The 443,241-nt window shown below is 40.5% G+C and overlaps 9 protein-coding genes, 1 non-coding gene and 1 pseudogene across 16 annotated transcripts; 6 read left to right on the top strand and 5 right to left on the bottom strand.

Moving 5' to 3' along the window:
* Positions 1–3,290: 3,290 nt before the first annotated feature.
* On the bottom strand, positions 3,291–3,498 carry LOC137776745 (small ribosomal subunit protein eS27-like). Its single transcript, XM_068563417.1, has one exon. The coding sequence runs from the start codon at positions 3,447–3,449 to the stop codon at positions 3,291–3,293; it is 159 nt and encodes a 52-aa protein (XP_068419518.1). The 5' UTR covers positions 3,450–3,498.
* A 69,327-nt stretch (positions 3,499–72,825) lies between these two features.
* Positions 72,826–102,367, top strand: ALDH2 (aldehyde dehydrogenase 2 family member). Its single transcript, XM_068563791.1, has 13 exons — positions 72,826–73,002; positions 83,729–83,833; positions 85,521–85,661; positions 86,802–86,881; positions 89,022–89,133; positions 89,640–89,768; positions 90,205–90,318; positions 92,506–92,608; positions 93,213–93,397; positions 95,779–95,943; positions 97,794–97,951; positions 99,628–99,742; positions 101,928–102,367. Exons 1-13 carry the CDS (start codon positions 72,883–72,885, stop codon positions 101,958–101,960), a joined length of 1,560 nt encoding a protein of 519 aa, XP_068419892.1. The 5' UTR covers positions 72,826–72,882; the 3' UTR covers positions 101,961–102,367.
* On the bottom strand, positions 98,295–314,331 carry TMEM116 (transmembrane protein 116). Of its 5 annotated transcripts, XR_011076384.1 has the most exons (13): positions 299,871–299,944; positions 299,254–299,300; positions 298,698–298,761; positions 291,799–291,930; positions 231,035–231,139; positions 226,443–226,492; positions 225,434–225,517; positions 224,954–225,092; positions 222,850–222,994; positions 222,226–222,299; positions 157,777–157,886; positions 103,425–103,691; positions 98,295–98,644 (listed from the first exon to the last, which is right to left on the bottom strand). XR_011076384.1 is itself a non-coding variant. In XM_068563795.1 (12 exons), exons 1-11 carry the CDS (start codon positions 299,916–299,918, stop codon positions 157,782–157,784), a joined length of 993 nt encoding a protein of 330 aa, XP_068419896.1. In that variant the 5' UTR covers positions 299,919–299,944; the 3' UTR covers positions 155,678–156,279; positions 157,777–157,781. The 5 variants fall into 5 exon arrangements, 4 of the variants coding, with proteins under 4 accessions (XP_068419896.1, XP_068419898.1, XP_068419895.1 ...); XM_068563795.1 differs by lacking the exons at positions 98,295–98,644; positions 103,425–103,691 and adding an exon at positions 155,678–156,279; XM_068563797.1 differs by lacking the exons at positions 98,295–98,644; positions 103,425–103,691; positions 157,777–157,886; positions 299,871–299,944 and adding exons at positions 221,007–221,451; positions 314,260–314,331.
* On the top strand, positions 122,558–166,016 carry MAPKAPK5 (MAPK activated protein kinase 5). 2 transcript variants are annotated; one of them, XM_068563793.1, is made up of 14 exons: positions 122,558–122,962; positions 139,255–139,328; positions 139,814–139,889; positions 140,683–140,780; positions 142,186–142,294; positions 143,728–143,817; positions 144,568–144,663; positions 154,419–154,499; positions 156,954–157,141; positions 159,048–159,168; positions 161,704–161,834; positions 162,124–162,239; positions 163,605–163,709; positions 165,574–166,016. In XM_068563793.1, exons 1-14 carry the CDS (start codon positions 122,927–122,929, stop codon positions 165,666–165,668), a joined length of 1,416 nt encoding a protein of 471 aa, XP_068419894.1. In that variant the 5' UTR covers positions 122,558–122,926; the 3' UTR covers positions 165,669–166,016. The 2 variants fall into 2 exon arrangements, with proteins under 2 accessions (XP_068419894.1, XP_068419893.1); XM_068563792.1 differs by having other exon boundaries at positions 162,124–162,245.
* On the bottom strand, positions 153,562–154,138 carry LOC137777034 (small ribosomal subunit protein uS5 pseudogene; annotated as a pseudogene).
* On the top strand, positions 169,898–172,420 carry LOC137776952 (disintegrin and metalloproteinase domain-containing protein 1a-like). Its single transcript, XM_068563696.1, has one exon. It carries the CDS (start codon positions 169,898–169,900, stop codon positions 172,418–172,420), a length of 2,523 nt encoding a protein of 840 aa, XP_068419797.1.
* On the top strand, positions 184,561–187,020 carry LOC137776950 (disintegrin and metalloproteinase domain-containing protein 1a-like). The gene has a single exon (XM_068563695.1). The coding sequence runs from the start codon at positions 184,561–184,563 to the stop codon at positions 187,018–187,020; it is 2,460 nt and encodes an 819-aa protein (XP_068419796.1).
* LOC137777091 (U6 spliceosomal RNA) lies at positions 298,880–298,987 on the bottom strand. Its single transcript, XR_011076419.1, has one exon. It is a non-coding gene; the product is annotated as a U6 spliceosomal RNA (small nuclear RNA).
* ERP29 (endoplasmic reticulum protein 29) lies at positions 313,795–321,261 on the top strand. Its single transcript, XM_068563798.1, has 3 exons — positions 313,795–314,054; positions 318,395–318,533; positions 320,438–321,261. The coding sequence occupies exons 1-3, from the start codon at positions 313,911–313,913 to the stop codon at positions 320,938–320,940; spliced, it is 786 nt and encodes a 261-aa protein (XP_068419899.1). The 5' UTR covers positions 313,795–313,910; the 3' UTR covers positions 320,941–321,261.
* A 4,196-nt stretch (positions 321,262–325,457) lies between these two features.
* On the bottom strand, positions 325,458–398,212 carry NAA25 (N-alpha-acetyltransferase 25, NatB auxiliary subunit). Of its 2 annotated transcripts, none has more exons than XM_068563285.1 (24): positions 398,149–398,212; positions 386,813–386,898; positions 385,844–385,982; positions 382,512–382,630; positions 377,654–377,728; positions 376,431–376,538; positions 375,983–376,061; positions 372,292–372,403; positions 371,396–371,485; positions 370,157–370,326; positions 367,880–367,992; positions 360,906–361,113; positions 359,992–360,081; positions 356,028–356,208; positions 355,231–355,330; positions 349,970–350,121; positions 349,315–349,440; positions 344,398–344,641; positions 343,847–343,970; positions 342,370–342,435; positions 340,224–340,321; positions 338,339–338,449; positions 332,997–333,158; positions 325,458–327,326 (listed from the first exon to the last, which is right to left on the bottom strand). In XM_068563285.1, exons 1-24 carry the CDS (start codon positions 398,204–398,206, stop codon positions 327,204–327,206), a joined length of 2,934 nt encoding a protein of 977 aa, XP_068419386.1. In that variant the 5' UTR covers positions 398,207–398,212; the 3' UTR covers positions 325,458–327,203. The 2 variants fall into 2 exon arrangements, with proteins under 2 accessions (XP_068419386.1, XP_068419387.1); XM_068563286.1 differs by having other exon boundaries at positions 333,012–333,158.
* Positions 398,213–419,994: 21,782 nt separating this feature from the next.
* TRAFD1 (TRAF-type zinc finger domain containing 1) lies at positions 419,995–439,253 on the top strand. Its single transcript, XM_068563357.1, has 12 exons — positions 419,995–420,084; positions 421,968–422,026; positions 428,494–428,629; positions 428,740–428,793; positions 431,349–431,751; positions 432,417–432,623; positions 434,053–434,129; positions 435,371–435,601; positions 436,643–436,763; positions 437,469–437,808; positions 438,048–438,120; positions 438,352–439,253. The coding sequence occupies exons 2-12, from the start codon at positions 421,980–421,982 to the stop codon at positions 438,409–438,411; spliced, it is 1,749 nt and encodes a 582-aa protein (XP_068419458.1). The 5' UTR covers positions 419,995–420,084; positions 421,968–421,979; the 3' UTR covers positions 438,412–439,253.
* The last annotated feature ends 3,988 nt before the right edge of the window (positions 439,254–443,241 follow it).

Raw genomic sequence — 443,241 nt, 5'->3', positions numbered from 1 at the left:
GCTCAGCTGCTCCGCGAGCGCTGGGGAGGAGGAGGGGGTGGCAAAAGGAAGGCTGAGAAAGCGAAGACTGAGGGGAAGCGAAGCGGGAGGGGAGGTTGCGAGGAGGAACGCCGCCGCCGGCTTTTCAACCACCCTGTTGCTGCTGCTCCCGCTGCCGCCGCCGGCCGGGCAGCGCCTCACGGGGCGGGCGGCGCTCCGCTGTCGCTGCGACGCTCGCTGCTGCTGCCGGTGGCCGCTCTCTGCAGCCGCGCTCCATGTCCCTCGGCTCGGCGGCAGCCCCAGCAGCAGCGGCGGCGACAGCGGCTGCTGCAGGGGCTGAGGCGGTGGCTCCACATCGCGCGCCGCGCAGCCCGGCGAGCTCCTTCCTGACTACCTCAGCTCCTCCAGTTCACCCGGCCGGCCGCACCCCGCCCGGGGCTTCCGGCCGCGCCCCCTCTCCCCGCCCCTTGCCGGCGCCTGACGCGCACGGGCACCTGTTAGCCGCGCCAGCGCGCGATTCGCCGGTTCGTGGGTCTCCTCAGCGGCGCCCAGGTGGCGCCGACGGCCTTAACCCCTGCGCTGCCTCACGCCCGGGGGCGGCAGCGCGCGCCGCCAGTGGAGACGGCTGGCGCATCCCTAACTGTTCGGGCGGCTCCCCGACGCGGCCACGCCCACGGCCTCACGTCCACCGGGTGTGGCTCCGCCCCCAGCACGCTCACCTCGGGGTGTGGCCTCGCGTGCACCTCCGAGCACGGCCCCGCCCCTAGCCTTGTTATCACCTCAGGGCACGGCCCCATCCCCGGCTTCACTCCCGCTTCTGGGCTGGGGCGTTTCTCTGGGTCCAATGGGTCTCAGTCTTAGGTAATCACCAAGGGGACTGAGGACATTTCTCCAAGACGGGTGGCCAAGCCCGACAGAGACTCGCAGCCACGGCTTGTGGGTCTCGGCTCCCGTGAGAGCTAAACAGTCAAGAGAGGGAGCCCTAGAGAGCAGTAGGAGGGATGACTTCAGAAACCCAGCATCTCAGTGATGATGACTCAGGGATATAAGGGACCAGATGCCTCAGAGATCAGCAGCCCCGAAAGAAAGAGGTTATGCTGAGAAATAACGGAAAAAACTGCTCACAGATGGGAATACGAAGCAAAGACGCTCCATAATAACTTCCGTTTATTAGGCGCTTAGTATGTTCCATGTCTTGTGTTAAGTGCTTTATACGCATTATCTTAGATAATCCTCCCAAGAATCTTAAAAGTCAGTACTATCACTCTTCTCATTTTACAGAGAAGGAAATTGAGGCCTTGAGAGATACAGGACCAGATCCAGACAGGCTGACTCCAGGGTTCACATATATATCGTTATTCTTTACTTTCCTCACATATAAGTGTTGAGGAAGATAAATAGTAATTTGTGATCAAGATGGCCTGTATCGATATCCAAGGTGCTATCAGGAAAGCTTCCTGCAATGATCAAACCAAGGACTGAAGAACCTACTGGGTGATTCCAGTCAGTTCTTGCTTTGACCTCATTGGTAATGCTCTGTCTTCTATTTTCAGAAACAATCCCATCTGAAGCTAGAATTGGTCACTATTCCCTTTCCTCTTGGACAACAACCGATTTTTGAGTTAGATCATATTTTGATTCTTTTCATTACAGTAAGATGGAGTATTTCAGGACACGGAGCGGCTGAAATGAGTCAAATGGTTTCTCATGGCTTTTTGTCCTTATTAAATTCAGAGCCTAAACAATACTCAGGTATATACATCACCTTCTACTCTCAGGCTGAAGGTCAGAATCCTAAATGTCCTGAGCCTCAGGGCTGACTTTGTTCTCTTGTTGACTGAAAAGGAGACAGACCATAGAGGGGTTCCCACATCAATCTTAGGGCTAAATTTTGAAAGTTGACCATGGTACCATTCCAACAATGCACTGTTCTCACACTTTTTATTATGCCCTCTTGAACAGAAATTGTGGGCCCATGGTGAGACCCAACTGAAGAATCCCTTTTGTCTTTTTTGATCAGGAAAGGAGAAGTTACTCCTATAAATAGATTAGGGACACACATATCAAGAACAAACAGAATTCCTAATCAAAAGGCATTTGTTTCAGCTATTTATTTTTCCTGATGCAGACTTGCAACCTGTCTTTCCCAAAGGTCTTTTTCTTGCCTTCCTTAAACTCAATGGTCCTACTCTATTAGACTTGCCTATTACTGTGAGAATGAACTATTACAGTGCTAACTCGAATTTCTGAGGATCCTTCTTCACAATGTTCCCCTGCCTAACCTGACTAGGAAGTGATCATTTTCTACTACAGGTTTGGCCCTAAGTACTATCTTCTTGTGAATAGTCAAAGGAGACCAGCCCAACTTTGGAGAACTATTTAGAATAGTGGTTCTTATACTTTTTGGTCTCAGAACCTCTTTACACTCTTAAAAATCATCAAAGATCTCAAAAAACTTTAGTTTATACAGGTTTAGATATTGATATTTACTGTATTAAAAATTAAAACAGAAAATTTTTAATTTTTATTTTAAATACTTAAAATAAACCTATTAAATCTTAACATAATGTATTTAATGAAAAATATATATTCCCCTCCAAAAAAAAATGAGCAAGAAGAAAGGCATTGTTTTTCATTTTTGTAAATCTCTTTAATGTTTGGCTTAACGGCAGAAAATGGACTTTTATATCTGCCCCTCCATTCAATGTGGTGATGTTTTGTTTTGGTTGAAATATATGGAGAGAATCTGGTCTCACAAAGATGCAATTGGGAAAAGGAGGAATATTTTAATAGCCTTTTCTGATTGTTGAAGGTATTTTTCTTTGATAAGACACCAAAACTCGACAAGTGATAGCTTCTTAAAGATTAGTTGCAAGGTGGAATCTAAAACCACATCAAGGAAATCCACTGATCTACCTTTCACTTTGAATGGATCTTTTACCCATGTGTGATTGATTCTTTAAAAGTATGTATCAGTCATTGGGAAAATATTGGTTCACTGAGTTATGCAGATCTTCCAGATATTGTCACATGTCATTATACTATATATATTTTAAAATACCATTCATTAATATAACCACTGATCTCATCAGAAAGGTCTTTATGTATTGGCAAGCTATAAAGCTCACTGAGGTGTGTATGAGTTTTCCAAAATTCTTATTTCTACTGGAAAGCTCCAATTTTATCATTGGTAACCATAGTGTCTATTGTTTTCCTTGAAGTGACAGACTAAGTACATTCTTTTTTTTTTTTTTTTAATCCAAAATGTGTTTATTGGGATGGTTTCCCATTCATCTTGATTCAGGATGCTTTTAGTGCTGCTTCCGTCTAAAGGAGCATCCTTCTGTAAGCCTTACTATTCCTCCTGTAGGCTGGCAGAGGACAGTAAAGCAGCCAACACAAAAAACTACTGTTTGTGCATGGCTAAAGATGGTTGTGATTTTATAGCATCCTGGGTATTTCACATCCATGAAATAGGAATTGGGGCTTTGCACCAGGTGCTTCTTCTTGTGTTTCCTCTTCTCCTCTGGAGAGGGATGAGGGAGATCCTTTGCGAGAGGCACGTTCTCGTGGGGAGGTTGTCACTGCCAGAAAGGGAGGTACATTCTTTTTTTTTTTAATTTATTTTTGGCTGTGTTGGGTCTTCGTTTCGTGTGAGGGCTTTCTCTAGTTGCGGCAAGCGGGGGCCACTCTTCATTGTGGTGCGCAGGCCTTTCACTATCGCGGCCTCTCTTGTTGCGGGGCACAGGCTCCAGACGCGCAGGCTCAGTAGTTGTGGCTCACGGGCCTAGTTGCTCCGCGGCATGTGGGATCTTCCCAGACCAGGGCTCGAACCCGTGTTCCCTGCATTGGCAGGCAGATTCTCAACCACTGCGCCACCAGGGAAGCCCCTACATTCATTTTTGAGTAAATATCTGCCAAATACCCAAATCTGAATACCAAAGTCTGTCATTCATTCAAGTAAAAGCGGTGTTCCATGAAAAACGTGACTAGTTCAATTCCTAACTCAAATGATGGTACAAGGGCTTTATCTCAAGACAACACATACTTAGGTATGCAGCAGAAGTGCTTTATCGGTACTTTCCATTTCATCACATGGAATATTAAAAAGATGTGTACTCAAGCGTTGGGATTTAATAAAAGCACTGCTTCATCAGGCACATTTTAAAATGAAACTAGCTTTTTTCTTCTTCTTCTTCTGAGCACATAGTAGTGAAGAATAACTCGCTTTGGTACCACTGCCATGAATCATGCTAAGGTATCAGTAGAGTTACTTACCCGCTATTCCTTTTGCACTACCAATGCCAATGTCAACACAGTGAAAAACAAAAATAGTATTAGACAATTAGTATTATGTCTACTAACATGAAATTATGAAATAAAATATGAGATTATGAAATTAGTTTTACTCTTATTAATAAAATTAGAATTACTATCATTGCAATTATTATGAAAATAGTGCTTCCTTCCTTGACCCTCTGAAAGGGTCTTTGGGACCTCAGGAGTTGATGAACCACACTTCGAAAATTGCTGATTTAAAGCCATTCGAGACAGGTCAACCCTAAGCTAAGAAGAATGAACAAGTACCTCCCCACATGGAAATTAGTGGCAGGATTCAAAACTCATCAAAGCAAAGATATGAAAACCCTCGGACTTCTAAGAAGCTTATTATTTAGTTTATTCTGCTTCATACTATAATAATAGTGGCTAGAAAATATTTAGCATTTAATTCCTTAAATCCTTTATATGACATCTCATTTAATCCCCACAAAGACCCTATAATGCTGGTGTATAACACTAGTATATATAGGACGTGATACTATGATGCTGTCTAACTCTAAAGTGTTTGCTCTTAGTTACTAAGCCTCACATTTTCATCATTTTTATATTCCTTTATAATATATTTGCTTCCGTGTTGCTTTTGGTACCTGGATATTTTGGTGAACTTAGGTATGACCCATCTTAACGTGCAATGGATGGATTTCCACATAAGTTCTGTCACATCACTAAGAGTAAAGCATGAAATTTTCTTTTTTTTAGAAACCCTGATATTTCCAAATATGATAACACTCATCGAATTTCCTCAAATTGTTTATTTTTATTAGCATCCTGATCTGCAAAAACTGGAAAGTGTAAAAGACAAAACATATTCCAGAAAATTTGTTTTTGAAAAGTTAAGTGTGGAAGAAACATGAGGAGCTGGCAAAACGTGATAAAGCAGTTCTACACTTGGTATTTTCATTCAGCAATTTTAAGTGTGTGTGCATTTTTTTAAGTTTTATATTTTACTTATGAACTAGTCGTGGGAACATAAAAGTCTCACAAATTCCTAAAATGTTACCCAAAAGCTTTTTATATTTTTTGGAGATGAATTGACTCAACATTTTGCAAAATGTGGTGTGTGTACCTCTACTGATTCTCAGCTTGATTTTTAAGGGAAAAACATTAACTTCAGTGGCTGATGCTCGGTAGCGTCAGTCTTTAGCAGACGCCCTGCCCTGCCTGGTGTAGGAGTGTGCTTTCTCTGCTACCCATCACGGTCCCCAGCATGCCCTGCTGGGACTCCTTCCCAGCCCCTCCCATCTCTAGGCTCTCACCTTGGCAGCCCCTTACACCTTTCCCTTCATCCTCCCAGGGTCCCTTCAACCCCACCCCACACTCCCTTTTCCCTTTTTCTTTTAGGTTGTTAAACCTAACATAAACCTAACCTAAGATAAAAAGATTTCATATATGTACAGCACTTAAAATGGTGCCTGGCACATGGTAGGCACAGTGTGGGTGCTTGATAAATAAATACATAAAATAACTGAGCACAGAGAATTCCCTGGCGGTCCAGTGGTTAGGACCCTGAGCTTCCACTGCAGGGGCCCGGGTTTGATACCTGGTTGGGGAACTAAGATCCTACAAGCTGCGAGGACTTAGAAAAAAAAAAGCACAGGTTTCTCCCTCTGACACCGTGATCTTTCATATCTTCTATGTCTGAATTCTTTTCCTTTATATGCCTGTTTCCTTTTTTTTTTTTTTAAATTGAAGTATAGTTCATTTACAATGTTGTGTTAGTTTTCTGGTATACAGCAAAGTGATTCAGTTATATATGTCTTCTTTTTCAGGTTCTTTTCCACTATAGGCTATTACAAGGTATTGAATATAGTTCCCCATTACCTTTTTTTTTTTTTATAAGTTTATTTTATTTACTTATTTTTGGCTGTGTTGGGTCTTCGTTGCTGTGCGCGGGCTTTCTCTAGTTGCGGCAAGCGGGGGCTACTCTTTGCTGCAGTGCACGGGCTTCTCATTGTGCTGGCTTCTCTTGTTGTGGAGCACAGGCTCTAGGCATGCGAGCTTCAGTAGTTGTAGCGTGCGGGCTCAGTAGTTGTGGCTTGCAGGCTCTAGAGCACAGGCTCAGTAGTTGTGGCGCATGGGCTTAGCTGCTCCGCGGCATGTGGGATCTTCCTAGACCAGGGCTCGAACCCGTGTCCCCTGATTGGCAGGCGGAGTCTCAACCACTGCGCCACCAGGGAAGCCCCTCCATTTCCTTTTAAAATAAATTTCTCAAGTTAAAAAATAGTCAACTCAAATAAAAATAATAAATAATAATGTGTCATTGGATAGAGCAAAATCATGACAGTGGTATGCAAATGACTAAAGTTGGCATATAGTGCAGTTACTGAGAGTGATGACCCGAGGGTCCTGGATTAGATCTGCCTTTAACCAGCTGTGTACATTTGAGAAGGGAATTCAGTGTGTTTGGGCTTTGGTTTCCTCATCCGTATGGTACAGGGTTGGGCTGGATGATCATCTCTGCATCCTCTAAACCAGTGGTTCTCAACTGGGGGTGATTTTGTCCCCCGGGGACATTGGGCAATATCTGGAGACATTTTTGGTTTTCACAACTGGGGATGGGGGTTGCTATTGGCATCTAGTGGGTAGAGGCCAGAGATGCTGCTAAACACTCTGCGATGCATAAGACAGCACCACCCACCCCCAACAACAAGAATTATCTGTCCCTAAATGCCAGTAGCACCGAGGTTGAGAAATCCTGATCTAAAACAACAGGCTTCTACAATCTGACCATGGGATTTGTTGCCTGAGAAATATATAAATGGGTTATACACAAGAGAGGCTGTGATATGAGCCCAAGGGTGCCTTTGGTTGCTCTTAAGAATTCGCATCTGGAAACCAGCTCATAATAGAGCCATACCACTTAGGCAAACAAACAAATAAACAACAACAACAACAAAACCCTTCAGTTTTGGGCTGAATCGCTCCCAACATTGACTAAATTGCTCCCTACATTCCCTCCCTCTTCTAGTGATTTGGCAGTCTCCACTGCTCAGACTCATCAGAAAACAACTGCTTTATGCTCAAGAGTTGGGTATTTTTGGGTCTTCCAATGCCCAAATATAGAAAGATTTGTGATTTAATTTTCTGTGTTCACATTTTCCTACTTCTTTTCAATGATCTTGGCCCTAAACACACTACTGTTGTGTTTTGTACATATATCATTCATCTGAAGCTATTTTTAGACACTTCCTAGTTTTATTTCATTTCAAGAATTTGCCAAATATTTGTTATGTCTTATTCTTTCTGCATCACATTCTGATTTAATCTGTTGGCTGGCAAGTTATTTATACTTATTGATACTGCTCATAATAACACTGTTTCTTAAGTGAATTCCCCTCCCCCCCATTTTCTCTTTATTTTTCTTTGTCATTTTCAGAGTAAACTGATTATAGAAGTAGTATATCATCCAGTTGCCAGGACAACTGAAAACTTTTGCTGGTGGATAGGCAAAATGCCTTTAATCTATTTTTCATAGTTTGTGTTATCACTGCTACTACTACCCTTCTTGCTCTTAGTAAAAAGCCTAGATGGGCTTCTTGGTGCCTTTCTGTGATAAGAGGAAACGTCATTTTCTGAAGAGTCAAGGTTTAATTGCCCGTTCTGCAGAATGTAGTTTTGTTTGTGTCTGAGGTGTATATGTAGGCAAGTTAAGTGTTCTGGGAAGACAGTTGGAATAATGCACCAGTTAATATTGGTAATTTAATTTATACTTGACAGTCACTGGGAGAAATAAGCTTTTATTGGGGATTAATTTTTTACAGTGAATTTTGAAATTCCCAAGTCATGAAGAAGTCCACTGGATTATTTAGTTATCAAGGTAGTCAGCCAGTAAGTATTTATTAAGTAACCATCAGAAGTTGGTATGGGTTTGGTATTAACATTGTAAAAGCCCTTTAGGATTTATGAAAATACAAATCCCTATCCTCGAGAATGATTCCATCATTGCTCGTGTAAGAGAGTGTGGTCAAACTGGGCAATCACCAGTCTCCTATGGCTTCTCTATAGCTCACACCAGAGGAAATATAATATAGTGGTTAAGAACATGGTTGCTAGGGTAAGACCCAGTTTCCAATTGAGGCTCCCCCAGTTACTAGCTGAATAACCCTGGGTAAGTTAGTTAACCTCTCTGACCACCAGGCATTGTGTAAGTAAACAATTTTGTTCACTAATGTCTTCTTAAGGCCTAGCACAGTGCTTAGGATAGAGTAGGAACTTGATACATTTTTATAATGAACGATGTATGTAAAGCACTTAGCACATTGCCTAGCACAGAGTCAGTGCTCACACAATAAGATGTTAAAAAAAGCCACCTTGGGAATTCCCTGGCTGTCCAGTGGTTAGGACTCCACACTTTCACAGCCAAGGGCGCAGGTTTGATCCCTGGCTGGGGAACTAAGACCCCACAAGCTGCTCAGTGTGGCCAAAAAAAGCCACCTTGATCTCAGAATGCCGGATGTGTTACATATTAACTTGGTCTGTATGGTTGATATTAACCTCTTCATTTATCCAGAACATTTATTGCATAGAAGCTGTTATGTAGGAGAAACAAGGATGTATATGTTATGATACTTGCCCTCAAAAAGTTTACAGTTTAATAATGGATAGAAAACGTGAATAGAAATAACTATAATAATAACCAGTATCGAATTATATTAAACAGTATATTAAATACCTTATAAATGATGCTTTGCATTTTTTGGAATTCAGAGAAGGGAGATATTATTAGATACAGTAGCATAAGACTAAAAGTCTGTGTGCTTTTTATTATCACTATGAGCCGGCAATTCTAAACAATGTCAGTGGCAACACACTCTTACCTCCCCCCTTGGCATGCCACTGACAATATTTGACAAAACTGATCAAGGAACACTTCATGACTGTGGCCCTTAAAGGACATAGGGAATTCTATGGGCAAAGATGGAAGGCAAGGCAAGTAGAGAGAACAGCTTCTCCAAAGACCCCGGGGCAGGAAGTTGTGTTTGGAGAACAGCCAAGGAAGGAGAATAAAGTTGTAAAGGTAAAGATAGGTTGGCATTGGCTCCCAGAAGGAAAGATGCCATTTATTGAGTGCCAACTACAGGTGGCCAAAGGATTGGCTTACATTGTCTTGCTTAAAACTTACAATAATCTTTCCACTTGGGTATTATTACCCCCGTTTTATAGATGTGGAAACACGTTCTGAGAGGGTCAGGGTCTTGCCCAAAATCCTGCAACTAGTGAAGGGCAGAGTTGGTATTAGAACAGAGATCAGATTGCTTATAAAACCTGTGGTCTTTCCACCTATGTAGCTTTGAATGTTGAGCTGAAGACAATGGGGGGCCATTGGAGATTTTAAAATCATGAAGTGATCTGAATAAAGCTGTAGTTCAGGGAGGAGAATCATCTGGCACTGGTGTTAAGGATGAGCTCACGGTGGGAGTTGGGAATCAGGGAGGCCAGTTATGATGCTGCTGGAAGAGTCTAGATGAAAGGGATGATGGAAATGGAGAAAAGATGTCAGAGAGGCTGAAAAGAAAGAATTGCTAGAATTTGGAGACTGACTGGAGATTAGGGAGTGGAAATGAGGAAAAAGAAGGATGCAGAGATGCCTCTGAGGTTCTAATCTGGGCAACAGAATGACGGTGCTATTGCCAGAAACAAGAAAGCCAGAAAAAAGAGGGAGAATCACACAATCATGCCCTGCGATTTGGCTATGGCCGAGGACATTTGGCCTGTCCAGGGAAATAAGACAAGCATATAATCAGTATAAACATAGCAATTCTAAGAGTGAATTGTTGATGAGATGTTGGTCAGGAATTATATCAATGGGCTTGAAAATGAAAAGAGTTTCCTCATCTGGAAGAAACCTTCTTAAAGGAAGCTACACTGGATGGAAGAGAAGGGCTAGAATACTTGACAGGAGGAGAAAGGTTATCCTCTGTAGTTGGAAAAGTATTAGTCAAGGCCTGGCGATAGGAAACGGCTCACCATGGCTCCATGCCTGCGGGAATGGAAGCGCCTCTCTTTTACTGGGCCAGGGTGACTACAGGTGGAGTGACCATTTCCTCCATCTTCCCCAGTTCCCATCTGTAAGCAAAGAGCATTGGACTTCTCTTCCTGACAGCTCACTCCACCCATCCACCCCCAGTCGAATAAAGGAAAGGATTAGGGAGAGAAGCAGGCCTCCCTGATGGGTTTAGAAAATAATTGCATAGAAGAAAGCTGGATGCATGTTCTATTATACATTTGCATTTGCAAAAATCAAGAATTTGCAAAGGCTTATATTCAAGAAGGCAAATGAAATCACCCAATTAAAAGAAATGAAGATGGCAAGGACTCAAAAACTGGTTACAGAATGTAATTTAATTGAAGAAAAACCAAGTATGGCAAAGGTATAATCTGCATTTCCCCTGGGTCTCAATTGAGTGATTCAGCTTTTTTTAGTAAGTGGGTCAGAAAACTGTTAATCCTATAATGATTTTGTTCAACTGCATTCAGCTGGTACATTTGTTTCTTGCAGATTTTAAAAAGCAAGTATGTTAAGACTGTCAAAGTTGTTGTTAACCCAATATCACATTGCTTTGTTTATCACCCATGAATAATGTATTTATTTTCTTGATTGAAGTCTGTCCTTTTAATTGGCAAGCAGTGACAATATTGTTTGCGGTTTTACTTTGAAATTTTGTGTTTTGTGTGGCACAGCTCTATGGTATAGCTGATACAGTGATACCATATAATAGGGAGTCTCAAACAGAAATTTAACAGGACAAACCATTGCACTACATGAGGACAAATATAGGAGCTGATATATTGGTTTTGTGGAGGCAGAACTCAGGTTTAAAAACATAAGCCATGAGTCACCATGGACGAGCTATTTTTTTTCAGTCAGTCCCTGGACGTAGTAATCTTAATTAACATGAGTCCTATTCTAAAATGTGGATCTGCTCTTGATGTGCTGGCAAATCAAAGATTTCAAAGCCTTTTAGACAATAGACCAGGGCCAGGTCATAGATGTCTCTGAAGCTCAGTTTTCTTATCTGAAAATGGAGTTTAAAAATAGTGCTTACCCTAGGGCTTCCCTGGTGGCACAGTGGTTAAGAATCCACCTGCCAATGCAGGGGACACAGGTTCGAGCCCTGGTCTGGGAAGATCCCACATGCCATGGAGCAACTAAGCCCACGTGCCACAACTACTGAGCCTGCGCTCTAGAGCCCGTGACCCACAACTACTGAGCCTGCGCTCTGGAGCCTGCGAGCCACAGCTACTGAGCCCATGTGTCACAACTACTGAAGCCCACGCACCTAGAGCCCATGCTCCACAGCAAGAGAAGCCACCACAACGAGAAGCCCTCACACAGCAATGAAGAGTAGCCCCTGCTCGCCACAACTAGAGAAAGCCTGCATGCAGCAACGAAGATCCAACGCAGCCAAAAATAAATAAATAAAATAAATAAATTTTTTAAAAAAACCTCATATTAAAAAAAAAAATAGTGCTTACCCGATAGACCAAGACATGGAAACAACCTAAATGTCCATCAACAGATGAATGGATAAAGAAGATGTGGTACATATATACAATGGAATACTACTCAGCAGTAAAGAAGAATGAAATAATGCCATTTGCAGCAACATGAATGGACCTAGAATTTATCATAATAAGTGAAGTAAGTCACAAAGAGAAAGACAAATACCGTATGATATCACTTATACGTAGAATCTAAAATATGACACAAATGAACCTATCTACAAAACAGAAACAGACTCAGACATAGAGAACAGACTGGTGGATGCCAAGGGGGAGAGGCGGTGGGGGAGGATGGAGTGGGAGTTTGGGGTTAGCAGATGCAAACTATTTTACATAAAATGGGTAAACAAGGTTCCATCCTATAATGGAAAAGAATATTAAAAAGAATGTATATATGTATAACCGAATCACTTTGCTGTACAGCAGAAATTAACACATTATAAATCAACTATACTTCCAGGACTTCCCTGGTTGTCCAGTGGTTAAGACTCTGCGCTTCCAATGCAGGGGGCCCGGGTTCGATCCCTTGTCGGGGAACTAGATCCCACATGCATGCCACAACGAAGATCCCACATGCTGCAACTAAGAACTGGTGCAGCCAAAATAAATAAATAAACAAATAGATATTTTTAAAAAAATCAACTGTACTTCCATTAAAACAATAGCGCTTCTACTATATTTAAAAAAGATAACCAACAAGGACCTACTGTATAGCACAGGGAATTCTGCTCAATGTTATGCGGCAGCCTGGATGGGAGGGGAGTCTGGGGGAGAATGGATACATGTATATGTATGGTTGAGTCACTTTGCTGTGTACCTGAAACTATCATATTGTTAATAGGCTATACTCCAATATAAAATAAAAAGTTTAAAAAAATAGTGTTTACCTTATGGAGTTGTTGTAATGATTAAATAAATAATGTAAAGCATTGAGAACAGTGCCTCGCACATAATAAACACTATATAAATGTTGATCTTGTTATTGATGGGAAATTCTCCAAGGCATTACTACCATATGAATTTTGTTGGTAGACAAAGTCTGACCTCACGGAACACATTTGCTTCTTTTCTGTTGGAATCTGCATAACTCTTATTCTCAAAGCACAAGCAAAGTTGTGAGGGATTTACCTTGTCTATTCCTCCCTCTTCATTTAGTGCCCCTCCCTCTGCTTCCAGGCACCCCACACCCTCAGGATTTTGTGCTCTGGCAAGACAAAGCCAGCACCCCACAGGCAGTACCCCAGGCTCTGGCCTTCACATAACCCAGCTTGCAAGTTCCTAAGAACTGGTCACTGTAGCCAGTATGAGAAATTGACTGATGCCAATGAAGTCATGACTGATAATGACAATGGATTACACACAGGTATGTTTTAACCTTTCTGGCAATTTATTGCCAACATCCAAAGGAACGCTCACAAATTGTAGAATTTAATTGACTGAGATTGGCCGATAGGGAAAAAACCCCTGGGTCATATGAGGCCCATTTGGTGCCACCTCTCAAGTCTATAGTTTTCTCTACTGTCCCTTGAAAGAATTCTGGGCCATTACAGAAAGAGAACTTTTGCTCTTGTTGTGAATTCAAGGGGTTTTATGAGATTTGCAGGACTTTGGGTGAGACTAGAGAAATTCTTGGGCTAAATTAGGGGTTTCCAGGTGTGGGCAAGCTGCTGAATAGTAAGTATAAGGTAGTTCCGGGGCAGGTGCAGAAGAGTAACAATGAAATGGAGCTGGTCTGAGCTTAGGACAGACATTGTTTCTTTTGGAGCAAACTAGGCTTGGCCCAGGGGGCCTAAAGCAAAGAGATGGACTGGCCACCATTCACTTTGCTACTTTCTAATTGTGAGTCAGTATATGTTGCCAAAACTAGCAGATGGTTCAGAGAATCACAAAATATGGTTAAACAATTGGTAAATAGAACTTACAAAGAAAATGTGAATGAAGAGAATTATTTAACCAGAGATAGGTAGTAACATACCCTGTGTTATTTTACTGAAGGTTGGTTGTATCAGTTCTCCTGGAAAACAGAACCAATAGGAGATATATATATAGATATCTATCTATCTATATATATATATATATATAGAGAGAGAGAGAGAGAGAGAGAGAGATTTATGATAGAAATTAGCTCACATGATTATGGAGGCTGAGAAGTCCCACCATCTGCCCATATGCCTTCTGGAGAAGCAGGAAAGCTGGTGGTGCGATTGAGTCCAAGGCCAAAAGCTCAAGAACTGGGGGGCTGCTGCTGTAAGTCTCATTCCTAGTTCAAAGGCCAGAGAACTAGAAGAGAAACTGTCCAACAGCAGAAGATGAAAGTCCCAGCTCAAGCAAAAAAAAAGCAAATAGAGCTTTGCTCTGCTTTTTTGTTTTGTTCAGGCCCTTAACGGATTGGAGAGGGTGAACTTCTTTGTCAGTCTACCGATTCAAATGCTAATCTCTTCCAGAAACACCCTCACAGACGCACCCAGAAATAACGTTTCACCAGCTATCTGGGCATCTCAGCCCAGTCAAGTTGACTCACAAAATTAACCATCACAGTGGTGATCAATTGTTTGCTAATTGCGCTGAGGATTTTAATTAAACATCAAAGAAAACTTTCAGAAAATGCTGGTTGCCTGACTCTGGGATCATTTACTGAGTTTACAGACTCGCTGGACACCTTTAAAAAACTGGGGAGGTGGGCTAGGACGGCTTGGATGTGGCCATGGTGAACATCTAAATATGAATGAATGATACACAAATGCCTTATCTCTATTATAATTAACCATGAAAACAGAAGTTAGTGTGTGTTGACCTAAGCTCACCCACTATATTGGTCACATATGTCAGCATGTAGTGACAACATTTCCAGAAAGTTCTTGCCCTTAATTTAGCACTTAGGTCATTATGGTAACTAGCCTTTGCAATGTCTGCAAACAGATCAGGATGGTTTGTGTCGGCTGTGGAAAGTTTTGACAATGAAAAGTGAAGGATACAATTTTATATCAAAGACAGCTGCGACTTCCATGATAAAAATTTTTCACACAAATGGACTTTGACTTTAAAGCTAAGATTAAATCTTCAGGACATAAGTTGGGTTATGGAAGCTCATTAGATTCTTGTGTAATAGCTATTGTGAAGTAGGTATTACCACAAACTGTTACTCTTAAGAAATGAATTCATGACCATTTCCTAGGGATGGGAAAACTTTCTATGTCAAAGCCACCTAGAGAAGAGTGAAAAGTCCATTGTTCACACAGGTTTGGGCCACTTACCTCATTTACCTTCCATTCATTTTTCCCTTGAAGTTTTGAGTAAGTGGGACTCCCTTTTGGGTGGGTGCAAATATAGGAGAGAGAGGAAGAGGCCAGAGGAGAAAGAGTGGAAAAATTAAGCGAGGAAATTGTTTGATCAGGGTGTCAGATCAGAGCCAGCTGTCTCAGTAAGCTAGCAAGCTTTTATAGGATCAGAAACAGAAATCTATATTTTTCAACTTGGCTTTTTTCTTTTCTTGCTTTTGGTACTTCCTGTGTTTACTAGTGAAGCTTCTTTTGAAAATTATAGACGATCTCACCTGTGCTAAAGGGAATAAGGGAAAGGGGGTTTTAGATTTGTCCATGTTTTGGCCAGTTAAAGGGGGAACTATGCAGAAAGTCAGAGATGTGCTGGGGATTTTTGTTTTGTTTTGCTTTTGCCAATTTCTTTTTCTCCTTGAAATGAACACCAGGGAAATCATTTGAGGTATAGAATCATTGTACAAAACTGAGAACATATACAGTATCACATGCAATTGCTCTCATAAAAATGGGAATGTCCCAAGAGGATAAATTTACCAACTTTAGTTATGCTGCAGCTCACTAAAAATTGAACCCTAACAACGTAACTTTTAGGGTTGATTAGTCTTTTCAGAACACATTCTTGGGGGTGTGAAGCATAGTCATCTGGTATTATTTCAAATGATGATTAAAAGTGAGTCTTTTGTGGTAAGGAGTTCTGTTATTTTATTTATTTACTTACTTATTTTAAGCCTCCTTGCCAACCACTGTGGTACAGTTCTGCTTATTTTAGGAAGCATGCATACAATTTGCCATTATTGTATTCAGTATCAATTATCCACTTGCATACAGCTCTGTGTGGGTGAGTTGCAGAGTTGAAAATTTCCTTAAGAAAATGAGTTCTGATTTTTAAGTTTACTTTTATCACTTTCTTATTTCAGCTGGCTACCTGGGGTGAAGAAAAGCTCAAAAGACATCTGATGCTGCTTTTAACTTTTGGCTTGAGTCATACAGATTGGATTTAACTTTAATGAAAACAGAGGAAATAAACTCTGAATGTATGTGTTTGTCCAAATTAATAGGTCTTAGACAAGAAGCCTGAGTTGTTTTTAAAAATTCATAAAGAATGCACTTTTCATTTTTGCTGTTTGAAATCTCAGGTATTGCTTAGCCTAAAACAATCAGGCCAACAAAATGATGTACTATTAGATTCTTGGCAAAAATTTTTTTAACTCCACCCAACCTCCCCTCCCAGGGTCTACCGCTCCCTTGTCAGCCCATGCTTTCCCCTCATCAACACAAAGACACCCTCATCAGCTTCAGCATGGTAATGAGCTGGGCCCCTGCCTGCCTTATTTTCTTTCATCATAGAGACTGTTTCTCAAAGTCCTGTTTGTGATTAACTAACCTTGGTGGTTACGATAACAAAAGGTGAAACAGTTCAAGCAGCATGTGGGAAATTTCCTTTACAGATGGTTTCTTTCCCTTTGGTGGAAAAAACAGAAACTATTGGATGGCATATATTGGCTCATAATTAATCATAAGCCAGGTTTGATATCCATCAAGCTGACTCTCCCAGAGTGTTCTGATTTATAGGATTGCCTCCTTAACAAGAAGGTAGGTGGTTCATCCTCGCCTCTGTCTGGGTCTCGAAGGAGTTAAGCCAATGAAAGATTAAAAACATCTTGGACGGGCTTCCCTGGTGGCGCAGTGGTTGAGAATCTGCCTGCCAATGCAGGGGACACGGGTTCGAGCCCTGGTCTGGGAAGATCCCACATGCCGCGGAGCGACTGGGCCCGTGAGCCACAATTACTGAGCCTGCGCGTCTGGAGCCTGTGCTCCGCAACAAGAGAGGCCGCGAAAGTAAGAGGCCCGCGCACCGCGATGAAGAGTGGCCTCCACTTGCTGCAACTGGAGAAAGCCCTCGCACAGAAACGAAGACCCAACACAGCCGTAAATAAATAAATAAATAAATAAAATATTAAAAAAAAACAAAAAACAAACAAAAAAACATCTTGGACAAAAACATCTTAGATCTGGCTTTTTATCCAAAAGAATTTAAAGCAGGGTCTTGAAGAGATATCTGTATATCCATATCCACAGCAGCATTATTCACAATAGCCAAAAGGTGGAAGCAACCCAAGTATCTACTGATGGATGAATGGATAAACCAAATGTGGTATAAACACCCAATGGAGTATTATTCAGCCTTACCAAGGAAGGAAATTTTGATATGTGCTTCAACATGGTTGAATCTTGAGGACATTATGCTAAGTGAAATAGGACAGTCTCAAAAAGACACTTATATAAGGTACCTAAAATGGTCACATTTCTAGAGACAGAAAGCCAGATGGTGGTTGCCAGGGTCTGGGGAGAAGGAAGAATGAGGAGTTATTTAATGGCTGGCTATTGAGTTTGCCTTGCAAGATGAAAACGTTCCAGGGATTGGTTGCACAATGCCGTGAATGTACTTAACAATATTGAACTGTGCACTTAAAAATGGTTAAGATGGTAAATTTTCTGTTACGTGTATTTTACTACAATAACAATACCTGGAAAGAGGAGTCAGTGAGAAACACTGACTGATGCCAAGTTTGAGACCGCGACAGGGAGAGGCAAGTGTTGGGTCCTGGACACAGATGGGGCTGTTGTGGTTGGCACCAGCCCGTCCCCCTTCGGGACTGAAGGGCACTTATCACAGCTGACACACCCCAGTTACCAGCCCTCAGCTGTCAGCCCTGTGTGGGAATCGCCCTCGGCAGAAGAAAGCCATCCTACCCAGTGTCACGGCCACTTCCCCAGGGCAGCTCGCATCCAATGAGAGGTCAAGGCAGGGGCAGAAAAGGCCCAGTCCTCTTGGCCCCAGTGGGGGACAGCTCTGAAGAGTGAGCCCAGCTTCAGGGGTCCCTGAGGGGTCAGCTGGAATCTCGCTGTGACTATGTCACAACTTCTCTCTCTGTTCCATCTTGCTTCCTTCACTTGCCCCACAGGTGTCATGCTGAGAGCCTTCTCTAATAAACTTCCTGCCTGCTAAGCTCAGCGATAAGGGTCTGAATCATGTCACCAGCTAAGACACCAAAGCCAGCAGAGGTGGTAGCTGAGATGGAGGTGAATCCAGACTGGGTAGTGGAGGAGGAAGAGAATAGGGACCAACTACAGCAGCAGGGGCCGTGGCTCAGCCCACTAATTCCCGTTTCCAAGTTCTCCCTCAAGAAGAGAGACCCACGGGGCCATGGAGGAGCCGGTCCATGGAGGAGAGTACATGGAGACAGGGTCCAAGCAGAGCAAGAGGTGGACTCTGGTAGACACAGAGATGTCCCATTCAGATCCCTCTTCAAGGAAGGACTTGCTGCCCAGCTGTGAGGAGTGCGGTCAGCAGATGGCCTCCAGCTGTCAGCTTCTTCAGGGTCAGCCTCTCCTGAGATCATGCCCTTCCCAGGGCAGCCTGCATCAAGGCTAAAAGGATGAGGACATATAAAGGAATGGCTGTTTTGTCCTATGAGTTTCCTGCTGGGTTGACCCAATGTTTGTGGCCCCATAAAACCTGTCTGTTGAAACCTAATCCCCAAGGTGATAGTATTTGGAGGTAGGACATTTGGGGGATGATTAGTGCCCTTACAAAAGAGACCCCAGAGAACTCCCTTGTCCCTTCTGCCATGTGAGGTTATAGCAAGAAAACAGCTGTGTGACCTAGGGCTCTCATCAGACACAGAATCTGCCAGCACCTTGATCCTGGACTTTCTAGCCTCCAGAATCGTGAGAAAAATGCCTGCTGTTTATAAGCCACCCAGTCTATGGCATTGTGTTTTAGCAACCCAAGCGGCCTAAGACATGGGTTAACCAAGGCTCTGTCAAGCTTGCATTTGCACTTTGCCTTCTGCCTCTTCCCAACCTTTAAATATCCTGCCCCCCCCCACAAAACTCCACCTTGGTGTTTGCTTCCATATAATCCAACACAACATAAGCACCAATACCTTTAGCAGATATTTTTAACTTATTTCATTGTCTCCCACATTGTAGGTCCTCACTAAATGTTTGTTGAATAAATAAATCAAATTAAACAATATTAACTACTATGTAAAAAGCATTATTATGCTGGTTATACAAAAAAGAACAAGAGGGCTTCCCTGGTGGTGCAGTGGTTAGGAATCCGCCTGCCAATGCAGGGGACACGGGTTCGTGCCCCGGTCCGGGAAGATCCCACATGCCGCGGAGCAATTAGGCCCGTGCGCCACAACTACTGAGCCTGTGCGTCTGGAGCCTGTGCTCTGCAACGGGAGAGGCCACGACAGTGAGAGGCCTGCGCACCACGATGAAGAGTGGCCCCCGCTCGCTGCAACTGGAGAAAGCCCTCGCACAGAAACGAAGACCCAACACAGCCAAAAATAAATAAATAAATAAATAAATTAAAAAAAAAAAAAGAATAAGAAATTCTGTCTTCATTGGGGCTTGTTGTCCAATGCCCTCCTAGATTGCACAATGGGCCCATGAACAAAGTGACTGGGGTGGCAGAGATGGAGACCATGCCTTTCTCACAATTATACCCAATGATCCACTTGCTGATTCTGTGCTTCTCATCCCTGTAAACTTGGGCTCTCTAGGGTAAGCATTTCTAATTTTTGGAGGAGCACTTAGGCTGGGGGACACAGGGAGTGTTCCACTGAATTGCACATTGTGACAACACTTAGTCACTTTGGGCTCCTCATGTCACTGAACCAACAGACAGAGAAGGGAGTTACTGCACTACCTGGGTTAATCGGTTCTGATTGCCGGGGGAATTCCTAGGGCTACTGCTATAGTTGGCCCTTGAACAACATGAGTTTGAAGTGCAAGGATCCACTCATACTCGGATATTTTTCAATAGTAAATACTACAGTACTACATGATCTGATCTATGGTTGGTTGAATCCATGGTTGCTGAGGAACCATGGATACAGACAGCCAACTATAAATTGTATGTGGATTCACCTCCTCGTAGTTCAAGGTTCAACTGTACTTAACAGGGGCAGAATAGAGAATGTCTGGAACCCAGAGGGTTCACTAGTGTTATCACTTGATACTTCTATGCTTGGGATGACTGTTAGTGGGCAGTTACAATAACTGTGACCCGACAAGGGCACCTAATCATTCACACCCCTTGGGGATGAACGTCTGGGTATCCCATCAGGCAAGTCACCCTGACCAACAAAAATACTAGCTGAAGATGAGGGAAATCCAGGTGGGTAGTGGAGGAGGGAGATGATAAATGAATTATGGCCCTATGACTTGCTATAGCAGTAGAGACTGTATATTAGTTTCCTATTGCTGCTGTAACAAATTACCACAAACTTTGTGGCTTGGAAAAACACAAATTTATTTTCTTACAGTTGTTTAAGTCAGAAGTCTAAGATGAGTCTCACTGAGCTAAAATCAAGTGTCATCAGGGCTGTCTTCCTTTCTGAGGCTCTAGGAGAAAATCTGTTTCCTTGCCTTTTCCAACTTTGAGAGGCTGCCCACATTCCTTGGCTAGTGGCCCCCTTTCTCCACTGCAAAGCCAGTAAGGTAGCATTACTCAGATCCTTCTTATGTTGTCCTGTTTCTCTTTAACCACAGCTGGGAAAAGTTCTCTTATTTTAAGGATTCATGTGATTAGATTGGGCTCACCTGGATAATCCAGGCTACAGTCCCCTTCACCCAAGTCCTTAACTTTATCGTATATGCATTTTGCCATGTAAGATAACATATTGACAGGTTCCAGGGATTAGGATATGGATATCTTTTGGGGATGGGGCATTATTCTTTCTACCACAGACTGTAACTTGTGTCACTAATCCTCTTGTCTCAGCCTTCCTGGGGTTTGTGACTGCCACCTTCCTGAGACAAACTGTAACTGACTGAACTCGTTTCTCTCCTCTTTGGGAAACAGTAAGGGCAATGTGGTTCTTACAGACACAATGGTGGCCCAGTATTATCCCATGGAAGGGCATGAGTGGACCTGAGTCATGCCGGGGAATTGCACTTTATAAACCTTTCCAGATTTCTCGACTACCATCTTCTTTCTTCTTTCCTGATCAGCTTCCTACCCACACTGAGTTATCCTTCTACTTCTGGCCTTGATGCAATGCCATGCATGGGAATTTTCCAGCCTGGGTGGCTGCAAGGTGCCAGGTTATACAACCAGGAAGTGCAGGGAAGTTAGTTTCCCAAGCAATGAGTCTTGACCACTGGGAAGTGGGAAATGGGAGAGAGCTGAGCAGATACATTCCCTCTCCTTCCTCCCCTTCACAGATCTGCTCTTAGCTGTGGTTTCTCCTGTGGCCCCTCTGGAAAAATCTGTCTTCAAGCAAACAAGCTTCAGCTTCCTGCTGTGAATGACTGGGATCAGTGGCCAGCATGGAAATGCATCACGTTGCTTTGCATCTTTCCTCACCTCTTTTCTCTTTTTTTCCCACATCCTCACCTCCATAGGATTTTACCTTCTAAATAAAGTGTCAGCACTTTAATCTTTGTTTCAGTCTCTGTTTTCTAGATGAACCAGGCTAAGTAAGTAGAACCAAGGAAAGGAAACTTTGTTTACGATTGGGGAAGGTCCATAGTGTCAGGCCTCTGGGTGCTTATGAAGAAGGTTGTGAGATTGTAGAAAAAACTATAAAGGAAGGCCCTAAAGGCGTGTTTCCCTGACTTAACACTTCTGTTGAGGCAAGCCTCTACAACTGGAGATGAAAAAGGGAATGTGGCCTATTCAAATGTCACAGTGACACAGAGAATGTCAAGACAGAAGGAATTCGGAACTTGAGGGGAGAAATTCCATAAAGCCTTCTTTCCTATAAGCTACAGTCTAGTTTTTCATCCATCCACCCATCCATCCATCCATCCTCTACTGATCACCTCCTATGTGTCGGGTACCACACTAGGTGCTAGGAAACAGCAGTGGAGAGAGATAATGATTCTTCTGGTCCTCATGGAGCCCACACTTAGCAGGGAAGACAGAAAGGACACATATAAATGAAAAGTGCAGGATTAAAGGGGAGAATTTTTTTTAGGAGCTTTTGGTGTCAAGAACCAGATGGTCTCCTATTACTACAAGCATATGAATGGAAATGAGCAAGGCAGAAATCTCAAAAGGCTGCCAGGCCTCATGGGAATCCAGATAAAAGCATACAATTCAGCTTCCCTGCATGTGTGGAAACTGGATCTTGTTGGGTTTCTGAATGACTAGATTGTAGACAGGAACTGTAAGGCCCTTCAGATCCAGTGCAGTGATCCCAGCTCTATTATTTCCATGAATAAGCTACTATAACAAACAGAACCCAAAATACAGGGGTTAATCAAGTTAGACATTTCCTTCTTTCTCACATTCTTGCCCATAGGTAGGACGTGGTCCAAGGCGATGAGGCAGCTCTGCTCCAGGAAGCTGAATGGGGACCCAGGTTCCTTCTGTGTTGTTGCTCTGCTATACCAGGGTGGGTACTGTCTGTATCTACACAGTCCAAGCTGGCTCTCCAGCACTGCATCATCATTTGGTCCTGTGAGAAGGCGGGAAATGGAGGAATTGAGTGGGCAAGTTGCTGAAGTGGCACACTTCACTTCCACTTGTTCTATTGACAAGAACTAGTCACATGACCACTCCTACTGCCAGGGAGGCATGGAAACAGTCTCTAGCTGGGCTGAAACTCCTATTACTAAAAGGAAGAAAGAGAGAATAGGTACTGGATAAGATGGCCAGAATCAGCACATAATAATGCCAGTTAACATTGAATTTCAGATAAACAACAATTTTTCGTATAAGTATGTCCCATTTAGACATATTCACTGTTTATCTGAAAATTATTTGCTGGGTATCCGCAATTCAAAGTTAAACGTGTGTCCTATATTTTCTGTGTCAACCTTAATAATGGGGCACAAAGAGCATTGTCACTTTTGTCACTGGTATTGTCTTTTTGCATTGGTTACAAGTGAGCCATTAAGGCACCCAGGTTCAAGGGGAGGGATTAGAACACCTCTTGATGAGGAGGGAGAGACAAGGTCAAACTGCAGAAGAGTGTGTGGGATGGGAGTTATGGTTGTGGCCATCTTCGGAAAACACAATTCGCCTTACATGTTTTATCTCATTTGAGCAAATCAAATGTCACCCCTCTTAAACACTAGTTTCATCTTTCTCTTGCACCAAGTCTGTTCAAGGGCACCTGACCCACCCTGGGCTCTCTCCCAGGAATCCGAAATTGGAAATAGAAAGGAAGGAAGTGGGAGGAGACCTGGAACAAAGTGGTGTGCTCTTTAATGGCAGTGCTCTGGAGAAAAAGTTCATTAGCTGCTATTGAATTCTCAAAACTCACCCTTGGTTTCTTCCTTTTATAAATTTTAATTGTTCAACTCTTCCTTTGATGCCACAAAATACCTCTAGCGTCCTTTCATTAACTTCCTCTTCTCTCATTCGGTTTTTTTTTTTTTGGTTTACACTAACTATAGGACACTTCTGTTAATTGCAATCAAAATTTTGCAAGCAAGACATTGCACACAGCCAAATTTAACCTTGAAAGAGGTATAAAAGACGGACACTCTTTGGGGAATATTTGTCATTTCTCCTGAGGCATCTATAAAAGACATCACTTTTGTCAGCAACAGGACTGAATATGCCACCATGGTTTATATTTTACTGTTGTTGTCGTTGCTGTTTAAAGAAGCTACCCACCATCTGTGTTATCAATAAATAAGAGGTATAGATTTATGGTGACAGCTATCACTTCAGTATTAGAAAGGTAGAATTTGAATACATTTCTACTATTAGACGGGCCAAGAAAAAACTGACCAGTGGAACCTTTATTTACTTTTCTCTCCAATCTGATAAAGAGGGGGGAAAAAAAGGCAGTGGGGAGCAAGAAAAACAGAGAGAGGATAAACAGTCCAGGCAGCCTACAAACTGAAGAATCATATTGGGATATAGAAGCATCAAAAATGAGAAAATGCTAAGGAGATATTTCCAGGTAAAGGGTCCTGATATTCAGGCTTAGCTGGGAGGTTTAAAACATAAACTTAATAGGAGAAGTTTTGATAAGAAAGTCTTAGAGGAACACTTCTTGATACCTGAGAGGTATGATTCAGTGCAATGAGAAAAACGAGTGGTTGTTGATCGTTATCTCTGGGGGAGTTGAAAGAAAAGAGCAAATTACTTGTATTCATTTGGGATGGGCCATGTGAGCTCATCAGATCCTTCAGAGTCCTATGACTCATCCTTGGGGTTTCTTAAGGTTTTACGCCCCTAATCATTTAAGCTGCTCTTTTCATGTGTGTTCCGACCAGCACAGTGCCTGCTCTCTGTGATCTTCCTTCTCTGCTCCCCTCCAGCTCCCTGGAGGGGATGGCTGCTGGAAACCATTATAACTTATAATGTTCTTAAAGCACAGACCACAAGCTTCTGGATGCCGGGCGCCCTTCAGAAAAACTGTTAAAGAATCACAACATGCTCAAAAGTGTGACGGACTTAACAATCTGTCACCCAAAACGTGCTAATCATGTGGAACAGTAGCAATCAGATTCATGGCTAACTCTTGTGAAATAGAAACGTGACACTTCAGTGGCTGCCAGGTGGTGCTTAAATAAACTGGGACATTTCACCTTGAAAGCTTTCAGTAAGTGTTGGGAAGCTGTGTCCTGTAAACACAGAAATAAATGATTTTAAAAGCCCTGGCCTCGACATAAGAGTAGTTTGGTCCCGTGTTGTACAATGTCAGTCTAGTGCTGTTGAGCACTTGGATTGAGGCTAGTGTGATGGAAGAACTGAAGTTGTAATTTTAATGAAATTTTATTAATTTCAATTTTTTAAATCAAGGTGAAATTCACATAACATAAAAGTAAACATTTTAAAATGAACAATTCCATGGCATTTGGTACATTCACAGTGCTGTGCAACCACCACCTCTACTCAGTTCCAGAACATTTTTATCACCACAGAAAAGGCCCCGTACCCATTAAGCAATTACTCCTCACTCTCCCCTTCCCCCAGCCCCTGGCAACCACCAATCTATGTTCTGTCTCTATGGATTTACCTATTCTGGACATTTCATATAAACAGAATCATAAAATATGTGACCTTTTGTGTCTGGCTTCTTTTACTTAGCAAAATGTCATTAATTTCCATGTTAAATTTAAAAACTGATACTTGATTCCATTATTGGAAAAACTTTTAAGTATTTTTGGAATTCCTTGGGTATGTGAATCTACTTTTTCAAGTCTAAATTTTTGAAATCTAAATACAAAGCAATAATTTCCAATCAAATTTATCATCTCGGGAGTTCCCTGGTGGTCCAGTGGTTAGGACTTGGCACTTTCACTGCTGGGGCCCAAGTTCAATCCTTGGTTGGGGAACCAAGATGCCGCAAGCCGCACGGCACGGACAACAAATTTATCATCTCAATTGAGATATGCTGTAAGTATAAAATAAGAAAGAATGTAAAAGATCTAATTTATCTTTTTAAAAATTTATTTATTTATTTATTTATTGGCTGCGTTGGGTCTTTGTTGCTGCGCGCGGGCTTTCTCTAGTTGCGGTGAGCGGAGGCTACTCTTCATTGCAGTGTGCGGGCTTCTCATTGCGGTGTCTTGTCTTTGTTGCAGAGCACGGGTTCTGGGTGCCTGGGCCTCAGTAGTTGTGGCTCGCAGGCTCCAGAGCGCAGGCTCAGCAGCTGTGGCACACAGGCCCAGTTACTCTGCAGCATGTGGGATCCTCCCGGACCAGGGATTGAACCCGTGTCCCCTGCATTGGCAGGCGGATTCTTAACCACTGCACCACCAGGGAAGCCCTCTTTTTTTAAAATATTGATTACATGTTGAAATGATACTATTTTGGAAAATTAAGTTTAATGCAATGTATTACTAAAATTAATTTCAACAGTTTCTTTTTATCCTTTTCATTGTGGCTACTAGAAAATGTAAAATTATGTGTGTGGGGAAAAAAATCATGCATGTGACTCACATTATATTTCTATTGGACAGTGTTGGTCTAGTCAAAAGATCTAACTCAAACTAGATACTAATTCTAAAAAATTTTTGAGCACCTACTGTGAACTTTTTTTTTTTTTTGGCCATGCCACATGGCATGCAGGATCCTAGTTCTCCAACCAAGGATTGAACCCATGCCCCCTGCAGTGGAAGCACAGAGTCCCAACCACTGGACCGCTAGGGAATTCCTTACCATGAACTTTTTTTTTTTTTGCTATCATGTGAAAAAGTTGGTTAGAAATAATGTTTGCCAATTTTATTGACCTTTCCGTAGACTTTACCCTGGACCAGAAATTGGTTATGGATTAAGCTGGGGAGTTTGATGAAGCTTTCCTCCTCTCCTGCCAGTTACTGATGTTCATACAGATCAGAATCACTAGGAAATGTCTTATGATACAATCATTAAAATATTTTAAATGAGGGAAAATAAGGGATGTTTGCTGGCCTCCCTGCTTTTTAACTCATACTTAATGATATACTCTCAGTTTTGGATGAACCAAAAGTATGCACCTTTCTGCTACTGAGAACAGAAAATAAGCACTTGTTTATGTACATTCACTCACCAACATATTGGATGGATATTGTGTGCACTATGACTGGTGTTGAGTATTTAGGAGCAAAAAACCAAACAAGGTACCTGTCCTCAGGAAGCTTACATTCCAGTGAAAGGAGACAGAAAACAAATGAATAAGATAATCATAGATTCTGACAAGTTCTATGGAAAAAAATTAATATAATGATTTGGTAAAGAGTAACTTTATCAAATGGTGGGGAGCGTGTGTGTGTGTGTCTCTAATTTAGGTCAGGTAACTGGGCAATCTCTTTGAGAAGATGACATTTGAGTTGACACTTGAAGAAAAAGGAGTCAGCCATAGGAAGAGCCATGGGAAGGGCAGTCCAGGCAGAAGGCACAACAGACGCAAAGGCCTTGAGTTGGGGGAGAGTTTGATGTGTTTGAAGAACAGAAAGGAAGTCATATGACTAGGATGTGGTGAACAAAAGGGAAAGGGATAGGAGATGGGATTGGCAAGCAGGAGCCAACAGCAGCCAGTAGGTCATGTTAAGAAGTCTAAATTTTATTTTAAGGGTAATGGGGAGCCATTGAAGGTTTTAGAGCACAAGAGTAACCAGATGCTTTTTTTTTTCACACAGATGATCCAGTAGTAGCTTCAACGGAAAGCTGACCCTGTTCTATAATTGCCAGAAAGAACTAAGAACTGATTGGTTTGGGTAGATGCCCTCCAATATTCAGTAGTATTTTAGTTAATAATTCCATATACCAAGACACCTTGCATGTACCCTGTTTGCACCAGGGGCCCAAGACCCCCCAGGAGATAACTCATCAAAAGGAAAGACAGATCAGTCAAATAAGTCAGACTCAAAATAAAGTTAATATTTGGCTAGAGTTTGGATGGGTGATTTCTGAGGAGTGTGGTGTACCTGTCACTCAGATTAGTTCTCACGACCAGTCCTTATGGACTTACCATGCCTGAGTTTTGTGTGGCTATGGCTGTAAGTAAAAACTAAGGTGGTTGTTTAATGAAAACCTCTTCTTGGTCCCCAAAGCAATGTTGGCCTGGCATCTCATCCACACGGTGGAACACAGTGTGGCTGGGAGGCACTCGCCTTGACTGAACATCACCATTGAACATCAAACTGCTTTGGCACCTGGCACCTTGTGTTAGTTAGTACCTGATAGGAGGCAGCAGTGCCTGGTAGGAAAGGTGATACCCGGTGATACAAGGTGGAGATGACTCTTGGATAAAGTGGATATCAGTCAAGGTGGTCATAAGCAGCAGAAGCAGCAGCATGCCTGGTTGATACGGGGGTGTCCAGAATAGGAGAAAAAGAGGAAAAATCCACAAACATCATAGCTGACTAGACTTGTTTCTGAGCATATGTGACTCCCTCCTGGGCACCCCCAGAAATCCTGACAGGGAGTGAACTTTGCAGGAGCCTGGAGTTCTACAATAAATAGCAGATGAGGGTACGGTGAGCTGTTTTGGGCTGGGTTCCCCAAGAAGCTCATTCTGAGACAAGGATTCAAGGGCAGGTAGTTTATTTGGGCGATGATCCCAGGAAACAACAGGATGGGGAGAGGGAAAGGGCGACACAGAAAGGAAGACAACCAATAAAGGGCATGTGGCAAGCAAGTGACTGCTACAGGCAAGTGGAGCTCAGCATCCCCAGAGGGCACTGGGATACTGCAGAGAACAGGCCTCACATTATCTCAGTGGAAGGAGAGGAAGTTGGGAGATTCCTCTACCAACACGCATCCATCACTGGGTGGGGCTGTTTCTAGGGACACAAACTCTTTGGAACTTCCAGGCCATCCTGCTTGCTGGCGGGTGTACTTCCACAGCCAGAACAAAGCCCTCACTCAGAGTCACAGGTGTAGCAATGAGCATCCTTTGGTGTATAGAGAGGAGTGTTGAGGGACTCTGGGCAGGGCCCCAGCTGCATCTACTACACAAGAACCTATACCAGGCTACAAGCATAGAGGAATTTATCATATAGTCTCATTCTGGCCCAATTTCAGTCCTCATTCTTATTTTGTTTTTCTTTTTCTCCCTTCTCTCCTACTTATAATTTATGCAATCTGGCTGTTTTATGTATCCTTGTAAGCTGCCTTAAATCTTTTTTTGGAACACAGCAGCACATAAAAAAATAAACACTAGCAAGGTTTAACATTTTCCCTTTATTTATTGACCATTTTCCCCTTCTCTGAACTCCTTGGACCAGAGCCTCATTTACCTGCATCTAGCACTGTGCTGGGCACATCAGAGGCATTTTATCATTGTTCTGTAGACCGGCACAAAGATATGCAGTCGGTTTATAAACTGACTCTGTGACCAGAAGCAGATACAGAGGCACAGGACTCTCTGGCCCCTTCTTTCTTGAACCCAGTGCTTAGAACAGTGCCTGCACATAGCAGGTGCTCAGTAAATATTTGTTAAATGAAAGAATGAGACTTGGAGGACCTATATCCATAAGGGTTCCCATAAATCACCATTTAGAAATCCATCAACATACTGGAATTGTGTGCTTTGTAAGGTCAAAGTTGCCCTGGAAACCACTATCATATGGATGTACTTATTTTCATGAGCACAAGCTGGAAGGCAGGGACTAAAGATAGATCTAGAGATGGTGTTTTAAAGTGTATACCCAGCAGGCTCCGTGCATCTCAGAACACCCAGTGCTAACACAAATGCAGTCTGTTTATGAACATAATCTTTGCTTGTAGGTGTCCTGGCAAACTGTTCTCAATAACATCCGTATTGAGAAACTGGGTTCCCCAGGAATCTCAGATGCTAGAAATTGAGTGACTGCTTTACATCCCATGAATCAGAAAGAAATTGTTGTTTAAGTGGTGGGTCACAGGCATGTAGGTATCTGGGTTTTTTGTTTTGTTTTTTGCTGTAATATTTTTTTCCCTTAAGGGGCAAGCACAGTAGTTTTATTTAATAAAACACTAACTAGAAATTTTTTTTTTGGCTGCACTGCACAGTGTATGGGATATTAATTCCATGACCAGGGACTGAACTCGGGCTCTCAGCGGTGAGAGCATGGCATCCTAACTACTGGACCACCAGGGAGTTCCATAAAACACTAACTAGAAATTTAAAAGTTTAGCCTTTGAAAAACAAATTTTTCCATTTAATAAATCAGCATTACCCATAAGTAGGTTACTTCTAGGAAGCTCCATTTTTATGTAGATCTTAGCAAAGAAGGAGAGAGAAATAGTTTGGCACTTCTGCTATTTGTGTTTAAATTAAGATAAAATTTACATAATATAAAATTCATCCTTTTAAAGTGAACAATTCAGTGGTTTTTAGTATATTCACGATGTTATGCAAACAACACCACTATCTAATTCCAGAACTGTTTCATCACCCCCAAAAGAACCCTATACCCATTAGCAGTCATTTCCTATCCCCACCCCTTCCCAGCTCCTGGCAACCACTAGTCTACGTGGATTTGCCTATTCTAGATATTTCATATAAATCGAATCATACCATATGTGACCTTTCCTATCTGGCTTCTTTCACTTACCAGGATGATTTTAAGTTTCATCCATGTTGTAGCATGTATCAGTACTTCCTTTTTTATGGCTGAAGAGTATTCCATTGGTGTATGGATACACCACACGTTGCTTATCCATTCATCCATGGACAGACACTTGGCTGTTTCTACTTTTTGGCTATTGTGAATAATGTTGCAGTGAATGCTGGCATACAAGTATCTGTTCAAGTCCTTGCTTTCAATTCCTTTGGGTGTCTACCTAGGAGTGGAATTGCTAGGTCATATGAGAATCACCTGTTTTCCAAAGTGGTTACACCATTTTACAATCACACCAGCAATGTATGAGAATTCCAATTTCTCCACATCCTCACTAACACTTGTTATTCCGTGTGTGTGTTCAAAGTATAGCCAACCTGGGACCTCCCTGGTGGTCCAGTGGGTAAGACTCCACGCTCCCAATGCAGGGGACCCGGGTTTGATCCCTGGTAGGGGAAATAGATCTCGCATGCATGCTGCAACTAAGATCCCACATGCTGCAACTAAAAAAAAGATCCCACGTGCCACAACTAAGGCCTGGCACAGCCAAAAAATAAAAATAAAAATAAAATAAAGTATAACCATCCTAATGGGTGTGAAGTGGTATCTTGTGGGTTACCTCTGTTATTTTTTTTGAAAATTTAAGTTTCCCCCTGTCCTGGAAAAAACATCCATTTTTCCCCCATCTTTCCTCTTTCATACATTTTTGCTTTGTTTTGCTTTTAGAACAGTTTTAGGTTTACAGAAAATTGAGCAGACAGTATAGAGAGTTGCCATATACCTCTTCTCCCTTCCTCTCACAGTTTCCCCTCTTAGTGACATCATACATTAGTGTGATATATTTGTTACAATTGTTGAACCAATATTGATACATTATTATTAACTAAAGTCCCTAGTTTACATTAGGGCCCTTCTTTGTGCTGTACATTGGTATGGGTTTTGACAAACATGTAATGTTATATAGCTATTATTGTAGTATCACACAAAGTAGTTTCATTACCCTGAAGATCCTCTGTGCTCTACTTATTCATTCCTCCCTCCCTCCCACAAAGTGCTGGCAACCATTGATCTCTTCCTGTCTCTTTTTACTAGAATCCTCTTTACTTTTGACTATAGTTTTGTCTTTTCCAGAGTGTAATGTAGTTGGAATCATATAGAGTTTAGCCTTTTCAGACTGACTGCTTTCACTTGTTTGTTTACCTTTTGAAGGACATCTTGGTTGCTTTCAGATTTGGGCAATTATAAATAAAGGCGCTATAGGCATTCTCAGATTGAGTGATGACCTGGAGAAGCCAATGCCATTGAACGACTGTTTATTACTTACATTCCTGAGAGAAGGGGACATGCCATGCCACTCAGGGCCACAGGGAAGGCATCAGGTTTTGATCAGGAGGCAGAAGCAGGAATAAGGGAAAAGCCTAAGCCAGAGCCTTTATTGGAGTTTCTGCAGAAAAGGAGAGACAGTTAAACAGTTTAGGATGGGCTCCTTTGAATAATTCCAGTGGGCTCTAGGGCATAGGAGCTGTCTTCAGTTTTCTGGGACCTGATTCTGGGATGATTAAGACAGAGGAAATATTGGGTTGGTATGTGAGTTAGATAAGCAGGTGGGTGGGGACGTGGCACTGGGTCAGGTGGTCTGCGCATGACTAGACATATTCCAGGCAAGCAGTCCACCTCCCCTAGGAATTAGCTATCCCTATAAGGGCAGTCTCTTCTCAAGTCTGAAAGGTCCCCCAGGATGTCAAAACATCATAAGATACAGAAAATAAAAAACATGATTAATACACTGAGTTTCCCTAGAGGGATGGTTTTGGGATAGGTTCTCTAGAAGCAGATGTCTACATGGGGTTTGGGAAACAAAATGCTTATTAAGGATCAGCCCCTCTGAAAGGAAAGGAGAAGTCTAGTTGCAATACCAGCTTGACAAAGGCTTGGCCAACCCAGAGGGAAGCTCTGGAGTGAGGACTGCCCATCAGACTGTCCCGCATCTGGAGGAAATGGGCAGCTGTTATAGCCTTGCCTTGCTTGGTCAGCAGTGCAGGCTGCTCTGGGAAGGACATGACCTTGAACGAGGCAGCTCTCTGCCCCTAAGGCAGGCCCTGAAGGAGCCGACAGCTGGGGGCCATCTGCTGACCCCACTCCCTGCATGCGGACAGCGCAAGTCCTTCCTCGTGGGGGGAATGTGGGTGGCACATCTGTGACCACCTCAGCAATCTTGTTCCAGTTGGCCTCAGCAGTTGCTGGCTTGAGGACACACTCTTATTGGCTACCTTTCTTTCCCTGTCTCACTTCCCCACTCTCCTTTACCTCCCTAATAAACTACTCTCACCGAAATCTTTATCTTAGAGTCTGCTTTTGGGGGAACTGAAACCAAGACACATCCAACTCACCTTTAGAGTGATGTTCCTTGGGGCAGTTCTGGCAGTTTCCAGTTATATAAATGTACTTTTCTTGCATTACATATACTTAGGGTGATTCCAGTCCTGGTTTGTTCAACATAATTCCTGTTTAATATGTTGCCCTGATGTTCCATTCCATTGATGCCCCTTTCTCTCTTAAAACTATCCTGGTTTGGATGATACATTTTATGATCAACCTACAACTCTTTAAAGTGAGTGATCCTTAATAAGATCCATGGACAGGGAAAAGTGGTTTCGTTTGATCTTGAATGCCATCAACTCATAGTTTATTTTGGGTGAATCATCCAATTTTAGAGCTGGAAGCCACTCTATGGTTGGCTTATCCATTGACTCAGCCTTTGGCTTATCCATTGACTCAACCTTTCTTTTTTTTTTTTTTTTAACTATTGGAATGCACATGGTTGGATATTCACATGTATAACACTCCCATGGGAATTCCCAATATGCCAGCTGTAATTCCACTCCTTTTCTCCTACCAGGAAAGCATATTGAATGCTGGCAAGAATTAAGTTGTTACAGGGATAATGTATTATCTTTAAAAAGATGAATCATTCTCGAGCCCCGGTACTTTAACCATTAGGATCAAATCAGTCATGACACAGTTAGTGACTGATTGAATTTGAGAACTGCTGATGTCATTCGAAATCCCTGCATTACATAAAAAATCATTTAGCCACATGGTGGCTCCATCTTCTCACCTGGAAATGGGGATGCTAAAATCTCCTTCCCTGTCTGGCTGAGTTATGGTGGAAGGCAAATGAGATAATGAATGTAAAAGCTTTGGGAAGTACAAATCCTTTGAACCAATGGAAGCCATTGTGGTGGTATCTGTAGATGGGAAGAAGCAGCCATATTTGCTAAGCATTTTCTAGAGCCACACCAGAATTTACAAAATAGCTGAATTTGCACCCATCTGGTTTGCACAGGACATTTATGAGTGAAAATTTTACCAGTGCTCCTGGGCATTATGTGAATTCTCTTTACAACTTTGCTAAGATGTCTTAGTCAAAACCCAGTGGTCGCAAGAGACAAAAATCCAACGTGAATTAGCTTGAATAAATTGGCTCACATAATGAAAACATGGGAACATCCTGGTTGGAGTTGGCCACAGGGATGGCTGGAACCCGAGACTGGAACATCGCAAGGATTCTCTGTGTCTCTCACCCATGCTGTTTTCTATGTATTGGCTTCGTTTTCTCAGAACAGCTTCTTCAGTAGGTGGGGGCGTGGCTATTGAACGCTGGGCTCCCATCTTTACCTCTTTGTGATCATAGAGGAGAGATACCCTTTTCCCCGCCCTGCTCCCTCAGATTAGTTAGAAGAACCCTAGAGAGGTACTCTGATTGGCTCACCCTTGGACCAATCACTGTATTCCAGGAAATAACCTGTAAACTAAGCCCGTTAAGCCAGATGCCCACACCTCAGATCAATTACTCAAGGGCTTCTCATGTACACAGTTGCTTCAGTGATTTTTGGGAGATGGCAACTATCAGATCTGTGCCTATCATTCAGTGAAAATAAAGTCTTATAGATTGTCAAACCTTTATTCCTAATGAATCTTTTATATTCCTGGAGCTATAAATAGTAAATCCTTTCCTTTTCCTTCCAAATGCAAATATTTTGAATTTTTTTTTTTTTTTGAAGAATCCTTGCGTCCCTGGGATAAATCCCACTTGATCGTGGTGTATGATCCTTTTAATGTGTTGTTGGAGTCTGTTTGCTAGTATTTTGTTGAGGATTTTTGCATCTATATTCATCAGTGATATTGGTCTGTAATTTTCTTTTTTTGTAGTGTCTTTGTCTGGTTTTGGTATCAGGGTGATGGTGGCCTCATAGAATGAGTTTGGGAGTGTTCCTTCCTCTGCAATTTTTTGGAAGAGTTTGAGAAGGATAGGTGTTAGCTCTTCTCTAAATGTTTGATAGAATTCACCTGTGAAGCCATCTGGTCCTGGACTTTTGTTTGTTGGAAGATTTTTAATCACAGTTTCAATTTCATTACTTGTGATTGGTCTGTTCATATTTTCTGTTTCTTCCTGGTTCAGTCTTGGAAGGTTATACCTTTCTAAAAATTTGTCCATTTCTTCCAGGTTGTCCATTTTATTGGCATAAAGTTGCTTGTAGTAGTCTCTTAGGATGCTTTGTATTTCTGTGGTGTCTGTTGTAACTTCTCCTTTTTCATTTCTGATTTTATTGATTTGAGTCCTCTCCCTCTTTTTCTTGATGAGTCTGGCTAATGGCTTATCAATTTTGTTCATCTTCTCAAAGAACCAACTTTTAGTTTTATTGATCTTTGCTATTGTTTTCTTTGTTTCTATTTCATTTATTTCTGCTCTGATCTTTATGATTTCTTTCCTTCTGCTAACTTTGGGTTTTGTTTGTTCTTCTTTCTCTAGTTTCTTTAGGTGTAAGGTTAGATTGTTTACTTGAGATTTTTCTTGTTTCTTTAGGTAGGCTTGTATAGCTATAAACTTCCCTCTTAGAACAGCTTTTGCTGCATCCCATAGGTTTTGGGTCGTCGTGTTTTCAATGTCATTTGTCTCTAGGTATTTTTTGATTTCTTCTTTGATTTCTTCAGTGATCTCTTGGTTATTTAGTAACGTATTGTTTAGTCTCCATGTGTTTGTCTTTTTTACGTTTTTTTCCCTGGAATTCATTTCTAATCTCATAGCATTGTGGTCAGAAAAGATGCTTGATATGATTCCAATTTTCTTAAATTTACTGAGGCTTGATTTGTGACCCAAGATGTGATCTATCCTGGAGAATGTTCTGTGCGCACTTGAGAAGAAAGTGTAATCTGCTGTTTTTGGATGGAATGTCCTATAAATATCAATTAAATCTATCTGGTCTATTGTGTCATTTAAAGCTTCTGTTTCCTTATTTATTTTCATTTTGGATGATCTGTCCATTGGTGTAAGTGAGGGGTTAAAGTCCCCCACTATTATTGTGTTACTGTCGATTTCCTCTTTTATAGCTGTTAGCAGTTGCCTTATGTATTGAGGTGCTCCTATGTTGCGTGCATATATATTTATAATTGTTATATCTTCTTCTTGGATTGATCCCTTGATCATTATGTAGTGTCCTTCCTTGTCTCTTGTAACATTCTTTATTTTAAAGTCTATTTCATCTGATATGAGTATAGCTACTCCAGCTTTCTTTCGATTTCCATTTGCATGGAATATCTTTTTCCATCCCCTCACTTTCAGTCTGTATGTGTCCCTAGGTCTAAAGTGGGTCTCTTGTAGACAGCATATATATGGGTCTTGTTTTTGTATCCATTCAGCCAGTCTATGTCTTTTGGTTGGGGCATTTAATCCATTCACGTTTAAGGTAATTATCGATATGTATGTTCCTATGACCATTTTCTTAATTGTTTTGGGTTTGTTTTTGTAGGTCCTTTCCTTCTCTTGTGTTTCCCACTTAGAGAAGTTCCTTTAGCGTTTGTTGTAGAGCTGGTTTGGTGGTGCTGAATTCTCTTAGCTTTTGCTTGTCTGTAAAGCTTTTGATTTCTCCATCAAATCTAAATGAGATCCTTGCCGGGTAGAGTAATCTTGGTTGTAGGTTCTTCCCTTTCATCACTTTAAGTATATCATGCCACTCCCTTCTGGCTTGTAGAGTTTCTGCTGAGAAATCAGCTGTTAACCTTATGGGAGTTCCCTTGTGTGTTATTTGTCGTTTTTCCCTTGCTGCTTTCAATAATTTTTCTTTGTCTTTAATTTTTGCCACTTTGATTACTATGTGTCTCGGCGTGTTTCTCCTTGGGTTTATCCTGTATGGGACTCTCTGCGCTTCCTGGACTTGGGTGGCTATTTCCTTTCCCATGTTAGGGAAGTTTTCGACTATAATCTCTTCAAATATTTTCTCTGGTCCTTTCTCTCTCTCTTCTCCTTCTGGGACCCCTATAATGCGAATGTTGTTGCGTTTAATGTTGTCCCAGAGGTCTCTTAGGCCGTCTTCATTTCTTTTCATTCTTTTTTCTTTAGTCTGTTCCACAGCAGTGAGTTCCACCATTCTGTCTTCCAGGTCACTTATCCGTTCTTCTGCCTCAGTTATTCTGCTATTGATTCCTTCTAGTATAGTTTTCATTTCAGTTATTGTATTGGTCATCTCTGTTTGTTTGTTCTTTAATTCTTCTAGGTCTTTGTTAATCATTTCTTGCATCTTCTCAATCTTTGCCTCCATTCTTATTCCGAGGTCCTGGATCATCTTCACTATCATTATTCTGAATTCTTTTTCTGGAAGGTTGCCTATCTCCACTTCATTTAGTTGTTTTTCTGGGGTTTTTTCTTGTTCCTTCATCTGGTAGATAGCCCTCTGCCTTTTCATCTTGTCTATCTTTCTGTAACTGTGGTTTTTGGTCCACAGGCTGCAGGATTGTAGTTTTTCTTGCTTCTGCTGTCTGCCCTCTGGTGGTTGAGGCTATCTAAGAGGCTTGATGGGAGGCTCTGGTGGTGGGTAGAGCTGACTCTGTTTTGAATATTTTAATGATTGCTTTCCAAAGCCTACTTTCAGAATCACTCTTCAAAAGGTTTGTGCCAACGTATACTCCCACAAACAGATGGTGGTAGGCATTCTTGAATTGTAAACTGTCATTGATCTATGCTGGTGGTTCTCCATTGAGGGTGATTGTGACTTCCCAGGGTATAATGGCAATGTCTGGAGACATTTTTGATCGTCACAACTGGGGTGATGCTACTGGCTTCTAGTGGGTAGGAGGACAGGATACTGCTAGACATCCTGCAATGCACAGATAGCAGCTCCCCACAATGAAGAATTATCTGGTCCAAAATCTCAATAGTGTTGAAGTTGAGAATTTCTGATCTATGCAAACAGACATGGTCTTTATTTTTGTATATAGAGAAGTCTCAACAAGAAGACTTGCCTCGACAGAAAAACTTTGGCAGCACACTCTATGGCTGGTCTTGGCATAGGGAGGTACACTTGAAGTCCTGTTTTCCCAATTTGGGAGGAGGGCATTGAACATGGCAGGTAAAAGTTTTCAAAGTGCCCAGCTAAACTGCTTGGAAAACTCACTCTCCCAAGCTCTGCTGGACTCTGTTTTAAAGATAGTACTTAAAACACTTTAGCAAAAAGAGGGGTAGCTCAGTATACAACTGAATGTGAGAATTACCCATGCTTGGTTTATTTCTATTCTGATCCTTGGAAAATAATAGTCATATACTATCATTAAGGAAATTTAATGCAGGACAAAATAGAATGTAAGAAAACCCCCACTAACAGGGTCTGGTCTCAGCAAGTTATACAACAGGAAATAATTTATCTTTAACTTTCAGCTTCCTGAATTTGCATCTTTCTCCGTGTCACTACTCTCACTGCACTCTAGACTTACTTTGATGACTGGTCACTTCCTACTGCCTCCCTTTACCCATTGACCCCAACTAATGGTACCACTTGCTTCTTCTTTTCAGAAGTAGTAAAATGAGGCAGTAAAGAGTAAAGACTCTGGCATTGGCCCGCCTTAATTCAAAGCCTGACTCTGCTAATTACTATTGGTGCAACTTTGGGGAAATTACTTAACTAAGTTTCCTCATCTGTAAAGTGGAGATGATAATAATGCCTCCTCATAGGGTTGTTGTGAGGGTTAAATAGTTAATATACACAAAGAACTTAGAGCAGTGCCTGGAACATAACAAGCACTGTGTAAGTGTTAGTAATATTATTTTCAATTCTCTACCACTTTATCAAAACCTGATGTTAGACCAATACCCAATATGAAGGCTTAAATGAATGGGAACAACTTAGTATGGAGTGATGGTGATGGCCTTTGGGTTTAAGAACCTGAAATCTCAGGACTTTCCTGGTGGTCCAGCGGTTAAGACTCTGCACTCCCAATGCAGGGGGCACGGGTTCCTTCCCTGGTCAGGGAACTAGACCCCACCTGCAGCAACCAGAGATCCTGCATGCTGCATGCTGCATGCTGCAACAAAGGTCCTGCGTGCTGCAGCTAAGACCCGGCACAGCCAAATAAATAAATAAGTATTAAAAAAAATCTTTTTAAGAGAACCTGAAATCTCAACTGGACAGTACCCCACATACAACCCAGCCAACACTTTCTCTACATACTTAAAGCTCATCCAGGAATAGAAATATCTAGAGCAGGGGTGGGCAAACGATAGTCTGAAGGCCAAATCCAGCAAGACTTTTGTTTTTGTAAGTAAAGTTTTCCAGAACCCAGCCACACCCATTTTTTTATGTATCATCTAAGGTTGCTGTTGTGCTATAATGGCAGAACCGAGAATTCACAATGGCAGAGTTGAGTAGTCACAACAGAGACTGTACAACTTGCAAATCCTCAAATGTTTCATCCACCACAGAACAAGTTTGCTGGCCTCTGCTCTAGACCCTTGCGACTCAAAGTAGCAGTCTGTGTAACTACAGCATCAGCATCACCTGGGGGCTGGTTAGAAATGCAGAGTCTCAGGCCCCACCCCGGACCAAGTGCATCAGAAGCTGCATCACCAGGGAGTTTGTGTGCACAGTAAGACTGGAGGACACTACATAGAGGACACTTGCTTTGCAAGGAAGAGTAATTTATGTGACTTTCAGGGTTCCTTCTAATGCTGAGCTTCAAGTGAAGAACTTAGTTGATTCCTTTTTACTTTTTTTAAAAAATTAATTTATTTTATTTATTTATTTTTGGCTGTGTTGGGTCTTCATTGCTGCACGTGGGCTTTCTCTAGCTGCGGTGAGTGGGGGTTACTCTTCGTTGTGGTGTGCGTGCTTCTCATTGCGGTGGCTTCTCTTATTGTGGAGCACGGGCTCTAGGGCGCTTGGGCTCAGTAGTTGTGGCGCATGGGCTTTGTTGCTCCGCGGCATGTGGGATCTTCCTGGAGCAGGGATCAAACCTGTGTCCCCTGCATTGGCAGGCAGATTCTTAACTACTGTGCCAACAGGGAAGTCCCCTTTTTACTCTTTTTTAAAAATTTACTTTTAATTGAGATATAATTGACATATAAAATTATATTACTTTTAGGTGTACAACAGAATGATTTGATATATGTATACATTGTGAAATGATTACCAGAATAAGTTTAGTTAACCTCCATCACCTCACATAAATTTTTTTTTCTTGTGATGAGAAATCTAAGCAACCTTCAATTGTACAATAATGCAGTATTGGTATCTTAGTTGATTCTTATTTGTCTCTCACTGATCTGAAATCTTAAACTTTGGGGGTATTACTTGAAATTAATACATTTTGAGCTGGAAAAAACTTTAGAGATGCCATTTCTTTCTTCTCCCTCTTCTTGGTCCATTTTCATTTTCTTTGTCACTTTTCAGGGTTTATTTGCCTTCAGTGCTGGAGAACTTAGGGTTTTTTTTTGTTTTTTTTTTTTGTTTTTTTTTTGCCTTCTACCCAGAATAAAACTAAAGAAGTAATATCGATTTGGTTGTAGCCAGTGAACTAGGAGTCAGATAACGTGGGTTCCAGCCTCACCTGAACTCTGCTCTTTCCCAGCGGCAAGGGCCTGTGCAGGCTGGGTCTCAGTTTCTTCACCTGCAAAATGGGAATAATTTTACATGCTCAGGGCCTCCCTCACAGGATTGCTATGAGGACAAGTTGCAATACTGTATGTGAAAATGCTCCATCATTGGTAAAGGAGCATAAAAATGTAAGGAATTATTTATAGATTGCCTGGCATAGAGCCTTGAATACAGTAGGTGCTGCATAACTGTTGGGTAGAATTTTTTTTTTCTTGTGGGAACTGCTCCAATAACAGCCAGCAGATGGCAGCAAAAAGCAAGCTTCCCCTCAGAGGCTCCCTCTGGTCTGCTCCTGGGGTTTTAGAGGAGTAACGTAACTGAAGGTTCTCCCTGATTTCTAACAAGTTCATACCCCTTCACTCACTTTCTGCCCACATTTTTGAGGGCACTAGGGACTGGGCCTGCTGGGGCCGATGGAGAAGTTGGCCCTGAGTGAACTCATCCATTTCCATTTCTCCAACTATTGCCTTTGTTCCAATGACACTCAGGTCTCCGTCACCAGCCCCATCATCTCTCTTGATGGCAGAGCTGACCATCTAGTCACAGTATCCACATAATGCATCTGGTCCAAAACTGAAACACATTGCTTTTCTCTCCAAATCTGCTTTTGCTTGTATATCCTATTTGCACCACCATCCAACAAGTCATGAATGGAGAAACCTCAGGATCCTCTATGACTCTTTCCTCTCCTTCATTCTCCACATCCAATCAATCACCAAATCCTGCTAACACCACCGCCTGAAAAACACTAGGGAAAAACACAACTCCAAAGCAGATACAGACTCGTTTTTAAAACATTCACAGAAAAAACACTGAAAAACACACATCGAACTGTTTCACTGTTTGGAAGACTGGTGTTTTCTTTGTGCTTTCTGCTTTTCTTTGTTTTCTAAAATTTCTGCACTGAGCTTGTGATTCTTCTGAAATTAGAAAATTTTAAAACCTACAATAAATGTTATTTTTCTCCCGAAAGTATATGTACACACAATTGCTAGGACATCACACATCGCTCTAGTGTACTAATGCGCAAAAATAATTTGGCCGTGAGTACAATATTTTGCCAGGCATCTGTGGTGAGGCTGCACAGTGGGTCAGCTGGCACGGTGACCCTGTAAGCCCTTCGTTAAAAATGGCACTTCCTCCACACATGGCTCCCAGAAGCACTTCATTTTTGGATCCATTTATTTAATGTGGAAAAAATTTCTGCTGTAGAAATTCATTGTCATCTCAAGTTTATAGAGAAGATATTTTCTTCTCATGGAGTCGAGTGCCAATACCTCTGAAGGGAAGCAGAGACCTGCCCAAGTCCTTCTTTCAACAAACATTTATAGGGCGCTGACTTAATGCCCTGGGCATTGTTTTAGGAGTCTGGGTTCCAGGGGTGAAGGAGACATTCAAGGTCCCTGCTCTTAAGAAGATGACATCAGATAGCTGGTAAACAGATGAACAAGATGGTTACAAAGAGTAATAATGCCAGGGTGGTGAGGGAGAAGAACTAAATCAGTAGGGGTGGCTAATTTGGGGTTGTGTGATCACCCCATAGGAGGGCACATCTGAACCAAGAAATAAACTACAGGATGGAGCTAGCCATCTGCAGAGCTGCTGATAGAGCCCAGCCAGAGGGGATGGCAAGTAGAAGGGCCCTGGGGCAGGAACAAACTTGGCTTATTTGAGGAAGAAAAAGGCCAGTGTGGTTTTCGAGAGGTAAGTCAGTGAGGAGCAATGGGGCAGATATTGATAGAGGTTGGATTTCATTCCAAGTTAAAAACCAACAATAGTACAATAGCTTACACGTATGTATTATGTACCTACTATGTGCAGGTACTGTTCTAAGCATTTTACAAGTATTGTTTCATTTAATCATTACAACAACCCTGTGAAGCAGGGATTATTATGACCCTTATTTTTCCCGAGAAGAAAACAGAGTCATAGAGACTTAAGTAACTCACTTCAGGTTACACAGGTAATAAGCAGCTGAGCTGGGATTTGAACTCTGGATGGAGTTCTACTTCTATACACTGTCCAGTGAACCAGGCATATGAACTCTACATCTAATGTGACCGGAAACAAAAAGCTTGTTCCAAACCAATTCCATCTTTGCAACTGTGAGATCATCACAATAATTTGTATAAATAGTTGGAAAAGTCACTTGCTTAACAAAAACATATCAAATACCTTCAATGTGCCAAGTATTGTGTGGATTGTGTGTTTTATACATTTCTATCATTTTGTCTCCTCAAAGCCAGCATCTTAAAAAAATCTGATAAATGACTTTCAGCTTCAGAACTCCACACCATCTTTCCACACTTGTCAGCCATCACTTAATAATGGTGGTAATGAGCAAAACAGCCAGGGAGCCAGCCCTTTTATACCAAGAGTAGGAATAATAGAAATAATCTCTTAAATTGCGATAGCTTTTAACCGTTCTCCAAAGGCTTCCCTACCTGCTATTTAACTTGATCCTCTCGACAATCCCTACTCTTTTCCAGTTGGATGTGCCCATGTGACTTGCTTTTGACAACGAATTGTGAGCAGAAATGACAGCGCAGCTTGGTGGGGCTTTGAAGAGCCAGTTCGTGATTCACCACAGCTTTTCCCTTGGTCATGACCACCAATGGCTTTCAAGATGATGGCGGCTCCATCAGCCTGAATCCCAGGGTGACTATGATGAACAGAGCCTCTTGTCAACAGAAGATGGGCGTTTAGTGTGAGCAGGAAATAAACCTTTGCTGTATTAAGCCATTGAGATTTTGAGTTTGTTGCCTTGGTATAACCTAGGCTAGTGGTTCTCGAATTTGAGCCTGCATCAGAATCAACAAAAGACCTTGTTAAAACACAAAATGCTGGTCCCTCCCTTAGATTTTCTGATTCAGCACATCTGGGGTGGAGCCTGATAATTTGCATTTCTAACGAGTTCCTCAGGGCTGCTGCTGCTGCTGCAGGGACCATACTTTGGGAATTATTACCTCGCCTCTCTTTACCAATTCAATATTATCCCAAGGAAATATTACTCAGCTGTAAAAAAGAATGAAATAATGCTATTTGCAGCAACATGGATGGACCTAGAGATTATCATACTAAGTGAAGTAAGTCAGAAAGAGAAAGACAAATACCATATGATATTACTTATATGTGGAATCTAAAATATGATACAAATGAACTTACCTATGAAACAGAAACAGAGTCACAGATATAGAGAATGGACTTGTGGTTGCCAAGGGGGAGGTTCGGGGGGAGGGAAGGTTTGGGAGTTTGGGATTAGCAGGTGAAAACTATTATATATAGGATGGATCAACAACAAGGTCCTACTGTATAGCACAGGGAACTAAATATCCTGTGATAAACCATAATGGAAAAGAATATGAAAAAGAATATATATATATAACTGAATCACTTTGCTGTACAGCAGATAATACAACACTGTAAATCAACTAAATTTCAATAAAATTTTTAAAAATATATTATCCCAAGGAAATCAAAGCTCAGGCAAAGCTTGTTCATTCCTTCATGTATTTACGAAGCCAGCTATGTGCCAGGCACTAACCTAAGTTCTGCATAATCAGTGACAAACAAAGCAGACACAATCCTTGCCCTCTTGTCTCATAAACTAGTGATTTGCTCAAGTGTACACAGCTAGTGGTGGAGCTAGCAGTTGAATCTGTGTCTTCTTACTCAAAATCCAGTATGTATTCCATTATGCAATAAGCAACATTGACAAACACCTCCTTGGTTGCTATTTATTACCCCCTTCAATATCTTCTAATAAGGAGGTAACTCTTAGTTCGGGGTAATTCTCAGACCCTTTGTTTGTGGATGGGTTTGCATTTGCAAGTTTGGAGAAGGAAGCTTCAGTGGGGGTGAGGAATGTGAGGGGTCCTCAGCCCTGTGAGGAGACAGGAGAAGAAGGGAAGCCTCCCTGATGGCAGCTGCAGAAAGAGAGAAGTGAGTAAGGAAGTGCTGTCGGAACTGTGATGCGCTGTCCAGATTCCCCTTCAAGGATGAAGGACTTACTCTCCCAGCTGCTGGGTGTATTGCTGGCTGGCAGTCCTCAGCTCTCAGCTCCCTATGAGGACTACCTTTCCTAAAGAGAGCCACTTCACCCAAGGTCACACCCCATTCCTATAACCAATAATTGATGGGGGACCAAAAAGCTCTGAAAGGCCAACCCAGCTCCAGAGTTCTTCACAGGGCCAGCCTTTGGGGTGACTGCATCACAACTCAACTTTTCCCAGTCCTGCTTTCCTTCCGTACCTTCCCAAAGGTTGGGGTCCCAAGAGCACTCTTTGATAAACACCTTTCATGCTAATCTTCATCTCAGAGTCTGCTTTCCAGCAACCCAACCTGTGACAGGGGATTTCAAGGTATCTGCTGTGGGGTACCTTGAATCTAAACCTTCTCCTGGTCCCTCTCAAAAGCTTTGGTGAAACTGGCATTTCTCACTCATGCTTTTGTGAGACAGCATTATAGTGGATAAAATGGTGTCCTCCCCAACCAAAAGAATTTTTTTTCATGCCTACATGGAACCTAAGAACGTGACCTTATTTGGAAGTAGAGTCTTTGCAGATGTAACTAGTTAAGGATCTCAAGATGAAATCATTCTGGATTTAGTCTGGGCCCTAAATCCAAGGACTGGCATCTTTATAATATGAGGAGAGGACGCAGGTAGGCCCACATGCAGAAGAAGGCCACGTGAAGACAGAGGCTGAGATTGGGGTGATGTGGCCACAGGACAAGGAACACCTGGCACCACCAAAGGCTGGAAGAGGCAGGAAAGATTCTTTCCTGGAGTCTTCAGAGAGAACATGGCTCTTCAGACACCTTTATTTGGGACTTCTAGCCTCCAAAGCTGTGACAATTAAATTCCATTGTTTTAACTCTTCAGTTTGTGGGACTCTGTCATGGCAGCCTTAGGAAACTAACACAGTATTCTGTTGATGAGGAAAATGAGGTGACAGCTGACCATCGTATGAATGGAAATGAAATGTTCAGTGCTGGGCATGGAGTAGGCATTCAGTAAATGCTTGTTGAACTAAACTGAACAAAATGCTCATAAAGGGGAAGAATGTGTTTCTTAGGATAACTTCTTGATTTATTTTCTTTAGACTCTGGGCATGTGGGCATCTGCTAATATGCATAGTTGCTCATGGTATTTGAGTCTATCCATGGAACTGTGGAAGGGTCAGTATTCATTTTTGGACAATTCTAATAACTCCTTAAAATTTAGTCACTAATGAGGTCCCTGCAGGGACCTAGATTTATAATTTTAAAATGTCCCTGGCCTTTTCTTTCTTCCTTTCTTTCTTCCTTCCTTCCTTCCTTCCTTCCTTCCTTTCTTCCCTCCCTCCCTCCCTCCCTCCTTCCTTCCTTTTTTTTTTTTTTTTTGCTCCTCCCGGCCCCTCAGGAGAACTCCAGTTCTATTTTTAGGCATCTAGGCAGGTGGATAACAGGCAATTTATATACAAAGGTTATTTAAGAGCTCTGCACAGCATTAAATGTGAGCGCCCTTGCTAGTGCTTGTCTTGTTAAGCCATAGCTGAGTCAATCACCACCACATGCTTCAGTTGGCCTTATCTGTAAAATGGAGCTCACACTTCCTTTTCATAAGTTAGCAGCAGTAAGAGAATAAAGTGAATTACCTGATCAACTCCCATAAGCTCAGCTGCGCCTCTGATCACTTTTGCAAGTCCCAAATCATTTCTGAATCCTGCAGGTTGAGTCTTTGGATCAACATAACACAGAGGAGAGTTGTGTTTATCAATGGCCAGAGATGCAAAATAAATGATTTTCTGAGCTTTATGTGGGTTGTAAGAGCCCAGAATTAGCCCCAAGACACTAGCTCTGTTTATTCTTGCCTTATTCTTCACACTTAGGACTATAGGAACGATTTTCAAAGACTAAAGTCACAATGAAAATTTCCGGTCAATCATAAATTGGTTTTCTTGCTTAGGTAGGACACTCTAAAAGATTCCATTGGAGGACGCAGACATAGGGTTTCTATAACTGAAGGGGCTCAAGGAGGATCTGTGAATACCCCTTAAAGTGCCAAGAGAGCCTGCAGAGCTTGCTTTGGGAGTTGGGTCCTCTTCAATGACACATGGCCTGATGTTCCTCCATCTCTTACCCACTAAAGAAGTAGCAGGTTATTCTTATAAGAGATAGTTGTCAGTGAGGGTGCTTTTGATTGCAGCCTAACTCCAGATGGCTTAAAATTACAGGCATTTTATTATCTATTTGCTCACATAACTCAATGTCTATACATAGGGCTCCCTTCAGGTAAGGCTTGATCCAGTGGCTTACAGAATGTCACCAAGCATGTCTTTCTTTCTGCCTCTCCATTCTAACTCCTATAGTATTGGCATCATCTCCAGAGTCTACCTCGTGGTCCTATGGCTGCTCTGGATTCTGCTACTTTTAGTACATCTCATATCTTCATGCCACACCATTTAGGGGAGGAAAAAATAGATCTTCTGGTATCTCTCTCTTTTTTTTTTTTCTTTTTCTTTTTTTCTGGTATCTCTTACATGAGTCCTGGTGTAGGGCTAGCCAACTGGAGGATGAGAGGTCATGTGGAGGAGAACTGAGGCTCCTCAGATGACAGTCAGCCCCCACTACCAAATATTGAGTGAGACCATCTTGATCTTGTAGCCCAGCCCAGCCAAACTTCTAGCAACCCAGGAGTATTGCTTGCTGGTCCCACCAATATGTAGAAAGACAGCATCTCTAATGCAACTTAAACTTAGATTAAAGAAGGTTGGCCATTGTGTTTATACTTGGAAAATAACAACTACTAACTCATATAGAACATTTTTAATGTACCAGGCACTATGTTGCCTTTACATAGCATTTCTCCTTACAACAGTCCTGTGACATAGGTGCTGTATATTAGCTCCTTTTTATAGATGATGAAACTGAGGCACTGAGAGATGAACTGACTTGTTCAGAGTCATACAGCTTGTAAGAGCCCCCGTTGCACAACCCTGGGGAAATGGAAGGGAAATCATTCACGTGGACTGCAGCGCTGGAATTTTCCTTCAGGGGGCACAATTCACATTGCATTCTATGTGTACATGCTGTCCAACCTTGTGCTTTTTTACTCATTATTCTGTACTGTACTGACTCCAACTGCCCGTTCTGGATGCACAAATTAGGCCAACAGAACCTTTGAGAGACGAAGGATACAAAATAGCGTGACGTTAGCCATCAGTGCCGTGCTGGGGATCTGAAGTCTTGGAAGTCGTCCACAGCCAGGGAACTTAGCAAGGGGGTGGGAACCAGTCGGCAAGCATTAGATGGAACCCTGAAGCTGCAGCTGGGGACCCAGGTAAGACTATGTGTCAATCTAGGCTGGTATGCAGAGACTAGAAAGGCAGAAACTTTCCAAGGCAAAAAGAAGGGAAGTGGTCAAGACTGGGTGGCTGGTTGGAAGCTAGAAAATACACTGATAGAGGCAGACAGCAAAAGTCCCTGTGCCTTTGCTGCAAACTCGGGCACTCTCTCTCCCAGACTGGTTTGGTGGGTGCCAGTCCCAGGAGTATCCATCATTGGGAGCAACAAAGAGGGTGAACTTGAGAGGTACCACTGACATAAAGAAAGCAAGTACCCAAAGCCAGGAAATGTATACCTATAGTTAGGTATGAAGATGTGTTTTTCCCCCCTCTCTCTCCTTCTGTCTCTCTGTCTCTGTCTCTCTGTCAGTTTCTTAGTCCAGGCCCTGAACCTTGGCAATAATAGGAATCCATATTTGCACCTCATTGGAGGAACATGCCAGAGACTTGAATGCCTTCCATCCAAGTTACGAGTCCACAGGATCAGCACGATCTCAGGAACCCGAACCACAGGGCAAGTTTGAACAGAGGTCTACTCTTTATAAAGCTGTTAGGGAGGCTTATTAGCATGTTTGAGGTTCTGCCAAAGGTTTGTAATAAACACAATGGAAGGACACAAGAAGTTTTAGGGAGATTATTTTCTATAACAAAACACTCTTCTAAACAGACCCCACTGGTTTATATTCCATTCCAGGACTTGATTCCCTTTTGCAAGTGCAAAGGTCTCTATGCCATGTTCTACTGAGTCAGGTAAGAAAATAACTGTCAACTCCACATTCTTAGGTGCAGGTAACTTAGTTTTTTTTTTGCTGACAACTCGAATAATGCATGCTCATTATTAAAAATAATCAGATGTGGCCAGGTGTGGCAAGGCCCCCAACGGTAACCAGAGCTCTCACCCTTGGTCCACACTGAGGCTGCATTCAGTGTTTAAATGCAATGCTAGGAGACCAGTTCCAGTCTGCTATACATGATGGAGCGATAAAGTTTTACTGAAGATTTTTTGGAGAAGGTGTGGAAGAAGAGTGACATTGCATACCACATGGCACACATCACAGCAATTCCCTTTAAACATCTATATTCCACTGGAATTTCCTCTCTAAATATCAGCCTCCTGGTACTTCTCTGGTGGTCCAGTGAGCAAGACTACGAGCTGTGGTGCTCCAAGGACAATGGTGCTTCAAGGACAAAGGATGACCCTGCCTGAAAAGGTTTCAGGGTCACACCCCCTACTGGACTCTTAATCACCCTCCCTACCATGTTGCGATGGTTACGAAATTCCTGAGCCCACCTGGGCGATGGGACCTGTCCCAAATAAGGAAAGGCATCTGCCCTGTCCCAATCCCACTCTATAGAAGGAAGGTATATGTGCCTCGACCAATCAGTAAATGAAATTTTCACCTCGGACCATTCCTTTGTTCTCTGGCTATAAAAACTGACTAATAGCACATGTTCGGAATAGGAAGTCAGCCCACTGTTCTGGCAGCGACCCTTCCCTCTAATAAATTCTATCTTCTTTACATTCTGCCTTGTGTCTAGAAATTCTTTTCCAACCCGGATTTGGACCACGACACGCGCTCCCAATGCAGGGGGCCCGGGTTCGATCCCTGGTCAGGGAACTAGATCTCGCACGCGTGCCGCAACTAAGTCCACATGCCACAACTAAGAAGCCAGCATGCTGCAACTAAAGATGCCACATGCCGCAACTAAGACCTGGCGCAGCCAAAAAAAAAAAAAAAAATCAGCCTCCTGTCCCCCATCCCCTTCTCCTTCCCTGTCTCTGTCTTTGTTCCCCATCAAAACATAAATTCCCCTCAATGGTCTGGAAGAACTCAGTTCTGGCTCTCAACTTGCCTATCCCACTCAAAAAGAGAAAATCTCAGTAGATGGCTGATTGTACTCTGACCCTTTTGAAAAAGAAAGCAGCTCAATATCCAATTATTTGTCAAGAATGGCTGGGCTTGGGCACTGGAGCTAGCTTTCTCAGGCTTGAGAGACCTAATTGCGTGTTTTTCTTCTCAGTTGCACATTCAACGAAATCATGGTGATAGCTTGAAACGGACTGTGGTTGTAGCATTTACAGCACAGAAATTGGCGAACACTGTAAATCACCACCTCCCCCTCCACCCCAGAAGCTAGTTCTTAAGCATTTACCAGCACACAACTGGACCCACTCTACGAGATATATATAAAAGTTTTTACCAAACAAAATTAGGTCTTGTTCTGTGGAAGGCAGTGCAAGGGGGTGGGGTTAGGGTAGAAGATAACTTTTGACGTCAAGAAAATAAAAGATTTTTCCATATAGTGACATGTATAATATATACTGTTAAAGAGAAAAACCACTGGCCCCAAATGGCATCACTTGTGCTAGTGCCCATGGTACCAAACTTAGATTTCATACTTAATCTAATTGCAGTTTTGACCTTCACCAGAAATGCAATCTTAATTAACCAGTTAGGAATTTTCTGGTCAGCACCAATGTGGTAATCTGTCACGTGGGTCCCCTCCATTCCCCCCACCCTCACTCCTGCCCCAGTGGATGGGGAGGAAATCTGCATGATAATATCCTTGCCTGTTACCTCTCTCCAAAAAGATATCCTGGCCTGAAAATAATCCTTATTTTCTTCTGCTAAGAGCTCCCTTGCCCCACCCTTCTTCCTATAAAAATGTTCCATTTTGTACAACCCCTAGGAGTGCCCTTCTAGTTGCTAGATAAAATGCTGATTCCTGAATTGTTGAAACCAGCCAATTAGATCTTCAAATTTACTAGGTTGAATTTTAGTTTTTCAACAATATAGAAAGTTTAACTGCCATTTCTTTCCCCTCTCACAGCTTGCATTCTCCCCAGATAACCACTGTTAAATTTTGTATATACTTTCCTCATTTTTTTCCCAAGCATCCAAAATATTCTTGTAATTTGTATGGGATTATGCTATACAGCCTGTTGCTGTCTTACTTGTTTTTATTTTAATCTAACAAGGTATCTTGGATGTTTTTCTTTGTGCACATAGAGTCAGTTTTTAAAAGTGGATGCACAGTATTCAATTGTGTGGCTCTAGATATGGAAAGTAATGGGAAGGGCGTTTGAAGGGGAAATTAAGCAGCTGGTCTTGGCCCAGTTTACAGTTGAGAATTATCCACTGCATGGGCTCTCCCTGTGCGTGGCCTTTAAGCAGGGTTTCTCAGCTTTGGCACTACTGACATTTGGGCCAGTTAATTCTCTATGATGGGGGGCCTGGCCTGTGCAACAGCAGGAGTTAGTACCACCCTCAGGTCCAAAGGTGCAAGCCCGGGCTCCAGTTATAACTACAGCACAACACACAACTCCAAAACTGTGTGCCTGTCAGCAGCGACAGCAATGATCTTACTCATGAATCTGCAGTATGTGGACAGGATGGCTGTTTGTGCCACTGAGGTGGGTCTCAGGCGGGGGGCCGGAATCACCTGAAGGCTCGCTCACACCTGCATGGGGGCAGAAAGGAGCTGAGCTCCTGGAGCCTCTCTCTGTGTCTCTGTGGTTTCCCACCTGGTCTCACCAGCATGGCAGCTTCTGGGTAGCTGGACTTCTTACCTGGTGGCTCAGGGCTGCAAAGGTGTGTGTTCTGAGGGGAGAGGGCCAGGCGGGAGCTGATCACCTTTTCTGTCCTCGTCTCGGGAGTCACTCAGCACCGCTTCCACCTGCATTGTAATTGTTAGAAGTGAGATGCTTCCAGGGGTGAAGGATTAGACTCTTCCTTTTGTGGCAGGAGTGTCAAAAACTTGCAGACTTGTTTTAAAACCATCTCAGGGAAGGAGTAATTACCAGAACCCAGACATGGTCGCTAGGTAGAGAGGGCTACCTGACCAAAGCTGTGGCCCTCGGGAGAGGAATATCCCTCAGTCTTCTGCTGAGAGGGAGGTGGGGAATTAATAAGCAGGCCCCCTGCCCACCACCTGCTGGTGCCCAAGTTGGCTGAGCCCGACTGAGCCAGAGGGCAAGGGAGCTGGTGGATGCAGCCCATGCAGGCTCCCGGGCACATGGGAGGGGTGGGGAGTGCTTCTGAAGGGGTCAGCAGAAGACGCCCAGCACAGAATACACCCTAGCGGTCAGTTTTCTTAGCGCTGACTTCATCCCTTCTGTAGCTCCTTCAGGCTGGACAACGTGCTATTCCATCCGGAAACGGCCGAGGTGCTTGCCGTCCTTGACTGGGAACTCGCTACCTCAGGCGACCCCCTTGCCGATGTGGCCTACAGCTGCCTGGCTCATTACCTGCTGTCCAGCTTTCCCATTCAGCCAGGTAGGAACTGCCTCTGGGGGAGTGAGGGATGGAGCAAGCGCTCTTCTCAAAGCATAGGACAAACTCGGCTAAGCCACTATTTCCCAATTTTTGTTATGGTTTTGCAATAAAAGATAACCAAGAACATTTAAGTAAACAGAATGGCTGCTAAGTCCAAAAGGTGATGAAGAGGTCTGATTGCCTGTAGGCCTTTTCTAGTGGGCTGCTGAGTTTTCACTGCCTTCTGCTCCAGTGCCTGGGGATAGATGGATTGATTCTGTCATTAAGAATTATCCATTCTAGGGACTTCCCTCGTGGTCCAGTGGTAAGGATCCACCTTACAAGGCAGGGGATGCAGGTTCGATCCCTGGTCAGGGGACTAAAATCCCACATGCCATGGGGCAACTAAGCCCACGTGCCACAACTACTGAGCTCATGCGCCTCAACTAGAGAGCCTGTGTGCTGCAAATTACAGCGCCCACACGCTCTGGAACCTGCACGCCACAATTACAGAGGCCATGCGCCCTGGAGTCTGCATGCCACAACTACAGAAGAGAAAACCCGCATGCCACAACTAGAGAGAGGCCCATGTGCTGCAATGAAAGATCCCACATGCCTCAACAAAGATCCTGCGTGCTGCAACTAAGACCCGATGCAGCCAAAAATAAATACAAATAAATAAATAAATAACAAATAAATCAAAAAATAAAAGAATTATCCATTCTATGGATAAAGAAGATGTGGTACATATATACAATGGAATACTACTCAGCCATAAAAAAGAATGAAATAATGCCATTTGCAGCAACATGGATGAACCTAGAGATTATCATACTAAGTGAAGTAAGTCAGAAAGGGAAAGACAAATATTATATGACATCACTTATATGTGGAATCTAAAATATGACACAAATGAACTTATTGACGAAACAGAAACAGACTCACAGACATAGAGAACGGACTTGTGGTTGCCAAGGGGGAGGGGTATGGGGGAGGGATTCATTGGGAGTTTGGGGTTAGCAGATGCAAACTACTATATATAGGATGGATAAATAACAAGGTCCTACTGTATAGCACAGGGAACTATATTCAATATCCCGTGATACAGCGAAGGAAAACATAAACAAGACGAAAAGACAGCCGTCAGAATGGGAGAAAATATTTGCAAATGAAGCAACTGACAAAGGATTAATCTCCAAAATTTACAAGCAGCTCATGCAGCTCAATATCATAAAGACAAACAACCCAATCTAAACATGGGCAGAAGACCTAAATAGACATTTCTCCAAAGAAGATATACAGATTGCCAACAAACACATGAAAGAATGCTCAACATCATTAATCATTAGAGTAATGCAAATCAAAACTACAATGAGGTATCACCTAACACCAGTCAGAATGGCCATCATCAAAAAATCTACAAAAAATAAATGCTGGAGAGGGTGTGGAGAAAAGGGAACACTCTTGCACTGTTGGTGGGAATGTAAACTGCTACAGCCACTATGGAGAACAGTATGGAGGTTCCTTAAAAAACTAAAAATAGAACTACCATATGACCCAGCAATCCCACTACTGGGCATATACCCTGAGAAAACCATAATTCAAAAAGAGTCATGTACCACAATGTTCATAGCAGCACTATTTACAATAGCCAGGACATGGAAGCAACCTAAATGTCCATCCACAGATGAATGGATAAAGAAGATGTGGCATATATATGCAATGGAATATTACTCAGCCATAAAAAGAAACAAAATTGAGTTATTTGTAGTGAGGTGGATGGACCTAGAGTCTGTCATACAGAGTGAAGTAAGTCAGAAAGAGAAAAACAAATACCGTATGCTAACACATATATATGGAATCTAAAAAAAAAAAAGTTCTGAAGAACCGAGGGGCAGGACAGGAATAAAGACACAGACGTAGACAATGGACTTGAGGACACTGGGAGGGGGAAGGGTAAGCTGGGACGAAGTGAGAGAGTGGCATGGACATATATACACTACCAAATGTAAAACAGATAGCTAGTGGGAAGAAGCTGCATAGCACAGGGAGATCTGCTCGGTGCTTTGTGACCACCTAGAGGGGGTGGGATAGAGAGGATGGGAGGGAGATGGAAGAGGGAGGAGATATGGGGATATATGTATATGTATAGCTGATTCACTTTGTTATAAAGCAGAAACTAACACACCATTGTAAAGCAATTATAAAAAAAAAATCCTGTGATAAACCATAATGGAAAAGAATATGAAAAAGAATGTATATATGTACATGTACAACGTATAACTGAATCACTTTGCTGTACAGTAGAAATTAACACAACACTGTAAATCAACTATACTTCAATAAAATTAAAAAGAAATTATCCATTCTGGGTCAATTATATCTCAGTTTAAAAAAGAATTATGCATTCTGTAGAATATCTATACCAATAAACCCCGCTAGATTGTCCTCAATTTGCCTATCAGGAAGCCCTTTGACAGTTTCCAAGATCCTGTGAGCCAGGGATCACCCTTCTGCTTTTTCTCCTTTTCAGATCTTTAACTGTTCTGCTCCAGACACAGGCAGCTTCTGGTGTGATGCGGCACCGAGGAGCAGAAGGCCCGCTGGCTGATTCCGTTGCTCGAGGGAAAGGCCCGCTCCTGTTTTGCTATGACTGAGCCCCAGGTACCTCGCTTAGGTCACTCACAGGCACTCCTTCTCTTCAGGCCAGACCCTCACCTGACCCCATCTGGGTTCTGCCGTCAGGGACTGTGGGACACTTGCCAGCTCTAATCAGAATGTGCTCTCGCTCATGTTGCCTCCTCAGGTGCCACCAACATTGAGTCTTCCATCCAAGAGGAGGATGGCTTCTATGTCATAAATGGTCACAAGTGGTGGATCTCAGGTATTTGGCCTGAAATTCATTTTTCAATTACACTTATGTGGGTCTGCACTGATAAGCATGTCTTCTCTGCCCTGCTGTTGTCTGAGAAACTGTGGGAGGGACAAGCTTCATTTCCAGTTGACACAAAAAATCTTGTCTCTGCTCCCAGAAGAGGCAGTAAACCCTGGGAGAATCAGAGGTTCTATGTCGGTCACCCAGTGACCTCACATGGGACAGTTCTAGGAATCTCTCCTTCACTCCCCACTCTCTTGTTCTGCCGTGGGCATCTCCCTTTGGAAAGGCAGGAGGTCACTTCCTCACTGGCGCCCCCTCTGCTGTGAGGTCAGAAGGGCTGGTGATAATCCTGTCGTTCACTAGGCATTAACTCTGCAGGGCCCTCCATATGTGCTGTGCGGACCTCACCTCACTGAGTCCCCCGCCTCCCCAGAAGGTCCGTGTTATTATCCCCATGTTATGGAGAAGGAAACTAGGACAGAGAAGTGACTTGAGTCACTTGCCTAAGGTACTAGCCCCCCACTAGCAAGTAGGGAACCCAGAGTTCAGGGCTGGCCTGATTCTGGATTATACCCAAAGCCATTATATTTCCACTGCTTGTTGGAACAAAGCAGAACAGGCTGCCAGTGATAAAGAAGCAGTTTTGAGCCTCTTGTCTTGCAATTATATTTTCAACTCGACGTGGTGCTTTTTTAAAAAAATTGCTCTTATGGTGTTGGATTCCTTCCTCACTGGGACAAAAACCAATTGTTCTTATAGCTGGTAAAGGGCCTGCATGTTCCCATCTGATCACGGGAAGTCTTAAAGGACCCTGTCTGCTTGATGGTTTCGGCTTCCCTGGGCCAGGACTGCATCTATGAAGAGATCTGATGGCCCTGGTGTCAGATGATGGGGTCTCTCTCCTTTCCTGGTAGGTATCCTGGATCCTCGCTGTCAGCTCTGCGTGTTTATGCGAAAAACGACTCACACCACCAGCAGCAGTCCATGTTCCTCGTTCCCATGGATACTCGGGATAAAAATCATCCAGTCTCTGACGGTGTATGGGCTGGAGGATGCACCAGGTTGGCCCTCCAGGGGTGGCTCTCCTCTCTGTGTGCGTCTGGGTCTGAGCCTGCAGAAAAGGCTTTGGGCAGCCCTTGCTCCAGCACAGGGAGTAACACCTGTAAGGGTATGACGACATTTGGAAGGTCACATGCTCCTGCATTTCAATTCCATCCATGAGTATCAACAACCCAGGCAAATTTCAGACAGGATTTTATACTTTTTTTTTCTCTTCTAAGCTTAGAAAATAAACAGGTTTCTGCAAGGCAAGGAGGCCACAGAGGACAGAGCAGGAGGCAGGAAGTACCCTCCAGACCTTCTCTTCTAGACCTCAGGATGGACAGCCGACCTCCAGGCCCAGAAGTCCTCTCACAGGGGCTCTTTCTCTTTGCTCACGATGTTCACATTTTGCCTTCAGTGTTTCTGTAGGATCACTGCATTGTTAGAGTCACATACTGCTAGGCAGTTTCAGCTTAAGGCAGAAGCATGTTTTATAAAAGGAATGGCAAACTATCCATTTGATATTGTAAATCTGTGATTTATTTTTCATCTTTAGTAGGCTCCTTTCTGCCCTCCCTCCCCCTTCAACCATGTCCATTAGAAGCCTACAAAAGGGCAGGAATATTGCCGTAGATGGCCTGTCTGAAGCGAGGGATAACACATCCGAGGAAAATGGGTAGGCAAGTTGCTCAGGGGAAACCTTTGGGTCTTTCAAGTGGCCACAGTGAAGTCCTGTTTGAGCAGGTGCGCGTGCCCAAGGAGAACATGGTCCTGGGTCCCGGCCCGGGCTTTGAGATCCTCCAGGGCCAACTGGGTTCCGGAAGGATCCATCACTGCATGCTGCTGATCGGGTACTCGGAAAGGGTGCTAATGCTCATGAAGGCCCGTCTCTGTCCCAGAACCACCGTCTGTTTTCTTATCAGACTTCAAATCCTAACTGTTTTCTGAGAGCAGACTTAGCAGGTGAAACAAGGTGATGTTCTTTCAAGAAGCTGCGTCCCTGTCTTTGCTTTGCATCTGCTACTTAGCTGAAGTTTGAAATGTAGAGAATAGGCCTCACTCTGTCGAGGTGACCAGAAGGAAAAGGCCAGGCTCTGTGGCAGCAGCAGGCAAGGTTCCAAGATCCACAGAGTCATGGCCTACTGAGGACCATTCCTTCTACCAGGTCATCTTTAAAAATCAGATACCTGGGAGAGCCTGGGGTTCCAGCATCCAGTCCTGCACCACCCTCCTCTCCTACATGTCCTAAAAACGTTGTTCTTCTGTGACCCCCTCAAAGGTTGGAAGCCCACACAAAAGAAAGCTCTTGCTGGGAACGGCAATTCAAATCAGTTGTATTGATTTCACAAAGATGAAGCAAACCGTTGAGACCAAACAAATATTTCACAAGACACTCTGTACAAAGAACAGAAGTGGTCCAGTGTGTTTGGATTACTGAGCAAACCTGAGATTCACACCCTTTTGAGTTGAGACCAACTGTGTTTTTTTTTTTTTCTTTGAAAAGAAAATGCTCCTCTCTAAGGGCTCAGGTATAGTATATAGTACTCCAGTCCCATCCTGCAGAGAAGTTTGACCATACGTGTCAGAAGTCTTAGACGGTGCCATAGTATTCACGTGGCTATTCCACTCACAGGACTTGGTCACAAGGAGTAATTAGATTTGATACTAGGAGGCTCACCACAGCTGTGATTATAATATGTTGGAAACAACCTATAAGGTTAACAATCGGAGCCTAGTCTAGATAACGGTGATATGGGCATGCAGTGAAATTCCAAAATGATGCTATAGAAATCTATTTCTTTCTTTCTTCTTCTTCTTTTTTTTTTTTGGGTGCGCCACGTGGCATACAGGGATCTTAGTTCCCCGACCAGGGATGGAACCTGTGCCCCCTGCAGTGGAAGCGTAGAGTCCTAACCACTGGACCGCCAGGGAATTCCCTAGAAATCTATTTCTTAATATAGAGAGAGAAGATGCTCTTAAATGAAAAAAAAAAAAAAGCAGGCTACAAAGCATTATGTAGAGTATGACTCCATTTTTGGTAAAAAGTGCAGATGTATGTATATGCATGTACAAAAAGTGTAGAAGGGTATCCACCAAATATTAAGTGTAAGTGACTAGATGATGGGATACCGGGTGTTTGTATTTTCTTTTTTTGTCTGCAAATGTGTACTATTTCTGCCATGAGATATATTATTTGTGTCAAAACTATTTTTAGTTTAAAAAGCGGGGGGAGAAGGATCCCTTATAACCTTTTCTGATCACTTATGGCTTTCAAAGACTGTAGAATCCCCATTGCAATAACGGTTGGCAACAAGGGGGCTCTGGCAGCCACTTTGCTCCCGAGGGCGTCCTCCTGGCCTGTGTGAGGCGCCCACAGTCACTACCTAGTTTGCAGAGTAGCCCTGGGCCAGAGGCGGCTCAGATCAAGCACTGTCGCTGCCTGGCAGCCGAGCCTGCCCAGAAGGGGCTGGATGGCTGGAGTAAAGGGGTTCCCGGAAGTAATTTGTGCAGCCACCACGTTGACCAGCTCCGCAGTGCCCACGAACTTTGTCTGCGTCTGGCTCTTCTCCCTGGAAGTTTCCAGTGGCTGGAGAGCTGGCAAAGTGACAAATGCTGCATGGTCCCGCTTCCGCCCCCCTTCCCCTCCAGCCCTCTCCTGTGTGCTTCCACCCACCTCCTCTGCAGGGCACAGCCCCGAGCCTCCCGTCCTGTCTCCTGTGTCCGCAGGCGAAGTCCCGAGTGGCCTTCGCGAAGCCCCTGGTTGAGCAGGGCACGGTCCTGGCCGACATTGCCCAGTCCCGCGTGGAGATCGAGCAGGCCCGGCTGCTGGTGCTGAAAGCTGCCCACCTCCTGGACGGGGCGGGAAGGAGGTAGCAGGCCGAGGGGCCTCACAGAGGACAGGTCCTGAGGTCACGGTGAGGGATTGAATCTGTAGACTTGGACTCTTCCCTCCCCATTCAGCAAACCACAGAGAAAGCGCTTGGCTCCTTGACATAAATAACTTTGACCAACTCTCCTTGGGACTGCTTGGGCAGCTTTTCAAAAATGGAAAAGGTACAATAAAAAAGGACTGAACTTTCTGTTTTATTGACCCGATGAATTTCGGGGTCCAAGACAGCGGGCCCGACAGGGCCACACGCCCCCCGGCCTCAGCTACAGCCCCGCCTGGACTTCCAGGCATCAGGCAAACTAAGAGTAAACAAGGGAATTAGCCAAAAGAGAAGCTTTACTTTCAGGTGTGACTTTTTTCCTTAAATGGCTCGTCTGAGGGCCTCTATCTCCAGGCACGATGATGCCACGCTGACCCCTGCCTCCTCCAGCTCTCCATGGGGCCTCCACCCTTTAGCCGAGAGGCCTCGGTAAGAGGGTGGGGGGCGGTGACCCAGACTCAAGTTCCCAGTTTCTTGGTTCTCTAGTGCCAGCTTTGAGGACTATAAGGGGCTTCGCTCGAATGCCCACAATCATGGTAGATCCTCGCAGCTCAATTCCTCAGAGTCCTGGCTGGCCTTGGTCCAGTGTCCAGTTGGAAACAGAGTGGCCATGACCCTGAACAAAGCACAAGCCAGACTACACGCCCACTCACACTGCACAACATCCTGAGTCATCCTCCTAGTCACCACTGCCTCCCCCTCCACCCTCCTTGGTGCTGGACACACACTGTACATGAGGCAGGGCTGCCTGCTGGAGCTTGTGGTCCAGCGGGACCTCAGGTTCTTTTCTGAGCTGTAGTTTCTACTCTTCCCTGTGAAACTGATCATTCTTCCAAGCGTTCGGCCCTCGGGTCTGCCCTCCTAACCACACTCCCTCTTCCTTGCAGGCTGCAGGTTTGGATATTGCCATGATTAAAATGGTGGCCCCATCCATGGCGAACCGAGTGATTGATCATTCTATTCTGGTGAGCACAGACAGCGGATCGGTGGTTCCATTGAATCATTTACAACAGATGCAAAACTCCCTCTCCTTCAGCTGCCCTTTGTGCACACTCACCACACGTGACTTTCCTTTTCCTCCTCAGAACAATGCTATGAAGGGTCCTATTCCCTCCCCTATTTTGAATATGTGGAAACAGAGCTCAGAAAAGTGAAGTGACTTGTCCAAGGTCACTCAGCTTGCAAGGAGCTGAGCTCAGATTTGGGGAACCTAGGTCCTTCTTTCAGCAGGCCCAGCCTCCTAACCATGCAGGGATGCCTCCTTCCCAAATCTCAATCCCTGGCCCCAACAGAGGGATTTCCTGATGGCAGAAGTCACCTAGCAGAGCAGACATGGGGAGTCTGGCATCCCTGGGATGGCAAGTGCGGGCCCACCTGAAGTCTTCCAGAACATCGTTATCACACAGGTGTCAGGGGACATGCCCGGGAAGGTGGCTGTTATGAGCTGTTCTGAGATCTTAGGAGCAGGCACTTGTTCCTGGGCCTCTCGGGGATGAGGGCTCACCCAGGGCTTCCCCCCATCCCGCCCTATGTCTTCCAGGCCTTCGGAGCAGCAGGGCTGAGCAACAACTACCCACTGGCTCAGTTCTTCACCTGGGCCCGAGCCCTGCACTTTGCCCTGATGAGGTACCCAGGGCGGCAGTGGCCAAGACAGAGCTGAAGCGCTGCATTTAGACCCACAGGCCTGCAGGAGCCCAGTCATCCCTGCAGGGCCTGCAGTGCCTAAAACTTTAAATGATGTGCTTTGAAAGTCCTGATATGTGTGATACTTGCACCCTGCCTGGCAGGTCTGTCCTGGGACCCTTATTGTGAACTCAGCCTTGGTGGGTCCCCACAGAAGACGCTTCTGTGAGAAGCCTGGAGTTGCCTGTTTCAGGCAAGGAGGGAGGGGATTAGCCAAGAGCTGAGTGGGTTTCAGGACAGAGGGTGGAGAGCTGGTCTTCAGTCCAGGCGCCCGGCTGGGCAGCCGGGCCCCTTTCTCTCTGGCTGTGGTGCTTAAAGGCTGTGGGACTCTGCACGAATATTAGGAGTCCCGCTGGGGTGGTGTGCCTGTGCTTGCTCTCAATATGGGGCCTCCTGCTCCGCGCCTCCCCACCCCCGCTCCCAGCTGATGGCTGCAGCCTACAGACCCAGGGCGGGAGTGCTCCTGGGAAAAAGGAATGAAACCCAAATCATGAAGCCACTGCCATCTGATTTTCTTCCTTTGAATGTCTAAAACACAGAACACTGAGATCTTATTTTGCAAAGGAACTCTGGGAACACAAAAGAACAAGAAAATATACCTCAGAGATGTCACGAATGTTCAATGTCATACAAAAAGAATGGAGAAAAAAGGCTCACACTTCAGCCCCTGTCTCAGTACATCAGCTGCCTCCTCGTACTTGAGTTTACTTGGGATCCTGCCCAGTGCGTCGGCCCACTTGTATGCATGGGGGGCACAGACGCGGTGACCCCTGGTAGGTCCTGAATCGGCTGCCTCACTGCTGCTCATATAAAGGTCAGCAAAGGACCATGGCTTTCTGGTGTGTGAGGGCCACTCCTCCATCTGCTCTATAGTCAGAATGTTCTGGGGGGAGGAGAGGTGGTGGGCAATATGCCATTACAATTCAGAGAGCAGTATTCTTCCCTCGGAGAAAGGTGGACATGCTTGCTCACCTGAGGTCCGAGCTCTTCAAGGAATGGGTGTCCCATGAACCCAGGTGGCAGGCAGAGATAAGCCACTGGCTGTTAGGACCTGGACTGCTAATCTCATGATTTGGGATGATGTAGCCAACAGCTGCCCATTTCAGGTCAGACCAGATGGGCAGGGACCGTCATCCCCTTGTCTGCTGCACTGCAGACTTGACCTCTTCGAGGGAACTGCTTTACTGGAGAGAGCGCCCACCTGCTGCAGCCAGGACAATGGGCCTTCAGGGTACCGCAGAGTCATGGGGGTGTTGTGAAAGGGCTTCCCAGATATTCTTGCCCCAGTGGTCTGGGGAGACAGGTCCTCCTCTACTGCTTGTTGCTCACGAAAGGTAAAGTTAAATTCAAACCCCCAAACGAATTGCTGTCACAACACCAGCCACACTGGCAAACAACCTTTTGCAAACTCTGGCAGGGTTCTAGCAGGCTAACTTCCTGCTTCAAGCCTTAGGAAGGAGGAAGATGCTTTGAAAAAGGAAGTGCTTTGGCCGGTGGCCCAGTGTATCACGTGGCCCTAGAATTTCTCTCATGGCCTCTGAGGTTAACTTTGCTTGTTAAGTAGTACAGCTGCAGGGATGAAAATAGAAGCAGTGCTGTGGGGCGACTCCATGTGTCCCTCAGATACTGTGCTGCAAAGTGGGGAGGCCCGAGGGTGGGACAGTGAACAGTGCCTGAAGGATGCGAGTCACAGAGATGCGGCCTCCAGCAGCCCCTCAACCAGGGTCTCCTATTCTGTGAAATAATTCCACTCATTGCTGTCAGTTGCACCCCACCTCTGGGCCTGGTACTGGTCTAGGCCTTGGGGAATGCGCAGGAAAACAAACAGGTCAAGTTGCCATTATCAAAGGGCCCATATCTCAAGTGGGGGATGGTGGTGAGAGTCCAAGACCATGGTGGGTGATGTGGGTGCTGTGGTGGGTGATGTGGGTGCTGTAGTGAGTGATGTGGGTGCTGTGCTGGGTGATGAGGGTGCTGTGGTGGGTGATGTGGGTATGTGGTGAGTGATGTGGGTGCTGTGGTGGGTGATGAGGGTGCTGTGGTGAGTGATGTGGGTGCTGTGCTGGGTGATGTGGGAATGTGGTGGGTGATGTGGGTGCTGTGCTGGGTGATGAGGGTGCTGTGGTGAGTGCTGTGCTGGGTGATGTGGGTGCTGTGCTGGGTGATGTGGGTGCTGTGCTGGGTGATGAGGGTGCTGTGGTGGGTGATGTGGGTGCTGTGCTGGGTGATGTAGGTATGTGGTGGGTGATGTGGGTGCTGTGCTGGATGATGAGGGTGCTGCGGTGAGTGATATGGGTGCTGTGGTGAGTGATGAGGGTGCTGTGGTGAGTGCTGTGGTGGGTGATGTGATAGGCACTGCTGGGGGTGAGGAGCTGCGGGCTCAGGAGGGGGGACTCGTTCCAGAAGAGGCATTTGAGCCAGATGTGCATGACACGAACAGGCAAGTGTGCTTCAGAAGGAGCAGCAGATGCAGAGGCCCTGGGGGGCAGCCCAGTGTGTCTGGGTGAGGAGCACAGAGAGTGGGAGGTGCCAGGTCTCATGAGGCCTCAGGGGCCTTGGTCAGGAGTTTGGTGTTGATTCTAAATGTGACAAATGTGAGTTTAGATAGCGGTGTGACATGCTTTGATTTGAGTTTTTAAAAGATCCTTCTGCTTTCCAAAGTTCACCAGGATGAAGAAGGAATAAAGGAGGATTAGAGCTGGTTCCCTAATGCTGCAGAGGGCTCCAAAAGAACCACCCACAAAATTAAAATTAAAATTAAAATTAAAAAAGAAAGAGGGACTTCCCTGGCGATCCAGTGGTTAAGACTCCATGCTTCCACTGCAGGAGGTACGGGTTTGATCACTGGTCGGGGAACTAAGATCCTGCATGCTATGCGGGGAAGCCAAATAAATAAATGAATGAATGAATAAATAAATAAATAAATAAAATAAGATAAAAAAGAAAGAAAAGAGGAGGAAAGCCAGGGGAATGGGGGCAGAGCCTTAACAAGATATGAGCAAAGAATCTAAAGGATAAAGGAAATCTAACCTGGTCCTTATCTGGCTTTTTCCCCACCTTCAGCAGACAGCTGGCATTTCTGGTGGGCCAATGCTGTAACTAGTGTGGTGACGCGCCAGCACTGTGCTTCTCTGGAGTGGGGTCAGCGTGTGGTGTGGGTGCACGCTGGGCGTGGACAGGCTTGGTGTGGTGATGAGCGTGCCTGACCAGTTATATCTGTGGCACACTTAACATCTTGCCACCAGCCCTACACGGCTGAGCCTGCCTTCCTATTAGCCTGCCTTGGGAAAGGGAACAAAATGTGATCATAACATATTAATGATTTTTTTTTTTCTCACAGCAATTTTCTATCCCAAAACAATTGAACACACATTCCTCTGCTCGTCTCTTGGCATCAGGGGCTAGATTCCTGTAGGGCTGAGCCCTCCACAGTGGTCCCGTGACAGTCCCCGGGCCTCAGGGTTCCATCCAGGATGCCAGCTCTGGAGAGGCTTCCATCCCTCCCTTCCCATTCTCCCCCACTTATGCTCCCTGCAGCGACTTGTGGTCTTGGCATCCACAGCTGCCTGTGTTCCTCCAAGCCCTGATTTCAGATACTGTCAGACCATTCCAGAATAATCCTAGAGAGGCTGTAAGAGACCAGATTTCAGGCAACTCGCCTGGATGCGGCCCCTTCAGGACGTCACTGGGAGTGATGTTGAAAGAACAGGCTCCAGCATTCTCCACCAACATTCCCATCCTAGAGTCCCCAGTGGTTGTCTAAGAGATGGCTCCTGTCTGTCACCACCCGGCACTTCAGAGTTCTCCAGGGATGCCTTGGGGATGCCAGGGCTGTGCTGCAGCTCACCTCTCTGCGGTCACAGGGAAACCCAGCGCAAGGCCAGGGCTGAAGGATTGGTTGAGCACCTCTGGGACATCTGGATTGGTATTTATACTGCCCTCCACAGTGCCTTGTGGCTACAGCCCTCTCCCCTCCATCGACCATGCCAATGTGTGTGAGCGTCAGAGCAGAAAGACGGAGGAGTCCCAGACTCCAGCAACCTGGGGTCCAAACCTGTGATCACCTATTGGACAAGTACTCTGGGAGCAGAGTTCTTTTAATCAAGATGGCTGAATAGAGAAATGATTTCAGGGAATTCTGTATCTTAGCAGCATTAGATAGATAACCTAGTGGTAAGGAGCTGTCACAGATAAACAAAGACAGACACTAAAGTATTAAGAACAGATATTAATCAGTAATATGCTATTTCAATAGGAAAGTGGGCCCGGCATAAACTGATCTCAACTTCCATTTGTACAGAGGGCATTTTAAAGGGAGAATGAGAGAGCAGGGAGGGGCAATGGCGGGGTTTACACATGGAATTTCCTGCTAAATCTACAAAAAGTGGGAAGGTGGAGGGCTCTGGTCCACATGAAACTTACCTGGGTTTGCTAACTGGCACTTAAGGAAGTTTGGCTCCTAGCCTCTCAAAGAGACTGGGAGATGGGGCCCTTTCTTGAGGCGTTGGCTGGAATAAACAGTAACTTCTGGCAGCTTTGAGTTTTCTCAGGCAGGCACATTTGCCAGGCTCCGGTGTGGCCTTGAGCTATTAGAAACTGTGTTAGTGTTTGTTCATGTCTTCAGATGTAGTAGGGGTTGACTAAATCATTTGTGCTGCAGTTTTTATAGGCTGAGGTTGAGGCCCAGTCAGGAAGAGAGTTTAGGGACTTCCCTGGCCATCCAGTGGTTAGGACTCGGTGCTTTCACTGCGGAGGCCTGGGTTCAATCCCTGGTCGGGGAACTAAGATCCGCTAGCTATGCGGTGCCGCAAAAAGAAAAAAAAAAGAAGAAGAAGATGAGAGCTTAGAGAAGCCTAGCAAGAGTCCGGTCAAGGAGAGGCTCTTTGTCAGCTGTGCTTCTGGATTCAAATGGCCCTGGGTTTCAATCCTGCCTCTGTAACAGACGGGCTGGGTGACAACAGGGAAGTGATTTTTCATCTAGTAGGGTTATTTTTCTCATTTGGAAAATGGGGAGAACAGCATTCCCTCCCAGGATTGTTTGAAGATTAAATGAGCTGCCCCACAAAGACTAAATATGAAGCCTGCAGTACATGCCAGTGTTTCACGTGGCGGGAGTCCAGAGGGGGTTAAAGAGGAGGCTGTGCTTCAGCTGAGATACAGTAGTGCGGGGGGCCCACCAGGGCCTGGCACAGCTGGACCAGCTGAGGCTGCAGCCTCTCACAGGCTAACGTGCAGGGGAATGAACCCGGGGATCTGGTTATAGTGCTGAGCGTGACTCAGCAGGTCTGCCTTCCTAACGCGCTCACCGTTAATGCTGCTTGTTTGGGGACCCCATCTGGAGAAGCTGGGCAAAGAGAATGGCTAGACTCCCCTCACTTCATCCCCTGGGTGGAGTAATAGCTCCTAGGTATTTAGTATCTACCAGGTGCCAAGAACTGCACATGTATTATTTTGAACCCTTAAAACAACTGGCAGATACATTTTTCTGCCCATTTAGGAGGTGAGGAGACTGAGGTTCAAAGAGGTTACATGACTTGCCTAAGATCACACAGCTAGTCAGTGAATTCAAACTAAACTACGAGACTGTAGAGCTCTTTCCACTTGGAGGCCTGGATTGTTACCATCTCTGAGGGGCTTCCTGAGAGGTGCTGGTTGCCTCACCCGGAAAAGGAGGAAGAGGAAAAAGAAGCCCCACCCAACCAAGGAGGGCATGTCCTGCCATGAAGAAAGTGTGTGAGTATGTTTCCAGAGCCGGGGAATCTCGGGGGTACCTCCTCACTGCCTTAGGGGGCAGTCCGTGTGGTGGGTGTGTCTTCTCCAAGGGCTGGGCTGCAGGTGGGGCGGGGTGAGTTGCTGGGCGTGTCATGAGTTTGTGTGTGTGTGTGTGTGTGTGCACACGCAAGTAAGGAGGGCAGCCTGCACACAGGCTGGATCACATTTTTTCCTCTTGCCTCTGAGAGAGAATGTCTTCCTGTTTAAATGTTGCTTTGAATTAACCCCCACCATTTTTTGCAAAAAACAAAACACACCTTCCATTTGATAGTGTCAGTGTCCCAGCACTGGGCCTATATAAGCAAAGAGCTAAAATCTCACCATTTTAGATGGACACCTCAGTTACCACTGTTTTTGGAGAGCAGGTGGAAGTAGATCTTTTTCAACCTGAAAACACACTGTTGGGCCATAACAATGAAATGTTTTGGAGTATTTCGAAGTTAAGACTTTGTATATTTTCTTAGAGGAAGTGAATGACTATCTCTTACCCACCTCGGTGCTTCTCCCAATGATCTCAGCACTGTGGGAGGACAACATTTATTCATGTCAAAGTGTTCGCATCTCTCCCCTCTTCGGTACCTGAAAAGAAGTTACATTTTGCTTGCTTAGTTCCTCCCCCTGCTTCATTCTTCTTCCCTTTAAGGATAATTTGCTTTTGTCAGTTCCTTTCCTGGCAGTGAGTTCCATAGACAAGGGGCAATAGAGAATAAGAGAGAAAGTTGGACCCAGAGAAAAAAGAGATTAAAACAATCAGAATAGAGACTTCCCTGGCGGTCCAGTGGTTAAGACTTCACCTTCCAATGCAGGGGGTGCAGGTTCGATCCCTCCTCAGGGAGCTAAGATCCCACATGCCTCGAGGCCAAAAAACCTCGAAGCAATATTGTAACAAATTCAATAAAGACTTTAAAAATGGTCCATGTCAAAAAAAGTCTTAAAAAAAATCAGAATAAAGACTTACATAAGAGCACGAAAACAGATTGAAAGAAAGATGGAAGAAAGAATAGAGCCAACACAGATTGTCAGGGAGAAATCTAGGTTGAGAGTTGAATTATAGTTAATGCTTTGGTCGGACTGAGCCAAATAGAGCCACAAATACATTAGGGTTTCAGTACATGCAGCTAATCTTAGGCTGCAGTGTTTGGTTGACCTTGAACTGAAAATTGTGTGAAAGCAGCTAAAGGAGGCTAGTGTGGTTACAGAAGTCTTCCCCAGAAGACGGGATTTGAGTTGAATCTTGATAGGTAAGATTTCCTTAAGCAGAGAGGGTAGGATGGGCATGGGGAAGATGGGCCCCCAAAACTAGGGGACCAGGGGTAAGAAAGCTGCTGGTGGGGTATGGTGAGCACCACACACGAACAAACCAGAATAAATGAACCTGTGAACCAACGTGTGCTAAACTGATACACACAACCATGCACACCAGTGGGGACCCAAGCATGTCACCGCACACCATCTCAGCATAAATGAATGTGTATATGTTAATGCATTTCTCCTTCCTGTCCCCACAACCAAATTTACTGTTTTTCCTGGCTTCCATTTCTTAGTGAACAGCAGAAGGTAGAAATCTCAGCACCATCTTCCACTCCTCCCTCACCCTCATCTCTACCCAGTGACCTGCCAATTCTACCTCCACGCCCTCCCTCCTAAACATCCCTGTTGCTTCTAACCAGGCCCTCATCATTTCCCATGTCAGCTCTCTGCTTCCAGGCTGTCTCTTCTTTACAATTGATTTCCCGTGCTGTCTCCAGAGGGATCCCGCAGAAGCACATATGCAAACTCATCACTTCCAGGCTTAAAAATCTTGGTCAAGAGAAATGTTAGTACGAGAGATTAAGACTTACAAGAAAGCTATAGTGGTCACAACAGCATCATACTGGCATGTGAACAGGCAGATCCATGAAACAGAATATAGTTCAGAAACACTCAACTACTCAAGGGCATTTAGTACAAAAAGATGGCTTTTCATATGGGTGGGGAAAAGATTAATTATTGAATAAATGGTGTTAGGAACTCCAAGTAACATCAAAAAAAAAAAAAAGAAAAAGAACTGGATCTCTAAATCTTTCCTTGTACCAAAATTAATAAAAGAATCAAATTTTAGAGTGTAAAATATGAACAATAAAAGTACTAGAAAATAAAGAAATACTCAATAAGTGGTGTTGGGAAAGCAGAAGAATGAATCTGGATCCCTATCTTACGTCACTCACAAGAATTAACTCGAATTAACTGGAATAAAGACTTAAGCATGAAACTCCTGGAAAAAAAACAAAACATGAAAAAAGCTCCTTGACATCGGTCTTGGCAATAATTTTTTGGGTATGACACCAAAAGCACAAGCAACAAAAGCAAAAATTAATAAGTGGGACTACATCAAACTAAAAAGCTTTTGCAGAGCAAAAGTAACAACAAAATTCAGGCAACCTTCAGAAGGAGAAAAATATTTGCAAATCATATATCTGATAAGGGGTTAATATACAAAATATATAAAAAAACTCATACAACCCAATAGCAGAAAAACAAATAACCTGACTAAAAAATGGGCAGAGGAACCAATAGACATCTTCCCAAAGAAGACATACAAATGGCCAACAATTCCATGAAAAGAGACTTGCCTCACTAATCATCAGAGAAATGCAAGTCAAAACCCCAACGAGATATCACCTCACACCTGTTAGAATGGCTATCAACAAAAAGTCAACGATAGCAAGTGCTGGTGAGGATGGGGAGAAAAGGGAACCCTTACATACTACTGGTGGGAATGTAAATTGGTACAGCTACTATGGAAAACAGTATGGAGGACTACCTTATGATCTCTCCATCCTACTTCTGAGTCCAAAGAAACTAAAATAACCATCCCAAAGAGATATCTGCACTCTCATGTTCATTGCAGCACTATTCACAATAGCCAAGATACAGAAACAACCATCAACAGATGAATGGATAAAGAAGATGGAATATTATTCAACCATGAGAAAAAAATCCTGCCATTTCAACAACCTGGATGGACCATGAGGGCTTTATGCTAAGCGAGATAAGTCAGAGACAGAATGACAAATACTGTATGACTGTAGTTGTATTGGAATCTGCAAAAGGTAAACCCATAGAAACAGAGTAGAATGGTTATGGTGGTTATGAGGGGCTGGGGATTGGAGAAATGAGTAGATATTGGTCAAAGGGTACAAACTTCCAGTTATAAGATGAATAAATTCTGGAGATCTAATATACAGCATGGTATTATAGTTAACTATATTGGTAATATAGTTAACAATATTATATACTCGAAAGTTGCTAAGAGAGTAGATCTTAAATGTTCTCACCACAAAAAAGAAATGATATTTAGGTGATGTGATGGGGGTGCTAGTTAATATATCAAATCAACATGTTGTATACCTTAAACTTACACAATGTTTTATGTCAATTAGATCTCAACAAAGTTGAAAAAAAAAGTACTTGAAAAAATATAGGAGAAATAAAAAAAAATCTCAGAGTGGAAAAGGCTTTCTAGACATACTATAAAAGCCAGAAGGCACAAAAGAAAGCATTGGCCAAAAAACCCCAGCAAAAACAAACAAAAAAATCTCTAAAACAAAAATAAAAACAAGTTATAGACTAAGTAAAGAGATAAATGAGGACTGACAGAAAGTATTTGCACTACATATGACAGAACAAAGGTTAATTGCTTTGATATAAGTGAAGCCCCTACAAATCAATTTTAAAGAAACCAACAACCAATCCAATAGAAAAATGAGCAAGGGACATGAACAGTTAGTTTGTAGCAAATGAAGAATATGTGACTTTACACAGGCAAAGACAGTCAAGCTCATTCCTAAGAAGAGAAATTCAAATTAATGCTATTTTTCATCTACCGGATTAGCAAAGCTAAAAAAAATAATCTGATAAACTGTATTTGTGAGGGTGTGAGGAAACTCAGACATGACAGGGGGTGGGGCATAAATTTATCAAACCTGTATGGAGGATAATATAGCGATAGCTATATTTAAATTGTAAATATCCTTCAGCTTAGTAGTTCCATTTCTATGAATTTCTCAAGCAAGTCAAGGATATACATTGCAGCATTGTTTGTACTGACAAAAGATCAGAAACAACCTAAATGGCCATTCAAGAGCACTTTCCTTGGGTGCAGTTACAGAAGATCTCCCACACACATTACTAAGTGAAAAAAGCAAGATGTCTTGGGGAAGGGGAACAGGAAGTGGGGTCTGGGTGCTGTATTCAGAGAAGAGAGGGAGACTCACTTGGCAGTTTATCTCTGCAGCTGATCTCCAAACTTATTTCCCCTTCTTCCTGGGAACATAGCCTGTTTCCTAGACTCCTTTACATGGAGGAATGGCCACATGACGGAATTCTAGCCAATGAAACAGGCTCAACCCAGAAAAACTTCCCTTGTGCCATCCGTAATGCTTTTTTCTCTTTCAGTTGTCTGGAATGGTGCTGAGACCTAGGGCGACTTTGGGAATCAGGTTTTGACCTGAGTCACCTGGAGGGGAACTACTGTGTGAGACTCATGTGGGCAGGGACTTTATTGTGTTTAGCCACCAGAATTTTGTGGCATATCTATTTTAGCAGCTTTGTTAACTATTACAATATCCTTTTGACATCATATTAGCTCTTCAGAACAAAGCAAAACTCTCTCTCTCTGCTGGTCTCCTTCAGACGTTGGATCAACATCTTTGCCTGGTAATTCATACTTGGGCCTTGTTCAACCTCTTTGGCCTCAGCTCCAATGGCTGGAGTCTTAAACAGCTCCCCAGACACATGCCACCTAGATGTGCCCCTTTCCTCTGCTTCTCTGCGTCAAAACACTTATCTCTGACCAGCTCAGCTCCTCCTGCCAGGTTTCTTCACTCCTTCCTGGACTTTTGCTGATATTTACCTAGTTGCAATGCACACATTTGACCTGGTATCCATCTGCCTTCCTATCCTATGTCCTCTCATTCCTCCCTGTGTCCCCAGTGCCCAGCTCTGGGATGTCTATGGAATAAAAGTTTGCAAGATCCTTACTTCCAGCCCTGCCCTCCTGTAGTCCATTTTCCAAAGAAGGAGAAACCAGTTAGTTTAAGATGCAAATCAAGCAAGTCATCCTGAGGTAGGAGATAGATGGGCCCCTGGGCCAGACAGCTGGTGTTTGTCAAGTGGAGTGAAACTGAAGCTTTGTCCACTCCAAGGACAAAGCTAGTGGCAGAAGCTGAGCTCTGCTGAAGTAAAGAGATAAGATGACCACTCCTGAGGTCAAGGAAAACTTCCCTGTCTGCACATCTGCAGGAAGGCTCCTTAGGGTTCAAAAAGGGAGGGGGTGCCACCCCGTAATAAGTGTGGACATACCCCCACAGGTCTCTGCGGTGGGATCCATTTTAGCAAAAAGATGTGCACGCATGTTGGGGATGTCCTAGGACTGGTCAGGTGTGAAAAAAGAAACAAGATAATTGGCCAAGGGACTTCCCTGGTGGCGCAGTGGTTAAGAATCCGCTTTACAATGCAGGGGACATGGGTTCGAGCCCTGGTCTGGGAAGATCCCACATGCCTCGGAGGAACTAAGCCCGTGAGCCACAACTACTGAGCCTGCATGCCACAACTACTGAAGCCCGCGCGCCTAGAGCCCGTGCTCCACAACAAGAGAAGCCACCGCAATGAGAAGCCCGCGCACCACAACGAAGAGTAGCCCCCGCTCGCCGAAACTAGGGAAAGCCCATGCGCAGCAACGAAGACCCAACCCAACCAAAAATAAATTCATTAAAAAATATATATAATTGGCCAAATGTAAACAAAGACCTGGAAGAACTCTCCTGTATGAGAGATTTAAATCACCTCTTTATTGCGCTCCTCCTCATTAGAGAGGACGCCCATACCCTTTCTCTCTGGGTGTGTATTTCTGCCTAACTTCTGACTTACATAAATAAACTGCTTCTCTGTGTGTTCTCCCATACAGTTGTGCTGTGTCTCTAATAATAAACTTTGTACCTGATTTTACAGTTTTTGCCTCTTTGAACCATTCTTGCTTTCAAACGGGGGAAGGAGCCAGGGCCACCTTGCTTCTAGCCTCTAGCCCCTGGTGGTCTAGCAGCTAGGATTTCTGGTTTTCATCTAGGCTACCCAGGTTCAATTCCTTCCTGGGCAGGGAACTAAAAATCTCTGCTCAGGACCACTCACTGCTGTCTCTCTCAGATCTATCCTTCCCTTCCAAACCCCTCACCACTGCCTCTAAAATCCTTCCACCTCTGGCCCTGCCCACCTCTCTCACCTCACCTCCCAACCCTCTCCCCCTTGTTCACTGGCCTCCAGTTTTTCCCTTTCTGCAACACAACTCAGGTGTCCCATCTCAAGGCCTTGCCCTTGCTGTTCCTCCCCCTGCAATGCTTCCCGTAGTCACAGGACCTTAACAATTCAGGTCTCACGTGTCAATTCCTGACCAAGGGATTTAAAAGCAGTGCCCTCCGCCCCAACTACCTCTTCACCCTATTCATTTCCTTCACATCCCTTATCACAATCTGAAATTACCTCGTGTTTGGTTCAAGGTTGGCCTCTCCCACTAGAGTGTAAGCCCCCTTAAGTCAGGGCCAGGGTCGCTTCGGTTCTTGCCTGTACACATTAAGGGTTCAGGCACACAGTAGGGGTTCAGCCAACGTGCGGTGAACTCGCCCGATCCTGACATTCTACACCCGCGGAGCGCCACGCGTGGTGCAGCGCCGGGCCCGCAGGAGGATCAACCTCGATCACCACCCGCCCCCTCCGCGGGCGCGCGCGTATTGCGGCGAGCGGCCGAGCGGCAGCTTCGCCTGGGGCTAGGGGAAGGCGCGGGTACGCCCCCGGGCCCCGCCCCACGCCTGCCCATTGGCGGCCGCGCCGGGGGCAGGGAGAGGTGGCGCACGCGAGCTGCCCGCCCGGCCGTCCTTCCAGTTCAAGCCGCCCGGGCTCCGCTCGGCACTCCAGCTCGATCCTCGGTATGTTGCGCGCAGTTGTGCTCGCCGCCGCCCGGCCCTGGCAGGGCAGCCGGCTGCTGTCGGCCGCCGCCACCCCGGCCGTGCCGGCCCCCAACCAGCAGCCCGAGGTCTTCTACAACAAGGTGAGGCCGCCCCAGCGCTTTGTTCTCTGGGGACGGAGGCCGCCGGGTGGGGAGGGACTGGATCTCTTCGGGCCTCAGTTTATCCAGCTGGGACTCGAGGGGTTTGCTGCAGTTGCTGTTTCCGCACCCCTTCCCTTCCCTGCCTGCGAGCAGTTTGGCCCCTTCGCCGCCCCTGACACCTCGGTTCCATTACCCAGCTGTGACTTTGGCCACTTATTTGTCTTGTCTGGCCGCTGCCCGTTTTCCGGGTTCCATCCCCCGCCCCCTCCCCCACCCCCAGTCGTCCTCGGCTTTCGGGCCTTAGTTGTCCTGTGTCTGCGCAGAGTCTTCACGACATCACCCACCCAGAGGACATGTCCATTTACGACCCTCTTTGCAGGAACAGTTTTGTCTTTTCGTAGTCTTTTATCCCTTGACTCATGCTCTCGTCCAAGAACGTCCAAAAGGAAAAACAAAAAGGAGTACTTTTCAGCGAAGGTTCACCAGTTCGCCAAGGGAGAGGCCAAGGCCACGGGCCGGCCGCTCGGCCTTCTGGCACTTCCACTGCTGGGAACTGGGAAAGGGTGGAGACCTTCGCTACAACAGCGCAATGCCCAAATGGTGTCTGTACCTTCCAAGGATCTTTCTTTGGTCAAAGAAAGGAGGGACTTTCCAGGATAACATTGACTCCCAGTAGCTGATTTCTTGCTCAACCAGGACTTGGGAATATTTTCTCTTTTGATCTTTGAGTTTGGGTAAAGTGCTGAAGGTCACAGAGAAGGAAATTGGTTATGAGAGTCCATTTTGTTTGTGCAAGAAGTGTAGTTGCTGCCCTTCTCTGAGCTTCAACTTCTATAAAGTGGGAAGGGGTCAGAGGGTGAGCACAGGGGTTCATACACCACGTGGGCACTTAACAGCTCATATTCTCTGTGCGCCTCCTTTGCACCTGTCACCAGTCTAACCATTTACCTGTTGTGCCGTTTAATCCTTAAACAGCCCGGTGAGGTAGGTACTGTGATTATCTCCGTTTTACAGATGAAGAGACTGAGTTACAAAGAGGTTTAGTGAGTTACCCAAAGACTCAAGTCAGCGGCAGAGTTGGGGTTCACATCTAGGCTCCCAAGAGTAAGCCGATAACCAGAATCTTCCATGGTACTATTGTTGCAACTCTGGGTGGGAATAAAGGGGTCACTGCTGATTTAGGATGCTGTAGAGACGGCCCCTGGCTGGCTGCTTTCAACAGGGGACCTGCTTGTCTGGTCAGGAGCTCGGCTGCAAATCTGCACAGAGACAGTGGGTAAAGGCACATCTGTGTGATTTAAAGGGTGTTACAAGTGGTCATTTGCAAGGGAATAAAAACAAAAGATAAAATAAGATGCCCTTTGCATAACACAAGCCAAAAAGGCAGCAGCTGCTGCTCCTTAGGCTGCTTAAGGAGGAGTTCATGCTTGAAAGACTTGAACATCGAGCAGAAATATCCTCAAGGGAAAGGCAGCAACATCACAAGCCTCTGTGGCCACAGGATCTAATTAAGATCATCCTCCTTTGTGCTCATGTGGAGGTGAGGAAACAGGGTCCAAACGTGCACACAGCCCTGGTAGATAGCACGAGTCCTGGTCTCTAGATTTATTAGTTCATAAGGTAAGTTGGAGCAGAGTGAAATCTCCCTGCAGCTGCTTTTCTTTATCAGATTTGTTTGAGAGCATAAAAGTAACCCTTGGACTTACCTGGTGGTCCAGTGGTTAAGACTCCATGCTTCCACTGCAGGGGGCCCTTGGTTCGATCTAAGATCCCACAAGCCACGCAGTGCAAGAGGAAAAAAAAAAATGAATGCTATTAAAAAAAAAAAAGGAACCCTTGCTCACTGTATACAAATGCAGAAGTAAAACTTCCCGAATACCCCGTTGCACTCCCTTCAAGAGCACTGTTAACTGGTAGGTCTGTGATCTTGCAGACTTTTTCTTTGCATCTGTGTGTGTGTGAGAGCATGGACAAGTGAGCATGCACCAGGTTTTTTTGTTTTTACTTAAATGAGATCCTGGCACTTACTGTTCTGTAGCTGTCTCATTGAACAATGTATCTGGATTGTCTTCCTAAACCACTACATTCAGATCTTATTTATTCTTCCCAGGGGTTGCAAAGCAATATGCATGAGCAATCCACACTCTGCTGGAACAGGCCCCTTTTAAAGCTTCTTGGGCCATTTTCAGTGTTGAGTTGTTGCAATACCTGATGGCAAGAATGCCAAGGTCTAATCCTAACATTTTGAGTCTCTTACCAGGGGCTCTAGGTACAAACTAGATCATATGCCTGGACATTTCCCTGGGGATTATTGATTCCTTGATGTTCAGTGAACTGTTCTGGAGTCTGGAGTTTCCCCAGAAGGAGCTGTTCCAGGCTTTGAAGTTACTTCTGTAGGCGCTGGATTTTCTCACCCAAGGGTATTTGGGGGAATGTTGCATTTCAAGCTTTTTGGGTCTCTCCTTGAAGAGGGGGTGGCACAGGCAATAGGTCTTTTCCTTCCCACCTCTATTTCATAACCAGAAGAGTCTATAGAGTGGGGTGGTTTGGTCAACCTTCCTGGGATCCTCCTGCCTCTACTTGTCCTGGGTGGAGCTACAGGGTTGGGGGAACTTCTCTGTTGGGTTAGGGAGATTACAGGACAAGTTCCTCCCCCACTCACCAGCAGGGACCTGTATGGGGAGCTGATGATGGCCAGGCTTCATGAAGATCAACATTTCTCAGCCTTGGTGGGTTTCAGGGACACAGCTCTGTCAAGGAAACTGATTTTCATTTTTCATTCCTTTTTTCTTCCCTGACTTGGAGAGTAATTAAGATCTGGAAAGACAACTCAAAGGAAAACTCAAGGGAGTGTGGTTTCAGCAGAGTAATTCCTCTGGATGAGGTGTGACTAATACTTTTCATCTTCAGCATCACCAGTTCATGTTGGTTGATAATAATAATGAAGATGAGAAAAATCACTGGACACTATTTCACTCTCTGGACTCAGGCTGCCTGTCACTCAGTAACATCAATCCGGGCAGGTTCACTCATTCAAAAGACACCTCAGCACCCCCAATTCCAACCAACAAAACAGGCTAGAATCCCTGATCGTGGGAAGCTTGCATCCTGGAAGACAAGCGAAATCCATAGCATGGAGCAAGCTGATCGATCGGTGCTATGGAGAAAAATAAGGCAAGGAAGGAGGGATATGGAGGGTGGTACAATTACTTAACTCTGTACCTTAGCTGCTACATCTGTAAAATGGGGTGAAAATCCCGTCTACATCATACGGTTGCTGTCAGGATAAAAGGGAGTCATCCTTGCACAGTCCTTAGCAAGTGCCTGGCTCATGGCTTCTTGCACCTCCGTATTTACTGCAGCCTTAAATAGGAGATAACAGTGATGCTGTTGAGCTTACAATATATTGGTGATATAACTCCATTTTATGCGGGCACTGTTGTTAGTTGTAATTTGTTTCCTGGAGGGCTGCGCTAGGTTGCGGTAAAGTTGAATGGGAGTTTGGGGTGAATTAAATTTGTGTCTTGGGAATTCCCTGGCAGTCCAGTGGTTAGTTCTCTGCGCTTTCACTGCGAGGGTTCAATCCCTGGTCGGGGAACTAAGATCCTGCAAGCTGCGCCTTGTGGCCAGGAAAAAAAAAAAAAAAATTGTGTCTCTATTCTTAACCTCTTGACCACAACATTCAGGAACTAAAGAGAAAACTGACAAAAAGAGAATTAAAAAAGGATCTCCTTATATAGAATTTTCTGATTCCAACAGTAATACATCCTCAGTACAAAAAGTCAAGCATTACAGAAGTATGTGAGGTGGAAACTCACTGGACATATACATAGGCACATATAGATGTTCATTGATGCATATTAGCAAAAACCAAGAAGTAAGCCAGCCTGCCTTCCATGGGGAAATAGATGAACAACATATGTTACAGCTATAGGAAAGAATAATTCTGTGCATGCAGTAGTTAAAGGAATTAGCTGGAGCTGTATGAATAATGGATCTCAAAAACAATGTTTCAAGAGGGGAAAATGTCTAGCACTCTGAGTGATGTGAAACTAATTAAAATTATCAAAACAGACTTTCTATCAAATGTGGATAAACATAGCTCCATATAAATGGCTGAAAATGTCCTGGAAGGAAAATGCTCCTTGGCGTGAGGGCAGGGCTGCATAGGGAATCTGCTTGTGGGCAGTGATTCAAGGGGACTTTAAATGTTTTATTTCTTTAAAAATAAGTGGCCTATAAGCTAATATAAAAACGAAAAAGAAAAGAAAAACAGTCCTCTGATATCCCACCCCTGCAGATAATCACTGCTAACAGGTGGTATATACAGAATAGGAGTTTGATTTATCTTGTTTTCCTTGAGAGATTCTTACGGAATGAGCCAAAACCTGTGTTGGGCTAAGCAGTGGTTTGGAATGGCTGTGTGCTGAATGAGTCAAGTGACATATCTCCACACTGATCACGTTGCTTTTATTGCTTGTTTAGGAGTTTTAAGATCCTTTGTAGAAATAATAGAAAGTCCAGGAATGTGAGACCAAAGGCCCTGGGGGATGAGGAAAGAATGTTCAGGGAGACATTCTGGGGGAGGTGGCTGCCCTTGGCCTTAATCCCAAACTAATCCCGAGGTACCTAAATGATTGGATAAGTGTGAATGTGGGTGGCATTCCATGTTTATCCTGAACTTCTCTCCTTATGATCTGTTTTCTCTTAGACATAAATTACCCAACTGCCACTGAAAAAGCAGTTGCCAGCAGGATTCACCCCAGGATAGAAAGCCACAGCATTTCCTCACTCCTTCTTAGGGAAAATAACATGTTCCAGGGGTGTAGATTTCCTAGGTAACAGATCCCTAATTCTTTCATGCATCAAAGCTTGAAAATGAAGTCTTTCTAGAATGGGTCCTGCGTCTGTAAATTGGAGCTGCTGAATGGCATTTAACCTTTTTTGGCGACCTTGGGCAGATTATGACTGTCCATTGCCATGGGGTGGAGGTGGCACTAGAATATCACTCTGTCCTCGCTTTGGTTAAGACTCCTCTCCAGGGTCCTGCAGTCCTGCTCCCAGCTCTACTGTCCCTGCCCCAGCTTCTCACCCCTCCCCACAAGTTTCTGTTTGCAGTTCCTAATCCGCAGGGGCCTGGAATAGAAGATACCCGAGGAAGCCACGGATCATGTTATCCTCCAACTCAGTAATTCTAAATATGGTAACCTGCCCCAGCTTTGCAAAGATGCATGTCTAAGGGTGTTTGCTGCAGCAGCACTGTCAGGAATACAGGCATACCTCATTTTATTGTGCTGTGCATTATTGCACTTTGTAGATACTGCGTTTTTTACAAATTGAAGGTTTGTGGCAACCCTGCATCGGGCAAGTCTATTGGCGCCATTTTCCCAACAGCATTTGCTCACTTCCTGTCTCTCTGTCACATTTTAGTAATTCTCACCATATTTCAAATCCTCCACCAGCGAAAAGATTACGACTTGCTGAAGGCTTGGAGGATAATTGGCACTTTTTAGCAATAAAGTTTTTTTTAAAATTTTGTTTATTTATTTATCTATTTTTGGCTGCATTGGGTCTTCGTTGCTGCGCACGGGCTTTCTCTAGTTGCGGCGAGCAGGGGCTTCTCTTGTTGTGGAGCACAGGCTGTAGGCGCGTGGGCTTCAGTAGTTGTAGCACGTAGGCTCAGTAGTTGTGGCTCGCAGGCTCAGTAGTTGGGGCGCACGGGCTTAGTTGCTCCGCGGCATGTGGGATCTTCCCGGACCAGGGCTTGAACCCATGTCCCCTGCATTCGCAGGCGGATTCTTAACCACTCTGCCACCAAGGAAGCCCCAGCAATGAAGTATTTTTAAATTCAGGTATGCACATCGATTTTTTTTTTTTTTTTGACCTTTCTGGCATTTTTTTTCCAAATTTTTTTTAAATTATTTATTTATTTATTTATTTATGGCTGTGTTGGGTCTTCATTAATTAATTAATTAATTAATTTTTGGCTGTGTTGGGTCTTCGTTTCTGTGCGAGGGCTTTCTCTAGTTGCGGCGAGTGGGGGCCACTCTTCATCGCGGTGCGCGGGCCTCTCTCTGTCGTGGCCTCTCTTTTTGCAGAGCACAGGCTCCAGAGGAGCAGGCTCAGTAGTTGTGGCTCACGGGCCTAGTTGCTCCGCGGCATGTGGGATCTTCCCAGATCAGGGCTCGAACCTGTGTCCCCTGCATTGGCAGGCAGATTCTCAACCACTGTGCCACATCGATTTTTATAGATATCATGCTATTGCACCCTTAATAGACTGTGGTATATTGTAAACATAACTTTCATATGCACTGGGAAACCAAAAGATTCATGTGACTCCCTTTATTGCAATACTTTATTGCGATGGTCTGGACTGAACCCAAAATCTCTCTGAGGTCTGCTTGCAGTGAAAACGTTTCCTAAAAGCGCATTTGTAGGACATGATTAAATAAATTGCGGTCCGTTAGTTTTGAAGATTGCTATGTTGCTTAAAATAATGAGGCAGATATGCCTGTGGAATAACGTCCAAGATAAACTTACTCATAAAAGCAAGTTACAGAATAAAAGTCCATGATTGGACTTCCCTGGTGGTGCAGTGGTTAAGAATCCACCTGCCAGTGCAGGGGACACAGGTTCAATCCCTGGTCTGGGACGATCCCACACGCGTGGGGCAACTAAGCCCGCGTTCCACAACTACTGAGCCCGCGTGCTGCAACTACTGAAGCCTGAGCGCCTAGAGCCTGTGCTCTGCAACAAGAGAAGCCACCCCAATGAGAAGCCCGCGCACCGCAACGGAGAGTAGCGCTCGCTCACCGCAACTAGAGAAAGCCCGTGTGCAGCAATGAAGACCCTACACAGGCAAAAATAAATAAAACAAAATAAATAAATTTATTTAAAAAAAAAAAAGTCCATGATCCCCACTGAGAATGGACACTCCCCACATCTGTCCCATTCCCTCCAGGACCCCAGCACCAGTGCAGGTCCTGGCACACAGCAGGTGCAGAACCCAGAGCCCCCTCTGCTCTCCCCCACCCTCACTCTGCAGTCACGGGGCCCTTTTGGTTCCTCGTGTCCCCAAGCCCCTGCCTCAGGCAGCCCCTCTGGTCCTCACTGTTGCCTGTTTGTTTCTGCTTCTCTCTTCATTTGCTTGTTGATCATGTCTCTCCTCCCGGGACTTTGGTTCAACAAGCCAGGACTTGGCTGTTTCACTCAGTGCCCAGCATGGCAATGGCACTTGGTTAACACTTAACCACTGCATGGATGAGTGAATCCAACTTTTATAAAATGCAGTGAGATGTATTTATTAAAATGTAGAGAAAATAGAGCATTTTGATGGAAAAGCTCTATGAGTTTTGCCAGCAGTCCAGATTCAAAGTGTCAACTTCTGATGCCATGAGGCTGTCTGTCTCTCTGCTTCTAGAAACTAATGGGGAAGTGTGAGCCCGGTAGGACCCCCTCCCAGGGTGAGTGAGTTAACATGTTATCTAAGTTAGGCGTTGGGTTTCTGGCCGAGAGGTTATGAAGCGTTCGGCCTGGAGTCCACTCTTGTGTTTATTCAAGATAAGTCACTATGAAACTCTCCTCACTTGAAGCAGAACTTTGGCAGAGGCTCAGTATGAGAACGGTTCTCACCCTAGCTCCCCCTCCCCAAGGAGGGCACCACAAAAGTCTGGCTCTAGGAGAAAGGAAGTGGGAACTCTAAACAGAAGGAAGATTCCAGGTTCCTGCAAACCCCAGCTTATCCTATTAGTTAGAAGGGAGGATGGACTGTTGAAAATTCAACAGTGGAGAGTGACTCAACAAATCCAGGGCATTGAGAGGCAGACAGGGGCCAGGGAGTGGTCCTTCCAGGGTCCTAGACTAAGATCAGGGGACGGTGTGGGCCCCGCCCAGGGAGGAAGGGGTGAGGACCTGGGGAGTTTAACCAGACTGGCCCACTCTCCGCTTCATACTTCCTGATCTTTGCAAAATAACAACGAAAACTTTTTCAGGATAAACTAATTTAGTATGCTGCTGTGCAGGTATCTGGAGTAATGTACTGACTGTGGTGGTGAGACACACTGTGTGTGGGGTCCTGGCTTAGGATCTTACACCCCTCGTTGAATATAGTCCTCACATTTAAGCCCCCGGATGTGTCATCCCCAGAAACTGATGAAGCATCTGGAAATGAAGGGATTGGCCCCAAGGTCACAGCTTGTGAGGAGTAGAGCCAAGATTCAAACACATGTCTGTCTGGCTTAGAGGCTGGTGCTTTTTATAGCACCCATTATAAAAACTCAAAATCAAACTTGCAGCAGGGCAGTTAAGTAAACCATAAAGATGGAGATTAGGAAACGAGTTCTGACCTCCTCGAAGGCAGACATGGGCTCTGACTGGAGTCTGGAGTTGGGGGGAAGAACTGGGCAAAGAGCACAGGCCTTGGAGTTCTGAAGACCTGGGTTCAAATTCGGGCTCTGCTCTCACTGCTGTGTGACCTTGAGCAGGTGGCTTGACCTCTCTGTGCCTCAGTGTCCCCCAACTGTAGAGAGGATGCAGCTCACCTAGGTTTGCTATGAGGTTTAAATGGGAATGATCCAGTAATGGAAAGCTTGTGGTACAGGGGCTGCCGCATAATGAGTAGTCAGGAACAGTCAATAGCCATTTCCATGACATGCAGGTGATGGGTAGAACATTCACATGGTACCAGGTGCTGACATCTTGGTCAGCAGAAGGGAACATTACAAGGCCAGCCAGGCTCACCCCCACCCACTGCGGCCTGCCTCTCTCTGTAGCTGACCTCCTCCTTAAAGTGCTTCAGTGAATCGGTGGGTGTGAGGCTGTGAAACCTGAGCCTGCACTCAGGGTGGCAATGGGAACAGATGTTTGGTGTGGTCACGGGCTGTGTGCCAGGCTCTCCTCCTTCCTCCACGGGTTTTATCTCTGCTCCTCCCCATGGGCTTCACTCTCCTCCAAGTTCACCAGGAGGCGAGGCCGATTCTCAGAGAGGGTGGAGCATGTGGGGAGGGTGTGGCCCAGTCCAGCTTGAACTCGGGTCCACCTGGTTTCCAGCCTGAACCCTTTCTGCTACACCTGTTCCCTCCACTGGAAACTACCTGTTGCCTGCTTCCCAGCTCTCTTGCAGGAAGAAACAGAGGTGTCTTTTCCCTTCAAATTGATGATCAGCCACCTAATGTGAACCCACACACATTTCCAAAGAACCTGGCTGAGTGACTGCAGACAACTTCCCAGGTCCTAAGCCGGGGCCAGGCCATGTTGGGATGCTGGGGCCCAGGAGAGCCCTTGGGGAAGGAAGGCAGAGTGGCCTTGGACGGGTGTCCTTGCCTTCACCCCACCTGTGACCTTTGCCCCAGCCTTGGTTAAAGTGACTGAAGTGACCTCAGCCCCCTTCTGGAAAGACCAGTTTCCCCAGCCTCAGGGGACAGCTTGCTGGGAGACTTCTGCTCTGTGCTCCCCTGAGGGTTTCACAGGACCTGCCCTCCTCTCTGACCCCATCTCCTAGCACTTCCTTCCTGGTTCACCAGTAACTCTGGCCGCCTTTGTTTTTTCTCAAACACACCAGACTTATTCCTGCCCCAGGGCCTTTGCACTTGCTGTTCCTGCTGCCTGGATTGCTCATCCTCCCATTCTTCCCATGGCTGGCTCCTTTTCATCAGTCAGGGCTCAAGTCAAATGTCTGCTCTTCAGAGAAACCCTCCCTGACCATCCCAGCTAGAGTTCTCTGTCTTCCTCCACTTTAGTACTCTCTATGGATCCTGTTCTTCTCCTTTGCACTTATGACTGCAGTCTGAGATTGCCTTGTATATTTGATTGCTTCTTTATTTTTTGTGCCTACCAGAACGCCAGCTCCATGAGAGAAAAGTTCCTCACTGAGTTTGGTTCCCACTGTGTCCTCAGCCCTAGAACCGTGCCTGGCCCATTGCAGGTGTTCACAAAATATTTACTGAATGGATGAAAGAATAATCTAACTTGGTTCTCATAACAACCCTACTACAGTAGTGTGGTAGAGGAACAGTGGTTGCTAATTCTTCGTTGCTCCTCCCAGGCAGAGGTGGAGGCTCTCCTCCCTCCCTGTGAATCTGGACTGGGCCTGTGACTCATGCTGACCAATGGAATTTGGTGGCAGAAATAAGGCCATGTGACTTCTGAAGCTAAATCTTAAGAAGCCTTTCAGCTTCTGCCTGGTGTCTTGGAACACTCTCTAGGGAAGCCAGCTGTCATGTGAGAGGTCTGACTAGCCTGAGTCTGCCATACAGTCAGGAAGCTCAAGCAACCATGTGGTGCCAGACATATGAGTGAAGAAAGTATCTTGCACCTGCAGCCCCAGGTGCCCTCGCTCTGCAACCACTTGACCAAGCCCTGCCCAGCTGAGCCTAATCAATGGACACAACTGTGAGAGATAATAATAAATCATTTTAAGCTACCAAATGTTGAGGTGATGTAACACAGCAGTAGATACAGATTACTGATAAGAAAGGAACATAGTCTCCATTTTTCAGGTCAAAGAAACCAGGGCATTGAAAGGTCAAATGACTTACCCACAGTACTTGGCAGAGTGGGTGCTCCAGCTTGGATTGTCTCCAAGGCCTGTGCTTTTAACTTCTAGGCCACATCCCTCTGAAGCTAATTCCTACTTGTTCTTCCTGATTTTTTTTTTTTTTTAAACATGGCTGGTGGTCAGTATCAGGTTGAGAGTTGGTCCTGAGGACTTTCTTCCTTCTCATTGTAGATCTTCATAAACAATGAGTGGCATGATTCTGTCAGCAAGAGAACTTTCCCCACCATCAATCCATCCACTGGGGATGTCATCTGTCATGTAGCTGAAGGGGACAAGGTGAGATATGGTAACTTAACCTCAGGGCAGGGCTGAGTGGGTTGGGGGTGCACAAGGATGGTTTCATTCTCTAACATGTTTTTTTATGGTTGAAACTTTGTGTGTATTACTTTCATAACTAAAAATGCCAATTAAACTTTTTGAGTTAAGTGAAACCACAGAAACTCTTCCTTGCAGGTAAAAGTGCTAGATTGTACCCAGGTTCAAGAATTCATACAGTTGTGCAAAGAAGATGTGGCACATAAATACAGTGGAATATTACTCCGCCATAAAAAGAAACGAAATTGAGTTATTTGTAGTGAGGTGGATGGACCTAGAGTCTGTCATACAGAGTAAAGTGAGAGAAAAACAAATACCGTATGCTAATGCGTATATATGGAATCTAAAAAAAAAAAAGGTACTGATGAACCTAGTGGCAGGGCAGGAATAAAGACGTAGACAGACGTAGAGAATGGACTTGAGGACACAGCGGGTGAGGGGCGAAGTGAGAGTAGCATCGACATATATACACGACCAAATGTAAAATAGATAGCTAGTGGAAAGCAGCAGCATAGCACAGGGAGATCAGCTCCGTGCTTTGGGACAACCTAGAGGGGTGGGATAGGGAGGGTGGGAGGGAGGCTCGAGAGGGAGGGGATATAGGGATGTATGTGTGCATGTGGCTGATTCACTTTGTTGTGCCACGGAGGCTAGCACAGTATTGTGAAGCAGTTATACACCAATAAAGATCTATTAAAAATAAAATATAAAAAAATTCATACAGTTGCAGAATTGTAGACTTGGAATTTAATTTGAGAACATCTAATCCAATCTCTCCATTTCAGACCTGGAAGTTGAAGGTCAGAGAAGGGAAGTACACAGCTAGATGGAAATCTTCTTCAGCAGAATTCAGGTCTCCTGAGATCTAGCTATGGTGTCTGTAGTATATTTTGATTTAATTATGTATACCCATAGTAATGAAAAAACAGTAATACTAATTTGAAAGTTAAAAATTAGACTTTCAGTAAAAAACATTTCATTTATTAAAATAGAAAAAGCATTAAAAATAATTCAAGAATGCCTCCTGTCCTCTGCTTTAAAACAGTCTTCTATATGCACATTTAAGGCCTTTCTCCCTTTGCTAGAAGAAAGTGTGACTACTTTTCTGGCTCATAGGGTAGTCTAATGGTAAATGTATTTAATATTAATGAAAACCATGCTCCCTACCTCCTGATACACATCTCCCTATATGGAAAATGCTAGCTGTGTTGATTTTATTGCTTTCCCAAGGAGAGGGAAGCTGGTTAAACCTGCATTAGTTGGAGACTGCCAGTCATCTCAGAAGGAATGGTTAATTTCACTGGGCTTGTTTTGAAAGGAAGAGGGGAAAAATGGCCAGTTTCTAAGTGCTGATCCCTGAGTGCCTCTCCCTACGTTAACTCTTTGGGGGATTTTGAAATGGAAATCCAGAAATGGAAACCATCAGGATCCTCATTCCCACCATGACTGCTGGGAAGGAGAGAAGCCCAGTCATGTAATTCTGAAGCTGGTCAAACAGAGCTCTTTTGAGGCTGGGAGGAACTGTTTGGGGCAGTTTCCACACAGGCATTGATTGAAGCTCCTGTGGCATGTTCGGCAGCGGGGCAGGAGGCATTTGGAGGTGGTTATTGCTGAGAAGGCCTGAAGTACCTCGGTGGGTTTTTTACAGGAAGACGTGGACAGGGCAGTGAAGGCTGCCCGGGCTGCATTCCAGCTGGGCTCGCCCTGGCGCCGCATGGATGCGTCCAAAAGGGGCTGGCTGCTGAACCGCCTGGCTGATCTGATTGAGCGGGACCGGACCTACCTGGCAGTAAGTTCTCCGCCCCCTCCCCTCTCATCCCACATGGCGAATGGACATCCCACGGATAGCCAGGAAAGGATTGCCTTGCTGACAAGTAACTGGCCAGAATGGCGTAGGCTGGACACCTTTGGGGTACCCTCCTGTGCCAACCTGGGAAGCCTCTTAGTGTTTCCCTTGATGCAGTGGGTTTGGCTAAGAAAGGAGGAGACTCGGGTGGGGAGGGGGCTATGATGGGGAAGCCTTCCTGGAGAGAGACCCCCCAGAGGGATGGACACCTCTCCCAGACCCTCTCTTTGTGGTGGGCCTCCTCCCTGTCTTCAAGAGGCAGAAGAAACCAGGAGGCAATACCCTCTCCTCCCCCAGTCCATACTGCACATAGCAGCCAGAGTGAAGCTTCTAGAAGGCAAATTATACCATGGCACTCTGCTCTTAAGCCTTCCATCGCATCCTGTGTCCTTAGGATAAAGCCCTGTTCCCTCAACATGATCTACTAGGCCTTCCCTGATCTGGCTCTATCTCCCAACTGTGGCCCTCACACACACAGCTCAACTCAGCAGTTTTCCCTCAGCTTCTTCACTGCCAAGCTTTGGGCCTTTGCACATGCTGTTTCCTCTGCCCAGGGTACTCTTCCCTTTGTCACCATTCATACCTTCCCCTTTGCCTCGTTCCTCCTACATATCCTTCAGGTTTCAGCCTAAAGGGTGCTTCTCAGGCTGGAGTTTCTCCAACTGGGTTGGGCACTTTCTAACACTCTTAACACTTGTGACTAATTCATGTCATTATTTGCTGGGTTTTTGCTCTTTTTTTTTTTTTAAAACATCTTTATTGGAGTATAATTGCTTTACAAAGGCTTTTTGTTCTATAAGCTCCATGATCGCCTCTGTATGCCTAGCACCTGGATCCGCCATAGAGTAGAAGCTTGAAAAAAATGTCAGTGAAATGACTGAATGAGAAGTTGGTGCATCCTTCCTCCCATCCCCTTCCTCTTGCTCCCTGCCATTGAAGAGGCCCAGAAATGCCTCAAAATTCAGCACAAAGGGGCCACCAGCCCTTCTCAGACCATGCTGAGGCTCAATGCTGTTCGTCACCCGATTTGCTGGTTCATTCCTGTGCCCGCCTGTCTGTGTTGATCTTTTTCTCTTTGCTCAGGCCTTGGAGACCCTGGACAACGGCAAGCCCTACGTCATTTCCTACCTGGTGGATTTGGACATGGTTCTCAGATGTCTCCGGTATGGGCTCAGGCTTCCTGTTCTTTGTTTTGGCCGTGCCACAGGGGAGGGAGTGTTGCTGGAGGGGTGGAAACAGAACAGTGTAAAAGGATCACAGGAGTGGGAGAAACTATTCTAGTTAGACTCCATCTCCTGGGAATCATCCCTCAATACAAAACTATAATTGACTCATACACGTTTTCTCTTTCAGTTTTGGTAATTTATATGTTAGTTGGAATTTGTCCATTTCTTCTAGGTTATCTAATTTGTTGACTACAGTTGCACATAGTATTCTTTTATAATCGTTTTTATCTCGTTTTTATAATTATAATGTCCCCACTTCCATTTCTGATTTTAGTTATTTGTGCTTCTCCCTTTTTTCCTTAGTCTGGCTAAAGGTTTGTCAATTTAGTGAATGTTTTCAAAGAACCAGCTTGTGGATTTGTTGATTCTCTCTGTTGTTTTTCATTTCACCTATCTCTGCTCTGATCTTCATTATTTGCTTCCTCTTGCTAGCTTTGGGTTTAGTTTAATCATAAACGTTTTAATAACCAAGAAATAAAAGATGAGGAATAAGAGCTTTGCCAGAGCCCTTGGGTCATAGGTAACAGGAACTCACTCAGCCTAACTTGGGCAACTGTGGAGAGTGAGGGGTCTGAAATCCAGAAGGCCATTGAGTCTAACTGCTGCCTACTTGCTTCCTTCTTCTCTCAACTACGCTGGCCTCTCCTGGGGCCAGTCTGCATGTTGGAACCCGGTTGCTCACACCTGGGCTGGCTGCTGTATGAGTGATTCCAGCCAGACTAAGCTGCAGTCCCTTAGTCCTCGTGCCAAATTCCTGGAACGGGGGCCCTGATTGGCTGGCCTTGAGTCTGACCAGATGTGGTTCAGGTGGACAGATCATTGTTCAAATAATGGCTGTTCCTCTGTGACCATGTGGACAGAGGTGGAGGGAAAGAAGCAGTGCCAGAAAAGTATGGGTTGGACAACAAAACAGTAGTTATCCCCCATAACAGGGTTTCTCAGCCAGGGCAATTGCGTCTCCCAGGGGACAGTGGCTAATGTCTGGAGACATTTTTGGTTGTCACAACTGGGAGGGAGGGGTGCTACTGGCATCTAGTCCATAGAGGCCAGGGATGCTTTAAAAATCCTGCAGTGCACAGGACAGCCCCCCACAGCAAAGAATTTTCCAGCCCCAAATGGCAGCAGTGCCAAGATTGAGAACGCTCTGCAAGGACGCCCCAGAGGGAGCAGCCTGGTGAACAGTAGGCAGAGCCCCAGGCCTTCCTGAGTTTTAGCAGAGTGCCTCTGTGCTCATTAAATACCTGTTCTGAGGCATGCAAACACACGTAATACAGACCTGGGAAGAAGGGAGCAGTGATGCCTTAATTTGTACAGATTGGCAACTCCGTGGCTATTTTTCTCCCTGGCGTCACAAACCTATGTTCACACCCAGGTCAAGTCTGGTCTCAGGCTAACCTCAGCAGACACATTCATTTCAGAAATCTCTCTTTTACACTGCATGTTGCATCTCTCCCCCATCTTTCATTTTTCCTACTTCCCTGAAAATCATCACATACTATAAACACATGACTCTTCTTTTCCCCCCAGCTCTAATTTGCTGTGTTTTTGCCATTTGTGTCCCTGTGTGTCTGGATGGTAAGCTTTACAGGGTTGGGACCCAGTCATTGATTTGTTTCTGGTCACTGTTCACTCAGTCTTAGTATGATGCTCTGCACACAGCAAGTGCCAGCTGTTAGATGGGTTTGCACTTTGCCACTAGAGTCGATCCATGGTTCTCAGATGCTAATCTGTGGTGCTGGGTTGGTGCGACAGTCAGTTTAATAAATCTGAATGTTTATTAAAAATACTGATTCCTGGGCATCAGCCCCAGAGAGTCAGTTGAGTAGGTCAGAAGTGGGTACCTGGAATTTGGTGTTTTTTATGAGCACCCCAGGTGATTCTGAGACTTAGAGGTTAGTTACCGAGAATGAATTATTGTGACCCTAGCAGTTAGTTAAGTCTTTCTGGAAATAAGCCCAGAGCAAGGGCAATTATCAGAAAGACCCAGTTGGACCAGTTTGAGTCTTCTCTTTCTGCCAGAGTTTACAGGGGTCCCTGACAGTCATTGATTGAGTTTGGATTTTTTTTTTTTTTTAAGTTACTATGCCGGCTGGGCTGATAAGTACCACGGGAAAACCATTCCCATTGATGGGGACTACTTCAGCTACACCCGCCATGAACCTGTGGGAGTGTGCGGGCAGATCATCCCGGTGAGTGTTAGACTCGTAATAAACAAATGAAGGTTTATCAGGAGTGCTGTGAGAGGCAGCAATCTTGGGCAGGTTCATTGCCAAGGTGGGAGGGTCTGTGGGGTGATGTTGGAAGGCGGCCTGGGCAGTGGTTGAGAACATGGTCTTTAACAAAGCCAACCAGTGCTGCCACGGGTGAACTCTGTGACCTTGGGCAAGTCACTTATCCCCCTAGGACTTGGTTTCCTTATCTGAAAAGTGGAAGTGATAGTAGCTGTCTTAGGGCAGTAGGGAGGATTGAATGCGGTGATGTAGCATGGTGCCTAGTATGGAAAAGCATGAATGCGAGTCACTAATATCATCATCCACCACCTGCCTTGTTCATCTGTCTTAAACCTACAATTGAGCTGTGAGGGGAACACGAGAGGCTCAGAGAACCTGGTGTTGCTTCTGCTCTCCGGCTGCCACTTTCTGCTGCCAGTGCAGCTCTCGGCTGAGATTTCGGGAGTGGCTGTTGTTGATTGCAGTGGAACTTCCCGCTCTTGATGCAAGCATGGAAACTGGGCCCAGCCTTGGCGACTGGAAACGTGGTTGTGATGAAGGTGGCTGAGCAGACTCCACTCACTGCCCTCTATGTGGCCAACTTGATTAAGGAGGTGCGTGGCTTGCGTCCATCTTGACCTCTACATGCCTTTGTAGAGGCTTGCTCTATAGGAGTGCTGATGAGGGGCCCCCGTAGTGGGGGTGGGTATTTGGAGAGAAGGGACTGAACCCCCCTCATCCCTGCTCATCACACTTCAGCCGAAGTGACCCGCACCACCTCTCTTCTACACTGGGTTTCACTGCAAGACCCCTCTGGAGAATGAAAACCATTCTAAGTGAGTGCCATGGGGGCAGGGGCAAAGGGCACAGGGAATCCCACAAAACAGGCTTCTTGCTGCACCATTTAGAATTCCTGAGCAGTACCCGGTAAGACTGCTCACCTGTGTGCTGGGCAGACTGCCTCAGCTTCTGGGAGGGGATGTGTATTCTTCCGTCCAGACCCTTTGGAGCGGGAGAACGACTCCCAGTGTCCCTGGTGTTTGCCTACAGGCCGGCTTTCCTCCTGGCGTGGTCAATATCATACCTGGATTTGGCCCCACGGCTGGGGCCGCCATCGCCTCCCATGAGGATGTGGACAAAGTGGCCTTCACAGGCTCCACTGAGGTAAGGCATCTTAGGACCTCAAGCTTGTGGTATGTTTGGCTCAAGCGCCCCCAGTCCTCAAAGGATGATGCGTTCAAGACTAGCCTCTGGGGGACTTTCCTGGCGGTCCAGTGGTTAGGGCTCGGCGCTTTCACCGCTGTGGCCCAGGTTCAGTCCCTGGTTGGGGAACTAAGATCCCGCAAGTCGTGCAGCGCAGCTAAAATAAAGTAAAATAAGATTAGCCTCTGGGTACTGCAAGGGGGTCTGCCCCAGGACTGCCTTTGAGTAGCTCAAGTGAGGGGCCCCATGTGTGCCAGCAGGGACCATCAGGGTGGAGCCCTTTGTGGATTGGTTGATACTCCAGCTGCTGTAGGGGGGTGGCCTGGCACCCCATGTGGGATAAAGAGGCCAGGACTGTCTAGACTTTATAAAGCCCAGAGCTGACTGCCTGCCCAAGGTCAAAGCACCTCGGCCGTGTCAGACTCCTTGACTGGCACTGCCCTGGCGATTAAAGAGAGTGGGCTTCAGGGAGACATGAGTTCAAATCCCAGCCTTGCCATTATGACATGAGGCAATTCACTGAGTGTCTTTGGGGGCTCCATTCATTGTGTTTAAAATGAGGATGGCAGTATCTATGCAGTACAGACAGTGGGTGTGCTGTAGTGGGGAAGATAATGCGCTTTGGAGTCAAATTAACTGTTTCAGCAGCACTTACTTAGCTATGCGACCTTAGGCAAGTCAGCCTCCTAAAGCCTCCTTGTCCCCACCTGTAAAATAGGGATAATAACTGTGCCCACCTCCCGGGGTTGGCCAGAGTGAGATAAAGCTTATGATGTATTCAGCAAAAGTCTAGCCCAGAGTAAGTGCTCAGTGAGTGAATGAATGAATGAATGAGTGAGTGCTGCTCTGTGCCAGGCCCCGGAGAGACAAAGACATATAATATGCCTGGGGATTCCTTAAACATAATCACCTTGAAAGCAGGGACAAAATTCCTTTTTCCTATCCTTGAATTCTTGGAAGGCTTCATTGCATGACTTTAGAGAAGGCATGCTGAATAGTATAATAAAGGTGGTCTTTAAAATGATCCTCGAGGTAAAGATACCTTCAGATGTTCAGTCTGTACACAGAGATGGCGGTTGCGGGAGGGCAGAACTGTGGCCTAGATGACACAGTCCAGGCTCTTTCTTGGCTTAGTCAACCACCTAAATTAATGCCTCAAGGGGATGTTGAGAAGCTTGCAGATGGGATGGTTTCTTTCTTTCTTTTTTTTTTTTTAATTAATTAATTTATTTATTTTTGGCTGTGTTGGGTCTTCGTTGCTGTGCGCGGGCTTTCTCTAGCTGCAGCGAGCGGGGGCTACTCTTCGTTGCAGTGCGCGGGCTTCTTATTGCAGTGGCTTCTCTTGTTGCGGAGCACGGGCTCTAGGTGCGGGCTTCAGTAGTTGTGGCTCGCGGGCTCTAGGCGCGCGGGCTTCAGTAGTTGTGGCATATGGGCTTAGTTGCTCCGCGGCATGTGGGATCTTCCTGGACCAGGGCTCGTACCCGTGTCCCCTGCATTGGCAGGCGGATTCTTAACCACTGCGCCACCAGGGAAGTCAGACGGGATGGTTTCTTGACCACGGTATGTGTGTTCATTCAACAGATAAGCACAGGGGTGTCTTTGTACCAGGCTATTGGAATATGGAGGTGAGAAGCACCCCATCCTTGCCCTGTGCTAGGAGATACCATTTAAAACACTGTGAGAATGAGGCAGGATAGCAGGTCTGAACTGGTGCTGGATGCAGTTTGCCCAAATGTGAATTCTGATTCCACATTTACTGTGTGACTTTGGGCAAGTGACTTGACCACTCTGAGCTATAGCTCCCACATTTCTATATCAAGGGAAAGAGTCGGCCCTACCTCTGAGGTTGTTGTGAGGGTTGAACTTAATGCACACAAAACACTTAGCACAGTGTCTGGTATGTAGGTGGTACTGAGTGTAGAAGCCACACAGCAATGACCCTGCTCATGTCGTTACTGTCATTGTCATCCTAGGAGCTCAGAGGATGGGGCAGTGATGGTAAGTGAATGGCCAGATTTGGTGAAATTCTCCAGGTCTCTTGTAGTCCAGCTACTCCCTCAGGTTGTGGGGGCTTCTGTTCTGCGTGTCTGAGAACATTTGGTTTTGTTTTCCTCTGCTGAGTTTGTCTCTGTTCCTGCTTCCCTATAGGTTGGCCACCTAATCCAGACTGCTGCGGGGAACAGTAACCTCAAGAGAGTGACCCTGGAGCTAGGAGGAAAGAGTCCCAATATCATCATGTCAGATGCTGACAGTAAGTTTTCAGGGGGGAGGTCTGATATCAACCTGCCACTAGCTCTGTATTCTGTGGTCCCACTCAGTTCCGCAATCCTCAGCATCCCTCGATTTTGGTTTCTGCCCCCAGGGCCTCAGGATGAAAGTAAGACTCCTCAGCATGGCCCTCTGGCCTACACGATGTGGCCTCTCCCCCAGCCTTTCTCCTCTCTGCTCCCTATAATCCAGCCAGGCTGAGCTACTCACTTGCACAAGCTTGCAGCATGCTTTCAGATTAGACTACTTTTCTTCCATCACATCCTTTTTCCTGGTCCTGCTGAGGTGCTCCCAGATTCGTCCTCCTTGAGGGAGTCTTCCCTGATGGCCATAGGCCAGCTGGTTTGGTCCTCCAGCCGCCCTTGGCTCCATTACCACAGTGGGTGATGACAACTCTCCTTCGTGTCTATCTGCCACTTGGTCTCCACACTCAGAGAAGGGAGCGATCGGCCCTGCCTTGTTCCCACACAGAGTCTGGCACCCAGCAGGCACGAACGCTGTTGGTAGTGTTAATGGGTTAAGGGTAGCAGCCACCGGGGCCAGGCTCCTCCTTATCCTCTTCTCATGGTTGCCTTCTGCCTCCGCAGTGGACTGGGCTGTGGAGCAGGCCCACTTCGCCCTGTTCTTCAACCAGGGCCAGTGCTGCTGTGCAGGCTCCCGGACCTTTGTGCAGGAGGACATTTATGCCAAGTTTGTGGAGCGGAGTGTTGCCCGGGCCAGGTCTCGTGTGGTCGGGAACCCCTTTGACAGCCAGACTGAGCAGGGGCCGCAGGTAAGCCCCGTGGTTGCACGCAGGTCTCGGTGTCTGGAGCCACCATGGAGAAGCGGAAAGGGCCTTGGACTCTGAATCCGGCAGGCCTGGCTTCAAGTCTCAGCTCTGCCAGGTACCAGCTGTGTGCCCTTGGGAAGCCACATGCTGTCTCTGAGCCACCATTCTCTCATCCATAAAGCCTGCCCTTTGTAACTCACAGAGTGGCCGTGAAGTGGAAATTAATAATGGAAAGCCCTTTGTAAATTACATACACATAATAAGTAGGAGGAATGGCTGTGAGAAAGGGAATGCATGTTTCCTGGACCTTGGCCATCCATATAAATGCATCTACCAGAAAGACACACGCATACCTGTTAATCGCAGTTACCTCTGGGAGGAGGGCGGAGGGCCGTGGTAGCAGAGGGACTTCATTTCACTTTATACTCTTCTGAGCTGTTTGATTTAAAATATAAAAAATTTTTTTTTTTTTTTTACCATGAGCATGTATTCATTTTAACTAATAAAAATATAGTCAATAGTAATTATAACAAAAGGAAACACAGTGCCTCACCCCACCACTTCCTCTCACATCCTGATCCTTTTTCCAGCATTGGCCTTAGACCCAGCCTGTCTTGGGCTCACTCTCCACAGGGCCCTGTGCTGGCCTCCTCCAGCCTCCTCCTCCCAGGGCTGAGGAATCCACTGGGTCAGGGATGCTTCCTCCCACAAATCCCTTGCACGCGGCCCTGAGCCCACTTCTGGGGCCAACGGGGGCCTCTCTGCAGGCTTCATTGTCCTGGGGGCGTCTGCGTTCCTTGTGTCTACTCCCCAGGCTCCAGTGCTGGCCCAAGGCAGCCTTTTTTTTCTTTTAATTAATAGATTCTATTTTTTTAGAAAAATGAGCAGAAACTACAGAGTTCCCATATATCCCCTAACCTCCCCATCCCCTAGTTTCTCCTATTATTAATATCTTGCATTGGTGTGATACATTTGTTATAATTTGATGAGCCAATATTGATATATTATTATTAAATGAAGTCTGTAGTTTACATTAGGGTTCACTCCTGGTGTTGTACATTCTGTGGGTTTTGACAAATGAATCAAGGCATGTACCCATGATTACGGTATCACACAGAATAGTTTCAGTGCCCTAAAAATCTCCTGTGCTCCACCAGTTCATTCCTCCCTCCCCCTAAACCCTTGCAACCACTGATCTTTTTACTGTCTCTATAGTTTTGTCTTTTCCAGAATGTCATATAGTTGGAATCATATAGTCTGTAGCCTTTTCAGATTAGGCTTCTTCCTCTTTTTCTTTTTTTTTTCCCCAGATTGCCTTCTTTTACTTAGCAATGTACATTTAAGTTTCCTCTATGTCTTTTCGTGACTTGATGCCTCATTACTTTTCATGGCTGAATAACATGCTACTGAATGGATAGGCCACATTTTCTTTATCCATTCATCTGTTGATAGACCCTTGGGTTGTTTCTACTTTTTAGCTATTGTGAATAGTGCTGCTGTGAATCCCAACGTCTTTTTTTCTCTCATTCTTCTTTGTGGTTTGTGGCTATATAATTAAGGTAATACAAATTTGTATTAAAAACTTCATAAAAAAGAGTTTAAAGTAAAAAATAAGATCCCCTTGTCCCCTTCATGTCTATTCCTCGTAGGTAACCACATACACACAGTTACATTTTGGCATGTTTGTTTGAACAAAAGTAGGGTCATATAATATATATCATCCTACAAGCTTCCCCCCTCTTTATAGAACATCTTAGGCTGTCTTTCTGTGTCAGTCAGTGGACAGATTTGTTGTTAATGATGCCAATATATGGATGTGCCATATTAACCAGTTCCTCTACTGATGCATAGTTGGGATTGTTTCCACTTTTTGCTTCTGTAAGATGTTCCCCAGTGACTATCCTTGTTCAGGTCCCTTTGTCACATGTAGAATAAATTCCTGGAAGTTAAATAGCTGGGTCAGAGGATATGAACATCTAATTTTTTGTCTGATATTAATAAGCCATTTGCCCGAAGAGCTGTACCAGCTTACAGTCCTTTCTCTTTTTTTTTAAATTGAGGTGTAATTGACCTATAATGTTGTATCAGTCCTTCTAATAATGTATGAATATTACAGAGTATGCAACATACCCTTGGCATCAATGTATTTTCTTACTATTTAAAATTTTTAGTAATCTCATATTTGAAAAACAAAAACAGTGGGCTTGATATTCATTTCTTTGAGGGCTAATGAGTCTGGAGGAATCTATTCTTATGTTTTTGGCCTTGCTTATTCATGATCTGGCCCATTTCCCAGTTGTCTTCTTGCCTGTGTGGTTCTAAGCCTGCAGCTGGGAGAGGTATGGCTGTAGCATCTCTGTAACTCCGGGTTCCTTCTCCCTCAGGTGGATGAAACTCAGTTTAAGAAGGTCCTTGGCTACATCAAATCTGGGAAGGAGGAGGGGGCGAAGCTGCTGTGTGGTGGAGGGGCGGCTGCTGACCGTGGCTACTTCATCCAGCCCACCGTGTTTGGAGACGTGCAGGATGGCATGACCATCGCAAAGGAGGAGGTAGGCATGGCTCCAGCGCTCGAGGGAATGCTCCTAGGAGGAGAAGCGGACAGTTCAGTCCAGCATCTTGACCCAGGACCCATCTGCTGGCCTTGGGCCAAATCCTGGCTCTATGCATAAGACAAATGATTTGCAGTTCACTTCTGATCTTGTGCCTCTCCTCTTCAGCCTCTTATGGCTGCCAGTGGTTGGGGAGAACGTCTGAATTCCCCGGCAGAGCCTACAGGTCCTGTGTGTTCTCGTCCCTGCGAGCTGTGAGTCAAGGAATGACTCTTCCCGGCCCTTCTCATGGCCTTCATGTGAGCAGACACTGGACTAGATCAAAGGGCTGACTTCCCCACATGGCGAGAGTCCCTTGATCTTCTCTCCCCCTTGGCACTGATTACGAACGTAGGGCAGCAGCTCCATGTCATTCATTCATTCATTTCACAAAATTTTTTTTTAACATCTTTATTGGAGTATAATTGCTTTACAATGGTGTGTTAGTTTCTGCTTTATAACAAAGTGAATCAGCTATACGTATACATATATCCCCATATCCCTTCCCACAAATAATTTTTGAATTCCTACTATGTGAAAGGTGCTCTGCAGACACTGGAGATCCAGGGGTATCTGACAAATGTACTCTGCCCTTGTGGATTTCAGACTCACTCCACTTCCCCCAGCAGGATGAAGCCCTTTAGCGGCCCTATGCAGGGAAAACATTATACTGCCACCCCCTTTCATGGATAATTCAAAATAAAATAATATTAAAATGCAAAATCAGGGTAAGAGAGTACAACAGAGTTCTGCCTCTTTTCCCATCATGACTACTTTGATGCTTTTTTTTTTTTTTTAATCTTGATGGTAATGGAAAATATCCATTTTCTAGAAGGGCAGGGGCTGCCTTTGCTTTGCTAGTGCCCAAAGTGCAAGATGCCCCGTCTCGCAGTCCTTGCTCCAACCATGATGGGCTCCTGGCAGTCTTCTTGCACCTCCGTCTTGACACTCTCCACCCAGTCCTAGAATCAGTCATTTCTTCAAGAAGTCCTAGTTCCTTTTAGTGGAGAATGGGATTTTGTAAGAATGGGTGCTGCGTGTGCCGGTGCCTGGAACTCCATTTCCCTCCTCCCTGCTCCTCACCCTCACTCTGGTTTGGCTAGTTTCTGCTCGTGTGGTGTCACAGCTTGACTGTCACCTCTCGAGGCCTTCGCTGATCCCCTGCCTCCCACCACTCAGGCCAGGTAGCTCCTCTGGGCTCCCACCACTTGTCACGGTCACATGCCAATCACTTGATTACATCAGGATCTGTTCCCCGGGGTCTCTCCCCTGATAGGGCTGAGAGCAGCCACACCCCATCCGCAACAAGCACACCTAGCTCCCATGTTTTGGTTTCCAAAGCCCACTAAAGCCCACTAAAAGGAACCAGGATGCCTTGAAGAAATGGCTCAGAAATAGGGCAGGGAAAGTATAAGATAAACTCAGAACATCTTGAGATCAGAGACCCTATTTTGTTCATAGCTTTTTCTTCAGCATCTAGTGTTGCTGAATGACAAATTCTTTGAAACTAAATCTCCATGTGACCTGTCAGTGCAAGCCCCTACCTCACAGGACTGTTTAGAAATAAGATAAGGTATGTAAGGTCAGAAATAAGATAAGGTATGTAAGGTCCGTGGCACATAGAAGGTCCCCTTAGCTTCCTTCCCTTTGTATTCCAGTGAGTGTGGGAGCTGTCGTCTCCCTCTGGAACTGTTAGGGTGTGTCTGGGGGCTTGTTACCACATCTGGAATCATCTGCTTAGCGCTGTGGAAAGCTGGGTAACAGGTGGTTCCGTGTCTGCCCCACCCACCCATTGTGCTCTCTAACCCCAGATCTTTGGGCCAGTGATGCAGATTCTGAAGTTCAAGACCATAGAGGAAGTCGTTAGGAGAGCCAACAATTCCAAGTACGGGCTGGCCGCAGCTGTCTTCACAAAGGACTTGGACAAGGCCAATTATCTGTCCCAAGCCCTCCAGGCTGGCACCGTGTGGTAAGTGCCTCCCAGCAGCCTCTCGCAACCCAGGTAGAGATCCCCAAGCCGGGGTCTTCTGGAATCCACTACTCACATCCCAGAATTGGGGTGCCGGGCTTAGTTCCTCCTGGGTCAGGGTGCGGTATAGCAGATAGGGATGTCCTTCCCCCTCTCCTCCAGATTAAACTTCCCTCCAGTGCATATGCCCGTGCAGCTGTTCTTGGGCAAGCAGATGGATGACTGGGGCTCCTTACCAAGCGGTAACAAGAGCAGGAGACCAGAGCTGAGGGCCCACATCTTTGTAAACACTGGTCTTAAAAGCTTAGCACCAATTGCACACCCACTAGGATGGCTGTAATTTATTTATTTTTAATTTAAAAAACAATTTTTATTTTATTTTATTTTGGCTGCGTTGGGTCTTTGTTGCTGCACGTGGGCTTTTTTCTGGTTGCGGCAAGTGGGGGCTACTCTTTGTTGTGGTGCACGGGCTTCTCATTGCGGTAGCTTCTCTTGTTGTGAAGCACGGGCTCTAGGCATGTGGGCTTCAGTAGTTGTGGCTCGCGGGCTCTAGAGCACAGGCTCAGTAGTTGTGGCACATGGGCTTAGTTGCTCCGCGGCATGTGGGATCTTCCTGGATCAGGGCTTGAACCCATGTCTCCTGCACTGGCAGGCGGATTCTTAATCACTGCGCCACCAGGGAAGCCCCGATGGCTGTAATTTAAAAAACAGAAAATACCAAGTGTTGGTTAGGATGTGGAGAAACTGGAACCCTTACACGTTGCTGGTGGGAATATAAAATGTTGCAGCCACTAGAAAAGTCTGGCAGTTCTCAATAAGTTAAACATAGAATTATCATAGGACCCAGCGATTCCACTCCTGGGTACATACCCAAGAGAAAAAAAACATACATCCACACAAAAAAGTGTATCTGAATGTTCACAGATTATTCACAGTAGTCAAAAGGTGGAAACAACCTAACTGTCCATCAACTGATGAATGGATACACAAAATGTGGTTTCTCTGTGCAATGGAAATATTCAGCTATAAAAAGGAATGAAGTACTGATAACCTGCTACAGCATGGAAAACATAATACTAAATGAAATAAGCCAGACACAGAAGGTCACATATTATATGATTCCATTATATGACATGTCCAGAATAGGCAAATCCATAGGAAGAGAAAGTAGATTAGGGGCTGCCAGAGGCTGAAGGAGGGGGGGAATGGGGAGTAACTGCTTATTGGGTATAGGGTTTCTTTCTGGGGTGATAAATGTTCTGGAATTATATAGAGGTAATGGTTGCACAACATTGTGAATACATTATAAAGCACTGAATATACTATAAAGCACCTTTAAAGTGGTGAGTTTTAAATTCAGTTAAAATTTAATAATTTAAAAAAATTGCCCCAAAAAGCTTAATACCCAATTAGCAAAAATGATTCATTAAAATGGGAAGCTAGCATGTGGTGCACCCCGTTACTGACATCCATGTGTGGCCACATCATGAAGGATGAGATGACTTAAGGCTTTATTTCATGTGGCCTGCTTTTGACTCCTATATAGCTAGCTATTAGTAGGGTTCTACCCATCCATTTTTCTCAATAAAATTTTAGAACAATACAGGAGGTCCGAGGGGTATGATGCTTATCCGCCACCCCAAGAGTTACTTCTAAAATCTCATCTTAAATTATAGGGTCAACTGCTATGATGTGTTTGGGGCCCAGTCACCGTTTGGTGGCTACAAGCTGTCTGGGAGCGGCCGGGAGCTGGGAGAGTATGGGCTTCAGGCATACACTGAAGTGAAAACTGTGAGTATGGGCACCTTCTCAGCCCTCTCCCTCGTGCTGGGGTCCATCAGTATTGACTGCTAGTTTCTTGTTTTAAGCCATGGAAGCTACCAAAGAGGGTAAAGACCCAGTCTCTGCTGTGTCTCATGAGGAATAAGTAGGGACTTGACCACCACTATGCCTACACAGTCCTTTGCTGGGCTTTGTTATACACTGAGTACTGTAAAACCTGAGAGGAGGCAAAGATCCCAGTGGGCTGAAGCAGCGAGGAAAAACTTCTAGTAAGAATCAAGCTACGAGGCATTAGATATCAAGGGCCATATCCTTTGCTTCTGCAATCCTGAAGAACTACTCAGAAATAGAAAGAAAGCTTTATTTCCATAAATAGCCATCACAGCATTCTCCAACAGGGAAAAATCAGATGTAACCTAAATGCCCAATAAATTATGGAATATTAAGTAGCTGTTAAAGTATTTTTGTAGAATATTTGATAGGAAAAATGCTTATCCTTTAAAGTAAAAAAGCAGGATACAAAGTGATAAATGCAGTATAAGCCCAACTTTAAAACTGTATATACTCATATACAGATACTCAGATATCTTTATCAATGTGAAAAAAGACAGGAAAAAAAGATACTAAAGTAAAAATGATTTTCTCTCTACAATGAATACTAATTATAATTTAACCAGGAAACATACTCACAAATGATATTTTAAGAAAAGAGAAATGGGCACAGGGCAAGCAAACCAGCCTGGGGGTGGGGGCGGCGATGGGAGCAGGATGAGAAAGGGGGAACAGAGCAAGAAAAGGTGAACAGTGGTCTTCATTCAGTACTACAGTGGAAGCCTGAGAATAACTCTGTATAGTATGAAACTCTAATAATATACAACCTAAGTTCTCAAGAAGATCACTGGAATAAAGTAAACATGTTTACTTGTTTATTGAAATGTTTCCATTATATACAAGAGGTGAGACCCAGATTTGATATTGACATTGAGATGTCATTAGCCTATAACTGTTCATCAAAACAATAGTTATGGAGGAGATTATTTAGGTATGGAGTGAGGGGTGAGGGAGGCCTAGGACTGAGCCCCAAGGAACTGCAGTACTTAAGGATTGACTGGAGGGCAGTAGAAGAGCCTGAAAAGGAGAGGCTTGAGTTGAGGTGATTTGTGGAGGAATCCAAGTGTAAGCTGCGAATGCTGGAGCCCTCAGGAAATGAGATGTTGGGGAGAACTCGAGAAGGCTTTCGAAGAAATGGCAGGACTTGATGGCTTAGGAAGGTTAGAGGATGTGGGTGAAGGGGGCAAAGCTGATTCAGCCCAGCACCCACACTGTGCTTGGTGCTCATGATAAAGGGTCCTGTAATTAAAAAAAAAAAAAAAAAGTCCTGTATTTTGAGCTTTAGGAACTCGAATGATAACAACACTAACAAAAATAGGGATTTTTCAGAAGAGAAGTCAAGTTTGCAAGGGGGACTGATGAGAAAATTTCTTTTTATTTTTACTGAAAGTTTACTTTGTGCCAAAATCTGTGCTAGACTGTCTTATGTATGTTACATCATTTAATGCTCACAACAATCCCATGAAGGAGATACTGCTGTTATCCCATTTTACAGATGAGGGAACGAGTCACACAGAGGTGAAGCACTTGCCCAGTAGCGGGGAAAGCTGGGATTCAACCCCATATCCATCTGAATCTGGAACCTTCCCACTAACACACTGAGACACCTGTGAGCTTGGGCACATTATCTTTTCCTGGCTCTGATTCTTGTGGAGGAACATACGGGTCTCGGTCAGGGTCTCTCAGCCTTGGAACTGTGGACACTTGGGGTTGGATAATCCTTTGTGGTGGGGCTGTCATGTGCAGTGTAGGATGTTGAGCAGCATCCCTGACTTTTGCCCCATTAGATGCCTGTAGCAACCCTCCCCCCAACTGTGACAATCAAAAATGTCTCCAGACATTGCCCACTGTTCTCTGGGGGGCACAGCTGCCCCCGGTTGAGAATGACTAGGTCAAGGGGAGGCAGAGTGTGATCTAGTGCAGAACACAGCCCTAGCGGTTGCTGGGATTGGCCATTGGCCATCGAGATGTTAGAAGTCAGGAAAGCCCTTCTGTTTATAGCTCAGGCAGCACCCAGCTGAGGGGGCCTGCAGACCAAAGGGAAGCATGAAGATTTAACAGCTTCTCTGCACCCCTCTTACAGGTCACAGTCAAAGTTCCTCAGAAGAACTCATAAAGAACCATGCTGGCTTTCTTACTCATCCAGTGATGCAAAGTTCAAGGAGATTAAGCAACAAAACCAAGAAAAATGACCGTTGCATGCTAAAGGTCTCAAAAGAGAAATTCTGCCAGAAAAATCTCTTGGATCAAGAAAGTTCCAGAATTTGAATCAATAAATAGGGTGGGTGTGGGGCAAAGGGTATATGGAAAGCCTTTTAAACTGCAACAATACTACTAGCTTTCAGGGTGATTTTTCAAAGATAGATTCAAATATCTCATCCTGTCCATCTGAAACACTTCTGTAACTTGCCTTAATGGGGGAAGAAAAAGCCATTGTTTACCACTGTTCCATCTTTGAAGTAGCAACTAGCACCTTGCTTTGTATTCTGGACTAAAACTCATTAAAAACAGTGCTGCTCTTCACTTTTTAGGTAACTCTTCCTCCATCTCAACCCAAGGAGATGTTGTCACATAGATATGTTGTCCCCTCTGTGTGTATGTCACAGTGTAAACAACTGTCACCCATCCCCTACTGTGCATAAATAGCCTTTGTTTCCTGCATGTAATTAACAGATGTCTCCAGCCTGCCCATGTGTGACAGGCCCTGTACGACACACTGAGGACGACACCTACACAAGACTCCCAGCCCGTCCTCAGAGAGAGGGAGGTAAACCAGGAAACACACACTTGACACCCAAGGTTGGTTCTCAGTGTTTTAAGTTCAAAAACTTGGTCAGAACCAATGAGACAGATTCCTGCTGGACCAGTTTCATAAGAGATTAATTTGAAAACCAGATGTCAATTTACTCACTTTAAGTGAGGTCTGTATTTCCAATAGCCGGACCTTTTGAATCTTGTATCCAGAACACTGCCTTACTTTAGTCAAGGGACCTGGCAAATTAGTAATCAGTGTTATTAGTAAATTAGGAAACAGAAGATTCCTTAGTGAGCAATGGAATTGGAGCAAAAAGAACTGAATCACAGTAGTAGTTTGTGAGTGATCACGTTTGGGTCACAGATTCCTTTAAGAATTTGAGGGAAAGTTTGATCCTTTCCTGAGAAAAAAACACCTGTATAATATTTGCAGACAGTGTCAGGGAGTGATGGAGCTCATTGGTTGACCCCTGGCTTTATTTCACTGAGGCTAAGCCACATCTTGATAGGCGATCCCTATTCCACTAGAGACTAACTGGACTTCTTTGAATAGCACTTCACAATTTTTGTCATATATGCATATACCTGTACTATCATTTACTTTTTTCTTTAAATTGACTCTTATTTAGATAAAAATTTTGAAAAATACCTTATTGCAATATCTAAAAAAGAATAGCATTTAACTGCCATAAATAGAAGACATTATAAAAAAGATGAAACAATGTTACTAAATTTAAAATAATGAAATACAAGTAAAGCTAATCTTTTAGATTTTATATATATATATGTATACAAATTAATCATTCTATAGCTGAAATAAGTGTACCTCACTGAGGAGACAAGGATTTTATGACCAGTCATCAGTAATGGGATATTCCAGTTGACGTTGCTTCAAGAAATGATTCTGTATTTTAGCTTTGATGATGAGCAGCAGCAACAGTGCCATTACACGTGAACCGAGCGGCAAAGGGCAAAGCTTTGAGCTCACCCCCGTTCTCCCATCTCCTCTGCAGCTTCTTAGGCTTAAGGTGGTGCACGGTGGCACCAGGTCAGCTGAAACGTCTGTCCCTGTCCTCATGGCACTTGCATCTACCTGGGGAGAGAGGCATTAAACATAGGGATATAACAGGAAGAGGGTGTTCTGAGAGTGCAAAAGGGGGCGCCTGGCCTAAGCTGGGCCTGATGGAAGAAAAGGTCACGCCCCTCACACATGCGTCCATCATAAACACTTACTGGGAGGTTACTGAGTGCTAGGTACTGGCGATGAAAAGACGAATAAGACTTCTAAGACACTATCTAGAAGCTCAGGATCTGGTGAGGGGAACAGACTCTCAAAAGTGATGATTATAATATAATATAGATGCCAGATACAATGAGAGCGATCAGGTAATGACATCATGGAAGGATAAGAAGGGCCCCTGCTGACTGTAGGCAGGGAAGAATGCTCCCTAGACGGTACTTATGTATTTTACTTGCTTTCCAGGCTTCTTGCCAGAAGTTAAATTCTTGAAGGTTTGAGCCTGGGTTATTTGCCTATAATTTATGCCCCTTATGTAAATGGGAGTACCACTATTATCTGCTAAATATTTACCTTAAGCAATAATAAATGCATGTCAAAGTCTGATTTTCAGAAGTTAAAAACATGACTCATATGTGAATATAAGATGAACATAGGTCAAAGATTTTACTCATTAATTAATAAGATGATGAAGCAGATACACAACAAAGTCCTACTGTATAGCACAGAGAACTATATTCAATATCTTGTAATAAACCGTAATGGAAAAGAATATGAAAAAGAATATATATATATATATATAAAACTGAATCACTTTGCTGAACACCAGAAACTAACACAACATTGTAAATCAACTATACTTCAATTGAAAAGACGATGAAGCAGGTTCAAAAATCACGGAGGAACTGGCCATTTGTGGGCATTTTAATAAAGGTCTTCACAGCAACGAAGACCCAACGCAGGCAAAAATAAAATAAATAAAAATAAATTAATTAAAAAAAAAGATTGGTAGGTTAGATACAAAACTGGTTAATGTCCTATAAAGCAAGAAACAGTAACTAACCATGAGCATTTTGTATTTACCAGATAGAAATCATTTGCAGCTGTACTGGACATAAATCTATATATAAATTATAGGTCACAGAGTGAGCTCTTAATTAGTTAACAGCAAATTCAAACAATGCTATGATCTCCTAGGGCAGAGTTGACAAGCTTTTTCTGTAAAAGGCCAAGGTGATAAACGTGTTAGGCTTTTCAGGCTACATAACATCTCTGTCACATATTCTTTTTTCTTTTTTGGTTTTTAGTCCTTTAAAAATGGGGAAAAAACCAACATTCTTAGCTTGAGGGCCGTACAAAAATCGGCCACGGGCTGGATTTGGTTTCCTGGCCATAGCTTGCTGACCCTTGTCCTAGAGAATGAGAAAATCATTGGGTGGGCCTGTGAAATGGGGTTATACATGACTTTGAAAGGACATGCATTTATCTCCTTGGCCATATTTGTAAGTTTTGGATAATTTACAAATATGTAATCATTAAGACAAAGTTTGCCTTTGTACCACCTGAAATCATCTCAATAACACCACTGGTGGGCAAAGCTTACTTTGGGAAACAGGATTCCTTGTACATCCCAGTGCCAAGAGTCTCCCTCCAGCAGTTCAGACTGAACAAATTCATAGCCTTCGGTTCACTGCTTCTCTGACAAGATTTGGCAACTGCCCAAGCCAACTTGGAGGAGATAAATGAGGGGACCTGAGATTACCATCCCCTTGCAGCAATGTGTTAACAAACCATTCTGGCAATTTTTTTGGATTTTTAAAATTTTACCTTTTTTCTGTTCATTTATCTATTCCTTGTTTCAGGAAGTCTTAAGTAGCACTTATCATAGGCTAGGTACTATGCTAGGTAACTGCTTCCTTAGGGAGTAATGCTGGTGACATTACTGGCTCCCAATGCTTAGTCTAGCTGTGGAGATAATGAAACAAGCGATTGCACTAAAGTGAAGTGTCACGATAAAATGACTAGGCACTCCCAGATTGTGGGATTACAGTGTTGGGGGCTTTGTCACCCTCCATGCACTAAACACATTTTTTTAATGTAATATTTATTTTGTTAATCATAATAAACACACTTTTAATGTTTTGTTTTACTGGTTACAAGGAACAGTGAATTAGGAACTATAGAGGCAAAGCTAGCATTATGTTACCTAGTTTGGTGTCTCCTTCACTGAGTTACAAGGTTCTGACTCTTCCACTCCTTGATTTTGTTCCCAGTCCACGTTTCTCAGGCAAAAATAACAACTAAAATAAGGATAAAAGTTTATTTCTCTCTCAAGTAAAAGAAGTCCAAAGTTGGGCAGTTAAGGGCTATTAATGTGATTCCACAAAGTCTTTAAGCAACCTGGGTTCCTACTATTTCAATGTTCCATTATCTCTAGACTTTGACCCTCATCCTCAAGGTTTAATATGGCTGCTAACATTCCAGCCATCACATCAACATTCCAGGGAGCAGGATGGTAAAAAGGACAAAGAAAGGTGGGACACTCTTCTCTATAAGGCAACTTCCCAGAGGTTGCCCACAAAACTTCCATTTATATGTCTTTGGACAAAATTAAGATACATGGCCACATCTAGCTGCAAAGAAGGATAAAGAATATTGTCTTTTTAGCCAGGGATCAGCATGCCTAGCTAAAACTGAAGTTCTTAGTTCTAAAGAAGAAAAGGAAAATGGATTTGGGGAGGCAAATAGCAATCCCTACCATGATGTGAAACAGTACCCTCAAAATTTAGGGTGATGCCTCTCCTTTGCCTAACCTTACCACCAATTTAATCCAAATCTCATGATGTAGGGTGAGAGTACTGGGAAGATTTTCTAAACAGACAGTGTATTAAGAATATTTTAGTTGCAAGTGTCAGAAAACCAAATTCAAACCAGTGTAAAAAAATGGTTCCTATATTCCAAAATCCTGACATCTCAGCTTTGGCCATGGCTTGATTCAGAAGTTCAAAAAGTTTCCATCTCTTGGCTCCACCTCTGCCAGGTGGGCTTCATTTTTAGACCATACCCATTTTGGTTCTGGTGGGTCTGGATCCTTAGAAGAGCCAACTGACCTCAACAGCTCTCGTCTCACACCCAGCCAGACTCAACTCCACTGGCTAGGAGAAAGTCCCTTTTTGCTAGCCCCAGCAAAGACCCTGAGGTTCATGTTAATTGGTCCAGTTGATGTGACATCCTGCCCCTCCCTCGACCAGTCACTGTGGCCAGAGGGTTGAGATGTGATGATTCACTTAGACCTGAGTCATAATGGTCCACCCTTGTGGCCAGGACTGGAGTCCCCTCTAGTCCATCTGGGCTGAAAATGAGGGAGGGATGGATCCCCCAAAGAATATTGGTGCTCTTATCTGAAGAAGACAGAGATTTGAGAGTTTCCTGAGTTACTGCCGACCTTTTAATATTTCAGTGTTGCCAAAACCCCTGTAGGGGTGAATTGGAGAAAACAGAGGAATGTAATGTTTCTTGCCCCCAGTCCCTGTGAATTAGACTCATTGTAAGAGAATCTGTTTTCTAAACTGACAAATAACAAAGGAAATGCTAGCTATTAAGAAATGTCTATAATGTTGATTCTGACATCCTAGACACATTAATTTCCTTGTGCTTTTAGTGACAGAAACCAGTTAGAACACTAGCTGTCTAAGCAAAAAGTTCTCAGGTTATAACCTAATCTCTCTGGGTATTTGGATATGGGTCAGTCACAGGAGTATTGGGTGTAAAGCTGCTGTTTCTGCCTTTAGCCTTGCCCAGTGCCCAAGAGGAAATGGCTGAATGAAGGACACAAGGAACTACGCAGCCCCGAGAACCGAGCTGATGAGGCGTTTTCTAAGTCTAGGCGCCAACTCGTGGCCAATAAGTACAACTACAGTGTTATCCTCTCCGAGAGCTGATAGGCTAGACCTACCAGGCTGGTGTCTTTCAAAGATGGTGCTACACATATTAATTTATTTACAAAACAGAAAAAGACTCAAACTTACGGTTACTAAAGGGTATAGTGGGCGGGGAGATAAATTACGAGTTTGGGATTAACATATACACACTACTATGTATAAAATAGACAAACAGGGACCTACTGTATAGCACAGGGAACTATATTCAATATCTTGTAATAACCTATAATGTAAATGAATCTGAAAATATATATATATATATATATATATATATATATATATATATATATATATATATATATATATTACATATAACTGAATCACTTTTCTATATACGTGGAACTAATATAACATTGTAAATTAACTATACTTCAATTTTAAAAATGGTTAAAACAAGCAAAACAAAACAAAACATGGTGTTACATACAACACGACTGTACATGGGCAATACCTAGCAGGCAAATGCAATGAGAGAATCAAGAGGCCAGGGTCACATACCCAGAATAACTGAAAACAGGGACTCCAACAAAAACTTGTTCACGAATGTTCACAGTACTATTCACAGTAGCCAAAAGGTGGAAACAACACAAATGTCTATCAACAGATGAATGGATAAACAAAATGTGGTTCATTCACATAATGAAATATTATTCAACCATAAAGAAGTAATGAAGCACTGATACATGCTATAGTATAGATGAACCTCAAAAACATGATGCTAAGTGAAAGAAGCTGAACATAAAAGGCCACATATTGTCTGATTCCATGTTTATGAAATGTTGAGAATAGGTAAATCCATAGAGACAGGAAGTAGATTGGTAGTTGCCAGGGGCTGGGGAAAGGAGGAAAGGGGATGGATAATAGATATGGGTTTCCTTTGGGGATGATGAAAATGTTTTCAAACTAGATAGAGGTGATAGTTGCACAACACTGTGAATGTACTGAATGTCACTGAATTGTTTACTTTAAAATGGTCAATTTTGTGTTATGTGAGTTTAACCTTAATTTAAAAAAATTAGCCGCATTACCTCTGGGCCTCCATCTCCTCACGATCCCTACAGTCACATCCAGCTCTCACTCAGCTCTTTTGTGAAGAATAAAAGGGAACTGATATTCATTTATATTGATTTTATTAACCCTTTTCTGAAAAGGAAATAAATAAACACGGTAAAAAAATGTTCAGTGAAATACACCCCTGGTTCCCAGTCTGGTGGCCCCAGGAAGAAATATTTACTGTGTATCTACTAAGTGCCAGGTGATGCTGATGCTGCTGGTCTGGCGGCCACACTTTGAGAACCACTGCCTGAGGAAAAAATGTATCAGGTCATTCTTTGACCCTTCCATACAGGAACCCTCATTTCCTTAATATGAGAGGGATCTGAACTTCCTTCAGAAAGACCTGTGTTTGCTCCTTATTTTTTATTTTGAAATTATTTCAAACGAGTTCTGAGAAAAGTACAATCTCTCATATACTCTACCCAAATTCATCCATTTTTAGCATTTTCTCCCATTTGCTCTATCCCTTCTTACCCACCAACTCCCATTATATATTTTCTTTTTTTTCTGGACCATCTATGAGTTAGTTGCAGGCATCATGCCCATTTACTTCTTTTTTTTTTTTAAAGAGTTAGATACTAACCAGTTTTTTTTTTTTAATTGGAATTGATTGAGATTTAAGCAGGGGAATGACATGATTTTAAATTTATTTATTTATTGATTTATTTTTGGCTGTGTTGGGTCTTCGTTTGTGTGTGAGGGCTTTCTCTAGTTGCGGCAAGCAGGGGCCACTCTTCATCGCGGTGCGCGGGCCTCTCACTGTCGCGGCCTCTCTTGTTGCGGAGCACAGGTTCCAGACGTGCAGGCTCAGTAGTTGTGGCTCACGGGCCCAGTTGCTCCGTGGCATGTGGGATCTTCCCAGACCAGGGCTCGAACCCGTGTCCCCTGCATTGGCAGGCAGATTCTCAACCACTGCACCACCAGGGAATCCCCCATTTACTTCTTAATACTTTATTGTGTTTGAATTTTTATCTTGGATACTCCCTTATGTAACCACAGTTCAGTTACCTAATACGGGGAATTTCATTTGATACACACTGACCCAATACTTGTGGGAGCTTTTGACAACACTAGAAACATCTGAGGAACAGGATTATCCTGGGGGAAGCTGGTGATATTTCCTGGTCCTACTCTGCCTCCTTGGAGACTCTTACATGCCAGCTATGATCCAGGAAGAGGGCCCTCACCCAAACCGTGTTGGCACTCTGGCCTCAGACTTCTATCCTCCAGAACTGTGAGAAATACATTCCTTTTGCTTCTGAGCCACCCAGTTTGTGGCATTTTGTTGGAGCAGCTCGAATAGACTAAGATAGCACCCGCCCTTCACTCTTTTCTGACTCCTACTGATTCCTCTCTTCAATCCCATTGCAAAGGGTGGAGATAAGGATATCAGTTCAGTATATTACCTGGCAATAACAACAATAAAAACCATCATCACCATAATCATCTGAGCATTTAATGGTTTATTTTTAAAGCTATATCAAAATGTCATGTTCCTGTGTCTCGTTTGAGGTAATCTCTGTGTCTTGTTTCTCAGCTGAAAAGTGGGAATCACACGTCGTCAAATGAGATAACTCTTTGGAAATTGTGCCTTTTCAGAATCTTACTTTCCCCTTGGGGCTTCAAAAGGCTACCAAGTGAAGTGGCTGTTTAATGGGTACAGAGGTTCACTTTTGCAAGATGAAAAAGTTCTGTGAATATACTTAAAACTACTAATTTATACACTTAGAAATAATTAAGATGGTAAATTTGATGTTTTACAGTTTTTACCAAAATAATACTTAAAAAAAAAAAAACTACCAAGTGAGACATCTGAGGAGCTATCCCAGAAGAGGGATGATGTTTCTGTGGCTCCCAAAGGAGAGACACGAGCCAGTGAGTGAACAGTGAGGGAAGCAAGCAGGAAATCTCTGGCAATGGGCAGAAAAAGCTGCGTGTGGGAAGGTTCCTGCCAGGTCAAGGGAAGGGTTCCAGCAGGGGCTGAGGAGCCGCAGCAATGCAGAGCTGCACTGTGGGCACAGGGCTGGACTTGATGATTGCTAGGGTCCCTTCCAACTCTTGAGAGGCTGAAGGATTTGAACTGAGTCAAGTTCAGCAAATGCTAGAACTTTCCATTCACAGACCGTCAAATTTTATTATGCTGTATTTGAGGAACAGAAATTTAGGTAAAAAACCAGTGCATGCTCTCATACTATAGGAGAATATAACGTGGTATGACTCTTCTGGTAGGAATCCACTGCTAAAAATTTATCCAAGATAACAAATGGACAAGTGGACAAAATATGTTTATTTCCTAAGTGCTCTTTCCGAGCACTATTTGTGATAGCAGAAAACTTCAAACAACTTAAATGTCCATTAAGTGATCACTCGGCGACACTCAGAGGGTCAAGACGTCAATCTGAGTTATCAAGCAGAAGGGAGATGTTTGGGGCAGGATGAGGGACAGTAAGTACCAAGAGAGACTGGATGCTGCTCCTCTTTGCTTCTCTCCACAGCCTTCTCCTTTCTCTGCAGATTGGCTTTCACTGCTTAAATATTCATGCAGCAGACGATGACTGCCTCAGCCTGGACAACACGACTCACGGCTGGCTTAATGTTCCAGTCTCAGTTCCCATGAGCTTCTGATAGGTCCAGCTTGGCCCAGAAGTCCATTCCTGAGCCAGTCAGCTGTGGCTGCAGGATGGGGTCACATGGTACTCACTGGATGTTAAGCCCATCCCCTAAGCAGGGGCTGTTGGGTGATGGGCACCCTGGAGGTGTCTACACTCACTCATCAGTGTGGTCCAGGACCAACTGGCAGCATCTGCAGCACCGGGCAGCTTCTTAGCAATGCAGATTCCCAGGTTCCACCCCACACCTAATGAATCAAAATCTGCATTTTAATAAGGTCCTCAGGGGTCAGTCTGTGCATTGAAGTTTGAGAGACACTGATTTATCACAAGAAAGGATGGTTCCTTCCTATTTTCTTCCTTCCTTCCTTCTTCCCCCACCCCCTTTCCTCATTAAAATGCCTTTACTGAGGTATAATTCACATACCATACAATTCACCCATTTATCTAAAGAGTACAATTGAATTTTTTTAGTATGTTCACAGAATTATACATCTATCACCATAATAGATTTTACAACATTTTGACTGCTGTAAAAAGAAACCTGTACTCCTTGGCTGTCATCCCCTAATCCCTCCTACTCCCCCCACCCCAGCCCCTGGCAATCACTAATCTACTTTGTCTCTAGGGATTTGCCTACTCTGGATATTTCACATAAGTGGCGTCATACAGTATGTGACATTTTGTCTGTCTGCTTTCACTTTTTTTTGGCTGTGCCTTGCAGCTTGCAGGATCCTAGTTCCCCAACAAGGAATCAAACCCGGGCCCCCTGCAGTGGAAGCACAGAGTCCTAACCACTGGACTGCCAGGGAAGTCCCTGTTGGGAGTTTTTAAAAATTACTGATTCAATTTCATTACTGGTAATTGGTCTCTTTATATTTTCCATTTCTTCCTGCCTCAGTCTTGGTAGATTGTACATTTCTAGCAATATATCCGTTTCTTCTAGGTTGTCCATTTTATTGACATAATTGTTTGTAGTAATCTCTTATGATCCTTTGTACTTCTGTGGTGTTGGTTGTAACTTCCCTTTCATCTTTAATTATTTATTGGAGCCCTTTCTCTTTTTTTCTTGATGAGTCTGACTAAATTTTCTCTTTTCAAAGAAACACCTCTTAGTTTCATTGATCTTTTTTGTTGCCTTTTTAATCTCTATTGTACTTATTTCTGCTCTGATCTTTATGATTTCTTTCCTTCAACTAATTTTGGGTTTTGTTTGCTCCTCTTTTTCTAGTTCCTTTAGGTGTAAAGTTTGGTTGTTTGAGATTTTTTTTCTTGTTTCTGAGGTAGGCTTGTATCACTATAAACTCTCCTCTTAGAACTGCTTTTGCCGCATCCCATAGATTTTGGATCACTGTGTTTCCATTTTCATTTGTCTCCAGGTATTTTTAAATTTCCTCTTTGATTTCTTTGGTGAACAATTGGTTGTTTAGTAGCATATTGTTTAGTCTCCACGTGTTTGTATTTTTTGCCATTTTTTTCTTGTAGTTGACTTCTAGTCTTCTATCACTGGCTGGAAAAGATGCTTGATACAATTTCAGTTCTCTTAAATTTATTGAGACTCGTGATCTTTCCTGGATAATGTTCCATGTGCCCTTGAAAAGAATTTTCAGTCTGCAGCTTTTGGATAAAAAGTTCTATTTACATCTATTAAGTCCATCTGGTCTAATGTGTCACTTAAGGCCAGTGTTTCCTTATTGATTTTCTGTCTGGATGATCTGTCCATTGATGTAAATGTGACGTTAAAGTCCCCTACAATGATATGTTACTGTCAACTTCTCCCTTTATATTTGTTAATATTTGCCTTATGTATTTAGATGCTCCTGTGTTGGGTACATATATAATTGTTGTATCTTCTTATTGGTTAGATCCCTTTATCATTATCTAATGTCCTTCTTTGTCTCATTACGGTCTTTGTTTTAAAGTCTGTTTTGTCTGATGTAAGTATTGCTATCTCAACCTTTTTATTTCCATTTGCATGGAATACCTTTTCCCATCCCCTCACTTTCAATTTGTTTGTCTTTAGATCTGAAGTGAATCTTTTGTAGGCACCATATATATGGGTCTTTTTTTTTTTTTAACCATTCAACCACTCGAAATCTTTTAATTGGAGCATTTAATCCATTTACATTTAAAGTAATTATTGATAGATATGTATTTGTTGCCATTGTGTTAACTGTTTTCTGGTTATTTTTGTAGTTCTCTTTTGTTCGTTTCTTCTTCTTTAGCTTTCTTCCTCTGTGATTTGATGGCTATCCTTAGTGTTATGTTTGGATTCCTTTGTCTTTCTTGTGTGTGTATCTATCATAGATTTTTGGGTTGTGGTTACTATGAGGTTTATATATAACAATCATATATACATATGAGATTATTTTAAGTTGATCTCTTAAGTTTGAACACGTTCTAACCACCCTGCATATTTACTCACCACTGTGTTTAATATTTAATGTTTTTGAAACCATATTTTATGTCTTTTTGTTTTGCGTAGCCCTTAACTACTGATTATGGATATAGATAATTTTACTACTTTTGTCTTTTTTTTTAAATTAATTAATTAATTTATTTATTTTGGCTGTGTTGGGTCTTCGTTTCTGTGTGAGGGCCTCCTCTAGTTGCGGCAAGCAGGGGCCACTCTTCATCGCGGTGCGCGGGCCTCTCACTATTGTGGCCTCTCTTGTTGCGGAGCACAGGCTCCAGACGCGCAGGCTCAGTAGTTGTGGCTCACAGGCCCAGCTGCTCCGTGGCATGTGGGATCTTCCCAAACCAGGGCTCGAACCCGTGTCCCCTGCATTGGCAGGCAGATTCTCAACCACGGCGCCACCAGGGAAGCCCACTACTTTTGTCTTTTAACCTTTCTACTAGCCTTATAAGTGGTTGACCTACTACCTTTACTGTATATTTGCCTTTACATTTTTCCTTTCGTAATTTTTATATTTCTAGTTGTGGTCTTTTCTCTCTTTTTTAAAGATTTATCATTTATTTATTTATTTAATTTATTTTTGGCTGCATCGGGTCTTAGTTGCGGCATGCAGAATCTTTCATTGCGGTGCACAGGCTTCTCTCTAGTTGTGACGTGTGGGTTTTCTCTTTTCTAGTTGTGGCACACAGGCTCCAGGGCACGTGGGCTCTGTAGTTGTGGCGCGCGGGCTCTAGTTGAGGCACGTGAGCTCAGTAGTTGTGGTACATGGACTTAGTTGCCCCGTGGCATGTGGGATCTTAGTTCCCTGACCAGGGATTGAACCCACGTCCCATGCATTGTTAAGGCGGGTTCTTTACCACTGGACCACCAGGGAAGTCCTGTGGTCTTTTCCTTTTCACTCAGAGAAGTCCCTTTCACATTTCTTGTTAAGCTGGCTTATTGGTACTGAACTCTTTTAGCTTTTGCTTGTCTGTAAAACTCTTTGTCTTTCATTCAAATCTGAATTATAACCTTGCTGGGTAGAATATTATTGGTTGTAGGTTTTTTCATTTCATCACTTTAAATATATTGTGCCATTTCCTTCTGGCCTGCAAAGTTTCTGCTGAAAAGTCAGCTGACAGTCTTATAGGAGTTCCCTTGTATGTAACTAGTTCCTTTTCCCTTGCTGCTTTTAATGTTTTCTCTTTAATTTTTTTTTCTATTTTAGTTACAATGTGTCTTGGTGTGGACCTCTCTGTGCTTCCTGGTCCTGGATGTCTGTTTCCTTTCCTTGGATAGGGAAATTTTCAGCTATTATGTCTTCAAGTAAGTTCTCTGCCCCTTTCTGTCTCTCTTCTCCTTCTGGGACCCTATAATGTGAACTTCAGTATGCTTGATGTTGTCCCAGAGGTACCTTAAACTATTCTTATTTTTCAGAATTCTTTTTCCTTTTTTGTGTTCAGTTTGGGTGATTTCCACTACTCTGTCTTCCAGTTTGCTGATCTGTTCTTCTGTATATTCTATTGTTGATTCCTTCTTGTGTATTTTTTATTTCCACTATTGTATTCTTCAGCTGTTTGGTTCTTCTTTATATTTTGTTAAGCTTCTGTGTTCATCCGTTCTTCTCCTGAGTTCACTGAACATCTTTATAATCATTACCTTGAATTCTTTAATGGTTAGATTACTTATCTCCACTTTGCTTAGTCTTTTTCTGGGGTTTTACCTTGTTCCTTTGTTTGGAACATATTCCTCTATTGCTTCATTTTGCCTACTTCTGTTTTTATTTCTATGTATTAGGTAGATTGGATACAATTCTCAATCTTGGAGAAGTGGCCTTATATAAGAGATGTCCTATGGGGCTTAGCAGCACCTTCTCCTCTGGTTACCAGAGCTATACGCTCTAGGGGTGCCCCCATGTGGGTTGCATGGGTCCTTCTGTTGTCACGGGGCTGACTGCTTTGAGCACACTGGTAGGCAGGGCTGGCCTCCAGCCCAGTTGGCTGCCAGGCCCTGCCTTATGTGGAGGCTGCTGGCCCACTGGTGGGCGGGGCAGATCCCTGCATGGCTGGCTGTTCAGCTTGGGGATCCTGGGATCCCCAACTGGCTGGTGGTGGTAAGGCCCTGGTACTAATAGGCTAGTAGGACTCCAAAATGGCACTTGGCAGAACCAATGTCATGGTAGAATGAGCTCCTAAAAATGGCTGCCGCCAGAGTCTATGTCCCCATGGGGAGTCCCAGTTGCCTCCTGCCTCTCCTGGAGGCTCTCCGAGATCAGCAAGTGGGTCTGACCCAGGCTCCTTTCAAATTACTGCCTCTGTACTAGGTCTCAGAGCATGTGAGATTTTGCATATGTCCTTTAAGAGCCAAGTCTGTTTCCTATAGCCCTCTGGTTCTCCCATACAGAAGCCCCTCTCGTCTTCAAAGCCAGACGTTTTGGGGCTGGACTTTTCTGGATAGCCTACCCTGAAGGTGTGGGTCTTAACTATACTGTATCTCTGCCCCTCCTATCTGCCTGGTTGTGGTTCCCTTTCTTTTTTTTTCTTTTTGGCCACACTGCACAACTTGTGGGATCTTAGTTCCCTGACCAGGGACTGAACCCAGGCCCTTGGCAGTGAAAACAGAGTCTTAACTATTGGACCTCCAGGGAATTCCCTGTAGTTCCTTCTTTCCACCTTTAGTTGTGGAAAATCTGCTGATCTTCAGGTCATTCTCATCAATAGTTGCTCTGTAAATAGTTGTAATTTTGGTGTGCCGATGGGTGGAGGTGAGCTCAGGGTCTTCCCACTCCATCATCTTGGCCACACCCATAAATGTCTAATTCAAAGACACCCAGTCTACAGTATTTCGTTATAGCAGCCCAAGCTACGACAGATTTTGGTACTGAGAAGTGGGGTGCTGCTATAACAATTACCTAAAAATGTGGAAGCAGCTTTTGAACTGGAGAAAGGGTGGAAGTTGGAAGAATTTGGAAGTACATGCTAGAAAGATAGATGTTTCTGGTGAGGGCTCAGAAGGAAAAGAGGAGAGCTGGAGAGAAAGCTTCCATTTTCTTAGCAAACACATAAATAATCATGAACAGAGTGTTGGCAGAAATATGGATGGTAAGGTCCACTTTGTTGAGGTCTTAGAGGGAAATGAGGAACATGCTGTTGGACAATGGAGAACAGATGATCCTTGTTATAAAGTGGCAAAGAACTTGGCTGAACTGTGTCCTAGTGTTTTTGCAAGGTACAGCTGGAGAGCAATGAAAATGAATATTCAATAACTGAATTATTTTGCTGTACACTTGAAACTAACACAATATTGTAAGTCAACTATACTCCAATAAAACTTAATAAAAAAGAAAAAATCCTGCTGCAAGTAAAAGATCAAAGTTGAATATTTAAGTCATATTTGTGAAAAAAAGAAAATGAATATTCAGTGAAGAGATTTATAAATAAAGTGTTTGAAGAGTAGCTTGCTTCCTCCTGACTGCTTACAATAAAATGTGAAAGGAAAGAGATGACTTGAAGAAGGAATTGTTAAGCAAAGGGAACCAGAATTTAATGCTTTGGAAAATTCTCAGCCTGTCCATATCCCAAAAATGAGCAAATGTGTTTGGAAGAGAACACTGAAGGATGTGGTTGGACTATCAAATGATAGAGATTATTGGATTATAGGAACAGAAACACTGCCTGTTTGTACTGAAGGGGACTGAGATGGGAAGAAATGAAGGAAGGCTTTCAGATGTTGATTCTACAGGACAGGATGATACAGCTACTTGGCTATGAATGTGCACTATTCAAGAAAGGGGAAGAATGATCCCAAAAGCAATTCAGAAATCATCAGGGCCATCACCTTGGTTTCAACAGGACAGACAGGCTTCATCTGAAGTCATGGGGGCAGGACCCTTGCCTGGGCAAAGCTGCAAAGGCAGGACCACAACCCAGTGGATCCAGAGGGCAGAGCATCAAACCAAAGAGGATTATTCTCGAGCCTTAAGATCTAAAGGTATTTGCCTTGCTAGAATTGGACTTGCTTGGGACCCATCACTCCTTTCTTCCTTCTGATTACTCCTTTCTTTCTTCTGATTACTCCTTTTTGGAATGAGAATGTCTACCCTATGCCTATCCCACCACTGTATTTTGGAAGTAGATAACTTATCTGGTTTCACAGATTCACAGCTAGAGAGGAATTTTGTTTCAAGATGAATCATACCTAGGAGTGTCACCTATATCTGATTTAGGTAGTATTTATTTTTTTAAGGAAAGCTTTATTCTTTTTTTGACCGCACCACACAGTATGTTGGATCTTAGTTCCCTGACCAGGGATCGAACCCATGCCCCCTGCAATGGAAGCATGGTGTCTTAACCACTGGACCACCAGGGAAGTCCAATAGTATGTAGATACTTTAGACATTAGAGTTGATTCTGAAGAGTTAAGACTTTGGAGCTGTTGGAATGAAGTGAATATATTTTGCATGTGAGAAGGACATGCATCTGCAGGGCCATATATTTTCTAATAGCAGCCTGAGCTGACAAAGACAGATCATGGTTTCCTTACAGGACCCTGGATTTGATTTTGCTTGAAAGCCATAGCTTAATTTTAGCTCTGGTTGCCATCTAGAGAGACTAAAAAATTTCAAAATCATCAAGTCCTGACTCCTTATTGTTCAATAATTTATCTCTCTTCTCCCATTTTACTACAAGAAGCAAGACGAAGCCAGGCAGCACCTTCTGCTTGGTAACTGCTTTAGTTAGATCACCCAGTTCACTAGGAATATTTTCTCTTTCCACATACTTGCAGACGATACTGTCGCTAAACCTTCTGCCACTTCATAACAAGGATCCTCTTTCCTTCAGTTTCCAATAACATGTTCCTTACTTCCTTTTGAGCTCTCATTGGCAGCATCATCAAAGTCCAGATTCCTACTAAGTTTGTTCAAGATAATTTAGGCTGTCTCTAACACACTCCTCAAAATCTTTCCTGCTTCTGTCCACTGCCTGGTTCCAAACCACTCCCACATTTTAGGTAGTTGTTATGACAGCACCCCATTTCCAGGCACCAAAATCTGTATTAGTTATCTATGCTGCATGACAAATTGCCCCTAAATTTAGTGCTTTAAAAACAGTTATTATGTCACAGTTTCTGTGGGTCAGGAATTTGGACACAGCTTAGCTGGGTGCCCCTGGTACAGAAGGTTGCAATCAAGTTGTTGGCCAAGGCTGCAATCATCTCAGGGCTCAACTAGGTGAGGATCCATTCTAAGCTCATTTATGTGACCACTGGCCAGGCCTCAGGTTCTCACTGACAGTTGGCGGGACATTAGTTCCTTGACACATGGAGCCCTCTATTGGGCAACTATAGTGGGCTGATTAGTATCCCCTCCCCCATTCATGTTCACATGGAACCTCAGAATGCAGAAATAGGGTCTCTGCAGATGTAATTAGTTAGGTTAAGATGAGGTCATACTAAATTTGGGTGGGCCCTAAATCCAATGACTGGTGTCCTCATAAGGAGAGAGAACATAGAGGCACACAGAAAAGGTCATGTGGAGATCGAGGCAGAGATTAGAATAATGTACCTATAAGCCAAGGAATGCCAAGGACTGCTGGAAGACTCCACTTTTCCCTAGAGTCTTCAGGGGAGCATGGCCCTTATGACACCTGGATTTCAGACTTTTGGCCTCCAGAACTGTAGAGAATTTCTGTTGTTTTAAGCCACCCAGTTTGTGGTAGTTTGTTATGGCAGCCCCAGGAAACTAATACAGCAGCTCACATTTTTGACCTGGCTTTCCTCAGAGCAAATAAGCAAGAGAATAGGAGAGCAAGAGAGGGGTACCCAAGATGGAAGCCACAGACTTTTTGCAACCTAATCTCAGACATGCCATCCCATCATTAGAAGCAAGTCACTAGATCAGCCCACAAGCAGGGTGAGGGGATTAAACAAGATCATGAATACCAAGAGGTGGGCATCACTGAAGGCTACCTTAGGCTGTCTACTACCTCCCCAGCAAAAAAGTGGAAAAAATGGAGGAAACCTCTCCTTCCTCAGGGCTCTGCCTTCTCCATTCCTTGATTCCTTCAACAAATATTTATTAAACACCTACAGTGGGCTGGGTGTTGGGGATGTGACCAGTAATACAGACAAGATTCTTTCCCTTTTTGAGAGTATTTAGTCTAGTGTGGGAGAGAACACTAAAGAAAAAAAGCAAGTGGATATATAAATTAAAATTGTGATAAGTACAAGGAAGTAAATTATGAGGTAATAGGAATATCTGATTTAGATTGAACCAAGGATCAGGCCTACTCTTTCTGATAAAATAGTATTTAGAATGTGGTTGAAGACTGTGTAGAGATTGGGCTGTGTGTGTGTGTTGGGTGGGGAGAGTAAGTCTCTAGATAGAGGGATAGTATGTGCAGATAACAGCCAATAAGTTTAACCGCCAGACTCAGAACATTTAAGGCAGGGATTTCATCTCTGCATCTCTACTATGTAGCACAGTGCCTGGCACAGAGAGGCACTTGATAAATTCTTAATGAATGAATGAATGAATCCAAGGTAACTTCTATTTCCTGTTATAGATAATGTCAATTAAAGTCATTTCGAAATTTTCTCCCAAAGTTCACTGCTGGGTCACTGTTCTTATTTGTATTAGGTAGCATAAGCAAAGCTGCTATAATAAAGAGACGTAAATAGATAAAAGCTCAACACAAGAGGTTTTTTTTTTCCCCCCTCATATAACAATGCTGAGTGGATGTTTAGGTCAACAGGGCAGAGTTCTCCTCCACCCAGGTATCTTCCATCTTAAAGCCTTCCCTTCTCCAGAACCTGGTCATCATCTTCCAGCTGGCAGAGTAAGTAAGAGCATCTGTTGACAGATTTTCTGGGCCAGGCCTGGATATGTGCACATCTCTTCTGCTCACTTTCCACTGGGGGAGAGCATAGGCATATGGCCACTTTAAGGGGGTTGAGGAATGTACTGTAGGTGTATGGCCAACAAAGAGGACAACTAAATAAGTCAAATACTTGACTTATTCTCTGGTACGTTACTCAAGAACCTCAAATTAACCAGATAAAAAAGAACTCTGGATTCCCTGCCTTCACTCTCATCTGAGTCTTTCATTCACTGAATGGCACCACCATCCATGCAAGTTGCTTAAGGCAGTCTCCTGGAAGTTATTCTTGATTTGTTTTTGTTTTTTTGGCCGTGCTACGTGGGATGTGGGATCTTAGTTCCCCACCAGGGATCGAACCCGTGACCCCTGCAGTGGAAGTGCAGAGTCTTAACCACTGGACCGCCAGGGAAGTCCCCTTGATTTGTTTCTTATTTTCATCTTCCACGTGGAGTCCTTCAGGAAGTCCTTTCAACTCTACCTCCAAAACATATCATAAACCCATCTATTCTATCTTTACTGCCACTTTCTTAGTTCAAGCTTCATAATAATCTGGGTTATTCCAAAAGCATTTTAATAACTCTCCATGTCTCCACTTTCACTTGCCCATATTTCATTCTCCATACAGCAGAATCTTATCTTTTAAAACATAAATTTGATCATATCACTCTTTAGTTTAAAACCTTCCAGTGGCTTAGAATAAAACCCAAAGTTCTCACCATGACCCCTAAGGGTGTATATGATACAACCCCTGCCCACCTCTCCAACCTCATCCTTTATCACTCTCTGCTACTCACCCTACTCCAGCTGCAATGATCTTGCTGCTCCTTGACCACATTTACCTTACTTCCACTTTAAGACTTTTGCACTTGCTGTTCCATCTGCTCAGAAATCCCCTTGGATTTCCAATAGACAGTTCCTTCTCATTAGAGGTCTCAGCTTCAAGGTTACGGCCTGGGAGACCTTCCCTGATCATCTACTTGGAAAAAGTCCCCACACCCAGTTATTCTCTTACCTCAGCATCCTGTTTACTTTCTTTTTAGTATCCACAAACTGTGTTTTTTCCCTCTTTACTTTCTGCTTCCCTTTCCTGAAAATAAGATCCATGAGCAGGTACCGTGTCTTTTTTCTACTGTTTCCCCAGGGTCGAGTAGGCGTGGCACACAGCTGTGCTCAGTAAATAAGTGAATGAATGAAGAGGCATCAAGAGGTGATTAACCAAAAGCTCCTGCAAGGTTCTTTGACAGATTGTTGGTGTCGTGTAAGGAGCACAAACCTGGATGCCGGTTCGGACTTGCCCACTTCTCAGCCGTGCGCAAATGAGTGCCGCTCTCTGAAAGCCTCAGTTACTGCATCCGTTAACACGTAATAAGCACATACTTACCTGAAAAGGCCAAATGCCTACTTTATAAAGGAGAAAGGAACTAAGAGAAGAAAAGAGCGTCACGTAAAATAAACGCTCCGTATATATAACTATTATTATATATAATTGTTACCGCAGGACCCGCCCGTGGCCTCAGTTTCGTCTTCTCTATCACGAGTCGATATCCCCGGCTCCTTCCGCAGGGTGTTTCTGGCGGCACAAATCTCGTCCGCGGCGCTGGGAGAAAAGAGAAACGCTCGCGCAGCCACTAGAGTCCGGTGGTGAGGTCCAATAGCCCCGCCCCGCGAGCCCGAGCCTTTTACGTCATCAACTCGGCGCCAGCGCTGCGGAGGGCCCGGGGGCCTATCCTGGGTGTGGAGCCACCTTGGGGAGGCCTTGGCGGACGCCTGCAAGTCAACTGCTTGGTTCGGGGGCGGCTCGGAAACCGCAGCGGACCGTGACGAGAGGCACGTGGAGCCGTGGGGACACGAAGTCGGGCGGCAGGAGGGGCGGCCCGGAGCTCAGGCGGGGCACAGCGCCGGCAAGCGGGCGGCTGGCGGGGCTGCCCGGCGCGGGTGTCCCGGCGATGTGTGGCGCTGAAGCGGCAGCGGGAGCAGCGGCAGCGGCGGCGGTGGGCTCGGCCTCGGCTTCGCGGCGGTGCCGGCGGCGGAGGCGGAGGCGCAGGTTCCTCCTCAGGACCTGGCGAGCCCGGGCCTAAGCGGCGGCCCCGCGAGGCCCCAGCACATCGCCCCGGATCGGGGCCTTCCCCGCCTCGCCCTGCCCCGGGAGCCTGCCTCCCCGGCCGGGGATGAGGCTGGGAGGCGGCCGCGCGGGGCCCAGCACAAAGGCTTGTTCCCGGGGGCCGCTGCCGCCGCCGCCCCCAGCCTAGAGCCGCCCGCCGAGGCCGAGCCGGCGTCGGGGCCCTCATCCCCGCAGGTCCCCGGGGGCGGCTACTGCCCGTCTCCCCGAGACCCAGGGCCCCGAGTGCTGAGCCCCTTGTTCCTTCGGCTGCGGCGGGATCCGGCAGCTGCGCAGCCTCTGCTGCTCCCGGCCGTGCGGGCCCCGCGGAGCATGTGGGAGGAGAGCGACATGGAGAAAGCCATCAAGGTAAGGGGGAGATGCCCCCTTCCTCCCCGCTTTGTTTCTGTGACATTCCTTTCGGCTCCAACCTCAGAAAGCGCAGAGAACTTGGAGCAACTCCCGGGTTTCGGTTTTCACTGGGTTCCGTGGACTACGTTTTACAGCACTGGGGAGAAGGGTTTGTGTGTGTAGGGAGGGACATCCGACTCTCTCCGACTTACCTGCTTAAAGCGGGGATATGATTCCCCGCTTCGCTAGAATGGAAGGTGAGTGGCGAGGAGATACTTGATGTGAGTAGGACGGAGGGGGGGCCCCACTACTGTTTTCGAACATTCCCCAAGTTCCATCAGAATTTGCTTTCAGATGATCTGCTGCAACACCACTTGGAGAACTGGACCTTACCCATCGCTCCAGATTTGTTTGAAATCTGCTGTTGCAGAAGGAGGTGATCGCCTTCTTACAAGACCTGTCCTTTGGCAAATAAGTTGTTCTCACTTTTCCGTGTGGTCCCTCCCCTATTCCTGTTTCCTTTTCCTTCTCCTCCTAGGTAGCACTAAGTTTATTTAGAAGGAGCTAATGGTGTTCTGTAACTTACTGCTCTGTTAACCAAAAAAAAAGCAAATATGTGTGTTCCAAAGTGACCTAAATAAAATGACACATTTTTAAAAACCTGCTTTTTACTCTTTTTCTTTTAAACAGGCAGACATTGAGGCATTCAGTCACAGGAGCCAGAAAGTTATTATTTAGCTGTACTTAGGAAATTAGATTCTTATGTGAATTGAACACTGAAGCTTAAAGTTTGATATGTATTATTTACTTATTTTACAGTATTAAGTCAACTCTGTGCATTTAAGAATTTCATTTTCCCTTGAGGGACAGGCAACGTGGGGTTATTTTCCCCATCAAGACACAATCACTACAGTCAATAACTAATTAAGAACTTACACGTCTAACAATTTGGGGGGTGGTAAAGTTTATAGAAGTCATCAGTCACTTCAAAGAAAATTCACCATTTAAACGAGGCATCAAAACAGAACATACACATTAAGGAAGATCAAATTTTAAATAATAGAAATAAAGGTTCTAAAAGACTACTTTGATAGATGCATTTTTTTTTCTTTTGGTTTGGATTTTATTGGTACAGCGTCGTGAATTGCCTAAAGTTATATGATTGGGTTGTGAATCAAAATACATTTGGCAGATTTTTAAATTCAAGAAGTATTATCTGCTTCGTGCCAGGTGCTATCTTAGGCACTTGTCGTGCAAAGCCAGACTCCTAGATGTCCCTCTTTCATAGAGCTTCTATCTAGATGGTGGAGTTAGGTAATAAACATTGCCAGATGATATAATTAAGTATTAAAAAGGGGGGAGTACTATTTTAGGAAGGGTAGGCAGGGAAGGCTTTCCTGAGGAGGTGACATTTGCATAGAGCTTTGAAGGGAATGAGGGAACAAACCTCGACTGTCTTGGGGAAGAATATTATAGGCAGTGGGAACAGCAGGTACAAAGGCCCTGAGGGTAGGTGCGGGTCTCGTGTGACCCAGGAACAACAAGGTGGCTGGAATGCAGTGGGTCAGTATAGATTATGTTAGAGATAGGTGATGGGAAGCCACAGTATACACAGGGCCTTGTAGGCCATTGAAGGAACTTTGGCTTTGACCCTGAGTAGGAGGGGAAATCTCAGAGAGTTCTGAGCAGAACAGGGACATAGTTGTAAGTGGGCAAATGTGTAAACGGGGAAGCAGTGTTACTTAGTGGTGGTTGTAGTTTCTCCAGGTTGACTCATGAGTTGAAATTCAGCCTGGCCATTCATTTCACTGTGTCCTTGAATAAGTCACTTCTTTGTCACTTAGTTTCCTCATCCATAGGAAAAGGATAAAAGAATCTCCTCAGCTTAGGGTTTTTTTGAGAATTTAATAAGCACATGTATCTAAATGTGCTTACAGTACCTAACATTTAGTAAGAAGTCAATGGATATTAGCTCATAGCAACCTAAGAATGGTTTAGAAAGAGTTGGGGTTTTCTTCAGTCGGTCACTATCGTCCAACCTAATTTTCTTAAAACTTTTTAGCTTTTCTTCATGTACTTATTAACAGGTCATTGGTGAATCTTCCTACTAATTTGGGTGTGCCCAACCGATACAAATTAGTGTAGTTGAAAATATCTGATCTAACAACCAGTACTGAGGAGGATATATTCCCTTGGCAGCAAGCCAGCATCACGTCAAATAAAACTTTTGGTCTGTGATATTGTGTTGTATTCATTGTTTTGCTTTTTTGAGGCTCTCCCTCATTTGGTAAGAACCGAGACCTCTGGAGTTCAGCTGGAAAAGCTATTTCCCTGGGTTCTCACCACAACATTTAAACTTCTGCTGCCTGATTACCTGAGAGTGGGCGGATTGGACTTTAAAATCTCATCCTATTACTCTTTAAGGTATTAGGATAAGGCCAACTGGCTACAACCATAGGCTCTGTCTTCTCATTTCTGTCTCTACTGCCATAGGCCATGACTTCACTACTCCCAAGTCACTTAGCTAAACCTGGATAATGAGCATTTTGGGATTAGAGATTGCCTTACATATTTGTTTTCTATTGTATATGGCAGAGTTTTTAATACTTTATGAACTTAATGAAAATTCATTTCCTTAGTTTTAAAAACATTAAAAAAATTGCAGTTATAATTCACATACCATAAAATTCGCCCAAGGTAAGTGTATAATTCAGTAATTTTTAGTAAATTTATAGAGCTGTGCATCTGTCCTCACAATCCAGTTTTAGAATTATTCTATCTCGCCTCCCTCTCCCCCACCCCACCCCCATCCCTGGAAAGTTCCTTCTGCCTCATTGTAGTCAGCCTCTACTGTGACTCCCCATCCCAGACAACTACTGGACTGCTTTCTGTCACTATTCTTTTGTCTTCTCTAGAAATTCCAAATAATCAAAATTATATAATATGTAGTCTTATGTGTTTGGCTTCTTTTACTTGTACTTTTGAGGTTCATCCATGTTAGTGCATGCATTAGTAGTTCACTCCTTTTTATTGTTGAGGAATCTTTTTATTGTTTATCCCCTGTTGATGGACATTTAGATTGTTTCCAGTTTTTAGCTACTATGAATAAAATGATAAATAAAACTTGTCCATACAAGTTTTTGTGTGAACATATGTTTCATTTTCTTCTGGGTAAATACCTAGGTGTGGAATTACTGGGTAGTACAGTAAGTTTATGCTTAACTTTTTAAGAAATGGCGAAACTTTTCCAAAATGGGATTGTTTCAGGACCATTTGTTCAAAACATTGTCTTTTGCTTGTTGAATTACCTTTGTTGAAAATCAGTTGATCATAAATGTATAAGTTTATTTTTGGATTCTCTTTTTTTTCTTCTTTTCCTTTTTTCTTTTTCTTTTCTTTTTTTGTTTTTGTTTGTTTGATTCTCTTTTCTGTTTCATTGATCCATATGACTATCCTTATGCCAGTGCCACACTGATTTGATTACTGAAGCTTTATGGTAAGTTTTCAAATTGGGTAGCATGAGAACCAACTTGGTTTTTCTTTTTCAAAATTAAGCTGGCAGGACTTCCCTGGTGGTCCAGCGGTAAAGAATCTGCCTTACAATGCAGGGGATGCAGGTTCAATCCCTGGTTGGGGAACTAAGATCCCACATGCCACAGGGCAACTAAGCCCGCGTGCCACAACTGCTGAGCTTGCACGCCTTAACTAGAGGGCCTGTGTGCCGCAGACTACAGAGCCCACGCACTCTGGAACCCGTGTGCCACAACTACAGAGCCCACATGCCCTGGAGCCTGCGTACCACAACTAGAGAAGAGAAAACCTGCCCGCCGCAACTAGAGAGAAGCCTGTGAGCTGTAACGAAAGATCCTGTGTGCCGCAACTAAGACCTGAAGCAGCCAAAAATAAATAAAATAAATAAATAACAAATCTCAAAAAAAAAACCCCCAAAAAACCTAGGAAACTGAAGGTTTCTATATATAAAAAAATTAAGTTGGTTATTTAAGTTCTTTGTATTTCCAAATAAATTTTAGAATCAGCTTGTCAATTTCTACCAAGAAAAGTGTGCTAGGGTTTTGACAGGGATTCCATAGAATCTGTTGGTCAGTTTGAGGACAGTGCCATCTTAACAATATTGTCTTCTAGGCCAAGAACATGGTGTAACTCTCCACTTTTTTCCGGGCTTTCCCCTATTTATCAGTGTGTTTGAGTCTTTAGTGTATAGATCTTCTTTTGATAAATTTATTCCTAAATATTTTGTTCTTTATGATGCTATTAAGAATGGAATTTTTTTTTAAAATAAATTTATTTATTTATGGCTGCATTGGGTCTTCGTTGCTGCGCATGGACTTTTCTCTAGTTGCGGCAGGGCTTCTCATTGCAGTGGCTTCTCCTGTTGTGGAGCACGGGCTCTAGGTGCGTGGGCTTCAGTAGTTGTGGCGCGTGGGCTTCAGTAGTTGTGGTGCACGGGCTCAGTAGTTGTGGCTTGCAGGCTCAGGAGTTGTGGCACACAGGCTTAGTTGCCCCACAGCATGTGGGATCTTCCCGGACCAGGGCTCAAACCCGTGTCCCCTGCATTGGCAGGCGGGTTCTTAACCACTGTGCCACCAGGGAAGCCCCCATTTCTAATGTTAACAACTTGTGTTTTTTCTCTCTTTCTCAGTCAGTCTAGCTAAAGGTTTGTTAATTTTGTTGACCTTTCAAAGAATCAGCTTTTGGTTTTCATTGATTTTTCTCTATTTTCTGTTTTCTACTTTATTGATTTCTACTCTACTTTTTAATATTTCTCCTTGCTTTGGGTATAGTTTGTTCTTTAGTTTTTCAAGGTATAAGCTTAGATTATTGATTTGTGATCTTCCTTTGTTATAGAGGTATTGATAGCTGAAGCAGTGTTTAGTGTTTCCATCTAAATGCTGCTTTAGCTGCAGCTCATACATTTTAGCTTATTGTGTTTTCATTTTCCTTCAGATCAAAATATTTTCTAATTTCCCTTATTATTTCTTCTTCATTGGTTATTTAGAAGCATGTTACTTAGTTTCTATATATTTTTAAATTTCCCAAATTTTCTTCTGTTGATTTATAGGTTAATTCCATTATTGTTGGAGAACTTCACATAATTTTAATTTTCAGAAGTTTATTGAGACTTATGACCTAGCATGTGGTTTATCCTGGAGGATATTCTGTGTGCACTTAGGAAGAATATATATTCCCCTGTTGTTGAATGGAGTGTTTTATAGATGTCAGGTCAGGTTCATTGATAGTGTTGTTTTCTACATTCTTGCTGATTTTCTGTCTAGTTTATGTATTATTGAGAGTGGAGGTTTTGAAATTGCCAACTATTATTTTTGTTTTTCTTTTCAATAATTATTTATTTATTTGGTTGCGCCAGGTCTTAGTTGCAGAAGGCGGGCTCCTTTAGTTGTGGCACTTGCGCTCCTTAGTTGTGGCATGCCTGTGGGATCTAGTTCCCTGACCAGGGATTAAACCCAGGCCCCCTGCATTGGGAGTGCGGAGTCTTAACCACTGCACCACCAGGGAAGTCCTTGACCTTCTTATCATTATAAAAAGTTCCTCTCTTTCTCTATTAACATCTTCTGTTTTAAAGTCTGTTTTATCTGTTGTCAGGTATAGCTATTCCAGCTTTCTTTCGGTTACTTGTGGTATATTTTTTTCCATTCTTTTTTTTTTTTCATTTTTTTAGTAAAGTATACATAGCATGAAATTTACCATCTTAACCATTTTTACCTGTATAGTTCAGTGGTATTAAATATACTCATAATGTTGGGCAACCATTACCACTATTCAACTCCATAACTCTTTTCATCTTATAAAACTGAAACTCTACCCATTAAGCAGTAATTCCCCATTGCCTCCTTTCCCCCAGCCCCTAGCAACTGCCATTCTACTTTCTGTCTATGATTTTGACTACTCTGAATACTTCATATAAGTAGACGCATACAGAATTTGTCTTTTTGTGAATGGCTTATTTCACTTAGCATAATGTCCTCAAGGTTCATCCGTGTTGTGGCATATTGCAGAACTTCCATCCTTTTTAAGGGTGAATAATAGTCCATTGTATGTATAGCCCACATTTTGCTTATCCATTCATCCATCAGTGGGCACTCAGGTTGCTTGCATGTATTAGCTATTGTAAATAATGCTACTTTGAACATGGACATACAAATACCTCCTCAGGATCCTGCTTTCAATTCTTTTGGGTTTATACCCAGAAGTAGAATTACTGGATCATATAGTCATTCTGTTTTTAAGTTTCTGAGGAACCGCCATACCATATTTCACAGCAGCTGTACTATTTTACATTCCCACCAATAGTGCACAGGGGTTCCAGTTTTCTCCACATTCTCTCCAACACTTGTTCTTTTCTGTTTTGTTGTTGTTGTTGTTTTTAATAGTGGCCATCCTAATGGGTTTGAGGTAGTATCTCATTGTAGTTTTGATTTGCATTCCCCTAATGATTAGTGACATTGAGCATTTTTTCATGTGCTCTAGGCCATTCATGTGTCTTCTTTGGAGAAATGTCTGTTTGAATCCTTTGCCCATTTTTTGAATTGGGTTATTTGGGGTTTTTTTTGTTGTGTTTTAGGAGTTCTCTACATATTCTGGATATTAATCCCTTATCAGATATGTGATTTGCAAATATTTTCTCCAATTTTGTGGGTTGCCTTTTTTACACTGTTAATAGTGTTTTTTGATGCACAAAATTTAAAATTTTCATAACATCCATTTTGTCTATTCCTTTGTGCCTGTTCCTCTGGTTATTTTTTCTTTTTTCTTTTATTTTTTTATACAGCAGGTTCTTATTAGTCATCCATTTTATACATATTGGTGTATACATGTCAATCCCAATCTCCCAATTCATCCCACACCCCCCCCCCCCCACTTTCCTCTCTTGTCCATATGTTTGTTCTCTACATCTGGGTCTCTATTTCTGCCTTGCAAACTGGTTCATCTGTACCATTTTTCTAGATTCCACAGATATGTGTTAATATACGATATTTGTTTTTCTTTCTGACTTACTTCATTCTGTATGACAGTCTCTGGGTCCATCCACGTCTCTACCAATGACCCAGTTTCGCTCCTTTTTATGGCTGAGTAATATTCCATCATATATATGTACCACATCCTCTTTATGCATTCATCTGTCAATGGACATTTCAGTTGCTTCCATGACCTGGCTATTGTAAATAGTGCTGCAATGAACACTGGGGTGCATGTGTCTTTTTGAATTGTGGTTTTCTCTGGGTAAATGCCCAGTAGTGGGATTGCTGGGTCATATGGTAATTCTATTTTTAGTTTTTTAAGGAACCTCCATACTGTTCTCCATAGTGGCTGTATCAATTTACATTCCCACCAACAGTGCAAGAGGGTTCTCTTTTCTCCACACCCTCTCCAGCACTTGTTGTTTCTAGATTTTCTGAGGATGCCCATTCTAACCGGTGTGAGGTGATACCTCATTGTAGTTTTGATTTGCATTTCTCTAATAATTAGTGATGTTGAGCAGCTTTTCATGTGCCCCTTGGCCATCTGTATGTCTTCTTTGGAGAAATGTCTATTTAGGTCTTCTGCCCATTTTTTGATTGGGTTGTTTGTTTTTTTAATATTGAGCTGTGTGAGCTGTTTATATACTTTGGAGATTAATCCTTTGTCCGTTGATTTGTTTGCAAATATTTTCTCCCATTCGGAGGGTTGTCTTTTCGTCATGTTTATAGTTTCCTTTGCTGTGCGAAAGCTTTTAAATTTCATTAGGTCCCATTTGTTTATTTTTGTTTTTATTTCCATTACTGTAGGAGGTGGGTCAAAAAAGATCTTGCTGTGATTTATGTCAAAAGTGTTCTTCTTATGTTTTCCTCTAAGAGTTTTATAGTGTCCAGACTTAAATTTAGGTCTTTAATCCATTTTGAGTTTTTGTGTATGGTGTTAGGGAGTGTTCTTGATTACTGTAGCTTTGTAGTATAGTCTGAAGTCAGGGAACCTGATTCCTCCAGCTCCGTTTTTCTTTCTCAAGATTGCTTTGGATCTTCAGTGTCTTTTGTGTTTCCATACAAATTTTAAGATTTTTTTGGTGCTAGATCTGCAAAACATGCCATTCGTAATTTGATAGGGATTGCATTGAATCTGTAGATTGCTTTGGGTAGTATAGTCATTTTCACAATATTGATTCTTCCAATCCAAGAACATGCTATATTTCTCCATCTGTTTATGTCATCTTTGATTTCTTTCATCAGTGTTTTATAGTTTTCTGAGTACAGTCTTTCGCCTCCTTAGGCAGGTTTATTCCTAGGTATTTTATTCTTTTTGTTGCAATGGTAAATGGGAATGTTTCCTTAACTTCTCTTACTGATTTTTCGTTGTTGGTGTATGGGAATGCCAGAGATTTCTGTGCATTAATTTTTTACTCTGCAACCTTACCAAATTCATTGATTAGTTCTAGTAGTTTTCTGGTGGCATCTGTAGGATTTTCTATGTATAGTATCATGTCATCCGCAGACAGTGACAGTTTTACTTCTTCTTTTCCCATTTGTATTCCTTTTACTTCTTTTTCTTCTCTGATTGCCATGGCCAGGACTTCCAAAACTATGTTGAATAAGAGTGGCGAGAGTGGACATCCTTGTCTTGTTCCTGATCTTCGTGGAAATGCTTTCAGTTTTTCACCATTGAGTATGATGCTTGCTGTGGGTTTGTCGTATACGGCCTTTATTATGTTGAGGTAGGTTCCCTCTGTGCCCATTTTCTGGAGAGTTTTTATCATAAATGGCTATTGAATTTTGTCAAAAGCTTTTTCTGCATCTATTGATATGATCATATGGTTTTTATTCCTTAATTTGTTAATGTGGTGTATCACATTGATTGATTTGCTTATATTGAAGAATCCTTGCATCCCTGGGATAAATCTTACTTGATCACTGTGTATGATCCTTTTAATATGTTGTTGGATTCTGTTTGCTAGTATTTTGTTCAGGATTTTTGCATCTATGTTCATCAGTGATATTGGTCCATAATTTTCTTTTTTTGTGTGATATCTTTTTCTGGTTTTGGTATCAGGGTGATGGTGCCTTCGTCAAATGAATTTGGGAGTGTTTCTCCCTCTGTAATTTTTTGGAAGAGTTTGAGAAGGATTGGTGTTAGCTCTTCTCTAAATGTTTGATAGAATTCACCTGTGAAGGCATCTGGTCCTGGACTTCTGTTTGTTGGAAGATTTTTAATTACAGTTTCAATTTCATTACTTGTGATAGGTCTGTTTATATTTTCTAATTCTTCCTGGTTCTGTCTTGGAAAATTGTACCTTTCCAAGAATTTGTCTATTTCTTCATGGTTGTCCATTTTATTGGCATATTGTTGTTTGTAGTAGTCTCTTATAATCCTTTGTATTTCTGCAGTGTCAGTTGTGATTTCTCTTTTTTCATTTCTAATTTTATTGATTTGCATCCTCCCCCTTTTTTTCTTGATGAGTCTGGCTAAGAGTTTATCAATTTTGTTTATCTTCTCAAAGAGCCAGCTTTTAGTTTTATTGATCTTTGCTATTATTTTCTTCGTTTTTATTTCATTTATTTCTGCTCTGATTTTTATGATTTCTTTCCTTCTACTGACTTTGGGTTTTCTTTGTTCTTCTTTCTCTAGTTGTTTTAAGTGTAGGATTAGATTGTTTATTTGAGATATTTCTTGTTTCTTGAGGTGAGATTGAATTGCTATAAGCTTCCCTCTTAGAACTGCTTTTGCTGCATCCCATAGGTTTTGGGTCATCGTGTTTGCATTGTCATTTGTTTCTATGTATTTTTTAATTTCTTCTTTGATTTCTTCAGTGATCTCTTAGTTATTTAGTAGTGCACTGTTTAGCCTCCATGTATTTGTGTTTTTTGTAGTTTTTTTTCCTGTAATTGATTTCCAGTCTCATAGTGTTGTGGTCAGAAAAGATGCTTGATACGATTTCAATTTTCTTAAATTTTCTGAGGCTTGATTTGTGACCCAAGATGTGATCTATCCTGGAGAATGTTCTTGAGAATGCACTTGAGAAGGAAGTGTATCTGCCACTTTTGGGTGGAATGTTCTGTAAATATCAGTTAGATCTATCTGATCTATTGTGTCATTTAAAGTTTGTGTTTCCTTATTTATTTTCTGTTTGGATGATCTGTCCACTGCTGTAAGTGGGGTGTTTAAGTCCCCTACTATTACTGTGTTACTGTCGATTTCTCCTTTCATGGTTGTTAGCATTTGCCTTATATATTGAGGTGCTCCAATGTTGGGTGAATAAACATTTATAATTGTTATAGCTTCTTCTTGGATTGATCCTTTGATCATTATGTAGTGTCCCTCTTTATGTCTTGTAACAGTCTTTATTTTAAAGTCTGTTTTATCAGATACTAGTATTGCTACTCCAGGTTTCTTTTTATTTCCATTTGCATGGAATATCTTTTTCCATCCTTTCACTTTCATTCTGTATGTGTCCCTAGGTGTGAAGTGGGTCTCTTGTAGACAGTATATATATGGGTCTTGTTTTTGTATCCGTTCAGCCAGTCTGTGTCTTTTGGTTGGGGCACTTAATCCTTTTACATTCAAGGTTATTATTGATATGTATGTTCCTATTACCATTTTCTTAATTGTTTTAGGTTTGTTTTTGTGGGTCTTTTTCTTCTCTTGTGTTTCCCGCTTGGAGAAGTTTCTTTAGCATTTGTTGTAAAGGTGGTTTGGTGGTGCTGAATTCTCTTAGCTTTTGCTTGTCTGTAAAGCTTTTGATTTGTCCGTGGAATCTGAATGAGATCCTTGCTGGGTAGAGTAAACTTGGTTGTAGGTTTTTCTCTTTCATCACTTTAAGTATATGCTGCCACTCCCTTCTGGCCTGCAGAGTTTCTGCTGAAAAATCAGCTCATAACCTTATCAGAATTCCTTTATATGTTATTTTCTGTTTTTCCCTTGCTGCTTTTAATACTTTTTCTTTGAATTTAATTTTTTAGTTTGATTAATATGCGTCTTGGTGTGTTTTTCCTAGGGTTTATCCTGTATGGGACTCTCTGTGCTTCCTGGACTTGGGTGACTATTTCCTTTCCCATATTAGGGAAGTTTTTGACTGTAATCTCTTCAAATATTTTCTCAGACCCTTTCTTTTTCTCTTCTTCTTCTTGGACCCCTACAATTCGAATGTTGGTGCGTTTAGTGTTGTCCCAGAGGTCTCTGAGATTGTCTTCAATTGTTTTCATTCTTTTTTCTTTATTCTGCTCCTTGGCAGTTATTTCCACCATTTTGTCTTCCAGCTCACTTATTCGTTCTTCTGCCTCAGTTATTCTGTTATTGATTCCTTCTAGTGTATTTTTCATTTCAGTTATTGTATTGTTCATCTTTGTTTGTTTGTTCTTTAGTTCTTCTAGATCTTTGTTAAACATTTATTTTCTCAGTCTGTACCTCCATTCTGTTTCTGAGATTCTGGATCATCTTTACTTTCATTACTCTGAATTCTTTTTCAGGTAGATTGCCCATTTCCTCTTCATTCATTTGGTCTTGTAGGTTTTTACGTTGCTTCTTCATCTGTGACATATTTTTTTGCCATCTCATTTTTTTTTTTTTTTAATGAGTGGGTTTGTGTTCCTCTCTTACTGGTTGTTTGGCCTGAGGCTTTGAGCACTGGAGTTTGTAGGCTGTTGGGTAGAGCTGGGTCTTGGTGCTGAGATGAGGACCTCCGTGAGACCTCACTCCGATAAATATTCCCTGGGGTCTGAGGTTCTCTGTTAGTCCAGTGTTCCGATATGGAGCTCCCACTGCAGGAGCTTTGGCCTGACCCCTAGCTCGTGAACCAAGATCCCACAAGCCCTGTGGGGTGGCAAAAGAAAAAAGAGAACAATAACAAAGTAAAAAATAAAATTAGACTAGGAAACTAACAGATACGTTAGAAAGAATATAAAAATAAAAATACAGATGAATCAACAACCGGAAGGTACAACAGTACCACAGCAGTAAAAAAGAGGAGGAGAGAAAAGAGAAAAAAAAAAAAAAGGGGGAAAAGGCCTTCCTGTGGAGGGAGGGGCCTACGCAAGGGTGAGATTTGGGCAGTGGGCAGGGCCTATGCTTAGGACCCACAGGTCTGGAAAAGGCCCTGGGCACTGTCGTGGATGGGGCTTAGGCTCAAGGAATAGAAGGGGCCCAGGCGTGCCCCCCACCCCTGGTCTCAGAGGGTGGGGTTCCTCACCTGGGAGCCCAGCAGGCTTCCTGGGCTCTAGTGGGCGAGGCAAATGCCCTCCTCTCCTCCTCTCCTGCTCTTCCTGCTCTTCCTGTCCCAGAGGGCCCCTCCTACCTGCCTCTCTGGTTCTCCTCTTGGCCTTCTTGCTATGCACCAGGACCAACGCGGCCAGGGGACCTTGGAGGGCAGTGGACCAGCCTGGGAGCTCAGCAGTCTCCCTGGGCCAAGTGGGTGGGGCAAACACCCTCCACTCCTCTCCTGTTCTCCCAGATGGCTCCTCCTACCTGCCTCTCTTGATCTCTCGGGTCTCCCTCCTGTGCTCCCAAGGACCCATGTGGCCTAGAGGGGGCTTTGGAGGGCAGGGGACCACCCTGGGAGCTCAGCAGCCTCCCTGGCCGAGTGGGCCAGGCGATTGCCCTCTGCTCCTCTCCCACTCCTCCCAGAGGGCCCCTCCTACCTACCTCTCCTGATCTCCCCGGCCTCCAAGGCGCCGATCCTGTCTGGCCTCCACTTCTCCTCCCACCTCTGTCCCCCCACGTCCTACTGGTTCACTTGGGGGTTCCTACCATCTCCTTGGGTGTCAGGGTCCCCCACCAGCGGCCGGCAGGCACCCTAGTTGTGGGAAGATGCTAACTCGGTGTCTTCCCACACCACTGTCTTGGCTCCGTCCTCTGTTTTTATATCCAAGAAATTATTGCCACATCCAGTGTTATGAAACTCTTGCCCTATGTTGTCTTCTAAGAGTTTTATTGTTTTAGATCTGACATTTAGGTCTTTGATCCATTTTGAGTTAATTTTTGGTACTTTTAAAAATATATATTTATTTATTTTTGCCTGTCAGGTCTTAGTTGCCGCACGCGGGAACTTTTGTTGCAGTGCGCAGGCTTCTCTCCAGTTGTAGCGTGCGGGCTTCTCTCTAGCTGTGGCGCATGGGCTCCAGAGCGCATGGGCTCTGTAGTTGTGGTGCAAGGGCTCAGAAGTTGCAGCGCACAGGCTTAGATACCCTGCGGGGTGTGGGACTTTAGTTCCCTAACCAGGGATAGAACCCATGTCCCCTTCATTGGAAGGCGGATTCTTAACTGGTGGACCACCAGGGAAGTCTCTAGGTATATGGTTTTATATAAGGTTCAACCTCATTCTTTTGCATGTGGATATCCAGTTTTCCCAGCACCATTTTTTGAAATCATTTTATTTTAACCTGTTTGACTCCGAAGCATATCTCTTATAGACAGCATATAGTTGGATCTTTTTTTAATCCAGTAAATATCACTTTTTCTGTATTATTCTTATTTTTATATTAGTTAGAAATATATTTATTATTTAACTTTATTATTATTTATTATTTTTGAAATGTTAGTATTTACAAAAACTGCAATAGATAGATTTGCATGTGGGTTGTAATTTGTTGACTCTTGGTCTAGAAGAATTCTCAAGAATTATAGTTAACACTTGAACAACATAGATTTGAACTGTGCGGGCCCACTTATGTATGGATTTTTTTTCAGTAAAGATGGATTACAGTACTAAATGATCTGTGGTTTGAAACCATGGATGCAGAACTCCTGATATGAAGTCTGACTCTAAAGTTATATGTGGATTTTTGACTGTGCCAGTGCCAGCACCCCTAACCCCCTGTCTTGTTCAAGGGTCAACTGTACTTCATTCCATGAGTCTATATCCTTATTTAAGACAGTGTATAGAGTTTTTAAAAAAATATTTATTTATTTATTTGGTTGTGCTGGGTCTTAGTTGCGCCAGGCGGGCTCCTTAATTGTGGCTTGAGGGCTCCTTAGTTGCAGCTTGCCTGCTCCTTATTTGCAGCACGTGGGCTCCTTAGTTGTGGCATGTGAACTCTTAGTTGTGGCATGCATGTGGGATCTAGTTCCCTGACCAGGGATAGAACCCAGGACCCCTGTATTGGGAGCACGGAGTCTTAACCACTGCGCCACCAGGGAAGTCCCAGTGTATAGATTTCTTTAGCAGAACCCAGTCAGTGTATTTGTCATTGATACATTTGAGGTAGTCCATAATTTTCTTCAATAAAGTGTCTTAATTGACCCGCGCCTTTTTACCTTCTCTTTGCCATTAAAATATGTGAGAAAATATGCCATCTACACATAGAAGAGTCGGCTGATGTGAGAATATTACTTCTTTTGCCCAGCTGGGCTTAGTGAAGTCTTAGAACTGGTTAGTGTTTATGGCACCATCAACAAAGGTGCAAGAATTAAACCTGGTAAAGAGGACAACAGACGTAAGAAAAATAGGGTTCAGAGATCAGGGCTGTAGAAAGACCTGTTAGTGCCTCTCTTACCTTCTGCAAAGCCAAGTGTCAAAACTTCAGTCAGAGTCTCTATTATTTGAATTTTCTTGGCTGTCCATTAGGTAGAGTACCATCTTAATAAGCACCAGTGCAGTGAAGAATTTGGTCTAATATTATTTTTACATCCCAGGAACTGGACATACGAATAGTCCTTTGATCTGACTGTAACAAATAATTCCGTAGAACGAATCTCTCTTTTCCACTGAGTCTCCAATGAGTGTATGTCTTCATTAGAGGCCTGGCAGAGTTTACTCTACCATGAAGCATAGACTGTGCTCCAATTCTCTCTTCCCAATTCTGTCTTCCTGTCTTCTCAAATACTTCTGAATCCGGCAGGATAGGCAGTGGAAACATGAAAGAGGTGGACAGGTTAAATGGGTAGGTTTGAATTCTGTTCAGGAGATGGTGAGTGGAGACCTGGGACCTCCCTAATTGGGCAGGATTCATTCCTAATCCTCATGCTGGGGCCTGGGCAGTTACCCCCTGATAGCTGGGGATGATGCCAAAGATGAATGATGCTGGGGAAGAGGCCAAAGCCATAGATTCTAGTCTTATCAGTGCCCAAAACTCACTGTGTGACTTTGACAAGCTCCTTAACCCTGATATACAGTTTTTCAGAAGAGAGTTTGTGTAATGATTTTGCTAGTCCCTCGCAAATCAATGTCCTTCCATCACCTGGTTTTAGTCTACCTTTCTAGTCATTCATTCCATAGTTATTGAGCATTTACTATATGATGGGAACCTTTATCAAGAACTGGCAGCAGGGAAGGTGTGGATATGAAGGCTATTCTAAGCTTGTTTTATACACTTACATATTCATTGGACAGAAGCTCTGTTTTCATCTCTGAACTTATCCTGGTGCCTGGCACTTACTAACTGCTCAATGAGTTTGTGTTACATAGACAAATATCCTGTTCCTATACCTGGGAATCAGGATTCTGTTGCTAATTATAATCTATCAGATTTTCACTGCAACAAAACAATTTGATAGTCTCATGAGTTTTGGCCTAATTTCTCCCGGTCTATAGTTGGTTTTCTGTTCTACCCGTGGAACCCTGAAAAATGAATTTTAGCCTACCACAGTTTAAGTGTATGGCTTTCTTGCCTAAAAACGTATGGCAACAGAAGCTCAATATTTAGTGACTACACAGTAATTCCATAAAAACTTTAATTAAACTGTAGAGGCTCTATCTGGAACTATTGAAAGCTATTGGAATCTATTAAAACTGTGAAGAATATAGTTACACAATGAACGTGACAGAATATCTTTGTACTCAAAATAACACTTGAAAACTAGATAAATGTACTACGATATTTATTACTATTTTATTTGAACTTTTAAGTTTTAATTTATTCAGTTATTCCAATTTGATCAACTTGTTCAAGGATATAGACCTCTATATCATAGCAGCATATATCAGACCAGTCTTTCTAGAATCTCAGAAAATATACTTGACCATTTGGCAAATAAGTACTTAGTAGTGAAACATTTTGAAAGAATATATTCTTCCCACACTGAAGAAAAAAAAAAAACACAACGAGTATTTACTCACATGGACCTTGCAGATGAGCTGAAGAATTTCTTTTTATCCTAAAGTTTGCCTTCTCTTGTTGGAAAACAATGCCTAGCATAGTCCTGTAGGCGAAATGTGTAATTATAAAGCCCTACACAAAGCTCTACTTATCAGCTTCTTTCAGAAGCTGAGATGTTGAGCATTAAGGTTTTCTGTTGTCCCACCTCTGCTTAACTATTCAGCTTTTTAACTGGAGAATCATTCTGTGCCTCCTCCATTTTTATTTTAATAGGAAACCTCCATTTTAGAGGAATACAATATCAATTGGACTCAGAAGCTGGGAGCTGGAATTAGTGGTCCAGTTAGGTAAGAGACCCATGTGCAAACTATGACACAATTGTTCTAAAGAGAACCTGTTCGAAATACATCTTAAGTTAGAAGCATTAGGTTTGCCAGATTTGTGAAACAGCCTTAATTTAACAAGCAGAGGTATTTATGATAGGCTTTTTCTCATCCATTTAGAAATATATTTAAGTGACGAAGTCACATGATCTGTAACAGAATCATTTAAGATGTTGATACCATGGAGCCACTGTATGAGTCACTTGTAGCCAGCAGAGGCCATTTTGTCATTCTTGGCCAGCAACAAGTTGATTTCACATGTCTAAGGCCTGTGAAGGGCGGGCGAGATGCCTCTCTGCCTTTCCATCTGCTAGCCCCGGGGGCAAGTTTGTGCTGATGTGCCTGGATATATTTTTGATTAGAAGCACAGTTCTCAAAGAACAGCTTGTTAAATTAGTTTTCACTATAACTTAGATGATTTCTGATTGAACTTTTTTCTCCAAATCTAGAGTCTGTGTGAAGAAATCTACCCAAGAACGGTTTGCACTGAAAATTCTTTTTGATCGTCCAAAAGCTAGAAATGAGGTATGGTCCTTTATTGCCTTGATTTGCCTAAATATTTGAAGTGCCTAAGAATTATTCTTTTTACAAGTAAGGCAGCTTCCTGGAGAGAATACAGAGATGCACAAAGAATTTTATGTTCATACTTACTCTGTTTATATTCATACTTTTTGCTATTCCATGTTATCATTATAAAGCAGTTCTTCATCCATCAATACCAAAAGCTGTTAGTAAAGTCTTGCTTCCTTTCAAACCACCTTTTGTTCTTTTTCAATTAATGCGATTCTTACACCCCAAAATACTCAGGTTTACTTCAGCTTTTGCTTATTGGAAAAGGTCTTTAAAGAGTGGAGATAAAATAGTATGAGGAAGGTTCTAGTGAATAGTGTATTGAAATGGTGTTGCAGCAGAACTCTGAGGATGTATTTCTAGTTTTTAATAATAGGCATTTGTTTAAAATTATTTGGATGTGGTGATGACATGTTAATAATATGCAATGAAGGACTTATTCTTTTGCTTAGGGATATATGAATAATTTCTGAAATAAGATGTATTATTTACCAAATTTTTAATTTGCTAATAGATAGGACAGTAGAAGTAAATAAATCTGTTGGTGAGGTTTTTTTCATGGAAAGAGCATTAAGGAGGTAATCTGTGTATGAAAACAATTTTTTTTTAACATCATTCCAGGTGATAAGGTTTTTTACTGTAATAGGCTCATCCCCAGGCCTAGTGTGGTCAGTTCTGGGGGGAAAGTTTGGAGAGAAAATGTTGGCATCCCCTATGTACAGAAACATTTCCTCTGTTCTTCTTTAAGGTACGTCTGCACATGATGTGTGCCACACACCCAAATATAGTTCAAATCATTGAAGTGTTTGCTAACAGTGTACAGTTTCCTCATGAGTCCAGCCCCAGGTAAGACTACACAGGGTCATTATGACATGACCACCTCTCCATATGTAAGCCAAGGTGTAGTGGGGTCTTCTTTTCTTTTGTGCCCTCTTTCTCTCCCATCCCTTCCCTCCCTCCCTGCCTGCCTCCCTCCCTTCCTCTTTCTTCTTCTCTCCTTTACTTTTTAATTTGGAAATTTTCAAACATTTGTAAAAGAATCATGTAATGAATCCTTAAGTACCCATCACCCAACCTCAACAGTTATCAACTCATTGCCAGCCTTGCTTCATCTATACCCTACCCATTCTCCTGGCCCCCCCTGAGTAATGTGGAATTAAAACAGATTCTATTTCAAATTAGCAAAAGGAGACCAAATATTATTCTAGGCAATGTCTTAGACGTTGATATGGCAAAAAGCCCTTATTGCTGAATCTGACATTCCTTTTAAAGGAAGAAATCAACATCATTCTTTTAGCCTCCAAATGTCTGGCAAGCTCATTGGGTGTCATTCTAAATCTTTTCCAGGGAATTGAAAGTTAAATAAGGTATGGTTTCCATTGAAGGGACTGAGATATAAACCTATTATTCTAGCAGTGTGATAGGTACCAAGGAGAGGCATGCATAAAATATTCTGAGCTTACAAAGGAGGAGAGCTGCCCTCTGTAGGCTGGGGAGGTGAGGTGTCTCAGAGCGGTTACGTGGGGGCGAGGACTTGAAGGGGGTGAGTAGGAGTTTTCCAGATGGAAAAAGATGAATTTGTAAAGAAAAATGGAAAATCAAATGATTATTTCTTAAAATTGTGCTCTGTTGGTGAAAGCATTTGGATGGAAGCTGGAAGCATTTATATCAAAGAGTGGTACCCAAAATTCGGATTTTTTTTTTGACAACATGAGAATTTTTGCTTTTATTTAGTAGCTGTGTAACCCTATCTGGCTATCTTGCTGGGCATGCTGTGGGTCGTATGGAAAACTAGTGGAGTGGGGGCAAGGAGTAGAGAGGGGGAGACACACACACACACACACACACACACACACACACGAGAGTGAATAACCAAGACAGCCCAACTGAATGACTTGATATTCATGTCCTATACAAAGTCGTATTCTGTTTTCGATACACTTTCAGTGTAGCTTCCCTAAAACGTATATACAAGTTAAGTACAGAATCTTCAAAAGGATCATCATTGTCTTCAAAACTAATTCTTCTGCTTTCTTTTAGCTTCTTAGAAACCTTTAGGTCAGGGATAGTCCTCATTCATAGTGTCCAGCTGGTAGTGACAAGGGATCCAACTCAAAGGGGCTTGGTAGGACTAGATTTAGGAAGCAGTAACACTTTGTAGATGAGGTATCTAGGTTAGCTACTTGATGTTTCAGTTTTGTTTTGTTTTGTTTTGTTTTTTAACTTAACAAAATCAAATGCTTTCAAACAGGGCTCGACTCTTAATTGTAATGGAGATGATGGAAGGGGGAGAGCTATTTCACAGAATCAGCCAGCACCGGCACTTTACAGAGAAGCAAGCCAGCCAAGTAACAAAGCAGGCAAGTTAACCCCGGGTACCAATCAAACTGCCAACAGTGTTGGTTAACAAGCACAATTTCATTGGGGGGAATAAAAGAAAGCTTGAAGAAAAGCTCTATTTGATCTCTCATTGCCTGCTTTGTTATGTAATTAGAAAAGATGCCTTGACAGGAGGAATGTGACCCCCTTTTATGCTTTGGTGGGGGGGACCTGTATTCTTAAGTGGTTTTCAATTGTTTGCCTATGATAAGATTTAAATAAACTCTGGAAGGAAGGTAATCTTAACTCCTTTTTAGATTGTAGATAATCTTTAGATGTATAGCTTCCAAGCACTGTTATTGGACTTTGAGATAAAATGCTAGTGATAACTACCTGAAAGACTGTATGGTGTAAAAATATGTTCTAAGGCAATTACATATAAGATACTTTTTGCTTATGTCACCTTTTTCTCATCAGATTTTAATAGTAGTCTAAGGTCTTTGTAATTCTGGGTTATTCCTGGTTTTATGTTCTCTCTATTTTGACATCACATTTTATTGCTAGAGGGATGATGTACGTCACAAACAATACTAGGAATCCAACTGGAAATAACCTCATGAGGAGATGAAAAAGCTAAACCCTCAAGGTTTCTCTTCAGGCCAAGCAAGCAAAGCAGAGAGAAGCAGGACACAATAGCCCACTGGTTCTTAATGAAAAAATTCTTCCAAATTTTCTGTGAGCCTCAAGCATTTTTGGACGCCTCCTTTCTGGTAGGGAGGAACTGATATTTGGAATGCCAAGGCAATTCCATACAGAGTGTTAAAGAACAGATAAAATCTGTTCTATTTGATTTTAAAAATTATAGCTTGTATTTTTCAAATATTAGGACTAAAGGATGAGCTCTGATAATCTTCTGTAAAACCAAAGTCGTTTAAATCCACCTAAACAGGCAACATTTTCAACCAGTCGGATGAACAGATTAGAACATCAGGTGGAAAAATCCGTTCAGCTGCTTTCTGTTGTTCTTGAAAGCAGAACTTCAAGTTGGGCTCCCTGAAGAGTGCAGGTTTCCTTTGAGTCAGGCGTTAGTGCTGCTGCCCTGCTAGGGGGAAGCCAGACCTTCTGAAGACTGCCTGGCCCAGTGTTTGCTTTGCAGTACTTGTCACATCTCAGATTAATGGAAGTGCAAGTATTTCATTTTTCCCATTTCATACAGGATTTAACCATCAGTTTATTATGACAAAGAATTGTTTTACTGTTGTATTTTTTCTTTTTGTTGAACAAAATACAGCTTAATTCATTTCTATTTCTTGATATCTGAAGTCTTACTTAATTTCTGCTTTAAAATTGAAAACTGACCACAGTCTTAATTGACTTAGTAAGGATCATTTTTTAACATCCTGAGTTCTCTAAACCAGGGGAATTAAAGAGCTATCTTTTCTAAGATATGGTTGCTCCATTATGTCCTTTCCAGATAGCTTTGGCTCTACAGCACTGTCACTTGTTAAACATCGCACACAGAGACCTCAAGCCTGAAAATCTGCTCTTCAAGGATAACTCTTTGGTGAGATGACTTGCTCTTCTGTATTTTAGTGCTGCTACTCTCAGTATAGTTCAGGAACAGTGTGTAGGTGTGTATATGTTTGGAGTGCTCTGAATCCATGGTGAAGAGGCTTTAGGCCAAAGTGCTTCAAGCAGCTTACTTTTCCCATATCTGTTCCCTCGCTAGAGGCTCAGAGAAATTGTACCATACTCCTGGCATCGATCATTTTGGATGACACTGATGTGTGTTTGTACATAAGGACTTTAGATTTTGGGTATTATTTGGAAGGACTTTGGGAAGGGGCAGGAATCTATATGCTGTTATATGTTACCTTGGAACTTAATGGTTGTGTTTAGTGTTAACCCTCATAAGGTGTGTTTTCCTCTCCAGCCCCAGTCCATGCCCCGTGCACTGTGTCCCACCAGATAACTTAACTCTGGCTATCATGAAGCTGATGTTGAGGGTGAAGCAGCACCCTAGACTGATGAGAGATAATGGGACAATAGAGTCAGGAAGCATCTTGATTTTAGTGCTGCCTTTACAAGTTATAAAACAGGGATAACTGTGAGTGGGTAGAAATTCCTTACTTCTGTATTACTAAGAACAGTTTCTAAATTGAATCATTGTCTCCAGAGTGAGGACATGCTACTCATAGGTTCAGGTCTCAGCTAGAAACTCCTGAGAGCTTAAGGTAACATGTCTTGCACCTGCATTTTCCTTTAACGTTTTCCGAGAACTCTGGAGCAGTGACTCCCATTTGTTTTATTTCAGGATGCCCCAGTGAAGTTGTGTGACTTTGGATTTGCCAAAATTGACCAAGGTGACTTGATGACACCTCAGTTCACCCCATATTATGTAGCACCTCAGGTAAGCATGTGCTGTTTCTTCCGTAGGATGTGTCACCAAGCTGCCTGTAGACTCACGTTTCTTCCATTCCACAGCATGAGTGGGTGTATATTACAAATGGAAGGAGGACTCAGCTTCATAAACCTATAGGCTGCTTAATTTGGTGCAGGCATTTTATTCTTTTAAAAGCAGCCTTATTGAGGTATGATTAATATACAATAAAATACTTCTACATTAAGTGTAGTTTGATGAGTTTTGACAAATGGTTACTCCTGCATGAACATCACCAAAGTCAAGATACAAAACATTTCCATCACTTCAAAAACTGTCTTGTGTGCCTTTGCAGTCATTCTGCTCCTAACTTAATCCCCTTAATTAAAACCACTGATCTACTTTCTGTCATTATTGGTTAGTTTTGCCTGTTGTAGAATTTCATAAAAATGGAATTCTGTACCTTTTGTGTTTCACTTCTTTGGCTCAGCATGTTTTTGAGATTCTTCCATGTTGCTGTATGTATCAGTAATTAGTTCCTTTTTATTGCTAAGTAGTATTCCATCATATGACCAAGCCACATTTGTTTATTATCCATTCACTGACTGATGGCCATTTGAGGTTGTTTCCTATTTTTCACCATTAGGAATAAAGCTGCTAGGAACATTCATTTACGAGTTTTGGGGGACATACCCCTCCCCTTTAGGTAAAATCTTTTTCTAAAATGGTTGTATGCACCACTAATGTAATGTAAATGTTCCAGTTTCTTCACATTCTTATCACCAACTTATGTTTGTTAGTGTTTATAATCTTGGTCATTCTGGTAGGTATGTTCGTGTTATTTCGTTATGGATTTAATTATAGCATTTTCCTGATGGCTACTGTTGTTGAATATTTTTTCATGTGTCTACTGGCTGTTCTGTTGTGAAATATGGGTACAACATTCTGTTGTGTAGTATGGGTACAAATCTTTTGCCCTTTTTGTGTTGTTTTATTAATGAGATATAAGAATTGTTTTTATTGTATTCTGGATACAAGTTCTTTGTCATATATATGTATTAATATTTTACTGCTGCTGTAACAAATTGCCACAAACTTAGTAACTTAAAACAGCACACATTTATTACCTTACAGTTTTGGAGGTCAGAAGTCTGAAATGGTTCAGGATGTCAGCAGGACTGTGTTCCTTTTGGAGGCTCTAGGGGAGAATCCATTCCCTTGCCTTTTCAGCTTCTGAGGCCACCTGCATTCTTTGGCTTGTGGCCTCTTCCTCCATTTTCAAAGACAGCAGTGTAGGTAGCATCTTCCAGTCTCTCTGACTCTGACCGGGTCCAATTACATTGGACCCACCTGGGTAATCCAGGATAATCCCCCATCTCAAGATCCTTAATTTAATCAAATCTTAGAAGTCCCTTTTACTATGTAAGGTAACATATTCATAGGTTCCAGGGATTAGGACAGGACTTCTTTGGGAGGCCATTATTCTGCCTACAACATATCTATTATGAATATTTCTCTCAGTCTGTGGCTTGCATTTCAGTTTTCTTTCTTTTTTTTGGCCGTGCCACATGGCATGTGGGATCTTAGTTCCCTGATCAGGGATCAAACCCATGCCCCCTGCACTGGAAGCACAGAGTCTTAGCCACTGGACCGCCAGAGAAGTCCCCATCAGTTTCCTTAATGATCTTTTGAATAGTAGAAGTTTTAAATGTTGATCAAGTCCAATTCACCAATTTTTTTTTTCAATGGTTAGTGCTTTTTGTTCCTAAGAAGTCTTTCCATATCCATGGAGATGAAGATTTTCTCATGTTTTCTTATTAAAGGTTATAGTTTTAGCTTTTACATTTTAGACTATGATCCATTTGAGGTGTGTGTGTGTGTGTGTGTGTATGTGTGTGTGTGTGTGTGTGTGTATAAAGGGTCAAGCTTCTTTTTTTCCCTTATGGATGTCGTTTCCATATCACTTGTTGAAAAGACTATCCTTGCCTCATTGAATTACCTTACAGTTTTGTCGAATTGAATTATTTTGCGGTTTTGTCGAAAATCAATTGACGATATATGTGTTGGTCTATTCTAGGCTCTATTCTGTTTTTTTGATACATACGTCTATATATCATCTGGATCACTGTAGCTTTATATTAAGTCTTGACCTCAGATAGTGTAATAAGTCCTTCAGATGTATTCTTTTTCAAAATTGTTTTCACTATTCTGGATCCTTTGCATTTCTCTGTAAATTTTAGAATTCAGTTCTCTATGACAGAAAAGCCTCCTGGGATTTGATTTGAATTGTTTTTAATCTATAGATGAATTTGGAGAGAATTGACATCTTAACAATATAAAGTCTTCTACTCAATGAACATGGTATATCTTTGCATTTATTTAGGTCTTTAATTTTTCTCAGAAACATTTATATTTCTTAGTGTATAGGCTTTATACCTATTTTCTTAAATTTTTTCCTGTATTTTATGTTTTTGGAAATTATTGGAAATGATATTTTTAAAAATTTCATTTTCCAATTGTTTGTTTATAGTTTGTAGAGAAATAAATGATTTTTGATCCTTGAATCCTGGGACCTTGCCTAAATCGCTTATTAATTCTAGTAGATTTTATTTATAGATTTGTTAAGATTTTCTGCATACAAAGTCATGTCATCTGTGAATAAAGATAGTTTTACTTTGTTCTTTCCAGTATGTTTGCCTTTTATTTCTTTTCCTTCCCTTATTGTGTTGGCTAGGACTACCAGTTGAATATAAGTGATGAGAGCAGACGTACTTGTCTTGTTCCTGATCTTACAGAAAAATGTTCAGTCTTTCACCATTAAGTATGATATTAACTTATGTTTTTTGTAGATGTCCTTTATCAGGTTGAGTAAGTTTCCTTCTGTTCCTAGTTTACTGAAAGGGAATGTGTTAAATTTTACCCAGTGCTTTTTCTGCATCTATTGAACTGATGATATATATGTTTTTCTTTATTTTGTTAATATGATGAATTAATTGATTTTCAGGCATTACACCAATCTTACATTCCTAAGATAAAACTCACTTAGTCATGATGATTGATTTGTTTTGCTAATATTTTGTTAAGGATTTTGTGTTTTTTAACAAAAGGGATATTGGTCCATAATCTTTTCTCATAATGTCTTTGCCTTGTTTCAAGGTATCAGGGTAATAATGCTGACATCATACTATTAGTTGGGAAACGTGTCTTCCTCCTTTATTTTCTGAAACAGTTTGTGTAAGATTGGTATTTTGGAGTTTTCATTGTGGATTTTTAATGATGTAATCAATTTAAAAATAGGTATAGATCTATTGAATTTTTATATTTCTTCTTGAGCCAGTTTTAGTAATTTGTGTCTTTCAAGAGATTTGACTATTTGTTTTTTAATTTATTGGCATAAAATTATGATAATCCCTTATTAACCTTTTAAATCTTTGTAGGATCTGTAGAGATGGAGGTGGAAGTCTGGAAGTTGGCTTGCTGCTTCTGCAGTTAGTCCTTTAGTATGGGGGTAGGGAATTGAGTCAGTCTACTTAGGAGTTGAGCTTAGTTTGAGCTCTGTTGTTGCTATTGTTATTTTTACTGTGTCACTGGCTTGAGATTCCTCTCTTGTTACCTTGTGCTTAGGGTGGGGTTTGGGGTGCCACAGGTTTATGTTTTTTTTTAAATGTTTCTTCTCCATCTTCAGCTTTGGCATTGGCTGTGTGCCTCTGCCTCAGAGGGGCTTTCGCTTTACAGTCTTTTTCTGCCACTAACAGTGGACTGCTGTTACTTATTACTTGGTGCTTGCTAGCCTGGTGGAGGGTGATGGCAACGATGGGTGGAGAGGTATCTCTCTTCTGAACCAGCCTCAGTCTTGGTCAGGTCCTGTTTTCTTGAGTCTCAAGAGCAGAAGAGCCTGCGAGTGGGTGCGAATGCCCCTTGTTTCCATGGCTCCTAAGGGTCTGCTATCCCCAACTTTGCCTTTAGCAATTTGTTAAAAATTTAGCCAAATTCTTTTTATGCTTATGGCATGCTATGATGCTTTCTCCTGGGCTCTGTCACAGATGAGCCAGTCTTTATGTGTTGTCTCTTCTTGGAAGGGACAAGAATACTTTGTTGCTTTGAGACCTGTGATGAGTTCAAGAAAAGTGATGATTTTATAGTTTATGATTTTATAGTTTATCTGGTTTTTCCTTGCTGTTAGGGTGAGAGTGACACCATTTCCAGCTCTCTACATCCTAGACAGAAACAGCAGTCCCAGCCATTTGATTATAGTATGGGTGTTTGTTTTTCCTGCTAGGGGTTTATTGAGCTCCTTGGATCTGTCAGTTTATGGTGTTTACCAATTTAGGAAAACTTTCAGACATTTTTTCAAATATTTTTGTGCTTGTCCTCTCTGTGCCATTTTAATGAGACTCCAGTTGTATGTATGTTAGCTCACACACTGAGCACTGAGGTTCTGATCTTTTTTTTTTTTTCTTCCTTCATTTTTTTTTTTTTCTATCTGTGCTCCACTTTGGCTAGATTCTATTGCTAGGTTTTCAATTTCACTACTCTTCTGCATTGTCTAATCTGTGAATTTCCTCACTTCAGATTTATGTAATCTGTTTCTCTTCTCATTTTGCTAATGTTTCCCTTTAAGTACCTCAGCATATTTAATAACTTATTTAAATCCTTGTCTGCTGATTGCATCATCTGTCATTTCTGAGTCTGCTTCTGTTGACTGATTTTTTTCCTTCCTGGCTATAGATCCCATTTCCTGGCTCTGGATAACATTTTTCTGCTTCCTTGCATGTCTAGTAAATTTTGATTGGATGCTGGATCTTATAATATTATGTTGGTGAATGTCTGGATTTTGTTGTCATTGAAGAGTATTAAAGATTGTTTTGGCGAGTGGTTAAGTTACTTGTGGATTAGCTTGATTGTTTTGAAACTCATTTTTAAGTTCTGTCAGGGCAAGTCTAGAACAGGATTTATTCTAGGGCTACTTCAACCCTACTCCCCAGATGAATCACTTCTGGGTCCTCTATTGATGCCCCACATGTTCAGTGAGGTCTCTTTACTCTGGCTAGTTGGAGCTCAGATACCTCCTAGACTTGTGTGACATCTGGGAATTATTTAGCTTACAGCTCCAGTAGTCATTCCAGTACCTGGTTGCTTCCCTGGCTTCATGGAGTCTTGCTCTACTATGTGCAGCTTACTATTTAGCTAGACTCAAAGGGATCCTTATGCAGATTTTTGTGTACCTTCCCCACAGTTAATACTCTGCTCCACTAATTTCAGCCACACTGCTGAACTCTGTGAACCCCCTGTGCCCTGCTTAGATTCTCTTTCCCTGAACTGCATGCCACAAAGTGCCTTTTGGTAGTTCATTGGACTTACCACATTTGCTTGCTCTCTCTCAGGGTTCACTGACCTGTATTGCCTATTCAGTGGCAGACAAGGTGTTTTTTATATTTTGTCCAATATTCTAGTTGTGTATGGTGGAAATGCAAGTTGTACTGGTTAATCCGTCATGGCCAGCATGTCATTTATATATATACGTGTATATATATATGTGTGTGTGTGTGTATATATATATATACATACATATATACATATGTATATACATATATATATAGCTGGTGCTTATTCTTTTTGAGATTTGTTTTATATAAGAAGCCCTCTTTAAAAATTTTTTTTTATTGAGATATAATTGATACATGATAAACTATACATATTTAAATTGCACAACTTACAAGTTTTGACATACACACACACACACTCATTAAACCATCACCACAGTCAAGGTAGTGAACATATTTGTCACCCCCCCAAAATTTTATTGTGCCCCTTGATAATCCTTCCCTGCCTCTCTATTTTTCCCTTCATTCCCAGGCAGCAGTTGATCTGCTTTCTGTCATTATAGATTAGTTTGCATTTTCTGTAGATTTATATATAAAGTAGCACATCGTATGGTATTTTCTTTTGGGGGGGGTTTTCTTTCACTCAGCAAAATTATGTTTAAGATTTATCCATGTTATTGCATGTATCAATAGTTCTTTCGTTTTTACTGCTGGGAAGTATTCCATTATGTGGATATACCATGGTTTGTTTATCCACTCATCTATTGATGGACATCTGGGTTGTTTTCAATTTTTGGCTGTTAAAAATAAACCTGTTATAAACATTTTTGCACAAGTTTTTGGATGGACATTTATTTCCTTTTCCTTTTGGTAAATACCTAGAGTGGAATGGCTAGATCATGTGGTAGATGTATTTAACTTATTTAGAAACTGCCAAATTGTTTTCCAAAGTGGTGTTCAATTTTACATTCCCGTCAGCAGTGTATGAAAGTTTCAGGTCCTCCACATTCTTACTAGCATTTGGTATGGACAGTCTTTTTATTTTTTATTTATTTATGTATTTTAATTTTTTTTAATATTTATTTGGTTGCGCTGGGTCTTAGTTGCGGCAGGCAGGCTTCTTAGTTGTGGCTCACGGGCTCCTTAGTTGAGGCTCGCCAGCTCCTTAGTTGTGGCACGTGGGTTCCTTAGTTGAGGCAGGCAGGCTCCTTAGTTGTGGCTCGAGGGCTCCTTAGTTGCGGCTTGCTGGCTCTTTAGTTGCAGCACATGGGCTCCTTAGTTGCGGCATTCATGTGGGATCTAGTTCCCTAACCAGGGATCAAACCCAGGCCCCCTGCATTGGGAGCATGGAGCCTTAACCACTGCGCCACCAGGGACGCCCCCAGTGTTTTTAATTTTAGCTATTTTAGTGACTATGTAGCAGTATTTCATTGTGGTTTCAATTTGCATTTCCCTAATAACTAATGATGTTGAGCATCCATGGTGCTTCTTTGCTGTCTGTATATTTTCTTTGGTGAAGTATCGGATCAGATCTTTTCCCCATATTTTAAATTGGATTGTTTATTTTCTTATTGCTTAATTTTAGAGTTTTTTAATATATTTTGGATATAAGTCGTTTATCAGATATATGCTTTGGAAAGATTTTCTTCCAGTCTGTGGCTTATCTTTTCATTCTCTTAACAGTGTCTTTTTTTTTTTTCTTTTTTTTAAAATTGAAGCATAGTTGATTTATGGTGTTTCAGGTGTACAGCAAAGTGATTCAGTTACACACACGTGCACACACACACATATATATACTTTTTCAGATTCTTTTCCATTATAGGTTATTTCAAGACATTGAATATAGTTCCCTGTGCTATACAATAGGTCCTTGTTGTTTATCTATTTTATATATAGTAGTGGGTATCTGTTAATCCCAAATTCCCAATTTATCCCTCCCCCACTTTCCCCTTTGATAACCATAAGTTTGTTTTCTAAGTCTGTGAGTCTATTTCTGTTTTGTGAATGAGTTCATTTGTATCACTTTTTTAGATTCCACATATAAGTGATATCACATGATATTTGTCTTTCTCTGTCTGACTTACTTCACGTAGTATGATAATCTCTAGGTCCATCCATGTTGCTACAAATGGCATTATTTCATTCTTTTTTATGGCTGAGTAATATTCCTGTGTGTGTGTGTGTGTGTGTGTGTGTGTGTGTGTGTGTATCACATCGTCTTTATCCATTCATCGATCGATGGACATTTAAGTTGTTTCCATGTCTTGCCTATTGTAAATAGTGCTACTGTGAACATTGGGCGGCATGTATCTTTTCAAATTAGTGTTTTCATCTTTTCCGGATAGACACCCAGGAATGGGATCACTGGATCATATGGTAACTCTATTTTTAGTTTTTAAAGCAGCCTACATACTATTTTCCATAGTGGCTGCACCAATTTACATTCCCACCAACAGTGTAGGAGGGTTCCCTTTGCTCCACACCCTCTCCAGCATTTATTATTTGTAGATTTTTTTAAAATATTTATTTATTTGGTTGTGCTGGGTCTTAGTTGCAGCAGGTGGGCTCCTTAGTTGCAGCTCACCAGCTCCTTAGTTGCAGCTTGCAGGCTCCTTAGTTGCGGCACTTGGGCTTTTTAGTTGCAGCAGGTGGCTCCTTAGTTGTGGCATACGAACTCTTAGTTGCGGCATGCAAATGGGATCTAGTTCCCTGAGCAGAGATCAAACCCAGGCCCCCTGCATTGGGAGTGTGGAATCTTAACCACGGTGCCACCAGGGAAGTCCCTATTTGTAGACTTTTTGATGATGGCCATTCTGACTGTTGTGAGGCGGTATCAACATCTTCTGAAGAGCAAAAGATTTTAATTTTGGTGTGAAGGCCAATTTGTTAATTTTTTAAAAAAATTTTTTGGACTCTGCTTTTGGTTTTCTATCCAAGAAATCTAACTCAAGATCACAAAGATTTTCTGCTACAAGTTTTATAATTTTAGGCTTTACATTTAGGTCTGTGATCCATTTTGAGTTAATTTTTGTATAATGTGTGTGGTATAGATCCAACTTCATTTTTTAGCATTTGGATATCTAGTTGTTCCAGTACCATTTGTTGAAAAGCTATCTTTTCTCTACTGCATTGCTTCTGAGCCTTTGTCAAAAATCAGTTGAATATATATGTGTGGGTTTATTTTTGGATTTTCCACTCTGTTCCATTGATCTCTTTGTCTGTCTTTACACTAATACCATACTGTTTTGATTATTGACACTTTTTAATAATTTTTGAGATAAGGTAGTTTTAGCCCTCCAACTTTGTTCTTCTTTTTCATAGTTGTTTTGGCTATTCAAATTTCTTTGCATTTCCATATGAACTTTAGAATTGGCTGTTTACTTCTACAAAAAAGCATGCTGGGATTTTGACTAGGGTTGTTTTAAACATATAGTTCAGTATGGGAGCACTGGCATCATAACAACATTGAGCCCTCTGACCCATAAGCCAGCTGTATTATTCCATTTATTTTTGTCTTTGGTTTTGCTCAGCAATATTTGTATAGTTTTCAGTGTACAGGTCTTTCACATTTCTTTTTAGATTTATTCTTAATTTTTTTATGCTCTCATAAGTGGTATTTTCTTTTTCAGGTTTAATTAATTCACTTTATTATTCTTGTGTGAAAACACGAGCCTTGTGCAACACAAGATGGTCAATGAATTGCTGATAGGGAGCCTTGGTGAGCAGAGTCCCCTTTGAGAGGTCAGGCGTAAGATAGCTGTAGGTCTTAGAGGTGGCATCGAAGGTGGCCTTGGTAAAGTTGCCCAAGGAGGCAGTGCAGCCGCTGACCAAGGTGTAACAGTTTTCAGTATCTGCTGTCAGCAGCAGCTTTGTGGCCACGAAGGCCAAGACAGTAGCAGTGGATCTGGGTGCAAGGATGAAGCATACCAGCAGAGAGCTGCAGTATCCTGTCACCTTCAAGGAACTGTATGGGGTTTGCCAATCTTGTGTTCGCAGGAGTCCCATTACCCATGACAGCGGAGAGGTTGGCCAGGAGGATGGCCCTGTGGATGGCAGTGGTTACCTCCTTGGAGCACTTAACACCTAGACCCATGTGACTATTACAGTCCCTCATGGCAACAAATTCCTCGAACCTGGACTGCTGGCCAGCACCATTCTGCTTTCACTGCTTTCAAAGGCATAAGGGACTCCCCTAGGTAAAAGTAACCTCAGATCGAGAGGAAGAAGAGATAAATCTCCTTCAGGGACTTAATCTTCATATCCTTGACCTACGCAAACACTGATAAATTGCTGATTGCAAGAGAGAAAAAGGTTTTTGAAAGTATTTATGTAGAGTTTTTTTCAGTTGTTGATTGTTGACTGCCAGTGACTACCCTCTTCAGCCTTCCAGCAGTCTGTCTCAAGCTGCAGGTCGCTGGTGTGATTTTCAGTAAACTGTCCCCTTTGGTATAACTCTGACAGGTACTGGAGGCACAGAGAAGGCATCAGAAGGAGAAATCTGGCATCATACCTACCTCGCCAACACCCTACACTTATAACAAGGTAGGAGAGGAGATACTAATCTTTACCCCTTGGGTGTAGCCCCTCTTCTCCTATGAGGTGTTTGTGGCCCTCTGGGAAGGTGGCAAATTCCATTCTTATCCCTTAATATTGCTGCCAAAGAGGCTGAAAGCAGCCACATATGCAGAAGAGTGGAATTCAAGTATTTGTCTGATGAAATAAGATTCATACTAGTTTAGGTTTTGCAGCAGGAACCAAAGGCTATGGTCACCTGGAGGTTATTTATTTGGCTAGCTGTACAGTCCACTGATAACATTTAAAAGATATGTTGGTCTTGCTTTTTTGAGGTGGAGGCCATTTCAGAGAATATTATTTGTCCATTTATGGTGCCATTCTTTCTAACCCCATAAAATACCCAACTTAGAACAGTGTCTAGTACACACAGCAAGTGCTCCCAAGTGTTACCTGGTACTTCACAGTTCTTAATCAGTAGCCTACACATCAAGCTTCTCTGTTCTAAAGTATAAGAGGTTTAGGGCTTCTTGAAACAGGTCCTAGAGGTCCTGGAGTCACTGAGTAGATCAGAAAAAAATGATGCTGCTTGGGGACTCCAGGTGATATAGATGGTAGAGAGGGAGCTGAGGATGGTAGAAAGGCAGGCCAGCTCTTCCTGGTCCCACACCTTTAGAGGGCCCCACATATTCCTAATGCATGTGTGTGCACACATGCAGGCATACATATCGAAGAACACACAGGCTTCTGTGGCACTCAGGACCCTCCACTTGCACTGGCACTGGCACAGCATGACCAGAACTCTAAACAACTACTTTCATGATTAACACTGTTCAGTCCCCAAGTAAGAACTGCTCCACACCATCTTGATCTACTTGCAAAACTGTAGGCAGCTGTGCCCTTATATAGTGAAGGTTGGAAGTGAGGGCTGTGCTGATTATAGTCAGTCAGAAACTGCTTCCTGCTTCCCAATGCAGGCAGGAATTGAGTGGTAGAAGCACTTAGCTAACAGAGATATTAATTTACTTGATACGGTCTTCTCATCATGAATACAATGGATTCTTGTGTGATATATTATTTCCCAGTACTATTTTTTTCTCCTCTTCCTGTTCCATGTTGTGAATCTAGTGGTGTTTGTGAATTAGCACGGCATTCATAAAATTTACACTCCACAGATGAGTAATATATTGAAATAAGTTCATATTACTTTTGAATGTGTATATATGTTGGTCTAGTTATCATCTTTATATTGGCAACTAAGTGAACACTGACTGCTACATTTGCAAATAATTTTTTAAATAAAAATAATGAAAAAGATGTAGTTAAATTTTCAAAAGTTAAATAAATACATCAACCTTAATTAAAAAGAAAAAGAAAAAGAGGCAGTAGGCCAGGTGACTTGCTGTGACTCCACCACCATTCAGCTGTATGATGTTGGTTGGTACACTTAGTTTCACTCTTGACAGATGACCTTAGAGATGACAAGATCTCTGTAGTATCAGTTTCCTCATGTGAACTATTTTTTAAGATTTCTTTTCACCTCTATAATTTTACAAGTATGTTCTACAGCATGGGTCATGTCATCTATAAATGCCTACTAGTATGATGCCAAGACATGGCTGAGAGTACCTGAGACACCTCATTTTCCAGGCTTCACTCAGAGCAGCGCACAGCTGTGGTGTGAGGAGCGTGTGGCCACAGTGGCAGGCTCCCTGGGCTGCCTTTCTCAGGTGGACACTGCTTTTGTCCTGCAATTCAGGAGGGGCTTGGGTTGAAGCCTCTGAGGACCCAGTTTCCGAGGCAGGTAGAGCTACATTTAATTAAAATAGGAGTCCTTTATTAATAAGCACGCTGTGACTACAGGCCATGAAATCACCTTACTATCTACAGACATGGTAGTTAGTGGCAGTTTTGTTTCATTCAGAATATCTTCCCCAAGAATGGTCTTGCAAATGGGCACAGTGAGTCCTTCATGGCCAAAGGATTGCTTTTAGCCTCCTGTTTTTCCCTGCAGTGCCTATCCCTAATCTTTGTCAGACTGCTTTGGGCCTTTATAAAATGACTTGTGCTGTTTTATAGAGTCAGCCCACCTGTGTCCTAGCTGCTTTGTTCCTGCACCCTCAACCCTGCCCAGGTGGACAGAGTAAATGTTTCACAACCAGCTGGCTTATATCTATCACTTTTCTGGCTGGGGACAAAGTATCCTACATCTGTACCCAATAATCAGATAGCAGCTTGGGCCTAAGCAGTGAGAATAAAAGTGACTATTTTACCCCAGACTGGCCTTGTATATATGGTGTGCACATGTGTAGTGTTGGGAGCACTTAATTCTCTTAAGACTTCCTGAAGCTTTTACAGTCTCTGTGAAGTGATTCTCGGAGATATCAGCCTGTGTATATCAGGGGCTGTTTCTGGGTCAGTCCTAGGGACTTTATTTTAGAGCTGTGCCTCTGCTGTGAGTGACCATGTTCTTTTTGCTTTCAGAGCTGTGACTTGTGGTCCCTAGGGGTGATTATCTACGTGATGTTGTGCGGATACCCTCCTTTTTACTCCAGACACCACAGCCGGACTATCCCAAAGGATATGCGGAGAAAGATCATGACAGGCAGTTTTGAGTTCCCAGAGGAAGAGTGGAGCCAGATCTCAGAGATGGCCAAAGATGTTGTGAGGAAGTGAGTCCCCAGGCCACTGCGGGGGGAGGCCAGGGAGGCCTTAAAAGTGGTGGAACACAAAGGAATGTTGGGTAAAGGAAAGTCATTTGTTTCCCAGGCATGCTCCTTCTCATTTCAGCATTACAGAAAATTTTCCCTGGAGCCTGAGATGAGAGTTCTCAGTGTCCACACCTTGGTGAAATTGGAGCTTTGCTCCCTCCTGTTGCACTCCTAGAATTTGTCCTTAGGGTTGAATCCAGGTCCCTTGGTAGCCATTGTATCTGTGAGCATTAATTTAGGACCTTAAATGGTAACCCCCCTGGTGTACACTTCCTGCACGGAGGCCGGTCATTTGGGACAGACATGATTCCAGGAACTGAACTGGGGTGCTAAAATGACCATGATGCTTTTGGCTTTTCATTCCTTAGCTGCTGTGGGAGTGTGTGATTGGTTGTGCAGGGCCTGGACCCCACCTCCTGCCCTTCCTACTGCTAGTTGGTTGCTGTGGTGTATATTAAGATGGAAAGGTTTAGAAGAATTAGGGTTAGTGAATGGATGATGGAGACTTGACATTCAGAGTCCTTTGGAGAAATTAGCTAGAGCACTAAGAAAGAAGTCAGACCTAAATATGAGGTGTCTTTGCTTTTTCTACCCACCTGTGTCAGAGGCTTAGCTGCCTGGGACTTGGACGTTGTTCTGGTATTCCTATTCCTATTGCTTGTTCTTCACTGAGTAATTTCTCCTCTTTTGGTTTCAGTTTCTTCATCTGTAATGCGATAAAGATAAGCATTAAAGGGGCAGTACCTGGGAACTGTCTCCTAATAGTACAGCTGTTTCTCTATGGAGATTACTCTCTTTCAGAAGTGAGCTTGTTCTGTTGGTTAGGTGTTTATGTATTCAAAAAGGGACTAGTTTCTAAAATATACAAGTGAAAGTTAGGAGGGTGGAGGCAATGTTTAAATCATCGTTTGTCTTCCTATGCTCTTTCCCTGCTGTATTCTCAGTTACTTAACCAAAATATCAGTATCCTCTAATTGGTTCTTTGCAGTTCTGTAGAATATATTTCCTGTCCCTAGAGCAACATTGATTATCTTCTTTCAGCATTGAGATTCTTTTCTAAATAATCCTTTCTTTAGAATCTGAAGCTGTTTGTTCACAATGATCCAGAAGGTTACAGAGAACATGAAAGAGCAAGTAGGCGTGTTGTCCTGACTCTGATGTTTGGAATGGGAGGCTATGTATTTGGAAGAAGGTGCTGTAAAAGGCCCAGGGAATATGCTGGGGTGAGCTAGGAATTGCATCAGGATAAATGTACAAGATGTAAAGAACTATGGTCAAAAAGCCGATGGTACAGAACAATACATTAGGCTTAGAAGGAAATGCCATCCCCTTCTCAGAGATTAGATTTTTAGCTTTTGAATGTCTTTGGAATAAAGGGTTCATGTCCTGCCAAATGGTGACATCTAAGAGTTTTATCACAAGTAGCAACCTGGATTTTCAGAACTGTATGACCCCTCGACTAATTTTACAGTCACTGTTAGCCAAAAGAGCATTTTGAGTCCCTTTTGGAAATTATAGCCCACTGTCCTAGAAACATTAGTCTGGGGATTCAGTGTCTCAGGAACTGTAAGCCATATGTAAGATTACTTTACTGAACCTAGAACTCAGTCTGAGGTATCACTGGACTAAGCCTTTTCCTACCATTCTTATCTCAATTTATTTAGTATATAAAGAACTGCCTAAGGACAGAGTGCCCTCACAACTAACGGTTAGGGACGAGAGCCCCGCCTCTGTCCTGCAAATAGAAAGCCTAGGCTTGTAGGAGTCGGTGGAAAGTCAGAAGCTGGAGCTGGTTAGAGCCAGACCCAGGAACTTCCCGGCCTCTGGAAGCAACTGCATGGCAGCCCTGTTGGCCTTTTCTCCACAGGCTCTTGAAGGTCAAACCAGAGGAAAGACTTACCATCGAGGGAGTGTTGGATCACCCCTGGCTCAACTCAACTGAGGCCCTGGATAATGTGCTACCCTCTGCTCAACTGATGATGGATAAGGTTTTGAATGATGCTTATTTTGTTGGCCGAAAAGGCTGTGTTGGGAAGGAATGCTGAGGCTTGACTCAATGAGGGGTTAAAGGCAAAACAATGCAGAGCACACAGTCTTTCCCAGAGAAACATCTCTGGTCTTCCAAAGATCAGGATTGGAAATATAGAGATTCTTTCCATAAAAGACCAGATCAAGGCCTGGTAAATACACTAAGGGAACACTCAAAGGACTATCCTCCATATTTGTGCTATGGGATTGGGGGCACAGAGCAGTATCAGACACTGTTCTTTTGCCCAAGGAGTTTAAACAAGACTGGTTGGAAAGACCAATAAACACAAAACAAAGAAGGAACATTTTCAGACATCAGAGCTTTTGCATGCTAAATTTTCTGTGAATGCTATGGAAATTCAGAAAAAGAGAACATCTTTGAAGGGCTGTAATTAGGGAAGGGTTCCCAAAGAGAAGGCAAAAACCATCACAATTATTAACTATTGTGTGGCATTTTTTAACCCCTTTACATATTTAACCCCTTTTCATGTAATGAAGCCTGACTTCATTGATGGGAAGTTGGTAAAATGGGTGTGGCAGGCCTGGCTTTGAAAGTAGACAGAGGGGTTTAAGTCTTAGTAGGACATAATTGAGAGGCTATTGTAGATTTTTGAGAAGAGATTTGCCACAGGGAAGGTATTTAGGGATGGTTAGTCAGACTTGCAGACTTGCCAACCTAATACTTCTACAATAATCTAGAAGCTGAGAAGCTGCTCTAGGAGCAGAAAAGTAGAGATGAATGAATAAGCTCAATATTTTTGAAGACAAATTTCTACAATTTTTGGTGACTGACTAGATATAAGGGGACAGTGGGTGGCATATCTGGTGACACCATTGACAGAGGGAAATCAGGAATGAGGCTGGTTTTGGATGAAGGGAAGTCTCTTAGGTTTTAGATATTGTTTAAGGTGGTAGATGGATGTGTGGTGTGGAATCAGAGTGTGGCTGAGAGGGAAAGGCAGTGACACAGACTTGAGTGTTACTGACTTAGAAGGGATGGAGTTGAAATGTAAGTGAATAGGAAAAAAGAATGCTAAGACCTCCCTTAGTTTAGCTGGAGTATGAGAGAGAAAGGAGAGCTAGAAGGAACAGAGTTTTCTGCTATCTCTGATTTGTGTGCAGTTGTCTTCCTGGTTTAAATGTGCCCAGTAGTCCAGAAATGGTTTGTTTGGTCAGTGCAAAATACAAAAGGATTACTTATACCCTCTGGTTGTTAGCAATTAAGTGTTACAGTGTGGCTTTCCTCAAGATCTTGAAATGAAGAAATAAGATTGCCTTCTGGAGTTACTTCAAGATTAGTGTATAATGAAGCCAAGTATGGATATGCATAATCTTAATGAGGAAGAGTAGCTCCTGGGCCTATAAGATGGAACTGCAATGTGACAGTGTATTCCCATTTTTAAAGAAATGATGTGGCCAGGATGCAGGCTGGTCAACTTTGGAAGTATAGAAAAAATGTCCACATATGCAGAAGCTGAATAGTGTCCATCTAAGCTGTGCCTAAGAGATGGAGCCTGAGCTCACAACCTTGAGGTGTTCCCATCTTTTTGGTTGGGCTATCACGGATAAGAAGGAAATAGATTCAAGGGTCTGGGGGCGTGTAGCCAGGGCCAGTTAGTATAGTTCTCTTAAATGAGTTCAAACTCTTCCTGATCTAATGGCATGCTTACCAAGGAACTATTTTTGTAAATTGTCAAATTTTGTTGTTGAAATTCAAACAACACAGAGGTATATAAAATAAAAAGCAAAAGTTCCCTTTCGTTACCCTGCCTCAGTCTCACCCCTCAGAGGTGAGGTGACCTATGGCTTGATGTATTCTTCCTGATCTTCTTCTGGGGAGACATACACACACTGAGTTTGTCTTTTTCTTTAAATCCAAAAGTGGAATCGTCTCATTCTTACAAAGCCTTTTCTGATTATTTGCCTTCCCTTATTGGTCTGCCCATAGTGAGAGAACGCACTGGTCATAAAGACAGACTTGAAGCGTGCTAGACCTTATGACAGTTATTTCTCATTGTAAATTAATTGACTGGCTTATAGATCAGTTTGTGAGGGTCTACTATGCTCACCAGGTGAAATGCTTGGGGTTCTGAGCCATCAGGGCTAACGTGACTGTCTACACCATGGGGGCAGTGAGTAAATGCCAGTCTGGGAGGCTTCTCAGGCAGCAGCCTGCTAGCTTTTCCCCTGATGTACATGTATGACTCTCTTTACACTTGCCCTTGCCAGTGACTGTGAGCATGAGCCTTGTTAGTATTTCTTACTTGCATTTCTGTCCGCCCACAGGAAAGAAGGGCTAGCTGTTGGCCTGGTATTCCCTGGGCCCTGCTGACCCATGGGGAAGAGTCCTCTACCTTATCAAAATTTGTATACTGCCAGCATAAGAATGAAATTGCTTTCTTAGTTCTTTGAGATTCTCCTTCCCACTGTCTTAGATTGGCTTTTTAGGTGCCCAGAAATGAATGTGAAAAACTGATGACAGTGTTTGCATTCAGGCGGTGGTTGCAGGCATCCAGCAGGCCCATGCGGAACAGTTGGCCAACATGCGAATCCAGGACCTGAAAGTCAGCCTCAAACCCCTGCACTCTGTGAACAACCCCATTCTAAGGAAGAGGAAATTACTCGGGTAACTGAGCTTATTTCTTGAATTCTCCCTCATGGCTGGTGTGGTTGAGTACAGGGTTCTGAAAGGTCAGCCAGGGGTCTGCCCTTTTTTGTCTCTTAAGAGGGTGGAAAGGGTATGTTCTTTAAATAGCATCAGAAGTTGGAGATACTCCAACTGTAGTATAGTAAATAATTAACTATAGTTAATTATTTATCTGAAAAATCTGTTCCTTATGTTTAGCGTTAACATCTGTTAAGAGTTGGGTTTTGGGGTCTCACCTTGTTATTACCTCTCTCCCAAACTTCTAAAGCACCAAGCCAAAGGATGGTGTTTATATCCACGACCGTGAGAATGGAGCCGAGGATTCAAATGTTGCCTTGGAAAAGCTCCGAGATGTGATTGCTCAGTGTATTCTCCCCCAGGCTGGTAAAGGTCACACCATTTATGAATGCTCTGTGCGTGTCTGTGTGTGTGCACATGCACATGACTAAAGGAGTGGTTTAATTTGAAGTTGTCTGTTTCATCTTTGTGTTATAAGAAAATAAGTACATTATATAGTCTGTGCCCACTGAAAAGAATGGACGGTGGGAACTCAGAAATGTGAGGCTCTGCCCCACCTTTGGTTTCCTGTAAAATTTCTAGTTTTGGTTTAATTGCCAGTGTCAGACACAGCACGTAATTTTGTATTTTCTTAGTTTGTTAATGAGATTACAGGATAGAGGATGGAAAATGGAAAATGTGAACAGGGTCAGGATTAGGTTGGGAAGGTCAGGAAGGTTGGGAAACACCATATCCAGAGCCCTTAGAGTACAAGGCTGTCATTAACTTGTGAATATAAAGAGACGATCTCCCAAGTTCAGAAGTGGCCCTGGCTGCTACTTGTATCATGGGCAGGGTGGGACTTAAACAGAAGTCCTTTTGAGTGAGAGCTCTCTTTCAGTATGTTCTCTTTCCACCTAATGGGGTATGATGGGCTTTTCTCAGCAGATGAATGAGATGCTTCAAGTAGTAGGCCAGGAAACTGTTGAGTTGACCAGTCTTCCTAGATTCCTTGGGTTTTAAGGGAACTCACTAGTGTGCCTCAGGTAGCCTTCCAAAGTCAGAAATGAGCTTAGGAGAAAGAAGGTAGCCCACTCAGCCTTATTCTCCCTCCCTCTCATGGTCTCTTAAGTTAACCAGGTGCTTTTGCTCAGCAATAGTCTGACATCCTGTGGGATGCCTATTTCCCATCATCCCAGCTAAGACTCTGGGGGCATCAGGGAATTTGTGTGAGGTGGTCAGAGCAGGAAGAGTTGAGAAACCAGAAGTGGTTTACATCAGTGGTCCCCAACCTTTTTCACACCAGGGACTGGTTTCGTGGAAGACAGTTTTTCCATGGACTGGGGGCGGGGGTGGGGGGGGATGGTTTCAGGATGATTCAAGTGCATTACATTTATTGTGCACTTTATTTCTATTATTATTACATTGTAATATATAATGAAATAATTATACAACTCACCATAATGCTGACAGGAGGCAGAGCTCAGGTGGTAATGTGAGCGATGGGGAGTGGCTGTAACTACAGATGAAGCTTCCCTCGCTTGCACACCACTCACCTCCTGCTGTGCGGCCCGGTGGTTGGGACCCCTGGTCTACATGTAATGTAAGGACTAGAAGTAATGATAGTCTGGTAAAGCTTGCACCTTTAATCATCACTTCTCAATAAGTTGGACATCATGTCCTTCCATCTCTGACACTAAATTCCCATGATGCTGCAGGAAAATGCAACTTCTTCTTCATCTTTATCAATAGGAGAGAATGAAGATGAAAAGCTGAATGAAGTAGTTCAGGAAGCTTGGAAGTATAACCGGGAATGCAAACTCCTAAGAGATACTCTGCAAAGCTTCAGCTGGAATGGTAGGAGCCTTAATTATGCCTTTCCCCAGGAATGCAGAGAAGTAATTGTGTTTAGAATATGTAGGATCTCTGGGGGCTGAGCTGGGACTGTTTTCAAGTAAAGTAGGGCTGGCGAGTGAGTGGAATACTGTGGGACAGGGGGTTAGCCCTACAGTAACTGCCCAGGCGTACCTGGACATCTGGCCCTTTCGCTTGTTTTCCAGAGTTCAGATGATTATGTGTCGCAGATTCATTGCTGCAGAGCCCCCGTCACATACCACTTGGGCAAAAAAAGTCAGATCTCAGAACTCCTTCCAGATACCTGAGCTGTTCACTGGGTCATTAAGGAGCAGTATACTCTGAAGGGGAGAAAGAGGGCAAAGTACCACAGAGTCTGCCCTGCTGATCTGCTTAGCTTAGAGAAGACCTGTTTCACTGAAGAGTAGAGAGTGCCAAATCTGCCGCTTATTGAATTTTTTTCCCCATAGGCAAACAAGGTACAGGTGTGTTTTTTGAGCTGCTTTTGTATTGTCTTTCTACTTTAGCAGACTAAACTAGACTTAAGGTCTAGGATGCTCAGGGAAGGGAGCAAACTCATTGCCTAGCTTGATTCTTGGACATGAGAAATCCAAAGTGCTATCCTGGCTATTCCCATACTTGGAGGAGATTAGCTTCCCTAGGATTTTTTTTTTTTTTTTTTAAGATTTTGAAATATCAATACAGAAAAGTGATCACATTTGAGGTATGCACGTCCGATGAATTTTCACAAAGTGAACACCCCCGTGTAACAAGCACCTAGAACATGTAGTGGAGCATGTGCCCTCTTTTAACTGCTACCTCCCTCCTCACAAGGGTATTATGATCCCAGTTTCTAGCAGTATATATTAGTTTTGCCTGGTTTTATATTTTATGTAAATGGAGTCAGAGAAGTCTATGTTCTTTTGTGTCTGGCTTCTTTTAGTCAAGATTATATTTGTGAGATTCAACCATATTGTTGTGTGTAGCAGCAATTCATTCTCATATATATGTATGTAAATATATATATATTCTCTCTATATATAATATATTTTTCTCCATATATATATACACAGATATATTTTTTGTATTTATATTTATCCATTCTACTGTTGAATGGACATATGGGTTGTTTCCAGGTTTTGGTAATTAAGGAAAGCACTGCTATAAACACTCTTGTGTACATCTTTTATGAATATTTTAATGAACTCATTTCTCTTATGTATCTAGGATTGGAGTTGCTGGTTCATGGGGATATTCATCTGTTTGGCTTCAGTAGGTACTGCCACCAGTTTTCCGAAGTGGTTGTACCAATTTACACTTCCACTAGCAGTGTTTGAGGGTTCTAGTTATTCTGTATCCACACCAACACTTGCTATTGTCTTTTTCATTTTAGTCATTCTGATTAATAAGTACTACTGGTATTGCGTGTCGTTTTACTTTGCCTTTCCCTGATGACTATGAGCTTAAGCACGTTTTAATGTTTATTGGCCATTTAGATTTTGTTAGGTGCCTATTCTTTTGCCCATTTTTCTATTGAGTTATATCTTATAGATATGTAGGAGTTCTTTATATAGTCTGGATATGAGTTCTGTTGTAGACATACATATTACAAAGAACTTCTCCCTCTTTGTGGTTTCTTGCTGTGCTGTTGTACTGAACATTGGATTTTTACGGCCAGGTTAATAAGCTGCTCAGTTCTACTTGAAAAATGGGGGATTTGAACTGCTTTTGATCAGTGTTGGTGATGGTTCCTCCATGGTGAGGGTGAATTTGACACTGGTGAGATGTACCTTATTGGGTCCCTGTCAAGAATCTTATCACCTCCCAAATGGTTTGGAGACTGACCTTTTTCTTTTTTGGGTTTCAGGTCGTGGATTCACAGATAAAGTAGATCGACTAAAACTGGCAGAAATTGTGAAGCAAGTGATAGAAGAGCAAACCACATCCCACGAATCCCAATAATGACAGCTTCAGACTTTGTTTTTTAACAAGTTGAAAATTTATTCATTAATGTATAAAGTAATTTGTATGTAAATTAATAAATCATAATTTCATTTCCACATTGCTTAAAGATGCTGTATAAATTTAGATACAGGATTTACTAATAGTATAGTTCATTTGTTTTTAAGAAAAGCTCAGTTCCTAATATATTACTACTTTAGGATTGTTTAGTCATATGTGGTAAAGCTGACAGATGGTATTGTCAAGCAAGATTGTTTTATTTGTAATAAAGTATACAAAAACCATTTCCCAGTGGTAGGCAAAGGACCAACTATACTGACCTTTCTGCTTAGTAAACAGTTGAATCAAGTACTGTGGAATCTGGTTTCAATTGCCCTGTGTATTTACTTTCTGCACTATCAATCAGTGGATTAGCTCTGGTGCCAAGAAATTTTTGTGGATCCATGTTGCAGACTGCCTGTTACAGGGTGCCACCTCCCATGATGGAAGAGGCAGGGAGTTGAGCCCTCATTTCTCTTATCCCTAATTCCCTAGAGAAGAGTGGTAACATTTCTTTTTTGTCATATTTTTTTAAAAGGTATTGGTGCATTTCTTAAATCTAATGGGATTCTCTATTGAGTTTATTCTTTTCATGTTTAACCAGAGCCTCCCACCTCCTTTGAGATCCTACTTTGTCCTCTCCCTTTCCTGCAGCCCTCACCAGCTCCACTGCTTCTTATCTCCTTTCCCTGTTCTTCTGGCCCCTTTTATGGGATGATTTTTCTGAGAAAGTTACATATCATAAAAACTGGACTATTTGGTTAGCATCTAAAGATGGTCCAAGTTTTTTCTCTTAAAGCTACCCTTTTTCTCTAACGTTTCTGCCTGGGTTTCATGGGGGCATCCCCTGGGCTGCATGTATTTTATTTAGCACCCTTCATTTTCAGGAAGCATGGTTCTGGCCCAGAGATCAGATACTTGAATAGAAAACAAGGCTGGGTACTTTTCTACTTTGCTGTTGTACATATGGGCTTCCATAACAAACCATTTTTATTTATTTTTTTAGCAGTTCTTGATTGGTGGTTCTGTGTTGGTAAATGGGAGCGCTAATAGGCCAACTCCAATTCACAGAGGAGAAGAAAAGGGTCAGTAGGCTCAGTTATTCAGTTTCATCCCATCAAATTCTCTTCAATCAAAATCAACCCCACAGAGCTCACTTATTTTCTAACTCCTCCACTTTGCTGAGTATGTCTTCAGGGTGACATGTGGTTAGTATGTCCCATATGTATGTGCATGACTGTAGGAATATATGATAAAAACATTAAGTATCTCTTAGAAATTACCTTACACATTGGTTCCCTTTTACTTTGGAGAGTTTTGAATTCAAGGCATTTTTTGAGGTAAGGCTCACTAATTTTCAGTGATTGATAACTGCTACAAATGGATACCCTGTAAGGAGAATTCAATACTTTTAAACATGGCAAAATCTAACAGGCAGCAGAGAAAAACAAAATGTTTTCTTATTTACTGACCAGAAAACTTAGCTGAGAGTTGAATTAAGGGTTGAATTATTGTTTTTCAGTGAAATGCAGTCTTACAAATCAAAATCACTTCTTACAATCAGAAAAAACTCTGCACTTGTTTCTGGAACAACTGAATACCTGTTATTTTTCTTATCTCAGGGCAGAGGTTCAGTGTTTGCTTGGGAGAGGAAGGCAGTAATTAACTTTGTTACTCTTCTTTTTCTTCAGAGGAATCTTCTAGCATGCCCAGTCTACCATTAACTTCTCAAATTTGTTTTCTGGGTGTCTTCTAGAGGCTCAAGATGATTTCCTTCACTGTGTGGTGAATTTTAGGCAAGATCTAAAAGGGTATCCAAAAGATTCTTCCTTTTACTCTGAGCAGCAGTTGCCCATGTTTCTTTAGTCTGAATTAAACTGGCCGCGAAAATGAGTGCTGTGTCCAGACAGGTCCATGCTGAAAGTTTGTGAATACCCTGGAGGATGCTCTAGCTGGTGTAACTCAAAAGTGGGCCCTATCCTACAGAGAGCTCCTTGACAAAACAACAGCTTCCAAAAGACAGCACTGTTTGGTCTTTAAAGTAGAGTTTTGTTTATGGAATTTGTTTGTAGGCCAGTAGCAAATTCTGCTTTAACTTTACCAGTCAGGTTTACTAATAAAACATTCGCATGTACTGGAAGTGAAACAAAATCATCCTTGTCTCTTTTGGCCTGTCTGTCTAATGCAGAAAGTTCACACTGTAAGAACAGTTCTCATAGGCAGGAGGTTACAGTCTTCAGTTTTCCTACATGATTTGCTAACCCTTTGCTTACTATAAAACCATTACTTATCACTCAAGTACCTTTAGACTTTACCATAGTTATTAATCTGCTTGATGTGAAACAACTTTTGTATTTTTCTGGCTAATGTATTGTATAAGCTGTAGGAGAACACCTGTCAGAAATTTATTGTCTGAAACATAGATAGGAGGAACTGCTTTTTAAAAAGAGTTTTGTTTTTGTATTCATTTGAGATAGAACAAGTTGAAGGAATTATTGGTTGAAGTAGAAGTCAAATGATTTAAATCAGATCTTGTGTGTGAATGCTTGCGTGCGTGTGTATTTATTGAAGAAAATGTGTCTCAATTTGAGAACTGGAAAATTGGATATTTGATTTTAATTATATTTTTATTTATTTAAAAAAGTAGAAGTGGTCTTTCATTATTGATTTTTTTGTCCCACAGAATGACTTAAATTTTCCCTGCCTGTTTGGTTAAGACACAGGGGAACATCTTAAATCTGTGATAATTTCCAAGTTACATAATTTTAAGAGGCTTTCCTCTTATACAGAACACAAGGAGAAAAGAAATCCAGCTGGAAATCATTTCACCATTTTTGCTGTAAATTTTTTAATGTGTTTGTGATATGATGGTATTAATTTTCTTGCTAGATGCAGATGATTAATTTTTTCTTCTGTATTAGGAATTAAATATTAATTGGGGATAATGAGTTGATCTACTCTCATGCTTATATCTGAGATCTTGTAGTATTATTCCATTCTTTTTTTAATTATATAGGGCATTTCTCCATTTTTGTTTGGTACTTATAGCCATAACCCTTATTTTGAAGGTTTTATATTATAGATATTTGACTTAATATAAAATTATTTTTATGCAAGATAAAAGATGTAGAGTCTTACTTTAGTTATCTTAGGATGCAAAGGAGAATAACTGGGCAAGGAATGTGGTTAAATAGGGCTTTTTTCCTTTTAAATTTATACTGCTAAATACACCAGGAGATCAACATCAAAATCAAATCCAAGGACTTCCATAGGCATTATAGTTCAATTTTAGTTACAAAAGCAAAGAAGTCTTTAAAAAGTTCTTCTACAGTCCATTTTTATTTTCTTGATGAAATGGTAACTAGATACCTGGTTAATCAGAGTTTAGTTTTATTCCAGACTTTGTTTTTATGTTGGGAGGAATTGAACTTTGATCTTGGTCACTTGTAAGTCTCCATAGTGAAACTGAACTCCTTTCATTTAACACTTAGTATGTTTGTGCATTAGGAAAACTTATTAGAGGGAAATTATGTTTATATGCAGACACAAAGTGTCTAAAATCATCTGTTATGAACAAAAATTAATGAGGGAGAATTTGTGCATCCACATACAAGTTTTCTTGAATTAAAGGAGAAAAACCAGACCCTGACAAAGGAGGGCTGGACTGAAAAACAGTACCCTCAATACTACAGAAATGAGGAAAAGAGGTAATGGGCAACAGAGAACTTTGTCCTGCTCTGAGATCCCCGAAGAATCCCCATCCCCTCCCCCCTGACCTCCTGCCAGAATGTTGGGTTTCAAAGAATGTGCAGATTAACGGATATCAGGAGTAGTGTGGCCCTGGGCTGAGGATAAGGATAATTTACCTGAGTAACAGTCCTGGCTGAATCACTACAGGCCTTCTACTTGGTATATCTCTCTGTAAGTGTAAAGGGAACTTAGCCAAGGAGCATTAAAACCATTGCTGTTGGAAGGAAGTCATATAGTAAGGAAACCACTGAAGGCCAAGAGAGAAAAGCAAGAACAGAAACACAGCCCCAAGGTCTGTAAGACTCACAGTTGGGCAGTACCCAACCATAAGGGAGCCAGCATAGATCTGAAGTGAATACCTGTGACGGAGGGTCTGCGTGTCAGGGAAAGCTGCTGCTGCTGGACATAGGCCCTGCATCACCAACTGATTTACTAGGGCCATGTCAGTGGCAGCGTCTGTGACACACTCTGCCTCTATACTGCCTTCTCTACGGAAAAACCAAGTGGCCTTGAAGGAGGGTAAGATAAAGTTTCAGACTTGGGCTCAGCAGAAGAGGGACTTGAGGCTGGGGCCAGTGCCAGGATCTTCATGTTTCAGTTTGAGGATTGTGTTGCTGTTGGTGATTTCTCTGCCAAGCTTGTACTGTGACCTGGGGTCAGTATATTACTCTTCCTATGAAACAGTCACCCCCAAGTTTCTGACAGTGGAAGGAAGGGAAGACCAAGTGGAAAAGCTCTCCTATGTGCTATTTATGCAGGGCCAGAAGCAGCTGATTCACCTGAAGGTGAAGAGAGACTATTTTGTGAATAACTTTCCAGTCTTCAGCTACCACAATGGCACCCTGGGGCAAGAAATGCCTTTCATCTCACATGACTGTCATTATGAAGGCTACATAGAAGGAGTCCCAGGTTCTTTTGTTTCTGTCAACACCTGTTCAGGCCTCAGGGGCGTGCTGATTAAGGAGGAAAAATCCTATGGCATTGAGCCCATTCACTCTTCAAAACGGTTTGAACATGTGTTGTACACCATGGCCCATGAAGCTCCAGTCTCCTGTAGTGTCACTTCCAATGACAGCCAAGTGGCATTCACCAGCCGGCAACAAGAGAGCAGCAAGCCTCGCAATCGGCAGGTGCCATCCTACTTGTGGTCACACACCAAGTACGTGGAGATGTTTGTCGTGGTCGACAACCAGCGGTTCCAAATGTGGGGCAGTGACGTCAATGAGACAGTCCAGAGAGTAATGGACATCATTGCTCTGGCCAACAGCTTCACTAGGGGAATAAACACAGAGGTGGTGCTGGCTGGAATGGAGATTTGGACCGAGGGGGACCTCACAGAGGTGCCAGTGGACCTGCAAGTTGCACTCAGGAATTTCAATAGCTGGAGACGAGAGAGGCTCTTCCATCGTGTGAAGCATGATGTTGCCCACATGATCATTGGACACCATCCTAAGGAGGATACGGGGCAGGCGTTTCTCAGTGGTGCCTGTTCAAGTGATTTTGCAGCAGCCGTCGAATCCTTCCACCATGAGGATGTCCTCCTGTTTGCGGCGCTCATGGTCCATGAGCTCGGGCACAACTTGGGTATTCCGCATGACCATTCGGCCTGCGTTTGTAAAGATAAACCCTTTGGCCTCATGCGTGAAAATATCACTAAAGAAAGTGGCTTCAGCAACTGCAGCTCTGACTTCTTCTACCAGTTCCTCTGGGAACACAAAGGGGCCTGCCTATTTAACAAGCCTGGGCCCAAAGGCCGCTTACGGAGGGACTCTCGCTGTGGAAATGGTGTTGTAGAAGAGGATGAGCAGTGTGACTGTGGTTCTGACTGTGACAATCACCCGTGCTGTGACCAAACATGTAGGCTGAAGGAGAATGCCGAGTGCAGCGATGGACTCTGCTGTGTTAAATGCCAACTGAAATATAAGGGATTCATGTGCCGTCCTGCTTTGGGGGAGTGTGACCTCCCAGAGTATTGTGATGGTTCCTCTGGAGAATGCCCCATAGACAGCTATAAGATAGATGGTACAATGTGTGATAGAATTCACTATTGCGCTGGAGGTCGCTGTAAGAACCCTGATAATCAATGCATGGATATATATGGGTTCTCTGCAAGGTCTGCCCCAGAAAACTGTTACATTTCAATGAACAGAAAAGGGGACCGGTTTGGAAACTGTGGTATTACCAACTCACCTAGGTTAAGATATTTGAAGTGTGTAGATGATAATATATTTTGTGGGAAACTTATATGTACAAATGTTAGACAGGTACCACAAATCAAACCAAATCATACACTGATCCAGGTCGCTCATGAAGGTGACTGGTGCTGGAGCATGGATGCCTATAACACCACTGATATCCCTGATGATGGAGATGTGCACACTGGCACTCTTTGTGCTCCAAACAAAGTCTGTGTAAATTACTCTTGTACTGATTATGCTGTGCTCAAGTATGACTGCAAACCAGCAGAAATGTGTAATGGGAAAGGAGTCTGCAACAATTTTAGGCACTGCCATTGTGAGGCTGGCTATGCTCCCCCTGACTGCAGAGGTCCAGGAGATGGTGGTAGTGTAGACAGTGGTCCACCTGGCAAACCAACTGAAATTGAAAGTGGAGGCGTAGGTGGCGGTTCTTTTCATCGTAGCATTGAGTTTAGAAATGCTGGCAAGCTAATTTTCATACTCCCTTCATTTCTTTTAATATTGTTGTTAGTTTTAATATTTTGCATTACCCTCAGGGCTGTAATTGAGTCAGTAGAGACCCTAGGGCGTACCTCGGAGGACAGTTCAGAGGAAACCACTAGCGAGGGATTCTTAACGGAGTTTCTACCAGTGGGGCTACGGGAGAAGGAGTCAGAAGAGAAGAACCAAGAAGAGGAGGGCCCCCCACCGGAGGAGGCCCCCTCGCTGTCGCTGGAGGCTCTCCCCCCGCCGGAGGCCCCACCACCAGGAGAGCCAGCACCATAAGAGGTAGCAGGTGAAGGAAAAGGATAACCAAAGGCAGAAGTGTATTGGTGGAAGAATCCAAAAATATCGAATATCTCAAGCACTGAGTGGGAAAGAGGGGCTCAGAGAAGCTAAGGTGAAGTGAGAATTGATGGCTCCTGTAGCTCTGACCAGGATATATAGTCTACAGAAACATACTAACATGGGAACAGAGACGCCCCTGCTTTCAGTATTCATTTTAGTAATTTGGTTATGTATTCATATATGAACTCATATAAAATATTCTATATTTTTGTTTTTTTCCCATTTCATGAAACAATTTTATTTAAGCTCTTCTCATGAATCATACCTATCAATATCATCTTTCATTTGGGCCAATTTCTGATCTGAAATTACTTTTCAGGGCCTACTATCTTCCATCTACATTGTTTGATACACAGTATTATCTCTACCTATGACTATCACAGGGTCATTAATCCCACTCATAACACATTATCTTAAAAATGTTATCTGTTCAGTAATCTAATTTGCCCCAAAAGTTGCTATTCACGAATAAAAGGTAATTTAAAATAAATAAAAAGCTATTTTAAGATGAAGCATCACTTCAGACTCCATACAGCTTAGTCCTTGAGGCTTCTTTATTTTGGGGCTCTCTTGGAAGGGGCTACATCTGATCCAGGGAGGTCCGATCACCCTGGGTCTGGGTGCATGGGGGAAGGGGAGCAACCTAGGCAAGAGACAACCTGTTTAGTGCGGAGTTCAATTGGAAGTATTAATTGTTCCTTTTCTGTTTTTCTACTTCACTTATTATATTTATTTCTCATTTCCTTTTTAAGTTAACATATTGTTGACTGACAGTCCAAAGGAACAGAGCTTTGGAGGGTAGTCAATTGTCTATAAAGAGAGCACAAAGCACATACAATATAACATTATGCATTCTGTGCAAGACACTGTGCTACTTTACATTTGTTGTCTTAATTTAATCCTCCCATCCACCCTATGAGACCTCCATCTTGTACATGAAGAAACAGAGACCAAAGACTTTTGCTCTAGAGCTGGTAAGGGGTGGAACCTGCATACCGCCTCAGGTATGACTGAATCTACATTCGCCGCTGCCTCGTGAGCCTTTTCCTTTAGTAAAAAAAAGTGAGCAGGAAGACAACTGACATGTCCTTAATTGCCCAGAACGTGGCTTCTTCCTCAGTGACTCTAATGAAACAGAAGCCTTACAAATGGATGTTGATCTCTATCATGAACCTACCACACTGTGTAGTCATGATCGATGAAAGAGTCTTTTCCCCGATTACATCCTGACATCGTGGACTGGCAGGTTTGTATCCTATTCAGCTCTGAGAGCCCAGATCACTGTAGGTGCTCAGTAAATGTTGACCAAGTGAATGACTTAACCAGGGCTAACCTTTAAATAGGAGGGTAACTTGTATGGATGCCCCTGCTAGTCCCTAGGCATGGCACCACCGAAACCTTGCTCAGGTGCAGTGTTGCTACAGGTTGAGTGTTCTGAGTCTTGGGGAAATTCCTGAGCATCAGTCCCTGACGGTACATTTGCTGAATCCCTCTTCTAACTGCCCAATCCTATGTGAGCAGAAAAGAGCAAACAAAAGGAGGACAAGACCTAGCCTCTGCTTTCAAGAAGCTTATGTTAATTACTTTTGGTGGAACAAAACTGAACTTCAGAGCAAAATCCAAAATCAAGCCTTCAGTTATGTAAGTTTCCAGGCCATGAGATTTGCTTGTAATCAAATCTCAGGACATTGTATGCCAGAAGGTCAAGATTCGTGGTGAAAGCACACTATTAGCTGGTAGTCACCTGAGAGCTTTGAGAACGAGAGTGAAACTGGGTAAATGAAGGCCTCCAAGGGTAAACCTGTCATTAGAGATTTCTGAAAAAGATGTGGAGGATTTCTGCTGAGAAGCACTTCAGTGGAAAACAGAACGGCAATCTTCCTAAGTGTACATGCTAATGATGACTATAATAAAAGCTAGTAAGGATCAGTCTTTTTTAAAAAACCTGAAGAAATAGAAGGGAATCATGATTTAGGTATGGGGTAAATATGCTTAGCTAACTCAAAGGTGTTCTTTAAAAACCAAAAGTCAGGTAGATAATTGGGAATCAATCAGTAAAACCTATTTAGGATTTCATAATATTTGACAACAAAGTTTACAAAAATTTAGCAAATATGTAAGTTGTATAGACTATTTAAAATGTTTAGTTGCTGTCTTTATGACCGACCCTCAAGTTTACAAGACCAGGTTAAAGGCAGGAAACAAAGGTTAGGACAGCTATTTGAATGAACTTCCTCTGAAAGAGTGATCAAAAAATGAACATATTTATAAATTGTCAGGTGAATCTTAAAATGTGTGGAAACCCCAGAGCCTGGGGATTGAAGGCTGAAGCTCTTTAGGATAGACTAGAGCAGGGAAGTGACCAGTTTTTTTTTTTTAATCAGTCATCAATTTTATACACATCAGTGTATACATGTCAATCCCAATCCCCCAATTCAGCACACCACCATCCCCACCCCACCGCGGTTTTCCCCCCTTGGTGTCCATACGTTTGTTCTCTACATTTGTGTCTCAACTTCTGCCCTGCAAACCGGTTCATCTGTACCAGTTTTCTAGGTTCCACATACACGCGTTAATATACGATATTCGTTTTTCTCTTTCTGGCTTACTTCACTCTGTATGACAGTCTCTAGGTCCATCCACATCTCTACAAATGACCCAATTTCGTTCCTTTTTATGGCTGAGTAATATCCCATTGTACATATGTACCACATCTTCTTTATCCATTTGTCTGTCGATGGGCATTTAGGTTGCTTCCATGTCCTGGCTATTGTAAATAGTGCTACAATGAACATTGGGGTGCATGTGTCTTTCTGAATTATGGTTTTCTCTGGGTATATGCCCAGTAGTGGGATTGCTGGGTCATATGGTAGTTCTATTTTTAGTTTTTTAAGGAACCTCCATACTGTTCTCCATAGTGGCTGTATCAATTTACATGCCCACCAACAGTGCAAGAGGGTTCCCTTTTCTCTTCCACACCCTCTCCAGCTTTTGTTGTTTGTAGATTTTCTGATGATGCCCATTCTAACTGGTGTGAGGTGATATCTCATTGTAGTTTTGATTTGCATTTCTCTAATAATTAGTGATGTTGAGCAGCTTTTCATGTGCTTCTTGGCCATCTGTATGTCTTCTTTGGAGAAATGTCTGTTTAGGTCTTCTGCCAATTTTTGGACTGGGTTGTTCTTTTGATACTGAGCTGTTTATATATTTTGGAGATTAATCCTTTGTCCGTTGATTCATTTGCAAATATTTTCTCCCATTCTGAGGGTTGTCTTTCTGTCTTCTTTGTAGTTTCCTTTGCTGTGCAAAAGCTTTTAAGTTTCATTAGGTCCCATTTGTTTATTTTTGTTTTTATTTCCATTACTGTAGGAGGTGGATCAAAAAAGATCTTGCTGTGACTTATGTCAAACAGTGTTCTTCCCATGTTTTCCTCTAAGAGTTTTATAGTGTCCGGTCTTACATTTAGGTCTCTAATCCATTTTGAGTTCATTTTTGTGTATGGTGTTAGGGAGTGTTCTAATTTCATTCTTTTACATGTAGCTGTCCAGTTTTCCCAGCACCATTTATTGAAGAGACTGTCTTTTCTCCATTGTATATCCTTGCCTCCTTTGTATATCCTTGCCTCCTTTGTCATAGATTAGTTGACCATAGGTGCGTGGGTTTATCTCTGGGCTTTCTATCCTGTTCCATTGATCTATATTTCTGTTTTTGTGCCAGTACCATATTGTCTTGGTTACTGTAGCTTTGTAGTACAGTCTGAAGTCAGGGAGTCTGATTCCTCCAACTCCGTTTTTTTCCCTCAAGACTGCTTTGGCTATTCGGGGTCCTTTGTGTCTCCATACAAATTTTAAGATGATTTGTTCTAGTTCCGTAAAAAATGCCATTGGTAATTTGATAGGGATTGCATTGAATCTGTAGATTGCTTTGGGTAGTACAGTCATATTCACAATATTGATTCTTCCAATCCAAGAACATGGTAGATCTCTCCATCTGTTGGTATCATCTTTCATTTCTTTCATCAGTGTCTTATAGTTTTCTGCATACAGATCTTTTGTCTCCCTAGGTAGGTTTATTCCTAGGTATTTTATTCTTTCTGTTGTAATGGTAAATGGGAGTGTTTTCTTAATTTCTCTTTCAGAATTTTCATCGTTAGTGTATAGGAATGCAAGAGATTTCTGTGCATTAATTTTGTATCCTTCAACTTTACCAGATTCATTGATTAGCTCTAGTAGTTTTCTGGTGGCACCTTTAGGATTCTCTATGTATAGTATCATGTCATCTGCAAACAGTGACAGTTTTACTTCTTCTTTTCCAATTTGTATTCCTTTTATTTCCTTTTCTTCTCTGATTGCCATTGCTAGGACTTCCAAAACTATGTTGAATAATAGTGGTGACAGTGGACATCCTTGTCTTGTTCTTGATCTTAGAGGAAATGCTTTCAGTTTTTCACCATTGAGAATGATGTTTGCTGTGGTTTGTCTTATATGGCCTTGATTATGTTGAGATAGGTTCCCTCTATGCCCACTTTCTGGAGACTTTTTATCATAAATGGGTGTTGAATTTTGTCAAAAGCTTTTTCTGCATCTATTGAGATGATCATATGGTTTTTCTTCTTCAATTTCTTAATATGGTGTATCACATTGATTGATTTGCGTATATTGAAGAATCCTTGCATCCCTGGGATAAATCCCACTTGATCGTGGTGTATGATCCTTTTGATGTGTTGTTGGATTCTGTTTGCTAGTATTTTGTTGAGGATTTTTGCATCTATATTCATCAGTGATATTGGTCTGTAATTTTCTTTTTTTGTAGTGTCTTTGTCTGGTTTTGGTATCAGGGTGATGGTGGCCTCATAGAATGAGTTTGGGAGTGTGCCTTCCTCTGCAATTTTTTGGAAGAGTTTGAGAAGGATAGGTGTTAGCTCTTCTCTAAATGTTTGATAGAATTCACCTGTGAGGCCATCTGGTCCTGGACTTTTGTTTGTTGGAAGATTTTTAATCACAGTTTCAGTTTCATTATTTGTGATTGGTCTGTTCATATTTTCTATTTCTTCCTGGTTCAGCCTTGGAAGGCTATACCTTTCTAAGAATTTCTCCATTTCTTCCAGGTTGTCCATTTTATCAGCATAGAGTTGCTTGTAGTAGTCTCTTAGGATGCTTTGTACTTCTGCGGTGTCTGTTGTAACTTCTCCTTTTTCATTTCTAATTTTATTGATTTGAGTCCTCTCCCTCTTTTTCTTGATGAGTCTGGCTAATGGTTTATCAATTTTGTTTACCTTCTCAAAGAACCAGCTTTTAGTTTTATTGATCTTTGCTATTGTTTTGTGTCTGTTTCATTTATTTCTGCTCTGATCTTTATGATTTCTTTCCTTCCACTAACTTTGGGTTTTGTTTGTTCTTTCTCTAGTTCCTTTAGGTGTAGGGTTAGATTGTTTATTTGAGATTTTTCTTGTTTCTTGAGGTAGGATTGTATTGCTATACACTTCTCTCTTAGAACCACTTTTGCTGCATCCCATAGGTTTTGGATTGTTGTGTTTTCATTGTCATTTGTCTCTAGGTATTTTTTGATTTCCTCTTTGATTTCTTCAGTGATCTCTTGGTTATTTAGTAACGTATTGTTTAGCCTCCATGTGTTTGTGTTTTTTACGTTTTTTCCCTGTAAATGATCTCTAATCTCATAGCACTGTGGTCAGAAAAGATGTTTGATACGATTTCAATTTTATTAAATTTACTGAGGCTTGATTTGTGACCCAAGATGTGATCTATCCAGGAGAATGTTCCGTGAGCACTTGAGAAGAAAGTGTAATCTGCTGTTTTTGGATGGAATGTCCTATAAATATCAATTAAATCTATCTGGTCTATTGTGTCATTTAAAGCTTCTGTTTCCTTATTAATTGTCTGTTTGGATGATCTGTCCATTGGTGTAAGTGAGGGGTTAAGGTCCCCCACTATTATTGTGTTACTGTCGATTTCCTCTTTTATAGCTCTTAGCAGTTGCCTTATGTATTGAGGTGCTCCTATGTTGGGTGCCTATATATTTATAATATATCTTCTTCTTGGATTGATCCCTTGATCATTATGTAGTGTCCTTCCTTGTCTCTTGTAACATTCTTTATTTTAAAGTCTATTTTATCTGACATGAGTACTGCTATTCCAGCTTTCTTTTGATTTCCATTTGCATGGAATATCTTTTTCCATCACCTCACTCTCAGTCTGTATGTGTCCCTAGGTCTGAAGTGGGTCCCTTGTAGACAGCATATATACGGGTCTTGTTTTTGTATCCACTCAGCGAGCCTGTGTCTTTTGGTTGGAGCATTTAATCCATTCACCTTTAAGGTAATTATTGATATGTATGTTCCTATGACCATTTTCTTAATTGTTTTGGGTTTGTTTTTGTAGGTCCTTTTCTTCTCTTCAGTTTCCCACTTAGGGAAGTTCCTTTAGCATTTGTTGGAGAGCTGGTTTGGTGGTGCTGAATTCTCTTAGCTTTTGCTTGTCTGTAAAGCTTTTGATTTCTCCATCAAATCTAAATGAGATCCTTGCCGGGTAGACTAATCTTGGTTGTAGGTTCTTCCCTTTCATCACTTTAAGTATGTCATGCCACTCCCTTCTGGCTTGTAGAGTTTCTGCTGAGAAATTAGCTGTTAACATTATGGGAGTTCCCTTGTATGTTATTTGTCGTTTCTCCCTTGCTGCTTTCAATAATTTTTCTTTGTCTTTAATTTTTGCCAATTTGATTACTATGTGTCTCAGCGTTTTTCTCCTTGGGTTTGTCCTGTATGGGACTCTCTGCGCTTCCTGGACTTGGGTGGCTATTTCCTTTCCCATGTTAGGGAAGTTTTCGACTATAATCTCTTCAAATATTTTCTCAGGTACTTTCTCTCTTTTCCTTCTGGGACCCCTATAATGCGAATGTTGTTGCTTTTAATGTTGTCCCAGAGGTCTCTTAGGCTGTCTTCATTTCTTTTCATTCCTTTTTCTTTATTTTGTTCTGCAGCAGTGAATTCCACCATTCTGTCTTCCAGGTCACGTATCCGTTCTTCTGCCTCAGTTATTCTGCTATTGATTCCTTCTAGTGTAGTTTTCATTTCAGTTATTGTATTGGTCATCTCTGTTTGTTTTTTCTTTCATTCTTCTTTGTTAAACATTTCTTGCATCTTCTCGATCTTTGCCTCCTTTCTTTTTCCGAGGTCCTGGATCATCTTCACTATCATTATTCTGGATTCTTTTTCTGGAAGGTTGCCTATCTCCACTTCATTTAGTTGTTTTTCTGGGGTTTTATCTTGTTCCTTCATCTGGTACATAGCCCTCTGCCTTTTCATCTTGTCTATCTTTCGGTGAATGTGGTTTTTGTTCCACAGGCTGTAGGATTGTATTTCTTCTTGCTTCTGCTGTCTGCCCTCTCTATGTGAAGTTTTAACTGTCCTATTCCCATAGCTGTCTCCTCAGGTCCCCACGAGTCATCTCAACTACAACTCAACTGCATCATCTCAACTAAAATGGCTGTGAAAACAGGCAGCCTAGCACACAGTGGAATGGGCAGAACACTTTGGAGCTCCCTCAAAAGCCCTATCCCCATAGCACTGTTACTAATTTGCATGTCTCACAGGTCCCTGGAAAATCCCCATTCACAGGACTTGTCTTGCTATAAAACTCGTACAAGAAAGCATAAGGCAAAAATTTCATGGCATTGGATTTGGCAAAGGTTTCTCAGATATGACACCAAAGGCACAGGCAAGAAAAGAAAAAACAGACAAAATGGACTTTATGAAAATTTTAAAATTTTGTGCATCAAAAAATAGTATTAACAGAGTGAAAAGGCAACCCACAGAATGAGAGAAAATATTTGCAACTCATATATCTGATAAGGGATTAATATCCAGAATATATAGACAACTCCTAAAACTCAACAACAACAAAGAAAAAAAATGGCCTGATTCAAAAAACGGGCAAAGGACTCAAACGGACATTTCTCCAAAGAAGATACATGAATGGCCTACTGCACATGAAAAGATGCTCAATGTCACTAATCCTTAGGGAAATGAAAATCTAAACTACAATGAGATACCACCTTGTATCCATTAGGATGGCCACTATAAAAACAAAAAGAAACAGAAAAGAACAAGCGTTGGAGAGGAGGTGGAGAAAACTGGAACCCCTGTGCACTGTTGGTGGGAACATAAAATGGTACAGATGCTGTGGAATGGTATGGCAGTTCCTCAAAAAATTAAAAATAGAAGACCGTATGATCCAGCAACTCCACTTCTGGTTATAAGCCCAAAAGAATTGAATGCAGGATCCTGAAGAGGTATTTGTAGGTCCATGTTCAAAGCAGCACTAATTCATAATAGCTAAAATAAGGAAGCAACCCGAGTGCCCATAGAGGGGTGAATGGATAAGCAGAATGTGGGATACACACACAATGTAATATTACTCACCCATAAAAAGAAAGGAAATTCTGCAATATGTCACAACATGGATGGACCTTGAGGACATTATGCTAAGTGAAGTAAGCCAGTCACAAAAAGGCAAATACTGTATGATTCCACTTAAATAAGGTACTTGAGTAGTAAAATCACAGAGACAGAAAATCGGATGGTGGTTGCTAGGGGCTGGGGGAAAGCAGACAGTGGGGATTTATAGTTTAATGAGTATAGCGTTTCAGTTTCACACAATGAAAAGAGTTCTGGAGATGGACAGTAGTAATGGCAACACAATATATAACAGTACTTAATACCACTGAAGTGTATACGTATAAATGGTTAAGATGGTAAATTTTATGTTCTGAATGTTTTAACAGAATTTAAAAAATCAGAAGAAAAAGATGAAATACTTTTCCACTCTAAGAGACACCATCAAGAAAGTGAAAAGACAGCCCACAGAATGGGAGAAAATATTTGCAAATTATGTACTTGATGGAGACTAGTACCCAGGAAATATGAATAACTCTTACAACTCAACAAGAAAAAGACACCCCATTTTAAAAGGGCAAAAGATGTGAATAGATGCCTCTCCATAGAGGATATAAATGAGCAATAAGAATATGAAAAGCTGTGCAACATCACTAATTATTAGGGAAGTGCAAATCAGAACTGCAGTGAGATACCCCTTACATCCACTAGGATGGCTATAATCAAAAAGACAGACAATAACACATGTCAGTGAAGATGTGGAAAAATTGGAATCCCCATTCACTGCTGGCAGGAGTGTAAAATTGTGCAGCTACTTTGGAAAACAGTTGGGCAGTTCCTCAAAGGCTAAACATAATTATCACATGACCAAGCAATTCTAAGTATCCACCCAAGGGATATGAAAACATATTTCTTTACAAAACCTTGTACTGAAATGTCCATAGCACTATTATTTGTAATAGGTCAAACAGTGGAAACAACCAGGATGTTCATCAACTGATGAATCAAAAAATATGGTATATCCATATGAAAAGAATGTTATTTGGCCAAAAGGAAATGTACTGATACCTGCTACAACATGGCTAATCTTTGAATGCATTATGCTAGTGAAATAAGCCAGTCAAAGAAGACTACAACATGTAGGATTCCATTGCTATGAATTGTCCAGAATAGACAAAGTCATAGAGATAGAAAGTAGAGTAGTGATAACCAGGGGCTGGAAGGAGCTGAGAATGGAGAGCGACTGCTAATGGACACGGGAGTTTTGTTTTGGAGTGAGGAAAATGTTCTAAAATTGTTTGTGGTGATGACTGTGTAACTTTCTGAACATACTACAAACCACTGAATTGTACACTTTGAAGGATGAATATTCTGGCATGTGACTTTATATCTCAATAAAGCTGTTATTAAAAGACAAGTAAAATAAAATGACATGATTCTGGGATGCGTATTTAGGAAGCAAAATAATAAAGAAAGTGATTAGCAGTTACCATAAAAGACAAGATCATGATCTCTCTGAAGCAGGAGGATATGTGATTGGCAGGGGCACATAGGTGACTTCTATGAAGTTAAAACTGTTGATTACCTCATTCGGGTTGTACTTTCAAAGCTGTTTCTCTCTCTCTCTCTCTCCCCCTCTCTCTTTCTCGGTAAAATATACTTAACATTAAGTTAATCATCTTAACCATTTTTTAAGTGTACAGTTCATTGGCATTAAATACATTCACATTGTTGTGCAACCATCATCAACACCCATTTCCAGAACTTTTCATCATCCCAAACTGAAAGTCTGCACGCATTAGACAAGAACTCCCCATTACTCTATTCCCCCACCCCTGGTAAACTATTCTACTTTCTGCCTCTATGAACTTGACTATTTGTGGAACCTCATATACGTGAGATTATATGGTATTTGCCCTTTTGTGTCTGGCTTAGCTGTTCTCATTTTACCAATTTACTGAAAAATACATTTATGTTTTATGCACATTTTGTGACTGGGCTATGAGTCAAAATAAAAAATTTCAGAAAAGAAAAAAGGAGTGATGCAAATTGGAACAGAATGTCTCTCGATACTCTTTCAAAGAATTTCATTATAAACCAGAGAGGAGGAGAAACTGGACAGTGACTGGAGGGTGACGTGGGCTGAGACGGATGGTTTTCTAAAGGTGAGAAATAACAGCGAATAATAAGATTGGATCCAGTGGACAAACAGATGTTTAAGATGTAAAAGAGAGAAGGGAGAAATGGAAGAGTGAAGTCCATGAGAAACTGAAAGGGAAGGACACCCCCACGCACAAGTAAAAGGATTGGTCTTGGATTGGAGTATGGACAATTTATCCACTATAGCGGGGGGAACATTTAGATACAGGTGGACTCATCCAGTGTCTACATGTGGAGGTATTCTTTTGATTGCTTCTATTTTTTCTCAGTGAAATATGAGGCAAGAAGAAATTTGGAGAGTGAACCAAACAGCAAAATGCAGTAAGAAGTACAATACATTTTGAGATCATGACTGTGCCATTAGTCAGCATGGTTATCGTGGGTTTTTCTGAAGACATTTTCAGATGTTCAGGGCAGGCATGAAGCAAGTACAAACCCATAAGATACATCAGATGAGACACCACAGCAACCATACCTGGGAGCTATTTATTCATTCAATAAATAATTCTTGTTCATCTACTCTTGGACAAGCACTCTTCTAGACCTAGGGGAGTGTATAAGGATGAACAAACAAAGTGGGCACTGAACACATGGAGGTCATACACTAACACAGGGGAGATTTTTAGGATACGTAGTCTTCAACAGGCAAAATCTTAAGATACTGCTAGCTATGTCAGGACCAGCCCAAGAACGGTAATAGGCCTGGAGATAGCAACCAATGTGCCCATGATAATTGCACAAAGGGGAGACTGCTCTGTTGGCATCTCCCATACACACTTTTGGACAGTGTTATAAACAGAACTTGAGAAACTGAATTCTGATGATGTTAAAAAAAAAAAAAAAGGAATTGTCGCTTGTTCCACGGGTGACCAACGCACTCGGGTTTATCTTGGGGCACGGGGCAGCCACCCCACTGGCCTTATCTGACTGACTGGTCTGAGATGTGCATAGCACTATAATGCCTCACTGTGGGATAAAGAACACCACAGTTATAATGTCCATGTGGTACAGAGCAAGAGCTTTAGAAGAGGGGAAATGGGCAATGGAGTGTGTCCACCAAACACCTCCAAGCCTCCTGGTCTGGAACTTTTGGAGTCAGCTGAGCAACGGACGATAGGAGGAATGGGGGAGGGGTGTTCCGTGTGGCACAGTTGAGGAAGGCATAGAGGTTTTGTTTTCTTTCTCAAGGTACAGTCTTGCATTTTAGGGTTTGCAGTCCCTCTTCATGATTACATCACTTTCTAACATCAAAAGGACCTTTACCAAGGAGCACTGAGGTTGATGGTGTGGAAGGAAGTCACAGAGAAAGGACACTCTGAAGCATAACAGATCAGAACGACTAGAAAGGACACAGCCAGAGGCTGTACCTCTGAGAGGTAGGCAGTAGCCACCCTTCATGCAGCCAGCATAGATCTGAAGTGAATACCTGTGACAGAGGGTCTGCGTGTCAGGGAAAGCTGCTGCTGCTGGACATAGGCCCTGCATCACCAACTGATTTACTAGGGCCATGTCAGTGGCAGCGTCTGTGACACACTCTGCCTCTATACTGCCTTCTCTACGGAAAAACCAAGTGGCCTTGAAGGAGGGTAAGATAAAGTTTCAGACTTGGGCTCAGCAGAAGAGGGACTTGAGGCTGGGGCCAGTGCCAGGATCTTCATGTTTCAGTTTGAGGATTGTGTTGCTGTTGGTGATTTCTCTGCCAAGCTTGTACTGTGACCTGGGGTCAGTATATTACTCTTCCTATGAAACAGTCACCCCCAAGTTTCTGACAGTGGAAGGAAGGGAAGACCAAGTGGAAAAGCTCTCCTATGTGCTATTTATGCAGGGCCAGAAGCAGCTGATTCACCTGAAGGTGAAGAGAGACTATTTTGTGAATAACTTTCCAGTCTTCAGCTACCACAATGGCACCCTGGGGCAAGAAATGCCTTTCATCTCACATGACTGTCATTATGAAGGCTACATAGAAGGAGTCCCAGGTTCTTTTGTTTCTGTCAACACCTGTTCAGGCCTCAGGGGCGTGCTGATTAAGGAGGAAAAATCCTATGGCATTGAGCCCATTCACTCTTCAAAACGGTTTGAACATGTGTTGTACACCATGGCCCATGAAGCTCCAGTCTCCTGTAGTGTCACTTCCAATGACAGCCAAGTGGCATTCACCAGCCGGCAACAAGAGAGCAGCAAGCCTCGCAATCGGCAGGTGCCATCCTACTTGTGGTCACACACCAAGTACGTGGAGATGTTTGTCGTGGTCGACAACCAGCGGTTCCAAATGTGGGGCAGTGACGTCAATGAGACAGTCCAGAGAGTAATGGACATCATTGCTCTGGCCAACAGCTTCACTAGGGGAATAAACACAGAGGTGGTGCTGGCTGGAATGGAGATTTGGACCGAGGGGGACCTCACAGAGGTGCCAGTGGACCTGCAAGTTGCACTCAGGAATTTCAATAGCTGGAGACGAGAGAGGCTCTTCCATCGTGTGAAGCATGATGTTGCCCACATGATCATTGGACACCATCCTAAGGAGGATACGGGGCAGGCGTTTCTCAGTGGTGCCTGTTCAAGTGATTTTGCAGCAGCCGTCGAATCCTTCCACCATGAGGATGTCCTCCTGTTTGCGGCGCTCATGGTCCATGAGCTCGGGCACAACTTGGGTATTCCGCATGACCATTCGGCCTGCGTTTGTAAAGATAAACCCTTTGGCCTCATGCGTGAAAATATCACTAAAGAAAGTGGCTTCAGCAACTGCAGCTCTGACTTCTTCTACCAGTTCCTCTGGGAACACAAAGGGGCCTGCCTATTTAACAAGCCTGGGCCCAAAGGCCGCTTACGGAGGGACTCTCGCTGTGGAAATGGTGTTGTAGAAGAGGATGAGCAGTGTGACTGTGGTTCTGACTGTGACATTCACCCGTGTTGTGACCAAGAATGTATGCTGAAGGCTCATGCATTGTGTAATCCTGGACCCTGCTGTAATAATTCATGCCAATATGAACCAATTGGACACAGCTGCCGTCCTGCTTTGGGGGAGTGTGACCTTCCAGAGTTTTGTCTTGGTAACTCTGGGGAATGCCCCTCAGACACCTACAAGCAAGATGGTACACCATGTCAGCAAGGTTACTTCTGTGTTGAGGGTCACTGCAGGAACCATGATGTTCAATGTACTGACATTTTTGGGTACCCTTCAAGATCCGCCTCTCCTGACTGTTATCGGTTATTTAACATGAAAGGGAATAGGTTTGGAAACTGTGGTATTCCCAATTCGAGTAACCCAGCATATATTCAATGTGCAGAGAAGGATCTACTTTGTGGGAAAGTTGTATGTACAAATGTGCAACAGCTACCTATTATCAAACCCAACTGTACACTGATACAGGTCCCTCATGGAGATGACTACTGCTGGTCCATGGATCAGTATGACACTACTGATATCCCTGATTATGGAGATTCAGCGAGTGGCAATCTTTGTGGCTCAGACAAAGTCTGCATGGAGTCCTCCTGCACAGATTCCTCTGTTCTCAGTTACGATTGTGATCTACAGGAAATGTGTAATGGAAAAGGAGTCTGCAACAATTATAAGCACTGCCATTGTGAGGCTGGTTTTGCCCCTCCTAACTGCAAAACTCCAGGAACTGGTGGTAGTGTGGACAGTGGCCCCCCTGATATGGAACCTGATGAACTGCCAGCAGGTGGAGGTGGAAATGAAAACACTACCACTGGTAACAAACGTCAAGAAGCTCTCTTAGACTCGATGATCATAATACTTCTTATACTTTTTTTCATAATATTAATAATCGTAATTCTTTGCATCACCAAGATTTGTAGACAGGCAAAAGAAGAAGCTCCTGCACCAGAAGAGGCACCAGCAGAGGCTGCTGCAGCAGATGCTGCCCCAGAAGAGGCTCCCCCAGAACAGGCTCCCCCAGAAGAGGAGGGAGAGAGAGAGGAGGAAGAGCAAGAATCAGAGCCATAAGATAAGTAGTGGGAGAAAGAAGCCTAAGACATCAAACACCTCAAGCACTGAGTGGGAATGAGAGGCTCAGTGAGGCAAAGGTCAAGTGGGAATTGATAGCTCCAGTGGCTCTGACTAGGATTATAAAGTTTATAAAAATATACTATTGTAGGAGGAGGGATTCTCCCACTTTTACTTTTTATTTTAGTAATTAAGATTTTATTTATATATTAAACATCTTACTGCTTTTTAGCATTTCATTTGAACTCTTCATATGCATCTATTGACATCAACATCCTTGTCTCAGGCTAACTTTTCCAGTCACCAGAATCTTTTTCAGGACATGCCATCTTTCATCTAAGTTGTTTGACATACACTACTATTGGTACGTGCATTTATTAATATCACTTGGATTTTCATTTCAAGTAACAGCTACCTTATGTGAGGACAGTTATGTGACTGATTGTTCTAATTTGCCCTATAAATGTGCATTCACGAAATGAGGAGTTTTTTTAATCAAAAAAATAAAACCTATTCAGATTAGACATCTCTTCAGATTCCATGTGATGTAGTTATTGAGTCTATTTTCTTCTGGGACTCTGTAGGGCAGACTATATCCAATAACACAGAAGACCCTGATTGCCCCAGGGTCAAGAGGCACTTAAGTGTTTAAGTCATCTACCTTTTCAAATCTGACAGATGTTTAACAAGATATATCACATATTCAATTTATTACTTCCCAAGATTTCCAGGTCCTTCCTATAGCCATACTCCCCCCCGCCCCCCATTTCCTTTTTTTACGGTCTCCATTTTTTATTCTTTTTGAGATTTTTTTTTTTTAACCACTCTGAGCAGCATGCGGAATCTTAGTTCCCTGACCAGGGATTGAACCCATATGCCCCCTGCATTTGAAGTGCGGAGTCTTAACCACTGCACCACCAGGGAAGTCCCTAGCCATACTCCTTTTTTACCTAAAATATTTCTTTTTCTCCTAGAAAAGATTTAATATCCCTTCTTCTTTACTAATATTCCTCTGATGAATTTCATACCATCAGATGTGTCATGTCTGCTGAACATCACCTTGTTAGGAAACTGTATTTATACTAATTTTATACAGTAAAGAGGCCCCTACCACAGTGCTGAGTACATGTATTAAACTAAAATTTTGTTTTTTCTATTTTTCTTTTTTTATTTATTGAAATAACTTGTTGACTGACATCAGAAGGAATCCCTCCAATTACAAGTAACAGCTTTGGATGTAGCAGATACTTCTCTGTGAAGAGAGCACAGAGCATATAATATTAATAGTATAATATTGGGGGCGGAGTCAAGATGTGTACTAGGAGGAAGTGGAATTTGCGTCTCCTCACAACTAGGGCACCTACCAGGTACCGGTGGGGGACCACGGACACCTAATAGGACTGGAGGATCCCCCAGCAACCGGGTAGGACGTGGGGCATGGGGGAAGTGAAGGGGGAGGAGAAGTGGAGGCAGGATGGGACTGGTGCCCCTGAGGGGCAGCTGGGGGAGGGGAAGGGATCCCACACCAGAAGGGGGAAATTGGGGAACCACTGGGAGGGCAGAGGATCAAGAGGGAGCGTGGCCAGGTTTCCCCTGCCCACATGGACCCCCAGGAACCTGTTGAGATCCCAGGCCTGATCCTCTGCCCACCTAGGCCCCCTCCAGCCGAGTGGGTCCTGAGGGAGTGGGAGGGAGGGAAAGGGGATCAAAAGTAAAGGTGGGACCGCTGGGACCAGCACCCCTGAGGGGTGGCTTGGGGAGGGAAGGAGTTCCTACACCCAGTGGGACCCACCCATGGTTAGGGGTCCAGCGGGATGGGGCAGACCCTGGGGGAGAGGGTGGGGGAGGGGCACAAAGGAACTGAAGGGAACAGGGCCAGTGCTTTCCCTGTCCGCTTAGGCACCAGGGAGCCTGTTAGGCTCCCAGGCGTAAACAGCCCCACCCCTACACCCCCACCCAAGGCCCCACCTCTACACTCGGAGACCCCCTCCAACAAGCTGGGCCTAAACCCCACCCACACACCCTCACTCAGGGCCCTACCTCCAAACTCCAGAACTCCACACTCCAGATGCCCTCCTTTGGACACGCTGCCTCTCTCCTTCTGCCAGGTCCTAAGCAGAGGCCCTGCCTACGCTTGACCGTCGCCCTGCCTAGGCCCTGTCCCATGCTCAAACGTCACCCCCCCACCGGCCTAGGTCCCACCCCACCCTAAACCCCACCCCTGCCTAAGTTCCACCCCCCCCCCAGCTAAACTCTGCCCCCATAGCCAAGGCTTTTTTTTTCTTTCTTTTCTTTTTTCCTCTCTTAGATCGGGTTCTGTTTTACCTGGTTGATTCATTGTTGTTGATTCTTGTATATTTTTATCTTTCCCAATCTTTTATTTTTCTAATTTCATTTTATTCTTTATACTTTGTTAGTGATTTCTCCTTTTGGCTTCTTGCCGCCCCCCCCTTTTCTTTTCTTTTTTCTGCTGTGGTTTTATTTTACCTTATTGCAGTTGTTTCAATTATAGTTTTATTTTTTCTAATATATTTTTTATCTAATTTTATTTTGTTTTTTATTCTTTGATATTGTACTGCTCCTTTTTTTCTTTCTTCCTTTTTTTTTTTTTTTTACTGCGCCGTGAAGCTTGTGGGATCTTGGTTCCAAGGCCGGAGATCAGACCCAAGCTCCTGTGGTGGGAGCTCCGAATCCAAACTGCGGGACTAACAGAGAACCTCAGACCCCAGGGAATATCAATCGGAGTGAGGCCTCCCAGAGGTCCTCATCTCAGCACCAAGACCCAGCTCTATCTAACTGCCTGCAAACTCCAGTGCTGGATGTCTCAGGCCAAACAACCAGTAAGATAGGAATACAGCACCACCCATTAAAAAAAAAAAAAAGAAACGACAAAAAAATATGTTACAGATGAAGTAGCAAGGTAAAAACCTACAAGACCAAATAAATGAAGACAAAATAGGCAACCTACCTGAAAAGGAATTCAGAGTAATGATAGTAAAGATGATCCAAAATCTCAGAAACAGAATGGAGAAAATACAAGAAACATTTAACAAGGATCTAGAAGAACTAAAGAGCAAACAAACAGTGATGAACAACACAATTACTGAAATTAAAAATACTCCAGAAGGGGGCTTCCCTGGTGGCACAGTGGTTAGGAATCCGCCTGCCAATGCAGGGGACAGGGGTTCGAGCCCTGGTCCAGGAAGATCCCACATACCGTGGAGCAGCTAAGCCCGTGCACCACAACTACTGAGCCTGTCCGCTAGAGCCCGTGAGCCACAACTACTGAGCCCACGCACCACAACTACTGAAGCTCACGCTCCTAGAACCCGTGCTCCGCAACAAGAGAAGCCACCGCAAAGAGAAGCCTGCGCACCACAACGAAGTCCCAACGCAGCCAAAAATAAATAAATAAATTTTAAAAAATACTCTAGAAGGAATCAATAACAGAATAACTGAGGCAGAAGAATGGATAAATGAGCTGGAAGATAAAATGGTGGAAATAACTACCAGGGACCAGAATAAAGAAAAAAGAATGAAAAGAATTGAGGACAGTCTCAGAGACCTCTGGGACAACAGCAAATGAACCAACATTTGAATTATAGGGGTTCCAGAAGAAGAAGAGAAAAAGAAAGGGTCTGAGAAAATATTTGAAGAGATTAGTTGAAAACTTCCCTAACATGGGAAAGGAAATAGTCAATCAAGTCCAGGAAGCACAGAGAGTACCATACTGGATAAACCCAAAGAGAAACATGCCGAGACACATATTAATCAAACTATCAAAAATTAAATACAAAGAAAAATTAAAAGCAGCAAGGGAAGAGCAACAAATAACATACAAGGGAATCCCCGTAAGGTTAACAGCTGATTTTTCAGCAGAAACTCTACAAGCCAGAAGGGAGTGGCAGGACATATGTACAGTGATGAAAGAGAAAAACCTACAATCAAGATTACTCTACCCAGCAAGGATCTCATTCAGATTCCACGGAGAAATTAAAACCTTTACAGATAAGGAAAAGTTAAGAGAATTCAGCACCACCAAACCAGCTTTACAACAAATGCTAAAGAAACTTCTCTAGGTACGAAACACAAGAGAAGGAAAAGACCTACAATAACAAACCCAAAACAATTAAGAAAATGGGAATAGGAACATACATATCGATAATTACCTGAAACGTGAATGGATTAAATGCTCCAACCAAAAGACAGACTGGCTGAATGGATATAAAAACAAGACCCATACATATGCTGTCTACAAGAGACCCACTTCAGACCTAGGGACACATACAGACTGAAAGTGAGGGGATGGAAAAAGATATTCCATGCAAATGGAAATCAGAAGAAAGCTGGAGTAGCAATTCTCATATCAGACAAAATAGACTTTAAAATAAAGACTGTTACAAGAGACAAAGAAGGACACTACATAATGATCAAGGGATCAATCCAAGAAAAAGATATAACAATTGTACATATTTATGCACCCAACCCAATATTTATGCATAAACCCAATATTTATGCTCCCATGTATAGGAGCACCTCAATAAATAAGGCAAATGCTAACAGCCATAAAAGGGGAAATCGAGGGTAACACAATAATAGTAGGGGACTTTAACACCCCACTTTCACCAATGGACAGATCATCCAAAATGAAAATAAATAAGGAAACACAATCTTTAAATGACACATTAAACAAGATGGACTTAATTGATATTTAGAGGACATTTCATCCAAAAACAACAGAATACACTTTCTTCTCAACTGCTCATGGAACATTCTCCTGGATAGACCATATCTTGGGTCACAAATCAAGCCTTGGGAAATTTAAGAAAACTGAAATCGTATCAAGTACCTTTTCCGACCACAACGTTATGAGACTAAATATCAATTACAGGAAAAAAACTGTAAAAAATACAAACACATGGAGGCTAAACAATATGCTACTAAATAACCAAGTGATCACTGAAGAAATCAAAGAGGAAATCAAAAAATACCTAGAAACAAATGACAATGAAAACACGATGACTCAAAATCTATGGGATGCAGCAAAAGTGGTTCTAAGAGGGAAATTTATAGCAATACAAGCCTACCTCAAGAAACAAGAAAAATCTCAAATAAACAACCTAACCTTACACCTAAAGCAATTAGAGAAAGAAGAACAAAAAACCCCCAAAGTTAGCAGAAGGAAAGAAATCATAAAGATTAGAGCAGAAATAAATGAAAAAGAAATGAAGGACACAATAGCAAAGATCGATAAAACTAAAAGCTGGTTCTTTGAGAAGATAAACAAAATTGATAAACCATTAGCCAAACTCATCAAGAAAAAAAGGGAGAAGACTCAAATCAATAGAATTAAAAATGAAAAAGGAGAAGTTAACAACTGACACTACAGAAATACAAAGGATCATGAGAGATTACTACAAGCAACTTTATGCCAATAAAAAGTACAGCCTGAAAGAAATGGACAAATTATTAGAAAAGCACAACCTTCTGAGACTGAACCAGGAATAAATAGAAAACATAAACAGACCGATCACAAGCACTGAAATTGAAACTGTGATTTTAAATCTTCCAACAAACAAAAGCCGAGGACCAGATGGCTTCACAGGCAAATTCTATCAAACATTTAGAGAAGAGCTAACATCCATCCTTCTCAAACTCTTCCAAAATATTGCAGAGGGAGGAATACTCCCAAACTCATTCTACGAGGCCACCATCACCCTGATACCAAAACCAGACAAAGATGTCACAAAGAAAGAAAACTACAGGCCAATATCACCGATGAACATAGATGCAAAAACCCTCAACAAAATACTAGCAAACAGAATCCAACAGCACATTAAAAGGATTATACACCATGATTAAGTGGGGTTTATCCCAGGAATGCAAGTATTCGTCAATATACGCAAATCAATGTGATAAACCATATTAACAAATTGAAGGATAAAAACCATATGATAATCTCAATAGATGCAGAAAAAGCTTTTGACAAAATTCAACACCCATTTATGATAAAAACTCTCCAGAAAGTAAGCATAGAGGGAACCTATCTCAACATAATAAAGGCCACATATGACAAACCCACAGCCAACACTGTTCTCAATGGTGAAAAACTGAAACCATTTCCTCTAAGATCAGGAACAAGACAAGGTTGCCCACTCTCACCACTATTATTCAACATAGTTTTGGAAGTTTTATCCACAGCAATCAGAGAAGAAAAAGAAATAAAAATAATCCAAATTAGAAAAGAAGTAAAACTGTCACTGTTTGCAGATGACATCATACTATACATAGAGAATACTAAAGATGCTACCAGAAAACTACTAGAGCTAAGCAATCAATTTGGTAAAGTAGCAGGATACAAAATTAATGCACAGAAATCTCTTGCATTCCTATACACTAATGATGAAAAATCTGAAAGATAAATTAAGGAAACACTCCCATTTACCACTGCAACAAAAAGAATAAAATACCTAGGAATAAATCTACCTAAGGAGACAAAAGACCTGTATGCAGAAAACTATAAGACACTGATGAAAGAAATTAAAGATGATAACAACAGATGGAGACATATACCATGTTCTTGGATTGGAAGAATCAACATTGTGAAAATGACTATACTAACCAAAGCAATCTACAGATTCAATGCAATCCCTATCAAACTACCAATGGCATTTTTCACAGAACTAGAACAAAAAATTGCACAATTTGTATGGAAACACAAAAGACCCTGAATAGTCAAAGCAATCTTGAGATAAGAAAAACGGAGCTGGAGGAATCAGGCTCCCAGACTTCAGACTATACTACAAAGCTACAGTAATCAAGACAGTATGGTACTGGCACAAAAACAGAAATATAGATCAATGGAACAGGATAGAAAGCCCAGAGTTAAACCCATGCACATATGGTCACCTTATCTTTGATAAAGGAGGCAAGAGTATACAATGGAGAAAAGACAGCCTCTTCAATAAGTGGTTCTGGGAAAAACGGACAGCTACATGTAAAAGAATGAAATTAGAACACTTCTTAACACCATATACAAAAATAAACTCAAAATGGATTAAAGACCTAAATGTAAGGCCAGACACCATCAAACTCTTAGAGGAAAACACAGGCAGAACACTCTATGACATAAATCACAGCAAGATCCTTTTTGATCCACCTCCTAGAGAAATGGAAATAAAAACAAAAATAAACAAATGGGACCTAATGAAACTTAAAAGCTTTTGCACAGCAAAGGAAACCATAAACAAGATGAAATGACAACCCTCAGAATGGGAGAAAATATTTGCAAACAAAGCAACTGACAAAGGATTAATCTCCAAAATATACAAGCAGCTCATGCAGCTCAATATCAAAAAAACAAACAACCCAACCCAAAAATGTGCAGAAGACCTAAACAGACATTTCTCCAAAGAAGATATACAGATTGCCAACAAACACATGAGAAGATGCTCAACATCACTAATCATTAGAGAAATGCAAATCAAAATTACAATGGGGTATCACCTCACACTGGTCAGATTGGCCATCATCAAAATAGCTACAAACAATAAATGCTGGAGATGGTGTGGAGAAAAGGGAACCCTCTTGCACTGTTGGTGGGAATGTAAATTGATACAGCCACTATGGAGAACAGTATGGAGGTTCCTTAAAAAACCAGAAATAGAACTATCACATGACCCAGCAATCCCACTACTGGGCATATACCCTAAGAAAACCATAATTCTAAGAGAGTCATGTACCACAATGTTCATTGCAGCACTATTTACAATAGCCAGGACATGGAAGCAACCTAAATGTCCATCGACAGATGAATGGATAAAGAAGATGTGGCACATATATACAATGGAATATTACTCAGCCATAAAAAGAAACGAAATTGAGTTATTTGTAGTGAGGTGGATGGACCTAGAGTCTGTCATACAGAGTGAAGTAAATCAGAAAGAGAAAAACAAATACCGTGTGCTAACACATATATATAGAATATAAAAAACAAAATTGGTTCTGACGAACCTAGGGGCAGGACAGGAACAAAGACGCAGACATAGAGAATGGACTTGAGGACACGGGGAGGGGGGAAGGGTAAGCTGGGACAAAGTGAGAGAGTGGCATGGACATATATACACTACCAAATGTAAAATAGATACCTAGTGGGAAGCAGCTACATAGCACAGGGAGATCAGCTCGGTGCTTTGTGACCACCTAGAGGGTTGGGATAGGGAGGGTGGGAGAGAGATGCAAGAGGGAGGGGATATGGGGATATATGTATACATATAGCTGATTTTATACAGCAGAAACTAACACAGCATTGTAAAGCAATTATACTCCAATAAAGATATTTTTTAAAATAGTATAATATTAACATTATTCATTCTGTGCCAGGAACTGTGTTAAACACTTTACATTCACTGTCTTAATTTAATCCTCCCAACCACCCTATGAAACCTCCATCTTTCATGAGGAAACAGACCAAAGAGAATTTTCTCTGGAGCCAGTAAGTGGTGGTACCGGCATCTCTTCCAAAGTATGACTCAATCTACAATTTCTACTACCTCGTGAGCCTTTTCCTTCAGTAAAAAGTGACAGGGAAAACACTCAATATATCCTTAACTGACTTCTACTATGAGTCCACAAATTGTATAGTCATTACTGATGAAAATGTCTTTCCTCCTATTATATCCTGACATTATGGTGTTGCAGATTGCCATCTTATTCAGTGCTGTGGGCCCAGCATATTGTAGATGCTTAATAAATGTTTACCAAGTGAAAGTTTTAACTAGAGATAACCTTAAAATATAGGGCCAAATTCATTCCTGGGGCAGGATGCCTCTTGCCACTCCCTAGCACAACCAAAATCTTGCTCAGATTCAATACAGCTAAATACTTATAAACTGTCAAATAAGTCATAAAAAGTTTATAAAACCCCAAACTCCAATGAAGGATAGTCTATGGTAGGGGAGGGGTCAGCTTTAATGTGGGCAGGAGTGACCAGGTAACTTATAACTTGGGGTGTACAAGGATAATAAGAGTTTCCCGTAACGCTCGGGTGACAATAGTTCATTCTGCACTGTGTATGACTACCTCTAGGGAGTATACCACTTTGTCTGATTCCTGTCCTCATTATATTCGGGTAATTCCGAGGGCTGTTTACACATTCTGATAATCTGTGCTGGTAGTCACTGATGACCCAGACAGCTGCTCCCCTGAGAACTCTGACGGTGATTTATTGCCATCCTTTACCTGCCTTTCCTGGGCAGCTATTGTCCTTTCTGTGCTGCCTCAGGCCAGCAGAGACCCAGGTCTTTCCCTTAGTTCCTGGAAGTACAGCCAAGTCCAGGCTCTAGATTTTTATCCAGATTTGGAGGAAACAAAGGGAAATTACGTGGAAAAGAAAACACATTTGTATGCTGAAGGTATTATGCTTTTGGAGTCCAGGGGTCATGCCCTGCTTGGGGACTTGGATAGGCCATCTCTCTCCTTGGACCTGACCTGACATCCTTTCTTAATTCCTGTAGGAGGGCTTTTAGGAATATCCTCATAGCCTGGGATCAGACTCCACTCCAGTTTCTGGGGCCCAATGAGGGGGAAAATTTTTTTAAAATAATTTACTGAAAATTCAGATCACATTGCCATAACTTCACATGGATGTAATCATGCCCACAGTGAACACAAAGCATTAAATTAGTTTGACAAAAATTTAGCTTTTTTAAGTCCAAACTTCAATCTTTTATAAGCTTGCTCTTTTTTCTAATTTTTATTTTTGAGATATAATTGACATATTATATTAGTTTCAGATGTACAACATAATGATTCATATTTGTATATATTGTAAAATGATCACAATAAATCTAGTTAACATTCACACATAATTACAAAAATTTTTTTTCTTAGGTTGAGAACTTTTAAGATCTACTCTCTTAGCAACCTTCAAATATACAATACAGTAGTATTAATCACAGTCACCATGCTGTATATTATATTCCCAGGACTTATTTATTTTTAACTGGAAGTTTGTACCTTTTGGTCTTCTTCACCCATTTCACCAATGCCCCACACCCTGACTCTGGCAACCACTGACTTGTTCTCTGTACCTATGAGTTCAACCTTTTGTTTTTCTGTTTCTTTTAGATTCCACATATAAGTGAGATCATAAGGTATTTTCTTTCTCTGTGTGACTTATTTCACTTAACATAATGCCTTCAAGGTCCATCCATATTGTCACAAATGGCAAGATTTCCTTCTTTTTTATGGCTGAATAATATTGTGCATGTGTGTGTATAACATTTTCTTAATTCATTCCTCCATTGATAGACACCTAAGTTTCTTCTATGTCTTGGCAATTGTAAATAATGCTGCAAGGAACATGGTGGTGCAGATATCTTTTTTAGTTGGTGTTTTTGTTTCCTTTGGATAAATGCCCAGAAGTCGATTGCTGGATCATATGGTAGTTCTATTTTTAATTTTTTAAGGGACCTCCATATTGTTTTCCATAGTGGCTGTACCAGTTTACATTCCCACCAAGAGTGCACCAGAGTTCCCTTTTCTCCACATTCTTGCCAAAACTTGTTTCTTGTCATTTTGATAACAGGTATAAGGTGATATCTCACTGTGGTTTGATTTGTATTTCCCAGGTGATTAGTGATGTTGAGCACCTTTTCATGGACCTGTTGGCCATCTTTATGTCTTCTTTGGAAAAATGTCTATTCAGATCCTCTGTCCATTTTTAAATTAGACTTTTTTTTTTTTGCTATTGAGTTGTATAAGTTCCTTTTATATTTGGGTATTAACCCCATATCAGATATATGATTTGCAAATATTTTCTCCCATTCGATAGGTTGACTTTTCATTTTGTTGATGATTTCCTTTGCTGTGCAGAAAGAAGCCTTTTAGTTTGATGTGGTTCCACTTGTTTTTTCTTTCCTTTTTTAATAATTTATTTATTTATTTGGCTGCGCCGAGTCTTAGTTGCAGCATGTGGGATCTTCATTGCCACGTGCGGGATCTTCCTTGCGGCATGCAGGATCTTTAGTTGCAGCATGCAAGCTCTTAGTTGCGGCATGTGGGATCTAGTTCCCTGACCAGGGATCAAACCCAGGCCCCCTGCATTAGGAGCATGGAGTCTTAACCACTGGACCACCAGGGAAGTCCCTAGTTCCACTTGTTTTTGCATTTGTTGCCTTGGCTTTTGGTGTCAAATCCAAAAAGCCATTGTCAAGGCCAGTGTCAAGGAGCTTACTGCCTATGTTTTTTTCCTAGGAGTTTTATGGTTTCAGATCTTATTTTCACATCTTTAACCCATTTTGAGTTAATTTTTGTATATGGTATAATATAGTGATGCAGTTTCATTTTATGCATGTGGTTGTTCAGTTTTCCCCTTTATTGAAGAGACTGTTCTTTCCTCATTGTATATTCTTGGCTTCTTTGTTGTAAAGTAATTGACTATATATGTATGAGTTTATTTCTGAGCTTTCTATTCTGTTCCATTGATCTATGTGTCTGTTTTTATGCCAATACCATAGTGTTTTGATTACTATAGCTTTGTAATATAGTTTGAAATCAGGAAGCATTATGCTTCCAGCTTTGTTCTTTTTTATCAAGACTGCTTTGGCTATCTGGGGTCTTTCATAGTTCCAAAGAAATTTTAGGATTGTTTGTTCTATTTCTGTGGTAAATGTCATTGGAATTTTGATAGTGATTGCACTGAGTCTACAGATTGCTTTGGGTATTATGGACATTTTAACAATATTAATTCTTCCAACTCATAAACACAGAATATTTTTCTATTATTTGCATCTTCTTCAATTTCCTTCATCAATGTCTTATAGTTTTCAGTGTATAGGTCTTTCACCTCCTTGGTTAACTTCATTCCAAGTATTTTATTCTTTTTGATGCAATTATAAATGGGATTGTTTTCTTAATTTCTCTCTTTGATAGTTTGTTATTAGTGTATAGAAACACAACTAATTTTTGTATATTGATTTTGCATCTTACAACTTTACTGAATTCATTTATTAGTTCTAACAATATTTTGGTTGAGTCTTTAGGGCTTTTTATATATAATATGTCATCTGGGGGCTTCCCTGGTGGTGCAGTGGTTGAGAATCTGCCTGCCAATGCAGGGGACATGGGTTCGAGCCCTGGTCTGGGAAGATCCCACATGCCGCAGAGCAACTAGGCCCGTGAGCCACAATCGCTGAGCCTGCGCGTCTGGAGCCTGTGCTCCGCAACAAGAGAGGCCGCGATAGTGAGAGGCCTGTGCACCGCGATGAAGAGTGGCCCCCACTTGCTGCAACTGGAGAAAGCCCTCACACAGAAACGAAGACCCAACACAGCCATAAATAAATAAATAAATAAATAAATAAATAAATAAATAAATAAATAAATAAATAATTTTTAAAAAATGTCATCTGCAAGTGGTGACAGTTTTACTTCTTCCTTTTTGATTTGGATGCTTTTATTTCTTTTTCTTGCCTAACTGCTCTGCCTATGACTTTTAATACTATCTTGAATAAAAGTGGTGAAAGTGGGCATCCTTGTGCTGTTCCTGATCTTAGAGGAAAAGCTTTCAGCTTTTCACCACTGAGCATAATGTTAGCAATGGGCTCAAATTTCATTCTTGAGTAGAATTCATCATTTGGGGTGGGTGTGGACCAAAATCTCACTGAAGTGTTTTCTTAAAAAAAAACAAAACAAAAAACAAAGGCAATCTTTCTCCACCAATGAAAATGCTGAACAACTTTAAAATAATTTTTCACCTGCTTCTATACATAAAGCTGTCAAAATATTTAAGCTCCGTTATTGCACAACCTAAATGTACAATGATAGATGAATGGATAAAGATGTGGTACATATATACAATGGAATATTACTCAGCTGTAAAAAGGAACCAAATCAGGTCATTTGCAGAGATGTGGATGGACCTAGAGTCTGTCATACAGAGTGAAGTAAGCCAGAAAGAGAAAAACAAATATCGTAAATTAACGCATATATGTGGAATCTGGAAAAACGGTACAGATGAATCTATTTGCAGGTCAGGAATAGAGATGCAGACGTAGAGAACAGACATGTGGACATGGGGGGGAAGGCGAGGGTGGGATGAATTAGGAAATTAGGTTTGACATAAATACACTACCATGTGTAAAATAGATAGCTAGTGGGAACCTGCTGTATAGCACAGGGAGCTCAGCTCAGTGAGCTGTGACAACCTAGATGGATGGGATGGCGGGGTGGGAGGGAGGTGCAAGAGGAAAGGGATATAGGTATACATATAGCTGATTCACTTCACTGTACAGCAGAAACTAACACAACACTGTAAAGCAATTTTACTCCAATTAAAAAAAAAAAGGCAATCTTCCTCCAGCAACGTAAAGGATGAACAACTTTAAAATAATTTTTCACCTGCTTCTATACATAAAGCTGTCAAAATATTTAAGCTCCATTATCACACTCCATAATATATGTCATGGCTCCAGGTGATTACTCTGGAATGAGGAGATGAATCTTTCATAACCCTCCCCCAGTAAATATGCACACTCCACCACCTTATGTTCTGTTATGGAAAATCCTTCTACTTCCAGATGCTGATTGGTGGGGGGAGCTAAATACTTTGACTATGACCTTACCTATGAGATAGATTTTGTGTCTTTGAAACCTGTGGCATAATGAACTATAATTATAGACATTTCAAATTCTCAGTAGTTTTTGCTTAATCAGAGTCAAAGGCAAAATTTGCATTTACTTGTGGGAGAACCTTTCAGTGAAATTTTAAGATAAAACTCAAGGCCTATTCCTCACTAGAGTGGTTGAGACATGATTTATACAGCTCGACTAAACTTAAAGATGAGCTGTCTTCAGTATAGGCAAAATTACATCCTTATGGAGCTCACTGTAATGTTGATCACTGAGAAGGAAGGATTTTGTTGAGAGAAAAGTTGGAAGTTGGGGACCTAGGGTTTGTTTAAGAGGGTCCAGGTAAAGGACCGAGGCACAAGAGGCTGGAAGCTACTGTGCTCTGGAAGACTGCTGCCTCTTGAGTTTTGACGCACTGATGTCACACATCCATTATCTCCTGTTTTCTGAATTGTAATCCCTGTTATTTTCAGAAAGCCCAGACCCAAATACTTTTTAAAAATGGGATCCTATCCTACATGCTCCATTTATTTTGGACTCCCTCCCTTTAAGAAGATGCTATCTTAATTTATTTCATGATCATCTCCTCTTTTTACCCCCTTCACTGGCTGCAGCTCTCCTCACTTTGTTCTTGAAATTCACTGCTAACTTAGTGTACAACCTTCCATATCCTTTTCCATAGTCATGTAAGTATATATATAGAGAGAATACATATAGTGTGTTTTAGGGGTAATCTTTTAAAAATGAGCTCAAATTATTTATATTCCTTTGAATCTTGCTTTTCTCTGCATAGTGGCAAGCTCAGCAAATCATCCTATATTTCTAAATCATTTCTTTTCATGACTGCATAGTATTCCATGGTATTTTGTTAAGTATATTCTACAGTTAATTCAACCATTTTCAATAGTTGGCATGAATTTTGTTTCCATGGTTTTGTTTTTAGCCTCTACAAATAATACTGCCAACAAAATACTTCTAAATACACAAATCTGAATATAGTACATCTAGGATTTTCTTCTGGGCCCTATTCTCCAACTATGCTATCTTCCTGTTATTCCTTTCTCTTCTCCACCACTCCTCTTGGCAGAATTCTACTCTCAGGATGACTGACAGACGTGTTCAGGAAACTCACACCAGGTGAGAAGCACCTCCCAGTATCATGCTTCAAGCAATCCTGTTACCTTAATTCAAGCTTTGGCTGCTTGTGTTGTGCTGGTTCTGAGAGACAGTAACTCCACAGCTAGAATTCATTATTGTTAGCAGGGGATAAGGCTGAGGTGAGTTATGGGAGCCTGCCCCTCTCCTCTAAGGCCTTTTAGAGGTAGCTTCAGAGGACATCTCTCTATGAAAAAAAAATTAACAAATTTTCCCAGACACCACATTAAGGGTTTAGGAATAGTACGTTGGGCTTTTGGGCCTTCTGCTCCTTCACTGCACTCACTAAGATGGAATCTAAACTTCTAATCCAGGCATAGCACTTCCTATACCACTGGCCAACTCTAGGGCTATTTAGAGAGGTTGCCCAAATCATTTGGGTTTTGAAGTCATAGTGATTTAGGTTTGAATCTCTACTCATCTTTCTTAGCAGTGAGTTTGGATAACTTAATTTTACCCTATGAACATCAGTTTTTTTCAACCATAAAATCGGATAAATCATAAATACCCTGCAGGGTTATCGTGTGGATCACTAATACGTAAAACTTTTAGACTTCTGCTCAGAACAAAATAAAGTCAATAAATATTTGTCCAGGTTACTATTGTTTTCCTTTGCTGCATATCATATTAACAAATTAGGCCTTTATAGGGTATTTCCTGCCCATCCTACATCCTCTTAATCTCCACAAGTCATAACAAGTTATAAATCCCAGAAATTTCTAACTAGGGTCTACCCTGAAATGAGGACTCAGTTTATGCTTTCCAAAGATTCCACCTACATTTAACTAGATCAAACTGTCTTCTTTTTTGTAATACTTATCTTCTTAAATGAATATTTATGGGAAAAAAACCTGTCAGGAAGTTATACAAGAAGAGGGAACTGGTAGAGTGGGCAGAAGAAGGATCTTCAGAGAAGGAAAGTAAGGAGCTGAGTTAGCCTCAGCGTATGTGGTTTTGCCTAGAGTTTAGTGGTCAACAAGTATTGACTAATAAGTCTCTTATCGGGGCCCAGCTCCATGGTTGAGCTATTCACATCATACCTGACCATCCATTAGATGTCCCAAACTAGTACTTTCTCATGTCTTTTCTTTATTTTTTCAATTGAAGTATAGTTTATGTACAATGTTATGTGTTACAGGTAGACAGTATAGTGATTCACAATTTTTAAAGGTTATACTCCATTTACAGTTATTATAAAATATTGGCTATATTCCTTGTGTTGTACAATATTGTCTTTTCTTATTAATAACACAAATGTCTTTGAGGTTAATAGAAATAGCTCAATTTTATATATGAGACTCAGAAAGGAGAACTGTTTGGCAATGTCACATAGTTAATTAGTAGCAGAGTCAGGACTGGAATTTTAGGTCATTTGATTTCACCGTCAGTTTTCTTTTTGGTATTAGTGATGTGCTGGAGCAAGTTAATATCGCTGGTGAAAGCTCATTGTAGCATATCTTACCAATTCTGTGTTCAGTGATATCATGTTGGTAGCTTGAAATTGGCCATGGTGGTGGGAGTATTTACAGCACAGAAATAGGTAAATCATATAAATTTGAGTACCAGTTGTCAAACACTTACCAGCATATCACCACAATTATTTCTGGTAATACAAAGAAATTATAAACCATGTTGCCTGAATCCAAGGAATTTATAATCTATCTGTCTTTGTAGACAAAACAATATTATATGAACCCAACTGGTTGTGATATGTATAGGACTTAAGTTCATTAATAGAATAATGTAAGTTCATAACACCAAATAACGGTCAATTGATCAAATGTAGGCGATAAATCCATGGACCTTGACCTACCCTAGAATTATGAATCAAGATTAAAATTGAGGGACCTCCCTGGTGGTGCAGTGGTTAAGAATCTGCCTGCCAATGCAGGGGACACGGGTTCAATCCCTGGTCTGGGAAGATCCCACATGCCACGGAGCAACTAAGCCCGTGCGGCACAACTACTGAGCCTGCACTCTAGAGCCCACGAGACACAACTACTGAGTCAGCACCCCTAGAGCCTGTGCTCTGCAACAAGAGAAGCCACTGCAAAGAGAAGCCCGTGCACCGCAACGAAGAGTAGCCCCCACTCGCCGCAACTAGAGAAAGCCCACGTGCAGCACCGAAGACCCAACACAGACAAAAATAAAATAAATTTAAAAATAAAAAAATTTATTTAAAAAAAGATTAAAATTGAGAAACTAATGGTCAATATATTTACTGTGAATTGCTATTAAATATGAAACCTGACCTCAACACATTTGTTCACTTTTTCATTGATTCATTCTTTCATTCAAGCTTTCACATTCAAGAAACATTTATATGCCAGGAACTGCGCTAGATGCTGAAGATAAAAACACAGATTCTGGATGTGGAAAAACTGGAACGTCTACATATCATTGGTGGGAATTTTAAAATGGTGTAACCACGTTGGAACAAAGTTTGGCAGTTCCACAAAATGCTAAACATAGAGTTACCATATGACCTAGCAACTCCACTCCTATAAACATATATATCCAAGAAATATGAAAACATACACCCATACAAAAACTTGTACACAAACGTTCAGAGCAGCACTATTCATCCCCAAAGTGGAAACTATGTAAATGTCTATCAACTGAAGAATGGATAAATAAAATGTTGTATAGCTATACAACAGACCATTATTCAGCAATAAAAAGGAAAGTAGTATTGATACATGCTACAGTATGGATGAATCTTGAAAACATTATGCTAAGTGAAAAAAGCTAGTCACATAAGGTCACATATTATATGATTCTATCTATGTTAAATGTCCAGAATAGGCAAATCCACAGAGACAGAAAGCTGGGGTGGAAGAAGCTGAGGGGGAGAGTGAGGAGGGACTGCTAACCAGAACAAGTTTCTTTTTGGAGTGATAAAAATGTTCTAAAATTAAATTGTAGTGATAGTTGCACAATCTGCACAATATTTATTCTAAAAACTTTTGAATTGTGAGCTTTGAAAGGGTGAATTTTGTAGTAGCTTAATTATACACCAATAAAGCTATTTTTTAAAGTAAAAAAATTAGGGAATTCCCTGGTGGTCCAGTGGTTAGTACTCCACACTTCCACTGCAAGGGGCACGGGTTTGATCCCTGGTCGGGGAACTAAGATCCTGCAAGCTGCGTGGTGTGTACCAAAAAAAAAAAAAAAAAATTATAAAAGTAAAAATATTAAATATAAGGCTAAAGTTCCCTTTTATCAGTAGTCCTAATCACTTCCTAATCCTCCTCATTGGGAACCATTATTATCAGTTTAGTGTATCTGTTTCTAGACCTTCTTTTAAGGTAGAAAGAAAATATATAGCATTGTTTCATGTATGTAAGTATAACATAAATAGTACCATGCTTTTTTTTTAACTCATTATGTCTTGAAGATGGGTCCATTTTATATATAAGCTCCTCAAAGAAAGTGCTCTGGTGGGATCTTGGGCATTATAAATGCTTACTATATTTGATGTAATTCAAATAAATAGCATCAAGATATTTGGGGAAAGGCATTGTCATTTCTGCAAAGGATTTCATGCCTGGCTAATTCACTGGACCTCTATGGTGGGTTAAATATTCCTGATGATATAGTAAGAACTTTGTTACAATCTTCTTCAATTAAAAAAAAACTTTGTTCCAGCAAAGGGTTGAGAGTACAAGCCCTGGGACTTTGTATGGAGGAGCCATACTGGAGGTAAAATAAGAAACAGGAGAGGGTCACGTCTGGAAAGCCAAGTGCAAAAGTGTTTCAAGGAGTGATCAACAGTATTTATGTAGGTGATTAACCAAAAAGCTTAACTAAACGGGATTCTAAAAATTAATATGAACATACTTTAAACAACTTGAATATTCATCTATTGGACTATTGTTTGATGTGGTAGGTAAGAACCTTTATTTCTGTTTGGTTCATTAATGGAAGTAAAATGTAAATGGAGAATGATTCGTGATTTTTTTTTAAAGAGCCTTTCTGCCATTTACAGTTGTCGTGTTCACACCTAATGCTATAATATATATTTTCAAGTAGCTTTTCCAAATCATTTGACTCAATGCAAAAACGTTTTCTCTTTACAGTCACATTTTAACACTTTATGTAATATTTAATTGGGTACTATAGTCATAGGTACCATAGTCATAAGTATAACTGGCACAAATAGGTTTGGAAATAAACATAACTTGGTACTTGATGGAAGCAGATACGTAAGGAAAGTAGATATTAAAGTACAGCCTACTAATGCTAAATGTCCAGTGAGTTGTGACTGTCACTGTTTTACAGAAAGAATGGAGAACATCAGTTAATGAAATGAGTAGGTAAGTGAAGGGTAAGAGAACTTCCAGTACATACCAAATTTTAATGTTAAATGAGTATGTTGGGCATTATAGGATACTTTAAAACAATTACAGGTAGTCATCACCCCAAACTTGTAAGGTCAATTAGGCTGCAGTTAAAAAATGTGTCCTGAAAAGACAGACTCTTCAGCAAGTGCTGTTGGGAAAGCTGGACAGCGCATGTAAATCAATGAAGTTAGAACACACCCAAAAATAAACTCAAAATGGCTTAAAGATGTAAATATCAGACATGATGCCATAAAACTCCTAGAAGAGAACATAGACAAAATATTCTCTGACATAAATCGTAGCAATGTTTTCTTAGGTCAGTCTCCCAAGGTGACAGAAATAAAAGCAAAAATAAACAAATGGAACCTAATCAAACTTAAAATCTTTTGCACAACAAAGGAAACCATCAACAAAACGAAAAGACAACCTACGGACTGGGAGAAAATATTAGCAAATGATGCAACTGGCAAGGGCTTAATTTCCAAAACACATAAACAGCTCATACAATTCAATAACAAAATACCAAACAACCCAATCAAAAAATGGGCAGAAAAGCTAAACAGACATTTCTCCAAAGAAGACATACAGATGGCCAACAGGCACATGAAAAGATGCTCAACATCGCTAATTATTAGAGAAATGCAAATCAAAACTACAATGAGGGGCTTCCCTGGTGGCGCAGTGGTTGAGAATCTGCCTGCCAATGCAGGGGACACAGGTTCGAGCCCTGGTCTGGGAAGATCCCACATGCCACGGAGCAACTGGGCCCATGAGCCACAACTACTGAGCCTGCGCGTCTGGAGCCTGTGCTCCGCAACAAGAGAGGCCGCGATAGTGAGAGGCCCGCGCACCGCGATGAAGAGTGGCCCCCGCTTGCCACAACTGGAGAAAGCCCTCGCACAGAAACGAAGACCCAACACAACCAAAAATAAATAAATAAATAAATAATTTAAAAACTACAATGAGGTACCACCTCACAGTGGTCAGAATGGCCATCATTAAAAATGCTACAAATAATAAATGCCAGAGAGGGTGTGGAGAAAAGGTAGCCCTCCTACACTGTCGGTGGGAATGTACCTTGGTGCAGCCACTATGGAAAACAGTACAGTGATTCCTTAAAACACTAAAAATAGAGTTGCCATATGATCAGCAATCCCACTCCCAGGCATATATCTGGACAAAACTCTAACTCAAAAATAAACATGCACCTGAATGTTCACAGCAACAATAGCCAAGACATGGAAGCAACCTAAATGTCCAGCAACATGAACATGAATGGATGTTCATGAATGGATAAAGAAGATGTGGTATATATATACAATGGAATACTACACTCAGTCATGAAAAAGAATAAAATAATGCCATTGGCAGCAACATGGGTGGGCCTAGAGGTTATCATACTAAGTGAAGTAAGCCAGAAAGAGAAAAACAAATACCATAGGATATCACTTATATGCAGAATCTAAAATATGACACAAAATGAACTTATTTATGAAACAGAAATGGACTGACTCACATAGAAAACAAACTTATGGTAACCAAAGGGGAAAGTGGGTAGGAGAGGGGTTAGGAGTTTGGATTAGCAGATACAAATCACTATATACAAAATAGATAAACACAAGGTCCTAATGTATAGCACAGTAAACTACATTCAATATCCTGTAATAAACCATAATGGAAATGAATACGAAAAAGAATAGGTATATATATGTATAACTGAATCACTCTGCTGTACACCAGAAACTAACACATTGTAAATAAAGTATACTTCAATAAAAATAAATAAATAAGCAAATAAATAAATAAAACTGGGAAAAAATTCATGGGAAAGGGGAAATCCTAGGAAAGTTCTCAGTCAAAAGGGAATATGTGAAGGAAGTTGATAATAATATCCTGTGCTTGTGTAGCACTTTTTATTTTACAAAGCATTTTTACAAATATTATTGAATCATCAGAAAAGCTCATATAGATATTATTTCCACTTTACAAACAAGAAGCTGATGCTCAAAGAGAGTAAATGACAAAAATAACAAAATTTGCAAATAAACAAACTGAGTCTTGAATTCGGGTTTTCTATGTTAAAAAAAAAAAACCTTTCCGTAAGGCTCCATATCACAGTCCATGAAAAAAACTGATTTACCATAGGATGTAGCATTCAATTTCTTACAGGCTACGAAACAAATTTAAATATAAGGAAGGGAGATTTTCAGAAGGTGGCAGCACCAGTGCAATTTTTTAAAATCTCAAATCACCCCATAAAAACAGACAAAGCACTATGATGGTAATAAATCAAACCCTACAAACAACAACAAAAAAAGGTGATAAGTCATCTTACAAATCCCAAGGTATGGTGTATAAGGACAAACTCTGATAACTCCAAGACCCAAGTGGTAAATAGTAACTGTCATGGAGAAAGCAGAGAGAAGTAATGGGATGCCTATTGGACCTGAGAACAGGAAAAAACCAAATATCCAACAGATACTTGCTGGAAAGCATAGTGAGCCAATTTGAAAAAAAGTACCTGAAACTAAAGTTTCGGACACTTCAATTCTGGGGAGAATGCAAGGGGTCGATTGTAAGGGGTGAAGGGGCCAGAGAAGTCTGAGGTCTACAACTTTAAAAATTAAAGGACAAAGTCTTCTAGGACAAAGTCTTATGCTGGGGAGAATCTGCTATAGGGAGAATTCAAATTGTCCAGGACAAAAAGGCAAAGGAAAGAGATTTTAAGTGCAAACACTTTCATTGTTTCACTAATTAATATGTTATTTGGCATTACATTTTGGTAAATGGTCTTTACCATGTTTATGTAGTATCTTTGTTTTCCCATTAAAGTTTTAAAATAGGAATAGTCAGTGAATTTTAACAACTTTTTGGCATGCATTCATATGTTTATATTTATTTCTCCTTTAACTTTTTGTGTGATGAATTACGATGATACATTTCTTAATGCTAAACTCATGCTTATGTTTCTGGCATAAATTCTTTTTGAGCATGGTGTTTTCCTTGAATATACTACAAGGTTCTATTTCTAATATATCTTTTAAAATTATTTTAATCTACATTCAGAAAAAGTGAAATTTATTTCGGAGCTTTTAAAAATGCCATCTTTATCAAGTTAGGGAATTAAGATTATATTACCTCTAGGCTTCCCTGGTGGCGCAGTGGTTAAGAATCCGCCTGCCAATGCAGGGGACACGGGTTCGAGCCCTGGTCCGGGAAGATCCCACATGTCGCGGAGCAACTAAGCCTGTGAGCCACAACTACTGAGCCTGTGCTCTAGAGCCCGCAAGTCATGACTACTGAAGCCTGCGTGCCTAGAGCCTGTGCTCTGCAACAAGAGAAGCCACCACAATGAGAAGCCCGCACACCGCAATGAAGAATAGCCCCCGCTCGCCACAACTAGAGAAAGCCCACGTGCAGCAACAAAGACCCAATGCAACCAAAAATAAATATATAAATAATTTTAAAAAATTATATTACCTCCATAAAGAATTTTTCATATTTTCCTTTGGATTTTAAAATTTAGCGATGATAGAGTTGCACAAATAGTTTTGTATAATTTAAAATCCTCTGTACCCATATTATACATTTCTACCTTACTCATTTTTGCACTGTGGTAAGAACGCAACAATTTTTAACAAAAATTTAAGTGTACAACACAGTATTTTTTTTTAATTGGGGTACAGTTGTTTTGCAATGTTGTGTTAGTTTCTACTGTACAGCGAAGTGGAGTTCCCTGTGCTATACAGCAGGTTCACATTAGTTATCTATTTTATACATATTAGTATATATATGTCAATTCTTTTTTTTTTTTTTTAATTTATTTATTTATGGCTGTGTTGGGTCTTTGTTTCTGTGCGAGGGCTTTCTCCAGTTGCGGCAAGTGGGGGCCACTCTTCATCGCGGTGCGCGGGCCTCTCACTGTCGCGGCCTCTCTCGTTGAGGAGCACAGGCTCCAGACGCGCAGGCTCAGTAGTTGTGGCTCACGGGCCCAGTTGCTCCACGGCATGTGGGATCTTCCCAGACCAGGGCTCGAACCCCTGTTCCCTGCATTGGCAGGCAGATTCTCAACCACTGCGCCACCAGGGAAGCCCCTATATGTCAATTCTTATCTCCCAATTCATTCCCACCCACAACACAGTATTGTTGACTCTAGGTACCATGTTGTACAGCAGATCCCTAGAAATTATTCATCTTGCTTAACTGAGACTTGATGTCATTGATTGGTAAATCCCCATTTCCCCATACCCCAGCCTGTGGCAACCACCATTCAACTCTTTGATTCTATGAATTTGACTAATTTAGATACCTCATATAAGTAGAAAAATGAGGTATTTGAATTTCTGTGACTGGTCTATTTTACTCAGCATAATGTCCTCAAGGTTCATCCATGTCATCATATGTTGCAGGATATCCTTATTTCTTAAGGCTGAATAGTATCATATGTATATCACATTTTCTGTATTTGTTGATGAACATTTAGGCTGTTTCCATATCTTGGTTATTGTAAATCTTGGCTGCAATGAACAAGGGAATGCTAATATCTCTTTGATATCATGCCACTCCTTTCTGGCCTACAAGGTTTCTGCTGGAAAAAACACTGAGAGTCTTTTGGATGTTTCTTTGTATGTGACAAGTCGCTTTTCTCTAGCCTCTTTCAAAATTCTCTGTCTTTGACTTTTGACAATATATGCGCCTCAGTGTGGATTATCTTTAGATTCATCTTGCTTGGTGATCTCTAGGGTTTGTGGATCTGTATGTCCACTTGCTTCTCTATATCTGGGAAGTTTTCAGTCAATTTTTTGAATATGCTTTCTGGTCTTTTCTCTCTTCCAACTGGGACTCCTATAATGGTTGGCTTGATGATATCCCAAAAGTCCCCTAAGCTTTCTTCACTGTTTTTCATTCTTTCTGTTTTCTTCACTGACTGAATTATTTCCAAAGTTCACTGATCCTTTCTTCTGCTTGATCTAGTCTAATGTTGAACCCTTCTAGTGAATTGTTTTTCAGTTCAATTATTGTGTTCTTCAGCTCCATGACTTCTGTCTGGTAGTTTTTAATATCTTCTATCTCTGTGTTGAAATTCTCACTTTGTTCATGCATTGTTCTCTTGACTTCAGTGAACATTTTAAAAACAATATTTTTGGATCCTCTATCAGGTAAATAATACACGTTCATTTCATTAGGGTCAGTTTCTGGAGATTTACCTTGTCCCTTTATGTGGAACATCTTTGCCTGATTCTTCATATCTTTGACTTTCTGTGTTGTAGTCTGTGTATCAGACAAACCAGGCACCTCTCTCAGTCTTCATAGGCTGGCCTCATACAGGAGAAGACCTCCACCAATAACTCTGGCCAGAGATTCTAGGGGTCTCTACCAACTCTTTCTCTCCCCAGGAAGCAGCAGGCATCTGTGGTTCTTATATGCTTGCTTTGTGCTGAGCCAAGGGGAGGAGCTGTCTTTAATTTTTGCCAATTTGATTACTGTGTGTCTTGGCATGTTCTTCCTTGGATTTATCCTGCCTGGGACTCTGTGCACTTCCTGGGCTTGGGTGACTGTTTCCCTTCCCATGTTACGGAAGTTTTCAGCTATTATCTCTTCCAATATTTTCTCAGGTCCTTTCTCTCTCTCTGTTCTCCTTCTGGGACCCCTAGAATGTGAATGTTGGTGTATCTGACTTTGTCCCAGAGGTCTCTGACTGTCTTCATTTCTTGTCATTCTTTTTTCTTTATTTTGTTCTGTGGCAATGATTTCCGCCATTCTGTCTTCCAGGTCATTTATCCATTCTTCTGCCTCACTTATTCTGTTATTGATTCCTTCTAGTGTATTTTTCATTTCAGTTGTTGTATTCTTCATCTCTTTGTTCTTTAGTTCTACCAGGTCTTTATTAAACATTTCTTGTATCTTCTCGGTCTGTGTCTCCATTCTTTTTTCCAAGATCTTGGATCATCTTTACTATCATTACTCTGAATTCTTTTTTGGGCAGATTGCCTATCTCCACTTCATTTAGTTGTTCTTCTGGGGTTTTATCTTGTTCCTTCATCTGGTACATAATCCTCTGTTGTCTCATTTTGTCTTACTTTCTGCGATTGTGGTTTCATTCTGCAGGCTGCAGGGTTGTAGTTCTTCTTGCTTCTGCTGTCTGCTTCCTGGTGGATGAGGCTGTCTAAGAGGCTTGCATGGGCTTCCTGGTGGAAGGGACTGGTTCCTGCCCACTAATGGGTGGAGCTGGGTCTTGTCCCTCTGATGGGTAAGGCTTTGCCAAGGGGTGTGTCTAGAGGGCTATGGACTCAGGAAGACTTTAAGCAGCCTGTCTGCTGATGGGTGGGGCTGTGTTCCCACCCTGTTGGTTGTTTGGCCTGAGATGTCCCAGCACTGGAGTCTTCAGGCTGTGGGGGTGGGGTCAGGTCTTAAGAAAATGGCGGCCTCCAGGAGGGCTCATGCCAATGAGTACTTCCCAGATCTGCTGCCACCAGTGTCTCTGTCCCTGCAATGAGCCACAGCTCCCCACTGCCTCCACAGGAGACCCTCCAATACTAGCCCAGTCTAGTAGGCCTGGCCCAGTCTCTTATGAGGTCTCTGCTTTTTCCCTGGGTCCTGGTGCACATGAGACCTTGTGTGCATGCTCCAAGAGTAGAGTTTCTGTTTCCCCCAGTCCTGTGGAATTCCAGTGATCAAGCCCTGCTGGCCTTCAAAGCCAGATTCTCTGGGACCTCCTCCTCCCATTGCCAGACCCCCAGGCTGGGGAGCCAGACGTGGGGCTCAGTACTTTCGCTCCTGTGGGAGAACTTCTGTGGTATAATTATTTTCCAGTTTGTGGGTTGCCCACCTGGCAGGTATGGGATATGATTTTATCATGATTGCACCCCTCCTACCATCTCACTGTGGCTTCTTCTTTGTCTTTGGATGTAGGGTATCTTTTTTGTTAGGTTCCAGCACTTTTTTTTTTTGTCAGTAGTTAGTTGTGATTTTGGTGTTTTCATAAGAAACAGTGAGCTCACATCCTTCTACTCTGCCATCTTGTCTCTGTCTCAAGTTAAGGTTCTTGACAAGAGCTTTTACTTTTGATGAGGTCCAATTTATGGATTTTTTTTTAATGGATCATGCTTTTGGTATCATGTTTAAGAATTCTTCACCAAGTCTTAGATCCTGAAGATATTCTATGTTTTCTTCTAAAATGTTTTATATTTTACATTTATATCTATGATCCATTTGAGGTGATTTTTGTATGAAGTGTTAGGTTTAGGTTGAGGTTCCTCTTTTTTGTCTATGTATATCCAATTTTCCAGCACAATTTGTTGAAAAGATGCTCCTTCCTCCACAGAATTGCTTTTCCCCTTTTGTCAAAAATCAGATGACCATACATGTGTGGGTTCTCTATTTCTGAATTCTCTATTCTGTTCCATTGATCTATGTGTTTATCCCATCACCAATACCACACAGTCTTGAAACTCAGTAGAGTGGTCCCTCCCATGTTACTCATTCCCAAAATTATTTTAACTATTCTAGTTTTTTTGCCTTTTAGAAAAATATATATTCACAATAAATATTTCACAATGTGTACATATATATCAAATCATCATATTGTACACTTTAAATATATAAAATTTTATTTGTGAATTATACCACAATAAAGCTAGGGGGAGAAAGTTGAGAAGAAAAAAATGCCAAGAGCTTGATAGAAAAAGGGGAAAAAACATTAACCGACAATTATTAAAAGATATAAAAATGGCCTTTAAACATATTAAAACATTTCAAATTCACTCAAAATCAGAAAAATACAAATTAAACAATACCGACCTGCTACTTATCACCTATCAGTTTGGTGAAAATTAAAATGTATGGCATGGCAATATATTCTGTTGCTTAGACTTTGGGGAAATAGGCACTCTGATACACTGCCAATGGAAATGAAAACTGGCAAAAACCTTCTGAAGGGGAATTTGGCAATATCAAACAAAGCTACATATGCAATTAGCATGAACACTACCTTCTCATTTCTAGGAATTTTCCTCCACAAAAATATATGTGTGTAATATTATTTGCTGATGATAGTGTATAATTTCAAAATAATATAAACAATGTAAAAACCCATACATAGGAGAGTGATTGAATAAATTACGGTACATCTATAAAACTGAATACTATGTAGCTATAAAAAAGAGAATGAGGAATATTTCTATAAACTGATATGGAGTGATTTACAGGATGTATCTTTAAGTTTAGAAAGGAAAGTGGAAAATATTATGCTACATTTACATAAGAAAAAAGGGGATACAAGGAAATATATATGTATCTGCTTATTTGTACAGAAAGAAATACAGGAAAAATAAACCAAGTACTATTGAGATTGATGAATGAGAAGTGGGTGGAAAGAATAAGGACATGGGAACAGGTTAAAGGCTTTGAATACACCTTCTTGTATAGTACTGACTTTTAGAATCATGGAAACATTTCACATACTCCCTCCAAATCATCAGCAATATCCCAAATGTGGGGGCAAACCAGAATGAAATACAAACAGTAACATATGACCCTAACTGAATTAAAAATGAATAACATGACCATACTGAATAGGTCTGGATAGAAAAGTACCAATCTAAATAATTTTGGGAAACATTATTGCAACCTCATACTGTCAGGCTAAAGAACTGAACATATTGGGTTGGCCAAAAAGTTCCTTTGGTTTTTAAGTAAAAATAAAAGACACATTTTTCCTTTTCACCAAGAACTTTATTGAACAACGTATTCACCATTTTGTTCCACTACCTTCTGCCATTTTTCAGGCAACTTCATAATTCCATCTTCCCCAAACTTTTTAATCTTTTTGAGCAAAGAACTGCTCCAGGTGCCTTTTACAGTCTTCCAGGGAATTGAAACTTTTTCCATTAATTTTTTCCGTTAAGAGAATTTTGTAAAGACCGAAATAAATGGAAATCCAAAGGTGCAATGTCTGGTGAATACAGCAGATGAATCAGAACTTCCTAGCCAAGCTGCAACAGTTTTTGTCTGGTCATCGAAGAAACACGCAGTCTTGCATTATCCTAATGGAGGATTATGCATTTTTCTGTTGACTAATTCTGGATGTTTTTCGTCAGGTGCTGCTTTCAGGTGGTCTAATTGGGAGCAGTACTTGTTGGAATTAATCGTTTGGTTTTCTGGAAGGAGCTCATAATAGAGAACTCCCTTCCAATCCCACCATATACACATCATCACCTTCTTTGGATGAAGACTGGCCTTTGGTGTGGTTGGTGGTAATTCATTTCACTTGCCCCACGATCTCTTCCGCTCCACATTATTGTATGGTATGCACTTTTCATCACCCGTCACAATTTGTTTTAAAAACAGAATGTTTTCATTATGTTTAAGTAGAGACTCGCATGCAAAATACGGTCAAGAAGATTTTCTTCACTTAAATTCTGTGGAACCCAAACCTCAACGCGAATAACATAACCAAGCTGGTGCAGATGATTTTCAACGCTTGATTTGGATATTATGAGTATGTCGGTTATCTCCTGTGGTATAACTTTGATTGTTCTCAATTAATGTCTCGATTTGTTAAAAATATTTTAATTAATTATTTGGCTGTGCTGGGTCTTAGTTGCAGCATGCAGGATCTTCATTGCAGCATGCGGGATCTTTAGTTGAGGCATGCGAACTTTTAGTTGCAGCGTGTGGGATCTAGTTCCCTGACCAGGGATCGAACCCAGGCCCCCAGCATTGGGAGCACGGAGTCTTAGCCACTGGACCACCAGGGAAGTCCCTAGTATCTCAATTTGATCACTATCAACGCCAACTGGTCTACCTGACCATGGAGCATCGTCCAGCAAAAAATCTCCAGCACGAAACTTTGCAAACCACTTCTAACACATTCAATCAGTCACAGCACCTTCTCCATACACTGCACAAATATTTTTTTGCATTTCAGTTGTGTTTTTACCTTTCTTGAAATAATAAAGCATAATATGCCGAAAATGTTGGTTTTTTTCTTACATCTTCAATATTAAAATGGCTATACAAAAATTCAACAATTTGGTAAGATTTTTTAAAATGCATGCTGATATGACAGCTGTCATGATACAATCTACCAAAATTGTTTCAAATGAAGTTAGAGACAACTAAGCACTACTAGAGCCATCTTACAGAAAAATCTGAACGAACCGTTTGGCCAACCCAATAAACACTGTTCTCCAGTTCATATATTTGCTTTTCACAGAGGCATGGGTTAGTTACTCTAAAAATACTTTACATGTATTCTAGGATTGAGCAAATAAACAAACATATTGTGAATAATAAAAAAAAAAGGAAAAGGATGGGACGTTTGAAATGGGCTGTATGGTACAGAGTAGGGAATGGTGCAAAAGGCATTAAACAGCAGAGGCCTGTGACCTACCCAGAAATCCACAAACCTCTGCTCTGGAACTTAAGTTTCAATGACTCAAAAGAGTACTGGATGACAGGAGGGGAAGGCTGTTCCATGGGAACTGGGACTAAGGGAAGAGGTTATATATTTTTCTTTCCTTGGGGCCTGATCCTGGCTCGTTGTACTGGCTGGGCCTGTGAAAGTTTCCTCTCCTTGGTATACTCCTCTATGAAGACAGCAGGAGCTCAGCTAAGGAGCACTAAAACTGTTGTTCTTTAAGGGTGGTTGCAAAGTAAGGACACTCCAGAAGAGAGCTCGCTCAAGAGAAGTAGGAAGAGACATAGTCAAAAGGTAGGTGTCATCATGTAATACTCTGAGGGTGGGAGCAGCTATCCTTCTGGCAGGCAGCATAGCTTTGATCTTTGGCCAAACAACTGTGGCACTGACAAAGATCTGGGTCCAAGGGAAGTCAACTCACAGAGGTCTGGGATCATTTCCTGTTTCACTTGGGCCATGACAATGACAACCCCAGTTAGTTACTTTGCCTGCCCCCTGTCTTGTCTTCTATGAAATCAAGTGGTCATGGATAAGGTTTGGAGTGATGTTTCTTCAAGGAATGCCGTTTAGGGCATTTGAGAAAGGGCCCTTCCCATATTAAGCTGCATGTCACTTTATTGGTAATTGTGACTATTCTTCCAGGGATGCACTGTAGTGGGAATCTCTTTATTATGAAATAGTCTTCCCTAGGAACCTGATGATGTTCAGAGAACTAGAAGAAAAAGCAGAAAAGGTGTCCAATGTCCTGCTCAAACAAGGAAAATGGCATACTATTAAGTTGAAGCAAAAGAAAGAATTATTTGTCAAGAAGTTCCCTGTTTATACACATCAAAATGGGAAACTAGTTTTGCTTTTATTCAGGATGACTGAGTATTCAGAGGACGACCTGGATTCTTTTGTGACAATCAGCACTTGCTCAGGGCAAAAGGGAATCCTGACCTTAGATGGCACTGTCTTTGGTATCAAGCCTATATATATTGAGCATATGGTTTACAGCATATCTTTAAAATCAGGTGAGTCTTGTGTAATCCGTGGAGATAAACAAGAGGAGCTCTTAAGCACTTCACAATTTCAGAGAAAAATAGAACCTTCCTCAGTTCCTATGCCCTATATGTGGCCACTTCCCAAGTATGTACAAGTTGACTGTGGTTGACAATAAGTGATTCCAAATGTGGAATAATAATGTTACCAAGACCACAAAGATGTTAATAGATGTCCATGCTCTGGTCAACAGGTACACGAAGGATATAATGTGAAAGCGGTGCTTACTGGGTTAGGGATATGGATAGAGAAAACTCTTGTGCAAATCTTCCTGAATTTGCAGGAAACACTTCAAAATTTTAAACACTGGAAAGACTGGTATCTCTTGAGAGGGGTGAAACATGCTGCTGCTCATGTGATTATTGGCCAAATTCTTGGGAAGTATGAGGACCATGCATTTCCCAGTGTTATCTGCACTGCCAAGAATGCAACCAGTGCTGAATCTTTCTTTCATGAAGATACACCACATTTCACAGCTTTCATAGCTCATGAGGTTGGCCATGACTTGGGAATGAAGCATGACCATGTGGCCTGCAAGTTCCATGGCCAGCACCTCTGTACTATGCATGAATTTATTACTGTAGATATGGGCTTCAGCAACTGCAGCTTCCACTATTTCCACCAGCTGTTGCATAAGAACAGAGAGGGCTGCTTATTTAACAGAACTGAACTCCAAAACTCCTTTTGAAAGCCATATTGTGGGAATAAGATATTAGATAAAGGAGAAGAATTTGACTATGGCAGTGTTTTTGACTGTCAAAAGGATCACTGTTGTCTACCCTCATGCCAGCTGAGGAAGGGTTTAAATTATGCATTTGGATCTTGCTGCAAAAACCGCAAATCTCTAAAAGCAACCACAACTTGCCACCTTAGTGTGGATAAGTGTGACCTCCCAGAATACTGTAATGGCACCCCCAAGTGCTGCCACACGGATACCTACAAGCAAGATGGCACTCCTTGCAAGGAACAAGGTTATTGTTGCCAAGGCCGGGGTTGAAGCCTAGAGAATCTGTGTGTTAAAATCTTTGAAAAGGGCACAAAGGTTGCCCAGGAAAGTTGCTAACATTAATGAATACCAAGGGAGACAGGTTTGTAAACTGTGGCAGTGAATCTAAAGGGATATTTAAAGTCTTCAGCAAGTGCAAGGCCAAAGGTGTAAAAAGTGGGAGGCTGCTATGTGAAAACATCCAAAGGCTCCTATGCTTTGAAAAACATCAAACACCCAGTTCTCCATGCAGAACACGTGGAGTTGGGGTGCAGAGATTTTTTGAAGCTACAGACTGGGCTGATGAGGAGGAGGTGAAGGATGATACAACATGTGGTTCAAGGAAGATCTGTATTAATCAAAGCTGCATAGATACAACTATACTCCACTATGACCGTAAACTGGACAAGTCATGGAGTCATGGGAGGGGTATTTGCAGAAATTTTAAGAACTGCCACTGTATCTATGTCTATGCCCCTCCTACATGTGAATTCAAGGGTTACGTAGTTTGAATAGTGGCCCTCCTACTCTCAGTATGATGAAGAGTTGATAATCCCAATCTTGCCTAACATTTTATTATTTTTCATTCCTACTATCTTTTTGTTTGCCTACATCTATAGAATATCTAAGACCAGTGTCAATGCAAAAAATTCATCAGAGAAGCAAGATGAACAAACCTGACATACATTTGATAATTATCTTCTTTCTGGTAATAAAGTCAAATATGAAGTGATACCGATAGGACATTTTAAGAATTGGACTCCTTAATTCTGGTGTTCCTCAAGGTCTACGGAAATGAGAATCTTGCTTTCATCTGCCTTTCTATATGCTGAATTCTTATTAGTTTTTAAATTAAAAGAAGTTAAAGCAGCTCTCTAGGTAAAGCAATCTTTCTTGTTCTGTGCTACCCAGTAATCTGTGCTATACATCTTGGGAGGCCTCAAGATGTGTTCTTGACATAATGAAGTCAGGTTACCATCCATAGTAAGGCTGAAGCTCATGGCCTAAAACCTAAAGAGCTATTATTGAGCTCCCTAACATTTCTATTGAGAACTCCTTTGGAAAGATCTCTGGAACTTACTTTTCAGAGTATACTGTCTAATGCCCCATTATAATCTACCCTGTCAATTTTCTCTAATCTTAAGGATTTTGCCTTGCACTGACGAAGGGAATTTATCAGGTGAAAAGCATCTGATTATTAGTTCCAGATGTTTTAGTTGATTGTCATTCCAGTTTTTGTCCATTTGGCTTTCCCCTTTGTTTTGGCATCACAGTTTCTGATGCCCTGGCCTCAGTTTGGCCTTGTTAATGACTTAACTGGAGAGACCAAACATCACTTGTTATGTGACTAAAGAGGAAGAAACATTAAACATTCCTACCCATGAATAAGCCTCTTCAGTGTGGGAATCTTTTCTTTCCCCAAAGGTTAAATTCTACTTGTTAGTCATTCATTCATCTGTTCATTCATTCAATAAACATATATTTAGCACTTACAGCCAGATTGAACCATGTAAAATTGATGATATTAGACCATTTTCACCTACAAAAATGGCAAGTTCATATGGTTCAACCTAATTCTACGTGGTTCAACCTAATTCTACGTCCAAGCACTATGAAACCTACCTTGGGTTTTTGCTTATAAATGAGAGTTGAGAAGTTTTTGATTCAGAGTTTTAGTCCTGATTTCTCTTAAATCTTATTATCCACGGTAACTTCAAAAGACTGGCCTTAATTTTCTGGAGCAGGAAGGTTCCTATTGTTAAGGTCTAGAATGGCATGGAATATGTAAGAGACTAGGATGTGGTGTGTATGAGGATCCCACTATCACTTTTTTTTTTTTAATTAATTTATTTATTTTGGCTGCGTTGGGTCTTCATTGCTGCTTGCGGGCTTTCTCTAGTTGCGGCGAGCGGGGGCTACTCTTCTTGCGGTGCATGGGCTTCTCATTGTGGTGGCTTCTCTTGTTGTGGAGCACAGGCTCTAGGTCGTGCGGGCTTCAGCAGTTGTGGTTCGCGGGCTCTAGAGCGCAGGCTCAGTAGTTTTGGCACACACACTTAGGTGCTCCGCGGCATGTAGGATCTTCCCCGACCAGGGCTCGAACCCGTGTCCCCTGAATTGGCAGGCAGATTCTTAACCACTGCGCCCCCCACTATCACTTTTTTTGACAGCTTCTGTCCTTGCTTCTTCTGAGTTTCCAAAACTCTTCAAAGAATGTAAACCCAAGACTTTGTACAACCAAAAGGAGAGTAATAGCAATGTGAAGACCTGAGAAAGTTGTTGCATGCCACACTACTTCCCCCACAACCATGGAGTAGAGAGCTTGGAAATACTCTATATAAATAATAACTTGGAATTTATTTCTTGTAGAAGAGACTTAGACAAATCTAATATTTATTGAAATAATATGAGTCTATCTCTTAGGTGGAAAGTGGCTTCATCTCCCTGAATAGTGACTTTACTTGTGAATCTGAGAATAATGATTAGATCCCACCCACTTCACCTAGAGTAGCAACTAACCATGGCACTACATTCCCTTTCACTTCCGTAGTTTAAGGCACGGTTAGAAAAGACTTAAGATGTTCTTCCCAAACACTCTTCCCAAACCATTAGTGTAGAATCATTCCAGTTCTGGATGTTCCAGTTCTACAGTTTCAAAGAATGGTGGAGGTGCTAGTAGCAAAAGCAATGGTAGACTCCAATGGATCTAGGCCCCTGCTATAGAATCTCTTCTGTGAGCATAATAATGGTGTCTGGGTGTCTGCATCATGCCGAGCCTCTTGCTTTAGTTGGTAGAACTTGTACTGTGTCCAGCCGTATACTCCACAGTTGAGCAGACCCTGAGATGACGCTGTTAGAGCCTGGAGGAGATGAAGGGGTGATGGAGCCCATCCTTCAGGTTTTCAGAGAATTGGGGAATAGTTTCCATTCCTTATTTATAAATCACTGTTATATTTATTCTATCCCAAAAATCAAAATTTGGTGTCAGTTTTTAAAAAATATTTTTCTAGCTCTTCCTGAACTCACTCTTCACACTGTACCTTGTTATGGATGACTTAAGAGTTAGTCATATTTCTTAGTATATACATAAGGATAATGAAGTCGTTTCAATGTCCCTCCTTATTGCCCCATTTCCCAGGTTAGGCTTGAAGAAACTGCCCTATCACCATAGTTAGATAGCCCAAAAAACCCTTCTTAAATCTGATAAAGGATGAAAAGAGAGAATCATTTTTTCTTTACTTCTTTCTCTCCATTCACCTGGAATAGCTAATTTACCCCATTCATTTCACTCTGGGTGAGAGAGAATCATGTCACTATCAGAGTTTCATAAGAACATTATCTGGTAGATCTTGTCTTTTGTTACCCATCCCTTAAAAAAAACACATCAATGAAATGAAGTAGGCCTGAGATATACATGCTCTGGAATGCATGGCAGCACTTTCACAAAGGTATCTACCTCATCTGTGAGGAAATTTCCACATTCTTCAAAACTGAATATAAATAATATATTTTCTCTCTTGCAATGCAGAAAGAAATACCCTAAGGGAAATAATTGTGCTTACTGAATAATGGCAATGTAAGAGAACAGGATAAGACAGTATAAGAACAGAAATGCTGGATGTTGAAGGTGTTACCTGGAGAACATAGAGGGCCATGTGAAGTTTGGTGTCCTGTGGCTTAGTCATCTTTATGATCATCAGAATGACAGCTGTGAAAACACAAAGTATAAATCTTGCTGCCAGCCCTGGCTGCCTGAGCATAATTTTTTTCAGTATACACACCTAAGCATTGTGAGAATTATAGGCATAATGAAGACTAGCAGTGAGATTAACCAGTTATATAAACCACTGGCCTCAGATCTCCAACCGCTATTCCTCATTGATTAAACTTTGCAGATTATTAGAGTAGCAATGGTGGCAAGACATACTACAGGAAGATCATAAGCTACAATTCTTAACTTCTTATGTTTACCAAGCCCTTTCATAAACATTATCCTATCTGATCCTCACACTTTAACTTTATGTAGTAGAAAGGGCAGGTGTTAATATCTCTGAGTTCTGTCAGTACATTTCCTCTCATATCATCTCACATCTAATTCTCTTAATTTCTAAAACATAAGAAGATACAGGTGGAATGAAGGTAAATTTTACATGCTGGACAGAAATTTGTAGTCATCCTTCTTGGTGAGACTATTTTGCTTGACCACAATCTAATGGTTACCCTTTTCATTGCCCAAATCTTTCCATTAAGATACTCACCTGGGCCCCAGCAGCAAAAGAAGGCCACTGGGTAGAAGCGTACTCGCTGCTCCACAATGTGAATCACTGCCCACTGTTCACTCCCCAGAAAGCCAGTCGATTTCAGAAACTTCTTATAAAGTGTCTGGGCTTGAACGAGTAAGACCTAAACATGGGTATAGCGGTGAGTAGTCTGCCTAAGGCTTACTAAAACTTCCCAGGTCTAGTCTGTCATTTTGGAGAGATCCTTCTCTTAGGATCTGACAGCAGGAAAGACCATCCTCCTGTCTTTACCATCTGAGACCAGGCTTTTTTTGAGAGAAAATTATCTCTAGAGTGATCTTTTGCTTGGCCAGGTAAATGGACAGATATTAGTCAAACTATATATGTTCAATACATAAACCTTATATCAACCCTCAGGCTTTTATTTTTCTCAATGAGGTTAATCACAATATGCATGGGAAGTTAAAACTAAGATCTAACCAGGTTCTCTTTTAAAACACTTTATTAAAGGCTGTGCTACAGGGAGATCAGCTCGGTGCTTTGTGACCACCTAGAGGGGTGGCATAGGGAGGGTGGGAGGGAGACACAAGAGGGAGGAGATATGGGGATATATGTATATGGTGAATTACATATACAGTACAGCTGATTCACTTTGTTGTAAAGCAGAAACTAACACACCATTGTAAAGCAATTATACTCCAATAAAGATGTTTAAAATAAATAAATAAATAAATAAAGGTTGTGTTAGAAAGTGTTCTGTGCTTAATACCCCTAAAATAAATACTTTAGCACTGTGACAGAGCTTAAATTCTCAACTCCCAGAAAAAAAAGTTTTAGGAACTCTTTTCTTGCCCTTAGATGGAAAACAGATTGTTTTTCCCTTCCATTTGGGAGCAATTTGAGTACGGTTTAGTTAATGAAATAAATATAAATCAGTTCAATGTCCTTTTTGTGGGGAGTAAATTAGGTAATAAAATCTGACCAAATCTGAAACTTTTCCTAATAATCCAGATCCACTCTGTAAGTTAATAACCCAATTACTTAAGGTTAGCCATGTAGTTTCCTTTCCTCACAGACATAGGAATCATAAAGAGGCTTGAACTTATTTGAGAATATTTACATCTAGTAGAATCAGTTCACCGTTTGCTGATTACAAAAGAATCAGAATGCCTGTCCTGAATGCCCACTGAAGTCTGGGTTATTCTGAAGGAGCAAACAGGAATCCCTAGGGTGCCAGGTTTTGGGAGACCTGTCTCTCCTGTCAATCAGTTCTAAATGAAAACCATCAAGGCCATTTTAATATAAACTAGTCATTGTGCATTCTTTACAAAGCTGTTGATTTGATCTAGCTATCTCTGTAACTTATTTTTGAATTGTTAAAGAAAATTTTCCACAATTGTGTTTCATTCACAGATGTTAGCTGTGCTAGCAAAAAGAAAAAAACGGTGGGATAAAGTTGGTCTGCAACCAGATAGTTTATAATCCCTGAACTAGCATATGAAAAGAGGAGAAAATGATACTGAAAAGTAGATATGACAAATAAAAAGGCATATTCACTTGCTTACTGATTCTGTACTGGGCAGTTATATATAAATAATGTATTGTCCCATGGATGATTACTTGTCCATCATTCTCATGATGTCAAATGAGTATTTAATAACTGTCTGAGTCACTCAGCACTTTAAACCCAGTTAGACCTAGCATAAATGCAAATTTATAGTCAATAAAGAACTGAGAAAAGAAAACTCTTTAATTATTTAGAAAATTAAAACAGAGAAGATGTCCTGTGTTCCAGAGTATCATACTGTATAAAGAATATACCTGACACATACTAGTTTTCTGGTCTGGTCCTCCATGAGGATCCACAGGAACACATTATTTCTAGAGTGAGCATAATTCTCACATAATGAATATAGGCTCTTTTCCCCACTCATCATTTGATCTTGGGAAGTCCAAAAGACTGAGGTAGTAATTAAATTATCAATATCTACTAGACACTTTCTTAGTTCTAGGACTATGAAAAGTGCCTCTCCGCCCCATCTTTCCCAGGCCTGGGAATACTGCCCCATCCCACCCAACCGCCCCCTCTCTTTCCATAAAGGCAAGTAGGGTGGCACCATACCACAATGGTGAGGAGGCTGAGTAGAAAGCTGGCCAGGAAAATGATAAGCCCATAAAAATAAAGTGTGCTACAGACTGATGTGTTGGCAGAAGGCAGGACTTTAGCCATGGCTGTTGGTGGTGAGTACATCAGGATACACCTAGGAAGAGAATCAATGGTCAGGAATGCTGCTACAGGTATAAGACCAGAGAGATACCTATTTGGTGTAACAAAAGTTAATGAGTATGTAATTTAACTTATCACTTAGCTAAGCCTTGCCCATAACACCTTGTTCCTTCTCACCGACACATTATCATCTAGTCATTTTGTGTTATATTTCTGCTTATATATTTTTGGCCTTGACTGTACAACTTGCCCAAAGCCCATTTCAAATATAAGCACCTTGGCCAGAATGTATGTACAAAGTCTTCTTCAATCTTTATTTACAGAAAAGAATAGGTGTAGTCTATCATAAAAATGATAGGTTTGGTCCTTACTTACCTGTGGCTCTGGCTGAAGTTGCGGAAACATTCACTGGCATTGCCCAAACAGAATACAGGTATCATCAATAGTAGAGGTATCAGGCTGGGAGGAAAAAAACTTATCACCCTAATATTCAGACTTTTTTATGCCATTTTCCCTTTGCAAAATATTCTCCTGTCCTTCTTCCAACTCCATCACCCCACCCACTCTCCACAAATACATATACCTTTAATTCCTTCAAGAAAAGTACCTCAAAAACTTTAAGTATACCTTCTTTTCAAGTTCCTGGGGAAGTGGAGTGGGGAATGTATTTTATACCTGGGTGAATAAACCCTGACAGAGTTTCACAGAGAGTCTCTGGGAGCTGTATGATCAGATTAAAAATCCAAGTGGGTAATCGTGAAATGAAAAATCTACCAAGGACCTCTGTGATCAGTCTGTTTCACTTTTCATGGTGACCAGTAATAACTTCATTCTCATCAGCTCCTTCCTGAGAGCTTTTCCAAAGCTCAGCTTTAAGCAACCAGTTATTTATCCAGCTAAATATATCCAGATCCCTATAAGAGGAAAATATCTAGGAGTAAAAGTTATAAAGTCTAAAACCAACTCAATGTGACTACCACTTTAGATGAGATCCAGATCCTTTCTGAGCTTAATAATTTTAAGAGTCTCACCCAATGTTATAAAGGTGAATAAGATCTTGAAAACCACCTATTACAACTTTTCATGATATATGAAAAGGAATTAGAAGTCAAAAGACTTAAAGGGAAATATTTATTGAAGGTCACATAGTTAATGGCAGAATTGGGACTAAAACCCAATCTGAAACTTCAAATTGCTTGCCTATTTTACCTGGGAAAATGGAATCAATGATCACACATTTGTTTCTTACTTAGTAAAGCTCTGTGAGGACCCAGGAGTGACAGAATCAATGGAAATAAGGGCATTGTCCTCCTATTTGTTCCTACCTAGACCCAAGACTAACGAGAGTCTACACCCTTGCTAGGAAGGAAAGCAAAAATCTTACCTTGACAAAATGATGGCTGTTTGACTAACTCGACAGGTATAACCTATAACCTATGAAAAGAATAAATTTGAGTAACGTCTTAGGATATTGCCAATCATATTACAATAAATACCAGGTCATCACTTACCATTTGATAGTACAAAAATTCCCAACAGCAGGTTTGCTTCAGTTAAGCAATATTTGATATAAAATTCAATGAAATAGGGGGCTTCCCTGGTGGTGCAGTGGTTAAGAATCCGCCTGCCAATGCAGGGCACATGGATTCGAGCCCTGGTCCAGGAAGATCCCACATGCCATGGAGCAACTAAGCCCGAGTGCCACAACTGCTGAGCCCGTGCTCTAGAGCCCGTGAGCCACAACTACTGAAGCCCGTGTGCCTAGAGCCCATGCTCTGCAACAAGAGAAGACACCGCAATGAGAAGCCTGCGCGCTGCAGCGAAGAGTAGCCCGTGCGCAGCAACGAAGACCCAATGCAGCCAAAAATAAATAAATTTATTTTTAAAAGTTCAATGAAATAGATAGTTCCTTAGCACTGAAGATAACAGAATTTTATCTGTATTACTATATTCTAAAAAGTACACCAAAAGCCACAAAGAGGGCCTGTAGAAAGTAGCTTAATATAAGATTTGGATACCACAACAAATTCTCTTAAGAATAAAGGCAAATATGAAATCACACCATAATCCTTCATCTTCTAATAATAGTTCAATCCTCTCCTCTTTTAGATCAAGGGAGGTGTAGACTTTTCAGACCATATGGGTGGAGTAAAAGTCTATGTATAAGACGACCAGCAGAAACCATTATAGGCCAGGTTTAGTATAATAGGGCAGAGTCAAAAAAGCCCTTTGAATGTAAGACCTATCTAGAAGAAAGAACATTTCAAAAATTCCCAGTTGTATTAGACACTGTAAAACAACTTACAGAAGAATGGCCCATACCCACTAGGAGTTTAGAGAGAGATTTTGAACAGAATGTCTTCATATGATAGAAAACAAAATTTTTTCTACTGGGTTGGCCAAAAAGTTCCTTCGGTTTTTAAGTAAAAATAAAAGACACATTTTTCATTTTCACCAAGAACTTTATTGAACAACATATTCACCATTTTGTTCCACTACCTTCTGCCATTTTTCAGGCAATTTCATAATTCCATCTTCCCCAAACTTTTTAAACTTTTTGAGCAAAGAACTATTCCAGGTGCCTTTTACAGTCTTCCAGGGAATTGAAATTTTTTCCATTAAGAGAATTTTGTAAAGACCAAAACAAATGGAAATCCAAAGGTGCAATGTCTGGTGAATACGGCAGATGAATCAGAACTTCCCAGCCAAGCTGCAACAGTTTTTGCCTTGTCATCAAAGAAACTTGCAGTCTTGCGTTACCATGATGGAAAATTATGTGTTTTCTGTTGACTAATTCCGGATGCTTTTCCTCAAGCGCTGCTTTCAGTTGTTCTAATTGGGAGCAGTACTTATCGGAATTAATCGTTTGGTGTTCTGGAAGGAGCTCATAATAGAGGATTCCCTTCCAATCCCACCATATACACAACATCACCTTCTTTGGATGAAGACTGGCCTTTAGTATGGTTGGTGGTGGTCATTTCGCTTGCCCCTCAATCTCTTCCATTCCACATTATTGTACAGTATCCACTTTTCATCGCCTATCACAATTTGTTTTAAAAACAAAATGTTTTCGTTAAGTTTAAGTAGAGAATTGCATGCAGAAATACAGTCAAGAAGGTTTTTTTCACTTAACTTCTGTGGAACCCAAACCTCAACGCGATTAACATAACCAAGCTGGTGCAGATGATTTTCAACGCTTGATTTGGATGGATATTTTGAGTATGTTGGCTATCTCCCACGTGGTATAATGTTGATTGTTCTCAATTAATGTCTTAATTTGATCGTTATCAACTTCAACTGGTCTATCCAACCATGCAGCATTGTCCACCGAGAAATCTCCAGCACGAACTTCGCAAACCACTTTCGACACATTCGATCAGTCACAGCACCTTCTCCATACACTGCACAAATCTTTTTTTGCACTGCGTTTTTACCTTTCTTGAAATAATAAAGCATAGTATGCCGAAAATGTTGCTTTTTTTCTTCCATCTTCAATATTAAAATGGCTACACAAAAACTCACCAATTTTGATCAATTTTTAAAAAATGCACGCCGATATGACAGCTGTCACAATACGATCTAACAAAATTGTTTCAAATGAACTTAAAGACAAGTAAGCACTATTAGAGCCATCTTACGGAAAAAGCCAAATAACCTTTTTGGCCAATCCAATATTTTAAGGCAGAGATCATATTATATTCTGGAATGCCATTGTTAGGGATCAATAAGGATTAAGTGAGCAATTAATCAATAATCAGAGGTGGGTAACTGATTTGCCCTAAGAACTTTGGATCAGGAATAGCAAATGATTTAAAGTAGAATGGCCAGTGTCGACTTCAGGTAAAATGGGAAATAAGTAAAATTAGTCTTTGGTGACCTCTCCCACTCACGTTTCTTCTTCTCTTTTTATTCTATCCTCTATCCATCATCAGGTGGCTATCCTGTGTTTAACTGTTGCTCTTATCCACTGTCAATGAATCTCTGGTAAAAAGCTTACTAGTAATAGTTTAGGGCCGAAGTCTTCCTGGGGTATTTAAAAGAGAACTCAAAAATGAAAAACAAATCTTCAAGGCTCCTGATATAAAGCTATAATGACAGAATAATAGGCAGTGGGGGCAAATTTGGGGATAGAGTTTGTCTTCTTGGAACTAGTGTCATAGCATGGGTTATAAAGAGAAGTCTCAATACTGCATTTGTATGCATAGTAAGCAACAGAATATTATATATGAGAGTTAATCTTACATCTCTCCTTCTATTTTCCTTCAAAAATTAAATTGCTCTGTAAGCAACAAGGATATATTATATGGCACAGGGAAATATAGCCATTATCTTGTAATAACTTTAAATGGAGTATAATCTACATAAATATTGAATCAATATGTTGTACACCTGAAACTAATATAATATTGTAAATCAACTATACTTCAATTTAAAAAAAAGATTAATTTGTTCTGCTACCAGGAGCCCAAGACTCAGGATAATATTCCCCCATGTTGTCCCCATCCTTGGCTTCTGGTCTCATGACTACTTCTTTAGAGAATAACACTGTGGCTGAAGAACTTCTCTCAAATTCCAGTTAGTCTCTTAGCTTATGAGTGAATGAATGAATAAAAACTTTAAATAGTATATCTATACATTTCTTGGAACTTTTTTGACATTAATCTGCTTGAAGGGAGGGAACTGAACTAACTGTTTCTTTGTAGTACCTTCTAGCTCCAGGATTGTAGGATTATGTAAACAAACATGTCAAATGGATATATAGCCATGGGTCATTACTAAATTGCAGGGAGCTAAGAAACTATACAAGTTGAAAATATAAAAGAATAATTATAAGGGTTGAATCCTCAGAGGTAAACAAGAGATAAAGGGATCAGAATATAGTCCTGGGCTGTACAATACAGTAGCCACTAGCTCCATGTGGTTAAATTAAAATTAAGATTAAATAAAATAGAGATTAAAAAAAAGATTAAATGAAATAAAAATTCAGTTCCTCAATCACATCAGCCACATTTCAAGTGCTCAATAGCCACATATGACTAGTGGCTATAGAACTGAACAGTACATAAAATATTTTAATCATTGCAAAAAGTTCTATTGACAGTACTTGTACAGACTGTAGTATCTAGTCTGGGATGCTGATAAGGGGGTCTCATCATATTAATTTTTCAAGGATTTCCTTACTGCACTTTGTCCTTATAACAAAAAAGAAAAAAAAGAGAGAAAAAAATTTAAAAGCATTCTATACTCCTGCCCTTTTCCAGCAGTATGTATCTAGAGCAAGGCTACAAAAAGCAAGAAGAGTATCTTCTTAAGAAGTCAGTCAGGTGAGAATTTAAGAGTATTGTAGCATTTTAGAGCTGGAAGAAGACATTAAAGATTACATAGACCAGCACTTCATTTTCATGATGAAAAGTTGAGACTCAAGAAAGGGAGATGACATGTCCAAGGACATATAGGAGATAAATGACAGAACTAGGTTTATAAGACAGATCTCCTGATTCACTTTCAAATGCTCTTTTCACAGTGCTGTAATCTTATTTTCTGATTACCACACATGAATTCCTCTGCCCTTCTGCAAACCAATACCTGTTACCCACACATACCAAAGAAATACATCAGAGCAGAACAAACACCCTCCCTTTCCAATACCTGTAGCCCAAATCCCATGTTAGCTGGCTGAGCACTTTCCCTAACTGCTCTCCAAGATCTTTCTCTTTACTCTAAAAATAATGATGGATTGGCATAGAGCCAAGAAGGATTTCCCTTACTGAAAGGAACCAGGCAGGAATGGCAATACTATAAATAATATTTCCTATAATCAAATCCTGTTGGTGGTGGCGGTGACGGCAAGAGAGAAGAGGAAGTCATGTCAACAGACTGGAAACTCCGCCAGTGCTGAGTGCTAACTGTTTGTCAAGGATGTATGGGTTTGTCTTAGCATACTGTTCATAACTATTAGCTCTGAATAAAACTTACCAGTGGAACTGTGCTCTGTCCACTCTGGTGGGGTTTCAGCCTCAGCTCTTTGTACAGGTACCAGATGTAATTGACAGTGTAGAAAAATGAGGAAATGTAGAATATCTAGGTGAAAATCAAAACAGCCCATCATAACTGTCCCACTATGGCTTCCTTCAACTTTCTACATTATTTTCTGCTGTAAGAATCCTACCTACTGGTCTATTAGTAACTTACCATCTACTATCCATACCATGCAAAATAGGGCCAAGTCTGGGAAACCTACCCAGGCCTAAAATATGTCCCAGCTTCCTTATTTTATCCTTTTGAATGTTCACAGGAACCACAGCATTATCCACCTCCTCTCACCCAACTGTTCTAATTTTATGAGGATATCATAGAATCTTTTTCTATTTTATGTTTTAATTGAAAAGGACATAAGGGTACAAATGACCTTATTTACAAAACAGAAGTAGAGTCACAGATATAGAAAACAAACTTATGGTTACCAGGGGATAAGGGGTGAGGGATAAACTGGGAGATTGGGATTGACATATACACACTACTATATATAAAATAGATAACTAATAAGGACCTACTGAATAGCACAGGGAACTCTACTCAATACTCTGTAATGGCCTATATGGGAAAAGAATCTTAAAAAAGAGTGGCTATAAGTATATGTATAACTGATTCACTTTGCTGTACACCTGAAACTAACACAACATTGTAAATCAACTATACTCTAATAAAAATTTTCAAAAAAGAAAAGGCCATAAGAATTTCCATTTCTAATAATGATAGCCTAGGCTGTCTTAACCAAACTTTCCAATCAAAAGAACTAAATATGCTGAATAAAATGTTTTTTAAATCTTTAAAAGCATCAAAGAGCTGACAAGATCACAATGAACCAGCAGCACAAAATCTAAGGGAAGGAATTTCTGCTTCCACCTTTGATGAAATAACATGAATAGAATTTGTCTTTCAGCCTTAAAAACTAAAAATTGGACAAAATATGTGAAAACGCCCTGTTTTCAAACACTGGATAACAATCACTACAGAACAGTAATCCCTGAAAGAAGAAAAACAAACAAATTGAGTTCATCAAGTTCCCCAGCTACCTGGCTGGGAAAAGTGAGTGCAGTGATGGGGAATTCAAACAGAGACAAGCTGTCCTGGTGAGTTGAGGAGACATTTCAGTGTTTGGGGAGGCCAAGGCAGCTAAAATGTGTGAAGCAAATTATCAGAGAAGAGGCAGACACACAGAGACATAGTGCTCTGGAGATGTGCAGAGGTACCTTCAAGTCTTTGATTAAGTATTGATCTACAAACATGGGAGAGAAAACCATGAAGAGAAGAGAAAGAAGCACCAGAAAGGAGTAGGTGGAACAATCTCCAAAGGAATCCCTGAAGGAATAGTTTGTGTTCCCATCAGCCAGTGTGGAATGACTTCCTAATCCATAGGCTGGAATGGCAGTACTGTAGAATAATAAGGTAGAATCATAAGAAGAGTATTGCCTTACTATTGGGACCAAATTAGCTGTACATGAAATACTTCCCTAACTAAAGCTTAAAAGCAAGCCTTCAAAAAATTAAGGATCAAACAGACTCAGAGTTAACTACATCTAAGACAAAATCCCCAAATTTAAAGGGGATTTATATATGTATATAAAATTTATGTATGTATATAAAACCTAATACCCAACAATGTAAAATCTAGAATGTCTGGTGTCTACTAAAATATTGTAAGTCATGTAGATAAGCAGGAAATTTTGGCCCATAACTAAGAGAAAAATTAATCAATAGAAATGGACCCAGATACAACATAGATTATAAAAATTAGGAGACAAAAATATTAAAGGAACTATTGTAAATATACTCAGTATGTCCAAGAAGGTAGAGGAAAGCATGAGCACAACATTGAGAAATGGAAGATATCAAAAAGATCCAAGTTGAAATTCTAGAGATGAAAAATATATGGAATTTAAAATATGGAAAATTAAAAACTGCAAAAAATTAGTAAACTTGAAGACACAGAAATAGAAACTAAAATGAAACATCTAGAGAAAAAAGACTTTGAAAAAAAATGAACAAAACTTCAGTGAGCTGTGGAATACAAGTGGGCTAACACACCTGGGACTGCAATTCCAGAAGGAGTAGAGAGGATGGGAGAAACAAAGAAAATATGTTTGAGGAAATAATAACCAAAAATTTTCCAAATATGATGAAAATATTAACCACCATGTCCAAGAAGCTTAACAAAACCAAACATAAGAAACATGAAGAAACCAGACCAAGGCACAATGTAATCATGAATATAGATGCAAGAATCCTCAACAAAATATTAGCAAACCAAATTCAACAACACATAAAAAGAATCATACGCCATGATCAAGCTGGATTTATTCCAGGGTCACAAAGATGGTTCAGCATATGCAAATCAATCAATGTGATACACCACATCAACAAAAGGAAAGGCTAAAACCACATGATCATCTCAATAGATGCAGAAAAGAGCATTTGACCAAATTCAACATCAATTCATAATAAAAACTCTCACCAAAGTGGGTATGGAGGGAACATATCTCAACATAATAAAAGCTATTTACGACAAACCCATAACCAACATAATACTCAATGATGAAAAGCTGAAAGCCTTCTCACTAAATTCAGGAACAAGACAAGGACGCCAACTCTCACCACTTCTATTCAGCACAATATTGGAAGTCCTAGCCACAGAAATCAGACAAGAAAAAGAGATAAAACGTATCCAAATTGGAGAGGAAGAGGTAAAACTGCCACTATCTGCAGATGACATGATACTCTATAGAGAGAACCCTGAAGTCCCACACAAAAACTGTTAGAACTAATAAATGAATTCAGCAAGGTAGCAGGACACAAGATTAATATACAGAAATCTGTTGCATTTCTTTGCACTAACAATGAAATATCAGAAGGAGAAAGTGAAAAAACAATCCCATTCTAAATCGCATCCAAAAAAAAATACCTAGGAGATGAAAGACCATGGAGATGAAAGACGTATACACTGAAAACTACAAAACATTGATAAAGGAAACAGACGATGATTCAAAGAAATGGAAAAATATCCCATGTGCTTGGACTGGAAGGTTTAATATTGTTAAAATGACCATACTACCCAAAGCAATCTACAGATTTAATGCAATCCCTGTTAAAATAACCATGACATTTTTCACAGAACTAGAACAAATAATCCTTAAATTTATATGGAACCAAAAAGACCCAGAATTGCCAAAGCAATTCTGAGGAAAAAGAACAAAGCTGGAGGCATAATGCTTCCAGATTTCAGACTATACTACAAAGCTACAATAATCAAAACAGTGTATGTAGTATTGGCACAAAAACAGACATATAGTACAACGGAACAGAACAGAGAGCCCAGAAATAAACCCATGCACCTAGAGCAAAAAGACACATAACATACATAGGTCAACTAATCTATGACAAAAGAGACAAGAATATACAATGGAGAAAAGACAGTCTCTTTAACAAGTGGTGATGGGAAAGCTGAACAGCCGCATGTAAACCAATGAAGTTAGAACACTCACTCACACCATATACAAAAACAAACTCAAAATGGTTTAAAGCCTACATATAAGACATGACACCATAAAAGTCCTAGAAGAGAACATAGGCAAAACATTCTCTGACATAAATCGTAACAATGTTTTCTTAGGTCAGTCTCCCAAGGCAATAGAAATAAAAACAAAAATAAACAAATGGGACCTAATCAAACTTAAAAGCTTTTGTACAGCAAAGGAAACTATCAACAAAATGAAAAGACAACCTATGGAATAGGAGAAAATATTTGCAAATGGTGCAATGAACAAGGGGTTAATATCCAAAATATAAAAACAATTCATACAAATCAATATTAAAAAAAAATCAAACAACCCAATCAAACAATGGGTAGAAGACCTGAATAGACATTTCTTTAAAGAGGACATGCAGATGGCCAACAGGCACATGAAAACATGCTCAACATCACTAATTATTAGAGAAATGCAAATCAAAACCACAGTGAGGTATCACTTCACACCAATCGTAATGATTATCATCAAAAAGTCTACAAATGATAAATTCTGGACAGGGTGTGGAGAAAAGGGAACCATCCTACAATGTTGATGGGAATATAAATTGGTACAGCCACTATGGAGAACAGTATGGAGGTTCCTTAAAAAACTAAAATTAGAGTTACCATATGATCCAGCAATCCTACTCCTGGGCATATACCCAGAGAAAACTCTAATTTGAAAAGACACATGCACCCCAATGTTCACAGTAGCACTATTTACAATAGCCAAGACATGGAAGCAACCTAAGTGTCCATCGACAGATGAATGGATAAAGAAGGTGTGGTTATACATACACAATGCAATATTACTCAGCCATAAAAAATGAAATAATGCCATTTGCAGCAACATAGGTGGACCTGGAGATTATCATACTAAGTGAAGTAAGTCAGGGAATTCCTTGGTGGTCCAGTGGTTAGGACTTGGTGCTTTCACTGTTGTGGCTTGGGTTCAAACCCTGGTCGGGGAACTAAGATTCTGCAAGCTGTGCTGCATGGCCAAAAATAAATAAATAAATAAGTGAAGTAAGTTAGACAACGAAAGATGAAACATTTATATACGGAATCTAAAAAAAATGATACAAATGAACTTATTTACAAAACAGAAACAGACTCATAGACATAGAAAACAAACTTATGGTTACCAAAGGGGAAAGGTCGGGGGGGATGGATAAATTGGGAGTTTGGGATTGACATATACACACTACTGTATTTAAAACAGACAACCAACAAGGACCTACTGTATAGCACAGGGAACTCTGCTCAATATTCTGTAATAACCTAAATGGGAAAAGAATTTGAAAAAAAATAGATATATGTATATGTATAACTGAATCACTTTGCTGTACACCTGAAACTAACATGACACTAAATAAAAATAGTCCAATATAAAATGAAAACTTTTAAATAAGAATAAATTAAAAAAATAAAAATTAAAAAAAATTCTTTTAATTTTAAAAAGTTTTAAAAAAAGATGTGGTATATATACAATGTAGTATTACTCAACCATAAAAAAGAATGAAATATTGCCATTTGCAGCAACATGGATGAACCTAGAGAATATTCTACTTAGTGAAGTAAGTCAGAGAAAGACAAATATATATGATATCACTTATATGTGCAATCTAAAAATAATACAAATGAATCTGTACACAAAACATAAACAGACTCAGAGATATCTGAAACAAACTTATGGTTACCAAAGAGAAGAGGGAACGGGGAGGGACAAATTAGGAGTATGTAGTTAACAAATACAAACTACTATACATAAAATAGATAAGCAACAAGGATTTCCCATATAGCACAGGGAATTATAGTCAATACCTTGTAATAATCTATAATGGAAAATCTGAAAAAAAAACATATAGAACTGAATCACATTGCTGTACACCTAAAACTAACACAATATTGTAACTCAACTACACTTCAATTTAGGAACTTCCCTGGCAGTCCACTGGTTAAGACTCTGCACTCCCAGTGCAGGAGGCACAGGTTTGCTCCCTGGTTGGGGAACTAAGATCCCGCATGCCTCATGGCACAGCCAAATAAATTAATGAATTTAAAAAAACTATACTTCAAATTAAAAAAGGGGACATCATAATCAAATCACTGAAAGTCAGGGGAAACAGAAAACACCAAAAGCATCTAGAGCAAAAAGACACATTACATACATAGGAACAAAGATGAGAATGATAGCAGACACAATGCAGAAACAATCAGAAACAATGCAATCCAGAAAACATTAGGAGCAACATCTTTAAAATACTGAAAGGGGAAAAAAAAATCTGTCAACCCAGAATTTTATACACAGTGAAAATACCTTCCAAAAAAAGGACAAAAATAAGGACTTTTTCAGACAAACAAAAGCTGAGAGATTACACTGAAGCACACCATTACTATAAGATATGTTAAAGGAAGTACTTCAGGGAAAAAATGTAATAACAGATAGAAACTTGGATCTACACAAAGGAATTAAGAGCATCAAAAATGCGAATCATTTGGTGCTTCCTCAAATAATTAAACATAAAATTACCGTATGATCCAACGATTCCACTCTTAGGTATATACCCAAAATAATTGGAAATAAGTACTCAATCACATGTACATGCATGTACATAAAGGTGAAAAGATAGAAGCAGTGCAAATGTCCATAATCAGAAGAATAAGCAAATTATGATGTATACACACAGTGGAATATTATTCAGCCATAAAAAGGAATGAAGTACTGATACATGCTACAATGTAGACGATCCTTCAAGACATTATGCTAGGGCTTCCCTGGTGATGCAGTGGTTAAGAAGCCGCCTGCCAATGCAGGGGACATGGGTTCAAGCCCTGGTCCAGGAAGACCCCACATGCTGTGAAGCGACTAAGCAACAACTACTGAGCCTGTGCCACAACTACTGAGCCTGCACTCTAGAGCCCACGAGCCACAACTACTGAAGCCCATGCACCACAACTGCTGAAGCTCGTGTGCCTAGAGCCTGTGCTCCACAACAAGAGAAGCCACCGCGATAAGAAGCCCACGCACTGCAATGAAGATTAGCCCCTGCTTGCCGCAACTAAAGAAAGCCCACATGCAGCAACGAAGACACTGCAGCCAAAAATAAATAAATAAATAAATTTATTTTAAAAAAAATCTTCCCTGTATAAAAAAAAAAAAAGACATTATGCCAAGTGAACAAAGCCAGACACAAAAGGTCACGTTTTGAATTATTTTATTACTACATCAAATAATATAGAATAGATATAGCCATAGATACTAAATTCAGATTGGTGGTTCCCAAGTGTTGGCGGTAGGAAAGATGGGGAGAAACTGTTTAATGAGTAAGCTGTTTTACTTTGGAAGGACAGAAATGTTTTGGAACTAGATAGAGATGGTGGTTGCACAACACTGTGAATGTACTAAATACCACTAAACTGTTATTCACTTTAAAATGGTTAATTTCATGTTATGTGAATTTCACCTCAATAAATTATTTTGTAAAACCTTTGTGCATGAAAGGACGTTATTAAGAAAGTGAAAAGACAACCTAAAGAATGGGAGAAAATATTTGCAAATGATATATCTGATCTGATATGGATCTATTATTCAGAATATATTTTAAAAACTCTTACAACTCAACAACCAAAAGACAAAGCTGTGGTGTCACTCTACACAGCTCACCTCCCAATACACACCGAGAGTCCACACAGGCCTCCACCAGCTCTATGGAGCAAAGAGGGCCGAGAGCAGTGGAGGCTGGGAAAGTGATTGGCTGTGAGGGACAAAGGACACCTGCACATGAGGCTGCATCTGAGTGGAGTCGCAGGCACTTACACAGGCAGCACATCAGACCTCTGTCTGCACATGGGCCCCCCTTGCTTTGGCACTCCCCTCCTCAGGGGCAAGAGTCCTGGTGTGGGGAGAGAGAAAAACACACACTTAAAGGGAACAGAGCCAGCCTGAGTCCAACCCTCAGGGGTTCTGCTCCAGTAACTTGGGATCAGACCCTGCCCCACGTAGGGTCATGATGGCCACTGAGCAGAGGGAAAGTCCTGCCTCACACAGTGCCAGTTCGAGCCCCTCCATCTCCAGCCCCCCCCCCCACTGGGGTGATAGCTGCCAACACACCCTGAGGAAAAATGTGACTTGCATCCAAGTCACATCCAGATCTCCCACCAAAGGCACTAGACAAACACAGTCCGTATAGGGACACTCCCTCATAACAACACCCCTTCAAGACTGCAATAGGTAACTATTTCACCTAAATTCATAGAGGCAGAGAAAGTTACACAAATGAAAAAGCAGAAGAACTACTCTCAAATGAAAGAGAAAATCCCTGAAAAAATGAAATAATGAAACAGAAAGAAACAATTTACCAGATAAAGAATTCAAAACATTGGTAATGAAATTACCAATGTTAACTGAATTAGGGAAAAGAATTGATGCAAACAGCAAACATTTTAACAAGCAACTAGAAGATATAAAAAAAGACCCAATCAGAAATGAATAATTCAATAGCTGAAATAAAAAACAACACATTAGAAGGGATGAATAGCAGACTAAGTGATACAGAAGAATGCATAAATGATCTGGATGACAGAATAATGGAAATCATCCAATCGTAACAGCAGAAAGAAAAACAACTTTTTAAAAAATTAAAGCAATTCAAGAGCTCTCTGGGATAACATTAAGCATACCAACATTCACATTATAAGGGATCCCAGAAGAAGAGAGAGTGAAGGGGATCTAAAATGTAATTAAGGAAATTATGGCTAAAAACTTCCCAAACCTGAAGAAGGAAATAGATATCCAGGTACAGGAAGCACAGAGGGTCCCAAACAAGATCAACTCAAACAGAGCCACAACAAGACATATCATAATTAAAATGGCAAAAGTTAAAGAGAATACTAAAGGCAACAAGAGAAAAACAAAAAGTCATATACAAGGGAATCCCCATAAGGCTAAGAGCTGATTTCTCTGCAGCAACTTTACAGGCCAGAAGGGAGTGGCATGATTATTCAAAGTGCTGAAAGGGAAAAACCTGCAACCGAGGATACTCTACCCAGCAAGACTATCATTTAGAATAGAAGGACAGACAAAGAATCTCTCAGATAAGCTAAAACTAAAACAGTTCATCAATACTAAACCTACCCTAAAAGAAATGTTGAGGGTCTTCTCTAAGTGGAAAAGAAATAAGAATCTACAGGAAAGGGGAAATCCCACTAGGAAAGGCAAATATATATATGGTAAGGACTGGGGATCAACCATTAAATAAGCCAGTATGTAGAATAAAAGATAAAAAATTGTAAAAGTGACTGTGACTACAATAAATAGATAAGGGATAAGCATGAAGATGTAAAATATGACAACAAAAACACAAAATGTGGGGGAGGGGAGTAAAAAATGTAGATCTTTTAGAATGTGTCTGAACTTAAAAATTACCAGTTTAAAACAAGTTAATATAATTATAGGTCAACATATATGAGTCCCATGGTAACCACAAATCAAAAACCTACAATAGATACACAAAAACTAAGAAGAAAGAAACACAAGTATACTCTTAAAGAAAATCATCAAACATACAGGAAGAAACTAAGAGAAGAAATGAACAGAGAAGAACTATAAAAACAATGAGAAAACAAGCAATAAAATAGCAATAAGTACATATCTATTAAAAATTATTTTAAATGTCAAGAGACTAAATACTCCAATCAAATCACACAGTGTGGCTGATTGGATGAAAAAAACAAGACCCTTCAATATGCTGCCTACAAGAGACTTCACTTCAGGGCTAAAGACACACACAGACTGAAAGTGACAAAATGGAAAAAGATATTTCAAGCAAATGGAAATGACAAGAAAGCAGGGGTAGCAATACTCATATCAGACTAAATAGCCTTTAAAACTATAATAGGCTATAATAAAAGGCAAAGAAGGGAATTATATAATAATAAAGGGATCAACACAGAAGAGGCTACTACACTCATTAACATATATGCACCCAATACAGAAGCGTCTAAATATATAAAGCAAATACTAACAGACATAAAGGGAGAAATTGACAATAATAAGTAGGGGACTTTAACACCCCATTTACATCAGTGGACAGATCATCTAGATGGAAAATCAATAAGGCAACAATAGACTAGTTGGACTTAGATATCAACACGCTGTTACACCCAAAAACAGCAGAATAGACATTCTTTTCAAGGGCACATGGAATGTTCTACAGGATAGATCACATGCTATACCACAAAACAAGACTCCACAAATTTAAGAGGATAAAAATTATATCAAGCATTTTTTCTGACCACAAAAGTATGCTAAATACATTAAAGGGATCATACACCATGATCAATTGGGATTTATCCCAGGATGCAAAGATGGTTCAATATCGGCAAATCAATCAGTGTGATACATCACATTAACAAATTGAAGAACAAAAATCATGTGACAGGAGCTTCCCTGGTGGCACAGTGGTTAAGAATCTGCCTGCCAATGCAGGGGACATGGGTTCAAGCCCTGGTCCTGGAAGATCCCACATACCACGGAGCAACTAAGCCCTTGGTCACAATTACTGAGCCTGTGCTCTGAAGCCTGTGAGCCACAACTACTGAAGCCTGCACACCTACAGCCCATGCTCTGCAACAAGAGAAGCCACTGCAATTAGAAGCCCGCACACAACGAAGAGTAGCCCCTGATTGCCACAACTAGAGAAAGCCCGCACACAGCAGTGAAGACCCAATGCAGCCAAAAATAAATAAATAAAATAATAAATTTATAAAAGAAAAAAAATCATGTGACAATCTCAACATATGCAGAAAAAGCTTCTGACAAAATTCAACATTCATTTATGATAAAAACTCTTAACAAAGTGGGTATAGAAGGAACATATCTCAACATTATAAAGACCATTTATGACAAGCCAACAGCAGCATCATGCTCAACAGTGAAAAGCTGAACGCATTTCCTCTAAGATCAACAACAAGACAAGAATGCCCACTCTTGTCACTTCTATTCAACATAGTATTGGAAGTCCTAGCCACAGCAATCAGACATGAAAAAGAAATAAAAGATAAAAGGAATCCAAATTGGAAAGGAAGAAGTAAGATTGTCACTGTTTGCAGATGACATGACACTATGCATAGAAATTCTACAGACACCACCAAAAGACTACTAGAATTCATAAATCAACTCCATAAATTTTCAGGATACATAATTAATATGCAGAAATCTGTTGTGTTTCTATACACTAACAACGAACTACTAGAAAGAGAAATTAAGAAAACAATCCCACATACAATAGCATCAAAAAGAATAAAATACCTGGTAATAAATCTAACCATGGAGGTAAAAGACCAGTATTTGGAAAACTCTAAGACACTGATGAAAGAAACTGAAGATGACACAAACAGATGGAAAGATATCCCATGTTCATAGATTGGAAGAATTAATACTGTTAAAAATAACAAAATACCCAAGGCACTCTACAGATTCAATGCAATCCCTATCAAAATACCAATGGTATTTTTCACAGAACTAGAATAAATAATTTAAAAATTTGTATGGAGAGAGAGGAACCAAGATGGCGGAGTAGAAGGACGTGCTCTCACTCCCTCTTGCGAGAACACCAGAATCAAAACTAGCTGCTGGACAATCATCGACAGGAAGACACTGGAACTCACCAAAAAAGATACCCCACATCCAAAGACAAAGGAGAAGCCACAATGAGATGGTAGGAGGGGCGCAATCAGAGTAAAATCAAATCCCATAACTGGTGGGTGGGTGACTCACAGACTGGCGAACGCTTATACCACAGAAGTCCACCCACTGGAGTGAAGTTTCTGAGCCCCACATCAGGCTTCCCAACCTGGGGGTCCGGCAACGGGAGGAGGAATTCATTGAGAATCAGACTTTGAAGCCTAGTAGGAATTGATTGCAGGACTTCGACAGGACTGGGGGAAACAGAGACCCCACTCTTGGAGGGAGCACACAAAATAGTGTGCGCATCAGGACCCAGGGGAAGAAGCAGTGACCCTGGGGGAGACTGAACCAGACCTACCTGCTACTGTTGGAAGGTCTTCTGCAGAGGCAGGAGGTGGCTCTGTTTCACTGTGGGGACAAGGACACTGGCAGCAGAGGTTCTGGGAAGTACTCCTTGGCGTGAGCCCTCCCATAGTCTGTCATTAGCCCCACCAAAGAGCCCAGGTAGGCTCCAGTGTTGGGTTGCCTCAGGCAAAACAACCAACAGGGAGGGAACCCAGCCCCATCCATCAACAGTCAAGTGGATTAAAGTTTTACTGAGCTCTGACCGCCACAGCAACAGTCAGCTCTACCCACCACCAGAGCCTCCCATCAAGCCTCTTAGATAGCCTCAACCACCAGAGGGCAGACAGCAGAAGCAAGAAAAACTACAATCCTGCAGCCTGTGGAACAAAAACCACATTCACAGAAAGACAGACAAGATGAAAAGGCAGAGGGCTATATACCAGATGAAGGAACACCCAGAAAAACAACTAAATGAAGTGGAGATAGGCAACCTTCCAGAAAAAGAATTCAGAATAATGATAGTGAAGATGATCCAGGACCTCGGAATAAGAATGGAGGCAAAGATCGAGAAGATGCAAGAAATGATTAACAAAGACCTAGAAGAATTAAAGAACAAACAGAGATGACCAATACAATAACTGAAATGAAAACTACACTAGAAGGAATCAATAGCAGAATAACTGAGGCAGAAGAACGGATAAGTGACCTGGAAGACAGAATGGTGGAATTCACTGCTGCAGAACAGACTAAAGAAAAAAGAATGAAAAGAAATAAAGACAGCCTAAGAGACCTCTGAGACAACATTAAACACAACAACATTCGCATTATAGGGGGTCCCAGAAGGAGAAGAGAGAGAGAAAGGACCAGAGAAAATATTTGAAGAGATTATAGTCGAAAACTTCCCTAACATGGGAAAGGAAATAGCCACCCAAGTCCAGGAAGCGCAGAGAGTCCCATACAGGATAAACCCAAGGAGAAACACGCCGAGACACATAGTAATCAAAGTGGCAAAAATTAAAGACAAAGAAAAATTACTGAAAGCAGCAAGGGAAAAATGACAAATAACATACAAGGGAACTCCCATAAGGTTAACTGCTGATTTCTCAGCAGAAACTCTACAAGCCAGAAGGGAGTGGCATGATATACTTAAAGTGATGAAAGGGAAGAACCTACAACCAAGATTACTCTACCCGGCAAGGATCTCATTTAGATTTGATGGAGAAATCAAAAGCTTTACAGACAAGCAAAAGCTAAGAGAATTCAGCACCACCAAACCAGCTCTACAACAAATGCTAAAGGAACTTCTCTAAGTGGGAAACACAAGAGAAGAAAAGGACCTACAAAAACAAACCCAAAACAATTAAGAAAATGGTCATAGGAACACACATATCGATAATTACCTTAAACGTGAATGGATTAAATGCTCCAACCAAAAGACACAGGCTTGCTGAATGGATACAAAAACAAGACCCATATATATGCTGTCTACAGGAGACCCACTTTAGACCTAGGGACACATACAGACTGAAAGTGAGGGGATGGAAAAAGATATTCCATGCAAATGGAAATCAAAAGAAAGCTGGAGTAGCTATACTCATATCAGATAAAATAGACTTTAAAATAAAGAATGTTACAAGAGACAAGGAAGGACACTACATAATGATCAAGGGATCAATCCAAGAAGAAGATATAACAATTATAAATATATATGCACCCAACATAGGAGCACCTCAATACATAAGGCAACTGCTAACAGCTATAAAAGAGGAAATCGACAGTAACACAATAATAGTGGGGGACTTTAACACCTCACTTACACCAATGGACAGATCATCCAAAATGAAAATAAATAAGGAAACAGAAGCTTTAAATGACACAATAGACCAGATAGATTTAATTGATATTTATAGGACATTCCATCCAAAAACAGCAGATTACACTTTCTTCTCAAGTGTGCATGGAATATTCTCCAGGAAAGATCACATCTTGGGTCACAAATCAAGCCTCAGTAAATTTAAGAAAATTGAAATCATATCAAGCATCTTTTCTGACCACAATGCTATGAGATTAGAAATCAATTACAGGGAAAAAAACGTAAAAAACACAAACACATGGAGCCTAAACAATACGTTACTAAATAACCAAGAGATCACTGAAGAAATCAAAGAGGAAATCAAAAAATACCTAGAGACAAATGACAATGAAAACACGATGATCCAAAACCTATGGGATGCAGCAAAAGCAGTTCTAAGAGGGAAGTTTATAGCTATACAAGCCTACCTAAAGAAACAAGAAAAATCTCAAGTAAACAATCTAACCTTACACCTAAAGCAACTAGAGAAAGAAGAACAAACAAAACCCAAAGTTAGCAGAAGGAAAGAAATCATAAAGATCAGAGCAGAAATAAATGACACAGAAACAAAGAAAACAATAGCAAAGATCAATAAAACTAAAAGCTGGTTCTTTGAGAAGATAAACAAAATTGATAAGCCATTAGCCAGACTCATCAAGAAAAAGAGGGAGAGGACTCAAATCAATAAAATCAGAAATGAAAAAGGAGAAGTTACAACAGACACTGCAGAAATACAAAACGTCCAAAGAGACTACTACAAGCAACTCTATTCCAATAAAATGGACAACCTGGAAGAAATGGAGAAATACTTAGAAAGGTATAACCTTCCAAGACTGAACCAGGAAGAAACAGAAAATATGAAGAGACCAATCACAAGTAATGAAATTGAAACTGTGATTAAAAATCTTCCAACAAACAAAAGTCCAGGACCAGATGGCTTCACAGGTGAATTCTATCAAACATTTAGAGAAGAGCTAACACCCATCCTTCTCAAACTCTTCCAAAAAATTGCAGAGGAAGGAACACTCCCAAACTCATTCTATGAGGCCACCATCACCCTGATACCAAAACCAGACAAAGACACTACAAAAAAAGAAAATTACAGACCAATATCACTGATGAATATAGATGCAAAAATCCTCAACAAAATACTAGCAAACAGACTCCAACAACACATTAAAAGGATCATACACCACGATCAAGTGGGATTTATCCCAGGGATGCAAGGATTCTTCAATATACGCAAATCAATCAATGTGATACACCATATTAAGAAATTGAAGAAGAAAAACCATATGATCATCTCAATAGATGCAGAAAAAGCTTTTGACAAAATTCAACACCCATTTATGATAAAAAGTCTCCAGAAAGTGGGCATAGAGGGAACCTATCTCAACATAATCAAGGCCATATAAGACAAACCACAGCAAACATCATTCTCAATGGTGAAAAACTGAAAGCATTTCCTCTAAGATCAAGAACAAGACAAGGATGTCCACTGTCACCACTATTATTCAACATAGTTTTGGAAGTCCTAGCAATGGCAATCAGAGAAGAAAAGGAAATAAAAGGAATACAAATTGGAAAAGAAGAAGTAAAACTGTCACTGTTTGCAGATGACATGATACTATACATAGAGAATCCTAAAGGTGCCACCAGAAAACTACTAGAGCTAATCAATGAATCTGGTAAAGTTGAAGGATACAAAATTAATGCACAGAAATCTCTTGCATTCCTATACACTAACGATGAAAATTCTGAAAGAGAAATTAAGAAAACACTCCCATTTACCATTACAACAGAAAGAATAAAATACCTAGGAATAAACCTACCTAGGGAGACAAAAGATCTGTATGCAGAAAACTATAAGACACTGATGAAAGAAATGAAAGATGATACCAACAGATGGAGAGATCTACCATGTTCTTGGATTGGAAGAATCAATATTGTGAAAATGACTGTACTACCCAAAGCAATCTACAGATTCAATGCAATCCCTATCAAATTACCAATGGCATTTTTTACGGAACTAGAACAAATCATCTTAAAATTTGTATGGAGACACAAAAGACCCCGAATAGCCAAAGCAGTCTTGAGGGAAAAAAACGGAGTTGGAGGAATCAGACTCCCTGACTTCAGACTATACTACAAAGCTACAGTAATCAAGACAATATGGTACGGGCACAAAAACAGAAACATAGATCAATGGAACAAGATAGAAAGCCCACAGATAAACCCACGCACCTATGGTCAACTAATCTATGACAAAGGAGGCAAAGATATACAATGGAGAAAAGACAGTCTCTTCAATAAGTGGTGCTGGGAAAACTGGACAGCTACATGTAAAAGAATGAAATTAGAATACTCCCTAACACCATACACAAAAATAAACTCAAAATGGATTAGAGACCTAAATGTAAGACTGGACACTATAAAACTCTTGGAGGAAAACATAGGAAGAACACTCTCTGACATAAATCACAGCAAGATCTTTTTTGATCCACCTCCTAGAGTAATGGAAATAAAAACAAAAATAAACAAATGGGACCTAATGAAACTTAAAAGCTTTTGCAAAGCAAAGGAAACCACAAACAAGACAAAAAGACAACCCTCAGAATGGGACAAAATATTTGCAAACGAATCAACGGACAAAGGATTAATCTCCAAAATATATAAACAGCTCATTCAGCTCAATATTAAAGAAACAAACAACCCAATCCAAAAATGGGCAGAAGACCTAAATAGACATTTCTCCAAAGAAGACATACAGATGGCCAAGAAACACATGAAAAGATGGTCAACATCACTAATGATTAGAGAAATGCAAATCAAAACTACAATGAGGTATCACCTCACACCAGTTAGAATGGGCATCATCAGAAAATCTACAAAAAACAAATGCTGGAGAGGGTGTGGAGAAAAGGGAACCCTCTTGTACTGTTGGTGGGAATGTAAATTGATACAGCCACTATGGAGAACAATATGGAGGTTCCTTAAAAAACTAAAAATAGAACTACCATATGACCCAGCAATCCCACTACGGGGCATATACCCAGAGAAAACCATAATTCAAAAAGACACATGCACCCCAATGTTCATTGCAGCACTATTTACAATAGCCAGGTCATGGAAGCAACCTAAATGCCCATCAGCAGACGAATGGATAAAGAAGATGTGGTACATATATACAATGGAATATTACTCAGCCATAAAAAGGAATGAAATTGAGTCATTTGTTGAGACGTGGATGGATCTAGAGACTGTCATACAGAGTGAAGTAAGTCAGAAAGAGAAAAACGAATATCGTATATTAACGCATGTATGTGGAACCTAGAAAAATGGTACAGATGAACTGGGTTGCAGGGCAGAAGTTGAGACACAGATGTAGAGAACAAACGTATGGACACCAAGGGGGGAAAACTGTGGTGGGGTGGGGATGGTGGTGTGCTGAATTGGGCAATTGGGATTGACATGTATACAGTGATGTGTATAAAATTGATGACTGATTTTTAAAAAAATTTAAAAAATAAAAATTTGTGTGGAAACAGAAAAGACCTTTAATAGACAGAACAATCTTGAGAAAGAAGAACAAAGCAGGAGGAATCATGATCCCTGACTTCATACTACACTACAAAGCTACAGTCACCAAAACAGTATAGTACTGGCATAAAAATAGATACACAGATCAATGGAACAGGACAGAAAGCCCAGAAATAAGCCCATGCACTTATGGTGATTGGTGATTAATTGACTTATGGTCAATTAATCTACAACAAAGAAGGCAAGAATATACAATGGAGAAAAGACAGTCTCTTCAATAAGTGGTGCTGGGAAAACCAGATAGCTACATGTTAATCAAATTAGAACATTCCCTAACACCATATACAAGAATAAATTCAAAATGCATTTAAGACCTAAATGTAAGACCAGATAATATAAAACTCCTAGAGGAAAACATAGGCAGGACACCCTTTGACATAAAGACAGCAATATTTTTTTGGATCCTTTTCCTAAATAAAGGAAATAAAAGCAAAATAAACAAGTGGAACCTAATTAAACTTAAAAGCTTTTGCACAGCAAAGGAAACCATCACCGAAACAAAAAGACAACCTACAGAATGGGAGAAAACATTTGCGAATGATATGACTGATAAGGGATTAATATCCAACATACATAAACAGCTCATACAATTCAACATCAAAAAAACAAATAAACTGATTAAAAATGGGCAGAAGAACTGAACAGACATTTTTCCAAAGAGGAAATGCAGATGGCCAACAGAAACATGAAAAGGTGTTCAACACTGCTAATCATCAGGGAAATGCAAATCAAAACCACCATTAGAGAGGAGCTTCAAGATGGCGGAAGAGTAAGACGCGGAGATCATCTTCCTCCCCACAAATACATCAGAAATACATCTACATGTGGAACAACTCCTACAGAACACCTACTGAACGCTGGCAGAAGGCCTCAGACCTCCCAAAAGGCAAGAAACTCCCTACCAGGGTAGGGCAAAAGAAAAAAGGAAAAACAGAGACAAAAGAATAGGGACGGGACCTGCACCAGCGGGAGGGAGCTGTGAAGGAGGAAAGGTTTCCACACACTAGGAAGCCTCTTCGCAGGTGGAGACTGAGGGTGGTGGAAGGTGGAAGGTTTGGAGCCACGGAGAAGAGTGCAGCAACAGGGGTGTAGAGGGCAAAGCGGAGAGACTTCCGCAGAGAGGATGGTGCCGTCCAGCACTCACCAGCCCGAGAGGCTCGTCTGCTCACCCGCTGGGACAGGTGGGGGCTGGGAGCTGAGGCTCGGGCTTCAGTCGGATCCCAGGGAGAGGACTGGGGTTGGCTGTGTGAACACAGCCTGAAGGGGGCTATCGCGCTACAGCTAGCCGGGAGGGAGTCCGGGAAAAAGTCTGGAGCTGCCGAAGAGACAAGAGACTTTTTCTTGCCTCTTTGTTTCCTGGTGCATGAGGAGAGGGGATTAAGAGTGCCACTTAAAGGAGCTCCAGAGACGGGCGCGAGCCACGGCTATCAGCGCGGACCACAGAGATGGGCACGGGACGCTAAGGCTGCTGCTGCAGTCACCAAGAAGCCTGTGTACAAGCATAGGTCACTCTCCACACCTCCCCTCCCGGGAGCCTGTGCAGCCTGCCACTGCCAGGGTTCCATGATCCAGGGACAACTTCCCCTGGAGAACACATGGCACGCCTCAGGCTGGTGCAACGTCATGCTGGCCTCTGCCGCTGCAGGCTTGCCCCATATCCGTACCCCTCCCTCCCCCCGGCCTGAGTGAGCCAGAGACCCCGAATCAGCTGCTCCTTTAACCCCGTCCTGTCTGAGTGAAGAACAGACGCCCTCAGGCGACCTACACGCCGAGGCGGATCCAAATCCAAAGCTGAACCCCAAGAGCTGAGCGAACAAAGAAGAGAAAGGGAAATTTCTCCCAGCGGCCTCAGAAGCAGCAGATTATATCTCCACAATCAACTTGATGTACCCTGCATCTGTGGAATACCTGAATAGACAATGAATCATCCCAAAGTGAGGAGGTGGACTTTGGGAGCAATGATATATATGTATTTTTTCCCTTTTTCTCTTTTTGTGAGTGTGTATGTGTATGCCTCTGTGTGTGATTTTGTCTGTATAGCTTTGCTTTTACCATTTGTCCTAGGGTTCTGCCTGTCCGGTTTTGTTTTATTTTCTTTTTAGTTAAAAAATTTTTTTTCTTAATAATTATTTTTTTAATAACTTTATTTTATCTTCTTCTTTCTTTCTTTCTTTTTTTTCTCCCTTTTATTCTGAGCCGTGTGGAGGACAGGCTCTTGGTGCTCCAGCCAGGCGTCAGGGCTGTGCCACTGAAGTGGGAGAGCCAAGTTCAGGACACTGGTCCACAAAAGACCTCCCAGCTACACGTAATATCAAATGGCGAAAATCTCCCAGAGATCTCCATCTCAACGCCAAGACCCAGCTCCACTCAACGACCAGCAAGCTACAGTGCTGGACACCCTATGCCAAACAACTAGCAAGATAGGAACACAACCCCATCCATTAGCACAGAGGCTGCCTAAAATCATAATAAGGCCACAGACACCCCAAAACACACCACCAGACGTGGACCTGCCCAACAGAAAGACAAGATCCAGCCTCATCCACCAGAACACAGGCACTAGTCCCCTCCACCAGGAAGCCTACACAACCCACTGAACCAACCTTAGCCACTGAGGACAGACACCAAAAACAACGGGAACTATGAACCTGCAGCCTGTGAAAAGGAGACCCCAAAAACAGTAAGTTAAGCAAAATGAGAAGACAGAGAAACACACGGCAGATGAAGGAGCAAGGCAAAAACCCACCAGACCTAACAAATGAAGAGGAAATAGGCAGTCTACCTGAAAAAGAATTCAGAATAATGATAGTAAAGATGATCCAAAATCTTGGAAATAGAATGGAGAAAATACAAGAAACGTTTAACAAGGACCTAGAAGAACTAAAGAGCAAGCAAACAGTGATGAACAACACAATAAATGAAATTAAAAATTCTCTAGAAGGGATCAATAGCAGAATAACTGAAGCAGAAGAATGGATAAGTGACTTGGAAGATAAAACAGTGGAAATAACTACTGCAGAGCAGAGTAAAGAAAAAAGAACGAAAAAAATTGAGGACAGTCTCAGAGACCTCTGGGACAATAGCAAACGAACCAACATTCGAATTATAGGGGCTCCAGAAGAAGAAGAGAAAAAGAAAGGGACTGAGAAAATATTTGAAGAGATTATAGTTGAAAACTTCCCTAATATGGGAAAGGAAATAGTTAATCAAGTCCAGGAAGCACAGAGAGTCCCAACAGGATAAATCCAAGGAGAAACACGCCAAGACACATATTAATCAAACTATCAAAAATTAAATACAAAGAACAAATATTAAAAGCAGCAAGGGAAAAAAACAAGTAACACATAAGGGAATCCCCATAAGGTTAACAGCTGATCTTTCAGCAGAAACTCTGCAAGCCAGAAGGGAGTGGTAGGACATATTTAAAGTGATGAAAGAGAAAAACCTACAACCAAGATTACTTTACCCAGCAAGGATCTCATTCAGATTTGACGGAGAAATTAAAAGCTTTACACACAAGCAAAAGCTAAGAGAATTCAGCACCACCAAACCAGCTTTACAACAAATGCTAAAGGAATTTCTCTAGGCAGGAAACACAAGAGAAGGAAAAGACCTACAATAACAAACCCAAAACAATTCAGAAAATGGGAATAGGAACATACATATCGATAATTCAAAAGACATAGACTGGCTGAATGGATACAAAAACAAGACCCATATATATGCTGTCTACAAGAGACCCACTTCAGACCTAGGGACACATACAGACTGAAACTGAGGGGATGGAAAAAGATATTCCATGCAAATGGAAATCAAAAGAAAGCTGGAGGAGCAATTGTCGTATCAGACAAAATAGACGTTAAAACAAAGACTATTACAAGAGACAAAGAAGGACACTACATAATGATCAAGGGATCAATCCAAGAAGAAGATATAACAATTGTAAATATTCATGCACCCAACATAGGAGCACCTCAATACATAAGGCAAATACTAACAGCCATAAAAGGGGAAATCGACAGGAACACAATCATAGTAGGGGACTTTAACACCCCACTTTCACCAATGGACAGATCATCCAGAATGAAAATAAATAAACACAAGCTTTAAATGATACATTAAACAAGATGGACTTAATTGATATTTATAGGACATTCCATCCAAAAACAACAGAATACACATTCTTCTCAAGTGCTCATGGAACATTCTCCAAGATAGATCATATCTTGGGTCACAAATCAAACCTTGGTAAATTTAAGAAAATTGAAGTCGTATCAAGTATCCTTTCCGACCACAATGCTATGAGACTAGATATCAATTACAGGAAAAAAATATGTAAGAAATACAAACACATGGAGGCTAAACAACACGCTACTTAATAACCAAGAGATCACTGAAGAAATCAAAGAGGAAATCAAAAAATACCTAAAGACAAATGACAATGAAAACAGAATGACCCAAAACCTATGGGATGCAGCAAAAGCAGTTCTAAGAGAGAAGTTTATAGCAATACAATCCTACCTTCAGAAACAAGAAACACCTCAAATAAAGAACCTAACCTTACACCTAAAGCAACTAGAGAAAGAAGAACAAAAAACCCCCAAAGTTAGCAGAAGGAAAGAAATCATAAAGAGCATATCAGAAATAAATGAAAAAGAAATGAAGGAAACGATAGCAAAGGTCAATAAAACTAAAAGCTGGTTCTTTGAGAAGATAAACAAGATTGATAAACCACTAGCCAGATTTATCAAGAAAAAAAGGGAGAAGACTCAAATCAATAGAATTAGAAATGAAAAAGGAGAAGTAACAACTGACACTGCAGAAATACAAAGGATCACGAAAGATTACTACAAGCAACTATATGCCAATAAAATGGACAATCTGGAAGAAATGGACAAATTATTAGAAAAGCACAACCTTCTGAGACTGAACCAGGAAGAAATAGAAAACATAAACAGACCAATCACAAGCACTGAAATTGAAACTGTGATTAAAAATCTTGAAAAAACAAAAGCCCAGGACCAGATGGCTTCACAGGTGAATTCTATCAAACATTTAGAGAAGAGCTAACACCTATCCTTCTCAAACTCTTCCAAAATATTGCAGAGGGAGGAACACTCCCAAACTCATTCTACGAGGCCACCATCACCCTGATACCAAAACCAGACAAAGATGTCACAAAGAAAAAAAACTACAGGCCAATATCACTGATGAACATAGATGCAAAAACCCTCAACAAAATACTAGCAAACAGAATCCAACAGCACATTAAAAGGATCATACACTATGATCAAGTGAGGTTTGTCCCAGGAATGCAAGGATTCTTCAATATACGCAAATCAATCAACGTGATACACCATATTAACAAAATGAAGGAGAAAAACCATATGATCATCTCAATAGATGCAGAGAAAGCTTTTGACAAAATCCAACACCCATTTATGATAAAAACTCTCCAGAAAGTGGGCATAGAGGGAACCTATCTCAACATAATAAAGGCCATATATGACAAACCCACAGCCAACATCGTCCTCAGTGGTGAAAAATTGAAACCATTTCCACTAAGATCAGGAACAAGACAAGGTTGCCCACTCTCACCACTATTATTTAACATAGTTTTGGAAGTTTTAGCCACAGCAATCAGAGAAGAAAAAGAAATAAATGGAATCCAAATTGGAAAAGAAGAAGTAAAGCTGTCACTGTTTGCAGATGACATGATACTATACGTAGAGAATCCTAAAGATGCTACCTGAAGACTACTAGAGCTAATCAATGAATTTGGTAAAGTAGCAGGATACAAAATTAATGCACTGAAATCTCTTGCATTCCTATACACTAATGATGAAAAATCTGAAAGTGAAATTAAGAAAACACTCCCATTTACCACTGCAACAAAAAGAATAAAATATCTAGGAATAGACCTACCTAAGGAGACAAAAGACCTGTATGCAGAAAATTATAAGACACTGATGAAAGAAATTAAAGATGATATAAATAGATGGAGAGATATACCATGTTCTTGGATTGGAAGAATCAACATTGTGAAAATGACTCTACTACCCAAAGCAATCTACAGATTCAATGCAATCCCTATCAAACTACCAGTGGCATTTTTCACAGAACTAGAACAAAAAATTTCACAATTTGTATGGAAATACAAAAGACCCCGAAGGGATAAGGCAATCTTGAGAAAGAAAAATGGAGCTGGAGGAATCAGGCTCCCTGACTTCAGACTATACTACAAAGCTACAGTAATCAAGACAATATGGTACTGGTACAGAAACAGAAATATAGACCAATGGGACAGGATAGAAAGCCCAGAGATAAACCCACGCACATATGGTCACCTTATCTTTGATAAAGGAGGCAAGAATATACAATGGAGAAAAGACAGCCTCTTCAATAAGTGGTGCTGGGAAAACTGGACAGCTACATGTAAAAGAATGAAATTAGAACACTCTCTAACACCATACACAAAAATAAACTCAAAATGGATTAAAGACCTAAATGTAAGGCCAGACACCATCAAACTCTTAGAGGAAAACACAGGCAGAACACTCTATGACATAAATCACAGCAAGATCCTTTTTGATCCACCTCCTAGAGTAATGGAAATAAAAACAAAAATAAACAAATGGGACCTAATGAAACTTCAAAGCTTTTGCACAGCAAAGGAAACCATAAACAAGACGAAAAGACAACTCTCAGAATGGGAGAAAATATTTGCAAATGAAGCAACTGACAAAGGATTAATCTCCAAAATTTATAAGCAGCTCATGCAGCTCAATATCAAAAAAACAAACCCAACCCAAAAGACCCAAACAGACATTTCTTCAAAGAATATATATAGATTGCCAACAAACACATGAAAGAATGCTCAACATCATTAATCACTAGAGAAATGCAAATCAAAACTACAATGAGGTATCATCTCACACCGGTCAGAATGGCCATCATCAAAAAATCTAGAAACAATAAATGCTGGAGAGGGTGTGGAGAAAAGGGAACCCTCTTGCACTGTTGGTTGGAATGTAAATTGATACAGCCACTATGGAGAACAGTATGGAGGTTCCTTAAAAAACCAAAAATAGAACTACCATATGACCCAGCAATCCCACTACTGGGCAGATACCCTAAGAAAACCATAATTCAAAAAGAGTCATGTACCAAAATGTTCATTGCAGCTCTATTTACAATAGCCAGGACATGGAAGCAACCTAAGTGTCCATCAACAGATGAATGGATAAAGAAGATGTGGCACATATATATAATGGAATATTACTCAGCCATAAAAACGAAAGAAACTGAGTTATTTGTAGTGAGGTGGATGGACTTAGAGACTGTCATTCAGAGTGAAGTAAGTCAGAAAGAGAAAAACAAATACCGTATGCTAACACATATATATGGAATCTAAAAAAAAAAAATGGTCATGAAGAACCTAGGGGCAAGACAGGAATAAAGATGCAGACCTACTAGAGAATGGACTTGAGGACACAGGGAGGGGGAAGGGTAAGCTGGGAAAAAGTGAGAGAGTGGCATGGACATATATACACTACCAAACATACAATAGATAGCTAGTGGGAAGCAGCCGAATAGCACAGGGAGATCAGCTTGGTGCTTTGTGACCACATAGAGGGGTGGGATAGGGAGTGTGGGAGGGAGGGAGATGCAAGAGGGAAGAGATATGGGGACATGTGTATATGTATAACTGATTCACTTTGTTATAAAGCAGAAACTAACACACCATTGTAAAGCAATTATACTCCAATAAAGATGTTAAAAAAAAAAACCACCATTAGATATCACCTCACACCTGTCAGAATGGCTATTAACAAAAAGTCAACAAATAACAAATGTTGGCGAAGATGTGGAGAAAAGGGTACCCTTGTACACTGTTGGTGGGAATGTAAATTGATGCAGCCACTATGGAGAACAGTAGGGAGGTTTCTCAAAAAACTAAAAATGGACTGCCATACGACCCAACAATTCCATTCCTGGGTACATATCTGAAAAAAACAAAAACATTAATTTGAAAAGACATATGCAACCCAATGTTCATATCAGCATTATTTACAATTGCCAAGACATAGAAACAACCTCAATGCCCATCAGCAGATGAATGGATAAAGAAGAAATAGTATCTATGTACAATGGAATACTGCTCAGCCATAAAAAAGAATAAAATTTTGCCATTTGCAGCAACGTGGATGGACTTGGACAGCATTATGCTAAGTGAAATAAGTCAGACAGAGAAAGACAAATACTGTACGATATGTGGATTCTAAAAATACAACAAACTAGTGAATGTAACAAAAAAGAAGCAGACTCACAGATATAGAGAACAAACTAGTGTTTACTAGTGGGTAGGGGCAATACAGGGATGAAGGAGTGGGAGGTACAACTATAGGGTATAAGATAGGCTCAAGGATGTATTGTACAACACAGGGAATATAGCCAATATTTTATAATAACTGTGAATGGAAAGTAACCTTTAAAAATTGTATAAAAAATAAAACAAGTAAATTAATTGCAAAGAAAAAAAAGAAAGATTCTCAACATCAGTGAGATCACTCAACATCATCTGAGAAATACAAAATCAAATCACCATGATAGATCACCCTCCACCCGTCAGAATGACTATTATCAAAATGACAACAAATAACAAGTGTTGTAGAGGATGTGGAGAAAATGAACTCTAGTGCACTGTTGGTGGGAATGTAAATTGGTGTAGCCACTATGGAAAACAGTAAGAAGGTTCCTCAAAAAAACTAAAAATTGAACTACCTTATGATCCAGCAATTCCACTTCTGGGTATTTTTTGAATATAACAAAAACAGTAACTCAAAAAGATATATACACACATATGTTCACTGCAGCACTACTTACAATAGGCAAGATATGGAAGCAACCTACATGCCTATGGATAAAGAAAATATAGTGTCTGTGCATGTGTGTGTGTGTGCGTGTGTGTGTGTGTGTGTGTGTGTGTGTGTGTGTAATGGAATATTACTTGGCCATAAAAAAAGAATGAAATCTTACCATTTGCTACAACATGGATGGACCTAGAGGGTATTATGGTCTGTGAAATAAGTCAGACAGACAAGGACAAGTACTGAATGACTTCACTTATATGTGGATTCTAAAAAACAAAACAAATGAACAAACATAACAAAACAGAAACAGAGTCACAGATACAGAGAACAAACTGGTGGTTGACAGAGTGGAGAGATGTTGCAGGATGAGTGAAATAGGTGAGGGAGATTAAGTGGTACAAACTTCCAGTTGCAAAATAAATGAATCTTGGGGTGAAGTGTACAGCATGGGCAATATAGTCAATAATAATGTAGTATCTTTGTATGGTGACAAATGGTAACTAGACTTATCATGGTGATCATTTTGTAAAGTATAGAAATGTAGAATCACTATCTTGTGCATCAGGAACTAACATAGTGTTTGTAAGTAAATAATGCTTCAAAAAACAAAGTCATAGAAAAAGAGATCAGATTTGTGGTTACCAGAGGCAGGGGTGGGAGGAGGGGGAATTGATGAAGGTGGTCAAAAGGTACAAACTTCCAGTTATAAGATAAGTAAGTACTAGAAATGTAAAGTACAACATGATAAATATAATTAAAACTGCTGTATGGGGCTTCCCTGGTGGCGCAGTGGTTAAGAATCCGCCTGCCAATGCAGGGGACACAGGTTCGAGCCCTGGTCCGGGAAGATCCCACATGCTGCGGAGCAACTAAGCCCATGCGCCACAACTACTGAGCCTGAGCTCTAGAGCCCACAAGCCACAACTACTGAGCCCGCGCGTCACAACTGCTGAAGCCCGCACGCCTAGAGCCCATGCTCTGCAGCAAGAGAAGCCACCACAATAAGAAGCCCGCACACTGCAATGAAGAGTAGCCCCCACTTGCCGCTACTAGAGAAAGCCTGTGTGCAGCAACGAAGACCCAACGCAGCCAAAAATAAATAAATAAATTAAAACAAACAAACAAACAAAAACTGCTGTATGTTATATATAAAAGTTGGTAAGAGTAAATCCTAAGTGTTCCCATCTCAAGGAAAACTTTTTTTTCTTTTATTTTTATCTACATGTGATGATAGATGTTCACTAAACTTATTACAGTAATCAACTCCTGATTTATTTAAGTCAAATCATTATTCTGTACACCTTAAACTTACACAGTGCTATATGTCAATTATATCTCAATAAAACTGGAAGAAAAAAGTTTATCTCTGATTGACAGCAAATAGTTGGATCTCTGCCTCTTGATTCAATTGTTTAATCCATTCACATTTAATATTATTATTGATATAGTGGTATTTTATCTGATATTTGCCATTTATTTTCTATTTATCTCATGTCTACGTTCTCCTTTGTTTCTCCTTTATTACCTCCTCTTTGCTTACATGAATACTTTCTAGTGAGCCATTTGAGTTCTTTAATTATTTTTTTTAAACATCTTTATTGGAGTATAATTGCTTTACAATGGTGTGTTAGTTTCTGCTTTATAACAAAGTGAGTCAGCTATACATATACATATATCCCCATATCTCTTCCCTCTTGCGTCTCCCTCTCACCCTCCCTATCCCACCACTCTAGGTGATCACAAAGCAACGAGCTGATCTCCCTGTGCTATGCAGCTGCTTCCCACTAGCTATCTATTTTACATTTGGTAGTATATATTAGTCCATGCCACTCTCTCACTTTAATTATTTTAAACTATATTTTTGGAGCTATTTTCTTAGTGGTTGCCCTAGGGCTTAAAATGTACATTTTAATTTATCAAAACTGACCTCAGATTTATACTAACTTAATTCCAATAAGATATACTCCTATATAATCTTTAGATACATATTTATACTAATTTAATTCCAGTAAGATTACTCCTATATAGCTCCATCTACTCTCCTTTTTATTTCTATTTTTTATTCATATTACATCTGTATATGTTAACTATACATTGTTACAATTATTGCTTTCTATAATGTCTTTTAATGAACCTAAGAGAAGAAAGGGGAGCACAAATCTATAAAGTTATAATATTAACCTTCTTATTTATCACTTTTGGTTCCCTTTATTTATTCATATGATTTATCATCTATTAAAATGTTCTTACTGCAATATAGGCTTATACCCACCCTAACTTTTGTGTTGTTATTGTTAAATATATTATATTTATGTATGTTATAGGCCCAACAATATAATACAATTTTATAGATACTGTTTTATGTGATTGCTTTTTAAATGTAAGCTGGGACAAAGTGAGAGAGTGGCATGGACATATATACACTACCAAATGTGAAATAGACAGCTAGTGGGAAGCAGCCACATAGCACAGGGAGATCAGCTCGGTGCTTTGTGTCCACCTAGAGGGGTGGGATAGGGAGGGTGGGAGGGAGACGCAAGAGGGAGGAGATATGGGGATATATGTATATGTATAGCTGACTCACTTTGTTATAAAGCAGAAACTAACACACCATTGTAAAGCAATTATACTCCAATAAAGATGTTAAAAAAAAGAATTGAGAAGAAAGAAAAAGAAATAAGTAATCACACTGTCTTTCACCATCACCTACATAATTATTTTTACTGGAAATCTTTATTTTTTCATGTGGATTCAAATTATTGTATTGTATCACTTCCTTTCAGCCTAAGGAACTTCTTTTAATATTTCTTCTCTCTTTTTTTTTTTTTTTGGCTACACCACGCAGGTTGTGGAATCTTAGTTCCCTGACCAGGGATCAAACCCAGGCCCTTCAGAAATTGAGACACAGATGTAGAGAACAAACGTATGGACACCAAGGGGGGAAAGCGGCGGGAGGGGTGGTGGTGGTGGTGTGATGAATTGGGCGATTGGGATTGACATGTATACACTGATGTGCATAAAATTGATGACTAATAAGAACCTGCTGTATAAAAAAATAAATAAATTTTAAAAGTTAAAAAAAAAGAATATATATAGGAATACAAAAATATCCAGCACCCAATTAAAAATTACCAGGCATGCAAAGAAGTGGACATTAAGGCCCATAATGAGGAAAAATATCAATCAACTGAACCTGACCCAGAAATGACACATATGATAGAACTAGCACACAAAAATAGTTATTAAAAAAAAAACAAAAACCCAGGCCCTTGGCAGCGAGAGCATGGAGTCCTAACCACTGGACCACCAGGGAATTCTCTCTTTTAATATTTCTTGTACAAAGTCTGCTAGCAACCAATTCTCTCCATTTTTATTCATTTGGGAGTGCCTTTATTTAATCTTCATTTGTACGAAATAGTTTTGCTGGGTATAGGACTCTCTTGGTTGGCAGAATTCTTCCTTCAGCACTTTGAATAAATATTCCTCCACTTGTTATATGTCTTTAGGAAAATTCCCAGGGGCTTTAAATAGTTGTTTTTTGTTTTGTGTTGTTTAAAATTTTGACAGTTAAATAGTTGCTTCACTGGGGAGAGTGTCTGCCAGGCTCTTCATAGCACCTTTCCAGAAATCCGGCCTCTGTGATATTCAGATTTTTAAAAATATCTTTTAATCACCAGGTTCCCCTTCCATTTTTTGGTCTTTTTTAAATTGAAGAAACAAGATTTTTTTTTTTTCCTATAGTTCCCCACAGTCTGGATTTTTCTGATTGCATCCCTATTGAGACAGGCCGGGACCTGGGAACCAGGTCCCTTTGCTGCAGTGCTTGCACCTGGGTCTCCTCGAGCAACAAAATGCAAAGAAACTACACAGGACTAAAAATAACTGTGTACATGTGCAGTTGGGGCAAATTATGAACAAGATACAAAAGGACCAAAACCCCACATAGCACCACCAAGGGAATAGGCAGACCACCTAAGCTACCCCTCTGCCCGACCCCTGGACCACCCTTACCCTCACTACCCTCAGGGAGTGAGGAAGGGAACCTGTTACTTGTTTTTGCTCCCCCTGCTGCAGCAGGGGCCCCAATAAAGCCTTGCCTGAATTTTTTGTCTGGCTTCTTATCAATTTCTATTGATTAGGCCAAGAACCCTGGTCAATAACACTATAGTATAGTTTATCACATTTTTCTGTCTCTGTATTTTCCATATATTAGATATATACCACCATCCCAATAGGTCAAATTCAGATTTGATATTTTTTTGCCAGTAATACTTCATAGTTTGTGTTGTGTTCTTCCATCGGAGACACATAATACCAGACACTCTCTCTTTTTGTAATATAAGCAGTTGTCAGTGTTCAATACTTCCATCTGTTAGTTTATTGGGGGAACATTACTTTTAAAGGATGGATACTGTTCACTACTTGCATGTACCATTATTTAGTTAATCATCCCCTAACAGGGATATCTGGGTTCCAACTTTTTGCTATTATAAAAAATTATGTATGAATATCCTTGCAATTCTTTGCCCAGTTGTGCATATATTTCCTAGATTCCTAGAAGTAAAACTGCTGTAAGATATGAAAAATTATTATTTTGAGAGATGTCACCAAATTGCCTAGCAAAAATTTTTTTACCAATTTATATTTCCATCAAATATGCCTGTTTTCTCACATTCTTACCAGCTGGCGTTATCTGTCTTTTAAATTTTTGCCATCTCATTATCACCTTAATTTATACTTTAATTATTAGTGGGGTTGAACATATTTTCATTTATTTGCCTTTGTACTTCTTCTGGGAACTGCTCATTTACATATTTTGTGGGTCAAATTCCTTCACCTCTTGCAAAGTCCACCAGACTCAGCCAAACAATCAAACTCACATGACTACCATTAGCCACATTTTATACTCAGAAAGATACAGGCCAGGAGACACAGTGTATGAGCAGGGCAGTATCAGGCATTTCTCTTCATTGAAGACTTTGTAGCACTCCAGGAACTAGTCACTGCCCCCACCCACACCAAGTGAAAGCTTAAGTATTAGAGGACACAATCACATTGTCATTATCAGGGTGTGAAAACCACCTTGGTTTATGTCTCAAATAGGAACCAATATCTCGTTTACTGTCCATGAACTTAGCTTCCAGGTTCTCTGTAAGGAACATGCCTAATTCCAAGATTCACTGTATTCAGAGAAGCCTAAAGATATCACTTCCTAACAGATATTTATATTTTATTTATAATCTTCCTGGTCTAGGTGTATTTTATCTAGCAGAGGTCATTTTTACCATAATCAATGTTGCCTGGTAACAGAACTGATGTTCCATCTTATCAGGTATCCAGGAGAAGAGAGTAGAAAATTAATTCAAGGTCACATTTGTCCACAGAGACAGAGAAAGGAGTTTTTCTTAATACTTTTCCCACACCTTTCTAAGCCTCAGTTTCAGTACAAGAATAAAAGTATCTACCTTTGTAGGGTTGCTGTAAAAATTGCATGAAATAATATATATAAAGTACTTTTTGTAGTCCATGGCACATAGTTTAAACATCCAAAAACTAGTATGTGTCATTATTTACAGGGATTTTGCAAAGTTATATTGTGATATTTAAATAAAACTAACAGGGAAGCTGTTATTAAAAATAACAGAAAATAATGGATGTCAGTTGAGTCACAAAAATACATGGGGTGCAGCAGTCTCAGGGTCAGAAAGGAAATCAGTGGCAAGAATTTGGGTGAACTACATGAGTTCGTGTACAAACAGCCTGAACAAGATCACTGGGTAAAATGCCAGGTCTCCATTTTTCAGTGGCTAACCATAAAGTCACATACTACCTAGATCTGCACTGTCCAATACAGTAGTTACTAGACACATGTTGTTATTTAAAATTAAACTAATAAAGATGAAATATAACAAAATACAGTTCCTCACTCATTCTAGCCATATTTCAAGTACTCAATAGCCCAATGTGATTACCGGTTACCATACTGGACAGCGCAGATAAAGAACATTTCTATCACCACTTATCTTGAGGCCTGACGTTACATCCTTCCTTACATTGCCTGGCTTCAGACCATTTTACTGTTCAAGTTGCTCGGGAATATAATGAAAGAGAGGAACCTCAGATAAATACATTTTGTTCCTAAGATGTATAGTAAGAAGAGGCTGAAACTTTTGGTTAAGTGAAACTTTTGGTTTTGTTACCCTTTCTGTGATATTTTTCTCAATTTCTCCAGTTAGAATCAATCACTTCTTTCATATTCCTAGTTTATACTTTTATTAAAGAACTGAACTTGCTTTGTGCTGTAATGATTTATATAAAGTATATATGTCCATCCTCCCATTAGGTGTTAAGCTCCCTGAGGTGAGGAACCATATTTGTATCTATATTTATACCACCATACACATAGCCAATCTCACCTTCTAGAAGCTTAACACAGAGCTTTATATACAGCAGGCACTCAACAACATGAGGTGAATTATTACTAGAACTGTAAACTCCATGAGGGTAGGAAATTTATTTATCTTTTTCATCAATGTGTGCTCCAGAGTGTAGTATAGTGACTGGCACATTGTAAACACTCAATAAATATTTATCTAATAATTTTGAGTTCCTTTATCCAAGGCCACAGGCAGGTGCAAGTTTAGCTTTCTGAGAAGATCTGTAGAGAAAGATCCCCCAAACTTAACCATCATTACTAAGGTAAACATGTGAGAGAAGTGACGGTCTATAATAGGTAATAATGTCCTCTAAATTACATGGCTCTCCAACACTGGCAGTAAAATTTTAAATGTGATCTGATTCCCTTGTCTTCCCCTCTCCTATTGCTTCCATGCTGAGGCAGAAGTCTTATGAAGCAGTAGGTAATTTCATTTAAGCCCAGTAGAGGGAATCAGGATGTCATTATATCCGATACATTCCTCCACCCTCACAATAGACACATAAACATTCTAAATTTGACCTTTCTTGCAATTTTCAGATTTAAAAGTCTTTTAAAGCCTGAGAGGTATTCTTGTCAATAACCTTGACCATTGTGATTAATGTTAACATTCTACAATGTCAAACAGAAGTGACTAATCGTAAATTTATCATCTTAACTACTTTGTATTCTTTTGAGAAACTTAAGACTCATCAAATCCATCATCTTTATTTTCCTAAAATCCCAGTGAGGCAAATAGTTATTGAATGGTTACCATGTACAAAGGAGAATCTATAATAGGGAAGACAAACAAGAACATTCCACTCAATCTTATATTTGTATGATGCTTTATAACTGAAAAGTACTGTAACATATATGCTGACATTTATTTACCCAATTTTTGTGATGAGAAAACCAAGACTATAAGTGAATTAGTGTTTTAAAGTGACTTAAGGTCTGTTAGGTGGCAGAAAGTATTTTGCTTCTATTACTAAATTAATAAAAAACTAATGTAAAACATTATTTGCCCAAAATCTCTCCTACACCAGCTGGAGGCAGATCCAAGAAGGTAACTCCAGAGCCCTGGTTTTCAACCAGACTTTTTTTTTTAATTGCCTATATCTAAATGAGACCTCAGGGCTTCCCTGGTGGCGCAGTGGTTAAGAATCCGCCTGCCAATGCAGGAGACACGGGTTCAAGCCCTGGTCCGGGAAGATCCCACATGCCGCAGAGCAACTAAGCCCATGCGCCACAACTACTGAGCCTGCGCTCTAGAGCCCACGAGCCACAACTACTGAGACCACGCGCCGCATCTACTGAAGCCCGTGCGCTCTAGAGCCCGTGCTCTGCAACAAGAGAAGCCACCACAGTGAGAAGCCCGCGCACCGCAACAAAGAGTAGCCCCCGCTCGCTGCAACTAGAAAAAGCCCACACACAGCAACGAAGACCCAACACAGCCAAAACTAATAAATAAATATAAAATTAAAAAAACAAAACAAAACAAAAAACTTCATAAATGAGACCTCAATAGCTTATTTAGTGCACTCTTTTACAAGATGAACATATCTAAAACTATCTCAAACATGTAGTTTTCTACTTCTTTGTAAAATTGTCTTGAAAAGATGGCAGCCCAACCTTATCACAGAAAATAGAGACAGAGTACAATTAAGTATAAAAATACTCTCAGATGAGGTTTTCTGAACAATTTAATTCTGCCTCTATGCAGTCAGAACCCATTTTCTCAGGAACAGAAAAAAAGATGGGAGAGTTCCACTCTAACGTAGACTCGAGACATCCCAAAACACTTAGGATGACAGGTAAAGCTATTTCTATTACATGGATCTAGGGTACAAGGGATTTTTGTTGCTGCTTTTCAGAGTGCTTACTCCTAACAAAGGGAATTGGTCATGATACAAATCTGTTCTGCTACAGATCAGACATGGTGCGATGGCATTAATCAGATGTTGGCTAAAAGCGGTAAAAGCTAGCTCAAGGGGGCTAGGATCAGAAATATACCCATATAGAATGGCCTAGTGACTCTCAGCATAGCATTAATCCAGGGAGGTGAGCTATGAAATAGCAAAAATTATTTGAACTCTTTTGATATTTAATCCATTAGAAGACCCTAAAAATCACAGTAATAATGTTATTTAAACCCCCAGCCACTCTAAAATTTAAGCCTTGAAGTTAGGCAGGTTAAGTCCAAGAGGTCAGAGGGGCAGTGAGAATACATTAACTAGCAAAGATCATGAAATCTAATCCTAGATGAAAGAATATTTTACTAGACCCAGATTTCTATTGCCAGACAGATTCAGAAAGTAACAGATAAGTAACTATGTGGAGGAAAAGAAAGGCCTGATGGTCAATTCTGTTCTTAAGGAGGTAAGCAGAGATCCTATTTTACCTCCAGAAATAATTATAATTTAAAAAACAACAATAGTTTACACTAAGGGCAAGCACTTTGCATTTGTTATCTAATTTAATCTAATAAAGAATCCTATCATTATTCCTATTTTACATGGGGAAACTAAGACTTAGAGAAATTAACCTGCTTAAAAATCACACAGATAATCACAGCTGGGATTTGAACAAAGGTCTGTTTGACTCCAAATTCTTTGCCTTAACTCTAAGCTACAAACTTCAAGTCATTTGCAATCCAAACTGGTATCTCTAAATTACCTGACTAGCACATTCTTTCAGGAAATGAAACAGTTCCTTCAGAAAAGATGACTGTTGACACTTCAACTTGTGCCAAAATAAACACTAGAATAGCCAAGAATAAATAAGAGAGGCTGACTAGGGCAGTGTCTGGCACTGTCATTTCCCCCCCTATCTTGTTTCTCCATAGCAGTTATCTTTGATAAACAAAAATATTAGCACAGTAATACTTCCAGACCCTTTTGGGAAAAGCATGAATTTTTTCCTGACCCCAAGATTGATCTGGGGGACAATCATACACAACCAAATTAATCCTCTCAGTGGAGAGCTAGTCATCTAACAGAATTTTTAAAATCTCAGTATTTTAGACTATGGATCAGATTCCATCTTTCTGAGCCTGATGCTGTAGTCTAGACAAAGTATTCTGATCCAAATACTATTCCAGTACTGTAGCATCTACTTAGCTGGTTTCCTGAGCTCACAAAGAAACAGCACTTGGAAAACCCCACATCTCAACTTATTAATCAAGACTAAAATTACTTCTGATGGTTTGGTTCTCAAACTTACTTTGCTCCTCAGGTAAATTCCAGAACAAAAGACTGAGATCGGCTGGGACCTGGGGCCCTTTACCAGAGTGCTTGTACTTGCACCTGGAGGAACATCTCCTCCAGCAACAGAATACAAAGAAACTATAAGGGACTAAAAATAACTGCATGCATATGGAGTTGGGGCAATTATGAACAATAAGATACAAAAAGGCCACGAATCAACTGCCATTTCTGAGGTGCTGGGAGCAAAGGCAGGTACTGCGCATGATCCCTGCACACAGCATCACCAAGGGGGTGGGCAGACCACCTAAGCTGGCCTCCTGCCCAACCCACGGATCCACCCCTACCCTCACCAGCTTGCCACCCATCCCACGAGCAAGGGCACCTGTTACTTGTTTTTGCTCCTCATGCTACAGCACGAGTCCCAATAAAGCCTTGACTGAATTTCTTGTCTGGCCTCTTATCAATTTCCATTGATTAAAGAGTCCAAGGATCCCAGTCAGTAACAAGAATAGCTCTTGGTAAATGGTTGATTTCTTCTGTTTCAGTTCAGTGAAGTGGCGTAAGAGTGACCCAGCTATACTGAGCCAGTTCTCTCCCCAGTCAGCTCTGGGTTTCCTACAAAACTCTTTTCATTATCTGAATCAGGCAATAACCCAATAACTGTAGGCACATAATGAAGTTATAAGAAGTGAATAAGCCTGGTTCTAATTTGCACCCCACATCCACCCCAGTAGAGGAGAAAAAGCTCAAAACAGAAAAATATTCATGTGTCCTGAAGCTTTAGCATCCTAAACCTGGAAAAAACTTTGAAAGGAGATTTAGTACAATAATTTCCAAATGCTGGTTTAGAAATTAGTGTTGATCCCTGACAAAACAGTCATTAGTCTAAGAAATACAGAGAAAAATATAGGCTATGTTATAAGTTTTTCATACGGCTAAATTTACTGATTTAAAGAAACCATCCTTTATTCTGAGATTATGTTTTGCCCAATTTTTAAGTATCAATTATTATTCCCACAACTAGGGTGCCTGCAGGCTGCTGGTGGGGGACTCTGACGCCCAAGGAGATGGGAGGAACCCCAGAGTGAACTGGTAGGACGTAGGGGGACTGAGGTGGGGAGGAGGAGTGGAGGCCAGACAGGATCGGTGACCCTGAGGTGAGGGAGATCAGGAGAGGCAGGTGGGAGGGACTCTCCGGGAGGAGCGGAGGGTGATCGCCTGGCCCACTCGGGCCGGGGAGCCTGCTGTGCTCCCAGGCTGGTCCCCTGCCCTCCAAGGCACCCCCTTACCCTCCTGGCCACATTGGTCCTGGGGCCATAGGAGGGAGGCCAGGAAGATCAGGAGAGTCAGGCAGGAGGGGCCCTCCCAGACCCCAGACCAGAGGAGCAGGAGAGGAGAAGAGGGCGTTTGCCTTGCCCACTCGAGCCCAGGAAGACTGCTGGGCTCCCAGGTGAGGTCTGCTGCCCTCTGAGAACAGGGGTTGGGGGCATGCCTGGGCCCCTTCTGTTCCTTGAGCCTAAGCCCCACCGCCCACAGCCCACAGGGGTCCTAAGCATTGGCCCTGCCCACCACCCAAACCTCGTCCTTTTTTTTTTTCTTTTTTTTTCCTCCTCCTCTTTTTTACTATTGTGGTACTGATGTACCTTCCGGTTGTGATTTACCTATATTTTTATTTTTACATTCTTTCTATCATGTCTGTTAGTTTCCTAGTCTAATTTTACTTTTTACTTTGTTATTGTTTTTTGGTGTTTTTTTTGCCACCCCACGTGGCTTGTGGGATCTTGGTTCGTGAGCTTGGGGTCGGGGGGAAGCTCCTGCGCTGGGAGCTCTGAGTCTGAACCACTGGACTAACAGAGAACCTCAGACCCCAGGGAAAAAGCTAAGAGAATTCAGCACCACCAAAACAGCTTTACAACAAATGCTAAAGGAACTTCTCTAGGTGGAAAAGAAAAAGACACAACTAGAAATAAGAAAATTACAAATGGGAAATCTCACCAGTAAATGCAAACATACAGTAAAGTTAGGAAATCATCCATAAACAAATATGATATCAAAGCCAGCAATCATGAGAAGAGGAGAGTAAAAATGCAGGATATTGGAAATTTAGTTGAAATCAAGAGACCAGCAACTTAGAAACAATCTTTTATGTACATAGACTACTATATCAAAACCTCCTAGTAAGTTCAAACCAAAAATCTACAATAGATATACACACAAAAAAGAAAGAGGAATCCAAACACAACACTAAAGATAGTCATCAAGTCACAAGAGAAGAGAACAATAGAGGAAGGGAAGGAAAAAGACCTACAAAAACAAATCCAAAACAGTTAACAAAATGGCAATAAGAACATACATATTGGTAATTACCTTAAATGTAAATGGATTAAATGCTCCAACCAAAAGATATAGACTGGCTAAATGGATACAAAAAACAAGACCCGTATACATGTTGTCTACAAGAGGCCCACTTCAGATCCAGGGACACATAGAGACAGAAAGTGACGGGATAGAAAAAGGTATTCCATGCAAATGGAAAGCAAAAGAAAGCTGGAGTAGCAATACTCATATCAGACAAAATAGACTTTAAAATAAAGACTGTTACAAGAGACAAAGAAGGACACTACATAATGATCAAGGGATCAATCCAAGAAGAAGATATAACAATTGTAAATATATATGCACCCACCAAATGAGCCAAAAAAGGAGAAATTGACAGTAACACAATAATAGTGAGGGACTACAGTACCCCACTTACATCAAAGAACAGATCATCCACACAGAAAATCAATACGCTAACACAGGCCTTTAATGACACATTAGACCAGACAGACTTAAATGATATTAATAGAGCATTCCATCCGAAAGCAGCAGAATACACATTCTTTTCAAATGCACATGGAACATTCTCCAGGATAGATCACATGCTGGGCCATAAAGCAAGCCTCAGTAAATTTAAGAAAACTGAAATCATATCAAGCATCTTTTCCGACCACAATGCTATGAGATTAGAAATCAACTAGAAGAAAAAAATACTGTAGAAAACACAAACATGTAGAGGCTAAAAATATGCTACTAAACAATCAATGGATCACTGAAGAAATCAAAGAGGAAATAAAAAAGTACCTAGAGATAAATGAAAATGAAAGCATGACGATCCAAAACCACGACGGAGCCAGCCCTTCTCTGGCTGGAAGCAGCATTTCTCTGGGTGCCAAGGTGAGAGTGGAAGTGGTGTTGTGCAGGGAATGGGGGGCGAGGCACCACGGGTCGGCAGGCAAGACGCGAGGTTCATGGTGCTGGGCTGGAGGTCAAGGATGCATTCCAAGACAGTTCTAAAAATACGTCACCAGCTCCAACCTTATAGTTGACCTAGCCATGGAAAACCTCATTGGAACCTCACGAGATCAGACCATACTGGCACTCTTAAAAACCATTCCCATCAAAAAGTATCAGGAATGATATATACCTACGACTTCAAGAAAGTTCCTGTATCAGCTAACAGTTTAGCAGATCAGCTAGTTTCTTTGATCATCAAGCAGGCGTAGTCAACCCACTAACACAAAAGAGGAAAACGTCTCTATATCAGTGTTTTTCACATTATGCATGTGACCCATTTAGTAGGTCATGAAATCAATTTTGTGAGTCACAACGAACATTTTTAAAAACAAAATAAAATATAAAATATCAGAGTGCTTTGCATGAATCCTTTGTCAGAATTTTATACCTTGCAAGGAATACTAAGGTCAGTTTCAATATGTGGAAAGATATTTGATGGAGGGGATATGAGGAATAGGATGTACACTGATTGCCTAAGAAATGGTTTTTCAATCATTTGTCTGCTGATGTCTTATTTGGTTTTCATAATAACAAGGTTGATGTGCAGTCTAGTTGATATATTACCATGACTTGCAACTGGATATAAAGTCTGAGATGTTCCACTGAGATTCAGCTGCAAACTGCATTTTTTGGAAAGATGTTATCTAGGCTATAAAATATATATATATATATATATATATATATATATATATATATATATATATATATATATATATATACATACATATACACACACATACACATGAATGGCAATTATAGTTAGTGGCAAATATTATAATTGCCTCTTTTCAAAATTGCTTTTAAAATGGATCATTTCTTTTTTAAAAGAAAGAGGAATAATGAAGTGAAATATGCAGAAACATGTTCAAGTTCTACTGCTGGATCTTGAAGTATGAATAGTGACAATATTGAGAAAAATGTTCACTCTAATCTGCAAACATCAACTTCGTTTGAGCCACATTTCAAAAAGAAAAAAGTAACTGCAAGACGTTATAATGAAGATTATTTAAAATACGATTTTATCAAATGTGAAAACCCCTTTGAAAATGACAGACCTCAGTCTGTTATTTGTAATAATATTCTCACAAATGAAAGCTTAAAACCTTCAAAATTAAAAAGGTACTTAGAAACACAGCATGCTGAACTTATTGATAAGCCTCTTGAATACTTTCAAAGAAAGAAAATAGATGTAAAGTCATCAACACAATTTCTTAGTTGCTCTACTACTGTTAGTGAGAAAACATTATCATCATATTTAGTTGCTTATCATGTGGCAAAAGAGAACATGGCTCACACAGATGCTCAAAAAATTATTCTTCCAGCATGTTTGGATATGGTGCATACAATTTTTTATGATAAATCTGCTGATAAATTAAAAACTATTCCTAGTGATAACACAATATCTCTTCAAATTTGTACGGTTGCCGAACATTTAGAGGCAATGCTTATTACTCGGTTACAGTCGGCAATAGACTCTGCAATCCAGCTTGATGAAATCACGGATACTGGAAGCTGCACAGCACTTTTAGTCTATGTCAGATATGCGTGGCAAGGCGATTTTATGGAAGATTTTTTGTGTTGTTTAAACTTAACCTCACACCTAAGTGGATTAGATATTTTCACAGAATTAGAAAGGTGCATTGTTGGTCAGTATAAATTAAACTGGAAAAACTGCAAAGGAATTACAAGTGATGGAACAGCAAACATAACTGGAAAACAGAGCAGAGTAATTAAAAAATTGCTACAAGTTACTAGTGCTGTGTGGAATCACTGTTTTATACATCGTGAAGCGTTAGCATCCAGAGATATTCCACAGAAGCTCATGGAAGTATTGAAAAATGCAGTGAAAGTTGTTAACTTTATTAAAGGAAGCTCACTAAATAGCCGACTTCTTGGAACATTTTATTCGGAGATTGGAGCTAATTATACCCACTTACTGTATCATACCAAAGTTCGTTGGTTGTCTCAAGGGAAAATACTAAGCAGCGTTTACGAACTCAGGAATGAGATCCACGTTTTTCGCATTGAAATGAAATCTCATTTGGCAATTATTTTTGAGGATGATATTTGGGTAACGAAACTGCCATATTTAACTGATATTTTTGGAATCCTTAATGAACTACATTTAAAGCTACAGGGGAAAAACAGTGATATATTCCAACATGCCAAACGTATCCAAGGATTCCAGAAGGCATTATTGTTGTGGCAAGTGAGGCTTAAAAGCATCCGTCCTAGCTACTACATGTTTCCAAGGTTTTTGCAACACATTGAAAAGAATGTTGTTAATGAAAACATTTTGGAAGAAATAAAACTAGAGATATTGTTGCATCTCACTTCTCTATGTCAAACTTTTAACCATTTATTCCCAGAAGAGAAATTTGAAACATTAAGACAGAATTGTTGCATAAAAGATCCGTTTGCTTTTCGAAACCCAGAATCAATAATTGAGTTAAACTTGGTGCCTGAAGAAGAAAATAAATTATTGAAGCTCAGTTCTTCATATACATTGAAGAATGATTATGAAACACTAAGTTTATCAGCATTTTGGATTAAGATAAAGGAAGACTTTCCTTTGATAAGTCAAAAGAGTATCCTGCTATTATTACCATTCATAACAACTAGTTTGTGTGAACTAGGATTTTCAGTCTTAACCCAGTTAAAAATAAAGGAAAGGAATGGATTAAATGGTGCAGCAGATATGCTAGTAGCATTATCCTCCTGTGTTCCAGACTGGAATGAACTTATGAACAGGCAAGCACGCCTACCACGTTAAATAAATCTTTTTGTTTTTAATTGGAGTATAGTTGCTTTACAATGTTGTAAATTGCTTTACAATGCTGTAAATTTACAATGTTGTAAATAAATCTTACCTGGGGCTTTTTTTTGCAAAAAAAAAAAAAAAAAACCTATGTGACACATCAAAAGCAGTTCTAAGATGGAAGCTTATAGCAATACGATCTTACCTCAGTAAACAAGAAAAATCTCAAATAAACAACCTAACTTACACCTAAAGCAACTAGAGAAAGAAGAACAAAGAAAACCCAAAGTTAGTAGAAGGAAAAAATCCTAAAGAGCAGAGCAGAAATAAATGAAATAGAGATGAAGAAAACAATACAAAAGATCAATGAAACTGAAAGCTGGTTCTTTGAAAAGATAAACAAAATTGATAAACCTTTAGCCAGACTCATTAAGAAAAAAAGGGAGAGGGCTCAAATCTATAAAATTAGACATGAGAAAGGAGAAGTTACAATGGACACCACAGAAATACAAAGGATCATAAGAGACTACTACAAGCAACTATATGCCAATAAAATAGACAACCTAGAAGAAATGGACAAATTCTTAGAAAGGTACAATCTCCCAAGACTGAAAAGGAAGGTACAGAAAATATGAACAGACCAATCACAAGTACTGAAATTAAAACTGTGATTTAAATACTCCCAACAAACAAAAGTCCAGGACCAGGTGGTCTCACAGGCAAATTCTATGAAACATTTAGAGAACAGTTAACACCTATCCTTCTGAAACTATTTTTTTAAATTGCAGAGGAAGGAACACCCCCAAACTCATTCTATGAGGCCACCATCACCCTGATACCAAAACCATACAAAGATACCACAAAAAAAGAAAATCGTAGACCCATATCACTGATGAACATAGATGTAAAAATAGTCAACAAAGTACTAGCAATCCGAATCCAACAATACAATAAAAGGATCATACACCATGATCAAGTGGGATTTATCCCAGGGATGCAAGGATTTTTCAGTATTCTCAAATCAATCAATGTGATACACCACATTAACAAGTTGAAGAATAAAAAACATATGATTATCTCAATAGATGCAGGAAAAGCTTTTGACAAAATTCAACATCAATTTATGATAAAAACTCTCCAGAAAGTGGGCATAGAGGGAGCATAACTCAACATAACAAAGGCCATATGTGACAAACCCAGAGCTAACATCATACGCAACAGTGAAAAGCTGAAAGCATTTCCTCTAAGATCAGGAACAAGACAAGGATGTCCACTCTTGCCACTTTTATTCAACATAGTTTTGGAAGTCCTAGTCATGGCAATCAGAGAAGGAAAAGAAAGAAAAGGAATCCAAACTGGAAAAGAAGAAGTAAAACTGTCACTATTTGCAGATGACATGATACTATACATAGAAAATCCTAAAGATGCTACAAGAAAACTACTAGAGCTCATCAATGAATTCAATAAATTTGCAGGATACAAAATTAATACACAGAAATCTGTTGCATTTCTATACACTAACAGTGAAAGGTCAGAAAGATAAATTAAGGAAATAATCTCATTTACCATCGAATCAAAAAGAATAAAATACCTAGGAATAAACCTAACTAAGGAGGCAAAAGACCTGTCTCTGAAAACTATAAGATGCTGATGAAAGAAATCGAAGATGACACAAACAGATGGAAAGATATACCATGCTCTTGGACTGGAGGAATCAATTTTGTGAAAATGACTATACTACCCAAAGCAATCTACATATTCAATGCAATCCCTATCAAATTACCAATGGCATGTTTTGCAGATCTAGAACAAAAAAAATCTTAAAATTTGTATGGAAACACAAAAGACTCTGAGGAGCCAAAGCAATCTTGAGAAAGAAAAACGGAGCTGGAGGAATCAGGTTCCCTGACTTCGGACTATACTATAAATCTACAGTAACCAAAACAGTATGGTACTGGCACAAAGACAGACTTACAGATCAATGGAACAGAATAGAAAGCCCAGAAATAAACCCACACACCTATGGTCAATTAATCTATGACAAAGGAGGCAAGAATATACAATGGAGGAAAGAGAGTCTCTTCAATAAGTGGTGCTGGGAAAACTGGACAGCTACTGTAAGGGAATGAAATTAGAACATTTTCTAACACCATACACAAAAATAAACTCAAAATGGTTTAAAGACCTAAAGGCAAGACCAGATACTATAAAACTCCTAGAGGAAAACATAGGCAGAACACTCTTTGACATAAATTGCAGCAAAATCTTTCAATCCATCTCCTAGGGTAATGGAAATAAAAACAAAAATAAACAAATGGGGCCTAATTAAACTTAAAATCCTTTCCACAGCAAAGGAAATCATAAAACGAAGGGCAACACACAGAATGGGAGAAAATATTTGCAAATGAAATGACTGACAAGAGATTAACCTCCAAAAGATGTATGCATCCCTATGTTCACTGCAGCACTATTTACAGTAGCCAAGACATGGAAGCAACCTAAATGTCCATTGACAGAGGAATGGATAAAGAAGATGTGGTACATATATACAGTGGAATATTACTCAGCCATAAAAAAGAATGAAATAATGCCATTTGCAGCAACATGGATGGACCTAGAGATTATCATACTAAGTGAAATAAGTCAGACAGAGAAAGACAAATATCATATGATATCAGTTATATATGGAATGTAAAAATAAAAATGATACAAATGAACTTATTTGCAAAACGGAAACAGACTCACAGACTTAGAAAATAAACTTATGATTACCAAAGGGGAAAGATGGGGGGAGAGAAAAATTAGGAGGTTGGGATTAACATATACACACTACTATATATAAAGGGAACTCTACTCAATACTCCGTAATAACCTATATGGGAAAATAATTTTTTTTAATTGGGGTATAGTTGTTTTACAATGTTGTCTTAGTTTCTGCTGTACAACGAAGTGAATCAGCTATATGTATACATATATCCCCTCCCACTTGGATCTCCCTCTCACCCACCCCTATCCCACCCATCTAGGTCTCCACAAGGCACCAAGCTGAGCTCCCTGTGTTATAGAGCAGGTTCCCACTAGCTATCTATTTTACACATGGTAGTGTATATATGTCGATCCCAATCTCCCAATTCATCCCACCCCCCATTCCCCCCCCCACCATGTCCACACATCCACTCTCTACATCTGTCTCTATTCCTGCCCTGCAAATAGGTTAATCTGTACCATTTTTCTAGATTCCACATATATGCATTAACATATGATATTTGTTTTTCTCTTTCTGACTTACTTCACTCTGTATGACAGACAGGAGAAGAATTTGAAAAAAAAAGATATGTGTATATGTATAACTGAATCACTTTGCTGTATACCTGAAACTAACACAACATTGTAAATCACTTATACTCCAATATAAAATTAAAATTAAAAAAAAAAAAAAGAAAATGGCTCTGCCTGTTTACCTAGGGCTGGTGGAAAACTATACTTAAGCCAGACTTGGAAAGTTTCAGGCTTCAGTGATATTCAGCTTAAAAAGAGACTTCAGAGACAAGAGAGGTCTCACTGGGTGGTTAGAACCTTAACTCTTAAAAGAGGTGTTGAGGGAGTTCCCTGGTGTCCTAGTGGTTAGGATTCCTGGCTTTCACTGCTGTGGCCCGGATTCAATCCCTGGTCAGGGAACTGAGATCCCGCAAGCCATGTGGCACGGCAAAAAAAAAAAAAAAAAAAAAAAAAGAGGTGTTGAACTATATACAATGCAGTTCTGGTTTGATATTGACCAAGATTTCCTAATCTCTGATTCAGTGTACTTTCTACTATTTCTTTTCTAATGGATTATACAGTTGGAGCATATTTTATCTTCTCATCAGCTCTCTTGGGCCTGTGAGCTTTTGGTAAATGATTGATTTCTTCTGTTCCAGTTCAGTGAAGTGGCATAAGGGTGCTGTGGCTGTATTGAGCTAATACTCTCTGACCAGCTCTGGCTTTCCTGTAACTAGCCAAAAATCTAGAACAGAACATCTAGGCAATTTCTGACAAATTTTGGGAGAAGGAGGCACTAATGCCTCGACAGATCAGCACAGTCAACCTATCTTGTCAAGAGAAGTTTCTGCCTTATCAAACATATCTCTCCATAGGAAAGTATCAAAAATGAGGTTCTGAAACCTTGCCAAACAGAGAGATAAACTGAATCCACTTTCAGGACTAGGAAGAAGCAACTCTTGGTATAGGATACAAGATTAACATACAGAAATCTGTTGCATTTCTTTACACTAACAATGAAGTATCGGGAATTCCCTGGCAGTCCAGTGGTTAGGACTCTGCACTTTCACTGCTGAGGGCCTGGGTTCAATCCCTGGTCGGGGAACTAAGATGCCACAAGCAACATGTGGACATAAATAAATAAATAAATAAAGTGTTCATCTGTTTAAAAAAAAAAAGCAATGAAGTATCAGAAAGAGAAAGTAAGAAAACAATCCCGTTTAAAGTCACATCAAAAAAATAAAATAAAATACCTAGGAATAAACCTGACCAAGGAGGTGAAAGACCTATATACTGAGAATTATAAAACACTGATAAAGGAAATTGAAGATGATTCACAGAAATAGAAAGATATCCCATGTGCTTCGATTGGAAGAACTAATATTGTTAAAATGGCCATACTACCCAAAGCAATCTACAGATTTAATGCAATCCCTATCAAATTACCCATGACATTTTTTACAGAACTACAACAAATAATCCTAAGATTTCTATAGAACCACAGGAGACACAGAATTGCCAAAGGAATACTGAGGAAAAAGAATGAAGCTGGAGGCATAACCCTTCCAGACTTCAGAGAATACTACAAAGCTATAGTAAACAAACAGTGTGGTACTGGTACAAAAACAGATGTATGGATCAATGGAACAGAATAGAGAGCCCAGAAATAAACCAACACACCTACAGTCAATTAATCTTCAACAAAGGAGACAATAATATACAATGGAGTATATAATTCAGCCAGTGGTGTTGGGAAAGCTAGACAGCCACATGTAAATCAGTGAAGTTAGAACACTCCCTTACCCCCTACACAAAAATAAACTCAAAATGTCTTAAAGACTGAAATATCAGATATGGCACCATAAAACTCCTAGAAGAGAACACAGGCAAAACATTCTCTGACATAAATCGTAACAATGTTTTCTTAGGTCAGTCTCCCAAGGCAACAAAAATAAAAACAAAAAATAAACAAATGGGACCTAATCAAACTTAAAAGCTTTTGCACAGCAAAGGAAACCATAAACATAATAAAAATACAACCCACAGAATGGGAGAAAATATTTGCAAATGATGCGACTGACCAGGGATTAATCCAAAATATACAAACAGCTCATACAACTCAATAGCAAAATACCAAACAACTCATTCAAAAAATGGGCAGACCTAAATAGACATTTCCCCAAAGAAGACACACAGATGGCCAACAGGCACATGGAAATGCGCTCAACACTGCTAATTATTAGAGAAATGCAAATCAAAACTACAATGAGGTACCACCTCACACAGATCAGAATGGTCATCATTAAACAGTCAACAAATAACAAATACTGGAGAGGGTACGGAGAAAAGTGAACCCTCCTACACTGTTGGTGGGAATATACATTGGTGCAGCCACTATGGAAAACAGTATGGTGGTTCCTTAAAAAACTAAAAATAGAAGTACCATATGACCCAGCAATCCCACTCCTGGGCATATATCTGGACAAAACTCTAATTCAAAAATATACATGCACCCAAATGTTCACAGCAACACTATTTACAATAGCCAAGACATGGAAGCAACCTAAATGTCCATCGACAGATGAATGGATAAAGAAGATGTGGTATATATACACAATGGAATACTACTCGGTCATAAAAAAGAATAAAATAATGCCATTGGCAGCAACGTGGACAGACATAGAGATTATCTTACAAAATGAAGTAAGTCAGAAGGAGAAAAACAAATACCATATGATATCACATTTGTGTGGAATCTAAAATGACACAAATGAACTTATTTATGAAAGAGAAATAGACTCACACACATAGAAAACAAACTTATGGCTACCAAAGGGGAAAGGGGGTAGGGGAGGGATAAATTAGGAGTTTGGGAATAGCAGATACAAACTACTGTATACAAAATAGATAAACAACAAGGTCCTACTATATAGCACAGGGAAGTATATTCAATATCCTGTAATAAACCATAATGGAAAAGAATACGAAAAAGAATAGGTATATACATGTATAACTGAATCACTTTGCTGTACAGCAGAAATTAACACAACACTGTCAATCAACTATACTTCAATTTTTAAAAAAGAGAGAACATTGGACAACAACAACAAAAACGAAAAGAGCCACATTAAATAGTATTTTTTTTCCCTCCAAACTGGCAGAATTTATCAGGAGGAAATGCAATGGGGAATATTAAAAGTTTTACTTTAATTTGGAAGAATCTGGACATTTTTTTCTTTTCTAAAGAATAATTTAGACATTTACTAAGAATTATTTATATAATATATTCTCCTGAGTCTGCCAAGTTAACCCTGAATATCAAAAGGCTGAAGTTTTTTAGCATAATCTCAGTCCCTGAGCTTTATTTATGACATTTGTACCAAGCACCTGTGATTTAAAAAACACTTGATATTACAATAATAACACAATGAATCCTGGCCTAATGATCATCACATAGGTGGTTAAAAAATACACTTTATGGGGCTTCCCTGGTGGCGCAGTGGTTGAGAATCTGCCTGCCAATGCAGGGGACACGGGTTCGAGCCCTGGTCTGGGAAGATCCCACATGCCGCGGAGCAACTGGGCCCGTGAGCCACAACTACTGAGCCTGAGCGTCTGAAGCCTCTGCTCCGCAGCAAGAGAGGCTGCGATAGTGAGAGGCCCGCGCACTGCGATGAAGAGTGGCCCCCACTCGCCGCAACTGGAGAAAGTCCTCGCACAGAAACGAAGACCCAACACAGTCAAAAATTAAAAAAAAAAAATAAATAATAGATAAAAAATTTAAAAAAAATACACTTTATGAACTTCACAAAAACAAACTAGGACTTCCACTTCTGGCCAAGATGGAGTGACAAGAACTGGATTTACCTTTCTGACAAACAAAAAAACCCTGACAAAACATTTAAAACAATGGTTTTCAAGACACTAGATATCAGATAACAGAGGACAGTGATCTCTGAAACATGGGAAACATAACATGAACCATACAATCTCCTCAGCTTACCTCCTAGAGAGAATTTCCATGCTGCAGTATAGGAAGAGGAAACTGAGGCAGAACATGGCAGACTCTGAGTTGAGGAGACAGACCAGAGAATCCAGGGAGACCAAGGCAGCTAGTGTTTATAGAACAGAGTGCCAGAGAGGAAAGAGATGCTCAGAGAACCCTAGAGATTTGCAGAGGGTCCTCCTGGAGTATTCAACCAACTCCTGATTGGTGTGCTTGCATAAGGGAACTACCCAAAGCTGGGGAAAGAACCATCTAAAAGAAATAGAGAGAATGGTATCTAGAGATCACATAAGGCTAAGAATAGTTCCTGTCTGGCCGTGTGCTCGGAAGTCCCGCAGATCTGTCTCTTGCTTCAACAGTGTTTGGACAGAACAGACCCAGGGATGCCCCTTGAGCCAGCCTATGACCACCCTCCAACTTTTTTCCAGTTGCAACCTTCAGGATCAGCCACTCAGCTATCCTCAGAACCAGCCAACACCATTTTTTGAGCTTAACTCCTTATTACCGATCAACGATGAGCTCCCAGATTCATCAGAATTATTCCGCTGAGGTGGAGGCCACTGTCAACCGCCCTGTCAGCATGCATCTGCAGGCCTCCTATACCTTCCTCTCTCTGGGCTTCTATTTCAGCTGCGATGATGTGGCTTTGGAGGGTATGGGCCACCTTTTCTGAGAATTGGCCGAGGAGAAGCGGGAAGGCGCCAAGTGTCTCTTGAAAATGCAAAACAAGTGCGGCAGCTACGCCCTCTTCCAGGAAGTATAGAAGCCATCTCAAGATGAGTGGGGTAAAACCCAGGATGCTATGGAAGCCACCATTCTCATAAAGAAGAACCTGAGCCAGGCCCTTTTGGATCTGCATGCCCTGGGTTCTGCCCACACAGACCCCCACCTCTGTGACTTCCTGGAGAGCCACTTCCTAGACGAGGAGTTGAAACTCATCAAGAAGATGGGTGACCACCTAGCCAACCTCCACAGGCTGGCTGGTCCCCAGCTGGGCTGGGCGAGTATCTCTTTGAAAGGTTCACCCTCAAGCACGACTAGGAGCCTCCAGAGTCCAGCAGACTTTGAGGAGCCCCTCTGGTGTCAGGGCTTCTGCCTGAAGTCCCTCTCTGCACCCACTAGGCAGCTTTTTAACCACCCCGGAGCCCTCTCCCATGCCTTGGACCAAATGGAAACAATAAAGCTTTTTGCAGAAAAAAAAAAAAAAAGAATAGTGCCTGTTTCCACAACCAAGATTCAAAAAATTTAACAGAGCACAGGGCAGAGTACTCAGGAAGGTCTTGCCTCAATAGTGAGAAATAATTAGCCTGAGACTGAGCATTGCTCCAGACCCATGTAAAAAAATCATAAAAGCAAGACCTGAAAGATTCAAACTATTTCAAAGTAACTCAACTGCATCAAAGAAAAAAATTCAAGACTTGTTATAGAAACAGAGAAATATCTCATACCCAAAAAGATAAAATTCACAATTTCTGACATCCAATAAAAGATTGGATGCAAAGAGGGAGGAAAACATGACCCATACTAAGGAGAATAATCAATCAACTGAAACCTACCCAGAACTGAAACAGATGTTAGAATTAGCAGTAAAAGATAATAAAACAGTTATTATAACTGTATTGTATATTTTTAATAAGTTGAGACATGGAAAATATCTCTAGAAGAACTAAACTGAACTGTTAGATATAAAAACTAAAATGGATGAGATTTTTTTAAATACACAGATTAGACACTGCAGAAGAAAAGATTAGTGAACTTGAAGGCATAGCAATAGAAAATATCCAAAATGAAAAACAGAGAAAAAAGAATCCAAAAACTGCACAAAAAAAGCATCAGTGAACTGTGGGAAAGTTTCAGGTAGCCCAAAATATAGATAATAGGAGGCCTGAAAGGAGTGGAAGTGGTGCAAAAGAGTGGAACAGAAAAACTATTTGAAGAAATAATGGACAAATAATTTCCAAATTTGATGATGATTATAAACTCATAGATACAAAAGCTTAATTAATTCCACAACAAAAAATATGAAGAAAATAGCATCAAGGCACATCATAATCAAATTGTTCATTTTTAAGAGAAAAATCTTAAAAAACAGCCAGTTTTTAAAAAAAGGTATGTACACAGGAACAAAGATATGGATAATACCAGATATGCTGATGGAAACAGTGCAAGCAAAAAGACGTGGAGCAAATTTTGTGACTTAAATTTTATCAATCTAGAATTATATACTCAGCAAATATACTCTCAAAAACAAAGGTGAAATAAAGACATTTTCAAACATCCAAAAGCAGATCCACAGTACAAGAAGTGTTAAATAATGTGCTTCAGGCAGAGGAAAAATGACACCAGATGGAAATCTGGATTTACACAAAAGAATGAAAAACACCAGAAGGGTTAGTATAAAAGATTTTTTCTTATTATTTAATCTCTTAATAACAATTAACAGTTTGAGCAAAAAAAAATAACAATGTACTGTGGGCTTTCTGATATATATAAAAGAAAAATGCATGACAACAATAGCGTAAAGTCCAGGAAGGGAGAAATGGCAGAATTCTGTTGTAAGATTCTCATCCTTCACATGTATGTGAAGAAATACGGTATCACTTGAAGTCAAACTGTGATAAGTTAAAATGTATACTATGAACCATGCAACATAACCTCTAAAGTAACACAACAAAGAGTTTTAGCTAATAAACCAACAGAGGAGATAAAAGGTAATAATAAAATATAGTATATAAATCCAAATGAGGGCAGAAAAAAGAAGGAAACAGGAACAACGAACAGACAGAACAAATAGAAAACAAATAGCAAAATGACAGATTCAAATGCCACAATACAATCAAATTAAATGTAACTGGTCTAAACACCACAATTAAAAGACAGCATTGAGAATTCCCTGGCAGTCCAGTGGATAGGACTCCACGCTTTCAATTCCAGGGCCAGGTTCAATTTCTAGTCAGGGAACTAAGATGCTGCAAGCTGCGTGGCGCAGCCAAAAAAAAAAGACAGCATTGTCAGACTGGATAAGACAGTAAGACCTAAATATATGCTACCTACAAGAAATGCACTTCATTTTTTTTTTAAAGAAACTATTAAGCTCTTGTTTTATTATTATTATTATTATTTCTTTTTTTGGCTATGCAATATGTGGGATCTTAGTTCCCTGACCAGGGATCGAGCCATGCCCCCTGCAGTGGAAGCACGGAGTCTTAACCACTGGACTGCTAGGGAAGTATCAAGAAATGTACTTTAAATATAAATACACAATTAAGTTAAAATAAAAGGAAGTACAAAGATAAAGCATGCCAATAATAATCAAAAGAAAGTTGAAATGGCTATATAAATACCAGGAAAAATAGATTTTAGAGCAAAGAATATTACCAAGGATAAACCAGGTCATTTCATAATAGTAACTGGTTCACTTAATGAAGAGGACATAAAAATCCTACATTTTTATGCCCCTTATAATAGAATTTCAAAATACATGAAGTAAAAACTAATAGAACTATAAGGAGAAATAGAAAAATCCACAATTATTGTCAGAGATATCAATATCTCTCACTTACTAATGAATACAATAAGTAGACAGAAAATTGGCAAGAATTTAGTAGACTTGAACAACACTGTCAACCAATTTGACATGATCAACATTTAGAACACATTTTTTTTTCAATTGCATACAGAACACTTGTCAAGATGGATCATATTCTGGGTCATAAAATAAGTCTTAATAATTTCAAAAGCATACAAAGTATGTTTTCTGGAAATAAATCACATTATTATTGTGTAAGTATCTGACATTAAGCTTTTTGATGGCCAAGGAAGGCATTCATTACAAAAGACTTGTAATAAATATGTTTCAAACAAAGCTACTTGTAAGCTGCATTCAGTACAGTGTTATTTTAGTAAATGGAAGTGATATCCATTCAGTGTCACTTGTAATAAAGATGTTACTAACAGGGCTTCCCTGGTGGCGCAGTGGTTGAGAATCTGCCTGCTAATGCAGGGGACACGGGTTCGCGCCCTGGTCTGGGAAGATCCCACATGCCGCGGAGCAACTAGACCCATGAGCCACAACTACTGAGCCTGCACGTCTGGAGCCTGTGCTCCGCAACAAGAGAGGCCACAATAGTGAGAGGCCCGCGCACCGTGAGGAAGAGTGGCCCCCGCTTGCCGCAACTAGAGAAAGCCCTAGCACAGAAACGAAGACCCAACATAGCAATCAATCAATCAATCAATAAAACTTTAAAAAAAAAAAAAGATGTTACTAACAGAGCTACTTGAAAGCTGCATTCAGCACAGTGTTCATGCAGTGAAATGTAAAGGATATACATTCCATTAATGCATTTAGTGAAGTGGTTAAGAAGACTTGTAATAAAGATGTTTCTAACAGAGCTTACTTACTGAGTTCAGCACAATGTTATTACAATGATTAGAAGCAATACCCATTCTGTAATGCATGTAGTAAAATGTTTAAGAAAACTATAATAAACAGGTTTATAACAGGAAAAAAAAGACATCTATCTCAAACATATTGCCAGCTGTAAGACACAGCTACTAGAAAAACAACCAGATAAGGATTTAGGCTATCCCCACTCACAAAGGTCTCTCTTTCAGAAAGTCCTGAGTAACCTAGATTAACTGACAACTGAGTGATCCACTTCTCCCTTCCCTTACCCTAATTCCTACTCTTAGGCTGTAAATTAGCCAGTAAAGAGTAAACCCTCAAAACCCTAGACACTCTAACCTCAAACACTAGCAAAAGTAGAGCCCAAAGTCCATGCTTTCTCTCTACCCATAACCTCACTGTGTGGCTCTCAGGCATCTCAGTGCACAAGGAACGTTCTCCAGGATAGATCACATGCTAGGCCACAAAACAAGTCTCAACAAATTTAAGAGTACAGAAATTAGGACTTCCCTGGTGGTCCAGTGGTTAAGAATCCGCCTTCCAATGCAGGGGATGTAGGTTCGATCCCTGGTCAGGGAACTAAGATTGAACATGCCATGGGGCAACTAAGCCCACATGCCACAACTACTGAGCCTGTGTGCTCTGGAGCCCATGCACCACAACTAGTGAGAGAAGCCCACGTGCCACAACTAGAGAAGCCCAGGCACCTCAATGAAGAGCCTGTGTGCTGCAATGAAAGATTCCACATGCTGCAACGAAGATCCCACGTGCCACAACTAAGACCTGACACAGCCAAAATAAATAAATAAATATTAAAAAGAAAAAAGAAATTATATCAAGCAGTTTTTCTGAACAGAATGATACAGAACTAGAAATCAATTATAGGAATACAAATGGGAAAAACACAAACACATGGAGACTGAAGAACATGCTACTAAAAAACAATTGGGTCAATGAAGAAATCAAGGAAGAAAGAAAATACCTCAAGACAAATGAAAATAAAAATACAAATTCCAAAATCTACAAAAGGCAAAAAAGTAGTTCTAAGAGGGAAATTTATATTGATACGGGCCTACCTCAAGAAAGAAGAAAAATCTCAAATAAATAACCTAAACTACCATCTAATGGCATTAGAAAAATAAGAACAAACAAAACCCAAAGTCAGCAGAAGGAAGGAAATAATAAAGATCAAAGAGGATATAATAAATGAGAGAGCAAAAAGAAAAAATAGAAAACATCAATGCTGAATGGATAAAGAAGATGTGGCACATATATACAATGGAATATTACTCAGCCATAAAAAGAAATGAAATGGAGGTATTTGTAATGAGGTGGATGGAGTTAGAGTCTGTCATACAGAGTGAAGTAAGTCAGAAAGAGAAAAACAAATACAGTACGCTAACACATATATACAGAATCTAAGGAAAAAAAAAAAAGGCCATGAAGAACCTAGTGGCAAGACGGGAATAAAGACACAGACCTACTAGAGAATGGACTTGAGGATATGGGGAGGGGGTGGGGTGAGATGTGACAGGGTAAGAGAGTGTCATGGACATATATACACTACCAAATGTAAAATAGATAACTAGTGGGAAGCAGCCGCATAGCACAGGGAGATCAGCTCGGTGCTTTGTGACCACCTAGAGGGGTGGGATGGGGAGGGTGGGAGGGAGGGAGATGCAAGAGGGAAGAGAAATGGGAACATATTGTATATGTATAACTGATTCACTTTGTTATAAAGCAGAAGCTAACACACCATTGTAAGGCAATTATACTTCAATAAAGATGTTTAAAAAAAAAAAAAAAAGAAAACATCAATGCAACCAAGAGCTGTTTTTTTGAAAGGATAAACAAAACCAATAGGCCTATAACCAGGCTCATTAATGAAGAGAGAGAGAGGACCCAAATAAGCAAAATAAGAAATGAAAGAGGAGAAATTACAACTCATATCACAGAAACCTAAAAAAAATAATAAAAGAATACTACAAACAGTTATATGCCAACACACTGGACAATTGAGAAGAAATGGGTAAATTCCTAGAAACATACAATCTTCCAAGACTGAATCAAGAAGAAACGGATTACCTAAATAGATTGATCAATAGTAGTGAAATTGAATCAGTAATCCAAAAACTCCCAGCAAAAGAAAGTCCAGGAACAAATGGATTCACAAGGGAATTCTACCAAATATATAAAGAAGACATAATACCTATCACTTTCAAACTGTTGCAAAAAATTGAAGGGAACACTCCCAAATTCATTCTATGAGGCCACCATTACCCTGATACCAAAACTACACAAACTACAAAGAAGGAAAATTATGGGCTAATATCTCTGATGAATATAGATGCAAAAATCCTAAACAAAATATTAGCAAACCAAATTCAACAATACAGAAAAAGGATCATATACCATGATCAAGTGGAATTTATTCCTGAATGCAAGAATGGTTTAAAATCCACAAATCAGTCAATGTGGTACACCACACTAACAAATAGAAGAATAAAAATCATATGATGATCTCAATAGATGCAGAAAAAGCTTCTGACAAAATTCAACATCTATTTATGATAAAAACTCTCCACAAATTGGGTATAGAGAGAACGTACCTCAATATATGAAGTCCAAATATGGCAAGCCCATAGCTAACGTTATACTCAACAGTGAAAAGCTGAAAGCATGTCCTTGAAGATCAAGAACAAGAGTAGGATGCCCACTCTCACCACTTTTATTCAACATATTATTAGAAGTCCTAGCCACAACAATCAGACAAGAAAAAGAAATAAAAGGCTTCCAAATTAGAAGGGAAGAAGTAAAACTGTCACTATTTGCAGATGACATGATACTACATATACAAAACCCTAAAGTCTCCACCAAAAAACTGTTAGAACTCATCAATGAATTCAGTAAAGTTGCAGGACACAAGATTGATATACAGAAATCTGTTGTTTTCTATACACTAATAAAGAACTATCAGAAAGAGAAAGCAAAAAAAAAAAAAACCCAATTCCATTTAAAATAGCATCAAAAAGAATAAAATACCTAGAAATAAACTTAAAAAAGAAGGTGAAAAACCTATATTCTTAAAATTACAAAACGTTGATGAAGGAAATTTTAGATGATACAAAGAAATGGAAACACACCATGTTCATGGATTGGAAGAATTAATATTGTTAAAATGTCCATAGTATCCAAAGCAATCTACAGATTCAATGCAATCCCTATCAAAATATTCATGACATTTTTCACAGAATGAGAACGAATAATCCTAAAATTTATATGGAACCACACATGACCCCGAATAGCTGAAGCAAACTTGAGAAAAAATAACAAAGCTGGAGGTATCACATTCCCTGACTGCAGACTATACTACAAAGCTACAGTCATCAAAACAGTATGGTACTGGCACAAAAACAAGCACATAGATCAATGGAACAGAACAGTGAGCCCAGAAATTAACCCACACATTTATGGTCAATTAATCTGTCAAAAGAGGCAAAAATATACAATGGGAAAAGACACTCTTCAATAAGTGGTGCTGGGAAAACTGGACAGCTACGTGTAAAAGAATGATATTAGAACATCTCATCACACCGTATACAAAAATAAACTCAAAATGGATCAAAGACCTAAGTGTAAGACAGGAGACCATGAAACTCTTAGAAGAAAACATACACAGAACGCTCTTTGACATAGCAACATTTTGGGGGATCAGTCTCCTCATGCAAAGGAAACAAAGGCAAAATTAACAAATGAGACCTAATTAAACTTGAAAGCTTTTGCATAACAAAGAAAACCACTGACAAAATGAAAAGACAACGTATGGAATAGGAGAAAATATTTGCAAATGATATGTCTGATAAGGAGTTAATATCCAAAATATATAAACAGCTCAAACAACTCAATATCAAAAAACCAAACAACCAAATTTAAAAATGGGCAGAAGACCTGAATAGACATTTTTCCAAAGAAGACATACAGATGGCCAACAGGCACACAAAAAAATGTTCAACACTGCTAATTATCAGGATGATGCAAATAAAAACCACAATGAGATACTGCCTCACACCTGTCAGAATGGCTGTCACCAAAATGACCACAAATAACAAATGTTGTTATGGATGTGGAGAAAAGGGAACCCTAGTACACTGTTCTTGGGAATGTAAGCTGACTCAGTCATTCTGGAAACCAGTATGGAGGTTCCTCAAAAAACTAAAAATACAACTACCATATGATCCAGCAATTTCACTCCTGAGTATATATCCAAGAAAAAGAAAACACTAATTTGAAAAGATAGGCACCCCAATCTTCATAGCAGCATTATTTAAAATAGCCAAGATATGGTAGAAACCTAATTGTCCATCAACAGATGAATGGATACAAAATATGTGGTACATATATACAATGGAATTACTCAGCCATAAAAAAGAATGAAATTTTGCCATTTGCAACAACATGGATGGAACAGGAGAGTACTATGCTTAGTGAAATGAGTCAGAGAAAGACAAATACTGTATGTTATTACCTATATGTGGATATCTAAAAAATAAAACAAATAAATATAACAAAACAGAAACAGATTCACAGATATACCTAATAAACAAGTGGCTGCCAGTGGGAAGAAGGATGGGGGAGGGGCAAGAAACAGGTAGAGGATTAGGAGGTACAAGCTACTATGTATAAAATAAATAAGATACAAGGATATATTATAAAGCACAGAGAATATTATAAAATATAGAATATTTTATAATAATTTTAAACAGTGTAATCTATTAAAAATTGAATCACTATGTTGTACACCTGAAACTAATATAATATTATAAATCAACACCTTAATTAAAAAAAAAAATTCTGACACATGCTACAACATGGATGAACCTTGAAGACATTAAGCTCAGTGAAACAAGCTAGACACAAAAGGTCAAATACTGTATTATTTTACTGATATGAGGTACCTAGAGTAGTCAAATTCATAGAGACAGAAAGTAGAATGGTGGTTACCAGAGGCTGGAAAGTAGGAGAAATGGAGAGGTATTGTTTAAAGGATACAGAGTTTTTCAGTTTGGGATAATAAAAATTTCTGAAGGTGAACAGTGAATAGTTGCACAACAATGTGAATGTATGCTGCTGAACTGTACACTTAAACATGGCTAAGACATTAAATTTTATGTTATGTATTTTTACCACAACTTTAAAATTTTTAGTGGTTAAAATGGTAAATTTTATGTTACACGTATTTTACCACAATTTTAAAAACTAAAATTAACTGACTAACTAAATAAATAAGCTACTGTGTTTAAGCACTCTACAGCCCATCCCTCCCACTGATTACAAACAAAAACTCTGGAAAAAATATAAAAATCAACTACTTGAGGACTCTGAAAAGTAAAAAAAAAGCAAGTGGATTACAGAAGGGAGTCAAATGTGGAGAAGTGAACTGCAAGAAATAAGTTTCCCAAACTTTTTCTCTTTTTCTCTCTCACAGTTTTGCCTCAAGTGTGTACCCCAATCGAGATGTTGCTCAATGTAGGCACCTAAAACGCTAATAAAATCCCATCTTTTAGCCTATAGAAACTAGAGAAGGGCTTTCTTCAGGCAGGAAAGTGTGGGGGGAATCCCAGAAATGATAGAGCCAGAAAAGAAGATGCCCTAATTCTGTGTGTGATTCCATACAAGTCCCAGCCTAACCCCTGCACCATGCATGCACATGACAGTCCCAAACCAGCATAGCCAAGGCTTACAGAATTAGACTAAGATTTGAACCACTGCCTAAAGATGATGAGACAAAAATTACATTCTATATACAAAGGACAGAAAGATGTCACTCATTCTCATGGGAGAAGACCAATTTAGAAATGAGCCAGATATTGGAAACATCCAACCAATATTTTTAAAAACAACTATTACAATGCATCCAGTCTATGAAGTAAAGGAAAAAATACTTGAAATAATTTGGGGGGGGGTGATAGAAATAGGAATGTTTATTATCTTGATTGTGGTGATGATTTCATACATACGTAAAAAATGTACACTTTAAATACATGTAGTTTATTGAATATATAGCTCAATAAAGTTCAAAAAATGAAAGTAACATTACTCACATCTGTGCTAAGCACAAGGTAAATATTATTAATGACTATTTTACAGATTTAGGAGACTGAAGTTCAGAAAGATTAAGTACTTGCGTAAGGTTACCAAGTTAATCAGGTCCAAGATTCCAATGCAGATTTTTTTTTTTTACTTCCAAGACTATAATATTATTATTCAGATACAATATTGCTTTTTATTATTATCTGAGAAAACAATACAGCCTTAACTCTATTTAATTTATGAGGTTATTATCAGGATTGAGTAAAGTATGTCTCTAAGATATTTAAATTTATATGAGGGACTTCCCTGGTGGCACAGTGGTTAAGAATCTGCCTGCCAATGCAGGGGACACGGGTTCGAGCCCTGGTCCGGGAAGATCCCACATGCCACGGAGCAACTAAGCCCGTGTGCCACAACTACTGAGCCTGCATACCACAACTACTGAAGCCCATGCGCCTAGAGCCTGTCTCTGCAACAAGAGAAGCCATAGCAATGAGAAGCCTGCACACCACAACGAAGAGTAGCCCCCACTCGACACAGCTAGAGAAATCTTGCACGCAGCAATGAAGACCCAATGCCAAAATAAATAAATAATTTTTAAAAACCCACACACGTGTTTAAAAAAAAATAAATTTATATAAGATAGGTAACATATTATTAGTACATGGATTTCATACCACTAATTACATATTAGTATTTTCCTACTAAATTGAAACAAATTTCCCCTCTAGTAACAAATCCCAGAGGAAGCATCCAGCAGTGAGTACAGACTGCATATTAACCTCTACTTTTTTCACATCCCAAGTCTCAGAAACATTATATACTGATGGTACTATGTGGGTTAATCCATTGATAAAATCTATGAAAGATATATAACTCATATATAATCATATGTAGTATTTCCAAAAGTTAATGTTTATTAATGTAATAAAAAACATGCAATAATCTCAAAAGATGTAGAAATATATTCCTTTACATGGAAATATGGTCACACTATGTTGAATAATAAAAGCAGATTACAAAAGGTATTAATGTGTTGTTTTATTTGTTCTAAAATGCATATACCTACAAAGAAGATTGGAAATATATAATATACATAAAATGTTAAAGAATGATTATATCTGGGTGATTTTAATTATCTTTCTGCTTCTCTGAATTTCCCAAATTTTCTGTAATAAATAAGTAGTTTTTTAATGGGGAAAAACAATAAAAGCTATTGTTTCAAAGTGTAACAATAAACAAAAGGGTCCTGCTTCCCAGGATGGATTATCTTTGCTTCTTATTTAAATCAGCGTGTGCCTTTCATACAAGGTACTATCACAATCTAGTAGCACTCACCTGTCCAACTGCTTGCAAGTTATAGCAGACAATGTCCTTATTGGCTGCTGAAGTTCCATAGAGAAGTGCCTCAATGAGCCAGTATATCCCCAGGAGGAGGTCAGAGAAGCTCAGATAAACGAGTGGCCTTATCTGTAAAGCAATAAAATTCATAATTTCAAAAATGATATAGACAGGAGAATGTAACAATTAATTACTTTTATGTTTTACCCTTCCAGTAGAAAACTGGGCATAATTTTTCTGGGGCCTCTGCTATTGGTTGACTGGAGAATATAAAGGAATACCCCAGGTAGGAAGTAATCTGTAATCACAACTATCCCAACTGTTCTGGAACCAGAGTACTCATGGATGTATTAGCATTGGAACTTCTTCCTCAAGGAAAGAGAGAAAAGATGAGAAATTTTGTGATGGAGACATACCACAAATGGGAAATTTTAAGTGCTCTAGCTGCACAGCCAACATCTTCTAACAATAAGTAATGAGATTATCACCTGAGTGTTTTAGGATATGGTTGAGAACTCAAAGAAAATGAAAACAGGCTTTTTTTTAATCTTCACAGAGTTTAATTTGCATTTTTCTTTTTTTCTTTATTGAAGTATAATTGACAAATAAAGCTGCAAGGTAAAGTATATGTGATGATTTGATGTACATATACATTGTGAAAGGATTTCCCTCAAGTTAATGAGCACATCCATCACCTCACATATTTACCTTTTTGCATATGTGTGTGAGAACATGTACGTTCTATTCTCTGAGCAAATTTCAATTGTACAATAGTGTTATCAACTATTATCACGTTATGTACTAGATCCTAAGACCTTATTCATTTTACAGGTTTTCATATCAATGAAAGTCAAGGTGGAGAAAAATATCAGCATGAATTTAATTGTATATGTTGTCTTTCAATTTCTATCTACATTGCTTAAGTCTGTCTTTCTCATTTTCTAGTATCCTTCTCCTTTTGGCCTCCCCACTCCCACTTTCCTGAAAATAGTTTTGGCCCTTCTGTAGAGAAAATTATAATATGTTTATTGAAAGACACCAAAGATCTAAGGTGAAGAAATATACCATGCTCATGGACTGTAAGATCCAATGTTATGAAAATGTCAGTTCTCCTTAAATTGGTACACAGATTAAATGCAATCTCAATTATGTGTCAACATATCTTCTTGTGGAATTTGACAAAGTTGGCTCTAAATCTGATATTGAAATACAAAATATCAAGTTAACTATGACACTCGAAGAAAAAGGAGAAGGAGGACTTGTCCTACACATACCAAAACAATATAAAGCTGGACACAATAGAAAGCAGATGCAGTGGTACTAGCCCAGAGATGGACAAGTAGACCAATGGAACAGAATAGAGAGCCCAAAACAAGCCTAAGAATATATATATAAACGTTTTTTAAAAAAATAAGTTTATTTATTTATTTATTTATTTTTGGCTGCATTGGGTCTTCATTGCTGCACGTGGGCTTTCTCTAGTTGTAGCAAGTAGGGGCTACTCTTCATCGCAGTGCGCATGCTTCTCATTGTGGTGGCTTTTCTTGTTGCGGAGCATGGGCTCTAGGCAGGTGGGCTTCAGTGGTTGTGGCATGTGGGCTCAGTAGTTGTGGCTCACAAGCTCTAGAGTGCAGGCTCAGTAGTTGTGGCGAACAGGCTTAGTTGCTCCATGGCACGTGGGATCTTCCCAGACCAGGGCTCGAACCCATGTCCCCTGCATTGGCAGGTGGATTCTTAACCACTGCGCCACCAGGGAAGCCCCTATAAACTTTTTTTTTTTTTAATTTATTTATTTTTGGCTGTGTTGGGTCTTCGTTTCTGTGCGAGGGCTTTCTCTAGTTGCGGCAAGCGGGGGCCATTCTTCATTGCGGTGCGCGGGCCTCTCACTATCGTGGCCTCTCTTGTTGCGGAGCATACGCTCCAGATGCGCAGGCTCAGTAGTTGTGGCTCACGGGCCCAGTTGCTCCGCGGCATGTGGGATCTTCCCAGACCAGGGCTCAAACCCGTTTACCCCTGCATTGGCAGGCAGATTCTCAACCACTGCGCCACCAGGGAAGCCCTAAACTTTTGATATATGATAGAGGTGGCTTTTTAGATGAATGGAGAAAGAACAGTCTTTTCAAAATGTGATACTAGAACAACTAGATATCCATATGGATAAAAATTAAATTGGGCCCCTACTTTCTGCCTCACACGCTCAAAAATCGGTACCAACTAGTTTAAAGACCTAAATATGAAAGACAAAATTTATAAAGGTTTTTTTTTAAGATAATATAGGATAATATCTTTAATTACTGGTTAGGGAAAGTTTTTCCTAAGCAAAACACAAAAAGATCTAAAAGAAACAGTTGAAAAATTTGCCCACATTCAAATGAAAAATGTCTGTGTCAAAAGACACCGTAAAGAAACTGAAAAGACATGCCACAAAGTGGGAGAAGATATTTGTAACACATATGACTAACAAAGGACCAGTACCCAAACAATATTAAAAACAAAGCATGGACTTCCCTGGTGGTCCAGTGGTTAAGAATCCGCCTGTCAACGCAGGGGACATGGGTTCGAGCCCTGTTCCGGGAAGATCCCACATGCCGCAGAGCAACTAAGCCCGTGTGCCACAACTACTGAGCCTGTGCTCTAGAGTCCATGAGCCACAACTGCTGAACCCACGTGCCACAATTACTGAAGCCCGCACACCTAGAGCATACACTCCACAACAAGAGAAGCCACTGCAATGAGAAGCACGTGCACCACAGTGAAGAGTAGCCCCCGCTCGCCGCAACTAGAGAAAGGCCACAGGCAGCAATGAAGACCCAACGCAGTCAAAAATAAATAAATAAATAAAATTTATTTTAAAAAAACAAAGCAAACAAAAACTCTTACAAAGCAATAAGAAAACACAATAGAAAAAAATGGACAAAAGATTTGAACAGGTACTTAAGAAAAGAAATCCAAATGGCTGTAAAAATGTAAAAATATGCCTGACCCCATTAGTAATCAAGGAAATTAAAAAATTAAAGCTATAAGGAGACCAAAAGTCAATCAATCAATCAATCTACAATGAGATGAAAATTACACACCCATGGCAAAAATTTTTAAAGTCTGACAATATCAAATATTAACGGGAACATGAAGCAATAGGACATTTCATACACTGCTGGCACAACTATTTGGAAAAAGTCTGGCATTATCTAGGGGATATGAATATCCTATATTCTGTTATCAGGTAAAATCACTAGATAAACTTTTGCATGTGTGCATCAGAAGACATGTACAAGATTGTTTATAGCAGAACAGATAGATATATTGTGGTATGTTCATAATATAGAATGCTAAGCATCAGTGAAAAAGAAATGAACCAGAGCTGTACACAACACCATGGACAAATCTCAGAAGTGATACTGAGGGAAAAAAGCAAATCACAAAGCAATACATACCAAAAAATACAGTGTTATCCCATTTATGTCAAGTTCAAAAATGCAAAACTAAATTGTTTAGGGATATATACATTACTGGTAAAACTGTACATAAAAGCCAAGAAATGATTAAGCAAAAATCTGGATAGTGGTTACTGCTAGAGGTGAGGTTGTGACTGGGAAGGAGCACAGTAGGAATGTTTGGGGATACGAGCGATTCCTATTTCTTGTCCCAGGTTTTGTTTATAGCCATCCAATATATAGCACACATGAGTTTTATGCCTTCTAAACCATGGCTGGTATATCTCACAGTAAAAAAGTAAATTTAAAAAATTTTGGTGCCCCCACCACTGGGTCCACAGGCCGGCCCGGTCCCTGGCATGTGCGCCCCCTGCAAAAAAATTACTAAGTTATCATCAGATACTACCTAATATAAGAACTAATCTCCTCACCTGTACAAAAGGGAATTTTTCTCATACTTTTCTTCCAAATGAGAGGAAAGTTAAGATGCTAACACCTTGCTGATAGGGGTAAGTGGTCAAGCTGCTTTGGCTAACACAAACAAAAACAAGTGAAATAATATTTTAAACTGTATTTACTAAATATCAGATATTATTATTTTAACAATATATATCCTTTGCTACAAGGAAGCCTGTTAAGGTTCCAGCCAGGTGGCATATTCATAGATTTTACTGGCCTATGACCTATCACAAGTTTATAACTGTTAATGGGTAAAAAATTAAAACTGAATACAAAATAAACTCTGGAGCAGAAAGGCGGCCAAGCAGCTTTTGTGAGCAAGAACATAATTATGGTCATTGAGTCAATAAATAGCCTTATATATAGGGAACTGTTGGCCATTAAAACACACCTAAGGTCTTTGGCACAGAAATAAAGGATAAAAAGAGGTTTATATACTTTCACTCATGGTTGGAAAATCATGAGTTCTAGTAACAGGAGATAAAATCAATCAATTAAACAACAAAACTTAACTGAGCACCTATTATTGAAATTAAAAAAGATTTCACCCCTTCTATGTTTAACAAGATACTAGGTCGAAGGTAATACAGAGAAATGTATGATACAGGTCACGCTTTAAGAAAAATACAAAAAATAAAAAATTTTTAAAAAGGCTTCCCTGGCAGTCCAGTGGTTAAGACTTCGTGCTTCCACTGCAGGCGGCACAGGTTTGATCCCTGGTTGGGGAACTAAGATCCCACATGCTGTGCAGCGCAGCCAAAAATTTTTTTAAAAATTAAAAAAATTTTTTTAAATTAAATAAAAATACAATCAGCATAGTGCATGGTAATAAGATGAAAAAGCTTAAGACATGATCCTAAATATGAAAGCAAAAACTTTAAATATATTTGTACTTGTCTCATTTAAATCAAGAGCAAAGTAAGGTGCAGGGATGGAATGCATTGTGTGAAAGGCTTTCCCCAAGGAGGTTCTGGGTCCAGGTCTAACCTGGTAAGGTAAAACACCTAAAGCAACTCATATTTATACTCTTCCAAAACACTGCTTCCTAATATTTCTAGTGAAATCAAGTTACAAAGAATATCAAAAGTGACCTTCACAAGGAAATGAAGTGCACTTCACACAAGTGCAGCGAAGTATATCTGCCTCGAGTTTTTGGTTGTTTTTTTTTTCTTTAACACTGGCTGGCCTGGGCTACTTTCTTCTCTCTTAAGGTTGCCTCTCTGAGTTATTGTCTAATCAGCTAGTCCCCTCAAAGATTTCCCATGGATTTCTCCAATTTACTATAATCATTAATTTAATAATTTTTGTGTTTTTCAGATTATGCCTTCCATGTGTTTATGCTGTTAAAAATGTTATTTGATGAAGAAATAAAGGAAAATGATGGAGCATGGCTGACATTTTTAAGCTGGAAAAATCGGAATCTTCCCTACACCAAAAAAGCAGAATGTGTAGGAACCACTGAATTATTGATTACTAAGGTCCTTCAGGCTCTGGTTATGTGAAAGGTATGAGAACCGAAACCAGAGAAATTAAAGGTCACATCCCAGGCCAAACTAGACCCCACATCTTTATAAAGCTCTAACCCACTGTTATGGCAGAGGTCACCCTAGAGCAGTGGTTTTCAACCAGGAGTGACTGCCTCTCTCAGAAGACATTTGGCAATATTTGAAGATATTTTTGGTTCTCACAACTGGGTGAGGAAGGTTGCTGCTACATCTATTGGGTAAAGTCTGCTAAATATCCTAAGATGCAGGACAGCCACCCACAACAAATAACCATCTAGCCCAAAAGGTCAGTAGTACTGAGAATCTCTGCTTACCTCTCTCCACAATGTAACATACTTTATTAACTTAATCACATCTGAACTCAAATTTCAACAAACATTCAGGAAAGAAACTTTAGGGAAATCCACATCACAGGAAGATGTGTGGCCTAAGATTACTTTGGCAGGCAATTGACAATACAGTATCAAGACTTCTACTTTCTAGTTTTACTTACATAGGCACATTCTACCTCTGAAATTCAAAATTCTCTTTTCATTAGACATTATATTTCAGTGGTTTAAAAGTGTATGTGAGAAGAGGCTTTGGAACAAGACAAGTCTGCCTCAACTTCTAGCTCTAACACTTACTAGCTATGAGACCTTAGCCATAGCTAAGCTAAATGTGTCATTTTCCACATTACAAAAGCTCTCTCATACATGTCCTAAACTACATTTTGCTTAATTTTGTGCCACTTGGCCTGATTAGAAAAACAGTTTTGTTACATTTTTCTTAAAATCTTTTTTTTTTTTTTTTTGGGGGGGAGCACACCATGCAGCTTGTGGGACCAGGGATTGAACCTGGGCCACAGCAGTGAAAGCCCAGAATCCTAACTGCTAGGCTACCAGGGAACTCCCTGATAGGTTTTTTTTTTTTTAATACCTTAAGTATATACTATTTTTATTTGTCAATTATACCTCAATAAAAGGAAGGTTTTTGACTAGACTTTTTTGGTATGAATAGTTTTACATAGGATGTATTTTTGTTCTATTTTCACCATTAAATTGTAATTGCCTAGAAGGCCAGAACAGCAAAATAAATACCTTTTGTATAGCAGTCTTTGAACTATTTCCAGCCCCACTAGCAATTTTACCAAGATATCAACATTGGAAAACTCACCTCTAGGCAGGACCCTACCATGCTTAGAGTGAATATAGGCTTCAAACAATACTCTGTTTCTTTGACTTTAATAATTAATGCATACCCCCAAAAATCTACATTTATCCACTAATCCACATTTAGTCAATTCCTCAGTATTCAAAATTATAGTTAAAATAACTACCTAAAAGAAAAGGGAGATCTTTGGGGCAATGTCTAAAATATCTCAATGTATTATATCAAAATGACAAATTTACAAGCAATTCATAGGATTATTCCATCATTTATAGGGGACACCTCTCTTTTTTATTTCAAAGGCTAAGTCACTAAAAGTTCAAATCCAACACAGAAAGAGACTGCTCACCTCTGGAGATTTCTGTATGTTCTGGAATACAGCATAGGCAATAAGTGAACTTGAACCTATAACACTGGCAGAGATAAAAGACTATCATTAAACAGGACAATTGGCGCTCCTTTGTTTTTGCTACTTTTTTTTACAGCTTTATTGACATATAATTGATGTAAAATAAACTGCACAAATGTTTTAAAAATATGGAATGCTTCACGAATTTGTGTGTCATCCTTAAGCAGAGGCTATGCTAATCTTCTCTGTATCATTACAATTTTTAGTATATGTGCTACCAAAGTGAGCACTTCACAACTGATTTTGCAAATCAATCCTGTTGACCAAATTGTCCTTTGATTTTCAGATGTTACCTTTCAATCTGGTTTTTTTGTTATTATTGTTGTTGATGTTATTACATTTTATTAATCAGATAATGTCAACATGGTAAAGAACACCATTTCTAACTAATGAGTAAAAGCAAGTCCCCAGGGAAAAAATATAGAAACTTCAGAATTCTCCAGTTTTGCTTGTACTAGTTCAAACAGTTACATTACATGAGGTTAAATAAACTTACCTCAGAGTAGCCATAACAAACTGTATCCACTGTATTGCAGAAAATAACTAAATAAAAAGAGAAAGTAAGAATAAAATTAAGCCTTTTAAATTTAATATTCAACCTTTCTCTAATTTCACTGTTTGTTAACTATCTGTGCAGAGCACAAACTCTTCAGTGCCTAATCAAAACACACTACAAGTCTGAGAATGAGTAAAAAGGGTGAATAGGCCCCTGGAAAGCCAGGGTGGCTCCTTTCTTCCTCCCTTATTGCTACATTGCTGGGAAACAGTAAGATAAAAAGAATAGACAGGTGGATAGAAAATGACTGGAGGAAAAAAAGAGAGTTGGATTAGAAAATTAATAAAGGGAAGAATAAAATGGAAAAGAGGCAGAAAAAGTTAAATTTTAAGACAGAACAGACAGATATGTGGAAAGAATGGGTAACAGAAGAGGCAAACAAATACTAAATAAAGTTGACTGACAGAGAGCTAGACAGAAAAAACAGAATAGTAAGCAACAGGGGAAAAGGAAGAAGAAAAGTTAGTATGGAGAGAGATGCTGTGAGTGAAAAATACAGAACAGGGAGGAAGGAAGGGGGATCGAAAAACGAAGAGAGGGGCTGCTTCTAGTCTCACCAAGTTCCAATTGTCCTCCAAAATGCTAGCCTCCAGTAGGAAGGCCATAGGGACTTCAGCCTCAGCTAAATTCAAGCAGCCTGATCCTTCCTGGTCAGGTTCTGAATCCCAAGCAGTAAACAGGTAGCTCCACCCTTAACCCAGCTGGGCTCCTCCCTACCCAATCCTGCCCTGTATCTTGAGGGCAAGGAGAGAAAGTAGTGACAAGTGGAGGAGAAAGGCAAGCAGAAAGAACAAAAATAGAAAGAGCAGGTGACAAGGAAACAAAGTTCTAAAAAGCATTAGGAACTGTAAAAAGGGGCAAGATGTAGGACTAATAAAAAGTACAGAGAATGAGTCACCATGAAAAGGTAAATAGAGCTGCAAGAGAGAAATAGAATAGAAAAAAGGGAGAGAAAAACAGGGAAGAAGGGAGGTCTGTTTGAAACCTGTCCCTGTTTAGGGACACAAGCCTGTGTTGGGGAAGACAGGCTATATATTTACTCAATCAGTAAGTTTTTAGTAATAGCTGGAAAAGATGTGAAGAGAAAGGGTTATTAATGTCTCATAATACTAATGTTTTCTTAAATATTCTGTACCAAAATTCCCACCATAAATATAATAAATGTATTATATAATATTTGTAATATTATATTTGTAGTAATATTACATTTATAAATGTAAATATAATATTACTAAATTACACAATTCATTGAATATGCTTATGTTTATATATCAACTTTGTGTAAAACGCTGTGTTATGGAAAATATAAAGACAAAAAAGATCAGACCCAGACTTCCAGGAGCTTATAATATAGTAGGAAAAATAGCTTGAATACCAAATCTCAAATAATCTGTACACAAAAATAATATACACTGATTGGCATTTGAACATTATTTGGAAGAACTGGTAAAATTTGGACAAAAATTGGGGGAAGGAGAAAGCAGAAGGAAGAACGCTTCATTTACATAACCATTTATCTTTCATCTAACCATACTCTCATACATTTTACAAATATTTATTGATAATATAAATTAGATCATTTGCATGGCTTGAGTAATTTAAGTATATTATTCATTTATTCATATGAAATTAAGAATACCATGTGCAGTGGAATACAGGACATTGTTAAGTAGAGGTAGGCTCTAATCACTTTGCTTACATTATTAGATAAACAAATTAAAATACCAGTATATTTCTGGATCAGAAATCCCTACCATAAAATCTTAGGGAGTCTTTTGAGGCCTCTAATCAGAAGTCTATCTAATAAGGGTGAGGGGACTAATGACAGTCTCACCAAGTGATAAGAGAATGCTTTTGGACAAAGGACTCTTGTCTCAGTCAAGAACAAATCTCAGATTGTTCAGAGAACAACCATGGCAAATCAGTCTGCTGCTCTTGACAAGAGAACTTTTCTCTTTTGGCATCTATTCTAAAATGTCTTATGCCACCAACCAACATTTGGGGATTTACTTTTCTATTTTTCTCTCTAAATTAAGCCCCTCCCTTCTGTATATTTAGCACTGTTCCCCTTTGAAATGTCTTTGGAATCATAATTCTCCCATTTCCTTCTCTATAAGAGCTAACCCAAGCCCAAATGATGAAGTGGGTGATATTTATTTTCAGTTTTGTCTTTTCTTTTTACTTAGCTCCTTAGCAAGCTCAAACACATCTCAGTTCTCAATGTAATGGGCTACTACTATATATTACATATCAATTTCAGTTAACAGATATTCATTAAACTTCTACCATGAGCGAGTTACTGCAGTGGATACAAAGTCAAGAAAAACACCTATGTAGTAAAGTATTTTAATTTAAGCAGAAATAGTACTTAAAGAAAATTTCTAGTAATAATAGCTACCAATTATCAACTGGTTTCTCTGTAAGCATTTTAATCCTCAACACAACCTTTGAGGTAAGAAGTATTATTCTTATTTTACAGATGAAGAAACTGAGGCTTAAAGAAGTTGTGTCATTTTCCCTCTGGTTACAGAATTATCAACTGGTAACACCAACATTCAAACTCAGTCAGTCTGATCATAGTTCTCACTCTTAACACATACAGTACTCTTAACAGGAAACTGGTTAAGGAAAATAGGGAAAGGTAATTTAAAAAATTAATGGCACATCAAAAGAATTCTTTTATTAGGCAATTGCTTCTCAGATATGACAACAAAAGCACAAGCAACAAAAGAAAAAAATAGATAAATTGGTCTTCTTCAAAATTAGAAACTTTAGTTCTTCAAAGGATACCATCAAGAAAGTAAAAAAGACAACCCACAGAATAGGAGAAAGTATGTGTAAACTATATATCTAATAAGGGACTTTTATGTAGAATATATAGAGAATTCCCACAACTCAGTAACACAACCCAATTTAAAAATGGGCAAAGGTTTGTTTTTTTGTTTTTTGTTTTTTTGGCTGCACCTCACAGCTTGTGGGATCTTAGCTCCCCGACCAGGGATCGAACCCAGGCCCTGGCAGTGAAAGCACCAAGCCCTAACCACTGGACCGCAAGGGAATTCCCGGGCAAAGGTTTTAAATTAGAGATTTCTCCCCAAAATAATACGAATAACTAATACACATGAAAAGATGATCAACATCATAAGCCACCAGGGAAATACAAATTAAAATCACGAGATGACATTTCACACCTACTAGGATGGCTATAATAAAAAGAAAATAGCAAGTGAATGTTGAGAAATAGGAAACCTCATACACTGCTGTGGAAATATAACATATTGCAGCCACTTTGCCAGTTCCACAAAAGGTTAAACATATCCTATATGACTCAGCTCCTAGGTATAAACCCAGTTCTATTTCTAGGTATATACCCAAGAGATTAAAATATATGTCCACACAAAAACTTCAACACAAACGTTCATAACAGTGTTATACATAATAGACAAAGAGTAGAAACAACACAAATGTCCATCAACTGGTGAACAGATAAATAAAATATGCTATATCAGTACAGTGGAATATTATTTAGCAATTGAATGAAGTACTGATACATGCTACAACATGGATGAACCTTGAAAACATTAGGCTAGGTGAAAAAGCTAGTCACAAAAGACAATGTACTGTATGATTTCATTCATACAAAATGTCCAAAACAGGGTATTTCCCTGGTGGCCCAGTGGTTAAGAATCTGCCTTCCAATGCAGGGGACGCGGGTTCGAACCCTGGTCAGGGAACTAAGATCCCACATGCCGCGGGGCAACTAAGCCCATGCGCCGCAACTACTGAGCTTGCGCGCCTCAACTAGAGAGCCCGCGTGCCGCAAACTACAGAGCCCACGTGCTCTGGAGCCTGCGCCACAACTAGAGAAGAGAAAACCCGCACACCACAACTCGAGAGAAGCCGGCGCACCGCAACAAACAGCTCACACGCTGCAATGAGCGCCACGACGAAAGATCCCACGTGCTGCAAGGAAGATCCCGTGTACCACAACAAAGATCCAACGCAGCCAAATAAATTAATTAATTAATTTTTAAAAATGTCCAAAACAGGCTAATTTACAGTGACAGAAAGTAGATTAGTGTTGCCTAGAGCTAGAAAGGTAGTTTGGGAGGGAATGGGGAGTGACTGCTAATGGGCACAGGCTTTCTTTTTAGGATGATAAAAATATTCTAAAATTAGATAATGGTGCTGGTTGTACAACTCTATGAATATACCAGAAACCACTGACTTGTACACTTTAAAAGGATGAATTGTATGGTACATAAATTATATCTTAATAAAGCTGTCATCCAAAAAAATGAAGTTTGGGACAAAAGCAAGGAAGGATATATCCCATTGCTGAAACTCATGGTATAATGATTAATGGATAACATGTTTCTGTCTCTCCTACTGAAAAGAATAATATTTAGAATAAAAAGTGTAAAACATTGTAAGAGGCAACTGAAGATAAAGATTGTAAGAGAGCACCTGACAGCTCTAAATGAATACAGCACTCCTGGCCTGAACAAATTACACTCCAGGGCTTTGGTAAAACTTGCAGGTTAACCCAATAAACCACTGAATGAAATCTGAGAGTTCATGTAAAACTGGGAAAATTGCTAGAAATTGTAGAAAATTGTAGAAATTGCTAGAAGTTGTAGAAATTGTAGAAAGCTGTTGATAACTAAAAAATTTTTATAAGGAGAAAGGATAGTAGAATCTGCAAAGATCTTAGTATTTATCTCAGACAAGATTCTAGAATGAACTATCCAAAAGATGTGTTTTTATCAATTTATTTATTTATTTATTTATTTATTTATCTTTGGCTGCATTGGGTCTTCATTGTTGGGTCTTACTTGCGGCGTGCGGGCTTTCTCTAGTTGCAGCAAGTGGGGGCTACTCTTTGATGCAGTGCGCAGGTTTCTCATTGCGGTGGCTTCTCTTGTTGCAGAGCTTGGGCTCTAGGCACATGGGCTTCATAAGTTGTGGCACGCAGGATCGGTAGTTGTGGCCGGCGGGCTCTAAAGCACAGGCTCAACAGTTGTGGCGCACGGGCTTAGTTGCTCCACAGCATTTCGGATCTTCCTGGACCAGAGCTCAAACCCGTGTCCCCTGCATTGGCAGGCAGATTCTCAACCACTGTGCCACCAGGGAAGTCCCAAGATGTGTTTTTAAAGAATTAGAAAAACGTAACCATTAATTCAACATGGATTTATAAAAAAAATCATGCCAGACTAACCCCATTCTTTCTGGACAGAATTACTAGACACAGTGTATATGGTATTTTGACAAAACATTTTGTGAGAAATTTCATGATATAAAAATAAGAAAATATATTGGGAATTCCCTGGTGGTCCAGTGGTTAGGACTCAGCACTTTCACCACTGGGGCCCAGACTCGATTCCTGGTCGGGAACTAGGATCCCGTAGGCCAAGCAGTGTGGCCAAAAGGAAAAAAGAAAGAAAGAAAAGAAAAGAAAATGTAGACCAAGTAGAAGCACAATTAAGGGCATTTCTAAATAAACCTAAGGTAGTGCTAACTAATTGATAAATATCAACTTAAAAATGGCTTCTAGTGGAGTGAACCAGCATTCTGACTTGACACTGTTCTGTAAAACATTTTCATCAATAACTTGAAAGAAAATACAGTGAGCATATTTATCAAATATGTGTGTTACTTATCTATTGCATCATAACAAATGTCCACAAATTTAGTGGCTTAAAACACACATATTATCTCACAGCATCTGTGAGTTAGGAGTTCAAGAATAGCTTAGTTGGGTCTTCTGCTTCAGTGTCTCTCACAAGGTTATGACCAAGATGTTGACCAGGGCTGGGTCTCGTCTGAAGGCTCAAATGGAGAAGGATCTGCTTCCAAGTTCATACAGTTGTTGGTCTAATTCAGTTCCTTGAGGGTTGCGGGCCTGAGGGCCTCAGACCCTAACTAACTCTTGGTGCAAGGCTACACTCAGTTCTTTGCCATGTGGACTTCTGCAATATGCCCTCCTAGCGACATGGAAGTCTCAATCTTATGTAAGCAAATGACTGAAGTGACATCCCATCTCCTTTCCTGTATTCTATTCACCACAGATCTTGTCAACACTCAAGGGGAAAGGATTACACAACAGTGTGAATACCAAGAGGCAGGCATCATTGGGGGCTATCTTAGTGTCTGCCCACCACTGTGTGTTTATCCAACATGTCAAATACTTTTCCAATTCAGATAATTTGCAATAGCTCTTCCCTCTCTGGAATGCTCTTCCCCCAGATAATCACATGATGAGCTCCTTCTCATCCTTCAAGCATCAGGTCAAATGTCATCACCTCAGAGATGTAACATTTATTCAAACTCCAAAATATCTTGTTTGTTTGTGTGCCTATTTCTCCTTAGTAGACTGTAACTTCCTTGGGGCCAGTCAACTTATCTGTCTCATTAACCTCAATATCTCTAGTGCCTAAAAGTGACTAAAATAGGCATTCAGTATTTATTGAATGAATGTACCAAAGTTGTGAGGGATAGATCTTATACTTTAGAATAATGAGTTTCATTTAATAATATAATAATATAAAAGTTAATAGAAATAAATGCAAGTATACTGCACTTGGGTCTAAAATATCAACTGGACAGAGATTAGGATGAAATGGTAACCCAATCCCATTTACCATCACATCAAAAAGAATAAAATACCTAGGAATAAACCTACCTAAGGAGGCAAATGACTTGTACTCTGAAAACTAAAAGACACTGATGAAAGAAATTGAAGATGACACAAACAGATGGAAAGTTGTACCATGTTCTTGGATTGGAGGAATCAATATTGTTAAAATAAGCATACTACCCAAGGCAATCTACAGATTCAGTGCAATCCCTATCAAATTACCAATGGCATTTTTCACAGAACTAGAACAAAATTTTTTAAAATTTGTATGGAAATACAAAAGACCCCGAATAGCCAAAACAATCTTGAGAAAGGAAAGCTAAGCTGGAGGAATCACGCTCCCTGACTTCAGACTATATTACAAAGCTACCGTCATCAAAACAATATGGAACAAAAAAGACACACTGATCAATGGAACAGGACACAAAGACCAGAAATAAACGCACGCACTTATGGTCAATTAATCTATGACAAAGGAGGCAAGAATATACAGTGGAGAAAAGACAGTTTCTTCAATAAGTGGTGCTGGGAAAACTGGACAGCTACATGTAAATCAATGAAATTAGAACATTAACACCATATACAAAAGTAAATTCAAAATGGATTAAAGACCTAAATGTAAGACTAGATATTACAAATGCTGGAGACAGTGTGGAGAAAAAGGAACCTTCCTACACTGTTGGTGGGAATGTAAATTGGTGCAGCCACTATGGGGAACAGTATGGAGGTTCCTTAAAAAACTAAAAATAGAGTTACCATATGATCTAGGAATTCCACTCTTGGGCATATATCCAGAGAAAACTCTAATTCGAAAAGATACATTAACCACAATGTTCACAGCAGTGCTGTTTACAACAGTCAAGACGTGGAAGCAACCTAAATGTTCATCAAGGGATGAATGGATAAAGAAGATGTGGCATATGTATACAATGGAATATTACTCAGCCATAAAAAAGAATGAAATAATGCCATTTGCAGCAACATAGATCAACCTAGAGACTATCATACTAAGTGAAATAAGTCAGACAGAGAAAGACAAATATATGATACCACTTATATATGAAATCTCAAAAAATGATACAGGGACTTCCCTGGCGGCCCAGTGGTTAAGACTCCATGCATCCACTGCAGGGGGCATGGGTTTAATCCCTGGTCGGGGACTAAGATCCCACATGACGTGACGTGCAGCCAAAAAAAAAAAAAAAAAAAAAAGATACAAATGAACTTATTTACAAAACAGAATTACACAGACATAGAAAACAAATTTATGGTTACCAAAGTAGAGAGAGGGGAGGGGGATAAATTAGGAGTTTGGGATTAACATATACACACTACTATATATAAAAAGGTAAACAACAAGGTCCTACTGTATAGTACAGGGAACTATATTTAATATCCTGTAATAATCTATAATGGGAAAGGATCTCAAAAAGAATCACTTTGCTGTACACCTGAAACTAACACAACATTGTAAATCAACTATACTTCAATAAGAAAAGAGAGCAAAATTTTTTTATAAAAGAAAAAGTTAGCAACATTTTACTTTAAAAATCTAGTCATTCTATCCAATAGATATGTAATGTGAGCCACATATGTAATTTAAAAGTTTCTAAAAAACTTTTTAAAAAGTAAAAAGAAACAGGTAAAATTAATTTTAATAATATATTTTATTAACCCAAATATTTAAAATTTTGTCATTTTAACATATAATCAATATAAAAATCACTGCAATATTTCACTTTCTTAATTTTGTACTTTGTAATTCAGGGCGTATTTTACACTTATGTCTCAATTCAGGTTAGCCACATTTCAAGAGCTCAGTAGCTACATGTAATTTTATTTATTTATTTATGGCTGCATTGGGTCTTCATTGCTGTGAACAGGCTTCCTCTGTTGTGGCGAGCGGGGGCTACTCTTCGTTGCGGTGCGCAGGCTTCTCATTGTGGTGGCTTCTGTTGTGGCAGAGCACAGGCTCTAGGCCCGTGGGCTTCAGTAGTTGTGGCAAGTGGGCTCAGTAGTTGTGGCTCGCAGGCTCTAGAGCACAGGCTCAGTAGTTGTGGCACACGGGCTTAGCTGCTCCGTGGCAGCTAAGATCCTGGGAAGATCCTGGGATCTTCCTGGACCAGGGCTTGAACCCACGTCCACTGCATTGGCAGGCAGGTTCTTAACCACTGCGCCACCAGGGAAGTCCTACATGTAATATTATAAGTGGCATTTTTATTTACAACTAGATTGTAGAGGTTCTTGCATTTGAACTTTATCCTGCAGAGGTGCCATTATAAACTTCTGAGCAAATAAATGATATGACATAATTACCATATAACTAGTCCTTAGTGAGTATGTAGTATATGCCAGGCCCTATTCTAAATGCTTCCTATACATTAATTTAATCCATTCACAATCCTATGAAGCAAGTATTATTATTATCCTTTTACATGATACTATCATGAGTAACATGTTGGCAGTGTGCAGGATAGATTAAAAAGGGAAGAGACTGGCAAGAATTAGGTTATTTTTATTTACTTATTTACATCCCACTTTGACCTAGATAATATTTCAGGTGGCTTGTGACAGTGCATAAGATAAGACAAAATAACATGAATTGAACATGGGACAAAAGAAGAAATAAAAACATCTCTGCTGAAATGATCTGATCCCTGGATGTTAAAATCTCTATGCATTTTTTTAATGTTACTTTATTGAAAAAACAATATTAAAATAAGAGAAATCTAAAGTAAAAAGTTTGCTGCAACCTCATCTAGTCAAAATGAGTTTCACTTTTGTTACTTTAAGTCTTTGTCCTTATGCATATTCAATTTTTACATGTTTGTAGTAATTCTATAGCTAGTATTTTATATTCTGTAGTTTTTGCTCAACATTATTCCATAATAACCTTTTTTCCTTTTGTTAGAGTCTTATTTTCTTTCTCTCCACTCCCCTGAACTGTAACCAATGCAAAAAGCCTGGTATATTTCTCTACATCATCCTCTATCCTCATTAAAACATATCCAAATATATATATATATATACACACACACACACACACACACACACACACACACACACATATATACAGAGGTTGTTGTTACAGTGGTATGTATGGTAGGTTTTTTAAAATGGGATCATATATTTCTGTATACATTGCTGTCCTCACCTGTTATTTCATGGGTATCTCTCCACTTCAATATAAACAGTTCTAATCAATTTTGATAGCTGTATAGTATTCCACATAAGATAATTTATCCAACAATTCCTCTCGTGATGGACATGTAGGCTGTTTTCAGGTTTTGTTTTTCTTAATTTCCTTTATTTATTTTTCCTTCTGCAAACAATTCTGTGGTAAACATCCCTACATCCCCGCATATATAATCTCCTTCTTTGCTGATTTTTTTTTTTTTGCTTATGTTTTTATTACTAAAAGACAGATTCCAGAATGGAATTCTTTTTGTTCCTCAAATATTTCAAGCTCTTTTTCATTCTGTATTATTTTATTGGTCACGCCATGCAGCTTGGGGGATCTTAGTTCCCCCATTACAGATCGAATCCGGGCCCCCAGCAGTGGAACCACCAAGTCCTAACCACTGGACTGCCAGGGAATTCCCTCTTTCTCATTCTAGAACCTTTGCACATACTAGTTTTTTTTCCTAAAATGCTTCCTAACACATACTAATCTGTAATTTAAATTTATTTATATAATTATTTAATGTTTGTTTCATCAATCAAGGGTAAGTTCCTTGAGAGCTGAATCCCATTCATGCTTTAGGTCTTATATCAGCTTAAATATAATTGTTTGTAGAGGTTTTCCATGCACCTCAATGCAAATTAATCCCCCCCATCATATTCTTTCATAAGCCCTCAACTTTTCTTTCTTAGAAATCATCACAATTTGTAATTATATATTTATTTGTATACTTATTTAATGTTGGTCTCTCCTCTAGGACTGCAGGGAGCACATCTATTTTGTTCACCAGTGTAACCCTTGCCTCCAGAAGAGTGTGTGGTGCGTAAAAGATGTTAAGTAAATAGTTATTAAATATTGAAAGCTTCTTGGGACTTCCCTGGTGGTCCAGTCGTTAAGAATCTGCCTTCCAATGCAGGGGACACAAGTTCGATCCATGCTTGGGGAACTAAGATCCCACATGCCATGGGGCAACTAAGCCCGCTCACCACAACTACTGAGCCTGCGTGCTCTAGAGCCCGCATGCCACAACCAGAGAGCCTGAGTGCTCTGAAGCCCACACGCCAGAACTAGAGAGAAGCCCACAGGCGGCGATGAAGAGCCCACATGCTGCAACGAAAGATCCCACGTGCCGCAACTAAGACCCAATGCAGCCGAATAAATTAATTAATTAAATATTTTTTAAAAATTGGTATGATGTGAATAATCCTGCTATTAAAAAAAATATTGAAAGCTTCTTAAAGGAGGTTGGGGCTTGGAGAAAATCATACTGTGGAGTCAATTTTCCTTCTATAACAATTTTTTAATATGAAATCTGCTTTGAGTGTTCATTAAGACATCTATGTCAAAAAACTAGTGTTAATATCACCAAAACCCTGCAGGGGAAAAGCAATTAGCTCTAAGGGATGGGATAGCTCCAAAGTACAATATGTGATCTAAGAAGGGAACGCAGAAAGGACCAATGGAATTTTGAGAGACAGCAATGGAATAGTTCCTCTCTCATTGACTTGATTCATTTATTCACTGCACAAGAATGTACTGAGCATCTACCATGTGCCAGACACTGTTCTAGGTGCTGGGGATATAACAGTGAACCAAAAAGACAAAACAAAAATAAAAACAAAAACAAACCCATCCCTCACAGGAAACAGATACTTGGAAAAATAAGCAGGGACTTCCTTAAGTGGTCCAGTGGTTAAGAATCCGCCTTCCAATGCAGGGGACGCAGGTTCATTCCCTGGTCGGGGAACTAAGACCCCACATGCCGTGGGGGAACTAAGACCCCACATGCCGTGGGGCAACTAAGCCCGTGCGCTCTGGAGCCCATGCACCACAACTAGAGAGCCGTGCGCCAAAACTACTGAGCCTGCACGCCCTGGAGCCCACAGGCCACAACTAGAGAAGCCTGCATGCCGCAACGAAGAGCCCGCGTGCCGCCACGAAATATCCCGTGTGCCACAACTAAGACCCAATGCAGCCAAATTAATTAATTAATCAATTTTAAAAAAGAAAATAAGCAAATTATACAGTATGTTAAGTTGAAGAGTGCTATGGAGAAAAAAATAACAGAGAGAAGGGAGATGGAAAGCAAGGAGGCATCAGGGAGGAGCGATTTTTTTTTAAGTATGGTCAGGGTAGATCTTAGGAAGCTGACATTGGAGCAAAGACTTGAAGGAAATGAAGGAGCCGGCCATATGAATATCTTGAAGAAAAGTGTTCTAGAGGGAGAAAGCCAGCACAAAGGGTCTGAGGCAGGAACATGCCTTGTGTATATGAGAAATAGCAAAGATGTCAGTGCGACTTGGGGCTCACCAGCTTGATGACGTTAGAAAAAAAGATGGGAGAATTTATGTATTAGTTGTCTTAGCAGACCATGCCATTTTCCTTCTTCCTTACTCCAGCTGCTACATTGAGTCATATGCACACTCAAGTAACATGCCTTGCCACCTCCTCCTTCCTACCTCACCCAGGGTGAGCCTTTTGATTTTCCACAACAGAGTCAACTGTGGGATTTTATGACTTCCTAAATATGGAGAGTTATACTTGGCTTATTTGTGTAGATTGTTGTTGTCACGGTCCTGAAGCCAAGAATCTAATTATACAATGAGGTAACTGACTGGGACCAGGGCACTATTAAAAGGCAGCATTAAGAAAATTTCTGCACTTTTGCAATTCATCACAAAAGTACCAATATTTCCCTTCCCTCTCCAACCAATCCACTTCTTGCACTTTTTTCAAAACCTACTTCTAAACTAATCATGACTAAAAAGTCACTCCTGATCAATCATAGTAACTACCGTAGATGTGCTCAAAGCATTTATACACTCAGAAGTGGATAATAGCTCCTTATTGACTACAGGACAAAATAGCAATTTCCTAATTTGATTTTCAAGATTCTCCCCCACCTGGGCTTAAAACTGTCTTACTATCTACCGTTTTGAGAACTCCCTCAAGCTAGCCGGTCATTCCCCAAAACATCATGCTCATTTCCACTTCTGCTCTTTTTTCATTTGTTCTCCACCTAAAATGTTCTCCGTTTCCACCTCCTACATGAAGCTTTCTTTAACCACCTTAGCTCACAGTAATTATCCCTTCTTCTAACTTCTATTCATTTGTCTATGTGGTGCATTTTATTTAATAATTTATTAGGGCAAACTCAAAATAAATTTTTCTGAACCTTCCCAACACACACACACACACACTGGACTCTCAAAATTTCTATCTAAACTGGCTGCCCAAGATTGGCTATTATCTTTGATGACTACTTTATACATACATACATACCTACACACACATTTATTGGACACATGCAATGGTTAACTTGGTGCTAAGCCCCTTATAATGCATTATACAATTTATTCTCTTGCCAGCATATCCATTTGTTCATTAAGTCTTGTGAATTCTACCCTATAAAAGTTTCTCAATTCCAACCTCACCTTTTCATCTTTACTATTAGGTCCTATTACAGGGCCTTAATCTCTCCCACCTAGACTACTGCAGTGAACCTCCCTGACCTCAGCTTTCTCCATTCCAATGCATCCCCTTTATTCCTGAGTGACAGCAAATCTAACGTCACTCTCCTAGCTACAGCCTCTGGTGGCTCCAAACCTTTTAGCTTGATAAGACCCTTTACAAACGTGCCCATTTACCTTCACAGATTCATCATGCTTTCCCCCTTGCTAGAAATATCCTTTGGTGTTTGCCCTGCAAACACCTCCTCTTCTTTCAAGATCCAGTTCAAAAGTCATCTCCCGTCTATAACTTTCCCTGACATTCCTGAGCAGGGCTGACTGAATCTCCATTTGTGCTTTCACGAGGCTGTAATATAGTCTTATTTTCTACCGATTACACTGTAATGGTTATATTACTATTCCCACATCTCCTTCCACCACTGAGTTTGTTCAGTACACTGCTATCTCTTTCCTCTCGATTCTGTATTCCCGCAGGCAAAAACCAGGATGTGGTGTAAACTATCCTGAACAAACACCTGTTGAAGAGAATTACTAGGATTTTTTTAAAAAATATCTTCAGAGAGCCTAGGACACAGCTCGACGGGTACTCATCTTTCAGGGAAGCCTGTTTTTATAGGAGCCTGGAGCCTCCCTGGTGAGGCACTCACCATAGAGTAGGTCTCATATCGGACTGGGAGAAGGCAGGAGTGGCCCTGACTGCCATACTGACGAATAGCTGAGTCTCACTGACCAACTCGGGTCGTGGCTAAGGGAGGGAGAGGAGTATGACTGACTGAGGGGTAGTAGCACAGTCAGACTGACAGACTAACCGAAGGTAGCAACAGGTCCCAACCGACTGCCTGACGGACCAAAGGCAGGAAGAAATGACGGCTGGCCTCGTCATCTTCGAAAAAGAGGATAGCCATCGAAGAGCTGCAAGGACGCCGAGCACGCGCTTCGCGCCGCGGCTCACGCGGAGGAGGACGGGAAAAGAGCAGGCTGGTAGCAAGCCTCGCTGAGTGCGCGTGCGCGGCAGTCTCGCCTTCCTCCTCCCCTCCCCCAGCCTCCCCGGCACTGCCGTCCATCCCCAACACTGCCACGCGGCCAGGCCCGCTCACCTTATGCCCTCTGGGGCTTCGCCGAGTGCGCACGCGCGGCAGCTCCATTTCCCCGCCCCTCACGTGGCCCCCCCCTCTCACCCTAGGCCGGCTCACGCCGGCCTGGCTGTACACGTGCGCGCACCCGTGCCCGCCTTCCTAGCCACGTGACTCCCGGCTCCGCGCTTGCTCCACTACAGCCTTCCTAGTTCTTACTGCGAGAATCCGGCGTTATGGCTGCCGCCGTTCCCCGCGCCGCTTCTCTCTCCCAATTGTTTCCCCTTCTCCTGTTCCTCCTGCTCCTCTCTGCTCCGCAAGGCGGCAGCGGCCTACACACCAAGGGCGCCCTTCCCCTGGATACAATCACTTTCTACAAGGTAACGGGGCGGGGGACATCGCGCGCAGGTGCAGCCAGACTGCCCAGGGGAGCGCGCACCCGTGGGGGACACGGGACAGAGAGCTGGCAGGAGGTGGTCTGTAGCGACAATCCCGTGACTTCCCACCGTCCTGTAGGACTGCTGGAATCTGGGCCGAGGCCGTATCATGACCATGGAGCATACGTGTTCCAGGGTCCCCGCGCACCTTTGCAGTATTTGCACTTGCTTCCTCTTTTGCAAGAGAACTGCAGAGGTGCAGCCGAGGGAGCCGGGTGCCTCTTCCCGTCGCATATGGGAAGAGGGCGGTGCCGGGCGAGATCCAATCCTCAAATCCCAAGTAGGAGACTCGGAGGGCGGTACTAGGCTGACGCCACCCGTCTGTGGTGGGGCAAGGGTGGAAACGCGGCTCGTTAGCCTGCGTTTCAGCGCCCTTCTCCCTTTGGCTTGGATTGCAGCCACTGTTCAGATATTCTGCGTCTCCTTAAAAAGTGCGAGAGTTAAGAATAAGCTTCGGTTCAACCACCCTACAGTGAGTGTCTTGGGCCTGGTGACAAATAAAATCGGGTCGAGACATGGAAGGAAGGATTCGCCTCTACCCCCGCTTTCATATTTACAGAATTGGGGTCTTGGCCTCGGTAAATGGACGTTGGAAATATTGAAGGCTGAATGCAGTCCCAATCCCTTAATGTTACACCCACTGGCACCTTTTTAACTTCGCCTATGAGATGGGCAAGCCAAGTGTTGAGATTTATTAATTTATTTTCTTTATTTGTACCCATTGCTGGGAAGTGAAACCAAGAAGTGGAGCTCTAAATCTCTAAATCTATCTCAAGTGGTTTAACTCTTCGTATTTTCGAAAGGGTTCCTTGTGGAGTTGGCACCTGTGGCTCACTGAATGCAAAGTTACAAGAATTTAAAAGTGTAGGTATGACTGGCTGATTGTCAGGCACACACCCCACAGCACCCTTTGCTTTGGGGGGCTTTCCTGGCAAAGTGACACCCCTACCACCCAAACGTGGATATGGGGTAACATCACAGACCAAATGTGACTTAGAGGGAAACTGCACTGTAACAGTAGTATTTCCTAATCAATTGGTGTGTCTCCATCTTTACAGCTACCACTCTAGTCTAGGCTATGGTTATGTGGCCTCCTCACTAGCCTCCCTGTTTTCACTCTGGAGCCTCTCAGTCCAGTAGCCTAAGTCCTATGTGATCTGACCCTTGCTTCCCTCTCCTCTCATCTCCTAACCATTCTCCTCTTTGTCCCCTCTGCTCCAACCACACATGCTGTGCCCTCTGTCCTTTTGGCTGTTCCTAGCTCATTACTGCCTTAGGCCCTTTGTACTGGCAGTTCTTTGTGACTAGAACATTCTTTGCCCAATCTTTGAAAGGCTGGTTGCTCCTCGTCGTTCAGGCTTGGATTAAATGTTACCTTCTCACATTTCCCCCTCCCCCAGTCTAAAGTGCCAGTCACATTACCCTGTTTGAGTTCTCTGTAGAGCACGCATCACTGATTTTTTTTTCTCGTCTAGTGTATTGTGTCCCACACTAGAATATTATATGCTTGTGAAGAACTACCTTGTGTATCTTGTTCACTGATCATCTGCACAACCTAGCAGGTTACCTGTTACATAGAAGATGCTCAATAATAATTTGTCGAATGAATGAACAAATGTTTTCTCCAGTCCCTTTCTAAATCTCACTCTCTTCCATCACTATTGAGCAAAAGGGGAGCTTCCTAGGGTTACCATATCCAGGAGACTTGTTCCATGCTTTGCCTTTCAGTGATTTCCAGTGTCTTTTTTTGTTTCTTGCCCTTTACCATCACTAAATGAGAAACCCTGTCTGTTTTCTTTACTGCTGTGTTCACTTAGAACAGTGCCTGGCACATGTTAGGTCCTCACTACCTTTTTATTGAATGAATAAATGAATAATGAATTCATCTATACATTGAAGAAGCAAGTTAACTAAATGTAGGTTATGTTGGAGCTGATTCCTCAAGGATGAAGAAAGGAGAGACTTCTATTTCTTTCTTTTTTTTTTGGCCGCACTGTGCCACATGTGGGATCTTAGTTCCCTGACTAGGGATCGAGTCCGTGCCCGCTACATTGGAAGCATGGAGTCTTAGCCACTGGATCACCAGGAAAGTCCCGAGAGAGATTTCTAAAGCAGTTAAGAGGTACAGGTTGAGTAAAAGAACAAGAAAAAATTAGCTATGCAAATGTTTGCCATTTAAAACCATTCTGCTGATGGCTAAGAATGGTGAAAATAAAAGATGAAGGCCTCTCAATTCTATTTCAGTGTTACACCACTGTATGATTATTAATATTATTCCATAATATAAAGGTAGGCCCCTTGAAGTTAGGTTTTCATGTGTTCTTTTATAAAATTTTCTCCCTGGATATGTAGCATCTGCTATCAAAGCCTGCCCTGGTTTTGTTCATTTATCAGATATTTTCGGAGCATCTGCCACATGTCAGGGCACTGTTGGGCACTAGGGATAATACAGCAGAAAACAGGTCAGAGACGGTCCTTATTCTCATAAATTATATTTTAGTGGAGAGGACCGGCAACAAGCAAATAAGGATTTCAGAGAGTGGTTAATGCAGTGAAGAAAGTAGCCTGCTAGAGTATGATGGAAATGAAGCAGAATTAGATGGTATGAGTGGGGGAGGCCTCCCCGTTAGGAGAGGACATTTGAACTGAGCTTTGACAGCCATGGAAAGAACCAGGGAAAGGGCACTCCAGCCAGCAGAGACAGCAAATGAAAAGGCCCTGAGTGGGAATGTTTGGTGTGTTGAACTGAAATAAGGCCAAATGGGCCAGAGGGATGTGATCTGATTTATATTTTTAAGTCTTCCCTGCTCTTAGACTCCAGAACTCAGACTTTCTGGGGTCAGTGACCACTTAAAGATTACCTGTTCTGGTCCCTTCTCCCTCTTCCCTTGTGTCCTCCGGCGCTGTTAAATATTTTTTAAAACCTAAAACGAAATGGACAGCAACCCACAGTAAGAAACAAGGACTAACAAAAGCTGGACTGATGTCAGATTGACTTAATTATGGCAGGGATTGCCTGTGATGAAAAATTAACCCGTAGTGATGACTTTGATTAGAAAAATTAAAAGTTGTAGGAGGAGGGGAGGCTGTACTACCAACCAGAGGCAGCTTATTAGATAAAATCTATGCATTGGGTGAAACCATCAAAATGAAGTTTTGGAATTCCTCAATAAGTTAAACATAGAATTGCTGTGTGACCCTGCAGTTCCACTCCTAGGTATATTCCCAAAAGAGATGAAAACAGGTGTTCAAACAAAAACTTGTACACAAATGTTTATAACAGCACTATTCACAAATAACCAAAAGGTGGAAACAACCCAAATGTCCATCTACTGATGAATGGGTAAACAAAATATGATATATCCATACAATGGAATATTTATTTGGCCATAAAAAGGAATGAAATACTGATGCATGCTACAACATGAATGAATCTTGAAAACATTATGCTAAGTGAAAGAAGCTAGACACAAAAGGTCACTTATTGTATGAGTCCATCAGAGTAGACAAATCCCTACAGACAGAAAGCAGATTAGTGGTTGCCGGGGGCTGGGGGAAGGAGGATTGGGGAATGACTGCTTAATGGATATGTGGTTCCTTTTCGGGTGATGAAAGTGTTCTGGAACTAGATATTAGTAATGGTTGTGCAACACAGTTAATGTAATAAATCCCTGTGATGTAAATTTTACCATAACTGAAATAGAAGTCTGGACCCTGACAGTTTAGGTCTTAGAGATCTAACTTCAAGGAAACTGTAGTGTAGGGAGGGGACATTGTCCCAAGCCTGGCCTCTCAGCAACTTCCTATGAGCCCTGAAATTGCAGAGTGCAAACTCTGGACTTCCTAGCCAGAGCATCCTCCGCGGTGCCAACTCCTTTATAGACGGTTGGTTGGTTTGGGTCAGATTTCTGGTTCATTGCCAGAGAAAGGCCCCTGGGATGATGGGCATGACAGGGGCCAACGTAGCGTGTGCTAAGGATGCATTTCCTTAGCCTTACCAAAAGGGCCACTGGAGGAGAAGGCCTTAGTACATCTATAGCATTGTTTGTTCCAGACAGTTTGATTAGTGTGAGCAACTACTTAATGGGGTACTCAATAGTAGACACCGTCAAATTGTTAAGTGAATCAATGGTGAATGAATGAATGAAGGTTAGTATATGAGAGCTTGTCTCCCTTGTGGGCTTATTTTCCACTCTGTTTCTTAAACAGGGGTCCCTTGGGAAAGAGAATTAGCCCCAAAGGTCCTTGGGAACCCCCACTTGCTCAGCTCTGTATGCCCTCAGGTCATTCCCAAAAGCAAGTTCGTCTTGGTGAAGTTTGACACCCAGTACCCCTATGGTGAGAAGCAGGATGAGTTCAAGCATCTGGCTGAAAACTCGGCTTCCAGCGATGATCTCTTGGTGGCAGAGGTGGGCATCTCAGGTATGGACAAGTCTGGGATGACTGAGGAGGGCAGAGGGGGAGGAAACTAGGAATTATTTCCCTACTTGTAGGGGGAATACCCAGTGCCTTTCTGTCTGAGCCACACACGAGGAGTATAAATGGGGTCATGTCCTCTCAAGGAGTCTGGTACCCACGGCAAGCTTAGCTTGAGCAGATTCTGTGACCACAGAACCTCAGCTCAGCCTTGCAGGTGCCTGAGGGGAGGGAATTCACCATCCTTCACCCTTCACCCACACTGACATCAAACTTACTGTGAGAGCTTGGTGCTCTCCTTGCAGGGGACTGTAGTCAGAGGGGGTGCCTTGCCTCCCCGGGGACAGCGTAGTCAGTTTTTCCATCTTCATTTCAGCTCTTTTGTACCACAACTATTGGGTTTGGGCTTTAGCTCAAATCCACCAGAGCTGCCACTAAACCAAGGGTAGCTCTCAATGATAGGGACAACTTTAATACATAGTTGCCAACATTTAGTGGTTTTTCAGTCTGTAAAAATGTACACAGACATTGCATTTTTAATTTTCACTTGAACCTCGCCTGAGAAGCGAGATGCATTATCTCCTTTTTATACTTGAGGAAAACTGAAGCTCAAGGAGCATAAATGATTTGTCTCAGGCTGTGGGGTAGCAAGGGGCTCATTCAGAACTCCTCCTAAGTGTGTATTCTTAGGAGGAATGCAGTAGGTTCTTCCCTCTCTGCTTCCTCCCAGCTGAGATGCCACAGTTCCCTAGTGAGCTCTTGAGTGGTCTTGGATAGAAGTAGCTGTCACACTTCTTCAGGGCAGTCGATCAAGTCTAACTCAACCGTGAGTCCACTCCTTTGGGGCTTTAATAATATTAACAATAGCTGACATTTCTGAAATGTTTATTATGTTCCAGGCCACTGTGCTAAGTGTTTTACATGTATGTCATCCTTGTGGCAACTCTGTGAAGAAAGTTTTATGACTCCCCAAATGAAGAAACAGATGCTTAGAGTAACTTGCTCAGGATTATAAAGTGCCAGAACTAGGATTGGAACCCCGCACTTCCTATACTACTACCCAGTAATAGGTGGTCTTGGCCATTTCTTCTTGGCCAGGTGTAAGAAACCAGTTGTAGCCCTTGGGGCTGCTACTGCCTTTTGGGAAAGACATAGCAAATACTAACAGCTACCACATACTAAACACTTAACTCTGTCAGGTTAAGTGCACATATCCCCTCATTGGGTCTTCCCAACAGCCCTCAAATGGTAGGGACTGAGTTCATTACCTACCACACATTCACTAAGCTCCAGCCAGACTACACTTTGTAATCCTTAAATATACCCAGCTCATTCCTGCCTCAGAGCTTTTGCACTTGCAGTCCTTTCTGCCTGAGACACTTTTCCCACAAATTGATGTGTCTGCTATTGATGTGTCTGATATGTCTCCTACATATTCAGGTCCCTCAGCTCATGTCATCTTCACAGGGAGGCCTTCCATGACCGCCCGAAGTGGGCCTTCTCACCCAGTCACTGTGTCATATCACCATTTTATTTTCGTCATAGCACTAATCACTTTGGTTCATTTGTTGATTATCTCTCTTCTCACTCTTTGAAGAGTATGAGCTCCTTGAGGTGAGAGAGCTTGATGCTCTTAATCACTCTAAATCACAACTAAGTCCCCAGCACTTAGAGCAGTCCCTGGCACATAGTGGGCATATAATAAATATGCAGAATTCCCCTTTTTCAGATGAGGAAAATGAAGTTCAGAGAGATTAAAGGATTTGACTAATGCCACATGGCTAGGAAGTAGCAGAGGAGGAATTCAAACAGCCGAGATTCTTCTTCCCCTCAGCTCAGATGGGCCTCACAGCAACCTCCTGCCATACCTTCCTCATGTCTTATTCCTTGTTTCTGGTTTCTATTCACAGATTATGGTGACAAGCTGAATATGGAGCTGAGTGAGAAGTACAAGCTGGATAAGGAGAACTACCCAGTCTTCTACCTCTTCCGGGATGGGGACTTTGAGAACCCAGTCCTATATAGTGGGGCAGTTAAGGTTGGAGCCATCCAGCGCTGGCTAAAGGGACATGGGGTTTACCTAGGTATGCCTGGTTGCCTGCCTGCATATGACACCCTTGCTGGAGAGTTCATCAGGGCCTCTGGTGTGGAGGCCCGCCAGGCCCTCTTGAAGCAGGGCCAGGACAACCTTGCAAGTGTGAAGGAGGCTGAGAAGAAGTGGGCCGAGCAATACCTTAAGATCATGGGAAAGATCTTAGACCAAGGTGAGGACTTCCCAGCCTCAGAGATGACCCGGATCACCAAGCTGATTGAGAAGAACAAGATGAGCGATGGGAAGAAGGAAGAGCTCCAGAAGAGCCTAAACATTTTGACTGCCTTCCAGAAGAAGGGGTCCGAGAAGCAGGAGCTATGAAAAGGCACTCCAGGGTTTTCAAGGGTTTGGTGGGGTGGGGAGGGGTAAGCTACCTGCTGGCTGTGAGATCTTCCTGGGATATAAGGGAGTGGTAGGAAAAGTGGCACTAAACCAGAAATCTGTGAGTATGCCCAGATATTGATGCTGGTGTGACTATGCTTGGAACATCTCTGTAACCAGTCGGGTATAGCTGGAACATTTACTCAGATGGCTTGTGAAATTCCCCCTCAGAAGGAATTGGTGCTATAAAGAAGAGTGTACTGCCCAGGTTTTTGACAGATATAATTCTGATTCAATTAAAGTTTCTGTGTTTTGGTTAAATGGACCTGAAGCCATTCAGTTTTCTTTTACAAATTATACTTTGGCCTATGACCTGCTTTCTCCTTTGAATTTATTTTTTAATCTAAGGTGGTGTGGACTCTGCTCTACCAGGGTAACAGACTACCCTGGTAACACTGTGGAAACTAGTCCCAGCTCAAGGCCTACCTTTATTACTTTCCACAGGTGTTCAGATTCAAGTGGACTGATTGCGAGTGGTAAAAGGCATTGTCCATTTTCTGGTCCTTAAAATTGAATGGCAGTGTAGTTCTTTTCCATGCTCCATGGGATACATTCAGCAAATTCTTAGTTTTACCAATATAACCTGGTAGGTTTTTTTAAGAGTTGGATTTAGACAGCTAAATGATACAATTCAGTCCAATTGAAAGTTTTTTTTAGAAAGGGATAGTTTTCCATCTAAGTCACTTTGTCACTGTTAGTTACTCAATAAGTACCAACTTTTAAAAAGCAGAGAGCATTGTACTGACTTTCAGATCTCTTCTCAGGAGTGATGAGCAATAATCTGCAATAGTAAGCTTCATGTTAACATCCAAACTTCCATATTAAACTATTTGAAAATATCAAACTGCAGCTCCTGAAATATATCTAATTGCACCCACATAAAGAAATTTAAGTTGAGCAGAGTTGGCAAATAAAACCTCAGATTGCCTACGTTCCTCCATTTCAGCCAGATTGGGTATTTAAAATCACTGGAAACAAAAAATGCAGGAAAACCCATGTGTTTAATTGGATGGAACAAAAAAAATTGTGCAGCTTAAGCTAACAGTTCAAATAAACTAGATAAAAGATGTTCAAACCTAAACACCTGACATAGCCAGCATAGATACTCTTAACATTTGACAAAAGAATAACTATATATTAGGCCCAACAATGTCAGTATGTCCCCTACTCATTATTTCAATTCTAATTGAAAAACTTGTAAGATCTTTTTGCATGTTTCTCACTGGTAAACTTGCTTGAGCTGTTCTAATTTTTTCTCATCTACCTAAAACAGGGTCACTTCCAAAGAATTAAGTATTCATTGTCTTATGGAAATCAGAATAAGACAAATGACAGGTAGGGAGAGAACTCTAAAACTAAATGCATTCAGTCCCTGAATGTGGTCTCATCTCAATTGTAAGAGAAAGAAAAGGGGCAACACATCCACGGGTACTTCATTGGATGGGTCCATGCTGGGTATCATTATTTATAAGCCTAGGGTCTTGAGTTGAAGAAACACAGGCTATTGGACAGGAGTAGATTATCATACATCAGAGGCTCTTTGTGTGAAGTATTTTTCATTAAAGATAGGCCCTCCCTGTTTCTAGTTTAGAATCTGTAGTGATTTGCATATGCCACATAAAAATCTTCCCTAACACATCAAATGGATTCCTTCCCTCTTCTTCTTAGCATATAATCACTAATATTGTGGCTCAGATGCTACTAATCAGACTAAGGGAATTTCCAGATAAACTGAAGCACATGAGCCCCTGGATCCAATATGAAGAATCCTGTTCTAAGGAACCTGCAAGTTTTCTCAAACAGTGCCAAGGACAATTTTAATTTACTAATAATTCTTGGTAATTGGTGCCCCACACACACATAAAATATATATATATATGTAGGCGTTTGAATTGCTTCAGGAGAGATTGATTATTCGATAGAGAGCCAAGACAGAATCTGAGAATCTGAACATGGCCATCAAGATGAAGAATGTGAGATGGAGTGTGTGTATGAGGCGGGGAGGGGGGACGTGGGACACTGTGGATTTTAGCTCATTTCATCGGTGCTTAAGAGTTTGAATCTATCCCTTAACCCCACTGGGTGGTCTTAGTAGCCTTATCTGCAATAACTGCTTTTCTCATATGGAAAATAGTACATTACCTGGGACCCACTTTTGCTAAGATACATGGAAGCTGAGGTTGCAAAAAAGCTCTGTTCCTCAAGCATAAACTGCTATAGGTACCCCACAACTAATTTTTATAAGCATTTGGCTCATGGTTGCTTAGCCTCCACTTGTTGCTATGAAATACATGTCTGCATCGAGGCAGTGACAGCATCTGAAAAACAGGGAACATGAAAAAGTATAAACCTGAGCCCACCTTCTGGGGAAAGTCAAAAATGGCAGTGAGGTATATCCAAGTGCCCACTTTTTGTTAAAGGAAAAAGAGAATGTTGGGGTAGAGTTAATTCATAACTGAAGAAGCAGGCAAAAACTTTTTCAGGGCTCAAATAAGGGCATTTAGTATCATAAGACAGAAAGGAAACTAGGAGGAAAAACAAACCGCTCCTCTTTCTACTGTGTTGTGTGTCTGAATAAATGATCTCAGCCCATAGATAAATGATCTATGGGTTCACATACCCTTTGATAAATCATGTCATCAGCCTGCCTGCAATCCTCCAGTAACTTCCCACTAAATGTAGAAATCTCATTTCTTCCCCTGGCTACAAAATCCTGATTGCTCTAATCGCCACTGCACCTTCTATCTCAATCTGTACCCCTTTTCCGCTCCTTTCATTAAGTCCCAGGCACTTGAGCCTTTTTTTACAGTCACTGGAACATGCTCAGCAGTTTCCTGCCTTGGGGCCTTTGACTTGTATTCGCTTTTCCATGGCTGACTCTTCATCACTCAGGTCAGATGGCACCACTCAAGAGGTCCTCTTGTGACCCCACGTATCACATATCCTGACATATTTTATTAATCAGGACTTAATTACAAACTAATATTTATTTTTATTGTCTCTTCCCCCACTTCAGCCACTAACTAGGATATAGAGTTCATTTACCATTATATCAGCAGAGCCTAACACGGAATGTGGCACGTAGTAAATAAGTGCTCAACACATAAATGTTGAATTAATGAATGCGAGCACGCAAGGTACTTTAAACAAAATAACCAGTGGCCTTGGAATAATTTTAAATTCACAAATATTACCATCTTTCTGAGGAATATAACAATACAAAATTGAGACGACTTATACCATTTAAAAGGTTGTGGCTTCTAGGAATCTGAACAAAAATGAACCAGGCAGAAATGCCAACTTAAGATCAAAGTGTTTAAATAAATTAACCCATCCATTTTAAAGTAGATTTGCTATGCTTCACTTAATTCTGAAGAAGGAAGAATACATACTTCCCATATTAATAAATCACAGCAAAAAAGTAGGAAGAGTTTCAATAACAAGGCTGTAGATACATTGAAACCCCTTTTTATATTAAAAGTTAGAATGAAAGACAAATCCAGATTGAACATAGTGATTGCAAAATATAATGCAATTTTGAACAATTAAAATTATGAAAATATACAAAATTGATGGGCAACACAGCTAGGCATTTGTACATTTTCCATTATGTGGAGAACACTAAAAAGTTCTCTACCTTTTATCCACATCAGATAAATGATTTAAACCAAATGTTTGCTTTGGAGAGTCTTAACTTAGGATCTCAGTAGTATAAAAAGCAGTAATTTTTCAGTCTGTAAACAGTAGTCGTGTTTTTTCTCCTTTCCTTTTTTTTTTTTTAAATATCAATTTTCCACACAAAAACAAAACAAAAAACCCACACAAACTAAAAACAGCAGCAGCAGCAGCAATGAGTTATTTGGGAATTCTCTTCAAATACCAATTACATACAATTGCTGGAGAGGGTGCTTTTTACTCATGTAAGAATATATGTGTGTATATATATATATATATATATTTTTTTAACTGTACACAATTTATAGTGCATGACAATTTCCAAAAGAACAGATCAATAAAAGATATTGGCCATTTCTGCATAATTTCATTCTTTTTACAATTATCTCAAAATGTAAGAGGTTGGATCTAATTGAAATGCTACATTTAGTAGGGAAATCAACATGTAACAAAGGAAGCATAACCCCAACGTAACATTATCTGTCACTAAAACCAGTAGAGGACCCAGATGCCCCTAGGCAAGAGACTAGGTAGGTAGACCACTGGAGTCACACACTGTCCCTGAGGACCAAGGCCAGCCCACTGAGCACACATATGCTAGAATGATCACTGTCAGTTAACAGACTTGTTTTAAAGAACATTTCTATTTCTATGTATAGTAATTTTGGATATTCAAAGAAACATCATTTCAAGAACACATGCCATACACACATACTCCCAACCCCATACACAAAGTTCCATCTAAATAGACCATAGTTTTATGAAATTATGATGTTATTAAGTTAGATTCAGAATCAATCAGAATTTTTAATTCATCTTGTTCAAGGCAGTTCTTTTCTTTTGGGATGGGGTATGACAGTTGTGGCTACCAATTAACATCAAAACTTTTTATTAAATTACTGAATAGACTAGGATTTCCAACAAGTCTTATTTTGACCAGGTAATTCAGTAATTTTCAAAAAAGTTTCCCTACAAGTTGAGACAGTTATTAATCACCCCACCAAATTGTGAATCTAAGAAAGTCAAAATGATAGGGACAAAATGCAATTGCTTTGCATACAGAGGTTTTCCAAGCTCTTTTTTGGTTGCTTTTAAAAGAAAAAAGTATCACATCTCACTGGAGAAGTGAGTTGGAAAGGACCTTGAAGGTCTTCAAGACCAATCCTCCATCAGATACTTGAATTTCCTCATCAAATTCAATTCTTTGCTTTTCAGAATTACTAACTTTAACGGTATTTGGGTAACAAAGACCAAAAACAGAGGCACAGATTCAAACACAAAAAAGTTACCAAAGCAGTTGTATAAAATGTGTAACATTTTCAAGAGCAATGTTTATCTTTTCTGTCAAACCAACCTCTGAAGCCACAGTCTTGGGGAGCTCCAGATGAACAACGTAAACACCATCCTGGTAATAATTCTCAAGTTTGAAAAAAGTAAACTGAACCTCAAGCCCAATTGATAACATTTCTTTTGCCAGCCTAAATCTTAAAACCTAGGTTAAATCCATATTAATATACATTCCTTCCTTTCTTCCTTCCCAAACCTCCCACTTACAAAACACTAAAGTATTAAATCTTTCAAGCATATATACATGTATATACATTTACATATACATGTATATATGGTTGAAAATATACATATATATGTAAAAGCATATACATATATATATAGCTCACAAAACCAATGACACTGGTATTAGACTTGCCTGCATAAATTATGTACACCTCTCTTCTTTAAAACAGTGATTCCCATCTTTCCCAAATAGACGAAAGACAGCAAGCTAGTCCTCAGCAGGCTTGTAAGTGGTCTGCATTACTTTCCCCTCCAAACAGCTGTAAGGTAACAGAAGGCTACTTCTGATTTAACTCTCACAGGAGCTAGGATGGGGATGTCTCGGCCATTGGGATTATTAAGCTGAAAAACGACAGCCTGTGGGCATCTGAGTGATGTCCTTCAGTGGCAGGTGCTTATGCCAAATTTCATCTGAGGCCCTTTGGGTACCTGCCTTGGGTTCTGTGGGAGCCAAGCATTTGAGGAAGCCTCAAAACTAAACTGCTAATGTGGAAAGAAGGCCTGCTCCCAATCATGGTCCCCCTCTTCTTCTGCTTTCTGATTCCTAAGGCTCAAGGACCAGACCAAAACACGCACTGATATAATGGTAGGGCCATTCAGCTGCTCTGAGGTCAATGCTTTATGCTTAATTTCTATTGCTGCTTTCCCCCCACCCCACCAGATGTTTCTGGTGATAGAAGGGAAGAAGAAGAGTGGGGTTCTCTTGTGGCTGCCATATGCATATGAACATGTATAAAAAGTGGTCAAACCCAGATGAGGGTCCTGCTTCTGGTTTATATACAATAATTTAATCAGTTGTATACATTTAATACCTAAAAAATTAATTCACGATCAAAGTCCTTCATGCATTTTATGAGGAAGTTCTGGATTAAAATGATGGTCAACCAGATGTAGCTTTTGCCTGGGAAGATGATGTCATTTTCTGTTGTAGAGTCATCAGTGCTTGTGGTTCACACTTAAATTTTTAGTTTCTTTGTAGTCTCAAGTCTTTTTTTCAGCAGCTCCCCAACTTCCAGAAGTGAGTGCAGGTAACTGCTCTGTACCTTCCCTTGTACAGTCTTTGAAAATTTTCTCTCTTCCTACAAAGGAAACAAGAATTAGTGGTCTTGCTCAGAAAGCATTCCCCCAGATTAGAGATCCTCAGGTATAAGTTAAAATTACCACTACCTCTGGTCTCACTGCAAGCTCTATCAGAATAGAGTGGGTCATTTTCAATTTCATTAAATGCAAAGATGGCTAAACTCATCACAGATGTATATTTTTCCATGTGACTTTTCACTGAGACCCCCTGTTGCTTTAGCATTACCAATCTTTCAAGTAACCTTTGTTATAAATTATATCAAGTTGGAAAAGCGAGATTTCTCATTTCTAGTTTTCATCAAGAAAAAAAGAAAATTATTACTAAGTACTTTAGCCATAAAATCACTACTATTTTGTTATGAGCTGTACAAAGTAGAAAAATTGAGATTTCTTATTATTAGTTTCATCGGAAAAAAAGTAGAAATTTATTATTAATTTAGACTTATCACAGCCACTTTTTAAAGGCATCAAATTTACCAGTATCATCTTTTCTAGTTACAATATTGACAGGCCTCCCTCCATATTGACAAAGTCCACGATCGTGTTCCAGAGGCCAAGCAACTAAAAAAGACCAGTTTTCCTAAGGCTGCTCAAATATGTGAGTTAAATATTTGCTGCACGTTTGACCTGTGGTAGAAAGCACAAAAAATAAAGGGGATGGAGTGTTCAAACACAGAAAGAAGGTTGCCTGAAAACTGGTTAGCTTTACCTGAAGTTGGCAGTACTTTAAAGCCCAAAAGAAACCAGATAAGCACACTTTATGACCCAACAAGTGCATAAAAAGGTATGTACACAAATACATTTCATTCAGTACTATATGTAAAAGCAAATGTACAGAAACAACCTAAAAATATGTCCAATGGCTGTGGTACATTCATATTTTGAACACTATACAGTTGTTTAAAAGAACAAGATTGATCTAGATGCATTAGCCTGAACAGAACTCTTGAATATTGGTTGAGTGAAAAAAACAATGCTTTTGAATAAAGTAAAGTGTATATAATTTACTTTAAAAACACCTAACAGATGTTAGAGTACATTATAAAGTTACATTAAGACCAGATGGTTTTTTTAAGAAAGGGTGGGGAGGGGGACACTTCCCTGGTGGTCCAGTGGATAAGACTCCGTGCTCCCAATGCAGGTGGCCCAGGTTCAATCCCTACTCGGGAACTAGATGCCACATGCATGCCACAACTAAGAGTTCGAATGCCACAACTATGAGCCCACATGCTGCAACTAAAAGATCCCACATGCTGCAACAAATACCTGGTGCAACCAAAATAAATAAATATTTTAAAAAGGAGGGGGGGGTGTCTTGGCATACAACCAGTTTCAGTGGATACCGCTAGGGAAGAGGAAAGGGGACCAGGACTAGAGGTAGTACTCCAGAGGCCTTGTTCATAGTGTTTCAAGTTTAGAAAGAAAGGAAGGAAGGAAAGAAAAAAGTGAACCTAATGTAAATGGAACTGAAGTTGTTTTTTTTTCTTTTTTTTTTTTAAACCCAAAAGAAAGTACTGAGCACTACACGGATCCAATATTTGGTGGCCGGTGCTGCTCAGTATGTTATATGTATCATGACTTTAACAAAATAAGGCAATATAAAGCCATTATTGTTTTGTTTAATCTTCACTACAACCCTATGAAGTAGGTATTATTGTATCCGAGCAGGGCACTATGGGGCCTTCCTGGGACAGGCCTTCCCCCATATCCTCTGCTTTAGCTCTTCTCTGAAGTACCTAGATAACAGTATTTGATGCAAATTTCCTGAATTGTTTTGCAGATGTGAAATCAATCCCCCCACCAAATGGAAGATGTTAGCTACTTGATGACCATGAGCACAGAGCCCCCAGGCCTCCTGGAGCCTAAGGACTGATAAAGTTAACCCCTGTGACACCACCCTGTTCCCCCATCATCAGCCAATCACAGAACTGTGCACGATCTGATCACACACCCTGCGACCCTCCTCCCTCACCTGGCTTTTAAAAATGCTTTGCTGAAACCCTTCAGGGAGTTCTGGGCTTTTAGGGCATGAGCCAACCGTCTCCTTGCATGGCCTTGCAATAAACCTTTCTCTGCTCCAAACTCCAACGTTTCAGTTTGTTTGGGCTCACTGTGCACTGGGCACGTGAGCTTGCGTTAACATTATTATGATTTCCATTTTACAAATAAAGAAATTGAGGCCCAAAGAGGTTAAGCGACTTTTCCAAGGTCAAAAGATGAAGACAGAACCAGGGCTTGGAAAATCTAGAAAGTAGCCCAGAGTTAAGGATAACCTCTAGAATAATCAAAATGAGAAATCTTATTCCTCATTTCAGGAGGCAGATAGATCTTTCAACAAGAACAACCACTCAATCCTCTTGACAACAGCAGGGCTACTATGCCTGTCACCTTTGTATCCAACAGTCCTTCCCACATACCATTGAGGCAGGAGATAGATGGGCTCCAGGCTAGGCATTTACAACTGGCCTCCTGTTCACACCTCATGGGGTGAGAAGATGAGCTCCAGGCCGGACATTCATTACCAGTCCCTGTTTACATTTCCTGAAGCAAGAGACAAACGGGCTCCAGGACTACATGTTTATGACTGGACTCCTGTCTATATTTCGAGATGTGCACCTCAATATAAAAACCAGCAACAGGAACAGGGTAAATAACCGGACATTGGGCATTTTTATGGCAGGGACAGAGTGGGACTAAACCCTATTAAATGATCCAGAGGTCACACACTTCCCATCCTTGGGGCAAGGGAAACACTACGCAGGCGCAAAAGCCTACACAGCGTCAAAAAGGCAGGAGATGCCAGACCATAGTTAAGTCCTGCCATCTCCTCCCAGAGGCCTTTGCAGTGGGATCCATCTTAACTTAGGGGTGCGTGCGCACCCAGGGGAGTGTCCAGAAACAAATTAGCCCTGGGGTAAAAACAATACAACTGGCCAAAAAGAAGACAAAGACCCGGAAGACTGACACCTTATAAAGGATTTAAACTTCCCAAAGGCACGACTCTCTGAGTTCGCCCGTGCATCTTTCTGCATGTACTTTACTTTTCCAATAAAGTTTTTACTTTTCTTTACCTTCTGCCTCCTTGCCTGAATTCTTTCTTGCCAACGCACGTAAGGACTAGGGCCCCAGGCCCTAGCTGCTGGCCCCTGTGGTCCAGTGGTTAGGACTCCCGGTCTGGGAACTAAGATCTTGCTTCCTGCTACTGCTCACTGCTGCTTGCTGCAAGCTGCCGCTTACTGCTGCCTGCGTCCGAAATCACCATGGGCTCTGGCTCTGCCAAATGACTCATGGTGCACCACACAATTCACTTTCCTGCCTCTGTGCTGTTGTCTGTGCCTCCTCCTACTTGGGATTCCTTTCCTCCATTCCTGTCTGCCTGGTGAAAATTTATTAATCCTCAAATGTCCCCTTTCCAGTGAGACTCTTTTTGACTCACTCAGATTTTTGTGCCTATATTGTATCTCCAATTTAGTAATTTGTATGCATCGCTCTACTCTACAGCCAGGTCTTTAATCATTATATTTCTACAAGCTTTAAGCTCAACAATAGTGAGCTCAATAAATTTATATCTACTTATTGAAAATCTCAAAGATGTCCAGCAAAGCCCAACCACATGAAGCAATGTGACATCTGTCCAAGTGTGCAATCCTTAAGATTTTAAAAAATAGGTACTATAATTTCGAGTTCTTACTTTTCTATACTATTCACAAAAGGGGATGGGAGTTTAGAGCACAGAATGAGTTTGCATTTAATCTAAAAAGTCAAAAGTTAAACAGCTCCAAATCTACTACTATGAATTACCAGATCTCTTTATAGGTAAAAGGGGTCCAAAAGGACTAGCAAGGACCTTTTGGCATGCACGTGGGGGAAGAAGGCAGATTCCTGCCTGGGATGTACCAGTTTCACAAGGATTTAATTACTAGGCCTTTACTGGGTAACCAAGTACCTGGAAGTCATAAAGGCTAATGGCAGACACAAATGTGTTAAGGGGATAGAGAAGAGGGCGAGGTAGAGGTGGTTCTGGATGGTGGGACTGGGACTCATTTGGGGCTGGGAACTGGGAGGTGCTACTCTCTATTTTCTAATTCTCTTGTAACAAGCATACATATTTGTCTGTAAAGAAACAGTGAAACACTACAGAGCAGTTAAAAGGAACAAGGTAGATAAGTTACTTATATGTAATGATCTCCTAGAGACTAAACACAAAAACAAGAGACTAAACAACATGTATAATATGCTATCATTTGTGTTTAAAGGCAAGATGTGGGGGGGAGGGGCACGGTCATAACGTACTTGTAAATGGGTTCTCTAACTCAGGAAGATTACACAAGAAATCATTGATAACAAGCAGTTCCTTCTAAAAAGGGAACTAGGGAATGGGTTAGAATGAAAAGGAGACATTTCACTGGATATTCTTTCTTTACTCTTTGAATTTTTTTTTTTTACCATGTACATATTTTACTTTCCAAAACAATGTAAGGCTTAAAAAAAGGAAGACAAAAATACTAAAGAATTAATAATCCATCAATCAGTACCTCTAATTACCACTGAAGTCTATATTCATTCTAATGTACATAAGAAAACAGTTGAATATATAGCTTAACTGGCTAAAACCAAACTTCTAGCCAACACTTGTCTGCTTTCTTTAATCAGTCTTTGGAAATGTTAAATGTTCTGAGCCCTTTCCCACAGTAAGCCCTTTTTTCAAAGCTCTAACATGTTGACATTTTACAAAAGAGGGGCTTACAACCTTTTAAAGCTGGTGTGCCAAGCAAGATTCCATTCACTCCCTTCCCTAGAAGGGCCTGGGTGGAGGTCTTAGGCTAGGATGATGCCTGCCCTCAGACTGCTGGATGAGCTTCCTCATCAGCAGAGGCTTAGGTCAGACAAACTACTCAAGGAAAGCATTTCCTCACGATCGGAGTTTCATCACTGGAACAACTAGCCAGAATCAGGTGGCTCCACCATTGCTCTTCTGGCTCCTATCAAAATCCTAAACCTACTCCAAGCTGGTGCATGTTAACTCACCTGACACCATTTGTTTGTTTTATTTAACTAACTTTTTAAAAAGAATCCACATTTTTTAAAGTGAGACTTTATCAGGGATTATGCTAGCAGAATTTTAAGAAACTAGCTTAAAATAATGATCAGGAGAAAACTGACTAGTACCTTTGATTCCATACTTGTTTCCATTCCTTTTTTGCTGGCTTGCTCTGGCCTCATTATTACTGACATAATTAGTTCTGATGTCCAGCATCTTTCCTTTTCCATGTGATAATTGCTGGGCTGGCAAAGAAACCAGCCAATCCAACAGCAGGTAAGTTCTCAGTCAAGGAGATTGTCCCTGAATCTCAAAAGTATGGCTGGTTTCCTATGGTGCTCAAAACAGGGACAATACTAATTCTACTCCTCAACAATTCATCAGTTGTTTTCACAGTAAAAGAACACCCCCAAAAATGTATTCAAAGGTGGAAAGCGGGAGGGGGGATGAAGGGGGAGGAGACACCACCACCACCAAGACCACAGCAAAAAACCAGTGCCAGGCACCTTCTAATCACAAGTCCCATAGGAGAGAATAATGAATTGAAAATTAACTTGTTCCTGTGATAACAATAAGAACACTTGAATATCTATATATAACTTATTGCTGATCAACTATAGTCTCTTACCATGCAGTCTCTTACCAGTGAGAGGGAAGTGTCTTCTAAAATAAGTTCTTCAAGTTTAAGTGCAATTAGATGTGCTTCAAGTCCTTTAATATGATCCACAACATTCGAAATTAAAGTCTGAAGCCCAGTAACATAGTCTTGGAAACTGGTAAAGACAGGTGGCTGGAAAAAAAGATTTTTAAAAAGTTGAAAGATTATCAAACATATTTCTCCCATGCTATATCACATAAGATATACTAATTTCATGCTATAGCATTACTTAATTCTATTAATAGTAACAGGATGGGACTTCCCTGGAGATCCAGTGGTTAAGACTCCGCACTTCCTCAGCAGGGGGCGCGGGTTCAATCCCTGGTTGGGGAAATAAGATCCCACATGGTGTGTGGTGTGGTCCCCACAAAAAAAAATAGTAACAAGGATAGATATAGTTTTGGATATTAAAAGAGTCTCTCAAACCAAGGTAAATTTAATAGCCACCAAATGCTAACTCAGTAATGATGACTTTTTTCCAGTGTGGTTTTATTTCACTCTGGGGAAGCGGAGGTGAAAAAAAGAATAAAAAATCTTAGTTGGTCATTATTCAACTTCAGGTTGGGAATCTCCTAGAACACTAAAGGAGATGAGAAGAACCAAGACTTCATTTCTTCTCTTTATGTCTTTGAGATTTCCTGTAATGTTAATAACAGAAACAGAAATCCTAAATTCTAATGGAAAAAATGATGGGTGACAACAATCAAGAAAATTCTGAAAAAGAGCCGTTAAGGGGAACTTGCCCTAATAGATATGAGAGTATAGTATAAAGTTACATTAAATCCAGATGGGACTGGTATATAAGTAAATTGACAAAGACTGAAAGGACACAAATCCCAAGATAGAGCAAAGAATATAAAGGAATTTAAATGGTGACCTTTCAAAACAGTGGTTTTCAAGTGGATGAATGGTACTGAATAGCTAGCTAGACATATTGTGAAATATAAAATAAATAAAATAATAAATAACAAAATAAATTCCAGACAGATTTAAATACTTAAATTTTTTAAAAAAATCCATCGAAGCACCAGAAGAGGATTTAGGTAGTGGCTTTTGCGATCATAAATTGAAAGGGTCTTTCTAAACATAATACTAACCTAAGAACAGTTAAAAAAAAATCTTGGGGGAGGGGCAATAGGTGGGTGGGGGAGTGGGAGGTACAAACTACTGGGTTAAGATAGGCTCAAGGACGTATTGTACAACATGGGGCATATAGCCAATATTTTGTAATATCTGTAAATGGAAAGTAATCTTTAAAAATTGTACTAAAACTAAAAAAAATTTTTAAATCACCATACATTTGGAAATTATTGAATAGCACCTAAACAAAACAATGGTCAAAGAATAAATCACAAGTATTAGAAAAAAATGTTTGCTATGTCAGATGAAGATATGAAGTACCAAATTTGTGGGATGAACATAAAGTGGTGATTAGCAGCAAATTTGGAGTCCAAATCCCATTAGAAAAAGGTTAAAACCATGAAACCAATGATCTAAGCATTAATTCAAAGGAGTTAGGCATGAAAAAAAATCTTATTTTTTAAAAGTTACTACATTTGACAAAAAAAGTCACTCAAGTTAAAAGACATGTCAAACTGAAAAAAAACTGCATCATATATGAAAAAGGATTATGTTAACACTACTATGTTAAGAGTCCAATAGCTCAAAACATATCAATGGAAAAAATACTACTACCACAATAGGAAACTTGGGCAAAGACAGAAACAGAAAATATATCAAAGAAATCCCAGCAGTGATACAATTTAAAAAACAGATAAACACAAGAAACCTAGCCAATCAACTAGTAAGGCCAGCTTTTCACTCAAGAAGTCTTCTTTGAAGGTGCAACATCAATAGAATTTTTTTAACGCAAATTGGAAAAAGGAGAGTTCCAATGTTTGCCTATCAAATGGGTAAGGATACAGACACACCACACCACTGGGGAATGTAAAAACAGGTATCTCCAGCTTTTTGAAAGTTCACTTTATGCCACTTTAGCTTTCATGAAAGACCTACATTAGTACCTGTTTTGGCTAACCAAAAGAAATCCAAAAAGGATTTTCGCTTTCACAGGAAAAAGAAGGTGAAAAGCGTTTGCAGCAAGCTGTTACAGAAGCAGCGCACACCCTGAGCAGCAACAGTGGCACCGGAAGTGCCACTCAACATCAAGCCGCCACAGCAGTGAACTATGTCTGTAAGCATCTGTGCTTTATCTCAATTTACTTTTTGTGCATCCATTAGCAAGATGTGTCCTAAGGTAACTGCTTCTTCCCCTTATGCCACCTGGGCTTATGAAAGGTTTCAAAGGAATGCTATACTTCTGGATAGCAGGGGAAACCTGTATACATAGTAATGTCAGATCTAAGAGATAGCCTAAGGAAATCATATTATAAATTCATCTTGTGTTTGTCCATATTTTAATAGCAGCACTATTTATAATATTAAAAGAAAATCAGAACCAACTAAACATTCAACAATGGGAATAAGTTATGGTATATTAATATAACAGGATAGTACATAACCATTAAAAGTAATGAGATACATCCATATTTGCTGAAATGAAGAGATGTCTAAGATACCCTATTAAGTGAAAACAAAAACAAATAGCAAAGTTGCAGAACTTTCTATAGAGCATGATTCTGGTTTGTTGCAGTGGCTATCTCTGTTTGCTGGGGAAATGGGTGATCTTCACTTTATTCATATATTTAGGTTACACTGACAATCAGAAAAATAGGCGGCTATTCTCATTTTTGGAAATTAGAAAAGCAATAACTACAAAAACTCTCACAAAATCCAAATACCAAAAGCTATTTGACAAGTACTAGGAGTGTAGGTTTTCATTAGAAGAGAAAGTAATCATGCAACTCTGATCAATTCTTTCAAACTTTGCACTCATGATCTGTTAAATTATCTTGAACAAAGTGAAGGAGAGAAATGAATGAATGGCAACACCCAGGACAAGTGTCAAATCTAAAAAATTCCTGAATTGTTACTGAATTGTGCAGGAAGTTAGTATTACTAATAAAACCATCAACATTTTCAAACGACAATGGTTACTATATTCCTATAGTGAACAAAAATCTTCCATTAATAAGATAAATTCAAACATTAACAAAACAGCATGCCATTAGAGAATAAATCCTAAACATCTTTCCTTATGAAAAGGATATAAATTATGTTAATGTTTTACACATGCAAAAATTAAATCAATTAAGATGGGAGGAAACTCCAAAATTGAATACAAACAGAAATAGATGAATCTTATTTACATCACACTAATAATATAATCTGAGTTTTTAATTCCACTGCTTTTACAGAGTACCTCAACTGTCTACATTCACTGGAATGTATTCTAAGGACAAAAAAGAAATGCAAAAATTTGAACTTTATTTAGTGGGTTTGTTATTGGAACTGGTAGTGGAACCAATGTACTAATTCCAAAACTATTTAGTATTTATTGTAAAACAGCAAATGAATAAATATATTGATGCTGTTGGGAACCATGGTTCTTACTCTGAAAAGAAAACTACAAATATGGAATGAGGGAAGGAATGGAAGGAAGAACATTGATATTGGACTAAAACTGGAGGTATCAGTAAGAATTATTTAGAACTGTTGTGTGTGCGTGTGTGTGTGTGTGTAAATAAATTTCCTCTCTTCACAGACATGAACTAGAAAGAGTAAAACCCTAATAGCAATTAGTATACCTAACAACTAGATCTTGGTATTCTGAATACCATTCCCCATAAAGGAACCAGGGCTCATTGAAAAAAATGTCTGATTTCAGTTCAGTGGGTGAGTACAAAGTGCTTGGAGCATTTTTGTTGTTTCAGACAGTAAGGGCTCAAAGACCAATGATGTTCAAGGACGGGAACCAGCTTAAAGTGGCTCCCATTAGCCAAATCTGTGCATCCAAAAGAAAATGATGATAATGGTTTACAAGGTAAATTTAAAAAGGAATGAGTCCACAGTGATACTAAAATAGTGATATTAAAAATATACAGCTCAGGCTTCCCTGGTGGCGCAGCGGTTGAGAGTCTGCCTGCCAATGCAGGGGACACGGGTTCGAGCCCTGGTCTGGGAGGATCCCACATGCCGCGGAGCAACTAAGCCCGTGAGCCACAGTTACTGAGCCGGCGCGTCTGGAGCCCGTGCTCCGCAACGGGAGAGGCCGCGACAGTGAGAGGCCCGTGCACCGCGATGAAGAGTGGCCCCCACTCGCCGCAACTGGAGAAAGCCCTCGCACGGAAACGAAGACCCAACGCAGCCAAAAATAAATAAATAAATAAATTTAAAAAAAAAAAGTTAAAAAAATTATATATATACAGCTCTATTTTACAGAATGCCAGTTAATAAATGATAAATGATTGGTAGAATTTTTTTAAATCACCATTGTGGAACCACCAAAGAAATAAATGATTCATGCAAGTTAGGCTAACAATGGGTGTTAAAACCAGTGGGTGAAAGGCTGGTGGGGAACAGGATATTCAGTCTCAAAGCATCATCTCACAGATTAATTACACGGGGAGGAAAGACACTCTTACAATAAAGAAATCCGGCAGATACTTCCTTTATCAAATAATTAAATCTGAAATTATCAATAATGGGACATAACAAAATTAGTGCCTCCTAATTTAATTGCTAAAAAGGACACAGCATCTATGTTTAACCTAAATCTATGGAAACAATTAGCCAAATCCAGACTGTGGGATAGTCTACCAAAAACCTAGCTAGACTTTTCAACAATAAAGACAAACAAAAGCTAAGGAAGTACGCTTGATGAAAGAAAGGTACAGAGAAATGACAACTAAAAGCTGTGTCAGATCCTTAGTAGGATTCTAGTATTTTGAAAAAGACTATATGGGATGTAACTGGGATAACAGGGAAAAGGTTAATATGGACATTATAATACTATTGTTATCAATATTAAATATCTTGAGTGTGAAAATATCTTGAGTATTATGGTTTTGTAGGAGACTTCCCCTGTTCTACCCTGGTGTGTTAAGTATCACAGTCTGTACTTTTCTTTCAAATGGTTCAACAAATGGGGGTGGGGGAGGTAGAGAATCAGAGAGAGAGAGAGATAAAGCAAATGTGGCAAATTGTTAACAAGTGGTGAATCTAGGTAAGGATGTCTGGGTGTCATTATACTAGTCTTTCAGCTTTTCTGCAGGTGTATTATTTTTTTAAAAAGCTGGGGAGAGAAAATGAATGCATACTGGGTCCTATGATCTCTTACAAAATGCAGGAAAACAGTGAAAAGAAAAGGCAGCATGCAGCCAGATTGTTACTTGTGTTTTCTCTGTTATTACCATGACGATGCTGGTTTCTTTTTTCTTCTTCTTCTTTTTCTGTAAATTTAATTTGTATGGTCGCAGGACACTCTCACAGTAACTGGACACCCAAAGGATAATAGAAATAGTCTGAAAGCGGAAAAATTGCAAATTCATCAATAAGGATTACACTCAAGATATCTATCAAGAACAAAGATTATGAACTAAACAAATTCTGTGCAAACAGCTCTTCTATGCAAATCTCTTCAAGTTCTCTTGTAACTCTCCACTCTCTAATTTCTACAATCACCACATTGATCCAGGTCTTCTTCATCTCCTACTCAGAATACTGTCTTTATTCTTTCTTCTGGCTCTCCCAGCTCTAAACTCATCCTCTACTCCAGTGGTCCCCAACCTTTTTGGCACCAGGGACCGGTTTTGTGGAAGACAATTTTTCCATGGACGGGGGGATGGTTTGGGGATGATTCAGGCACATTACGTTTATTGTGCACTTTATTTCTATTATAATTACACTGTAATGTATAATGAAATAATTATACAACTCATCATAATGCAGAATCAGTGGGAGCCCTGAGCTTGTTTTCACTTGCCACTCACTGATAGGGTTTTGATATGAGTCTGCAAGCAATTGATTTATTATGGTCTCTGTGCAGTCAAACCTCTCTGCTAATGATAATCTGTATTTGCAGCCACTCCCCAGTGCTAGTATCACTGCCTCAGCTCCACCTCAGGTCATCAGGCATTAGATTCTCATAAGGAGCACGCAACCTAGATCCCTCACATGCGCAGTTCACAGTAGGGTTTGCGCTCCTGTGAGAATCTAATGCCGCTGCTGATCTGACAGGAGGCAGAGCTCAGGCGGTAATGCAAGTGATGGGGAGCGGTTGTAAACACAGATGAAGCTTCGCTCACCTGCTGCTCACCTCCTGCTGTACAGCCCAGTTCCTAACAGTCTGTTAACAGACTGGTTAACAGTCTGTGGCCTGGGGGTTCAGGACACCTGCTCTACTCAGTCCAATTTTCTTTCACTTCCTTGCAGGAGATGGGGATCCATTAACATCCTTTTCACTGAAGTGAAAAGTCCAAATTCCTAGGTATGGAATCCAAAGGTTCTGTAAAATATGCCTCTCCCCACCCACCTCTCCATCCAGATAAGATACTGCCTCACCTGCAAACCTTAAATTGTATATGAAGAAATCTCCCCAGTTGGTCAGCACATATTCTCCTTTGAATTAAGTTAGGTGTTTACACGTCTTCACCTATGCTACAGTGTATTCATGTACATATATACATGCAATTATTTCTCATTCACTCATTAAGTATCTCTTAGGCACTTAAAATGTCACCAAAACAGAGAATATTGCCTTCAGGAAGCTTACAGACTAGTAGAAAAAGAAAGTAAACAAACATGTGACAAAATAAATGGAAAAAAGATAATGGATTATGAGTGTTGTGATCCTCTTCTTTCTCTCTCTGGCTAAAAGAAAAAAAGTGTTTTGCTACATCAGCTCCTGGATTCTCCTTCATAATGCAGAATCTCAGCAATTAGTGAACAGCAGCAACAAATTTAGAAAGCTGGCAGAATTAACTTAAACTACATAATAGTTGAGTCAAAAAGGAAAATGAACAGAAGAGAGCTAGATTTGCAGTGAATCTGAGGAATCTTTAGAGATTTGTAAAGCAAATTTCAAGAAGTTTTACCCTAGCATTATGAATGAAATTCTCCTGATATCCTTGGAAGGAATTAGTTCAGAAAATTGAAATTGCTTTTCAATTAACAAAAGGTGGGAGTGAGGGGTTAAATTACAGGCATAAGGTGCCTATTACCTGTTCATTTTTGAAAAATTAATCCTGCATACAATTAAGGAAAATTGAGTTTTTCACAAAGAGAACAAAAACATACCTCAACCAAGAAGACTAGATTTTCTAAAAGAGTAGGATGTGTTTTCAAGTTACCATCTTTAACTTCTAAAAGATCACCTTTACATTTACTGAAGACATCTGAAAACAGGAAAATATTTTATGGTTTTATTCAGCTTTTGTTTCAATGTTATTTTTAGGAACACAATGCACAATCTAATAAAGAATAAGCAAATATAAAGATTTAATCCAGAAAGCTCCCCCACCCCAATGAAACAAACACCAAAGAATATCTATTTTAAGCTCTTTATTTATTTTTTTTAAGTTTATTTATTTTATTTATTTATTGTTTTTGGCTGCATTGGGTCTTTGTTGCTGCCCGCAGGCTTTCTCTAGTTGTGGCGAACAGGGACTACTCTTCGTTGCGGTGCGCAGGCTTCTCATTGCAGTGGCTTCTCTTGTTGCGGAGCACAGACTCTAGGCACGCGGGTTTCAGTAGTTGTGGCATGTGGGCTCAGTAGTTGTGGCTCGTGGGCCCTAGAGCGCAGGCTCAGCAGTTGTGGCGCAGGCTTCTCTTGTTGCGGAGCACAGACTCTAGGCACACGGGTTTCAGTAGTTGTGGCACGTGGGCTCAGTAGTTGTGGCTCGTGGGCCCTAGAGCACAGGCTCAGCAGTTGTGGCTCACGGGCTTAGCTGCTCCGCGGCATGTGGGATCTTCCTGGACCAGGGCTTGAACCCGTGTCCCCTGCATTGGCAGGCAGACTCCCAACCATTGTGCCACCAGGGAAGCCCATTTTAAGCTCTTTAAAAAGCCACATGACTACTGCTCTACTGTCTTCAAAACATAAAAGGCAGACTTATAAATTATATATTCTAGGGTCTAAACACCAGCTACGGGGACTTCCCTGGTGGTCCAGTGGTTAAGACTCCACGCTTCCAGTGCAGGTGGCCTGGGTTAATCCATGGTCAGGGAACTAGCTGCCACATGCATGCCGCAATTAAGAGTTCACATGCCACAACTAAGGAAGCCCACGTGCTGCAACTAAGGAGCCTGAGAGCCACAACTAAGGAGGCTGCCTGCCGCAACTAAGACCCAGCGCGACCAAATAAATAAATAATTTAAAAAATAAATAAATAAAATAAAATATGGGGTAACTGTTTAAAAAATAAATAAACACCAGCTACGCCTTTCCAGATAGGCCATTGGCACAATAAAAATAAGACTTCAAGTGGATGGTTTAAAAGAACTTGTGCCAAAAAAAAAAAGAACTTGTGCCATTATAGACTAAAAGACCAACGTGCATGGTAGAAATGACCCTTCATAACAAATACCAGGTTTATTCTCATAATCTTGATCATCTTTTAATTCTCAGTCTTCATTTGAGCAACAAAATAAAAGACTTTTTAGGCTCCTAAAAAGAAAGACCCTTATAGATTTAAAATGCACAATAATCTATAATGGAAAAGAATCTGAAGCTGTACACCTGAAACTAACACAGTATTGTAAATCAACTATAGTTAAATAAAATAATAATAATTTTTTTAAGTATTTGAGAGAGTTAAAAGAAAACGCATATGTATATTCTTTACCAAATAATTTCATTGCTAGGAATTTAACTCCAAGGAAATACTCAAATAAGTACCCAAACAATTGTGTCCCAAGATATTTATGTCAGCATTGTTATGCATAATATATTATGTACTCAGAGCATATAAATAAATCTGGTACACTGATACAATACTGTGGAATATTATGCAGCCCTTAAAACATATGGGGTGTGTATATAACTGACATGGTAAAATGTCCAAGATAACAAACAATTAAAGCCAGAAAAGCAGGTATTATACCCTCTGATATATTTTTTTAAAAAATCACTACTATGTATTTCCATACACACATGTATGACTGTTTGGTGGTATGTAGAAATACAGACTCAACAGCACATACCTACTTACCTCTGCAGGAACGGGGCTGGGAAGGGGAAAAGACCATACCCACTTGTGTACTGTTTTACAATAGGTGTCTACTACTTTTGTAATCAAAACTTTTCAAAGTTAGAAACAAAGTCTTTAAAAATACCAAAATGTGTGCATTATTATTTTTCAAAACCTCTTACAAGTTTCTATGAAAAAAGAGCTATTGTCAGACAATCAGATACAATATGGGAATCCACAGTAAGACCACTTACCTTTTAACTGTTCTAGTAAAGACTTAAGACTATTCTCTACTCGCTCCTGGATCTCCATTGTATCCTCTAAAATTGAAACACAATGAAAAACTTTCAATTCAATTTTTAGTAAGATAAAGAAGCAAGACCAATACCTGGAAGCATAGGCAAGGACATTTTCTTTTCTCTTAAGACCCACAGGCCTCTAAATTCCATTACTGAGAGAAAGATGAAGGACAAGAAAAGGAGAAAAGGAAAGAGAAAGGGAAAGAAAAAAGGCAAAGAAAGGTATTAATTACCGTTCTGCCAAAAGCACTACCTAAGATTCTCTAGGAGGACCAGAAATCTACGTGTTTCAAATACTCTAAATGACAGGATCCACAAACCTTATGACTTGGGAAAAACAAAACACAAACAAAAAAACATGACCTATATGGTATTTGTGACTCTCGCTGGGTTGACAGCTTAGAAAAAAATCTTTTCTCTACAAAGTTTAGGCCTTCTTCTTTCTTTTTTTAAATATTTATTTATTTATTTTGGCCGCACCAGGTCTTTGTTGTGGCATGCGGGATCTTTAGTTGCAGCATGCAGACTTTTTAGTTGTGGCATGCAAACTCTTAGTTGTGGCATGCATGCGGGATCTAGTTCCCCAACCAGGGATCAAACCCCGGCCCCCTGCATTGGGAGCGCGGAGTCTTACCCACTGGACCACCAGGGAAGTCCCTAGGCCTTCATTTTTAAGTAAAGAATTTAATCTGATACAAATGAAGTTATTTATAAAACAGAAACAGACTCATAGACATAGAAAACAAATTTATGGTTATCAAAGGGGAAAGGGGATGGGGGAGGGACAAATTAGGAGTTTGGGATTAGCAGATACAAACTACTATACATAAAACAGATAAACAACAAGGTCCTACTGTATAGCACAGGGAACTATATTCAATATCCTATCATAAACCAGAACAGAAAAGAATATGAAAATACATGTATATATATACAGGTATAATTGAATCACTTTGCTGTACACCAGAAACTAACATAACATTGTAATTCAACTATACTTCAATTTTTAAAAAATTTTTAAATGAATGAATGAAAAGAATTCAACTTGAAATCCAACAATATTTCAACAAATCAAGGATTTCTTCAACTTTTGGCCCTAAAAAATGATTTTAAATATGGAACAGACTTAAAACAAAAGTGGGAAAATGAGGGAAAGGGAGTGAGTGGCATTTAGAGGTGCGGGGGCAGGGTGTGGGGGGCGCAGCAGGGCGGATTAAAAAAAAAATATGGAACGGAGTTAAGCTTCTAAACATTATTTTGTAAACTGTTTAATGGACTTTCTTGTATAGCAAACCAGACATTCTAGAACAGCTTCCAGCTCCCATCTCCTCCAAATTTTTCCAAATATGTGAGGTTATAGATATTTTGTTGCACTTACTAAGTTTTCAGTGACAAAGACCCTGTAAATATACTCATGCAAGTATACACTTACCTAAACCATTGATGTCCAGCTCATAAATATCACTAACAAGATAAAAAGAGCTGGTCTGACACTGAGAACAGCCAGAATTAAAGAATCCAGCCATTCTGGTAGGTACAGGACCAAGGAAAGGATACTGGAAAGGAAAAAAAGTTCTTTAAATGTTCTTTAAATCCACTGAAATTTAAATTCATAAAATACAAAATGAGAAAACAAGGAACTGGATAAAAATCTATCTCCGTGATTAAGTTACAAAGCACTGATCAGCAAGCTAATAATAACCAAATCATTATGGTGAAAACAGAAACGCTGTATTAACTTGTTGACAGGTATTAAAAAGTTTACCATCACAAAAAAGCTATTTTGCTTTTCCTCACTATCCAATGTGGATATTGAGGAAGCCTCTGCAATTCCCCAAGTTTAAAAAGTTTGTCTTTTTCCTGTAGATGCCATAAAGTGGGACAAAATACTGTTCTTTACTACTCACCCATCCCCAATTCCTATTTTCAAAAAGACAGTCACATATTATTGCAGCTTTGATTATAAATACGCACTGATGATACCTGAATGTCCTTCTCAATAAATCGCTTTCCCGTCTCCAGGGCCACCTCCAGCTGTTGAAGGAGCAAACGGAAAATATCAATCCGGGAGGATACTCCATTCTCAGTGGTCTTCTCTGAGTTCTCTGGCCCAACAGAATGGTTAAGACTTGGAAGTCCACTGATCAGCCTCAAGGTTAAGGAACGGATTCTTAACCACATTGTCTCCTCCTCCAAGGAAAGTTTCTTATGTTCTTCAGAAACATCCCTTAAAAAGAAACATCCACAAACCATCCATTTTATTCATGTTAACTTTAAAGCTTTCAAAGTTCACTTTCATCAGTCAAGACGCCTTTGAATGGTCCCAGCTTTCATTTAATAGCTGAATGATCTTGGACAAACCAAAACAGTCCAAGTCCCCATTTCGGTATCCATAAAATGGGGAAGATAACCTACCTAACAGGTTGTTTTCCCCTTACGTGAGATTCATTTTTCTGATGATAAAATACATAATATAAAAAATTCAAATGACAGAAAAGTAAAAAAATAAAAGGAAAACGGGCCCTGATAACCAAGAACCCACAATATTTTTTTTTTAACCACCAAAATGGTTTTATTTTTGACACTGCCAACATGCACAACAATGCATTACTTTGGTTTCCTTAAACATTACTTAAGTACGCATTAAGTGGTGAGGTGGATGGACCTAGAGTCTGTCATACAGAGTGAAGTCAGAAAGAGAAAAACAAATACCGTATGCTAACACATATATATGGAATCTAAGAAAAAAAAAAAAAAAGGTCATGAAGAACCTAGGGGTAAGACGGGAATAAAGACACAGACCTACTAGAGAGTGGACTTGAGGATATGGGGAGGGGGAAGGGTAAGCTGGGACAAAGTGAGAGAGTGGCATGGACATATATACACTACCAAACGTACAATAGATAGCTAGTGGGAAGCAGCCGCATAGCACAGGGAGATCAGCTCGGTGCTTTGTGACCACCTAGAGGGGTGGGATAGGGAGGGTGGGAGGGAGGGAGACGCAAGAGGGAAGAGATATGGGAACATATGTATATGTATAACTGATTCACTTGGTTATAAAGCAGAAACTAACACACCATTGTAAAGCAATTATACTCCAATAAAGATGTTAAAAAAAAAAAAGAAATATATATTTACATTTAAGAAATGTAACACATTAAAAAACTCCTCCATAAATATAATTCTTTCTCAATATATTTTCCTGCTTTGTTTCACACATAAATAACATAATCTACAAAGTCATAAATAAAACTATTAACTCTTATGACCTAAAAGTATATACAAATTTTGGAACTTGATAAGAATGTCCTTTTTCTGATTTTATATAAATAACAACATGCAGTATTTGCAATGTTTTTTAATTAAATGAATGACTTACAATAAAAACTTTTATTGTCTCCCAACCAGGTCTCCCTATAATAGACCTTCAGTGCACTTGGTAAAGATGTCATGTATTTAAAAAGTCAAAGTGGTCAAAAGACTAGATTTTTAAAATAGAACAGAAGGTTGCCATTAAATATTATTAAGCCTTATTAAAATCACTTCCGTTTGTCTGAAGAACAAAAAATGCTACCAAAGAGTATATGCTTGTACTATCTTTTTTTTTTTTTTTTTTTAATTTTTGGCTGCACCCCGCGGCATGTGGGATCCTAGTTCCCTGACCAGGGATCAAACCCACACCCCCTGCATTGGAAGGTGGAGTCTTAACCACTGGACGGGATTTCCGGGGAAGTCCCTATACTATCATTTAAATGGAAGCTAACAAAGTCTTAAAAAATCAGATTAAATTTGTATTAGTCTTGGGAAAAACATTCCACTGAGATTCTGTTATAGGAACAGAATCCATGCTATCCTAAGTTTTCTAAAATTTATTTTAAACCATCACTTCGATTAGTTAAAACTTTCAGGGTAAAAATGACACATAAAAATGATCTTGGGGGCTTCCCTGGTGGCGCAGTGGTTGAGAATCTGCCTGCCAATGCAGGGGACACGGGTTGGAGCCCTGGTCTGGGAAGATCCCACATGCCGCGGAGCAACTATGCCCGTGAGCCACAATTACTGAGCCTGCGCGTCTGGAGCCTGTGCTCCGCAACAAGAGAGGCCACGACAGTGAGAGGCCCGCGCACCGCGATGAAGAGTGACCCCCGCTTGCCGCAGCTAGAGGAAGCCCTCGCACAGAAACGAAGAACCAACACAGCCCAATAAATAAATAAATAAATAAATAAATAAAATAATTTAAAAATGATCTTGGAAAGGCATATTTAGAATTCCTGATACAGAACACTTGATTATTTAGTTTTTGTTTAATGACTGGAAATCTTTATTCCTTCAGAAAATAATAACATTATTCGTTGAGTGATACCATCTATTTAGTGATTTACTAGATAACCACTCAAGGTATATTAAGTAAGCACTCAAATTAGTTTTATGTAACAAAAGTAAAAAACACTTTTCATGTTGGAATTGTTTCATTATGCATTATTATTTTTAAGGCCATGATTTACAGAGTATAAAAATTAGAAAGAAAAACATTCTCAATTAATATTCTCACTAAATTTAAATGATTCAAATGATAAATAATAGTAAGCTAAGCACTGTCACTACTTTTAAAATCTAAGTTTCTAAGTTTCATTTTTCAATCAATACAAATATGATCTGCTTCACACTATTAACTGCCAGTCAAACTTTGTGTAAAAAAACTAAATATTCTTTGTTAAAGAGCAGTTTACAACAAATGTTTTTCCACGCTCTTATTAAAAAAAAAGATTCTGATATGCATAATGAATCTAAGTCAAAATCCACAAATGGTAGCCAAAATTGTCAACTTTCAGCCTAATACAACATAAATCCAGTTATTTTGCATAAACAATTCAAAATTAAAGTTTATAACGGAAATGTCAACAAGTCATAACTACAACATTACTACTGATGGAGAACCCACAATATTAACATGCTTGGTATAGATCGTTTCAGACTTTTGCAATACGATGTACGAAAATGAACTACAAATATTTATGTAATATACTTTAAACAGATAAAATGGGTTCACAGTTGTTTATACTATTTTGCAAACTGCATCTTTTATGACAGTGTGTACAGAAAACAGTTAACATAGGGCTTGCCTGGTGGTGCAGTGGTTAAGAATCTGCCTGCCAATGCAGGGGACATGGGTTCGATCCCTGGCCCGGGAAGATCCCACATGCCGCAGAGCAACTAAGCCGGTGCACCACAACTACTGAACCTGTGCTCTAGAGCCCACGAGCCACAACTACTGAGCCTACGTGCCACAACTACTGAAGCCTGCGTGCCTAAAGTCCGTGCTCCGCAACAAGAGAAGCCACGACAGTGAGAAGCCTACTCACTGCAACAAAGAGTAGCCCCCGCTCACCGCAACTAGAGAAAGCCCACACACAGCAACAAAGACCCAATACAGTCAAAAATAAAAACAAACAAACAAATAAATAAAAAATCCCCCCACCAAATATTCTTTAAAAAAAAAAGTTAACATAGCAACCCTGAGGCTATTATCTTCAGAAGGGCCTACTTGCAAGGTTGGCCCTTGCCTGATGTCTGGGAACCTAGCAGGCCAACCATTCCCTAAATGACAAGAGTGGCTCACCTGCCTAGATTGTTCATACAAATTATGTGGTTAAGGGTGAACAGTGCTTTCCTTCTGGGAGTCTGAAATGTTGGTACAAGCTAGACTGAGGGTGCCTACATCACCAGCCGATGAAAACCTTGGGCACCAAATCTTTAATGGGCTTCTCTGGGCAGAAATATTGCACAGAAATACCACATTTTTTGCTGCTGGAGAAAGGAGCACGCTCAGTATATTCCTTCGTAGGAGGGAGAGAACACCGGAAGTCTGTGCATGGAGTTTTCCAAACTCCACCTGTATGTCTTTCCCTTTGCTGAACCTGTCATGTATCCTTTTGTTATAAAAAAAACTTAGTTGTGAGTCCAACTATATGTAGAATCCCATGAGTCCTGGCAAATCACTGAATGTAGTCTTGGCAGCCCCCAAATTACAGCATATTCAGAACTACCTTGTATACATGTCTCTGCATACTTGTGCACTTATTCCTTAGTTTCCACTTTCCTAGAAGTGGTTCTGCTGAATTAAATGGTACACAGCCTTTTCAATCTTGATACATATAACTAAAATTCCCTACAGGAAGGTTATATAAAGTTTTACTGCCATGTAAACTCACAACAACCACTTTCCCATAACCTAGCTGAGAACAAGGATTAATCTTTTTTTATGTGATAGGTTAAATCTTCGTCTGATAGATTAAAATACAAATCTTTATTGCTGTAAAGTACATTTCTTTAATTTCCTATTAAACCCTTTGCCCCATTTGTTTTTCATTTATCTTCTTCTTATTGATTTATTGAGTTCTCTGTATATGTGAAGGATATTTATATGAAGAAATTTACCAATTCACCAATTCTCTGTATATGTGAAGGATATTAATATATATGAAGAAATTTACTAATTTACCAGATACCTCTAGAACTTGTTAACAAATTTACTTCTATATAGAAGACTAATATTTAGAGGTCAAATCCTTTGTTTCCAGATCTGATGTAATGCTGAGAAAGACTTTCCCAACCATTTAAAAATATTTTTTATATTTTCTTCTAAGTTTTAACATATAATCTTTAATCCATGTGGAATCCGTTTTCATGTATGCTGTGAAGGAGGAATTAACTTTTAGATTAACCAGTAATCTCAACATAGGGGTGAGGTTTTCTTTTCTTCCTTTGGCTTACCTATATTTTCTGATCCCTACAATAAAAATGTTATTATATATACGTAATATATAATATAATATATAAAACTCTTAAATTCATCTTGATTCTTTAAAAATAAATTGCTTGGGGTTAAATTCAAGTTACCTGTCTTTTGGATCCCAGCTAAAGAAAACATTTAAGTCTCTGTTGTCTCGCAAGGCTTCCCATGGAATGTCATCTTCTTCTGGCCGAAGATTCATTGACTTTATACTTTCTGCTAAGCTGGTTGATCTGTGATAATGAAAATTTATTTAAGTATTATTCAATAATAAAATAGTCATGAAAACATGTTAGCCAAGACTTTGTTTTACTAGAAAGAGAGAAAAGGAAAGAGTGAAGAAAGGAAGGCTTTAATATTAGGAAGTAAAAGCTCATATAACGTGAATACAACCAAGCAATGGTTCTGGCCTGCTACACAGCAAAAGAAAGGCATCTGGAGGCCCAACCAAAATAAAGTTCATCAGCATTAATTCCTGAAATCCCATGTTTGCAGGGTATGGGGAAGCTTGTAAACATAATATGGGCCAGGGATGATGACCACGGCCTAGCTGGTTTCTGTATGGAACCTGGGATGGTGCTGGCAGTAGCCTATCATTCCCCATGACAGGCACCTTCCCCTTTCTTCCCTGTTCCCTCCTACATTTTTCTTTCCCATTTTTCTTTAGCTTAAGCCCGCTAATGACACCCATGAGGCCCATTAATGGCTCTCAGCATCTGATCTAACCTCTTAGTTCCTGATTAGCTCTTGCGCAATACTTACACATCTGCTTCAAGTAGAAGGTCTAACAACATCCGTTCAGTACGGACTTGTGCAAAATGAAGAGAATTATTCAGCCTGTTCCTAAAAGCGATAAACTCTGGGATCTTCTCAAATGCACCATATTTGTAAGCTTGAATAATATATTCTGAGGTCTGGGAAGGAAAGACATCACCTTGGTATAAACATTTCACATGTCAGGCAACGAAGACAAACCTTGCCAGACAAAACAAAACAACACTCAAACTAAAATTAAGATGTTGAATCTAATCTTTAAAGTTCTTGGTCACCAAATAGAATATCAGCTTTTAAAAATGATATTTTTCTTCTATCCTATACTGGAGTCAAATGTCTTCTTCACTAATATTACTACTAATAATATTTAGCTGCTGCTACCACCACGGAGACTTTCTCCTAGCAGTTATGTTCATTTCAACAGGACTGAAGGTTTTGTTATACCACATCAGTCAAGGTTTTGGTTAGTGCCATTGTGGAAGGGATATTACTCCATGTTTTTCTGCATCTAAGATAAACTTTGTTTTATACAAAGGTTCCCAAAACACCAGAATAATATAACCATCCCACCACCACCACAAATAAAAATTACTGTCCTTCAGAAGACAGACAGGCTGCTCCTTGGTTTTGTTTACTTCTGAATAATATATCACAAACATAGGAATACGTGCATTGCATCAAGATAGAAGACACCAAACAAAAGACCTATAAAAATTCATGTCATCATCCATTCTGAGGACAGAAAATGCAAAAATGTTACCTGTCCATCCAAACAGGTAACAGGATGTTACCTGTCCATCCAAACTACTATGCTAGAAAATCCCATAACATACACCACGTGCTTTAATTAGATTAATACATATATACAGAAGAAACATGAACAGAGGCAAGATAAAGAATCCTAAACAGAAATTCTGGCACAACAGAAGAAAATCTCAGGGAAGAACATTTCATGGGTGTGGGCCTACGCCATCAGGATCGGAAGTCAGAAGGGCACCCTTTTGGGCTAAGTAAAGTACTAAACTCAAAGTTGATGTCTGCCCCCAAAGATCCTTTCTAGAAAAGACAGTCTTTTTGCACAGCCTCAGTCAGCTCTGCCCCCATCTCCATTATGACCGAATAATTTGCCCAATAGGAAAATAGGCCAATAGTCAACAACATACCCTCTGATACACAGCCTCGCAGGGTTCATTTCAGGCCGCGGGATTGCGCCACGGGCGCTAATTCAACTGCATTCGATGCGGCTTTTAAACCCCCATGGGACACCTCGGCGAGCTGTTTGCCTGCAGTATCTGGAGAAATTAAAGACGGACGGACACAAGAAAATTAAAAAGATTACTTGTGATCCTGCAGGTTTAAAGAAGGACTATCTGAAAAAGCTCAAGTGTACCTTCTAGCTTGATTAAAGGGCAGTGACACGCTCAGTCAAGAAGAGGCCAGGATACCCTAAACACATATGCCTATCCAATGGCCTCTTGGTTTGGAAAACATAGCAAGGTTTACCATCAGCCCTTGCAATAGGACCTTACAGTTTGAAAAAAACGGCTGGTTAGGAACATATGATCCAGCAACTAATCAGGATAAAAATTTGACTTTGGTGATTCCAATCAAATTTATTAATTACAGTTCCAAAATATGCTATGACTAAAGGAAAGAACTCAGCCTTACCAAGTGTAGAGGAAGTTTTAACTTCTGAGTGGTCCATGGAATACGACTTTAGAAAAAAGGCAAGAGAAAAATAAGGGGCCACAAAAAAGGAATGCAGTCCTTTAACAAACTAAGAAGGCAACTATAGTTCTCTGGCTTCTTTTTTTAAGATAGTCCTCCTTTAATACTGCAGTAAAGTATCACTGCAGAGCTAGAAAAGGGCCTGGGCAGCTACCAATAGGACAGACTGAGGAAGCACCATGATTTGAAGAAACAACGACCTATTGGAACTGCAGGCAAAACTGGAAGCCATGGGTACTTTAAAGACTTCTGAATATCAGAGAATGTTGTCTGTACCCATTTCTACTCATTTATGCACCAATGAGGCTATTGAGATCCCATATGGATTCCTGAAATGAACCCTGGTCACTGTAAAAATTAGCGAAATACATGGACATCAAACCCTTGAATAATGATCTTCATGAATACCTAAAATAGACACGTGTAAAGGCAATTTTTTTAAAAGTATGAACATGTAAGTTACTTTTGGAGATATGTAAATCTAAACTCTAGTTTTTATATTATAAAACTCTATTCCAAATAAGATGACAGCAGACAACGACCTTTCCAAAAAGAAAACCCCTACATCGACGTCCAAATACAACTTTCAATCCCACAGCACAAAGCCTTACAAAGCAGATTTTCCATTTAAGGAGTAGATGTTCTTTCAAAGAGCTAGTTGGTAATTGAAATACATCAGTCACTCAAGGAAAAACCATCTGGGGGTGCCAAAAACTACCAAGAATAAAAGATGTAGAGCATAGAGCTTTAGCTTTCCAGAGACGTATTTCTAATACTATCAGGTTTAACACATACAGTATAACACTACAATCATGATCTTTCTTAGCTTCAAACTCCTGTAGGAAACAGTCCACACCACAGTCTCCATTTTCCTATTCTGGGACTTGCGCTGGGCATTACGGTTTAAGGTATGTTTTCCTTGCTGTACTGTGTTTTGCTTTTACCTCCAGGACCTAGCCCCCTCCACGCTCTCTCCCCAATTATCTACTTTAATGTGATTAAATAGCTGTTTTCTTAGTTAGTAGTAATAAAAATAAATTTCAAGCAGAGAGTCCTAGTCCCAGATTAATAAAATGCTTTACTTTTATCAGCTTCAGCATCACGTACATTCAGATGAATTAGTCACTCCTGTCACACACAACCATCAGCAAAATATCAAACAAAGATACAAAAAGCCACTGAGGACAACATGCCCTCTCAAATCACTCCTGGGGATCTCCTTTCCCTATTACAATACTTTCGGTTGTTGTGTGTGTGTGTGTGTGTGTGTGTGTGTGTGTGTGTGTGTGTGTGTGTGTGTGTGTGTGTGTGTGTGTGTGTGTGTGTGTGTGTGTGTGTGTGTCTGTGTGTGTGTCTGTGTCTGTGTGTGTGTGTGTGTCTGTGTGTGCGTGCTGTTTTCAAAACACTTCTTCAGACACAGTATTTGTGGGAAGAAAAATTAAAGCTTGATTTTTATTAGTATAAAATAATGTGCCTTTATTGACCAACTCATGAACAATATAGTTCTTCTAGAATGCTGGATGATTGAAAACTGGAGTAAAACCAAACACCAGGCTTGGATTAATCCCTTATTTAACCCCCACATCCACATCAAGCTATTTGAGAAATAAAACTTTGAAAAGGATTCTTCACTAAATCAAATGTTTACTTAACCTCTTCCTTAGAAACACAGTAATCAGAGCCAGAAAAATGAGATTTGAAATACACTTTTCTTTTGATTTTTTCCTCAGTTAGTGAAACTTCTTGAAAACAGAGAAGGGCAAGCATGGATACTTTTTTTTTTTTTTAATTTTTATTGGAGTATAGTTGCTTTACAATGTTGTGTTAGTTTCTACTGTACAGCTAAGTGAATCAGCTATACGTATACATATATCCCCTCTCTTTTGGATTTCCTTCCCATTTAGGTCACCACAGAGCACTGAGGAGAGTTCCCTGTGCTATACGGTAGGTTCTCATTAGTTATCTATTTTATACATAGTATCAATAGCGTAGATATGTCAATCCCAATCTCCCAATTCATCCCACCCTCCCCCCTTCCCCCTTGGTATCCATGTCTATGTCTCTATTTCTGCTTTGGAAATAAGATAGTCTATACCAATTTTTTCAGATTCAACATACATGCATTAATATACAATATTTGTTTTTCTCAAGCACAGATACTTGAATATACAGTGAAAACTCACAGATTTATAACTCAACTGCCCACTTATGCTAAGAGATTTTAGAACCAAGGTCCTAGAGATGCCCTTCTGACAGTGAACCCGGGCTAGGCAGCTTCTGAGCAATATGTTCAAATGCTGATGCCCACTTCTGTTTCTCCCTGATCAGAAGCTAGGGCACAAAATGAGGTTTGAACAGAGATACAATCATTGTTGGGAAGTGGAGCCATGGGTGGAAAGGGATAGAGCTCAAAAGCCAAATGATGATGCAAAGATCACCACCCCGTGCTACACCAGCCCTCTAGGCCATGACCTGAAGTGTGTCAGAATATAATTATTGCAAGCTGAGAACAACAAACCTATATTCTATTGGTCAGAAATGCTTTTGCCCTGTCCCAGCTTTCTATTTAACACAAGCTTAAAGAATTAGATGGAAGATAAATTAGGTATAGCAGTCATATTTACAAAAGCGTTTTTAAAAAAAATCCTCATGAGTGCTTTGCCAAGAAGAACCTTAGAAACCAGCTTCCTTGCCAAGTTTCTTAGTTGCTGTTAGACCATGAAAAATGGAACACTATGGGCAGATACCTGGCATGGCGAAATTCCAGGTGATGAGTCTTAGAAGCACATGAGAAGCAAGCAGGTAGTGTGACCACTGTAGAGATGCACCTTATCTCCACATATGTTCCGGGGTGGTTTTACATACCTCGACTGAGTAGAGACCATATGGTTTTTCCACAATAACTTCTGCTTAACTGACAAGTGCAGATCACATCTGCTTGCAGTGAAAAATATGGTGCAAATCCCATCCTTTCATTATGGCACATAAAAGCTCTATCTTGTTTATTGTTACTTTAAAAAACATACTACGGACCTAAGTTTCTTAAAGTGTCCTGAACTTGGTCAATTTTATAATTGTAAGAAAAGATAAGTATACTCTGTTGATAAAGAACACGGTGGTTATAAACTTCAGAAATCAATAAAAGTAAGCGAGAACAACTGCTATCGCAAAATCATATATGGCATCCCAGGCTATACACTCTTATGGGCTATTTCTTATACCCTTAGAAAGTCTTTTAGAGATTAAAACACAGACCTAAGAGGCACTTCGTATTCTGCTAATACCCAGTTTTAAATGCACCTTCTCATGGATTCTATTAAACATACCCTTTCGAACAACCACAAAAACTCCTTACCTCTACCTAACAGCCTTGGCCAATAAGCTATAGACTAAGGGCACGTGTGAGTACAGTGTGGTGCACCTTAATATGTGTACTTGTGACCCGAGGGAAGACGCTCTCTGAATCATGTTCTTTCAGCAGGCCAAGACCATATTAAAAAATAAAATTTTTTTTCACTTACATCTTTCTGGTTGGAGTGGAAAAACCTGAGCGCGAAGTTACAGGACTGGGATGCAGCAGCATACTGACCTAGGGATTCGGCGTATCGGGTCAAATGATAACTAGGTCGGAAGGAAAGAAAAAAAATGTTATACCTACCCACCTCTAGTATCAAATACTACACTTCAAATTACTATGGTAGAAAAACAGCTAGCCATACGAAAAGTTAAAACATGCGGCCATAGAAATGATCTAATTCACAGAATCAAATTTTAAAAAACAGCAAAGTTAATTCAGTTTTGTGGGAGACCTAAAGCTCTATGCCATGCTTTCTTACACTCAGATGATTAATGGAACACAAGTTGTTAGAGAACAGAATATTGTCTTCCTAAAACAGCTCTACAGGACACAGAGAAAATACCCTTGATTCATCACAAAGAATAGTCAAAATACAAATTCAAAGGATCTCTGGGGTCAACATGTAACATACAAGTGTCAACCGCAACTGCAAGGCAGAAGTAAAGACTTGAAAACAATGTGTGCTAAGAAAAAGAGTTCAAAGTATATAACTGTTACCTGTATCTGGGGAAAACTTTTTTTTTTTAACCATTTCTAAATTGTACAAATTTGAAATTACCACAAAATGCTGAGAAAGATAAAACTCTTTCTGCTTTGCAATGGGTCATAACAGGTGATTAATCTACAAAGCTTAATACCAGGAACAACTTTTCTGCTAAAATCAAAATGTTAGAGTTCCATATATGAGGACCCCACACTGTTGTAGCTGGCTGCTCATTATTCAGAGTATATACTACCAACCCAATGGTGTCATGCTGGATATGCTTAGCATCAAGGCTGGAATACAGATCCACCACCGGTTCAAATGCCCCTAGCATACAGTAGATTCGAACAAGCAGCAATTTGAATTGAGCATTGGAAGGGCTGTGGGTTAGTCCCTCTTCCAGCAAAGTCAGGGCCTGCCACACAGCGGTCTCATCACCTAGAACCAAAATATAACAGCATTATCCACGGACCTTGACAGCAAATGGGGGTTTCTCAAAACTAAAAAATAAAAACTAACTGACACCATCACCTCCCCTAACTATTCTAAGGATGTGGTTGGGTGGCAGAGAACAAATTTTAGATACACGCCTGTAACCAAAATAGGGAATTTCCCTGAAAAGACAGTCCCTCAATAGTTACCTCAGTTCTTAAACCTGCATCTGCAAAAATGATGCAAACTTTGAGCTGCCAGGTCTTAAAGAGAAGTCTGGAATCTCACAGGATCCTAGATTCTGAGAAGAGATGGACTTTGAAGAACTAGAATCCACCAACCTTCCCAGTACAGGATTTTCTCTACAAGACCCCAGACAGATGCTTTCTCTTGACATCATTTTTCTTCCACATGTAACTCTACTAACAGATGTCAACTAATATTTGAAAAAAGAACTGCTCATTAATAACCAAACTAAAATGATACACTTTTTTGGCCTACTAAAATTCAAAACGTTACATGCATCAATATTCTTAAAGAAAAAGTAATTTCTCTTTTATGAAATTATCTGAAGAAAATAATATGAAATGCAGATAAAGCTTTATATACAAAAACATTCACTGTACTAATAATGGGGGGATGATTACGTAAACTATAGTTACACCCACACAGGGAAACACCATACAGCCATTTAACATTAACAAGGAGTTTTTAACAGCAAGGGAAAATAATTATGCAATAATGATCAGTAAAACATACAGAATTCAAACTAGTATGAAGAGTTCATCTCAAGTATATAAAACATTCACAGAGAAAGAGAGAAGGAAATATGCAAAAATGTTAGTCTTTTGGAAGTTGGAAAAGCGAGATTAAAATAAACCATTTGCCAAATTTTTACAAGCTACTTTTACAGTTAGAAAAAACAGCTAAAATAAAAAGCTCCATGCACTGAGCTTTTAAAATTATATTCTATATGCTTTTTTCCAAGAGAAAAGAAATAAGACATAACCAAAAATTGGGGATTTAGATAAATATCATCCATAATCCTACCCAAACTATGCAAACCACCCATGATCTACTCAAACTACCACTGTGATTAATTTTCTGCTTGTGAACTATCAATTATGTATACATAATCAATTATGTATTGATTACTATCAATTATGTATATATAACATTATTATGTAATGTATCAATTATAGCTCAATAAAACTAGAGGAGAAAAAATGACATCCTTCACTCCCCATTTTATTTTTGCAGCACAATTTTACACAGTAGTAATCATGGCATACACCCGATTTTGTTTTCCCATGTTGCTACCTGGTCTTCACAATCATAATTTTATTTAATTCAACACTCAGTGACCTAAACTCTGCAGTAACACTAGATATAACACCCAGAGATAATAGTCATAGGTGGTTCCAGGCCTCAAGAGGTTCAGAATTGAGTAGAAGAGACAGTTGGACAATTATAGATAATAGATAATTTTTTTAAGTCCTAGTTATTCAAAGATAACCAGTATCAGAAATTTTTTAAAAAACTTCTTAAAGATCTCTTTTAAATGGAAACAAAATTTCAAATAGTAAAAAAAAAAAAAAGGTTTAATTTACACTTCTGAACTATTAAACCCAACATTATGATGACATTTATCATCTTATTTTATTTTGCAAAATTTAGAATATAACTACAACTCTATGCCAAATCAAAGAGCATCAAGGGTTGATGAGGATTTGGGGGACAAAATTTTTAAAATCAAATTTTATAATATAACAAAATGATATAATAAAAAGATAAATAAATTCTGGGGATATAATGTACAGTATGGTGACTATAGATAACCACACTGTACTGTGTATTTGAAAGTTGCTAAGAGAGTAGATGTTAATAGTTCTCATCACAAGGAAAAAAAAAGTAGCTATGTGAGGTGATGGACTTTAACTAAACTTATTGTGGTAATCATTTTGCAATATATCACTATACTGTATACCTTAAACTAATACAATGTAATGTATCAATTATAGCTCAATAAAACTAGAGGAGAAAAAATGACATCCTTCACTCCCCATTTTATTTTTGCAGCACAATCATAAAGAAATGCTTTTTTGCAAAAAATATTTGAGAGCACCATCAATTTAATCTTAAAATGCTCTTCTTAATCCTGTCACATTCAAATCAGTCTCTTTCAACATCCTCACCAATTTTCTATACATTTCTAATTTTTGTCAGATCCACCTTGAACAATGATTATTGTTCCAGGCTACAACTGGAACATTCAACATCACTTTCACTGACTTCAAGAAACCTTGCATCTATATATATATAATAGCTAGAACTTCCCATGTATTTGCACTGTATGATTTTGGACAACCCACCTAACTTCTTTCTCTCTGCCCTGTATTTCCCACATCTGTAAAACTGTAACAATCTTAACTGTATTGTTACAAGGTTTAAAATTAGCTAATTCATATAAAGCACCTTCAAGTGCCTGATGATCCACGACTGTTAACTGTTATTACTGTTATATGGTCAGATATCTTGCTCCAAAACCAAGAGATTAGCAAAGCCACAGTCACTATGAGCAAGAATAGATGCCAGGAATAAGTGGGGAAGGGTATCTGAGTAGGGGCTAAATTACTAAGTAGTCAGTTCATTAATGGTTTTACATTAAGATGACTTTTACAGCCCTATGCAACCTCCTGAATGTGGGGTTCCAGATACCAAGTACTCTGATGAAAAGGATTTCATCCCCATCCCCGGTACAATACAGTATAACAAGTACTATCATATGGGTATACACAACGTCCTACAAAAGTTCAGAAGGGGCATAAAATCTGCAATGAGGAAGGGGGTGAAATCAAGACAGGCTTGTCAGAGGCACTGTTTGAGTAAAAGTGAGATGAAGGAGGTAAGAAAGTTATTTCAAAGAGAGGTAACATGATGTTCAGTGATAGTAGCAAAAAAAAAAAAAAAACCAAAAAGTAGATTCAGGGCTTTAAGTACTAAGAATCTGGAGATGTAGACAGACACTAGATTATAGAGAGCATTGTAAACCATCCTAATAAGGCTGACCTTTATCCTCAGGAAAATAGGGCATATCTGAAGGATTTTAAGCATGAGGAAGATAGTATCAAAATTGAGTGCTTGGTTAAATGACCCATGAGGGCAGGGTTGTGTCTGTCTTGCACAGCACTGTCTCCCAGCCCTGTTTCTTCTGCAGTTTATTCTCATGAATAGTATGCAATAAGTAGCTAAAGTTATTTTTTCTCAAAAACTGCTAATAAGAGAAAATGTCAGAAGGTGAGACCTAAAGAAAAGGCAATCTCAGTACCATCTTTTGAATCATCCTTCTCTTGCTTAATGACACATGATGCTTCCTTTACCATGCAGTATATATTTGTCTTAAATGGACTAATCTGAACTATATTCCAAAAAAAGTGTATTTTCCTATATAAATTGAAGTGAACAAAAATGGCTATTTTATTCCATGGACCCATACATCTATGTCTGAATCAGTTTCTCTGTATTTTAATTATTGTAACTTTGTAATAGGTTGTTTACTCACTATTCAGAAATATTTTAAAACAGAACAGATATCCACTGATTTAAGATTATCCTGATTACAGAGAGGAGGATACTTGGAGGCTTTGGTTCTTCTAGAAGCACCCTGGAGAAGGGCAAGGAAGAAAAACCTAAAGGCATAAATCAAATTCTTGGATTATATACTTAGTCTAAGGATTTATAGTCAATAAAAACAAAGAGTAAAGTTAAACTGAAATCACTGCTCTTTACCTGTTTCTCTCCATATATCAATAAGCACATGGACAGCAAGGAGACAGTAATAGTCTGAAAATTGCAATTCGGTTTTCAAACAGGATTTCCCTATAGGGAAAAAAAAAATCATATCTGTATTTTAAGATTTGTTCAATTATTACTGCCCCAAAGGAGTTTTTTTTAAAGCAAGAAAGTGACAGGAGGAAGAAGAGAAAAAGAGGAAAAGAAACTAATAAGAATGGAGTAAATACCAGAAGAAAAATATAAGCCATGAATCAAAAGAGTCAAAAGAAGGTGAGACCACACTCAGCTGGAGCAGAAGGAAGGGTTCCAGAATAGAGGTGGTATTCCAAATGGTCCCAAAAGGAGAGCAGCAAGATTTGGAAGGAGGTTTTAGGTGAAGAAAAGAACAGAATCCAAGAGCCATGTACAACTAATGTAATATTATGCTCATTACTTCACCTAATTTTTTAGAATACAGTTAGAGAAATACTAATATCATCTAATCAGATAATTTATATTTTATCACACATATCTAAGCAATCTGAAGATCATCTACTTCTAAACTAAATATTTATCTCACAATTTACAATTCTTTTTGTTCATTTACACAGTCTATATATTCAGAATATTAAGGCCTATAAGCAGAAAATATGACACTTATCATAAACTCTGCAATTCATCTGAGCCCCACTGTGATAAAGAGTTGGCTGGCCAGATCAGGAAGAATATGGATATCTGGGAGCCAATTATAATTTTTAAAACTCCAAGCTTAAGAAAGGCTTTGCATTTTATTACCTGGATAGTGTTCCCACTTGACAAAATATTTTCCTTGCCAAAAGCATTACAACAGCATGCTATGAGAGATAAAAAACTGACTTCTAAATCTTAGCAGATCAGGGAACTACTGCACATTTTGAAAGGCTGCTCACCAAATTCTAGTCCATGCTGGTACCTTAACATCAATTCTCTGACCACACTCAATTTCTGATTTTTATCCATCATGTGGTACAAGCCAAGTAACCTTGTCAGCTGCACCACACACAAATGTTGCTGCAGAGCTCTGATGTCAGCAGGCAGTGCCAGCTTATCCTCTGTTGGTGTTGACAAAGGAACAACTCCAAGTAACTGATTAATAAACTGCAAAGTTGAAAGAAAAAAAAAGAAGTACAGGTCTCAAAACAGAACTAGTCTTTAGTAGGCCACAATTAACAAATACTGAAATGGTCTAGAAAAAGGTATCAAGAAAAAATACAAATTAAAACCCCTTTAGTATACCATTTTCTATCTACCAAAATTGCCAAGACAAAAACACTTCTAACAGCACACAGTGCTGGTAAAACTCCAGTGAAACTGGCACAGGCATTCACTGCTAGCCAAAAGTATTATGTTAATACCATGTAGTATATGCACTAAAAGATTAAAAGAACCGTGAAAATGTTTCCTAAATTACAACACATTGACATAATATGTAATGTAGCAATGAAAAAGTTTAATTAGGAAGACTGTAAAAAAGAACAATTACCCCAAAACAAACCTATTATATTGATATACTACAAATAAATTCTTAAAGGAAACATTATACACTGAAAGGAATGGTTGTCCTGTCAATAGCCTTAAATTGTTTTTTTGATTAAAGCTTTAATTTTGAGATAATTATAGATTTGCACGCAATTGTAAGAAATAACACAGACAGATCCTATGTACCCTTCACCCAGTTTTTCCTAATGGTAACATTTTTTTTTTTCCTGTGGCCGTACCGCACGGCATGCGGGATCTTAGTTCCCTGACCAGGTATTGAACCCATGCCCTCTGCAGTGGAAGCGTGAAGCCCTAACCACTGGACTGCCAGGAAATTCCACCCCAATGGTAACATCTTGCAATAAAATGTTTTTAATTCTCTAAATTCGGTATAAGTTTTTAAGAACACCAGTTCCACAACCAGTACAGTTGCAATATTGGCAAAAGTGAGAAGGGACCCCTGCATCATGTACAGGGTGTCTGTTTAAACTTCCCACATGGTCGTATACTATACTCTGCAGCTGTTAGGATGTGAGAGAATGCTTGGGCAGCACGAGTCTGGGGTTCTAAAAGGTGTTTATGGATGGGAAGTGCAGCCAAGGGGTCACAGGCATCACCCTTGTGTCTTCCCTATATTTTGTGATCCAAAACTAATAAATTATTTTTAAAGCAAAAAAAAACAGTTCCAGTTACACATGTATTAAACACAGGCTATTTTCACTCCCTTCCAAGATCCTATTAGGATGACAGTAAAGAACAAAAAAGGAATCAACCCAAAAGGATCAAGAACATGTGAAGAGATGACAGCAAATGATAAACATTAACAAGATTTCAAAAGATAAAAAGCAGAAGGGCAGGTGGTAAGTAATAACCAATGTACAGGGCCAAGAAAGCTGAAATCCAACAGTATGAATGGGGAGACCACCAATAAGCAGCAAGCCTCTTCCAGCCACAGAACCTTGGAAGACTCAGAAATTAAGGGCAAGAGGTACGTCTGAAAGCTAAAGTGCTGGTGGGACTGAAACAGAAGAATTTGCTAAATTCTAAGAAATTAGACCCCTCCCCAAGCTCACTGACTGACTTCCTAAACCCAGCAGAAGCCACAGGTTTTCTTTACCCCCAGGAGATACTGAACCAGAGACACTGTAGACTCAAGGGGAGAATGGAACAGATCTATTACCTCATGTTTCAGAATACGCTAAGAGGAGTTCTAAACTTTTATGGTTCTGTCAGATTGATTGGGGTGAGCTGAACAAAAAAATATTAACTCCAAGAAAGAAAGTTAAGAAAGGTAATCTCCATATACAAAGTGGCTCAGCTGTGAATATTTAGTCATTAAAATATAAATACTGCATAATTACTAAACTATACTGGGGGAAAAGTAGGTAAGGGGAGAAGTGGGATGTTATGAACAAAATTATTGCCTTCCACAGTAAGATACCAATAGATGAAGACTATAACTGTAAAAATAAACGAATAGCTAAATAAGCCTATAATTTAGAAATATGGAGTTAAATAACAAAAGAAGCAGTTAAGGGTTGAAAGTGATTTGCCTGTACAGAGCCAGAATCAGGGCTGGAGAAGGCAAAGAGCTGCAATTGCTTTTCAATATAAGCCTTGTAGCACTATTTGACTTTTTCAATTTATACATGTAATTTTTGGAAACAAAAATTAAATTAAAATAAAAATCCTACTCAACATGTAGTTTCACATCTGTAATGAATTTACTTCAATTTTCTACAATTGTATGAATTTTAATTTTAATTATTATGATCAGATAATCACATTTGTAACAAAGAAACTGTGACACTAGTGTTCATGTTTTTGATTAAATGCCTATATAATTTCTATTGCCAGCTCTTCCATTCTTGTAAGCCATTTTATATACTAGTTATGTTTATTATTAAGGCTTTCTTTATTGAATGCTAAAGAATCTTCCAAACAGGTTTTGTCATGAAACAATACGTTCATTGGCTATTCTAGTCTATACAGTTTCACTGCTACACAAAAAGCTTCTTTAAAAACTGGAATTATTTTATTGTTAGCTTAAAACCCCAAGGCAAAGGAAACAAAATATAAAAACGTCTCTATGGGTGAGCCTCTTCAGGGTAACTGGACTCAATGGCCCCCTCTTAGGGGCCAGTCCCATTTTAGAATGCGTCTCCTAATTCATTGGGACAACAGTTCTCAGTCTGAACCTTACTTGGACAGTTTGCAATCCTCTGACAAACATACTGCTGAGTGGCAGGATTTTTAGCTATTGAAGTCATCCTACATTTAAAAAGTTGTGGCAGCAAAATTACCCCTCTCAATTAAAAATTTACACAGGACTACAAAACTCACTGCAACAGCTTTAAATCCTTTGTCTCACTGAACAATGACCACCTCATCACTGCTAGTATTTCACTATTTCTAGAGGGTTCCTCCCAGTAGATTATTAGTATATGGGGTCACAGAGGCGATCTAAGATTTTCAAACATGCCAATAAAGCAGAGCTTCTGGTACTAAAATTTATGCTAGCAAACCTATATGAATCTCAGCTAAATGCAATATAAGCATTCCTCTAATGCTTTCCCATCATTTGATGCTTTAACTTACAAGACAGTAAGCACTACAAAACATGATCAATCATTCCCTACCTTAGCACTTAGCACATAATATGTGCAACAAACACTTAGTGAATGAATCTCTCCCACGTGGTTTTATTTTCTGCTTAAATCCCTCCAGTAACATGAAACTCACACAGTGTTTTTTAGAGAATTGTGACTATAAAAAAGATCTTTCTCTCACTGAGCCAAATTCTTAATTCCCTGAAACAACTTCTTGCTGGCCCTGTTCTCTTCCCTCTTCTACAGGAGAGCTTTTCAAATTATGAGAAATAAAGTACTCTGTCATCACCATACCAAACCTATCTCTTCCACTCAACCATTTCTCTCTCATAGGCTTCAAGTCTTTCTATAACCCAGAACCCTCTTTTCTGGATATGTTACAATTTATCTAGAAAACTTCTAAAGCTTAGCCTGTGCCCTATAAGCACAGCAACCCAAGAACAACTTTTTCTAAACCAAAGTGAACAGTGGTAGTCACTTCAGAACCCAGTAGAGACCACTGGCTCCTTACCAGTTTGAGAATGCACTGCTCCATTTGCCTTAGATGTGTAACCTCAAGACTGCCAAAGTATCAAGTGCTGGTGAGCTAAGGATATGGTCACCAAACAAATACTCTAGTCATTGCCACTGTGCTCCCATTGAGTCTCACTCATTCCATATGGGGAGGATAGAGGCTTTCTGGAAGAACAGGTTGTGGTAGCCCTGTGATAGGAAGACTTCCAACCTTCACTAATTAGAGTTTTTTATGAGTAAAGCTGACCAAAGTCACAGACTCTCTTGATATGTATCAGTATTTCTTTACATGATGTTGATATACATATAATTGATTTACATTGATTCTATCACATCAAAAACTCCCAATAGATGACAATTAACTACAATATGGTACCCAGGCTTAGATCCCAGAAAAGAAAAAGGACATTAATGGAAGAGCTACAGAAATACAAATAAAGTCTAGAGGCCAGTTAACAGTAATGCACCAAAGTTAGTTTCTTAGTTTTGACAAAGGTAGCACTGTAATTTAAGATGTTAATGTTGGGGAAAGTTGGGCGAAGGGTAGAGTATAACCTTCTTTACTATCTTTACAACTTTCCTGTAAATGTAAAGTTATTCCAAAATTAAAGGTTTTTTTTTCTTTAATTTTATTGAAGTATAGTTGAGTTACAATATTGTATTAGTTGCAGGTATACAGAAAAGTGATGTGGCTATTTATTTTTTTCAGATTCTTTTCCATTATAGGTTATTACAAGATATTGAATATAGTTCCCTGTGCTATATAGTAAATTCTTTTTATCTATTTTGCTATAGTAGTCTGTATCTGTTAATCCCATACTCCTAATTTATCCCTTCCCCCCCTTTCCCCTTTGGTAACCATAAGTTTGTTTTCTACATCTGTGAGTCTGTTTCTGTTTTATAAATAAGTTCATTTGTATTATTTTTTGGATTCCACATATAAGTGATATCATATATTTGTCTTTCCCTGTCTGACTTACTTCATTTAGTATGATAATCTCTAGGTCCAACCATGGTGCTGCAAATGGCAATATTTCATTCTTTTTTATGGCTGAGTAATATTTCACTGAATATATATATACCACATCTTCTTTATACACTCATATGTTGATGAACACTTAGGTTGCTTCCATGTCTTCACTATTGTAAACAGTGCTGCTATGAACACTGGGGTGTGTGTATCTTTTCGAATTAGAGTTTTCATCTTTTCTAGATATATGCCCAGGAGTGGGATTGCTGGATCATATGGCAGTTCTATTTTCAATTATTTAAGGAACTTCCTACTGTTTTCCATAGTGGCTGTACCAATTTACATTCCTACCAGCAGTGTAGGAGGGTTCCCTTTTCTCCACACCCTCTCCAGCATTTATTATTTGCAGACTTTTTGATGAAGGCCATTCTGACTGGTATGAGGTGATACCTCATTGTAGTTTTGATTTGCATTTCTCTAATTATTAGCGATGTTGCGCATCTTTTCATGTGCCTGCTGGTCATCTGTATGTCTTCTTTGGAGAAATGTCTATTTAGGCCTTCAAGTTTATTTTTTAAAAATCCCTTAGATTTAGAGTCTCAGACTGCTTCAGCAAGAATGAATCATGATTTGACATAATCAGCAATTAACTGCTACAGTTTTGAGCAAATCAAAGACAAGATATTAAAAGGAAAGTCCACTGGACTTCATCAAACTTTAAAAATTTGCTCTGAGAATTCCCTGGTGGTCCAGTGGTTAGGACTCAGTGCTTTCACTGCCAGGGCCTGGGTTAGATCCCTGGATGGGGAACTAAGATCCCGCAAGTTGCATGGCATGGCAAAAAAAAAAAAAACAAAAAACTTTGCTCTGCAAAGGACCCTGTTAAGATGATGAAAAGACAAGCTACAGACTGGGAGAAAATATTTGAAACCATATATCTGACAAAGGACTTGTATCTAGAATATCTAAAGAACTCTCAAAACTCAATAGTAAAAAAATAAATCAACTAGAAAATGAGCAAAAGACAATAACAGACACTTCACTGAGGAGAAAATACAGATGGCAAATTAGCAGATGAAAAAATGTTCAACAGCATTAACCAGTAGGGAAATGTACATTAAAACCATAATGAAACATCACTACACATTTACTAGAATGGCTAAAATAAAAAATAGTGACAACACCTAATGTTGATGAGGATGCAGAGAAACCAGATGACTCATACATTGCTATTGGGAATTTAAAAGATATAGCCACTGTGGAAAAGTCTGGCCATTTCTTTAAAAAACTAAATGTGCAGCTACCATAAGACCCCACAACTGAACTACTGGGCATTTTTCTCAGAGAAATGAAGACTTAGGTTCCCATAAAAAAACCTGCATACAAATGTTCACAGCAGCTGTATTTGTAATAGCCAAAAACTGGACACACCCACATGTTCTTCAACAAGTTAAAGAAATCGTGGTACATCCATACCATGGAATACTATTCAGCAATAAAAAGGAATGGACATGGTACACGTAACAACATGATGAATCTCCAGGGAATTACGCTGAGTAAAGAAAGTCAATCTCAAAAGGTTACAAATAATATGATTCCATTATATAACATTCTTAAAATGACAAAATCATAGAAATAGAAAATATCAGTAGTTGCCGAGGGAGAGGGATGGGGAAAGGAGGAGATACAGGGAGGTGGCTGTGGGTAAAAAAGTGTAGGGAGCACATGGAGGGACCCTGGTGGTGAAACTTCTATGCATCTCGTCTAGGTGGTGGTCACATGAATCCATACGCACTATATACGGCACTAAATATACACACACAAACACAACACACATATACACACAAATGAATGCATGTAAAATTGATGAAATCTGAATAAGTCAGTGGATTTTATCAATGTCAGTTTCCTAATTATGACACTATACTATACTTATGCTAGATCTTACCATTGGGACAAAGTGGGTGAAGGGTATACAGATCTCTCTGTATTATTTCTCTTACAACTGCATGTATATCTACAATTATCTCAAAAAAATATATATACACATACATACATACATACACACACACACACAGAACAGAAGAATCCAATTATCTACCAGGGGCTTATTCTCATTGCGGCTCAACTTTACAAGAAATCATGCCTTTAATCTGATAGCACCTAGACTACTTGGCTTGATAGAGCAATATCTTGATATCTCATGTTCACCACTTTCACCCATTTTAGAAAGGAAACCCAAACACTTAACCTAGTTGCAATAAATACAGGTACCCAACAGAACTCTGCTTACTTTTGTACACTGTGTAGCAGGCAAGAGGTCAACAAACACCTTGAGGTCTGTGAAACAACAAGGTTTATCCCCAAACTTTTTAAAATACTGGAACATTAATTCTTCTGGATCACCTAAGAGAGAGCGAGGGGGGAAATATCACTAAATTATTCATGGACTGAAGCAATCTCTAATTTAAGTGAGAAGTCTTGACTTGAAAAACATTTATTTCAATTAAATGAAAATTTTGCTTGAATGAGAATGAGGATGACAATGAGGGCCGGAAGATAGCTTGCCAGTTTAAAAATAAATACTAAAAAGGAGTTGACTCTTGCAAACTCAGTTTACCTGTTATTACACTGAGGAAATGTGAAGTTTTTCATTCAATTAAAGTTTAAATAGTTTAAAAGTTTTCATTGAAGTTTAAATAAAGACTTAAGTTTATATGCAAACATTAAACAAACATGCTTTTCTCCACAACAGTTCCTGAACTACTTAACAAATATTAAATATATGTTAACTAAATGAAAGGTAGTGTTTGTTAACAGGCACACCAACAGAAGAGAAAATAAATGGGAAGAGCCACGGGCCAATAACTCCAAAGTCACTCACTATGGAAAATTTAAACCTGGATATGCAGAAAGGTACCAGTTCATTTTATTTTTCCTCAAATTAAAAATAAAAATAATAAAAGTAAAATACTCTCAAATTGGACTAGACTTAGGAAGCAGAGATTTTTAACAAGGTCTCTGTAAGATTTTAGGTCTTGGTCCTGCTCACACATTTCTGGGAACAGAGATTCCATGGCTTTAATCAGATTCTCACAGGCCTCTGTGATCCAAAAGAGACTAAGAATCACCCACTGGTCTGGTAAAAAAAAAAAGAAAAAAAATTTTTTTGTGTGTGGAGACAAATTTGTAAGATTCACCAATTTGTAAGATTCAGGCTGGTGAGAGAGAAGAGAAAGACAGGGGATGAATATAGGAAGTGTGAAAGCAGATCCAAATAGGTTTATATCCAGCTTTGGAAAGAAAGCAACTCTTTTTTTTTTTTTGGCCACATCAGGCGGGTTGTGGGATCCTAGTTCCCCGACCAAGGATCGAACCCAGGCCCCCTGCAGTGGAAGCACGGTGTCCTAACCACTGGACCATCAGGGAAATCTTAAGAAAGCAATTCTTTGCAATATACTTTAACAATATTTTGCTGAAGGTCACATAAAAATTTTCCTTTGCAATTCTGAAACAAACACCAACTAAAGTGACTGAGGTAGACCCAAAGAAAGAAGTCAACATGGAATTCAAAATTGGTTGTGAATAATCTACATAGGGAATGACAGAGAGATAGCCACAGTTAATTTTAGAATGAGCTGCAAAGAACATTAATTACATGATTAAAATGGACAAAGATGTTCTAGGATAGGTTTTAGGTATTGAGAAATGTTCATCATCTCAGGACAACTGGTCCCTAAAAAAACCTCCTTAAAGTTAATCAACTTTTAATGAGAACTAAATTTCTATAATGATGAGTGGGAAAAAAAGGTTTCTTTGGAGCTTTATCTTAAAAAAATGAAACTAAAAAAATTTTAAAGTTTATTCTCTTAAACTTAAAAAATTTAGGGTATAATTAAAACTAAAGCTAATTCTTAGTATGAGCAAAGAATTACTGATTTTGGGGGGAGTTGTGCTTTTTTCCCCATAAAACTGTGAATTAGTACAATATGACAACATTTATTTCTTATGCAGTAAGCTCAGAAAGAACCATTTTACAAAAACCTCTAAGGGCTTCATCAAATTTCCTGAAGGCCTCTCTTAATGCTTTACTATCCAAATCATACTTTTCTCCCATCTTGTCATTGTCCTAATAAATTTTCTCCTCAACTGTTAACTGCTCTTTAACTGCTCTAACTCTGCCAGATGTTATTTCGTCAATGGTTTTGTGAGTGCTTAGAGTAGATTTTCAAGAAACCTTTCATTCACTTCTTGAAATCCTGAAACTTTTATAAAACTGGCTATTTACTTTGAATTTGATTTTGACATTATTGCTGGGTCAGCAAAAGAACGCCTGACGAAGACTGATGGAATAGGGAGAGATGCTAAAGTTAAGCCGAGCTGCACGTGTGATTGAGGGCTAATTTTATAAGTGATCCATTCATTAGTTAATATTTTCAGGTTATGAAGACATTTGCTTCTCAAACACAACTTTATCACTGTAGGCTTCAGAGAATAGATACTGCACTTGGGTACTGAGGGCATCCCTGTATCTTCTCCAGGGTTCCCAAATATCATTACAGCTTCTTACCCAGTTTGTACTCATCATTAAAACCTTGACGTCGTAAACGTCTAATCAGCTCCAGTTTAGCTAGATGTGGTCCTCGGAGATGGCGAGAACTTTTAGATTCTTCTGTTATCCGATCTTCTATAAATCTCACAGCCTCTTCTGCAGAATAATGTACTTCTCCTTCTAAAGAGCTAGGTATAAACACATGAAAAAGGTATTTTGTGCCTCTATTGTCCATCCTAAAACTTAAAGTCAAGCCAAATTGATTTCAAGAAACAAATGAAAAATAACAGAAAGTACTTTGATAATTATAAAACAACACAAATTAGAATAAAAGAGAAATATGAGCATATTCTGACAGTTAACATGGCATATGATTCCTCCCAATTTTGGCATTTGATTATTGCAGAGTGACTAACGACCTCTACCTCTTTCTTAAAGAATGAATAATTTTGCATATATAAAATATTACCTAATTAAAAACATAAGTAAATTTTATTGCTAGAAAAATGAGGCTGAGAAAAATTAGATGACTTACTTAATATTATAAAGTAAGCCTCAGTTCATAATTGGTATCATAAATCCTATTTTGTTATTCACTTTTTTAAAAGAGCCCATTTATATTTATTGTGCTATTGTCTGTAATAGCCCCCAAAACAGGAATCAGCAACAATACAAGTATCTATCAACAGCAGACAGATTAAATGAATTTGGTACATTTCTAAAATGGAGTTCTCTTAAGTCATTAAAAAGAATTAATCAGATCTGTATGCACCATATATGGAAAGATGCCCAAGATACACTTTAGGGGGTGAAATACGAAGTTGTAAACCATTACACATAACATAATTGCATTCTTATGTTAAATAAGAATAATTATGTTAGTATATGCATAATATAAATAAATCGGAAGAAAAGACACCAAACTGTCTTTTCCAAATAAATCTGGGAGACACCAAACTGTTATCAAGAGTTATTTCTGTGTCAATTACATCTCAATAAAACTGGAAAAAGAAAAAAATCATCCTGGGATGATAGGAAAACTAGGAACTAACACTTTCCACACCATACATTTCTGTACTAATTTAAGATTTTTACAATGAACACGTATTTATTTTAAAATTTAAAAATGGAAAAAGTCTTGCTTTGAAAGAGATACATTATTGAGACAGAAAAAGAGAATTCAATTAGGCTTACAATGAAATCATTTTGCTACACCATACTAAAAAGTGTTGTAATTCAGGAAAGAAGACAACTTACTGTTCACCTTCAGCAGGAGGAGTCCAGGCTTCTTCAATCAGTCGAAAGACAGAATCGAAATAAGTCAGATAGAACTGCCAGTCATCTGAGCTAAAATCAGATTGAATGGTGCACACAGGATTAAACCCAAGTTGTGACAAATCTGCCTGAGGAACCATGTTATTCAACTTATTTTCTAAGTTATACTTTAGTCTTTACTAGGAGAAGCCCAACCTTCCCTCTGGGTTTCTTCTACAGCCCTAAAAGGGCAACAACTCCAGAGGCATTTTCAAAGTCAAACATTTTCAAGAAACTACTCTTTCCTTCAATAAAATGACCAGGTCTAAAAAACTAATATTTTCAGGACTTCCCTGGTGGCCCAGTGGATGAGACTCCGCACTCCCAATGCAGGGGGCCCGGTTCAATCCCTAGTCGGGATGCCGCAACTAAGAAGTCTGCCTGCTGCAACTAAGAAGTCTGCCTGCCACAACAAAGATCCCGCGTGCCGCAAATAAGACCTGGCGCAGCCAAAATAAATTAAAAAAAAAAAAAAAAAAAAAAAAGCTCATGCAGCCCTTAATAAAAAACTAATATTCTTAACAGAAAACTCCCCACATTAGTGCTTTCTAGGGGGGCTAAGGGGAGGCTCTCTCTTTTAGACCAATATTGAGTTTGACAAATTAATGACTTTTCAGCATTCATTCTGAATACTTAGCACTCTGGTGGCATAAGTTCCATTACACCTCTTTATTGAAAGATGAAGGCTCATTAAAAACATTAAAAAAATATCCAGAACACACAACTAAAAGATTTCACTTTATGCCCAGAAATCTCAAAAGATATAGACCAAAAAAATCAATGGTGAGACCTGAAAGCCCCACTCCAGTCTCATAGTCCAAAAAGAAGCATCTACTTACTTTTTCAGTAAGAGGCGCCGAGAAAGGGCATTGCACTCTGGCCACCTGCTCAGCTTCTTGTACATAGCCATGCATTTATTTTCCCGACTCTGAATCTCACTTGTTAACTTCTCTACAATTAAAAGTTATAAAAGTTGGTAAGCTGGTTTCATTTCTGCTCAGAAACCAGAACAAAATCCATATACAAGAAGGAAACTGTCACATTTTCTTATTCACTCTCTTAGAAAATGGGACCACTATTAGGTACAAACTACTATCTCACTAAAGATTACTTTCCTGAAAAGAAAAATCGTATATTTCTGATACTAAACTTTTTAATCCTTTTCTTCTGTAAAATACAAGGATCCAGAATGTCTTGAGTTGAGGATCTAGTATGTGGGATACACATAAAATCCCAACAGCATCTAAGGACTGGTATATTTAGACCTGATATATTTAGACCATAGACAGACCATCCATACACTTCCAAAACACTGAATAAGCTTGGACTGGAATGAGATGAGAAAGGGGAGATGTTATGAGGAAGATAAAAAAAGAACAGAGATGAATCAAACTCTTCCAACAGCTGGGAACAAAAAAACTAGGACTATATTTCTGAACAAATTAGATATGCCCCGTCCTTTTAGAATGGTTTAGCAGATTAAGGATGCCAACAATTACATTATGAATTTTCTATAGAGAATCTAAATTGTAATTATCCATACAACTACAACCTAACTGAATAAAAACAGAAAGTTGACTTGTACCCTCCTGCAAGGAGGCTGAAGTTAGAAAGTAACATCAAAAATAAAAATAAAAACAAAACTCTTCCTACATTTTATATAATTAAAGTAGTTAACTCAGTTACTATTACAGTTTTGTGATAGCACAAAGTCTAGTAAAGGATATACATACTTGTAAAAAACAAAGTCTTTTTAATGGCTGGACCTAATGAGAGTTCTGAGGCTACTCATCTACAGTTAGTTACTCCCAATAACCATAAAGGCACGATTAAAAAAACAGGGTTGTCAAAACGATAACTGCATTCCCACGAATTTCTCCTAAGGAAATCAAAGATGTGTAAATATTTAGGAACCAAAATCTCATAGGTGTCCAAAAATAAGGGAATAGTTAACGCTATCTATGAAGTTCATACAAATCAGTTTTCCAACAACAAAGGAGGAAGTATTTTCACAACAATGGAAAAGAGCTAACTTCTTTAACATGTAAAGTACTCTTGCAAATCAATAAGCAGATTAACCAAATTTTTAGAAATAGGAAAAGGATAAGAAAAGGCAGCTCAGAGAAAAAGAAAATATTAATGGCTTTTAAATAAATGAAGAAATAATTATCCTCCCTCATAACTAAATAAAAACTGTAAGGTATGTTTTACCTATCTCATTGAAAAACATAAAAGGTTTGATATGGGACTTCCCTGGTGGGCCAGTGGCTAAGACTCCACACTCCCAATGCAAGGGGCACGGGTTTGATCCCTGGTCAGGAAACTAGAGCCCATGTGACGCAACTAAGAGTTCACATGCCACAACTAAAGATCCCGCATGCAGCAAGGAAGATCCAGCATATGGCAACGAAGACACGGCCCAGCCAAATAAATAAATAAATAAATATTTTTTTAAAAGTTTGATCTAACATTTTGATAACATAGGTGGGTAAATATGCAAAGAAACAGGCCGTCTTACAATCTAATAGCAAATACAGCTGGTGGAAATGCACACTGTAGCCTCTTAGAGGGCAATTTGGCTTATAGCAAAGATGTTCCTTGCAAATAGCCTAAATACCCCTCAAGGATGAGCTATGTAGTAAACTGTCTACATTTATACTATGGAACATTGGGCAGCCATTAAAGAGAGTGAGGTAGTGAGGTATATCTCTAAGACACACTGTTTAGGTAAAAAAACAATGGGTCTAAGAGTATGCAGAGCAAAGGTCACAAACTCAAATGCCTTCATAGGACAGACAGAATAAACATTTAAAAATTTTAAAGAAAAAAAATATTTAATAAGAACATTGTGCTGAGTAAGATTACTCTTAGGGTCAAGGTACAGTATGTTCTCAATTGTGCTTTAAAAAAGTAGGGGGCCCCTTTCCGCCTCCGCTGCCACCATGGCACCCGGGAAAAAGTTTGTGGTGAAGGGGGGCAAAAAAAAGAAGCAGGTCCTGAAGTTTACTCTAGACTGTACCCATCCTGCAGAAGGTAGAATCATGGATGCTGCCAATTTTGAGCAGTTTCTTCAGGAGAGAATCAAAGTGAATGGAAAATCTGGGAATCTTGGTGGAGGTGTTGTAACAAACGAAAGAAGCAAAAGCAAGATTACTGTAACTTCTGAGGTGGCTTTTTCCAAAAGGTATTTGAAATATCTCACCAAAAAATATTTGAAGAAGAATAACTTATGTGATTGGTTACGCGTAGTTGCTAACAGCAAAGAAAGTTAAGAACTGCATTACTTTCAGACTACTCAAGGTGAAGAAGAGGGGCTTCCCTGGTGGCGCAGTGGTTAAGAATCCGCCTGCCAATGCAGGGGACATGGGTTTGAGCCCTGGTCCGGGAAGATCCCACATGCCGCGGAGCTACTAAGCCGTGCAGCACAACTACTGAGCCTGCACTCTACAGCCCGCGAGCAACAACTACTGAAGCCCACGTGCCACAACTACTGAAGCCCGCACACCTAGAGCCCATGCTCCACAACGAGAAGCCACCGCAATGAGAAGCCCACGCACTGCAACGAAGAGTAGCCCCAGCTCGCTGCAACTAGAGAAAGCCCGCGTGCAGCAATGAGGACCCAAAGCAGCCAAAAATAAATAAATAAATAAATTTATTTAAAAAAAAAAAAAAAGATGAAGAAGAGGAGGATTAAAACTCAATTATCTGGGGACCTCCCTGGCGGTCCAGTGGTTAAGACTTCACCTTCCAATGCAGGGGGTGCAGGTTTGATCCCAGGTCAGGTAACTAAGATCCCACATGCCTCATGGCCAAAAAACCAAAACATAAAGCAGAAGCAATGTTGTAACAAATACAAAAAAGACTTCAAAAAAAATGGTCCACATCAAAAAAAAACCAAAACAAAACTCAATTATCTGGAATATTTTGTATGAGTTCTTGAATAAAACTTAGGACCCCAAAAACAAAAAAAAGGGAAGGGGGAGGGGAAAGATACTACTTTAGAAGGATATACAGAACAGGTAACTGGAGAAGGATGTAGAGGGCAGAGGGTTGGAGATCTGGGGTAAAATCATACTCCTTGAATTTTCTGAATCCATGAATTATTTTCATTCATTCATTCATTCATTCGGCTATGCCGGGTCTTAGATGCGGCACATGGGATCTTCGTTGCCGCATGTGGGATCTTCATTGTAGCATGCGGGATCTTTAGCTGCAGCATGTGGGATCTTAATTGTGGCATGCAGGATCTAGTTCTCTGACCAGGGATCGAACCCAGGCCCCCTGCATCGTAAACGCGAAGTCTTAACCACTGCACCACCAGGGAAGTCCCCATGAATTATTTTCAACTAAAAATTATTTTTTAAAAATAAATACAGAAAAACCTGAAAGAATCTAAAATGATCACAAGTGATTTTTTAAAGACTTTATATCTTTGTTTCTGTATGTGGAAGAAATTTTCCACAATAAAATTTGTCATGTTTAAATAGGAAAACAAAACAAAAAAAACTTTAAGAAAACTCTAAAAATTACCTCCTAATTTTCCTCTGATGACATCCAAGGCTTCCTGGTACTTTCCCAAACGTTCTAGGATCATATAATAAAGTTCAACCTTACAGAAAAAACAAACAAGAAGTGCAACCACTGAAACTTTTCAATAATAAAAAGATAAGTCATTTGTATGTTTTTAAAAAGCTATCTAACAGAAAAGAACACTATATCTTCAAATAAGATGAAATTAACAGTGAGAATCAGACCATAGTATCTCTCCTGTCTATATCTCAGCAGAGAGTACGTTCTGGAAACATGCTAGAAACAGCTCCTCCACTCATTATACCTAGGCTAGGGAGTTCCAAAGCTTCACATTTACACAAAAGGCAAGAGTGAGGACCCAGTTCTCTAAATGGAATAAAGCAACAGTTCGTAATATTATAACAACATCAAAAACATGCAAATACAAAGTGGGGCTTAAATTACTCACTTCAGCCTCTGCTTCTATCTTGTCCTCTTTTACCATTTTTTCTACCATTCTCTCAGCAAGGGGCAGAAACATCGTTTTTGAGAGGTTTTCATCCTGCGCTGATATAGACTAAAGGAGAAAAGATAAATGTTTGCACTATTTATATTATTACCATGCAGACCATTATTGTGACTCTGGCACATAATTATCAACCCACTATGTCAAATATCAGACCTAATTTGAACTTGCCAAGAAGATACATTAGAGAGTGGTTTGCTTTATAGAAGATTTCTTTACTAAAGATTCTTATCTTATGCATTCTTGAAATACATGTTTCCACAATATGACCTAACTTTTAAATATTAGGCCATTCATACATTTTTTTCTAGAAATATGTTAAGAGGGGATATGTTTATACTATTTAGTATATATAAAGGGTACCAGGTATTCGAAGAGTCAAAAACCTTTGAGATGTCTTCTTGAGACCTTCACATATTAGAAGGGAAATGCCAATTCCTTCTATTTATAGTATGGCTTACTATTAGCTACAGTTACCTTAGCATGATATTAATCATTTTAACATTGCCAAAGATTCTGCTCAGAGCTCATTTACCCCCTGAAAACAACCTTTCAGGGTAGCTATTATGCTTATTTTATAGCTAAACTAAGGTTAAAAGATTCCCCAACAGCTCAAGAGACCTGGTGAAGCCAATGTTTGAAAGCAGACCTGTCTGAACCCAGAGCCTCTCTGTTCTTAACTGCTACATTTTAACTCCTTCCTCCCCATCCTCTCATACACAGTATCTTATTTTGGTACTTATAGCTGCTCTGGGAGATGAGCATCTCCATTCTGCAAAAGAGCAGACTGAGGCTCAGAAAGCAGAAGTGATGAAACAAGGTCACCCAGTTCAATGATCTGTTCAACAACCAACAACAGTGCCTTAAAGACAAACCTCAAGTTAAAATATCAAACATTTCGAGGCTCATACTTGATCAAGTAACCCAGTAATGGATCTAAGATTCAGGGGAAATACACTCTGTGCTACACATAAATAAACCAATATATCAACTCAAAAAGAATACTAAAACTCCTCAACTCAAAAAAATCAACTGACAATATGTCACATCCCTATTTGACACACGCTGCAACACATTACCCAAGATGTTCAGAGGACACATTAAGGACAATTACTATATACAAAAATAAAAACAAATCTCAATCCCATTCTGAATGCCATACTCACTTGCATTATTAAGCTCATCACAGACCAAAAGTAGTAAGGGTTTTTGGGGACAATCTTATATAGAGCCATGCCAGCCTGAAAGAGAGAGAGCCATAAATACTTAATTTAGAAAACATCATACAGAGGGTAATTAATGACCTAGACATGTGGCAATAAGTTTCCTAGGAAAATAGCAACATGTTTACATATTCTGGTTACTGTAAGTGCCTAGTAACTTGATGGTTGTTCTCTATAGGATAACAATAGAGGTAATCCCAAAGGTGAATTTTTACAACATCAAGAATGATATTTCACCTTTTGAATCAGATTTTCTCAAACTGAAGCCCAGTGTTCCTAGAGAATACTGCAATCCAATATAGTTCTGGTAGACTACCAAGCAAAAACAAAAGTTGGGTTATGAATGTATATCAATAAACTTTACTGAAGCCATTGCACTAATCAGTTATAGTAAAACAAAAAAATCCAGACAGTATATTTAAACTTCAAAATCAGATAAAATCACTCTGACATAATTCAAAAAATAATTCTTAGGTTAGGAAAATATTCAGGTTCTTTCAATATACCATTAATTAGAACTGAACCCTCTCATTGTGAAATGTATAATATGCAAATACTTAGAAGTAGGAACATGGCACAAAGGAGCAAAGTAGATCTATTCATGTAAAACTGAGAATCTGTCCATAATTGCCAACTAGTAATCAACGCTAAGAACTCTGTCAGCTAATTATCACAGTTACTATTTTATTTTTTAATCTTTTGCCTATCTTCAATCCACTTGAAAAAATACATGGAGCCCCTATTAAGTGGAAGGAAATGTCTATTCCTGCCAAAGATACAAAGATTGAGTCCCGATCCCCAAGGCGAGGGAAAGAGATAAGACAAATATTCAAACGACTAAAATATTCTTGGCAATAAAAATAAACATCCTATACAGGGAATTCCCTGGCAGTCCAGTGGTTAGGACTCGGCACTTCCACCGCCGGGGGCCGGGTTCGATCCCTGGTCAGGGAACTAATAATATCCCACAAGCAAAGTGGCACGGCCAAAGAAAAAAAAAGAAAACAAAAACAAAAACACCCTATACAAAAACACCACACTAGGGTGTTTCCAAGGAAGGCAAGGTTAGTAAGTTTGTTTATTCCTTTCTTTTTCTTTTTTTAAGGAAAAGTAGGTAAGAGCATTCTCCAAAGTAGCCGTCTTTCAGATGGACCTTGAAGGTGAAACAGAATGTCTATAGGCAAAGATGGGGGGTAAGAATACATATACAGCAAAAAAAAAAAAAGAATACATATACAAATAATACAATTATTTGGGGTGAATGGATAAGTGAGTGAATCAATTCGAAGTAGGAGCAAAATGAGTAATTAAACAAAAACATTAAAGAAAGAAAAGACATGTGTTGACAAGAACAAGTAGGACATCTAGCTGAAACAAAAAATTAAGAGCAGGAGAAGGGAAAAGGGCTAAAAGGTAGACAGAGGTACCTTTGTTATAAGGCATTCCAAAAGGAGTCTATACAGAGTAAGCGAGTGATATGTATAAATCTATACTCTTCTAGGAAGAGTATTTTAGCAGTACTGTGAAGAAAGAAAATAGGGAGAAAGAAGAGGTCAGGCAATGAAGAACTAAACCAGGATGAGGTAGATCAAATAGAAAAAGAGACCTCAGGGAATTCCCTGGCAGTCCAGTGATTAGGACTCCAAGCTCCCACTGCTGAGGGCATGGGTTCGATCCCTGATCCAGGAACTAAGATCCCGAAAGCCCCGTGGCCAAAAAAAAGAAAAAAAAGAGAGAGAGAGAGAGACCTCAAAGACACTGTGTAGGTAGAATCAAGATGATCTGGAGACAAAATGGACACAGAGGATGAGAAGGAGAGTCTAGAAGGGCTTGAGGTCCCTGCTCTTAACACCAAACTGGAGAAATGAAATGGAAAGTGTTAGAAAACCAATTTTATTTGATAACTTGGGGAAAGAAAACATTTTTATAATGACACACAGAAATAAAAAGGAATAGAATATTAAATTAACATGAACTTTTAACATAAAAGAGAAATTTCATGCCCACACCTTACTGTCTTATAGGTGATAGCATTCTGCTGCTACAGAAAACTTTTGACCAGAGAGAAATTTGAAAAACATGGCTGCAAACTGGTGACTCAGAGAATAGGAATGTCACTTACAGAAAAAGGAAAGTCTAGTCACCATATGAATGACTAGCAACTCTTTATTCAAGGTGGTTTTAAATTTACCTGCCAGAGATGATCTGTGGGGCAGAAGTCCTTAAATCTTCTGATTCCCTGGCTTCCCTCCCTCCTACCTCCACCAGTTTATGCAAATCACTCATTTATTTAACAAACGTTTATCATGCAGATGCTCTTATAAGAAGTGAGGATTCAGCAGTGAACAAAACAGAAGCCCTTATGAAACATAACATGTAATTTATAAAATACCTATTACCCCAGACTGACATTCCCCTTTCAAAATAAGCATACATATAAGCTAAGAACTGTAACTACCTTAAGCAGCAACAAAGGCAGAATAAAAATCAGACGTTCCATTCTAAGACATTTAACACTGGAGGACTCCATTCTTCCAATATATTAGACTAAAATAATGCAAAAGCAAGCTATGGTTAAAACATATTAAGAAACCATAACTACTAAGCCACATCAAAGCAATGTCTCCAAAAAGCAAGATGCAAAATTGTATATATCTCTGGCAACATGTAAAGTTAAACCATACAAAAATATAATCTGTTCAAGTGGCAGATTATTTTTTTCCCTTTTTCAAAATTTACCTTAATATTGCTATTGCATGAACTTGTACTTTTTGTTATTTTGTAAGTGTGTGTATAATATATATTTCAAAAACATATTTCGTGGGATCATAAAATTAACACATGCTTAAAAAAAAAAAAAAAAAAAGAAAGAACAGAAATTAAGATGGAAAGTATCCACAGCCCTATATCCTGGCAACATTTCAGTACATATACTTAATAAGGAAGGGGGGATGGGAGGGGAGTGAGAGAAGGCCATTTTACAACCTGCTCTTCTCAATTAACATATATTGGGAATATCTTTCTATGTCAACAAATAAAGACACACAGTACCACTTGGCGGGGGCGGGGTGTTGCATTTTTTTCTACCATATAGGTGAACTATAATTTCTTTAACTATGTCTGTATTAATGTACATTTAATATACTTTACTTAAAACATATTCCTAGGGGTTTCCCTGGTGGCTCAGCGGTTAAGAATCCACCTGCCAATGCAGGGGACATGGGTTCGAGCCCTGGTCCGGGAAGATCCCACATGCCATGGAGCAACTAAGCCTGTGCGCCACAACTACTGAAGCCCGCGTGCCTAGAGCCCGTGCTCCGCAACAAGAGAAGCCACCTCAGTATGAAGCCCGTGCACTGCAATGGAGACCCAACGCAGCTAAAAATAAATAAATAAAATAAATTAAAAAACAAAAAACAAAAAACATATTCCTAGAAGTAAAAATGATACTAAGGATTTATATGTATATATGTTAGTGTTGCCAATTTAAAAAATATATACCCATTTTACAATAAAAGAAAAATTATAATCTGTGAATATTTTTCCTGAGAACATATCAATACTCCAACAATAAATAAAATAATGATAAAATTTCTTCAAAGAATTACATTTGGGCCAAAAAAAACTCTTCCAATTTAAAAACTTACATAAGCAAATACAAAAATTGATTTGAAAGAGAAAGGGTTTATCTTAATATAGTATCTTCCACCCTCCCTGGTCTACCTGTCTATTGTTATAGTTTGATATTTCAAGTAAACAAGACAAAATAAAAATCCAAGTAGGAAAGCTCAGCCTTCCGAACATATTATACCCACAAACAAAGCATTTCTTTAAAAAGTCTAGCTTGACATCATAACCCTTTATGAGCTTAAGAGTGCAAATTTCATTTCTCTGAGATATCAGTTTTATGCACTTATTAGTCCAAATGTATCCAAATGAGGCTCCTTCACATGTATACAAGGAGCACCTAAAATGTGCTAACTGGCAGATAAGCTGCATCCAGAAAAAAAAAAAAACAAGCATTCCAAGCAATAGGGATTTTCCCCCCATGGATTTAAAAATCTTAGCAGGCTATATAAACAGTTAAATTTACAAAATAGATGTAAACTTTTACAGTTAATCCTTCTATAGTCTGTTCATTTTTTGCTCTAGGATTTCTGCCCATTTTCTGAAAATATAACAGCAATCTGATGCAGTGAGACAATCTGCAGCCAACTTACCAGAACCAAACAAAACATACCATCAGGCCACAAAGGAACAATCACATTTCCCAAAGAAAACATTTAAAGAACTTGAATAATTGTTCATCTTTAAAACACACACAGGGCTTCCCTGGTGGCGCAGTGGTTGAGAATCTGCCTGCCAATGCAGGGGACACGGGTTCGAGCCCTGGTCTGGGAAGATCCCACATGCCGCGGAGCTACTAGGCCCGTGAGCCACAACTACTGAGCCTGCGCGTCTGGAGCCTGTGCTCCGCAACAAGAGAGGCCGCGATAATGAGAGGCCCGCGCACCGCGATGAAGAGTGGCCCCCACTTGCTGCAACTAGAGAAAGCCCTCGCACAGAAACGAAGACCCAACACAGCCATAAATAAATAAACAAACAAGTAAATAAATAAATACATACATACATACTAACATCAAAAAAAAAAAAAAAAAACACACACAAAAAATAACTGGCTGGTCTCCACACACAAATACATAGATTCACTTCTACACATATATGCAGACACACATACCACTGCAGTTAAACCACATTAATAGAAAATCCTGCAGCCCAGGAGGTTTGGGCATCAAGTTACCTGTTGCATTTTCTTGTATTCGCCCACTCTGGCATAGGCCATGAAGAGGTGAGAGTGATATTCCTCACTATTGGGAACTTTCTTCACAGCTGCCTCATAAAGTTTTGTGACTAACTCCGCTAAAACAAAGAGAAATAGAATTTTCTTTAATTACTGAAGTATAACAAATCTTAACAGCATTTAATTTTTTTCCTATTTGGAGGAAATAGATGTCTCCTATCATTAAGGAAGAAGAAAGTATTTGCTTTGCCTCATCTGCTCATTACTCTTACCTTGCTTAGGTGTTTTCCGATGAAGCATGGAATAGGTCAGACCTCCCCATGACGTTTACAATGAACAAGACCCTCCAGGATCTATCTAGCCTTTCTGCCTTCTTCCAAACTCTTCCCTCCTGCACTTCATGCTCTAGCTACATCAAACTACTTGTAGTTCCACTAGATTCCCTGTGTTGTATCAGACCTCCATGACTTTAACAGTGTTCCCTCTGCCTGGATCCCCCTTTCCTCTCTTTTCTACTGAGTGAACATCATCCAAGACCCAGTTCAAATGTAATCCTTCCTTGAACACGATCTTTGCTCCTCCATCCCAGTTTGATCACTGCTTCCTTCTGCCATCTTTAAATCTTTTAAATAACGCTCTTATACAATTTATTAATACATAATGCAAGATACTATCTACTGATCTATGTTTCCTCATAGACTATGAGTAACATGAAAGCAAAGAATACCTTTCATCTTTGACTCTGATACAATACTTGTCATAGAAAAACATTCAACCAATACTTGTAGGATAGATAATTATTTTTTTGAAATGCTGGGAGAGAATCCATACCCCTAAATCAACATAATCCCTAAATAATCAGATATAATACCTCAACTCTTAAGTTTTATCTTTTATAAGAATGAAACACAAAACTGAACTATAAAATAACATTTTCTGCCTGCTAGGTTGGCAAAAATTTTATTTTATTTTTTCCAGTTTTACTGAGAAACAATTGACAAAAGCTGTATATTTTTAGGAGTACAACATGATGGCTTGATGGCAAAATTTTTTAAGTCTAAGAATACCAATGACGGGACTTCCCTGGTGGCGCAGTTGTTAAGACTCCGAGCTCCCAATGCAGGGGACCTGGGCTCGATCCCCGGTCAGGGAACTAGATCGCACATGCATGCTGCAACTAAGAGTTCACATGCCACAACTAAGGATCCCACGTGCCGCAACTAAGGAGCTGGCGAGCTGCAACTATGGAGCCTGCCTGCTGCAACTAAGACCCAGAGCAAATAAATAAATAAATAAATAAATATCACATTAATTTAAAAAAAAAAAGAATACCAATGACAAGGATGTGGAACTCTGGAACTCTGATACACTGCTAATGGGAAGGTAAATTTAGAAGACAAGTTGACACCATGTTTATCTTTAGGCTGAACCTACACATACCCTATGACCTAGCACCTCCACTCTAGATTCTAGTGTAGTCACCCAGTGAAGTATCTGTGGCAGTAAACATGAATTAAAACTACAACCACTTGGATATTAGATGAAAAGTGCAAGTCACAGAAAATGTACAGCATGAATCCATTTATATTAAGTCCAAAATAAGTGAAACTACTAATGTATTACTTAGAAAAACAAATGTGATAAAGATTTAAAGACAAGCAAGAGAATAAAAAATATTCAGGATAGCAAATCCCTCTTAGGAAGTTAAAGGGGAAATGAGATTGATGAAGGACACACAGGGAGTCTTCTTAGTACAGACATACCTCATTTTATTGCACTTCCCTTTATTGTGCTTTGCAGATATTGTGTGTTTTACAGATTGAAGGTTTGTGGCTAAGCCTTGCATCTAAGCAAGTCATTGGCACCATTTTTCCAACAGCATTTGCTCACTTTGTGTCTCTGTGTTACATTTTGGTAATTCTCATGATATTTCAAACTTTTTCATTATTATTGTATTTGTTATGGTGATCTATGACCAGTGATCTTTGAAGTTACTACTGTAATTGTTTGGGGGCACCACAAATCACAACCATAAAAGACCTTGAACTTAATCAACAAATATGTGTGTGTTCTGACTGCTCCACTATCTGGCCGTTCCCATCTATCTCCCTCTCCTCAGGCTTCCCTATTTTTTGAGACACAACACTGAAATTAGGCCAATTAATAACCCTACAATGGCGTCAAGTGAAAGGAAGAGTGCCACATGTCTGGCACTTTAAATCAAAAGCTAGAAATGATTAAGCATAGTGAGGAAGGCATGTCGAAAGCCAAGACAGGCTGAAAGCTAGGCCTCTTGTGCCAGTTAGCCAAGTTGTAAATTCAAAGGAAAAGTTCTTGAAGGAAATTAAAAGTACTACTCCAGGGAATTCCCTAGAGGTCCAGTGGTTAGGACTCCGACCTTCCACTGCAGGGAACACAGGTTCAACATCTGTTCGGGGAACTAGATCTCACAAGCCGTGAGGCACGGCCAAAAAAAAAAAAAAAGTACTACTCCAGTGAACACATAAATGATAAAAAAGTGAAACGGAGAAAGTTTTAGTGGTCTGGATAGAAGATCAAACTAGCCACAATATTCCCTTAAGCCAAAGCCTGACCCAGAGCAAGACCCTGACTCTCTCTTTAATTCTATGAAGGCTGAGAGAACTGGGAAACCAAAAAATTCATATGACTCACTTTACTGCAATATTCACTTTAATGTGAAACCAAACCCACGATACCTCCAAGGTATGCCTGTACTGATAATGCTCTATTTCTTAAATTGCGTGGTAGGTTTATGAATGTTCATTTATTCCACATCAAATGTTCTATTGCTACATAAAACATATTCTTCTATAATATGTATTATTAAAGATATGTATTTCATAATAAAATATTTAAGAAATCAACAATGAAAAACTTTGTTTATAGATGAAACTAGGCAGACTATCTAGGATATGCTTAGAAATAATCTGGCAGGCAGAGGGGTATACATAAAATTGACCATGTCTCAATAACTGCTGAAGGTGAGAAATGGACACAAAGGGATTTATTATGCTATTCTCTGTTTCTATGTTTGAAATTTTCCATATTAAAAAGTGGAAAAAAAGGCAACTCTTTCATTTAGCAAATCAAAATGCCATAAATGAAATTCAAGTCCTCATTCCAATTCAAGGATCCTAATACATGTAAAATATGCACTCTGCCTACAGCCTTTGCAAGCCATGGTTAATGCATTTTTTACCTGTTGCCATCCATCAAATCATGAGTGATAAGTAAATCAGACAAACAGACAACTCAGAAATGCCCAAAAAATTAAGCACAGTTTTAAAAACAATGAAAAGAAAGAAACATACGTCGATGCATCTCCCGGTAAAGAATAGTCAGTGCCTGCAGCGAGTTGTCGTCTGTGGGTTCAAGGGCTGCCACCTCCTGCGCCAAGATGAAGGCTTCCTCTTGCTTTCCAGTTCTCTGTAAACCAATTGCCTTTAAAACCTGATAGAAAGAAAAGACAAATGAGTTTTAAAAGGACAGAAAAGGAAATATGAACCAGAGAAAGCCAATTTGAAATCACAAAGTAAGTTATAAGGTATGCCTAGGTTGTGAATCAACTGAACTATTTTACTGAAAATATCAGCAAATAAAGATTATTGCCAGGGCTTCCCTGGTGGCTCAGTGGTTAAGAGTCCGCCTGCCAATGCAGGGGACACAGGTTTGAGTCCTGGTCCAGGAGTATGCCACATGCCACGGAACAACTAAGCCCATGAGCCACAACTACTAAGCCTGCGCTCTAGAGCCCGCGAGCCATAACTACTGAAGCCAGCGCCTAGAGCCCGTGCTCCGCAACAAGAGACACCACCGCAATGAGAAACTTGAGCACCACAACAAAGAGTGGCCCCCACTCGCCACAACTAAAGAAAGCCCATGCAGCAACGAGGACCCAACACAACCAAAAATAAATAAATGAATAAAAATAAAGTTCCCTTAAAAAAAAAAAGATTATTTCCTATTTCAGTCATATTAAGAATGCACAAAACAAAAAGAATGCACAACATTGCTTAAAAGGACTTTGTGGGGGGAAAAAAAAAGGGACTTTGTGAAAATAAAATAATTAAATTAGATAAGTCATGCCCAAAAAAACAAGCAGCTAGCGTTTAATTAAATACTCTTTATGGCATTTCATTTAAGTGATCAGGCAAATAAATGGCCTAAAAAATACTCTGAAAAACACAGATAGTCACTAAAGAGATTAAACACCTCTTCCCTTTAAAGATTACAGTATATAACCCACCAAACATAAGTAACTCAAGGGCAAATGAACTTACCTTAGCACAATGAAGATCCTTATGCTTTTTCAACAATTTATCTGCTTGCTGAATTGCCATTTTATTATTACCATTATCAAGGTAATCTATGAAAACAGAAATTATGAGTTATTATATTCCTTCAAAAACAAATATGAAAAATGCATAGGCTAGTATCAGCTGTTTCGGAAAGTACCCTAATTTGGTATTAAAAACATCATGGAGCTGATTTTAACTCTAAATGGCTAGGATGGTCCAGAACACAATCTTAAATTTCTACAGTCATCTCTCATCCAAAAGCAATATAATCCAGTTATACTAATCCTTAATGAAGATTCAAGACCAAATATATTTAGATGATAGATGACACTAATATTTTTACCTATGGGAAACAAATGCATTTAGTTACACAAAAATTAAAATATCTAAAAAAAAAAAACCTTTATTATATTCAAGCTTCAAATCTACCAAATGGACCATGTTCCCTCAATAAAATGTTCAGTGAGTCTTACTATGCCACACAGTTAAGAATAATTCGTTGAAGAAAAAAATAAGAAGAGAATAGTGAGTGGGGGAGTAAATCCAGCAATATCAGGAGTAGACAAGGATGTAGGGAAAGCAGCACTTTCATACACTCTGGTTGAAATAGAAACTAGCGCTGACTTTGAAGAAAAATTGACTTCTAGGTTCCCTAAGCTATGCATCCATTCCAAAATTCAAGGCATATGGAGACCTGCTATAAAATTGTGTTAAGGAAGAAAAGCAATCAATTATTATTCAAAAGTCTAACAAAAGCAAAGATTAATTTTCAGATGAGAGGATCTGAAAGAAAATGACAAGTGTTTTAGATGGGAAACAGTGGTAGCTGTCAATTCTATATACAGAAAGATGACTAAACACAGGCCAGTCCACAACCTACTACTACTACCAAGTCCCTCTTTGCTCATCAAGGTCCCAAATCAGCATAGGGACAGACAAAACATAAACAACTCAAATTAATCTATGGACCAAATGCTGGTGAGGACATGGAGCAAAAGCAGCTCTCATTCACTGCTAGTGGGAATGCAAAATGGCACAGACACCTTGGAAGACTGTTTGGCAGTTTCTTAAAAAATTAAACATACTCTAACCATATAATCCAGCTCCTTGTTATCTACCCAAATGAGCTGAAAACTTACTTTCACACAAAAATCTGCACGCAAATGTTTATAGCAGCTTTATACATGATTGCCAAAACTTGGAAGGAACCAAGATGTTCTTCAACAGGCAAATGGATAAACAAACTGTGGTATATCCATCCATACAATGATATATTATTCAGTGATAAAAAGAAATGAGCCCATGCGCCACAACTACTGAGCCTGTGCTCTAGAGCCCGTGAGCCACAACTACTGAGCCCGAGTGCCACAACTACTGAATCCCACGCACCTAGAGCCCGTGCTCCGCAACAAGAGAAGCCGCCACAATGAGAAGCCTGCGCACCACAACGAAGAGTAGCCCCCGCTCGCCGCAACTAGAGAAAGCCCACACACAGCAACAAAGGCCCAACGCAGCCAAAAATAAATAAATAAATTTATTAAAAAAAAAAAAAAAAGAAAGAAAAGAAATGAGCTAGCAAGCCACAAAAAAAATACGGGGGACTCTTAAATACATATTGCTAAGTGAAAGAAGCCAACATGACAAAGCTACATACTATATGATTCCAAGTGTATGACATTCTGGAAAAAGCAAAATTATAGGCAGAGTAAACAATCAGTGGTTGCCAGGAGCTGGGGGAGGGATGAATAGGTGGAGAACAGGGGATTTTTCAGTGCAGTGAAACTATTCTGTATGATACTGTAATGAAGGATACATATCATCATACCTTTGCAAAATTCATAGAATGTGCAACACACGAATGAACCCTAATGTAAACTAGTAAACTATGGACTTTAGTTAGCAATAACATATGTATTGGCTCAGCAACTGTAGCAAATGCACCACACTAATGCAAGTGTTAATAACATGGGAAACTGGGGGAGAAGAGAGGTATGTGGGGGTGAATAGGAACTCTGTACTTTCCACTCTTTTTCTGTAAACTTAACCTAAAACTGCTCTAAAAAATAAAGTCGATTAATTAAAAAAATATAATAAAAGCAAAGATTCATTTCTAGAAAAGGAACGTGAGAGTGTTATAAATGGGAAATAGGGTGGTAGATGTAGATTCGAAATACAGAAAGATGACTGAACTCAGGCTAGTTCACAATCTACTACTACTATTGGTCCCTCTTTGCTCATCAAGGTCCCAAGTCAGCAACAGGGACAGAGGAGGTACAGACAACTCAAGATCATCTGTGCCCCTGGTGGCCCAGGGCCAAATAACAGAAATACACTATCATTTTACCTAACAGTTTCAATTTTTCTCCTATGAATACTTTACCACAACCTTTAACAGACAGCAACATGAACACATGAGTTTCATCTCTTTAGTTTTTCTTCAATGCACCTAATGTTGATGAGCACCAATAATGCTAGGTAAAAAGATTAAGAAGCCTTACTCTGGAGGGAATCACAATCTAGAAAAGATCAAAGACAACACTCAGGTAGAGAGATTAGAGAATCACAGAAATCACAATCTTGGCCTGAATACCCAAATATCTAATACCAGTTTTCTTAAATCCTCATCTCAGCCGATAGGCCACCATTTGTCCTTACAGAATATCTGACAGAGACATTTCAGCTCAATAAATGATATCTTCTCTTCCTAATAACCTGGTGCTGATCTCATGCTGAGTGAGTTCTAAGTTACGTCTGACTCAGTCTTGCAAGACTCCAGGTTCATATAACATATCTTGAAGTCTTCTCAAAGAGCAGGTATCTTTGATGAAACCCCAGCTCTGAGGATCTGCCCATAGATGGATCAGACCAGAGGTTAGGACTACAAGGATATTGAACTTTTCCCTCTGTTGTTGACAAGGCTCTGATATATAAATACACTGCACCCATGCCCTCTTCTGTGGGCATGGTTTCCACAGACTCTGCTGAAGGGGTAGAATTGGATGAGCATGTCTAGGTCATGCAACTGAAGCCCAATGGAGTGGACATTTGACCCAAACTGAGTAAATCAAGTTTCTTCCTGGTAATCTGTAATTACAACACTGAAATCTGGAGTCGGACTTCCCTGGTGGCACAGTGGATAAGGCTCCGCGCTCCCAATGCAGGGGGCCCGGGTTCGATTCCTGGTCGGGGAACTAGATGCCACATGCATGCTGCAACTAAGAGTTCGCATGCCACAACTAAGGAGCCCACATGCCGTAACTAAGGAGCTGGCAAGCTGCAACTAAGGAGCCCACGTGCTACAACTAAGGAGCCCACCTGCCACAACTAAGACCCAATGCAACCAAATAAATAAATAAATAAATATTAACAAAAGAAAAGAAAAGAAAGCTATGGAGAACCCATTTGGAAGGCAATAAATATTTCCAGTTTGAGATTACCAGTGGCAGCTCCAGAATCTCCATTTGGAAGGAGCCTTGGGAGACGTACGTTGGTTAATGGGGAGTGAAGAAAAGGAGTTATCTCTTGACTCTTCATTCATATAACATTTATAAAAGAATAAAGAATGTCAATTATCTTTATCAAAAAATTGGGGAAGGGGCAGTGCTGATCAAGCTTGTGGGGGGAGGCTAATGACCTCTCCCTACTCTATTCTCAGCTTGGTGCGGCCACAAAGCCAACATGTTGGGCCCCAGGTAAACTGAGGAGTAAGCAGAAAAAAACAGTTTGAAGAACCTAGCAGAGAAAAGAATAGACACAAACAGATAAGAGCAGAGATGAGCATCTGAGAAAGAAGCTTCAGATCCTGACAGCTTTCCAGTTTCCATCAGGCTCTAGAACACTGCATTTCTGCCCTAAGCTCCCACAAGGGTTTATAAACAACCTCCCTCTACTTGAGCTTGTGTCAAAGGGTTTCTGTTCCTTGCACCCAGAAGAGTTTTAATTTTAACTAAGACACCCCACCACATTTAGACTGCTGTCAAGGTCCCCCTTCCTGGACACCTAGGTGATTGCTGATTAATTGGTTGCTGAGTCTTTTGGGAAAAGTTTATTTCTATTTTACATCGCTGACTTTGTAATATAAATTATGTAGCCCGGGCTTCCCTGGTTGCGCAGTGGTTAAGAATCTGCCTGCCAATGCAGGGGACACGGGTTCGAGCCCGGTCCAGGAAGATCCCACATGCCGTGGAACAACTAAGCCCGTGCGCCACAACTACTGAGCCTGCGCTCTAGAGCCCAGGAGCCACAACTTTTGAAGCCCGCGCGCCTAGAGCCCGTGCTCCGCAACAAGAGAAGCCACCGTAACGAGAAGCCCACGCACCACAACAAAGAGTAGCCCCCACTCTCAGCAACTGGAGAAAACCCGAGTGCAGCAGCAAAGACCCAATGCAGCCAAAAATTAAATAAATGAATAAATAAATTTATTTAAAAAATAAATAAAATAAATTATGTAGCCCTTGGAGAAAACAGACCAATAAAAATGATACCCTAAGTCTGTTTTTTTAGCCTTTTTAAAACTTACTCAAGGGTAACTGTGGCTTGACCATGAGGACTGGTATTGTTCCCTTAATATGAGTAAGCCAAGTCAGCCGTCCACAAATCAGGCATAGGAAATAATAAGATGATGTTGTATCAGTTTAAAGCAGTGTTTTTCAAAGCATGGTTATCACTCCAACTAAAATGTTTTTAAGTGGTCCTTGCAGGCAGCACTAGATAACATGGATAGTGAGAAAACTGACCTTTTGTAATATTTCCTTTATATTAAGGAGATAGTCTCAGGTTGGTATCAGCCTGTCATTTCTTTAACACTTGCTAATGCCTTTTTTTTTTTTTTTTTAATGGAGAAGGAACAGGTCTCAGATTTAGAGTTTCACAACTATCAGAAACTAGTTAAGACCTTAATAACATTGTTTTGTTTTCACTGTGTGTACTTAATTTTATGGTTTTGTTTTCTCAGGGCAAGTGACAGGTATTCCACTGATGGTAATGATACATATTATTTCTATTTTATTTTATTTTTAATTTTAAAAATTTATTTATTTATTTTTGGCCACGCAGCATGTGGGATCTTAGTTCCCCGACCACGGACTGAATCCATGCCCCCTGCAATGGAAGCGAGAGTCCTAACCGCTGGACCGCCAGGTAATCCCTCCCACTGTCTCTAAAACAAACTTCAAAATCCTTAAAATGGCTTACAAAGCTGAGTCCCTCTACCTCTGTAGCCTCATCTCACCCTTCTCTACATTCCAACCACACAAGTCTTTTCTTAGGTTATCAAGTACATACTCTCTCTGTCCATCTTTCTTACACACTCTGTCCATCACTCCTTTCCATCTGATCACCTGACTAACCTTTGCTCTTTTTTCTTTTCCAAAGTAAAATGTCACTTCCACAGAGAACCTTTTCTTGAAATGTTCCCAACAGTCGAGATGTCATAGTGTGTGCTCTCATGGTAACCGGTACTTTTCCTTCAAAGTACTTAACACAAATGTAATGATTATGTATACTATTGTTTAAAAAACCTCTTGAGACTACAAGCTCCCTGAAAGCAGAAATCATGTCTGTGCTGTCTGGTACTCTCTCATTCCCTGAATCTACATTGTGCCTAGCACATATTAGGCTCTCAATAAATAAGCTGAATGAAGAAAGGAATACATAAATGAACAAACTGTATAGGAAAAAAATCTTCTAGAAATTGAGTAGTCTATCAGGGGAGTGAGAGATATATACATACAAAGTGACCACAACAGGATGTTCAAAGAACCAATTATTAGTGATGGCTTCCTGCTATTAAGTTAGATTTTTTAAAGTCTTTTCAGTTAATTTCTTAGGGGACTCCCCTGGTGGCGCAGTGGTCAAGAATCCGCCTGCCAATTCAGGGGACATGGGTTCAACCCCTGGTCCGGGAAGATCCCACGTGCTGCGGAGCAACTAAGTCCCTGTGCCACAACTACTGAGCCTGTGCTCTAGAGCCCGCGAGCCACAACTCCTGAGCCCGAGTGCTGCAACTACTGAAGCCCGCATGCCTAGAGCCCGTGCTCCACAACAAGAGAAGCCACCGCAATAAGAAGCCCTTGCACAGCAACAAAAAGTAGCCCCCACTTGCCACAACTAGAGGAAGCTGGCGTGCAGCAACGAAGACCCAACACAGCCAAAAATAAATAAATCAATTAATTAATTAAGAAAAAAAAACCCAGACATTTAAGGGTGAAGACAGAGGGAACACAAATTTATTGGGTGTCTACTCAAAACCCAGCAAGGTACCGTTAGCATCTCCATATTACAGAAGAGGCTCAGGGAGGTAGGTTAATTGACAAAATCATAGCAGAGAGTGAAACCCAGCTCAGTCTGGCTCTGAAGGTCTGCACCCTTCATTGCCTCAATTTCTCTAGACAGAACTCTTAGAGCAAGAGACTATATAAGTACAGATAGCTCATTGAGCCTAAGGAGACAAAGAACAAATTTGAAATTTATTTTTCTTTTCTTTACTACCTTGCCACAATCCAATCACTTCAGTGAACACACAGAAAACATACCCCAAATGGCCAACTGGTTTCTCCTAATTCTCAAGAAGATACTAAGTGCAGTATTTTTAATTAAAGTATTAATCAGATGCTCTGACAGAAGCAAGAGCATGAACAAAAGAATGAAAAGGAAGGAAGTATGCATCTTTAAAACCTGATTTACACCCACCATCAGGCGTGCACTGGGGTAGTTCCAGCACTGACTGCCTCAACACCACCAGGCTAGGCCTGCTGCATTTGGTCTTGGTAAATCATCCCAAACCAAATGTGTTCCCTGGCCATCTGCCCTGCTGAGAAGGCTGTGCGCCAGTCATCACTGTTTATTAGGGGGAGAGAACGTGGACAAGAATATTCTGCCCTCAGGAAAATGTTTCAAACACTCGGTTTACATCTGAGCAATTTTTTAGTAAGAGCTGGACCTGGGTGCCAGAAAGGCAATGAGAAGCCCGCGCACCGCAACGAAGAGTAGCCCCCAGCTCAGCGCAGCTAGAGAAAAGCCCGCGCGCAGCAATGAAGACCCAACGCGGCCAAAAATAAATAGATAAATAATTTTAAAAAATAATAAATAAATTTATATAAAAAAGAACATTATCTGAATGAAACCATACAGTATCTGATCTTTAAAAAAATTAATGTCTTAAATAATAAAAATAATACATGTCATAGTAAAAAAAAAAAATCCAATAGTTCATACAGGTATAACATGAAAAGAATTATTAGTCTCTTAATCTTGCCCTATGCTCCCACTACCCTCTACTCTGCATTCTTCCAGGAATGTTCTGTGCATTAACATCTGTCTTTTTAAGTTTAAAATGTTTTTAGAATTTAAAAGTGTAAGAGCTTTTTAAATGGTCATAATTTCAGAACAGGAAAACGGTCATAATTTCAGAACAGGAGAAAACAGGTTGTGCCAAGTGACTTTTCTACAGAAAGGCAAGATAATCTTCACTCACCAAGACGCCCTGCCCCGCCCGGGCAAAGGATGAGACTCGCTGACCTAACTCGGCCCAACAGAAGGCTCAGAATACATACAACATCCGACCGAAGACCTGGGAAGTTTTAATAACGAACAGAATAATTACGTGGAGTTTGGCCACGCATGGGAAGGGAAATGTCCTAACGCACCAAAGAAGTGACTATCATTCAGGAAACACAGCTGGGAAATATGTTACACCTGATTCAGGCTAGAGCAAGACTGTAAGTCAGGAACCATCAAGGACCTACTGTATAGCACAGCGAACTCTACTCAATATTCTGTGATAATTTATATGAAAAAAGAATCTAAAAAAGAATGAATATATGTATGTGTACAACTGAATCTCTTTGTTGTACACCTGAAACTAACACAACGTTGTAAATCAACGATACTCCAATAAAATTTAAAAAATAAGTATTAAAAAAAAAAAAGACTGCAAGTAACACAGATTAGAACAAAGGATCCTGTGCCATAAAAATAAATGTGTGTGCGTGTATTCTAAAGACTATGGAACTTTGAAACCTCTATTTTTATTTTGCGATTCCTGCATCCTATAAAAAAATTTTTAATAAATGAATTTTTTATACTATTTTTATACAGAAATTCTTATTTATTTATCTATCTATCTATCTATTTATTTATTTATGGCTGTGTTGGGGCTGTGCACGGGCTTTCTCTAGTTGCGGCGAGTGGGGGCTACTCTTCGTTGCGGTGCGCGGGCTTCTCATTGCGGTGGCTTCTCTTGTTGCGGAGCACGGGCTCTAGGTGCGCGGGCTTCAGTAGTTGTGGCTCACAGGCTCTAGAGCGCAGGTTCAGTAGTTGTGGCTCGCGGGCTCTAGAGCTCAGGCTCAGTAGTTGTGGCGCACGGGCTTAGCTGCTCTGCAGCATGTGGGATCTTCCCGAACCAGGGATTGAACCCGTGTCCCCTGCATTGGCAGGCGGATTCTTAACCACTGCGCTACCAGGGAAGTCCTCTATAAAATTTAGTAAGTGCCATACCTGATCATCTTCCAACTCTACCCATCCCCTAACCCCTAAAAACATTTTAAAACAATAATGGTAGAAGAAAGCACTAGGGCTCACCAAGTCACATGAGGATACAACATCTGTTCAGAACCACATAGCACAAGAGAATAATTTTAGCAAAAGGAGAAAGAATAATAAAGTAGGTGTTCTGGAAGGTCAAGGTGGTTTTCAAAAACCAAAAATGCAATACCCAAACTTACCAATTTATGAGTAAAGAGAAGCACTCTGAAGATGTTCAACTTATCAACTAGCTATTCCATACCTAGACACCAAAAATAGAATTTCAACCCACCATAATTTCACAATTAATGACCCTGTCCACTTCTATCTTCAAGAGTATCAGCAAGAGCTGAGGTCATAGGCAAAGTTTCTAACAGCTGTAAAATCCTAAACCTTGGCAATATAAATAATGCTGCATAAAGATCGTGATGCTGCGGGATCTGAACTCAGTGAAAGGCTGAGCTCTCCAGTGAGAATGCCTGTGTTCAAATCCCAGCTCTACAATTTACTAGCTGCAATTCTGAGCAAGTTAATCTCTGGCCTTCAGTTTACTACTATGCTCACAATAATCTTATCTACCTAATAGGACAGTTAGCACACAAATAAGCACTCAGTCAAGGCTGAGTGTTGTTGAACTTTTGGCTGGTGGGCAAGCACCACCATGCATAAGCATGTTCATCTGTCAGCTAATGAAGGTCTAAATTCAAGAACGATAGTGGTTTAGGGATACTAATATATTTAAACACAAAAGCAGAGGCTGTCCCAAAGTCTAGAGGTCAAAAGTCAAAAGTGCTGAAGTCAAGGACAGTCTTTCTTTTCCTATTTCTGTCAGTTTATATTAATTGCCTTGGAATTCCTAAAGTATTTTCTAATCTTCTTCCCATGTAACTATAACAAAAGCTACATAATTCTGGCTTCAGTTTTGAGAATATGACCTATCACATCTGGTTAACATATCCTGATGTCTACCAGTGTGAAACAGACTAGAGGTTTTTCTTATTGGATAGTTTCAAAACATTATTATTTCTAAGTGACTTATGGGACACCAAAGGCATTTTCTTTGGTCCTCAAGAACAATTTTAGAAATCCAATTATTCCTAAAAGTATTCAATCTTTTTAGTTAAAAAAGAAAAAATCTGCAGGCAGCTGCTGCAGAGAGCTGTAACCAGCCACCAATTGTGAACCCTGGATTAATTTCTTACCCTCAAGCACCCTCACATATTTCATCTCTGCCCTTTAAAATGTACACTGGAGGGCATGAGAACATTTAGCCCTGGGAAAATGGAAATCCACCACTCTCCACCTATGTGACCTTTGGCAAGTCAGTGTCTCCAGCTCAAAGTGAGGTGATTTCTAGCACAGTGGTTAAAAAGAGTAAGCCTGGGACATTCCACAGGGGTTAAGATCCTAGCTTCATGTTAGCTGAGTGACCTTAGACAAATTACACATCAGTAAAGCCCCAGTTTTCTCATCTGTGGAAAGAAAAGGGGGAGAGAGAGGGAAGTGGGACTGGGGAAAAGTAGCCACCTCCGAAGGATGTGTGAAAATTAAATAATTAAGACCAAGGACAGTGACTGACATAATTAGCAGCCTATACACGTTAGCTGTTATTATTATTTCCCACCTCACAAGGTTGTTGTTGAAATGAGATGCAAGAGCAAAGCATCATACAAATTACAAAAAGCACTACCAATTGTACCAGAATCATAGTTACCCCCTTCCAAAAAAGTTAAATGATCTCAGCTATGCGAAGAAGCCTCCATTTAGTAACATCCACACTACAAACAAGAGGTCTAATTCTGCAAAAACCACTGAACTTGACGCCTTCCTCACCATGAACTGAGCTAGACCAAGACCACACAACCATCTAAGAGGAAAGGAAATACAAAAGGGACCACTATCCAATTATAGAACAACTCGGTCATCGAAGAGGTGTTTCTCCCTGACTCAAATATGTGGTTTTTCACAACCGGGATAGCAGAATGCCATCAAGGTCTTAAAGCCCGAGGGTTGAGGTCAACGTTATGGAGGAGGATCCACTTAGCATGCGGAAGGCAAGCTGCAGAGAAAAACCAGAGAAGCTGCAAAAAGGAAAAGCCCTGCATGCCCCTCGACACGAGCTATTACAGTCGCTTCACCGCTATTTTGGGCCCAAGCCACCCCCACCCCCCACCCGCCTCGCCCCACCCCGCCCCCGCCTCCCACGTGTGCCCAGAGCAGCTGTTCCTCCGCCAAAGAGCTCTGGATTGGGAGCCTCAAATCCAGGCCTGCTCCCGACTCGATCTGGGTGACCTTGCGTCAGCCCCTTCCCCTCCCGGGACCTCTGTTTCTCCATGTGCACCGAGTACAGTTAGTCGGACAACACTTTAGGCCCCGTTCCCATAGGTAAAAAGTCTTGAGCGGGGAATTTTCCCTCAAGTGGGGTGTCCCACCCTCACGCCGGAGCCAGCTTCCACCGGCGGGCAGACCTCGGGTCTCCCTTGGCGTGGCCCCGACAACGTAGGCTGCGGGTAGCGCAGGTCTCTGCGAGAGGAAGTGTCTCACAGGGTTCGCCTGTCAGGCCAGCTCTGCCGACATGCCGCTGCCCTGACCACGCCGCTGCCACCTCAGGGCTCAGGAAGGCCAGGCCGGCGCTTACGCGAGGCCCGTGGCTGCGGCCTAGAGGCCCGCGCGGCCCGCCCCCTGTGCCCGCCAGCCCTGCTCCCGGCCCCTCAGCGTCCCTCCCGGGCCTTTGCCCCGGGCTCCGCAGCCCTCGGCGCCTCTGGCTGGCAACCAGACTGGCCCCAAGTACTCACCGTAAATGGGCCGGAGGCGCCTGTCGTTAGGGTCCTGCACATGGCCCCGCGTCGCCATGATGACAAGCGCAGAGCCGCAGTGCGCACGCGCGGGGCAGGCCCCCGAGAAGGGGCTGTTAAAGGGCCAGCGCCGATCTCTCTCTCTCTCTTCTGTCGCGATGGTCGCGGGGTTGTGACAGAACGCGCCGGCGCGGAAAGGGACGACACCCACACCGCACCGCCCCCCCTCGACCCCCAGTTGTCACTTCAATGGATCCTTTTCCTCCCCTTTGCTGGTGGAATCAACCTAGCTGGTAGAAGCGGCCGTTGCTATTAAAATCCCTTCCGAGTCACATGCTGGAGAGTGAGGAAAGGAGGGGAGAAAGTCTTGGTCAAAGTTAGGGATCTGCTGCTACTGCTTATCCTGTTTCTTCTCTGTGCTGAAGGACCAGTTAGACTTGTCTTTGATTAATTGTTGAGGACCCGGGAACTCCTCTGGGAAGGTGACCCAGGGGACAGCAGGGGAAAGAGGTGCTGACCAACAGTAGAAATCTGCCAGAAAAGTTCAAGATCCCTTCACCCCTATCCCGGTGCTCAGCCAACTAAGAAGCACCTTAGATCTATAGTAATCCAGTCAATTTATTTATCAATTATATCTCAATAAAAGTGGAGGGGAAAAGTAATTCAGTCAGTATATGCCTAGACACTGTGCTGCAAGCTCCAAATGTATTATCTCATTAATACTCGTAACAGCTCTAGTATCTCCCTAGGAGGTAGATTTTTTTTAAATTTTATTTTATGTATTTATTTTTGGCTGAGTTGGGTCTTCGTTGCTGTGCGCGGCCTTTCTCTAGTTGCGGCGAGTGGGGGCTGCTCTTCCTTCCGGTGCGCGGGCTTCTCGTTGCGGTGGCTTCTCTTGTGGAGCACAGGCTCTAGGCGCACGGGCTTCAGCAGTTGTGGCACTCAGGCTCAGTAGTTGTGGCACACGGGCTTAGCTGCTCCGAGGCACGTGGGATCTTCCCAGACCAGGGCTCGAACCCGTGTCTCCTGCATTGGCAGGCGGATTCTTAACCACCGCGCCACCAGGGAAGCCCCAATTTTCTTTTTTTAATATTTAATTTATTTGGCTGCACAGGGTCTTAGTTGCGGCACACGGGGTCTTTAGTTGCAGCATGCGGGATCTAGTTCCTTGACCAGGGATGGAACCCGGGTCCCCTGCATTAGGAGCTCGGAGTCTTAACCGCTAGACCACCAGGGAAGTCCCGGGAGGCAATTTTATATAGATAGTGTGGTGAAGGATAGCCTAGCTGAAAAAGTGACAATTGTCAGACTTAAAGAAAGTGGGAGAGGGAGGGAGCCAGGCAGGTGTGCCAGGCTCGGTGGGGTCATGACCTAAGGCCACACTAGTAACTGTGATTCAAACATAGGTCCTTCTAGGGGCTTCCCTTCCCTGGTGGCGCAGTGGTTAAGAATCCGCCTGCCAATGCAGGAGACACGGGTTCGAGCCCTGGCCCGGTAAGATCGCACATGCCGCGGAGCAACTAAGCCCGTGCGCCACGACTACTGAGCTTGCACTCTAGAGCTTGCGAGCCACAACTACTGAGCCCGTGTGCCACAACTACTGAAGCCCACGCGCCTAGAGCCCGTGCTCCGCAGCAAGAGAAGCCACCGCAATGAAAAGCCTGCGCACCGCAACGAAGCGTAGCCCCCGCTCGCCGAAACTAGAGAAAGACCACGCGCAGCAGCGAAGACCCAACACAACCATAGATAAACAAATAAATAAATAAACAAACCTAGGTCCTTCTAGTACAGAACCAGAGTTAACCCCTCCACTATGCTGTCTCAAACCCAGTAAATGTCCCCAGTGTCAGCCTTGACCAGCTGGGGTTGACCCCTTTTATTGGTGTTCCATCCCTCTCCCTTTCTGGGTCTTTTAGGGTGTAAGAAAATGATTCTCCAACATTAGTGGACATTAGAGTCCCTTGGGAAACTTGATAAACATGAGTTTCCTGGGTTCTACCCCCAGAGGTTCTAATTCGATCCAAGGACCCCTCTTTGAAAAGTAACTAATTAAGGGATATAAATGAAATTATTTTAGAATCCACCAGAAGAGCAAGTTAGAAATTGCTATTCAAATTTTAAATATACATCCCCAGGAAAAAAAAAAAACTGCGCATCTCAACGAAGAGTAGCCCCCGCTCACCACAACTAGAGAAAGTCCGCACGCAGTGATGAAAACCCAGCATAGCCAAAAGTAAATAAATAAATAAAATTTTTTAAAAATAAAATATTTATTTAAAAAAGACAGATGTCATATATATCTAGAGAGAGATCTAAAAGGACATTTACAAATGTCAAGCTTCCTCCTCTCTTAATGATGGAATTTAGGGTCTATTAACTTAATTTTTAAAAACTTTTCCTTACTGTTTGAATTGTTTATAATTTTTTTTTTAATTTTAGTAGCAATGAGCACACCTAACACCAAGATTTTGGTTTCTAATACCACTCTCCAATGAAAGAAAACAGGGCTCCTTGGGGAAATGACTGATTCAAGGGCCAGGGCAGGAATATACCAGATAAGCTTGAAGCATCTTGTATTGACAGAAAGAAGGGAAGTGCTCAAAATATAAAAGGATGGAGGGGGGACATGTCAAAGCGATACAGGAGCCAACCTGAAAGTACTCCCAAGGGCCAAAACTAGAACTATTTGAACAAGAAAATAAATAACACAGTATTGGATTATAACCTAAAGTATAAAATATGTAAACATACTAAGCCCATGCTGATATAAATGTTATCAAATAAATAAATGGAGAAGAGATTCATTGTCCTTATAGAATTCCATGCAATGTGTGTAGATACTCCCTGCTCCAGAAAGTGAAGCTTAACTTTTCCCTTCCCTCCTGAGTGTGGGCTCTAATTATTGACCAGTTTCCAAAGAGTGGAGTATAGAAAAGGAAAAATAATAACTTCACAGCTAAGAAACCTGATAAGTACTACCGTAACTAAGGGATCAAAGTTAACATTACCAGTGAAAATTCATGTTGATATCATGTACCCCAATTTGAGGTGATGAGAAGGGAACTTCACTTTTGTAGTATTTTTTCTGGAAAACCCATAAACCCAGACTAGTCATAAGGAAAACATCAAAAAAATCAAATTGAGTGACATTCTGACCAGTACCCTTCAAGACTGTCAAGGTCATGAAAAATAAACAATGTGAAACTGTTACAGACCAGGGATGTCTAAGGAGACATGACAACTAAATGTAATGTGATATCCTGGTTGGGATCCTGGGACAGAAAAAAGGGCATCGGTGGAAAAACAGTTGAAATTCAAATAAAGTCTAGAGTTTAGTTAATAATATTGTGCTAATGTTGGTTTCTTACTTTGATGACTGTACCATGGTAATGTAGGATGTTAACATTAAGAGAAACTGGTTGAGCAGTATATGAAAACTTTCTCTACCCTCTTTTCAAGTTTTCTATAAGCCTAAAATTATTCCAAAATAAAAGATTTTTAAATGCATTTTTTAATAACTGGGGTGGGGGGGGGAGGTTTAAACCAAAAGCACTGGGAATTCTCATCCCAATTCTGTCCTGAGGCTAGCTGAAAGAGAAAATCCTGGAAGCAAAGTGCACAGAGAAATTCTCATTGAGAATGGGGATGGTTGGGGGATGGGCGGGGGTCCCTCCAATGAAGATATAATCTGTGATCATCATGGAAAATCCTTCCTAAGGCTGAGGAGGTTTTAAAATACCCCAGATAGAGAGCTTGGCATTGGGGGAAGTTCCTTCCCAGATCAGTGGTTCTCAAAGCATGGTCCCTGATCAGCAACATCAACATCACCTGGGAACTTGTTAGAATCACAGACTATTAGGCACTACCCCAGACCTATTGAATCAAACACTCTGGGAGTGGGGCCCAGCAAGCTGTGTCTTTACAAATCCTCTTGTGATCTGAATTCAGACAAAAGTTTCATTCTTCTGCTTTAGGTCAGAAGTGGGCAAATTATGACCCACAGGCCAAATCTAGCTTACTACTGTTTTTGTACAGCCCATGAGCCAAGAATGATTTTTACATTATTAAACGGTTGGGGAAAAATAATCAAAAGAAGAATAATATTTCACAGCATGTGAAAGTTACATAAAGTTCAGAGGTCAGCGTCCATAAGTAAAATTTTATAGAACACAACTATGCCCATTCATTTATGCATTGTGTGTGTTTGCTTTGGTGCTGCAACAGCAGAACTGAGTAGTTGCAACAGAGACCATATTGCCCAGAAGGTTAAAATATTTACTACCTGACCCTTTATAGAAAAAATTTGCCAACCCCTGCTCTAGAATAATGGAAGCCATCTAAATACTCCCAGGGTAATTGGGATTGACACATATACACTATTGATACTATGTATAAAATAGATAACTAATGAGAACCTACTGTATAGCACAGGAAACTCTATTCAATGCTCTGTGGTGACCTAAATGGGACGTAAATCCAAAAAAGACGGGATATATGTATACGTACAGCTGATTCACTTTTCTGTATAGTAGAAACTAACACAACATTGTAAAGCAACAATACTCCAATAAAAATTAAATAAATAAATAAATACTCCCAGGGTGATAAATAAATAAATACCCCCAGGGTAGAGTCGTCAGATAAAATATGATGCAATATTTGGGGCATACTTACACTAAAATGATATTCACTGTTTAGCTGAAAGTCACATTTAACCAGGTGTCCTATATTTTTTTAATTGAGACATGGTTGATTTACAATATTATACTAGATTCAGGTGCACAGGTGTTCTGTATATTTATTTGCTAAATCTGGCAACCCTATCCCAGGGAGAACTCCATGCTCCCAAAATCATGCTAACCAAAAAGAATGAAGGTCAGCACCATAGCCAAAAATAAATTTTAAAAAAAAGTCAACCTCCTCCCAAGGCTGTGTATACTGACTCAAGTCTCAAGTGCCACCCCCAGTCCACCCCACCTCCCCACCCCCGTCACTGTATCCCATTATCCTGTAGTATGTTCTTCATTACACTTATTATATAAATGTATCTTACATATCTTAAAAAAAAAAAAAAAAAGAATGAAGGTCAGGAGCCTCCAGTAAGCTGACCCCAGGCTTGCTCTGAGGTGATGTCGCCAGGTAGGACCGGGCTGAGGTTGGGCTTGGAAAGGGGAGAGGTGGGAGGAGACATGGGGTTCATCTATGGCACAAGTGAAAGAGCCAGTGAGTTACCTGAGTTTCAAGAATTTCCCAGAATGGAAAAATACAGCACCTTAAAGGGGGCGCATACGAGGCTCCTGGCCAGGACTGTGGTTACTCAGCTATGTTCTTAGGTTACCTTTGTTGGCCTGACCCCGAGGAATGCTGACACTTGTCACCCTGTTCCCTGAACTTGGCAGGGCCAGAGCCTTATGGACCTACCTAACAGGGACCTCTAGATCCTTGAGTCACGGGTGGAATATGTTTCCCTCCACCGTGAAAGCCTGTTTGGCATTCAAGCAAAATGAATGGGCCTTTCTCTTTTCTTATTCTTACCCCTTGTCCTCAGAAACTAAGGCCGAAGCAGTCACTTGGCTCTGGGCCTGTCCTTACCTGCTCCCTGGGAAGCAGCTTCCACACCCTTTGGCCTGAATCATTTCAGGTAACAAATGAGATGACCCCCCAAAGAAGCCAAGAGCCTATCCTTCTTACTGTACATTAGAGCTGACATTATGGAAAAATGCTTGGTATACAACAGATGTTCATTATATGGTAGTTTCCATTACATTGACTTAGAACAGGGGACCAAGCCCTTCATTCTTGTCCTATTTGGTGGCAGATTTGCTCTGGTGAGAAACTCTCTTGCTCAAGAGCAGCTTAGGCACACAGGTGCATTGTGCCAGTAGCTGGGGGGACACAGGGCAGGGGATTGCATTACTTGGATATGGTGGTTGTGGGTATCTCCACTAGATGACTTTTCCCGTTTTTCTTTGTTTTTCTTTTTTCTTTTCTACCTTGATCCAATACCTAACCCTCCACAGAATAAATAGAACAGTGACATATTTCATAGTTTTCATGGTTGATTTCCTGCACTTTTGTGTGTGTGTGTGTGTGTGTGTGTGTGTGGAACTTCCCTGGCCAGGGATGGAACCCGTGCCCCCTGCAGCGGAAGTGCCGAGTCTTAACCACTAGACCACCGAGGAAGTCCAGATTTCCTGCACTTTTGACAGTAGAGTAAACAGCAACTCTGGCTTTGAAATCAAACAGACTTCGGTCCAAATCTGGGCTCTGACATTTATCAGCTGTGTGATCCTAAGCAAGTGACTGAACATCTCTGAGCCTCAGTTTCTGCATTTGTAAAATTATGATAATAAAAGGACATACTTCATAGGGTTAAGGGGAAGAATAAATGTCCATGTAAAGAAACAGGCAGAAAGAAAGCATTCAACAACAGTCATGTACTATTATTATCTTTAACATTAGTATTATTACTCCCTTCTGTTAAAACTGCAGAAATCACCTCCTGATACTTCAGAACACCAAGGAAGGAATTTTACCCAAGTCTGTCCACCAGGTGGCACATGAGTGCTAAATTGCCTAGGCCACTTTCGTACCAGAAGGATCTCATTTTAATTGTTTTTTTTTAAAAATAAAACGTAGCAAATATGAAATTTTTGTAAGCAATATTATATATGTGTGTGTGTATATATATATATTTTTGTTTGTTTGTTTGTTTGTTTGTTTGTTTTTTTGCTGCGCGGCTTGTGGGATCTTAGTTCCACGACCAGGGATTGAACCCCCTCGCCCCAGCAGTGAAGCACGGGGTCCTAACCACTGGACCGCCAGGGAATTCCCTATATCTTTATAATCTTTATACTCAACTTTATTGAAGTGTTATTTACATACCATAAAATTCACTCGTTTCAAGTGCACAATTCAATGATATTTTAGTACATTTTGACCAAGTTGTGCAACCATTGTAATAGTTTAATTTTGGAACATTTACATCACCCTAATAATATCCCTCTATAAGCTATATTTCCTAACTTTAAAAATTATGGGGCTTCCCTGGTGGCGCAGTGGTTGAGAATCTGCCTGCTAATGCAGGGGACACGGGTTCGAGCCCTGGTCTGGGAAGATCCCACATGCCGCGGAGCAACTAGGCCCGTGAGCCACAATTACTGAGCCTGCGCGTCTGGAGCCTGTGCTCCGCAACGAGAGAGGCCGCGATAGTGAGAGGCCCGCGCACCGCGATGAAGAGTGGCCCCCACTTGCCGCAACTGGAGAAAGCCCTCGCACAGAAATGAAGACCCAACACAGCCATAAATAAATAAATAAATAAATAAATAAAAATTTAAAAAAAAAAAATTATGAAATGTTTGGGGACTTCGCTGGTGTTCCAGCGGTTAAGAATCTGCCTTCCAATGCAGGGGACGCGGATTCGATCCCTGGTTGGGGAACTAAGATCCCACATGCCGCGGGGCAACTAAACCTGCATGCTGCAACTAGAGAAAAGCCCGCGTGCCTCAACTACTGAGCCTGTGCACTCTGGAGCCCAAGAGCCACAACTAGAGAAGCCTGCTCACCGCAACTAGAGAGAAGCCCACAACAAACAGCCTGCACGCTGCAATGAAGACCCAGCACAGCCAAAAAAAAAAAAGTACAATAAAAAATTATGCAATGTTTCAAAATCTGTAAAAGTAAATAGAATAATAACCATGTATGCATATCACACAGGTCTAACAAATGTTACATTTTATAAGCATAGACTTGATACTGCAGGTACATTTCTGCATCTCCTCACCTCCCTGCCTCTCCAGTAATAATTAGTATTCTGCTATTGACCAGTGTCCTTCCTTCTATGTTTTAATATTTTTATTACATGTGTATGTATCCATAAACAATATATGATAGTTTTGTTTCCTTTAAAATTTCCATAAATGTTATCATACTATTTATAGAAAAGTTGTTTTTTAACCTAATATTGGGTAAATATTCTCTAATTTCACCTCACAAAGGTTGTATCAATTTGCATTCTCACAACCAGTGTGTGAAAACTCCAGTTCCCCTTGTCAACACAGTGTGCTCTCAAAGTTTTATCTTTTATCTTTGGCAATCTCATAGTGAAAAATGACATCTCAGTATAATTCTTTTTTTTTTTTTTTTTTAAAGTTTTAATTGATTGATTGATTGCTTGATTGCTATGTTGGGTCTTCGTTTCTGTGCTAGGGCTTTCTCTAGTTGCGGCAAGCGGGGGCCACTCTTCATCGCGGTGCGCGGGCCTCTCACTATCGTGGCCTTTCTTGTTGCGGAGCACAGGCTCCAGACGCGCAGGCTCAGTAGTTGTGGCTCACGGGTCCAGTTGCTCCGCGGCATGTGGGATCCTCCCAGACCAGGGCGCGAACCCGCGTCCCCTGCACTAGCAGGCAGATGCCCAACCACTGCGCCACCAGGGAAGCCCCATCTCAGTATAATTCTAATTCATGTTTCTCAGGTTATGAATGATACCTAGCATATTTTAATCTATTAAAGATCAATTTGTAATTCATTTACTTTTATCAATTTGGTCATGTCCTTTGGCCTTTTTTTTTCAGTTTGTCAGACTTTTCTTATTAATTTATAGTCACCCTTTATATACTAAGGAAATTAGCCTTATGCCATAAATAGGTGTTTCAAATATTTTTTTCCAGTGTATTGTTTGCCTTTTGACTTTTAGGATATGGGGGCAATGAGGAAATGTTTTATTTTTTGCAGGGTTTTGCCACCCCAATATTATTTTTAAATTATTTTACGAATTCTAGTATTTTTTAAAATTATTTTTTAATTTATTTATTGGCTGCATTGGGTCTTCATTGCTGTATGCAGGCTTTCTCTAGTTGTGTCAAGCAGGGGCTACTCTTCGTTGCGGTGCACGGGCTTCTCATTGCCATGGCTTCTCTTGTTGCAGAGCACAGGCTCTAGTCATGTGGGCTTCAGTAGTTGTGGCACGTGGGCTCAGTAGTTGTGGCTCATGGGCTCTAGAGCGCAGGCTCAGTAGCTGTGGAGCACGGGCCTAGTTGCTCCACGGCATGTGGGATCTTCCCGGACCAGGGATCAAACCCATGCCCCTGAATTGGCAGGTGGATTCTTAACCACTGCATCACCAGGGAAGTCCCCAAATTCTAGTATTTTTGTGGTTTCATTTTTAACATTTATATCTTTTATCTGTTTGGAATTTTATTCAGTGTGAATAATGAGGTAGGGTTCCAATTTTATCTTTTCCTGTTGCTTCAAACCATATTTATTGAATAATCCATCTTTTTCACAAAGTACACAATGCCATCTTTATCATATAATAAATTCCATATGCATTTCTGTCTAGTCATGGAACAATTTGCAGGCTCCTTTCAAGGGCAGGTCAAAGCTGGGGGCCACAAATAAAGAATCTGCAGAGCTGGCTGGAGTCTGTGTTCTGAGTCAACTTTCTCTATACAGCCTCTGAGTTGCTGAACTCTGGGGAGAGCCTTGTCGGCTGCATTTGGCTGCTGGATGCCAAGGAGGTGGTCTTTGATTTAGAAAGATGGAGCTTCTAGGAAGTAGTGCTGCTTTGTGGTCAGTTCTCTGGTTAAGATAAAGCATAAAAGATAAGAGATTAAAACTCACAAACTGATTAAGAAGTTCACAAACTGATTCTAAAATTTATATGCAAATGACCTATAATAGTCAAGATAAATCTCAAAAAAAGAGGAACAGAGTAGGAGGACTTACATTACCAGATTTCAAGACGTACCATAAAGCCGCAGTCATTAAGACAGTGTGGTATTGGCCTAAGACAGACAAATAGATTAGTAGGACAGAGTCCGGATACAGCCTCCTACACATCCTTGGATTTATGACAAAGGCCCAAGTGCAATTCAATGGAAGAAAGAAATCACCCCCTCCCCCGCTCCCCAGTAAATGGAGCAACAGGATATCTCTTAAAAAACAAAAAACCCGGGACTTCCCTGGTGGTCCAGTGGTTGGGACTCCACATTTCCACTGCAGGGGGCATGGGTTCGATTCCTGGTCAGGGACTAAGATCTCACATGCCCAGGTGTGGCAAAACACAGAAAAACAAAAACAAAAAACCCTTTACCCCTTCCTCAGACCATACACAAATATTAATTCAAGATGGGTCATAGAATTAAATGTAAAAAAGTAAAACAATAAAGCTTCTAGAAGAAGACATAGAATATCTTTGTGACCATGGGGTAGGCGAGGATTTCTTAAATGGGCACAAAAAGCACAAATTATAATAGATAATTCTTCTCTTTATTCAACATTTGTTGAGTGCCTACTGGGTGCCGTGCTATGCTAGGTACCAGACATGCCCATAAAAAAAATGTCAGCCCAGCCTTAGAGGAGCTGATTCAGTTTAATGGGACAGACAGGCACCTCCTCAGGCAACAATACTGTAGCTTTCTAGGGGCTCTGATTAGGTAATCACAGGAGGCAGTGGTGGCAAGAGGAGGGGAACCTTACCCAGAGTTCTTAGAAGGCTTCTTGGAATATGTGAAATCAAAGCCAAGCCTTAAAGGATGAGGGAAGTCTGACAGGTTGTAGCAGAAAGAAACAGTGTTTTTGAAGTGCTGGCAGGGACAGAGTAGGTGGGTAGAACTGCAAGATATTCCGTTTGTGGGGAGCAGGTGGTTGGGACTGGATGTAGTTTCAAGAATGTGTGTATGTTGTTAATTTTCCTTTAATTGATCACTTAAGCCAGAGGGTTCTCCAAGTTCATTGAGCACAAGAATTACCCACAAACTTCTAAAATGAACATTCTGGGACCCTGCCACAGAAATATTTACCCATTTATCCAGTAGGTGTGAAGTGGGCCTGAAAATCTGCATTTTAACAAGCATTTGCCCCTCTCCCCCAATGACGCTAATTCTGCCAGCCATCAAACCACCCTTTGAAAAACAATGATTATGCATTAAGGTTCTTCCCCCTGGGAAATGGAAAGTACTTTCTTAGGCAGCATGGGGTAAGAGAGCTGAGAGCTTTCCTGGATAATCAGACTATGATGCAAGTAAGCCTAATAAGTCTCCTCCTCTGGAACCAGAAGGGCCCTGTGCAAGCATCTGAGGGATGAGGAAGCAAGGAGGCAGAGAGCAGCAGCTCCTGGGAATTCTGGCTAGTAACCAGGAGGTCTGGAAAATTTCCCAGCATGCTCTGGGGACTCAGGTCCAATCTCCATTCTCCTTATGAATATGTATGAGCCCCCAGAAGTCAGCTGGTTTCCTAGACTCCTGCTTCAGAATTGACAAAATAATGTAAACATTACAGAGCCTGAGGATATACACATAGCATGTTTCAGGGCCTGGCACCTCGATTAGGAAACTGTTTTCTAGCAGTGGTTTCACAAGTGTTTCTCCAGTAATAGATGAATATACTTGTGACTATGTGCAAAATATCAAACAAAATGGATTTTTTAAGGACTGCCCTGAAAGTTCTACCTCCGTCAACAGGGTTAGTGTGTATGATGAGTGCCTTTCCTATAGCAGACACTGGGTTGACAACCTAATAGCAACCTCCCGGCAATTCCCTGGTGGTCCAGTGGTTAGGACTCCGGGCTTTCACTGCCAAGGGCTGGGGGTTCAAGCCCTGGACGGGGAACTAAGATCCCACAAGCTGCGCAGCACAGCCAAAAGAAAAAAAAACAAAGTCATTGCTAATAGCACCCTCTCCTTTACTCCCTGGCAGAGGCCTTATTTCCCCTTCCTAGCTTGTCAATTGTCTAAGCCCCTCTGGGTCATCATAAGGGGACCAGCTAATGGATCAACCCCTGGGGTCATTGAGAAATAGAAGATAGAACCCAAAACTCATAGGTGGAAATTAATAGGCTAGTGGAAAAAAAAAAAGCAAGGACTAACTATTAAATACTCGAGAATCACCAACTCATGAGAGCTGGAGATATTTATGAATACATAGATGGCTGGAACTTTTAATAACCAAAAACTAAATAAATGCATACCCCACAGCCCTGCCCAGCAATTCCACTCTTGGGGGTATATCTAACAGAAATGAATGTCATATCTAACCAAGAACTAGAATATTCATTCTTGGGTGAAACAGAAACAAGCCAAATGTTCGTCACTGTAGAATGGGTTAATAAATTGTGATATGCTCACAATTTATTTGGAATACTATACAGAAATGAAAATGAACAAACTAAGGCTATATGCAAGAACATGAGTGAATATAAGAATCAAATATTGCATGAAATAAGTCAGATACAAAAGACCATATAATGTATTATTCTGTTTTTATTTTTTATTTTTTTTTGGCTGTGCCATGCGGCATGCGTGATCTTAGTTCCCTGACCAGGGATGACCAGGGATTGAACCCATGCCCCCTGCATTGGGAGCACAGAGTCTTAACCACTGGACCACCAGGGAAGTCCCCATAATGTATTATTCTATTTACAGGATGTTCAGGAACAGGCAAAACTTATTCTTATTTATTTATTTGTTTATTTGAGATATAATTGACAAATTATTGAGTAAATTTAAGGTGTACAACATGTTGATTTGATTTGATACATTCATATATTGCAATATGATTACTACCTCAGCATTAGCTAACACCTCTATCACCTCACACAATTATTTCCTTTTTGTGGTGAGAACACAAAACTTATTCTTAAATGATAGAAGTCAGAAGACTGGTTATCTTGTAGAAATAGGGAATAGGGTCATACAGGGAAGGAGCCTAAAGGAACTTACTGGTGCTGGAAATATTCTATTTCTTGATCTGGGTGGTGGTCACATGCATGTATACATGTGTAAAAATTCATTGTGCAAACTCCCATCCTAGGTGGAATTTCTCCTAGCAAAACGAGAACATATGTCTACACAAAAACCTGCATACAAATGTTCGTAGCAGCATTAATCATAGTAGCCAAAAGGTGGAAACAACACTTTATTAGTTTGCTAGGGCTGCTATAACAAAGTACCACAGACTAGGTGCCTTAAAAAATAGAAATTTATTTTCTCGCAATTCTGGAGGCTAGAAGTCAGAGATACAAAGTGTCAACAGAGTTGGTTTCTTCTGAGGCCTCTCTCATTGGCCTCTCTCACTGGCCTGTATCTTGACATAGTCTTCTCTCTGTGTGTCTGTGTCCTAATTTCCTCTTGTTCTAAGGAAACCAGTCAGATCGGATTAGAGCCGAATATGACTCATTTTACTTAATTACCTCATTTTACTTAATTACCTCTTTAAAGACCCTGTCTCCAAATACATCACATTCTTAGGTACTTGGAATTAGGACTTCAACAAATAAATTTTGTTAAAAAATTTATTGAAACATAGATGACTTACAATGTTGTGTTAGTTTCAGGTGTACAGCAAAGTGATTCAGTTATATATATATGTATTCTTTTTTAGGTTCTTTTCAATTATACGTTATTACAAGATATTGAGTATAGTTTCCTGTGCTTTCAACATATGAATTTTTTTTTTTTTTAAATTTTTAATTTTTTTTTTTAAATGCTATTCTTGTCTGCTTACATTCTTTTTATGTATGTATGTATGTATGTATGGCTGTGTTGGGTCTTCGTTTCTGTGCAAGGGCTTTCTCTAGTTGTGGCAAGTGGGGGCCACTCTTCATCGCGGTGCGCGGGCCTCTCACTATCGCGGCCTCTCGTTGCCAAGCACAGGCTCCAGACGCGCAGGCTCAGTAACTGTGGCTCACGGGCCGAGTTGCTCCGCGGCATGTGGGATCTTCCCAGACCAGGGCTCGAACCCGCGTCCCCTGCATTGGCAGGCAGACTCTCAACCACTGCGCCACCAGGGAAGCCCTAGATAACATATGAATTTTTGAAGGATGCATTTCAGCTCATAACAAACCCAAATGTCCATCAGCTGATGACTGGAAAAACAGAACGTGGTATATCCATTATAAAAGAATATCATTCGGCAGTAAAAAAGAAATGAAGTATTGATCCATGCTACAACATGAATAAACCTTAAACACATCATGCTAAGTGAAAGAAGCCAGTCAGAAAAATGTACATATTGGACTTCCCTGGTGGTCCAGTGACTTAAGACTCTGCGCTCCCAATGCAGGGGTCCAGGGTTCAAACCCTGGTCAGGGAACTAGATCCCACATGCCACAACTAAAAATCCCGCATGCCACAACTAAGACCCAACGCAGCCAAATAAGTAAATAAATAAATATATATATATTTTTAAAGTACATATTTTCTGACTCCATTCATATGAATGTCCATCATGGGCAAATCCATGGAGACAGAGAGTAGAATAGTGGTTGCCAGGCCCAGAGTGGAGATGAGGGAGAAATAGGGAGTGACTACTCATGAGCTCAAAGGTTCTTTTTGGGGTGGCAAAAATATCCTAAATTAGACTGTTGCACAACTCTGAATATACTAAGCACCACCAAAGAGTTTAACTGGGTGAACTGTATGATACGTGGATTATATCTCAAGAAAGCTGTTATGAAAAATTCATTGCCCTATACCCTTAAGATTTCTGCACTTTATTGTGTGTCATATACCCCAATACAAACTAAAACAAATCAAAACTATATGAGTCCCAGGGCTTCCCTGGTGGCGCAGTGGTTAAGAATCCCCAGCCCTGGTCTGGGAAGATCCCACATGCCGCAGAGCAACTAAGCCCATGTGCCACAACTACTGAGCCTGTGCTCTAGAGCTTGCAAGCCACAACGACTGAGCCTGCGTGCCACAAATACTGAGCCTGTGTGCCACAATTGCTGAAGCCCACGCTCCTAGAGCCCGTGCTCCACAAGAAGAGAAGCCACCGCTCGTCGCAACTAGAGGAGAAAGCCTGTGCACAGCAGCGAAGACCCAACGCAGCTAAAAACAAAACTATATTAGTCCCATAAACAACAAGGTCCTACTGTATAGCACAGGGGACGATATCCAATCTCATGGAATAAACCATAATGGAAAAGAATATTTAAAAAAGAATGTATAGGGACTTCCCTGGCAGGCCAGTGATTGAGAATCCACACTCCCACTGCAGGGGGCATGAGCTTGATCCAGTCAGGGAACTGAGATCCTGCATGCCATGCGGTGCGGCCAAAAAAAAAAAAAAAGTATATATATGTGTATAACTGAGTCACTTTGCTGTACAGCAGAGATTGGCACAACATTATAAATCAACTAGTCTCCAATTAAAAAATAAAACTATATTAGTCCCTTCCTCCAGAGGTATTCAAGAAGATGGGTGGAGAGGAAGAAGGTATATGCTCACTGCCAGAGTTGCCCTTCACTGTATCTGAGAAAGTGCCAGAAAGATTAAGCATGCAGGCAAGTGGGACCAGGGACCTGAAAATGGATGGAGCTGGGGAAGAACTGAGGGAAGTAAAATAGGATGCCTGAGAATAAAACGGAATTCAATTCAATGAAAACAAATTTGATTTGGCCAAATGAAAACAAACCTACCTTTTAATATTTTCATATGAAGCAGCCCATAAAGAAAACCACCAACCACTACAAGACAGAGATGACCGTCAGGAACACCTTGATATAATTCTGCAAGTATGAATTGAGTGCCTTCTATGTGTCAGAGTCTGTGCGAGGCACCAGGCCAGGAATATGTGACTCCAGACAGCTGCTGGGAAGTACACGGGGGAGGAAGGGAAGAGAGGGTGTTGGCCAGAGACACAAGGAAAAGCCTCATTCAGTTAGGAAAACCCCTAACCTTGAGCAGGGGCTGAGGCTGAGAGGAGCAGAGGATGGGGGTCGTGTTTGTGTGTGAACTGGGCCTTCAAGGAAGTGTTGGGGAGGAGGAAGTCCATTCTGGCTTCTCAGACTGGGTAGTGACAGCTATAGCTAGAAGAGAGGGAGCGCCCTCCCCATCCGGGCTGGGACTTGAGTTTGGTAGAGCAGGGAAGAGTAAGGCAACACCTATCCTGAGGGCTTTATCAAAATTCCACTCCAGTCAATGCTGAACCTGCCTGAGCCAAGAAGGGAAAAGTTCAGGTCATGCTCCCCCAAGTTCAGATTCTGTAAATCCAGGTTGTATTTGCAGGTATGAGAGACGAGGGGAAGTCTGGGATCAGACATTTAAATTCTTTAACAAGCCCTCAAATCATTCTGGTGCAAGTGGGTGGGAGGTAGGGGGATGTTTCTCCAACTGTAGTTGGAGAAACACTGCCTAAGGGGAACTGCATCTAATCCTCTTCTACAGATTTGTCTCCTAGTAAAAAGACTCACCTAAATCCTTTCTGCTGCTGCTGTAATCACCACACCCTGCCTGCCTCTTTTGGTCAGAAATAAAATGTTTGATAAACTTTTTAAAATTTCTGCTGCTGGGTACAGGCCAGTAAAAGCAAGGCAACCCAGGGAGTTAAGTGAACTTTTGAGCTTGTCATTATTTCTAATTTATTCTTTGCTACCCTGGATGATGCCTCCCACTGTAAATTCTGAATTCAGAGGAACTTTTGGGTCACCCATGCAGGGGAAGAAAGCTAGTTGTTCCCAGGAGATAGGAGCACTATTCTTTTGTTTATTTATTCAAAATATATTTATACCAAGTTGGCACATATGTGGAACAACTGGAACTCTCATACACTGCTGGTGGGAATCTTAAATGGTACAATCACTTTGGGAAAACAGTTTGGCAGTTTCTTATAAAATTAAAACATAGGCTTACCATGTGGTCCAGCAATTCCACTCCTAAGTGTTAATCCAAGAGAAATAAAAACATATGTCCTCCGAAAAGGCTTGTACAGAATGTTTACAGCAGTTTTATCTGTATTAGCTCAAAACAGGAATCAATTCTATCAACACAAATTGTGGTATATCCATATGATGGAAAGCTACTAGACAATAAAATGGAATATGTTATTGATATGATCAATAGCATAGGTGAACTTCAAAAACATTATGCTGGGACTTCCCTGGTGGCCCAGTGGTTAATAATCCACCTGCCAACGCAGGGGACACAGGTTCGAGCCCTGGTCCGGGAAGATCCCACATGCCTCAGAGCAACTAAGCCTGTGTACCACAACTGCTGAGCCTGCACTCTAGAGTCCGTGAGCCACAACTACTGAGCCTGTGTGCTGCAACTACTGAAGCCCGGTCTCCTAGAGCCCGTGCTATGCAAAAAGAGAAGCCACTGCAGTTAGAAGCCCCTGCATCGCAACGAAGAGTAGCCCCCGCTCACCACAACTAGAGAAAGCCCGCGCGCAGCAACGAAGCCAAAAATAAATTAAAAACAAACAAACAGGGGCTTCCCTGGTGGCGCAGTGGTTGAGAATCCGCCTGCCAATGCAGGGGACACGGGTTCGAGCCCTGGTCTGGGAAGATCCCACATGCCGCGGAGCAACTGGGCCCGTGGGCCACAACTACTGAGCCTGCGCGTCTGGAGCCCGTGCTCCGCGACAAAAGAGGCCGCGATAGTGAGAGGCCCGCGCACCGCAATGAAGAGTGGCCCCCGCTTGCCACAACCAGAGAAAGCCCTCGCACAGAAACGAAAACCCAACACAGCCATAAGTAAATAAATAAATAAATAAATAAAAATTAAAAAACAAACAAACAAACAAACAAAAAAAGCAGTTCAAAAACATTATGCTGAGTGAAAGAAGCCGGACACAGAAGTGGACATACTGTATGATTCCACTTATATGAAATTTCACTCTGCAGTATATAAAGCATAATATGGGCTGCCAGGAGTTGGGTGAGGGTGTGGATTGAGAAAAGAATGATTGAAACTCTCTGTATCTTGATTGTAGTCATAATTACAGATGTCAAAATTGTACTGGGCACTTAAAAGAGCTGTTTTGTTTGTAAATTATGCTTCAATAAAATAAAATAAATAGGGTAAAAAAGAAAAAATATATTATGCTATAGATCACTCAACTAATAAGGCATACAAAGCATTCAGCAAGTATAAAAATCTGACTATGATTCGTCAGTACATTGTGTGCAGGTCAGGAGCAGAGGGAGAAATATGGCTTTTTTTTTTTCTTTCTGCTTACAAAAATAACCCACTTGTAAGAAGTAATTCCAAGTCCTTATAAACCCAACATTTCAGAGGCCACCACTGGAAATGGATTATTCCTCCAGTTTATTTCTAAGCCTATTCTAACGTATATTATTAGAGAATCCTATTAAACATATTTCACTTCTCAACTTTCTCCTTCATAAAACAGTATATTTCCCGTATCTTCATACTTACTTCTTTTTACTTTTTGTATAGTTCCATTGAAGTATAATTTAACTGGTCTTCTTTTGAGGGATCATTTGTTGCTATTTTCATTCCTTTCTTTTTTTTTTTTGCTCAGTGCAGCATGCGGGATCTTAGTTCCCCAACCAAGGATTGAACCCATGCCCCCTGCAGTGGAAGCGCAGAGCCTTAACCACTGGACCGCCAGGGAAGCCCATCCTTTTTTTATTCCTGAAAATAGTTATAGCCATCCTTGTAATTACACAGCATGAGGATTCCTATATGTAAGTTGGTTTCCTAGAAGTTTGTTGGTCAAGTTGCTTGGTTAAAAAGAATAACAGTTTCAAGGAGGGGAAAAATGATTCCTTTTCTGTTGCTGTGGCTGCAGGACCTCTGTGGGGCAGGGCTGGGGAGGAAAGGAGATACACGTTCTCAGAATGCTTTATCAGACAAGATTATTAATTACAAGGCAAAAACCCAACTCTGGCTGATTAGTGAAAATGGATTTTTGTTGAAAGGATTCTATTTAGTTCACAGAATTGGGGGAAACTTTTGTTATAAACTGAATAACATTTTGTGGATCAGTTTGAGACTGGAACCACCACTGTAACACTGCTGCTATGGGAAAATCTGTTTCAAAGTTCAGACACCTGTTTACAAATAACCTGAATTCACTGCAGTCGGAGACCACACCTAATTAATTGTTGTGACCCAAAAAGACTGTGGACTCTCACCGTGGCGGTTGGGTGGTCTTATACCTTATCTGTTCTGTTTCACCCCCAGCTGGGTGTACTTATTCAATTCTGATACTAACCATCTGTAGTTAGCATGTGACTCCAAAGTTGTATGGGCTCAGTCTCTGTGATATGGCGATATAATAAGAAATAAATGTTTGGACTTGTCCTAGTTCCTGGCCTAAGAGCTTCTAAAACCCTTGGAAAATTCCCTGAGTGTTAGTGGTGAGAAGAGTTTTTTGTTACTCATTATAAGCTCCTTTCAACCATACTTGAGTTTATACTAATGAGTTGACTCTTGGTGGGTTCCTAGATAGCTTGAGGGTGAGGGCTGGTTACCAGATGAATCAACCATGTGATTAGAGCATTGGAATTTTTAGTTTCACCTTACGCCCACCTCCCAAAGGGAGAGGGGCTGGAGATTGAGTTAACCACAAATGGCCACAATGATTTAATCAACCATGCCTTGTGTAATGGAACCTCCATAAAACCCCCTGAACTATGGCCTTCAGAGAGCTTCCATGTGTCAGGAGGGTGCCTCACTTCAAGTCCACTGGGACAGACACTCCTGTGCTTGGGACCCATCCAGACCTTGCCCTATGTACCTCTTAGTCTGGCTGATCAACTGTACCCTTTATGATAAACTGATAAACGTAAGTAAAGTGTTTCCCTGAGTGCTGTGAGCCAATATAGCAAATTATCAAATACGAGGAGGGAGTTGTGGAAACCTTCAATTTATAGCCGGTTGGTCAGAAGCATGGTCACAAACTGGACTTGTGACTGGCATCTTAAGTGGGGGAAGGGGGAGCAGTGTTGTGGGACTGAGCCTTTAACTTGTGGGATCTGATGCTAACTCCTCAGGTAGTTAGTGTGAGAACTGAATTAAATTGTAGGATACCCAGCTGAAGACATTTGTTGTCAGATGTTAATTGCTGTGAGTGAAAAACATCTTACTAGTTCTCAACAAGATGGCCCTCGTGTCAACTGCTAGCCACATTTGGGGGTCCCCAGACCAACCATACTTCTGACCAACTGGCTACAAATTCAGCGTTTCCCATGACTCCCTTAGGTTTGATAATTCACTAGAAGGACCCACAGAACTTGGGAAAGCACTAAACTTACAATTACAGCTTTATTATAAAGCACTAAACTTACAATTACAGCTTTATCAGAAAGCATAGAGATCAGGAACGGCCAAATGAAGAGACACATAGGATGTAGCCTTTAGGGGCAACACAGAGCTTTGGTGCTTTCTCCCTGTGGAGTCAGGGTGAGTCACACTCCAGGCACACAATAGGTTCACCAACCAGGAAGCTCCCACCAGCCTAAGTGCCCACAGTTTCTATTGAGGTTTCGTCACCAAAGGCACGATAAATGAAATCAGTGGTCACGTGACTGAACTCAGTCTCCAGACCTCTCCCCTCCCTGGAGGTGGAAAAGTCCAATCCTCTAATCACGTGATTGGTCTTTCTGGTGACCAGCCCACTATTCTGAGGCTATCTAGGGGCTCAATTTGAGTCACCTCATTAGCATAACATAGACACTTCTGTTGCTCAGGAAATTCCAAGGTTTTTCTGTGCCAGGAACCAGGGACAAAAAACAGAGACATTATATTCTTTATTATACCACAGCAGTATCACACTCATTGTCATTACCATTGCGCTTGTCTCCCTGGTAAGCTTCTGGGAAGGCAGGGAGCTTGACCTGTTGTTTGCCACATATGGTGCCCTCTTTAAATTTGCTGAGCAAATCAATGAGGCTGGTGCTGATGTAGTTCTGGACTTCAGGTATTGGTTATGCTGTATTCAAAAACAGCACCTTGTAGCCAAAATGTCTATCAACAGGGAACTAGTTGAATAAACCACGGCACATCATACAATGGAATCACTACTGAAAAAGTATGAAGATGCTCTAGATAGATGTGCTAATAATGAATAGATCTCTAAGGCAGAATGTGTAGTACTACAAAAAAAAGTCAAGGTGCAGAACAATATAGAATGGTATGTTCTCTTTCACATACAATGAAAAGTGTTTAAATCCTAACTGTACAGCCTAGTGACCATTTACTAATTAATACATCCGTGTTTACCACTTTGCAGATCATGTTATAGAACATTTCCAGGACTTGGAAATCTTTCTCATATTTCCTTGCAGACCATACTCTCCAAATGGGAACCATTATTCTAACTTCTCTCACCTTGGATTAATTTTGTCTGATTTTGAACTTTATATCTTTGGAATCAGAGAATATACTGCCTATTTAAACTAAGCATTCTATCCTGTTATAAATAAATAATGCTTTGTGACCTGCTTCTCCTGCTTACCACTATGTCATGAATGTCTTGCATTTATAATCTTCAAAAAAAATGATGACTTTAAATTGTTGCATTGTAAATAATATGTTCTCTGCTATATTTAACTATCCTATTTTTTTTTTTTTTTAATTCATGAGGGAGGAGTTCAGAGAATCCATACAGGCAGCAAGTGGAGAAACTAGAACCCAGGCCTGCGTGTCAGGCACTCACTTTTCCACTGCAAAAAGCAAAGTGCTCAAATATGGGCAGAGTCTTGCAAATGTCTCGCACGAGGGCATTATAATAGCAACAAGAATGACTAATAAGTATTAATGGCTCATGACAAGAGAACAAATGCTATTAATTATCTTAATATATAAGGCATATTAGTAATGTGTGTACAGAATTATTCATGCAATTATGATTAGCCTGTGTCAGGAGCAGTTACTGGGCGCAGACCTGGACTCACAGCCCGGGTCTCTGCCCCTCCTTCCAGATGTGCATGGGTTGGGACTTCCAGGGACACGCCCCCGTGGAGCTTGAGGAGCCAATCGGAGCGTGGAAGGCGGGGCTCTGGGAGCGACAACGGTGCTATCCAATGGTCAGAGAGTTTGGGCCAACCCTGGCCAATGGGCGCGCTCCTCCAAGACGGTCGGAAGTGGTGAGGCGGCTCCGGGGGCCGTTGTTCAGCGCGGGGGCTGACTGAAGAGGCTCAGTGGCTTGGCTGGCTGGTCGGTTCGGCGTCGTTCCTCTCGTGCCAGGTGAGAGAAGCGGTGGCCAGCGCCTGGGGAGCCTCCTGCGGCCTCCAGTTCGGGAGGAGGCCGGCATCCCGAGGGCGGGGTGTGTGAGCGAGGGGCTTCTGGGCCCGGGGGTCGCGGGAGGTTTCTCGTAAGGAGAAAGATGCCCGCGCCGCGGCGTCTCCCCTGGCCAGTGGGGGAGGCCGTACTTTCTTCTCTGGAAACTGGAGCTTCGACAGCCCCTGGCGGCACCGCCCCTTCCAGGCCTTGGCCGCGGGGGCTGGGAGGCGGCCGTAGTTCCGAGCGCCGCCGTGGGCACCGCGCCCCGGGCGGGGCTGGGCCCGAGCCCCGAGCTGCCAGCCTCAGGGGTCGCGGATGGCCTCGTGCGGACTTTAGGCCGACGGGCCCGTGTTCGAGTCACCACTCGGAACAACTGTGCGACGGCTGTCTCCCTGGACTTCCTCTTTCGCGGTCTCTGAAATGGGGATGATGGCTTTCACCTCGTAGGGTTGTGGTCTGGATTAAAAGATTGTCCGTGTAAAGCGTTTAGCAATCATTGAACACACAGTAAATGGCAACTATTATTTGTGAAGCTGGTGCCCTCTCTACTACCCATCTCGGACGCCCCCTGGGAGGGGGCAGTTGGAAACCGCGTCCTCCTGGGTGTGGACCCTGCGGTGATGTCTCCACCCCCTCGGGCACAGGAAATCCCGGGGGTGCTGGCTGACCCCCTAAGAGGGGCGCCTTCTAAGGTTTGAAGGAAACTTATTCTACCAAAGCGCTTCCATGCATTCGCTCATTTACTCCTTCCAGTGACTCTTTAAAATATTGTCAGTTGTCTGCGTGAGGAATCTGAGGCTCAGGGAGGTTAAATCACACATCCGCTGAGCGGCAGAACCAGAATTGGCCCTCAGAGGGGCCGACTCCGAGCCCTGCGAGTCACCCCAACTCCCTTGATGCTGGAAAACCGGGCACTTCCCTCATCCGAGGCTCTTACCTTGCCTTAGTGGGCTGGAATAATCTAAAGTAAATACAGGTATTAAAGTTGCAAGGGCTTTGCTTTCTGTATTGACATCTTGTTGAGAAAGAAGGGAAAATTTTCAGTGATGAAACCTGGCAGACACGATCTCAACTAAGTGATAAAAGTTAACATCATCCGTAATAATAAGACTGTTAACATCATGTGCTTTCTGGTATAATGCACTGAGATGAGCACAACATCACTTCTATGGTATTTCTGTCCAAAATGTATTAATCATGAGAAAACATCAAATGAACCCAAACTGAAGTATATTCTACAGAATAACTAGCCAGCTCGTTTAACAAGGTTATTCAAGATGAAAGACTGAAGGAATTCCCTGGTGGTCCAGTGGTTAGGGCTCCGTGCTTCCACTGCAGGGGGCACAGGTTCGATCCCTGGTCAGGGAACTAAGATCCTGCATGCCTTGAGACCAGGAAAGAAAGAAAGACTGAAGAAATCTCCCAGATCAAAGAAGATTAAGGAGAAATAACAGCTAAATGCAATATGTGACTCTGGATTGCATCCTGAACCAGAGAAAGGGCATTAGTGGCATTATTTGTGAAACTAACTAATTGTAGATTAGTTTTGAGTATTGTATTAGTGTTAGTTTCCTGCACTTGGTCATTTTACTATGGTTATTTATGATGTACTGGGTGAGAGGTATGTGGGAATTCTTTGTGCTGTTTTTGCAAGTCAAATTATCTTAAAATGAAAACTAAAAAATCAAAAGGTAAAACCCTAGTGTGTTGGGTATTAAATGAAATGCACTGGTTTTGGTGACATTTTCTGTGCACTGTTTTTTTTTGTTTTGTTTTTGTGTTTTGCATGTCATTCTTAAAGCAGAAATGAAATTGAAAGCTCATACTTCTTCCTTTGTTGTTTTCAGGAACAGCTAAAGATGGCTGAATTTCTGGATGGCCAGGACACTCGACTGTGTGACAACTGGTAAGAAATCTAAGAAATGTTCTTGGAATGAGGACAGTTCTTTAAAGAGTTGGTTTATTTATTGGCAGGTTAAAATTGGAGCGATATAATACGTTGTGCAAATATGTGGGACTAAAGCTTTTTTAACAATTTTGGATAAAATTGCCTGTTCTAGAAATTCGACAACATGGTTGGTTTAGGTAGCATAGAGTAGTGACTAGACTGATGGGATGAAGGCTCAGGGCTCTGGTTCCTACCATTAATTAGTTAATGACTTTTGGCAAGTCACTTGACTGCTTTTTTTTAAATTATTAGCACCTTTAATTATTATTTATTTATTTATTTATTTATTTTTTTGGCTGTGTTGGGTCTTCGTTTCTGTGCGAGGGCTTTCTCTAGCTGCGGCAAGCGGGGGCCACTCTTCATCGCGGTGCGCGGGCCTCTCACTATCGTGGCCTCTCTTGTTGCGGAGCACAGGCTCCAGACGCGCAGGCTCAGTAGTTGTGGCTCACGGGCCTAGTTGCTCCGCGGCATGTGGGATCTTCCCAGACCAGGGCTCGAACCCGTGTCCCCCTGCATTAGCAGGCAGATTCTCAACCACTGCGCCACCAGGGAAGCCCCACTTGACTGCTTTGAAACCTCACTTTTCTGACCTATAGGTAAGGGAATTTATTTTTTGTCTTCCTGGAAAAATATTGTACTTTTTAACTTTTTTTTGCTTTTTTTAAAAAAAAAAATTTTATTTATTTGGCTACACTGGGTCTTAGTTGTGGCATGCAGGATCTTTAGTTGCGGCACGTGGGCTCTTAGTTCTGGCATGTGGGATCCAGTTCCCTGACCAGGGATCGAACCCGGGCCACCCCTGCATTGGGAGCGCAGAGTCTTAGCCACTGGATCACCAGGAGAGTCCCTGCTTTTTAAATGATGCTGAAAAATATAATGAAATGTTTGGACTAGAGCAGTGTTTTTTAAAGTGCGTTGCCAGGATTTCCCTGAATGGCTACAGTGGCTGTCTTGAGGTTGATTGGGAGCAAGGTTTAGTGTGAACTTGGCTCTGCATGTACAATCAGAGCAGCTCAACTGCTTTTTTTTTAATATATATATAAATTTATTTTATTTATTTATTCTTGGCTGCGTTGGGTCTTTGTTGCTGCGCACTGGCTTTCTCTAGTTGTGGTGAGCGGGGGCTACTCTTTGTTGCGGTGCACGGGCTTCTCACTGCAGTGGCTTCTCTTGTTGCGGTGCACGGGCTCTAGGCGCCGCAGGCTTCAGTAGTTGTGGCACGTGGGCTTAGTAGTTGTGTCTCACGGGCTCCAGAGCGCAGGCTCAGTAGTTGTGGTGCACGGGCTTAGTTGCTCCGTGACATGTGGGATCTTCCCAGACCAGGGCTCGAACCCGTGTCCCCTGCATTGGCAGGCGGATTCTTAACCACTGCGCCACCAGGGAAGCCCCAGCTCAGCTGTTTTAATAAAGGATTTTGCTGAAGGAATGTTCCACTGCTTTAAAAAAAAAAAGTCTAGTCAAAGTCTTCCAGCAGTCCAATTTAATCATTATCATTTCATGATTCCAAAACTGTTAGTGGAAAGACTGGATGCAGACTTGAATGTCAAGCTTTCTTATTTTGTTGTTTTTAACCGACAGGAGTGACAAGAAAGAGCAACTCTTTCTTGCTGAAATGAAACTTAAGAATTCAGCTAGTAATCAGCCGATTCCTGGTTGGGATTTCTCAAGAACCTGGTATTTCAATGATATACAAGTTCCCTTACTGAAAGCAAAAGAAAAAAGCAAAGCAGAACTATCTGTGCTATGTTTAACTTACCAAACTGTGTTAGAAGGTGAGAGATTTTTTTTTTTTTTAAAGTCAGTCACAGACCTCATTTTTTTTTAATAAATTTATTTTTAAAATTTATTTATTTATTTATTTTGGCTGCGTTGGTTCTTTGTTGCTGTGCGTGGGCTTTCTCTAGTTGCGGCGAGCAGGGGCTACTCTTTGTTGCAGTGCGCCGTCTTATTGCGGTGGCTTCTCTTGTTGCGGAGCACGGGCTCTAGGCACACGGGCTCAGTAGTTGTGGCGCATGGGCTTAGTTGTTCTGTGGCATGTGGGATCTTCCTGGACCAGGGCTCGAACCCGTGTCCCCTGCATTGTTGGGCAGATTCTTAACCAGCGCCACCAGGGACGTCCAGAGATTTTTTTTCTTCTGTTTTGAATGGTTATTAATTATTGGTTCAATTTCATTAATAGATATAGGCCTATTCAGATCATCTATTTCTTTTTTTTTTTTAATTAAAAGTTTATTTTATTTTTTACAATTTTTAAAGTTACTTTCCATTTACAGTTATTACAAAATATTGCCTATATTCCCTGTGTTGTACAATACATCCTTGAGCCCATCTTACAATACTTTGTACCTCCTGCTCCCCATCCCCTATATTGTTCCTCCCCACCCCCCACTCATAACCACTAGTTTCCTCAGTGTGTCTGTGAGTCTGCTTCTTTTTTGTTATATACACTAGTTGGTCATATTTTGTTAGATTCCACATGTAAATGATATCATACATTTGCAACTATTTTCTCCCATTCAGTAGGTTGTCTTTCTTTTTTTTTAATCATTTCTTTATTTTTTTCCCCATGTTCAATATTAGTTATCTATTTTATACATATTGGTGTATACATGTCAATCCCAATACCCCAATTCATCCCCCCGCCCCGCCACTTTCCCCTCTTGGTGTCCATGCATTTGTTCTCAGAGATGTTGATAAGGAAAACAGTTTGACCCAGATTGTTGAAAGGTTGAGCCGGATAAAAATTTTTCTTCTTTTATTGCCTTTTTCTTTCTGCTCAGCTTCTTGGCAGCATTAGGATATAATCAGAACAACTGCTGGTCACAATATTCTTTCCCTGCATGGAATTAAGATTTTATTTCTGTGAGGGTGTCTTGCCTTATAGGGTATTTTTTTCTACTGTGCTACTATCACTTTTGCCATTTTAAAACTATTGTAGCTCTGTTTAGGTTTTATGTGTACTGTTCCTGATGCAAAGTGTAATAATCAATGATACAAGTATTCACAAGGAAACATTGTGATTTTATAAGAAAACAGACAAATTGGCTTTAACATCAGTTAAGATATTCTTATTTTATCGGTCCACTCCAATATGAAGGAATCTCAAACCTAAGACAGTATATAAATAACCATGCTAAGAGAGTTTAAAAAAAAGGGGGGGGGGTAAGTTAATGGAAAGCTAATGAAAACAAGGTTATTCAAGGCCAAAGCAATTTATTTAAAGAAAAAAAGCAGATTAGCATGGAAAGCTGACTAAGCCAGCACAAACCTCCCGTCTGAGTAGCCCTGTTTAAATTCTAGGTTTTAAAATTTTGTCTCTAGAGCCATATTCCTGTTGTTCCTTAAGAAAAGTTAAGGTACTCATCAAAATATGAGCTGCGATTAAACCTGCTGGGCCAGTAAAAAGAATAGTTTGTTGTGATTGAAGATGTTTTTTGCATGTTATCTCTTTTCTTACTGTACTGTCCGATTGATGGGAGAGTTTGCGTCTAGGGAACAGAAACTTCAGTGTTAGAAGGCTTCGACTTTTTATTTTTGCATGGCTCGATGTGTTTAGCATTTGGAAGGCTACTGGGGATTTTTCTGAAAGCCTTGGCTTGCCTTTCATTCATTTCTATCTAAAATGAAATTTCATCTCTAACTTGGCTAGTCCTACCTTGGGGCTTTTAGCAGTTTTATCTAGAATGGAATTGTGTTCTTATTTATGTCACTTAGAATGTCTTGCTTTTATCTGTAGTTAGGTAGCAAGTATATTGGTATTTTGTCTGGTTAGTACATTTGGCGGAACTACCTTGGCAGTTAAATTTAAAAAGAAAGCAAAACCATCAGGCAACTGTTTCATGTAATTGTTGAAAATAGCTTTTATCTTTTTCTTTCAAGGTTTCCCAAGAGGTGAAAATGTGTAATAGTAAATGCTCTGTGACCTAACCTGACAGCTGCTTTTGATTCTTGCTTCTTTATGTTATGGTCCTTAATATTTTTTTTTTTTAAGACATTTTTTTAAAATTAATTAATTAATTTATTTATGGCTGTGTTGGGTCTTTGTCTCTGTGCGAGGGCTTTCTCTAGTTGTGGCAAGCAGGGACCACTCTTCATCGCGGTGCGCGGGCCTCTCACTATCGCGGCCTCTCTTGTTGCGGAGCACAGGCTCCAGACGCGCAGGCTCAGTAATTGTGGCTTACGGGCCCAGTTGCTCCGCGGCATGTGGGATCTTCCCAGACCAGGGCTCGAACCCATGTCCCCTGCATTGGCAGGCAGATTCTCAACCACTGTGCCACCAGGGAAGCCCCCTTAATATTTTTTAATTCTAAAATTTTAGTGGCATTATGTATGTAGAATGCTCTATGTCAAAATAGCCCTGTAAAATAAAAACTAGAGACATTTATTTTCTTGACTTTAAAAGAAAATTATTGTCAAAATTATGAAAAAAGAATGTAGAATCTCAGCACTGTAAGCAGTAGTTACTGGCTTTAATTTTTTGTGGCATTTGTGCACATAGGATTTGCAATCAGGATACAGCTTTGCTTCTTGCACTTTGTTGGTGTACCATATTTAACTAGCTGTTCCCTTAGAGTTTAGATATTTTTAATGGTTTTCAGTTTTTCACCATTTTATGACACTAATGATAATCTTTGTGATCCCAAGAGTGGAATTACTGGGTCTTTAACATGTAATTACAGGGTCTTTAAATACTCTTTAAGCGTATAATTTTATGGTCCTAGAGATGCATTTGTAGACAGTTTATTTTTAAAATTTTTTTATTATTAAGTTAATTGATTAATTATTTATTTTCAGCTGCGTTGGGTCTTTGATGCTGCGCGCAGGCTTTCTCTAGTTGCCGGGAGCGGGGGCTACTCTTCGTTGCGGTGCGCGGGTGGCTTTAGTAGTTGTGGCTCATGGGCTTAGCTGCTACGTGGCATGTGGGATCTTCCCAGACCTGGGCTCGAACCCATGTCCCCTGCATTGGCAGGCGGATTCTTAACCACTGCGCCACCAGGGAAGTCCTGTAGACTGTTGAAAAGCAGTGGTTTTATACTACCACTAGCAATATTTTAGAGTACTAGTTTCATAACATCTTTAATAGTGGGACTACTTTTAATATTTATTAGTTTAATAGAGTTAGATGATAACTTTGATTTATAGCTCCTTCCACTATATATTTTAATATTCCACAGTTTCGAAAAACTTAGCCTGGGTTAATTTAAAACCAGTGGTTTCCTTAGAAAACTGGGAATTTTGGAGAAATAGGGGAAGTTAAATGTATTGAAACATTCATTGGTCATTTCCGTCTTCATCCATTTGAGTTTTCTTCCCATCTCTCACACTTGACTGTTATTCTGTATCACCTTCCAGTTTTGGTATGAGAGCTGCCTTGATAGTTCTACCTTTGGATAAAAATGAATTTGCATTTTTTGGTGTCTTGGTCTTTGAGATTGGAAGTATGACTATCGCTGGAGGCACATCATTCATCCTACTTTGAAATGTTTCTTAGACTATGTATGAAGATAAAAACTATAAAAGAGAAATAAGCTACCTACAACTTAACGTGGGAGAAGGTTTCTGTAGTATTCAGCTTCAGAGGCAAAATGGGTTATTAAAGATTTGTTGTGTAAATATATTTATCCTGTTCAGTATTTTATTTTCTGAAAATTTATTCTAGGTGACATACAGGCACATTCTTTTAATGCATCCTTTAGTTAGACTGTGAAATTGGAGCTTTCTAATGGTCATAACCAAATGAGTGAAAGGAAGGCCTTTGAATATTATGTGCCTCTAGTTTGAGTGTATATGTACTCTGGGAGAGGGGTTCAGGATTTCATTTTTGTACATTTCTGCAGTGAAGTTTATACCAACCCAGCCACAGAACTTGGTCCCAATTAGCGTCCAGCCTGCCTTGAAAGACAGGTTGGACATAAAGGAGGCAAGTTCCCCTTCCCCCACTGACAATCCCAAAGCTGGCATCTGCTCCTTTTGGTTTGACTTTTAGTGGAATAAAATCTACTGAGATTAAAGCTACCTGAGACTGAGAGTGAAAATAAATGGTAGGCTGTTTTTTAAATAATCCTGGAGTGGATCATTATGCTTTGGGGCATGGATGGTTTTGGAAAAGCCTAGCTCAGCTAGCTCTTCCTGGCATCTGACTTCATGTTGTTAGTTGTGATAAGCTCTGACATCTAGAAAGTGAGGCTGAGCTTTTAGAGATAGTGCCTAGCACTGATAACTCAGAGTGTTGCACAGAAGACTCAAAACCTTCAGGAGTTAATTCTTGAAAAGCAGGGGTAGTAACAGTCGTAAGAGCTTATGCACTAGATACTCACTAAAGATAAATAATGGAGACTAAAGATTGGACAGGACAGATTTACGTGTGATACCTCTGGGCATAGATGTCAGTAATTCTTGCCTTTTTCTTTGATCTATTTCTATAGCAAAAAAGAAATTCCTGTGTTTAACTTTACCATCCATGAGATCCACTGTCAAAGGAACATTGGTATGTGTCCTATCTGCAAGGAACCATTTCCCAAATCTGACATGGAGACTCACATGGCTACAGAACACTGTCAGGTGAACCACCAAGTACTTAGATGTTAATAAATGGATTATACTTGCTATTGTGTAATAGCAAGTGAGCATGTTGTCACGAATAACTTACTGATTCTTGCTTCTTACCCTAGGTGACCTGCAAATGTAACAAGAAGTTGGAGAAGAGGCAGTTAAAGAAGCATGAGGTTAGTTGCCTTGCACTGTGAAGGCAGTGAATTACCATGGGGCCAATTCTATTGAGATTACAGAGCCACATGCAGAGCAGAAAGCCAGTGTTGTTGTGTCTTTGTTCTCCACCAGCTCCATGCACACTGCCTCTCAAAGCCTATTTGAGACTTTGTTTGCTGCCAGATTTGACTGCATGGCTGCCGTGCTTTATGCTCAAGCCTCAGAGCCTTTCCCTTTGGAACCGAGTCATTTCTCCTGGGGTTTGTTTATTGGCAGGCTCACTTGAGTGCTAAACCAAGCCTGGGATTGCCGGTGTGCTACGACCTCTAGCACACAGCCTGCCTTACATCTTGTAATTTAATTTTGACCTCTTGATCACTTGGATGACATGCTGTTTATACCCAAAGAAATTCTCAGAGAGCATTTGATGAGAGAATATCGTTTGGTCCCTAGTTGAGATAAAATTGGCTGTAGTTGAATGAGTATGTGTGTGTGTATATATATATATATATTTTTTTTTGAATGAGCATATTCACCAGTTAAAAATCCCAACAGCTATTTAGTTGGTGGTCATGCATGAGTGTGTGTACATATGTAAAAATTCATCAAGGTATGCACTTATGATTTGTGCATTTCGTTCTATGTATCTAAAAAAACTATTAACTTATTAATTTATAATTTTAAAAGGTGATTCATATTCAATGTAGAAAACTTGGAAAATACAAAAAGAAAGAACTACTCATGACCCCACAGCTCAGAGATGAACATCTCATAAATAATTTAGCACTCTTACTGTCATTATTTTTTCTAAGCATTTGACTTATGTTTTACTAGGTCTCACCAGCAAAAGGGGGGTTATGATTGAGGTCATATTAACAATAATAATAAGTATTTCTTTGGCTCTTAACATCTACTTGCTGCATAAAACAACTCCAATCAGTTGTCCCCCTCTTCTCCTTTTTCTCCCAGCTATTTCTGGGAGTCATATGGTGATAACACCAATCATTATAAAGGTACAAGTACAAAGTATTTCCTAACATTCCTGCATGTCAGGCTATGACAGTTGTAGACCACAGATTAAAGAGTTAAAAAAAAATTCTCCTTTAAAAAAAAAAAGTTGACACTTTATTTGCTGTTCTTGTGAGTTATTAGCAATTTTTAGGGTTGTTAACAAAGTACTTTATATTATGTGGTGTGTGCCAGCAATTATTTGCTCTTTTGCTTTTGAGTAACTTAAATCAGTGGCATTTATCTGATAAAACTTTTCTTTAAAAAAACATCTTTCTGAATTGATATTATAGCTACATGATATATAATTTTAAAGCCACAAAAGCATATATGTAAAAATTATCTCTCTTCCACCCCTATTCCTAAGCACTCTTTGTCAGTTTCTTATGTTTTCTGTAAGAGATATTCCATGCATATACAAACAGTGTGAAAAATGTTTGAAGTATCATTTAGAATAAAACTTGGGTTTAATTTGTATGAGAAGAAATTTTGCTCTTTGACACAGTGGTTGTAAAGTGTCTAAACTTTAGAAATGATGTTATATGAAAGTTCTGAGTTTAAGTTCCCAAGTTTTGGAATGTCCATATCATAGTAACATATTCTTTCATATCTTTTTAAAGAAATATTAATTATTTAGTGCTTTAGTGACAATTTCAAATTAAGTATAAAAGTTTTGTCCTTCATCTGCTGAATACATTCACATTCTTGGGGTCATCTTCATTGGTGATTCTTGACTTATTTGGTCAATTTAAAGCCAGTGCTGGGCTTCCCTGGTGGCGCAGTGGTTAAGAATTCGCCTGTCAATGCAGGGGACACGGGTTCGTGCCCTGGTCTGGGAAGATCCCACATGCTGTGGAGCAACTAAGCCTGTGCGCCACAGCTACTGAGCCTGCGCTCTAGAGCCCTTGAGCCACAACTACTGAGCCCACGTGCTGCAACTGCTGAAGCCTGAGTGCCTGGAGCCCGTGCTCCGCAACAAGGAAGGCCACCACAATGGGAGGCCCGCGCACCGCAACAGGGAGTGGCCCCTGGTCGCCGCAACTAGAGAAAGCCCACACGCAGCAACAAAAACCCAACGCAGCCAAAAATAAAATAAGTAAAATTTTTAAAAAGCCAGTGCTATATACAAATGTGCAGATTCGAAAAATCAGTGTCTTTCTAAAGGACAATCCCTTTTCCTCATTGCCAGGTACTTAAATCGGAGTAGTAAGGGGAAATTGGTCTGGGGGAGCTTTGACAAGCATATATGAATTGCTGTGCTTTTGCTATTTGCTCCTGGGCTTCTCTGGCTGATTTTGGGTTACTTTGTAATGTGTGCACAAAATGATGGTAGGGTGGCTGAGTGAGCAGATTCCTTATAAGACTTTCTTTTCCTTTGTAGAACTTGGTGGTAGGACAAAGAGGGAAGCGGTGACTCTTAAATACATAGAAAACCATGGCAGGCAAAGCTAGGGTTAGAAGAGAATATTTTTGTAAATACTTTTTACTTTCCTTGCCCTGTACTTTATAAAACATGGCCTCTCTTAGATTCACATATTAACTGCCTCATTATTCTGTTTTGCAGGAGACTGAGTGTCCTCTACGACTTGCCCTTTGCCAGCACTGTGATTTGGAGCTTTCTGTTCTCAAACTGAAAGACCATGAAGATTACTGTGGTGCCCGGACAGAGTTATGTGGCAGCTGTGGGCGCAATGTCCTGGTGAAAGATCTGAAGACTCACCCTGAAGTTTGTGGGAGAGATGTGGAGGAAAAGAGAGATGAGGTTGCCGTGCCACCTAATGCATATGATGATTCTTGGGGTCAAGATGGTATCTGGATTGCATCCCAACTCAGACAAATTGAGGCTCTGGACCCACGCATGAGGCTCCCTCGAAGGTCCCTGAGAGCCTTTGAATCAGACCTTTTCCAAAGTAGAACCACCAACCAAAGGAGCATGACAGCCCAGTTTCCAATTCAGAATAATCTATGTGAGTTGTGTTTGGGATTAGAAAACTGGAATGGTATCAGATCTTAGGGCGAGTGGGAACAGGGCTTTGGAGCCAAATAGATCTTAATTATAGAAACCTGATTGTAGCTGGGTAACGTAAGGAAGAATACTTAACTTTCCTATAGATTGGAAAAGCAGAACCTCTTTGCTATTGGATTTTTGTTGGATGACAAGTTAAGGTTGATGGATGACAATGCTGTTAATAGCTGACACTTACTGAGTATACCCTATGTGCTTAAAGGTGTTTACAAAGTGCTTTAGATGTATTAACTCATTTAGTTCTCACAACAGTTTTATGAGGGTAGGTGAGTGGTAGAGCTGGGATTTGAATTCAGGCAATCTGACCCCATGCTTTAAGCCATCCTGCTATAATGCAGAAAATACATATAAAATGCCTAGCACAGTGCCTATCTCGTAGTTATAGCTCATTAATATCGTTTATTAATAAAACTGTTAGAATAATAATGGAGGCTTTTATCATGGCACACTTAACATTTGGAGTCCCATGAGCACTGAAGGGCTGGGCCTCTTTTGTTCCTGCACAGATTCCTATAAACCTTGAATATTTGCTAGGCATGGGCTTGAACTAAGGGATGGCACCATCTTTACGTTTCTTGAATACTGGCTTTATTTTTTCTTCCCCAGTGGAAGAACAAGAAAGGCAGGAAAGGAATAGAAGCCGACAGACCCTCAAAGAGGGTGGTGAAGACAGTGCAAACTTGGATTTCATGTTGGCCCTAAGTCTGCAAAATGAAGGCCAGGCCCCCAACTTGGCAGAGCAGGACTTCTGGAGGGTCATATGTGAGGCAGACCAGTCCCATGAAGGTCCCGGTGCTCTGAATGACATAAGGGGTATGTTTGTTTACTCTGCACTAGCCTCTGTCTCTACAGTTTTTTAAAGTCTTACACTAAACAATTTATATAAAATTGAAAGTTTTTCGTGAGATAGAATTTTTTTATTTTGTTCATTTGCTTTTCCCAACTCTTATTTATTTATTTATTCATTCATTCATTTATTCATTTACTTATTTACTTATTTATTCATTCATTCTTGCATGCATGCATGAATGCTGCACCAGGTCTTAGTTGTGGTACGTGGGATCTTTAGTTGCGGCATGTGGGATCTAGTTCCCTGACCAGGGATCGAACCCAGGCCCCTGCATTGGGAGCGCAGAGTCTTAACCACTGGACCACCAGGGAAGTCCCTGTCATATCTTTAAACATGTTAAAAATACTTATTTTTCTATTGTGTCTGAAAATATGCCTACAGTCTATTTTTTGCTATTTGCTGTTTCTACTGACGCTCACGGTAGCTTGCTGCTTCCCTCTGTGTGCGTGCATGTGTGCGTGTGTGTGTTTTAACATTAAGTTTTCTGGTGTGTTCCTCTGAGGGTATTTATATATGCTTCTAGCAGGCTCCTGGGGATACTACTGACTGGAATAATTGTAAATTGAAGTTTTGGCCTGGGCTTCTTAAAACCATAAATATGAATTAATGTAAAAACATAAATGTAGATTCTCTACTCAAACCCATGTAAAGACCAAACTCTGGTTACTGTACCTTAGTAGAGATTTTTCTCTCTTCTATGTAGAGCCAAAACCTAGTTAGGCAAGTTTCCTTACCTCCTCGCATCGTTCACCCTCCCTTGTTCAACAGTCTGACTGAGGCTGTTGTGTTTTGGGATGCCTGGGATTAAAATTACTCTTATTTATTGGGGTTGGCCAAAAAGTTCTTTTGGGTTTTTGTAACATCTTACGGAAAAACCTGAACGACCTTTTTGGCCAACCCAATATTTTCTCATTTAAGTTACTTTTATTCAACATCTTTTGTTTATATTTTGTACTGGGAGGGTTTTTCTTTTCAGGATATTTGTCTTCCAGTAATATCCAAGCCTCAGTTTCTTCATCTGTAAAATGAGGGTCATGTGGATCTACTTCATAACATTTTTCCTGAGGATTGAAATAATGCACAGAAGGTTTTTAGATTAGTGACTAGGGTTATGACACATTTAAATTTCTTCCTTAATTGGAATAGTGGGTAAACTACTACTTTACTGCTTCTCAGGAAGTGGTGACAAGTAAATCTCTTTCTGTAGTGCAAGTTTTTTGCTTAGGGTTTGTCTCTTAAACAGTTTCCCTTCAAGGATTTTCAGCCCCACAAATTGCTATGTCTAAGAAATTGCAAAGGAAATCAGACTTTCCTGTCAGACCCCCCAGGGGGGATAAAAGGTAGAATCAGGTTTGTTTTTGTTCGAGTCTGACTGTGTGGCCTGATACCTAGGTGCAGCTGATGAGACCATGTTGCCTTGTGAATTTTGTGAGGAGCTCTACCCAGAGGAACTGCTGATTGACCATCAGGTGTGTTGTGAATTACCTGAGGGCTTTAAGCTTTAGGGAGGAATGTGTGCAGGCCCTATTGGTGTTGCAGGCCACACGAGATCTTGAGCAAACTATTTTAATACAACTCCTGTGATAGGAGTAGCAACTGTGTTTTTAACCCTGGGGTGACTGACGTGTGGGCATGAGAACTCAGCCTCATTCCCTCTTGGGCAAAGTAACATTTATACCAGCAGGCCCAGTTGCTGACTCCATTCTGTGGTGATAGTGTACATCTCTACTGACCATCTTGTAATCTGGTCTCATCTCATGGTACATTTGATTTATTGGAGCCATACTGAAGTCCTTGCAGTTCCCGGGAGGGTCAGGGATCTGTTTTGCACTTTACTTTTCTGCCAGCTACCCCGCTTCCTTAACACACCCCTCACTCATAGACTCAGTTCAGACATGACTTTCAGGAAACCATCCTGTGGAACGTTCTGAAGGCTAGGCCAGAGGTCCCACCTGCGTGCTCCCCGAAAGTCCTGTGCCCACAGCTCTCTTAGCCTGTTATCCTCACCCTGTGGTGTCGTCTTGCTGATCCCCTGTTGGTCTGCACCACTCTGCTAAGTTCCTTGAGAACAGGTTCTGGGTTTTCTTAGTTTCTGGAATCTCTTAACGCCTGGTATATGAAAGGTGTCAGGTATTTTGAATGATTGAAGGTTCTTGCGCTATTTAGGAATGATTAGAGAGTAGCCTTTGTGTTTGAAGAGTGGCTCCACTGATGGAGGCATCCACTTTTCCCCTCAACACTCTTACTCTCTGATTTGGTTTGGCCTAGTCTGGCACTTCCATAGCTGTTAAGTAGTCCCTGTGCTCTGGGTGGAACATGCATTCCCCTCGTAAGTGGAACAATACAGCATCTGAATACATCTAGTATTTGGTTTGGGAGTAGCATGAGAAAATCCATTAATAGGGATAACAAAGAATATTTGGGCCTCTCTTACTGTATGACTGTGGGAAGAATCTTGAATCTTTTCAAATTAATTTAAAAAGAATAATCACATAAACACAGTAAAAAAAAAAAAAATTAAAACAGTGCAGAAATGTTTAAAATAAAAGCAAAGTGAGTGTTCCATTTATGTTCCTCTGACCCTTTTTAGTCCCTCTCCCCAGTATTAAGCATTATTAAAATTTTGTGACTTCTGGAAAATATTTTCAGAATTTAGTTTGTTCCTTAACCTCTGCTTTTTTTTTTTTTTAACCTATGTTTTTTGAGACAGACAAGTTGTAACCCTTCATGTGCCTTACCTCCGATCAGTGTGGGCAATGCTTCTCCCAAAGGGGTGGAGGACCCTGATGTCACCTTCCAGAAGTTGATGCGGCAGGCTGCAAGTAACCAGTTAGACTCCTTGATGGGCCTGAGCAGTTCGCCTCCTGTGGAGGACAGCATCATCATCCCATGTGAATTCTGTGGGGTCCAGCTGGAAGAGGAGGTGCTGTTCCATCACCAGGTAAGAACACTTGGAGGACCTGTCCACTTCTTCCATCCTGTTGATCCTCTGAGTGAACCTGAGGCTTTTAGAGCCAAGAATGCCTCTTTGGCCTTTAAGTTGTGTGCATACCTGATCTGGCTACTGGCCATGTCCTGTTTTGTGAGCTGTCTGAGGTATAAAGTACCTCAGGCCTTTGGACTTTCTCTGCCTTCTGGCAGTGGAAACCATCCCATCACTAGCTGTGGCCCAAGGAGCCAGGACTCCATTTAAGCAGGCATGGAGGACTTGCCAGAGGGTTTAGAAGAGCATTTCCCTGAGGTCATCGACAATTTCTACTTTTGGGTTCTTCCTGTTGGGGTGGCACTTGCGTCTTGCATTCCAGGAGACTGGGATCTAATTCTAGCTTTGCCATATGGTTGGCCTAGGATAGGTCCCATTCCCTCACTGGGGACATCTGTAAATGAAGGAGTTAAACTAGTTAATCTGAAGTCCTTTTTCAGCTTTTGCAGTCTAGGATGCTGGCATCTTAGTGGAAGATAAGTTTTCTGCCCCATCTTGTTTGTTATGGGAGTTAACACTGAAGGTATTTCAGGGGCATTTCTGTAATCAATGCCATATAGCTAGCTGTTGCTAGAACACCACACATTGCATTTCTGTAATAAAGACTTTTGCCTTTGGATCAAGCAGCAGATAAGTCACTGCTTGTTGTCTCCTCGGGAGATTACAAAATAAGCAGTGGTGCAAATACTCTATGGTCAAAATGTAGACATGCTTTTCTGGGCTCCTAAGACCAGCCCTTCTTTCATCCCTGCACAAATCAGAGAGTGCTTCTGTCAGTGCTAGTTGGAATGATTGCTCTGTTCCAGGTGTGCTTCCTCTTAGTCCCAGGCCCTTCCTCTCAGTGGTTGTCAAAATCATCCTGTCCCATCCTCACCCCACCCCCGCCAGCCTCCCCATAAGGTGTGTTCACCCAACCTGCTGTTCCTTCCTCTCCTCCCACTGCTCCCTCTCCTAGGAATGACTCAGTCCAGAGGTACTAATTCTGGTTTTTCTTGTTAGGACCAGTGTGACCAACGCCCAGCTACAGCAAACAACCACATGTCGGAGGGGATTCCTAGTCAGGATCTCCAGCCTCGACAGACCTCACCAGAGCTGCCCAAGAGGCGTGTCAGACACCAGGGTATTAGCCAGGGCTGAGCCAAGGCTGCAGGTCTGCTGCTGCCTTGGGCCTGCTTCCCACTTCTCATCTGCTACTCTAAAATGGGTTTTACCTTCATCCCAAATTAGCAAGCACAGTACGAGCTCACTGGGGACTCCCTTGGGGCTAGCTGCGGTTCCGTGTTAGACTCAGGTGTCTCGGGTGTGTAGCTTTATAGGGTAACGGCTTTGGGGACAGCCATGAGATATGCTTATCAGTCAGTGCTTATTCAGCCGCTGGTCCCTGTCGGTACACTTAGTGGATGATTGGAAGATAATTTTCAGCCTTACTGTGGCTGCCCTGGGCCCCTGCTTCTAGTTGAAATATGCTCAACTAGAGTAGGGTAATCAAACTTATTATCAGTAGTATTCTTATTATGTAATAGTCTCACAACTAGGCAAGTAAAACTGCTTTTGAAACCCAGTTGCTATTAGAAGCCCAAAGCCAATTAGAAATGATTCTTCAAAGTTTGCTTGTGCACCATTGTTGACTAGTTAGTGAGGACTTAGGCGGTAAGTGTACAGTGTGGATTAATGTTCCCAACCCTGTCCTGGAGACATGGGTTTCAGCATCCTTTAGGGGCGAGGCAGTCATCTTTTACCCAGCATCTTTTGTTCCTGCCTGGAATCCAGCACTAATAGCAAGAGCAGCCTTTTCCCTAAAGCTGGTGCTCTTTTCTCTTCTCAGGAGACCTGTCTTCTGGTTACATGGATGGTATCAAGCAGGAAGTGGCTAAAGGGCCCACCTGTCCTCTCCCTGCCAGCAGACCCACTAACACTATGACGGCTACTTCTAACCGCCTGCCAACATCCACATCAGGCCCCAGGCCTGGGTGCCAGCCCAGCCCTCCTCGCGCTCTGAAGCTCAACAACTTAGACAGCCAGGGCATCCAGGGGCGCAGTCGAAACAGCCATAATGGGGCCCTAGCTCCTGGGCACGTTCCAGTGGTTCACTCCGCTCGAAGTCTCTACCCAGAAAACCTTGTGCCCTCTTTCCCCTGTGGGCCTTCAGGGAGATACGGAGCAAGGTGAGAATCAGTAGCCTGGGAGTGGAGCTTGTGGGTGGCTCAGGAGAAGGTGGAAGTGTGGACTTCGCTTGTATTGTGGCCTGATTCAAAATGTTCTTTTGCTCTGTGTGGATTTTTATTCATTAGTTTTATCTGCTACTGGAGAGCTGCTTTTGTCTGGTTCCAGCTGTTTCTGTTCTGAGTTTTCTGACTTTTGCTCGGGGCACCTCAGGAACTAGTTTCCAATCCTTCTCTTTCAGTGGCAGGAGTGAAGGTGGCAGGAACCCGCGGGTCACCCCCACGACTGCCAGCTACCGCAGCAGAACTGCAAAGGTGAGCGGGATCCAGCCCAGAACGCTCACTGAGGACTCAGAAGTGGGTGGGCTGGTATGGTTCTTGAAGTCAGAGAAGCAGCTGGGCATCAGGCCGGTTGTGGCTGAGGACTGTTCTTTTGCTTTTGATGAGGAGGTTTCCATAGAAGCCTGACATTTCTGGCGCTCTTCAGGAGGAGTGCTGCTTTCTTACTTTCTACGTAAACTTCGTTTGTGTTCTATTGTTCAACAGGCAAAACCCCCCAAGCAGCAGGGAGCTGGGGATGCAGAGGAGGAAGAGGAGGAGGAGTAACAGTGTCTGCAGGGAACTTGCACATCGGTTCCATCTTTCCTGCACAACTTGCCGTGGTGCAGCCCCGCCCCTTGGGCTCTGTGGGCAGGGGCCATCTGACAGATTTAACTTTTTCTAGGCTATGGCCATTTTGTGTCTTTTGAGATTGTGCTGTGGGAGTTTGGGGGTTTGAGGGAGGGTTAGCAGGGAGGCTGTTGAGAATGTTTCAGCTTTAGCTGCTGCCTTTTGGCAGCATAAGTTACAGCCTCTCGGCCCACCAGGGCTTCATGTTTTGACATACTGTCACCACTGCTTCATGGTGCTGTGTGGTCCTGGTGGAAAGAGGGAGGGTTCTGGAAACCTGGTCCCCACCAATGAGGTGATGCTCTTCCTGTGGTGGCCTAAATTGGGGAACTTTTGGATATCCTCTCCTGTGTACTGCCCATCCTCACTCCAGAATTTGGGCCTCTGGTGTGCATGGAGGAGCTTTGGTAAAGTGTTCAGGCCGGTTGCAATATGTGTTAGGAACGAGGTTTGGAGATGAGTTGAGCCACAGGTGAGCGGACTATGTACGGGATTTGTTTTAATCTGCTTCTTTGGCATTTGGCATCACTGCCTTCTGTTTTCTGATGGGGAGCATGGCTCCTTTGCCTTCACTGCCTTCTGATGGGAAAGGCCGGGGGCTCCCTGTCCCCTCCAGGGCCATGCTGGGCTCTGCGCTAATCAGGAGTGAGGCCTAAGCTCATGGCTTGCTCTGAAAACCAAGTATCAGAGCCCCCTCCCCCTTTTTATTTTACTGTTATTATTATTATTATAATTATTAACATCCTTGTGATAGAAATAAAGTTTGTACTTGGAGTTCAGCTGAGTCTTGTGGTTCCTTCTCCTGCGTGCTCTTTGGAGACCTTAGGGAGACCACAGTGGACTGGAGTCAGCTCTGAAGAATGGGGGAAGCTGAGCAGGGCTAGGTTTTCTGTGGGCTTCTTGGAACCCCAGCAGATCCAGCATCATCCTTCTCAGAGTGCCAGACATTCAAGGTATAGTTTTCTCTTTTACTGGAGTTGGAGGAAACTGACAGGTGGCTGCAGCTCTGGGGATGATTTGGGGTGGGCTGGGGGCTGCCTCCAACTGAAGAGAGGAAGGCAGATTCCTCAAAAGCCTCAGTCCTGAGAGTTGTTGAACCTTAGCAGCATTATTCATTACCCCTCAGCACCTCATACTTTGCCCTGGACCATCTAATACCTTAGGTCATTTTGAGGTCATTTGTTTTTCTTTCAACAACCTAGTGGGGGTGGGAAAGGTAGGAAGAATTGCCCCAATTTCATATGTGGAAAGGAGTGACTTGCATAGGCTATGCAGCTAATTCATGACAGCTGGGACTTGAATCCGGGTCTGAATTATACTGAGATAAAGAAAAAGGGGGACTTCCCTGGCGGTCCAGGGATTAAGACTCCATGCTTCCACTGCAGGCGGTGTAGGTTCAAAAAAGGGGACGGAACTCAGGCTCATGGCAGTGAAATCGCCAAGTCCCAACCACTGGACCGCCAGGGAATTCCCTATTTATTTCCTCTTCAGTGAACTTTGATGGTTTGTGTCTTTCAAGGAATTTGTCCATTTCAATAAGTTGTTTAACTTATTAACATAAGGTATTCATAATATTCCCTTATTATTTTAAAAATATCTCTAAAGTTTGTAGTGATGTCACCTCTTTAATTTCATTGGTTGATAATTTGTTCTTTTCTCTTTCCCTAATGTGTTCGGCTAGAGCAGGGATCTCCAAACTTTTCTTTGATAAAAGCCAAATAGTAAATATTTAAGGTTTTGCAGGTTATACTGTGTGTATTTCAACTACAGTAAGTCCCCTACATACCAACCTTCAAGTTGCGAACTTTCAAAGATGCGAACGTGAGTTTGCATGTCCAGTCATATAAGTTAGTTCACGTGTCTGGTGTACATTGTCACGTGCGTGCATCCTCTACAAGTGGCTGTGTTTCTGTGTACTGTACAGTACTGTATAGAGTACAGTAGTACAGTATCTTTATTTCAAGCCCAGGATGTCTAGAAGCAAGCATAAAAGCAGCGGTGATTTAGCTGGTACTGCTAAGAAGCGCCAGGAATTGGAGGCCCAGAGAAAGGATGAAGAGAGACAAGAGGAAGAAGAAGTAAATGAGGAACCGAAGAGATTCACGATGCAGGAAATGACAAGGGAATTTTCTTTATCTGAGGAGGCACTGTTAGTTTTTGAGGCACAGGAACCGAATGTAGAACGGTACACGAAGGTTACAGCAACCATTCAAAATGCAATCCAGTGCTACCATGTGACCTATGACGAGAAAAAAGGAGCTAGACATCACTGGATCGTTTTCTCAGGAGGGTAGATAGAATTGAATCCAGCAAGGAACCAGAACCTGTGCCATCAACGTCAGGCATGAGTGAAATAGCAGCTTGCCCTATGTCTCCTATTGCTGGCAATCCTTCAGCTCCACCGTCTCCCACCTCCTCTCCCTCCTCCAGTCAGTAACTCTCCTTGCCTGTTCCCTCGATGCCAGCCTCTGTATGCCAGCTGTTGCACTGTACTACTGTACTTTTCAAGGCACTGTACTGTAAGATTAAAAATGTTTTATTTCTTGCGTTGTTTTCAATGTATTATTTGTGTGAAAAGTATTATACACGTATTACAGTACAGTACTATATAGCCAATTGTGTTAGTTGGGTATCTAGGCTAACTTTTGTTGCACTTATGAACTCGCTCTCAGAATGCAACTTGTTCATTTGGACGGGACTTACTGTACTCAACAATGCTGTTATAGAGTGAACACAGCCATGGACAATACACAAATGAATGGGTGAATAAAACTTTATTTACAAAAACAGGTAGCTGGATTATGGGCCATAGCAGGGCAACTACTGGGTTAGAGATTTATCAATTATATTGATCTCAAAAAATCAACTTTGATTCCATTGATTTCCTTTACTGTTTTTCTGCTTCCATTTCATTGATTTCCTATTCTGATTTTTATCACTTCCTTTCTTTTGCTTACTTTGAGCTTAATTTTTTCTTTACCTAGTTTCTTTTTTTTTTTTTAATTTAATTAATTAATTAATTATTATTATTATTATTATTATTTTTTGGCCGTGTTGGGTCTTCGTTTCTGTGCGAGGGCTTTCTCTAGTTGCGGTGAGCGGGGGCCACTCTTCATTGTGCGCGGGCCTCTCACTGTTGCGGCCTCTCTTGTGGAGCACAGGCTCCAGATGCACAGGCTCAGTAGTTGTGGCTCACGGGCCTAGTTGCTCCGCGGCATGTGGGATCCTCCCAGACCAGGGCTCGAACCCGTGTCCCCTGCATTGGCAGGCAGATTCTCAACCACTGTGCCACCAGGGAAGCCCTTTACCTAGTTTCTTAAGGTCAAAGTTGAGGTCACTGATTTGAGATCTGACTTCTTTTTTAATATAACTGTTAAGTGCTTTACCTGCATCTCACAAAGTTTTGATGTGTCTTTTCATTTCATTCAGTTTAAAGAACTTTGATTTCTTCTTTGACTTATGGGCTATTTATTAGTGTGTAATCTAGTTTCCAAATACTTGGATATTTTCCAGATTTGTTTTTGTTATTGTTTCTAATTTAATTTCACTGTGGTCAGAGAACATACTCTGTATGACTTGAATCTTTTAAAATTTATCTAGACTTCTTGTGTCCGTAGAATATTCTCCAGGCCATAATTGTTCTGTATGTACTTGAAAAGAATGTGCATTCTGTTTTGGTTGGATGAATGTTATATAAATGGCAGGTAGGTCAACATTGGTTGATAGTGGTTTTCAAGCCTTTATATCCTTACTGATTTTCTGTTTACTTGTTCTATATATTATTGAGTGGGAAATCTCTTATTATAATTGAGGATTGTCTGTTTTTCCTTATAATTCTATAATTTCTGTTCCATTATTTTCAGGTCCTGTTATTACATGTATAAATACTTATGATAGTTGTGCCTTTGTTTAATTGGCCCCTTTATTATTATGAAATGAAATGTATTTGTAATATTTGCTGTGAAATATACTTTGATATTAATATAGCAATCTTAATAATATTAACAGTCCTCAGCTTTCTTAGTGTTAGCACAGTACATCTTTTCCATCCTTTTATTTTTATTCCTATTCCTATTTGTATCTATATATTTAAAGTGGGTTTCTCAAAGGCAGCATAGTTGGGATTTTTTTTCATTGTTTTTTGTCTTGGTTTTGGGTCCATTCAGACAATCTGTCTTTTAATTGAGGTGTATAGGCCATTTACATTTAGTGTGATTATTGATATGATTGGGTTTAAATATATAATTTTCTCTGTCTCTTTTTTTTTTTCTCTTTTTCTGCTTTCCAAAAGTATCCAAAAGGATACTTTTTATAATTTCACTGTACCTCTTTTGTTGACTTATTAGTTATTACTGTTTATTGTATTATTTAAGTAGTTGTTTTAGGGTTTATGGTATACACTTTTTTTGGCTGCGCTGCATGGCATGTGGGAATCTCTGTTCCCCAACCAGGGATCAAACCTGTGCCCCCTGCAGTGGAGGCCTAGAGTCTTAACCACTGGACCACCAGGGAAGTCCCATAGGGTCTATAATATACAGTTTTAACTTTTCACAGTCTACCTTCAAGTGATATTATGCCATTTCATGTTTGATATTACAACAGCATATTTCATTTCTCTCCTCCCAGGCTTTGAGCTATTGTCATAGTTATTTCTGCCTTTGTTACAAATCCCCAATACACTGTTGTTTTCTTTATAAACAGTCAATTATCTTTTAAAGAGATTTAAATAGGAAAAGTATCTTTGGGAATTCACTGGCAGTCCAGTGG

This window comes from Eschrichtius robustus, chromosome 14 (genome assembly GCF_028021215.1).
Source record: "Eschrichtius robustus isolate mEscRob2 chromosome 14, mEscRob2.pri, whole genome shotgun sequence".
NCBI lineage: Eukaryota > Metazoa > Chordata > Mammalia > Artiodactyla > Eschrichtiidae > Eschrichtius > Eschrichtius robustus.
Note: the sequence above shows the minus strand (reverse complement) of the source record. Positions and strands in the feature narration are given on the sequence as shown.

Bases quoted from the DNA above. Each gene is read 5' to 3' on its own strand.
- LOC137776745 (XM_068563417.1), bottom strand. From the start codon at position 3,449: ATGGATGTGAAATACCCAGGATGCTATAAAATCACAACCATCTTTAGC.
- ALDH2 (XM_068563791.1), top strand. From the start codon at position 72,883: ATGTTGCGCGCAGTTGTGCTCGCCGCCGCCCGGCCCTGGCAGGGCAGC. The intron at 73,003-83,728 runs GTGAGGCCGCCC...TTCTCATTGTAG, and splicing joins CCGAGGTCTTCTACAACAAG to ATCTTCATAAACAATGAGTG. The intron at 99,743-101,927 runs GTGAGTATGGGC...CCCCTCTTACAG, and splicing joins CATACACTGAAGTGAAAACT to GTCACAGTCAAAGTTCCTCA.
- MAPKAPK5 (XM_068563792.1), top strand. From the start codon at position 122,927: ATGTGGGAGGAGAGCGACATGGAGAAAGCCATCAAG. The intron at 159,169-161,703 runs GTTTTGAATGAT...GTTTGCATTCAG, and splicing joins CTCAACTGATGATGGATAAG to GCGGTGGTTGCAGGCATCCA. The intron at 162,246-163,604 runs GTCACACCATTT...CTTTATCAATAG, and splicing joins TCTCCCCCAGGCTGGTAAAG to GAGAGAATGAAGATGAAAAG.
- LOC137776952 (XM_068563696.1), top strand. From the start codon at position 169,898: ATGTCAGTGGCAGCGTCTGTGACACACTCTGCCTCTATACTGCCTTCT.
- LOC137776950 (XM_068563695.1), top strand. From the start codon at position 184,561: ATGTCAGTGGCAGCGTCTGTGACACACTCTGCCTCTATACTGCCTTCT.
- TMEM116 (XM_068563794.1), bottom strand. From the start codon at position 299,918: ATGGCCTTCCTACTGGAGGCTAGCATTTTGGAGGACAATTGGAACTTG. The intron at 298,762-299,253 runs GTAAGTTTATTT...TATCTCTGCCAG, and splicing joins TTTGTTATGGCTACTCTGAG to TGTTATAGGTTCAAGTTCAC. The intron at 222,995-224,953 runs GTATGGTGCCAC...ACCCATGTTTAG, and splicing joins TCAGCCTCCTCACCATTGTG to GTCTTACTCGTTCAAGCCCA.
- ERP29 (XM_068563798.1), top strand. From the start codon at position 313,911: ATGGCTGCCGCCGTTCCCCGCGCCGCTTCTCTCTCCCAATTGTTTCCC. The intron at 314,055-318,394 runs GTAACGGGGCGG...GTATGCCCTCAG, and splicing joins ATACAATCACTTTCTACAAG to GTCATTCCCAAAAGCAAGTT. The intron at 318,534-320,437 runs GTATGGACAAGT...TTCTATTCACAG, and splicing joins GGCAGAGGTGGGCATCTCAG to ATTATGGTGACAAGCTGAAT.
- NAA25 (XM_068563285.1), bottom strand. From the start codon at position 398,206: ATGGCGACGCGGGGCCATGTGCAGGACCCTAACGACAGGCGCCTCCGG. The intron at 382,631-385,843 runs GTATGTTTCTTT...TCTTTGTTTTAG, and splicing joins TTACCGGGAGATGCATCGAC to CGGAGTTAGTCACAAAACTT. The intron at 349,441-349,969 runs GTAAGTATTGCG...TCATTATCACAG, and splicing joins CTTCTACTTGAAGCAGATGT to ATCAACCAGCTTAGCAGAAA.
- TRAFD1 (XM_068563357.1), top strand. From the start codon at position 421,980: ATGGCTGAATTTCTGGATGGCCAGGACACTCGACTGTGTGACAACTG. The intron at 422,027-428,493 runs GTAAGAAATCTA...CTATTTCTATAG, and splicing joins ACTCGACTGTGTGACAACTG to CAAAAAAGAAATTCCTGTGT. The intron at 436,764-437,468 runs GTATTAGCCAGG...TTCTCTTCTCAG, and splicing joins GAGGCGTGTCAGACACCAGG to GAGACCTGTCTTCTGGTTAC.